General features: G+C 33.2%; 8 protein-coding genes, 1 long non-coding RNA gene and 5 other non-coding genes across 18 annotated transcripts; 9 read left to right on the forward strand and 5 right to left on the reverse strand.

The window, feature by feature from the left end:
- Positions 1-1,938: 1,938 nt before the first annotated feature.
- On the reverse strand, positions 1,939-26,335 carry LOC149905631 (23 kDa integral membrane protein-like). The gene is made up of 5 exons (XM_090105896.1): positions 26,195-26,335; positions 8,059-8,244; positions 6,628-6,810; positions 5,925-6,161; positions 1,939-2,564 (listed from the first exon to the last, which is right to left on the reverse strand). Exons 1-5 carry the CDS (start codon positions 26,255-26,257, stop codon positions 2,490-2,492), a joined length of 744 nt encoding a protein of 247 aa, XP_089962022.1. The 5' UTR covers positions 26,258-26,335; the 3' UTR covers positions 1,939-2,489.
- On the forward strand, positions 3,478-4,118 carry LOC149905632 (uncharacterized). The gene is made up of 3 exons (XM_090105256.1): positions 3,478-3,503; positions 3,576-3,867; positions 3,953-4,118. The coding sequence occupies exons 1-3, from the start codon at positions 3,478-3,480 to the stop codon at positions 4,037-4,039; spliced, it is 405 nt and encodes a 134-aa protein (XP_089961382.1). The 3' UTR covers positions 4,040-4,118.
- Positions 26,336-32,850: 6,515 nt separating the features above from the next.
- On the forward strand, positions 32,851-45,196 carry LOC149905633 (uncharacterized). The gene is made up of 7 exons (XM_090105773.1): positions 32,851-33,036; positions 33,568-33,627; positions 34,547-34,695; positions 35,330-35,515; positions 36,389-36,562; positions 37,121-37,378; positions 44,632-45,196. Exons 2-7 carry the CDS (start codon positions 33,603-33,605, stop codon positions 44,779-44,781), a joined length of 942 nt encoding a protein of 313 aa, XP_089961899.1. The 5' UTR covers positions 32,851-33,036; positions 33,568-33,602; the 3' UTR covers positions 44,782-45,196.
- Positions 45,197-45,542: 346 nt separating this feature from the next.
- Positions 45,543-45,613, forward strand: TRNAG-GCC (transfer RNA glycine (anticodon GCC)). Its single transcript has one exon. It is a non-coding gene; the product is annotated as a tRNA-Gly (tRNA).
- A 352-nt stretch (positions 45,614-45,965) lies between these two features.
- Positions 45,966-47,307, forward strand: LOC149905635 (uncharacterized). Its single transcript, XM_090105292.1, has 3 exons — positions 45,966-45,969; positions 46,262-46,480; positions 46,820-47,307. The coding sequence occupies exons 1-3, from the start codon at positions 45,966-45,968 to the stop codon at positions 47,305-47,307; spliced, it is 711 nt and encodes a 236-aa protein (XP_089961418.1).
- Positions 47,308-48,373: 1,066 nt separating this feature from the next.
- Positions 48,374-48,444, reverse strand: TRNAG-GCC (transfer RNA glycine (anticodon GCC)). The gene has a single exon. It is a non-coding gene; the product is annotated as a tRNA-Gly (tRNA).
- Positions 48,445-50,697: 2,253 nt separating this feature from the next.
- Positions 50,698-399,977, forward strand: LOC149905637 (uncharacterized). 4 transcript variants are annotated; one of them, XM_090105232.1, is made up of 13 exons: positions 50,698-50,863; positions 169,884-170,304; positions 191,595-191,705; positions 284,748-284,884; positions 378,944-379,034; positions 386,951-387,115; positions 390,256-390,451; positions 390,883-391,025; positions 391,570-391,693; positions 392,223-394,416; positions 394,491-394,635; positions 395,020-395,152; positions 397,871-399,977. In XM_090105232.1, the coding sequence occupies exons 1-13, from the start codon at positions 50,826-50,828 to the stop codon at positions 398,044-398,046; spliced, it is 4,074 nt and encodes a 1,357-aa protein (XP_089961358.1). In that variant the 5' UTR covers positions 50,698-50,825; the 3' UTR covers positions 398,047-399,977. The 4 variants fall into 4 exon arrangements, with proteins under 4 accessions (XP_089961358.1, XP_089961356.1, XP_089961359.1 ...); XM_090105230.1 differs by lacking the exon at positions 50,698-50,863 and adding an exon at positions 74,808-75,101; XM_090105233.1 differs by lacking the exon at positions 50,698-50,863 and adding an exon at positions 74,808-75,101 and having other exon boundaries at positions 397,820-398,012.
- TRNAE-CUC (transfer RNA glutamic acid (anticodon CUC)) lies at positions 68,355-68,426 on the forward strand. The gene has a single exon. It is a non-coding gene; the product is annotated as a tRNA-Glu (tRNA).
- TRNAG-GCC (transfer RNA glycine (anticodon GCC)) lies at positions 69,043-69,113 on the reverse strand. Its single transcript has one exon. It is a non-coding gene; the product is annotated as a tRNA-Gly (tRNA).
- Positions 85,294-87,413, forward strand: LOC149905640 (uncharacterized). The gene is made up of 3 exons (XR_016457093.1): positions 85,294-85,707; positions 85,834-85,895; positions 85,970-87,413. It is a non-coding gene; the product is annotated as an uncharacterized LOC149905640 (long non-coding RNA).
- Positions 202,606-202,676, forward strand: TRNAG-GCC (transfer RNA glycine (anticodon GCC)). Its single transcript has one exon. It is a non-coding gene; the product is annotated as a tRNA-Gly (tRNA).
- LOC149905642 (sodium-independent sulfate anion transporter) lies at positions 223,074-224,837 on the forward strand. Its single transcript, XM_090105205.1, has one exon. The coding sequence runs from the start codon at positions 223,074-223,076 to the stop codon at positions 224,835-224,837; it is 1,764 nt and encodes a 587-aa protein (XP_089961331.1).
- Positions 262,793-278,006, reverse strand: LOC149905643 (uncharacterized). Its single transcript, XM_090105258.1, has 6 exons — positions 277,339-278,006; positions 276,634-277,254; positions 274,351-276,438; positions 264,500-264,733; positions 264,312-264,373; positions 262,793-264,237 (listed from the first exon to the last, which is right to left on the reverse strand). The coding sequence occupies exons 1-6, from the start codon at positions 278,004-278,006 to the stop codon at positions 264,197-264,199; spliced, it is 3,714 nt and encodes a 1,237-aa protein (XP_089961384.1). The 3' UTR covers positions 262,793-264,196.
- Positions 399,978-401,045: 1,068 nt separating the features above from the next.
- On the reverse strand, positions 401,046-411,015 carry Ero1L (endoplasmic reticulum oxidoreductin-1-like protein). 2 transcript variants are annotated; one of them, XM_090105214.1, is made up of 2 exons: positions 409,278-411,015; positions 401,046-401,242 (listed from the first exon to the last, which is right to left on the reverse strand). In XM_090105214.1, exons 1-2 carry the CDS (start codon positions 410,696-410,698, stop codon positions 401,197-401,199), a joined length of 1,467 nt encoding a protein of 488 aa, XP_089961340.1. In that variant the 5' UTR covers positions 410,699-411,015; the 3' UTR covers positions 401,046-401,196. The 2 variants fall into 2 exon arrangements, with proteins under 2 accessions (XP_089961340.1, XP_089961339.1); XM_090105213.1 differs by lacking the exon at positions 401,046-401,242 and adding an exon at positions 404,503-405,038 and having other exon boundaries at positions 409,278-411,014.
- Between the last annotated feature and the right edge of the window lie 19,337 nt (positions 411,016-430,352).

Consider the following 430,352-nt stretch of genomic DNA (forward strand, 5'->3'; position numbering starts at 1 on the left):
AGAGAAAATTTTGTGCAAGCTTTAACGATCCTAATATCACTTAATATCTAAAATAATCTGAAAAGTTAAAATCAATTAAAGTGAAGGAAATAAGAGTGTTAAAACATAGATATAACATACCTATATATTTATGATGAGGAAAATAATAATTTAAAAATAATATTTTCACAAAAAGCATAACTTAGTAGGTACTGAAAAAGTTCGTAACGTGTAAGTTTAGTTAATTAATAAGTAAACTTACTTATATACCTTAAATAATACGTTAGACAATATTGAGTCTTAAAAATATTTAAATCTGATATAGTGAATACAAAAAATGTCACAAAAAATTGCCCATAACAAATACAATTGAAGCAAAAATTGTAATGAAAATACAGTGACTAAAAATAAGAATACTCAAAAATCCTAATATTTAGTTTAATAATAAGTGACTAGTTCAAAGTATGGTAACATTAAAATGATGGTGAATTTAAATGAGGAATGATGAGTTATTACGTAAAAATTACTCTTTACTTACTCTAGGAAATAAATTTTATTCCAAATACATATTTATTATAGGACTAGATTTCCGCCCGCGGCTTCACCCGCGTTTTCAAAGGAAAACCCGCATAGTTCCCGTTCCCGTGGGATTTCTGGGATAAAACCTATCCTATGTGTTAATCCAAGTTACCCTCTATATGTGTGCTAAATTTCATTGTAATCGGTTCAGTAGTTTTTACGTGAAAGAGTAACAAACATCCATACATCCATACATCCATACATCCATACATCCATACATCCTTACAAACTTTCGCCTTTATAATAGTATTGAGATTGAGATTGAGATAACATATACCTTAACATATAGGACAACAAAAATAATCCTTATGGCATGATTCTGTATTCACGCGCGATGACTTATAGCGTATTTCATGTATAACTTTGGTGTTTCTACACCGATTTACATGATTCTTTTTTTATTGAATAGGTAATAATGTAAATTTTTTTTAATTAGGGATGAGTGAGAGTTTTTGTAAACGTAAGAGTAGACAAATATAATCAGAAAGCTCCGAATTGCTAAGCTATTGAAGTTTCACGTGTTATTGTGAGTCAATCTTAAAAGATAGACATAATATGCTGCCTAGGAATTTATTTTTATATAATAATAATAATTTAAGAACATTTGTGTCGTACATGATTTCTATGTAGCTTTAACCATTAAGGCTGCACACCCGACGGAAGCTTAAAAAATGGAGTAACTTCTCCCGTTTTCCCCATATTTTCCTTCACTGCTCTGCTCATATTGATCGTAGCGTAATAAAAAGTATACTACAACCTGCCCAGGAGTATGAAGAATAATTGTGCCAAATTTCGTTAAAATCTGTCGTGTAGTTTTTGTTTCTATAACGAATATACAGACAGACAGACAGACAAAAATTTTACTGATTGCATTTTTCGCATCAGTAGCGATCTCTTATCACCCCTTCATAGTTTTTTTGCACGCCTCATAAGCGAAGCGTTGAGGTGGGTACTACTGTCACTTCGCGCAAAACATCTGATTTTTCAAACTTAAAATGTCTTTATGTATCATACATTGCACTTGTAAGATAATACATACACACACATATTAAGAAAAAACACTATTTTTAACGTTCATGATATTTTTGATGTCATTTTTGTTATTTAAACTAGTTAAAAAACAGTTTAAAAAAGTTCTGTCTTGGACGTCCGTGTGTCTGTATGTGCGGATCCTTTTTCTTGTTAACACGATAGCGACCGAAATACTTTACTAATCGAGTCTTTTTTTTTCTCTTACGCTTGAGTATGCTCAGGAATAGAACCCTTTCATTTTTCAGGGTCTGATTCGATGTGGTTTAATTGTTATTAAATAAACAAAAATAATAATTAATAAATATTTATTAAAAAAAATTATGAGGCGTGCACTTTTGGATTTTCCAAATTATTTTTAATATATTTCATGTTCAGAATTGGCCTCTCTACAGATTTATTATAAGTATAGATTAAAAATTATAAGAAATAATAATACTTTTACGGTGGGCTTTTGCTCGTGGACTCGTGGATATTATATGACTGAATAATTATAATAGTACGGACGGAACATTAATAGATAGATTGGTACCTATGTATATTTAAGAATACTAACACTTTAAATGACATTTTTTTATTAAAACATATTATTAAATTGAAAAATGCAATATTTTATTCTTATTTTCAAGTAGTCTACATGATTACCTATACTATATTAACGAGGACATTAAATTATTACAATTTTACATTTATGAAAATAATTTTAGAATTTTCTTTATTTTCTACATTACTAACGAAAACACATACAATGAGATTCCTACATAAAAACATCCCCTAGTTTTTACATCAAAATCTTAGGAAATTCCGAAATTCTAGAAACCTTAGCAAATTAAACAGGTACAAATTGCGTATATTTTAATATAAATATAGTGCGTAAAGCTACGAGTGCTTTAGATGCAAATTTACGCGGTTTCTCGGCTTTTCCCCTCCGTTTTTATGGAGTGTGCGAGCCATAGCGCCAACACTATGCCGGCCACCTGAAAAAAATTATATTTTTATATTAGTATATTAATACTAATTTCATTATCTGTCTGTCTGTGTTTTTGGTAGAAAGTAAATAATATTGTCAACGACATAATATGTATTATAATCTGTAGATAATTAATAATCACTGAAAAATCATGTAAAAATTTTGATATGGTAAAATAACATCTGCCTGACATCTTCTATATAAATTATTTTAAACATCGGGCCAAATTGAATAATGAACATGAACAATTTTACATCAATTAAAGTGATTTTGACATTTTCTATAGGCACAAAATCCCCAGCAATAATTAATTTCTAAAGAGCTATAAAACTCACCTCCAAGAAACAGAACAGAATGCCAAAAAACGATAACAGTCAAGCCCGCGCTATGTATAGTGCTCTGCAACTTATCTACTCAGCTCTACATACAAGTTTCAATGCACTGAGAAAATTTTGCTTTAGCAAAGTACCAATTTAGCACGGTTAAAAATTATTCTGCTGCATTCAATCAAGACATATTTAAAATGTGCATTAAAGCTTTGCTAGTATTATACAAGCAAGTATTGCTAAATATTCTTAGCTATTATTAAAAAAGTACTTATTTATTTCAAAATTAACGACTCGGTCAATATTACCTTTACCGAATTAGGTTCAAAATAGACAAGCTTACGTTATTATTTAATGATAAGTAAGTTATTTATTTTTAGACTTAACTATAGTTGGCTACTATTTACACAGAGTTCGGTTAAAAATAAACAAGCTTACATTATTATTGAATGACAAGTAAATCATTTAAATTTAGACATAATATTATTTGGCTAAAATTAAATCACTTGCTATGAAGCATATAACCGTGTTTCTTACTTAAAAACAAACAAGTAACTTATCTATTGGTACACAAGCATAGCTCGGCAATTAACAATGGAGCGAATACTATTTTTGACCGAGTAACTTGATAAAAATTAAACAAGGAATTGGCTGCGTAGCCTGCAAAGTCGGCCATTTCTATCAAATCATAGTCGAGTGACGAACGTGTCTGTTGAAGCGCCGCCTCAGCACCTACAAGGCAGATTCAAATTTACATTAAAAACAATAATTTTTCATCATTTTAATCAAACTATTATAGAAGAGCAAGATGCAGAAGACAAACTATTATGGCTCAAAAACTCCTCTGAGCCATGGACAGCCGTAGAACTAAAGTGGCAAGAAACTACAGAGACGAGGCTAATTGCTGCAAAAGAGTTAACCATAGCTCCAATACCTCAATACAATGAATATGCTGCTCTTAAAAAACCCAAAGGATATCTTCTGGTGAGTTAAGTTTTTTAGAATTTTTTGTCTGCTTTAGTTTAATTACTTTTGTATACTTACTTACGTTTTTTTTATTTGTTGACAGCTAGAAAAAGATATGAAAAGCAAAGGACAATATACCGAAATCACTGAAAGCTTCCCCACAATCAAACCAAAAATAAATTTGAATTAGTAAGTTACTTCTGATCAAGCATCATATTGTCATATACCTATTACTTTAATATGTAAATTACATAAGGTAGGTACGATATAGTTCCTATGTGTAGATATCTGCATATCTACACATCAAATTTGTAACGAGGTTCAACCAGAATATTTTATAATAGAAAACGAACAATATGTAAAGAGCTTATTGTACTTAAATTTTTTTTGGTGCAAAAAATGTTTAAGTTTTAAAAATGTTTAAGCATTTATGATCATTTTCCCAAAGACGAATGTGAATTATGTTTCAATGAGAATAAATTCAAATGTTTAAAAAAAATGACGGATTTACTTGTTGGGTTGTAATAAAATTATTAGATCAAAAAGATTACTTAGCTTATTCTATGGTTTTTGCCTAAACTTTTGACTTATCAAATACATTTATAAGTACAATTTAGGTGTAATAAGTAACTTGCTTACATTACCATAATGGTTGTTTGTTTTTATGTAAACAAACCTAAACCACTTTCATTAGAGAACAAACTCCTACATCGCGAAATAAAATCAGCTGTTTCGTAGATTTTGGCATAGTAGATAATTCCACTTTTGTATATTATGAAACAGCTGATATTTCTTTTACGATGTTGGATTTGGTCCTATCCTAATTAAAGTTGTTCAGGTTTAGTCTGAGTCATTCCTTAAAAGTTTGCTCATGATTTATATTTCACCCTGTTATTGTGAAAATTAAACCACAGAACTCCAGTATCGTTTCTTGACATTGTGAATTGTGTACTATTTTTAAAAGTAGTAGTATTTAAGTGTAAGTAGTAGATAATATGTTACTTGAAATGATTGTATCATGTACTGAATAAAGCTAATTTCATTAATGTGCATAATTTTCTTTCAGTTTCTTCTAAGTTTTTGGTGTGTCGGCAAAATTAGTGTTGTTTTCCTACATGAACGTTTCATTGGCTTTTTTTCCGACATGCCAAAATTTTTCCCACTGCATTAATAATGGTAGAAATGACAACATATCGAACTAGATAAATATTTTCAGTATGAGCTGACCTCACATTGTATACAGGGTGTAACAGAAAGGGGGTAGGTACACATCTAAGCAGGGCGTGATGTACCTACTGATGAAACTGAACAGTACATCACGCCCTGTTCGGATGTGTAAGTATATCCCCTTACACCTTGTATAGGTTTTACGAACATTCACAGGTCAGCTTATACTGAAAATATATAGCTTAATATGTGTCGTTTGAATTATTACTTGCAACCAAGTATTTTAGCTATGGTTACCTAATAAACCCGCCTAAGAATTCAAAGTAACTTGGCTAAATATACCAATCTTAATTGACTAGAAATAACAGAGTATATTTAGTTATAGTTACCCAATGAACACGATTGACAGTACCGAGTAACTTGGCTACGTATACAAATTTTTAATTGAGTAGAAGTAACAAAGTAGATTGGCTGTCCCTACCCAATAAATATGATTAACATTATTGTGTTACTTAGCTAGTTTTACAAAGCAACATATTTGAAATCACTGAATTACTTTGCTAAAAACAACAGAGCACGTTGGGTATTGTTAAAAGAGTAACACGATTGACTATAGTAAATAGGTTTGTTAAGTTTACTGAGTGAATAGGTTAAAAGCAACAAACCCTTAATACGTATTTTTTGACCACCTTAGTGGGCTTATATTACCAACATACGTTAACAAAGTTGACTTGTATAATTTTAGCAACAAACTTTGCAGGCTCCCTCCGAAGCAAGTTACTCGGTTGTAAATAGCAGCAACTTGATTATTTATAGCCGTTACGTTTTCTCAGTGTGGAAATTCAATATTAGTTACTCACCTCCAAGAAACATCAGGAATTTTCTAAGAAAAGCTTTATAAAACTCACCTCCAAGAAACAGAACAGAATGCCACAAACGATAACAGTCAAGCCCGCGCTATGTATTGTACTCAATACTTTGTCCTCACAGCCTTCCTTATAGAAGGTATCAAGGGAGATGCAATCAGAGCGTTTGATCTCTACGGAGCGGTCGGAGTCGTCTTGGGGACAGCAGCTGTAGGACGGGTTGAGACGAGGCTCTGAGGCCAGATAGTTGTCTGGTCCGGTTACTCCGCAACACATGAGCTAAGAAAGATGGAAAGACAAATGTACCAATGATATGTAAACAGGTGTAGATAGGTTACCAATTCGATCTTCCAAAATGGCACACAAGACTAGACGTTACAGTGAGATAGTATGATTCAACTATCGTGAACGACAAAGAGACAACTGAAGTAAAATGTGGCTCCTGGCGCTAATAACCTATCTACACCATGATCCTCATCATATAATTGTTTGTGGCCCTATTCAAAATCAAATAAAAAATAGAAACAAAAACAAAATGTTTAATAACGCAAGATGGCTACATGGGAGGATTATGATAGTTAAAAAGAATTAATAAATGTGTTTTAACAATTTTAATTTCTGTATAAAAAAATTCTGATTATGAAATAGACCACTTAACAGAAAAGGAATTAGTTAGGAGATAGAAAAAAGTACTCTACAATGCTATTTTTATCGCTAAAGGCAATATCAATGAGCAAATACTTACGTCATGTTGAACCTTGTCCCAGAAATCCCTATATACCGAATCTTCTTCCCTTGTAGACTTGTTCTTGATGAAGGAAGCTCGGAGTTGAGTCTTCATAGTCCCTTCTATTTGTGGTCGAAGAGCTGCTGCAGCGATACCAACGGACAGTTCCAGTAGGATGATCAGGATTAGACAGCCGACGAACTGGAATGTATGGAGTATCATGTATGTAAGGAAATTCTCATTCGATTCTTCGGAAATTTCTAGTTCCAAAGGTTAAAGTACCTATTGAAACGTTGTCGAGTTTTCATTATTAACTTATCTTTGTGAATTTTATCTTCGTGTTTAATAATAAATTTGGAGGAATCTATGCAAAAAATTCATCGTGTCCTTATCTTATAAGATTTTGAATAAATAATTTAACTTCAAACTTGTTCAAAATTGGCTTTGGACCTATTTATGCTCTTGCTCTCTGAACCGAGTTAGCCATTTTTATCAAACGATTGTTCGATCGCAGATTCGGAATACCAAGTACCTAGCATCTCAAAGAAACTAGGTATTCAAGAATCAATTTTAACTATTCCTATACAATTTCCATATACTAAAATTGATCTACATAGCTATCGGTATTTAAAATAAAAGGCACAATAATAAGACCAACTGACCAGGTCATTGTAACAGTTACACCCATGCACTGTGCCACAAGTAGGTCATGGGGAGTCGATGGGTGGGCGGGCATAAATCGGTATAATGCCATCTTTGATGTTTTTAAATCAAATATTAATGTAGTTTTGGATAAATTTGGAAAGTCTTTGTTAAACTCGGTATAGCCATGTTTGTGTTTGACTCTAGGCTTTCGGCTTGATTTCTAGTTCGTGTTAGGTTTTCGTGTTTCTTAGTTAAAATGACTAGTTTGATTTTGTAAATTAATATTTATAAATGAAATATCTTTGATTGGGACACATCTTTATCATATATTAAAGAGACTCGAGCTACAAAAATTATCAAAATTAAAATTTAGGTTCATCTTAATACGAATTTATGTCTATTTTTCAATGCTACATTTTTTGTTCAATGGTACATTTTATAATATTATAACCATAAATCAAGGACAGGCAAAGTGTTGCGACTAAACATGACAAAATCATAAATAATATTTCATTGTCTATTTACGAAATACAAGCCCAAATTTGGAGAGATTTGTGTTCATCGTAATAAGCTTAAACGCCCGTTGGTTATCGAACGACGACCTGAATGTATTTGTATTTCTATTATCTTTTAAGCGTATTAACATGCTTTGATAGATCTCATTCTTTGATCCTTTCTATATAACTAATCCAGCATTAACTACTGACTTTATCAGGTACATATAACTCCAATTTTAGAATTCTCATCTTTAGACTTTATCAGCAACGACCAAGGTCCATTTTCCTTTGGCCAGAAAGTACTCACGATGTACAAAAGCTTAGTGCTCTCCTTCCAAGCTCCAAAGCATCCGAACGCAGCCACGATGATGATCAGCACCCCCACTGCAATCAGCACTGCGTCAGTTTCATGGCCCGTCGTCTCCATACCAGCGAAGCCCTTTATCATTCCCATGTCCACGCATGCTGCTGCTATTATCACTATGCCGAATATCTGGAAGGTAAGATTATCAGGTGGTTAATGATGTATGGAGTTCACTTACATTGTTAAGATCGTCTAACCTTTCCAATAGTACTTGATATTGCGCTACGTTATTATCACAAACAAGTGAAGCTATTATATCACTTTATATTTTCTTTGCTAATTATTTAAAGTAACAATGTTTTATTCGGGAACCTGTTATCTCTTAAAATATTATCTTGCCACTTCCTGCTTCGCCAGCTGAATCCGTCATCGTAATGGCTATGTTATGCATCTATACATGAATTTTGTAACAGTGGTGGAATTTACACGTAAATCGTGACAAATAAATCCCACTCAAACAATCCCCAAATAAAAATCAACTTTTTATATAGTATAATTATGGATTATTTCATCCCAACAATTAACATATAAGTATAGCATGTTGAATTTCTATAGATGCTCAATTGAACTTTAGGATATCTAACCATCAAATTCAATTTCATTTTTTTCCAACTACCCTAACTTATTATAGTATAAACAAAAAGCCCCTGTGAAGAACTATAAGTACCAACCACAAAATTAATGGTTTCATTCCAAACAGTAATAAAGTACCTACAGAACGACAATAGCTATTAATGCAGCCAAGCAATTGTTCAAAAAATCGATTTCTAATTCACTCCCACACCTATCTTTTGTAGTCTATACTTTGTGACAGTCATGTTATCGTAATCATATATGTATGGAGGTATATTGTGTTCTTCTAGGAAAACAAACTAGACAAATTGTTGTTAGTAGCAACAAACACTTTGAAATATTATTTTATAGTTGGTGGGTGTTCATCGATGACAGTTCTCTGTAATTATTAGGTACATTCATTGCTTTAAAAAAAGCTCTTTTAATATCCCTGATTATATTGTATTTTATAGAAATTTGGTTACCAAAAATACCATGAAAGCGACCTTATGTGGCTAGTTCTGAGTTAAAATATACTTGACTAGATTTGTTTGAGGTTGCTAAAATACGTTTGGTTGAATATTTATAAGCCTGTACTTATGGGCAATACTAGTTAGTTTTATGCCGCATTTGGTTTTATAGTCACTTTTCTTTACTGGCACAAATTGAATGAAGAGTAATAAATATAACGTTATAAGTGTTGACTATAAAATCTAAATCTGTTAAGTCATTCATCTAGCAAAAAAGTGTTAAGAAATAAGAGACTACATATCCTACGAAAATTTTATCGATAAATGGGCATATATATAACACCGAAACAATTTTTCAAATCGGACCAGTACCTAGTTCCTGGTAGTAGCGCGTTCAAACAAACAAACAAGTTGTTCAGCTCTATAATATTATATAATAATATTTTATTTAAAAGACCTAAGAGTACCAACTCTCTTATTTAAAGTTTCTTCTTGTTCATGTCATTCATTAGATAAGAGGCCCTGATTTCATTCAGATCCATGATTAAAAAATCATCAATGTCTGTAGTTACTGTTGAGTGTATATAGGTCAGCGTAACCAATGGCGGATTTGAAGAAATTGGGTCGATGACGACATTTTTATGTGTAACGTTGGTGCGATAATACTCATTAATATATGCCTGCATGTAACTGGACTACAAAGTAATATACTAATGGGGTGACCAGTGCAATATAGGTGACATCAAACGCGTGTCAGGTTAGGATTAAATTAGTGTTTGTAATTCCTTTTAGGTGATGTTAGGGCCAAATAAGATAATGACTTAAACTCAACATTTATTTATTCAATTAGACTTCTTCTAGAAGCACTTTTGAATCGTCATAACATAGTTTTACCACTGAATACAGTTTAGGAAAAACGTATATAGGTATGCGATGATAATGCTGATGCTGAAAAGATACAAGTAAACCTGGTCCGATGTGAATCATATGTACCATCTTATTTATGATTTCGTATAACGTATTTATTTTTATATTGATTGGAAAGATTGGAGTCCAAGTCAAAACAACGAGATAGATTATAGTACAGTCTTAATCATCCAACAAAGGACCAAGTACCGAACCCAGTGGTATGCCAGCTACAGATATATGACAAGTCATAGTGTGATTAAGCAAGCAAACCAAGATATTGGCATTTCCTTTTTTAGCGTGTAACGAGATAAACGACGTGCGAATTGAGCATTTTATCACTTTCGTCATACATCTTTGTGTTTGTGTCTATTGGCTAAGTAAACGAAGGCGTATTGATAGTTTATGGAGACAATTTGTTAATATTTACGCGTTTGTTGGACAATAAGTATGTAGTTACGCATCCACCCCAACCCTGTGTGTTAGGTTGAGCAATAGCTTTCCGCTGGCCTCAGCAAGACCACCGGAGAGTTCTTGCAATTTAACATAAGCATAGCAGTTATTGAAAAACATTTGTTTCGTAATAAGGTATTGATTGTATCATTGCATGTAATTCTGGCATTAACATTTGTGACTCCAAATCGTCCACTTGTTATAGTTAATAATTAAATAAGTTTAATTTTAATTTAATTTTATTTTTTTAAAAAAGTCAAATCGCTCCCGCAAAGTTTAACTGGCGCAGCCGGTAGGATAGCCATATAAGGTCTGCATGTCTAGAGGTCTTCAAAATTAGCCCTAGAACATTGCTATAAAGGCCGTGCTATCCTAAAAGAACCGAAATATAAATTTGTTAAACGACCACGACGAGGAATAATGGGATCGACGATCGGTTGGTGAGTAAAACTTTTTGCCATCCTTTCTGATATATTCCCATATCCTTTTCACGAGAGTGTAATTTTGACTTTTAACTATTTTTAACTGTTATTTTGGGATTGAACGTCTCGCATTATAACGGATCTGGTTTTAATATGAAATTCTATTAAATCAGTAATTAGTTATAACTTATACATAAGAAATATCGTATTAAATTCTAAGAATTGTCTTGCATAAAACTCTGCACAGACTAATTAACTATAGAGTGTAACTTAATTAAAAGTTTTAAATTAGAAAATTAAATGATTTTTGCATAAAGAAATATTAATATTAATTGATTTAATTGATCTCAAAATCGATCGTAATTCAATTAATAAATTTTATATTTTATATGTGATTTTATACTTTACTTAAAGTTTTAATTTTTATAGTAATTGATAACATATAATTTTTTTATTGTGCTATATTTTAAGAATTTTTATTATATTGTGTTTTAAATTTATTTCTGTGTGTGTGTGATTTTTATAATTCGAAATTATTGTAATTGGTTAAAGACTTCAGAACTTTAATTACTCTGTACTTATTTAACATGGAAAGCGTAAACGTAATAACAATTCCGAGTGATATGTTAAAGCTTATTCCTCTTTTTGGTGGAGACAAAAGAATTTTGAATTTATTCTTTCGAAAATGTGAATATATAATTAATAAATTTAGAGGGCATGAAGAGCAGAATATTTACGTTTTACATGCAATAACTAGTAGATTAATAGGCGATGCCGCCGCGTTATTATCCGAGCGCGAAGATATTAACACTTGGCCCGCGCTAAAAGAATTACTGGAACAACATTTTGGCGATCCGCGAACTGAGGATTGCATAAAAATCTCTCTCGAGTCCTGTAAAATAAAATCCGGGGAAAGTTATCTTGAATTTTGTAATAGGATACAGAATATTAGATCGTTACTAATATCGAAGGTTAATTTATCGGTAGATACGGAAATTAAACGCGCGAAAATTGCGATTTATAATCATACAGCCCTGAACGTTTTCTTGTATAATTTGCCCGAAAATATGGTGCGAATTGTTAGACTAAAATCGCCTAATACATTAGAACAGGCTCTAGAAATTGTGTTAGAAGAAGTTAATTTTCACGAACAATATCAGTCGCGCAATCGTACCCATAATAATACAACGGTGCCCCAATTTTTACAAAATCCTCAACAAAGATTTAATTTTGGGACACCAAATGTACCTCAAAAATTTGGTTTTAAATTCACACCCCAACAACCGTTTAATAAAAATCCACAATTTGGTTATAAGCCACCGTTTAATAAAAACCCACAGTTCGGGTATAGGCCTTCATTAAATCAAAATCCACAATTTGGTTATAGGCCAACATTAAATCAGAACCCACAATTTGGTTATAGGCCTCCTGAAACTTTTGGTATGACGCCACAGAATTTCGGTCAAAGACCTCCTCAAAATAACCGCTTTGAGTCTACTGACGTTTCCATGAGGACGGCACCCCCTCGACCACAAAATCTAACTCAGCCAGGTTTTAGAGTGAATGAAACCGACTTACATAATGATAATTATTACTATGGCTATAATCCTTACGACTATACGAATTATTATGGCTGTAATCCTTACGATACGAATTACGAATACGTCGCGAATGAGATTTATACACCCACTGACGATAATCAAGACGTTAATGTGCTTCCGTCTGATGAAGAAAATTTTCTAACGAAAGCCTCTACAAGGAAAAAATCATAGAATTAAATTGCGATCCAAATCTGAAATTTCCACACAATTATATTCCTGAAACTAATTCCAAATTTATGATTGATACTGGGAAGCAAAATTTTAACGCGGACGCTTTATCTAGAATTAGAGTTAACGCTACGCATTCCGATAATGAAAACGAATCTATGGTTGTTAATATAGGCGATAAAGACAATAGGCCAAGAGCGCGTAACGACTCTAGTACAATTACTATATCAGAACGCGATTCTAGTGATACGATATCTATTCCCGACTCTGAAACTCTATCGGCGCTAAGTTCTCCTAGAACATGTGACTACCCAGTCAGGTCACCATCTGTAACGTCAAAATCGGATACAGTTCATTCAGCTAATATAGTAGAATCGTCCGGTATACCTATATTACATGAAGCAATAGATACGAAACCAAATCAAATTTTAGTATATACGTGGTTTAAGAACGAAATGCAAGTTCACGACCTTTCACGTGAAAAGCAAAAGGTTTTAGAAGTATTCTTGCCTACTAATAACTCAGATCTAGTAAAACAATTTTTAAAAGAGTATATTAAACCGAAAGTTAAGTATTTCATTTATTTCGAAGATGATGAACATCGCAAACAGTTCACTAGCATTGTCATAGAATTATTTAGAAAGGATACAGTATTGTTATTTGAATGTACGGAGCGTGTAGTTTTTATAGAAGATGAGAAGGAACAAAAGGCTATTATAATAAAACACCATCAAGGCAAAACGTGTCACCGCGGTATTAAAGAGACTCTAGCAAGTATACGTAGGAATTATTTTTGGCACAATATGCAGGAAACTATTTCAGCCCTTATTAATGCTTGTGAAACGTGTTCTAAAATGAAGTATGATCGTAATCCCTTTAAACCCATTTTACAGTTAACTCAAACACAAGACGCGCCTTTCCAAGAAATATTTATTGATATTTTTCAGATAGAAGGAAATTATTACTTAACAATTATCGACGCATTTAGTAAGTTAGGTCAAGCCATTCCAATAGACAATAGATCAACGGCAGAGGTAGTGCGTGCACTCATGAAGTATTTTTCGTTTTACGGCACTCCTAGAAAGATTAGTTCAGATCCCGGTAGTGAATTTAACAACGAGCTAATGAAAGAATTTTTGAATTTACATAAAATTGAGCTTCATATCGGCTCACCTAATAATCCTAATTCAATGGGATTAATTGAGCGTTTACATTCGACCATAAGCGAAATTTATAGATGTGCGAAATATGAAGAGAAATGTACGGATGCAGCATCAGTAATGATGTATTCAATTATTGCCTATAATAGTTCAATTCATTCAGTTACGGGCTTAACCCCTTTTGAAGTAGTATTTGGTCACACGGATTCAGGTAGCTTATTTAACACAGATTTCGAGAAGCATTATGTACAGCAATTGGTTAAGGACCATGCAAAACGTTTAAAGGTTCTATATAAACATTTAGCAGAGAAAATGATCGAAACTAAGCAAAAGGTAAAGGATAGGAGAGGTGGTGAAGATCAAATCAGTCTCCCTTCAGGAAAAATTATATTTGCGAAAGACGTTAATAAGCGAAAAAGCAAGGATAAGCCGCGATTCCATAAAGCTAAGGTTATAGGACAAGGTTCAAGGAACGTTATACCGATAGAGATTGGTAAAAGGAAGACTAAGGTCCCTATTATAAATGTAAAACGCCCTCCGCAGGTGGTGTTGGCTGATAGTGATGAGGTCCGCGCTGGCCCTTCAACTACAACTTCTTCAACATAACCCGGGAATTTATCCTGTGAAAGAAGGGCAAGCATATCTCCAAACAGACTATTGGACTATAATTAAGGTTTTAAATTTAGATAAGATAAATGATGACTTAAATTTTATTATTAGCAAATACAGTGAATTCGATAGTTTAATTAATAAGAATATTTCATACTTACACGATTTTCAAGTGGCAAAATATCACGCTGAATATATTCGCGACATAACGGTTCAGAAATACGAACAGTTAGTTCCACACAAACGCGTCAAAAGAGGTATCCTCAACCCTCTGGGTTCCTTAATTAAAATTATAACGGGAAATTTAGACTATAGTGACGCAATTAGATACGATAAACTTACAGCTAAACTTGAAAACGATCAGACTATCATTAGAAATAAAATTACCTTAATATCTAAAATGCTCGATAGTTTTATCAATTCTACTGAAGTCTTAAATCAAAATTCTAATATATTAGATAAGCGTTTAAAAATTGTAGAATCTATGATTAAGGAATTAGCATCTAAGGATAATCATTGGGTTTATACTACTTATGTTGTAAGCCTTTTAAATTTATTTGTTAGTAATTTTCGTTCTATTTTTATAAAATTAGGAGAAATAGAGACTGCTCTAGCATTTAGTAAAGTATCCATATTACATCAAAGTATTATTAATTCTACTGAGCTGTTGCAACATTTAATTCTTATATCTCAAACTGAAAATTTAGTGTTTAAAGCGAGTGAGGCAAATTTAATAAAACTAGAAGAAACTATTAATGTTAAATCGTATATTAAACAAAACCAGATTACGTTCATAATGGAGGTTCCAATTACAGATAATTATACTTATAACTATTACAAATTATACTCTTTACCTATGTACCGTGCATCCGATAGTAAAACCCTATCCATTTTTCCTAAATATCCTTACCTGTTGGCAAAGGGGATGAAATACTTACCGATCGTAAAACCGTGCCGATCGCTCGCTGCTGGAGAACAATTTCTATGCGATGAACAAAATCAAACGCCATATCCTGAAACTACTTGCATAGAACAACTGCTTAAATTTGAAGGAAACCCAATGCACTGCGAACAACAGCTAATCAATATAGAGAATGTGAGAATTCAAAGAATCACACCTATAAGTTGGATACTTTTCTCAAAATACAGAAATACTCTGACTCAAATTTGCAATGGTGATGTCAGTAAATATCCTGTCGTGGGCACATACATAATGACCATCGACGAACCATGTAGCATCGAGATCCAGAATATAACGATTCGCCCTCACCAAGTAATCACTGAGAATGATCCTGTAGAACCAACAAAAATTATAGTTTTGCCGCAATTACCTGTGAATAGAACTCCAATATTATCCAGTACACGTGTACTCAATATGCGAGGCATCAACTTGGACGAAGTTAAATATATGTCAACGATATTAAAGCAATCAGTGTTCAGTGATAGTGAAATGGTTAACAGTGAAAGAAATTTTAGATTCAGTGCTACTTTAGGCTATACGTCTCTATTTTTAATCTTTGTACTTGTAATTCTATTTTTACTTTACTTACTTCGTTATAAGATATTAAATGTAACATGTCTGCGAAATCATCGGATAGTTATTAAAAATGAACAAACCGATAATTTCGCACTTAAGGAGGGAGGAGTTACGCATCCACCCCAACCCTGTGTGTTAGGTTGAGCAATAGCTTTCCGCTGGCCTCAGCAAGACCACCGGAGAGTTCTTGCAATTTAACATAAGCATAGCAGTTATTGAAAAACATTTGTTTCGTAATAAGGTATTGATTGTATCATTGCATGTAATTCTGGCATTAACATTTGTGACTCCAAATCGTCCACTTGTTATAGTTAATAATTAAATAAGTTTAATTTTAATTTAATTTTATTTTTTTAAAAAAGTCAAATCGCTCCCGCAAAGTTTAACTATGTAGAAATTATGAGTATAAATATTATTTTGCTGTACTTTAAGTGCAGCTCAATGATTATAATCTTCCAACCTAGTGTTTAGATCACCATGGCCTTGGTGTTGATGATTTGATGCAATCGTTACCAGCAACTGTGCACCGTACTTCCTGTGTAATGATTTTTTACTGAATGGTGTTATTTTATATCAAGTGCAGTTCAATGTTATGGTAATTGATATCTAGAATGGTAATCGTAAATTTAATGGTGAATTATTTGAATTGCGTCGCGCTCCTGTATATATCAAAGTGTGTTTGACGTCATATAGGGTGGAAAACAGACAGTTTGGGACAATTTTACAATCAATTAATGTTTCGTTCAGTTAAGAGAGGGCAAATTAATTAAGAGCTCAGAACTTCAGAAGAATTCAACTATCGCGCTGTAATCTTTTCTGTGTAATTGGTGTTAAAAATAAATGAAATTATAATAAAGTAGCTTTCATGAGCTTTGTTGTTTGCAGAGACAATACTTAGTAGGAAAAGTCTATACTCTTTACCTTTCCTTTGTTTTATAATTCGTTTCAAAATTGTAATGAGGATATTCTATAAAATGTTGGCACATGTGTAACATCTTCAAGTATCGGATTTGTTACAAATTGTTTTTGTTTTGTGACCAATTTTCGTAAGACTAAAAATCCCTTACACGTTGTAAATATAGATCTCTAGCGATTTATAAATCACTATTTAAGAAGTGACTGCGTAAATTGCTTAATTGGCACAATTTATAGCAATGTGGGGATGAATGACATCACTTCAAACGTTAGCCAATTGTCGCTAATAGGTACTCTTTTAAAATGGCCATATGAATTAGCAGAACATATTAACTTTGGATCTGGCTTAGTGTGATTTATGTAGTTCTTTTTATTCGTCATTCATTAAAAAGTAATTTAGCGTGTCTGTATTGTGTTTGTTTTGTGAACAATTATTGTAACGAATTGAGAATTTTAAAGAGATGTAGCGAACATTAGAACGATAACAACATTGAAATACTTTTTACACGTAAACTTGCTACTGGTATAAAATTGGAGATATACATTTCAGCACTTAGTGATTATAAACCTATTAAAAAAAAAGACGTGTGGCACTCGGGGACTGCCGCGGTAAAGCTATTGCATCATGCATGCTATGCCTTCAAGCCACACCTCCGTGCCCGTCGGAGTGGGGAGCGTGAGGTTTTTTCGTTACGGAATTTCTGGATTCGGTTCGGTTTCGATTCGGATTTCTGGCCCGCGATAGAAGCTATGCAATAGCTTAATAACTAGATGCAACAGTGCCAAGCACTTTTATACGGCACCACGTATATATAGGGGATTGTATTCAGAGAAGAACTTCAGCTAGGAAGAGAAGTTGTTGAAAAATATGATAACGAGAATTCGTGGCATATATTATTATGATCTTATGGTTCCTTTCCTTCTAAAAGTCTTGTACCAGAAAAAAATTGTTGTTATAAAATATATTGATTTGAAATATTTATACAGTTACATACGTTTTATTTACAAGTTTGATAAATATGACCTCTTCTCATACAATCATATTGATTGAACACAAATTCCTTTTACATATTAAATGTATTGTATGCAAACGCATTGAAATCAGGCCATCGATTTACCATTAACTAACCTTTTCAGGAAGTTAAAACGTGGTATACGTGAAACAGGGGTTAATAATAAATGCGACTATCCATCATTTGGACAATTACATACCTATATGAATGGTAGAGGTTTCTTATGTATAATTTATAGATCGATTATATAAAACCATACGACTTTTCCAGAATTATATATTACTAGCGGTCCGCCCCGGCTTCGCCCGTGGTACCAACATGTTTAAACTATCCTATCTCTCAAGTTGGATCAAACTGCACATGGTGTAATTTTATTATAATCGGTTAAGCGGTTTAGGAGTCCATTGAGGACAAACATTGTGACACGAGATTTATATATATTAAGATGACGCTTGTAAAAGATTAAGATCATTTTAACGGTACCTATTTTTTATGCTAGTACATAAATTGATTTCTGAGGGAATGACGTTGTTGTCCAAAGTCTCTGACGGTAATCATAAAGGCCAAGTACGTTGGAAAATGCTTCGAGATAGCAGGCTCCGCAGAATCAAGCTGTATTAAGAGATTAGAAGTACTTAGGTAAGTACTAACCGCATACAATTGTTCCTTCAGTAAGACTCTTAGTATAGTTTCTGTTAAAATATTTTTAGAATCACCTTCATAGTTTTCAAGCTTACTCTATACAAACAAATGCTAAAAGCAAGTAACGAATCTATTTTAACTGCCAATATAATAGATTAATTAGGTACTAATTTAAATCAATCAATCAGATAAATTTACTGTACCTTATACACTCACACACGTATACTGTATAGGATATTTTATCATCACTACATAGTATAAAACAAAGTCGCTTTCTCTGTCCCATGTACATGTATGCTTAAATCTTTAAAACTACGCAATTTTGATGCGGTTTTTTTTAATAGATAAGTAATTCAAGAGGAAGGTTTTAGTATATAATTTATTGGGTTTTAGACAAAGCGGGCGAAGCCGCGGGCGGAAAGCTAGTAATGAATATTATAAAATATACTATTTGTAATTTGTATGAACTTCTGTAGTACCTACCTAACTTATATATTCTATTATTCGACCAAGCCAACTAGACGCTCGGGTGGAATGCGGCCTCCCCGCCCGCTTACCGCCTCACGTACCGCGTTCGCCTTAGTACGGTTCGCAGCATCAACGCATTCGTATGTTTCGCATCGCTAGTTATTTCTGTACTTTTTATTATTAATAGTTAAAGCTTGTTGTTGACTGTTAAGTTTTTTGTTGTTATTTGTTTAAGTTTTTACTGTGTTGTTATTCATAGACAGCCCTCGAAATGGGGAAAAATAAGACTATTCATAGCGGAGAGCGAACAGTAATATTATTAATATTTTTTTTTGCTATCTGTACCCGAGACATGGGCGGGTGACGTCACAGTTGAAAAGGGTCTAGTTGGCTTGGTCACGTAGTACACATTGTTTTCGTGTTAATGAAGGGATAATATGTTTACATCCGACATATCATAAATTACCTGAATTATTTATAAAAAATGTTTCACCGGATGTATATATAGGTATGATTTTCACACACAAGATGTCATGATTAACGGCTGTTTTAATTTAAACCACGTTTATTTGAGGAGCCAAGTCTTTACGGTGCGAATTTACGAGCGGTTAGCACGTAGTTGAGTCATACTGTCGTTATTATAGTATTAGGTAGCGCCTAGTATTGTACCATCTGCCGTGATAAGTATATTCTATGGTGATAGTACAGTCAGCAACGTCAGGGCCGTCTTAGACTATGCCGGGGCCCTTGGGCACACAAGAATTGGGGGCCCTTTGAAACATAAAGAAATCAAACTAGGTATACAAACTTTTTCCCACAATTATATATGTTTTTGCCCTAAATTGAAACTTAAAGAAGTAATAAGAAACGAGAAAATTTCTATGTAAAATTTTTGCTCCATTTTTTTTTATACATTTTACAAAAAAGTTACTTCTGACCAATCTTATATTATATTATGGTCTTTTGAGGAAACTTTTTTTCCTTATTTTTTTTATATAATTCATTTGAAACGCTGCTGCTGTAATGGCGCTCCAAAGTTGACTTAAATTAAATTTAATGAAGAAATATTTTAAGAATAACTTTTTCAAATTACCTTTCTCTTTTTCAAATTTATCTTTTTAATTAGCATCTGGATTTTTTCTTTCGTAGCCGTTTCATATTGATCAAAATTATTGCGTGCGGTATTACATAATTTATTCAAGGCCTAGGCAAATGGCAAAAGTCAAAACGCTTGTCATCTATTCGTATAGAAATGGTCCGGTGTGAACAGAGTTCACTAAATTCTAGGACCTTTAAAACTACAAAATTTCATATCCAGCAGAAAATTAGTAAAATTGTTCAAAGGATTACTAAAAATAAAATACAATCCGGTACGTGAATTAAAAAACATATTCCAGGTTATAAATAAATAAAAAAAATAGGTGATTTCGCGATTAATACTGAAACGATAAGTTTTATCATAAAATCATTTAGGTGTGAAGTGATTTAAGAAACGTGTGCATAATATTATAAGGATGGGATGAGTTTATAAATCGTTATATCTTAGAAAATGGTAGGAAGCTACATCTTAGGGAAATAATGTATTGATTCTTTTGTATAGATAATTTTATGATCTACAATTTGGGTAAAAGACGTGGTTATATGATAAAACTTACCGTTTCGGTAAAAATCACGAAAAACCTATATATTATCTATTGACTTTTAGGAAAATTTTTTTTCCTAGTAACAGAAGGTTGGGAAATTTTAATATATTTTTGAAGTGAAACTTCTTTAGGCGCGTTGAGAGTAAAATTTCAAGGTCGCATCATAACAATACCGTAACGTCATGGAGTAATTCAACGATTTTGGTATCTTATAATCTTGCCAAAGAAGTGGGCTATTTAGCACCGAAATAAATTTTCATATCGCACCAGTAGTTCCCGAGATTAGCGCGTTCAAACAAAAAAAACAAACTCTTCAGCTTTATAATATTAAGTATAGATTGTGTTTTTAATAATTTTACCAAATTTCGGCTGGATGGGAATTTTGGTAGTGGTCGTCGTCGTCCTTGGTAGTGTGACCGAAACATTAGCAAAACGTCGCTTATATCAATTAGTATCAATAGCGGATTCTATTCTCTAGCGTTTCTGCCACTTGTCTAGAGGCCCAGAGATTAAAGTTTTGTCACAACGCCCTTGTATGCTATTCTGTAAACTTAGACTTGTTATTAATTTTCATAATTACCAAAATAATTCAAGTAAAAATATATTATATTACATTAATAAGTAAATAAATAATTCGAGTAAATGTCTGATAAGTTAATTATAATGGTGTTCGAATCACTCGAATTATTCCTATACATAGATGTTTTGATTCGAATAAATCTGAAAATGATCTGACGTTCTGGCAACGAGAAAAGTGTATTGCTTTTTAATAAAATATTTTGAGATTTATGTGAGAAAAATTGTCAGTCCTACATCTCCTCCAGGGGGGCCCCCAGACGATGGGGGGCCCTGGGCACTGGCCCCCTGTGCCCCTATGGTAAAGACGGTAATGAGCAACGTAGGCTATTGTTAGTTTGGTACATTTTATATATAAGTGTGATCAGTTTTCAGTACTTTGTATAAATGATTGATATTTGAAATATATTTGAATGATTTTAGTGTGGATGACGTTTCTTTGCTGACGTGTACTTATAGACCGTGGGAATATAGACAAAAAATAATTTTAATAAATATAAGTTATAATAACTTCAAATATAATTGTAATAAGTCCAATAGCTTTTAAAGGTTCCTTCAGAGGCAATCAGAACAAAAAGAAACGTTTTATAAATGCGCAAAATAACACAATAATTGTGTCGATAAGTAGTTATGTAGTCCTAAACTAAATCCAGGCCAACATTACAAAAAATAAGCGATAAAAAATCGGGTGCAAACTTAGACAAATTTTAAGTAAGTATGTTTTCTTAATTTTAGTTAAAGCCCAAATACTTTCCGCTGACGATCAAATAAACGGTATATTATCAAAACATTGTTAGGTAAATCAATGTTTTCTTTGTAAACACTTATGAAGCACTCGGCTTTCTTTTTGTTTACTTTAACATTTAGATTTTAAAGGGCATTTCCTATTGAATGACACACAATAAGTTCCAACATTTGTTATCTTTTGAAGACTAAATTAAAATAACATTCACCGTTCATATAAATTTGATTCCAGTCTTGTAAGTATAAGAATACACTTATAAATGTCTGCTCGAAACATTATACTTAGTTATACAATATGATCTTTGATGTCCAGAGGACAGTCCCCGGTGGAGAGTCTGCCAAACTATGGAACATTTAGCAACTCTTTATTTTAGGATAATATCTACTCGTAAAAAACATATAGGTATGAAATGAATTTTTCATCAACAGACACATACACGTACGCAATAACAGATGTATAACCGATAATATGACCACACAAAAACAAATACAACCCGCATTTTCGCGGGATTAAAAATACTTTCTTCTTAGAAACAGTCAATCTAATATTCTTCAGTCATCTACAACATTAAACCAAGATCAATAACCGGAACTTCTTCCCAAAGGGCCTCAAAGTGAATGATATGAAATGCTTTTAGAATAATAATAGATACGCTTCATACACTACCTATAGTTTAGAAGCCCATGGAGTTAATAATGTATTGGTAGAATCGCTTCCGTGTATATTCACTGAATTAGAATAAGCTTTGATATAGTTTTTCTGTACATATTATTGGAACAATTTTGTGTGACAAAGGTAAAGTAGATAAATGAAGTGAACAGACTACCTTTATTTTTGTACTACCTGTTGCCCGCGACTTTGAAAAACTTTTTTGTCTGAAGTAAACGCGGTAGTAGATTTTGCACTACCTTTAATATCCGCACTTATCCGCCTCAAATTTGGTTAAGCCTTTCATCAAATCAAGAATCAATAGACATGCAAGCAAAATAAAAAAAATCGAAATCAATCAATCAATCATCAGCCTTTCGATGTCCACTGCTGGACGTAGGCCTCTCCTAATGCACGCCACTGAGCCCGGTCGTTGGCTCTTTGCCGCCAGTTATGGCCTGCAACCTTGCGAACGTCGTCACTCCACCGTGTAGCAGGGCGTCCTACGCTACGTTTGCCGAGTCGCGGTCTCCACTCTAAGACATGTGTGCCCCAGCGGTTGTCCGTTCTGCGGCACATATGACCGGCCCACTGCCACTTCAGCTTGCTAATTCGTTGAGCTATGTCGGTTACTTTTGTTCTCTGGCGAATTACTTCGTTTCGGACTTGGTCCCTTAGAGAAATACCGAGCATAGCTCTCTCCATAGCTCGCTGAGCGACTTTGAGTTGGTGGACCAGTCGCACTGTCAGTGTCCACGTCTCGGCTCCGTAGGTCATGACTGGTAGGACGCACTGATTAAATACCTTTGTCTTGAGGCATTGTGGTAGTGACGACGAGAAGACTCGACGTAGTTTACCAAAAGCTGCCCAACCCAGCTGTATCCTCCTGTTGATTTCTCTCTCGAAATTGTTCCCACCTAGTTGGAGCGTTTGCCCTAGGTAGACATACTCTTGAACAATCTCGAGAGAGACTCCTTGGATGTTTATCGGCTCCGGTAAGACATGAGCGTTAATCATAACCTTTGTTTTCTCTGCGTTCATGCGGAGTCCGATGCGTGAGGAAGATTCAACTAGGTCATTCAACATTTGCTTCAGCTCTTGCAGCGATTCAGCCATAATGACAATGTCATCGGCAAATCGTAAGTGTGAGATCCACTTACCGTTGATATTGATGCCTCGTCCTTTCCAATCCAGCGTCCGAAACATATCCTCTAACGCGTTGGTGAACAATTTCGGCGAGATTACGTCACCTTGTCTCACGCCTCGCTGTAGATGGATACATTTCGTACGCTGGTTCTGGATTTGGACGGACATGATTGCGGCCTCATACAGTGATCTCAGCACTTCGATATATCGCCAGTCGACCTGGCAGCGCTGCAAAGACTCCAGAACAGACCAGGTCTCAATGCAGTCGAAGGCTTTCTCATAGTCCACAAAAGCAATGCACAGGGGCTGATTGTACTCTTGGGTTTTCTGTACTATCTGCCGCACTGTGTGGATGTGGTCTATGGTACTGTATCCACTGCGAAACCCGGCCTGTTCAGGGGGTTGAAATTCATCGAGTCTCCGTTGAAGACGGTTTGTAATAACCCTGGAAAACAACTTGTAGATGTGGCTCAAAAGCGATATGGGCCTGTAATTCTTTAAAAGGGTTTTATCGCCTTTTTTAAAGAAGAGCACCACAATGCTTTTGCTCCACACCTTCGGGGTTCTCCCGGTGAAAAGAACAGAGTTAAATATATCCTTTAGTTCTTTTAGGATAGGGGCTCCACCTGCTTTAAGAAGCTCCGTCGTAACTCCATCCTCTCCCGAGGCTTTCCCGTTTTTGAGTTGCTTTAGGGCCGACTTCATTTCGTCCAGGCTGACTTCAGGAAGCTCATCCAAAAAAAATCGATTAATCTTAAAATTCTAAGTTTAATCGCAGTATTTAAAATAATATATATATTTTATATATATATATACTTATACATATATAATATTATTTTACACCTATACTTCCATCTTCATTCAAGTTAATTAGTGAAAAGTCCTAAATTATTTCATTTAGTCAAAAATTTACGAGTGATTTCATCTTGACTGAAAAATTAACTATTAATTATTTGAACTGAATTGATTGATTGATTTGGAATAATTTAATCTGCAAATAAAACTCATGTTCCTATGACACAGGTCATGACGTGTGGCATATGAGTCAAATATTACGTCACCTGAAATAAACTTATAGCGCAAGTGCGGGAAAATTAATCATAATGATATTATTTACTAAGCTAGGCTTGATTAAAACTATAGAACCGAAGGACTGTAATAATACAAAGGTAAAATAACAAACTTATAATAATTAAAACTTAAAGGTAAGTAACTAGGTAGTTATATGTGAAAAAAATGTGAAAAATAAATAAAATTTGAATTTGAACTGATAACGAATATTTTACAATAATAATTATTAATTACTGTTTATGCTACCTATTAGCTAAAAGAAGGAGAAATCTTTCTTGCGTGTAGTATTTTTTTGACATACAATAACAACACAATATTAATTATAATAGTAGTTAGATGCATTATGCATAAATACTATCTATTTCTTCTTATTCGAAGAAACTAATATGTATTAAATTGTGATCTCATAACTTCTTAGTTCTTTGTCACAGATGTGAATATATTTTGTTTAGTTCATTCAGTCCATTTGTTGATTAATTTACAACCAATATCCTTGCTTGTTATCTCATTATGGTTATATTAAATTCAATGCATAAAATATGCCATATATAAGGTCTAAAAATGTAGATTATTAATCCTTATTATGGCTCTCTTGGATAGAAGGACTTCAACTTTACCTAAGACCTTTCGCGTTAGGGAACGCATTTTTAGTTTATTTTCAGTCTTTTTTAGTAAAAATGCTGTGGTTAATTACTGAGAGGGTTTTGTTTTTGAGGGATATGAGTGAGCGTTTACGAAGAGGTAGGTGAATGAATTTTGTTTATTTGTAACGAATAATCTCCGAAACTCGTAAAAAATGTTTGTTTTGAGTGTACGACGGTAGTACGGTGGAGACGGTATACGAGTTTATTTCAGTTTTGCTACAACCCTGTACATTTTACATATTTTCAGGAATGTTGACGTACAAAAACCTTTATTTTTATTTCATTTGTTAATAATTCGTATATGGGATGTACGATTTTTTCAGATTATTGATTCATTTATATGAAGACATTTTTATATGACTTTTTTCTGTACCTACCTATGCTACCTATATTATTTAAATTTTAACCTTAACAGTTCTCTTTATAATTATCTTTCAATGATCAAGTTGATATATTTTAAATTGAAATGGCCTACAATTATTAGCATGCTCATGAAATTTTGTGAACAAGAATATAAGAGCTGTGAACTAAATGACAAAAATAACTGCGCATTACTAATCCGATCGCAATAACACACATTCAAAAATAAACGACTTCATTTTCTTCTACTAGTTCTTTATAAACAAATAATTTTTAGGTTATTTCTCGTGTCAATGTCGCTAAATAATAATAATTATTAAAAAAACTCACCATAAAAACAGCATTGAAAACAACCAAGAGATATTTTATGCAGCTCATACCGCAGCCTTCCATTTTCGAAAACTTTTTTTTTCAATGTCACTTCAAAAAGCGCGCCAATGTTATGGACGCGTTCGCGCGCTTTAACGTTCGACAAACTTATGAGCGGTACTGAAGTAGGCGTTAGCTTTGAAATCTTTTTAATCTATGGTCGCGTGCTAAGGGGCTAGGGCCAGGGCACGCACCCACCCCAAAATATAATGACCTCTAGCTGTTAACTCGTAAAGTAATGATACAGATCATAACTTATCGCGCGTCATGTAAAAAGTTTTTAATATAATGTACAAGTTATGTACAGAAAAATATGTAATGATATTTTTTTATTGGAGTGAGCATTGCTGGTTGTTGTGTTCCATAGATAACAATAGTTCAATTTATTTAATTGCGATAGCAGATAGCTTCTATGATATTTTATTAATCTTCTAACCACAGAATACATAATAGTAGCTAAACGCTACTTCTAACTATAGACATGACAGGTTCTTTTTGATTAATTATTTTAATCGCATTATTTTTACTCACCTAATTTTTGAAAAGTGATCGTTGGGATTCAATATACCTATTACAAACTTAATAATATTTTAAGATTTCTTAGATTAATCTTAATTTCTTTAATAGATAGATGTTCATTATTAATTTATTATGATATAAATTTTTAAGCCATTGCTTTTTTTTCTTTTTGATGGTCACACTTCCCTAATGTTACTCATAGGTAATGTTTTCCTTCCATTAAGTATTTGTCCAAAATAATTACCAAGCTATAAATTATATCATTGATTATAGTGTTTCAAGTAGTTTGCATAAAAATAAAATAATTACATGGTATAGGATACGACAAATCGCCATGGAAACTAAAGCAATCACAGAAAATAGAGTCAACGACTCTATGGTCTGAAATTTTTCCTTTTTCCCCCCGTAAAAGTTCATTGACACCGGAATTCGGCGCCCGGGCCTGTCGAAAGTATATATTTTTGACAAAGACTAATTGGATAAAGGCTTAAATTGGACCACTAAATATGGCTATTAATTGTACCTGATACAAATATACCTTTCTAAGTTTTGAGTATAAATAAAATAAATAAATATTTCAGGACAATTTTCACACACGGCACGATCTGATCCCATACTAAGCTTTCGCTTGTGTTATGGAAACCAGACGGCTGATAAACATACATATGTCATTTTAAATAAATACTTATATAGATAATTAACACCTGTATGTTCATCACACAAATATTTGCCCCGGGTGGGAATCGAACCCACGACCTCTGGCTTGGAAGGTAGGGCCACTAACTATACTATAGTATTAACTGTTAACTAGTAGGCTGACCAATTAAAAAGACGATTGATTAAATAGAAAATTGTAGATACTAGATTGAGTTTGAAAACCTATTGCATCTTGCAGTGTCATAGACGGTTGGTTGTGTGCTAACGAAAAAAAAATCAGTTAAAATCATCAATAGGTACTAAACATCGATTAATTTTCAAGAAAATTTTAAAGAAATTATTTTGCCTATCCTATTTCTACCAAATTATAATTATTCTATAAATATTTCATTCCTTTCGATTTCAAATTCTATAAATTCTCGATCGACACCATCAATCAAAATAATGAGTAAAAGCACAGACTAAGTAATAGGTAGTAGGTATAAGTATACTTGGTATTTTTTTTTAATCTAAAACGTACCTAGTTAAAAACTTTAATTACATTTTTTCATATTTTAGAATTATAATTATTTACTAATGATTGCTACAAAATTCGAAAGCTTAGCACGCAAACCTAATCTTTCACAAAATATGACCTGAGAAAATTAGAGTTCAAGTTTAAGACCTAGGTCTCATAAAGTAATATTACTGGATTACAGCGCTGTATTATGGTAATTTCATGATAAGTATTAGTAGATTAAATCAATACTAATAGTATAAATGCGAAAGTAACTCTGTCTGTCTGTCTGTCTGTTACTCAATCACGCCTAAACTACTGAACCAATTTGCATGAAATTTGGTAAGGAGATATTTTGATACCCGAGAAAGGACATAGGCTACCTTTTATTGCGATATATGTACCACGGGCGCAGCCGGGGCGGACCACTAGTATTAAATAAAGGAAAATAATGAAACGTATAAAATTGGCCGGAAAAATATTCTAATTCGATGAACTAACTGTTGTCATTGTAATTATGAATTACCCATATCTATACTATACTTATAATGCTGAAGAGTTTGTTTGTATGTTTGCTTAAGGGTCTAATCTCAGGAATTACTGGTCCGATTTGTAAAATTATTTTAGTGTTATGCCTATTTATAGAGGAAGGTTTATAGGCTATAATATAATATCAGGCTTAGGCCAAAAAGAGTAGGTAAAACCGTGGGGCATAGGTAGTATAAAACGAATTACCTATATTTATCGCTTTTACGAAAAATTACCTATAAATATTTAGTTCAGTAATTTACACAGTTACCTATGCTTACACGATTATTTTTTTGCACGACTCATGATGCGAAGCATCAGAGAGCTTTACGATCGAAAAATTTTTTTCGCCTCATTTTTGCAGCTATTCTTATTATTATAGCCTTGTTAGTTCACGGAATCATTTTGCATACTATTGTCGAGATAATTTAATGGAGATTAATCCCATACTTTTTAAAAATTGATTTTACTTCAATAGAATTGGAAAAAAACACCGAAATAGGTCAAAAAATTTTCCTGTCCGTCATGTGTGAAACCTGAAAACACTATAACTTGTGAAAAAATCCATCATTTGAGTTAAATTTTTTTTTTAAATATTCTAATCGACGATTGTAGGTCATTGAATGCGAATGATTAATTAATTCAGTGTCGTTTAATTGCAATTAATAAAAAACGAAAACTACAATAAGTTTTTTTTTTATATTTCATAATTAAATGAGCATTATGAGTCGTGCACTTTTGGATTTTCCAAACTTTTTATATCTACTCAAGGCTAGTTTATAATTACTAGAAACTATAATTTATTTTTGAGTAATTGATTACTAGTTAAAAAAGACCTCAATCAATCTAATGCTATCATTTTTTATATAATCAAAAAAATAAATAATTAAATACGTCCAGTCACACAAACAAAATATTTCCTATAAACAACTATGACGTATAAGAAAAGGAAATAAAACCGCCAATTCATTGGGGGTTGATCGCGAATCTGTGGCCTTGTGTGGTGTTGTACCAACGTTGCTATGGTGATACCTTCCTGCGACCTGAAGTTTTATTGTGCTAAAGCTATTTGGATTATAAATACACTCTTATATAGTATTTTCTGATGTTTGATTTTACGCGAGTTTTATACATTTAGAAATTAAAGACTTTTTAACGGATTTTAAACACGATTTATTCATTCTATTATTTTCCCGACGTTTCGAACACTTTACAGCGAGCGTGGTCACGGGGAGACACACTGTCTAATAGAATGAATAAATCGCGTTTAAAATCCGTTAAAAAGTCTTTAATTTCTAAAAATACACTCTTATAGTAAAATGTTTGTTTGTTTGACCGCGCTAATCTCAAGAACTACTGGTCCGATTTGAAAAATTCATTCGGTGTTAGATAGCCCATTTATCGAGGAAGGTTATCACTACATAGTATAAAACAAAGTCGCTTTACCTGTCCCTATGTCCCTATGTCCCTTTGTACGCTTAAATCTTTGAAACTACGCAACAGATTTTGATGCGGTTTTTTTTAATAGATAGAGTGATTCAAGAGGAAGGTTTATATGTATAATAACATCCATTAAATAGTGGAGAAGTACTGTTATTTTTGAGGTTTCTAATGTGATGTCGTATAAAATTACATTTTTTTCCGCTTAAATTGCAAACGCAGGCTGAACCCTACGAGTTTTATCAAAATAATGTACTAAGTATTATAGACATTGAAAAGGTCTACAGAAAAGTCCGCGATGGTATATGTCTATCTCTTATGGATAACCTACAATAACTTTTTTTTTGTCATTTACTTTTTACGACAAATAATGGCTAATTTTCGATGCGATTTTAACCAATACAGCATTAATCCTTAACCAATTAAATACCTTGAATACATTGTTCATTTAATATAGATCTATATAGCCCTTTACACCGTCTGATTTAAGTGAATATTTTCGAAGATATTACAGATTTAAAAATTGCGGGACGTAGCGTTTGCGGCGGTACCGGCCGGCCGCCCGGCTATCTATTTTATACCCGTGCGAAGTCGGAGTGGGACGCTATGTTTTTATATACAACGTTCACAGTTTTTCTGTTGTGTATTTAGTATCAGCATTGCACCCGTGCGAAGCCGGGGCGGGTCGCTAGTAGTCTATATAATATCATCTCGCTAAGACCAACAGGAGCGGAGCACTGCGGGTAAAACCGCGTAATGTATATATGTATACATATAATAAATCTGTAGAAGGGTCAATTCTGTACATTGAAAATATTGAAAAAATAAATAGCAGGGGGTGTTACTGGATCGATACCAAACCCAAATATGTGATTAAAAATTTTTTTGTCTGTCTGTATGTGAAGACATCACGTGAAAACTAACGATTCGATTTCGATGAAACTTGGTATAATTATACCTTATTATCCTGGGCGTAAAATAGGATACTTTTTATCCTGGAAAAATACGTAGAAAAAAAATTAATCTTAATTTTTCAGTTTTATCCATAGACGTTGTTTTGTAAAAACGCGAACACACGTTGCGTATTATTATAGGCCTAGCCGTATTTGGGTCCAATAGATATTTATAAGATGTCATTGTCAGAGTTAATCAAAATGGAGACCATCCACGCGAAGACCGACATCCGCGCGGACGGAGTCGCGGGCGGAAGCTAGTTAATAAATAAATTTCTGTAAGCCTTATAAAACTACTGCCTTTCAGAAAGATGGTCACAGAACATCAAAGTTGAAACTGCGTTGAAGCATGTTTGAATCTATTTATTCAGATTCATTATATTATCTATTTATTTTATTTCCCTTTGTGATTGTAATAACCTATGGTTATAACTTATAATTATATTTATTTCAATCCCCCCCCCCCTCTCCTATTCAAGCGACACTCCCAAATGTAAGGGGGCTCTCCGTCTCCGCTCTCAAGTCATTCTATTACTAAACTTTTCCTTAGAGAACAGAAATTTATGCTGAAAATGAAAATCATCATGCTCATACACAAAGTTATTTCCAATCACTTTGTATTAAAATTTTTACGAAATACCTACACAATTTCCTTCCCTATATTGTATCCTGAAAATAATTATCTGTTATTCCAAAAACGTCATTACGTGTGACTTTATGTAATTACCAATTGACACACCTTCACAAACTAAACAAATGTGTGGTAATATTACATTTAATTTACACCTACGATAGCGTTAAGACTTAAGGCTGTATTAAACAGAGGCTCTGGCTGGTATGTTTCGTTGCGAATTCATTTTCAATAATTTTAGGAAATTAAAAACTGTATAATAGAATTTTTTTAAATACTTGAGGTGTGATCTATCATCGGTACAGAAGCTAAAAATATAGTTTTCAGAACTTTTGTATGTTTGTCTGTATGTATGTCCGGGCTTAATTCAAAAAGTACTGCATGGATTTATTTCAAATTGGTACAGAAATAGCTTGAGACCTGAGAATGGATAAGGGATAGGTTTTGTCCTGGAAATCCAACGGGAACGGGAACTGTGCGGGTTCTTCTTTGACTACGCGGGCGAAGCTGCTGCCGGAAATCTAGTGATGATTTAATGTACTTCTCATTCTGTGGCTAATATGAATATTTTACGAGATATCCAAAATAATATTCCTGTAATTCGAAAGAGAACAGAGGCTCTGGCTGGTATGTTTTGGAATGACTGTTTTGGCTGAGATTTTTTTCACTGAATAAATATGTATATTTTTAAAGGCTTAACAATGTGCTTTCAAACTCAAACTCAAACTCAAACATTCATTTATTCAATTAGACTACTATTTAGTAGCACTTTCGAATCGTCATTACATAGTATTTTTAACATTTACCACCGATTCGGAAAGCAGTATCTATGGAGAAGAATCGGCAAGAAACTCCATAGTTGCTCTTTTAAATAATGTCAATAAATTTACATAATATGTAACTTATATCTACCTAACTACATAATATGCCAAAGAACTGTCCTGTGGTGTTTACGCGACAACCCTCCATGGGTCTTTATCGTCCATATATTCCTGAATACTGTAGTACGCTCTCTGAACTAGTACATTTTTTATCAAACATGCATTAATTTACTTTATCAAACATGCATTAATTTACTATTGATTATGAAACTTTACCGGATCTGCTTATTATATGAAAGTGATTTTATTATTTCCCTGCTCTAAGGGCTACTTCAAATAATAGTTTACAGGTACATTAGTGTTTTTAAATTTAATAAAATAATACGTATCTATGTTTAACAAAGCCTTTATGACAATATGAAGTGCTAATATCTCACAATACGATTTCATCATAAGTGCACCAGTTTACAATTGGCTGTTGTATTGTAATTTAAAGATTGATATTTATTATTATATTAAAAAACTTTACAGAAATATTAAATATATTATTTTGTTAAAATGTGTGTGTGTTTGTCTTGGGTGTATTAAATATTGTTAACTGCATTTAATGTGGTGTAAGAAAAGTAAATTATTGTGCAAAATGTCAAGTGTTATGTTTAAAAATAAATATGAATTGTGATGTTCTGCGGCTTTGCTTGGATAGCTCTACGTAGAGACTAGAGTGCCTTGCTACGTAAAATGCAGATATTCTTATGATAGTAAGTTAGATTATACTTTACCTACGTATAGGTACCTAAACCTATACATTCTTATAGATATAATATGATAAAAAAATAATGACGAAATAGAATATCTGAATACCTAAGTGAATTGTAAAATTCTTTCAAATACATAAACCATGCAGATACCCACGTACCAATTTTCAGGATATAGACTCATTATCGGTGACCCGACTAATAACCAAAGTGTAATTACTGTTTTTCTAATATAACTAGGCAGTGCTCTTTTCTATAAGCCGAAATTTTTTAAACGGGAAAATCCCTAAGGTCCTTCGAAGATTCTGTTGCTAAAACACAGCAGTGACACAGAGATGTTTAATTCAATATACGTATCACCATAACTCTGGGAACGTGTAGGGTTTCCCCCCCCCCAAAACTACGCATGTATTCCGTAGTTTTAAATAATGTTATCATTTCAATTACCTTGAACAGTTAACCGCAGATGAATAACTTGACGATCCATTATGTTCATTCGTTCGTAGCCCATTGTAATATTGCTTATATATTCAGGTTCTGTGCATACCCTCATCACATGGTTTGGAGATATGGGGAACGCGACATCGGCTCAAGGTAAGAAAATTTTGTTTTAAAACCGTTAAAAAGTTGTCGTTTATAAATGGTAGTAACATAATTGGTTGAGATAGTAGCGGAGTAAAGTGGGACATGCGGAAGATTGCGAATGTGTACCCGCATCCCGTCTAAAGCAGCGCGCTGGTACACGGTGGGGTTTTAGTCGGTAGGAATCCGACATAACCCACGGCTCCTTCCCCGGGAGCCGTGGGTATCTTAGGCAAGATTTCCCCACTTAAAAAAAAAAAAAAGTAGCGGAGTAAAGTAAGTTTACGTTTTTAGAGTCATAGTGTTATATTTAAATCTGATAAATAGTGTAGGAAAGATTTGAAATGCAATTGTGGAGATGAAAATTTTTGGGATTAAAAATAAGGAAATAATTAAAACAGTTGTAACTACATACAACAATTAATCAAAAATTGTACATACCTACCTACTTAAAATAGCATCGACTGAAGATTCTTGCCCTTATACATAAATAATTGAAATAATATTTATAAAATCGGGGAATCGTTGTAAAATTTCAGATATCATTATTTCAACACTTGATATAAAATTGTTTGCTACGCCGCGTTCACTTGAAACAATAACTCGTAAATTTACAAAAACAATACACCTAAACAGGTTAGAAGCGTGATTAATTTATTACTGTATAAAAGATGTGTTTCACAGCTAGTGCCAAATTACATACCTATTAGGTACATAACGTATATTCTCTAAAACTAGACGATTTTTCCGGCTTCTGGGTAAATGCGCGAAAAAATAATTTTATAATCTAAGCTTTACAAACAGAAAGATCCCAATCCGATACCACGAGTCTCAAGGGGTCACAAAATGTCAGTACTCAGTAACTTAAAAATTGAAACTATCGATCGAACTATACTTTATCAAAAGGGAATAAGAGCTATTTTACTAACAGAAAATGAGCCTGCGCCGGCGCCAGGCCCAGCCAAGACCCATGAGAGCCTGGGCAAGTTCTACGCGGCGGAGATCGAAGAATTGCGACAGAAACCATGCTGCAGGAACTTCTTGAAGATACTCTTCGTGATTTTGGGCCTTATTACTATTGTAAGAAAGTTAAAGTCATAGTTTATCAGAAATATTTTTCAGTATAAAAGAAAGTTTGAGTAAATTACATAGGGAATCTTTCTATCTTTTGTAAAGTCTTTTGTATCTATCTTTTGTAAAATTTAACGTGAAGACTGTATACTAAGATTCTTATGGACTATGGGGTGAATATACATATTTTCACTTCCGTGTATTTGTCTGATTTTATTTACGAGCAGCAAAAAGGTTGCTAACCTATCTATATTGTCTTTTGCAAATTATTATATTAGGTACCTAAGGTATTAGGTTGCAATGAAGTATTATTCATTTCTCCCTTAAATAATATCTAGTTTAAAAAAACTAAAAAACACGCTTTTAGTTCGGTTTTCTATAAAAAGCGTGTTTTTTATTTTTTTTAAACTATTATTTATTTTATCAAATTAGTGTATTGTCATCGGTCCTCAATAAATCTACAAAGTTTGAACGAAATCTGGCCGTTTAAAGTGGGTCAAAATCGCGCCCAAAGAAGTCGGTTACAAACATACAAACATACAGGTGAAGCTAATATAAAGCGTGTAAAAATCTTTACTCTTGTTCTACATAATCCATATTATATGGCTAGTTATACAATATGACATTCTTCGACTATTTCCAGATACAATCAATAGTAGTAATAGCTGTGACCATAGCCTCTGCGATAGCCTCGAAGATCTTCAGCAAGGAACAGTCAGGTCGGCTGGTGGCGATGATCATCCTGGCTGTTACAGCAGCGATCACTATATCCATGGTCATCTATGCTATTATAGCGGTATTTAAGAATAAGAAGAAGCCCTTGCATGCGGTAAGATTTAATATTGTTTTGTGGATAAGTTTTTAACGTAGATCGTAATAAGATAGGACCAAAAGCTGACTTCTTGTTGTTGGTAGGTAGTTGGTTGTTGTTCTTAGCACTTTAAAACTGCAATAATAAACAGCAATAATTTGAAATTTTATCTTATAAGTAAAATACATAAGAAAAATTACGACATATTCCTTTATGAATCCTTCAAAGCTTTTTATGTTCTACTATTTCTTTAGACTTCAGTTCAGCTATCAGTTCATCAGAAAATTACGAGCACTCGAAAAATCGGTAAAATGTAAATCGCACTTTTATCGCCACTCGACTTTCCCCTTATTTACATGTTAACATGAAATCTGTGTCCAACAAAGAAAACCAAGGTCATTAACACCGAACACGTTACCTTGAGGTCTGTGAAGTCAAACGAACTTGCTTTTATTGGCATATCACGCGACGAAAGGCTACCTGGCTAATTGTTGAATTTCAAATGGAAAAACTATTTAGATTTTATTATTGAGGTACTAATTCCGGCGTTCGACATTGACGTCCTGCCTTTATTTTCTGGTTGTAACTATTGTCCAATAGTGATAATACAGGCTAACTAGTTCAATAAATAAATGCTTTTCATGCTGTATTTTAATATTTATAAGTTTTCCTTCCCACGCGATCGATAGGTGGTTCAAAACTTTTCAATTGTGACGGGCTTTTGATTTTTGGAAATTTGATTTTTGTAATGTTTAGGTTAGGATAGATACACGTAATTATAGTCTCAACACTTTAAAATAATCATAAGATATGAAAATATGATTGGAAAATTCAAAAATTACGAACAACTAAAATAGTTGAACTGTGAAACTAATCACATTTTCCTCACAGACAGCGGCCGTAATGCTCATAATGTCGATAATACAAGCTGTGATCCTGGGTGTATGCGTCCGTGTCTCACCAGAGGACGAGATTCTGCTCAACCGGTCGCTGGTGGAGTCCTTCCGTCTGGCCAGGGAGGATAACCCTCGGCACGTGAAGATCTGGGCCACTATGCAAAGCGATGTAGGTTTTGTGGTTTTTATAATAGATGCTAATGACTTGAAGGGTTTTTAAGAACGATAGTCGGAAGATGGTGAGCTCTAAAATGCTGGTATAAAATAAAATTAGTCAGAAAATGAACTCTAAGATGCTGTTCGTTACTTCGTTTGCAGACCTTGATTGTGTAAACGTATGAGCATACGCGGTTACATTATTTTCAATTATAATAATCACATCAAATATGTTTTGATATAATATGGAGATCGAGTAAGTACAGTCTATCAATGCTTTTCGATTATTTTTGTTTACCTAAGAATGTACAATGATTTGACTAAAATAGATTATTAAACACAAAACTTTTGAAGTGAATGCCGGTTCATTTCAAGCAGTTTTCCTATAAAGAGCTAAACTTAAATATGCTATAGAAGTTAGCGTTTTTTGCGGCACTCTATTTCACTTGACATGAAATACAATTACCTACTTACATTTTTTGATTTACCCTGCAGAATTTAAGCCACAGTTTACTAACCTAATTCCTAGCTAGGCCATATTATTATTTATATTAATTTTTTTCCATTATAGCTTAATTGTTGCGGCGTGTACAGTGCAGATGACTACCGAATTCGGAACATTCCCAGTTACTTCGCACCAGACATACCCATATCGTGTTGCCCAGGGTACGACCCGAAGAGATCCGAGCTGGTGCAAGAGCGAGAGAGGGAGAGCTGTAAAGCGAGACGGGAATATTATGAGGCGGGGTGTAAGAGCCCTATGATGGAAATGTTCAAGTTTGGATGTACTATGGTTTTGGTGAACGCTAGTTTATTGATTTTGAGCAAGGTTAGTCATTCAGAAAGTATACATATAGTATGTAAATACTTTACTTACCTACTTAGAATCGTTTTGTAGTATTATTTCTGTAGCTAACTTGAATAAATAGATAAACGCATCGGTAGATTTGTTGAAGATTTTATTTCAGATGGAATGTACCTGTTTAGAAATCGATTGAATAATAATTACTTAGTTACCTATCTAAATACGATAAGATCGGATACCTAGGTTGTTAAAAATTTCGATTCATAATAATTTATTGAGCTCCGTCACGCTGGAACCCGCTTTAAAAAAAACCTTACTTTTTTTCAGCCTATTTTACCTACAAACGATGCTAATAAATGTAGTATAGGTCAATTTTTTGTAGTCTTATTAGTTACTTAGAAAACATCATTGATATCGTTCGAAGTATAAAATATAAATAATAGCGTGTTGATTAGTTTTGGAATGGGTTCCAAATTGATTGTAGTTTATTGTAGTGGCAAGAAAATTCTTTATTTGCGTTGTTTTATCTCAAATTATTGCAAGAAGGTCACAATAACAAAATTTTAAAAAATAAATAATACTTGTTCAAAAACTACAAACGATGCTAATAAATGTAGTATAGGTCAATTTTTTGTAGTCTTATTAGTTACTTAGAAAACATCATTGATATCGTTCGAAGTAAAAAATATAAATAATAGCGTGTTGATTAGTTTGGAATGGGTTCCAAATTGATTGTAGTTTATTGTAGTGACAAGAAAATTCTTTATTTGCGTTGTTTTATCTCAAATTATTGCAAGGTCACAATAACAAAATTTAAAAAAATAAATAACACTTGTTCAAAAACTACAAACGATGCTAATAAATGTAGTATAGGTCAATTTTTTGTAGTCTTATTAGTTACTTAGAAAACATCATTGATATCGTTCGAAGTAAAAAATATAAATAATAGCGTGTTGATTAGTTTTGGAATGGGTTCCAAATTGATTGTAGTTTATTGTAGTGGCAAGAAAATTCGTTATTTGCGTTGTTTTATCTGAAATAATTGCAAGAAGGTCACAATAACAAGCAATTTTTTGTAGTCTTATTAGTTACTTAGAAAACATCATTGATATCGTTCGAAGTAAAAAATATAAATAATAGCGTGTTGATTAGTTTTGGAATGGGTTCCAAATTGATTGTAGTTTATTGTAGTGGTAAGAAAATTCTTTATTTGCGTTGTTTTATCTCAAATTATTGCAAGAAGGTCACAATAACAAGATTTTAAAAAATAAATAACACTTGTTCAAAAACTACAAACGATGCCAATAAATGTAGTATAGGTCAATTTTTTGTAGTCTTTTTAGTTACTTAGAAAACATCATTGATATCGTTCGAAGTAAAAAATATAAATAATAGCGTGTTGATTAGTTTTGGAATGGGTTCCAAATTGATTGTAGTTTATTGTAGTGGCAAGAAAATTCTTTATTTGCGTTGTTTTATCTCAAATTATTGCAAGAAGGTCACAATAACAAGATTTTAAAAAATAAATAACACTTGTTCAAAAACTACAAACGATGCCAATAAATGTAGTATAGGTCAATTTTTTGTAGTCTTATTAGTTACTTAGAAAACATCATTGATATCGTTCGAAGTAAAAAATATAAATAATAGCGTGTTGATTAGTTTTGGAATGGGTTCCAAATTGATTGTAGTTTATTGTAGTGGCAAGAAAATTCTTTATTTGCGTTGTTTTATCTCAAATTATTGCAAGAAGGTCACAATAACAAGATTTTAAAAAATAAATAACACTTGTTCAAAAACTACAAACGATGCCAATAAATGTAGTATAGGTCAATTTTTTGTAGTCTTATTAGTTACTTAGAAAACATCATTGATATCGTTCGAAGTAAAAAATATAAATAATAGCGTGTTGATTAGTTTTGGAATGGGTTCCAAATTGATTGTAGTTTATTGTAGCGGCAAGAAAATTTTTTATTTGCGTTGTTTTATCTCAAATTATTGCAAGAAGGTCACAATAACAAGATTTAAAAAAATAAATAACACTTGTTCAAAAACTACAAACGATGCCAATAAATGTAGTATAGGTCAATTTTTTGTAGTCTTATTAGTTACTTAGAAAACATCATTGATATCGTTCGAAGTAAAAAATATAAATAATAGCGTGTTGATTAGTTTTGGAATGGGTTCCAAATTGATTGTAGTTTATTGTAGTGGCAAGAAAATTCTTTATTTGCGTTGTTTTATCTCAAATTATTGCAAGAAGGTCACAATAACAAGATTTTAAAAAATAAATAACACTTGTTCAAAAACTACAAACGATGCCAATAAATGTAGTATAGGTCAATTTTTTGTAGTCTTATTAGTTACTTAGAAAACATCATTGATATCGTTCGAAGTAAAAAATATAAATAATAGCGTGTTGATTAGTTTTGGAATGGGTTCCAAATTGATTGTAGTTTATTGTAGTGGTAAGAAAATTCTTTATTTGCGTTGTTTTATCTCAAATTATTGCAAGAAGGTCACAATAACAAGATTTTAAAAAATAAATAACACTTGTTCAAAAACTACAAACGATGCCAATAAATGTAGTATAGGTCAATTTTTTGTAGTCTTTTTAGTTACTTAGAAAACATCATTGATATCGTTCGAAGTAAAAAATATAAATAATAGCGTGTTGATTAGTTTTGGAATGGGTTCCAAATTGATTGTAGTTTATTGTAGTGGCAAGAAAATTCTTTATTTGCGTTGTTTTATCTCAAATTATTGCAAGAAGGTCACAATAACAAGATTTTAAAAAATAAATAACACTTGTTCAAAAACTACAAACGATGCCAATAAATGTAGTATAGGTCAATTTTTTGTAGTCTTATTAGTTACTTAGAAAACATCATTGATATCGTTCGAAGTAAAAAATATAAATAATAGCGTGTTGATTAGTTTTGGAATGGGTTCCAAATTGATTGTAGTTTATTGTAGTGGCAAGAAAATTCTTTATTTGCGTTGTTTTATCTCAAATTATTGCAAGAAGGTCACAATAACAAGATTTTAAAAAATAAATAACACTTGTTCAAAAACTACAAACGATGCCAATAAATGTAGTATAGGTCAATTTTTTGTAGTCTCATTAGTTACTTAGAAAACATCATTGATATCGTTCGAAGTAAAAAATATAAATAATAGCGTGTTGATTAGTTTTGGAATGGGTTCCAAATTGATTGTAGTTTATTGTAGCGGCAAGAAAATTTTTTATTTGCGTTGTTTTATCTCAAATTATTGCAAGAAGGTCACAATAACAAGATTTAAAAAAATAAATAACACTTGTTCAAAAACTACAAACGATGCCAATAAATGTAGTATAGGTCAATTTTTTGTAGTCTTATTAGTTACTTAGAAAACGTCATTGATATCGTTCGAAGTAAAAAATATAAATAATAGCGTGTTGATTAGTTTTGGAATGGGTTCCAAATTGATTGTAGTTTATTGTAGTGGCAAGAAAATTCTTTATTTGCGTTGTTTTATCTCAAATTATTGCAAGAAGGTCACAATAACAAGATTTTAAAAAATAAATAACACTTGTTCAAAAACTACAAACGATGCCAATAAATGTAGTATAGGTCAATTTTTTGTAGTCTTATTAGTTACTTAGAAAACATCATTGATATCGTTCGAAGTAAAAAATATAAATAATAGCGTGTTGATTAGTTTTGGAATGGGTTCCAAATTGATTGTAGTTTATTGTAGTGGCAAGAAAATTTTTTATTTGCGTTGTTTTATCTCAAATTATTGCAAGAAGGTCACAATAACAAGATTTAAAAAAATAAATAACACTTGTTCAAAAACTACAAACAATGTAGTTGATTGTAGCTAAACTCATATGTTTGTAGTGGCTGCTGAACCCCTGTAAGCAATAAAAAACAAAAAATTTAGTGTTCAATAAGTTAATATATTCAAAACAATTATGAGCCTTGGATTTCGTGTCGTTTGTAGTTTTAGAAAAAAAAATATTCATGCTCATACATACATCTTCGCACACGTGCGTGTTTGTGTATGCGTGTGGGAGTTTCGTAATTTAGTGTACATTAAATTGCACATGATATATGTTAAAAAAAAAAGAGTTGGATATCTTTAATGTTCAGTAGTTTGCTGTTCAATGTTACAAATTCACTTAATAATCCGAAACTGCTGAGACGACAAAAGTAATTAAAATGAAATAATGGATAAATTCCATCCGAAACGAAAAAAAACTCAAAATAGTGCAATATAAAAAATTGGAATTAATATTGTCATTTATCGTTTATTGTAGTATTTGTAAAATAATTTATCCTCTAAAATAACTTCAAGAAAAATCAGATAAAACTAGCCAAATTGTAGTGGTATAATAAAATGACACTGGCATAAAAACTACAAACGATATGAACAATTGTCACAGTACCTTTATATTTGTATCTTACAAGTATGTGCTGTTTTTCGTATTAAAAAATAATGACAGCCAACTATACACGGACTTTCGTAAGTATTGAAAACTTGAGCTGCAAATGAGTTGAATTTTTAATTATAATTTCTGAAAGTGTAAATCTTTTTGATAATTGAAAATTGTTAATCAATAATCAGAGGGTAATTGTTAGTATTTTTAACAACAGCTACGATACAGTTGAAGGATCGTATACTACAAACGATTTTATAAACTGTAGAGCTTTTTGAAGACTAAAAATTGGTTCATCGAAAGCCTTATACTGCGTTTATAGTGATTCAAGAGCAAAAAAATATTTGGGACAACAATAAATGGGAACTTCATGACGGAATCTCCAGCAGCTCTAAGAAAAAAGTAGTGTCTAAAAAAGATTTAATGAAGAAAAAAACAATACATATGCTATTTTATGTAATAAAATAATCATAAATATTTATATGCAATTACAAGAGTGATATGTGATATAACTTAGTACTACTATTTGTTATTTTTTTAAAATTTCAACTAATAATAAAATCGTTTGTAGTTTTTGAACAAGTGTTATTTATTTTTTAAAATCTCGTTATTGTGACCTTCTTGCAATAATTTGAGATAAAACAACGCAAATAAAGAATTTTCTTGCCACTACAATAAACTACAATCAATTTGGAACCCATTCCAAAACTAATCAACACGCTATTATTTATATTTTTTACTTCGAACGATATCAATGATGTTTTCTAAGTAACTAATAAGACTACAAAAAATTGACCTATACTACATTTATTGGCATCGTTTGTGGTTTTTGAACAAGTGTTATTTATTTTTTAAAATCTCGTTATTGTGACCTTCTTGCAATAATTTGAGATAAAACAACGCAAATAAAGAATTTTCTTGCCACTACAATAAATTACAATCAATTTGGAACCCATTCCAAAACTAATCAACACGCTATTATTTATATTTTTTACTTCGAACGATATCAATGATGTTTTCTAAGTAACTAATAAGACTACAAAAAATTGACCTATACTACATTTATTGGCATCGTTTGTAGTTTTTGAACAAGTGTTATTTATTTTTTTAAATCTTGTTATTGTGACCTTCTTGCAATAATTTGAGATAAAACAACGCAAATAAAGAATTTTCTTGCCACTACAATAAACTACAATCAATTTGGAACCCATTCCAAAACTAATCAACACGCTATTATTTATATTTTTTACTTCGAACGATATCAATGATGTTTTCTAAGTAACTAATAAGACTACAAAAAATTGACCTATACTACATTTATTGGCATCGTTTGTAGTTTTTAACAAGTGTTATTTATTTTTTAAAATCTTGTTATTGTGACCTTCTTGCAATAATTTGAGATAAAACAACGCAAATAAAGAATTTTCTTGCCACTACAATAAATTACAATCAATTTGGAACCCATTCCAAAACTAATCAACACGCTATTATTTATATTTTTTACTTCGAACGATATCAATGATGTTTTCTAAGTAACTAATAAGACTACAAAAAATTGACCTATACTACATTTATTGGCATCGTTTGTAGTTTTTGAACAAGTGTTATTTATTTTTTTAAATCTTGTTATTGTGACCTTCTTGCAATAATTTGAGATAAAACAACGCAAATAAAGAATTTTCTTGCCACTACAATAAACTACAATCAATTTGGAACCCATTCCAAAACTAATCAACACGCTATTATTTATATTTTTTACTTCGAACGATATCAATGATGTTTTCTAAGTAACTAATAAGACTACAAAAAATTGACCTATACTACATTTATTGGCATCGTTTGTAGTTTTTGAACAAGTGTTATTTATTTTTTTAAATCTTGTTATTGTGACCTTCTTGCAATAATTTGAGATAAAACAACGCAAATAAAAAATTTTCTTGCCACTACAATAAACTACAATCAATTTGGAACCCATTCCAAAACTAATCAACACGCTATTATTTATATTTTTTACTTCGAACGATATCAATGATGTTTTCTAAGTAACTAATAAGACTACAAAAAATTGACCTATACTACATTTATTGGCATCGTTTGTAGTTTTTGAACAAGTGTTATTTATTTTTTTTAATCTTGTTATTGTGACCTTCTTGCAATAATTTGAGATAAAACAACGCAAATAAAGAATTTTCTTGCCACTACAATAAACTACAATCAATTTGGAACCCATTCCAAAACTAATCAACACGCTATTATTTATATTTTTTACTTCGAACGATATCAATGATGTTTTCTAAGTAACTAATAAGACTACAAAAAATTGACCTATACTACATTTATTGGCATCGTTTGTAGTTTTTGAACAAGTGTTATTTATTTTTTAAAATCTTGTTATTGTGACCTTCTTGCAATAATTTGAGATAAAACAACGCAAATAAAGAATTTTCTTGCCACTACAATAAACTACAATCAATTTGGAACCCATTCCAAAACTAATCAACACGCTATTATTTATATTTTTTACTTCGAACGATATCAATGATGTTTTCTAAGTAACTAATAAGACTACAAAAAATTGACCTATACTACATTTATTAGCATCGTTTGTAGGTAAAATAGGCTGAAAAAAAGTAAGGTTTTTTTTAAAGCGGGTTCCAGCGTGACGGAGCTAATTTATTGTTCTGAATATTGAAATATACCTACTGCCTAATAATAATTAATGTCGTAAATCGTAATCTCATCATTCAATATTATATACCGAGATACCCTTTAAATTTCTAATGTTAAACAAAACAGTAGGTACGTAATATACAAATAGAAATAAATAAATAACATGTCTTATTTTTTTTTTCAGCTTCTCCTAGCATTGGTTGCACTTTTATTACTGAGACAGAAGCCCAAAGAAGAGCAACAGCTAACAGTAGTTACAGCCCCGACACCCATGCCACGAGCCTCACTCAGCCAAGGGAAAACAAAATCCATCAGTACTTCCAACGCTTTATAATAGTTATTATTCTTAATTTTACAAAAATAAAACACCAAATACTTCACCAAACAGTTCAAAAGGAAAACGCTAGATGGCGCTTAAATAAATTGGCTGCTAAGTTATCTTTATTACGAACTAGATGGCGCTAAAACAAAATATTATTACATTAAACTAAACACAGATGGCGCGGAAAACAAAATATTATTTTACTGAACTGAACAGAGATGGCGCTTATTTAAATGTAGAGCTAAGCATAAATTTCATAAAGTTTTTACATAAAGGAACCAGATGGCGTTGAAATCAATTGTTATGAATATTGAAGAATTTGTACAAAAATAATAATTAAAAATAATAACTCCAAGGATCTCAACATGGACAATAATAATTATAAGTAAGGACTAACGACTTATTATTATGTAATATTTTATTTATTGAAGCATGTTAATGTAGGAAATATAAGTAATAAGGTATGAAGTAAACGACATTGAGACTAAATTAGCTTTTGTTTATTTATCCTTGATATTTATTTTTTTAAATCCATATTATAAATTTATAATGTAGGTAATTATATTTTATGAAAATGCATTTACTTATATGAAGAGCTGACCATAATATTATAATTTTTTGTGTTGTTCTGCTGTATTGTTGTAAAATTTATATCAGTTGAAAAAAAAAATATTTACTTCAAGAGGAGAAAAAAATAAGCAATATTAGGTATTTTTATTGAGTAAGAGATAACTTAATTATTTATATTATAAAATTCTGAATACATGTATGTAGCATCGGTGGTTCAGTGGTAGAATGCTCGCCTGCCACGCGGGCGGCCCGGGTTCGATTCCCGGCCGATGCAAGAACCTTTTTGGATATTTTTTTTTAACTTATTTACTTGACTATTTTAAATAAAAAAATATTTATTTTAATAAATCCTAAAAAACACATCAAATCGCTCAAATTAAAATAGCATTAAAAATTTAATCATAGTACGTCCATAAAAAATTTAATTTAAGTGAATTATTAATTATTATTGTATCTTTTAATTAAACAAACTAATTCAAGCAGAAAATGAGTACAGCTAATGTGTAGCCATTATGTTCACGAGAGTCGGTTATTTCTGTTTAAATATTATTTTTATTTACTGGAACAAGGTGAATGCTGGTACGTATAATCTGTATTTAAAAACATTGATACATTTTTTTTATAAAATGTGTAAGTATAAAGGTAGTTAGCCGCAGATAATATAATACTATGTTAATTGTTATAGCTTAGTTTAAAAAAAAAGTAAATGTCCAAAGTTCAGGTAAAAACTGCTCAACTACTTTTTTCTAATTCTAAAAGACGGGAGAAAATAAAATATTAGAACTATTTTTCTTATAGTCAGAACTTTATTAAAATTGTCAAAATACACTCAGAAAAAATGTTAAAAATTTTCCATAACTACCTATACTCATAGAACACCATCCACTATTTCTTAAGGATATTCAAACACCTCCTATTGCAGTACCTCCAGACTACTGCCTCCATAATCTAAATACAAGCGACTGCAAGGGAACTCCTACACCAGTATTTTACTACTACAAGCCAGGCTCCAGATGCGAGCTAGGCATTTGGAGAGGATGTCCCACTTATAATAAATTCGATGATGAATACCTCTGTTCTCATAACTGCGTCTTTAAATTCATTCAAGCCACGACAGAAGATAATTTGATTGATACTACAGGTAATTTGAGCTATGATAAAGAGAACAAAATAAACCTCTTTGTTGCCACATTTGTAAATATTTCATATGAGACCAAATAAAATTGCGTCAGCGTATTTTTATTGATCTCTCTAATTCGATATTGATTAACGATAAATTAGAAACAGACAAAGAGAAAGTTCAACGTGACGAATAATTATTGTGACAGTTACTTACAAAACTACAACACTTTCATTGAAATATTTTCAGGCTTTTGTTGTAGATATATTATTTTCTCTGTGTTCTGATTCCTTGTAAACACTCAAAAAATATGTCTGTACGTGCCCTAACTACCTGTAAATTATAAACATAATGTTTCAGACCAATGTTCCAAAACAATAACTGAAAACAAATGCAAGGACAATAAACAGAATATAGCCTACACTTACAAGAATGAAGACCAGGATTGTACTCCAATCGTATGGGGTGACTGCAAATACCCAAACATATTCAAAGAGAAACAAGCTTGTATAGACGCCTGCGTTACAAATTGGCGAGATGACATGAACAAACTTGATGAAGCAGAAGTGAAGGAAATAGACAAGTTACTAGTTGAATATCTATCTAATAATGTCACGGAAACAACCAAGAATAAACGTTTGAAATTGACGGAAGATTTACCTGTGACGACGTTAACAACACCAATGATACCTTCGAATACAACTGAAGTAGTGAATGTTACTGAACTAGTAACTGTGACTGAAGTAGCTTCGACAACAGCTATTCATATAACAGAAGAGAGTGTAACTGATGTTATTACAAGTACTAGAGGACCGAAAGGGCCAGCTCGAGAAGTTGAATTGCCGTAATAGAAAAAAGCGTAGTTCGTTGAATACGTTTCTTTTCTTTTATATGTCCTTTTATTATAATTAATAGGTATGTGTGATATATACAGCCATACTGTTTTTTAACTAAGCTAATAATTTATAAAGTTGGTTTAAATATTTTTTTCAGACTAAGGGTTGCTTGTTGAATACTATATGCGTCAAATTGCACATACATACCTTCTTTTCTTTCTCTATTATTTTTTCTGTGTCAACAACCATAGCGATGGCGGGAAACGTTACCCAATCATCAATTTAGTTGGATTAGACTATTAAAAATGTCTCCATTGATTTATTAGCAATACCAATCCCATATCTGTAATATATACTTATGTCCGATCGCAGTATTATGCTGTCAATTATATTGAATATCAAAACTGTTATCTGTTCGTGGATCTTATCATCATTGACAGTTGTATACGATTTAATATTGCTCCAGATTCTCTGGTACATGAAATACCCTGACTTTCTCTTATTTTATGGGTTTTATTGATCGTTATTTGGCTTTTTATATCTGCAACAATATCGGGTGTCATCATATTTTTATGGTTTTGGGTATAAGCGGAAAATATAACCAGCAAATTAATTGTATTTTTATTCGCTTGGGTTCATAGGTTTTCTTCCATCGGTATAATAAATAGTACCTATATCGGTAAATGTTTTTATCTATATTAATGTAGTGATTCTCATTAACCCCCAGTGATGGAAAAGATGTATTCACGTATACTTGTTCATAGTTTTCTTAACAGTAAGTACGTATTAATGTTCAAGCAGTGTGGTGATAGGAAAGCGTGACCGGCCTGTATGCTCTGCTGGCTGTGCGTATGTAAACATTGTGTATAATTATTATGTTTATATGCATTAGCTAATTATTTCAATGTACAAAAAAGATTTAAATATGTATGGTTGTGCATTGTGCAAAATGGAGATGTTTGTTGATAAAATTTTGGAGAAAAAAAAATTCAAGTGAGATTAAAGTTAAATTTTGGGGGTTTGAAATAATAATGTTTAAAAGAAATAATGATTTAGATGGAAAAAGTAAAAAGGTTACTGCATCGGCCGGGAATCGAACCCGGGCCGCCCGCGTGGCAGGCGAGCATTCTACCACTGAACCACCGATGCTACGCATAATCTTCTGAAATAGAAGTACAATTTTTACACCTAGCTTATTTTTTAAAGAAATTGGTTCAATTTATACTATTGTAATAATATTTATACATTGAGATTTATTTCGTGTTACCTACTAACAGGCTACAGCTGAAGATTCGTTATCTTAAACATTTTACATAAGTATAGATTCGAACCTTAATTCGAACTTTTATCTATTTGCTCTATTGTTTTAATTTTCACACCAAGATTAATGAACATTTATTATTTGCTTGAAAATGTTGATATCTATAGAGAATGCATGGAAAAGCTCTTAGTAGTTATTGAAGATAGTGTAGCGTACCTAAACGCAACTCAAAGGTACCTTATGAAAAAAATGTTGTGTGGTTTTATGAAACCACGGTAAAAGTGAAACTGTTCGAACGGTTCCGAACACTGCTTTGTGTAGCGCATGTCGCGTGACGGTCGGCTGCCGAGTAGGTATACCTACTCGGCAGCCGCGATACACGCGACATGCGCTACACAGACCAAAAAGTTTGAGACGATGTAATAAAAGTTTCACTTTAAAAATATTTTACGCATTTCAAACAATCCGCTTAAAATTAGACGTGTACTAGAAACGAATTTTTCACTTGTGTACATAATATTTCAATTGTTTTTCATGTGTTTGTACACGTGCAGCTCTGGAATATTTTTGACATAGTTATATAGTCGTGGTGTAGGTATCTACAGCTAAAGTAATTGTAGAGGCTCTATTTACGATCAATCTCTATTATTGTACATAATTTTACATAATATTTCATTGTTGACAATATGCCGTAGTCCAGTCCTTTTGAAAATGTTTAACAAGATAACGGAAACAAATAAAAATGAAATGCCCTAGAAGAGAAACGAACGCATTTTTTTATAATTTCACGATGACAATTATTATACGGAGATTTACAACTATGAAACTACATAGATCTGTTTTGTTAACAAATCGTACTAAATATGCGTACCTATACTACACAATATAATAGATATACTGTCACATACTGTGAAAAAATATATAAACTACTAGCGGTCAGCCCCGGCTTCGCCCGTGGTTACATATATACGCTTTCTCTACATAAGAACCATCCTCGTACTTCAAGGAAAAAGAATTATCGAAATCGGTCCACCCGTTTACGCGTGATGCCGTCCCAACGCGAAACGGGTTCGGGGTTTCAATTTTTATATGTATAGACTAGCTGTGCCCCGCGGTTTTACCCACAGTGCTCCTTTCCTGTCGGTCTTAGCGTGATGACAATATAATATAGCCTTCCTCGATATATGAACAATCTAACACTGAAAGAATTTTTGAAATCGTATCAGTAGTTCCTAAGAATAGCGCGTTCAAACAAAAAACAAACTCTTCAGCTTTATAATATTAGTATAGATATAGGACTTCTCTTCTGGCCCAGTTGGTTAAAAAATGCATTGTAAGGAAAAAATCCTCTTTTGTTGGTTCAAGTGTGAAGTAAGGAATTTGGTTGTTGTGAGTGCGTTCACCTTACTGCATTGTGAATAGAAAAAAATGGCTTTAACAAAAGAATTTTACCATCAATTTTTTTTCTAGACTAGTATCTGTTTGCTAAGTACGGTTAATATAATATTATATACTATATTAGTATGGTACTGACTACTGACTACTGAGATAAATGCTCGAAGACACGGTGTACCAATTTCTACCCAAAATTGTTCAGAAATAAAATTGAAATCTAAAGTTAAAAAATTCATTTATGCGTCAAGGTTTTTACAATAGAATTCCTCAAAGTAATAAAGAGTTGAATAATGCTAAAATTAAATCTTATGTAAAGAATGTACTAGTTCATAGAGCATAAGCCATAGGTACAGTAATTTGCGTAAACATAAAACTGATTTTAGGCATATATCACACGACATAGGATTAGCTAGGTTGATACCTATGTCGGCTATTATTTTGAGAGCCTAAATAATTGAGAGGCAATATAAGACATTTACCAAATACTCCTAAAAAGGATTTCTTTATTGCATGTGCGTATAGTTTTACACGTCGCTGATAACAACGCTCAACTAATCCATCGATCAGTTGGCCAACTGGTTGCGAAACTCAGATCTCAATGCCAAACGCTCAGTTGCGTAGAAGCGCTGATAAGAGCTGCTTGTATACACGATTGTACAAACATCGATTTTATACGATTAAATCAATCGATAGTTTAACAATAAATAGCTTAAATCAATCGGTAGTTTAATGTCAATAGAAAGTGTCTTATAGATATTAATTACGTAGTAGACTTGGGGTAGAGTTTGTGGTCCGTACCTAGTTATAGTGTTTTATGATTTTGTGTGTGTAAGTGCTGTGTTGTGTTTTGTTTGTCAATTAGAAGGTGGATAAAATGTTTGGAGTTTTCATGAAACGGTGGAAGCCGAAAAGGTTTGTATTTTTAATTTATTTTTTATATTTATTTATTTTAAACAAATCGATTGATTGTATTATACAGGTTAATTAATTGATTCATTGATTTTTTTATAAATCGTGATGTTAATGGATTGATAAAGGAGATTTCATATATCTACCTATAACATACATAAACAAGTTAACTATCGTAAAATTAAAAGTCAACGTCGCAGAAAAATATCAGAAAAAAATTTAAATATTATTAAAATAACTTTATTCTATCGTTGATGAACGTGAAATTACCTGTGGCTCTATCATGCAAAAGCTTCTGAACGGATGTACATTAGCAGCCTAAATGATGGGTTAAAATATTATTAGGTAAGTACCTAGTACCTATTTGTCTGTGTGTAAACTCTAGTTAAAAAATTGAACTCGGTTTATATACGGATATTCGACTGAAATTAATAGAGATAAATATATTAGGTGGAAAAAAATCCCCTGATGTATTTAAATTTCTGACTACGTTGTTCCGTATGATAAATATTTAATTATTACTTCGTAAAATATTCAAACCTTCTTTATTTTAGGTCGTTATAGTATTTCTTACAAACATAAAAAATAAAAACTTTCTATCTCTAGGGGACTTTTCTAAATAAAGTTATCCTATCCTATCCTATATATTATATGCGGAAGTTTGTGAGGATGTATGACTGTGTGTTTTTTACTCTTTCACGCAAATACTACTGGATTACAATGAAATTTAGCACAAATATAGGGGGTAACTTGGATTAACACATAGGGTAGGTTGCAATCCGAAAATCCCACGGAAACGGGAACTATGCGAGTTTTTCTTTGAAGTGCAGGCGAATACGCGGGCGGAAAGCTAGTATGACATAAATTCAACTTAAACTGGGCTGGTAGAGTGCTAGAGTCTAGTCAGCCTTTTCATGTATTAGGGATTTTTTATATTTAAGTACCTATAAGCTCATACAAGTTAGTACTTTATATAAACATAATTCATTATTGGGCAGTAATTTAATAAGTAAGTCACTAACCACAATGCGGTTGTCAAGTAGGCAATTATTCAACAAAATATACAATATTGTAATTTAATCCAGCCTAGGTATATCATTTCTACAACTGTGACAAATCTAACTATCCTATGCTGCATATTGTGAAATTTGTAAAGGATACAAAAAAGATCTCGAGGCGGGAGAACCCATGAATTTAAACGAAATTAGGTGACACATTTTCACAGCACAGTCTGCTAGATATCCTGCACGACACATTGCCCTCGCACATCTCTAAAATGTAGTATTTTGATCAAAAACTAATCTTTTTCATAATTATAATTTTCACAAATTATTGGAATTCTGATGATGAAAAATGTGTTATATCTACTTATTTTTGTTCGTCACCAAAAAGTATAAAGCAGTGAAAAAGTCTTTATTACCGTGGTTAACAGTTTAATTGCAAACTACCTGAAAATATTAACTTTCTTTTTAGGACGTAAATATAATTTATATTGCGGAATAAGGAATTGCGACATTAAACATTAGCATATCTATCTATACTAATATTATAATTTATAAGAAGAGTGAAGAGTTTATTTGTTTGAACGCGCTAATTTCAGGAACTACTGGTCCGATTTGAAAATATTCTTTCGGTGTTAGATAGACCATTTATCGAGGAAGGCTATAATATATCATCACGCTAAGAGCAACAGGAACAGAGCAACGCGGGTAAAACCGCGAGGCACAGCTAGTAAATAATAAAATATAAAAAGTGGGTATTATAGAAAAATGTATATTAGCATATTTAATAAAACTGGATCAAGATTAGGTCAAACATTAATATCTGCATTCGGTAAATGACAGTTTTACATGAAAAGCTCAAGGGAGGGAATATTACGTCAGTAGAGTTTTCTAGGTATTTCTACTGTCCATTTATATTATTAGTTTTTTGCTTTGTTATAAAAAAGTCATGGTAAAAAAGAGCGTGTGTGCCGAGCACACGTGTCAGAAGTGAAACTTTTTTGGCAAGATTCAAAGATACCAAAATCATCGCCTTACTCTATGGCGTGATGGTATTGTCTTGACGCGACCTTGAAATTTTACGCTCAACGCGCCTAAAGAAGTTTCACTTCAAAAGTTTAAATATCTACCTACCGATATTTTTTTAATGCATATGAATATTGTTTTTGGGAATTTTTACTATTGAAGTAAAGTAAAAGATGTGGATTCAAATTACGCATCATGTCAGTCGTATTTTTTTGGTTAATCACTACATAGTATAAAACAAAGTCGCTTTCTCTGTCCCTATGTCCCTATGTATGCTTAAATATTTAAAAACTACGCAACGGATTTTGATGCGGTTTTTTTAATACATAGAGTGATTTAAGAGGAAGGTGTTAGTATATAATTTATTATGTTTTAGACAAAGCGGGCGAAGCCGCGGGCGGAAAGCTAGTAATAAATATATTATGCTTGAAGATAGATTGATATACGAAGGGTTAAATTCGTTTGAACATCTCAAAATGGAAGCATTGGCCTGAATTAGGTCACTCGCCTCACAGAAGATCGATTTTGAGTTACAGATGTATTATTGATTATTGTGAAATTTAATTCAAAATATACAACAATTTCATAATAATATAGGTTTTTTTTATGTTCAAGAAATATAGAGTAATTATTTGTTTTTAATATTTTATTATTAGAAAATATTTCAATGCTTTCGGAATAGGTATATTAATTACTTTTTGGTTCGAGGTTAAGTTTTCATTTGTCTATACCGATTTTTATTACTATTTATTATTTAATTACCAATGCAAAGTCTTCATTTCTTCGAGCTGCAAGAAATTTGATATGAAATATTATGTTGTGATGTCTCAGTTTCAAGAATCGGACACCCTGCATAGCAGAGTCAGGGATTTTAACATAGTCTTAATAAACAATACGTGAGATATACTCAGCACTTCAAAACTGCAAGATAATGAATAAAATAAAACGTTATTTTCAATATAATAACGTCTTTATTATTATTATAACATGATAAATTGGTTTATAAATTTCACTTTTTTGCCGGGAATTGATAACTTTTTAATTTTTTAGAAACTTTAAGCAAAGTTTTGATTAATGAAATTTCCAAGATGTTTTTCGTCCAATTATAAATGTTCTAGGCTTTGAGGCATCATTAAAATAGTAGGTATAAGATACATATTATTATTAGGAAATTACGTTAATCATTAGATTAACGTTTTGCACGCCTCATAAGCGAAGCGTTGAGGTGGGTACTACTGTCACTTCGCGCAAAACATCTGATTTTTCAAACTTAAAATGTCTTTATGTATCATACATTGCACTTGTAAGATAATACATACACACACATATTAAGAAAAAACACTATTTTTAACGTTCATGATATTTTTGATGTCATTTTTGTTATTTAAACTAGTTAAAAAACAGTTTAAAAAAGTTCTGTCTTGGACGTCCGTGTGTCTGTATGTGCGGATCCTTTTTCTTGTTAACACGATAGCGACCGAAATACTTTACTAATCGAGTCTTTTTTTTTCTCTTACGCTTGAGTATGCTCAGGAATAGAACCCTTTCATTTTTCAGGGTCTGATTCGATGTGGTTTAATTGTTATTAAATAAACAAAAATAATAATTAATAAATATTTATTAAAAAAAAATTATGAGGCGTGCACTTTTGGATTTTCCAAATTATTGTTAAAAGATAGTCAATAGTTATGTCTATTCAATTTTTTCCCATATTGATTATTTTAAAATCGATTTATTATTGGTAATACGCTATCTACGTAACATACATATTTTTATAATTTAGAAATTAATTTATTGATAGTACTTATCACTATTAACTTTTTTTTTAATTGCAACCAGTTCCAAAAACGTGTTGCCGTATGAAGATAGATAAATAATTTCAATGAAGCAACCAAAGATATATCATAGTGAAATGTTAACAAGAAAATGTGAATTCGCGGGAAACAATAGACTTCGAAACAGCTTGAAACAATGGACAAAAGGTGATGAAAATAATCGACAAAAACGCCGGATTAGAAAATCCTTTGTGACGCTGTATATGGTCTAGTGGTTAGTATACTGTTAAAACGTAATAAGACTGTACTAAGATTCGATTTTTTAAAGAAAATATTTGTTTGTAAGTAGCTTCACTACATAGTATAAAAAAAGTCAAGTATGTCACTCTGTCCGTTTGTATGCTTAAATCTTGAAAACTACGCAACCGATTTTGATGCGGTTTTGTTTTATTAAATAGATGGATAGCTTGTGGATTTATAAATTAATTTGCTTAAAATACCAACTCAAGATACTAAAAAAGATCAAGAAATGAGCGGCATACATTATGTAAGTGAACATTATAAAACAAAGTCGCTTTCTATGTCCCTATGTATGCTTAAATCTTTAAAACTACGCACCGATTTTGATGCGGTTTTTTCAATTGATAGAGCAATTCTTGAGGAAGGTTTTAGTATATAATTTATTTACAAAGCGGGCGAATCCGCGGGTGGAAAGCTATTTAATATTATATTAATAGCCAATAGACACATCTTTGTGTAATACTCTATAACTAGCATTGCTAACATGTAGCAAGAACTTACATATTATATAGTACATAATATTTACACATAGCGTTATACAAAAGCAAACTATAAGAAATTCTCTGTTTACTTCCGCAAGGCTGTAAGTGCTCGTTTATGTAGTTACCATCTTGTTACCGCCATTCCGTTGATTAGCTCTGTTCTTGTTAGTTTGAGCAACTTAATCAGTAAGAAATAACTAAATATAAATAGAAGATATACTGAGTGATAAGATTGGGGAAAAATGTGGGTTCTGGGTCAGATTTCGATTGAAGAGGAGATATAAAACGACGTCTTGGAATCTGGAGAAAATATAAGCTATATTGGTAATAGAAATAAAGGCTGATGATTTGTTTTTATTGAGAGCTTTTTCATTTGTTTAGTTAGGCTCGAATAGTTATAATATTGAAAACAAGCTAAGGCTTAAATAAATAAAAATAAAAAAGAGCATAAGTAAATATTTATTGTAAAAGAAGCGCTATAAACAGCCCAAATCTTATCCTACAGAAAAAGTTACGCGATCAATTCATAATAAAATCAATTATAAAAGTATGTTTCTAATTTTCTAGCTAGGTAATTTCTACAAACTTCAATACTAAATTAAATTTTATAAATTAAAATAGCATCAGATCTAGGTCATTCACTAACAAATAAACATATTACATTGACCTTAGAGCGTATCGCCTCATAGATACTCTACGTATTCGATAATAGATAATCGCTGATAACGCGGCGCCAACGCACTTCAAGTGACAATAGGATAGTGCACTATGAAGGCGGGGTATATCAATTTATATGAATAATGCTTTAACTCTATCATTTTGCTCTAGGATGTGAAAAACTGAGTGCTGGGGGCTATACTTGTTAAGTGTCTCTATCATGCATCCAGTCCATGCATCCAGTGGAGGGGGCTCTACCATCTCTACATTCTCTACACTCTATACTCAATCTACTATTGCATCACTATAGTTTAAATTTTAGTCTCTATCATTTTCTCTCTGAAATTCTAAGTAATGGGTTACCAGTTAAGTGTCTGTATCATAGATAGAGTCGAGTGGAGGAGGCTCTACTGCCTCTACATTCTCTACACTAGTTTGGCTTAGAAGAATAACTTGGCTCTACCACAGCTCTACTTACATCTATAGCTCTGTTATTTATTACTATTGTGCGAGGAGAGTTCAAACTCAGCTCTTAGACTCCAGTTAACCTAACTTTTGGTATTAGTATGAAATAATTTTTTCAAAGTTATTAGGAATTTAGAAAATTTCACCATAGCGTATTTTGACTTCAAAATACCACATTATACTATGTCTGAAAGCGCATACATCTTCCTCATTCTGACTGCTTTGCGTATTTAAATAATGAGGGTTTAATCACTTTAATTAATTTCCTACTACAGCCTACTTGACGTGAGAAAAAACACGGAAAATGTATCGTGACCACGTGACAATTGATTACTTAGCGGTGTTGCGCAAACCAAGCATTATTAGTTTTTATGCGATGTAATTAAAAGGGAGTTTTAAAATAACACGTTTCTTGGAAGTTTCGAGAAATGTTAGTGTTAGTTTAATAGAGTTATGTTACAAAGTTTGGAGTTGTTATCTCTTGTTGGATTTTCTGCTGTAATGGATTTTGAAAACGAAGAAAACTAAATCAGCTTACATTACTGATGAAGTAGTGTGATCAATTTCCGGTTAATTACCGATTTTATGAATTGATAATAGATTCATTTTGTAACTCTTTCCTACTTAACTAAAATGTCTAGTATCAAATGCATTTTCAGATAGTTCATGGATTGGACTTGTTACGTTAATAAAAAGAACAGTTGAAGTTTTAAATAAATCAGTTGTGCATTATTTCTCTCATTGTTGTGTTGTCGCGCGAATATTTATAAAAATTAAACAGCTTTTAAACTTACAGTGAAATTAATGGGTTTATATTCCTGAGTTCTATAGAAAATAAATTTTAACCACTTTACAAGTACCACCCATGTTTCTTGCACTACTGATAACATTGAAACAGATTATAATATCAAACTAATAACGCATAGCATAACTTCATTATGTTTAGTTGAAATTAATAATTACTTACCGCCCTTGTTACCTTGTACAAGTTGGACGTGGATAGGGCTGTCAACTTTTAATTAATTAAATGTGTTTTATGTTGAATAGTTAGATATAATATTACAGTATGTAAACGAATTAAAGAGACTATTCATAAAGGGGTTATCTTCGTTCAAATTATTGAGACTATAATACAATTTTATGAGATCTACAAAATGTAGAGAGTAAGATATTATTATGAGATTTTAATATATTGGTTTGAAAATACAACATTTTCTACCCCTTCAAGAGCTGTTCTCACGACAAGCATTATTTTCCTTAGACTAAAGGTGTTTAACCTATTACTATTTAACCAAAATTGAGTTTTCCACCATATTCTTTAACACTTTAAATATTGTTTTCAATGTACCTATTTATAATCTTAGTTATTGCACATTTGCATCGCAAGCTAAGCAACAGAACCAATACCATTTTCCTTAAAGTTATATGTAGTTTTAAAGTTATAGTACTAGTATAGTATTATATTATCTATGCTTTGCCCTTACCATAAGGTTGTCAGCCCTAAACTACACTAGTACTGCCCTCTGGCGGGGCCACCTGCAGTGAATTAAATTGAAAATTGGCCCTCTCGTATTGCCGGTCGTTTCATGCTGTGTGGCCACCCTTTCGCTTTTTTATATTTTTCTAATGCTGTTATGGTATGTAGTTTCGGGTCTGTTATGACTTATGAACAAATCGTGTGTGAATAATTTAATTAATGTGGTGCATTCTGTTTTTTGTTTGTTATATGAACTAATGTTTAAAATGACTGTACTTTAATTAACAGGATGGTCTATAGTTACGTAAGTGTTAGGTGATTTCGGCTTTGATTTGGTACTTACTAGCTTTCCGCGCGCGGCTTCGCCCGCTTTGTCTAAAACTTAATAAATGATGTAGGTAGTTAGTGAAAATTCTTCAAGAACTACTCTATCTATTAGAAAAACCGCATCAAAATCAGTTGCGTAGTTTTGAAGCATATCAAATAGATAAATAAATAAAAGAAACAATAATAATGATGTTATTTACGTCGTAAAATGATTGGATTATTATTTGAGTATTTTTTTTTTATTTTTATAAAATTAGTTTCAAGTTTAAATTTATATTTTTACGTTTATTTATTTATTTATTTATTTATTAATTCTTTATTGCTTGCTATTGAAAGTTACAATAAAACTTAACCTAGGAATACATACAAACAATTGGCGGTCTTATCGCTATGCAGCGATTTCTTCCAGACAACCAGACGTACGGAGAGAAATTAAATTAAAGGAAAGGAGTAGGGCAGAGCAATTAGCAAAAATATATAATATAAGTATTAACATAATATAGGTATAACACAGACACAATAATATAAAATATACATAATAAATAAATACAATATAATACATACATTAAATACATATATATTTACAATCGAATAAAAGAAAAAAAAAATACATAATAGTAAACATAACGGAGTATATAATATTAAGTACAGCAAGAAAGGTGATAATTGCGTAACATTACTTTAAAACTATTTAAGGACTGTGCATTCTTTATAGGTCCAGGTAAAGCATTCCACAATTTGATTGCCTGAACGGTAAACGAATTATCGTAGAAGCTTGTGAGATGTGGTGGCATTCGTAGTCGAAGCATTTCGGTAGACCGAACAAGTACATCGTTGTTGCCTCTAAACACAAATTTTTCTTTAAGATATTCCGGCATTTTTGGACAAAACAGAACCTGGTAAAGAAGATGCAGCACGTGTGCATCCCGGCGAAATCGGATCGGTAGCCATTTGAGTTTAGACCGAAACTCAGATATGTGGTCGTATTTCCGTAGACCAAATATGAATCGTATACAAAGATTTTGTAGACGATCAAGCTTGTTTAATTGGTCCACGGTGATATTGACAAAGCTTACATCGGCGTAGTCGAGTATGGGCAAGAGAAGGGATTGTGCTAACAGAATTTTGGTTGGGAGAGGGAGGAAATTTTGTAAGCGTCGCAAAGAAGCAACTGTGGCATAAACTTTCTTACTTACCTGTTTGATGTGATGCCTCCAGGATAGAGTATTATCGAAGTATACCCCAAGGTTCCTTACAGTTTCGCTATAGGGAATTGCGATACCGTCAACGATAATAGGCGGGAGGTTCACCCAATTAACCCTTGCAATTAAAGAAGGACTACCAATAATTATAACCTGAGTTTTTAACGGATTTACTTTCAGGCCATATGCCGAGCTCCAAGTTAAAATGCTATGCAAATCCTTGTTAGTTGAATTGATAGCCTGGTGTAAATCGTCAAGGGTTGATTGGGTGTAGACTTGGAGATCGTCGGCATACATGTGGTAGTCGCATGAGAGTTTACTTGAAATAGTGTTAATGAAAATGGAAAATAGTAAGGGGGACAAGACCCCGCCTTGAGGAACACCAGCACTGACATCACACCACGATGATACAACCTCATCTATGCATATTCGCTGACGTCGCCCGTGTAAATAACTGGAGAACCAGTCAACTACAGGAGTCGATATGTTGAGGCAGCGCAGTAGACTTAGAAGCACATCATGGTCCACAGTGTTAAAAGCATTACTGAAATCTAGTAATGTTAAGACAGTGAGCTTCTTATTGTCCATCCCGTATCGAATGTCGTCGGTAATCTTGACTAGTGCAGTGGTCGTACTATGACCGGAGCGGAAACCGGATTGGAGAGGATTAAGAAGATTGTGCAGGTTGAGGAACCGTTGCAGTTGTTCGTGCACTAATCTTTCAAGGATTTTTGAAAGAAATGTCAGGATAGATATAGGACGGTAGTCAGAATAGGAGGATGGATTAATTTTCTTGGGCAAAGGTATAACATGGGAATCTTTCTAAGACTTAGGAAATGTACTTGAGGATAAAGAAAAGTTAAGGATGTTTGTTATGGCAGGAATTACGAGGTCTAGGATAGGAAGGATCATTTTACGACCAATACCGTCACAACCAACCGCATTCGACGCAATGGACAATATGCTGCGTCTAACATCACACTCGGTAAACTGCTTAAACACAAAGGGGGGGAAATCCAGTGCTGGTGTTTCTGAAACCGATTTTAATGTCATTTGCTTATTTATATTATTAAATACACAATGTGGATTGGAAAAATACTGATTCAGCAGTTCAAGATTTATGTTGGCAGTATTTGACACATTGCGTTGCTTACCAATGCCTAAGGTTTTTAGAAATTTCCATATTACAGGGGGATCACCACTCTCGACAGAAGCATGGAAATAACGTCTTTGTGCGTCCCTACAACATGTATTACAACGATTCCTTATCTTGTGATATTTCTCTCGACTCGCATCAGATTTCACACGCTTAAATTTGGCCTTGGCACGAGCTTTGGCCTTCAATAAAGTTTTCAATTCTTCCGTAAGCCAGGGCGCAGGAAGATGCTTCACTTTTATTCTTCTAAACGGTGCATGCACATCGTAAAGATTCGTTAAGCAGGTGTTAAAATAGGAGACCTTTTCGTCTAGAGACGTGGAAGTTAGGAGAGGAGACCAATTAATCTTACGGGCATCGTTTTGGAGCGCATTGTTATCTATACTGTTAAAATTGCGCCGCAAGATAGTTTTGGGCTTATCTTTTGGTGGACGGATATTATATGATAAATATAGGAGATGGTGGTGGGAAAATATGTCAGCAGGGAGTTGTCCGTGTTTGCACACCAGTTCGGGAGAGGAGGTAATGATTACGTCGAGGAGAGAAGGAGTACAGTTCGGGAGGTGGTGAGTGGCATCGAGTGGAAGGAGACTAAGGTTATGCGTGTCAACTAAAGTTAAAAATTTTTTGGAACGACTATCTTTCTTTAAGAGGCAAGTATTGAAGTCTCCCATAAATATACATTTATCAAATAAAGGTATGTATTTATCAAAGGTAGCATCTAAGGAGGAAAAGTAATCAATTAGCAGGGAGGGACTATAGAAAACGCCAAGGAGTATTTTGGAATGGGATAGGATAACTTCAAGGAGAAGATGTTCTGCAGCATCGGTAGGAGGAGGTTGGGATGATTGGTTAACAACGGAAAAAGGTATATAAGAACGAAGATAGATCGCAACGCCCCCACCAGTTTTACCGGTACGGTCGTTGCGAATAAGTTGATAGCCGGGGAGAGAATAAGAAGAAGAGGATAAGCAAGGTTTGAACCAGGTTTCGGAGACTAGGATTGCGTGGATATTACTTGACTCGAACGATGTAAGCATGTCGGTATAGTGCGCCGGAATGCTTTGTGCGTTGATATGGACAACGTTGAAGGTTTTTCGGGTATCAGAGAAAACATTTGATAGTTCTACATTTAAGGGGACAAAACTTGTGCTGTAGTAGCTACCGTCGCTATCAGAATCCACAGTACAATACGACATATTACTGGAAGTATCAGTAATGACCGACATCAGGCAATAACGATTGCAAATATAAAATAGAATACAAAATTCAAATAAAATACTTATATAATAATAAATTTGTTATATATATATATATATATATAATAAAATGTAAAAATATATATCAATAACGTTAGTTTGTACTGACCAGCATCTGAAAGAAATATTTAACAACAATTGTAAGACATTGCAAAAAGACTTGTAGCCACAACCTTAAAAACTGAATGACATATGACAGCTGTTGATGGTTGACACTTGACAGATAAGGAAATAGTTTACAATTAATAATGATCTAATACTGACTTCTAAGTTCTAGTAAACAAAATAAATATATTATTTTTGTATCTACCTGCCATCTTAAAAAGCTAAAATTAAGTGAAAGTGAAAGTAAAATTTAACATCTTAAATGAAATTAAATGTAGAAGTTACTTAATTTAAAAACATACAGCTGTTTAAAATAAAGACAAACTACTAACTAAAAATTATTTGAGAAACTAACAAAACATGTTGGAAATTATATTATTAAAAAAAAGATAGTAATATACCAAACAAGATTACTTTTTCTGGGCACGCCGTGTGCGAATATTTGTAGCCACTTGATCTTTAGTGTTATCTTGCTGTGGGGCACGAGCAGGTATTGGAGCAGAATCAGATACAGGACCCGGGATAGCTTCAAATTCCATTTGGCAAGAGATTTTGTAGCGCCTGCCTTGGCTGGTTATGTAAATAATTCCATCCCTTGTCCAGCAGTTAGAAATGCCAAACCGCTGACGGGCTGCCATGAAAATGTCATGTCTTGGTTTAGTTAAAAATTCGGATAAGGTTATGCCGGACCCTTTGAGGTTGGTTTTTGAAAACCAAATTCGGTTTCTGACTTCAAGATCCTTAAACTTTATAAGAACAGGTCTAGGTTTATTATTAGTTGCACGACCAATTCTGTGGCATTCATTTAAATCTTTGGAAATGTCAGCGATGTCACCATGTTCACCGAGTGCCTTGGAGACAACATTGGCAGTGTTCTCCTTTTGTGTCTCAGGAACACCATGTACCAGAAGTATTTTGCGCCTGCTTCTCATCTCCTGCTTGTCGTAGAGTTTTGAAAGCATATCAACTTGTGATTGAATACACTGAAGAGATGACATGACAAGACCTCTGAACATGTAAAATTCAGATGAAAGATTGGCGTTGGGATTTCCTGGATTTTGTGAGGTCATATCTAGCTGACGTTGAAAATCTTCCATTCTGTCCTTAAACATTTGTGACATCTGTGCTACTGAGTGTTTAATGTCATCCATATTTTATCTCTTATAATTTTAAATGTAGTTGCCAAAAAGTGATGTGAATTAGTAGAGGATATTTATACTGGTATGTACAAACTTTTAAACCAGCATTACACTAGTTTTACCATAAAAATGTAAATAAATACTTATTTTAAACTTTTAAGTCTGAAGAAAAACGTGTGCTCTTTTTAACCATCTACCCTCGAAAAAAGTTTACGTTTATAATGGATGACCTCATTCAATAAACAATCAAATATTATGTAATATATCGACATTTCGATGTTTGTGGCGACAAGGTTAACTTTAGAAATAAGATTTTAAAATATATAATATGTGTGTTTAGTTATATGGTTTCAACCGTGTCATCCTAATTTTTGAGGAAATAGCTTAATATTCAACGTATCTAAAGGCTATTGTAGATATTAATAATACAAAGTCTCGAAAAAAATGAAAAATTCGTCTGAAAAAAAAATGCAGGAAAATATTTTTGACGTTGTTGGTAACATATTGTATTTACATTTAAATGCAAAATTACAATGTAAACAAGATGTTTCTATATTATTTAATGAAAAATTAATGTAAGAAAAATTTATAATTATCCGCCAATAAACAAGGAACAATAAATCTTGTGAAAAATAACAACATAAAGTTTGCTCTCTATTTAGTAAATGGTCAATGAACTTTACATAAAATCTTCTATTCAATAAGAAGACATTTGCAACTATTTTTTGTCAAGACTTGCATTCAATATTTGCGTTAAATTTTTTTACTTATATCCACGTGTAAACAGTTGCGTACAATAATTCTTGAAGGGCAAATATTGCATTCAATAATTGCACTTGAATATTGCATTCAATAATTGCACTTAATTTATTGCATTCAATAATTGCACTTGAATGTACAAGAAAATTGTATCGTCTAAATCTCGCTTAACACGCAAGTAATGAAGAAAATAAAGAAAAGAGGTTATTAGTTATTACCCTAGCAATTTATTATCTATGGTATATTTTGTTTTTATCTATAGTGCATGATTGCATGCCCTGAGGATGGCACGACTGCCTGCATATTGCAACGCTAACTTGAGTAATTTAAACCCAATCTTCTCTTAGATATATTAATGAAATGAAAATTAGTATGTTGCAGCTATCTGCAGCCATTTATATGGAGCTATTCAAATTTCAAACCATAAATTACATAATTAAATGATATTCACTACCATCGCTACATACCTCTAGTATAAAACAAAGTCGCTTTCTTAGTTATGCTTACTGCTTGCATGATTAAATCTTTAAAACTACGCCACGGATTTTTATGCGGTTTTTTTCATAGATAGAGTGATTAAAGAGGAAGGTTTATATATTATATAATTTATTAGGTTTTAAGCAAAGCTGGCAAAGCCGCGGGCAGGAAGCTAGTAACTGATAAATTGTGATGAAACATATTTTTATTGGTCCTTCGAGCGGGATTTACGCAAATTATATTATGATAGAAAGAAAATAATTCAACACTGTCGAATAGATAACTATTACCGAAAAGAGGACTCTATTTTTTGATTTTTTTTAAATATTTAATGGTAGCCTTATAAAACCTAACTGTAACTTAACCTAACTTTGATTAGTCAATCCCCTACAAAGCAATCCACATAGATTTTATACTAATAATAATTGTACATTACGTATTAATCCTAAATATTAGATTCATTAATAATACAATATTCTAAGTAATAAATTACCAAAATAGCAATGATTTAGCGAATAACGATTAACTATGATCACCTTGAACCCCCGATTTAGCTTACGAATTAACAAATCCAAAGGCCTTGAGCCTGCTTATCCAAGTGTCAAATACCTATATGAATAGTGCTAAATGTAAAGGTATTGGAGATAATGTATTTTAGGTAAATAATGAATAGGACTAGTCAATTTTATGGGAACTGCTAAAGCAATTTAAAACAAAATTAAATAGTGTGTGAGACTTGAAAATATCTGAATTAATTTTTGCGACTTTATGAAAATGCCAGTATTATTGTCACTAAAAACAAAAACGAACTTAAATATTGTCAACTAATTATTTTGAATTTAGGTACTTAGTTAGTTGATAACATAATAATAATAAAAAATGGCTTTGCGAGTTCAAGGCGAATATGTTTTCATTCACACAACAATAATTTGTGTAATAATGTCTTTTAATATTTATTTATTCATTTATTTATTTATTTATTTAATACATCTTATACTACTAATGCCTTTAATTTCATAATAAAACCATACAAATATTATCCATCTTCATCAAAGAACCATTCGCTAAATAGAGAGCGAGAAAAGAAAGGAAAAAGCATAAAAACGTTAATTACTGAATGAATGAGCAATTATAAATTTCTTTTGCAATCCGTACGGCGATTTCACAATAACTATCTACGTGCACAAAACATTTCTATAATGTTGTTGCATAAATACTGATAAATTAATAAATAGCAAGTTTATTTTACGAGTAATTATTAAATGTTTAGAAAATTATTTCTTTATTTATTCCTATTTGTTTTAAATGTGCCTCATAATTTGATTTAAATCATCACTACGTCTACATAGTATAAAACAAAGTCACTATCGCTGTAAGGCTCCCTATGTAAGCTTACATCTTTAAAACTACGCAACGGATTTTGATGCGGTTTTTTAAATAGATAGAGTGTTTCACGAGGAAAGTTGTAATTGACAATGTAAGCGGATAAAGGTGCGGAATGCTATATTATAGCCAAAGATTAAGTTTTTTTTTATCCAGCCTATTTTTTATTATTTCAATAAGATCCGACGCTTGAATAAATACATATTATTATATACACTATCTAAACTAATTTATACTGTGTTAAGCGCGTCACACACGGTGAAGATACTATAATATTTTATCTTAAGATACTGTTATATTTTCTATTACAGTATCTTAACGCATCCGGTATCAGCGTTCGGACCATCATTTTTCTTTTTGTCATTGCGTACTAAGACTCCTGTAGAACCGCCATCCTGTTACAAATGACCCACAAAATTTCGCGTCATTTGTAACAGGATGGCGGTTCTACAGGGGTCTTAGTACGCAATGACAAAAAGAAAAATGATGGTCCGAACGCTGATACCGGATGCGTTAAGATACTGTAATAGAAAATATAACAGTATCTTAAGATAAAATATTATAGTATCTTCACCGTGTGTGACGCGCTTTACATTATTTATTACCCACACATCATGAAACAAGGAACACATACTTAGTATACAGTATTGCAATAATAACGTTTCTACCTATAAATGGTAATTGAATGTACTAAGGTCAATTACTCCTTCCCGTTGCTATATCGAGATGGTTATGAAAGAGCATTTATTCATAATTAATGATTAATCATTTGATTGATTGTTTTTTTTTATTTGGACTACCTATATAAAAATATCTAGTATACATATACGTCTTGAGCTTATGTTCATTAGTTACTAGCTTTCCGCCCGCGGCTTTGCTCTCTTCGTTTATAACTTGACAAATTATGTGCTAAAATGTTCCTCTTGGACTCTATCTATAAAAAAAACCCCATCAAAATCAGTTATCGCAATTTTAAGGTTCTAAGCATACGCAGACGGTGGAAAGCAAGCTTTGTTTTATCTAGTGATTCTAAGAAATAAACTCTACAACGAGGTAGGTACGAATTTAGCATCTTCGTCGCTTTTAGAAACGTGGACGAAAAGTACAAATTGATACTTATCTATTGCAGATTTTTTCTTTACATTACATTATTATCAAAATATTTATTGGCATTAATTAATGCGAATACTGAGGTTTTTGTCCATAATCACCATGCTAGAATTGTGGATAGCCCTATTTATCTTTTTTTGTGTTTCAATGGGTGCTAGAGTCGTATATTTATACGAGTAATTGTGAAAGTGACATTTTGTATAGATAACAAAAAAATAGAGAACTTTTGGCGCGATTTTATTCTTCAAAAATTCTTGACCACGAATCGATTTATTTTTGGTAAAAAAAATAAATTTTGTATGCAGTGAAGTTTTTGTCTATCATTTATTTTGCAACTATAGCATTTCACGCATAGTTCATTTAAGCATAGTACAAAATGGTTTAAGCTTGGTTTAAGCCTCTGTAAGTCGATTTTAATCTCCTATTTCACAGTATACCTTTCTATAGGTAGGTAAATGTTAAGTGCGTGTATTATTGTACTAACGATAAATAGACGCTTGTTAATAACCAAATGCCAAATGACAATGCCTTATTCATACTTGTATAAATCAAACAGATGACGTCACAGCTTACAAAATGTTTATTGGTGTATTTTGAAATGTTTACATACAGTCTTGTTTCAAGGCAATTGACATACGAATCCACTATACAATTATTAGAAGTAGCGTTGTTGTATTAACAGTTTACAAACAATAACCTCTAAAATAGCTGTTTAATTTAGTTTTAAATACATAAATAATGCTTTATATTCGTTATATGTACATATATATTCGCACAACGAAATCGGTAAAAGCAGTGGTCTACACTTTGACAATTTGCAAGTCTATTAAAAACTAAAAGAATATTTCAAAACCAACAAAGAAAGACTGTGAAGTTTATAATTTTAAGAAATATTTTAAAACTTAAAGACAATAATATTAAAATATTTTGGCGAGAAAATATGACATGAATAGCGCATTAGTATTACAATAGGCAATAAATATTTATCATGGAATATGTAAATAAATAGATATTTATCAATAATTATAAATTTAACCATACACCATTAGCAACGGCTGTTTGCCACACCTTGTCATTACGTAATAATGAATTATTTATATACTAGACTAGCTTAGCGCCTGGTTTTGTCCGCTTTGTAGAAAATTTAACCAATTATATTACAGTAAAACATTCCTCAAGAACCACTCTTTCTATTAAAACAAACCTCTTCAAAATCCGTCGTGTCGCGTAGTTTTAAAGATCGGCCTAAACGAACAGACAAACGGACACTCACAGCTCTCAATCAGGAAGCTAATGTTTCTGACATGAAACATATTTTTGTTTTAATTTTCAATAATATAATTACACAGTTTAAGAGCATGATATAGAGCTCATTTTCAGTACAAGATTTAACATCCGATATGGTCTAGTGGCTAGGATACCTGGCTCTCACCCAGGAGGCTCGGGTTCGATTCCCGGTATCGGAATCTCTTTTTTTAGTATTAGTTTAATTTTTATAACACTGTTCTCGTGTATGTTTAATGGAAATAACATTATTTTTCTTGATATTATAAGTTTTCACTTGAACGATATTTTTAATTTAATTTTAAAGATCGAATTTAAACTATTAAAGTGCTATTGAAAAAAAGTAATATTCGGAGAAAAAAAATCATGTTACTAATATTCAAAAAAGTTATTTTCATTCATAAGCACTTTTACTTTTCGCTGTGATAAATTTTAGTTATAAGTGAAAGGTGTGACTGTTTAAATGTTTAAACTCTGGTTAAATTTAAACCGTGATTAGTGACCTAGATGATGTGTCACTGTTTCGTTTTAACTAAGTGGGACAAATTTATTAATAATACGTTATTTGAAGTATCTAGGGTGTATGTACAGTACATTTTTTAGTTACATAATATTTTTAAAATTTATATTTTGAAGTAAAACTTCTTGAGACGCGTAAAGAAGAAATTTCAAGAATTTCACGGATGCAATTATTTTAATATATTTTTTATATAGAAATATCACATGAAAAAAATAAATGAACCAAAATTATATATGATAATAACCATTGTGCAACAAAAATAATAACAAAAGGAGAATTGCATCGGCCGGGAATCGAACCCGGGCCGCCCGCGTGGCAGGCGAGCATTCTACCACTGAACCACCGATGCTACATCATTATTATTGAAAAGACGAATTAGAAAATAATATACCTAGTTAATATTTTAATGTTATATTTTCACTATCTTAACCAATTTGATATGCTATAATTAATTGTGAAATAGAAAGCTTATTCAATTTTAAATTTCAGTAAATATTTACCACTTCTTTCCTTGTATAAATATTTTAAAGTAAAGTGAGCGAATTTTTTATTTGTTTGACCATTGACTATGATATCTCCAGACACACCCATTGACATTGACTTTCCGCCTAATGTAAATACCTAATATTCAAAGGTGTTAATTGTTATTATTTAATGTTATTATAATATATTAATATGTTATTTAATATTTTATATCCCATAAAAATATCGGGTGTCATCTTAACATCAATATCGGACACGGAACGAAAATGTTTTCAGTATTCCGAAGTAGGTCGCAGCCCTCGATACTGTGTCAACAGGGAATTAGATAGGGCTGTCAAAAATATGTTATTTAAATAATGGTCATCACTCATCACTTTACGAGAAATGAATAAGTATACAGTATGAAAAATCCACCTGCAAGATTTAAATCTATAGTTAAGAAGAAAATAATTATATTTGCATTAGATTAGAATAATAAATAAGGTTTAATTTTTATTAATATCGTTTGTATATAGTGTACATATTTTATTTTACAGCATCTCCCTGTCTAAGAGTGCTAGCTATTCGTCTCAGCATTATGAGGGACCTGACGTGTTCACTTCTATAGTGTTATATTATATGTTTTTTTTTAATGTGCAAAATAATGCGCCTTATCTTATTATCATCTTCGACCCTATAATATTATCTTCGACCTTGTGGCAGCCCTCACTTTCAAAGGCCTCTCAGCTTTGCCGTATCGTAAAGGAAAACCTCTCACCGTCTTAGCCCACTACTTCATTTACTCGTTCTTAATGTGTAAAACCAATTACTTGCTTATTTTCGGCTTACACTATGAGTGAAAAGTTACCCTAAACTGAACCAAAATATAATTAATTCTTTGGAATAAAGAATACTGTGCCATTTTTTTATATCCTACTTTCCAATGGTATCTTATATAACCACTAGCGGTCCGCCCCGGCTTCGCCCGCGCAGTCAAAAAAAACCCGCATAGTTCCCGTTCCCGTGGGATTTCCGGGATTGCTTAATTTTCCCGGGATAAAAAATAGCCTATGTCCTTTCTCGGGTATCAAAATATCTCTATACCAAATTTCATGCAAATTGGTTCAGTAGTTAAGGCGTGATTGAGTAACAGACAGACAGACAGAGTTACTTTCGCATTTATAATATTAGTATTCTTATATAACCATACTTTCTTATAGTACTGCTATTTTAAATGTTAATACGATTATAACATTGTTACGCAAAAACAACTGAAATTTGGTACAAATATTATGTCTTATCGTTTGTAATAGACCGATTTTGAAAATAATGTCACCAGCAGAAAGCTGTATAAATGCTCTATACAGAGTCTTTAATTTATATTATAGGCCAGGGCGAGCGGCTAATATAAACATTTTATTCGATAATGGTGGATCTTCCGTGGGATTCCCAAGAGCATTTGTTTCTCAGGGGCGTGTACCCCACGCACGTGCCTGCTTCTTAACGACAGGTGGAATCCGTCAAGCCTGAATAGACCAATTTTTTATATGAATATCCTAGTTTTGTATACAATTTGAGGTGTTGTATAAATGCCAATGTGTTTGGCTTTTATATGGAAGTGTGGAAATGGTAATATATGACTAAATAAAGCGGAAATTAATAAAATTTATTCTATTTTTTCAATTCTTTATCCAAACACTTATCCACATTTAGTAATTTAATCATAAAGCAACAATAATTATAATATCAACTCTATAAATAAATCAAAATTTACATACGTAATTATCATTAAAGACTAGCTGTGCCCCGCGGTTTTAACCGCAGTACTCCGCTCCTGTTGGTCTATAGTCTTAGCTTATAGTCTTTCTCCATAATGGGCTATCTAACACCGAAATTATTTTTCAAATCGGACCAGTACTTCCTGAGATTGGCGCGTTCAAACAAACAAACTCTTCAGCTTTATAATATTAAGTATGGATTAGCGTACTAGATAACCAACGGTGTGAAAAATTTCACACCTGCATTTGTGAATGCTATCTAGGTATGTTACAAAAAAGCTAGAAATCTTAGTCGTAATCTCAAAGTCGTTTCAAAAACTGGGGCGCAGCTTCTGGGAGCTTTGTAAGCTGCGGTTTCACCTTTGTTCTGCTTTGTGAAGTTTTCGATATTAATGATATTTTTTTTATACTTGGAGTTGCTGTATGTATTTGGGAGATGACACCGTGTTGAATAGTTTAAGATTTATTTGTCTGTATTGTTTCAAATTAAGGTTTGTTTTTAAACAGCTTTTTACGAACTGGCTACTAGGTATGATATGGGATGTTCTTAAAGCTACGTGTATCCGTTTTTTGGTAATTATTCCTTTAAAATTAATGCATTTACTGAATATTGTACATATTATGATTCAAATAATGTAAAAACCTTTTCTATATGTATCTGGGGTTTAATGTAACACATTTTAACTTACCTTCACAGACTCTTATCTTTAAACAGAAGCAGATTAGCTTTCTTTTGTTTATCTTTAAAACCCGTTGCTGCATAGAAATCAACAACTTATGATGGAATCATAAGTAAATATTTCCACACACTTAAGATGTCCTAAATAGTTATATTGTCTAGTGTTAACCTCACATTTTTAATGTGGTCTAAATTTATTATCTTGTGAAAATAATTCTTTTAGTTTCTTATGACTTTATTTTTGCATTTGGTAGGTACAACAGTAAGTAGTAAGCGCAAGAGTATTCAAAGTAAAAGTGTAGTTTTCTCTATATTTTTATATCAATGTAGTAGGCATAGAAGATAGATAGTTGCTAAAAATGAAACAGATGTGAACCGCATCAGACGGCAGACCCATACTTAACAAAGGGACCTTTTTTGCAGACTATAAAAGAAATGATTACATAATATTACTGCATACATAAAAACGTTATCCTTATTTTAGGGTTGCCAGTCTTTTTTAGTAGAAAAAATAGAATCGTAGAGAATTGGTAAAAAAATTAAAACTGCAGCTTTTTAGCTTACATTTTACAATTATCATCTATTATGTAATATATCGATGAGTATTGTAAAATTAAATAAAAATAGATGGACCTTAGATGGAACTCAGTACATAATTTTCTTATATTTTTATTAAAACTTAATGCATATGGCAACCCTACCTCCTTCCGGCACAGTCGGGTAAAATGTACATTAACTGTATATTTCGTTAAAATAATAAAGCCTCACTGTTCCCTTTGTTTATGGGCAGTGGTAAACACTTCCGTTACCTCAAAAAAGGTAAAAACCGCTAAACAAACAAGGGTTTTGTAAATGATTTTATGTTATTAAATATTTATGTTTACTTATGTAAAAAGGTATGTTAATAATTGTATGTTATTTCTCAAATGTATGGCTGCAGTTTATACAATGTTTAACCACAGGTTTAACTTTTAATAGACTTAGAATATAATACCATCAGATTGTGTGGTTGAATATTTAATATACTTTCTGTCTTTCTTAAATATGTGAGTTTGAAATGCTGTAATACAAATTTCAGAGCCTTGCAGTTTTTTTTATAATACTTTACACAAAATATCACTCAATTTGTGTTAAATATTTGGTAAACAAGAAGTGTACAATGCTACCAAAAATCCTCTTTCTACATAAAAATTAACCTTTAATTAATTAGTGTATTTTTTATGCAATCTATTTACAAAGTATATACTAAAAATAAAAACGCTCAAATAAAAGTAAAATGAAGGCTTGGCAATGGATATAAAATAAAATTACATTTAAACCTAATAAAGATACACGTCGGAAGATTCACTGCAAATCCGTTGTACTTAATTATTAAGATACCTAATAATTAAATACAATTTTATGATTTCGCTTCAATCATAATTAAATCTGTGATTTCATTTATCGATAAAAAAGAGTAGCTGTTATTTAGTCGTAAATGCGTAATAAGTAGCATACAGCTGGTATGAACAACAGGAATAAAATATATTTCTACTCAGGAATAAAATAGCAATCTGTTAGTTACAAATTCTAATCCGGTAATATTATCCGAACCTTCTTAGGTTCAGATAATACATACATATTATTATTAGAATATATCGGCTTAAGTATATAATTCTAGCTTGCCGCCCGCGGCTTTGCCAGCGTTTTCAAAGAAAAACCCATAGATCTCGTTCCCGTGGGATTTCCGGGATAAAACTGTCCTATGTGTTAATCCAAGTTGCCCTCTACATGTGTGCAAAATTTAATTGTAATTGGTTCCTTAGTATTTCTGTGAAAGAGTAACAAACATACACACCTACACATACACACACAACCATCCTCACAAACTTTCGCATTTATAATATTAATAAGTAGGAGGATAGTATTACGATATATCCAATAATTATTAAGAAGTATAAGATTTCTGTTCTACATAAGAAAATAAAGTATAGACATCTTGGTCTTAATTCACCTCTTATCTGAACCCCACAAGCCACTTGAAAACCTAAGAAACTCTTTCTTAAATTCAGCAAAGAACAAACACTATTGTAATTCTAAAATATCTAGAAAATTCCAAGAGCCATTGGGTTTCACGGACGTTGTATTATACAGCACAAAGGCTAGGTCTCAAGAATCGACACTAGACTTGAGAAATTAGGTCATCTAGCTTATCGTTGTATTGATTTTTTCAACATTAGCATGATGGCGGAAAAATTCTTTGTGAAATATACATGTTTGATTCAATGTCCTGTAAGGAAGTATTTGTTGTTAGTATTTATGGCATGTAAAAAGTTTACCATATTTATTTATGTATTATGTTTAATAATGTATTTAAGTTATGTAAGAAAATATTCAGTGAATGGTTAGAATTTACTAATAATGTACTACTACGTACAAATGAGAACTCTATGTTAATTTTGTTTATATTATTTCATTGTATAAAACATGGATATTATAATATTACTAGCGGTCCGCCCCGGCTTCGCCCGTGGTACATATGAAAAATAGATGTTGGCCGATTCTCAGACTTACCCGATATGCACAGAAAATTTCATGAGAATCGGTCCACCCGTTTCGGAGGAGTTTGCAGACTAACATTGTGACACGAGAATTTTATATATAAGATTATTAACAAAGAAACTTTAACTTTACAAATTATGAGGAAGAACTAGTAATTGGCGTAATAAATTGAGTAGGTAATTATAAAACTTGTTCTTATTTTAAGTAACATTGAATGTACTCATTTTATGCAATACTACCTAACAAGAATACATAAGTATATAGTTACAAAATGGCTATTTGAGTCCCACGCAATTTTTGTAGAGCACTTATATATGCCTTTTAATATTTTAAAATGTAGAGTAAGTACAATTATGAAAGATAGAGTCAATTTTTTAAAGAATATCGTAATAATTGTAGAGTCATAAATTGTGTGTAACACTAAATATGTTTGCGTGGCAAAACAAATCCTCCATAGCAAATCAAAGCGGAGTCCCATTCAGTTTCAAGCGTCGGTTGACATCTAAAATTTATTAATACAAACCGGGAACACCAGCCCACAGCTGCATACTGCAACCCGTGAGCCGATCAGTCTAGTTGCATCCTCCGCGCCGGGTGCACGTATATAACGCGCGCTGTCGAAATATACAATTTGTTTGTCAACAATAATTCCATCGAATCATCGATAATTGCGTAACAACTCTCGCTGTTCTATTTTTATAATATATCTGTGTTTGTAAACAGTGATGTGCTTGTTATGAATAGAGCCGTTTTCCCCTTTTTGAAAACGTTCTATTTCTGTTTATCGTGGACGGTAGTGTTCGTAGTGGTAGTGATGTGAATTGAAATTGGATTCAATCATGTTTGGAGTATTCATCAGACGGTGGAAGCCTAAAAGGTATGTCCTACATTGTATCGATTATCGAGTTATGGAATCGATAATTAGTTTCACTTTTATTAGCGGTTTCGTTTGTGAATGTTTAATAACAGTGTAGGTGTTGCCATTATTATGACACGCTTTTAGTTCAATAAAATAAACGTATAATGCACGAAAAGCGTGGGAATCTTGATTTACTTCGTCCGTTCCTTTCTCTCACGTTCTTTATTGAAATGTTAGAAATAGGTGTCAATAAGATAAACATTTACAAAACGTGATTTCTAGATCGACAAAAACTTTTAGGATTATTATAAAAGCTTAGTCTTATTATTCCGAAAAAGCATAGATCATAACACACATTGGCTCTACATTTCATTTATCAATAATATAATTAATGAAAGTTCGAAAATAATAAATATTGCTCTATAAAAGCATAAATAACAATCACCACACATTGGCTCTATATATTCATAAAAAAAAATAATGTTAATTATATGTATTTGAAAATGTCAAACTTAGTTTCAACTTTGAGGATAGAGTTTGTGTACTTTGTAGAGCAAATGGTATCGACTGCGAACAAACTCTTACACGAAGAATAAGACAAACAGCTGGTTAACCAGGGTTTATAAAAGTAGTATTAACCGAGTACAAATATAATATTTTTACATATTTTTCTTCGTTAATTGTTATTGAGTATTTGATAAGATCTGTAAAGTTAGTTATAAAATAAATATATTTGAAGATTTAAAATAATTGGCTCTATTAAAAATGTATTATAATTCTATGATAATTAATAGGTATTAATTGCATAATATAGTTTCAAGGAGGACTAAAAAATATACAAACACTAGCTTTCCGCCCGCGGCTTCGCCCGCGTTTTCAAAGAAAAACCCGTTCCCGTAGGATTTCCGGGATAAAACCTATCCTATTTCCTTTCTCGGGTATCAAAATATCTCTGTACCAAATTTCATGCAAATTGGTTCAATAGTTAAGGCGTGATTGAGTAACAGACAGACAGACAGAGTTACTTTCGCATTTATAATATTAGTATGAATTACAAGAATAATTAAAAATACTTATTTGACTCTACCATCCTCAATTCGTCTATAAAACTTAACGATTTATGTTTAAATTTAAATTTGTAGTTAGATGCCAGTTTGTCTTCAATCTAAATAGCTAATTCCAAGTAACATTAGTAGTTACTACTTTATCGTTTCATTTTAATTAGGGTTGTCGGATAGAGATCGCTACCAAGTGATAAGGCCGGCGTTAGTTGGTAACTACTTACTTTTATGAATATTATAAATTTTATTTTATTCGTAATTTTAGGAATTAGGTCATCAAAATAAAGGGTTTAATTGTAAACCCTAAATAATAAAAAGTATCGAATAATAGCATACCTTTTGCTGTGTTTTGCTTAATAGTTGCAAAATGAAACATGATTAGGAAAAAAATACATATTTTCTTTAAGTATACCTTTTTCAATAAATTAGAATCCTTTTATATATTCCGAATTAAAACCTCTTTTCCAATCTGAGAAAAGGATAGATTTCTTCTCATATCTTCTTTTATTGTTCTAAAACACATTCACACCACGAATCTGTCCTGTGGGATTTTGCATAAAAACTATTTTAAATATTTAAATCTTATATATAAAAATGAATCGCAAAATGTGTTGGTAAGCGCATAGCTCGAGAACGGCTGAACCGATTTCGATAATTCTTTTTTTATTATATTCCTTGAAGTACGAGGATGGTTTTTATGTAGGGAAAACGTAAATATGTACCACGGGCGAAGCCGGGGGGACCGCTAGTAAACTATAATATTAGGTGGTATACCTTGTTACATAAACCGTAACCGTATCGTACTGTACCTATAAATATCTATACGTTTCACTTGCATTTTCTTAACCACACATTCGGTATCTTTATATGTTCACTAGCACCGCCCGCGGCTTCGCCCGCGTTTTCAAAGAAAAACCCGCATAGTTCCCGTTCCCGTGGGATTTCCGGGATAAAATCTATCCTATGTGTCCAAGTCCGGGATAAAACCTATCCTATATGTGTGCTAAATTTCATTGTAATCGGTTCAGTAGTATTTGCGTGAAAGATTAACAAACACACACACATCCATCCCCACAAACTTTCGCATTTATAATATTAGTAGGATTTATACTTTTGTTACACCATTTATAGATGCGGAAGTTAAACAACATTCCAGTTTTGGTAAATTGGCAACCACATATTACTAAATCTAGCATCGAACACTGCGTATATTTATTAAACTTGTTTATTATATTTAAAACCCGTTTAAACCAGAAATAAATTAATTAAATGCACGATAACATCCTCATACATTGAAATCACTATCAATGAATGGTTATTGACATTATAAATTTCATATAAATGGCTTCAAATAGTACTCCATATTTAATAAAACCTGCCAAGTGCGAGTCGGACGGGCGCACGAGGGGTTCCGTACTATCATCTGTAAAACTTTATTGTATGTAGACCCTCCTTAATGTTTCTTTTTTTAATTTTTAGTAGGTATTTGTTGTTAAAGCGGCTACGGAAATACATCATTTTTTGAAAATTTCAGTTTTCTAGCTATCACGATTTATAAGATGCAGTCTGTAGATTGACAGACAGACATACAGCGGAGGCTTTGGGTACGGAACCCTAAAAATGCTGTGCAATTAGCTTAAAAACGTTAAACTGTGTTGGGATCAAATTAAGTGCATTTTATTACAGCGGTATGTAAATACGTAGCTTTGAAGTAAGGTTGGGAAAAATTCTTTGTTTCTAACGAGCGGTGGTGTCGATAGGGCTGTCCACGGTTTCTATTACTAATTCTGATCAGTACCTATATTGCTTTTGAATATGAATTACTGATGTTAATGGTTTGTCTAAAAAAAAGTTATGTTTATCAGCCATCTGGTTTCCATAACACAAGCGAAAGCTTAGTATGGGATCAGATCGTGCCGTCTGTGAAAATAGTCCTGAATATTTATTTGTTTATTTATTTATACATTAGAATAGTAGTAAACAAACAGCTGTCATTTCATGACACTACAGAACTCGTTTATTTTTCGCATGCAAGGTTTTAAATAATATAGAACACAATTTTATTCGTTTGTAGGGAATAACAGAATACCCTTCAAGCACTACGTTTGTATTTAAAACTAGCGGTCCGCCCCGGCTTCGCCCGTGGTACATGTTTACGTTTTCTCTACATAAGAACCATCCTCGTACTTCAAGGAATATAATAAAAAAGAATTATCGAAATCGGTTCAGCCGTTCTCGAGTTATGCGCTTACCAACACATTTTGCGATTCATTTTTATATATAAGAAAGAAGATTATAATCAAAGTTGTATGTTTTGTATTGTATCTTATGTAAAAATATGTTACGTTTTATGTTAATTGTGGTGAAAACTTTTTTACGAATAAAATTTCAACCTGTTTGTATAAATATATCAGGTAAATTATAAGGTATAATAATTATATAAAGTGTAAACCATACGTAGGTATAATAATATGATAACAACTTTAAACATACATTCCTAAAATCTGAACTCTCAACAAACGTGCACGATAAAAGGTATATGTACTTTTTTCTTTTTTATAATGCTGAAGTGGCAACCCTACGTCGCTTAGTTTTTGTAAAGGCTTTGCGGCCTGCATTCTGGCTCTTTTGTGCGCAAGGTATTTTGCAAACGTCACTTCGAAATAGAGATATAGTTAACTACCTGTATGCACGATAAATACATTTTTTTGCTTTCTTTTTTTGCATCAAACTCACTGAATTTTAAATTGTATTATTTTTCTGTTTGAGCGGGTTACCAGATTTCGTTTGATAGCTAGTAAGCGATCATCACCGCCCATGAACATTTGAAGAGGTAGAGCCTTTGCGTTGTCCGTTTTTAAGGGATAAGGAAAGGATTTATGATACGAATAAAGAAAGTTCTTCCACTCACTGTACGAAATACAGTAACATTCGTATGCTATTCTATGGGGGTGTGGTACCTTCTCCGGTGGGATATCTTTATGTGTGTTTATAGTTAAACAGGTGGAGGAAGGCATCTATATTCCATTAACTTATCCTTCGCTCCAGAAATATAAAATATTAATGAAATGTAATTCATATTTGTATAGGTATTGTTTTAATTTAAAATAGTTCAAAAGAATTTTCGTCGTCGTCACTCACGACGCTGACAATAGCAAAATCCTTTGCTATAGAATACTAAAATTCACAAAAAATATACGCACAATAAAGCCTATTTGATACAGTACCTACGCAATTGTTTACCGCTGACCCACATACTGAGTATTTATTCTGATTATAATGCAAATGATATAAAATTTCACAACCGTGTCGTTATTATAATTAAACAACGTAAGCATGTCGTGGCGAGAACGTGATTTCTATGGACTGAGTTTATTTGCTGAGACGGTGTTTTTTTGACACAAGCTGTTGCGTTGTCTTTGTCTGTAAATCTATGGGTATATAATTAATAACGTGAATTAGAAGAATTATTTAGAACTAAAAGACAAGTTTTTGAAGTAAAACTTCTTTAGGCGCGACTAGGGAGTAACTCAGATTTTTTTTCTGACGGAAGTAACGCTTACTATAGTCTGTGTAGTTTCCGCCATTTAAAAATAATAATTCTGATTGGTTGTAAGTATATGTCATATACTACACGCTTCTTGACTTATACGCCAGCTAGTAGACCGGGAGATACTGACACAAAATTTCGAGTCATTTGTAACAGGATGGCGGTTCTACAGGGGTCTTAGTACGCAATGACAAAAAGAAAAATGATGGTATGAACGCTGGTACCGGTGGGTTAGTCGCGAGGGCGTTAGTCGAACTCGTCGGAAAAATAGCGAAAGTCAAACGATTTGTAACACAAAAATTTTAGAATTTACCGATAGCCCATAAAAAAGAAGTAGGCGGTAGTGTCATGCCATACTTTTCCGGTATGACTTACAGCCCGCCATACCGACGCGAATGTGTTGATTTAAAAAAAACAATTATTCAACCATTTGTACCAAGCTAACTTTTGCACAGGTAACCATCGTCGTGCAGCCATTTACGAAAATCGCCATGCCATACTTTTCGGACGATTCCAAATGGTCGCCATACCGCCGAAAATCTGCAAATTTTTTGAAGTAAAACTTCTTTAGGCGCGACTAGGGAGTATCTCAGATTTTTGAAGTAAAACTTCTTTAGGCGCGACTAGGGAGTAACTCAGATTTTTTTTCTGACGGAAGTAACGCTTACTATAGTCTGTGTAGTTTCCGCCATTTAAAAATAATAATTCTGATTGGTTGTAAGTATATGTCATATACTACACGCTTCTTGACTTATACGCCAGCTAGTAGACCGGGAGATACTGACACAAAATTTCGAGTCATTTGTAACAGGATGGCGGTTCTACAGGGGTCTTAGTACGCAATGACAAAAAGAAAAATGATGGTATGAACGCTGGTACCGGTGGGTTAGTCGCGAGGGCGTTAGTCGAACTCGTCGGAAAAATAGCGAAAGTCAAACGATTTGTAACACAAAAATTTTAGAATTTACCGATAGCCCATAAAAAAGAAGTAGGCGGTAGTGTCATGCCATACTTTTCCGGTATGACTTACAGCCCGCCATACCGACGCGAATGTGTTGATTTAAAAAAAACAATTATTCAACCATTTGTACCAAGCTAACTTTTGCACAGGTAACCATCGTCGTGCAGCCATTTACGAAAATCGCCATGCCATACTTTTCGGACGATTCCAAATGGTCGCCATACCGCCGAAAATCTGCAAATTTTTTGAAGTAAAACTTCTTTAGGCGCGACTAGGGAGTAACTCAGATTTTTTTTCTGACGGAAGTAACGCTTACTATAGTCTGTGTAGTTTCCGCCATTTAAAAATAATAATTCTGATTGGTTGTAAGTATATGTCATATACTACACGCTTCTTGACTTATACGCCAGCTAGTAGACCGGGAGATACTGACACAAAATTTCGAGTCATTTGTAACAGGATGGCGGTTCTACAGGGGTCTTAGTACGCAATGACAAAAAGAAAAATGATGGTATGAACGCTGGTACCGGTGGGTTAGTCGCGAGGGCGTTAGTCGAACTCGTCGGAAAAATAGCGAAAGTCAAACGATTTGTAACACAAAAATTTTAGAATTTACCGATAGCCCATAAAAAAGAAGTAGGCGGTAGTGTCATGCCATACTTTTCCGGTATGACTTACTGCCCGCCATACCGACGCGAATGTGTTGATTTAAAAAAAACAATTATTCAACCATTTGTACCAAGCTAACTTTTGCACAGGTAACCATCGTCGTGCAGCCATTTACGAAAATCGCCATGCCATACTTTTCGGACGATTCCAAATGGTCGCCATACCGCCGAAAATCTGCAAATTTTTTTTATTTCGCCTATCTTTTTGTACCAGTATTGCATTTGGCTTTTTGGAGAGTATTTGATAAAATGTGACCATTATTATATTTGCCATACTTCTAGTAGGGGGAAAAAGTGCTGTCATACTTGAAAAATAAATTTATTATTAATTTATATAAGTGAAGATTTCCAACACCTAGATCTTTGAAATTTTGTATTTATATTCGTTGATCCTCAAACTTACAGGAAAAATAAGTGCCATACTGTTACAAATCGTTTGACTTTCGCTATTTTCCGACGAGTTCGACTAACGCCCACGCGACTAAGCCGCCGGTACCAGCATTCACACCATCATTTTTCTTTTTGTCATTGCGTACTAAGAACCCTGTAGAACCGACATCCTGTTACAAATGACTCGAAATTTTGTGTCAGTATCTCCCGGTCTATAGTGGCAAATATCATAATCAATTAGGATTATTTATTTTCAAATTTTCAAACGGATCAATTGTGAATAGCAAAGTGAATGAAAAATTCAACAGTTTTAAAAACATTATTTTAAATTGCAAAATTTTTTGAAAATCTCTAAATATACCTACTTGTTTATTTATTACTTTTAAAATAAGTAAATTAAAAATAAAAATAAACATGTTGCGGATTATAATCAATCTATTTTAAATATTGCTGAAGACAAAGTAGTATCCATAGCAACAGATATGTATATAGGTTGTCATTCAGTTGAACAAGAAGCATATGTACGCCAACAATTTCATAAAATGTCAGTTATTGATACAGGAGGATCGCCTTATGAAATCATATTAGTTCTTAACAAATTTTACATTATTACAACCAATATTGATGTATCTGATGGCTTAGCCAACGGTTGTGTTGGAAAGTTAGTGTATATTGAACGTGATGACAGTGATAACATCATACGCTTATGGCTTGAGTTTCCTGGTAAGATAGGAGAGAAAATTAGGAAAAAAGCTGCCCATCATATTCAAACTCTAAACATTAGTAGAACAGCAGTCCCAATTTTACGAAGATCGTCATCTGTACCAATGAATAGAAATAAGACAATATTTGCAAAGAGAAATCACTTTCCATTAGTATCTGCTTGTGCGCTTACAATACATAAGTCTCAAGGTGGTACTTTTGATCAAATCGTTTATGAATACAATAAAAGTCACAGTCAGCAGCTGTTATATGTAGCAATATCACGAGTAACTGATATAAATGGATTGTTCATTGTCTCAAACACCGATGACAACAAATTTTATCATGGAAGAAAGCGTCCAGGGGGAATAGTTGATTTACAGTGTGAATTTGAAAGACTTTCAAATTCTCGCCTAATAACACAACAGGAAGAATTATATAACCTTGTAAATGAGAGTAACATTACACTATTTTCCTTCAACTGCCAAAGTTTACGTGCTCATGTTTCTGATCTGAATGATAAAGTATTAAAAAGGTCCACATTGCTGTTATTTTCCGAAACTTGGATGAAAAATGACGAACAAATTCTTATTGAAAATTTTTATTGCGTTACCCAATACAAACGACCCAACTCAACTGCTGGTGGAGTAGCTGTATATCATTCATCTACAGATACACTGAACAATGTAACACCAATTCAAAATATTTCACCAACTATATTATCACAAATTTCCGATGAGGTTTCACAAATTGGTGACATCGCCTTGGTTCGATGTGTTAATACGAATGACCAACCTGTGATTATCGTTGTTATTTATATTTCTACAAATACTAGCCTGACAAATATCATAAAATTTATTCATCAGCAATTACTTCACTTCACAATTGAAGGTTCTCGACTTTTAAATAGTCATTTTCATGAATTACCGATGATTCTAACTGGAGATTTTAATGTTAATTTTCGCTCTCAGGAATCTCAGCCGTTAATTGATTTTTTAGAAGAAAAATTTGATTTATCTATGAATACTTCTCGACTTCATTCAAAAACGCGTTTCGGTACAACGATAGATGCTGTATTTTCAAGAAAAGTAGCAAATTTAGAGAGTAAAATTTATGTTTCACATTATAGTTACCACAAACCTATAATTTCGTACGTAAGAAATTATGATGACATTCAATTACCTGTTTCGAATGAATAATATTAATATAACATTTAAATAATCTTTGTAAAGCACATGAATAATAAATATAATTAAATTATAATATAATATTTATTTATTTAAGTTAATATTTAATCATTTCAGTGATATATGTCGTCAACGCCAAAGAAGTTTTACTTCAATCGCGCGTAAAGGTTACACGCACACACTTTTTTAATTTCTAATTAATGTAACATTAATTATAAAATTAAAGAACTTTGATTCGCATAAAATCAAACACAAGAAAATAGTAGCAGAGAGAACGTAAAATTATTGTGTATAAAATAGCGTATAACTATTTATTATTATTTAAAAGTGACATTTACAGATACCTTTTTTCGGTAGGTATATCCACCATACATATACTAGTTTTTCTTCTACATAATTATGACGTACTTGAGACACCTGCCGCTGTCTATAACTATTTTACAAAAGGAAGAAGGGCGACGTTTAAATGTACATCTATTCGTTCCTATCAAAGTAGTGAATCGATTTGAGGGTGGCTTTCCATATGTTTGTTTCTATATCATGTACTAGTTGTCCGCGCTGGTTTCATTTAGGTTTTAAGACTTTATTAGACGTTTGTGGTATATATGCATTATGTAGAGCTCAGGGAGCACGTACATAATGTATCTAGAGGTATACAAATATTTTTAAATCGGTCCTCTAGTTCCTGTGATAACTGATAAGCTTGTTCAAACAAATAAAAAGCTCTCTGTTAGTTTTATTATTACTTTTATAGTTTAGGCAAATTATTATCTTATATGGTTGCGATTTTAATTGTTTCCAGTAGAATCTAAGTTACTTACTTAATATCAAAATCACATATTTAACATTAAAATAATTAGATATGAATATGTTCTAGTTTCGCGTCCATGCTCCGGTTTCGATACTCATGTTACTCGCATTTCATCACGCGAATTGAGCTGCATCGCTCAAGGTTTAGCGCTTGATGTGGTACGTGTGTTTATTTAGACGTTCAATTTTAAGATTTTTATTATCTATGTGGTGTTTGAGATAGAAATTACACTTAAAATGACATTTACATTTCATTTACACAGTTACATTTTAGATGTGTAACCTCTTTAGATCTGTAACCTCTTCTACCAACTAATCACTTTTAAGCTAGGATGGTGCCCTTCACTCGTCGAAACATGCTTTCCTTGGGTTCACGTCCATGGTTGTAAGTTTATATACCTATTGTAGCAGAATCCTTTTTAACTTTCATTGCTTTGTTTTATTTATATATTTATTTACCAATTTACCTAATCCTGTTTAGTGGTTCTACTTAATGTATTATGCATTAAATTCTTTTATATGTAATATATTATAATACGTGTATGTGTGTATATATATTATAGTATATTAATATGTCTATATTTTACATTATACTATTAATATTGTATTTATTTTCTTTTCTTCAATTAAAATATATTATGACGAATTATTGCTCTCGGGGCTCACTGAAAATCGGTGCTGTGACGTTTTTTTTTACGTCACAGATGATCACCGAGTGATTTCCCCTTTTAAGGTGATGAATTAATTTTTCTAACATTTACGGCCCTTTTCAAACCTTCGTAATTTTTATATTATTAAAGTTGTCGTGATGAAAATTCTTGACAATAAAGTTCAATAGTAACACAATACGTCTACCGTTTTAGAAACATGATTCCATGATATTTTCTCGATAGAAAAAAAATACAAAGTTATCATTGTTATTTTTTTTAATCTCTGGCATCTTCAAAATAACAAACGTAAAGTTACGACTTTTTGGATATTAACTATAAAATATACAACCTATACGTCTACCGTGTTAGAATTTTGAAATATGCGATGGTTTTGAAATAAACAAGAAATACTTGAAATTAGCGCGCGACCAGCCAATATAGCGAGAGCCGCCCTGTACCTTCCTACCCCGATCGCTGCACGAGTCATTCCCGCTACGGCCGTCACACGGGGAACTTGTGTCGCTCGCGCAATCGTAAAAAAGGGTGACAACACGATAAGACAAATGGGGACAATAAAGAAAATAAGAAGAAGAAACATAAAGGTTGGAGGAAAAAGAATGCTTACAATTGGAACAAATTAATGAAGTAAGTTGGTTTTATTTTAAATTTGATGATAATTTTATTATAGACGATGTTTGATATGTACCCCTATTTTAAGTACATAACGAATGTGTAAGATTTTTTCATTTATAGCATAAATAATCTGTTCAGAAATCCGGAATCCAGAAGGAAAATAAACCCACTGATTGTTCACAATGTGAATCCACTCCTTCGTAAGTACCTTTATTCAGTCAAAAATGTATGTTATCAAAGCTCTACTGGTTTTATCGCATGATTCCATTTTTAGCAAAAAGCAACAAAGTGCAAAGAAATAAAAAATCATGGTGAACTTAGTGGATGTATGGTGGACATAATATGGAACAGGAGCTCATTGGAGTAGTATTATATTTAAAAAAATACGAAATAATTTCAAGAATTACATTTCTTAGAAGGTGGTAGATAAGTATGTTGTATAAAGAATTTGATGTTGATATTTATTTCATTTATACTTACTACACCTGTGCGGGAAATTGCTTAGTAATAAAACAGGTTTATATTCATATTTACATAGTAATGTGAGTTTTCATTTCGAAAAATTTTGTGTAAGTATATTAAATTGAGTTCCTGGGTGATCTGGAAACACAATTGGGCCCGGAAGATGGCGCTGCAGTCACTCCTCCTAATGACATGAACCGATTTGGATGAATATTTGTGTGCACATTTCATTTTTGTGGGATGATTGGTTGATTCGCTTTCACATTAGCTAATATTATGTATTTTTGTTGTTAGAAAGTAAACTTAATTTAATGTTTATAATACATTATTATTGGTATAAATAAGCCAGTGTTCGTCTCACATTGCTGTACCTGCCTACCTACCCTACCAGGGCCTAACTTTGTTCTGGCTATTTTATTTTGATTATTTGTAATGAATAATTACAATTATAATAGAGTGCAAAAAATAAATACATGCGTCAATATATTTTGTGTTTTTTTTAAACAATTTTTTCATTTAAAAAAATATCATTCCAACCGCGGCTTTGCCCGCGTGGAATTAGATTATATCGTGAATCCTGTCTTATCCCACAGAAGTGTTCAGTTCGGATAAAAAGTATCCTATGTGTAAATCCAGGCAATTAGCTATATTTTATCAAAATTGGTAATGTAGTCTTGACGTGATTAAGTAACAACTAACAAAAAAATATACAAATTAACATCCAAAGTTTCGCATCAGTTTTACTGTATTAGTGATATCTTCCACTCTTGTCTTTGACTGAGAAGAATTAGGGCTTATAACTTCTTTCAGAAATATTACCTTTCATTTCTGGGCATGACGTAATATCTACGTCAGCATCAAATTCTATCTAAATCCATTCAGTAGTCCGCGTTATTGAGTACCATTTCATTTTTTCAGAGTAACAATATTTTTTGTTATTTTAAAGATTATTTATAACCTGTATTATTTTTTAATAAAGTAAACATTACGAAATAATAATAATTATTAATAATGTCTAAGTAGTTGTTAAAAAGAAGATTATTTGTTTATAAGCAAGAAAATAAAACCAATAAATCAACAATTAAATATATGTATAAGAATATTATAACTGTATGACGACTCCATACATGTTTGTCCCGAGTCGGCCAGCGGCAGCGCGGCGAGTTTGCAAGAATGACTTCGCGCACACCCGCGTTCGCGATAGCGAGCTATTAGACTCCGCCCGCCAAGCAGTAGATTTTTTTTTGTGTATCGTCTTAATGGCATCATGCTTCACAGACTACACACTTCAATGTGTATTTTTAAGTATTGTAGTAAGTAAGTATTGTAGTAGTATTGTAGCTTATAAGTATTGTATAAATTGCTTTGAATTATGTACGTGTGAGGCTATGTGCCATTGAATAAACGTTTTTTCTTTCTTTCTTTCTTTCTTTCTAGATGTAATTTCTAACAGGTAAATTGATTGAAATGCTTTTGTGGCAGTCGTTAAAAGCAAATATGAGTATAAAAATCTACCTATAATAATCATAATTACACAAATAAAAAATAATATGCTGATGTGTGAAAATTTGATAAAAGTTTGTGGCATAAAATCTTTAGCCGAAAAACCCAAGCAAATTCATTGAATGTGTAAATTATAGCAATCATTACGAATTAAGGAACTTTAAATTGGCACCTGTATTATAAATTACTGTAATAAAACCGGCCAAGTGCGAGTCGGGCTCGCGCACAAAGGGTTCCGTAGCAGCAAATATAATAAATTACAGTTAAATCAACCTATCTCAAAAACTATAAGAGATACTTTGATCAAACCAAAAATCGTTGAAAGAGTTAATTAGCATGCATCACCTCTATTTTTTTTAGAATTTTATACCCCGTAGTTATAAAAATAGAGGGGGGGGACATACTTTTTACGACTTTGAGAGCTGATATCTCAAAAACCGTTCACTTTAAGAAAAATGTTTTTTAGAAAACTTTATATCATTTTAAAAGACCTTTCCATTGATACCCCACACGGGTATGTACATCGAAAAAAAAAATTTCATCCCTCAGTTACATGTATGGGGGGGCCCCACCCCCAATTCTTTTTTTTACTATTTAGTGTCATATTTTTGTAGCGGTTCATACAACACATATTCCCATCAAATTTCATCACTGTAGTACTTATAGTTTCCGAGTAAATCGGCTGTGACAGACGGACAGACGGACAGACGGACAGACGGACATGACGAAACTATAAGGGTTCCGTTTTTGCCATTTTGGCTACGGAACCCTAAAAAGAATACAGAATAAAATAATGTGGAACGAAGAGACAATCGAGAGATTTTATCTTAACGGTTCATCGCAATTATGGATTCTTTTTATATCGTATCGATCACACGGACATGTTTTATTATCTACATATTAATAATATTATATTAAATACGCTGTGAGTCACGCATTTTCATATTTTAGGTGTTCCTATAGGTAAATACTAGAGCCAGATATTGTAAGAAAAACATTTTTTTTTCGATGTCTAATTATGTTAATAGGTAGGTTAAATATATATGTAATTAAATACATACTAAGATTTCTCCAATTTTACTCCTTTGAAAATTTCCTACCCTGGACAGAAGCATCGAGTGCTGTTTTAAATTTAAATACAGCTAAAAGCACTACCTTTACAATTTAGAGGTACAATAATACGTACTATAACTGTTTCAACGTAAGTTCTCATATTAAAATTTAGATTTGTTGAATGTATGTTTCATCGCAATAGAAACACAGGTGAATTAGTGTAATAGTTTCGCTGAATTTCAACTACCGGGCATTCTAGTAATAAAAATAATAACTCTACTACTGAATAAAGATGTTTTTTTACTCTGACGGCTAAAATCTTTAATTTTATGAGATTTACGAGTCAAGAGCTAGTATTCTAGTAGAAATTTCTATAGAAATAGGTCACGCCAATTCGAAAGAACGAAGTACAGTTTATTGAAAATAATTTCATAAAATCTGATGAAAATTCTACACAATAGTGCAGTACTTGAAAGCAACTCACGAATTGAGCTGTTTAGATTTATAAAAGGTTTAAAATATGATCTATAAAGTTCTATGAATTATACTTGAGTATAAAAGAATAGAGATATAAATTATATAAAAGAATAGATATATAAATTAAAAAAAACATTGTTAACAGTTAATTGTATATTAGACTAGCGGTCCGCCCCGGCTTCGCCCGTGGTACATAATATTTACGTTTTCTCTACATAAGAACCATCCTCGTACTTCAAGGAATATAATAAAAAAAGAATTATCTAAATCGGTTCAGCCGTTCTCGAGTTATGCGCTTACCAACACATTTTGCGATTCATTTTTATATATAAGAAGACTAGCTGTCCGCCCCGGCTTCGCCCGTGGTACATATTTACGTTTTCTCTACGTAAGAACCACCCTCGTACTTCAAGGAATATAATAAAAAAAGAATTATCGAAATCGCTTCAGCCGTTCTCGAGTTATGCGCTTACCAACACATTTTGCGATTCATTTTTATATATAAGAAGACTAGCTGTCCGCCCCGGCTTCGCCCGTGGTACATATTTACGTTTTCTCTACGTAAGAACCACCCTCGTACTTCAAGGAATATAATAAAAAAAGAATTATCGAAATCGCTTCAGCCGTTCTCGAGTTATGCGCTTACCAACACATTTTGCGATTCATTTTTATATATAAGAAGATTGTATATTGTGATATAGCTTTGACGCGGTAGGTACACATAAAATGAATATTACCTCTATCAAGCTATCTATTTATTCTTATTTCACGATTTTCTATTAACTACTATTAAAATATGTTAAGATGAAATTACACTATGACTATCTACTACTGTAAAATATGTTCATATAAAATTAATAAAATATCCCAGGACATGTATTTCTTAAGCTAATCTAAAACGTAATTATTTCTTGTCAAATATGAAGAAAAACACAGGATAATTAGGTAATATCATCACTGCATAGCATAAAACAAAGTCACTTTCTCTGTCCCTATGTCCCTATGTCCATTTGTAGATATGCTTAAATCTTTAAAACTACGCAACGGATTTTGATGCGGTTTTTTTAAATAGATAGAGTGATTCAAGGGAAAGGTATACAATTTATTAGGTTTTAGACAAAGCGGGCGAAGCCGCGGGCGGTAAGCTAGTCTAGTAATATACTTCACAAATCAACACAAATACCTTTAAAACCATTATTCCTCAACTTAAAACGCAAACACAAGAGAGCAAAATGTAACCGCCTTTTAATTACATAAGAAATATTTCAGTCAGGTGGTCACTGTGTTACTGACCCAGTTACGAAGAAACCTACAAATTACAATATGTTCGAAGCTCATTCACTCGCACCTAATCCGTGTTTAACATGAAATATGATAGTTTTGCGAGGAAGACTTATATTGTCCATATGGAGGAATTCCTCCTGCTTATAAGGTGATTTTCTAAGGTCATCTGCGACATTTTTCTTTGGGAGGGTTAGGGTGTTTAAAATGTCCTCTTGTTTTTATAAATCGTAGAATATGTTATGATATATTCTACGATATTCTATGATCTGAAATACACGTAAGTATTGATTTTGAACGGCCAAATTATTATTATTCTGCCCGTAGCTTCACTCGCATGGAACATGAGAACGGTTTGGGTCGTTAACTATAACTGTGCAAAATTTTATCCCGATCTGATCAACCATGTCGAGAGAGAATCAAACGTCCATCTATGCTTAGAAAATTTCACTTCTATAATATATCTATACATTTAATATTATAGCGCTGAAGAGTTTGCTTGTTTAATCGCGCTAACCTCAGGAACTACTGGTCCGATTTCAAAAATTCTTTCGGTGTTAGATAGCCCATGTATAGAGGAAGGATCATAAGCTGTATCATCACGCTAAGAGTTAAGACCAATAGGAGCGGAGCAATGCGGGTTAAACCGCGGGGCTCAGCTAGTTTATTGGCTGGGTTAGACACAAATAAAAAGAAAAGCCTTTTGCATTTAACAATGTATGACAAATATCTTTTCAACAATAAGTATTGAAGAAGCATTGTGGTCAAACACCCTGAGTCATGCACAACAGCACAACAATGCACTGGCCCTTAATTGTGGTATAAAATTTAAATAAAAAGTTATTTTTGTACTACGGTCCTGTGTGATTTTTTTTTCTTTTGTTTAAGTACTTCGTTGTATAGTTCTTATAATTAATAACAGTTATTCAGGATGAAGGATAAAATAAAATTATGGAAAAATAAATTTCGACAATAATTATAAAGAAGATTCATTTGTATGAAAGTAAATTATTATTACTTTCGTTAAATAACATAACGTACGTTACGCTTATTTCACAGGTTGATTTTTTGCTCTAAAAATTCGTAACTATTTTATTTTCATAAAGTACCATTATAATATTAAAGTGCTTATTACAGTAGTGATAATTTTTCTTGATTTAATTTAATATTGCTAAGTAGGTACAAGATAAAAAACATAAAAATATAATACTGATCCTACTTGAAAAAAAAAAAACTGTAATCATTGGTAATCATTATAATACATCCATACTAATATTATAAATGCGAAAGTAACTCTGTCTGGCTGTTTGTTACTCAATCACGCCTTAACTACTGAACCAATTTGCATGAATTTTGGTATAGAGATAATATTTTGATACCCGAGAAAGGACATAGGATAGGGTTTATCCCGGAAATCCTACGGGAACGGGTTTTTCTTTGAAAACGCGGGCGAAGACGCGGGCGGAAAGCTAGTTTTAAATATATATAAAAATGAAACCCGTTTCGCGTTGTCACGACATCACGTGTGAACGGCTGAACCGATTTCATAATTCTTTTTTTATTATATTCCTTGAAGAACGGGGATAGTTCTTATGTAGAGAAAACGTAAATATAATAATTAGGTAATTTAGAGGAGAGTTAGGTTGACGTTTGTGGCGGTTGAAGTGACAGTCGTTCTAACATTTCTTTAATTTTATAAAAATATATAGAAGTCTTTTTTAACAGTAACAAACGTGATAAATCAATCATAAGTATAAGTATTATAGTTAAAAGTGTTCGTTTCGTGTTATGTGCAGTGACAAAAGCAAAAATTTAAAACAAGGTGATCAGCTGTTGAGCAGCTGAGTTTGACGTTTACGTTGCTTATTATTTCGTTTGAACCTGTTCAGCACTACTTTTAACTACTGGTACGAATACTCTGAGTATCAATAAACTGACTTTATTTATATATTGAAGCCAACAATAGTATATTTTTCAAAAAATTGCATTGTGAAATTCCCTTGAAAATAACCGCCATCTATCCAAAAATAGTGATAAATTTCATCGAAACATATTTCAAGTAATATGGCGAAAAAATGTACTGCTTGTGGAAAATTTTGCGCGACAATAGATGGCGCAAAATGTACTAAGTGCAGTGCAATTATTCACAAACAATGCATGAATATTAGTCCCGGTTCTCGAAATATATCCAAATGGATGTGTAAGGAATGCATGAACAAACATGACCTACCTGTTAACACCGATCTATCCCTTCCCGTTGGCGACGAGGCGAAAAATAAACAAAATTCACCAGAACAATTTCAATCACCGTCTCTTGTAGATGAGATCAAACTCCTGCGATCCGAATTATCTGGTCTTCGGATGGATATGACGAGTTTTACAGCTGCTATCCATGAATTTAATAAGAGGTTGGGGGATGTCGAAGCTAGGCTGTTGAGATTGGAAAGTCAGGATATGCAGGCTTCCAGTGAGCATACTTCGGCTGCCAGTAGCGATGCCATTGCGAAACTTGAGGCCCGCTTGAATCAGTCCGAGCAGGAAAACCTACTCAACGATGTGGAAGTAACAGGTGTAGTTGAGTCCAGTAATGAGAACCCTATACATGTAGTGATTACGCTTGCACAAAAAATAGGGGTTGAGTTGAGTGAACACGATATAGTATCTGCTAAACGCGTTGGTCTACGTCGTAAACAAAACACTATCCAGAGTTCTAACGTCACCCCTAAACCACGCGCGATTGTCGTTCGCTTATCTAGACGGCATCTGCGAGATGAGCTTCTACGCGCGGCGCGCGTGCGACGCGGCGCGGACACGGCCGGTACTGGGATAGGCACAACAACAAACCGGTTTTATATAAACGAACATCTAACTCGTGCGAATCGCAACCTGTTCTATTTAGCACGACAAAAGGGACATGATTGGCGTTTTATATGGACTAGGGGTGGTCGAATATATGCTAGAAAAGACTCTAATTCGAGAATTTGTTATATACAATCAATAGGAGATATAGATAGTGTTTTTGGTAAAGATTAATTTGTTGCTAACTATGATAATAAGTTGTTCAGAAACAGCCTGTAATCATGAACGTATTCACTCATTAATTACTACTTTCATCATCATTTTTTATAACTTCAATAATCATTTCATATTAGTTGTGTGCTGTCTACCATTGTATGTTATGTATAGAATCTTATTTGTTGTAGGCAAAAAAATAACAATCTATAATATTAAATATTTAAGACACAGTTATTGTTGTAGATATTACGTGCAAGTAGTAGTTATTTCTTTCTTTTTCTTTATTATGTTATTGTGTCACGTATTGGGCGGTAGACGAATTCAAAATATTTACAAATTATATTGCTATCTGAATGTATTAAAATGTATTTTATTCATATTATTATCTATATTCTATATTACATGTAATTATATTATATTATATTATATATTTCAAGCTTATCATTTCGTTCCACTGAACATATTAATTCTAATAATATTATTTCTTGTTACAGCAGCGTATTCAAATTATCTTTTTAAACTACTCCTATATATTATTTGTATTTTGTGCTATTGTATTGTAAATGATGTTTGGTCTTAAAAATAAACTTAAAATTGGTTTGCTAAATCCTGGATCCCTTGGTACACGGCATGATGAGTTTCTAGTCGCGATGGACCGACACGGTGTGGACCTGCTGGCCATTAACGAGACTTGGCTCCGGGAAGGAGAAAGCGGTCGTGCACCTCGTGTCCCCGGGTATTGTCTCCGGCATGTACCACGCCCTTCGAGTGTGCGTTCCCGTGGTGGAGGTGTAGGATATTATATTAGGAATGGCATTAATGCACGTACATTGTCTCACCCTAGTAATTATGAGGTTGAGCAGATGTGGGTTAAGGTAGTGGTGCGTCGTGTAACTATTGTCATCGGCACGGCATATCGACCGCCATGGATGTCGATAGATCTATTTTTGGCAGCTTTAATGGAATCTGTGGGTTCATTCATATGGAGTGATAATATTATTCTTGTCGGAGATTTCAATGTAAATTTTTTAGATGTAAATCACATTAATTTCCAAAAATTAAATGATTTCTTAATTGCTACCAACTTAAAGCAGATTATCTCTAATCCTACACATTTTACGAATACGAGTGAAACGTTACTTGATTTGGTGTGTACTAATGCCACTGTATTGAATACTGAAATAGACTATATCAAGGACCTTAGTGGTCACGCATTTATTTCATGCACTTTTGACTTCAAAATTGATAAGCCAACACCAAAGTGGATCTCATCAAGGCCAATTAAAGATATTAACTTGGAGGATTTCAACAAAACACTACGGTCTTTAGATTGGGAGTTTATTTTTGGTTTGAATGATGTGAATGACAAAGTGACCGCTCTAACTGCTCTTATTTTATATGTTTTTGATCTCCATGCACCCAAAAAGACTATCTGTATAAAACATAAATATCCTCCCTGGTTGACCTACAATATAAAAATGATGATGAGGCGCCGGGATGTGGCTCAAGATGCTTTTCGACGATCTAAAAAGTCTTGTCATAAAGCGTTTTACACTGATCTAAAAAAGTATGTAAACTCGGCTATCTTTCGCGAAAAAACAGTATACTTTGACACTTTCATCAATGCTAATATTAAAAACCCGCAAGTGTTATGGAAACATATAAAGGCTCAGGTTAATGTCAAACAGAGGTCAGACCTTATCCTCCCAACGCATCTCCGCGACCCAAACAAATTAAGTGCTCATTTTCTTGACATACCTGGACACGATCATGTACTCCCCCAAACACTTACGCGATATCAACATCATCGTCATAGTGACGCCTCTTTTAATCTAAAGCCAGTGTCTCAGGACACTGTTTTAAAAGTTTTACAAGAGTTAAAATCACAAGCCATTGGTGTTGATGATATATCACTAGATATGTTCCATCTAACAACGTCTATGACCTTAACGGTGCTAACGGACATTGTTAACAGTTCTATATCATCCAGTACCTTTCCAGCATTATGGCAACATGCACTTGTAAAACCTATCCCCAAAAAAGAAAATCCTTTAGCTGATAAAGACCTCCGCCCGATAAGCATTTTACCATGTCTGTCAAAGGTGCTTGAAAAAGTTGTGCATAAGCAATTGATGGCGTATCTTGAGGGCAATAATATATTGCCTGAATTACAATCCGGTTTTCGTAAGAACCGAAGTACGGCTACGGCGTTGACTGACGTGCTGGACAATATTTTGAGCGCGCACGATGGTGGCAAGGGTACGTTGTTGGTGTTGTTAGATTACTCACGTGCTTTCGATACTCTCAATGTGCCATTGCTGTTATCCAAGCTAACATTCTATGGTTTCAGTTCGCAGTCAGTGGCGTGGTTCAGTAGCTACCTCAGTGGTAAACGGTGCCAAACAGTTGCCGTGAACAAGGAGGACGGATCAGTTTCATTTTCTCAGTGTACACCAGTAACCAGGGGTGTACCTCAGGGATCCATACTCGGTCCATTGTTGTTTATTCTCTACAGTGCCGATATTTTTGATTGTATACAGCACTGTAAGTACCATGCCTATGCTGATGACATTCAATTATATATTTCATTTGATCCCTCACAGACAGCAGCATCAACCGCAAAACTTAACAGCGATCTAGATCGTATATCAGCTTGGTCTCGCGAGAACTCACTGGTGCTTAATAAGGACAAAACAAAATATATGGTTTTAGGCACTCCTAATATGGTCCGTAGGATCGAGTGTGAGAACCCAGTTATTTTCATTGAAAATAATTCTATAGAACGAGTAAATGAGGCTCGAAATTTAGGAGTGATCTTCGATGAAAACCTTCGTTTCGAAAAATATGTGAACACAACTATAGCTAATTGTTTTTATCGTCTTAAGCTCCTGTATCGTATTCGACAACACCTAAACGTCGATGTACGAATCCGACTCTGTGAGAGTCTGGTACTCTCCAAGTTCAACTATGCTGACGTTATGTACGGTCCCAGGTTATTATGCCGTAGCAAGAATGCAATACAGCGTGTTCAAAACGCGTGTGCGCGTTTTTGTTGGGACATTCCTCCCAGGACCCATATTACTCCGTACCTTGTAGAGGCTAGGTGCCTTAAAATGGAATATCGTAGGCGGTTGCACCTCGCGTCACTCCTTTTTGGAGTGGTTATAACAAAAGCCCCGAAATATCTATACGACAAACTAACCTGGATGGGGGAAGGCAGCGCCTATGAGACCCGTTCCTCATTTCGTAAACTCGCCATGCCGAGGAGTTTCACAATTTCTTTCAGGGGAAGTTTCAAATACTCCGCAACTAAGTGTTGGAACAACCTTCCACCACCAATACTCAACTCCAACACATTACACTCTTTTAAAAATAAATATAAAAAACACCTGTTACAGGAGTTCAAAATCCAACCTTAGTTGCGTGTAGTTGCGTATTTCTCACTAGATTTCCGCCCGCGGCTTCGCCCGCGTTTGCAAAGGAAAACCCGCATAGTTCCCGTTCCCGTGGGATTTCCGGGATAAAAACTATCCTATGTGTTAATCCAAGTTACCCTCTATATGTGTGCTAAATTTCACTGTAATCGGTTCAGTAGTTTTTACGTGAAAGAGTATCAAACATCCATACATCCTTACAAACTTTCGCCTTTATAATATATATTAGAATACATATTAGATATTAGATTAGATAGGGCTTAACATATTTTATATTATGTAGGTATATTATCATTCTATCTGTATAGGTATTACTTTATTATGTATTGTTATTGTTCAAAAATGTGAAATTTATTTATGTGTATGTATATCTTGTGTCTTTCTTTACATATTATATTATAATTAGCTGTAATATATTTGCGAACGTACTGCCGCTCCAATCACTACAAAGAGGGGCCACTGAAAATCAGTGTTGTAACTGTGCTGCAACATATACTGAGTGGCTACCTGGTTTGGCTCCACATACTGTTTCTTTTATTAATTTTTACCTTTTATTTTTTATTTTAATGTAGTAATAAGATTGTTGCATATCGTGATTTTATTTTTTCACTTGTTTTCTTTTTTTCAAATTGTTTGTTATCTGTGTTTATATCGTTAAATTTATGTTGTATTATTTTCATTGTATCATGGAGCCAAATAAATGTTTCTTTCTTTCTTTCTTTTCTTTTCTTTCTAAATATGTACCACGGGCGAAGCCGGGGCGGACTGCTAGTATTACTATAAATTTCAAAGGAGTTTCAAAGGCGATTTATTGTGAAGAGCTGTCAGATCTATTGACGTTAGTTATGCTCTTTCTCAGAAAAAACTTTTTAAAGAATACGTTTTTTTTACTGAAGGTTCTTAACCTCGATTAACATGTTAGTTTTTTATCTTCGTAAGAATTCGTGGTTTTTTAGTTACAGAATAAAAAAAATGTTTATAATATACTACTAGATTTCCGCCAGCGGCTTCGCCCGCGTAGTCGTAGAAAAACCCGCATAGTTCCCGTTCTGTATGTATCTTGAATTGTGATTTGTGATTCTGTTAGTGAAATATTTTTCAAGATCGGATTAACAATACCTCCGAATGTAAAAAGTTTGAAACTTTATGTCTATCTACAATATAAGTAGGTAGAGAAAAACATTTGTCTAAATTAAGTTGTTCTTTCATAAAAAACACTATCTAATCATGTGATCAAAATCTGACAGACTTCCACGGAAGTGTAAATTTGATGAAATAGTTTTGCCGTGTGCTAAAAAAAGTAGAAGGAATGGCTACCATGATGCCACGCTCCTGACGTTTGATTTATCGAAGTGGTTGCGTAGGCCAGTGGAAATTAACATTAAATTCGCAAAGCACGATGTAGATTTGAATTTTTGGTATGTTGTTTGGATCAGTTAGGGTGATGTAAATCCCAATTTGCAACTTCGAAAAAGTTGTGCTCGCTGCGCACCACGTGATAAACTGCGAAAATTTTGGACTTTTTTCACTTTTTGCTCTAAAAGTCATAAACTATGCGTTTCCGACAAGTATGATTCAGTACATAAATTAAGGTTATTAAATTTGCAACAATTTAAGCCTAACCGCAGCTCTCTAAACCTTATAACGACTAAACTGTGGCCATTCGAAGATGGTTCATTTTTCCCGAAAATTTCAAATTTTTAGTTTTGCTCCCGTTTGAACCAAAATATTGGCAAAAACCGCTCGTTCTATGAGAAAGTCGTAGAATAAAGTTGTAGTGCATTTAATTTTCTTTCATTAGAGCATAGAACAAAGTCTGTGAGACAAATAGTTCACTCACAATATCTGAAAAACAAACAGAAGGTAGAAATAGATTTTTAAAGAATTGAAACTGAGAGCATATAAAATCATAAAAATAATAATACTTTTTCATTTGCAGGATAGGTAATTAACAAAATTACAAAATTTGGGAAAGTAGGAAAAAAGATTATACGCAAATAATAAACTGCGAAAATTTTGGACTTTTTTCACTTTTTGCTCTAAAAGTCATAAACTATGCGTTTCCGACAAGTATCATTCAGTACATAAATTAAGGTTATTAAATTTGCAACAATTTAAGTCTAATTAAAGCTCTCTAAATCTTATAGCGACTAAACTGTGGCCATTCGAAGATGGTTCATTTTTCCCGAAATATTGAAATTTTTAGTTTTGCTCCCGTTTGAAGCAAAATATTGGCAAAAACCGCTCGTTCTATGAGAAGGTCGTATAATAAAGTTGTAGTGCATTTAATTTTCTTTCATTAGAGCATAGAACAAAGTCTGTGAGACAAATAGTTCACTCACAATATCTGAAAAACAAAAAGAAGGTAGAAATAGATTTTTAAAGAATTGAAACTGAGGGCATATAAAATCATAAAAAGGATAATACTTTTTCATTTGCAGTATAGATAATTAACAAAATTACAAAGCTAATTAAATTTGCAACAATTTAAGCCAAACCGCAGCTCTCTAAACCTTATAACAACTAAGCTGTGGCCTTTCAAAGATAGTCAGTTTTTCCCGAAAATTTCAAATTTTTAGTTTTGCTCCCGTTTGAACCAAAATATTGGCAAAAACCGCTCGTTCTATGAGAAAGTCGTAGAATAAAGTTGTAGTGCATTTAATTTTCTTTCATTAGAGCATAGAACAAAGTCTGTGAGACAAATAGTTCACTCACAATATCTGAAAAACAAAAAGAAGGTAGAAATAGATTTTTAAAGAATTGAAACTGAGGGCATATAGAATCATAAAAAGGATAATACTTTTTCATTTGCAGGATAGGTAATTAACAAAATTAAATTTTCTACAACTTTATTTCATGACCTTCTCATAGAGCGAGCGGTTTTGCCAATATTTTGGTTCAAACGGGAGCAAAACTAAAAATTTGAAAATTTCGGGAAAAACTGACTATCTTTGAAAGGCCACAGCTTAGTTGTTATAAGGTTTAGAGAGCTGCGGTTAGGCTTAAATTGTTGCAAATTTAATTATCTTTGTAATTTTGTTAATTACCTATCCTGCAAATGAAAAAGTATTATCCTTTTTATGATTTTATATGCCCTCAGTTTCAATTCTTTAAAAATCTATTTCTACCTTCTTTTTGTTTTTCAGATATTGTGAGTGCACTATTTGTCTCACAGACTTTGTTCTATGCTCTAATAAAAGAAAATTAAATGCACTACAACTTTATTATACGACTTTCTCATAGAACGAGCGGTTTTTGCCAATATTTTGGTTCAAACGGGAGCAAAACTAAAAATTTCAATATTTCCGGAAAAATGAACCATCTTCGAATGGCCACAGTTAAGTCGTTATAAGGTTTAGAGAGCTGCGGTTAGGCTTAAATTGTTGCAAATTTAATAACCTTAATTTATGTACTGAATCATACTTGTCGGAAACGCATAGTTTATGACTTTTAGAGCAAAAAGTGAAAAAAGTCCAAAATTTTCGCAGTTTATCACGTGGTGCGCAGCGAGCACAACTTTTTCGAAGTTGCAAATTGGGATTTACATCACCCTAACTGATCCAAACAACATACCAAAAATTCAAATCTACATCGTGCTTTGCGAATTTAGGGTTTTTTAGTGTCGATTTCTACTGGCCTAGCGGTTATTTTAATGTTTAATGGCTGTTATGAAATCGTGGGACCACACAGGTGGATATTTATTTCTAGATTCCATTCGATAACCTATTTATTATTGTTTCTGTAATAGTTTAAATCTATACTTGTTAATTTGGTGAAGTAATTCGTATATAATATTAAGCAGCTCTATATAATTTCCTTGATACACCTACAGATTTTTCAGCGGATTATTTATATGTACTTATAGGGTAAATCGGAAGGCACCTCATGTACCTACATGAAAGTAGGTATATATAATTTTTTTAAACAAATCTATAATAATAAATAAATCGCAAACAAAATTATAATTCATGCCCGAAGTCTAACTACTTAGAACACAGATTAACAAACGGTACATACCATTCTCATAAGCCCACGGAATAACCTGTTACGACCGTAATCGTATTGTTATATTTTTTGCACTATATTAGACGGATGATCAGCGTAATGTAGGTGAAGTGTCAGAGACCGTGAATGGCGGCTTTATTTAGCACAGATTAGAATGCGAATCGAAAGGCGCTTTTGAAAATGGAATTTTACGATTCCTGTCGTGCAATCTCGATGGCGCGAAATGAAATTAGTCTGGTAACTTAAGAGCTTTATTTTGTTAATTAATTTAGATCGGATTTAGTAATGTTAAAATTATTATTTGAAATACAATTAGCATTATTTGTTGAATTTATTCGACCACGTTTTTTGCGACGAAGGTTGCTTTTTTGGCAAGTTCGTAATTATTTCATTACAATTTATTATTATAAATAATATTTATATATAATTTATATTATAATATTATATAGATAAAAAAATATTATTTTACGTTTTGGTTTCTCTTTATTTTTAACGTATTTTAAAAGCAGAGCTTAAAAAGTTATTTAAGTGATTTATTGATGAAATAACAGAATATGGTCTTAATATATACATAAAATAGTTATCTATAAAATTGATATCTGTATAACAGCATAAGCTTTTTAAAAGTCATAAGTTTTCCTACAATAGATATCGCTTATCTATACTTTATTATAATAAATCTGTAGAGAGGCCAATTCTGTACATGAAATATATTTAAAAAAAAACTATGAAGGGGTGATAAGGGATCGCTACTGATGCCAAAAATGCAATCAGTAAAATTTTTGTCTGTCTGTCTGTCTGTCTGTCTGTCTGTATATTCGTTATAGAAACAAAAACTACACGACGGATTTTAACCAAATTTGGCACAATTATTCTTCATACTCCTGGGCAGGTTATAGTAAAAGAATCATGTAAATCGGTGTAGAAACACGAAAGTTATACATGAAATACGCTATAAGTCATCGCGCGTGGCGTATTTCCAAACTATACATAGCCAGAACGCAACCATAGGAAACTGCTCGTGTATACTTTGTAATGCTGTTTTTTAAGTTTGTTATTACAATATATACACGAATTTTGCGTACTGATTGTGTATACTTTGTAAAGCGGATGCTTGCTTCTTCTTTCCAAACTATACACGATCAGTACGCAAAATATGTATAACTAAATATAGCTAACACCACTTACGCTTGAGCGAAATAATAAATATATAGGCAATCAAAGACTTGCACAGCTATATCTATCTACTTTTATTCTTCTTGATTGATTCAGTAAAATATGGAATAAAAATATTATTAGGTAAGCTTAGAAAAATAAATAGGTAACAGATATAAGGGTTACCTATGGGTTAGGTTAGGTTCGTGTTTTTTTTTACTACGTCGCCTCCCAACCGTCTTCTTCTGGACTTATTAGATTCTTACATTTTAGCACTATTGTCAATTGTAAGTCGTGCAGTATAGTCGGAAACGAAGACACAAGCATCCTCGATACAAAAAATATACGATCAGTACGCAACATTATATACACAATACACATGCATTTTAATAATAGATTTCAAAACAGCAATACAATAATATAAACGTGAGCAATGGAGAGACGCCGCGCTTACTCCGAAACATACACGATTAGTCCGCATGCGTACTGGCGCTGTATGTTTTGGAGCGCTATTCTTACTTACTTCACTACAAAGTATACGCGAGTATTTGCAAGTATTTGCGTACTGCTGTTGTATAGATTGGAAGAACTTTGTAAAAAAGTTATTTCCAAACTATACGTGATTAGTTTCACACCGTTGCGTACTGGCCTTGTATAGTTTGGAAAGACGCTCGCGCGTGAATACAGAATCATGCAGCCATAAGGATTATTTTTGTGTATCAGTTGCCGCGTTCGACGCGCTTCGCGGCGGGAGCTATAAAAAGGCGGCGGGTCTGCACCCGTTTCGCGTTGTCATGGCATCACGTGTGAACGGCTGAACCGATTTCGATAATTCTTTTCTATTATATTCCTTGAAGTACGAGGATGGTTTTTATGTAGAGAAAACGTAAATATGTACCACGGGCGAAGCCGGGGCGGACCGCTAGTCGCTTAATAAAATCTTTAAACCTTGCTAACTGACAAGCAAGACGATGACCAGTCGGTGTGCACCGACCCTTATCAAATCCCGGGTTAATTACGCGTTAAGATAACGGTAATCTACTGTTATTTAAATTCGCAATGAAATTGTTAGTGGTGACGGTGACACCAGATCTGACCCGCTTACAAAACCACGGGTTACAATGGATTGACAGACAATGGCTTCTGCATAACGGTGTTTAAACGTAGTTTTGCTAAACAATGGTTTAAGTTCTAGAATCGATGAAGGAAGATTAGTTGGAACATTTAAAAAAATTCAGTTGTCTAGGAGAGCCTTTGCGTTCAGTGTCTTTCTAAATAAAAAAAAATTGGAATAAGTGGAAGATTTTGAGTGAAAAAATATTTAAATCGAAATATCCAGATGCATTTTTTGAGCTTAAGTATTATAATTCTTTTAAAAAGCTAACTTCTCTTATTTTTAACGACACTGGGTAAATTTCCGATTCTTTCCCTATAGCTAATGTTGAAAAATGTTTTGTCAGTTTTCTTGGCTAGCACATCAAACGTTTTTTTAAATAACTATTCACCAGTTATTAGTTATATTTAAGAAGCAACGAACTTTTAGATCAAAGCTTACCTATTACCAAATAGTCAATAATAGAATGATATGTTTTAGTGGTGTAAATATTAATATTATACAACAAATATTGTTTTTTATTTGGTTTTTTAATGGAATGGTAGTTTTTTAGACATTTATTTTATTTTTTTTAGAGACAGAAAGTTATACATCTATACTAATATTATAAAGAGGAAAGGTTTGTTTGTATGTATGTATGTACATATGTATGGTTTTCACGCATAAACTACTGGAGCGATTTTGATGAAATTTGGCACAGATAACCTTTAGACCCTGAGAAAGAACATAGGCTACCTTTTATTGCGAAATATGTACCACGGGCGAAGCCGGGGCGGACTGCTAGTAAGTTATAATTTATGCGTTAGTGGTGTGTTTCGTCAATTGTTTCATGATTAAGAAATTTCCCTCGTTCATTTTCTTTAATATCGTGATGATACATAATGCTGTGTTACATTGTATTTAACAAACGTACATTTCAACACAAGCGTGTAGCGGAACGGGAGTGAGAGTTGTAAGAATTAGAAGATTTTACTTCTAAACTATAAATAATACTGTCAAAATTAATGAGACATTTGAGAAAAACAAGAATATTTTTTTTGTTAAAATTCCAAAGTTGCGTTAACTAAGTAATTACTTCATTATGTATTGAATATGTTAACAATATCAACAATGCACGTAATACGTAAAACAATGAATGAAAACAAAACAAAATGTAATGAACACTCGTATTCGGAACTAATTAAGTCCGCGGCATGTTCTCGTACGCCGTAACATAATAATAAAGATTATAATAAAATGGCCGCCGAGTTGGATGCGCGCCAACTTTTAGCCTTGTCAATTATATCAAGATCTGTAACGCTACCCATATAACCCCCGCATGACCTATATTCTCATACAAAACAAGGGGCGGGGGAGGTCAAGCTAGCTGGTTTTTCGTAGTTCTAAATCGAAATGGCATGTGTTCCATTCTACAGATTATATTCAAGTTTTCGTGTTAGAAAATGTTTTATCTGTGCTATGTTGTTTATTGTCTGTTTTATTGATTTATGTTTTATATTTTTTAGTGTTTAATGGTGATTAAATTATTGTTAATATATTAAATGCTGAATAGATTGTGTTTTAAAGTAATGTGAATATGCTAAATAGTTTATTTAAGTTTTCTCTTCTGGTAATATGGTATTCTTTTCTTCTTATAAAGCACGTTCACGACTTTCAAGGAGAAACTTGATGACAAGCTTTCCATAGAATAAACTAGAACATTATCCATATCCATGCTTTGTTTTCATCACTTTTGCCAAGCAAAAATGAAAGCCGTTAATTAATTTGTGAAAAATTTGGATGAAAACTTCGATTATCGATATGAAAAGAAAAAATTGGAAAGAATCTGATGTCAAAACAATGGATTTTATTTAAATAAAAGAGGAATATGAGTTTATATTTTCCGCAATGAAGCTTTAACCGGTTGTTAAAAATGTTAAAATACAGTTTTTATCTACTTTTATTAATTTCATTAAGATATGAGCGGAGAAACGAGACTTAATTAGATAACAGGAGCTTTTATTATGTCAAAGAATTTTTATTTCGTAGCCAGTTTTTGTTATGCAAAATAAATAGTTAAACACGTTTGAACATCGATACAAAATACGATGTAAGATAATTTTATGGAAATGAGAAGGTTCTAGATTGTTTTAACTGTAAATTTATTTATGGTCTTTTTTACATTGAGATTTAATTCTGCTTAAATATTGTTAGTTAAATTTCACAAAAAAAACCTACATAGAAATTATTTATAGTCATCTATCACACTTGACACGGATCGTTACACAATATATTTACCTAAAGACAATAAAAAGGTTATAAACTGTGATTGATTGTTTTATTTTACAACACAAACCAACTATAAACATGACAACACCAAAAAATACGTGGGCCCAATGTAGCAACACTAATCTCGTAAAATGGCAATCTAACCTAACATAGTATAAAGAGAACAAGTAAGTAAGCTATCTTCGAACAAAGATACATCGGCTATTTGTACGTGTACGCAAGCTTGTCGCACGCACACAACGCTGCTCAGTTCCTTCTCATGGACCGTTCTCGTGAGGGTCACGCCGCGCCATTGCTGTGAGCGGTCGCTATTTGTTTATACAATTATTTAAAATATCAACGTGACAAGTGAAAACAAGAAATAGTTTAGGTACCGTGCCCTCCTAAACGCCGGGAGTTGGCCTACTTGTTCTCTTTACACTATGCCAATACCACCGGTGTTGCGACATCAAAATAATACAACAAGAGAGCCGTAAAGCGGTATGCAAATACCTAATATCTGATACCTTATATCTAGAATGGAATAACTCGATCGTATTCCCGCACCGGTTCGTTAGGTAATCGATGTGATGTTGATATCACTTGATTTCATTACAAGTTTAATAATTGTAGCTTGGCTTATCTTGTTTGAGAGGTATGTCGGTGTGGCTGATTTGTTGGGACTTTTAGTCTCGTCTATAATTACCTAAAAGGAGTTGGTAATAGGTACATTATTTTTACATTATAAAGGTACATTATAAAGCTGAAGAGTTTGTTTGTTTGAACGCGCTAATCTCGGGAACTACTGTCCGATTTGAATTTTTTTTCTGTGGTGGATAGCCCATTTATCGAGGAAGGCTATATGGCATCACGCTAAGACCAACAGGAGCGGAGCCACGCGGGTCAAACCGCGAAGCGCAGCTAGTTACCTATAAGGAGTAGGTAACATTGTTTTGGTCGGTCAATTCGTAAAATATAGGTATTATAAAATATGTAAATAGATATCCTTATGAATAATTACACTTTTCTTATTTTTCTTTATGAGTTGTTGTAATGTATTTATTCCCTTTTGTGAAATACCTAGTGATATTCAATTAATAGATAAAATTCTAATAATTTTATGGAAAACATGTGTCAATAATTGTAAGTCTTTAATAGTTTACAAAGTTACGTATAATTTTCGTAATGTATTTAAAGTTCAACCGAGGAAGTTACATTCTTAAAAACTCTATATATTACGTAGGTACATTAGTTCATTAGTATATTCAATCACATTGTCGTATACAGTATTTATATATAAACAATAAACATATATTATGAAGGGGACGCCATGTCCCCTAGAGTATGGGGCAGATGTGGGCAGATGCATTTCACATGTTGTAGATAAGCAATCCCTGCAAAAGATGACATGCAAAATCATGAAGAATGCCACATATTTGCGATTAATATCTAATGTTATAAATACTAATAGTTTATTTGTCACGCGTTCATGGCTAAATCACTAATTTGGATAAAATGAAACTCTAGTTAACGACGCAGAATCAAATATCTATGGGCTACTGTTGTCTTTAGTCTAAAAGTAAGGGCAACTGCAAAAGCAATGATATGCTCTGCCAGAAGGAGTGTTTTAAAAACTCCAGGGATCAAAAGAAAAGTCTTTGTGTTGCTAAAGTACATTTGTTCCAATGATAAACCACATAATATTAACCATTGAAACAAAAATGCTATCATAGAGATACGTGATAAATAGCAGGTTTTTCTCAAGCTTCAGGCATTTGGGTAATCATCAGGGAAACATTATGAGTTCCTACACTCTAATCTTAATTGTATATCTGGAACTGTATACAGTAGGAAGTAAGAGCAATGTATGTTGAATTGCTGTCCCATACAAAAGGTTTTATTGTGGGTCCAGAAGGATGATGGCATGATAAGACTGTTTTCAGAAATTCTTCACATTGCCATAGTATAAAGATTATACCATTACATTGCTCTATCCACTTAGTATACGAGTACCTATATTTCTAGTATATGTAGATAAAATTATTACTGATGTTATGTACATACGAAAATATTGTAGAAATGTATGTTGGAATTGTACACTATCGCGCCACGACACAACCTAATAGTAGTGACTTTACATACTCGTATTGTTTTTAAAGAGATAACGCAAAATTATTATTTCATTAATAAGTGTTAATTTTGTTACAAAACGCAGGAACTAATTAGGTTTTATTTTCCATATTATTGTTAATTTCAAGGTAATTTGAATAATAAGTGGTAACTAGGCCATGAATAATTATTAGCATGTTTTAATTATAGGTCATGGGCCAAGAACGGATTGTGCAACTGGATTTGAAAAAAAAAAAACATTCAAGTAACTATATGTTATTGTAGATAATGTCTGTAATTATGAAATAGTATATTTTGTATTCTTCTTTAGCTTATAATAAATATTATAAAAAACAGAGAAAACGATAATCGTATCTAGATGCAATATTTTTTAACATTATTTATTTTTAATAATACTGAAAAAAGAACTCTTGCCAGTTGAAAAGTCAAAAATATAATACCTATATAAATAATTTATTCATTAATTTCATTACATAACATGAATACTTGACCTCGCAAGATTATCAATACAGATTACAAGTGACCTTGGCAATGCACTTGACTCAGAATGCGCCAATTCTCTCTGCCAACAATGAACGAGAGAGCCACGTGGATTGTTAGATACATATTTATCTTATATATGGAAGATATTTAGAAACAAATTGTGAAATATAATATGGGTTTATGTACTTCAAAGGAGATATATATGGTATTAAAGACTTAATCAAAATAATATGCAGAAATGAAATAATGTAAGCAGATGTAGAAATAGTTTTATCGAAGGAAATATTGATTACTAGCTGCGCCCTGCGGTTTCACCCGCATGGTTCCGCTTCTGTTGGTCTTAGCGTGATGATATACAGCCTATAGCCTTCCTCGATAAATGGGCTATTTAACACCGAAAGAATTTTTCAAATCGGACCAGTAGTTCCTGAGATTAGCGCGTTCAAACAAACAAACAAACAATCAAACAAACAAACTCTTCAGCTTTATAATATTAGTAGATTATGTAAATTTTAGTGGTACCTAATTGAATTTGTTATGATTGCAGTTTCATAGATAGGAAAGGTTTCATAAAAATGTTGATACCATTACTAATTCCGAAAGAAATTAGTAGTGTTCACTGTTCAGGAAATATGCAGTGTTTAGGAAGAGTATAGTATTTATGTTGTAGAGCGCAAATGCGAGTAGTTGATGATTAAAGGAAATAGGCTGCTGATAATATACAATAGGTATTTAGACAGTAACCAAATTCTTACCTGCAGAAATAGTACATCATCTTTTAAAGGCTTCGTTCAAAAATCTCTCTGTTTAAAAATCTGTTTAGAGATGAATTTAAAAGTTTTCTATCAGTTAAAATCACACAATAATTGGAGTTTTATATAAATTATATACTTTAAGGACGCTCTATATTTCAAATTTCCCATAAATAAAGTTCAGTACACGCTAGAAGATATTTTATCGCAAGACACGGCATATCGCGGATGTAGTTATCAAGCGGAAATTGTCAATTGAACTACAATCTGTATTTTACGAGTTTTCATTTCACACCGTTTTTCATATAAATTATATGGTTTGTTGCTATGCGGTGTAAGACGGTTATTATGGTCGTTTGTGGACAATTTAATAATAGATAGAGAGATACAATAGAATGACTTTTGATTTACCTATTAATGTTTTAAAGTAACGGTTGTGTAGAATTTGTTTATTTATATATATTATGCAGGTATTAAATGAATTTTAAATAAAAACGGACACTTAGATAACATTCATTTTAAAAATTAACGTATTATAAGTTTATATTTTTATTTTCACATCATTTCAAATTAACTTACGCTTCACTCAACAACGTCGAAATTTCTTCTATTTTTCATTTGACACACGAAAGATTCGTTCCAAGAAATACATCAAAACTGACAAACAAATGAGTCAAGAACAAAACGCGTGGTTCAGACCTCTGACGCGTGCGCATAGTCGCACGTCACGTCAAATGACATCTTTATTGATGGTTAATATAATTCAATTTAAACACCATTTAATTATATTCCACAAAACAAATCCTATCCAAAACTTGCCTGGCAAAGGACGCTTGTAAGCGATATGGCCGCCTTTTTAACATATCGTATCTTATATTATGTTTCTCTCTTTTCTTTTTCTTTTCTTCTGAATGTGTGTGTTAAATAAAGAATTTTGTTTTGTATAGTATTGTTAATGCAAACGTCACGTTAAAATGACAGCTATATTGCCTTATTGATGGGTAATGCCAGAAATTCTTGCTTTTACTATGGCATGCATCGGTGATCCACGCTACCTACACTTTTACACGTGTATCTATCTATTTTTAAATTAATTACTGCCAGAATTGCTCCGCACTCAAGATATAACCTCATCTGCATCGTTATAAAGAATCTCAATTGTGTTCCACTACAAGTATTGCGATTAATAATGAGATAGTGTTCTATCACAATCTGTTGATTGTTATACAGTACTAAAAAGGATATCAGTGAACTCAAAAATTCCTGCACTCATTTTTATTCTGTTTTCACTAATGGATGGTGTGGTTGTGGAGGAAGGTTGTAGTATTAAATTCGTTTTATCTTTTAGAAAATGCGGGTGAGCCCGGGTGGGGAATACTAGTTGAGGGAAGGCTTAATAATAATAATAAAATTCATTTATTCCAAGATATTCATCCATAATTAATAAATGCATCTTTTTTATTTTAATGCACTCAAACGCTTTGACTAACGGATCTAAAATGAGTTGGATCGGTGCTTTGTTCTATAATAAAAGCCGCCTGCAATTAATCTTGAAAGTGCAGCACCGTTGTTGTTATAATAGATTCCAATAGGTATTATTTTGACATAAAAATTAGAGTTAAAAAGCTCTGTTTTATTTTATTTCATCGATTTTTAACGTGTTCTATTCATAGGCAAAAATGAGAGGTAATATTTTATGTATTGGAATTTTCATTTCAATACAAATATATCAGCACATCAATGCCATTCAAATACTTATCAAACTATTTCTAGATTGGATCGACACACTTCTTTAAATTGATTCAGTCTATTTATGTTTGCTATGAATGCAATGTTCATTGTTAATTTTGATAAACATTCCACTTGTGTTACGTTTACTGTTTGATTTTAAATATATATTTTGAGAATCATACCTATTCTCTTTTTGTAACAAGTCAATACATTTTTAGGGCCAGACATCAGTGTCTTTTAATCATTCTTTGCGTTTATTTTATTATTTTGTACAAAATCTTTTTATAACACAACGTATTCCAGAAGCTTTCGTTTGCTATTCTACTGTTTTATAACAAAAATAATTTAGATATTTGTAAGCAAACACTGAGTTAATTTGCGAAGAGGAGTGCATCCAAAATTTACAGTATTTATTTAATTAAACAAAACATAAATTAAACCGTTGTTTACAATGCAAACACGCAATCGTACAGAAATAAAACGACCGTTTAAACGCTGATTTACAGACGATAAACAGTTCGTATGTCTGTATGTCCGTGTTGTGTAATCGATAGCACTTGCATTTATACTGGCGCCGTACTCTTTGACTATGTTTAAATATCTACGTAACAGGAGTTTATTCAGAAGTTAGTAGCTTTTAAAACGTAGATAATTATTTATCAAAAAATTGCCTTACATTATGAAATCCTACTAATATTATAAATGCGAAAGTTTGTAAGGATGGATGGATGGATGTTTGTTACTCTTTCACGCAAATGCTACTGAACCGATTACAATTAAATTTGGTATACAGCTGAAGACCCAGAATAGGACATAGGCTATCCTGGAAATCACAGGAACGGGAACTATGCCGGTTTTTCTTTGAAAACGCGGGCAAAGACGCCTGGAAATAATATAGTTGAAACATAAACAGATGCTTAAGTATCCCTATTTTTAATAATTGCATTTCTTGTAAATATAATGGATATAATAACTTGTTAAGATGTAAAAGGACACAAATGGTAAAAGTTAATGCTGCAATTAATTAAATGTTCAGTTTAGACAAGGTATTCTTACAAACTGCACTAATATTGTTAACCCTAACTAAAAAATAGAGTCAAGTAATCAGATTTGCGTAAATTATCATTTGAGTTTATAATCTGAATTAAAATGAATTCATATACGAGTAGTAATTGCACGCAATAAAACATCTGCAGTTTAAACAACGATACAGAATTGTTACAAACGCATCCATAGGTCAAGGTTAAATTGAATTTAATGTGTTTGTTATTCTTTGTACTTATATTAATTACTATTGAGGGATATTATATTGCTCGCCTTTGAATAAGTAGAATTTAAAGTAGACTTGTTATAATCAAGTAATTTATGGCTATGGAACTCCTTTCAAAATAAAGACATTTAAATCATAGAGCCTATGCTCTTTTAGCTATCTACGTAATTAGATATCGTCCTGTTGTTATAGATGCTCAATAATATATGGAATCTTTTAACACTTCTCTGATTAAATTAGTGCTTTTATAAATGTTTTGCAGGTATATAATTTATTAATTGTGTCATGTCACTCCTTGCGGAATAATGTAATAACGAATAACACTGAAAATCTTTCCAAACCATTGAGATAATATTAATAGGAGACGACACCGCCTACATCACTTATGTTCCACTCAACATACGTCATGTGACGTATGTTGAGCGGTATTTTTTTAATGGTTTTAAAGTGAAACGCATCAAACATGCTTTCGTGTGTGTTACGATATTGCACAAATAATACGGAAAAGTGCAAAGGAATAACTTTCATCGTAAAGTACCTAACTAGATAATAATTTTTAAAACTTAGTTAGAGCAAAAAAATGGCGCACAGATTTTGTTCGTGGTGTCTCCTCCATACGTAGTAATATTATCTCAATGTTCCAAACATATTTTTTTAGCACTGAGATAACTATGTATTTCTATGTATCGAATTTCTAGCTTTTTCTAATTTCATAATCAGTCAGTTATCAGTTCTGTCTCTACGTGCGTCAGTTGCGGTAAGTCGTCACTATGTCATTGGGTCAGACAAGGTCAGGAGAAAACGGCTATAAAATTAACTGCCAATCCTAATTACTGTTAGAATTACTCCCTTCAATTATTCGCTTAAAACTTTAACCGTTCATTTTATTACTAGCTGCTATTGCCTTGGATTCACTTGGGATTGGAATCCATACTAATATTATAAATGCGAAAGTAACTCTGTCTGTCTGTCTGTTACTCAATCACGCCTTAACTACTGAACCAATTTGCATAAAATTTGGTATAGAGATAGTTTGATACCCGAGAAAGGACATAGGATAGGTTTTATCCCAGAAATCCTACGGGAACGGGTTTTTCTTTGAAAACGCGGGCGAAGCCTCGGGCGGAAAGCTAGTATGATATAAGTTTGATATATCATCCATAAAATAAAAAGAATAATATTATGAATACAATTTAGTAACTCTATGTCCAAATTCTCTATCCAAATCAATATCTATACTAATATTATAAAGCTGAAGAGTTTGTTGTTTCTTTGTTTGTTTGAGCGCGATCATCTCAGGAACTACTGGTCCGATTTGAAAAATGATTTCGGTGTTAGATATACCATTTATGGCACAGCTAGTAAAAATAAGGTTAGGTCGTTTGTTGCAAATTCGACCTTCTCATTCTAACTTGTCACTCTTGGAACATTTGTGCAATGTGCATTGCAGTGCACGTAATATATGGCGATGAAATATTGATGAGACATAGCCGCATTGTAATACGTTACATTATGTAGTTTATTTGTACATGAACGTTTTAGGATATAGGGATTAATGTAATAGGTAATATGACTAAAAAATTTTACCGCTTATGTATTATATATCTAAGGAAATGGTTATTGTTTCTTCAGTTTATCTCAGAGGAAACACAACAGAGGAAATAACATTGTTTTATACATGGAAAAAAAATTTTCTCTCGAAGTTTTACTGAATTTATTAAAATGTTTGACTTTTGAATATTCCCTTATTTCGTGTTACAGATAGAAATTAATAAAATATTTTATTTGTTTCAGGTAAATCAACGATTCATAACAGAACAAGTGCATACAATATACATAAAGAGGACACATAAATGAAGCCTACATGAATATTCAGGTTTTTCTAGCTGCTACAGTTTAGATAACATGTCACCTCGTTTGATAACAGAAATGTTTACTTAACATTGTTACATTTTGTTTCAATATGGCTTCCGTTTAAAATATGTAAGTATGTAATGATGTAAATAATAAATATGACGTAATGTCGTAGTCTATGTCTTTTCTTGATGTGTAAATAATACATATATAACTACCGTGAAAATATTAATTTAAGGTTATCTTTTAAAGCGAGTGCATTATTGTTAAACAAATTCAGGAAAAAGAAAGTGGTTTAATATGTGCGTATCTTAAAAAAAATTGCTGAGATCAACATTTCATATCGATTTGTATCGGAACGAAAAAAACATACCGGCCGAAATGATAACCTCCTCCTTTTTTTGAAGTCGGTTAAAAACAAAGTTTATAATATATCGATCTTTTGATTAGTTTGTGAGTATAGTAGCATTTCGTAAAGGAAAAATAATGTTACAAAAGTTCAATCTCCTCCTTAGGAGTAGGTAAAAGTCTGTCTCCATCATACTTTACTTTTTTGAACTATAGTTTGTTTTAGATAGTACTTACTTATCGTAACTTTTCATATAGCTTCGAGTGAAATATCCAGGAAAAGGTTAAAAGCGACGAGTCTGAGAGCTTCATCCAAAAACCAATTTGGTGGTTCACCATCAACAGACCGTTCCATTCCCTTACCGCAAGCTATTGCGTTTTGAATCGTTTTTCATTTCAATTGTGTAACTGCATGTGTAATACATACGTGTAATATGTTACATGTTAGTTTGCTGCCTGCTATGTATGTACCTAATATAATTATATTATCATTTATCACACTTATACCACAGTACTTATAGGTACTATTTGCCTTTGATATGTTTCATATGGAACTAATCGTCATCAGTCTAATAAAAGATAAAGACAAAAAAGGTAAACAATTGTTGTTTTGTTTCATGTCTACAAAAAATATAATAAATGACAACATATTAAATTATTTATTAATTAACTACAACAGATGAGTTTTCCTTATTGGAAAATCAGCGGCAGATAAAAGCTTTATGATAGGGATGTAACGATACATAATTCACTATTCATTTTTCTATCAAGCCATCGATATCGGTATCGGTATCGGTATCGCCGATACATTATAACTGCAAATATCGGTATCGGTATCGTATCGGCAAAATCATGTATCGTTACATCCCTATTTTTAAGGTAACAAGATACTAACAATTATATGGATATTGCAATTATCTGAATTAAATCAAATAAATAAATAAATAAATAAATAAAACATAACATTGATCGAAAATTAAAACACGTTTTAAATCCGTAAAGCTCGATGTCAAAAATGTGTAACACTAATTTAAAAACAAACAAAGCGACACAACAACAACTTTCTATACTCTCAATCCCATCAAAAACGTGTCACCCTTCGAATTAAATCGACATAACATTAAAACTAAACGTTAATTCAATCCGTTCTTAATTCCCATATCGGAGATCTTAACAAATCGGCACTAGAAAGTTGTCGGTGTATAACATCACTCCTACGCACTATAACTGTAAGAGTATTATATCATAGACGCTTGCATACAGCTGATTGCCGACTAGACTAACTGGCGCGGTATTGTATCGCGATTTAATATGTTTGATCGTTTGAAGACACGCTGTCTGATGTAATGTAAGGACATTGTGAATGTCATTTGAGCAATCACTTCTTGTACTAGAACTCTTAATTGAAATGAACAAAGTCGTCCTAGATACAATATGACATTTCGCTCGTGCCTCTTTCACCTGAAATTATTTAATCAAGTTAGATGCCATATTTTGTAGTAGATGGACTCGTTACCTAATCAAACTGATTGACTTTTATATCGATGGAAAACGGAAAAGCTGGTCTTGAAAAATCTCTGTCGTTTTTAAAAAACGGAACTTTGTAAATAATATGATTTGATGGGTCATTCAATCTTTAGTTACCTACATATTTTTATGCACAAAGAACCGATCGTAAATATTCTGCAATACCAATCCCTAATGGGAAATGTTGACGTGTTTCCCATTTCACATTCCAAATGTATACCTACGTATACCGTATGCCGAAGAGGCAATTTTGCAAAGTATCAAAACATTTCGATCCAATTTCACGCATCGCCATTGCGACAGAACCATTGAGAACACGCGTGGGCGACTACGTTGATAGTCAATATCATTTAAATTGATACCAAAATAGACCCACGTGGATTACAATACGGGGTATTTTCGGGTGAACAGTTTATCGTTCCTGTTTACAGCGAGTGTTTTATTTGCATTGTTAATTGTTTTGTTTTACTTTCGATGGAAATTGTTTGCTAATTGTTGTAAGTTTCGTTACTGGTTTTGTTAAGTGTGTCACTGAAGGTGCTTGTGTGACGAATGAGGAATGCATGTCAACGACCGTAATACCAGATTTTTTCGTATTAATGTTTTTTTTACCAAATAACATATATTTTATTGTAAGTTTTATAAACATTATATGTATTGTAAGTTTAAAGGAGGGAGAAAGTATTGTGAGGCTTTTAGAAATTGTAATTGTTGCGTTGAAATTTGCGTAGGTTTTAGTACTAAGTCTTCCTGTTAATATATTACTGTACACCTGCTGGCTGCTATGCAAACGATTGAATGTGAAATGAAATCTGTGTCTGTTTATATTAGACTAGCTGTTCCCCGCGGTTTCACCCGCATTGCTCCGTTCCTGTTGGTCTTAGCGTGATGATATATAGCCTATAGCCTTCCTCGATAAATGGGCTATCCAACACCGAAAGAATTTTTCAAATCGGACCAGTAGTTCCTGAGATTAGCGCGTTCAAACAAACAAACAAACGCTTTATAATATTAGTATAGATAAATGATATTAATAGCTTGTCACAAAAAAAAAACTTTTGGCCAATTGAATTACCTATGTATGAGCTTTTGTGTAAGATCAAGCCGAAAAAATAAGCTCAGTTGCTGAAAAACTTAAATATAAAAAATATAAACTATGTATGCGTGTATTTTTCGACATATTTACGAGAACCGTTATACTATCGCCTGTAGATATACAAACTGCAAAAAGCCTAGATTCCCAATATATGATTTGATGGTATTACCAAACTATACGTATCTGCTGAGGCCGATATTACCCTCTCTTATATACCGTTACCCGTTTACCATGGATAATTTCTAAATTGACAGCTAATGTAAGGCTCTATACATAGTATGGAAAATAGCACGTGACTGGAAACGTAAAAGTGTAAACGAAAGGGTTATTGATTATGTATTACACGTTTGAAACAAGAGTAGACATGACATATAAAATGTTATCGAATACATCGTAAAGTTATGATATGGCTAATGAAAACTGTAACAGGATAAAATCTGTACATTGAAAATCCATACTAATATTATAAATGCGAAAGTACTTAACTCTGTATGTCTGTCTGTTACTCAATAACGCCTAAACTACTGAACCAATTTTCATGTTTGGTATGGAGATATTTTGATACCCGAGAAAGGACATAGGCTACTTTTTATCCCGGGAAAATGACGCAATCCCGGAAATCCCACGGGAACGGGAACTATGCGGGTTTTTCTTTGACTGTACGGGCGAAGCCGCGGGCGGAAACCTAGTACACAATAAAAATGTAAGGCACTCTGTAACCCAAAACTGTATTATAAAGCGGCTTCCAACCTGTGTCAAGATACAGATAATATACTTAATATTATACTAGGTCAAGATGTCATGTAGATTCACTAGGCGTTTGGATGAAAACTATCTAGTAAAGTCTCAGCATTTTTGTAGGTATTAATTACTTCTTTCTTAGAAGTGTGTAAATTTTTTCGACAAAGCAAACCACAAAAACAGTGCAAAAAATTAAGTACAGATAGAGACAAATACAATCAGTACAACTGTAGGATACTAAGGTTTATACCAAGGTATTGTAAAAGGTCCTTGAAAGGTCAATTTGCTATTGGAAAAAATAAAGTTATTTGAAGGCTAGAGCACTTTAGAAGGTTTATAAATATACCTAAGTATTGTGTAACTTTACACTAAGCATATGTATTTATAAAAATAATGTTTGTCTATACGTAATCGTAAACTAAGCATTTAATCATGTGATCTTCTGCAAAGTGTTGTGCACGAGCTTACGAAGGAAGGCGAAGCCGAGGTGCAAAGCTACTTAGTTAAGTAATCTAACTAGCTAATGTTGAAAAAAGCGGTTTGTCCTACACGTATATGTTAAATCCAGATAATGTAACCAGTGACTAGAAATGTAATGAAACATTAAGCGTAATATAGTGAACAGGATGGAAAAAGTTCTCGACTAGAAGTTGTTAGACCAAGGTTTTTGCGAGATGACGGAGAAAAATATCACTTTCATTCGTTTCCGCAATTCATTTACTTGATACGGTTGTAAAAAGCAACGTAAATATGTACAGGACTGGTTATAATCAGTCGAATGCAGAAACCTTAGTTTAAAATGGACAGGATAAGAACTAAGGTAACTTTTCCATCCATTTCAACTTTTAAGTTTGCACGAATAAATACTTTTAATTTTAAATGAAACATTTATAAACGTAGAGACAACATTCTTATCAAACAATTTGAATAAAAATTTGCCTGCTATAACTATTGAAGATATAATAATATAGCCGATACAGAAAATCCATAAATGAGCATTGTGTGCCTTGCACACGTCTCAGAAATGAATCTCCTTTTGCAAGATTCAAAGATAACAAAATCGTCGCCTAATCCATGACGTGACGGTATTGTTATGACGCGACCTTCATATTTCACTTCAAAAATAAAGCCACAGAAACTAAAGAAAATCCAACATCACCTTAATATTATTAATAGCTGTAAATTAGTTAATCTTGGCCGCTACACGGAAATAGTTAGCAGTAGGCGTAGAGATTAATGATCAATAAATACCAAGTATATAGATAAATCGGAAAGGAGATTCGATTTATTCGAAGCAATTAAAATTGTAATTCTTTTCAGCTTTTAATATTTCATGCGTTAATGACTTCACGCTCTTTCGATGTTAATTGCAGCGGTGTTCTTTGTATCATTGTTATTTATTTACTTATAGTGCATTTGTTCAAAGTTTTTTTTACATGCTTTATATTAGCTTCACCTGTATGTTTGTTTGTTTGTAACCGACTTCTTTGGGCGCGATTTTGACCCACTTTAAACGACCAGATTTCGTTCAAACTTTGTAGATTTATTGAGGACCGATGACAATACACTAATTTGATAAAATTTTCTATTTTTTAGTTCGGTTTTCTATAAAAAGCGTGTGTTTTAGTTTTTTTTTAAACTATTATTATTGTATAAATAACCAACTACTCAAAATAAGATATTTCGATACTAACGTAAAAGTACATTAAAGAGGAAATATAATTTAACTCAGGTAGCGGGAAATATTTTACTAAAATCGTAATTTTTAACGACCAACTATTATTGAGTACCTATATCTAAGACGGATTACCTAAACCTTACCCAATAGGTTCTCAATATTAATCGTTAAATGTATATTATGCTGTGAAAGTTCATCTATACTATCTATACTAATATTATAAAGAGGAAAAGTTTGTAAGTATGTATGTAAGTATGTATGTATGGTTTTCACGCAAAAACTACTGGACCGATTTCAAAAATTCTTTCACCATTAGAAAGCTGCATCTTTACTGAGCAACATAGGCTATATTGCATTTTCAAAAAAATTAGAGATCCTTACCAAAAATGCAATAATGTAACCCAAGGTGTAAAAAAATCCTCAATAAAACTTCTGTCATCGCGTGCGCTGCGGAATCTATTGAAGATAGAACAAAAAAATGTTCTACGGTATTATAGAATGGATCAATATCTACAAGAAAGTCCGCGATACCATATGTCCATCTTCAGTAGTTATGTTACTACAACAACTTTTTTACGTTTTCAAAGTAAATAAAAGTGCCGACAGTAATCAAACCATGTTATCCATACACATATATTAATCCTTATCCCATTAAATGATGTTTTATTATAGACTGTTTCAATACCAGCAAAATACTTTTTAAATGAAAAGAATTGGATATTCCATTCAAAAGATATAACGAATTTTTAAAAGTGTCAATCTACAGAAAATAGTAGGTATACTGTTCGAGCAGGCCGTAGTGCGGGGGTCACGGAGGAATTCTACCAATATGCGTCTTGACGGAACACAGTGGGGTTTTGGTCGGTAGGAATCCGACATAACCCACGGCCCCACGGGACGGGGTAAAGGTGATTTTCATGTGATTAAAAATTAAACCTATAGTCCGACCTATTTAGTAGACTTTTCACTGTAACGATATCGCTATCTATGCGGGTGAAACCGCAGGGCATTGCTAGTGTAAAATAAAGACTATCTTAATGGAATTCAAGATAATAGGTCATTACAAATAACAAAACAACTATTGTAAATCATTCAAATGTCACCGGTTTGCCCACGTTCATTTGTGTAGAAATTTCTTTATTAACATAACGACATCCTATGATAAACCTTCCCACCGGACCATATAATTTAAAACATTATATTCACGTCTTATCAGTTTAACCATTAACGTAGCTATTAGATCCGTTTTTATAGCGAGCTTACGAGATATCGTACGAATGAAGAAGGATCTTTAGCCTCAATTTAATCAAATCTAGCTGTCCCATATGGTCCGGGAGCCAGCAGCAGATTTTATGACCAAGTTCCTCTCAAGCGGTAATTAGTAAAATGCATCAAAGTATAGTATTATGAAGCCTCGTGAACGTCAGCTGGAGCTCGGTTGGGGGGAAGAGCGGTTGTAGCCTCCTATTAAATAGTTAACCAAATTTGCACCTGGCTCCCTAACCAATAGGACTTTTTTTAGAAGGAATATACCTACTCTTTTCTTTTTGCAACAATTTTCATTATTAATGTTCTTCTTAGTTCTAAGTCTAACTGTAGCATGCAATGTCAACTCTACAAAAGGACTATTCAACACAATAATATTCCCGTCCGACTAGGGCCCTTCCGGCCTCCTCCACTAAAGCGACAGCCCAAGCCGAGGTTCGAGATCCCCGTCAAGGGGGGACGTCCTTGCGAATGTCGCTACCAGGGTGAACCTTCAGTTCACCGACGCGTCCGCGTTAAAATGTAGAAGCCTTTCTGGCTAACATTGAGAGATACCACACAAAAAATAAAACAATAATATTTTTAAGTTTTCACCTAGAGAGATTAGTTCATTCATACAATATGTACTTCAGCATTATAATTTTAGTCTGTGTATGTGTTCTATAGAAAGTAAACATTTACATCTATATCACAATACGAAACTAGAACGAGGTTAAAGATAGGCGATACAAAAGGAACGGTTTGTTGCAATTTTTCTTTGTTCACTGCATTTTAATATACCGTTTTAATTTTGTAATTTTTTATTCTTCCCATTTATATGCATATTTAAGTACCTACTTATGTGTTTAATTTATATAAACACCAAAGTTTTATGATGCAACATGATCCAAGATAGTAATAAAATTAGACTGTACCAACTACTTTTATCAGTCCACGATTTCAAATATAAAAACATAATCTATGTATTAAAATAAATGGATCTTTGTGGTCACTTAACCATAGCATATATTTTATTGTTCAAACCAAGATCAATTATTATTATTTTATGGTATCTTTCATATTTATTCTGCTGACACTACTTTCAACATCATAAAAATAGCCATAACGACAATGTGTCGTAACGACATAATGACAACGGGCTGTATTTTATTTAATAATCCACGACATGCTATTATACACCTTGGTGCTATAATAATAAGATCTAGTTTTGTGTATAAGTATCCAGCTGTTTATTAACTCTATCTATGACATGAGGTGCGTACGATTTTATGTTTGCACTGTTATCGGGACATAATAATTCCAATGTGTACAGGTCAATGGCTTTTATGTAAATGCATTTTCTTTATGGAAAGTTTTTAATATTTCCATTTTTATGAACTTGTAAGTTTAGTTTTCACTGAACAATTGGCAAGTAATTAATAACGAAGTTTGGTTATTATATATATATATATGAATTTATTATGATTTTATTGATTTAATCGATATATTTAACTGAAAACGACGACCAAAAACGACTGAAAATTCTCCATTCGTAGCGACATTTTTTTTATTATTAATAGATATACATAGGTGCATTACATATTAACATTATACATAGATACTCCAATAGGAAACAAACCTCTGTTAAAGTTTATTTTGGCTATGTTCCATAAAATTATTATGAACATGAATTTACTTCGAATTTTTTTTCTCTGCTCAGGAATCAGGATGCAATCAGCTTCCTCTAGTGTTACATCCAGGAACACCAATGAAAACTAAATTGGTTAGTTATTTGTCTTTCACATTATACATTTTTTATCAAAATCGATACAGCCAATACCAGTATGGAGTGGCAAACAAACAATAGCAAGGGTGGTCTCTTTTGTTCACACTGTGGTGTAAGTGATTATGTCCCTCTTCTAAGAGAAGGGGCGTAGTGATCACGTTTCTATATTGATTAGAGATGAGAAATTATTATAACCGGAGGGAAATATTTAAAACTAGATTTCCGCCCGCGGCTTCGCCCGCGTTTTAAAAGGAAAACCCGCATCGTTCCCGTTCCCGCGGGATTTCCGGGATAAAACCTATCCTATGTGTTAATCCAAGTTACCCTCTATATGTGTGCTAAATTTCATTGTAATCGGTTCAGTAGTTTTTACGTGAAAGAGTAACAAACATCCATACATCCATACATCCATACATCCTTACAAACTTTCGCCTTTATCTATACAAATATTATAAAGAGGAAAGGTTTGATTTTTTGTTTGTTTGTTTGTTTGTATGAATTGAATAGGCTCCGAAACTACTTGGCAGATTTGAAAAATTCTTTCACTGTTGGAAAGCTACATCATTTCTGAGTGACATAGGCTAGGTTTTATCCCGGAAATCCCACGGGAACGGGAACTATGCGGGTTTTTTTTGAAAACGCGGGCGAAGCCGCAGGCGGAAAGCTAGTAATAGTATTAAAATTAAAATGTTGTGTCGAAAGGAAACTGTTGCAGGATCAGATGTTTGATTTTAAACAGATTTAGCATGGAGTTATGTTGTAAGCACCCACAATAACGAGCAAATTGAAACAGTAATAAATTTTCGTTCTTTCATAATGTGCATACAGGATCTAAAAATAATACCTAAAACGAAAGATGAATGTACTTAAATATACCTTTAATAAAATAATTACATAGTAGAAAAAAAATGTGTGCGTGTACTAGTGTATACACATAAGAAGTGAAACTTCTTTATGACCTTATTTTTCAAAAAATATTTTACTATATGCAACTTTACAGAAATACGTCGAATCACGCGTGGTAGGGATAAGAAAAAGATGGCGCGTAACGGAAAAATGTAACGCGTAACGAAAAAATGTTACACTAATTTTTTTTCCAACCCCGATAAAGAAGTTTCACTTCAATAATAAGAAATAAGTTATATTATAAAGTTTAAACAACAATTTAAACACTACAAAATAGCACATCCATACTAATATTATAAATGCGAAAGTAACTCTGTCTGTCTGTCTGTTACTCAATCACGCCTAAACTACTGAACCAATTTGCATGAAATTTGGTATGGAGATATTTTGATACCCGAGAAAGGACATAGGCTACCTTTTATTGCGAAATATGTACCACGGGCGAAGCCGGGGCGGACCACTAGTTATCTATAAAACCATACAAATTACAGTTAATTAACCCAGGTTTTCCATCATCAGTCTATGGAAACTAGTTGCTTTAGTGCATCCAATTGATAATGCGTTTTATGATGCGTCAATCTGGTCTGATGGATGTCTTTCAAGTAAGACCTGTTTAGTAAATTGCTTTTAAATTTCATATCTCTATTTATAGGAATATATTTTAAGACGAGAATCACGTTGGGAATGTCGTAGTTCCAAGATGAACGGGTAAGATTTTTAATACTAGCTGCTGTGTCGCCGTTTTACGAAAGGACAAGACCAAGGGCCATTCCCTATATCAAACCTTGAAGGTTATTACTTAATTGTCTCTTCAACTATTTTCACTTTCAATTTTACTTTTAAAACGGGTCTGTGTAAGTCATGAAAGCGAATACTGTAATTTTTTATTACATGCTTTTTCAGAAAATTTACTTTATTCCTTGGTTTCCCTAACTATTATACCGAGATATTTACTACACAATATGTACGAAATCATTTTGTTTTCTGTGCATTGCTTTAATTACAAAAGGCGAGTAATTTCAAATATAATTTGGAAAATCCAAAAATGCACGCCTCATAATTTTTTTTAATAATTATTTATTAATTATTATTTTTGTTTATTTAATAACAATTAAACCACATCGAATCAGACCCTGAAAAATGAAAGGGTTCTATTCCTGAGCATACTCAAGCGTAAGAGAAAAAAAAAGACTCGATTAGTAAAGTATTTTGGTCGCTATCGTGTTAACAAGAAAATCCTCCGCACATACAGACACACGGACGTCCAAGACAGAACTTTTTTAAACTGTTTTTTAACTAGTTTAAATAACAAAAATGACATCAAAAATATCATGAATGTTAAAAATAGTGTTTTTTCTTAATATGTGTGTGTATGTATTATCTTACAAGTGCAATGTATGATACATAAAGACATTTTAAGTTTGAAAAATCTGATGTTTTGCGCGAAGTGACAGTAGTACCCACCTCAACGCTTCGCTTATGAGGCGTGCAAAATTAAAATTTATAAAAGGATCGATAATTACAAGAAAGAGCACGTATCTACCAACCACATTTTTGTAATTTCAATTACTTCACAATTATAGAGCACTTAAAATTTTTGCCCTTCACTATATAATTATTTTTAACGTTGAAAAATTAAATACTGTTTACAAAGTGTCGCTGACTTTTTGCTTGTGTTATTTTTTCAGTTTTTGATTTACGTAGAGAATTTGTGCAGTAAAGATTTATATCATTGCAATATTTTGGTATGATTGATAAATCTATCATAGTGTACCTACATAATAATATTATTTTAGATAGGTTTCTTTTAAGCTTATAAATTGCTCTCCAATCAAAAGTATCATTGTACTTATCCATTACATAACGTTCCCATCAGAATAAGTCCTTTTCAAGAACCTATACATGTAAGCTAATTGAAAACTTACACACACATACATATAAGACTAGCTGTGGTCTTAGCGTGGTGATATATAGCCAATACCTTCCTCGATAAACAGACTATTTAACAGTGAAAGAATTTTTCAAATCGGTCCCGTGGTCTTGAAATAAGCGCGTTAAAGCAAACGCACAAACAAACTCTTCAGCTCTACAATATTAGTGTAGATTCTTAACAAAATAACGGACTGCGTTCATGAACCTATACATGTAAGCTAATTGAAAACACACACACACACATAAGATAAATGCTGTAATAACGTTAACTAATTCACACGTCCCATACAAAGCAGTTGCGAATATCATGATACAGTCTTGATACTGTAGACTGTAACGTTATCTCCTGGTATCTGTGAGAAGGTGTCGTCTGTCGAGCCACCACAGTCCACAGTGGAAACCGGAGCATTCCGTTATACTGCGTGTTTGTTCATTTGTTTCGTGAGGAATTCGTCCTTAGTGTTTTGGAGACCATTATGACATATTATTAAGTGCTGAAAGGCAAAACTTATATGTTTAGGGATCTCCAAAATTGTCATTCGGCATTTTGGAGATCCCTAAACATATGTACATGTTCTTTTTAGTTGCTTCATATTTATTTTGTCGAAATAGATTTGCGTATTCTAAAGACGTTTTCCATTGCACGTTTTGAGATGAAACATATTGGCCGTATTAGTGATACAATTTACATAATAATATCTACAGACTATGATAATATTATCGTGTCGAAATAAGAGAAAAAGAGACTAGCCAAAACAATTTTCTTTTCGACACCTTCTATTCATCTTTTGTAAAAGAACAATTTGCATCGTGGATTTTTTAAAGACAATAAGCAAAAATACGATACCTAGAGTTGAGCGGTTATCAGTGCAGTGAACAAGTCAATAACTGCGTTAAAAACAACCGACTTCAAACTTGCACTTGCAACATTTACAAATACAGACAAAAATGCTCATAAAATAAAAACTACTGGGCCTATCCGAATTAAATTTTTATGGGACCAATTCGACACCATCCCGCATCGAACAAAAAAAGAATCACGTAAATCGGTTCAGAAACCACGGAGTAATCGGTGTACATACATAAAAAAAAAAAAAAAAAACATACCGGCCGAATTGATAACCTCCTCCTTTTTTTTGAAGTCGGTTAAAAATAGCCATATGTTTCCTTTAAAAAACTGAATTAAATCTAATTTAAAATACTAAACATTTTTATCCCATTTACACTAAATAGGTTTAGTTTCTATTGCCTGTTCAATCGGTTCTATCGGAACCAATTAATCAAGGTCCACGAATCGCTCTCCTTTGACATTTACCACTAGGAATGGCAACTTAACATTTAACAGATAAACAAATTTTAATTAAATACGAATTCAATTTTGTAGTAAAATAACAACAATAACAAGTGTATAAAAGATTGATTTTTAAATAAATTATTATAACGAAATATATTGATTTTTCTTTGTTACTTAAGTTTCACGGAAAGTCATTTATCTACACACGTACATATTATTGCAAGTCGAGTATTTTAGTGATTTTAATCGTTTATAGATATTAAATATTAATCAAGCCCTTTGCTTGTCGATTAATTGTGCTGGTATCGATATGAAGAATTCCTTTCATATTTTCGTTTAATAGATACTAGATTTCCGCCCGCGGCTTCGCCCGCGTTTTCAAAAGAAAACCCGCATAGTTCCCGTTCCCGTGGGATTTCCGGGATAAAACCTATCCTATGTGTTAATCCAAGTTACCCTCTATATGTGTGCTAAATTTCATTGTAATCGGTTCAGTAGTTTTTACGTGAAAGAGTAACAAACATCCATACATCCATACATCCATACAAACTTTCGCCTTTATAATAGTATTAAGATTTATATTTATGGATTCAAAGTTATAATTATATTGAAGTGATGTTTATGCAGACGTAGGTACACAATATGACTAGTACCTAGGTAGGAATTTATTTCAAAATAATAAAAGAACTACCTAGTTATTTATATTCCTCTCGAATTAATTGAATAAATAGAATGATACCCCGTTGACAACCCTATTCCAACCTGTACAAAAAGCCCATCAGTTTCGCAATCAAAACCTAGGAGTCAGATACAAATCCGTGGGAGTTTTAAACTTTCACACAAACACTGCATTCTAAACCCTAACATTTTATAATACGGTTGACATCCCCATAGCAAAATTTATTTAAGTATATCACTCGATACCTCAGAAACATGAGGACCAATTAACAGTTAAATTTACGATAAGACAGTAAATTCAAGAAATTGCAACAGGCCATGGCGTACTTCTCAAGCAATTTTATGCTGTGATACAGGAGAAAGTTAAAAAAATTAAGTTATGGATATTCTGTATACTGTTACTGGATATAATTTTATTTATATTACAATCAAGTTCAAAATTTATTGAATAAAATTAACCCTTGTACATTAATTATGAATTCTTTCCTCCTCAATAGAAGTCACTATCCATGATAGGCCATGAATCATGATACATACATAGTTATATTGATTGTATTTATTAAGTATATTATAAACATTTATTTAATTAATAAGCATTCTATAAGCTAAGTTCTTCAGATTTATCTGACAGCCTTTTTAAATTAATTATAATCACCGTAGATATCTACAACAGTATACAGTGAAATGAAAAATGCTTCTTCCACGAAGACGTCTTGAAGCTTCCACGTTTGGACATTCTACACATCGAAACACCACTCGATTTAATTTTAGCCCATTCGTACCGAAGGCCATAAACGTGTTTAAAGTGTACTTAAATTGAACTGAAAGAATTCCCTTCGCTAACAGATTTTTAATGATTATGTCACACGCCGTCGTAAACTACACATTGCTCGTAAAATCATTTCGGGCACTGAGATACATGTACTTATTCCTTGAAGATGTTTCATCTGACACGTTATAAACAGAATTGTGAATATAAGTAATATTGAGTGGATCTGTTTGTATGTCTCGTGTATGTCTGTCGTACTTGTCAGTTTTTCGATACACAGATAGATAAAAAAATGTTGTGTGATACACGTGACATGCGCTACACAAAGCAGTGTTCGGAACCGTTCGAACAGTTTCACTTTTACCGTGGTTTCATAAAACCACACAACATTTTTTTATCTATATACCTACTCGGCAGCCGCGATACACGCGACATGCGCTACACAGACCAAAAAGTTTGAGACGATGTAATAAAAGTTTCACTTTAAAAATTTTGTTGAACATATTATTGTGTAAAGCAGTTTGTAGAGTAATAACAAGTAAAAGCCTCAAAATAATTAATAATCTGTAGATGCTTATTATAGCTGCATTCTACCTCTAATTATAGCAGGACATTATAGTTGTTTGGATAAGAAATGAGGAAAAATGGATGGGAAACTTGAAGAATTTCGAATCAAAATTAGAATTTATTCGATGAAATACTTTTTAAGTTTCAAAAGCGACAAAAATAAATAATCAAAATTTTCACGCCGTAATAAACGAAAAACTTTATGTTTCAGAATAATATCACAAATATCTCTAAATTATTTATATTTGTTAGTGTTAGTTAGAGTAACAAATAACAATAATAGGTAGTGATTATAAATTCCCTTTATAAAAGTCCTATAATATGATATAAACATAGCTTAGACGTCTAAAAACCTAGTCGAGTAGGCTTGGTAATAGGAAGTTATTGTACGCTGAGTCAACATTATAAAAACTGTCGTCTCTCATTGGACAAGTTTTTGTTTGAACGCGCGAACCCTGGGAAATCAATTGAAATTCAAATGCTTATTCTGCAAAGACTTATAGTCTGAAAATAATTGCTATAATAATCAAATTAAATTTGAATTAGTTATAAAAAAAAAATTTATTGCACATGGAAGTGACTACGGAGGATATGGTTAAGTAACTACATAGTATGAATTTTTGTTTTTTCTTCGTAAAATTTCCAAAACTGCTGAACTTATATAGGATTTTTCACGAACAGATAATATCTGATGAAATAAGCATGATGATGAGATTTTAAAAATAAATTGACCTTTTGCAAAAGATAAAGAATATTCGACCACGCTATTGATTGAAGTCAATCACCGCATTTATTTCAAGAACATTTTTATTATTCATTTTGTTATTGATTTAGGTCATAACGCAAAGACCTATTTTAAATTTGTGCCAGAAACCTTGTTTCAAAGGGTATAATTAATTAAAATGTTTGTTGCTAATTACTGAAACACTCTATTATTTATATCTAGCTTTCAGCCTGCGAATTTCCTTGCGAACACAATTATGAATTCCGTTCTCAATATAACACAAACATCTATTGATTCGATCAGACTTCTAGAAGCACTTTTGAAACGTCATAACATATTTTTTACCATTTATCACATATTATGATATTGACCGCCTCCTTGATACAGAGGTAAACGCACGTGCGTAGGATCTTGGGGTCCTGGGTTCGATTCCCGGTGGAGACGAAGTCTCGGTCTGGCGGGACACAGAAGGCTGATCACCTATTTGTCCCGAAATAAAATCGATCAGTGAAACATAATGCTTCTGCCCCTTACCCCACTAGGGGACACGGGTCTTCAGTTTTTTCACATATATTATATCCTCATAGTTTCCCGTATCCGTAATTTTATTTTTTATATTAATGCTACACGCATTCCTTTTCACACATTATTTTATACTAGTGTTCATTGGTGACTCTAGCATTAGAGTCAATTAACCTTACTATAATTTTTTACCTTATAATACGCTGTTAGTTTTTAAAAGCTTTGATATAGCTAATACTTCGTGACAAAACATGACATAGTTAATGTCTCTTTATCTACCATATCAAACGGTTACTCCATGACTAATAAACAACGATACAATCGTATGGGAAAACTCTACGTGGTGCTTTCTTTGGAACTGTGTGGCATTTTAATTGGTGATTCGTTCTATGGGAGGTAATCTGGTAATAGTATAAAAAGTAATGTGTAGCTCAGAAGAACATTTACGTCTTATAATCTACGGGCCGATTTTTCAATGCTTGGATAAAACTTATTCGTCGAATAATGTATAAAACTACCATTTTAAAAACGTATTCTAATTGCCCGTATTTGACAGTTTACGTGACATTTTAATATTATCGTGTAATACTTTATTGGACGGATAAGTTTTATCCAAGCATTGAAAAATCGGCCCTTAGTAGGATAAGACGTAAATGTTCTTCTGAGCTACACATTACTTTAATTATCATAAATGCGAAATTCTGTGAAGATGGATCTTTCACGCAAATTCCTGAACCGATTACAATGAAATTGGCTATGTAGGTTGCTTAAGACCCAGAATAAGACATAGGCTTTTTATACTGGAAATCCCACAGGAACGGGAACTATGTACATTTTTCTTTGAAAACGCAGGCGAAGCCGCGGGCGGAATTCTAGTCGTATAATATTTTATACTTCAAGGACTAAAACTGAAGCTATGAATTATGGTATTAATTGCGATAATATAAGGCTTGTGTCATGGTGAAGATAATAAGGCTAATGCTATTACATGATGTGCGATATAATTAATGTTTGAAGTGCACTTTATACCCGTATTTTTTGTTTATTTGAACGCGCTAATCTCATTATCTCAGGAACTACTGGTCTGATATGAAAAATTATTTCGGTGTTAGATAGCCCATTTACCGAAGAAGGCTATAGGCTTATAATTATTATCATCACGCTGACCAACAGGAGCGGAGCAATGCGGGTAAAACCGCGTGGCACAGTTAGTACAATATACATAAACAGCTAAATGATGAAGTAATTATGATAGAGTTACCTAGACTGAACAAACCTTGGTTAAATAAGGATTTCTTTCCAGTAACACATTAAGAAGAACCTAACAAATTGTTTATCAGATGTTTTTCCATATTTTGTGGTATATTGACCATTATAAAATAGTTTCATACCACGATGTGTAGTTGCATTTTTATTCACTCTGCGTACACGAATAGGGTTGCCAGGATTGGACCACCTAATATATAAATAAAATATTTTCTTTATTACTCAGTTAATAAGTATGTAGTAAAAATATTTTTTTCTTATTTTCAGTTTACATGGGTTTTTCATAGTACTATGTGTGTCTAGGTTCACAAAGATAAAAAGGATGTACTATTTTTGTCTTATTATTTACATTATTAGCATTACAAGAACAGTTTATACTTTTTTATTATAATATTAAGCCTATCTAACACGAATATTTTGCTTCAAATAATATTTCTGTCCGTCGAGTCTATAGGTTCATATCTATGTACGTAACTAAGTCGCAAAATAGAGGGTTTATTTTGAAAATTGTGCCAACCCTGATCACGTACGTCAACTTTTTCTCAGTTTTGATTAATGGTCTCTAGTTTTAGTTGGAGCTTTCTTATTGTTGTGGCCATACATCGTGGGAAGATTTTGTTTTCCTAATTTTCTTGTGTGATACCAACTGTTTCGGTGTTATTGCGAATGTTCACATAACTTACTACTTAATAATACAATGAAAGTTTGTGAGCATGGATGAACGAAAGAAGTAAATGGATTGAATATAGCAAAAAACGTGGATTTGTTTAATGTTTAGAAAAGGATATTTAAAAACAATTGATTGTCATTCCTGGTCTACAAATTAACAATATCTAAGATCTATATTAGAAATATATAATTTCTATAATTCCTAGCAATAAAATTATTCTCATAAAGCAAAGATTTCTATATACTTATAATAATCTTATATATAAAAATGGATCGCAAAATGTGTTGGTAAGCGCATAACTCGAGAACGGCTGAACCGATTTCGATAATTCTTTTTTTATTATATTCCTTGAAGTACGAGGATGGTTCTTATGTAGAGAAAACGTAAATATTATGTACCACGGGCGAAGCCGGGGCGGACCGCTAGTATTACATAAAAATGTAATAGAACATAATATTGACACATATTACATCACAGATCTTCACGTTCTCAAAATGGGGATGCTTTGGAGAGCCTTTGAAATATTACGTAATATGTGATGTTTAGTGTGTTTTTAATTGCTCTTTCATTATCATGACTGTTTCGTATTTTATTTTAGGAGCTTCATTATATTTTAAATACCAGTATTTTTCTAGTCGAAACTGGAACTGTAGAATAACCGTACATGTACCGTGTACGTTGTACAATCGTACAACTTACAATTCTTAATATAAATTATATCTGCATATAAATAGGTACGTATAATATCAAAATAACTCACAAGAAATCATAATTACAACGACAAATAATAACAAGAAATCGAACGCATAAATAAGAATACATTGTTGGCCATTGCATACAAAATAAAACAATGAATTGTCAAAAGAATATCATAATTTATATCAGGAAGCGCATGCGCATGGTTTAATTTATTAATATGCTGCTGACACCTCGTTGAAAGGTCAAGTGAGTGTCGGACGCGTTCATAAAATCATTGATTTTTTATTGACGTATAACTTTTGTTGATATGAGAGCACAGTGGATCAGAGATATCGACTTTGTGTAAAGTTGTTCATTGTTTGTTACAATTTTAGTTGTATAGCATACAATATAATTAATAAATATTAGTAACATTTTTAAAGAATGATGATGTGATTGGCACCTGCGTCCTTTGCCTTACACGACCACGACGCGACGTCTAGATGCTCTCATAGTAGAATTGTTTCTGTTGTGTTGTTATGAATAACAGAGTAAAGTGGCTCAGAGATGGCTTCGTCTCTTTTAAATGTGATTAATTTTTTACAAAGTTTTCATAAAATATAATGCCGGCTTCATGATTTTTTTGTTTAAAGCGTCATATGAATATTAAACATATAACAATGACTGCGTTCATTCACTTCACTTTTAAGAGAAGTAAAAGAACTTTGTTTATACAGAGAAATTAGTTAACGATTTTAAATATTATGATTAATCACACCTTCAGCCACCCAGGTGAGAATGTAGCCTCCAATCAATGTCATAAAGTTTCCGCATGGATTTTTATTATAGCGTATAAATGAGACCGGTTGGTTGGCGCCACTGGTGAAAAATAATGTTATTAATATAACCGGTGTACAGTGATATGGAGTTGTTTGAGATCGAGTAGGGTGACATGGGAGTGGGTGATCTATGGACGGTTTAGCATCGATCATTTGTGTAGAAAATAGATATGGAGCAGTTTTCGAAGTGAAACTTTTTAGACGCGTAGAGAGTAAAATTGCAAGGTCGCGTCATGGCAATACCGTAACGTCACTTCTGACACGTGTTCTCGGCACACACGCTCTTTTTAAATTTTTTTCCAATGTGTCAATTTTGTGTAAAAATATCAAACGAAGAAAGCATTTTAGTTTTAAAATGATTTGATGTACCTACAATTGAAAATGCTAAAATATAGAGTGATCCTTAAAATATTTGTAACTAAGTATAATAATTGAATTTGTCCTTTCAATTTATTGTGGAACTATCATAAGACAGTCTCTACTAGTGACTACCGGTGTCACTAGAAAAACTAGTCCCATTAAAATCAAAAGCATGTTCACTCAGCCTCGTATGAGTCACTACACCTCAGGGCTAATTTGTTATTGACGGCGTTTGTACACATCCTGTATTAACATACGACACTGACAACATATTTGCATTACATTGACAGCTACGAGAGACATCCGACAGAAACTAGTCAACAGCAAGCGATGTATTATGTGCGATTGTTTATGATAGAAAACTCTGTGTTGCTCATCAGACTCTATGATTATTGGCATATTGCTTCCAGTTTTTGTGAACGTGTAGTTTATTAGGGATTGATTAATTGTAAATAAATTATATGCTTGCATCGTTAATAAAATTAATCTGTGTCTGAAATATTGTGAGTCTGAATAAATAGATAGTAATTGTATTTAAATGTGGGAAATTTTAATAAATTTAATTTAAGAAGATATTTCATATGTCAGATTTATGTTTATAATATAGGTACTGTATATCAGTTTACCTACTCAACAAGCTCATTGAAATTTACCAAAATCTCGGTGATAGTAAATTCGACCATCTTGTTCTATCGATTCTCACTAGCATACTATTTCATGTACAATGGTAAGTGTTGTTTGATATATCTTCGTATGGTTGTAATTAACGGGTAATTAGTTTGCAATTATGGCATGCATGCACAAGATACTATTCCGTGGGAACATTCGTTTCGGGAAAGTAATGAAAAGTTTGTAAAATAATAAAAAAAGCAATGGGTATAAATGTGGATTCTAATGATGACGTGAGGAATTAGAAAATTCAAAAATTTGCAGTGTGACCATCAAGAACCCTAGAATTTGATAGGTTCCGATAAAAACTAATAGATCTATCTAATAGATAGGCTTTAGATCTGAAGTTAAAATCTACAAATCTCTAATTAGGTTTCTACTCAAGATTACCGTGATTTAGTATAAAATAAAAGGTCCAAGGTATAGCCTAGGTTACGTAGACATTACAGTTATTTCTCACTTAGGTAATCACTTGATATTCTAGGTATAGAATAGTTGACACTAGTATTACTAAAAGCGTAACGTCAATCTGAACCTAAGTGTCGTTTACTTGGCAGGGGCTTCTCAAACCATGGTGAAAGAAATATATTTCCAATAGTATGAGTAAGTAATTAGATATTTTAGGTACATAATAAGATTGAGGGGATAGAAAAATGTACCTACTAAGCTACTTTTTTGGATATTTTTTTTTTCATTAAAAAGCTAAATGTCGTCATTCAATGAACGCGCTGGTCATTCAATCAAATAGCAGATTCAACCAGATGACATATATACTTTTTTTCTATAAAATAACGCTGATATTATAAATCAATGTATTGTTTCTATCAATTTCAAAAAACATTTACAATAAAGAGTCAAAATATGTAAACTTTCTTGTGCGGTTCTCTTTAAATCAGTCACCTGAATTTCTTATTTTGTATTGCTTTACAATATTCTAATTTAAACGTTTCAATTATTTTATGTAGCTTTTATATAAAGTTCAGTTAATGCCATTTTATTGGCAATACAGTTTGAGAAGCGACGAACAGCCGGGTTCCTTTTACGGCATCTTGAGTACAGCTAACAAGTTCACTCTCGGTTCCCTAGGTCACTGCTATGATGTGATGTGAATTACTTGTTATGAAAGTGCTGATATAATATTATCTTGTTCTTATGACTCTATGTAGTATATTTTTAATGGTTTGTGATGTTGAATCATGTGCAAAATGATGTTGATTTGTCCGCTTGTTCAGTTTATTTCTTTCGCTCTTAGGATAATTAGTTTAATTAGAATTATTGTTATGAAATATCACTTGTATTTATATCCTGCTATGACATACATTACACACTCATTCGCAAGTTTAACTTCAATACAATATAATATAATTCAATAAAAAGTTCGATAAACACTACGTTTATAAAATTTCAATAGACTAAACATCAATAAAAACTATAGTACATAAAGATTATTCAAACTGCAAGCGCACATTTCACAACATGCACTATAATAAACAAGGTTTTCAAATAAATAGCAATAATAATAAAACACCCTGTATAGCGTATAGCGCAGCTACCACGGCATTACATTACGAGTGTCATTCCGTGGCTTAGCCAAGCCAAACGTTTCAATCACCCGTACCCTTTGGCTCACATAATGTTGGAATCGTGATTGTAAATCCATAATTGCCTGCTGCTAAATGTGTTGCGAAGGCTCCGTACAAGTTGTGATTCATTTTACTGACCTGTAGGTTACTTATATGTTATTGCTGTTCATGCTAGGTTTGGACATAGAGGATCCCTGTTACATAATGTGGGTTTGCAGTTGCGTGGTAGCATGAATGAAGATTCAATATGTTTGAACATTTTCTATGTTTAAGTGAAGTTGAATAAATCCCTGTTGATGTTGATCGGCTTCCAGAAAGCTCCTCACTTCTGAAACAGAACAAAATTGATTAGTTTTAATACATAAGGATTTGCTGCTGAATAACTAAGACCATAGTTTTATACCTGATATTATGTAGATTTTTGAAGTGAAACTTCTTTATCGGGGTTGGACAAAAATTTAGTGTAACATTTTTGCGTTACGCCGTACGCCTGACATTTTTGCGTTACGCCGTACGCGTGACATTTTTGCGTTACGCCATACTCGTGACATTTTAAGGTCATACAGAAGTTTCACTTCTTACGTGTGTACTCTAGTATACACATTTTTTTATTATAAATCTGGGAGTTCATACTTTTTTATATAACTCTGGTACAGATAATATTATATTGTTAGACGTAACTTATGATTTAATATTTTTGTGGATGAATAATTGTCACTGTTTCCTGTCCGAACATGTTTAGCTGTCGAATACTATAAATTGCCGCGTTCCTTTCCTTTGACTCGTGGCGCATTCGTACGAATAGTGCCTAGGGGCTTGGACGTTGTTTATACGACGTTCGACCCAACTACCCTCACTTTACTAATAGTCGTTGACTAGCTGCGTTTTGTTATCAACTACCTAATACTAAAGAGTCATAATAATTTATCTATTACCTAGTCCATTTTAAGAGCACCCTGTATACTACATTCAAATAAGAAAACAGAAACAATTCTATTTCATTAGAAATAGAATTGTTTCTGAATGATAACAATATTAAAATATTTTGTGTAACAGAACATTGGCTTAAACAATGTCAGTCGTTAGTAAATATTGAAAATTACAAATTAAAAAGTATATACTACTCGACCAAGCCAACTAGACGCTCGGGTGGAATGCGGCCTCCCCGCCCGCTTACCGCCTCAGGTACCGCGTTCGCCTTAGTACGGTTCGCAGCATCGACGCATTCGTACGTTTCGCATCGCTAGTTATTTCTGTACTTTTTATTATTAATCGTTAAAGCTTGTTGTTGACTGTTAAGTTTTTCGTTGTTATTTGTTTAAGTTTTTACTGTGTTGTTATTCATAGACAGCCCTCGAAATGGGGAAAAATAAGACTATTCATAGCGGAGAGCGAACAGTGATATTATTAATATTTTTTTTTGCTATCTGTACCCGAGACATGGGCGGGTGACGTCACAGTTGAAAAGGGTCTAGTTGGCTTGGTCGAGTAGTACTTTAGGACACAGGCTATTCACGGAGGTTCTGTTATTTTTGTACATGATAGTGTAAAATGTAAAGAACGAACTGACATTGTTAGTCTTTCTGTAGAACGGACCATTGAACTGTCCTGTGTGGAGCTGGAGCGTTATATTATTGTTTGCGTTTATAGACCCCCTTCCAGTGACTATAATATGTTTGAGACAGTCATGGAAGAAATATTAAAGCGTCTAAGCAGGAGTAAAAAAAAAGTTATAGTATGTGGTGATTTTAATATTGATTTACTTTTACAAACACAAACGGCTACACGAATTGTTAATTTGTTTCAGTCATTTAATCTATATAAACTTTTTAACGAACCCACACGAATTACACCTACTTCTGCAACTTGTATTGATAATATATACTGTGACTGCATCTGTTTAGAGAAAAATATTCTCAATACATTGACTTCGGATCACTGTGGCCAGAAAGTAGTTTTTGAATGGGATTGCATACCTACATTTAAAAGGATTAATGTTAGGCCTATAACTAAAAAAGGCATTAATAAATTTAGGAATAATATTAATAAAAACCTGCCCGTACTAAATGATCAATCCTATCCTAATAGTCCTTGTGAAATGTTTAAAAATCTTTTTAATTTAGTACATAAAGAATTTGAAAAAATATTTAAAGTTAAATCTTTAAATATTACCAAGGATTTACCATTTAGTAAATGGGCGACAGCTAGTATACATAGGTGCAGGAACATTCTTTATGAATTATATGGTATGAAGCAATATAATAAAGACCCATCTTTTCTTAGTTATGTTAGAAATTACTCAAAAATTTTTAAAAAAGTTTGTTTCACTGCAAAGCGTTTGTATATCAAAGAAAAAATACGCGACTCTGATAATAAAGTTAAAACAGTTTGGTCAATTATTAATGGTGAAATGGGTAAAAGCAAATCAAGTAATACCATAAAACTTGTAAATAATGACAGGGTTATTGACAAAAGTGCTGATGTTGCGCTTGCTTTTGAAGAATTCTTCAGTAGTGTCCCTGCTACTATTACTAATAGTTTAAATTCGTCTTCAGCACTCGCAGAGACCTTTTTGAGGGACCATGTTGCGGAGTGCAGTACATTATTTGAATTACGACACGTAACTGCTAATGATATTGTTACTGCCTTTAAGACGCTTAATCTTAAAAATACTTGTGATCTTTGGGGAATGTCCGTAAATTTAGTTAATAATATAATAGAAAATATTGCGAAAAATTTAGCTTCCATATTTAATAAGTGTTGTGACTATGGTACATTTCCTAATTTACTAAAGCTTAGTAAAGTTATACCTTTATTTAAGAAGGGCGATCAAGAAGACTGTAACAATTATAGACCTATCTCTATTTTACCAACATTAAGTAAGGTATTCGAGAAGTTAATATTAAACCAATTGAGTAGTCATTTTGCAAATAATAATTTACTGCACACCAAACAGTTTGGTTTCACAAAGGGGCGCTCAACCACAGATGCTGGAGTTGCACTTCTAACACATATATATAAGGCATGGGAAAACTCAAAAAATGCTCTAGGGATATTTTGTGACCTCTCCAAGGCATTTGACTGCGTTGAACATTGTACTTTGTTACGTAAACTTAATCACTATGGAATTAAAGGAAAAGCCCAGAACCTCATAGCGTCATACCTGCATGATAGGATACAGACTGTAGTTGTTAATGGAGAACGTTCTAGCGGTGCGTCAATTAACATTGGTGTTCCACAGGGGTCAATTTTAGGTCCCTTCTTGTTCTTGGTATATATCAATGATCTTCCCTATTATTTGCAGGATAGGTGTGAAATAGTTCTGTTTGCAGATGATACCTCATTAATTTTTAATGTGGATAGGCATGACCCAAATGTTGACGAAGTGAACAGTGCTCTTTTACACATATCTGAATGGTTTACTGCCAATAATTTATTATTAAATGCCAAAAAAACCACTTGTGTTGAATTTTTACTTCCTAATGTAAAAAAGTTGAACAGAGATATTACCTTGAACGGGGAGGTATTGCATCCTACTGAGTCTACTGTATTTCTAGGGTTAACATTGGACGAGAAACTACAGTGGGGAGCCCATGTCAACACCGCTGCAGGTAAGCTCAGTTCTGCTGCATATGCAGTCCGAAAAATAAGGCATCTCACCGATGAAGATACGGCCAGATTGGTTTATTTCAGCTACTTTCATAGCATTATGTCCTATGGAATTCTACTGTGGGGCAGGGCTGCAGATATAGAAACTATATTTATCTTACAGAAAAGAGCCATTCGCTCTATATATAATTTACGTGCTCGGGACTCACTAAGAGATCATTTTAAGAATACTGGTATCCTTACTGTACCATCACAGTATATATTTAATAATATTTTGCATGTACACAAAAGCTCTGACTTACACACAAGAGTAGGAGATAGACACGATTATGGCACAAGGAACAAGAATAGAATTGAAATGCCATTTTTCCGATTAGCTAAAGTTAAAAATTCATTTATGGGTCAAGGTATACGCTTATACAATAGAATTCCTCATAATATTAAAGAGTTTAGTAGTACTAAATTTAAAACTTACATAAAAAATGTACTAGTTCAGAGAGCGTACTACAGTATTCAGGAATATATGGACGATAAAGACCCATGGAGGGTTGTCGCGTAAAAACCACAGGACAGTTCTTTGGCATATTATGTAGTTAGGTAGATATAAGTTACATATTATGTAAATTTATTGACATTATTTAAAAGAGCAACTATGGAGTTTCTTGCCGATTCTTCTCCATAGATACTGCTTTCCGAATCGGTGGTAAATGTTAAAATACTATGTAATGACGATTCGAAAGTGCTACTAAATAGTAGTCTAATTGAATAAATGAATGTTTGAGTTTGAGTTTGAAATTTCTATCCCATTCTGCTATTAAATTTGCATTACGTTTCCACAGAGCGGCTTGCGTCTGTGACGAATCGTGTAATTTAAGATGCTGTGAAAAACATAAGATGAACTTGGGTAAAGCTCTCTGGGATGTGAAATGTAGGCTTTGTAGGCAAGTAATAAGTATGGTCGTGAAAACTTGGGTTTATATTTAGCTTAACGATTAGGTAGGAAGTAGAAAACAAGGAAAATAACAATGAACGAAGAAAAATATAATCGTAGTTTAGATATTGAAAATGAGGTACTTTTTATAAAGTATTGATATTTAAGAGGTTTTTTTTTTCTGGACAATTTTCACACACGGCACGATCTGATCCCATACTAAGCTTTCGCTTGTGTTATGGAAACCAGATGGCTGATAAACAAACATAATTATATAATTTTAAATAAATACTTATATAGATAATTAACACCCAGACACAGAGCAAACAAATATGTTCATCACACAAATATTTGCCCCGGGTGGGAATCGAACCCACGACCTCTGGCTTGGAAGGCAGGGCCACTACCAACCAAGCCAACCGGTCAGTCATATTATAAATTAAATAAAGACTTGGTCAGTGTAAGAGATATTTTGTTAATCGTCTTGCTTTCTTATAGTAGTTACAAAGAAAAATGTTTATGCAAAAAATATTAATTAACTTTGGAAAATATACTAGTATCTGTAACTAGGAGAGCAATAAATCTAGGAAGAAAACTTAGCAATTAAGCCTATACTATATCGATCTAAGCCCGTTCGTTAAATTACTAACATTTATCAAAGTTAAGTGTAGGTAATAAATTTCAGAAATTGGTTACAACAACGTTTCTGATTTTCTGCTGTATAGTTTGCCTATATGGTCTAATTTTAAACTATTTGTTATCTGTAGACATCAAATTATCTCATGAGTTACTTTGTAAACATAGTCTATTTTTTTTACACGCTTTTTTACACGCTTTATATTAGCTTCACCTGTATGTTTGTATGTTTGTAACCGACTTCTTTGGGCGCGATTTTGACCCACTTTAAACGGCCATATTTCGTTCAAACTTTGTAGATTTATTGAGGACCGATGACAATACACTAATTTGATAAAAATTTTCTATTTTTTAGTTCGGTTTTCTATAAAAAGCGTGTTTTTTAGTTTTTTTAAACTATTATTATTTTTCATAAAAGGTACCTTACAGCTGTTGATAAGATTTAAATTATACTAATTACATATAAAAACGCCAATTACCTACAAGGCACACCGATTAATAGTAAAATTGTGTGACAAAAAAGGTAAACTACAAAGGTACAATAATTGTTTTCTTTTACTGTAACAAAAAATACAATGAATTAAATGTGACTTCTCGTGAACAAGCAATATCAACAACATAACATTAAAGTTGAGAAAAACAGATATTTAATTTTATTTTCTACTCTAGAGATTTATCAAGTAGTAGTGAATAAATTGAGAAGGTAATTTTAGTTATGTATTGCTTAGAAACAGTTTTCACAATTACTTCACGAAATAATTTGGAAGTAATTTATTCATAGTTGTAAATCGTGATTGAAGTTTCGTGCTAGTAAATAATAATAGTCCGGGATACATCGCCCATTTTTGCAAGTGATTACTATCAAGCTAATTTTTCGTGAGTAGCTTTATTTTGATGAGATGCCCAATAATTTCATGTACGAAACTCTCGATTGTGGTAGCTTACAGAGGTAACAAGGATAAAAATTTTTGATTTGACGGTTCTCAAATATTTATTACGCAATTTGTAGGACAATATGTCTGTTGAATTATATAAGTATTAAATAAGTGAAAATAAAAAAATCTGCTGGTTAGTAATCATTTATGATGACTTCGTTATTGATACACATTGGAAAGGGGGACTCTTTGATCAAACCATAGATTTTGTAGGACAAATATTTTTTCGAATAATTTAGATAATTATCTTGAGATTGAACAAAAAAAAACATTCAGTTAGTAATTAATATTTGAGAACCATCAAATCAAAATATTTTATCCTTGTTTCCTCTGGTAGCTACCACAATCGAGAGTTTTGTACATGAAATTATTGGGCATCTCATCAAAATAAAGCTACTCACGAAAAATTAGCTTGATAGTAATCACTTGCAAAAATGGGCGATGTATCCCGGACTATAATAGGAATTCGTTACCAAGTAATACAGTTTGCTTTCCCAGGCAGGCTACAATTTTGTACTTACAATTATTGTTAGATGAGAAATGTATGAAAAGTATTCGATAAAAGTTTTTGATGTAGCTTGGAGGAAATAAAAGAACACTTAATCTGCTTACGATTTTATTTTTATACGTGTAGATAACGAAGATTTTTATCTTAAAGGTACCTAGTATTACTAATTTAATCTTGACTATTTTAAAGGTACTTTGAAATTTATTATACTTACCACAAATATAAAGCATACAGCTTAGAACATTTTGCACGAACTTTTATTTTATTATTTTACTTAAACTTATTAACGAAAAACGAATTAAAAACCATTCAATTAGAAAATTTATGAAAAATTGATTATAGAAACATTTACTCTATATTCTGTGGCCATTTTTTAACTATGTATAAATAAAACCTGTGTCAGCACAGTGTGTCAGCAGGTCGCTCTTTAACCAAACTACTTACTACTTATTAACCCTACTAATATTATAAATGCGAAAGTAACTCTGTCTGTCTGTCTATCTGTCACGCTTTCCCGCTTAAACCTCTCAACCGATTTTGATGAAATTTGGCACAGACAATCTTTATAACCTGAGAAAGAACATAGGCATAGGCATACCTTTTATCAAAACACAACGCGGGCGAAGCCGCGGGCGGAAGCTTGTATCACCATATAATAAAGGCCTTGAGTATCAAGTACTTATATTTTAACTCCAAAAGCCACCCGCAGAGTTTTAACAGCGTGTTTAATCAAAACAATGGTGAAGTAACGCTTCCTGTACTGATAAATAAAATATAATGTGGGGACATTTGCTATGCGGGTTCTGATTAATGTAAAATTTAATGTAAAACTTGATAAATACAAGTGTAATGGATGGACGGATGGATGGATGATCGTGTAGAAATGTTTGAAATGTTATTTGAAAATATCAAAAATAATTGTTGAGAGATTAAATGACGGACATTGCTTGCTAGTTTTAATTTCTACATGAAGACTGTGATATTTTATATAATACTAGCTTTCCGCCCGCGGCTTCGCCCGCTTTGTCTAAAACATAATATATTATATACTAAAACCTTCCTCTTGAATCACTCTATCTATTAAAAAAACCGCATTAAAATCCGTTGTGTAGTTTTAAAGATTTAAGCATACATAGGGACATAGGGACAGAGAAAGCGACTTTGTTTTATACTATAGCTATGTAGTGATTATCAAAGACACAGCTGTTAAATCATGATCAACTAGCCAATTATTTATTGCATACCTACTATGATTATTTAGCTTTATTTCAAGTTATAAGTTTATTTTAAAGATATAACAAATAGATTCATTGCTCAGTGACTTCTACAGATATTCGCCTTAAAAAGTTCTCGAATCTTCTTCTATCTTACATACTAAAAAAAGATCCCGAATCATCTGGAACTTATTGTTCGCGAACAAAATCGATATTTCTGTACAGGTACCTCGCGTGCGGTTCCTGTGACCTTGCGATAAGACGATATATATGACGTTGGAACAAAGCCCTTTAGATCTCTTTTTTTATGAACGCACGCGACTGTCTTCGATTAAACAATTTATCTGAATGACTTCACGATATCTATACAAGTAATAAGAAGATTATGTATTTTTTAGATTGTTGTTTTAACTTTTACAAACATTTTTAATTTTATGAAATATTGGTTTGAATGTATATTTATGAATATTTTTATTTGTTCCAGGTACTAAATGAAACGCTGATATCTGTCAACGGCTTTTGAATTCTTCAAACGTGATTAGCCTGTGCTATGGGATGCTCTTGATTCCATGCCAAGGCTAAAACACTTTGGTTAGATACAATATAGACTCTTAACTGAAGAGGATCTTATGAAACAAATTTGCATTCTTTCAGTAGAGCGAACTTTCAATACCAACAGTTTTACGAGTTTTATTGATGAAATAAGAAAGCTCAACGAGTTTGTTGTCCGCATTTCTATGAACGCCGATCGCCTCCTTGGTACAGCTGTTGACGCGTGAGCGTAGAACCGAGGGTCCTAGGTTCGACTCCCGGTGGAGACGAAGAAAAAAAAATATCTCGGTCTGGCAGGACACAGAAGGCTGATCACCTACTTGTCTCCAAAGAAAATCGATCAGTGAAACAGATGTATGCATAATGCATCTGCCCCTTACCCTATTTGGGGACATGGGAATTCACTTATTTCTCTGAAGGCTCTCTTTGTCATATTAAATTAAGAAGTTATGCAGCCAATTCGGAATTTACCATAGTAATCGAAATAACAATGAATGACACAGTCTACCATTCTTATTATCACGTTTAACACAAATTTCAACCTTATTTCTATGAGTTTATGTTCAAAGTTATATCTATTGAAAATTGACAACTTCTGTTGTAGAAAAGCCGAATTTTTTCGTATTGGAACAAAAAGAAACAAAACGTCTCATATACTTAGGGATGTTATTCTAAAATAAACCGTAAATTCGTGCGTTAGAATACATATTAAAAAGCTTAATTTAATATTTAAGTTAGTTTTCACTAAAATCAATCTGTCCAATAAAAGGCATAGTTTACTTGTGTGTACTGTTTAGCTATCGGTTTAAATGTGTTGATTTTGGCGACAGCGGTTTTCATATGAATTATGACATTATAGCACTTCTATGTGTCTTGTTATTTAGATTTCTATGGGAATTTAGTCTCATTGAATAAATATTAATTCTGGTATAAGCTGTACAATTAAATTAATCAAAATCAAATCTCGTCTCTATTCATCGAACACATACATAGTCAACAGTATTAGTATCTACCTAGTATTAGTAGTACAGTACATATTAATTTCCCTTACGTAATATGAATTACCGTTCACACTGGGCGTGTGAAACGTCACATAACTTTTTCATCTCATAAATAAAACACCCATTGATATTTCGTGCACGTTACAAAAAGCGGAATTTATGAAACACAATCGTTATCAGTGGCAATCGATTTCACTTTACGAGTCCGTTCTGGCTTCCTGTGAACTTTTTCATATGTTTCATTCGGGTCTGATCAGTTTTTGGAATAACGGTTATCATCCAACCAACGTAGTGTGATTTATTTCACAGCAGATCACTATAATATCGATAAAAATCTTTTGGTGGTGTAAAGTTTCTTGTAAATATATTAATTTAATTTCCACCATGTTCATACATCATATTTTATACTTTCTTTCTACATATTTCAATTTTCAACGTATGTTTCTCATATCATGTCAAAACAAACATAAGATATTCTCATAATAACGTATAAGATTGTCTAATCTAAAAATGAACGCCCTTCCACTAAACTTAATTGTTTCAATGTGTGAGGACAAATAATTATTGAACCACTTTTATATGTGTGCGCGCGGCGATTCTACTGCAAACTTTGACTTTCGCGCACTGATTTGTCAACTAATCGGGCGATCAGTTCAGGTGCCTAGCATTGTATGGCGGGGAGAGTGCGCTATGTACGGAATGACACGTCCGTTCTGTCGTGCATCGCGTCATTTATGCACTAGTTGGCCAACTGGTCCTGTCGTTCAGGCATGGACAGGACTGGAGGACTGAACGACCAATGAGGCAGACCAATTTGTGTGTATTGCGTCTATACACGTACTTTGAATGTGAGCGTAAACACAGTGGAGGGGCGTTCATTTTTAGATTAGACAATCTATACCTAGTCAATACAAATATGACATACCTATGTACGTCGTTCAGAATAATTATATTTAACTAGCTTCCGCCCGCGGCTGCGCTCGCGATTTCAACGAAAAACCCGTAGAGTTCCCGTTCCCGTGGGATTTCCGGGATAAAACCTATCCTATGGGTTAATCAAAGTTACCCTCTATATGTGTGCTGTAATCGGTTCAGTAGTATTGGCATGAAAGTAGTAATAAACACACACATCCTCACAAACCTTCACATTTATAATATGTACCTATTAGTAGAATTGCAACGAAACATCATGAGAATATGAATTTGGTGATAGAATTATCTCTGGTAGAGTTCACAATGAAATAAATAAAATGCTCTATATTCATATCTACTCTATTTCAATCAAATCGTAAAGAGAAAACATTATATATACATTCGCAATAAAACACGACTCTATCTTTACCGTTAAATATAAACAGCCTTGTAAAGGGCATTCACCGGAAATTTCCCAAAAGTGAGGCATCTCATTCATAATGTAAAAAATATTTTCCTCACGTCAAAGTGTTTGAATACCTAATTTCCTTGGGGATGGCGTCTCATCAAGCTTTTCTTAGACTTACCTCTCTTTGGAGAATTTAAAAATTCTTTTACAACTGCCCCACATAACATAAAACATTGGTTTTAGGGCATCGCAAAAGTATAAGCGATGTTTAAGATAATTTATAGAAGACTGTCTATTAAAAAAAAGTGTAGCTTTCTTTTAAAAAGTTTCTAAAGTCATACAAAGTGCACAATAATAAGAAGCATAAATAAAACAAAGCCATTTCAGCCATATATTTTTTATACCTTCGATTTACGTGCGATAAAAAAGGAAACAGGAAAGGGAACGTGTATGAATTGCAAAATAAATATATTCATATCAACATTATTCTTGTATGGGTCAAAAGTAAAAATAAACCAAAATATGCATTAAAGTTAAATCTAACAAAAACAAAACAATGGACATTATAATCTACGATTTAATTACATACGATAAACTACCCATTCTATAACAAAAGGGAAAAGCGGCACTCCCTGACCATAAAATGTTCTACCTAATATTATTTACCACTACCCTTTGTCCCAATTATGGTTGACGTGCTAAATACTCCACGCATCACGAAGTAACATACATACATACATACATACATATGTTTCAGTGTAACTCATCATTACTAACGATTACCTTAATTTATGCAGAACACGTCTGTATAGTTCACGGAGTTCACTAAAATGGTAGAGAGACTATATTTTATTTATATAAAGGGCTTTGTGGTAAAAGGTCTACTTTAAATCTTGTAGAGCTCTTATATGTGTGAGAATTTAAATGAAATTTTAATAGAATCCTTGGCGCAATATAAAGTTTCAATGAAGTTCGTAGGGAAGTCCTAAAGAGAATAGTTTAGAGTCTTATAATAAGCCTTGGTATTGGAGATAAGTTACTGCAGAAATATATCCAGTAAGTACGTAAATGTATCGATTAAAAATGTAAACGACAAACATAACTTTTCTTTCATCAAAATACAATACTGCACGTGTGACATATAGACACACAGAACCATGTTAACTCAGAAACAAATCATCCCCGAGGAACAAGTACTGACAATATCTAATTAATTAAGCATGCATGAAGCGTGACGCTGGTGCCTTTGTGATCTACAAAAGCCATGCTTCGCATTCGTAATATGCGATGAAGCCACTTTATTAAGGAAAGCGTTGAGCGATTTTGTAAAAGAGTAATATTAAATTTCACGTATCCAGCTTTAGAGTTTATTACTTCGAGAGTTGGGTTCTTTTGTACTTTGGATTGAATTTTGTTACTTTTTACTTCATTTAGTATGATGAAAATGTCTTTAGTTAACTATAATAGACTAGCCGTGATAAGGAACGAATTTAAGGATATAAAATTTTTAAGCTCTAGGTACCTACTGTTGGTCTAAAATTAATTAGGAGACGAATTATTGAGATTGAAATTGGTTGCGGACTGACGTAATTTTTTTTAATTTTGGAAGATTATTCTAAGCATTGTGATAAATAATATAATAAATACAAAAATCTCATAAATTCTTACTTGGTGACATAAAAAAAAATAATTAAAAATCGCTCTCCTTTCTCGTAAGTCGTCCATAAACAAACCCGAATGCTAAATGACATGCAAACTTGTCCAGGAGTTAATGTATTTTTATTTACTCATGCCCTAATGGCAGAAAATGTGTGAGCGTCGTGGCTTCTTTGTGTGAGTCGTGACATGTCACATGATGAATTACACTCAATTAGCTGTCAAATCTGACATTTGCAATATAATGGCCATGCGTAAAAATGCAAAGAAATTGCCGCGTAAATATTGACAAAGAAAAGTTGGTGAATTTGCGTCTTTGGATAATGCTAATTGGAATTGATTTCGTGTTGGGTTGGTTCTTTTCTTATGTACTCGGATACTTGTATAATCGGAAGGCAAACTGAAGAGGCGTATAGAGAGGCGTTAAATTTCTTAACGCTACATGCCCGTGATTTTTATGTGTGTAAATAGACCGCTCTATAAACTGTTAATGAGCGAAAATATTTCACTAATGATAAAATTCTTAAGTCGCTACAATGAAGTGTATAATTATATAAATTCTGCTGAATAAATTCCTGCCTCGATGGTGATAAATCGGCAGCCGGACGAATTTAAAAACAATACAAGTTCAACGATCGCTTCATTTCTCACTCGCCACAGTTTTTACAGTAATCATTTAATTCTTGGAAAAGCACAGATCTCACCAGGAAACGGTCGTAGGCAAAAAAACAATGAGCAGGAAACGTGGACAGGTGCGGTCTGTCCATCCGTCCATCCGTAGCTCCGAAACTCGAGACATCAAAGTACTCGCCTGACCGCTTTACGACAAACCATTGCAATATTGGATTCATTCAACAGCATTTTATTGTGACGGTTTGATAACTATCATAAAAAGCATGTAGGACAAACGTTAAGTAACCATAGTCGTTCCTTAACTCGCGGTTTTGCATCGTAAAAATATTGATACGCGTTTTTATGGTGCATTTGTATGTAACATTGTCGCTTTAAAAGGCAGTACGACATCGGATAAATGGTTAAAAATTTCCCTTTATTTCGCACAATGGGCATACAGTGTTGCAAGCATTTAGTATTATTGAAATGTTTTACGGGCTTATTTATCTGCAGGTGACAGGCACGTCCGCGCCGCTCTGTAATTACACACATACTGGGTGGAGACGTTCGATTATTTCGAATGTGGAACAAAAAGCAGCCAATCAGCGGGCAGCTGCTAGGGGCTCGTGCGCTGACGCATGCTTAACGGTGTTTTTTTAAATACTCGGGAATTATAGTCCATTACTGCTTTTCAATTGCTTAGTCAGTTTTTCTGTCGGCATGCCTTCGATAGATCATCGCATCTGCACGACAGGTGCGTAGCGGAACATTTTATTAATTGCCATAAATTAAAGAAGTACGGTTGGAATTTCATCTCGGCCCACCTTTGGTAATACGTCTTTTGAAGACTATTATTATATTGTATAAATAGCGGTGGCACATTTAAAAGTATGTAATTATTGTGACGATTTATGGGTTCAAGTATATTATGGTTGTGTTGCACCTTGTTATTTATGTTTTATAAGACGTGGATAGAGTTAGCTAACTGCTTTCATTATTTTTATGATAACTACAGATAGTACATTGAGGTGGATCCAAAAGGGACATTATGAATCTTAATAAAAAGCTTATAAAATAAACATTAAACGTTTATTAATACCTTTAGGAATGCCGAATGGTAATGAAAACAGACAGATACAAAATAATAGCTAGGGCAGATCCTCAGTGATAAGAAACTCCGAAACTCGAGACATATTATGTTCTTTTATTTTTTTACATCATGGATTAAAATCATTTAAATTGACCAAATAAAATAATTAAATAGATTCCCAAACCCAGTATCGCCATCAAACCAAAATCTAAGTATAATTATTCAGGGATACCCACTGCGTTGATGTTTGATACAGCTTTTTAATTAAAGAGAAATAAGTTAATATTTGAATCCACGTTTCATCACGACTGTACCCAGTGGTAAATGATAAAGATAAAATCTCAAGGTATCGGGTTCCATTCAAATTACTCTAACGGAGTTATTCTCAATACATATTATGTGTACTTTTTATGGATGGAGTATAACGTTCTAATTGAACATTTAATGATGGGTTTCAAATGTGATTTATTACAAGTGAGTTTATAATATATTCGCAGCCTACTTTTATAAAGAAATGTAGAATTACTATCTCCGAATAATATTTGATTATTAAAACGAAATATTAAAATTTATTCTAGTTTTTTGCAAAAGAAAAAAAGACGAAAAAGTATTAATGATTTATTAATTAAGTGTTAAACAATTCAATAAAAATAAAAATTTACAAAACTTTTTTACATGCCCGATCTCGAACCTGGGCTCGACTGCACCAATTTGTAAAGAAAACACGAAGTCAAACGTCGAACCATCCGCTTGATAACGTGAGATACCATCGAAGATTATGCAATGATGTCCGTTTGACAGATGTTCAGTCAAGAGGTCGTTCACCTGCAAGGAATAGTCAATATTGTTGTGATATTGTTTATGTACTCAAATCTTCTCAAATATTATAAATTTCATTGAATAATATATTCTTGAATGCTAATGACTACCTATGTTATCTATATTATATTATACCTACCTATATTTATGGCTAGTGGTAAGTGGTAACAGGTAGATAAATGTACACAATTTACTATAATACATATATATGACGTTTAGTATGTATCAGCTTGTCGTTTTATGTTTAAAAACAAAACCAATGCAAACATTCACCCCTAAGAACGGAATGCATTTATATCAGAAATAATCTCCACGAATTTATTTATAAACTATCCCGCAATCGCTAAAGAATCCAGCCAAGTAAAACATAAAAAAATACCCTTAATTAACTTGTTGAAATGTATGTTTGTATCGCCGTCGAGATAGGTATGCGCTTACTGCATTTTATTTTAAGCCCTTATCAGCAATAGTAGGAATTCTGTAACAACGAGCTTTGTAGATACTAATAAAAATACAAGCTTTTAAAAGCTTTTCAAACTTAATAAATTATATGGGTACTAAAACTTTCTTCGAGAACTCTCTATATTAAAAACTGCATCAAAAATCTCAGCATACATAGGGACAGACAGACAGCAGAAAAGGATGTCAGATACGTTTGGTATAGCTCCGTATTTTTTTATTCATAGATAGGTTAATACAAGTGAGAGCATTTTTTTTCAAATAAAAATAATAGATCGTACAGTAATTGCAGCTGCAAAAATGTAACTGCATATTATATGATCTACTACAGATCAAATAGGACAACGACGACGACAGTAAGTAATTTGGTTCCCTTTGATGTGAAGTAAAATAAATTACAATTGTAACCCAATTTCTCAAATCCAACTCTCCCCTAAATTATTCCAACCTTGGCCTTAATGCTAAAGCCTGGGGGTAAATTTAAATAAGACTTAAAAACTCTGCTCAAGTCTTTAACATTTCCGACTTTTGCTATCTAAATTCGTTTGCACATCTTGGGGATTACACAGACCCCAAATACTTTCAAACAAAGAAGAGACACTTGACCTTTCCGTTACAATATTATACATAGTATAAATAGTTATAACATTTTCTACTGCTATTTTCCTGCATCTGTAAGAGATTAAATATTTGCGGTAATTCTTTCTTTAAAAATAGTTCGGAATATTTCTTAGAAATAGTTCGGAATGTAGTGTTATGGAAACTATTTCAAACTCAAACAAACTCAAACATTTATTTATTCAATTAGACTTCTTTTAGAAGCACTTTCGAATCGTCATTACATTTTTCTAACATTTACCACCGATTCCGAAAGCAGTATCTATAGAGAAGAAACGGCAAGAAACTCCATAGTTGCTCTTTTAAAATCATGTCAATATTACAATTCCATTTTACATAATATGTAACTTATATCTAACTACATAATATGCCAAAGAACTGTCCTGTGGTTCTTACGATTTCTCTTTTACTCTTACATTAATAATAATTACTCGTATAATTATTAATAATTGCAAATGTTCGCTATAAGATCGTTTACTAATCATTTCAGTACGTAATAAAAGTACACAACTGCACATTTTTCTTCATAATTAATCACTCGTTTCATACGATACTACAGACAGCTCGTAATGGATTTTATCAGCGGAGTAGAGGATACGCTTAAGCTCTTAAAATACAGCACTGGGAAGTAAAGGCTTTTAAATGCTCGTACATTTAAGGATATGATAAAAAGGATGCAACACGTATACAACTCGACTATGATGTACTTTTATTAGTACTAAATGCAACTGTTAAATTTTTACGTTCTAGAAGAGGGTTGTATGAAGAAACTTCGAGAATTGGGTCACTTGCAGCGACGTCTTAAAGAAGATTGGCTTTAAATTATAGCATGCATATTACAGACTGTTGCATTTGCATGATGAGCGAAGTTCTTTGAATCTAACCTACTTCCATGTCTATCTGGAATCGTAAACAATATAATTTAATGCGTGTTATAAACTTGCATTTATGTTATGGTGAAATCTATAGAAGAATCTATATGTACAGAAACTGAATAGCAGGAGCTTTAATTTTAATTTTAATTTTTTATGTCTAGAATCTATATTCACGTCTGTTTTTATGACATAATCTATGATGTTTTTTGTTGACGGCTTTGTTTCTTTTTTTGCGTTGGTCTACTGTAGTAAATATAGTACCTAGTGCATTACTTCACGTTTTTCACAATAATTATAGCAGGTGTTATTAAATAAGGTTGTATCTGTTGGCAATATGACTGATGTGATAGAGTTCATGCATCGGCCTTGAACACGAATGAAGTCGTGGGCACAGCTAGTCCTTATAATTTTCAACATTCCCAAGCTTTACCCGTCAATTCAAATACGAAATACAAAAGATTATGACATAGCAATCTGAAAGTACAGTCCATCACAATAGGTTCATTTTGTTAAGGTCATTTGTTGGCCCTAACTGTACCTGTACAGTTGCGTAATTGTACAGTTATCTATATGTACGGAATAATAATGGAAAAACAATTGTTTATGGGCATATATGCTGCATTGCTGAGTGGTTGAGCTTATGGTTCGCGATGCACACTGTATGTAAATATGGAAATAAATATACTATTATTATTACCTCGGTGTGTGGATTGAATTGTTTGAAATTTAAATCAAAAGTACGAGACTCGTGATTTTTTTAAAGTTTCAGAGTTACGATCTACTTGGCATTTATGTTCTGCTTAAGAACAAACTTCTCATGAATTTAACTGAATACTGAAAGATCAACATTTCAGATCAAGGGTTTATAACATTAAAATAATACTATTAAACCTTTATAAGCTTTTACCAGTATTAGTTCTCCTCACTTACGCTTAACTATTTTATTTCAGTCATATTCTTGTCTACCCTCTACTACAGTTCATCAAAATCTGTTCAGTCTTTTATTAACAGAATAAACTATAAACATTTTTACTCCTTGTTCTTACATTATTCAGTACATAATATAAAATCCGAAAACAACACTCAACTAAATATATCCGCTGTGATTCATTCGATCTAGGTTAGACTATTTCAGTACTTAACCACTAACCAGGCATTAAATCTGACGTTAAACTGAGCTGATTTATCGCTGATTATTGTATCAAAGCTTGTTTATTTATCGTATAATGTAATTTTATACGCCATTGTGATTTATACGCGTATATGTTTTGACGTGTTGTGGTTCAAAAATTGGGACTATGAATTTTATTATCTATACTAATATTATAAAGAGGAAAGGTTTGTATGTATGTATGTATGGTTTTCACGCATAAACTACTGGACCGATTTTGATGAAATTTAACACAGATAATATTTAGACCCTGAGAAAGAACATAGGCTACCTTTTATTGCGAAATATGTACCACGGGCGAAGCCGGGGCGGACCGCTAGTATGAAATACTTTTAGAGGCAAAAAAATGTAGTGTGATATGTTTGATTTTTGATAAAATAATGTATCTACACTCTACAGGTAGACGACGACGACGACTACGTTAGTTCTTAAACTAATATAGAGTTAGATTTTTGTCTTTATTCGCAAATTAATCGCTGTATTTTAAGCAGGTGAAAAACTTGATCATTGTCCAACATCGCTGAATCTATTAAAGCTTATGTCTATATGTACATTTCATTACTTATTTGTATGTGATATTAAAAGAACGTCCATTCATCCATCACTATCGCATTTATAATAATCTTCTTATAAATTTCTTCTTAATCACTATCCTCATATCTTAAATACTTTCGATTACATTAAAATATATTAAACATTGCTAAGATATTCAATGCAATAACTTATCAAGGAACTAAGATAAGCGCGGCTACTTCATACTTGCATCTTTCAATAAAAATAACCCACAGTGCAGATGGAGCAACGACCTGCGTGTCTATATATCTATATTAGATAATATACTTTATTGAATGCAGATAAGCAATTAGCTACGATTGTACAATTAATTAGAAAGAATATTGGTCTAGAGTGGATTGGTAATGATAATATTATGTATGTAAATATCTGAGGTAAATATGTAAAGATAATCAAATGTAGAGTTGGGGCATGCATGACAGTAGATAGAATATGCTATTTCCTTGAAAGTGAATATAACCAAAGCAAAAGGTCAAACAAAAGTAATCGCATTAAAATAGCAAAGATTTTGTGTGAACTATTGTTTATTTTTGTTCCAATAGATCTATTATAACTTTAACTTCCTTTGTATTCGATACAAATCTGTTTCTATGTTAAGAAGTGACGAACAATATCTCACAATATTTGGACTTCAACTTGCAAAAACCTCAACAAAAAACATCATAGATTATGTCATAAAAACAGACGTGAATAGTAGCAATTGCGTGAAATTTAAAAATCGAATATCGAACATCATTTGAGATAAGTTCCCACGGGCGGCAAAAAAGGCGGAACAAAGCTGCCGCACAATAAAATCGATTAAGACAACTCCGGCCCATGACCTACGGCGCGCCGTAAATGGTCCGGCCATGCGGTCCTGTTGGAACATAGATTATGCAGCCGGTGTGATTTTTGTCGTGTAGAATAATCGCTATTATAAACAACATTTTTTAGAGGAAATGTCATATGAGAGAGATGGAAAGTAGATAATAAATAGTTACAAGGTTCAATTATGTATCGCACTTTAAATCTGATGAGGAATAGGTTATAGAGATAGTTGAGTATTATTTTTTGTAGCCCTTGTTGTGCCGTTTGATTAATAGGTACTTTTTATTCTATGAAATTAACTAGTTTCATACAAGTTTGGGTTTGAAATGAAGATCAAAAGCGTGTTAGTACCTAATTGATTTTTCCTCGCAGAGTATTATCCTCAGAGGCATTAACTAATATCCTGTATTTAGCCACATTTGGCAACATGCCTAATCTATGCCAAAACTAACAGTCACGCAGTCTGACTCGCTACAAATGTAACATTTCGTGTTTGCTCGTTGATTGGAAAGTGTTATTCGTTCCCGATACAAGTGTATACAGATAATGTTTGGATTTGCTCACGTTTTGTTTGAAGTGCACCGTGTAATTGAATGTAAATTGATTTATTATGTGTTAGTTAAACTTTTATATAGAGTATTGGGGATGCCTTAAAAAACTCACCTTGGAATGAATGTATGAGGGATAAAGACATAATTAGTAAATATATCTTGATACTATCTTTAAACACTTCTTTTATTTCTAAGGTTAGAGCGGCGTAACTGCCTCAAAACAAATATTGTGAACAGCGCGCTATACACATTATGATCCTACAAAGAGTATGCTGACGAAGAAGACCACCCTCGTGGAAAAAGGCAATTCTTTATGAGCAAGTTTTATTTTATGAGCAAGTCGATTGGTCAGTGGTCTTTGTGACACAAAGAATTGCCTAGATTCATAAAACCTAGGATTTCGTTTGACGCTAAAACACTTGCCTTCAAAGCCAATAAGGTCGGTTCCTTTTAGAGCTTTGCCTTTAAATAAACTATGTATTATTTATGTTATGCGGTAAATAAAATTATACGCATGTTATATTTGTAGACTTGATACAAATAGCTATTTAATGTATTTAGTATTTAAACCAAAAGGGGACAGAATAGAGAATATCACTGCTAGAACCCATTTATGATACGAAATTATGCCTTTTAAAATATGTATAAAAATTATATGGATGATCCGGACATGCAGGTCTTCTTCTCTCTATGGAAATAATGGAAAAGATTATATGTAATATGTTTGCGGATATACCTACAGTTTGTAAACCATAATATTGATTTGTGAATTGGCACACTCTCTCCAAAGTAATTTAGTCTCTATCATGATTTGTCACCATGTATAAAATTTGGTCAGCAGAACATTATGTATTAGCTTTTATTATTTTATTATAGACTAATCAACGTTTCAATGACATAATTTTGTGTTTCAAGTTACCTGCATAATTCTTGCTTTTTATCAAGTAGGTATATCATATTTAAATACTTAATATTATGTTTTTAATACGCTTGCTTCAGTTAGTTATGCAAGTGCGTTATTTTGATCTTCTGACTAACGTGTTCGCCGAACATATAAACAGAACGCCGAGCATTGGGCAAGTGATTCAGGTCTTGAATGTTATTCCTAATGACTAGTTTTGCGGCTCTAAATATCTTGTTAGGATTTAGATGAACAAAAAGCGGCCAAGTGCTTGTGATAAATTGTGATGGGTTTAATTGTGTAGAAATCATGGTTGTATCATATTATATTGAATTATTTTATGTATTGTTTTAATAATTTATTTAAAAATAAAACAAGAGCGACTGTAATTTACAGTAATGGATAAGTGAAATTGTTTAAACATTTACAATTAGATCAATGTTTAAAGTTTTCTTTGGATCGAAATCGGAAAGTGATTCCACACAAATCTTGCAAAAAACCTGACAATAAGTTGGCACTTAGAAAGTATTTGAAATGATAGTGAAATCCGCTTAGTTACCTACTCTTTTATTTGTTACACCTATCTTTCAGGTAGCTTTCTTCTTTTATTCTGATTTCTAAGGGCCGATTTTTCAATGCTTGGATAAAACTTATAGGTACGTCGAATAATGTATAAAACTACATTTTTAAAAACGTATTCTAATTGCCCGTATTTGACAGTTTACGTGACATTTTAATATTATCGTGTACCTAATACTTTATTGGACGGATAAGTTTTATCCAAGCATTGAAAAATCGGCCCTTATAATCTCTTAAATTTTAGTCTGATAATAGTAGGTTTTATCTAGGGCATGCACCCGGGTTTACCCGGTTCCGAAAAACCCGGGTAAACCCGGGTTTTTTGATGATCTTGAGAACCGGGTCTGAATAGTATGAAACCCGGTTCTCCCGGTTCCGACCAAAATAATAAAATATAAAGTATTATTTATATTTTGCTGCATTATTTTAACAAATTGATTGTATCTGGCAACGTCAGACTCACGTGCATCGCGAATTTTCGTGCCACGCCTCAAGCGTGCCTCAAGCGTGGCTCTGATTGGTTGTCTAACCTTAGATGCTATAAGTTTCCTACGGTTGTATTACCAAAAAAAAAAATTAGGCTTCGAAAATAACAAAAATTAGGCTACAGAAATATTTTTATTCGATTTGTCGTGAATTTAAAAAGCTGTTGATTTTACTGTTTCATATAATGATCCAGTCATGTTTTTATTTTTGGTATCAAGCTGAAATTTATATCGAATACTCAAGTCTTCGGTCCCTTTTATGTGAAAAAGTCAAACTCACAACTTCACAAGCCAACGCATCAAAAGCCGTATACAGCCGTAAATGCTGAAAATTTTCGCAAATTTCGACATTCGCATGGGACTCAAAACCTACAACTGGGTACTTTTCATGAACACAGAGCCTTTAAATTTGAGTCTTATAACACAGATAAAGGAAAAATTGCTAGAAACATAAATTAAAGTTACAACATTATAAAAATAGGTTTGTTCGGAGCCCTCGGAGCGCGAGTCCGACTCGCAATTGGCCGGTTTTTTGCTTTACAGTTTGCAGTTAATGAATAAGGTTTAAGTTTATATGTGCTATTATGATAACAAGGTACTTTTATAAGACTGATAAATAAAGAGAAGTATTGAAATTTTGTTTCTTTATTAATTTAATAAAATAAGACACAAGCCGCGTAAAATAAAAGGCCTATCAGGTACTTTTACAGTTACTTTTGTTTAATTTCGTATTTTTTTCCGAAGTATTATAAAAGAACCGGGTAACCCGGTTCTACCCGGTTCTGAGCTCGATTTGGAACCGGGTTTCAGAAACTTGGAACCGGACTCGGTTCTGCATAGTTTTATCGTCTAAATGTGATTTTAATAATATTAGTTTTCATCTGTATATATTATTGTAATATCCATTTAACCAACGATAAACCTGATTAATTATACCAAAGGGGTCGATGTTACAACTAAATAACTGTTCTCAAAGGCGTGTGCAATTCACAAAATATTTTTATCGCCAAGTTCTCGGATTATAACGGAGTTCTGTTTAATTAACTCATTTAAATAATTCAAAAACTGGAATCGTCTTTCGTTGAATGTCACATCTTACAATGGCTACTGGTTTACGTAACTGTTAGTTATAGAAGGTAATCTTCAGTTAGTATCTTAATAAACATAGTTTATATCGTCCAAATATTTCTAACTACAAACAATGACTCGTAGTGCATAGTGCGGTTCGATTGAATATATTATTTCTACCATGAAATATTATTACTTACATGTATGTATTGTGGTAATATTAATTATTATATCGTGGGCTCTTTGTATTCCTATTGTGTTTTAGTAAAGTGCAATATAAATATTTGTTTGAACTGCCTTTTCTACTGCTTACTCTACATCATAACTAAAAACGTCATTTTTAGTCCATCTCGAGTGATCTTTCGACTTCCGCTAAGAAAGGTCGCGTCGCGTCGCTCACGTTTGGGCGCTAGTTAGTGCTCGGGTATTGCGCTGACGCAGCAACCTACAAATCGTCACGTCTGGCCGCGTGCGGTCGCCGCGATGACCCAGTTACCGAAAGTAACTCACATATTTGTGTAAACAAAGTGTTAAGGCGAAGCTATAACGTTTAATTAATTATGGCTTCGACATCTCCAATCAAACTAATAACTGAAACAGAACACTTGTTATATAAACACTACAGTGAAGAAAAAATAAAACGAGAACATCTCCAGAATTTAGTGCATGACCTCAAAGGTCAAATAGAAAAACTTCAGCAAGAGTTGAGTTATATCCAGGGGCAAAAAAGTACAGACCCCGACAAAAAAGATAATAATGGGAAGCCGATGCAGGTCCAGTACGAGACGGATGAAGAAGAGCTTGCAAAGGAAACAGAATGGGTACGACAGAAAAGTAGAAAAAAAAGGAAATTGAACACATCACTGTCCCCACCATCTCATCAAGCAGATGAAACTACTGCAAACAAAGAAAATGTGAAACCTAAGAAACAACCTTCACCACCACCCATAATTGTCGAAAACGTAAAAAACTATCAACAGTTTTACGATCTTCTTTCGGAAAATCTAATGAAAGACTCGTTCATCATGAAAATGATGAATGGAGAAAAAGTTAAAATAAATTCTAACGACGGTGACTCGTATCGCGCTATTACCAAGCATTTGTTACAGAACAACTGCCTTTGGTATTCTTATGAAAATAAACAAGAAAGGCCGATTAGGGTAATGGCAAAAAACCTGCACTCCTCATACGTGCCAGCTAGAATACTTGAAGACCTGACATCTAAGGGATACAAAATCCAGGACGCGGTCAACAAATTGAGCTGGAAGAACAAGGAACCCTTAAACATGTTTATGCTCTCTTTCGATAAGGATGAGGACATAAAAAAAATATATGGAATTAAATCCATATTAGGCTGTAAGGTGGACATACAGCCCCTGAAAACATCTAAGCTGATACCACAATGCAAAAGGTGTCAAGCATACGGCCACACACAAAAATACTGTTCAAAAGAACCCAGATGTGTTAAGTGTACAGGCAAGCATTTAACAAAGGATTGCAATAAACCAACTACAATGAAACCAAAATGTGTTCATTGTGGAGAGCCTCATCCGGCTAACTATAGGGGATGCACAGTGGCTAAAGAACTTCAAATTATTAAAAACAAAAGCATAAAAAGGAATGTGCAGCCAAATCTTCAAATTCTAAACAAAGAAAAAGTGACCAAACTCAGTAAACTTACAACAACAAAAGAACTTTCGTATGCATCAGTGACACGAGGAGCGCAGCCACAAACATCCTCACAGTCACAAAATAAGCCACTAAACCAACTCATGGATGAAAAAATGAATACCATCTTAAAGCTTTTAACCTCGTTTGATGAGAGGCTTAAAAAACTTGAGGAAAGCAATAAAAGAGCTTCCAATCATAAACAATAAAAATGTCGAATACATTAAAAATTATGGCATGGAATGCAAATGGACTGCTAAAACATCAGAATGAACTAACAGCAGTCCTAGACATAGAAAACATTGATGTATGCCTCATCTCAGAGACACACTTCAACAAAGAATCCCACGTAGAAATCAAAGGCTACAAAGTTTATCACGCGCTACATCCCCATAATACATCAAGAGGAGGAAGTGCTGTCATTATAAAGGAGAACATCTACCATTATGAAGTAAATAAATACGAAAAAGAAGAAATACAAGCAGTGGCGGTCAGTGTAAAAACTAAGCATTGTCCTATAACCATTTCATCCATATACTGTCCACCAAGGTATTCCTTGAAAGCAGATCATTACAAAAGCCTTCTACACGATCTTGGAAACAGATTTATATTAGGAGGTGATTTTAATGCTAAAAACGTATACTGGGGTTCAAGACTGACCACAACCAAAGGAAGAGAGTTACTATGTGCTATTAGAGACACGCAATGTAAAACTTTATCAACGGGTAAACCAACCTATTGGCCAACCGACCGACAGAAAAAACCAGACTTAATTGACTTTTTTATTTATAAAAATATATCACAAAATTTTCTCCACATTGAGGAAGGTTATGACATGAGCTCAGACCACTCGCCTATCATACTAACTATAAGTGAGAGCATAATAATGAGGGAAAGTCATCCTACTTTAGTAAATAAATATACTAATTGGGAAAGCTTCAAAAAGGACTTGGAATCTGTGATAGAATTAAAAATTCCTCTAAAATGCGAGGAAGATCTGGAGCATGAAATCAGAAAATTTATTGTTGATATACAGAAAAGCGCTTGGAATAATTTTTTTTTTTTTTTTTTTTTTTTATGTCAGAGCAAGCAAAGGGGCAGGTGGGCCACCTGATGGTAAGTGGTCACCACCGCCCATAAACACTTGCAACACTAGAAGTGTTGCAGGTGCTTTGCCGGCCTTTTATGGACAAATAAGCTCTTTTCTTGAAGGCCCCAATGTCGTAGTTGTTCGGAAACACCGCAGGTGGCAAATTGTTCCACAGTTTCACCGTACGCGGAAGGAAGTTGCGGGTGAAGCGGACAGTGGTGGAGCGCCAACCATCCAGATGGTGCGGATGGAACAGATTTTTACGGCGTGTGGTCCGGTGGTGGAACTGTGCGGCTGGTAGTAGATGGAACAATTCCTCAGAGCACTCCCCATAGTAGATTCTGTACAGTATACAGAGAGACGCAACGTCTCTTCGCACTGACAGAGGATCGAGCCTATCGGAAAGCCTACGGTCATCGACAATTCGAGCTGCTCGACGTTGGATGCGGTCAAGAGGAAGGAGTTGGTACTGTGGAGCTCCGGCCCAGAGATGAGAACAGTACTCCATATGCGGTCGCACCTGAGCCTTGTACAGCTGAAGTCGGTGGGCCGGCTTGAAGTACTGTCTCGATCTACTGAGCACACCAAGCTTTTTCGAGGCTAATTTAGCCTTGGAATAATACACCTACTGTTAGAAAAAGCAAAAGATCCAATAATTATCCGCCAGAAATAATAAATCTAATAGCCAAAAAAAGACAACAAAGACAGATATGGCATCATACGAGATTTCCACATGATAAAACAGTACTTAATAATCTTACTAAAAGACTGAAAAGAACAATTCAAAAGTTTCAAGATGAATCAATGGATATCTTCCTTAGTCATCTAACTAGTGATCGTACAACAGATTACTCCCTTTGGAAAACCACAAAAAGTTCAAAAAAACCAATGACGCATATCCCACCAATCAAAGATGTGAATGGGAGGTGGGCAATCAGCAACGAGCAAAAAGCAGCAAGATTTGCACAGCATCTGGAGCAAATTTTCAAACCCAATGAAGAGAATGAACACTTCACTTTAGTAGAAGAAACAGCAAATGATGAGCTAGAAATAAGACTAGTCACTCCAAGAGAAGTATCCAGTGAAATTAAACGACTTAGCCGAAAGAAAACACCTGGCTATGATCTCATTACTGGAGAAATCCTTAGAAACCTTCCGCGGAAGGCTATTGTCAAACTAACTACAATCATTAATGCTACCTTTAGGCTTAAGTGTGTGCCTGATGTGTGGAAAATAGCCGAAGTTATAATGATACCAAAACCTGGTAAACCGCCACATGAGACTACTTCATACCGGCCGATCTCTCTGCTGCCGATCATGTCAAAATTATTTGAAAAACTTTTCTTGAAACGGTTAAAACCCATAATCGAGGAAAGAAACTTAATTCCTGAGTACCAATTTGGATTCAGAGAACGCCATTCTACAATAGATCAAGTACATAGGATAACCAATATAATTGAAAAGGCTCTAGAAGAAAGAAAAGTTTGCTCCACGGTATTTTTGGATGTGGCGCAAGCATTTGATAAAGTATGGCACGAAGGGCTTATATACAAACTAAGAAATATGCTCCCAAAACAGTTTGCTGACATCTTAGAGTCTTACTTATCACAACGTATGTTTATAGTAAGACAAGATGATGCATATTCAGAGCTTAAGCCTATAAAAGCTGGAGTACCGCAAGGAAGTGTCCTGGGTCCTATTCTGTACTTGTTGTACACTTGCGATATTCCTGAGTTAGAGAACAACACCATTGCAACATTTGCGGATGACACAGCTATAATGGCTACAGGTGACACTCATGAAGAAGCAGTAGAAAAAGTTCAGACAGCTGTTAATACGATCTTTGACTGGACGAAAAAATGGAGAGTAAAACTCAATGAGTCTAAATCTATTCACATAGACTTCACAAACAAAAAGCCAAATTATCATCCGGTATACATAAATAATCATGTAATACCTTATCAAAATACAGCGAAATACCTGGGTATGACTCTAGACGCAAAGCTTCGCTGGAAGGCTCATGTCAAAAAGAAACGCGAGGAGCTAGAGCTTCGCTATAAGGCTATGTACTGGCTAATTGGCAAGCATTCTACACTTTCAAAGCAAAACAAATTACTCTTGTATAAACAAGTCCTTATGCCTTTGTGGACTTATGGTAGTCAGCTTTGAGGCTGTACCAAACAAAGTAATATCACTATCATACAACGATTCCAAAATAAAGTGCTGAGAGAGATCGTGAATGCTCCCTGGTACATTAGAAATGACGACCTACATCGGGACCTTAAAGTAGATCTCGTCACGGACATAATTAAAAAAAACGCCGAAGCTCACGAACGCAGACTTCACCATCATGTGAACGTCGAGGCTATCCAGCTCCTTGACAACACGGACATAGTGAGAAGACTAAAAAGGACAAAACCTTTTGAGTTAGTTTAGTGAAGTGTCAGTGTAATATAGTGAGTGCTATTCATAAAGAACACATTAAGAAAAGTGTTAATGGACACATTCTTAGACATACTATACCTAGCAAATTAAGTTAGATTTATATTACTCATTAGCCTATAGTAAAGGGCTAGATCGTAATTTTCAATAATGATACCTTAGGTTCATTATTTTAGGTAAAAAGAAAAAAGTAAAGTGCAATATAAATATTTGTTTGAACTGCCTTTTCTACTGCTTACTCTACATCATAACTAAAAACGTCATTTTTAGTCCATCTCTAAACACTAGAGGTCAGAACAACATCGAATGGTGATCTGATGACATCAAGATTGAAGACAATGATAGAGAGCATTATCATAATTTGAAACTAACTGTATAATGTCCTTTACCATTTATATTCATTTACGTAGAGATAATAATAACTGCTGATGTAAGAAGATTTATTGCAGCAATACTACAGCAAGGCATAATATTATAGTCACTGCTATGTTTATTTATTATCTATGTATCTATTCCTTTCGTGTAATAAATGAAAATTAATTCAACATAAAAAGTTATAGTCACTTTAAAGTTTTTTTGTTATCTTTACATATATAGCCGTGCCCTACAAATAATTAGCATAATAACACTTGTTAATGTAAATAAACCGGGCGACATGTGTTTGAATTTGAATTAATTAGTACTGGACTGGTCTTACTAGAATAGTATAACGGTGATAATTTTGTTTTAGCGATCACCTGGAGTCTTCTATGGAAGTTTTCACCTGTTCAATTTGCAATTATTATTCTTATTCAATATATTATTCAAAATTATAATTTATTTGTTTAACAAGACTTAAATTAATCTAGAAGCACTCTTGAATCGTCATAACTTGGTTTTACCATATTTACCAATGGTTCGGTAAGCAATTTCTAAATAGTAGAGCATATACTTCTTTAAAAGGTAAATTTAAAGAATGTAATGACGATTCAAAAGTGCTTCTGGAAGAAGTCTAATTGAATAAATAAATGTTTGAGTTTGAGTTTGAGTTTAAATGCTTACTATTGTCAAAATTATTGCAATTAAGTTTTTTTTTTCTAATAGAGATTACTTATAATATAAAAAAATAAGGGCCTAAAACAAGAGCGTACAAAATAACAGAATGCATAGGTATACAACCTAATATAACCTCTTAGGACCCATATTACGAGTTTTAGTATCAATGCTGTCTCGCAAGTGCATGCGCATTGCGCATGTATCAAGATAGTTTATCATTCTGCATTACAAAAACCAATGTACTGATTGACATGAATGCATAGGCTTAGTAAACGGATCTGTCAAATGATCTAAACATGAAATAGAGTGGAACCTTTATATATGCGTCATTGCGTATGTGAGACGAAAGAAATCGTCACGGGGATAATCTTGGGATATGCATTGAGGTTATGTGAAAATGGCAGGAGAAACTAGAAACTAGTAGGTACCTACTTCTTTAAATTACCTCCTTAGATGTCAGATCGGATGCAGTTGAAATAAAACTATAGCTTGGAATATCCTTCTTCTAATATAACGCTATATAGTATTCATTCCCAATCATGTGTATCAAACTCATGATAGGGAATGAATACTAGCGTAACGTACGAACCATGGTATAGTCGGTATCATATAAGCCATACAAACAACTCTACTACGTTCGTAGATCAAATATTTAAATTTATCCAGTATTTTTGTAATGTTTGTCAAACACACGCGAATCGCTGAACAAATTTGAACTAGCCAGCCACACTATGTACACCTTCCTCTTAAATCACGAAACAAATACAGGTAGGTAAAGCTCATCCCAGTACTTACACAAAAGAATGTGACGTCACACGTACTTGTCCTGACGAAAGCACTTCACTCACACTTGCAGTGTATACCGCTATCATGGTAAATAGGAATCTTATTGTCTTAAAGATAGCTACGATCTGAGGGTCTTAAGTTTTATATATATGTGGTTCTATGCGGGTTTGTGAATGGAAGCTTCTAGGATAGATAAGAGGGGACATAGTTTAAGGATTCGTATATTTAAAAATTACGATAGGTACGTATTGTAATTTACAAAGCAAGGGATTTTTGTGGTAAGCTCTATCATTTAAGTTGTACATAATATGTATATAGATAATGGGGTAGAGAGCATCGTTTAGTGGGACAGTTCAATAAATAATATTATAGATTAATAAATAAAAATGGTGATTGGTGGGGAAGGGAAAGAAAATTTGGGAAATTAGTTTTCAGGGATACGTGTATTCATTTTAATTATCTCGTGGCGATCAAGAGACAATACAACCTAATTACTGAGAAATTCAAACTAAAAGTTAAGATACTAATTTAGGCTATGATTCCTTTAGAATTCATAATTTGTTTGGTGACTTTCTCCTTCCTTATCAGAATTCAATCAAAGAGAAAAAATTATATACAATTACTTAACTAGCAGTGCCCTGCAGTTTTGCCCGCAGTGCTCCACTCCAGTTGGTATTGGCATGATGATATATAGCATATAGTCTTCTCGATAAATGGGCTAATTAACGCTGAAATAATTTTTCAAATCAGGCCAGTAGTTCCTGAGATTATTAGCTCGTTCAAACAAACAAACTCTTCAGCTTTATAATGTTAGTATAGATAAAATTATTGGAAACCTATGTGGTATCTATATTTGGTAGCAGGTAGGTACTATAAATGTTCTAACTACACTGTCAACGCCACCCAACTATACTGTCACAAATAACCCGATAATACATGATTGCTACAAATCCACGCTACCATTTCGGCTCTTTGATGTCACCGCTGATTGCTTTATATGTCATTCGTGTCACCTGTCGCACGAAAACTGTGAACGTGGGTGAAATATAACTTAGAAAATTTGAGAGCTTTTTTTCTTAAAATTATAGACGATATCAAATAATATTGTAATATTGTGATATCATAAATGTAGAAGCCGTAGGACGCTCGAAACTGCATTATTTCATAAGTAAAAGTAACATATTATTATTATAATAAAGATTTATATTTTTTGATGGCGACCTGGAACTATGTAAAACATCTGCCATCTCTCACATTCATACTTTGACTTTTCACCAAAATAATATTAAGATTTACTAAACTAATTATATACGTATCAAGTACTCGACAAGTAGTTACAAATTACAATAATAAGGTTAACTTTATTAGTCAATCGCCACCTACGAAGCACAAAGATGCCTAATTTGATTGAGCTTCTTTACGCAACATGTGTATCAAATTGTGCCATCAAAAGCTGTCCTATGTTGACGAAAAACCGGCCATATTAACTCTACAAATCGTTTATCAAAAACCAATCTTATCTACTACAGATAAGGTTGACATTAAATAGTATAGGAAGCGATTTTTGTATCTGAGTGCGAACGACACTTCCTTCCTCTTCCCAGACGCATTTAGAGACGGACTAAATGTAGAACAATTTAGTTTTTTACTTTTTATACGATTTTAGAGACTTCGCGTTTATGCCGACATCAAACCAAATGGAGCAAAATCAAGTCAAAGCAAAAATTCGTCGGTAACTTTTTTGTCATGTTTGATTTGCTTGCGACAACGCTACCCATAGAGTTTGAAACATCAGTTAAAACTCCATAGTGTCTAGTGTTTTCGTAAGCGTGTAATAATTCTCTCATCTAGTAACTTCTACGACCTATATTCTCTGTCATTTAACGAATACTTATGTATTTATTGTAGACGATCCGTTTGATCTCTTTTTGCTGTAAGTACTTATTTTCCTTAATAATAATTTATTCTGTCCCGTGAGGGCGTTAATCATGGTGTTATCAGGATGCAATATACCGATGTATGATTACAAAAAGGCAAAAGTAAAGCAATTTATAATGTGTAGCATTAAGTAGATGATTCAATACATCTTTAAAAAGGCCAAGCTCGAATTTATCGGTGCTGGGGATCGTCTTTCATTGGCTGAAAGGTCGTGCATACATTTTAAAGTTCAGGGTTGCTGTCATGTATCCAACCGAGTGGATAATCGAATATCAAAGGGATATTTTAAGCGGAGGGTAAATAGTTGGATGCTCCGGTATTAACTGGTATATTATGATGGTTATTTATGAAGCAGGTTAATTAGGCGGTCACTCCCCGTTTCATAACGTGCTTTTATTATAGAATGGGCTATCCTTTCCTTCTTGATTTCAACAGAGGTTAGATATTATCTAACGTTAATAGAAAACAAGTTAGAAGTACAAACCTATTTAACTGAAGATACAGAAAGTAGAGTCTCCCAAGGGTGTAGCAAAACTATGACCCAAGGCCGATTTGTCTCCCCCTAAGGTTGCCACTATTCATGAAGCCTTGATACTTGTATTTGTCTCAAGGGAACTACACAATTTGTCATATTATTGGACCACAGACGAGAAAATTCATTTATCCATATCTACATAATATATGAAGTAGGTAGATGCTTATAGCCACAACGAATAAGCAATTACGGCTAAGCAAAAGCATAATTATTTGGTGCAGGTTAAAATTTGACAATTATTTTTATTACTTACAGATGCAGGATATTATTTCATTATTGTATAATAAAAGCAAAGTATTACAATATTATTTCCTTGTAATACTGTGATAAAAGTATCTAATAGAAAATAGAGCGTCATAATTATTGAATTACATACAGGCTGACCATTCTCTCATACTTTAATTAACTTTTCCACTTTTAGTAATACTGTAGTTAGTTACATAGTCTAATAAGATCTAATATTATAGAAGCAACGTCATTCCTATTGCCAGCTTAGGATTATTTTCTATTTTGTTAGTGTAAAGTTAATAGGCCTTTGAACCTATTCCTAAATTTTATCTACCAACACGTTTGGCTGATAGCAACGTTGTTTCTGACAGTTCTGATGGATTAGATAAAAGATGATGGGAGCTGAAGAAGCTCTATATAAATAGCTAAAATTAGATGCCGCGTGAGAAATCAAATAAGATAACCTTAATTAAAGTGAAAGAAAAATAGGTTACCTACTTAGCTATTAGTTACTACTGTGGTTACTACGTTGTGAAAATACATTTTTAGGGCGCAAAATTTAAACAAGTTTATAGTTAGGTAGAGTTAGGTAGTTACTGTAATATAATAATTATTAAAACTTAAACATGTAAACTGTAAAAGAATATGTGGTAATAGTTATGTAGTAGGAACTAGGAAGAGGTAAATATCAAGAGAATTTTTTTTTAAGAAGTGGAGACTAGTGGAACCTAAAAATGAACCAAGGGAACAAAAGGTCAAAATTATTGCTCTATGTTATATTTATTTGTAATCTCTGAAAAAAATACTTGATTATTATATGTACTATGAATCTCACAAAAAAGCAATGTAGAGCTTTACTAGGTAATAATATTAATATTATTAAATACGAAAATTATATTTTTAGGCACTTGTATTATTATTACACTATATTATGGAACATAAATTCATAAAAAGTAATGATTGCAATGAAACACTATAGAGTATCTGTAATTTTTCAATCAAGTTAAAATCAAAACGTCCAAAAAACAGGCAATCGAGAGTGTAATCTCGCCGCCATTATATGGAAGTGTTCAAGATTTAACCGGAGCTAAGCTAACGAGTTAACTAAAACCGCGAGGTTTAGAGAGGCCGCCCCAAGGAATGTGCGCCGCTGGGCCGTCGCAGCCGCGGTGGGCGATCGTCTGCAGCGCACGTTACAAGAAGCGTAGCCTGACAACGACCGCGTGACGTCACGTTCTGCAGACCTACTAACTAAAGCTAGCGATCTATGGACAGTAGTGGCATCACACTAAAGAATACACTTCCAATTGTACTACATTGTCGAGCGCATATATATGTAGTGACTGAAAAAATATCGCTTGCGCGATTCAGAGTTGATGCTTAATTTAGAACATTACTTATGGAAAATGTTAATTTTTTTAATGTTTAATATCGTGGTAGCACCCAATATTATTGCAACTAATAAACAATTTGCAATTTTTTTGCGTTTTAATATGTTTTATGGATAAATTGAAATATTTCCGAAGAATCTTTAGAAAAGCGCCATCTAGCGTAAACTCTTGAAGTTATACTCCAATAGTTACGGCTCATATAATAATAATAATTAATGTTTTGGATTTTTTTCTTACAGAATGTTTTTTTATTGTTTCAGATCATCGAACAATGAAAGAAGTGAGAGTCCGGAGCCAGATGACAATGTGTCTCCGGAACCTCCCGATAGACCCCCCGGGAAGGTGCGTCAAGTGCACCCAGAGCAGAAAACGCAATTGCTCGCATACGACTCCACGTACCGCAGAAAGAACAAACCAAACTCCCTGCCCTTAGAAGACAATCAGATGTATAACCATTTAGCGAATACGAACGTCGCTATGTCGCCCATGTATCCCTTGACGCCGAACATTTGTATCGAAGGTGGGAAGATTGAGTTCATAAAATCTCCACCTGTCAGTGCTAGGAACAGTATGGCGCTAGCGTCGCCGCCACAGACGCCGCTAGCGACACGCCGCGGATCTCGTGACAAACGTGACATAAGGGCAGGGAGCGATGAGCCGGAAAAGTTCGACGGTGATAAGGTAGATGGCGCTGTTCTAAATAATACTTATTAACATTATCTTTCAGAATGCCCGAGAAATTAATAATAATGATGATGTACCTATGATGTATCATCTTATCAGCAGCATAGTTGTTTTATGTTAAGTAAATATTATTTTGTACAGGTTTTCATATTATCTTAAATTGACATACTTATGCTAAATAATCTACCTACGTAGTGTAGTGTGAGCTAGACTTGCAAAGTAGGTACCATATTATTTTGTTTATTATTTCTTCGCTTAAAATAACGATTAGTTACAATATTATGATTTTTAGCTACGTATGCCTTCATTATTTTCTTAGTAAATATAACGTTACATTTCTTACAGGTAATCCCTCAATTGCAGAAACAAAGGGTCCCTTCTTGATCTAATACGCTTTTAGTCGCTTCTAAATTGTTTTTGAAAGCTTTTCCATGGGATAACTTTATTAGATTGTCTTCAAGGTATTTAGGGATTTATTTATTGATAGACGTTTTATGCTGTGTGAGGATTTGTACGTAATCCGATCCAAATTGGATAGCAGAAATTAAATAATGCCTTCAACATGAACATTGAACAATGAACATATTTTATGAAGATCTTTGTTCAAATAAATAAATGCCGCTGTAATGTCTTTAGACGGAAATAAGTTTATTTCATGATATTTTCACTTACACAAAATTACGTTTCAAAAAACGATAGTTTTTATTTTGAATATAATTGATAAAAACATAATTTATGTCCTGCTTTTTATTCGTCACTAAACTTTTTATTTGTCATTTTTTCTACACTTTTCGATAAAACAATTTAAAGTTAAAATTTATGAATTTAATTGCATTGAACAAAACATAAATTCATATACATATACATCCTACATAATAGATACCTACCTACTCCGTGATTCTAACCTCAAATTATGCATAACTGCAGATTACCGCGCAAAATACCGGGCTTCGACTCAACGCAAACCAGAGAGCATAGGAATTAATTGTGCCCGTAAAAGTAAATCAGAACTAACCGATTTCTATACGGATAATCGTGTCTGGATTTAATAGGAAGTCGTGCTCTGGATAAAACAGTATAGGTAGCTATGGCAATATCTATATATAGGTAGGTACCTACATGCTATTAGCTACCAAGTTCAATAGAAGTTAGTTAAATTTTGAACTGTTATTTGGCATATCCAACAAAATAAAAGTAAATAAAATCCGTTGAGCTGTTCTTGACTTATGCGAAAAATACGTACGGGATACGATACGAGCTTATGATTGATTATGTCTTAAATAAATTGCTAAATGATTAAAATGTAGACAACTAGCTATCCGACCGTGTTATCGCCAACGTAGTCAAGGAAAAATTCTTAATTCCTGTTCTCGTGGGATTACTGGGATAAACTTACCTTAAGCTTATCCCAGAAAGCTTAAGCTATCTCTATATACCAAATATATATCTACCAAATTTCATCAAAATCGGTTCAGCAGTTTTTGCGTGTAGAAGTAACAAACAAACATAAAAAACCCATTTAAGAATAATATTGTAGTAGGATTGATGCTGTAGTAGCCAAAGCAAGGAGAACAAGATTGTTAGTGATGTCCAAACTCATTATTTTAACCAGTTGAGTTATGTTCGTGGGAGTGATATCAAAAGCAAACCGTTGGGTAATCATGGTGAATGAAGGTCATCTTCAAATTAATTATTATCGATCCAACATAGTATATTAAAATAGTCTTCGACTCTACCTACATAGAGTTGCATTATTATATTAGCACTAGCTTCTCCGCGCGGATTCACCCCCGTGGCTCCACTCCTGTTGGTCGTACCGTGATGATATATACCTTCCTCGATAAATGAGCTATCTAACACCGAATTTTTTTTTTAAATCGGACCGGTAGTTACCGAGATTAGCGCGTTCAAACGAACAAACACTTCAGCTTTATAATATTAGTATAGATTAGTCCTGCCTGTGTTCCTGGAAATATAATAGACTAATAATTAAATGTTTCTTCGTTTTTTGTTGCTTATTTATACTTACAATTATTATCGCTGAAAAGTTGCATATCAAAAGTATTAAAAAAAAATAAAATTAAAATTAATTGGGCATCCAATATTTAACTTACAATACGATACCACAATAGATCACAGCTGGGGGCTTTATGCATTCAGAAACGCATCTAAACAATTCTTTAATATGCAGAGATTTAATAAACTATTAGGATTAAGTATATTAATTATAGACGTTTACTGCATAGCAACTTGATTTTTCTTTAAAAAAATGTTTCAAAAAACTAAAATAATAAACCAAACTATGTATTTCGAGCGGCAAAATCCAAATGTCGCTAGTTTTAAGACGTTTTATCTACGTCTTAAAAATGTTGAATCTTTTGGTAATTACAAAGTAAGTATATTATTTATTGATTATGAGAAGAAAATAAAACAAACTATTCAATACAAACAATTTATTAACCAATCAAGAAGTGTTGACACTACCAGATTTATTTTCACAATACGTTTTCGACTGAATATCAAATCCAACATTCCTTTCCAAAATCTCACTTCTATCTCTTTTCTCCAAAAACACCATAGTTAAAAACATTAATAAAATCACAATCCAGACGATATAACAATTGTCTTCAAGCTTCCACACAAAATATGACGCTAAATTCATTTTTAAAATATCCATAGCCGAAAATTGAATGCGCGCGTAACCAAAGAGCACCACAGAGCACCACAGATTACCACAGACTATAAATGACAATGACACAGATAATGTGACTAATCTGTATGTGAGGTAACATTGACGGCATCTCATAAACGACTTCACTATGAATTATTATTATTTACCTCGTTATTATTCCATTAAGTGTTTGATATTTTGTTGTGTTATAGAGTATTTAATATTCTGGACGGTTCATTGAGGGGTGGAATTAATTATACAAAAATCTGACGTAATAATCTAAAAAAATAGTGATAGTTTCCCCGTCCAATAAATTCATTCATGGTTTGCTATTTTTGTATTACCTAATAATTGGTCTTGTTTTCAATTAAGGATTTTTTCTTTGTTCTCTTTTCCTTATCAGGCGATGAATACGTATAGAGGACGCACTTTCTAAGGTCTCTATGTCATTTTTTTATTCTCAAGAGCAAATCCAATCAATAAGGCCTATGACAGATATTTATTTATAACTCTTTATTGCACAAACTGAAATATGACAAAAATACCATTAATACATAAGAAAGATATTCTCTATTACATTGAGGACTGGCTCTAGAATTTTAAGATATCTTCATACAATCAATGTTATGCCACTCTACTGTGACTAATCTATATACTTAATATTATAAAGCTGAAGAGTATGTTTGTTTGTTTGTTTGAACGCGCTAATCGCGGGAACTACTAGTCCGATTTGAAAAATTATTTTGGTGTTGGATAGCACATTTATCGAGGAAGGCTATAAAGTATAGGCTATAATAAATATCATCTCGCTAAGACCAACAGGAGTAGAGCCAACCGCGAAGCGCAGATAGTGTTTTATAAGCGTCAAGTTGTAATAGATTACACGGAAAGAATCGATAATCACGTAAACATTAACTAAAGGATTCGAGATTATGTCAGATCACAGAACATCGACCTCATAAGATCACAAAAGCTTCACAATACACCATGGCCCCTTGCCAGCGTATACCGCATTGAAGTAACTCCGATAACAATACGAATGCCAACGTTACATCCTAAATTAATAGCTTTATTTGGCAATGTTCGAAATAAAGTGCGTGTTGCGTATGTGAAATGAACAAATATATTTTCTTACTAGCTTAATTCACGTTGGAATCCGCAAATGATGGAGTGATTAATGATTATATGTTTTAATTGTAATTTGATCAACGGTAAGCCAACTGCATAGAAATTAGAATTAAGCGTAGAGTAAACAGGAACCTTCTACGAAAGCGCGTACCATCTTATACCACATCTCAGCTTAACATCAGGTGAGGTACTTAATGATCTAAGGGTGAGATTATGGTCAAGCGCTTCCCTATTCTCAATAAAAATTATAATGTACCATTACCAAGGCTTACTTCCTCTAAAATATACTTTTCTTACCAAGGAGAATCAGTAAAAAGCAAGCAACAGCTGGTCATATGGAAATCGCATTATAGGCAAAACTAATAAAAAAAGCCACCAAATATCACAACCAAATCATAAATATCAGTTATAAATTCATAAAAACGACCGCACTCCAATGCAATATTAAAAATACCGCTTATAAATTCATAGAAATTGAACTTCCATTTGATTTCGTCCACAAAACACGGGATCGGGCTGTCCAGTTTTTGCATACGCAATCAATCATAGGTATAAATGTCATTTAATTGATTCGTAGCCCTTGGCTAAGGATTATATCGATTGTATGAATAATTGTTTAGAGGGGGACATGATGAATTGGAAATTGTATTGTTTGCAACGGTAGTAACTGATAACAGACATTTGTTAGATGGGCAGTGGAAAATCAATTGCTAACTACAATCATATGCAAATAAGTATCTAGGTAAAATTCGAAGTGAAATTAAAATTAAAGATATGTATATTGTTATAATACCTAGGTACTTAATATTTTAAAATTCTATAAACTTTCTTCCTTTTTTAACAAAAAAGAGGTTCATTCTTTTATGAAACTAAAATATGATTTCAGCCTTTCGTCTGGCCCATTATTATAAAGAGGGAAAGTTGCGTTTGTATTCTCCGGAAGAACTAAACCGATCGATAAAAAAATTCACTAACAAAACTCTTTTTCAGAAACCTGGCTTCAGTCTTAATAAACGACGAAATATGCTTTAAACTTTTCCATACATTATAACATTAATTAATTATTCACTTTTATGTAATAATTTCCTGAAAATCGTATGAAAACAGCGTAACTACAACATAGTTCGTTCCACGTGACGCCTAGCGCCATCTGTTGGCGAACTAATTAATTCACTTACGTTCGTTTGGCGCCAAGCCAACTACGTTTTTGATGAGTTTATGCTTTGTCTATGGCATGAAAAATAATTAATAATATTATTAATAAAAAATAATGATGATCAAGTATTTATTTATAGATTAAGACACTTACACGTAAGTAAGTGTTCTAAATATTATGGTAGAAATAACTAACTGACTTTTCCTTTTGGTGTGTTTATTGTGTCTGCCAGAAGAGTATATATATTGAGACTGTAATTTAATTATTGCAAATTCTAAATCACATATTTTATGTTAACTAAATCTGCTTATTGGCTTTAAAATATCAAATTGCACCTTAGCTTGTCGTACAATCTTTCACAACCTTCCAAATATTATTAGGACTATTTCATATCACATGCCAAGCAGCCAAAGCAGTCAAAGGCTTCATAAAACCCATTGAGATAATATTAATAGGAGACGACACCGCCTACATCACTTATGTTCCACTCAACATACGTCATGTGACGTATGTTGAGCGGTATTTTTTAATGGTTTTAAAGTGAAACGCATCAAACATGCCTTCGTGTGTGTTACGATATTGCACAAATAATACAAATAATACGGAAAAGTGCAAAGGAATAACTTTCATCGTTAAGTACCTAACTAAATAATAATTTTTAAAACTTAGTTAGAGCAAAAAAATGGCGCACAGATTTTGTTCGTGGTGTCTCCTCCATACGTAGTAATATTATCTCAATGATAAAACCCCGTATTTTTCAAACACAAGCGCCCAGTAGCTGTTCCTTTGTACCCACTCACTTTGAACTCCAAGCTCTTGATGAAGAAACTCCGTCAAGTTGGCACCACCCTCAGCCCAATTTGTGAAATGGATGCGAATTTTGCAAATGGATTATCTCTTTGATGTTGGCACTCCTGATTTGCTTGTAACATTGTTGGTAACGCAATCTTTTAACGTTTATGACTACTTTCGATGACATCAGTGTTTTTGTTGGTGAAGCTTTATTTGGGAAGACATAATACATTTAATAGTTTCTAATAGGTATGTGTTATGGAGATGTTGTTTTGTATGTAGACGATTTGACGTACATATTAGTCATTATATATTTCAATAGAGGTAACTAATTATTTTAAATGTTTTCATTTTGTGCTATGTAACAACTAACTTTATAATAATACCACAGTATTACAATATTATTTCCTACAGTAAGGAATCGCCTTTGATGTCGCGCGATGCCGCCGCCAGCGTAGGTACTTACGCTGCCACACGAAAATACGCTAGGGTTGCAACAAATGGGAAATAAAACAATTGTGATTATTAATATTATGATGAAATCATTTATTCATATGTACATTCAAAATAATTGCGATTATTAAAACTGATGTAATTATTTGTTCATAAATAATATATAATTACAGATATTGCACTGCTACGTGGACACTATTTTTGGATGTTCTTAATTGTATATTATAACATTTAACTAAGTAATGCATTCGCATTGGGATGTACAATCTGATTAGAAAATAATAAGGACAACATATACATAGCTTTGATTTTAATTCAACAGATACAATTAATACAATCTTTCTGAAATATTGTTTCCTTCTGGGATTTCAATGTAGATTTATATCCGTGAACGGAACAGTTTTTGCGCGCCATAATAGAATATGTAAGTACCTATGTATAATAAAATTATTACACAAAAAATACTGGGTCGTCCTTTCGCGATAGTTAATACAAACTCAGCGTGATTGCATTAAGCGGCCCGCGTCGCCCGACCCCCCGCCAGTTCCCCTCCTTTTCTCTGCACAAGTACATTCGTCGCCATACTGTAGGAAATATGGTAATACTGTGATAATACCTACAAATTACTATATACTCTGCCACAATTGACAATAACCATAGCACATATTTTCAGGTCATTAAATTTTCTTTTAAACATCCAGAGCAGAGCAGAGCCTGCTCTGGATGTTAAAAGCCAATATATTAAAAGAAACATGAAAAGCCTTTTTACAAGCTCATTCTCATATTCTTGAAACAAAAAGTAACTCTTCAAATAGAGCAATAGCAAGCTACAGATACTATGTCCCTTTCATCATAACCGGCAAGCTATAATGAAAACAAGTGGCAATTTGATCTCACATCCAGCCAGCGTCTTGACCTCTCTCTTTGGATGAGTGAACTCGCTCAATGAGAACGTTGTAGAGCACAGTGTAAGTGTCTCTACATTTAGTAGAGTTGCTATTTCTTTGATATGTTGGAATACTTGTAGCGCAACGTGTTTTCATTCAGGAGAAGAGGTTAAACGAAAGTTAGAATTTATGTAACCGATCAATAGATATACAAATCGGACTCTACCATGGTAGAGGTAAGATATTAGATAAGTTCTTTTCTTTTAATAATATCTCGGTTCTGTGAATGAATTATTTATTGATTCTATGCACATTTGGAGTTTTTATTTGCATAATACAATCGACGGATAAAGAACTGGCAACTTCTTATTTATCAACTTTCCATAAATCGACCATAAAAAATATTTCTTCTACTTCATTAACATAATACGATTTAATCTAAACAGTCTATTGTTCAATTACTCTGTGCACCATTTGATTGCCTCTAACGTCCAGTTGATATTACGCTCGCGGTACAATAACATTTAAATCAATCATAATACACGATTGTTCCCTATTACAGTCTCTAGGACTCGCTAATAGTATGCTGGTTCTTAAAATTGGTTGTCAAATTGTGTCTCATTTGCTGTGTTTATTACTCTGTGGTAGATTGTGTGTGTGTCCTTTTAGTGGAATTTGTGTGTTGTTTAAGAAATGATACAAAATATTATAATTCCTACTAATGTCTTGTAAAATATCCATTGTTTTAGTAGAAATTGTGAATTTTTAACGAGATATGTTTAAAACTACATAGTATTGTTTTATGGCAATGCATATTAATATGTATTTGTTTAGTGGAAACATGACGTGAACATTAGGTAATAATTATTTGAAATTGTGAATCAGTGTTTGAATATAAATGATTACTATTGGAAAATGTTTATGAGACCATCAAATTCTAGAAACGAAGATCGTAGTGGATATTATGTTAAGGTTTGTAAAATTCAATTACCTACATACATATTACAATTAGGGATGTAACGATACATGATTTTGCCGATACGATACCGATACCGATATTTGTAATAATATATCGGCGATACCGATACCGATACCGATATCGATGGATTGGTGGAAAAATAAATAGTGAATTATGCATAAAAGTTACCAACATTTAACAGAGACTCAACTGTAAAACGTATTCTTTTAAATAACAATGCCAAATCAAAAAACAAGAAAACCATTTATTTTAGTATTATTATTTTAAAAAGTCAGTTAAACTTTAAGTTATACACATACAATCAGTTCCTAATAAAAGTTTACTATTGGTAGAGTTTTTTCAAAAAACAAAGTGCGCACGCGCGGGCGGCCTCCCGCATCGTTCATTGGGCGCGGTTTTTTGAATTGTTTGATATCGGTATCGGTTGTTTTATAATCGGCGATACCGATATATCCGCTTGCCGATTATATCGGCCGATATATCGGTATCGGTATCGGTATCGTTACATCCCTAATTACAATCATGTTCAGCTCAAATTTGTTGCTACTGCAGAAAGGCATGCTTCCTTAAAGTCTACCACATAGGCCAAGAGCAAGTTGGCAAATATCGCAGTGAATGAGATGTCGAACATTAATAATAATAATTAGTAGTGCCTGTAATATTAAGTAATTTCCACGCGAGTATAGTACCTAACAAATAAAATCGCCATAAAATATCACTCCGTCTACTATAATAATTAACAAACCATTTTAGATATACTCTACCATACTTATTACCTATTATCCGTATAATTATGTTTAAAGAATTAATATTTTGAACCCTACTTTATTAAGTGCGTTGCTTTTTATCTGTATATAGGTACGAACTGACTTTCAAATGAATATTAAAACATACTTCATACTTCATTACCTATGCTCCTATAGGTACAAACTAAAGCTTCCGCATCGCTACCAAAGGTAATCCAAGTAAAAAATATCTAAACTGGTAAACACTGAACTGATGGGCACATTTGTCAAGGCCACACCTGCGACTGATAAATGACCACGCTGATATACTGGTGTGTGTTTGTGTGTGTGTGTGTGTGCTAGACGGTATTAGTGCATTTTGATGATGTTGTATTTAGGTATGTATTGTCCTGAACTTGCAAATTGTGGATAGGTCAGTACCTGCCAATAATTTTAATGTACCTACATTAAAATTATGGCCACATTCTTATAGACAAAATATTAACTATAAAACAAAAATATGTAAATATGTTTGAAATAAAGTTATTGTTTATGTAATATATTATTACCGTTTCGGCATCGAACTACTTTAAAATTGAAAATTGCTTAAGATGGACGGATTTATTATATTTTCGCGGAAAAACTTGGTACAGTGATAGATTAGATTAGAAGATATTTTTGTCTGGGATGTGAAGCTGCGATATCCAGCTAGTGTTAGTACAATATATTAAAACAGTATAATTGCAAACAAGCAATAAATTTTCAAAAAAAAAGGTCACAAATGGGAGTAATTTGCGAGTATAATATATTTTATTTGCGATACATAACAGCGTCGTCGGCAAAAGGGTTGGAAGTCATCAATCTTGCTGCGACAGGCCCATTGGCCAAATAAAAAGGGACAGTATACGATGCAATTGAAAAGGCTCTTTATTCTGCTTTATATAATTTATTTATTTATAAGCCTATTTGTTTGCTGTTTTAAGTACGTACGTACCTAAGTGGCATAGACGGTGACCTGTGAACAGAATGAATTGTTGTGCTAAATTAAATTAAAAACAAAAAAAAATATATAAATATTGTAAGATTGTGATCTTTGAACGATTAATTTAATGCACTTATAAGTATGCTTTATTGAAGAATAAATTGTGTTAGTGAGACTCTATATGTTATCTATGTTTTCGTTTTCATTTTGTTAGAAGAACTGGATTTGACTAATTGTACCTAATTACATTTTCTCACAATATTCAAAAAGATATGATTGATATATAATATATATATATATATATATATATATATATATATATATATATATATATATATATGGGTCATTATACAAAAATGGGGTAACTTTTGAGGATATTTTGTTTACTATATTTTTTATATCAGATTGTTACAAATTAGGGTGTATATGATAGCTAATCTAATTAATATATTGTTCCAAATCGGGCCAGCCACTTTTTTAAATAGATTGTGAGATATTTTAAATTTTCTGGATTTGGCCTCCAGGGGACTGACGAGGCTAACATGGTACTGATAAAAAACTATAACTTGTAATATTCTTAAAGAAATTCAATGAAAATTACTACAAATCTCTCAGTTTTAATAATGGCACATGTCTTTTACGTACTTAACATGTTTAAAAATGATAATTAATAATATGTGATACTGGGAAAAACGATCTCTCAATTTTCAAAACAGCCTTCTGACATTTAACGCAACGTGAATATTCTTACTCTCTTACTTAACTTTTACTACTTTGAATTAGTTTTACTTGATATTTTAAGTAATTCACAAACAATAGAAACAAAAAAACGGCCAAGTGCGAGTTGGACTCCTAACAAACCTATTTTTTATTATGTTTGTTACTTAAAATTTACACTTTTAGCAATTTTTCCTTTATCTGTGTTATAAGACGTTGCTATTTTCCGAGTAGAAGTAAACTATAGTAGACTGTATACACGGCAAGCATCCTGTGTGTTTTTTTATTCCCTTGCGAATATTGAATTTTGTGGAAATTTGCAGTATTAACGGATGTAGGTATCTTTTGATTGCGTTGCGTTATAAGTTTGATTTTTTTACAGCCCCAAGGGTTCTTAATCTTGAGTATCCAATATAAATTTCAGATTGATATCTCCACGCGTTCCAAAAAAACGTCTTAACAGACAAACGGACTACAAAGTGATCCTATAAGGGTTCTGTTTTTTCCTTTTGAGGTTCGGAGCCCTAAAAATTTACCAATATTTATGTTAAAAGTACTAATTATTATAAAATTAAAAACCAAAGGCTCGAATGAAAGTCTCATCTGAGTTTTCATAAGAGCCCCTTGACATTTTTATAATGTTATTAAGTATATTAATTAACTTTTATGTTATTTTGAGGTAATTTTACTTCACAGTATTATACGTATACGTATTTATCTGATAAATATAAAAAGCTATGCCCTGAAAGCATCAAAATCAATAATTAAAAGAAAATAAGATCTTTTTAATAAAATTATTAGTAGTTTGTTTCAATAGCTCTTTTCTTTGCTACTCTTTTTTAAATGTTTCTTCCCTAGTCAAATTCAGTTTCTTTTAGCGTGGCGCATGATGTTTTTAACTGAAATATAATATAGAAATGCTTATACCAATAGCAATCAAGATAAAAGTTCTCAAAAATGATAGAATCATCAGTACTATGGGGCCGCGTCAGTCCTCTGGCGCGATATCTGACAAAGGACTGATGCCAGCGGATTGATGAAAAGGGACTTAATATGAGGTTATAATCACAAATTAGGTTTTTTTGCCTAATTTCTGATATCAACAAACTATATTTTTACAAATCATAGTTAACCATTTATAAATGAAAATAAAAATCGGATTAACAATAAAATAACGACTCACCATAGGACTGAAATGGTGACTGGCGCAGCAAGATTTTAGAGGACAAACACAACCCTAGCGCTGGTACAGTTATGACGGCCGTCAAAATATGCGGTGCACAAGTAACTTCATTACCAACATTAATACTTAGACAGGGATTTGACCTCGACTTGGTGATATTTAGCGAGAATTTCGAATTTAAAAAACACACAACGGACTGACTAGTGAAAACGATGACAAAGTTTAATTTTATTTTTTAAATAAAATGGAAAACATTGCGTTATGAAAGTTGTAGTATATAATACTATGTACATCAAAGATTGTAGTGAATTAGTAAGTTTTCTTAAATCGATGATAATGTTTAAACGATAGTCACTTGATTGTTGGTTTTCGGAGTTGTGACATGCCAAAGTACTGACGTTTGAGGTATTAATTTATTATTTTTATTCATTTGTATTTTAAATAAAGAAGTGAAATTGAGTGACCAAATAAAGGACGCTTCATTGTTTTAAAATAGATTGTTATTTGAATAAAATATAATAAGACTTTGTTTAAATTGGCTGATGACATCGAGTTACCCCATTTTTGTATAATCACCCATATATATATATGTATTTTCAGCAGTCTGTCTGTTTGGTGCAGCATTCAATCGCTGCAATGATGACCGATTTTAATGGCACTTTCATGGTTATGCAACTAGTATTTTAGATTTTATAACAAACTCAAGACTCTTGAAAACTATTTTCGAAGCGGATGAAAAGCTTAACAAGATAACTTGATATCTATATAAAATTTGCATGTATGTCTCACATTAATTATGATCTCGATCTAGGGGTCGTGTGATGAAGGACCCTGGGTTGGATTAGCTATTGTCCGCTAATGATCACGAGAGGGGACGGGGCAACAAGGTATAGGAACTAGCGGATTAATGTATTGAAATAATTTTCAAATAATTAGCTGTTATTACCCTAATCGAAGTGAAGATAAATCCAACAGACAGTCTGTTTTGAAAATTATATTTTTTTCCAGCTTTACAATACTTTTATGCTCCACTCCTCTTGCTTAAATACATAATATTATTTTGTAATCTTATTTTATTTTACCTACATTCAAAATATTCAATATGATTGTTTTACTACAGACCAAAAACTAATACTAATAGTTCTATATACCTACTGATTTATCTTCCAATTAATAGAAATCTAGTTCGACCATAATATTAGGATACTTAATTTGGTACAGTTTAATAACTCGAAAATATCTGAACCAATTTAGACGAAATCCACAGTTAGTATAATATCATCTGTATTAACTTATTCATCCCAGTTGTATATTTAATAAATAATAAGTTTATAATTAAACAGTGTCTATGTACCTACCACAGACCCTCTAAGTTCTGATATAATTAGCTGACCCATTGTCTCTCACCTTCCTTTAAATTATTCACTTCAAATCGAGTTGAAATAATTGAGTGACCTCTTGTCATGGACACGGGTTGCGGACGTCATTGGGAAAATAATTAGACTCTACTTGACGATGTTATTTGCGAATTTTGAGGATTTCATTTGATATGCACGTATACTTAGGGATGGAAGGGATTTATTTATTTATTTATTTAACACTTTATTGTGCAAAAAAAAAACAAAATATACATAAAGGTTACAAAAAAAAATAAGATTAGAAAGCACAAAAGGCGGCCTTATCACTATGCAGTGATCTCTGCCAGGCAACCACGGGGAGAAAGGCAAAGAAGCGCAAAAAGTTGTCGGACAAAATAAAAACATATTTTTAGAATATTTTTAGAATAGGGTAGAAATAATAAGAGAACACAATAAAATATATACACATTTTATACAGTACATGATATAAATACGTAAAAATGAACAAAAATAAAAAAATATATAAATAATAATATTACTAATATTACCTAAATAAATATATGAAATACAAATATATCATAAGATACTCATACATACACATATGCATACTACATAGTAGTAACTATATAAATATTAAATATATATAATATATATATATATATATATATATATATATATATATAAATAAATATAAATATGTCTAAATAGAAGTATACTACATAAACTAATCCGAATTATAGGCAGTTAAGAGGAAATGATTACGGACATGATGTTTAAAAGAGGATAAGGAAGGAGCAAGTCTGATTTTTAAAGGTAGGGAGTTCCATAACTTGACGGCAGAGACAGCAAAAGAACCCGCATAAAAATTGGTGCGATGAGAGGGAATACACAAAATAAGTTTGTCAGCTGATCGAAGAGAGTAGTTTTCGCAGTGTTGAAAAATGAAGTTATTCTTAAGGTAGGAAGGAGAGGAAGGATCGAAAAGGATACGGTATAGTAATTGAAGACAGTGGAGATGATGTCGGAGGCGAATAGGGAGCCACTTGAGGCGTCTGCGATAGAAAGAGACATGGTCGAATTTGCGAAGGCCGAATACAAATCGAATTAAAAGATTTTGCAGACGCTCAAGTTTCTCCATATTCTCAACCGTAAGGTCAGGAAAACACACATCCGCATAGTCGAGGATAGGGAAGAGAAGGGATTGAGCTAACATAATTTTTGTTGGAATAGGCAAAAAGTTACGTAGACGCCGAAGAGTACCCGATGCCGCATACACCTTACGACTGATCTCTTGTAGGTGGTGAGACCACGATAGTGTTTGGTCGAGATGAACACCTAGATTTTTAACCACCTTACAATAAGGAATTGTTACTCCACCAAGGCAGACACTGGGTAAGGCGCCCCAGTCAATTTCGGAAACGAGATACGGACTTCCCATGATAATCGCGTGACTCTTTGCAGGATTGATTTTTAGACCGTATTCGTCACTCCAATTGACCAGGGTTGCTAGTTCGGCATTTATATGTCGGATAGCACTAGGTAAATTGTTGAGCGAGGCCTGGGTGTAGATTTGTAAGTCGTCAGCGTACATATGGTAGAGAGAAGTGAGGCGCGAGGTTAAGGAATTTATAAAGATAGAAAAGAGGAGAGGTGACAACACGCCACCCTGCGGCACACCGGCGGAGACAGCAGCCCAAGAAGAGTGGGTGTCACCCATCAGAACACGCTGCCGCCGGCCACGCAGGTAATTACGAAACCAGTCAATCACCGAAGTTGGAATGTTAATCAAACGCAGCAGACTCAGCAGTATGTCAAAGTCGACTGTATTAAAAGCATTGCTGAAGTCTAGAAGAGTAAGAACTGTGAGCTGCTTATTATCCATCCCTGCACGAATGTCGTCTGTTACCTTCACTAGAGCAGTAGCTGTGCTGTGGCCAGAGCGGAACCCGGACTGGAAAGGACTCAGGATATTGTTGGAGTTAATGAAAGTGGTTAATTGTTGATGGATAAGGCGTTCAAGGACTTTGGAAAGGAAGGGTAAAATAGAAATAGGACGATAATCGGATAACAATTTAGGACTAGATTTTTTAGGTAGAGGAATAATGTGGGCATCTTTCCAACAGTTAGGAAAGGTCCCGGACGAAAGAGAGAAGTTAAGGATATGGGTAATGGTGGGATTAATTATATCGAGGATAGGGATGATCATTCTACGACTCACAAGGTCACAGCCGGCAGCGTTAGAGGCGATGGACAATATGCTTTTCTTAACATCACAATCGGTGAGTTGACTAAAACTGAACGGGGGAAATTCTGGAGTTGGAAGAGAAGCAAGGTTATCTAGTGTGATTTGTTTTAAAGTATTGTTGATATAAACTGAAGATGAAAAATGCTGATTTAAATTATCTATATTGACATTGGGAGAGGACAAAGAATGGGAATTTTTACCAACTCCTAGACTTTTTAGGAAGTTCCAAATTTTGACAGAGTCGCCGTTCTCGACAGATGAATGGAAATGGCGTCGTTGTGCGTCTCTACACAATATGTTGCAACGATTACGAATTGTTTTGTATTTCTCCCGGGCATCGTCTGTTTTTGCAGATTTAATTTTGGCCTTAGCTCTATTTTTCTTATTTAAAAGTGATTTAAGGTCAGGAGAAAGCCAAGGAGCTGGAGTATGTTTTCTCTTCACAGGTCGAGTGGGTGCGTGTTTATCGTATAGGCCAATTACAAGATTATTAAATAAGGAAACCTTGCCATCGATGGATTCGGCATCAACGACACTCTGCCAATCACACAGCTTAGCATCAGCAGAAAGCTGACTTAGGTCTATCCCAACAAAATTACGTAGCATAATAGTAGAGGGTTTGAATTTAGGAGGACGAAGGTTATAGGACAGATAAAGGAGATCATGGAAGGAAAAAGCGTCAGCAGGGCATTGACCGTACTTAGCTACAAGACTAGGTGAAGATACAATCATTAAATCAAGGAGGGAGGGATTACAGCCGGGAAAGAAATGGGTAGGATTAAGTGGAAGAACCTGGAGACTGTGGGAGTTTAGGAGGGAGAGTAACTTCTTGCTACGGCTGTCGCCTTTTAATAGACATGTGTTGAAGTCACCCATAAGGATTAAATGATCATATTGGGGAGAATAAAGGTCAAGGAGGTCTTCAAAACTGGAAAAATAATCGATGGAGAGGGAAGGACTATAAAAAACACCGACAAGAATTTTGGAATAGGGCAGATGGACTTCAAGGAGAATATTTTCGGTGGAATTAGGGGGCGGGGGTTGAGGAGAGGAAAATACCAATTTATAGGGAATATGGGAACGGATGTAGATGGCAACTCCACCACCGCCTCTCACAGTACGGTCGTTGCGAATAAGGCTGAAGCCTGGAAGGGAATATGCGGATGAAGGAAGATTAGGCTTGAGCCAGGATTCAGATATGAGGATCGCGTGTATGTTGGTGGAAAGGAATGAAGTGAGTAAATCGGGAAAGTGGGCAGGAATGCTTTGAGCGTTGATGTGTACAACATTAAAGTTTCTCGGGACATCCAGGAAAATAGAGGAAAGAGTTATATCAAGAGATGGCGGAGACACACTACGAAAACTATCCTCACTGCTGCCAAGAGAATCGGAAGAAGGTGAATCTAAACAATCAATAAATTCGGAACTATCGTTAACAGACATTATAATAATATAAACATAAATAAATATGTACTATAATAAATAAAATATAAGAAAAAAAAAATATATATATACAAAAATCGCTTCAATACCCCTAACCCACCGGAAAAAATAAATAAAAACAAAACAAAAACAAACAAAAAAAATGACATTTACAAATAATAAAACATAAATTTGAAAAACCGATAAACGCATAGTGAATGTTAAGTCTTATTTACAACACTAATTCCATATGACAGCTGTACGACTTGACATTTGACAGCAGAAAAAGAAAAAAAATATGACATTTAAGTAGGGTAAACAATAATAATATAAACTACCGTGCGAAAAATATTATGTGAAAGCTATAGAATAATATGTAGAAGTAATAATATAATAAAATTATAACTAAACAAGAAAACGAAATATACAAAATATGAGACACTAACTTAAATGATGAGAAAAAAAATACAAATACAAATCTTCTTCTATTATATGGGAAGACAGAAGTTTACAATCTTTAGAGTTATTTGTTAATTAATAAGGAAAATAAGGAAAGGCACTATTTAGCTCTATTGGGTCTCCTATTACGCGCTGCACCTTTGACATCCATCGACGATGAAGAATCAGTCTTCGCAGGCACACTGACACAAGGCTTATTACCAGTATCACTCGCACACAAGGGATTTTATTTTACCAAAAATATGTATTTTTTATAATTTGCAGATCTCATTGCAAAAAGTATTGAATTTAATTCGACTCTACAAAGATCGAAAATGTCGATTTCGATGGATGTTTATCCAAAAAGACTGAAAGTTATTTTTGAATATCGTTAATGATAAAATATTGTATTTCCGTTCTGTTTCATGCTTTTTTAATGAAGTATATACACTTTTGGATGTCAAACCAAAACTTTGGTCAAACCTATACAAGAAATAATTATTGTGTCAATAATCAGCTTCTGTGTTATTAATTTCTCTGAATTAACTCTATCGATATTCAACTCACAAATTTTATTCCTTTACCATATAAACATCGATTTATTTACATACATAAGTCATCTTATTTTCCAAAACACCCAAACCGCACCAAGCCCATTATACAAATTCAAATAGCCCCAAGTTATTGTTTCAAATGTAAGGCTAATTGATACGTTTCGGGGACGGGTACAATAGACAATGGCTTCTATTTGAGACAAATGAATATAAGGACAAAGTGAAGACAGCTATGCTTGCACAATGGGCTACCTGGGGTTCCAATGATTTGTTATTATAGATATGTATTAGGTAAATGTATAGGGTAATGGTATTAATGTGCATGGATTTAGTAAGCTCGATAATCTTATATGAAGAACATAAGGTCTGTTTTTGATTTAACATCTAAAAACGCGTATATGAAATGTAGTCTTTATCGTTCTTGAAAAATATGTTTTCAAAAAAATAAGAAACTATTCACATTTTACATCGTATTCCATGATAGAGATTTGATAAAGATTCAAATATATTTGTTTACATTTAGAAAAGAATAGGACCTACTATGTATGCTAATAACATAAAAAATTTCAACCCTTTTACTAAACATAAGTACTTGATTAACGCTTAACAAGGTTATACTGCCCTACTTTTATAATTATATTTTGACTTAATTTTTATAAATATATTTTTATTAAACAGTCACCCAGTATGAACGTTCACAAGGAAACGATTTCAGTTGACATCTCGAGGGCTGACGAATTTATCGAGCCGGTGAAAAATGATGCATTCAAAGAGCTTTGGGGAAATGTACGTGATTGTACATTAATGTATTGCTTTGTATTTTTATATAGTCTATGTCTCTATGTATAATTGGAATTAGCTGTGGAACTCTTTAGGTACATGGACTACACATTTTTGAAGTGGATTAAGGTCGCGTCATGGCAATAAAAGGTGGCGATTTTGGTATCTTTGAATCTTTCCAAAGAAGTTTCACTTCTGACACGTGTGCTTGGCACACGCGCTCTTTTAACGGACTAAGAAAAGAATAGTCCCAAACACAAAACTTAGGTACTAAAAATTTCTATGAAAAACCTTAGAGCATTAAAGTTGGTTTAATGCTCTAAGTGAAAAACGGTTATTATCAGCAGTTATTTAATGGAACGAAAAATTTGTCCAAAATACAAAACTTGCTAGAAAATTATACGACAATCGTCTATCATCTCCTAAATGACTCACAAACGCGGGCAAAAGCCTGGTCAATACAGTAGTTAGACACAAAGAAGCCCACGCCCAAACACTGGAGGTAATCAACTGAAACATGATAAAAGGAAGTGCGAATATATCTTCCGTATCAATATCCAATAATCACGAACATTAATTCTGCGATGTTTCCGAAAGATTTCACTCCCTTCGCGACAATATTTATGACGCATGCGTGATATGCGAATTAATTCTTAGTTGTGGGCCGTATAATATTTTTTTATTTTATATGAGACTAGCTGTGCTCTGCTCCTTTTGGTCTTAGCGTGATGATATATAGGCTATAAATGCCTTCCTTGATAAATGGGCTATATAAAACCGAAATAATTTTTCAAATCGGACCAGTATTTCCTGAGATTAGCGCGTACAAACAAACTCTTCAACTATATAATACTAGTCTCGATTTTTGGGAGTATAAGTCGGAGCAAAAATAAAGTTACAACTACTGTCAAAAGTAAAATTATTCGACTCATGTAGAATCGAATTTCACTTCATGTCGAAGAATTTACGAAGAACAGATAAAATATCATTAATTTTTAATTACTTATACGACTATTTAAATGGACTAGATAATACGCTCTGTTTATTGATATATTTTAATTTGAACACGAATTATATTAAAAAAATTATACTCGATTCATACAAATTTAACTGATTATTCCAAAACTCTTCATACGCTTTGTAGAGAGCTGACATAGAGCGATTAGTTTTACAATAAAAAACAACATTTAAACCATTGCAAAATTTGAAGTACCATTAAAATAATTCAGAATACGTTGAACCAACAGCATTTCCTTGTTTTACAATTATCTCTGAATGTACGGTGCACGGAAGGAAGTACAATATTATCAACAATGGCTAGTGTTTTATGAGCCCTGTGTTCCCTATAATAACAATGGCAGTATTTTTATTTCATTTTAGTAGTTATTGTTGGAATTAAAGAATTTTGGAGTAAAATTCGATTTTGCCATTAGATATAAGTATGAAAATGAATTTTTGAAGTGAAACTTCTTTATCGGGGTTGGACAAATATTTAGTGTAACATTTTTGCGTTACGCCGTACGCGTGACATTTTTGCGTTACGCCATACTCGTGACATTTTTAAGGTCATAAAGAAGTTTCACTTCTTACGTGTGTACTCTAGTACACGCATACTTTTTTTTTTGAAGAAATTCGTGTGTTAGTAATTTTTCCGGGTCGGAAAATTCTTACCATGTATATACGCAGACGTTACACTCTCTACAACTAACTACTGATAACAGAATTTATGATTTAATTTAAAAACTGCACAATTTCTTTATCTTTTTTTACCATTAGATATATGTATACATTTTAAACGAGTAAAATACATATCTAGCTTATTATATATATCCCTTATTTGTATCACTCGAGTGAAGACGGGGCACGTGGCTAGTACATACTTAATAATTTGCTCTACGATCGTTGCAGATCTGCAGATAGCTATTTACATTGAGGAACGAGTTGTATCATTTAAATTTATGAGTTGCTAATATCAAGTATCAGACGAGAAATGTGGGCTTGAATATTAAAAAGGAGTGTTGGCATTATGTTTCTAGTAATATCATAAAGAAGTTAATGTAAAAGGTACTTTCTCCATTAAAAATTAAAACGTTAAACAAACACATATTATAAGAAACGAGAACTAATGATGGTGAAATAAAGACAACTGCATCAAATATTATAAAAAACAAAAAGAGCTACCGAATCGATTTTTTTCGGTAGAAAAATACCGTTCATTAATACTTAAACTTATGTAAATGTTTACATTAAAAAAATTGTTCAAGTATAATAATATGTTATACTGTAGTTTCTTCTACGGTATATATTTTCTGCTTTTATATTCAACATATTTCGTGAGCATTCGTGCACTGTAATACCTTCTGCACAATGTTCTAGTCGGAATGCGCTGTTTCCCTCAGAAATTATTTTATTTTGCTTTTCTAAAGAACTTTCTAAAATGTTTTAATATATTTTAAATGTAATACAAAATGGATACTTAAAACTAGGTGACTCAGTAAATTTTTGTTTCAGACAATCTTTAAACATAGGGGAAAAATACGGGCTATAAAATCGCTATCTACCAATTAAAAATGCATTAAAATCCGTTCCGTAGTTTTAAAGATTTAAGCATACATATGTATATAGATACAGAGAAAACGACTTTGTTGTATTCTATGTAGTGATTTTCATACATAGGTATTCACCAAAATAATAAATTGATCAAGCCATTTCAAAAGAGTTTGGTTACACATATGATGTGATACGAGAATTTTATAGATAGATATTTATATATATATAATTGTTGATCGTGTTTTAACATGAATATTTTGTTTCCAGGAACTGCTAGAAAAGCGAATAAAGCAGTTAGAAGGACAATTAGAGGAGGAAAAACGAAAAACTCAGCGCGAGCGCATGGCGGTCACTAAACTGCAGAATAAATTAATTAAGGTAAGGATTAACTAATTTAACTTATGCTTTGTATTGTTATTTAATGCATTTGGGAATAAATTATGAAAAACAATATTCACTACGATAGTTATTTTACGAGAAGAATCTATAAGAGATAGTTCACATCATTTACACACAATAATCACTTTTATTAAATTATCATTATTATAACATAGCTTTGTTACTCCATCATCCCTAACTGAAAAACAAAAAGAGCGTGTGTGCCGAGCACATGTGTCAGAAGTGAAACTTCTTTCGTAAAACTAAGACAAAGATAGTATTCAAAGATACCAAAATCGTCGCTTTCCTCCATGACGTGACGGTATTGCAATGACGACCTTGAAATTTTACTCTCAACGCGCCTAAAGAAGTTTCACTTTAATAAGGATTCACTACATACACAGCCCAAAACCAAGTTTTAATGTATACCGAATACGCTTATACAAATAGGTACTATAAACTTTAGCGCCGTCTAGACCAAAGGTCCGTCAAAATAAATACATGTTGTGAGATAAACAGTTGGAGTGTTCGTAAATCGTGCGCCTGTGTCCAGCAGACCTAGACGGTAAATACAAGTCTAGGCAAACTGTTACAGCCTAGGTATTTACTTGAAGCTTGTGGAAGGACTTTGATTTGAATAATTCTCCCTTTATGTATGGGGTATTTATTTGAATAATTACTTACAGAAAGGCATTTTGTCTTTTCTCATACGAGATACATGAGAATATTACAGATTTATGTAATTAAAATTATTACAAAAATTACTGCGGTAAATAATCTTATCCATAAAATAATATACTCATGTACAAGAAGCAATAACTGTTTAATGCAGTCAATCAATCAAATAATTATCTCAACACTAGCTGTGTCCCGCGGTTTTACCTACAGTGCTCCGCTCCTGTTGGTCTTAGCGTGATGATAGCCTTATAGCCTTCTTCGATAAATGGGCTACCTAACACCGAAAGAATTTATCAAATCAGACCAGTAGTTCCTGAGATGAGCGTGTTCAAACAAACAAATTATTCATCTTCTTAATATTAGTATAGATTAAAAAATAATCTCATATTAAACGAATACTATAAACTACGGAACCTCAATGCACATTTAACACAAGGAAAAATCGATTTCAGTAGCGTATAATATGCAGTTATATACAGAAACAATTTCAGGCGGTGGTCAGTTGCAAGCGGCAACTCAAACCAAACTGTTTGCTAAGCCTCGACCGCCTTCACTATTGTAAACTTCTGGAGTTCAATCCGATTTGCACTTATTTATATAAGTACTTCAATTTAAGAGATTTGAAATTGGCGATTATTAAATAAATTATGGACTTGACGAATGTTATTCCTTAAGTTTTGCTTTATCAATTGGTTATTTTATTATGTGATTTATTAAGTTTATAGAGTCCCTATTCTCCAACTTAAACTCTAATAAATAAAGTACGAGATAGGCCCCACTCTTATTAACAAAATTGAAAGATTGTTACTCTTCGAACAATGTGAATTCTTATATCTATTGGCAATCAAGTTTTTAAATTGTATACTTTACCTTATTAAAATAAGTCATCCTTTTATCTTCTTAAAGTTTTATCTGATTTTAATCTACTATATAAAAATAAGTCGGGATTTTCTTCCTGACGCTACAACTCCAGAACGCACGAACCGATTTCCACGGTTTTGCATTCGTTGGAAAGGTCTCGGGCTCCGTGAGGTTTATAGCCATAGAAAAGGTGTCTCTGGTGGCGAAACGGAGTTCGCCGGGTTTGCTAGTTCCTGTATATAATCCTATCAAATATTTTCTACTCCATTACAGTCAATATTATTTTGAAGTTACTCTCGCATTTAAATAAATCTATATATAGAGTTCAAATTGTGAAATCTCTCGCTCCAGAACTCTATATACAGAATGAAGATATTAATAATAAGTATAAACACAAATAATGTATAAATCTCAGAGGTTGTTTAACATCGTGTAAAACGACCAGACGATGTATGGATAAACTTTGCCTTAACATCGGGCGGGCGGATTAAGTTGTGGTGTACTGAGCTTTTTCGTAAACAATTCAAGGACGTAAGAAAAGTTTTTCAAAAAATAATTGATAGGAATAAAGAATCAAGAAGAATCAAGCTAAGATAAAACTAATAATCTATTTCAAATTTGATATCAAAACGAAAGAACGACTTCCAAATATGCTACCAAAAACTATAAGAAAAGCAACAAAATAATTAGGCCTCACACATATATTACTATTCATTTAATTTCAGATATTTTTCAAATAGCTATAAAACAAGCTCTGTGTGTCACCAGCTTTAAGCTGGCTCACGTGCAAAGTTATTAAGTAGGTGCTCTTTGAATCACACACCTGTATTTATCTTAATCGTTCTTGCTAAGTTTGATTTACGTTTATCTGCCAACTTCGGTTAAAGTGCCTTTGTTTTGTCTTTACCCAAATTTAAAGCAATGAAAAATTAAACAGACTCGGATTTATAGGAGGTTTTAAAGTAAGCGAAGAAAGATTTCAAAAATCTATACGAGGTAATATCGTGAATGCGAAAGTTTTCATCACGTCAAAACTACTGAACGGATTTTTATGAAACTTAGTTATGTTATTGCTTATGTTATCAGGATGACATGTAATAAGTATTATAAATATTGGCTACCTCTTGCCCGTGATGTGTCTGCGGGTTAAATTGAGCATTCGCATCAGGATATTAAATTTCATTCATGGAAAATAAAATAACAGGCAGTCCAGTCATTTGAATTTCATAATTCTGTAATTTTCTATAATTATTTTTTAATAAGTTCACTTTTTTGAAGAGAAACTTCTTTAGGTGCGTTGAGAGCAAAATTTAAAGGTCACGTTATGGCAATACCGTCACATCATGGAGTGAGGCGACGATATTGGTATCTTTGATTTTTGCCAATAAGTTTCACTTTCACGTGTGCTCGGCATACACGCTCTTTTTTATATTCCTTTTTTCTCTATTAAAATTCGTGTCACAGCTGGAAAAAATGCAAATACCTTGCAGCATTACCACCATTAACTAAAATTAGATGCTTCCGTGCGCATACGCATGGAATGATAAAACAAATATGCACACCGCAACAAATCGGCAAGCAGTAATGAATCAATCTCGATCGTAATTGCGAGCGGCGACTCAAAGGGCGGCGCGTGCGCAGGAATGCGCGACCGATTCAATTAACTGTAAGGCTGGTTTTGAATGAGCGTTTGAACGCTTTGATATTTTATTGTTTGTTAATATTTTTTTATATTAGCACAATGGATTGTAATTTAAATAATGTTTAATAAAACACATTGGTGGAATCTATGAAAAATGTAGTAATGTAGAGCTAATATAATGTGTGTAACCAATTAAATGTGCTTTCTTGATAAATAATCCAAATAAAAATGTATACAATTATCAGATTTATACCTTCTAAATTACAACTTCAAACTTCATAAACTAGTAATTGCACACAAAAGCCAAAAGGTATGCTCAAACTATGTAATTTAACAATGGCTCTACATTTCATCTACCACGACAAACACGCATAAGATTTCATTTAATACCTGTGCTAGATAGAGTACTCTCAAATCCACCAAAAGCCTTTTATACCAGACGAAATAACCACAGTGACCAAAACATTATACTTTCATCCCACCTGTCACCACACATCATACTACGCACCTCACGTGACAGTTGACACGATTGACATGTCACTCCGATGCAACGCAGTTAATCGAAAACTGAAGTTATTAACTGCTACACTTTTGTGGTTTATTTTTGGATGGAGTTTTGATTTTTTGATAGAAGGATATTGTTTGAAGGTGGTCTGTTATAGTTTGACTTGAAACTTACAAGCGGTTTGCCCCGGCTTCGCCCGTACATAATACGCGGTGTAAGAAATTTTTAAATCTGTCCAATGCCTGTCTTGCTAATTCCTATGATTAGCTGTGTTGCGCGTTCAAACAAACGAACTCTACAATTTATGGTGTTAGTATAATATACTTATAATCGTGACGTTTCTATCGCAAATGACGAATTTTCCTAAAGCCAGATGAAAGAAACACAAACCCACTTAAATTTGCAACTTATATCCTGGTACCAAGGTATAATATTACGTGACATAATCCATTTACTTCTGTTCAGAAATGGCATGGTTCTTATTTTGTCGTAGGTCGTACTGGCCGGTGTCCAAGGAATTTCGTCTAAATATTTACTAATGATACGTTTTTGTTACAGGTAAGCACACCTGTGCTTTACAAATAGTTAAATAGTGAGTGGCAGTTCAAATATTTTGATACTAGATTACAACTACGAAATTGTGTGTTTCTGTGAGGTAATTGTGAGCAAAAATGGTCTGAAATTAAAGCTATGCTATGAAATTATAGGTATGGTGCGAAACAGATTCTAGTCTTTTAAACGGAAACAAATTGAATGATGTTTCGTACAATATGTACCTTTTAGTATTGTGTTCAGTTTTTCACACCTCACAAAATCATGAAAATCCATTCAGCCGAGTTTCAAAATCCGACTTTCCTACACACACACGATTTAACGAGCCATTACATAATGCAATCAGAAGTGAAATTGACCATCAATATGTAGGGTCTTAGCAAAACAGCGATTAAGTGCTGTAATAATCGTAACCGTCCCTTACTAATCAAACTTGGAAGATTCAATTACATGTGACTGTGATGACCCTAGACAAGATCTTGTACCCTTTTACGCACTTCGCGTGACAACGCGGCGGGTTACGAAAATTATATTTGAAGTTGAAGCCTGTCTGTTATGCTTTCACGGCTAGACCACGTCAATGGTTGGGATTAAATTAAACGTTAAAAGGCGAATGAAACAGTAAGTGCAGTAAGTACATTTTAATATTTCTTGCTCTATATGAATAGGTTTTCCAGAATGAAATTCTGTTAGTTGAATGACAGTAATTAAAGACTACTTTCTTTCAAGTAAATATTTGATAAAAAAGTATATTTTCTTTGAAAGGTTTAAAAATAAATTGTGATTCTGCGCGGCTCAATGCACAGTGTGTAAAAGCCTACATAATATTACACCTAACTTTAATTGTTTCTCGTAATATGCATGAGAAAGCGTGCAATTATAATTATTATGTAGAGTAATAATAATTATCTGTACATATTTATCCTGATAATCTAATCGCTATTGTCTTGAGAGTGTTTACTTTTACAAAAGATATATTCATTGTGTTTTCATCTACAATCTACATACATAAGGGAGGGAAAAATAATAAAACTATATTTTCTATAAAAAATGGTCACCAACAACTCTACTCTCTAAAACTTAATATTTTCATATAATAAAATGAACCAAAAAAAAACACAACAAAAAAACCCGAATTCAGAACCTCTTTATTTAAGGAAACGTCGGTTAAAAAGAAAACTGGACGAGAAAGTGCAAAATACGTCTTCAGTTATAGCTTACAGAAATCTAAATCTAATATGGTTGGCAATACATTGATCGTTTTCTAACAGAAACTAAATTATTGTGGTCCTGATTCTTACCTAAATATTTTGAAAGTAGTTTTTCCAGTAACTTTGACCGCAAGTCTCGTAAAACTTACTATTTTGGGTACTTCAAAGATTGCCCTAAGCGCTATAACAATAAATGCTGCCTGCTTGCACCTGCTGTCCTTTCGTAGAAGAACTTATTAAAAGATTTTGTTTGTTGAATGGACAGTTTGTGATTTATGCTGGCCATACACCATACTTCCTATCGTCCATTCGGCATGACGCTACCGATTGGATCAGTTAGAACTGACCATGTGTGCCATACCATAATGCCAATCCACTCCCACACATGGTCAGTTCTAACTGATCCAATCGATAGCGTCATGCCGAATGGACGATAGGAAGTATGGTGTATGGCCAGCATTAGAAATCCAATAAAATTTGTCAATTTTAACTGACGTTGATAAAACAGCTGGATTATTCCTTCATAATATAATAGTGTTTGATATCTGAAATCACTACAAATTATAAAACAAAGTCACTATCCGCTGTCTGTGTGTATGTATGCTTAAATAAAATAAAAATTAATTCTATAGTTAAACTACGCGAAAGATTTTGATATTTTTTTTTAATAGAGTGATTTTCGAGGAATGTTTTGATATATCATTTATTAGGTTTTAGACAAAGCGAAGCGAAGCCGCAAGCGGAAAGCTTGTTGTGAAATAAAATAATTTAATTCTTTTTTTTTTTAATGTACTTGACAAATTGTTACGCTTAGTATCTGATGGATAATGTTAATTTTATGTAATTTAATCCTAATTAGATTCATTAAGAGCGGTAACATTTTTTACATTTCGTAATGATACACAAAACTCTCCTTACTTTACCAAGGAAAATTCGTTACACACGGACGTAAATATATATCTCATAAGCCCATTTTCTGCTCATAAAACCTGACGTATGTCCGTTTATATGACCAATAATCACTTTGAAAAATGGCTGCCATTTTCACAAACCTGTATCTGCGAGGGGCCATGATTGTGTGTGAGTGATGCAGTACTTGGAAATATAGCCCGATATCATTATTGTATTTTGTGGGGATATTTATTGTATTAGGTACCTACTCGTATTATACACTAGCGGTCTCCCCCGGCTTTGCTCGTAGTACATGTTGTACACACGTGTTACATACGTTTTCTACCATAAGAACCATCCTCGTACTTCAAGGAATAATATAATATGGCAATTCACGTTTTTCTATGTATAGGTTGATAAAAACTTCTTTAGTGTTATTCTATTGTGAATGTCATAATAAATTTTGTATAGAAAGTATTCGCTCCTCATTTTCATGTACTAGGTTAACAGAAATTACTATATATTATGATCATCTTTGGTTAAGTCATAAGTAGAAATAAAGAAGCATTTTTCACCTGTGTGCTTTCTTCAACTTAACCAAAAAATAAATGCATTATAATTTTTACAAGCGAAGTTTTATTTACCAACCAGAGGGTTATATAAATTAGCTTTAATTAAGGTAGTTAGCACGTAAAACCGGGTATATTTTAATGCAAGACAATGCTTTAAATTTGCATTCCAGTAAGCGTTGTCTGCGAATTCCACAACGCTGTTTGTTCTTGCTTGAATATTTAATTTCTGGCTTAGTTCGCACTAGTAATTTTGTTCAGCGAATTTTTTTGTATTTGCATGAACTCAGTGCTATATTTACCTCTATATTTTTGTCGAGGAGCGTCTTCGGTGTTGTTGAATTTTGATTTTTTTTTTTAATATATTGCATGACAATGTATTAATTGCATGGCATGCCATAAACCTTTTAGCTTTTTTAGAAAGCTCTTACAAAAATATTAAGAAAATTTTTAAACAATTCAATATTTGTAATCATAATCGTAAGGATTGGATTATAACAAACTAAAATATTATCAAATCGTTAAATATAATACCTACTTCATTTATGATTCCGATGCTTGCTTTTCTATTGCACTAAAAAACTATACCGATGTGACTGTTAATTGACTGCTTGGTTCTCTTATTATTTTCAAATGCAAAAGACTATATATTAATAGTTTTCTTTTTACTGTTCAGGACTACTTATTAAGAATAACGTCTATCAAACCAGCGAGTTATTTATACAACCTTATTATTTTCGTCACAAAATTTGGTCGCAAGACGATGATTTCAGCGCAAATGAGGCAAACACCAAAGGGTCCACAGATTTGAAACCCTCCTTAAAATTTATTTCAAGTTAAACGGACTATACCATTATGTTTATGTCCCGTAATTAAAAGTTATTAATATCATAGCTTTGTTTATAAAGAGGGATGCTATAGCACCATTGAAATGCATGAAATTAAATATACAATAATTATAATTGAAAAGATATAATGAAGATACTAATTTCCCGCCGCGGCTTCATTCGCGTTATCTAAAACTTAACAAATTATACATTATAATTGAAAAGATATAATGAAGATACTAATTTCCCGCTGCGGCTTCATTCTCGTTGTCTAAAACTTAACAAATTATACACTAAAACCTTTCTCGTGAACCACTCTATCTATTAAAAAAACCGGATCAAAATCCGTCGCGTAATTTTAAAGATGTATGCATATACATATGAACTGACAGATTCTGTTTTATACTATCTCGTTATTGTAGAGCCTTCTCTTTTAATTCCACTTTTTGCACAGTTAGTATCAGATAGCGCAGAGTACACATTTTGCAATACATTCAAATATTCTCACCAACTTTTACAAAATTCACCCCTCGCCTCTATCGACGTCAGTCAAAAATAATTAAAAGGCATATCATTTCAACAACCAGGTAGTCCCTTAATTACGAGCTCAGGGGAGCTATAGACTGAATAAAAGATACACATGTGACCTCGGCTTTACCTCCTTTTTGTAAATATGTACAAACTCATTGTTAGTTACCTCTGTGCTGTTGACGTTCGAATTTGGAACATTCGAATGTAGGTTTTTTTTCTTAGATTATCTGTGGTCTTATTTGTGTAAATTTTTACACACACGGAAATTAACTGAAGCAACTTAGTAATTTCTAAACGCAGTTTTCATTAAAATTAATATCTATTATTATAATATGTATAAGAAATGATAGCAATGATGATAGAGTCGTATTGAAGATAAAATTAATTTCTCCAAAGCAGAATTATTTTGATATTTTGTTTTGGTAGAATATTTGTCTGAGATTATAATACTTATAAAAAGTAGATAATACATATGATTAAGCGTATAACAATAAGTGATGTTTACACAGATGCAAAAATGAAGTGTATAAGAAATTACATGAATAGTGAATATCTTTGACTAAGTTGAGGAAAATTATAACTTTATAGGCAGGTTACATATTTCCTGACATACAAATGAAAAATTCATACACACATAATTATTGTACTTTACCTGTTAGGCTCTTCACATGAGGTTTATTATGTATTCCTTGTTGAATTTAATATGAACATTTCACTTTATGAAAGGTAGAGGCTATTTTCGGATTTAATACGTGTATTATTCAACTCTATTATTTATTTATTAGGTTTATAATTGTACATCTGGAAACACTTAGTATCACTGATATGTTGGTTTACGTGGTTATAAATCTATTGAGAAGTAGTCGATCCTCCAAATTGCTTCTTTTTTGTAGCAACTAGCACGTTACATTACATAGGTACTGAAGAAAGAAAGACCATACATTTATTTGTTGTACCGATAACGTGTTACTTACAAAACAATTAAAATTAACTTATAATTATATTAACACAGTTCAATATGGATAATATCCACTCAGTGATTTGAGAATCGAAGGTGGACACCACATTGATACTCTGGCACTGCAAACATACACATCTACAGCGTAGTTTAAAATAGATTATTATCGACCAGGAAAACAAAAGGTAACTAACTAGATTTTATAATTCCCTCTCAAAGGATCACGGGCTGGTTAAAGCTATTTTGTAAATCAAATCGTGGAAATTGTCCGAGCGTGACAGGGACACCTGAGGATCGGTCGCTGACCGTTCAAGGAGGGAAGAGGGATAAAATGGCGCTGTTTGATTAATTAATTTTATTTTTATAATATTATGTCATGTTACGAATACCATGATATTTTAATCATTGGAAAAACAACTTGGAAAGAAAAATAATGATTGTGAAGTGGGGTGAAATTAAGTCATGATTTTTTAACTACTGAAACGTTTTTAAACATTTAAGAAGTCTGTTTATTGTATCAATACACAACAAGCACCAGAAGAAATGAAAATTTAGTATTTATAAAGTGTCACAGAATGTTTTAAAATGCTTCAATAATTTATAACCCGCTATATTGAATGAAACAAATGAATCAACCAAAACTTACATATTACGAATTATGTATTTATACAGTTATTTATTATTATAGTACTATGCTTTGTATAGTTCCCAAAAAGTGACATGCATATAATACCTATATATGATTCGGAATGAAAATTTAATCCCTTACATAATATTATTACTCTATTCATAGAGTCCCACATATTTCCAATCAAGCGGCATTTTATCAGCCACAACAAGGTCTCGTAATCCCAAAATTAATTTACATCGGATGCCTCTTAAGTTGCGGCCGCTGGGCAGTTGTCCCAGGTGCGAATAACGACAAACAAACCACCCAATGACAAGTGTCACTGTAAACAAGGAATTCACTTTTTGATAGGTAGCTCTTATATTTTGTTGGGTTTTAATTGATTTTAGTAGGGTTGGTATGAAAATGGTAAAATGATTTGGTATTTTATATTTTTATCGCAATACTTGATACTTCGTAGTCCGTAGTCGATTATAGCTTCGAATTTTATGTTGAAACTCTACAGTCGAATATTTTAATTTTATAAAAATGGAAACTTAGAGGTTAGGTAATTAAATCCACGCTGCATAGAATTGTTTCAAAGGAAATCAGTAAAAAAATAATATTTGAATATTTCAATATTGAACCTTTCCCGCCCAATAAATTCAGAATTGACATTCCTTTTTAATCTTTTCATAACCTCTAAACTACCTTCAAACTTTTTCCTTCCAAAATGTCGATTTAACTTTTGTTTTTTCCCTCAAGTGCTAAACTATATCGTTATACAGGGGTGGAAGAATTGTTTTTCTTATATATGACCCTCTTACTATGATTCATGATTATTGACGTCATTTTATGACAAAAACACCCTGTATAAGTACCTACTTATGTTCATGTTGAGTCAACGTTTTGTGAAAAATGTATGTAGAAGCAAAATAGAGGTTGACGAATAATAATAATTATAAAATGGGATGTTTTTTTCCACAATTTATACATAATTTTTTTAATATAATATTTATACAAACTTTGGATGACAAAGCTTTCGTTAAAATTAATACTTAGTAGTAAGCATCGGTGGTTCAGTGGTAGAATGCTCGCCTGCCACGCGGGCGGCCCGGGTTCGATTCCCGGCCGATGCAAATAATTTTTTCTTTCATTTTTCTATCCAAATTTAATAATTATAATGGAACTTCTCATTTATTACATTGCAATATTATTTTTACTATTTAATAATAAAATTAATAATGTTTCTTACATTAACAAAAAGCCCGCGCACAGATTAATGCACGTTTATTTCCCGCGCGCGGTTGCACAAAGGCCACTTACAGCTACGTGCTTAACATAAATGTTCTGTCGGGTGATTACTCTGTAATTAGCTTTTATATGTAACGTTAGAAACGCCTGAGTACCATCGACGTGGCGACTACTTATAAGCACATGTAAAATTGTAATTATGTATTATATTTTATTTCAGAGAAAGTAGAGCGTAGAAGAGCTTTTCATACGACATGAAAGGTGGTACATTTTAATAGTACGTTCCTTTTTAAAAGATTATTAAACAATATTTACAGGTATTGTGAATTGATTCCGATGATTCTTTTTTTTTATAATTGTCATGGGGTCCGCCATGGCTATGAAAATTGTACAGTTAAGGCCAGAACCTAGAGATTATGTAAATATTCAACGGTGAAAGAATTACACATTAATCTTTATTTTCATATCACTAAGAAGATTAGTTGCTACCAAGTCTATTCATCGTGATACATGGAGTGGAACGCAGAATCTTGAGATCTTTCAAAACAATTATGTAGCTAAAATGGGCTATTTATTTCACACAAGCTGCGCTCCGCGGTTTCACACGCATGGCTCCGCTTCTGTTGATATATAGCCTTCCTCGATAAATAGGCTATCTTACACCGAAATAATTTTTCAATTCGTTCCTGAGATTAGCGCGTTCAAACAAACAAACAAACTCTTCAGCTTTATAATATTAGTATAGATAAGTTCCTTAAAGTCTTCATATGGGTTAATTTTGATGACCTTGCAACCCTATTTATTACAAATTTAAAGTCGTATATATACGAGGAGTTGAAACGATAAAAATGTACATGAAAGGAATATTTTCTAACATGAAATTCTTGTGAAATTCCAATGGAAACGGACATTCTGTAAGAAATATGAATTCTCCCGGGGATTCCAGGTTCAGACATGTTTTTAGTTATGTAGGTAATAAAAATGTTATTACTCGTTACGAGGATTAACTTTTACACGCTATCTTCTCTAGATCTATTATTTTTGTAGAATTAAGACTTATTTTCTACAATATGCTTATAAATGTCAAGATTAGAAATATACATTTTTAAAGGATATAAAAAATTCGATCACGCGACGGGATTTGAACCCGCGTCTTCCGCCATTCCAGGGCGATTTTCCAGGGAAAAATTATATTTATAAAGCATTTGAATGCCATAAAACCATAATATCAAATTCAAGATTAGAAATATTTTAATCCTTGCTTTTAAAAATGCATTTGGTCTGCCATATATCCATAAATAGATATAAAAGACACAATACGGAAATACAAATTTAATAATAAAAAATACCAAAAAAATACAAACCCAAAAAACATAACCTTCCAATTCGAGTAAAACTGTCACTTTCATCACATACCCTCCCAATTACAACCACTTCCCAGGTGTTGCCAGTATTTAATAAACAATGGCGGTAAACTCGTTAAACAAGGGGCAACATTAATTTGTTTTCACTTGAATAATTCAACCGTTTCCGTCGCTTTGATGCGCCAATCGTATTGAATATGCATTTCGTAATTATTTTCAAAATTGAGTCCTGTTTGTGACATGTTTATGGTGTTACTGTTAATAGTGTTTTTGGCACTAAACGATCACTATATATATAGTATCAAACAAAGTCGCTGACGATGCCTGTGTATACTTAAAGTTAAATCTTTAAATTACGCAACGGATTTTGATGCGATTTTAAATAGATAGAGTGATTCACGAGGAACAATTTAACAGGTATATAATTTATTAGGTTCCAGTCTTAGCGGGCGAAACCGCGGGTGAAAAGCTAGTTGTTTATAATCTACTCTGATTTGAAATATAAGTATAATTAATGTAATTATAATTATTAATAAGGGGCGTTTAAAAGCTAGTGCTGTATAAGTATGAACTTACAAACTTTGGTTTCATTTGAGCCTTCTTTAAGTGTAGAGTTAAGGTAGTAAATTATTATTTTAAATACATTAAGGTGTTTTTAATACTTCAAACTCAAACATTTATTTATTCAATTAGACTTCTTCTAGTAGCACTTTTGAAACGTCATAAGTACATATTTTTAACATTTACCACCAATTTTCAATACTGTACTTGCTTAATCAAATCTTGCAATTATTCTCTACTCATACGGAGTCTTACATAATACAAACGATCGCTTACTATAAGTAGTTTATGATGGTAATATATCTAAAATATTATTGTAACAAAACAAAGCCATCAAAAGGGATTATTCTATAAATAGAATTGAGCGAAACTAGTTCAGGATAATCTGGAATTCGCGGTCAAAGTGGCTTAAACTAACAAAGTTGTACATCCGTCAACGCCAGGCTGGTTGGCGCCAGTACGGACTTATTCTGATAATATTATGTTATCTGTATTCTGTATCTACAGTAATATTATTAAAAGAATCATTGGAGGATTGGAAATAAAGCTATTTAATAGATTATTTAAAGCGCTAGAATGTTTGTTTGAGTGGTATAGACCATATTATTTGTAATTGAAAATACAGTGCAAAAATTAAAACTGTCTTGATTACCTTATGCTACGGCTACACTACCTTACCGTCTACCGGGCTGTTACCGCAATAATTATGGCGTTAAATTACCGTCTAAATTACTGCATGAACTGGTGTGGTTACACTACAGTTTACCTAGATATGGCGGTAATTATTGCCATAAATATTTTTTCTTTTTCAAATCTTCAATTGAACTTGAAAATGATATTTTTTTTGATACGACGCCACGCATCATTATGTACACTGCGATTAAATTCCACTCCATGTCGGTCGATAGGTACGTGCGTTGCCGGCGAGCTCATAATATTGCAAAATGGACAAACGGTAGTGTCACACTACTAGTGTGGCCGCAAACGCAATAATTAACGCGGTAATCTTCTTTGATGTGCGAAAGAATACCGCCGCCGGAGCTATTGCCTACCGCCATTTGGCATATTGATTGGCATTGTAGAATTATGGCCATAAGTCGTGGTTACACCTAGGTGTTGTCAAAGTTGTGGCAATAATTATTGGCATATCACGGTAGTGTGGCCGTAGTATTACTGTTGTTTTACTTTACATTGACGACGTTTGAATTATATGTTTCCTCTGTGATAATACAAACAATGTCCTATATTAAAAGTTTCAGATAAAATAACTGAATTATTATAATATTAATTTTTTGAATAATGATACTTTTTAAATATGAACTTTTCAAAATATCAAAGCTTTAACTTTTAATTGAAGAATCGCGTCTGATAATATGAGCTCATGATTATGATGTTACTAGATAATCATTTCTCCTTTACGTATATGTTATTATCTCCCTTATTAATTCGTAAATACGAATACATCAGAATAAGATGCTGACCTGTTTCAGGTAGATAGCTGTTACGTCATGTCCTATATTCGTCACCAACTGTATTTCGTAATGGAGCACTGAAACCTTTAATGCTTTTAATGCCTGATTTTGTGATATAGACAAATGTATAACGCGTATCTATGTGCATTGTGCATATGGCACATGTAAAATAACTATTATTACAATTTTCGTTAGATATTTTTTTCTCTTTGAAAAGCTGATCGATTTTATTGAAAACAACACTTTACAAGGAAAGTTTAATATTTAAATATAAGAACTACTAGTAGGTACCTATAGTATTATAATATTACCTGTGATAAGAACTTATCAAATTAGCAGTATTTTGTAGCAATACTAGCTGATCCGACAAACGATTTATTTTAATACAAAACATATTATTACGCAGCTAATTACTCCTTCTCTATAACTACAAGCCTAAGTGGCATGCACTATTTATCCCAAACTCTTTCAATTTGGGAAGTGTCTCAAAAAGTGGGTCAAAGAATGCATAATTTATGTACTCGGGTGTAATGAGGTGGAAGAGATAGCTCCGATCGTCGGTTATGAGGTGACTTCCTTCGATGTATGTCAGCCTGGTACTTGATGCGTTTAGAGGGGATAAACAATGAGGATAATCTTGGTTTTTGTTGGAGAAGAAGAAGTCTTATAATCATTTATTTACACAAAATAGAAGTTAAAGTGCATTTGTGAATTAATCGTGCAAACAAAAAAATTATTTAGAGGGAATAATTAATGCTGAATTTTAGATGTTTCAAATATTTTCTCTTAGGTAGGTACAATTTACATGTAAGTTGAGTAAAACTATTTCATGATTTGTAGTTTGGAATCTCTCTCGCAATTAAATCCGCTGGACGTAAATAAACATTTTTAAATTTTATCATGAACATTACCAGTTTATACACACTTCAATTCAACAAGAAGAGTAACATTTAGGTAGCCATACAAGCCTTTAGGGCAATTTCCAATTCAATGCCCACGACCAATTATAAAATCCAGTTCGAGCATTAAATTTACCAAATCCACACCTTACAAAGACGGGACTCGACAACGGAAGGCGGCCATTTGCCTCAAATATGCATGCTCTATGCACGCATACAATGCACTTGTAGACATTGCAATTTGCTTTGCTGTCGTTTATTGGTTATGATTTACTGGGCAAGGTTTTATATTATGGGAACAAATTGGAAACGTGGTTGTATTGTTATGTGGTATTTTTAAGTATGTACTACATTATTTTGTGGTTGTTGTATAATATTGTGTAAAAGAGTAGGTATCATGTTATATTAATCTGCCCAAGAGGCGAGGCGATGTCCCGGTATGGCAAAAAGATGTGAAATCGAATCCTAATTATTCGTGATCGACTTTTCTCTTTAAAAAAATATAATATTATTTATACGTACATTCTTTCAAAGTACTGCGTATAATAGTGTATTAAAAAGAAACGCAACCGTTAAATGTAGGAAATATTAGGTAGTAAGTACATAATAAATTAGCCAGCTAGAGTTACGTTGTAATACACATACAGGTATTATTACCTTATATCATAGGTCTTTTTCTTCTCTTCTTTTCAAAATACGTGCTTTGCAATCGTTAGAAGAAGCTAATTTTAACATTCAAATACCTACGCATTGTCCACCATGTATCAATACGAAGTGTCTTCGTATTATAAACTTATACAATTTATAAAAGGAAGATGAAAAACGAGCCTGGCCAGAGCATATTAGCTATAAACAGAGGCAACCCCTCGGCGCCGCTTCGTCGCTCAATCTCAAGGAGTGCTGTTTGAAATATCGACGAGATCACTTGTATATATATATAATCTATTAAGTGGATAAGTATGAAAAATTATAGATACAGTTCACGCTGTTTGTATGTATAAGTTGGTTACAGTCGAATTTAGACTGCAATGGTGAAATTACGCTTCAGTGTACTTTTATTTTTAAAGTTTTGCGCGGCACAAACGTCCCTGCTTAATTGGGGATAAAAAGTAATGTAATCGGTTCAGTAGTATTTGCGTGAAAGAGTAACAAACATCCATCCATCCTCACATTCTCATATTTATAATATTCGTAGGATGTTTAATTTAAAATGTTTTTCTAAACAAACAAAACTCTTAGACCGGGAGATACTGACACAAAATTTCGAGTCATTTGTAACAGGATGGCGGTTCTACAGGGGTCTTAGTACGCAATGACAAAAAGAAAAACGATGGTGTGAACACTGGTACCGGCGGCTTAGTCGCGTGGGCGTTAGTCGAACTCGTCGTAAAAATAGCGAAAGTCAAACGATTTGTAACACAAAAATTTTAGAATTTAACGATAGCCCATAAAAAAGAAGTAGGCGGTAGTGTCATGCCATACTTTTCCGGTGTGACTTTCAGCCCGCCATACCGACGCAAATGTGTTGATTTAAAAAAAAACAATTCAACCATTTGTACCAGGCTAACTTTTGCACAGGTAACCATCGTCGTGTAGCCATTTACGAAAATCACCATACCATACTTTTCGGACGATTCCAAATGGTCGCCATACCGCCGAAAATCTGCAAAAAATTTTTTTTTTCGCCAAACTTTTTGTACCAGTATTGCATTTGGATTTTTGGAGAGTATTTGATAAAATGTGACCATTATTATATTTGCCATACTTCTAGTAGGGGGAAAAAGTGCTGCCATACTTCATAAATAAATTTATTATTAATTTATAGAAGTGAAGATTTCTACCACCTAGATCTTTGAAATTTTGTATTCATATTTGTTGAACCTCAAACTTATAGGAAAGATTAATGCCATACTGTTACAAATCGTTCAAAATACGAATAAAATCATACAATTAAAAAAAATCTTATACACATTCGCCACCTCCCACAGGTATGGCATTATCACACTTCTATTTATAATCATTCAGGAGTTGTTGAAAAAAAAATTTAGGGTGTTACAAATGGTTCGGCGAAAAAAAAATTTGCAGATTTTCGGCGGTATGGCGACCATTTGGAATCGTCCGAAAAGTATGGCATGGCGATTTTCGTAAATGGCTGCACGACGATGGTTACCTGTGCAAAAGTTAGCCTGGTACAAATGGTTGAATTGTTTTTTTTAAATCAACACATTCGCGTCGGTATGGCGGGCTGTAAGTCACACCGGAAAAGTATGGCATGACACTACCGCCTACTTCTTTTTTATGGGCTATCGGTAAATTCTAAAATTTTTGTGTTACAAATCGTTTGACTTCGCTATTTTTCCAACGAGTTCGACTAACGCCCACGCGACTAAGCCGCCGGTACCAGCGTTCACACCATCGTTTTTCTTTTTGTCATTGCGTACTAAGACCCCTGTAGAACCGCCATCCTGTTACAAATGACTCGAAATTTTGTGTCAGTATCTCCCGGTCTATCTATCATGTACCATATATAACCATTCACTTATTCTTTATTTTTTTAAACGAAATAAAACTCAAAACCACATTTCAACACTAGACATCGAAGTACACACAAAAACTAATCACATTGCGAATCCTTAAAACATCTGCCCGTACCCCAGGGACACGGAACATCACAAATGCAGACGGACAAAAAATTGACCATGCACATCCACGTCACGTCCGGTGAAATGAAAAATGGCGACGGATGCATTTCCGGAACGAATGGTGTTGATAATGGAGTTGTGTTTATTGTAGAGCCATTTTAATAGGCAACATTTGACAGTTCAACAAAATTCAACAACGTAACCTAGTAACCACGACATAGAATAACATGATATTTCGTTTTGTTAGAACTGCACATTTGTTTAACTTTTTTCAATTACGATTACATATTTATAATAATAATGACCGATAGAAGTAATTTTAGGACTTGATTTTACTGATAAACCATTCTAAACATAATGAACAATTTCTGATTTAAAGAACTGTCGTCGCTACAATTTTGTGTCAATAAACCTTTTTTCTTTTTAAATACCAGAGACGTTACTCTAAAAATCGAAATCTGACATCTAGAATCGAATGCATTGATTACTTGGGAATAAAAATTATCATAAATTATTGACATGTGTTTCAAGTTCGATTGACAAATGTTTCAAGTCCGTATCGATTAATTCACTTTAATCGATGTTTTTAAGCAGGTTACCACCCTATGAAGATAAAATTGATAGACGTCAAATGTTGCCTATTAAATTGGCTCTACTATAGTATTGTTTTATGTTTGATTTTATCATTTTGCACATTGTGGTGAATTTAAAACACCGCTGATTAAAATTGATTAAATTAATGATTGCAAAGTAAGTTCCGTAGGTAGGTGCTTTTATAATTATCAAGTGAATAAAATCATTGATACAAGATAAATATTTCATGTAAGTATAAAAGTGAGACTATATTATAATCGAGCCAATTTAATAGGCAACATTTGACGTCTATCAATTTTATCTTCATAGGGTGGTAACCTGCTTAAAAACATCGATTAAAGTTAATTAATCGATACGGGCTTGAAACATTTGTCAATCGAACTTGAAACACATGTCAATAATTTATGATGATTTTTATTCCCAAGTAATCAATGCATTCGATTCTAGTTGTCAGATTTCGATTTTTAAAGTAACGTCTCTGGTATTTAAAAAGAAAAAAGGTTTATTGACACAAAATTGTAGCGACGTCAGTTTTTTTTAAATCAGAAATTGCTTACTATGTTTAGAATGGTTTATCAGTAAAATCAAATCCTAAAATTACTTGTATCGGTCATTATTATTATAAATATGTAATCGTAATTGAAAAAATTTCAGCAAATGTGCAGTTCTAACAAAACGAAATATCATGTTATTCTATGTCGTCGTTACTAGGTTACGTTGTTGAAATTTGTTGAACTGTCAAATGTTACCTATTAAAATGGCTCTGCTATAATGACTGGTTATTTCTAGAAATATGTGTCTATGTGCGACGTGTACATTAAGCCAACGACTTTAACAAAAAATAATATAATAATATGTGATCAACTTAATTTTATAAATACAGTCAAAAATAATGCAAAAGCTGGATAACAAGAAGCTTATCATCTTAAATTATGAACAATTATTTATCAACAAATTATGCATAATATGTATAAAATTACATTTTTTTGTTACATTAATTCCATAGTATAACAATAAAATATCTACAATCAAATAGCTGCCCCTTAAATACGTCTACAAGGGGGTGCTTACGTGATTTCGCAGTAACTGCATACATTTTCCGGGTTTCAAACTTCGTACATTTTAAACCCTTTCGTGTGTCAATCATAAAGTTAAACCGTTTAACTAAACAGGGATTTTTTGACAGGGGATTGATTAGGATACGGCGTTCCTTCAAAATTAGCATCATTTTTGAAACATTGTATTTTTAATACATAGATTAGTTTTTGAAAACGAAATACTGAATTTCAGCGTAATTTTCTATAACCAAAATCATTTCTATAGGCTCTTGTTTTTTATACGATTGTATAGGTTATGTGGTTATAGAATTATTAGAATTAATAAAAAGCGAATTACAAAATAAAAAGTATTTGTAGAGGAGAGACAAAATTATAGAGACAGAGAGTATTGATATTTCCATGCGTAGTAAACGCACCAATGAGGAATTTAAGTGGACACAAAATTCTTATTCTAATTTAGTTTTTACTATAAACTTTAAAAGCTTGCACCATTTCCCTTATTGAAGTGAAAACTTCTTTAGCGGCGTTGAGCACTTTTTCTGTAATGGGTATAAAATCTTAAACTCGCGTCAGGACACGTGACCTGTCACCTGATCGAAAAAGCGTAGACGGATGGATATCAAACATGCTCAACGTTAATAATCAAGTTTTCACTTCTGCCGGCACTCCCGGAGTGCAACCCGTCTTTTTTTTACTGTTTAGTAAGGAAACGATTCAATAACAAAAGCATCATAATGGGTTCGATAAAATTTTCACTTAAAAATTTACTTTCTACCTTTTCCTTCAATTTTTCCGTATAAAAACTAAATCCAAAATTGAATACATTTTCTTAAAAACGGACGCACCTTGCCGTGCTAGCGATTTAGGTTTTAATTAAAAGCTGTTTGGATCTAAATTGGATGACAGCGTAGTAATAGTTAGTGTGGATAATTGGTAATAGACATGGGATTATAGTTCTGGATGGATTACAAAGTATAATATTATACTATATCTGATGCATACAAATACAATAAAAATAAGAAACGGAAATAAAGATTTACCATGTTAAATAAGTCACTGATCACTTAACTCTACTACACACAATTTTAAGCGATCGTTTCGTTTTTATTAACCGACTTCAAAAAAAAGGAGGAGGTTATCAATTCGGCCGGTATGTTTTTTTTTTATGTATGTACACCGATTACTCCGTGGTTTCTGAACCGATTTACGTGATTCTTTTTTTGTTCGATGCGGGATGGTGTCGAATTGGTCCCATAAAAATTTTATTCGGATAGGCCCAGTAGTTTTGATTTTATGAGCATTTTTGTCTGTATTTGTAAATGTTGCAAGTGCAAGTTTGAAGTCGGTTGTTTTTAACGCAGTTATTGACTTGTTATTCCATACAATTCATTACATAACATATATCTTGATTTGAAATTTGTAATCTTTAAAACTTTTGAACAATGCTCTAAATTTTTATCAGGTAAATGATTATATAGAATTTTGTTGCTTTTTTACATTTTTTTATTTCATAGTCTATGAATTATGTGTGCGCATGAGCGACGCGTGCCATCAAAAACTGTCTGCTATTTCACCTCTTCTCGATAAAATAGTTTGTATCATATCTGATAAATATTATTTTTAGATATTATTTTACATTTTGATATGATACACGATACTTTAACGTCTACACATTACTTAGAATTTCCTTGTTTTTCGATTAAACAAGAAAATATAGATTGTATTGTATATCAATTAGGTAGTTATTGAATTTTCGCCATCGCAACATTCCTTACCAATCAAGGTGGCCTGCAAGAGATTGCTTCTAAGCAATCAGGCCGCCTTTCGTACATATGTGACTGTGCGTTATTATTGTATTAAATTATTGTCTAAGTTTGTTTCTCCTGCTATGTATGTACAATAAAGCATAAATAAATAAATAAATAGATCGCATCTAGATCTATAGATCAACGATATCGGTGTTGGCTTATTCAGGGCGCCGGATCGTCGGCTCTGAATGTACGATGCAAATGATTTGCTTAAACAATGATTTACATGTTGTGGCCTACACAATTTTCGCTCTTGAATAAATTAATTCGTAATTTTTGTTCTTTTCGCGGGAATATTGTCTATTAACCTTTTCAGGAAGTGTTTTGAATTAATAAGAAATCACTGTATAATCAATGAGCAAAAAAAATTCCTAACGATAACGATATTATAAAAAAAATTGACGATTCTTCATCTGTTGTTGTTATTATTTTGATTACGTCAATTCGATCCTAGATACATTTAAGATAAAATAATTTAAAGACAAAATATATTTTCATATGTATATCTTAAGTACTTCATATACTTATTGATAAAGTATTATAAACGTGAAAGTAAACACTTGAATATATTTTCTTTCCATATTTTCTCAAACACACACCTAGAATAGATTTGCAAGAAATTTTCCAAACATAAAGTCCATTTTTGAGGTTTTTTTAAAGCAAATATACAAAGTGTAATTTAGGACATAATCATTTGTTTTATTGAAGGAAATCCATGAAAAAGTGTACTAAGTATATTATTTTTACTCGTGATGTCGCGTAATTGTATTGCACGCCTCATAAGCGAAGCGTTGAGGTGGGTACTACTGTCACTTCCAGCAAAACATCTGATTTTTCAAACTTAAAATGTCTTTATGTATCATACATTGCACTTGTAAGATAATACATACACACACATATTAAGAAAAAACACTATTTTTAACGTTCATGATATTTTTGATGTCATTTTTGTTATTTAAACTAGTTAAAAAACAGTTTAAAAAAGTTCTGTCTTGGACGTCCGTGTGTCTGTATGTGCGGATCCTTTTTCTTGTTAACACGATAGCGACCGAAATACTTTATTAATCGAGTCTTTTTTTTTCTCTTACGCTTGAGTATGCTCAGGAATAGAACCCTTTCATTTTTCAGGGTCTGATTCGATGTGGTTTAATTGTTATTAAATAAACAAAAATAATAATTAATAAATATTTATTAAAAAAAAATTATGAGGCGTGCACTTTTGGATTTTCCAAATTATTTCATATTTTAATGAGTTTGTAAAATCTTATTTCGTTAGTGTTTTGATAATTATTTACTGTACCTCATAAATAAATATTTATTATTTAAAAATTACCGTATCCAGAAATCATAGTTTCGTACAGGAAATGTCAGCGCTACGCCCGCCGCCCGGCGCCGCTCGCATTGTGACGTTTGACACAAGTTGTCGCCTGTTCGATCGATTGGTTATACTTCGCTTTTGTTAAGTTCTCTGTGAATACAGACAGTTGTACCTACTAGGGTTGTTGAGGATTCCTCTTCCGCTTCCTCATAATGCGGAAGTTCCGCAATATTTTGGGTTCCTCTACCGTTACCGCATCCTCAAAAATGAAAATAAAAAAATCCTCTTCCGCTATCGCTTCCTCAAAATTTAGAGGAAATTTATGAGGATACTGATCCGATCGGGCGGCGAATTTACAAAGCCTATTTAAACTATGTATTTGAGTTACGAGTCGGACTCTATTAACGAACAAGAGTAGAGTCTTACCGCCATATTTATATCTGCGCCTAACACTTATCTCTAAACATAATAATATAACATTTTCTCTCATACTCAGAAGAAACATATTTTACCAAATAATGTTTGTCAAAAGTTATTTTAAATTAAAAAACAAACAAGTTCAGATGTTATTATGTAAGTTAAGTGTAGATATTATTATGTAAGTTAAGCTTACATAATAATATCTACCAGTTAGTTTTTTTTTTGTGGAAATCGCCTAATGTCGCTTCTGGCACTGATATAGATTAGGTTTTTTCTGTGGGTTTTTTCGAGTAATATGCATAAACAAAAGCTCATCTGAGTCCGGCTCGTGACTCAAATAGTATAGTACTTACAGGCTTTGTAAATTCGCGATCAGGCGAGCTAACCTCCCCTAACCTTAAACATCAATATGTAGAGAGTAGAGACAGGAGAATGGCTTTTGTTTTAATTTTTAATTTTAAAAGTTTTTGTTTTTTAATTTTGATTATAATTTCCTATCATCTTCATCCTCATCCGCTTCCTCTTTCGCTTCCTCATCCGCATCCTCTTCCTCAAAAAAATATCCTCTTCCTCATCCGCATCCCCTAAATTTGCGTGTGAAATTTCCTCTTCCTCCTTCTCTTCCTCATAATCACTTCCTCAACAACCCAAGTACCTACTGAATAGAATGATCGCTTTTGAAATAAAGTATTTTGGTACAGCAAAGAAGAATTTATCTGGATTGTATAAAACTGAATTATTATTCGAAGTAACCAATTATATTTTTTTAGATGTTATTTTTCTTTTAGTTGAAGTAAATATAAGCCAATAAAAGAATCGTTACTATCGAATTTGAAAACCTCATTTAAAATTAGGTATATCTTGTCAATACCATAAAATAACCTTTAAGCTCACTTCTATAAAATAAAATAGTTTGGAAAATCCAAAAGTGCACGCCTCATAATTTTTTTTAATAATTATTATTTTTGTTTATTTAATAACAATTAATTATTAAACCACATCGAATCAGACCCTGAAAAATGAAAGGGTTCTATTCCTGAGCATACTCAAGCGTAAGAGAAAAAATAGTTTGGAAAATCCAAAAGTGCACGCCTCATAATTTTTTTTTAATAATTATTTATTAATTATTATTTTTGTTTATTTAATAACATTAAACCACATCGAATCAGACCCTGAAAAATGAAAGGGTTCTATTCCTGAGCATACTCAAGCGTAAGAGAAAAAAAAGACTCGATTAGTAAAGTATTTCGGTCGCTATCGTGTTAACAAGAAAATCCTCCGCACATACAGACACACGGACGTCCAAGACAGAACTTTTTTAAACTGTTTTTTAACTAGTTTAAATAACAAAAATGACATCAAAAATATCATGAATGTTAAAAATAGTGTTTTTTCTTAATATGTGTGTGTATGTATTATCTTACAAGTGCAATGTATGATACATAAAGACATTTTAAGTTTGAAAAATCAGATGTTTTGCGCGAAGTGACAGTAGTACCCACCTCAACGCTTCGCTTATGAGGCGTGCAAAAAGACTCGATTAGTAAAGTATTTTGGTCGCTATCGTGTTAACAAGAAAATCCTCCGCACATACAGACACACGGACGTCCAAGACAGAACTTTTTTAAACTGTTTTTTAACTAGTTTAAATAACAAAAATGACATCAAAAATATCATGAATGTTAAAAATAGTGTTTTTTCTTAATATGTGTGTGTATGTATTATCTTACAAGTGCAATGTATGATACATAAAGACATTTTAAGTTTGAAAAATCTGATGTTTTGCGCGAAGTGACAGTAGTACCCAGGTGGGTACGTTGAGGTCAACGCTTCGCTTATGAGGCGTGCAATAAATATAAACCTCAATCCAATATAATTCAAATCCTTTAATACGATACATTCGTATTTATTGCTGAAATTTTTAAAAATATTCCTCATACACTGCTGGCTTAAGTTAAGTGAACATTTATCAAAGGCAAGGGCGCAGCGTTGTACGCTGAACTCATATTTAAGATCCTAATAATTTAAATAATGCATACACGAGGTCGTCTAGACTGGTAAATTGTTGGAGATTTTTAACATCTTAGAGAGGATTTTTCAAATACTATCACATGTATTTAAGCTACAATTATTTATAATGATTTAAAAACTACTCACTCTCGATCTTTTATCTGTAGTTTGCAGGTTATTTTATTTTATTTAAAGGGAGTGTTTCTACTTTTACATAATTCATGCTACCTTTCTTTAGTTCATCGTTTTAATTGTATAATATCTGCTTATGTATAAATAATATATCATACTAGCTATGCCCTGCGGTTTTAACCGCAATGATCCGCTCCTGTTGGTCTTAACCTGCCTCGATAAATGGGCTATCAAACACCGAAAGAATTTTTCAAATCGGACCAGTAGTTCCTGAGATTAGCGCGTTCAAACTCTCATTCAGCTTTATAATACATAAGATATTTATATTTTTCTCATCATAAATCATAGCCGATTTTTTTCAAGTATCCAATAGACACTTGGATAGATAGAAGGTATTTTATCTAGGGAAAGAGATATACAAATAGTCATATACAGCAGAATTTTTTCTTTCTTTGCTCATTTTAAAAAGTATAATCCGTTACCATACAATCACATATAACGTAAAAACTTGATTAAACAGTATCAGACGTAAATTCTAGGGGTCGTTTATATCTCATAAAATCAGGTATTTCGTTAAACTTATGGTTCTTGTGATGTGAAAATTTTTACGATTACTCTATGGGTAACGATTTTATGAAGTGTTGTCTCGAATCTTCGTGTAATAAATATTTAAATCGACTTCCTGAATACGTGACTCCTAAAAAGTTGAGGCAATGTAGGAATAAAAGCATGTCATGATTGTATCTATGCATATGTATTGAGAATATTGATTGGAATAAAGTTTAATAATAGTGGTAAGAAAAACATTATGCGTTGTTAAAATATTTTTATACCTATTTTAATTAATGCTATCATTGATTAATAATGGACAAAGAAATAAGCTCCGTTTTATCGTGAAAACAAGTTAGAAGATGAAATATAGAGTTGAGCCATTGTGTTAGGACTGTTGTGTAAAATATTGAAGTTTTTGCAAGCGAACCCGTGAGTTGAAAGCTATATTTTTATCATGAATATGAGATAAAAATGTTCTATGACTGAAAAATAAATTAAAACTCTACAATCACATTTGACTTGAAATAAAAGGATTCTTAATTAAACCTGAATTTATTCCCAAGACATATTGTTTCATTCTAACAGATAATTATAGAGAAACAAGTAAACAAATATTTATTTCAGCATCAGACTTAACCCTTCCCGAGCGCGGGGGGTATTTCCGACCCACCACCGCTAACAAACACCGTATTAACTACATGATACCCAGTTATTACCGACCAACGAATTAACCGGTCTGCCGTAGAAGGATTAATGAATCGAATATGAGATATGGGTTTCGCAGTTATAATAAATCCCAGAGGATTATTTGTAAGTGTATTTAATATCGCTGTTTTGTCTATAACTCAGTTTCTTGTTTGTTTACAGGTATGGGGAAATGGTTAAAGTTTTCGCGTGACTGAAGGTAAAATAAGATTAGTTTTTTTGAACATCTGGATAAGGATTTGCGTAAACGTTATTTCCTAGTGACGCAGTGATTGCTAATCGAAGATTATTTGATAGAAATATTTTCAAGTGGCCCGCGATATAATCTACAGTGGAATCTTCACTTCTAAGTTCTAACATGTAGTAAATACTGTACTTATCTAATAATCTGAGCAATGATGTATTATGCATGACATGTATCGTGTGTTTGTCAATAATATTTGTATTTACGTTTGTTGTTCCTCGTCTAGTTACTGTGCCTTTCACCATACTGATTTTTTTTATTGGAATGAAGATTATTTAAGCTTCTTTATCAATTAATAACAAACAAATATTATATCATTTATTATCTAATCAATAAAAAACTTGATGTTATTATAAATGGTCGAAGGATTCGCTAAATTAACAATTAAAGTATGAAAGTTCAGTTAATTGTTATTTAAAAAATTCTAAGTCTGTTTTTGTAAATTTAACCGAGTGTATGTACAATCAAAATGTGATATCTTTGGATAACTATGCAAAACGAACCTTAATATTACCAACCTATTTGTCAAATGTAACTTTCAACATTCGCAGGGCAATAGATTAAACATAAGGCTTAGTTTTGAATGCGCTCTAATTCCTTCATACATCAAATAAGATACCGCCTCTTAGTTGCTAATACCCTGGTCTTAGTGACACCCATCGCATGTGAGGGTTAAGGTCGTGTTCGTATAATTTTGACATTTAATGTTATGATGTTGATAATTGTTATAACGTGAATATAGTTAAAATTGTATCTGAATTATTTGTATAATTCACTAATTATTATTAATACATATATAAATAACATACATAGAAATTTGAAGGCGAATTTGACTACACCAATATTTGGAAGAACATATAATCCGTTACCATGCAATCACATACAACGTAAAAACTTGATTAAACAGTATCAGACGTAAATTCTAGGGGTCGTTTATATCTCATAAAATCAGTTATTTACATGAAAAATTTTACGATTACTCTATAGTCTATAAGGATTTTATGAAGTGTTGTCTCGAATCTTCGTGTAATAAATATTTAAATTGACTTCCTGAATACGTGATTCCTAAAAAGTTGAGGCAATGTCTACAGTAATAAAAGCATTTCATGATTGTATCTATGCATATGTATTGAGAATATTGATTGCAATAACCATTTATTGTGGTAAGAAAAACATTATGCGTTGTTAAAATGTAACGTATTTTAATTAATGCTATCATTGATTAATATTGATTAATTATTAATATTGATAAAGAAATAAGCTCCGTTTTGTCCTGAAAACAAGTTAGAAGATGAAATATAGAGTTGAGCCATTTTGTTAGGACTGTTGTGTAAAATATTGAAGTTTTTGCAAGCGAACCCGTGAGTTGAAAGCTATATTTTTATCATGAATATGAGATAAAAATGTTCTATGACTGAAAAATAAATTAAAACTCTACCATCACATTTGACTTGAAATAAAAGGATTCTTAATTAAATCTGAATTTATTCCCAAGACATATTGTTTCATTCTAACAGATAATTATAGAGAAACAAGTAAACAAATATTTATTTCAGCATCAGACTTAACCCTTCCCGAGCGCGGGGGGTATTTCCGACCCACCACCGCTAACAAACACCGTATTAACTACATGATACCCAGTTATTACCGACCAACGAATTAACCGGTCTGCCGTAGAAGGATTAATGAATCGAATATGAGATATGGGTTTCGCAGTTATAATAAATCCCAGAGGATTATTTGTAAGTGTATTTAATATCGCTGTTTTGTCTATAACTCAGTTTCTTGTTTGTTTACAGGTATGGGGAAATGGTTAAAGTTTTCGCGTGACTGAAGGTAAAATAAGATTAGTTTTTTTGAACATCTGGATAAGGATTTGCGTAAACGTTATTTCCTAGTGACGCAGTGATTGCTAATCGAAGATTATTTGATAGAAATATTTTCAAGTGGCCCGCGATATAATCTACAGTGGAATCTTCACTTCTAAGTTCTAACATGTAGTAAATACTGTACTTATCTAATAATCTGAGCAATGATGTATTATGCATGACATGTATCGTGTGTTTGTCAATAATATTTGTATTTACGTTTGTTGTTCCTCGTCTAGTTACTGTGCCTTTCACCATACTGATTTTTTTATTGGAATGAAGATTATTTAAGCTTCTTTATCAACTAATAACAAACAAATATTATATCATTTATTATCTACTTAATCAATAAAAAAACTTGATGTTGTTATAAATGGTCGAAGGATTCGCTAAATTAACAATTAAAGTATGAAAGTTCAGTTAATTGTTATTTAGTCTGTTTTTGTAAATTTAACCGAGTGTATGTACAATCAAAATGTGACATCTTTGGATAACCATGCAAAACGAACCTTAATATTACCAACCTATTTGTCAAATGTAACTTTCAACATTCGCAGGGCAATAGATTAAACATAAGGCTTAGTTTTGAATGCGCTCTAATTCCTTCATACATCAAATAAGATACCGCCTCTTAGTTGCTAATACCCTGGTCTTAGTGACACCCATCGCATGTGAGGGTTAAGGTCGGTGTTCGTATAATTTTGACATTTAAATGTTATGATGTTGATAATTGTTATAACGTGATTATAGTTAAAATTGTATCTGAATTATTTGTATAACTCACTAATTATTATTAATATATAAAATATAACATACATAGAAATTTGAAGGCGAATTTGACTACACCAATATTTGGAAGTACATTGGAGCGACTTAATTTTACAAATCGTTTTACGAATAACAATCATTATTAAAGACTAGGTTATTATCGAAAATCAATCTTTAAAATCTTGTAATAACTGTTATAAAATCACGATGAACGAAATAAGAGTATCATCTATTATTTATTATTTATTAATGTTCATATAATTATAATGCTCAATACAGAATTTTTAAAACTAGTATCGTTAATATTGAACCCACACTGGACTCAGTATCTAACCACTTAACCAGAACTAATCATGATTGATCAGGACCACCCCCATAAATTAATGACTGTTAACGGGAGTGTATTTAAAACTATTGCATAAGTCACGGCTATGATTTATGACACCCATTAAATAATGAAATGATGATTTGTACCCGACGTAATTAACTTTTTTGAGATCTTTATCGCTGTTTTGGATTTAATGGTCTCATAAATTCCATAATTTCATAGCTTTTAAGGCGTACTAAAGTTAATGGGAAAACAAAAGCTTTTATCTTATATTGGATGATTTTCTTACTTATTAAATATACTAAGAAAAAATATTTTATGAAAGTGAATTTTTTGTCACGTTAAGATACATACATAATATTATATTCAATTCAGTTACCTACATCATTCAAATTGGAAATTTATCTTCCCTTTGTTATTTTTATTCAATAAAATATATCATCTAAATATAACCTTACTTTTATATTTTTCTAAACTGATTGTTAATTTAGGTGATTGTCATATATTATATTAAAATTAGTAAAAACTAAATTAAAAAGTGGGGATTATAAATGTGTTAAGTATAAATTTCATTCCGCCCAGGTATATTTAAAATTTTACAAAAATATTTTATTAATTATTATTTTATGCAAGGGGCTTTATTTCAATTTTAGAATACACAAATGTTAAACACGCCGATTAAAGAATATTAACCAAAGGGTCCAAGGAATACTTTAGACGAAAACTTATTTTGTTTTCTCAACCTGACGCAAACAAAATTTTGGTTCCAACATAAGTTTTGCAAACCCTTCCATTTAAACACCATAACAATCTTATTCAATGGGTATAAGATAGAAAATTGTGTATCAGGGGAAAATAAAATTGTTGGCAATATCTGCGCTGAGCGAAATCGTGTTCTATAATATGGTGGTGATAGGGTTTAATTTCCTGTAGCAGTAATATGTGGAGTTGGCTCTGGGTAATGTTGACGGCATATGCGTGGTCACGCACGTCTCCATCAAGCCCTTATCTGTTCAAGCCGAGGTCGAACCCGCTACCCTATCGCTTGGGTACAGACAGCGTCGATACCATCACGACATATTGCGGTAGGCGCGTGGACTTTTAAGGTTATCTTCCCTAATTTTTGAGACGAGTTGAAAATTTTATGAAACAAGAGACTTATGTTATTATTTATTATTATATTGATTTTTGTTATTCAATATGAAGTGCATTTGCATGCTACAACTGTGATTATTTTAGAAAGCTTGAACTTCTGGATTAAATTTGTTCGCATTTCGTTCGCTCACCTTCAATTTTGTTAAAATTCAGAATTAAAACATCTGTTCTGTAGTTTATAATGTGACTTTTAGCACAATACCACAATCTTTTCTACTATTTTTATTCGCAAATACGTCATCATACAATACAATCAGATGCGTAAAACTTATCTTCGTCAATCTTGACATTCTAGGATTGACAGTTTAAGTAACAATATTTCCCAGTTCGATAACACGTACGCTGATACAAAGTCAGTATCTTGTGAGATCTGGAACAAAAACCATGACCGTGATAAACAATTTTTACGAAGACGATACTCCAGCTAATGATATTAAGAAGTCAGTCCGAAATGTTTGTACTGTGAAAAGAGCGAAGAAATTGCTACCTATAACACAATGGCTTCCTTCCTACACTACTGGAACTCTCGTTCAGGATATAATAGCTGGAATTACTGTTGGTTTGACAGCAATACCTCAAGGAATTGCATATGCTGTCGTCGCCGGATTGTCCCCTGAATACGGTCTATATGCTGGATTGATGGGAGGCTTCGTATATCTGTTCTTTGGAAGCTGTAAAGATGTTACTGTTGGACCTACTGCGATCATGGCTGCTATGGTAGCAAAATATGTTTCGGGATACTCTGCTGATTTCGCTGTACTAGCGGCATTCTTAGCTGGAATAGTGGAACTAACGATGGGTGTATTGAACTTGGGATTTTTAGTGGAATTTATATCAATGCCTGTTATTAGTGGATTCACAACAGCAGCAGCGTTACAAATAGCATCGTCTCAGTTGAAGTCCCTTTTCGGCCTAACTGGCCCTTCTGGAAACTTCTTTGCACAATCAGCTTACAATTTTGTGAAAAATATAAAAACTGCCACGCTTTGGGACCCAGTGCTCGGTTTTTCAACGATTATAATTCTAGTGATTTTGAAACGTCTTGGTCAGGGCTGCTCACGGTCTGGTGACATCATAGAAAGATTGAGATGGTTTGTGTCGTTGGGAAGAAACGCTGTAGTCGTCATCCTTGGTATAATTGTAGCGTTCGTAATTAAAATTTCGAGTAATGAAGAACCGTTAGTGCTTATTGGAAATATTGGTAGTGGGCTACCTAAACCAAGTTTACCACCGTTTAGCACAGTTGTCGGTAACGAAACTTATAGTTTTGCTGACATGGCTCAAGTACTTGGACCACAAGCGATTGTACTTCCATTAGTTGCAATTTTAGAATCTGTAGCAATAGCTAAAGCGTTTTCTGGTGGACTGCAAGTAGACGCAACTCAAGAAATGATTGCTCTTGGTCTGTGCAACATTTTTGGTTCCTTTATGAGAAGCATGCCTATAACTGGCTCTTTTACAAGAACTGCTTTGAATCACGCATCAGGCGTACAGACTCCTGCTGGAGGAATTTTCACAGGATTACTTATTATATTAGCATTAACGACTCTAACGTCAACTTTCTATTATATCCCTAAAGCATCATTGGCTGGACTTATTATTACAGCTATGTTCTCCATGATTGACTACTCAATATTACGAAGATTGTGGGTGAATAGCAAACGTGAACTTTTTGTGTTGATAACAACTATTATCGTATGCTTATCATTAGGTCTCGAGTATGGAATTGTAACTGGTATATTAATTGATGCTGCAATTCTTTTGTACAGCACAGCGCGGCCGTCAGTTGATGTAAATGTTTTGAAGGCAGAAAAGGCTGATTTGATTGTTGTGCCTTTAAATGATAGCATATCGTATTGTGCTGCTGAGCACATTAGAAGAACAGTGCTTCGTGCTTCCAATGAAATATTATCGGATTCTATCATAATTATTGATGGTACGAATCTTAAAAACATGGATTCAACTGTCGCTGCCAATCTAATGTCTGTAGTCAGCGATTTAGAAAAGAAATCGTGCCAAGTATTGTTCCTGAATTTCAACGTATCTTTGAAGAAAATGTGTATTGATATAAAACCACAATTTAGTGATAAGTTTATTTCCGCTGCACAGGTAACAGATGTTGTTGATATTTACGTTAAAAATGTATAATTTGGAATTGAATGTGCAACTTTTAATAAGAGTTAAGAACTTGCATCATGTTCAATAGAGTACCTACTTCTATGAAATGAATCTAAAAGATCTTAAAATGTTAGAAAAAATTATTATAGAGGCTTGGTTTTTATATGTTATTATAGAAAAAGGTATATATCACACATGTGTACGTTATAAAAAAAGTATAAAATTGGATTATTTTTAAGGACATTTCATTTTCCTCTGAGTTTATCCCAAGACTTATAATTATGGGACGTCTTATTGAAATCGACGTCTGCTCAAATGAAAACAATAAATAACATTACTTGTCATAGCAGTGCGCCAAAAAGTTGCAACTTTAAATTAAAATACATATTTGACAGAGAACAAATCACACATAAAGCGCTCTCAATAATCGACGCTCCGGACAGGGGGAGTTTTATCGGAAAAGCTTGATCCCCTCAATATTTCTATTGCACCGTTGAACGCGTCAAAGAGGGGTGTCATTCGGTTTCCTGAAATTTATTAACGTGATTCAGCACTTCTGAAGGTGGCAGATTTATGCTGTTATCGCATCAACTAAGTGTGGTATAGATTTTCGTTTAGGGAACGATTCTTTTAAGGAATTGACACGGAGCTGAGGCTCGATTTTTGTTAAAATTGAATTTTGTTACAAATTGGAGAGGCCAATAAATCAACAGTGGATTTAATGAATGTTCTATATGTATTTTGTAATAAATAATTTGTGCTTTTTTATTTTTGTTTTCTGTCTAAAAGAATGTTGAGCGCATGTATAGCTGAATTTGCATGTATCTAGGTACTATCTATCATAAATCATATTAAGTATCCAAAATTTGGAAACTAAACAATTACCTATTAATATTATTCGTTTATATTTTAGGCAATTACCAATAATTTATAATAAAAAAATTATAACCATTGAAGTATTTTTTACGTCCAATTACATAATAATTGCTACTACTATTATTTTGTTTAAGGATGTAGCAAACTGTTTCTAATTGAGCTTGTTATGCTGTATTATTACACAAGTTTCGATGGTTTAATTGTTTTAGACACTATTAAACCGATTTTAAAAGCAATTTCATTCTATGAAATTTTGTAATACATGACAGTTTATATGAACATACCTACACGGTCGTTATTGAAATAAACAATTATCTAGACATTATTATGTATTTCTTAATTACTCAATATAATATGTTATACCTAAAATAATATTTTTTTCCTAAAATAATATGTTCGAAGATAATTTTTTTTCAAAAATTATCTTCGAACATAAAGTTAATGAAACCAAATAGATAGTTACACGCGTATCTTTTTCGTTTATTTTCCACTAGCGACCCGCCCCGGCTTCGCACGGGTGCAATGCTGATACTAAATACACTACAGAAAAACTGTGAACGTTGTATATAAAAACATAGCGGCCCGCTCCCGGCTTCGCACGGGTATAAAATAGATAGCCGGGCGGCTGGCCGGTACCGCAGCAAACGCTACGTCCCGCAATTTTTAAATCTGTAATATCTTCGAAAATATTCACTTAAATCATACGGTGTAAAGCGCCGTATAGATCTATATTAAATGAACAATGTATTCAAGGTATTTAATTGGTTAAGGATTAATGCTGTATTGGTTAAAATCGCTTTGAAAATTAGCCATTATTTGTCGTAAAAAGTAAATGACAAAAAAAAGTTATTGTGGGTTATCCATAAGAGATAGACATATACCATCGCGGACTTTTCTGTAGACCTTTTCAATGTGTATAATACTTAGTACATTATTTTGATAAAACTCGTATGGTTCAGCCTGCGTTTGCAATGTAAGCGGAAAAAATGTAATTTTTAACGACATCACATTAGAAACCTCAAAAATAACAGTACTTCTTCACTATTTAATGGATGTTATTATACATATAAACCTTCCTCTTGAATCACTATCTATTAAAAAAAACCGCATCAAAATCCGTTGCGTAGGAAAGGACAGGGAAAGCGACTTTGTTTTATACTATGTAGTGATATCGAAATCAAATGTTTAAAAATACGAATATTTGCACAAAACTAAGATAAAAATAATCAATTAACAAAAATATTAAATTTAATGAAGTAGAGCAACTTTCACTTCGGTATGAAGGAAAATCGAGCGTAGAGCACACGTCAGAACGCTCCGGCCCAAGGAGCGCGACTAAAGAAATTAGCTAGGATTTTTCCTAATTATTTTAAATATTTTTTTAATATTTAAAGAATTATCAAAATTCAAAAAAAAAAATTTTTAAAGGATTAATACTCATTGGTCTTCAACCAACTCGAATAAATTAATGGAAAAAATAGCTTTTAGCAGTATTTATCAATAGATTTTGTAAGGCAAAAAATGGGAAATTTAATGAATTTATAACGTTCTAATTAAGAAAATCATAAGTTTTTCGGCAATTGTATTCAGCAGTTTTTAATAACGACTATATAAAGATAATAATGCGCTGATCAGATTGTGTAAATTGTAATCGGTTGCAACGTAGTGAGTGCACAAACTTAGCTCGAAATGTCTTTGGGGGAAAGAGACTTATCTTGAAGGCCTGATTAAGGTAAAATAAAGTAACTTTACAAATGTGAAAAAATTCACGCGCATTGCGTATATAACACTAATTGATAAACAAGAAAAAAAAATTCAGTTTATCATTTCATTAGCCGGGAAAAAATTGTCAAATAACTTGTTGAAAACGCAATTTTGCTAGACTGCAGCCTTAAGGATCTCAAGAAATGTGTACACTGTACATCAATAATATAATAATAAGCAAATATTCATTTTTTGTTTGCTACGATTGGATTGAAATCTACTTATATACAATACAGCTAAAGGTTTTACGTCCAAATCCTTTTCAATTGATAGCACTGATACTTTTAACAAGAAACCCACGTGACCGCCCGCATGGCGCTTATCTCATTCGTCTTTCTTGATACGTCTCTAATCTATCGTGCGGTACAAAATCTGTTTCCCATTATTTCTATTTAGCCGATGTATTAAGCCTTATCTGCCATACACGGTATGGCAATGACACGTCAAATCACGCGGAAATAATGGTTCAATGGGCAGAGTTGTCACCCTCCACCAATGTATCTTGGTCTCTACCAGCTCCTGCATGTCTTGCAAATTATACAAAAAAGGGTCCATATTTTGCAGATTGCGTAGGTCATTATAAATCAGTCGGACGTATCCCTGGGTCTCTTTTTTGTAAAATTTCAGCTTGCTGAATGGAGTACAGTTTCCAAGTGATTACCTTTGACTGTATGTACTGATTTATTGTAGAAAATACGTCACCTGTGAAAATTGAATTTCCATTATGGACCTGTTTATTATAGTTATCTTCAAATATATACGTTTACGTTCCTGTATAAATCTACAGTTTAGTAAAAAATGTTTCTATACATTTTTTTTTTATTAAAACACAAATACTGACATACTCGTATTCCAATGTAAGCTTAGGACAAATGCATTTCACATTCTCTACTCGAACTTACTTCAGAAGTACGGAGCGATTGCTGACCACTACTCTTAAGTTAGTATAGTAACTACTGAAGAAGTTAGATAAGGAAACAAACTATAAATTATAATCTACGGCACGTCTCCTAGTAAATTCAACAAACAGGTTTTGTAACTTGAATTTATTTATTTATTTATTTATGTATCTGTTTTCTGCTAAGCAAATACATACAAAGTTTAAGCACAAATGAATAAGGTTCGCGTTAAACACCACGTACTTTTACTATTTGACACGTAAAAACTTGTTTGCTAAACATAAACTATAACCAACAGCTATTAGAAATTGCTAAATAATTATTCACATCTCAGACAAATAGCCGATATTTGTCATCTAAATCCCTTGTAAATTCAATCGATGATACCGACCTCTATTGCATTAGTGTTAAAATTTAAATTACAATGCACGAGCATTAATACGTGTTTAAATGTTTGGAGGTAGTTTGACACATTTAGAACTGCAGTTAGTACGGACTTTATTGCTAAAGAATTAGGGTCGATTTTGTAATGGCATAGTGTTGTTGTATCGTGGTTTTGTGTAGGGTCACTCCAGCCCTCGTCAAGTGTTTCAGACTGAAATGAAATACTGGGTAAATGAGGCGACCAGTTGCCAATGGCAACCTTTTACTCATTTGCTTGTTTGGGAACATGAAACTTAGTTCATTTCAACTGTCATGTAAGTATTCAGGTGTATACAGTAGTGTAAAATCAGTAGACGTTTTGGATTACTTCTCGAAATGTGCCTGTAGTTATTCGAAGATGTACATATTTTTTTCAATAATTTTGATGATAGAATTATGTTCGGTTACATTCTTATTTTATGTTATATTCTTTATCAGAACGATCTTGCCACATAGGTTTATGTAAGTTAGTAACTGACTTCCCAATTAAAATATACCTGGAAGGTTTTCCATTTCTTCGTTCAAAAATAGATCAATGCCATATAACATATTATAAAGTTTAACTTTTAAAATCCTGCCACTTTATAATAACAACTTTAGATTTGTGTCTGTTACTTATATTATATCATTAAAAGCTGCTACCTAATAATAATAACTTTGGAGTTGTGTCTGTTATTACTTATACAGGGTGTCCCACTGTTGGTATACTAAGCCCAAAGGAGGTTATAGATTTGCATACGCTAAGTAAGTAAAAAATACTTAAAAAATTCCAGACGCATTTTTTTTTCAAGTAGATGAATTCTTAAAACTCTATGTGTACACCCATAACAAGCAACCCGCCCAACTTTGTCACCAGCACATGAGCTATCGTTTAATATTATGTTTTCATAGACAAAATGCTCACATTAGAGAAGCGGTATATGCCGGCTGCGCGAAGCTAGAGAAGAAAACATGGATTTTCAGGAAAAATTTAGCAAAACATTTTTGACGTAATTTTTTTGTTTAAGTATTTTTTACGTGATCAGTGTATGCAAAACTACAAGTCTCTTCGCGCTTAGTATACCAATAGTGGGACACCCTGTATAATATTATTGTAGGAACGTGTACAATATTTGGAATTCAAGTAATTTGAGTAAATTTTCTGTTTATTACAAGAATATTCCGTATTCCGTAAATGCCTTTGATCTTTGATATCACGTTACAGTAAATATAGAGAATATTATTAGTTTGGAGTTTACACGCGTTGTAATATGTAATATTCTGTTTTATGTCACATGTACACCTTAATAAATACCTACATTTATGGTATATTCAGTGTGAAGTTTTAAGCGTTTAGTGTTTGATGCGATACTATTGGTTATTTACGAACAGAATCCTCGTTACACATCCTCGCACATTATTGTCGGAAAAGCAGCCTAGTCTTCAGTCATTTACATAAAAATGTAGTTTCAAAAATGTGTAACAATTAATGACTCTATATTTTAAACTCATAAGAACTCTTGGAAATAGGAGGACTGTTTAAAACAAATTAAAACCTTTTCTATTTCCACAGATCATGGGGACAAGTAAATACAGAAAACAAGTTACGTAAAATATTCATGGGACAATAAGTGGCGTTTTATGGGAGCCGTTTAATGGCGCGACAGTAACATTAAACTCAGTTTTACTATTCTCCTGCAAGAGTTTTATACCGATCGAATCTTCGCAAATTGCTTTTTCATTGGCCCCACCCAATTTCCTCACTGATGTTATGAATATTGAATGCTTTCCCCGATTGCTTCTTTTGCTTGTTTTATAATGAGCTAGACTGCTGACTGGTAAACGCCGTTTAGTGATCTTTGATTGCTTGGACGATAAAGTGTCCTAGTTTTGGCTGCTTTGACTGGTATTTTATCTTAGGATGTAAGTGAAATTGTTTGTAGAAGTCTAATAATACATCCATCGTGTTTAAAGATGAGCATGATACACCTTACAGGTGTTCATTAATATGCGGTCCTAATTAAGATTAATTTTAATTCAAATATACTGAAAACTGAAATATTTAACTGTTGTATATTTCACCTTGTTACGTTACTTGTTTCATCGTTTGCTACTTTATTCCCAAAAATCCACTCCAAAAAATGCTATCCAAATAAGCCCAAACATACCATGAGTACGAATTTCATTTCACACCCAATTACATGCCTAGTAACATAATTCACGGCGGTCATACATCATCCGAACATGCCAGAACAGGGGTGCAGAAATAGCCAGCCATCAATATAACGTTTATTTACCATTCCAATTTCTTCTGTTTATAATTTATGTCGACATTTTTAACCTTTGACAAGGAGCCAAGCGACCGTTCACGTAGATATATAGAAGACTGGATAGCGCAGCAAAAAGAAAAGGATTCTTAGGTAGGCTGTTGGAATAATAACTCTATTAGATTTTTAATGGTTTGGATCCAATATTTCGTTTAAATCGCCATTGTCTCTCTCTCTCATTAAGCTGGTGAAGATTGCAGTACTTTGTTGCTAAACGTGTGTCCAGCACTGTAAGAGGTTAAAGAGTCGGCCATATTTGAACAATCAGTATATTCTCAGTATAGGCTAGGATCTGTTGTAGGTATTTCCTGAAACAAAATAGAAATAACAGTCGTAAAGACAACACTTGAGTTAAATACTTACTACTTGCTTCTTTGTCTCTTCCTGTCATTCTTTACCTTATTTTAAGAAGATTGTAAATTTTCTAACACTTCTTTCAATTTCAAAATTCTCTAAGTCCACGTTAGTTCTCGCGCGGTCGCTCCGTAATGGAAATTTTATGGCAGCTTTATAGCTTTTTTTAGCAAACCCCGGAGAATGATTACATGCATTGTTTTGAATTTGCATTCGCTTACGTGGACTGAATGGGACAAACGAATTTTAAATGTTACGTGAGTTGGCAGTATGCGTGATGGCACAAGGAAGATCTCTGGAAATTAAATAGATTACATTTCATAAACGGGTTTTATTGGCCATTTTCAGGATAAGTGGAAATTTTGATGAATAAGGCGCGTCACACACGGTGAAGATACTATAATATTTTATGTTAAGATTCTCTAATATAAAACGTTATAGTATCTTAAGAATATATCCTGTTACAAATTACCCACAAAATTTCGGGTTGGATGGTTCTTATGTAGAGAAAACGTAAATATGTACCACGGGCGAAGCCGGGGCGGACCGCTAGTCTTTTATAAATTTTATTAAAACAAATACCGAATATTAAATGAAAACCGTTCCAAAAGAATTGTATAAAACATTAAAATTATAACGAAACTTAAAGGATCACAAAGTTCCATCCCCTTCACATACCCTTAACATCTGCTCGGAGACATCCTGTTTACCCTCTAATATCTTCACAATGTAGGTTTTTCAAGCACTGAAGGATATTTGAAAAACTTCTTACAAATGGCCGTTTTTATTTTGGTACGTCTTTGCTATACTTTACTTTATGGGCCTCTTTGAAGGTACTTTTTTATTTGCATCTTAGTCGCGATTTATTTTTTGGAGATTCTGAACCTTATTGTATTGACATTTCAATTAAATAAATAGTTAAATGATGAATTTACTAATTCTAAAGTTTTAACACAGTTTCATGTGTCCTGTCATAATGTTAATAAAAATGTATTTTTACACAAATATTAAAGGAAGTCTGTATTTTCAATCGACTTTCTTAAAACCAACTTTTACCTATTGAGGTTCTTATGAATAGAAAATTAGAAAATAGTCTGGCGAGCCTACACGATCAAGAAATCATTACCATCTTGTTTAAATTAATTTTATAAAAATAATGGTTACATTATTTTTGTTTATTCTTCTATCAAAATAACAATAGGTTATTATCACTCAATTTCCGTATAAATTGGTTGGGCAAAGTACAAGATACACAGGTATAGCATCATAAATTGTCTACCTCACCGGTATTGACGCTCAAATAAAAATATTAGACGCTCTCATTCGAAACGATGTACGATCTGTTCAGACCTTTACTATAGGTTTTCACTTAAATTATCCTGAAATTTATACAGAGTATAGATTAAAAAAACCTGTTATAAAACTACATTGATGTTATCGATTCTTGTTTTCTTGTTCCATTGTTCTTGTTATAAAGACTAAAGTTTGTTGTTTTAGTTCCAATGAGAAGTCATACATATTTATATGATGAGATTTTCACGATCGACTCTATAACTCGTATTCCTATATGTCCTTACAGATAGTACCTAAATAAAACTCACTTCCAGTATTTAAATTTTCAGTGCGGTGTGTTTGTTTTTATCACATAGTGCTCATTTTCCTCACACCAAAGGTATAATTTTATGCTCGATCTTAATTTGTGAATATTTTAAACTAATTCGAGTTACTCATAGTAGGGGCTCCTGACGGATATTACACCGGCGATGTTACAAATCATTGCCCTGTGATTTTCGCCCAAGAGAAAATTTAATGGGGAAATTCTTCTTTTACTGCGCTTTTAATATTTTGTTAGTATGTTTTATTTTATACGGTAAATAGGCAATTAAAGCCGGGTAAGCTTTATTGCTGGTAGAGCTATGCGTATACTGTGTAACAAAAAATCTACCGTTTTCATTATTAATTTTAAACAAATAGTTATTTTATGCTTTATGTAATTTCTAAGTAGTTCGATATATATTTCATAGAAATATTTTAATAGCAACAAAATTAATATAATAATAGAGATTTTAGTATGTGACTGTTTCAAAGTAACAATAGAAATTAAGTGCGTTTAATAATAATATTCTAGTTTCAGATTCGACCTTTGAACCTATGAAGTTGGCTTCCATTTCTTAATCCTATTAAGTCAGTATCCTTATATCAAAGTTCTGGAGCCACCCAAGAGCCTTTGACTACCGTCTTATAGAATGAAGCCTCGTTGGTTTTAGATTGACGTATTGCTTCCTTAAGAAAGCGTCAAGGCGTTCAGTTTTTTTAACGATATGAGTCAAATATACAGGGACATAGTCAGATTTTACTTCTACACTGAAAATAATAAATCCAGTTTCCCTATAGGACCTAAGTCTTAAAGAGTGGAAGAATTTCATTTACTGTGATAAGTTCGTAGGTCTAGTCATTGCCACACTAAGCAGAAGGCGTGGGTTTGAATCCCACCTCATGATATTTTTTAACTATTTTTTAATTTTTTAAAATATTCATCGGAGAAAAACAAATATTTACACTTCGAAATCATCTAAACACAGACAATATCCTTAATAACGTAGAATTTTATCAATACACGCAAGCCTTTCAACTATGAATGGAGCCCGGGCGTTGCCCGTCTGCAAGACGTAAGGAACCCTTGTTTAACATTCCTCTTCTCGTCTAGACATAATTGGGATTACTAAATCCCCGTGATTATTGAATGTACTTCATTGTAATTGATTACTTGTAATTGGGGTTTAGGTTTTGAGAGTATGTATGAAGCTGGTATAGTTATGGCTTGAAGATAATATGAGTTCTAGTTTTGAAGGCATCAGGCTAAATGTCTGAAATAAAAACCATTTTTTAACATGTAAGTAAGCGAAAGCTTATGTTTCCAATATGATCCGATTCGTCGTGAATATGTTGCATTGATTAAACAAAAAAGAATATTAAATCCAGTAGTTTACAATGGTGTAAAACCTTTCCTTCAATTTAAACCACTTTTAACTAAAAGATTATTTTATATATATATATATATATATATATATATATATATATATATATATATACAATTCGATACTTCCAAGCAGGCTAGTGATCCAACACATATGTAGTCTCTATAGGAAACCCTGACTATTAGGTGTTAACGTCTTCTAACATAGTTATAATACTAATTTATCAAAGTTTGCGGAATGGCGTGCAAACAATGCATTTTATAGTGATTCTCCCTCGGGACATAGGGTTAAATTGCAGACAACGCCGCGGGCGATGGTCAAGCCTTACAAGTTTTCAGTCTAAGCAGTTTTGCGGTCTAGTGATTCCTTTTTTAGTTGTCTAAAAATATTGTTCAAAACTGTCCGAAAAGTGTTAACTTCGAGATACGGTTGAGATTCTTACTTTTAGATATTATATACCTATTGTATTAATATTTTTGTGTCTGTTTTAACTTACTAGTGTACTTTTTTTCAACTAGTGAACTAAGATACTTTAATATAATAAACTTGAATTTTATTTACTTAGGGCTGATATTTAATCCTTGGTTAAAACTTATTCGTCGAATAATCTATACTAATATTATAAAGCTGAAGAGTTTTTTTGTTTGTTTGTTTGAACGCGCTAATCTCGGGAACTACTGGTCCGATTTGAAAAATTCTTTCGGTGTTAGATAGCCCATTTATCGAGGAAGGTTATAGGCTATATATCATCACGCTACGACCAACAGGGGTGGAGCCACGGGGGTGAAACCGCGCGGAGCAGCTAGTATTATATAAAACTAGCATTTTAAAAACGTATTCTATTTGCCTGTATTTGACAGTTTACGTGATTTTAATATTATCGTGTAATACTTTATTGGACGGATAAGTTTTATCCAAGCATTGAAAAATCGGCCCTTATTAGTATAGATGTAAAAATAACTTCATCATTAGTTAACTTTTACGCAGTCTAATTTAATAACAACAAAAATGTGTCGACAAAAATAATATAAACGAACTGAAATTTACTGATCTTTTGAAGACAAAAAATAATGCATATTTTTTAAAACACTGCAGAAATATAATCATAAAACTTGCATAAAACAGTACTTTTTGGTCTCTGCCAATGACAATTCTGAATTAATTTCAGCGATACTAATTAAAATGGGATCTCTCGTAGAAGTTACAGTAACTACATCGTTAAAACTTCTCTTTGTCCTTCATTGGTAAAAGAAAAACTTAGCACTTTGTCTCTGTTTAATTTCATAGTGTATTTTTAATTTTACGCTTTGAACGGACTTTGTTCTGTGATACTAATTTTTTCAAACGAACACGCTTGTGTTAAATAACTATTTTTAAAATACTCGTAGTTAGTAAGCTAGTTATTTTATAAAATAGTCTTAATATTGTTATTATTTAATTTGCAATTTTATTATTTACGCATATTTACGCTAGTTGAAAAAAATCCAAAATATTATATGGTATGTGCATAGTTTATTCTATTTCCTGATAGTTTTAAAGAATAAATAACTTAAATAATAAATGTATATTGCAAACGCTTTAAATATGCATCTATACATATAATAAAATCGTAGGAAAGTCAAAACTGTACATTGAATATTTTTTTAAAAGAATACATAATCCATGATCTATAATCGATATAGAAGCCAAAAATATAGTTTTTAGAATTTTTGTCTGTTTGTCTGTTTGTCTGTTTGTCTGTTTGTCTGTATGTTTGTCCGAGCTAATCTCGAAAAGTACTGCATAGATTGACTTCAAATTTTGCATGAATATTACTAACAGGTCGTGTGAGGTTTTTTTAAACATATTATCATGCTATCACCTCCGGGGGAGGAGCTGTGAACCTTTACTTTTCTTACGTATTCCGTGAACTACGACAGCGTACAATCTAAAGACTCATGTTTAAATGTTGTTTTTGAGTAAGCCATGCTATTATCTAGCTTTACACTATAAAAACTACGTCATTTACGTAATTTGGGCAGAGAAACTGTTTAATGAATCTTAGTACTATAAAGACAAATTTGATTCAGCGCCATCTATGAGATTTCGTAAAAATCAAATCAATTTACATGTTAACACTACTGGACACAATGTTAAAAATTAATAATTTAAATATAATTATGTTATTATTTATTTAACTCTTTAACCCATAATAAATCTTCCCTTCCCTATAAGGTGCGCTTATATAATTCGTGTGAATATACTACATTTTTAAAAGTGAGGGTAGATGTATATTATTTTAAGTCAAACTAGACACCATTACAGTTAATCTAATATTGATTGTGTTCATTGGTTACATTTTTAAAAATCTTCGTGTTTTAATAATTCGATCACGAGGCGGGACTCAAAAGGTTAGTTCGTTGATAATTATTATTCCTTCATCATTTACATGTTGTTAGTAAAAATATACTTTGACTGTTAATACTTTTGTTCAGTATTTATCTGTATGATTATTGCTTGGTAATTAATATATTTTCATGTCGTATACCTAATTATAAACATAAGTGTGATGTGAAACTAGCTGGATTTATTTTTACACACTCATAGTCTTATATTTTGTGTTAATGTTAAAATAGTATTAATAGTGTAAATCATAATATTTTTTCAAAGTTAAAAATATTTCCTTTTTTCTGATGGTGTTGCCATCGAATTAAACCGCGCTGTCGTTTCGTTCACAAAAAGTCATGTTATTAGGACCGAATATGTAGCCGCCTCAACTTACGGAAACGAGAGTAACCTGCGTTGTCTGTTAGTTATTATATAGTCGAATTTAACGTTACATGGAAATTGGAATCTAAATATATGTATACCTACTTATATTAAATCTGTAGAGGTCAATTCTGCACATGAAATATATTTCCTAAATAACTATCACGAGGTGATTAGAGATCGACATCGACGTCAAAAATGTTTGTCCGTCTGTCTGTCTGTATAACCGTTATAGAAACAAAAACTACTCGACGGATTTAAACGAAACTTGGTACAATTATTTTTCATATTCGTGAGCAGAGCAGCAACTCCACTTTAAGCTTTCGTCGCGTGTGCGTTCTTAATGCGTGTATCTTAATGGTTAAAGCTACACAGAAATCAAGTATGAAAGAAATGTTCTCCATATTATATAAAAAATATCTCCCGACATCATAAATGTCTATCTTTTATGGTTGAGCTTAGCTTTCTGATTATATTTGTCTACTAGCTGTCCCCGCGACTTCGTTCGCGTGGAATAGTGACTATGGGACCTATGACCATGGGCTCAGGGTGGGGCAACAATAAAAAATCATTTTTATTTTCATGCTCCCACTCCCGCGCCCACTCGCACTCCCACGCCATATGCCACGTTCAGTCCCAATCCCACGCCCACGCCCACTCCCCTTCACAATTAGTACCTACCAGATCAAAGCCAGGGTAAGCGCCCCACCCAGCCCCACCGTGGCTACGCCCATGCTGAATTACTATTTAACATACAATTATTGAGTAAATACGTACAACCATACTGTACTGTTGTACTACCATAAATAATTAAAAGAATTGTTATTAAAATTTCTTACTAAACTGAGCTAAAAAACTTACGTACCAAATTATTAAAGAAAATCAAGAAATGAAATGCCTAACCTATACCAAATAGTTACTACATATTGTAATTAAAAATTATGATTAGTATATAATATCGAAAATCAAAAAAGAAATGCCTAACTAATTCTACGTAAAATTTCTTTTAAATTATGTCATATTATTTTTTAGGAACCAGGGGGGGGGGAGAGGAGCAAATTCTATTTCCTTCCTTTCTTAAACGGATGTTTTTAATAATCTATGGTGTAGCCAGTAGCCACTGATCAGCTTAATCGATACTCAGTTTTTATCAAATCCAGAAACAAATCCAAATTAGATCTTTCCTGTCTCACGCACGTAACTAAAGGCTGAAGAGAGAGAGAGCACGTAACTAAACCGTTTAGACGAAGAAAAGTGTATAGAAAAAGGAATAAATAATTTCATAAACTTCCCGACGATCTTTAAAAATAAATTATAACTTTCATTTTTTTCATTCCCACTTTTACCCCTATGTAGGTATAATAAGTGGATGAACCAATTTTGATACACTTTATCTAAGAACCAGCGTCGGAAAATATTCTGCCTAACAAAAAAAACCGCATCTAATTCGGTTTACCTGTTAGCCAGCTACGGTGCCATAGACAGACACACACACACACACAGAAATACATAGCGGTCAAACACATAACACCAGTCTTTTTGCGTCGGGGGTTAAAAATATAATACGACATAATTTAAAGGACATTTTATGTGGAAAATTTACCTATACACCAGGGTAGATAATTTTTGAAACAAAAAAAAATCGCAGTAGGATGAAACCCATTAGAAAAGGATATGATAAAAATGTAAGGAAAAATAAATTACGGTCAATCGGAGTTCGGGAAGTGGGAGGGGGGGAGCTTTTAAGAGAAAAAAATGGTTTCTCTCGATTTCTCGATAATAATAACACCTGCTAATTTTTTTCTACATATTTTAATTGTACAGACATCACTTTTCCACAATTTTATTATATGTATTGATGATGATGATTGAGATTATAACACTCTTAGTCCGTTTTAATTTTTATTCACCCGCAAAAGTGCCACCTAAAAAATCTTTATATATCGAAATTCGAGCAAAGTTAAGAAAATGAGAAATAAGAGTTCTCAAGGATCGTTAGAGATAAGAGGCTTACTATTGACCGAAAACAACATGTGTTATGCCGAACCTGAAACCGCTTCACAACGAGAATTGCGGCTCACAGCTGACCGCGAACGGCATGTACTATCCTGTGAGACCGAAACCTTCACTGAGGGTATATATAACGTCTCACAGCTGATCGCAAATGGCATATTGTACTATCCCGTGAGACCGAAACCCTCACTGAGAGGGAATTACGTCTCACAGCTGATCACGATCGTCATATTTTATCTCGAGAATTCTGAAACTTTTACTCAATATGAAGACCGTTTGACAAATAATAGGGTGCACCATAATATTATTCGATCTCTCGAAGATGAATATGAGCATAAGCAATGACTAGAGTAGGGACGCGAATATTACCATTATTTGAGACAAGAACGATTAATAAGTTTGTTTAATGAAAGATTAAGAATTGAAACTATTGGTCTCTTTAAACGGACGAATAGCGAGAGGCCCGTCTTATTGCAGACAGATTTCGACATAGTCTTAATGACTTAGAGGTAAACATAGAAGATCAATCTACAAATTCGGTGGTGTGGTCCGACAAAATAATATAAAAGTGGGTTTGCTTATAACCTCACAATTGATTACAGATCATCTTCTGTATAGGCGATATTAACGTAGTATGTTCTTTTTGTAATGCTTTAAAGTGGAGTAAGGAGTCGGCTTTCGTTTGAAGATACGCCGGAACCTTTGAAATCACTACTTTTAAGTTTTAGAGGAACATGTGCAATCTAAACAGTTCTTAGACAATATTAGCTCTTATAGTATTGCGTTTTAAATGATCCTTTGGTGCTCAACAATTATTAGATGCTCCTTTCATTCTTACTTTTAAGATACAAGGTCAAGTTTATCATTTGATAGGATCCCTTTTGCCTGAAGGCCAACCTAAGTTTCTTTAAATATATTTTGTATTCGACTACGACGAATAATCGAATACAAGAAATCAATATTTCTCGAATTTAAAACTGAACTCATTTCACAATTTTAGAACATGTTAATTCATCAGGTTAATCCGTATATATGCGTTTTAAATCGACATTAGAAGCTTTTCCTCAAGATGGTGATATTAATATAAAATTGGTATAAATGCCGATAGACGGAAGTCTATCAGCACTCAGGAATTCCCTGAGCGTGTTATAACGCCCAGGCCGCAGTATTACAATTTTTCCTACAGTAGGGCGACGAATGTATTTTCGCATAGCAACGGAGGGGAACTCGTGGGGGGTAAAGTGACGCGGGCCACGTACCACAAACATGTTTAGTTTGTGGTACCGAGCGCGAAAGAAAGTCATCGTGTTTTTAGTAAAGTTACTATGTAAACTAACGTAATTTATTACTTAGGTACATATTCTATAATGGTGCGCTCAAACTGTTAATCTACATTTAATTTAGATTATTATTTTAATTAAGTACTAAGAAATGTAGAATTTAAATCACATTCATTCATGTTTTCCTCAGATATTCGATGTCTATGATTTTCGATGATTTTAAGATTTTCTTATCAGAGTATTCAATTTTAATGTAGTTAAATTTTATAAGAGACAATTAAGAACATTCAAAAATAAAGTGTCACGTATTTTTTTTAAACGACGAATGACGAAAAACGACCGAATCGCGGACGAAGTCGCGGGCAACAGCTAGTATTCTATAAATTCCTTCTCGTTAATATTATTGGTGTGTGTGAGTCTTCAAAACACTTAGACCTCATTCACACGAGAGCTTTTTTAACGTCCGTTAAAAAAGCGTCCAAATAGAACAAATGCATTCCCAAGTATATGTTCACACGTCAGCGCTTTTAAAGCGCGACGCTTTTTTATCGCGCAGTGTTCTATTTTCAACGCTCGGCGTTGGGCGTTAAATAAAATAGACCATAGGAAACTTCTTACTATTATTCAGACGAGCGCTAAAAAAGCGCCGGCGCTGCGTTCAGTATGCCGCACGCTCGCTCAGCGGTAGCACGTGTTTGTTGTGCTTATAATCATCAGAAAATCGATACGATGTCGTGGATTGTTGATCCCGAACTATTAATTATAGATGTGGAGTCTCGTCCGTTCCTGTATTCAAAATCGTTATAGACATTTGAAAATAATTAAAAAAATTCCGGGGTATTGCCTTAACTCTTCGTACAGTGTCACAAACTGCCCTTTTAAGTATCTCTGTTCATTCAGAGGATGTACCCAGAATGCCTTTTGTTTTCTTTTTCGTCTTTTAATAACACAAATCGCTAGTGCCAATCTTTCCTTCTTTCTTTCTTTCAAATATACCTAACATATAAAAATTAAAACAGTAGGTATTTTTATCATATTCCTTTAAGTAACATGTTTATCGATGACGAGTTTGAACAAATACCTAAGTAGGTACCTACAAGTGGTTTATTAAGAACAAACTTTCCGAGGAATTCTAAGCAAATATAATAATATAAATATCATAAAGATATTACGCAACTGACATTACGTAATTATTTTAGCAGAAACCATTTCCACGTCTTACTGAAGCCAGAGACGAGACATGAGTGATTTTAAAGCGTTAGTATGAACAACCACAGAGAGAACGTTTAAAAAGCGCCAACGCCGGGTTTTAACGCAACGCTTTTTTAACTCTCGTGCGAATGAGGTCTTACGGGTGAAATGTTTGCACGTCGGGATCCATATTTGAAACTTGTGTTACCCCTACTATGTGTTTTCCTCTGTAACATTGCGATTTATCTTGATAGTAACTCATCAATTACGATTGGTATTTTCATTTGGATTCGTTAAATTTTTTTAGTGCAGTCTTTTGATTATTCTAAAAATAGCATAATATTTAAATTTCATACAAATTTACTAAACTGTCTGTCATTATTTTAAATTGTAGATAGATTATAATGGCTTGTATCTGATAAGACCTTTGTGATTTGTACAAATATTATTTTGTAGTTGTTGCACCATGAGGAGAGTCAATTTCGTTTCGTTTTGCTCGAATGTGTTTGGCTTTATGTCATGATAATTATAGATACACATAATATTAAGACATGATATATAGAGACTTCTAATTTTGTGAATAAAGAAATAAATATATAAAAAACTTATAAATAGATAAATAAAGTAATCTATACATCTATACAAATATTATAAAGAGGAAAGGTTTGATTTTTTGTTTGTTTGTTTGTTTGTATGAATTGAATAGGCTCCGAAACTACTTGGCAGATTTGAAAAATTATTTCACTGTTGGAAAGCTACATCATTTCTGAGTGACATAGGCTAGGTTTTATCCCGGAAATCCCACGGGAACGGGAACTATGCGGGTTTTTTTTTTGAAAACGCGGGCGAAGCCGCAGGCGGAAAGCTAGTATTTCATAATTTACTCGAACAAATAGTAGGGGCTCGTCACATCTGAAATACGAGTGACAAAGTGTGACATGTTACATGCGTTCGTAAATTGATATCACTTCACTGTGGGTTTCATATGCTTGTGTATTTGAATTAGAATTACAATTTTACTTACAGGAAGTTGTTATATTATAGTGTATAGACTTTAGAGCAATGTAGAGTTTTAGTTCGATTTATTTCTAGTGTCTCAATAGTTTCATATTAAGTATTTATTAATGATATATTATTGTCTTTTACCTCATCGCTATAAATATAAAATAATAATTTGGTCATATTTTATTTAGTTGTATACACGCATCACAATGCCACATTTATAATTCTTGTAAAAACATATAATATCTCATATTTAGGTAACATTTAATGATATTTTTCCTTCTTACAGATCCATCTATCCTTTTTGAAATTTCCTTTTTTAAATTTCTGCAAGGCAAATGTTTATGTAACCTGTTTTACTACGATACTTGCATGCAGAAGAATATTCGACTTTCATCAACGCACCAGATTTCATAAAAAAAGTTGATTGACAAAAATATAACGAAATAAACTCTGTAATGTTGCACGCCCATCATTCTGGCATTTGAATTTTTTCCGCCTATTTACCCCAACTTGAGCCCGTGATCGATGCGGGCATTTAGGGCAGATGCCATTATTTTGTTGTAATCACTGTGATTTTCACTGTTACAAAAACTACGATACAAATACAATATAACACCAAAAAAGTCACTGTTGTTTTCCATCAATTTAATCCACTGTTTTGACAAATCTGCTACTTAAGATATTGTTTCTTAAAGCACCTACATTATCGGATTAAATACTATTATTATGTTTTCTTAGTTATACTTTAAGCATGTCTTATTTGACCGCTTTGTTGTCGCTGTCATCGGCGATAGGTGTAACTGTTCGACATAAAAGTAACAGATCTATTTCACAGTGATTTTAAAAGTAGCAGTGCTATTTCACAGTGATTTCTCCTGGCCCTCTTCCGTTAGTAATGAGGCGAGGTAACGAGAGGATTTATCTTTGAAGCTGACGGATGTCTCGTCAGAGGCTGATACCTGAAGTCGCTCAAGATTAAGGTGTCATTAGCGATAGCGGTTTTTGATTCGCCATAAATATTGCTACTGTTTTATGTATGTAAATACTGTAGATACATGTATTAAGGTTCCTTCTTTACTTGAGAAACCAGAATAACAGTTTTTTGAATTTAAAGTAAAAGTAAAACATCAATATATATTTCTATTCTATAAAATTTCGCGTTAATAATATTAGCAACATTTTCAAACTTTACCCAACTTACTAGACAATAAAATTAATGCAAATTGCTCCTAATGGCTACTAAATTATAGGCACTGAACAAAAGATACTTCGAAAACTGAGAGCCTACTAAATCCTAATTCCGCTGACTAGGCTAAGTGTCTAAAGGACTAATTTAAATTTATAATTGGGAAACACTGAATTCATTGAGACAATAGGGCAAGTCTAGACCGGGGGGATCCAAGGTTACGCTACGGGAAATAAAATTTGTTTTATTGCCTTTTAAAAGATTAGGTCATTCAGGACACTTTAATAGTAAATGATGTTAGTAGGGTTCTTATGTGTCGTTTGTGATAAGTATTTTTGGTTGTTTGTAACGCAAAGAGATGAGAATGTTGAAACTCGGGCTGTTAGTAATAAATTATAAATTAATGCCTTTCTAGAATATTGTATATTATTTTGCAGTCACCAGACCCGTAACAAAAACTTTACGCATATTTTACAAAAAGAAAACGGTAGGTACTTTTCTATAGGTAATTAATAATTTTCGTGTAAATCCAGAAATCAATGTGATTAAACTTACAAACTATTATATAAACTATATAGTACTTATATAATAACCATATTATAGGTAAAAATAGATAAAAACTAAGCAACATCCAAGTTAAAAAGTTTTTTCAATTCCATTTAAGTTTTCAACAAAAAATCTTAGTTGCATTTGCCTCCTGGGATCTAACGAGACGAAAAACTTTACCTATCCTTATTTTTTATTAAAATACCGCAAGACTGATTAAAGTGTATGTTGATAACATTAGAGTTATTATTATCGTGAATCAGTTTTGATAATATTCTTGAAATAGTGTAGATCTATCCAATGAATGGGTACGTATGAAATAGTCTCTATAAACATACAAAATGGAACACAAATTCCCAGATTACACGTCTCCATTTGATAAAAATAAGATACAATTGAGTTTGATATGGATATCAACAATAATCGAACGAACCATAAATAGACTTTTAAACCTATTTTAAAAGCAATTTCGCGACGTTTTAGCACTCTACAGGGAGCGTGGTCATGGGCAGATTGCTACATACCTACCTATCATATATTATAAAAAATGAAGTACGCTAAAAATTCTCCTCGAAGAAAATCTAACAAGAATATATACCTACAGACTATACTTGTTAAACTCAAACTCAAACTCATAATATTACGAGAAATAAAAATGGTACTTTACAAGGGTTAAATTTTATAGGTATTTAAAGTCATATTTGATAAAAATGTCATATTTATAGATACAAAGTTTCCTGTACACGCTTAGTAACAAACAAATCCCTCTATCTCGACATTTGTGGTATAAGTCGCGAATAAATCCATAGTTGTAGATACAGGTTATCTTCAACTTCATTTATAAGCAGGTTTTAAGGATAAATGTGACGCTAATATTTTTTTATAATATTTGCTGGTAGTTTTACGTCAAATTGTGTGTTTTTAAGGTTTTGATGTAACATTAAATAAAACATACCGGCCGAATTGATAACCTCCTCCTTTTTTTGAAGTCGTTTAAAATTCATATTAAAGTTAATATTATTCAGTATTACTTAAACAGAATCTACTTAAAATGAGTCCAGCCTTTTCGGAAATCATGGAATAGATCATTTGAATAAATAGTGAAGAACTCCAATTTTAAAATAGATAAATATTTTTAGAATGCCTTTAAAGTCACAATTATTTAAAAGTTTATAACTAAGTTGTTTCTGTTAATTTGATTAGGAAATAAAATAATTTAGTCACTATTTGACTTAGCCATCGACAAACGTTTGGAATCAAATCAAAAGGAGATTGTTGATTCAGATAATGTGTTTACTTAATAACCTTGTATTTTTATTTGTTCTTCTTGTGAATGTTTATTCTTATTTTTTATTTATTTTTACCGAAAAACTTTAGTTGACCTTAGCCTATTAAACAATATAATGTGTATATTATACACAGTTCAAAATATTATGTATACTATAAATATAATTAGAGAGTTTTAGCCTAGAAAAAGCGATTACATCCCAAACTACATTTGTACAAATGTAACCGATCTTCGTGTTTTAAAAGCGACGCGGTGGTCCCACGCTACATACACACAAATTACTCTCCAAAAACTAAACTACAGCACACTAATATCATCTTTGTTTTCTAGAGAATAAGAGCGTCATCAGCTTGAAGTGGTTTCAGTAATTGAATGAACATTTTGCCGTGACGTATCTATTTTGGTTTGGTGCAGTCCACAGCTGTTTGTCTCTAATTACCATGTTCATTCATAAAGTAATTATTACATTTGCTCATTAAGAACTGTTTGTATTAAGGAATTTAAATTGCGTTCAGATTATATCAATACTTGGTTATTTATGGTTAAGTTAACAAATGTTTCAATGACTATTAGTAACAAAAAATTATAATAGCTTTAGTTTTTCTTCTAACAGTATGTCTTTTTGTACTTTTTGGGGTATACGGCAAATGTATTTGATTTTTATTTGACTAATTGATTTAGTGTAGAGCGCGATACTCAAACTTACCAATAATACTTCTTCTTTCTGCAAATAAGGACTTTTATCACCATAAGTTATTTAAATATGCATTTAGAAAGATGTATTACTAACTCTATCCAATTTCATCTGTACTCTACGCTTAATTCATACTAAAGCTCTTAAATACCGATGTATAGCTATCACGCGCTCTCTACATCTCTACAATTCGATTTTAATCCCTCACAACTCAGTTCAATCATCGAAAACGTCTCTACATTGACGTCTCTACTTAAGCGTCTCAAATGTTTAGGAGTTAGAGCCTCTTAAACATTGCGAATCGCTCTATATTTTAGCGTTCAATAAAAAGCATTATCCTTTCTATAATTTAGTGCACCGTCCTATTATGTTATCGCAAAACCGTAATAATTTAGCCCTCTTTGATACAACAAAGCGACCAAGTGAGCGCCCTCCGAAATTCGGAATAAGGGAGGACCGGCAGTGTGAGGCTAGCCGTCGAAGGGAGCGCACGTGCGTACGGTTGGATCTGTGCTGGTTCGATCGCGTGTGAAAACAAAACAACTATCAATCAATACTTTCAGTGATAACAAGTGACCTTGAAGTGATGAACTTTCACCCATTTTGATACAACACTATTCTATTTTTCGCAAACGGACAAAATATAAGGAGCAAAAATTATTTTGTATCAGTTTTTTAAGGTGACTGCCGAGCTTTTTATGTTTTCATTTTGTTTTTTACAGTTTAGTTCATAGAAAGCTGCAACTAAAACAAACATGCTTTTGAGTTATCATTGGCGTTGTAAATCGCGTTTCATTTAATTAATATTCCATTGAAATAAATGAATCTGTATTTAAAATCAATTTGTGTTCGGTTGGTCGTATTTCGCTTATTGCCAATACCGAAATTTTAATTAAAACGTAATAACAGTTATGGACCTTTGTACTGAATTCGTTGAGTCGTGATTTAAAAATTTGGCTGTTTCGATTTGATTAAATAATGTGACTTTCGATAGTGTTACAAGGGATAAGTAATATGAAGGATTATTTTAAAATATGACCATTCATAATTAATGAAAATAATGAAAGAATAGATAAAACCGTCGTGTATGTATGAATTCTTCAAATGTGATAGGAAACCATTCATTCGTATATTATTTCTACAACAATTTTTAAAAGCCTCTTTTGTAACTTATTTATTAATGCCAAGGAATACTGTACATTTTTTGTAAATAAAATTTAAAAAAATGCAAGGGAAATTTGCATAATCAACAAATTCAATTTTTAATATTAGGTTCAAGTAAACATAAACTTGAATTAAACGAAAACCCAAAAGCTTACACAAGACTCATATCGAGTAAATAAACATTTTTTTATTCATAAACATAGATGGCTGTTTATGAATAAAAAAATGGCATAAAACGTTACACCATTCCAAAACCACCAAACCAAAATATAGCACACATACAAACTATTTCATGCAATCTTTTAAAAAATTTAAAGCAGTAAGCAGACAATCCCGCAATATTAACCAAAGCTTATCGTGACGGTTCGGAGGGCTGCAACCCTTCCTTTGAGTCATTTAAACTAAACTATTGATCGAATGCACTGCATGTTAATATTTTACATGCACTGGTATATGGATTAATTTTAGCTCTTTGAACTTAAAAACAGGGAATTTTTCTTTTTTCTAACAGTTAAAAATAACTCAATACATACTGAAAATATCATTTTTACTTGTTAATTGAATAATTCAAGCCCCTTACACCTGCCAAACCAAACTTATCCTTTAATCAATCATAAATAGAAGAAATTTAGGAAATAAAAGGAACTTGAGATTTTTATGCGTTCTGTATGTATTCTTAGTAAAATAATTATATTTTTCATTACTTCATTATAACTTTAGTCCTATTATCGTTTTCAAATAATAGAATATCTATATTATTATAATATCATCTTCATAACACCTTTCAATAACCGTACATTTTGTAGCTAAAAGCAATTTGTTCAAATAGTTTTCCATCAAAACTTAACAATGTATTCTGTGAAAATACTAAACATTGAACAGAATAATGATCACCTTTTATACGTGGCTATTGTTTTCGTTAACGAGTCATTTAGCAGCAAAACGAATACTAACATTACAATGTGTTAGTTCAAATATTTAGTAAATTTGATATACCACTTAAAATGTATATCGTATTATGTAACTAAATATACATTCACAAGGAGAGAAATAATAGTAAAATATTCCAAAGTAAAATGAATACATGTTTGATTTAATCACTGAAGAGACACAATCTAAACAATACAATTTTATAAACATACTTATTCAATACGACTCTGTAATTCTAATAAATAATGCAGTTATTAACTACTACGTCAATAATACTGTTTAATAAAAACCTACCCATAATTACAAACACAGAAAATAATAATAAAGTGTAAATAACAGGACGATTCCGTGTGAAACAGTGACTCACTGTTCCCTCCCCATTGATGTAGATAGTTATGTTAATTACGGCTTAATCATGTTTCTTCATTATTTATAGCGACGGCATATTAATTGGTATCAATTTCATACTATCTCCTACATCGCTATTACATTTGATACTACAACAGTAGCTTTTAGCAGTGTAAATTGTAATAAGCATGTCGTTTAACCAATATATGAATTATTTCCTTCCTTGTTCTTTTGGTTAGTGACTTACCACACAATTTGCACTACAAAAGTTTTGAGGTGTTGTTGGAAGATATGTCAATAAAATTCAAGTAAATGTCGAATATCTGTCTGTGCTAGCTAGCTTGAATCTTCTTGTGGACTAAAACGGTTATAAAGTAGTCTTGTAGTAACTTGCAGATTGTTCCACATAAACGTCAATACAATACTAACAAACAAATCCCGGATAAAAGTCTTTAATTCAAAATAGAAGTCACCTGTAATTAAAAACCTTGTCCTATTAAAAACTCTACTTCTTGCGTTAGATTAATTTGCTCTAATAAGTGATACAGCAGTGCCTGACAAATATTCTCCAGTCTTTACAATATTTACACTTCAAATCTAACTTCCCACATGCTTCCATTTCAAGAGAAAACGTTCTAGAATATTCCAGAACCCGTTAACTGATTCTATTAGAAAAATAATTCCTCATAATAAAGATAATATAGAATAATTTGTTCGCAATGTTTCCAACATTTCAAGCCCAGTTCATTGATACAAATACGTTGATTCACTTACCTGTCCGCCCACCGCTGGGCGTGGGTTTGAACCACCATTTTCGGTTGTGTAAATGCATTAGATAACGTTATTGCATAATTTACAAGGCTATGTTTAATTTCTTAGATAAAATGTTTATTTTATTGTTTGACCCGATTCGCGGAATGGTTTAGAGCCGTGTTTTTTGGGGCAGAGGTTTTTATTGTGAATGTGTTTAAATATATCATATATAAATATATTATAATATCATGTATGTGTTTGTTAATACTTATAACGGTTTATAAGCACGGCGCAAAACTTTGTATGTAGTGGTATGGTATGAAAACATGATCACAAGATAGTTTAAGAGAATACTTTTAAGAATAGAGCTATATTAAATTAATAATTGTCTAGTTGCAGCTATATCTATTTTTTATTAACAATTTTTATTTTTCTATTTCTTTAGCGCTTCTATATTTACATTTCAGCTTCCAATTGACCAAAAGTGACGTAAAGACTTTTAGGAGTTGTGTTCAACTGAAACTGTGATAGTGAAAAAAAAACGTTTGTGCCAAATTACGTGTTCGAGTTTGAACTCTATGCATGAGGTTTTAAGGCGGGATTTAGATAGACGCCGAGGTGGCTTTAATGGCTACGGATGGGCACCAACCTATCTAAATTGAACAAGACCAGAGTCTCCGGTGTCAATCATGTTAGTATTGCCTGCTTTATGTACGAATATTTGTTTTAATTCGATGTATTGTATTAAAAATGTACCTAGGATTGTATGAATTCAAAATTTTCATCCTAATAACACTTACCGCGTATTGCGATGAAACATACAGACTATGAAAAATCTTCATAGTATACAGAAAAACGATATCTATACATAATATTATGTATCATCGCGATACTACCGTCACGAGTGTAGCCTCTCAAAACGCACGAGAAGATGGGGCATCTAAGGTAAAAGCATACTGCAGCCTGCAGCCTGCAAGCATTCAAATATATATTTTTTCATATGAAAATTATATAGGTAATCCTAAAATAGCATTCCATATTATTAAAGTGAAACTTTTATTACATCGTCTCAAACTTTTTGGTCTGTGTAGCGCATGTCGCGTGTATCGCGGCTGCCGAGTAGGTATACCTACTCGGCAGCCGACCATCACGCGACATGCGCTACACAAAGCAGTGTTCGGAACCGTTCGAACAGTTTCACTTTTACCTTGGTTTCATAAAACCACACAACATTTTTTTTATGCATTTTCACTTTTTATTAAATTATTATGGATATGTTCATTATGAAATGTTTCCGGCACAGTTTCTTAAATCATTTATTATTTCAATTTATATAATAATGTTATGATCAGTAATTAATTGCATACACCGCAGATATATTCATTTCTATTAATTTCTACATACAAAAACACTATAGAAACTAGACAGTGGAAAAGAAGCTGATGCCAAAAGCGTTCACAAAGTCTACCAATATGTCTCTTGCTCCGCACATTTTGGCACAATTACATATTCAGTCGCATTTTGAAAAATTTTATCTGAATAAAATATGCTTATTGTATGTAGTTTTGTATTCGTTCCTTTTATAGAAGCTGGAAGACTGAACTTTTACCTATAGGCTTAAATTTTTTGTATTATAAAATTATCCGTTAGTTTTTAATATTATTGAAAAAATGTAGAGTCAAATTTATTACGCAAAGTTTAAGCTGTTAAAATATTTATTCACTCAACTTCTACTTTAAAAATAAATCTATTATTAAAGCCTGAAAAGGGCACTGACAGACATATACATTTACCTTATGTTGCATTCAATAAAACAACGACTCTTTAGGAATTCCAACATATTAATTGATTTCTGAACAACTCAAAGAAGTTCAAAATAAGGAGCATGTTATTTCAGCGCTGAATTATTTAATGATAGCACATTTCCTTGTTACACGTAAATCATTATTTTATTATACTCTCACCATACACGCGTAAAGCGAAGTAAGCGCTTGTAAATCAACGTTATTTGTCAAGGAAAGCGCTTTGCTTTGCTTTTATTACAAAAATACGGTTATCACTCTCGTTTGTGTTTTAACCGGTTTAATATTATTTACATAGTATTTTCATGTTTTATGTACTTAAATCTTATATATAAAAATGAATCGCAAAATGTGTTGGTAAGCGCATAACTCGAGAACGGCTGAACCGATTTCGATAATTCTTTTTTTATTATATTCCTTGAAGTACGAGGATGGTTCTTATGTAGAGAAAACGTAAATATTATGTAGGTACCACGGGCGAAGCCGGGGCGGACCGCTAGTCTTTATATATAAAAATGAATCGCAAAATGTGTTGGTAAGCGCATAACTCGAGAACGGCTGAACCGATTTCGATAATTCTTTTTTTATTATATTCCTTGAAGTACGAGGATGGTTCTTATGTAGAGAAAACGTAAATATTATGTAGGTACCACGGGCGAAGCCGGGGCGGACCGCTAGTCAATAATAAAAATGAATCGCAAAATGTGTTGGTAAGCGCATAACTCGAGAACGGCTGAACCGATTTCGATAATTCTTTTTTTATTATATTCCTTGAAGTACGAGGATGGTTCTTATGTAGAGAAAACGTAAATATGTACCACGGCGAAGCCGGGGCGGACCGCTAGTTATCAATAATTGTAAGTCTTACACGTTATGATCGCATTGGCACAGTTTTACTAAATTTTGCCATAAGTAGCAGTTAAAATGTTCGAAGTTCTGAGTAAAATCACACACATTCCCTTCAGACAAAATCGGGGTCGTAGAACTATGTCTTCTCGATTTCATATAACTCTCAGTTGCCTGCGGCCCTCCTCACACCTCCGTGTTATCGAAACACTTCCCTAATCAAGACGGATGGGCTATAAGAAAGGCTATTGAAAACAACACATACCTACATAGGAAATATACTATAGGTAAAGTAGATTTCTTAGAGCAAAATGACATAGTTAGATATTTTGCAGTTTCATTATTACAATGTTTTGTCCATTTAAATATTATAACGGTTCTAGTACAGGTAAATTGAATTAAAGTATGTCAAATCCGTATTCCAATACCTCATTACCAGGCGTTTAAATATTGATTACAATACGCTAATTAACGTCAGTGGGCACACACTCGATCATTAATTTATTAGCCGGCTATGTTGAAAAGCCATTGAGATGGAAAAGCCCTAAAGCAATTAAATGAGAGCGGCTAATCTGCGAGTGACATCCCTGATGCGTCGTGACGTTTTATTGGACGCGGCGTGCTTTGATCTGACGTCTTGCGATTGTTGTGTCCAATTAGATGAAGCGCTTATGTAACATTGTGTGTAGGGGCGTCAAAAATGTAATTATCAAAAAAATTCTAACATTTTATTCAGTAATTACCTTTTAAAATTAATATATATAATGGAAGGTATGCTACATGCAAAAATATAATTTGTCACGAATCATATTGTAAGAATATCGATCGGTTGTTCAACAAAACTTCTACCTTTTTGACTATTTTTTAATGTACAAACTTACTATCCACATTTTTCAACGAAAAAGTATTAACGTTTTCAATCACAGCACTACCAATAAAATGGACGCAATTATCCACAACTCGTAAAGATTCGATGAAACTTTAAATCGATTCCAATCCCTAAGCGAATAATCGAGTAATCGAATATCTCGTATTCGAACGGATATTGAATCTTCCCGCGGCCGGGCCGGAAGCCGCGGCTCCTTCGCCCCCATTGGTCGGCATTGCGGCGCCAACATTTTTATCCTGTTTATGTAACTCAGTTAGATTGAATCAATATACATATTTGGACAAGTCCTGATAATCTTTAATAGTATGTACAAATATCGGTTACCTACAATTTTTTTGTGAGAGCTACAATTTGTATTTTATAGGTTACTAGCTTACCACCCGCGTCTTCGCCCGCTTTGTCTAAAATCTAATTAATTATATATGTATATACTAAAACCTTCCTCTTTAATCACTCTATCTATTTAAAAAAAAACGCATCAAAATCCGTTGCGTAGTTTTAAATATACAAAGGGACGGACAGAGAAAGCAACTTTGTTTTATAAGATGTAGTGATAATATTTTCAAAGCATTTTCGTCATTGCAAAATATATTTTTATCTCAATTTTTCAAGAAACTGCTAATTAAAATGGTACTTTGTGCAGTCTCAAAAATGGGGCATTGAAGAAAATATTCTACAAAACAAGCGGAAGATTTTTTTACCTTAAAATTTGTTGTATTATTTTAAAAAATAATTTGAAAGGAATACCGGTGCGTTAAGAAAACGAATATGCTTTTTAAGCTTGTTCGTGTGACAGATAAACAACTGAGCTTACAAAAAAGAAATCATCCAGTTAAGATAATCATTCAAATTATGATCAAATCATTCCAGAACACGTGTAGACGTCATTAACGATAATCCACATGATCACTTCACAAAATTACTGGTCCAATAATGATTTTATCCACCATTTTGATGATAGGTTTTGCCTGGGGCGTGCATAGTTGCATGATGGATAATGTGACAATCTTGTAATGGTTTTTGGCGCCAATTGCATTTTTTATCTGTGATGATGATGTATCTGTTGAGAGTTCGCGGTTAATTTCAAAATTGGAATACTTTTTAAATCAAATTTTGTTTGAATGATTGATTGTGTTATAATAAAAAATTCTGAAAATGATATGTGATAGCTTGATATTTTTTAATTGAAACTTCTTTAGGCGCGTTGAGAGTAAAATTTCAAGGTCGCGTCATGACAAAACCGTCACGTCATGGAGTAAGGTGACGATTTTGTTATCTCTGAATCTTGCCAAAGAAGTTTCATTTCTGACACGTGTGCTCGGCACACACGCTCTTTTTTGTTAAATCTGAAAAAATATAAATACTGAATAGTTGTTACGATCATAACTATACCAAATTATTCACAGATAAGTTACAAAACAGATGTTGTACGTGATAAATATTTTTTTCGAGCATCCATCGCAATCTAATAACAAAGTGGGAGAAATGGCATTGTTGCCAGACCTCGCTAACTGAGTTATGGCACATAATGGTTACAAGGGATAAAACGCCTGAACATTGCAATATTTTGACATTCTTGTTTTGAATGTTCTGCGCGGAGGGTGAATGGGGGGCTTTATTTGAAAATATTGATAATGGAATGTGGATTCCATTTTTAAATGTTATAATTAATGAAATTCCAAAATAGTTAAATACAATAAAAATAAATGAGATGGTTCATATGATTACATTTTTCAAAGCAACTATTAAAAAATATTAAAAGCAACCGGGATGATTAAATGACTACATATTTCTTTCAATTATTCTACATGCCTAACCTCAAATATTTTTCTTATTAACTGATTTTAACTTACGACTACTGTAATACTCAAGTACACAATACAACATTGAAAATAGTACAACATTTTGAGGTTAATAATATCTAAAACTAATTCAAATACTACTCAACCAGACTTCTTTTGCACTTTTTACTTTTTACCTATCATCAACAAACTTAACACAAATAGGGTTAGAATACCTTTTCAGTAGCGATTTTATATCCTCTACCTCTCATAGAAATGTTAATAGCAGTTTTAATCAAAATTGGTCTCTGAGTCCAATTGCAATGGAGCAAACAGAAGGGGTGTAACGCATCTCAAATATTGATTTACCGTTTTAACCAAGCCGTAATGAATCAGGCTTTAATGGTATTGCTTGTTTTCAATGGAAACGTAGTTAGAGGGAATTTTTTGAATGAAATGAGAGTATTAGGAGTGATTTTTATTACTTTAAATTGTGGCTAAACATAGTTTGAAATATTCGTAGTAAAAAACCAATAAGTCATTCTAAAGAGTCAAAATACAATATGACAATTTTCGAAAAACAAAGTCATTATCTTCATTATATCATATTTGTTTTTTTTTACCACTGCAGAAAAATAGGACATGTAAGTTTAGATTTAAATCTACAGCGCTGGTCAAGTAGGAACTAGAATATGTATCAAAAAGTACATCAAAATAGACCTAAAGATTACAAAATTGTATATTGTTAAACACAAATTCATGATTGATAAACTAAATAATAAGAGATATATATGCTCTAAAGAAGAAAAGGTAAAGCATATAAAAAATACAGTATGATAAAAAATATCCTATGAACTATGGGCTTGAAATATGTATGAACCTATCGATAAACCGTCAAGGATTACTCAATAAAGAAATAACACAATAAAACGTCACGACTGACAATTTTGTGATACTCAGATAATAATATTATTAGGAAACTGTGGCACTCGACGCCATTTCTGTGTCCAGTTAGACTCGTTTTTTATTTAATTCAGCAAATCCACCCTTGTTTTGTGGGGTGTTTTTGATGTGCGGCTCAAGTTAAACGTGTATCCTGATAAATATTATTCATAGGTTTTATGGTATTGATATTTTTGTGACTAGCTCCTCGGCGTAGAATTTATTACAGTTTATTACAGAATAAACATACTTACAAATATGTTTTGCATTGATACCATTGCATCCATACGAATTTCTACTATAATTATTATTAATGGAATAAAATAAAATCTCTCTTGTATAAAAATTTAAAATGTACAGATTAATCAGCCAAAAAAAATTGCTATGAATCGGGACGGGATCTGACTATAGTTTTAGAAGACAATAATTACGAAACGTTTCTATTAAATTGTGTTTAGTTCTTTAGACATTAAGCTAGTATAAATATACATACTTTATTATAGTACAATAAAATAAACACATCTCTTAATATAAAAATGTATCCCTATTTTCCTTGGTCACGGCATCACGCGAGAATGGGTGAACCGATTTCAATTTTTTTTTATAATAGTCCTTGAAGTACGAGGATGGTTCTTATAGAGAGAGAACGTAAACATGTACCATGGGCGAAGACGGGGCGGACCGCTAGTAATTATATAAAAACACGCTATCGCTTACAACTTGCGATAAAACTCTATGAGGGTAGTCGCAATCGATACTTGACAACTGTCGGTTGAAATGTTTATGTTCAAATGATTTAATTAATGAATAAGAGTGTTTGCGCAACTTTTGATGTCCTCAACTAAATATTTGCTCACTTTGATGTTGATTAATTGGCACCTTTCTGTTTTGTTTACGTATACGTTATATTACCATGTTCATTGGACACAAGCTAGAGTTTGTCAGAAGAAAATGTTTGACTGTGCCGAAAAATAGAGCGTTTGTGCCGGGCACACGTGTCAAAAGTGAAACATTTTTGGCAAGATTCAAAGATACCAGAATCGTCGCCTTAGTCCATGACGTGACGGTATTTTCATGACGCGAACTTGAAATTTTACTCTCAACGCACTTAAAGAAATTTCACTTAAAAATAGTGAAAATAAATAAAATAACGTGATAATACAAAATAATGAAAGGTTTGATAGAAATCAACAGCAAACATAAAAATAATGAAGTCATGTTATGTGGCAATAGTCATAATAGCTTTTTACCATCCTATCATTTAATTATAGTAAAACGATAACTTTTAAATATATTAAAAAATAGTAAATGAAGTGTTCGTGCACAAGTAGATACAGTACCTCTTGTACTCGTCTCAAGAGCAGACGGTTAAATATTATATTTGGACCTCTGGATGGTTACGTAACTTTCGGCATTTGATTTGTAATTTAAATATGATTTATTATTTTTTATTTTTATAAGAGAAGGTGAAATTCTAGGTAGGTATAACATATTATAGTACAGTAAGTCAATCTCTATAAAAGTAAATAAAACAAAGTCAGATTAGTTACACCACTCAAGAAATATAAAAAATCCTCTGAATTATATTTCTAAGTAAATTACCAATCTTGGTACATATCCTAAGTACGAACCATTAGCTTTGAATATCCTTGCAGTGTTCTGCAGTACAAGTAAAAGTAGAGACTTTGTAACGGGGTAAAAGGAAATCCTTGCTTTTGAAGATCTAAGAAACCTTAGACCAAACGCTTGTATAGAGGATGTGCATCAGAATTCGAGTCTATCTATTCACTTCTTTGTTCTTCAATATACACACACTAAGTTAATTAGTGATGTGTGTATTAGTGTGTAATATTTTCACACACAAATTATGGGTGTTTATATGAGCTGTATACGCACACAGACACCAGTCTACAATTACGTAGCATTATTCAGAACTCCCTTATATATTAAAAGGTATACTCACTGCACATTAGTGTTATAACAGCTCAGCAAAAAATCTACGAAATTGGATACACAATGACCATCCATCTCATAGTGGGTATAGTGGAGTGGACACTGGGACAGTTTTACGATTTAGCATGATGTATGTCAGGAGATTTATTAGCATATGAATCCTGTCGGAAATAAAAGGGTTTATGAGTTTGTTTTCGTATTTTATATTCTAGTTTAGTAGATATCGTTTGCTGTTATTATCTTTACGCATTCGTAAAGATAATAACAGCAAACGATATCTACTAAACTAGAATATAAAATACGAAAACAAAAACAAAAAAATATAAAACGAAAACAGTAAAATATAAAACGTTTGACATTTCAAACGTTTTATATTTTACTGTTTTTGTCATGAATAAAGTTTTCAGTGAGATTGAAATGGGATCTTGTTTTATTGTATTAAAATTCACGACGTTTGCATACAAGATAATGGAGTTAAAATTGTAACGAAAAAATATTTCCGTGTAAAGGTTGGTGGCAAATGAAACACTTGATCCTGACTGTGGACTGTCTTTAGGCTGACTGCAGACTTTATTTAAAATAATAAGGTTATATAGTATCACACACACATAGCATATATCTATACTCATTACACACTACATGCGTAAGTATGTTAAATGTGATTTTATTCACTATTTAAAACAATGAACGTATGTAGGTTTTAATTATAGTGCAATTCTTTCAAAAGATTTTTGAACTAGTTATCCCTTAGCTCAGCTCCGCAATCCTTTAAAATAAACCCTCTAAATACGGAAAGCGCAATCGGATTAAAAAAACACAAATAATCAATTAGTAGAAGGAGTTGTCTCTGCTGATCGGGCATCGTTAAAAAGCTCTGTTGGACCGTGAGAGAACTTCCCTTGTTTAAGCAAACTTCGCTGAAGCGTCAGCAAAATACGAAGGTTGGATTGTTTAACTATATACGCCCTTGTATATACCAATTATATTGCTATCTGTACATAGCTATGGAACGTTTGATAAATATGGAGGAAATATTGAAGGATTGTCGATTTTATTTGTGAAATGTCGACTTACAAGCGACGTTTCACAATATCTTATATACGTATAAAATTCTCGTGTCACAATGTTAGTCTGCATACTCCTCCGAAACGGGTGGACCGATTCTCATGAAATTTTCTGTGCATATCGGGTAATTCTGAGAATCGGCCAACATCTATTTTTCATATGTACCACGGGCGAAGCCGGGGCGGACCGCTAGTCTTATATATAAAATTCTCGTGTCACAAGGTTAGTCTGCATACTCCTCCGAAACGGGTGGACCGATTCTCATGAAATTTTCTGTGCATATCGGGTAAGTCTGAGAATCGGCCAACATCTATTTTTAATATGTACCACGGGCGAAGCCGGGGCGGACCGCTAGTTTAAATATAAATGTTTTTGGGGTAGAATATTTCTTGTATGTTTACTTTGTAAAAGTTTTATAGATGTGTTTGGCTGACTGACAGGTATGAGGATTTATGTAGGTATCTTGTATTTTCCTGTCATTATTCATTCTGCCTGTCATGATGCATTTAAAGCTGCATCCTTAGTCTAGTTCAAACCCAGTATAAAATACCATATCAAGAAGGAATCGTAAATCAAAAGATAAATGATTCCAACAAATATAAAAGTTATACAAGGTGGATCATAAAGGAGCGGAGATTACATGAAAACTGCATTATGCAGGGCAGTAAAATTTAGTGCAACCCCTGCACCGCGCCGCAACCGGTATTGTATACTGGTATATATGTATTATATATGTAATTTGTTTGCTTTGTCATGTGATATAATACCAGACATTACACCGTTGGTACGCATTTTCAGATTACCGAGTAATAAACCTTTAGTGAAGATATTATCATAAATAGGAACTTCCGCGTGTATATCTGAAGGAAATAATATATCTTTGTTGAAGATAGTTTTATAAATAGGAAATAATGTTAGGTATACTTACTTAAATAAATAGGATCTACGTCGAACATCGAATAGAATTAATTTTATTTTATTTTATTTATTTATTTATTTAAGTAATACCACATCATACATTATAATATTAAGTTTTATAAAAATACATATTGAACATATTATCTATAATATATGACAATAACGGTTTACATAAATTCAGCTATGACAAAACTTTTACACTAACATACTCTAAAACATGGTTTTAAAAAAAAAGTCACATTAAACATGATGCGTTGTTTTAAAATATTGAAGCAGATTAAAAATAACAGTAAGATAAAAAAAGATAAAATAAGATACTATTTCTTAATACTGTGGGTACGTAAATAATTGAAAACAATTCTTTTAAATTGGGATAGCTGGCTACCGAATACATCAAGACCCGTGATGGTACTGTTAAGTTTGTTGTATTCCTTAAGAATTCGAATGAGAGGAGCCTGTGCACCCAAATTAGTTTTGACAAGAGGAATATGGAAGATTCTGTTTATTCGTGTCCTTGGAAATTTATGAGGTACTTGAATACGAATAAGTTTCAAAATATCTTTGCATTGAATATGTCCATTTAATAGCTTATGCAGGAACAAGACATCAGTAAAACATCTTCGATTATGCAAAGATATCATGTTGAATTTGTTAAGACGCTGTTCGTATGGCTGTCTATGAGAGAAACCACTGCTTATAAACGCTAGGTGCCTTGTAAAGGTTCTTTGAATACTCTCAATGCGTTGTGAGTGAACTGTATAAAATGGATTCCATATAAGGCTACCATATTCGAGATGACTGCGCACTAAGGCGTTATACAAAATTGTTTTAGTTTTTACACCAAAGCAACCCGTGTTTCGCTTGAGAAATCCTAACATCTGGGCAGCTTTAGTGACTGATTTGTTTATTTGAGAAACAAATGTTATCTTTTTATCGATGGTCAAACCGAGATCGCGAATTTCGCTAACTTCTTTTAAAGGTGCGCCGTCAAGCTCGTACATGGCAGCAAGTGGTTTTTTCTTCCTGGTATACCTTATATGAAAACACTTAGATGCATTGAGAGTCATACCATTTACAAGACACCACTCTTTAATTTTATTGAGATCGTTTTGAACAAGAATGGTGTCAGAAGGTGAGTTTATAGTTTTGTAGATTTTTAAATCGTCAGCAAACATGGACACATTACAGTATTTTATATGGTTATTTATATCGTTCACGAATATGAGAAAAAGCAGGGGTCCTAGGTGAGAGCCCTGAGGGACACCGGATTGCGCAATGTATGATGCAGAGGAAGAGTTACCGACAGCTACCGACTGTGGCCGATTGTGAAGATACGATTCTAGCCATTTCAGTAAGGGTTCTCCAATCCCGTAATTCACGAGTTTCTGAAGAAGTAGAGTGTGGTTGACTTTATCAAAGGCGTTGCTAAAGTCGGTATATATTGCATCGACCTCACGTCCCTGGTCCAATTCCAGACAAATCTCAGTTACAAAAGGAATTAAATTAGTTTGAGTTGAGTGACCCCTCCGGAAGCCATGTTGACTATCTGAAATAAAATTGTCAATATTTTTGGAGATCATGGGATATATAACGGATTCGAAGAGCTTTGAAAAACAAGATAGGAGGAGAAGATTAATTATAACGTAAGGAAAAAATGCTACCACACGTAGATGACGATGGTTCAAACTTGATTTAATTATGTGTTAACTAAACTGTTGTTTCTTATTTATTACTTTTAATAATTACTTGTACATCAAAATACCCTTATATTAATGGAATAAACTCATACATTTCAGGAGATTTTTTCTGTTATAAAAGTTTATACTCATATTTACCAAACGAAGGTAACAAAAGAAATATGAACAATATTTCACTTCTAACATTAATGTCTTCGACAGTCGTATAAGTAAAAATTTACGAGCTTATTTTGCTGTCCGTACTGATTCCTTTGGGATTATAACCCTCAGCGGTTCTATCTTAGTAAATAGTGTCCTAAGACCTTTGCTATTCTACTTAGGGATTTTATTCTAAGCTTCAGTGAATAAGTGATGTGAGAGTGTGGGCATGTTTTGGTTTCGGGTTACAATGGGGTTCGATGGAAAATTCTAGAAGGAATCGTGTTTCCATTTTTTTAGCGCGATATCTATTACAAATATAATTAAGTGAAAGACTTCGATTGAACGCATTAATCTCAGGAACTACAGGTCTGATTTGAGATATTATTTCAGTGTTAGATAGCTCATTTATCGAGGAAGGCTAAAATATATCATCCCGTTAAGACCTAGAGTAGCGGCGCAATGCGGATAAAACTGCGGGCACAGCTAGTATTTAATATGTTGTATATCTTATCTATCACTAGCTGCTCCGCGCGGTTTCACCCCCGTGGCTCAACTCCTGTTGGTCGTAGCGTGATGATATATAGCCTTTAACCTTCCTCGACAAATGGGCTATCTAACACCGAAAGAATTTTTCAAATCGGACCAGTAGTTCCCGAGATTAGCGCGTTCAAACAAACAAACAAACAAACAAACAAACTCTTCGGCTTTATAATATTAGTATAGATAAGTAGGTAGGCCCAAAATAACGACTACTTGGTACTTTACCGCTTATTATAGCTTCAAATAATATATAATATTTAATCTTAGCGAAACGATTAAAATTTATAAGTATATTTTCGATGATGTATATATATTTAGAAATTACTTCGTCTGTGTATCTGTATGTAGTGCAGGAATATCTATGCCAAAAGTCAATGCAAAGGGTTTATAGTATAAGGTATTAAATCACATTAAACTATCAAGTATCTAATGAATTTGTGCCAGAAATGGTACGGCAGGATTAATTAAATTCTGAGGGTCAAATTTCCGCGGTTACGTAGGTTCAACTTGGTTACTTGAATTATTTACATTATTGCCATTTTAAATGTTTACCATGAAACAAGAGATAGTTATTTGTGTTTCGTACTATTTCAATACGTTACATCAAATTTTAAACAATTCATACAAAATGTCAAAGCCAATTTATTGTCCGAAACATCAGCTTAAGACGATACACAAAAAAAAATCTACTGCTTGGCGGGCGGAGTCTAATAGCTCGCTATCGCGAACGCGGGTGTGCGCGAAGTCATTCTTGCAAACTCGCCGCGCTGCCGCTGGCCGACTCGGGACAAACATGTATGGAGTCGTCATACAGTTATAATATTCTTATACATATATTTAATTGTTGATTTATTGGTTTTATTTTCTTGCTTATAAACAAATAATATTCTTTTTAACAACTACTCAGACATTATTAATAATTATTATTATTTCGTAATGTTTACTTTATTACAAAATAATACAGGTTATAAATAATCTTTAAAATAACAAAAAATATTGTTACTCTGAAAAAAAGAAATGGTACTCAATAACGCGGACTACTGAATGGATTTAGATAGAATTTGATGCTGACGTAGATATTACGTCATGCCCAGAAATGAAAGGTAATATTTCTGAAAGAAGTTATAAACCCTAATTCTTCTCAGTCAAAGTCAAGAGTGGAAGATATCACTAATACAGTAAAACTGATGCGAAACTTTGGATGTTAATTTGTATATTTTTTGTTAGTTGTTACTTAATCACGTCAAGACTACATTACCAATTTTGATAAAATATAGCTAATTGCCTGGATTTACACATAGGATACTTTTTATCCGAACTGAACACTTCTGTGGGATAAGACAGGATTCACGATATAATCTAATTCCACGCGGGCAAAGCCGCGGTCGGCATGATATTTTTTTAAATAAAAAAATTGTTTAAAAAAAACACAAAATATATTGACGCATGTATTTATTTTTTGCACTCTATTATAATTGTAATTATTCATTACAAATAATCAAAATAAAATAGCCAGAACAAAGTTAGGCCCTGGTAGGGTAGGTAGGCAGGTACAGCAATGTGAGACGAACACTGGCTTATTTATACCAATAATAATGTATTATAAACATTAAATTAAGTTTACTTTCTAACAACAAAAATACATAATATTAGCTAATGTGAAAGCGAATCAACCAATCATCCCACAAAAATGAAATGTGCACACAAATATTCATCCAAATCGGTTCATGTCATTAGGAGGAGTGACTGCAGCGCCATCTTCCGGGCCCAATTGTGTTTCCAGATCACCCAGGAACTCAATTTAATATACTTACACAAAATTTTTCGAAATGAAAACTCACATTACTATGTAAATATGAATATAAACCTGTTTTATTACTAAGCAATTTCCCGCACAGGTGTAGTAAGTATAAATGAAATAAATATCAACATCAAATTCTTTATACAACATACTTATCTACCACCTTCTAAGAAATGTAATTCTTGAAATTATTTCGTATTTTTTTTAAATATAATACTACTCCAATGAGCTCCTGTTCCATATTATGTCCGCCATACTTCCACTAAGTTCACCATGATTTTTTATTTCTTTGCACTTTGTTGCTTTTTGCTAAAAATGGAATCATGCGATAAAACCAGTAGAGCTTTGATAACATACATTTTTGACTGAATAAAGGTACTTACGAAGGAGTGGATTCACATTGTGAACAATCAGTGGGTTTATTTTCCTTCTGGATTCCGGATTTCTGAACAGATTATTTATGCTATAAATGAAAAAATCTTACACATTCGTTATGTACTTAAAACAGGGGTACATATCAAACATCGTCTATAATACAATTATCATCAAATTTAAAATAAAACCAACTTACTTCATTAATTTGTTCCAATTGTAAGCATTCTTTTTCCTCCAACCTTTATGTTTCTTCTTCTTATTTTCTTTATTGTCCCCATTTGTCTCATTTTGTCTTATCGTGTTGTCACCCTTTTTTACGATTGCGCGAGCGACACAAGTTCCCCGTGTGACGGCCGTAGCGGGAATGACTCGTGCAGCGATCGGGGTAGGAAGGTACAGGGCGGCTCTCGCTATATTGGCTGGTCGCGCGCTAATTTCAAGTATTTCTTGTTTATTTCAAAACCATCGCATATTTCAAAATTATAACACGGTAGACGTATAGGTTGTATATTTTATAGTTAATACCCAAAAAGTCGTAACTTTACGTTTGTTATTTTGAAGATGCCAGAGATTAAAAAAAAATAACAATGATAACTTTGTATTTTTTTTCTATCGAGAAAATATCATGGAATCGTGTTTCTAAAACGGTAGACGTATTGTGTAACTATTGAACTTTCTTGTCAAGGATTTTCATCACGACAACTTTAATAATATAAAAATTACGAAGGTTTGAAAAGGGCCGTAAATGTTAGAAAAATTAATTCATCACCTTAATAACAGCATTACAAAGCCATATATTTAATTAAATACCTCTAATTAGTACGAAATCCTATACATCTGTTATTTTAGCTCAAATAAACTACATTTCGCCGATTATTTATCACTAGCGACCCGCCCCGGCTTCGCACGGGTGCAATGCTGATACTAAATACACTACAGAAAAACTGTGAACGTTGTATATAAAAATATAGCGGCCCAATCCGGCTTCCGCCGGTACCGCCGCAAATGCTACATCCCGCAATTTTTAAATCTGTAATATCTTCGAAAATATTCACTTAAATCATACGGTGTAAAGGGCCATATAGATCTATATTAAATGAACAATGTATTCAAGGTATTTAATTGGTTAAGGTTAATGCTGTATTGGTTAAAATCGCTTCGAAAATTAGCCATTATTTGTTGTAAAAAGTAAATGTCAAAAAAAAGTTATTGTGGGTTATCCATAAGAGATAGACATATACCATCGCGGACTTTTCTGTAGACCTTTTCAATTTGTATAATACTTAGTACATTATTATAAAACTCGTAGGGTTCAGCCTGCGTTTGCAATTTATGCGGAAAAAATGTAATTTTTTACGACATCACATTAGAAACCTCAAAAATAACAGTACTTCTCCACTATTTAATGGGTGTTATTATACATATAAACCTTCCTCTTGAATCACTCTATCTATTAAAAAAAACCGCATCAAAATCCGTTGCGTAGTTTTAAAGATTTAAGCATACATAGGGATATAGGGACAGAGAAAGTGACTTTGTTTTATACTATGTAGTGATATACAGATATAGGTACTACATTTCACCAATTATCATTTATATCGGTTGAAATTGTAAATTGGTACGTAGAGGCTATTGGCCCATAAACATGTTCATTGAAGCAAATATCATAAGCTTTGATGAAACCCGAGTTAAAGAAACCACAACCGTTGATTGTGTTACGAATAATTGTATTGCAAGATAAATGGAAGGGAATAGAAGTAAATTTATAGGGAAATAAGTGAAATGTGTATAAAATACAAGTTACTTATATTTAGGAAAATAAAATGTGTATTTAATGTTTGTTTAAGTTAGAGATAGGTTATAATTTAATGAATTCTATCGATTTATACCTATAAATACCCAATTCTTAACTAGGTCTATGGAAATGAATGTATCGTGACTAATTTTGTTTTAAAACTTAAATTAAAACAATTAAGAAATACTTGTAAACTTATGTTCGCATAATAAATAAAAATGATATAAAGAATAGTTACAATGTGAAAATGGTTCATAAATAAATACTAATACCAACACAAATAGAAATAATAAATAAAAGAAAAAAATAGTATAGAGTTCGGGAAATTAGTTAAGGGCGCGTATAAAGTCAAATCACCAATCAACTTTTAGTTGATACGTGTAATATTCAAGACCAAATATAAAAAATAAAATATATGTAAAACTTGATGATATTTTCGATTATATTGTCAGATCAAAAACATAAAATATTGAAATTGACTCGATAGAAAAAATTCACGAAGTTACCTCTAAATTTCACACTTTTACGTTTTTTACTGGACATGGTAATACTTATTATGATTTTTTTTTCATAAACAATTATATTAAAACATTTGCAAGATATTTGTCAGAGCATTTTGTGTAATTACTTTTAGTTTTGGTTTAATCACGATAAAACACTTTTGGCGCTTACTATATTTTTAATTACGCAAGAAATCATCTTCCATCGCACGTTCCGGGAGCTAAAAACATAATTCTATTTCATACATCAGACGCTATCGCTCCGTTGAGACGAGTAGACCACGCTAAAATTGCTGCGCCGTGTTTTATAATTACGCCGAATATTGATTTGTTGAAAATGGTAAACAACAGTACGAAAGTCAAAACTGTACTTACATTGAATAGGTATTTTTTTATAATATACATAATATGTATATGTATATATATAATATATTCATAATCTGTATTACATAGTAATATGTAGTACATATCTATACATAAATATAGTTTTTAGAATTTTTGTATGTCTGTCTGTATGTATGTCTGGGCTCTAATTTTGGTGCAGATATAGCTTGAGACCTGAGAAAGGTCATAGGATGAGTTTTATCCCGTAAATAAAAAAAACTGTCTGTGTTTGTCTGTTTGTTTGTACACGCTAATCTCCGGAACTACTGGAGGGATTTGAATGAAAGTTATTTTGTTGTGTAGGTACTATTATATTATCCGGGAAATATAAAATAATAATTTATTTTTAAAACTGAAACACCTGATGCAGAACCGCAACAGACCACCTAAACTATAGATTCATTTGAGAAAGTTTATCCAGGCGAGTTTGGATATTATTATTTGTGTAAATTCTGTAAATTCGTTTCCGCGAGTTGAGTATTCATGCGACGATATTTATAGATACCTACATTCATAGTGGGTACCTACAATTTACAAATACACTTTTTATACTTAGTTATGTAGGTACCTAATTCCTACGGTCGCCTTGCAAATGCAATCAATCAAATCGGGAATGTTTTATAATATTATTATATATATATATTATAGTATTACTATAGGTAGATTCCTATGTTTGATCCAGTAAATAACCAATACAGGTTGTGAATAGTAACTACACATTATATATATTTACAATCTGTATTAGATAATAATATTACAATCACATAGGTATAAAAAAAAATTGTACGAAAGTCAAAACTGTACATTGAATATTTTTACGGATACCTACGTACTTGGGGCGTGATTTTCAATCGATATAGGAGCCAAAAATATAGGTACATAGTTTATAGAATTTTTGTCTGTTTGTCTGTATGTCTGTCTGGCTCTCTAAGCTCTAACTTTGATACAGAGATAGCTTGAGACCTGAGAAAGGACATTGGATAGGTTTGTTCCCGTAAATCCTAAAAAAACTCTATGTGTCTGTTTGTTTGTACACGCCAATCTCCGGAACTATTGGACGGCTTTGAATGAAAGTTATTTTGTTGTGTAGGTATTATCTGGGCAATATAAATATGCAAATTCGAAGATCTAGAATGTATGATGAGGGACCCTGAGATCACACTCTAACATTTATAGGAGTGACGTCAACAAAAATTGTTGCGTCTGATGGAAATTTTCTGTTGATTAAAAAAAATCAAAGATCTGGAACATCTGATATAGACCCATAAGAGCCCAGCTACACATTTATAGGAATGAAGTCTTAAAAAAAATGTTCAGTCTAATGGGTATTTTAATTAAAAAATTCGAAGGTCTGGAACATACCCTAGAAGCTCAAACAAACTATACCATTATATATAAATTACACCTACTCTAAATAAATTCTCCTAGTTGTTCACGTCTAAAGTTCACGCGAACGAAGTCGCGGGCATCAGCTAGTGTTGAATCACATGTTTTTAGTCGTCTCTCGATAAAATAATACAACAAATTTCGAAGAAATTCCGAAGAAATTTGTTAATATGAACAAAATAATAACTAGTTTTCAAATAATATTTTATTTTTTTATTAATCAAGGATAATATTTATTTTTATTTTCAGAATAATTGCAGAGTCGAAAAATATTGTACAATCTAACGAATTTGATAAAAACAAAGTTCTGGAGGAATGTGTATCTACGACTGTGTATGTTTATTTAAAAATACTATCTATACTCGCTATTTTGACTTTGAATAATTTATATTTGTTTAATTGACCCTGTTTGAAAGTAATTTACTAATTTCACAGAACAATTTTAAATTTGGAAAATGTGGACCCTCACTCTCTACCTGTGTCTACTGACTATTGCCACGCAGAAAAAAATACTCCAGAAAGGTACCTGCTAAAGTTACCAGCTCTCGATAAAATAATACGTAAATTTCGAAGAACTTTGTAATATAATATATAAACTTTGTAATAAATAAAGGATAATTTTTATTTTTATTTTTAGAATAATTGCTGAGTCGAAAAATGTCGTACAATCTAATAGTCCATTGAATAAAAAGTTCTAGAGTGCGTGAGTTAGTAACGTAAGATGTTTCTTCGGAAACATGTCAAGAGTCCCTAGGTAATAAACATACTAAAACCCCGGGCCACTAGGAGGAGCCCCGGAGTGGGGGGAGGGGGAAAATGGGTCCATTTTTTCATTTTTCGCTTAAATCTCAAAAACGGTACATGTTAGAGAAAAACTTTCAAGGAAAAGTTGAAAGGCCATAAAATTATCTACAAGTTGTACCTGAATCATTTTTTCCTATATCCTACCGTTTCTGAGTTATACGTAGTAAAACATGATTTTGGCTCAAACAATTTCCACATCAATCGATCAAAAAATATTTCTTTCTTCCAAAAAACTCAAAAGTGCAACTTGTGACCAGTACTGATAGATTGCTCTTAATTAGGTCTATAATTGGTAAAATAAACACATTCCTCCATGGAAGCCTTTAGGAGGAATCGATTGTCAAAATATTATATTATGGTAGTTTGAGTTACTGAACTTGATCTTTTTATTTTTTTCTTCCAAAAAACTCATAAGTGCAACTTGTGACCGGTACAGATAGATTGCTCATAATTGGGTCTATCATTGATAAAAATACCAGATTCCAACACGGAGGCGTTTACGGGGAATTGAATTTTATTAGGGTAGTTACGATACATGAACTTTTTAACTAACTACCCTAATAAAATTCAATTCCCCGTAAACGCCTCCATGGTGGAATCTGGTATTTTTATCAATGATAGACCTAATTATGAGCAATCTATCTGTACCGGTCACAAGTTGCACTTTTGAGCTTTTTGGAAGAAAAAAAAAAAAAAAGTTCATGTATCGTAACTACCCTGATAAAATTCAATTCCCCGTAAACGCCTCCGTGGTGGAATCTGGTATTTTTAGCAATGATAGACCTAATTATGAGCAATCTATCTGTACCGGTCACAAGTTGCACTTTTGAGTTTTTTGGAAGAAAAAAATAAAAAGATCAAGTTCAGTAACTCAAACTGCCCTAATATAATATTTTGACAATCGATTCCTCCTAAAGGCTTCCATGGAGGAATGTGTTTATTTTACCAATTATAGAACTAATTAAGAGCAATCTATCAGTACTGGTCACAAGTTGCACATTTGAGTTTTTTGGAAGAAAGAAATATTTTTTGATCGATTGATGTTGAAATTGTTTGAGCCAAAATCATGTTTTACTGCGTATAACTCAGAAACGGTAGGATATAGGAAAAAATGATTCAGGTACAACTTGTAGATAATTTTATGGCCTTTCAATTTTTCCTTGAAAGTTTTTCTCTAACATGTACCGTTTTTGAGATTTAAGCGAAAAATGAAAAAATGGACCCATTTCCCCCCTCCCCCCACTCCGGGGCTCCTCCTAGTGGCCCGGGGTTTTAGTATGTTTATTACCTAGGGACTCTTGACATGTTTCCGAAGAAACATCTTACGTTACTAACTCACGCACTCTAGACCCCCCTTGGAGGGACTCATTCAATGGACTATAACCAAATTAATCAAAATAAAGTTCTGGAGGAATGTGTGTCGTCGACTGCGTATGTTTATTTAAAAATAGTATCTATACTCGCTATTTCGACAGACTTTTTTTACGGATTCGTGCTCTATACTGTTTCCCTAATATTGTTTTTTTTTATATATTACATACAGACAGTTTTTTTACTGTTTTATAATATGTATAGATTATCATTAATAATTATAAACATATAATAACAAAAAGACATATTACATAATTTGTGATGATTTCAACTTCACTGTTTTATACAATTATTTTAGACAACATACCTACTAACTACCGAAAATACGCGTTGAACGAGCGAAGAATATTGTGTATAATTTAGCGTGCGATGAACTTTACGTACGTTGGATGAGCCGGGTGTATGAGGGTATTGTGAGGGCGCGCGGCATGGCGCGTAATGGGCGAGGCTTAATCGTAGAATTATCTGGCTTTATACGCGCTCTTAACCAAGATTGGAAGTAGGTGAACAATGACAATACAGAAATCAGGTTAATCCAATAACATTTGAAGATATTATAACTCCTAAGACAGTTATGGCTTCGTATAGTGATGTAAAGAATACTTTCCTGTAGGTACACGAATAGTATAATTTTAACATTATGTAAAGCAAGTCCTGTTTTTTAAGGGCTAAATATTAAATTATTTGGTATCTAATACGTAGAAAAACTAAGTAACTATTCACTTATTTTATTCAATTATTATATATAGTATACCTACTGTACATTCTTATGTACAGTAGTTGTACAGTCATAGTTTCGCATTGCATCACTAAGTTATCCAATTCTAAACCTTATTGCATTACATTAAGACGATTATGATATAGAAACATAATTGCTTATTTCATTATTTATAGAAAAGAGAATCTGCGTTTAATCCCCGCAGGGTGACTCATTTTTATAAAGGGGGTGTCGGCTTTTGTAAATCAAACTTGTAGCTAGCTTATACCCGCGACTTCTGCTTGCAAAATATTTTTTCTTTATTTTTTCCGTGACAAACTTTAATACTGAAAACCGACATTTACTGTTTTGAACAAGCTTTTATAAGCTTCACCTCTTTATACCTAAGTATGTTTGTTTCTAAACGAATCCTGTAGAATTGATTTTGACCCACATTAAAGGAAAAGATTTATACTTACCTATCAAGGATCGGTGACAATACAATAAATTCATGAGCTTATCTTATAAAAGTGTATTTTTATAGCTTGTGATCATCGTATAATATTTATTCAATATCTAAGTAGCTTTGCAGTTTGCACCCTTTTTCATCATCCCTTGGACAGTTGGATCTCTACAACGTAAAATATAGCTGAATAGATCGAAATCAAACAATATTCTGACGTCATCATTTTACATATATATAGATATAGATAATATAATATAATATAGATAATAGAAAATAGTATAAATGTGAAATATGTTTGTTTGTCTTTGTTAAGCTTTTTTTATAAAAACTAACCTTATACGTAAGTTGAAATCATATGTTCTCAATAATTATTTTAGGAAATAAATCGGCTTTTTTTATGAGATTTATTGAATTTAATAATTTACGCAGCTGTCCATACAAGGGACATTGGATTAGTTTCTATTGTACCAGCCCTTAGTACCTATTTAGTTTAACGAGTACTTCAGTATGTATTGTGAGGGTGGCTTAGAAGGTGACTCATGTATGTTTTTTTTTATATGTGAACGTCATTTTGAGAGTATGGGAATAATTATATTGATTCGAATTTATACTCAATTATAGAGAAAGGGATAATTCCAAATTAGTAATTTCTCTAATCGTTGAATTATGCAATAATTCGATCGAGAAAGTTTAATTATCTCATTTCATATTGGTCTCTACAATAAATATTGCGTTTTACTAGCCGTATACCAAACAGGAATTACTTTGATGATATAATTATACCTAAATTCAAGTCTAAAAAAAAATCTGAGTAGTCAACCAGTAACCAATGAAATATATTACATACTTAATTTCGAATTCAGAATTTTAGACTTTTAAATTTAGAATTCAATAGAACCCCAGCTAATTTGCCAAAAACGCGGCGCGTGGCGACCACGTGGCATCATTTCAACCAATCCCCTGGCTGATATGACGTCATAGGCCAGGGGAATAAAAATTACATGTTTTGTAAAAGTGCAAATTGGTGTCTTATTCGCTCATAGGGGTTTCTTTCTATTAGCGGGAATAGGGGAGAGGTCTATTAGAATATGTTGCCAATGTTAATGCTTAATTATAACGAATATTAATATGCACTGTTTGAATTCTTTAGGGAGTTTTAACCTTGGTATAATTAATTTTAAATATTATACAGGGATGATGGTCGAATTATGAAAAATTAATAAGAAAACAGAAACTAAATTGGTACTAAATTTGCTCCGAATATTTAAGGTTTTCGATCAAAGTTGATAGAAAACAATTAATAAATGTTTGACTATGTTTAACTATATTCAAATCTAATGTTATTAATTAAATAGAAAATACCTAGTTGGATAGAATTTAGTATACAAAATCGATTCGCAATCAAATTTCACAGCACCTAACTTATCTCTTCAAGGTCGCAGTCACACAACGTACATCAATATAATGTAGTAATGCACTAGCTAAGTTGACAGGTGAATGATAAACTGAAAATATTAATCTCCAGAACCTTACCCCACTGTACCCTATACTGTTTGTGTATATCCCCTATTACCTAACTCGTAAGTAAACTGTTAGTTGGTATAAGGGATTAGGAGGGATGTTTTAATTCTTGGAAAAACTTTTAGTGACTCTTTGATGTGCTAAAAGGTGTGTATTATTGATTAAATTACTGAGTGAAATTGTGTATGTGTTGGTAATAATATATTTAATCGAGCTATGTGTTTTAGAGGGACGATTGTTATCTTTGTGAAACTTTAATGAGATAAGTATTGGATACTTGACAAACATTTTTAAGAGCAATATTGTTAACACACTTAATAACCAGCTATATGTTTTCTGACATAGCATAGAACTGCATCAATAAACTTAATTCAGATGTTTAAATTATACACTGACTTTAATATAATTTCATGTCTTTGCTTCTAATCTTATAAGCTTTAGATATTACTAGCTTTCCGCCCGCGGCTTCGCCCGCGCAGTCAAAGAAAAATCCGCATAGTTCCCGTTCCCGTGGGATTTCCGGGATAAAACCTTTCCTACGTCCCGGGATAAAAAGTAGGTAGCCTATTTCCTTTCTCGGGTATCAAAATATCTCTATACCAAATTTCATGCAAATTGGTTCAGTAGTTAGGTAAGGCGTGATTGAGTAACAGACAGACAGAGTTACTTTCGCATTTATAATATTAGTATGGATTGGGGAATTTCCCTACCACAGGTTAATTTTGACTTAACAGGGAAGTTCCAAATGTTATGTAACCACACAACCATGCGATTGAGTAAATAAATTGCGTAAATTGTTCCTATTATAAGCCGTAATCATATTAAGAACTCATTTTTGACTAGCTTCCGCCCGCGACTCCGTCCGCGCGGAAAAATTAAGATTTATTTATTTCTACGTATTTTTCCGGGATAAAAAGTATCCTATTTTATGCCCAGGATATAAAATAATAATAATAAAAAAAAAAAATAAAAGCCTTTATTGTTGATCTTAATTTAAATTACAAAACTTTTCTAAGTATGCCTCAGAACTAATTACTACTAACATTTACTAACTAATTATACTTTATAAACTCAACAATTTAATTTATATTTAAGTGATTTCAGTTCGGCAAACGGTAGTTACTCCTCAACTTGTCTTCCGACAAAGGCCTCCTCTAAAGATCGCCATTCTGTTCTGTCCCTAGCCTTTCGAGTCCACATTGGACCTGCTATTTTTCGAATACCATCTTCCCACCTTGTAAGTTGTCTTCCTCTGTTCCTTTTGCAGTCTATCGGGTACCATTCTGTTATTTGCCTAGTCCATTTATCCTTCTTCTCTCTTATCATATGGCCTGTCCATCTCCACTTTAGTTGTTTGTATGTTATATATGCATTCTTGAATTTAGTTTTACTTTTAATGTCTTTTAGTTTTTCTCGATCTTTTCTCTTAACCCCTATTGTACTTCGCTCAATTCCATTTTGACAAACTTTTATTTTGTTTGCCAGTTGTTCTGTCAATGCCCATGTTTGGCACCCGTATAGCAAACATGGTAAAATACACATATTAAATACCTTTCTTTTTTCTTTCATTGGCATGTCTTTGTTCTTCATAACTTCGCTTAGCGACCAGTATCTTTTCCAGGTGTTAGCTATTCTTCTTTCTATTTCCTTTTTCATGCAGTCTTCGGTAGATATTAGTTGTCCTAAGTAAACGTACTCATGTACATATTCTATTCCCACTCCGTCTAATGTTATGGTATCATTTTGTGTAGAATTTGACATAATTTTAGTTTTCATTAAATTCATCGTTAGGCCTGCGTTTGCACTTTCTTCAGCTAATTGTTGCAGCATTGCTTGTAATGTCTTTGGGCTTTCCGAGAAAATAATTATGTCATCTGCAAAACGTAAGTGGCTCAGGTATTCGCCGTTTATTTTTAATCCTTGATTCTTCCAATCCATTTTCCTAAATATTGTTTCTAAGACTGCTGAGAATAATTTAGGAGAAATAGGGTCTCCTTGGCGTACGCCTCTTCTGATGGGAAATTCTTGGCCAATAGTTTCAAGCTTAACTTGCGCTGTGCTCTTGGTGTATACGTTTTGGAGAATTCGTAAGTATTTTGGTTGTACGCCCTGCGTTTTTAGTGCCATCCATATAAAGTCGTGTTCTAGCGTGTCAAATGCTTTATTAAAATCAACAAACCCTAGATAGTAAGTCTTGTTATATTCTTTATATTTTTGCAATATTTGTCTAAGGGTGTGAATGTGGTCTATAGTGGAAAAATTTCGACGAAAGCCAGCCTGTTCTTTCGGCTGATTTTCTTCAAGGGTGTTTGTAATTCTTGATAATATGATTTTTGAAAAAACCTTATAGACATTCGACATTAAGCTAACGGGCCTGTAATTTGATATATCTCCTTTATCGCCCTTTTTGTGTAGTAATATAATAGTTGATTTTGTCCAATCCTCGGGAATATTTTCTGTTATGATAATTTCGTTAAATATATCTGTAAGCTTCGGAGCAATCACTGGTAATGTTATTTTCAGTAGTTCATTTGTAACGAGATCTGATCCGGGAGCTTTATCGTTTTTCTGTGTATGTATCGATTTTATGGTTTCTTCTGTAAGTATTTCAGGCACTTCCTCTTCATCAGTTAATGTGTCATTTTCTTTTACACTTTGTCTATTTTTTTGGCTTTGGTATAGGTTCTGGTAAAAGTCTGTAGCAGCTTTTAGTATCTCCGATCTCTTTTCTGTAGTTTTACCGTCTTTCTTTTTCATACTTGTTATCCATTCCTTTTTGCAATTTAGTTCTTTTATTGCCTTTTTTATTCCTCCTGTTTTTTCTATAAAATTCTTCATTGTATTGGTTCGTTTTGTCTTTCTTTCTTTGCGTAATTTTTCATTTATCATTTTACTTAATTCAGATATTTTTTTTCGGTTTTCCTTTGATTTTCTATCTTGTAGTAGTTCCTTGCGTTTTTGTAGTAGTGCCTTACTTTCAAATGAGATTTCTTTCTTGGTGTTTGTATTTGTTTTCTTAGTTACAGTTTTTAGTTTGTGTAGTAGCATGTTACATTTTTCTTCTATAGGTAAATGTTCTTTTGTCTGTAATGATGTTTTAAGATTTTTTAGCAATAATTCTGTGTCGCCAGTATACTGAACAACTGCATATTTATTATGAAATTGCCTTGTTTTCTTGGGATATGTGCCTGCCATTATAGCCCGTACCATTCTATGATCGGTGTTAAAATTTAAATTTTTTATGATCGATAGGTCTTTGAAAGCTTTTCTATTATTGGACATAATAAAGTCTATTTCGTTTTTATGAAGGCCGTTAGGTGAGATCCATGTCCACTTCTTTGTCAATTTCGTTTTATAAAAGCTGTTTAGAACACTTAATTTGTTTTCTAGTGAAAAGTTTACCAACCTTGTACCGTTCTTGCTTCTAGTGCCAAAACCAAAGTTTCCTATGGAATATTCTTCGCCCCTATTTTGTGTTCCGATTTGGCCATTAAAGTCACCCATCACTATCAGATTTTTATGTGATGTTTCGATGGTGTTCTGGAGTTCTTCATAGAATTTATCAGTTTTTATTAAATCTTCCTTTTTGTCCGATTCGGTTGGAGAATATGCTTGGATAATGGACCAGTTTTCCTCGTTTAGTTTTATGTTAAGAATTGAGATACGCTCTGATATTCCTCTTAGTTCTATTATGCTGTTTACTAAATTCTTTCTGACCATGAATCCGACTCCATAAAGCCCTGGAGTCTCTCCTTTATACTGTAATATATACTTTCCACGATCTTCAATTTGTTCTCCAAACCTTCTCATTTCGCTTATTCCTATTATATCCCATTTTATATCTTCCAATGCTATTTCTAATTCTTGGAGTTTTTCAGGTGTTCTTAGAGATCGACAGTTCAAAGTTGCTATATAAATATCATTTGTTTTCTTGACTTGACTACATGTGTTGGTGTTTATTTGTATGTTGGCATTATTTTTAACCTTTAGAGGGTCGTGGTCATTTTCCCCCACGAGGACCGGTCGGCTTGGGGGAGTGTTATGATTTGTTTTTACATTGTTATTTTTATTAAATGAATGTTGTATTTTCCGTTTACCGACATTTAGTTGCTATTGTTTGTTATCTGTGGTGATGGATGGGAGGGAGTTGCGTCTTGTCCTCAATAAATCATAAGCATTTAATATTTTATTGTTCGGTTGCATTAAAGTTTGTTGTTTTCTTGGTGGGTTTGTTTCAGGGGACGTTGATGTTTTTCTTTTTTGTCGATTATCATTTTTATTACTGTTTATAACACTTTTCCCTTTTATGATTATTTTGTCATATTTAAGGTATGCAATGTTTCCTTTACTCCTCTCTTCTATCAGTTGTGGCAGCAGCAATTTTCTTTTTTCTAGAACTTCTTTAGTATAGTCTTCTGTGATGTAAACATCTTTAAAATTTTTCTTTAATTTCATAATAACATTTTTTTTCCATTCATTTACAAAGGAAACTAGGGTAGGTCTCGGTTTATCAATTGGTTTTTTCTTTCCAATTCTAAAGACATTATTTACCTCTCGTTCATCGAAATCAATGCCTAGGTCTGTTTTAATAACTTTCTTCACTTTTTCAAGTAATTCTATGTTCGAATTTTCGTCTTCTTTTAAGCCAAAAAATATTAAGTTTTTCTGCTTCTTTGATCTTTTCAAGCTTTCCATATCTTTCTCGAGGTTTTCTAATTTTGTTTTTAAGATCTTATTTTCTTCGATGATAGGCTTTAGTTTTACATCCAATATTTCCATTACCTTGTTAGTTACAGATGTTTGTATTTCAATGGTTTGTTTTTGCGTTTCAATTTTTAATGATTCAAATAAAAGTTGAAACTGATCATCCATATTTTAAATTAATATTTGACTATAATGGAACGTAATGAATAGCAGTTTTATTTCCTTTATGTTGGTCTTCTTTTTAGCAAATGGCAACCTTCTTCTTCTTTCCTTTATGTTGGTATCAGTTATATGAATGACACTGTCATCTGTCAATTGATGTTTTGACAATGACTAATTTCTAGTTTTGAGGGTAGATAATTTCTAGCAAAATAGTAATATTACTTGCCGATATTTAATTAAATAGTCCAGAATTACGTGAAATCACCACTTCCTTACTTTTAACATCACTTATATTTATATTTCGTGTTGTTTTTATATCGCCAAAACAGTGAAAATAACTTTAACTAAGATATTCTCGGGAGCTGCTTTATTATGATGTTTACAGTTTGACAGCCGGTAACGGATGCCCAGGATGCATGCCCAGGATAATAAGGTATAATTATACCAAGTTTCATCGAAATCGAACCGTTAGTTTTTACGTGATGCCTTCACATACAGACAGACAGACAGACAGACAGACAGACAGACAGACAAAAATTTTTTAATCACATATTTGGGTTTGGTACCTATCGATCCAGTAACACCCCCTGCTATTTATTTTTTCAATATTTTCAATGTACAGAATTGACCCTTCTACAGATTTATTATATGTATAGATTACTTTAATATACTTCAACAGTTCGTAGCACATAAAACTATTAACAGATGACACACAACAGCGTAATTTACAGAGAAACGTTAAAAATAACAGTGTTGAGTGAGGACAGCCGTGATTGATCACTGAGAGCTTTCTATTTTAATAACAAGAAGAATTATCTCAAGAATCGCTTGCTGTGATTTATAGCGTTTAATATTTTAGCTCTCTCGAGATTAACCTTGCATACATATTTTGTGTAGCGTCAAGTTTCATTATTTTGTGGGTATGAAATCTTGAGGTTTGTTTTGTAGGAGTAAAAAGTGTGATTCCGATGCGAAGGTATTACAACTGGCTGCTTATTAGGAAATACAACGATGGAGAATATACCAAATACTTACATCAATCTTATTATTACGTAGACAAAAAATACATCGAACTTCATACGTTATCGTTACACTTATATTATTACTAGCTCCGCGGTTTCACTCGCATGGCTCTTCTCCTGTTCGTCTTAGCGTGATGATATTTTTATATAGCCTTCCACGATGAATCGGCTATCTAACACCGAAATAATTTTTCTAATCGGACCAGCAGTTCCTAGCGCGTTCAAACAAACAAACAAACTATTCACCTTTATAATATTAAAATATAGTATAGATTTATCATTCGTAACGAAATAATTAAAAACAAATGGCAAAACATTCGGCAGCAACCGCACAGATAAAAAACACTATCAAAACAATAAAACCACACTGCGTTTATTTAATCTGTAGCTATGAAAACGAACCCATATTTTGTGTACCTGTCGATGGTAAACGAAAAACATGGCGTCAATATTTAATGCCCATTGGTCTGGGCTGATTAATTACGCCAATTAAGCAGTAATTAAGGTGTAATTAATAATATCCGTCCGATACACATGTTTCCGGCTAATCTTGAGTGTGTTTATCGTTTTGCTGTATATCCATACTAATATTATAAATGCGAAAGTAACTCTGTCTGTCTGTCTGTCTGTTACTCAATCACGCCTAAACTACTGAACCAATTTGCATGAAATTTGGTATGGAGATATTTTGATACCTGAGAAAGGACATAGGCTACATTTTATTGCGAAATATGTACCACGGGCGAAGCCGGGGCGGACCGCTAGTTCTGTATATTGAGTGGTGGTTAAGCTATTACTGTCTAGTAGTATGAGTATTAAAAAGCGTAAGCGTATGTTCCGATGTCACCCAAATCAGTTGAATTGGCTGCGATGAATTTGAATTTTAGGATAGATACTGAAAAGAAAGAAAGAAAGATACTGAGATACCAAAATACTGCATGATTAAACCCTGAAAAGCATTACATTCACACATTAAAACTGACTATTATAGATTATATAATTAGCAGTATTTTTGTATATTTTTGGTAAGAAACAGAGTCACTAACCTCACCAAAAAGCTAACAATGTTATAAAAACTTTTTTAGAGAACTAAATACTTGTAATTTGTACAGAACTTTTGATATACTTACAGAACAAAAGCACCTTCGCTTATTAATACTTATTTTAGAAGAAAAATACTTTGATAAAGTTTTTAGCTAATGAGCTTAGCAAGTTTCTTGGAGTGGAAAAAATCACTGTTCTTAAATTTATTAAAACCTCTTTGTAAGAACTTTTTCACAGTAGGTACTTAAATATCATTTTGTGCAATTTACTTTGACCGTTTCGTTTATAAATGTATTTTTATTCATAACGAATGCAAAAATAGCCTTTACTTTATACGGTAATAACTTGATAAACATGTAGTGGAAAAACAATAAGTTGCTTCATGCTGCTGCATGCTGCTTCATGCTGCTGAAATATTAATTTTATATATCCGTAATTTAAGCCCAGTCTAGGACTTCCTTGCATGCCACTGCACCTAGCTCAATGAAATACATTCAAAAGATTTACGAAAACAACGACATGTAGCAAATGTGGGCATTTGCGGGCAAAATATATCATCTTACACACACATTTTAGGTTTTATCAAATTTTGAAATCGAAATTTACAATTCTATCGTGAATGCGAGATAGACAAAGTGTCACAGTTACAATATTAATATTTATACACTAGATTTCCGCCCGCGGCTTCGCCCGCGTTTTCAAAGGAAAACCCGCATAATTCCCGTTCCCGTGGGATTTCCGGGATAAAACCTATCCTATGTGTTAATCCAAGTTACCCTCTATATGTGTGCTAAATTTCATTGTAATCGGTTCAGTAGTTTTTACGTGAAAGAGTAACAAACATCCATACATCCATACATCCATACAAACTTTCGCCTTTATAATAGTATTAAGATAATAGAAGATAGGTGGTAGGTATCCTCTGTCTGCAGTCTGCAACACGTAGAAGACGTTATTTACTTACTAGAAGACGACACTTTACATATGGATGCTACATTATAACACATAGCAATCGATAAATATATAAGTTCAAATATACCTTTATACAAACAGGAGCACCCTGTACCCAAGTGCTTGTCATAACTGACAGTTTGACAGGGCTCTTAGGTGACGGGCGGTGTTGGGCGGGAAATATATCAATGTAGAGATAGAGCGATAATTTTTGTCTATTTGTAAAGGAAATAAATAAAGTTTTTGTGTCTTTTTACGTATATAAATCTGCTGAAAATGTTTAAATTATATGTGTATTTCAATCTTAAATTCTATTTCGAGACTTTTCGGATGATACCATATAAAATTTACAAAAATTATCACGGCTAGGCTATGAGCAACTGCAATATTTTTATAGTAGGTAATATTCGAATACATTAAGAATAAAAAAGATGTTTTTTCATCTTACTGCATCCTGCATACTTCATAAAATACTTAGTCACACTAAAACACATCATGTTTGTTAAACTAAAAAAAAACAATAAATGAAAGCGCCCTGTATAAACATTTAACCTCGAGAATCGAGATACAAGAATACCACAATTAAAATGCACGTCTTGCAGCTGAAAGCAACTTCTCATCTCATGTTTCATAGACTTTTTAAGTAAATTAACAAACTAAACGGAGCGAACTGTGTTTTGTAGATACAAATCTTTTATCCTGTCTTAAAATATCCCGCCGCTGTGAAAAGGGAATTTCAAAGACGGTAGCTTTTAATTAATAATTTAAATTTGATTTTAGATTAATTAATTTTTAACGAAACACACTATGAAACTGATCTATAAGTATGTGGATTAAAATTCATGAAAATATAACAACTTACTAGTTATACTGAAATCCTAAATATTTTGTAGTCAGTCATAAAATTTTAATACGCAACATAAGAACTGATATAGGTATGTGAAGAATGTACTGAACTTTGAGAGAGTTTTGTTTTTACCTAATTAATAATTACTCATTCAAACATACTAACAAGTGTACTGAAATACTAGATACTGCTACATAGTAGAACTACGCTGCACTTCCATAACTAAAAAAATCATTGAACTACAAATATTTATGAACGCGAAAGTCCATCGACATAAATAAACATACCTCTAAATCCTCTCAAACTGCATTTATTTTTTAAGCTCATTTATTTCTGGAAACTTCCGTGCGTTAGAGGATTTGTGGAAATGACGTAGATTTTAGCTTGACGAGATTCCGTCTGTGGTGAAAGGTAGAATCATTTTTCGTTGTTATTTTTATAAATGTTGACAGCCTGACAAAATGATAATTATAATTAATATTAAAAAATGATTTATAAAATAAGATATTGTAAAATATGGCTCGTACTATAATTGTTATTAAAAAGGCTAAAACTTCATCCTATTTAGTTTCATCATCATCATCATCATCAGCCCATAAACGTTCCCTCTGCTGTACTATGCTTAGTTGAAACTTATATAATATCGTACCTATAAACATAGAGCAATATAAAACCTCATTATTCCAACAACTACGGTAAGAAAAACCGTATTTTTATTTAAATAGGTTTAAATTATCTCCCGGACATTACTCAGCGGTTTCATTAAGAGAGTAAATCTTCCAAGTCCCGCGGACCAAATGAACTGCAACCAAGATACGGCCAAGACTAATTTTCAATTAAAACTTCATCAAACTTTAAGCTGGAAACTTCATGGTGTCCCAAGCTAAGGTTTTGGATAAGACGTTGGTTTAAAAGGTGGCATTTTATAAGACCGTAAAGTTTTTACGCTTTCAAGCTAAGCTGACTAGTTTTAGATGAATTATGATGCATAGAAAGATGGAAATATGGAATGTAATATAGACTTCTTAATGACATAAAAATGAAACATAAAGCCGTTGAAATTGGGGATGACAATTTAATTTAAAATAAGAAACAGCTCTCACGCCACGCACATCAAGTTAGATGTGCCGCGGGCGAAATCTAGGAAGCACTGTCATTGCAATATAAACTACAGGATTTATGAGAACACCTATTCTTTATTTGTACTATGAGAAACTGCTCGTTCACAGAAAAAAAACTGAAAAGATTAGAATAAATAACATTTTTGAGATGCCTCTTTAGCTTTACTCTTAATGTAGAGAGATTAATTTCTGTATATCATCCGATTATGATATCGAAGCTATATAAAACTATTACCATAAATTATACATAAAGTTTGCAACTTAAACCAAAGCAGTGATAAAATCTCAGCAAGGTACAGGTACGCGTTTACCAAACCCAGGCTCCGTTAATGTTTATTTTGCCATTAATTAAGGACATTAAACGGGATGATAATTGTACAGTTAATGGTTGTTAACTTAATATTTGGGATTACGCTTTCTACGTTTCATTTTGTGTTGTTTCTGTGAGACTTGAATCTTGTTATTTCTTTTATAAGCTTTTGGATGACGACAAATTATTAAATGTACCTACTAAACAAGTAATAATTAGGTATAATATCGTTAACTACCTCTTCCAATTCCTAAATATATCTCTTCCAATACAAAATTTAATTGTTATTGATACTTGCTTGGTAACTGGACCTCTATAATATTAATGATTGTGCAGTAACTGCATAATACAAAATATCCATAAACATCCTGCGCTACTACTCTCTACTTCAATTTTATAGCTATCAAACCAATATATAATAATAATATTATATAACTAGCAAACCCGGCGAACTCCGTTTCGCCACCAGAGACACCTTTTCTTTGCTATAAACCTCACGGAGCCCGAGACCTTTCCAACGAATGCAAAACCGTGGAAATCGGTTCGTGCTTTCTGGAGTTACAGCATCAGGCAGGAAAACCCGACTTTTTTTATATAGTAGATTACTATTTCACGTGATATTTTACAGTAAGTTAGTTAATACCGATTACATCTATAAAAAGCCTCTTTCCTAAAAACTGCGATTTGCTCTGATCTGTCTTCTCCACATAAATGATTGAATATAAACTGCGTACACTTACACACTCGATGTGTTGCGTTGATCAAACGCCGACACGTGTCGCGACAGTGTCGATGTTGCTAGTGCGACGTTTGCAAAATTGGATTTTTATCGGATCGCGACATAACATGCCAGTACCATACTGTTCAGATGCTGTAGCCTGTAGTACCTAGTATTTGAATACGATGCAAGTGTTTGATTTAACAAATTGGTGGTGAAGTTGTTTTATGCATACATACACTAATGATTGTATTTAACTCAAAGTAATTGTTATGTTTTACAAGAATGTGGTAGTAATTTAATATTTAACAATTTTGTCCTTGTTTAAACAAGAATTTGATTAAAAGGTGTTGTTTTTCTTCATATAGATACATTGTTATGGTTAGAGTCACCTCTTTCTCAGTGACTATCGAACTTTTTTTTAATCGTAAATTATTCTGTATTATTTATTTTCTTAATGTACAATACTCACATAACGTTAACGTCTAAGGTATTTTTTGTTGACTTGTGATATTATGATGTCGTATTGTTTAATAAATAGATTATTTCTGTTATCGTATGTGCGATATTGTAGGTACTAAGAGGGTAATCTATATTACATTATGTCAAATATTATACTAATAATACGATGATTTTTCCAGCGCGAGGGTGCTGCGCGCAACGATGCGGAGCGTGAGCGTCGCGCGCGCGGCGACTGGGAGGCGCGGGCGCGCGCCGCTGAAGCGGACGCGGCGCGACTCGCCGGCAAGCTGCACGCCGCGCAACGGGAGATTGTCAGGTGAGTGTGGATGCGGCTTAATGTTGTTTGGAGACGAGTGTGTGGATGCGGCTTTATAATTGTTTTGTAACTCTGTATCAATAATTCATATTAGGTACTTCTAAAATGTTCAACCTAAGATGTTTTGAAGATATATCCATTGAAAAAGTGAAAATGTCTAATACGAAGCCTAGAATGATATTACCCACATAACTAGGCCATAATGTTGGTAGGTACTCTTTATAATAGTAAAATAGAACCTTCGCACAAAAGCTAGTCAGAAAGCTGTTATTATGAAATGCGTGCCTAACCTAAATTAGGTATTCCCTTTGTTGATACTAGCTTTTGAGTTTTTCTCGGTAAAGAGGTTCCCAGGACAGACTGATGAAACCTGTGATCATAGAGTCAGCCTGAAGCGATTCAGGAGTAGGTCATAGAATCTATTTATAGTACCTACATGTGGAAGCTACATAAACCGCGGCTTCGCCAATAAGCAAATAATAGCAATTATATTATAATAGGAATCGGAAATAATAATTATCAAAGAAAAACTCACATAGTTCCCGTTCCTGTGGGATTTCCGGGATAAAAAGTAGCCTATGTCTTATTCTGGGTCGTCAACACAAGTTATAAAAATGATCTTATTTTATTTGAATTAATATTTCAAATCAAATCTATAATTTATCTCATTAATTTTAGTTAATTATAAACTGAATTGAACAGCAAAATTTTGTGCTGAATTGATATAACTTATAATGATATTGTATTAATAAGCCTGTGCAATTTGATCTATTTTCGCATATAATCCATCATATAATTAACTCCTGCATCATTTGTACGAACTTTTACATTTCCGCAAAACCTACCTTTTAGCAGTAACTTTAGACAATGCAAGGGTCATTGCACTTTTGAATAACCCTCCACCTAACACAAAGAACTAAAGAGTGCTCACATTTTACTTGTAGTGGTAATTTTTTGCTGTCTGTACATTGAGTAGCCAATTTTATACTTGAAAGTTATGGACGTGTAGTTACAAAGATGGCGTTTTCATGTATGGGCAATTATGCGTCAATTTTGGAGATTTTAACACGAAACTGTATATATTTTGTGATATTATATTGTAAATATATTTTAACAATGATTTATGGGCGTGGGTTTATATTATTTTTGAATAGAGTTATGCACTTATGACCTGGTTTAAAATACATCTCGACAGGTGCTCAGCATCTTTGTCTAAGTACATACCTATATCAATACGATATTCAAAATCAATTTGAAATGCGAATATGCTATGCAATTTATTATTATAAAATTCTACTCTTTCTGACATACTTTTGCGTTACAACCCTGCAACTAAGTTTTATTCTTACACATCGCATACAATGCAGTTTCTAAGACGTTCTCCTTAAAATTCGTATTAAGTGATAAGATATAGGACACGAGGATAAAACTGAGCTAGGGTCATTGAACCGTGTGATCAGCATTGTCCTGACGAGCGTCCTTGGTGACGTCACAGGAGTGGGGGCACTGACTTGGTATCAGGTGATCTAGTTTTACGAGGCTCTTGAATGTTGGATAATAAAAATATAATAGGTACATTGAAGAAAGGTTGTTAAATAAGTCAGTCGTAGTAGTGGCTAGAATAAGTACAAGCTATGAACATAAATGCTTTAAAATATAAAAAAGGGCTAATAGTGATATCCCCATAAATGCCTTCCCCTTTTTGAAGTGAAACACAACATACCTAGTCACTGTATTAAAATATGCACAATTACATCAAGGAAAAAGTAACAAATTCGCCAGAAAACGAAAGCCAACATTCCAAATTCAAACTCAATATTAATTCCATCGATTCCAAATACTTTCCCGCGATAATTAACGAACTTGCGTTCCATTATCAAATTTACGGTTCCCGCGTAATCGGCTTGATATCATTGGTTCGATTTCAGATAAGCGTCCGATTGGCCGATGGGTAACTGTTCGAAATTTGAACTCCCATGGATTTAACCGTTATAGATTTGACCCAATTCTCAAGGGTCTAAGAGATTTTTCCCTTGAAATTTATGGTGATTCGTCACTGAGTGGGCTAAGGGCACTCCATCAAGTAGTTTTAAGTTGGTTGGAACGACTTTGCTTTCTATGTACCTATAGCTTATGCTGAGTGAGGTTCTTTTGAAATCTTTGTTATGTTATAGTAAAATACAGCTTAATTTAATGAAAAAGTTATGAGCATACTAAAAAGAGATTTATTGTACATTTAATTTATTATATGTAATTTAAGTTTAAAACATATCCCAAATATGATATGGCAATATGGCAGACTTTTGGCTCGAATTCAAGAAAAGTCACCTTAAAATGTGTACCAGTATTTTTACAAATGAACATTCCATGCACCCCTAAATAGTGATAATGTAAACTATAAATACAGTACAAGAAAACATTAAAGACACATAAAAATCTACATTAAACGCACGTAAAATGCGTCACAGATGCGCCCACTTCAAATAATATTAAATGATACAAGCATAGTCTAAAGCCCTCAGACTGAAACTGTTCAACCTTTTTCTATAAACTCCTTTGAACTTCAAACAACGGCGTACTTAATATAAATATTATCAGTGAACTGTGAATTGAAATGGAGTCTGTCAATCCGTTGGGAAGCGACATCTGGCGGGTTTTTCGTGAAAATAAATTCGTCAAAATATTTTATGGGTAAAGCGATTTTGCGGTCGGACAGATTTGGGATCTGTGTTTCGATTACTCTATGGTGTTTTTAACACAACAATATCACTGCACATAACAATACAAACATATATATCTGAATGAAGATTGAAGCCTTCATACGAGGATGTAATTCTTCTGAGGTAATTTCAATCTGCTACGTTTCAAGTTGGCAAGTCATGCACGAGATCGAGATAGAATAAAGATCTTCAAAAGTACGACTTCATCTCAAGCAAAACATAAAATTGTTTAGAAATCACAAGCTTCGAAAACAGAAAAACCCATAAGATAAAAAAAATTGTGAATTTTATTTTTCGATTGATACCTTTTTTTATAAATATTCTCAATGCTAATTATTATCGATTAAACTGTTTACCCAGTTCAACGACCGCGACCACAGTTCCTACGCCATAAACAAAAATGCGTAATCAGTACGCGGATCACGTACAGTGCGGTAGGCCCGGGTTCGGTTCCCTGGGGAACTCCCTTGTAACGCGATGATAAAGTGTTCCTTTTATCGTATCTTGTGTTTTTTATTAGTGCCGTGTTTTGAGTAATTGTGTGGAGATTTTTGTTTGTTTGTCTCGGTTTGATTTGATATGGATGCTATACTATAACTTGATAAGTGAAGATTCGGGAATGATGCGTTTAAGTTCTCTTTTACAATCGCGGTTTTCTTTAAATGATCAGTATTCTGTGCTTTGTCTAAGCTTCTTGATTGAACCTGTGATACTTAGTTCAATGCTCGCTAGTTTACTATTGTATCAAGTCAATCATGATTGTAATTTATATGGTTTTTAGTGTGATCTTTTTCTTCTTTTATATTGTAGTAATCATTATAGTTTATTGGAACCCAAATATAGACTACATAAATATTACCATTCATTGGTCCATCATTTTTCATCACTGCTTAAACAATCTTTAAAACCTGGTATCAATGTCGAACTACAATATTCCTTATCGATTCACTCCTACAAATCCCATTGTCTTAACCATAAACCTATCACAGGAAAACATGCACTATTGCTATTAGAATAGGAGCTACAATTAAATTCTTTAGAATAAGAATAAGAATAAGAATAAGAATAAGAATAATTTATTTCGCCAAAAGCCAACAACAGATATAATGAAAAGAACAAGGAATACAAAAAACACAGAAAAGGACAAAAGTGTGGCAGACCTTTAGCAAAAAGGGGACCAACTCAGTATTAAGCTGTGCCTTCAACAGCACAGCACTGATTTTCAGTGGCCCCCAATGTTTGAAGTACAGCTACAGACCGAAGTATAGAGGGATAGAAATTATATTAATAAAATAAACAATATTACACGTTATAAATATTATACATATAAAAAGAAGGCATAGGAATGTACATATATACTAGAACATTAAGAAAATAGTAATAAATAATAACGAAAATAAAAAAATTAATAAACATACATACAGATAAATAGTCACAAAAGAGAGATGCTACATTCTACAGTAGGTTACGGTTGTTTTTTTAAAATAAAAGCAGCAACTTTATTTTTGAAGTTATTTACGCATGCCGGGTAATATTTATGTTTTACGATCGGGGGTGCGCCCAAAATAGACAAGTTAGGATTAGACCTGAATCCGAAGCTTAAGTTCATGGTTACTGAACCGATATTGGAAGGTATTTTTGTATTATGTTGGTTTATATTGCTTTGTTTTGATGGAGGTTTATGACGAGAACGTTATTGACATGTACTTTAATAGAATAAGAAGGATTGTATAACATTAGTGTAGCATATAAATATTAAATATTAAGAGTTTATAAAGAACAAGATATTTTTGTGTTCTTCATAACATAATTTTATAAAATTATTGCGGTCTACTTAAAAAAATCATCCAAACATATTTTATATATTATCTAAAATATTTAAACAGAAATAGACGTCATTCCAATACTCAAATGGACGTTCCTTCGCCTTGGCGTGATTGAAAAAAAAAATAAACAACTGTCAAGTTGACAGGATTCCATAGCGCTCCGTTCTACGCACTCAAGTAAAAATAATAAGACATCCGATACCTCCCCACTTCGACACCCTTAAGGGTGGAATATAATACTTGAAAATGAAAATTCACTTTGATTTCATGTCGGCGATAATTAAAAACCGAAACTGTTCGGTAATGAGGCGCTGGGAAGTTTCATCGGAAGGTATTAGAGCGCTTTCAGTTGAAAATAGCTTTTTTGTGGTAGCCATGTTGGATATTAGCACACTTTTCGTAAATTGCTTGGTTTATAGCAGTTTGATTTTTAATTGCATGTAATATGTTATTAAGAAGAGCAATTGTGAAGATTTATTATTGATTTTATTTGCAGATATATGGAAAATAACAAGCAATATTTATAATTTATATTGATCCTACTAATATTATAAATGCGAAAGTTTGTGAGGAGGTGTGTGTGTGTTTGTTACTCTTTCACGCAAATTCTACTGAACCGATTACAATGAAATTTAGCACACATATAGAGTGTAACTTGGATTAACACATAGGATAGGCTTTATCCCGGAAATCCCAAGAAAACGGGAACTAAGCGGGTTTTACTTTGAAAACGCGGGTGAAGCCGCGGGTGGAAATCTAGTAGTTTTTAAATTAACAAGATATTAAAAGACTTCTCTCTCTATCCTTACCATTGATTTTGGCTGTACACAATGTTTTAAATTTAAATTTGCATGGATTCCTAAAAACGTCTCATAAGTCGAATTAATTTTAATTGGACAATAAAATTAACTTGTTATTGCAATCCGATACGTCACAATAATGACGTCTCACCCTTAGCTGTTTTATTTGAAAACCGACGCTAAGATTTTGATTCCCCCTTGTTTTTATTTCGCTCCTTAAATTGACATCTCAAACCGTCATCTTGACGAGTACAGTGCCACAAACTTATCTGACCCGGTGGCAAAAACTGGAACTACGTGCCGCCATTTTGAAATGTCACATTTTCACAGACTTTTCATACGGAATATTTTGTTTATATAAAAGAAAGCGACATCAGTGACACTGTCACCGGGTCAGATAAGTTTGTGGCACTATAGGTACATCTTATACTATAGTTGTACCATAGAGTTATAATAATATTATAATATAGCTGAAAAGTTTGTTTGTTGGAACTAATCTCAGGAACTACTCCGATTTGAAAACTTATTTCGGTGTTAGATAGCCCATTTATCGAGGAAGGCTATAAGGTTATATTATCACGCTTAGACCAACAGGAGCGGCGCACTGCAGGTAAAACCGCAGGTAACATATTATACAGCGTCTAACTTTGTTAAAGCAATGCTCTATCATATTATAATAAGCAATGCTGATAATACTCGATATTTCGTACTCGTTAAAATAATAGTTTCGTTATACTGTAAATTTTTTTGAGCGGATAATTTAAACACTGTTATTTGGTCTATGGAGTCGTAGCAATAAACAATCGATTTATTTTTTAACCTGTTATCTATCTATTTACTATTATATACTGAGAGAGAGAATAAATGTCTTTAACTCAATTACTATTAATCAAACAATTCTATACAGTTGTTTGTAATTAGTTAATGTTTAAGTACTTTCAAATAATTTATTCTCAACAAATGGTACAAACGATCGTTTTATTTTCGTTCCCCTATTAGTCAGCATTTGTAGCTCTAAAGAGTTTTAATAATAGAATCTTTATTGTTGTTCATGGTTTATGGTTAACCTAATGACCAAAGATAGAATAGATACAGATTACTGGTTTTATTACAGAAGTATACCAAGAGAGAAATACAATTTCAGTGAATAGAAAAATGTCACATAAGTACATTATTTTTGGTATTGCTAATCTATACTAATATTATAAAGCTGAAAAGTTTGTTTGTTTGTTTGTTTGTTTGAACGCGCTAATCTCGGGAACTACTGGTCCGATTTGAAAAATTCTTTCGGTGTTAGATAGCCCATTTATCAAGGAAGGTTATAGGCTATATATCATCACGCTACGACCAACAGTGGTGGAGCCACGGGGGTGAAACCGCGCGGAGCAGCTAGTGCTGTGATATATCGAATCTATATCTGTTTAGATATTCTGACAAAAAATAGTTAAACACCTAAACTTTCAGACTGAAAATAATTCGCTTCATTAAACTTTGTATAACAAAGAATATAGGTACCTATGTACATTATATTATAATAAATTTATTTCATGAATAGTTAATATTCTAGCTATAAGAACAGCATGAAAACTTCAGGACGTGTTTCCTATACCTACAAGGTAATTATTCAGTGTGTCTGATGGGAACGCGCCTTTGTTACGACACACCGCTTCTAACGAGTGTGCGTTGTGTGCTTACCTTTATAAGTAATGACAAGACGTAGCGGTAATATCTCCTTTTTGTGGTAGTGTGTTACTGAACCTATGTTATAGTTGTATAGTTCCTTTGTTTTAAGAAATATCCTGCTGAAATACAAATTGCAATCAAACTTTAGACCGTTTATAAAAACTCAAATGAGGGAAATTAACACAGTTTATAATATATTTAACTTTCCTTCTATAAATATTATGAACTAGCTTCCGCCCGCGACTCCGTCCGCGCGGATGTCGGTCTTCGCGTGGATGGTTTATTTCTCCATTTTGAGTAACTCTGACATACACACATCTTATAAATATCTATTGGACCCAAATACGGCTAGGCCTATAATAATACGCAACGTGTGTTCGCGGTTCTACAGAACAACGTCTATAATTAATAAAACTGAAAAATTAAGATTAATTTTTTTCTACGTATTTTTCCAGGATAAAAAGTATCCTATTTTACGCCCAGGATAATAAGGTATAATTATACCAATTTTCATCGAAATCGAACCGTTAGTTTTCACGTGATGCCTTCACATACAGACAGCCAGACAGACAGACAGACAGACAGACAAAAATTTTTTTAATCACATATTTGGGTTTGGTATCGATCCAGTAACACCCCCTGGTATTTATTTTTTCAATATTTTCAATGTACAGAATTGACCCATCTACAGATTTATTATATGTATAGATTAAAAAAAAAATATGTAAAAGTAACAATATCTATGAATGGTTCGAACTGCAATAGGATCAAATATACAGGATATATTATGTAGAGGACAGGATATATGTAGGATATAGGTAGAGACAGAAAAAGAATACTAAACAATTCTATTAAATTCCTAGACGTAGGTATTGAAATTGCAAGCAAACACATCAAGACGGACAAAGAAATCGACTAGGTACAAAAAGTAGCAATTTCTTTATGTTTCCGTAAATGCAGTGCATTTTTCCAAAATAAACAGAGCGAGGTAAAGGTCTTTAGAACGTTTTAAAGAGCAATAAAAATTCATTGAAACATATTGAAAGTTTCATTAGTGTCCGCGGGGCTTTAAAATGTTAAGTTTTATGTCCCACGTGCGTGGGGTGACCATTTGTTTGGTGTTTTAGGTTTTATTTTTATTTTTTGTCATATGTTGTGCAAGTGGCACATTGTTAACAATCACGAATACAGATTATATGTGTGCATTTTTAATACTTGGTGTTATTTTTTAAGAAATATAGTTTAGGTTTATTTCTAATCAATGTAATTTACATATTTAACGATGAAGTAAATGCGTTCCAATATTATTATCAATTCTTACCATCTACTTGATTACACATCTAATTTACAATCATCGTAACGATTTAGCCATTCAGTCCAAAACTGTTTATCGCGAACTGTACCAAAAAAACAAAAAATCTGTAAAAAACCAAAACGAATGGATACCCCCATCATAATGGGGCTAGCTTCAAATAGCTGCAGGCAAGAGCACCTATGGGTGCATTAACTCTGTACATATCGTTGTTTCTTTCACTTTTTAACCTGTACAGGAAGATCTTAATGTACCCATTATTTTTTTGTTTTGAGAGTATATTGATATCTATCAAGGGATAATGTTAATTCATTATTTATAGTAAATGGTAGTGGAGTGCTGCACAATTACTAACATAACCACATAGCCATATATTAAGCAGATAAATATATTTTTGAAGTGAAAACTTCTTTAGCGGCGTTGGGTATAAAATCTTAAACTCGTGTCAGGACACGTGGCCTGGTCGAAAAAGCGTAAGACGGATTTTTTTTTTAGCCCTTATATTCCATGCGTAAGACGGATACCATTCCAAAATATCAAACATGCTGAACGTTAATAATCAAGTTTTCACTTCTGCCGGCACTCCCGGAGTGCATTGATCTCCATTGATAAAAAAAGACGGGTCTTTTTTTTATCAATGGAGATCAATCGTTTCTTCCAATTATTCTAAGGAGTAGAATCTGATAACTGCGCTACTTATTTTTAACCCAGCACTTGCCTAATTTTGGTATATTATATGTTTATTGCAATCGCATCCTACAAGAATAACAGCAATAAATACAAAAAAAAATCCTAAGGTCTTATCTAAACAAGAAAATCCCCCATACATGTAAAAGTCAAAGTACATACTTCGACCTTTATTTATCATAACAAATTTTTACCTGATACATTATTGCACGCCTCATAAGCGAAGCGTTGAGGTGGGTACTACTGACACTTCGCGCAAAACATCTGATTTTTCAAACTTAAAATGTCTTTATGTATCATACATTGCACTTGTAAGATAATACATACACACACATATTAAGAAAAAACACTATTTTTAACGTTCATGATATTTTTGATGTCATTTTTGTTATTTAAACTAGTTAAAAAACAGTTTAAAAAAGTTCTGCCTTGGACGTCCGTGTGTCTGTATGTGCGGATTCTTTTTCTTGTTAACACGATAGCGACCGAAATACTTTACTAATCGAGTCTTTTTTTTTCTCTTACGCTTGAGTATGCTCAGGAATAGAACCCTTTCATTTTTCAGGGTCTGATTCGATGTGGTTTAATTGTTATTAAATAAACAAAAATAATAATTAATAAATATTTATTAAAAAAAATCATGAGGCGTGCACTTTTGGATTTTCCAAATTTTTTGTAATATTTTAACAAAATCTCTGTCCCATCCAAAATGGCGCTAGAAACGTTAATTATCCAACGCGAAGGTGGGTACAAAACAAACGCTTTATTCAAACAAGTGATTTATGTAATTTGAGGGTAAATCTGTATTACTGTAAAATTACATTGTATGCAAATGCTGCTCCCCTGCATTTGAATTTAGGGTTTATTTATCTTGGTTCTAAAGCGAATAGTCGTTTTTATGGAGTTTTGGGGTAGTTTTAAATTATAGTTAACCAAAAGAACACTAAAACAAACTAGTTAGGTTTTCTGAAATATAAAAAATTTTCTACTTGAAATGTGACCCTAAGCTAACACATCTTTAAGGAAAAAACGTCACTTATCACTTTTAAATGTGTGAAAAACGCTAGACTTTATCTGAGTAATAATATTATATTCTTATGGACAATACACAAATACCTGTACTTGCCGTCTAGATAAATTATTTTTATATCAAAGTAGTTACCTATATTTTCAACACTGCATTTAAGTAGTTATAAATATTCTTCTTGATTGCCTTCTCTCGACTGAATTTTAAAGATTATCCCTAAAGTGCGATTAGAAAGACTAATAGCTGATTATTCACCACAAAAAAACTTTTCACCAAAAACTAAAGAAAGTACAATTTTATAAACCTTGAACCTTGCGAGGGTCAGGCGCGATCGATACAGCAGTCGGGAGCGGAATACTGATGCATCGGTTTCACTGAACCTCCTTGTCTGTGGCATTTTGTTTATGGTATAAAAGTATTGTTGTTTATGACTAATTGTGATAGTATACAGAATATTGAGTACCTATTTGAATGTATGGGTAAAATAATACGTGTAGAAATGAATAATGTTTTATTCGTCTCATAATTTATAGCGACCTTTTGAGGACTTGCAAATTGCAATAAAGGATACTCACGGGCCCGACCATAGTATTAATTTTAAACAAAATCTTCAGTTTACGTAAAATATAGCAATTAACAAAACTATACCTTTAACACGTAAACTTATTTACTAAATAGGTCTTATTTGTAAGGTAATAATGGAAATTAAAACCAAACTATACTAACAGGGGCAACATAAATAATAGGAATATAATAGAATAGACAATTAACGTACCTATTGTCCTCATTTCGATTACATCCATAAGTGATTAAGAAGGTTATAGAGATGTCACAACTATCCTCATCTCAAGTGATCTTAATCTAATGGAATCGACTAATTATCTTCCTTCTTATCCCTCCTAATAAGACAACATAAGATGAAACACTTATTACGGCCTCTTAAACTTGATGAAAATTCTTTTTCGGATGGTCGATATTAAAGTAAGCATGTAACTGCCAAAAATTTCATTTCCAAAATGATGTAATGCAATACTCTAAGTAGCTACATAAAAATAGATCACTGAGCCACTTTCCAGTGAATACGAGCTATCCGTGCGCACTCGAAGAACATTTTCAATTTGCTTCAGACCTTTTAAATAATTTTTAAAACTTGAACAACTAAAGCATGGAATTTGTGCCACTAGGAGAGAATAAGCTTGCAGAAATTTCAAAGAGTTCGCAGTCACAATTTTCATATTCTCGGAAAGGAATATCTGGCTGAGTGACGGACGTGCTTGAAGAGCACTGCAATCTTCACTCCCTCTGTGTTATGCGAGCCTGGTACTTTGCTGGGATAATTTTTACTGTCTTTGCAGTTTTGTACCTTTTTTTAAACGTTGTTTTCAGTTGTTTTCAGGTCAACATTTTATTCCTTCCTACGCTTTTGATTTTTTATATGTTTTTAGTAGTTAGTACCAAGGAATAAAATAACAATAATTAAATAACGTAAAAGGTTAACGTCTAAACTGCTGTATTTTGACTATGCTTTTGGAAGTAAATTAAGTGTTTTATAAGTACCATAAAAATGGCTGTTCGCTTCGGATAAACCGGAATAAATCCTGAAGTAAAGCGTATGGTAATTCAATAATAATGTATCTTTTTGAATAAAATCTAAAAACATTAAAGACATAAAAATCAAATCTATCTTTACAGCTGTATTGAACAATGAACATGCAGTAAAACACTTAAACATTCACTACAAGGAATGCATGAATTGGATTTCATATCCACAATATAAAGCCGATTCCAATCTCAGCCTCAAAAGGCTGTGAAACCGCTTACAATATCCTAATACCTCCTCAAATACCCTGTTGAGGCAGACTGAAAGCCTTCGAGAGCTTAGGAAACGTAGCTATAGAGAATTCTCATTATTTTGGGATTTGCCAACGATAAAAGTGAACGCAATTAAAATGAATTCAATGCAACAATTATATCTAGTTCAATGTTAAATGACTTTGTTTTCATAGTAAAAATATTATGGTAGTAAAGAGTGACTTTATTTATGTTAGCTATATTTTTCACAGTATCATTGTTCACAATTTTTTTTTTTGTTCATAGACAGCGTTAAGAATATCTAAAACTACTATAACTCTCAGTGGCTAAGGGACCATATTTAACAAAAGAAAGGTAATTTACTTAGAATTTGGAATGATAAGTGGACATATTTAAATTATTATCATCACACAAAGATCAACATGAATATAATTTTCTTTGAAATTTTTAGATGTAAATTTTCTCAAAATTAAAATTCAACGAAAAACGTTTCTTAAAGGAATAACTGGGAAAATAATGAGGAGCAAGAATGTGGTACGAATATAAGAATGGAGGTAAAAAATACTACAACGGGGTTTCCCTGTTACGTGACATTCGTCGAATAGTTTTTCTTTTTATGATTCGTGTGCGGGCTTTTTAGTTGCATATTGACGTTTAGAAATGTGACAGTCTAGAAAAATAAATTTATGAGAAATAGAGAGATCTACTTTGAGTTTTTTTTTTTTAATAAATATTTAACGTAGAGATATTACGTTTCAGTCATAATTAAACTTTAGTTACTGTGAAACTTGTAAAGTTCTGTCGTTCAACGTTCAAATAAATATGTTCTAAGTTTAGAAGAAACACAATACATTTGTGCTTCATTTTGATGAACATTTCCAAACAAAAACACCTATAGCATTAGAAGCATTTCAAATACAAATATCACAAAAACACTCTCAACATCAAGTAATCTGTCAAGAAGCCAGAAAAAAGAAAATAAGAAGAGACAAATCTTCAAATGCACCCTCAGAATATCAAGGTGCATTTCCTGAGAGATGTATGATTTTAATAATCGCCAAGATTACGGAGGGCCGTCCCTCCGGGCTGCGCAATCGTCTCAGCTATTTCATTTGGGAGGGCCCTTGATGTATGCTCGAGATTCGTTGAGCAATTTCTTTTATTCTATTGTCCGATCTTCATGTAAACAAGATTGGATTTAGGGCTGATTTACGTATTGTAATGTATTACTATGTATAAGTGTTTCAATAAACAAATGTTAAATCAGGATCCAACATAGAAACAATCTGTTAAACAAAATAAACAATTTAGAACATACACAATACACATTTAAAATAGACTTATAAAATACCGTAAAACCGTAAAACAGAAAATTTTTCAATGAAAATAAATAATTATATTACTTATAGTAAACGTTGACAAACAAGAAAATTAAAGTTCCAATTATCAGATATTATGATGGATACTTACGAATTTCGTGTTATTACGCTGCTCTACAAACATATTAATTACACAAATAAACAAATCACATATAATAGACGAACGGAACGTAGTCATTTTAATAATTGTCACTCAAACGTCAGCTGTCATCTTTCAAAATGGCGCGCAAGATGGCGCCTTGGCGCGACGTTATTACTTATTAGTTGCAAGTGGCAAATGGCGCAGCGGTTTCTTAATTAACGAAACTGTACAGTGTAATCTTAAACGGTTGATGGGAGATTAATTTTCTATTGTTGAGATGTGTTAGAAAATTATTAAATATCTACTATTAGAAAACACTATATTGTAGAAACACAAACTATATTTACACCAAGAATTTATTTACGCCTAATGAGCGGTGAATATCAGTTGAATACTGAAAAGTGAATTCGGATAATTGAATATAATAGTTATAACAATAATTATAGATTTAGGGTTAGTAATTAATACGTGGTTGGTTTAGATAACGCGTGATGACTGGGCTTCATAGTTTATTGGTGCATTTAATAGTCAGATAACTGTTTCGATGTTTTTGTGAACAATGATAATAAGATATTTATGGTCACGTTATAATGTTATATTTATTATTATGTGGTATTAAATTATTAATTTGATGAAAGTAATTTTATGACTAATGTCAAAGAAACGTTATTTTTTGATTGGCACATCTACTAGAAAAGAAATAAAGAAAATACTTTTTTTTGCATTTTATATCTATTAAACAGACATCAATGAAAGTTGTGGATATAAAATAGAGCTAACGTCTATTCTTTTTACAGCTTAGTAGATTAATATTAACAATACAATAATTAGATTATAAAATGGCCGACAGACGAGCAAATCTAGCAACGTCTATTTCATAAACAGATAGGTACCTACCTATTCTCTAGCGACAGAGATTTGTCTGAGATGAGCTTCAAGCCATCTTCAAATTAAGTCTATAACTTTCAGGTATACCTACACTTTAGTATAGTGTATCTCCTTCATTTTCGACTTATAATATAATTGGAACACTTGGTATATTTGTTTAAATTTGAGATATTATCTCACGATAAAAACAATTATCCGGAAATTTAAAAAAAGATATTTGGTTTGACCATATGGCATATAGAATCATAATGATGAAGGTTTTACTATTCTTGCAATAAGTGGAAAAAAATGTTTGATGAGTTATAAGTTTCTGATTGTTCTATTATAATTCTTTCACGTAAACAAAAAGGCAAAGTATGTTCATAGAATCACTATTTCCTAAAACCGACTTCGAGTCCACAGGAGGTATTGCGTGAAATGTTGACTGTTTTTCCCGATTATTATTATAATATGCTACGGTATTTGTATTTGAATGTGTGATAATCACGCAAAAATTGCATTTATTTATTTTTTATCAATATTATTCTGTTAAACCTTCAATTATAAAAGTACAACACACTGTAAACAAAAGAGTGGAGATAATTCACAACAAACTATTTATTTTATCAGATAGGTCTTCTATAAATCCTGAAAGAAGAATCTAGTAGGTAATTGTTATGCTTATGAAGAAATTAATTCCTTGTTCATTTTTGAATTGTAGTTTAGATTGAAATGTACATAATCCATTACAGTTGTTAATCTTTGTGATATTCTCTACTTTGTGGTTTATAAATTAATCTCAAATTCGAGATCGGTAGTACGATACTAACGTGCTTATGAATTTATATTGATGAAAAATCACCGATATAAAAATAATCAAAAGCACATCGGTGAAAAATATTGTTTCCCATCTAACCAATTAATCTGTCTCTCTGTATGTCCGTTAATGTAATGAAAAAAGCGACAAAGGCAGATTAGTTGGACGCCTAGCCTCGGGGCACATGCGATATTACGAATTCCATCATTTATCCCCAGCCACTCGTTCAATTAGTCAATTTTTGTATGCTAACACTGGAATAAATTAGAATTATTTATTTAATACAAGCTTATCATTCTGTTTAGAAATATAACCAGGTTGACAATAAATTAATAATATTTTTAAATATCATGTAAACAATTGATGAAAACTCGCCCTATTCCCACGTTATTATTTATTTACATATTTATTTTAATTAGTATGGTAAAACGGAATTCGTGAAAGACATCTAACTTTTTAAACTATCTAAAACTATCTACTTATATTAAAAGTTTGACTTCACACTACCCCTGATATTACTTTTTCTTTTAATAAAATGGTATTACCATATTACAAGGAAGCATCTAGTCGTATTTTTTAATATAGAAATTGTTTTCAAATTTTTGGTAAGCACAGCTTTAACTATTTACCCATTTGATAACACAAACATTGAAATTAAATTCTTTATATTCTTATCCTATCATGAGTCCTACAGTACAATGCTATACAGAACTAACTAGAAAAAAGCCTCTAAAAACTTTAAAGCCTTGCATGTCCAGCCACAGAGTTAAGGATTAATCAGAGCAGACTTCACATGAGCGATAGCAGTCTATAGCCAGCTATAACTCTATGTCCGTCGTCAGGTGTTCCAAACACTTATTCCTTTATGGGGCCCCGCCATATTTCAGCACCCCTGAAAAAGACCCCTTGATTTGCATCTGACAATCGTTCGAACGTAATAAAGCGCCCTCTGTCGGAATTATAGGAAATGCTAATAAATATTAAATTTTACGACAGTTCGCACGTGATGTTCGGTTTAAAAATTTTGCTGTAGTGCAGGCTATTTGTTTTTTGTAGTTTATGATTGAAAAATTTGAAGAATACCGATCTCGAGTCAACTTTGTGAATATTAATATTATTGAAATTCATTTAAAAACAAAATGTAAACACAAACTAATTTAGCATGTTTGGGTGCTAATTTAGTACTCTCATTATATTATTAGTCATTATTTTTAGTAGAGCTTCTTTTTTATCGGGAATACCTCAAATTTCACAATTCAGTCACTGAACCATGATAACTTTATGTTTATTTCAGCTTCTCCTACAAATCAGTCGAACTGATTTGACTCCAACCGAATAAAACATATATACATTTCTATACCTAATATTTTCACCGTTTACAGCACAGCAGTCATAATATTATTAACGTCTGTAAGGGACAATTGCTACAATAAGGGCCACACGCAGAGACCAATTGACCACTTAAACTATCAGCGAATGATCAGCCCTTTCCTTTAAGCTTCCCGTCTCAATTATGTAGTGATGTAAATAAATGGTATAATGATATGTGCAATCGATTGGGTATATCCTTATTCACACGCAAATAACTTTTGATTATGTTTAATAAGTATGTTCTATAACCAAAAGTATCGTTTGAAACATGTTTGAAACCCATGTTTTAACCATTCAATAATTTGGCATAACGTTTTGATTTTTACATGACGAAAAGTGCATACCATCACTACATAGTATAAAACAAAGTCGCTTTCCCTGTCCCTATGTCCCTTTGTACGCTTAAATCTTTGAAACTACGCAACGGATTTTGATGCGGTTTTTTTTAATAGATAGAGTGATTCAAGAGGATGGTTTATATGTATAATAACATCCATTAAATAGTGGAGAAGTACTGTTATTTTTGAGGTTTCTAATGTGATGTCGTAAAAAATTACATTTTTTCCGCTTACATTGCAAACGCAGGCTGAACCCTACGAGTTTTATCAAAATAATGTACTAAGTATTATACACATTGAAAAGGTCTACAGAAAAGTCCGCGATGGTATATGTCTATCTCTTATGGATAACCCGCAATAACTTTTTTTTGTCATTTACTTTTTACGACAAATAATGGCTAATTTTCGATGCGATTTTAACCAATACAGCATTAATCCTTAACCAATTAAATACCTTGAATACATTGTTCATATAATATAGATCAATATGGCCCTTTAGACCGTATGATATACGTGAATATTTTCGAAGATATTACAGATTTAAAATTGCGGGACGTAGCGTTTGCGGCGGTACCGGCCGGCCGCCCGGCTATCTATTTTATACCCGTGCGAAGCCGGAGCGGGCCGCTATGTTTTTATATACAACGTTCACAGTTTTTCTGTAGTGTATTTAGTATCAGCATTGCACCCGTGCGAAGCCGGGGCGGGTCGCTAGTATGATAATATAATAAAACATAATATGATTTGTGAATAATAAAGAAATAAGAAACTATGTATAATCAGATACTAGAATATAAAACAAAGCTTTCAAATTCCACACCCGAACAATCCGATCAAATAGATTGCACAAAACATTTCAAAGAGAAAAACAAAATGTCCGCTGTGTCCAAATAGTGTTTTAATATACACTGTTCAAGTCCTTCCACAAACAGGGGATAGCTCAAAGGCTTGACGCTCCGAATAGTCTAGTTTTTGTTAAATGTAATTTAAATTCACTGTTTTGTGGTACTGACAAACACGGGGATGTTTCGAGTATTGAAACGTAAAAGTTTTAATCCGTTTTGAAATACGAAAGAAAAAAGAGAAAGTGTTCATGAATTGAAAGCACGCTTTTTGACATTAAACATATAAATATCAAAGGATAAAGTAAATAAAGAATATTTGCGATAGCAATATATTATTTCCTATTTCCCACATAATTATGAGATGCAAATATACCTCACAAAAGAACCTGCAAAGCAATTTGAATACTCGAATACATACACACATATGAATGCCATTATTTAAATAACAAAACTGCATTTAGCCACCCATTACCATTATTATTTACAAAATATAAAACTTTTTTGTATTTTTTCAGGTAAAAGAACAGCGCAATATCGAAAGGTTTGTTTTAATTGAGTAAGTTTTTTTCCGATTGGCAACGTATAAGAGGCACTTAAAACTTTCTGTGAGACTCCACGGACCAGACAGGTGCCTAAGGCGGGGAACTTTCGCAAAGATTCTGTTTATTGCATGCCTTTTACTTGTGAGATGCACATATAAGTTGTACGAAGTTTTATTCGGGCAATTAGAAGTTTGAGGGATTTTTCAATTGGTCGGGTTATCTGGTAAGTTGAGTAGCCATCCCTTTTCTTTTATTTAAAATTGAGTGAAAAAGAATGATTATGTATGAGAAAATTTTAGGTAAAGCGAAAGACGCGGTTTCGTATCCCGACACACGATCGATTTTTTTTTCTATTATTAAAAAAATCTCATTTATAATGCATTTATTTGCATGCTATAAAACTAAAATATATCAAATTATAATTTTTGCAAAAAAAAAATAACCCTTGTTTTAATTCCTGCTGTGGTTTTTTTAGTAAAGAGTCAAGTAAGCAATTAAAATGTATGATTAAAGTAAACATTGATTTTGTTTAAATAATAAAAATGCAAATGGACCGGGGAGTTACAAAGTATTTGCATATTGTTCGTACTTAAACGGCTTTAATTGTTAAATTGTTATTGTTTCGTTAATTGTTACGACTTCGGAAACTAAACTTTGGGGCAGTTTATTTTATTTTAAGATCCCTTTTGTTTCTTGGGAAATGTCGCTATTTAACGGAGAATTTAATTCCCATTTATTGTTCTGAAAAACGATACGTATAATTTTTAAATCGTAATAGAATTGAGTTAAAGCTAATAGTCAATATTTGGCGTAACTAAATTATAGTACACACTATACTAACATTATATTGTATTGTACACAGTTTGAAGCCCTCTATAACCTTAAAATTGTACCTCTGTTTATTCATGTATTTTGAAGAAATCAGAACATTTGTTTACTAACATGATTTGCTCGTCATCGCAACTCAGAATATTCCCTACGTTCCTCAAATTCAATTGGCCAGGATCTACAAACAGTCAATAACCTCCAAAATAAACTGTTTATATAATATCGAAATAAGATGCAGTGTGCAGCTTGTTACCATTTGCACCCTTCCCTTTGTTTGTGTAACTCACTAAAACGCACCCCTACTAATGAAAACCTGAGGGAAAATTCGGGAAAACTCATAATAATAGGGGTGCAATGGAGTGTACAGGATGTGGTATTTTCGAAAAATTCAGGAGTAATTTATAAAATTAAATTTTTATCACTCAGAGCAGCTTTTTTGTCAATCTGTTGAACGACGAAGAATAATTATTCTGGTTGATATAATATTAACCAAATGTTTCGAAAGGGTAAAAAAAATTGACAGAGCATAAAACGAACTTCTAAAGCACCTTTTCAAGTAACTGTTCTTCAGAAAGTTTCAATATTAAACTATTTTCAAACACTGTCTGATATTCATTTTAAATACCTACTTAAATAGCATCCACATGGACTTAAAAGCACATCTCAGCTTCGAACTCTTAAGACAAAAGTGTTGTCACATAGAAAAAGCATAAAAATGATACTTGTTACCTAACTGCTATCTATTTTGGTCAGTAAGACACCCTGTAGATGCGTTTAAAAGATATATATTCAAAGGGCCGAGATCAAATTGTGCGAAATTCAAACTTATGCAAATCCAACACAGATGTCGCCCCTCCATTATCGTATGTAGATTAAACGAAAAACCCTCTTGTTTATATCGAGGTAAATTCAAAAATCATTTAAATATAAATCTATTTTTTGGAAAATTCCAAATTAAAAAAAAATGACTTGAAACAGAAATCTTACACTAACTATAATATATCTCTTAAAAACGTAAGAAATAATCTACCCTCTTCTTTAGAATTTAAAAAACTTCCATACAACATCCAAAACCATTAGTAAACATAATTATCTTACGAAAGCCATGAATATTTGACACGACTTCATCTCTCCAGCTTCCTACTACGAGACAATATTTTAACCATAGCTTATACGATTCTAACCCATATTATAAGATATTAGAGACCATATTTCTATGCACTATTGTGCTCAGGTAAGTTTGCAAAGTCATCATTTATTTAGGCGTGCGTAAAAGTCTCCCCTAATTTGGGTAATTATTAAGGTACGGGAATATCCTTTTCAAATATTGAAGGCGTCTCCCTTTGAAATTTGAAGCATCCAAATATGATGAGATGTAACATGTTTAATAACTTTGGGGTATTAATTAGTTTGTTTTAGAAAGGATTTAGAGATATTTATGTATTATTCAACATTGTTTGTGCTAAAAATATTTATTTCAACCAACTACGTTAGTGCATAACATTTAATATGCTTGCAGAATGCTTGAAGACAAAATATTTTCATCTTGACTAGCTTACGACAAGGAAATATTATAACTTGCGCAATAATTTAAGAAGTACTTTAAGTATTTAAACACACTAAATGACGAACTCTTACAAAACACACCAACGAATTGGCTCCTTTATATTCATTTGTTCTATTCGATGACCAGTACAAAGTAAATTGGTGAATAACAAAAATTTCCATATCAATAGAATTTGCGTGCCACTTCAAACACTTAACGTTTGTACGTATTAGTTCCAAAATAAACACGCTTTCAACCCTTTTAACACTTGACGGGACAAAATGTACCGTTGTTCTACAAGAGCGTGAAGTATCAGGTTGTAATGTAATGGGCTTCATACCTCGATGTGTCATGCCTATTTGCTAGGAAATTACTGTTGCAATCGTTATTCAATAAAAGGCTCTAAGAAATAAATGATTTTTAGAAATTGCAAACTAATAGATATTGCTGTCGGTTCTAATATGTTTAAATTGCCCCTTGATTTTTTTGTATAATTTTACTACTCAATGTTCATGCATTATTTTCATATTTCACTTGGATCAACCAATTATTCAATTAGTTAAATATTATAATTAAACTAATGCGCTGAAACTTCTTAAGATTATTTGCAAAAATATTATGTTCTCTTCAACATTAACCTTCAACTGGTACATCCCTTTCCCCTTAAAACACTTTCCAATCTATTTTAGTGCTCATCGCCATATAGATACCTTCAAGTTATATTTCAGGCTAAACCCAGATGTTTCGTCTGCGATATACCAGTCAGCTTTGTCCCATATATATTCAGTTAAGTCTACGCAATCCATAAACAACATTAATCTCATTCCACAAACAATAGATGATCATAAAGCTATAATCTAAATTCAATTCGCGTTCCTGTAATCTTAATCTCACACCTGAATAAACTTTATGTATCGTGAAGTATTGTGCGCTTTGTTGTTCTCTACGGTCTATGGTACCCCATTAGCATTTAAGGGTTATCGCCTTTTGTAGGCCTTTACTTAATCGGTTTGTGGTCGCATGAATTGAGAACCACGTGCCATCGATAGTGTGGAATAAGAGATTGGCAGAAATATGCCGCTATTTTCTGCGAATACGTGTTGTGGTCGAGTTTATTAGGAGTAAGTTACAATGCTGACAGTATAAAATAAGAATATATCTACGAAGTGCAATCATTAAATATACTGTCTTTAATTACGGGAAGTTATGTGCTGTAAGGAATAAACTTATCAATTCATATATTTATTTGAAGTCATAACATTACAAAGAGCACTGAATAAAGAAAATTCTTTTGTGGAATAATTTCCTTCTTTCATACACCAAATTCGGCCTTTCACGATAATATTTTTCCAGTAGCTACGAACTTAAAATTACAAAGCTTATGACCTTTAAGAAACTTCCGTATCAATGCATATATTTTACATTCAACTAAAATTCAAATGCCCTGCCTGAACCAATCGTCGATTCTCCCAACTTACACCACATCCCATGGTTTTTATTACTCGCTTTCATGTCACTGGAACAATAGGAACCATATCGACTTTATAGCGGAGGTGTCGGTTAAGATGCTTTCTATAGAGTATTGTTCTGTCCGAGTTTTGTTCATCTTGAAATATTTTAACCTCTATCGTTGTTAGATAGAGTTGACGTGGCAATGGGCACTGCTTCATCGATAATGGGACAGCTTATAGCTTATTTTCTGGTGTCTGCCATATTTCCCCAACTTGCGCGAGAGGAGAGTTATGTTTTATATCATTGTGTATATTATGACGAACAGTAAGGTATCAGGCGAATAACATCTTGTGTATCGATTTACTTATCTTACGTTTACTCACTTCAATTATAGAGCATTGTGGGTAATATAAGTAAATATAGAGTATTGTGGGTAATATCGTATTTTAAAACTGGCATTTTCTGTACTGAAAGCACATGACAACCTAATACGTTGAAATTGAATCTTAAAATTAATGAATTTGTACATGCAATTCTATGCTCTATTTAAAACCAAATCCATATATTGCCAAATTCGTAATCCCCCAAATGTATATTTACGGCAAATTCAAAACAGCTAAAGAGGGCAGGTGTCAACAACCTCCCGCGAGTCCTCTATCATTTGACCCGAGTAATAAATCCTGTGACAGGTGGTAGCATGTAAACATAGCTTTTTTCTATTCCCATTGTACGGAAGTTTGAAACTTTATGGGAGATAAGATGGAGTATAATATGATACAGAAACAGCATGGCTCAAGGCTCAAGCAATATTTTTTAAGAACAAATAACAGTTTAAAATATGGGGTCGAACTTTGATGTTTCATTTTGTATATTTCCAGAAAAAGCAGCATGCCTTTTCTTTAACCTGCCTTTATCATCCTAAAGTTAAGTGTGTTCACAATTATCTCTTAAAACCTCAACTGACACTTTACAGGCAATTTAATAATTCTACAACTTAAACTTTTCAGCCACTTTAATCTTAGAGAATAGATGATTATGACACCAGCGCACCACAGACAACGTCGCAGAGTTCCCGCAGTCTGTTGTCTATTCCTGGCATAAAATCCAGCTCGGGCCATGTTAATGGGCGCGCTGAAGTCCCGAGGGTTCTGGGATTTATGGTTTGTCGTTTATATGGGATATGTTATAGAATACAGCGAGCTTAAGATCCTAGTTAAAGTTCGTAGATAAATAAAATATCTGTAATGAATATTTCTTTCGAAAACTAACAAGAATTGGATTAAGAAAATGCTCGTATTCGATTTGGATAATAAAATAATTGAATTATTGAACTTTAACTTTTCAATCAACAATTTTACAATTAACATAACTCTACATTAAATGGATCGCATTGAATTTAAAACTACATACTTATTAAGAAAAAAAAACAGGCCAACCTTACGCAACCTCATCCTTAATATTCGAACAAAAACACGACTCTTGATAAAAATCAATGTAATTCTGTGTCTTTCTAAAGTAAATCTGTTCCATCCATATAAAAATCGCTATCGCTCATACCTTGTACCACTTAAACTATGGTAGTGGGGATCCTTCAGTGGTATAAAATGCACCTGTTATACAACGGTGATTGCCACATATAATTGAATTACATACAGAAAGATATATGGTTTCATTAGCTGAGTCCTTTATGGACTATAGTGGAATTAAATGTAATTACAATGCCTTCGTTTCAACAGTAAGATTCGATTTTGTAGTGAATGTTTTAATGTTGAAGAATAGTTCATGGCTTGTACTAAATTGTATTTAGTCAGTTTTATGCCTCCTTTTGTGTAAATGGAATTTACGATTTACACATTGGTTCCTGTAGCGCATTTATTTTACGAACAAAAAGATGATTTTCTGTGTTGCGTATGTTAATAACTGTTAGGTATTTTATATAAGCTCCTTGGTTTAAAACTCACTCTTTTACCACAAGTCAAACAGTCACTATACATTTTTATAAATAATATATTTCCGTCAACTTCTAAAATAAACCCAGAGAGTTTTATTTAGAAAAATTGAAAGGCACTAATATTCTTTATTTTCGTATTAGTATTATCTTTTGATTTCAAATATTAACCAATCTGTGCTCAAACCCTTGAAATAAACAGTATCCACTGAATCCGAACAATCAAATACATCTGTATCCAAACACAAGGCGTATCGCTAACTAACCTATCAAGTAATCTATGTATACGAAGAACCAACATTGTAATATTCGACCAGTATAACTTGATCCTCGGCTAACAAGACACCGGTATTGTAAACATTCATTAACGGGTGTCATGGAGATGGTTAAACACCTCTTTGGTAAATATCTTGTTATTATATTCCGAGCTAGGATACATTGGCTTCCATGAATTATTATTCAATGAAGTTTGTCTTTGGTTGAATAAAGCATGAAAAGATATTGCAAATACCTAGCTATTTTTACTTACCGTAAAATCTTTTAACTTATTTGGAAGTCCCGTTTTCACTTGTGGCTTATGGTATACTTTCATAATATAATATCTATATCATTGGTCGATATTATGTTATGTATCTTTTCTTAGGTGACCAGCTTTCTACATACCAAGACTTTTTGTAAGCCTCAATAGCGAATCGAACCGAAGACCTCGCCATTCGCTCAAAAGACCGTTGTGCTAAGTATCTATAAATACTTCTGGAATTTTTTGAAAAAAAAATGAAACAAATAAATTTGAACTTAATAATAACGTACACGTAAGTGGAAAAAGCTCCAAAATCCATTTTGTTGTGACAGTTCATTTTATTGGAACGGACTTATAAACAACATTAATCCTTATTTTCAGCTCAGTATATACTCTGGAATACCTGGAATACAATTAACTACCGAGAACTGCATTAAGCTTGAAATAACCTTTACTAAATCCTGTTTTCATACGGATCTTCAGTATTTACCTATTTATATTGGTATTTTTTTTTATTTTATTTTAAGTTTCAAACTTATGAGCTAAGCCCAGAAAACTGTTTGATTATACGTACATATCTATAATATGGAAATGTATTTTTAAAAGTATAGACTTTTTGAAGTTAAAACTTCTTTAGCGGCGTTGAGCACTTTTTCTGTAATGGGTATAAAATCTTAAACTCGCGTCAGGACACGTGACCTGATCGAAAAAGCGTAAGACGGATGGATATCAAACATGCTCAACGTTAATAATCAAGTTTTCACTTCTGCCGGCACTCCCGGAGTGCAACCCGTCTTTTTTTAGTCAGTTGATTTAGCCTAAATTTACGCAAATTTTCGAAGCATGATTATCGCTTTTTGGGTTCTAACTTTCTAAGCATATTAGAAGTTAAAATACAGGATATATTTAGAAATTTATTCCTATGTGAGATAAATCACTAAAAACCTTTATATCAAATTATACCATTCAACGTTAAAATATGACTTTCAAGTAAAATTTCCACCGCCCATATCTTATGCACATAAAGGCTATTAAATTATCAAACAAAGGGGTAGGGGTATCTAGGTGAGAGGCGCCGGGTGCAAATATTAGCTTATTGTATTAGTGACGTAGGTGGCGTCTCATTAAAATTAACCCTGCCAGGCTTGGGTAATTGGCTACCAGATCTCATTAAGGATTTTAGCAAGATGTACATTAATTTAATAATAATTATGTATGTAAAAATATGTTGAACAAACAAGGGTGTAATCAAGATAAAATTGTACATATTATTTTTGTAATAATGAGCATTTAGACTACAGGCCCATGTTGAAAAATTTATGGGTCATTTGAACCACCAGGTGACCTATCTAGAACGATATAAGAGCATAAAATAATAAGATTCAGCACTATGCTGTCTGACTTGTAAGCTGTCCACCTGAGTGCAGATGAGAATTCGAAAGTACAGGTAGAGATTGTTTCCCCTTGTCTCCATGATTTTTGTACGGCGTTGCGGTATAATCGATTAAATGCAGTATTGAAATAGCATGACACAGATGCCGATAACACCGATAAATTCTTTAAATATGCGACATAGAGAGCAAGCAAGCCTTTTATATCATGAAACTATATTTAAGGACAAAATAAACATCTTGTTACATAAATAAAAAATATCTATTAGATTGTATCATTTAGATATGAATCTTATCCCTATAATAAAGTACAGTCCATGATGGAAATAGAAATATCTGTGCAAAATGCGCATTTATCGTTAACGTCAACAGAGAAAAGTGCAGTCCTAACGAGCGAACTCGGCAAATTGGCTCGCGGAGCGTTAAGCGAATTTCACCCTAATTACATTTGACAGTGTACCGGGACAGCGGACATTGTTGAGTGCTACTTTTTGTGCGTCCCGGGAAATGCTGATGGAGTCATTGTAAAAAGTACATTTGTATTAAAAGTCTGTTGGCTTTTTATTGAGTGCTTAATAGTAAGCTAAGATACTAAAATTAAACTGTAAATGTACTAAAAATAAAATTTAAATCAAAAATGTTTTAGCCGTATTTTAACACGATTTTCTTAGTTTGACCTGTATGTTTGTATGTAACCGACATGATTGTATGCAATCGACTCCATTAGAATACAATAATTTCACTTTTCAGGATTTTAAGCGTGTTTTTTAAGTTATTTTTAACGTTAACAAAACCCAAAATCCACATAGAACCGGGGCGACAAGCTAGTAATGATTTACCTACATAATAATAAACTCAAAATCATCACACATTAATATACAAAAACAACATAAATCCAAAGCAAGGAAGAGAAACCGCTCATTCAGAAAGACACCTGTCTATCCGACTGATCCGTGTGGTCTGGATTGCCTAGATTACAGTCTATAGCTTGTAATTCTATGCCTCTCGGGCCTATCGAATGTTTGCGTTCAACATAATGATACATTGTGTATTGGTAAATAGAGGTATATGTTGTTGTGCATTATATTTTTAGAGCATACGCTTTCACGTAGTAATTAATAGGTAATTAATAGAAGAGGTGATGCTATTTACTAGATATTTTAGAAGATAAGGTAGGTACGGAGAAAGAAATGTCCTAATTATTTTCTTATGTTTTTGAAAAGTAACTTTAAAATAATAAATCCTAAACATTATTTTCCATAGAGCTTTTGAATCATATTTAAAGCAGCATCATATTAAAAGTTTTTAAGTCATATTGTAAAGCAATTAGGTATCTCTAGATCCAGAAGCTATTTCGAACATTTTAAATAGTTACGATTCTATACTAAATCACCATAAAATTACTTTTATGACGTACGTATGTAATAAATGCATGCAAATCCAAGCCAAGTAGCTAGTGAGAAATAAGATATTTTCATATAATAAATATTCGAGTCACGTGTGTTGAGATTAACTGTAACCGGCGCACGACTGCGCAATTTTAATTTATTTCTTACATAAAACACGTTAAATCGTTATTATTGTATACCAAACTCTTTTATCCTACTTTTATTATAAACGATAAAGTATGGGTCTGAAAGTAGAATATTTTGTTAACAGGCATAGATGGACTTCAAGTATATGTTTGTATATTTGTATGTAACCGATTAGAATCGATTTTGACCCACTTCAAACGGACATAAATTCAAACTTCATCGGTCACATTACAATAATTTCATAAGCTTATCTTATTAAAGTAATATTAACATGATTTTAAAAGACCAACTATAGAGTTTATTGCCGGTTCTTTCCCATAGATAGTGCTTTCCGAATCGGTAGTAAATGTTAAAATATGTTATGACGATTCAAAAGTGCTTCTAGAAGAAGTCTAATTGAATAAATAAATATTTGAGTTTGAGTTTGAAAGCGTGTTTTATATTTAACTAAATTTATTACTATTTTTGAGTATCCTTATCACAGTGTTTTCCTAGTCCTCCTTAACGTGACTCATAATAAAACCAAATGACTATGAAGCCATTTATTATATCCTTATTTACAAAGTACAACTTAATTCATTTTTAATAAAAAAATTACTAGCTGTAGTATCAAGTTTATCTTGCTAACTAATCAAGGGGATAACGAAATTGCTTTTTATTTTAACACCCTCTATAAGGCAATAAATCTATTTACATGATCAAACACAATACATCACTTTAAAACAACGTTTTTGTTAAAAAATAATCAAGGAAGTATAAAAAACTATATTTACTGGCCACTGAGTTCGTTTTTAATTAAAGATAATAATATTATGCGGGCCAATTTTTCAATGCTTGGTTAAAACTTATCCGTCCAATAAAGTGTTACACGATAATATTAAAAAGTCACGTAAACTGTCAAATACGGACAATTAAAATACATATTATAATCTTCATATATTACATTATTCGACGAATAAGTTTTAACCAAGGATTGAAATATCAGCCCTGAATGGTTTGTAAAATTAGAAATAAAACTAACAATAGGTATGTGAATTTTTATGATTATTTTTCCGACCCAAATATCGACCAATAGAATTGCACCATTCGACGTCACGTGGTACAACCTACATGGTATTATACTGATAATTTTTTGAAAATTTTCTCTGGTCGTTGACGTCAAACTGACAGGTTGAATTCAATAATTGTGAAATTATTGGCTGACATTTGGGACGGAAAAATAATCCCCCGAATACCACACGAGCTTCAAAATTATCTGGCATTTCCCTCAAGGTTCCCTGCAAACAAATAAAGTCGTCAAGTTTTTCAGGAAAAATCACTCGCGCTTCGCGCTCGTGTTTTTTAACCTTAATGGTCCGGGAGCCAGCAGCAGATTTTATGACCAAGTTCCTCTCAAGCGGTAATTAGTAAAATGCATCAAAGTATAGTATTATGAAGCCTCGTGAACGTCAGCTGGAGCTCGGTTGGGGGGAAGAGCGGTTGTAGCCTCCCGTATCAGCTGACGGTTTTTCCACCAAGATACAGCCAGCTGACATATATATTTATCCACAGTTACATAATTATAAGCTATCATCAAGTAAATTTTTGTTTGAGAGGAAATAACGGAAAATAAATTTTTCTTTAAATTTAACTTTCATGTTCGAGACACCAGCTGACGTATAATACACCATGTTGTAACCAGCTGACTATTTTTTTTCGTTGAGATATTGGGTTAGCTACAATTTGACAAATTTTTAGCTGAGAGGAAATGAATGAATGAATGTATTTTTTTTCCTATGTGCGTGGGAGGCTACAACCGCTCACCCCCCCAACCGAGCGCCAGCTGACGTTCACGAGGCTTTATAATACTATACTCTCATGCGTCTGACGAATTATCTCTTGAGAGGAAATAGTTAACCAAATTTGCACCTGGCTCCCTAACCATGACTAAAAACTTGACTCCTTCATTTGTTTGCAACGAACCTATCGGAAAATACCCGATAATTTTGAAGCTCTTGTGGTATTATAAGTGATAATTGTACGTGACACTTTCTAGTGAGTTTGATCAATCCCTTAACCCTTTATGATGATGAATAAGTTTAAGCTGAATCAACAGGGGTAAAATTAAACATTCATTAAATATTCTTTCGTTACTTTCTTATCGACTATCGTACCACATTACGGGTAGGTATTTAATTTTTTAAAAGATTTGCAGGTCGTTAATCTATCGAATGAAAAGCATATCATTACTCTTTATATAGTTCACCCCAATCGCGTGATAACTTCAATAATATTAGAATGCACGATAGGATGTTTGAACTATAAGTCTTTCGGAGTAATTTTATAGTAACCTTATATCAGTAATGCTATGAAAGGCAACTAAGAAGTGACAATTCCAATGCGTAATAAAGGCCTAGTAACGAAGAGCTTTTGAATATGTGTTGCATTTTTTTTTACATAAGTAACTACCTATTTTGTTGAATATAAACTTATAAGAACTAGTTTCAATAGGTTCTATTGTATATACACACATAATAATATTACTTTATATAAAAATATTTAACGGTTAAGGCCATGTTATGTTTGACTTACCAATCTCGCTAACTACGTCTCTCCATGCTTATGTTTTTAAAACTTATTCGAAGGAATAATTATGTAAATAAAACCTATTATTTTTATTTATCACTGCCAAAATAAACTAATTTATAATGCGACTAAATAAAGAAAACCATTAAATATATGGAAAGTATATGATAAACGTAGACATCCGTAGGCGGAGTTACAGGCGCGTCGACATTAGGTCGTCTAGACATTATCATGGACTAGGTATTAAAGTAGACGCCTTTTTAACAGTTTATGAGTATTAATTAGCATAGATTTAGCATATTTTATGCAATTAATTAATGTTTTGAATATTGAAATTATGAAATTATGGATTTTACATTAAAGTTTAGATAATCGAGCTTTAGATTTATATTTTGTTAATTCAACGAAGATAAGATTAGTTTCATGTTTCGTTATTAAATTTAGGTAGTTAATTTCTCATAGAAAACGTTTAATATTTCATATTCAAGTTATTTTTATTAGCATAAATTATGTAACATTTACTTGTATGCGAAAATAAAAAAAAAATTGCGAAAATCATACTTATTTTCTTCTTCACAACATTAAGGATTAACGAAGAAAATAACACGCAAATAATTACTTCCACCACAGAATAGTATTAGCAAAATCAATACAAAAACGTTACGCTTTGACGTATAGCGCAAAGCGATACGGGAAAACGTTAGAAAATAGTAAATGTCCCTAATCCCGATTTGGCAAGGGTCCCATTTCACACTAATTGGGTCTGAAGGCTTCGCCGAACTTGTTATATGCGCCTTCTTTGTGCCCTTAAGTAGATGGTGGATAATTTTAAGTATTTGTATCCATGGGATTTATTGGAACTCAAGCTTATACGTGTAGAATGTTTTGCCAATTACACAAGCACAGAGAGTGCAAGATAGATGGACAATAAGTGATGTTTCCTACAAATATTATACGTGAAATTGTATAAGATTTTATGAACGGTTTGCTACTCCTACACGTGAAAACAACTGAACTGATTTTTATCATACTTCGTAGTAATGCCCCAGAATAACACAAAATATCTAGTTAAGTTATATATTAATACCTGGTTTTGCCCAGTTTTTGCTGAACCGAAAGCTAGAAATCTATAAATATGAAGTAATGAGTAGGGTCGTTAACTTAAAAAATCTTTATAGTGCATTGATTAATCTCCAATTATGTCGTGAGATACAATCCGCAGCAGAAACAAATAACAGTACGCGAAGCAAAAATTATAGCCCTTACTCGTGCGCCGGCGGTATTGAAAGAATAATATGTTACGGACATCCTTTATAATTATAATTATACTGCATAAATAACTAGGCTGATCATATGCGAACAGATACTTTTATTCAAACAAAGAATTTAAAAATTAAATATCAATCAGAATATTGCGACAATGCATTACCTAGTTATTCTACCCCCGTGGCTCCTCTCCTGTTGGTCGTAGCATGATGATATTATATAGCCTATAGCCTTTCTCGATAAATGAGCTATCTAACACCGAAAGAATTTTTCTAATTGGACCAGTAGTTCCCGAGATTAGCGGGTTCAAACAAACAAACTCTTCATCTTTATAATATTAGTATAGATTAACATAACGCACTAACATCAAAAATACGCGACATTTCCAAAAAACAACTTGTGTCAATTTGTAACCATTTTCAATTTAATTACAGATATAAATTTTATTGCAAACCTGATTGAATTACGCCAATCGCGAGCACGTAACAAGATAATAAATTACTAACTTAAAAAATAATCACCAAATTAAGATGTCGGAGTTAAAATCCAGTCGTTTGTGTTGGACAGAAACAAATTGATGTACAGGCTTCAGCTGACTAATTACAGCCATTAGGAGAACAAAAATTTAATTGCCTACTCGTGGTAGATAGATGGCGACTTCATTTAGTGTTGCAAGCCACTTAAATTCTTATTTTTGGTGGTTTTGAGACACTTGATCAATGCAATGGAAATGCTCTGATCTGCCAGCTGTAAAATGTACATTAGGTAATTACTAATAATAAAAAATGTATCAAGAAAATTTTCTGTAGTGTAGTTATGTACGTAGTTATAATACTTAACATAATATTTTTATAGTTTGACTGAGAGTAATGAATCAAATAGAATTTTCACACCCAACAAAAACACTTACTTACTTAAAAACTTCAGCTGTTTTCACAAAAGCTTTACGTTGAAATCTTATAAAATTCAACGTAAAAGATAATAAAATTTACTCACAGTCAGCCTTTGCAAGCGTAACGTTCGCAATCACGACAATTACTTTGTTAAACTTACGTCAAAGCCGGCGCTAACTGGCTGTAACTGGTTTGTTCTAGTTAGAACTGGATATGGACGAATATCAAAGCTTGGAATTCAATTGAGATTATTGTTTGACGGTATGTTTGACAATATTGTGGCTGTTCAATTGACTAATATAATGTGTTGTGTTACCAGTAAATGAAATTGTTGAAATGAAATTATAATATTGACATGATTTTTAAAAGAGCAACTATGGAGTTTCTTGCAGGTTCTTCTCCATATATAGGTACTGCTTTCCGAATCGGTGGTAAATATTTAAAATATGTTACGACGCGACGATTCAAAAGAGCTATTATAAGAAGTCTAATTGAATAAATAAATGTTTGATTTTGAATACACGAGATAAATACATGCTTTCGTATACCTTATAGTAGGTATTACACCGTATGAAAGTTTATTGAAATTAAACTTCTTTAGGCGAGTTGAGAGTAAAATTTCAAGGTTGCGTCATGGCAATACCGTAACGTCATGAAGTAAGGCGACGATCCCAAGATCGCAAGATCCCAAGATCGTGAATAAGTAGTTATATGTATAATAAATTACTCATAAATTCAAATTTAAAGCTAAAACTGAAGGAAAACAAAAATTTAAATTTAAAAGCCTGATGTATTTATTAGTAACGAGATTACCAGAGTCAAAATTTTTGAAAATAAGCTTTTTACCGTTTAAGAAATAAACAAGAGCGTGTGTGCCGAGTTCACGTGTCAGAAGTGAAACTTTTTTGGCAAGATTCAATGATATTGGTATCATTGGTAAAAAGCTCATTTTCTAAAATTTTGTCTCTGGTAATCTCGTTACTAATAAATACATCAGGCTTTTAAATTTAAATTTTTGTTTTCCTTCAGTTTTAGCTTTTTTATGGGTAATTTATTATGCATATAACTACTTATTACAATCGTACAAACAATATTTAATCGTATTAATGATATGAAAATATGAAAACATTGAAATCCGACTACAAATCAAGGGAAGTAAACAGTAACATGAATATTCAATCCACGCTTGAATATGCAACGTTCGACCGAGTGCAATGATGTTCCCTCAATATTGTTATGTTTTATATCTTTTAGCATTTCAAATTTTATAAACTACTAAATGCTATAAAGGGACAGAAAAACGATATGATTTTTAAATAATAACAGCCTTTAAAATCAATTTAAGTAACGAATTTAAGTATATATACTCGTAGTTGGTTGTGTTTAAAAAATCTTGTAGTTAGATTTTTTTAATTCAGCTTTTTATTTCAGATTTTTATTTCGTTAATGACTTTAGCCACTATTGTATATATCTTGAGACAGATTTACTTCATTACATTTGAGACAACAAGAATATACTATGCTATGGATATTATGCCCGTATGTCTAAATCAAAATAAAGAGCAAAGATTTTATTATATTTTGTAAGCTTTATTTTGGTAAACTTCAACCATTCCTATTGTATCTACCATAGGCAATATTTTCCTTTTAGCTGTAGGTAGCGCTCTCTGGCCCAATAAATAATGAATAAATACCAAAATATACCCAACAATGATCACCAGCACTATTGTCTCGCAAATATCGAATAACAATACAACACGGACGCATGGTTCTGAATAATCGTTCGGCCAAACCATGAATTAATTAATAATTTCAGCTTCGTGGGAATCACGTCACATGCCTGTTAATTCCGAACGAACATGTATTTTTACCTTGACCTTTAGAGCCTTGTGAATTACCTACGTTGCATAATAAAAATTTTTTTTGGTGTTGAATATTATTGCAAGATGCAAAAGATAGATAGTCCGTTTTCTTATGGGCATGCTTGTATGGAAAGGTATACATTTTTGAGAAAAGCAATGCCTTTTGGTACGAATGTTGTACTCGTCCACCTAAGCCCAAATCGCCCGGTAGCCACTCATTACTCCTCGGCAGTAGGGAGGGAGGGGGGGGTTAAAGAACAGAGCGCCCAGCGCACTGAAAAAAAATTCTGGCGGCTAAATTTGGACCTTTAGAGTCAAGTTTGGTGTCGTTATCAGGTAACTAGATGATGCCCGATTCATTCCCCATACCAGTTTTTTAGGGTTCCATAGCAAAATATGTCACAATCCTTAAAATAATAAACTTTTAGTAGTGACAAAATAATATAGTAGTAGAAGCCAAAATAATGTTAAGAATTTTTCGATTGGCGATTTGGGCTTAGGTGGACGAGTACAACATTCGTACCAAAAGGCATTGCTTTACTCAAAAATGTATACCTTTTCCAATAAGAAAACGGACTAACAGTGCATATTAATGTTTCTCTATGTCTATATTATATTATTAAGATAGGTATAATATCCAAATAGATGTTAATTGAAGAGACGTGTTCATGAGAACTTAATTACCTACTAGCTTTGAATAATGAAAAGGTATAAAATATCTCAGTATTAATACAATTCATACAAATGCACTTTTTTTTTTCAAAATCATCTATTTGAATTTATCTCTACGTTCGGAACATTTCATTCGCATATAAAAATATTTCATTGATTTTATAACTTAATCTTTTTTTCAATAACTCATCGCTGTAAACCGTATCGTAATTTACAAAGTTTGTATGTGTGCGTATGAGCATGTGTGTAAACAATAAACATTATAATATTATGTGTATGCGTATGTGTATACGTTTGTGTTTACATGTGTATATGGGTGGAATATACATGTGTGTATAATGTATATGCATGTGTGTGTGCCTATAAAATCAATGGGCAATCATTTTTACGGCCACACAGACAGCGACCCGTCATAAATTCGGACACAACGCGCGCTTGTCGCGAGATATTGCTGATTTATTGGCTATGATATTCGTAAATACTATTATTTTATAGGGTCCGAAATACAGTAATAACATAGTTATAAACATATATTTTCAAAGATAATATGAAAATTATTGTCCCGAATATATTGATATCCAGTATAATATTGTCTTTGTAGATTTCGCAAATAACGTAATTCGATTTCGCAAATAATATTGTGTTTTATGAAACCAAGACAGATTTTCTGTTGAATTATGTGATATTCATGAAATATTAGTTTGAACTACCTCTTGTATTAACAGTAGCTATTTTTATTCCAGGTATGTCAACAGTTTCAACGTTACCGAGGATAAGCCAAAGCCGGTCAGAGTAAGGAAAATTATATTCCATAAAAATAATTTTAAGCCCCCAAAGTAATCCTGACATCGATAGAAGCCAGAGTGTCTGCAACTAACTGCGAAGAGTCAGGATGTCAAAATGGCCGAAAAGCACTTGGCGGGAGATTAATGTGCCATTACTGGGGGAAAATAAATATTTGTTATAAAACCTCCTTACGGACGGGAATGTCTGTGTTGACTTATATGAAAATATGGACATCGGAATTTGACGCACCCTTTTTAGCCGTGATTATTTCGTTACCTTATGAAAATACGAAAACAGATTTCAAATCGTATGGATAATGGGAAGGCTATTGTAGCAAAAATAAAGAAAATTATTTAGTTCATATTTTTTCCTACAATGTTAGACGTGACACATACTGATATTTTATCAAATTATAAACTACCTAAAAACTAGTATCTAAAATATTATCTATCTTTACAAGATCTTTACAATAAAAGACTATTGTTTAAAAACTTTTGTCACCTACACTTTCGTTTAATAAAAATCGTCAAAAAGAAAAATGAATGTATCGCTCACCAAGAAATGTATAAAATTTTCTATAACAAATTCTTATGTAAATACTCGCTTTCAAAAAGAAAACTTCGAATTAACGCTACAACGATACTGCTATATTTCTGCGACTATCGTGTCCCTTATTAACTGAAAATACGGTTCAAGTTATACGCTTGTTTGCGAAGTACGTTTCTATGACGGAAATTTAAATCACTTTAGCCGAGTTCGGGATTATGGCGGGAAGGGTCGAGTTTTGGCGCCATCTCCATGCAAATAGCTACGGGAGCGCCGATGAAAGGCGGCACAGATAACTAATATTCTATGATACACTGTGTCACAGATTATGTAAAAACGTTGTTTTGCGCGCGCGTTTTTACAAATATTCACGAAACAACGTACCTTATAATTTAAACTATATTTTTGCACTATATATTTTTAATTATGATTTCATCAAATCCAAAAAAATTATTAGCCGCAACCTAATACGATTACCCATGGACCTGTCAAAAACAAGAAAGTCTAAAGGCAAGACAAACATTACTCAATCGGGTCCCCTTATTTATTTTTAATGTTCCCCTTAAAGCCGATTTGGCTTCCGCCGTCATAGCCAGACGGCAAATAATTACGGTTTTTTGTTATTTCTCCGATTTCTATCGACTTCACAGAGACATTTTGAACGGCAAAGCGATCAAATGTTGACTTTTTTGATCGCAGGATATTATTGTGAGCAAAGAGCGGAACGTTAACGTCGCCTATTGAACGTACATGTCGATTAGGTTTTTGCTTTGTTTTTTATACTTGAGGCAATTGTATTTTAACAACTGTTCGATACAGATTATAAATATTATTAGGAAGTAAGTCCGAAGCAGGTTTTTGGTTTTAGGTTTTCGGTATCTACGTACCTATCTAGTTAATATAAATAATTTTTCAATTATTCTATCATAAAATCATACATTTAAAATACCCATTATTAATTGATAGTAACCAAGTCATAGTATATGCTATAACTTATGTAGTAGGTACTAAGTCCACTATTTTATGAAGTAACGTAACTACACGCATCTCATAGATTGTACTACTATTTTACTTGTATTATACTATTGTAAAACCCTTCACTAATGAACATACGTTTCCAATGAAACGTGTTTATAACTCAATCACATATCCGTATGTACGTATGTCCGCACCCCCGGAACACTATTACCGGGGGCGGTACAAACACGGTTCAATCAATTGTCACATCCAATCAACGGTAGTCATTAACACAGGGTAAGTGTGATGGACACCAATTTTGTTTATGACAGGTTTATGGGTTTATGACTTTAGAAATGTATTAATTAATTGGATAATAATAATTCATAAATGATACTCAAAAATTGGTTTTGGTTGATATTTCTTGTTAAGGCCTGTTTCATATCAAAAAAATATTACCTATTTGAATAAATTTTATATAGCAGAGCAAAATACTCACAATCAATAATCATATTTATATTAAAAAATAACATATATAGGCCAGTGGAAATTAACATTAAATTCGCAAAGCACGATGTAGATTTGAATTTTTGGTATGTTGTTTGGATCAGTTAGGGTGATGTAAATCCCAATTTGCAACTTCGAAAAAGTTGTGCTCGCTGCGCACCACGTGATAAACTGCGAAAATTTTGGACTTTTTTCACTTTTTGCTCTAAAAGTCATAAACTATGCGTTTCCGACAAGTATGATTCAGTACATAAATTAAGGTTATTAAATTTGCAACAATTTAAGCCTAACCGCAGCTCTCTAAACCTTATAACGACTAAACTGTGGCCATTCGAAGATGGTTCATTTTTCCCGAAATATTGAAATTTTTAGTTTTGCTCCCGTTTGAAGCAAAATATTGGCAAAAACCGCTCGTTCTATGAGAAGTTCGTATAATAAAGTTGTAGTGCATTTAATTTTCTTTCATAAGAGCATAGAACAAAGTCTGTGAGACAAATATTTCACACACAATATCTGAAAAACAAAAAGAAGGTAGAAATAGATTTTTAAAGAATTGAAACTGAGAGCATATAAAATCATAAAAAGAATAATACTTTTTCATTTGCAGGATAGGTAATTAACAAAATTAAAAAATTTGGGAAAGTAGGAAAAAAGATTATACGCAAATAATAAACTGCGAAAATTTTGGACTTTTTTCACTTTTTGCTCTAAAAGTCATAAACTATGCGTTTCCGACAAGTATCATTCAGTACATAAATTAAGGTTATTAAATTTGCAACAATTTAAGCCTAATTAAAGCTCTCTAAATCTTATAGCGACTAAACTGTGGCCATTCGAAGATGGTTCATTTTTCCCGAAATATTGAAATTTTTAGTTTTGCTCCCGTTTGAAGCAAAATATTGGCAAAAACCGCTCGTTCTATGAGAAGGTCGTATAATAAAGTTGAAGTGCATTTAATTTTCTTTCATTAGAGCATAGAACAAAGTCTGTGAGACAAATAGTTCACTCACAATATCTGAAAAACAAAAAGAAGGTAGAAATAGGTTTTTAAAGAATTGAAACTGAGGGCATATAAAATCATAAAAAGGATAATACTTTTTCATTTACAGGATAGGTAATTAACAAAATTAAATTTTCTACAACTTTATTTTATGACCTTCTCATAGAACGAGCGGTTTTGCCAATATTTTGGTTCAAACGGGAGCAAAACTAAAAATTTGAAAATTTCGGGAAAAACTGACTATCTTTGAAAGGCCACAGCTTAGTTGTTATAAGGTTTAGAGAGCTGCGGTTAGGCTTAAATTGTTGCAAATTTAATTATCTTTGTAATTTTGTTAATTACCTATCCTGCAAATGAAAAAGTATTATCCTTTTTATGATTTTATATGCCCTCAGTTTCAATTCTTTAAAAATCTATTTCTACCTTCTTTTTGTTTTTCAGATATTGTGAGTGAACTATTTGTCTCACAGACTTTGTTCTATGCTCTTATGAAAGAAAATTAAATGCACTACAACTTTATTATACGAACTTCTCATAGAACGAGCGGTTTTTGCCAATATTTTGCTTCAAACGGGAGCAAAACTAAAAATTTCAATATTTCGGGAAAAATGAACCATCTTCGAATGGCCACAGTTTTGTCGTTATAAGGTTTAGAGAGCTGCAGTTAGGCTTAAATTGTTGCAAATTTAATAACTTTAATTTATGTACTGAATCATACTTGTCGGAAACGCATAGTTTATGACTTTTAGAGCAAAAAGTGAAAAAAGTCCAAAATTTTCGCAGTTTATCACGTGGTGCGCAGCGAGCACAACTTTTTCGAAGTTGCAAATTGGGATTAACATCACCCTAACTGATCCAAACAACATACCAAAAATTCAAATCTACATCGTGCTTTGCGAATTTAGGGTTTTTTAGTGTCGATTTCTACTGGCCTAATAAAGCAATTCTATTAATTATTACTATCGACTCGTCCACAGCTTAAAATTGTAACCCCAAAAGTGAGTTTTATCAGAATTTGCGCAGGTTAGCAAAACTCCGGCCTACGTGACTCCGCATGGATTGTAAAAATTTTCGCGCGCTCGATTTTTTTTTAATTATATTGTCAGTTCCATTTTTGAAAATATTTATTCTTGCCAGCCTCACGGTTTTGTTCGTTTAATTCTGTTTATTTTATTTGCGTTCAAACGAGGAAATGCAATTCAGCTTTTTGTTATTTCCAGTACATAGATTAACCAGAGCTTATAAGTCGAGCAGCTTTATGTTTAAAATTATTATCGGAAAACTAACTATTTAAACTAAGTAAAAATAAACGTATGAAAGGATTGTGAAACAACACAACTTTATGTAGGTTATATAATATTACTAGCGGTCCGCCCCGGCTTCGCCCGTGGTACATATGAAAAATAGATGTTGGCCGATTCTCAGACTTACCCGATATGCACAGAAAATTTCATGAGAATCGGTCCACCCGTTTCGGAGGAGTATGCAGACTAACATTGTGACACGAGAATTTTATATATAAGAGATATACCTTAGTTATTTACAGAAGAGTTAAAGAAGGGATTATAAAACTGTTTATTGATCACAAATAAGATCTTCATTACAAATATTTTTTTTAAATTGTTTATGGCCAAGATGATTCTGGCCATCAACATTCTTTTTCTCTTTAAATTTTCAAATATCGTTCCACAGACTAAACATAATAACAACATAATAAGTATGATAAAAAGGCGCGAAGTTTGAACCATTCAATAATCATAAACACAATTTTCGCTCGCATCGCCGAGACCTCAAACTTGGTGGGTGAGCAAGACATCAATACAAATTTCTTAAGAGTAAACGGGATAGCTATACAACATAATTTTCAAGTTAACCACTAGATGTTATTTACTGCGACCTTTGCGGTTTTAGTCGTTAAATTAGAATTGAGAAATTTGTGTTTTTTCTTCTTTATTATTATTTTAACAAAATATCGTTTAAAGTCGTTAGTGCAATTATAGTAAGTAATTTACAAACAAATATATTACCTACTTTATAGCATTGTAATAGACGATATCATATAACGATATAGATAGCTTGCCCAAAATGTCTAAAACACATCAAAAATTTGTAACACAATAGCCGTCAAATATTGCCATACAAAAACTGCATTCGCATATGCGCCATTTTGTTTCTTCTTTTTTTGACGAAACCCACACTGTTTTCTTTATTGCACGCCTCATAAGCGAAGCGTTGAGGTGGGTACTACTGTCACTTCGCGCAAAACATCTGATTTTTCAAACTTAAAATATCTTTATGTATCATACATTGCACTTGTAAGATAATACATACACACACATATTAAGAAAAAACACTATTTTTAACGTTCATGATATTTTTGATGTCATTTTTGTTATTTAAACTAGTTAAAAAACAGTTTAAAAAAGTTCTGTCTTGGACGTCCGTGTGTCTGTATGTGCGGATCCTTTTTCTTGTTAACACGATAGCGACCGAAATACTTTACTAATCGAGTCTTTTTTTTCTCTTACGCTTGAGTATGCTCAGGAATAGAACCCTTTCATTTTTCAGGGTCTGATTCGATGTGGTTTAATTGTTATTAAATAAACAAAAATAATAATTAATAAATATTTATTAAAAAAAAATTATGCGGCGTGCACTTTTGGATTTTCCAAATTATTTTTAACTACACTTTACATTATTTACAACCTTTAACCACCAAACCATCACGACACAGTAAATATTTGCACTAAACAATGACCGCTCATGTAATCAGCATTAATGCATTGGAACCAACTAAGTGTAAACTCAAACACTGAGTTTGACAGCTTGCGGCGATTGTGGTACGCCCGTCAAACTGCGCGCCAATAATGAGTGACGTTTAATAGTAATTAATTATTCTATCTATTGATTCTATTGCATTAGAGAGAAAAAATTAGAAATAATTAACATTTAACAACCGTTTGTATTTTAAAATATGAATTTGTAATTATTCGGTAAGAGTAAAAAAAAAAAAAATTTTAAATAATAATATACCTAAATTTACTCCTGATAGATTTATACTAACTGAGATAGTATATGGACAAATCTACACTTTTGGAAACCAATAAATCTCTGAATTTTTAAAAGGAATATTTATTAAATCAAACGGAATACAAAATATAATAGCAAATATTTAAAATTTGATTATAGCATGTATGTTTTCAAATCTACACACTGCCCAAAATCTACGTTACGGTCGGTCTTTTACCTCGATATCAGACCCCCATTGTGTTAGACACATTTAAAGGACAATTTAATTATCTTTTTCCTATCTGTTGTCATTTAAAAAACAATAGAACCCGCAGGTTGTATGACATTTACTGGAACAATAACCCAAAACACCAACTGGATATTCGAAAAATCATTTTTGTAAAGAAAGAGTAGAACTATGGAGAAAAGAAATATTTTCTCAATTTTTTATAGGTAGTGTGGAGAAATAAGTTTTTCAAAATACATAAAAAATATTTAATCTAATAAGTACTTAGTAATTTTTCAAATTGATTTCTTTTGCATTATAAGTTAAAAACATCATCTATACTAATATTATAAAGAGGAAAGGTTTGTAATTATGTATGTATGTATGGTTTTCACACATAAACTACTGGACCGATTACAATAAAATTTTGCACACATATAGAAGGTACCTTGGATTAACACATAGGATAGGTTTTATTCCGGAAATCCCACGGGAACGGGAACCATGCGGGTTTTTCTTTGAAAACGCGGGCGAAGCAGCGGGAGGAAAGCTAGTATAAAATAACTTGCTGGACTATCCTATACCTATTTCAAAATTAGGATAAGTTACATACATAGCATTTAAATGTTTCTGCCTTTTGTTTAACACAACAATTCTTTACCTCTTTTCCCACCATAGACACAAACCATCCATACTTGTCGAGACGATGGAAAGTGAACAAAATCGATGAGCTATCTGGTTGCTGTATGAGCAGTGGCCATTCCAAATGACTGCTTTACAGGATATTCCGGGGAAAATATGAAGTGTTTGAGGTTTTTTGTATGTATGTATTTGTTTAGTTAGTTTAAGCGATTGTTATAGGTTTAGAAATTTAAAACTGTAAACAAAAATATAAAAAAGTCTACTGTAAAACAACTTATTGAAGTGAAACTTCTTTAGGAGCGTTAAGAGCAATACCGTCACGTCATGCAATAAGGCGGCGATTTTGGTATCTTGAAATCTTGCCAAAGAAGTTTCACTTCTGACACGGGTGCTCGGCACATGCGCTCTTTTTTAAATCCGTTTCAATGGTATTGTTATCCAGGTCCTGTTCTCAGTATTCCATGAGACTTTATATATTTTTACCAAACTAAAAAGTAATTAGGCCTTTCGTACGCGACTTAGTCATTGGAGTTTAGCTTATTCGAAGGAATTTCGAGCACATGCCAATCGTAGTGTATCTATAATATAAATAAAACAATAGTACACATCACTTTGTTTCGCGCCTTTGCTCTATCACACGGTTTCAATTCACCGCTCCACGAATTTTTTAGTCCCGTTTGTTCATAGCACAAAGGCTTTTCCAATTTAACACGGGCTAGTAGGAACTATGCGCATAGTGTTTTTATTTTGTCTCGCCAATCTATAAAACGCTTTATTCTGACTCTTGTTAAACGACACCTACAATATGAAACGTTTAATGTTTTAATTATTGCATTTGAATCATAAAAGTAACTTCATTATATTGTGATATAAATACAATTACATAATATGAATCTCTGTATTAATTCATAATAACAACATATTACGTAAGCTCAGGTTTTAAGAGAAAAGCATTGTATAAAAAATATGTAGTCTTGTATTCAAGTCGATTATACTGTTTTAATTATAAGTGTAATAATGTAACAAAGCGTATTCTCCTACACTTTCGTTTACAAGTATGTATTTAAATAGTATTCTTATGTACCTAGATTGCTTATTTTACCTTACGTTCGATAATATCTTGAACCATTTCCATTTACGCAATGTTATTGCTTATCGTATTTATAAACCGTTCAAACTCTTGAATATGTTTAAACAACCATATACTTACACCCTATATTATAAACCGTTCCAAATTAAACCTTATCATATAAAAACATCACGTCCAGCCTAATTATTTAACACAGAAGACATAAAACACGGAACACAGAAGAGGCGTCACATCGCACGATAGCCACCGAGATAGGACCCGGGATTTACGCGATGACCCCGTAGCCCGGGATAAGGTTTTACGGTCGTCCGTTAAATGATAAAACCGAATAAATCGATACCCTTATCGGTTAGTTTATTTAACTATTCACCAAACGTGTTCTGGAAGTAGGTGTTTTATTTTTGAAGATATAAACATAAACATTCGAATGACATAAATTTATTTTTTTGATTATGAAATGTAACTAAATTCATATTGAAACAACAAAATAGCGGGTCAGATTTTAATGCAACTTCCCCTGATTGTTAGTTGATTGAAAAGTTAAGATTACGTCTACGTTATTATTAATTATATGTGAAGACTTAAAACCTTCCGCAGTATTTATCTCCTATGACCTTACGACTAGATTAAGCAGGATAAATGGGAACACTAAAGTGAGAATGTGAACAAATCGCGTAGGCACAATGAATCGAAATATTAATAAAAAAAACTACAATAAATACATACGTTAAAGTTCTAATAAACTCAACAACAGTACTAGAAATATCTTCATTTATTTCTGCAATTCTACCACAATAGAAAAACCTTCACAGTTTTTGTATCCTATGACCTTAAGTCTAGATTAAGCAGGATAAATGGGAACACTAAAGCGAGAATGTGAACAAATCGCGTAGACACAATGGCTTGAAATAATAGAAAGTTCACAGCTCGACGCGTGCCTGACTTATAGAGATCTCCACGTGAATTGCGTACAGACGGCAGAATAAGTGACGATAATAATTATTAAGATTATATAGATTAGATAATAATATTTGTAAGTTTCATAGAGGGACGCTGTAAAGACAACGATACGGCCGAATGTAGTTCCGGTGGTTGTGAATTTGAGTACCTATTACCTATTGCAAAAATTATGAGGAACATAATGCTGTTGTGACATTATACAACAATCAATCAATTTACAATCTTTTATTATTAGATGTGAAAAATGGAAAGAGACTAGGACGTAACGCAGTCAATACATGGATACCATTATGCAAACAGACATTAAACTTTTTAAATATGTAAATTTCTTTAACAAATTAATACAATAATTTTTAACAAATATATTTTGAAATCAATTTTACTTATCTCTAATTTTTAACACAGACACAAACGGTTATAAATGATAAGAAACGATATTGAATCTACAATACCTCTATCAAAATATATTTGATGATTTGAGCTCTCTTTGCTATCTGTACTAGGCAGCTAGACATCTATTTCCTGCGCATTCACCACTGGCTAGAATTGCTTCCTTATCTAAAATAACTTCCTTCAGTACGTCGCTGTGCAAATTTCCTAAAATGCATATTAAATCTCAAACATATAGCGTCTCACATGATATAAGAGATATTCTAAGTAAACTAGAGCTATCCTAACACTATGTTACTACTTAAGTAGTACTGCGTTGAATCTAAAATATTGTTAAAAAAATTTGAGAGCTTATAAAGCAGATTATAAAGGCGATGTTTATATTATTTATTCATGTTATCAAGGAATATAAAATGGTTTTAAATCTTTCCTATATAAAATGATAGCTATTTAATAGAAAAAGATGGCGTTAATACAAAAATAATGAGTTCATAATATTATTTATTGTCCTACAAATAATAGTTACGAAAAAGGCCTACAAAAATAACCAATACGAAGGTTTGTATGAATTCGTTGTACGTTTTCAATCCAAAAACTTTTGAACGGATTTGGCCGAAATTTGGTATGCAGATCTATCTGCAAACCAAATTTTCCAAACTTGGTATAACTTGTAGGCTTCTTTTTTTGGTTCCATACTATCAAAACCAGGCAAAATCTAACATAAAGATGTCATAATACCACAGATTACTAAAGAATAGTACCTGATAATTCAACTCGAGAAAAACAACGTATGTGAAACTTAGTTTGGGAACGTCGGTTAAAAATAGCAAAGTTCAGCAACTTTTGACCCATTTTTGCAGCAATAATACGCCAGTTTCTATAAAGACAACCCCTTTGTTTACCTACATCAACTTTATATTGTTTTCGTTAAAGGCTGTTGGCGCCATAAATCTGAAGGGTGGAATGGACTAGTAAAATGGCACGGATTTTGCCGTAACTTCCCTGGAATTGTAAAATACTCCATACTTGAGCTCTCAATGTCTTGGTGTTCTTTTAATTGAATTAAAATGTGACTATATCGCGGATGTGATGATTTTTTTGAAAATCGTAGACAATTTTTTTTTAAGGAAACTAAAACTATATTAATCTTCTAATTACAATGTAAACGTTGAATTAACTGTCTATCAAATAATTTAATATTTCTTAAACATTTTTGTTTGTATAATATAAAAATCATACTTTTATAAGTATAACCAAATGAATGAACACAAACGGCCATAGCGGGCGACCGAGGCCATATTTGTAATTCATCTGTTTCCCGCCAAATCGTTCGGAAACTTGACATTCAAATTCATTGTGGTCTGCTTTTTGCGTTTTATTTGTGTGGAATTGTAATTATGTTGCAGTCATATGAAGCCATTTCTGATTTAAACTTCCATTGTCGTTTTGGCACGCAAAAAATACTCGTTACAAGTTGGTTGCGAGCTAAACGGTTGTCGGCCATGTTGAATTTTTAAACGAAAGAAACTACATATTTAACTTCTGATCCTGCTGCACATTTCCTTTATCTTTCTGTATTTTCTTTTGTAAATAGTTTTAAAATCGGGTTTTTATTTATTATTAACTTATTAAAACATACTCTACAATCAATGCACTTTTTTTCTTTTAGTATTTTTGATGCCAAGTAGGTACAATTTTCTTCGATAGTAAATATATCACGTGTTAAAACATATTATTCAAAGATTAAGAAATGGTCAGATGAACTATATAATTTCTAACTAATTAGGATACTCAATCATGGCAAAAAAATGATTAAAATGTGATTAAAATATATTAACCGTCATTGTTAATACTCAACACTTCTGCCGTCAATTTACGTCACGTATCACCGTTAGCCAAAAGCAGTTGCGGTCAATCACTCGACCAGCATACTTTGACCCCTCTGTAACTAACCGCGCCTCTTATCTCTATACCAAACAACGAACCGACGACTCAAGCAGGGCTCAACACACACTGGTCACACATATCCACTACAACTGAGCTTATTTGAAGCCTGAGTACGTCTTGCCCTTAAGGAGATCAAATTAACAATCTAAGTATAACCCGACCATTTATACTTGGCCTCCGTCTCAAGAGGCATTACATCAAATACGGAAGTATTTACATTGGTACGGTTGCTTATCAAATAAGGGCGAGTTTACATTAACAGATTGTCGTGAATAAATAATGGATAGTATATTCGGATTTTCGCTATGAAACACACAAGGTTATTAATTAGTCGTGTTTGTGGAAGCGGCTTTATGTTGGATTTTATTAAGGTACATGGAAATGCTCGTAACAGCCAATTAATAATGTACACATCAGAGGTTGCTATATATCCGAAAATCTAGTTAGTTAACTCCGTGGTTTTCGAGTGAGAATTTAAATATTTCGGGTGTAAAGGTTGGTTTATATTCGGTTATTACAGTGATCTACATCAGTAAGGGTCTTTTATAAATTCAAATTTTGAAATAACAAACCATGGTAATACAAGCTAGACTAGATTATCAGGATTAAATTATATTATATTTTAAGAATACCTTATTATTAAACACAAAATATCGTAAATAAATACTATGGCAAGTAAAACTAAAGTCGACGAAAAATAAGACCTAATACAGAATAACAAGCTTTACTTTACCATCCCTCAAAATAAACACACTATTACTTGTACATAAAACACAATAAAAAAGACTTTATACCTACTTTATATAAAGCCTGTATAAAGTATTCTTTATATACCAAGATATAATACATACATAATAGTATATAATTAAGCAGACCCATTGTACTAGAATACATCAAATAAAATGGTCCAATGGCGGTTTTCCCCAAACATTCCTGAATCCTCCCTTTCCATGTCCCTATCAAGGATGTTCATTATACCTTATAGTATCTTCTATTATTGGGAGGACTCTCCACAGTGAATGCTATACTATATGCAGTAAGCGTAGCTATAATTGCAGTTTATATCTGACGAATTTCAGTAACCTTCTAAAATTTTACAAGGCTTAGAAAAATGAAGGTTTTCAAAATGTAAACGAGTTGCTCATTCACAAATATGCTGTCATATATTTCTTTAGCCTTATAGCCAATCTTTACTTTTTATATTCACGTAAAGTCCGTTACTACAAATAAAAAGACGTGTGGCATTCGAGGACTGCCGTGGTAAAGCTATTGCATAGCATGCCTTCAAGCCACACCTCCGTGCCCGTCGGAGTGGGGAGCGTGAGGTTTTTTCGTTACGGAATTTCTCGATTCGGTCCCCGCGCTCAAGGCCCGCGATAGAAGCTATGCAATAGCTTAATAAATCAATGTATCATAATCTCCTCTTATTCTTAACTGATAATGATTTAAATAAGTCAAAACATTGAGAGTACTTAATTGTTAATTTATAAATTGCCCTAATAAGAACGTATATTATTATTGTTAACTGTCAAAATTGTAAATCAAGAATTTATCAGAAATCATTTCACGCCCAAATAAAGCTTCGCTCACATTGGAGAGAGCTCCTTAATTCTTAAGAGCAACGTTTAAAAGCGTTCCACTTAAGGTCTTAGTACAGTACATTAGGTGCCCACACGATGCGCCTCATAAAATTAATGTATCTCAAATACTATTGCTTCTTCCGCCTCATATTTGAACACGGAAATATTATATGAGAAGAAAATATATTGGAAATGCCAGGAAAATTTTTATGAATTAATCTCTACGTATAGTATTTTTTATACAAACTATTGTAATTTTTAATCATCGTAAGACTATTTCGGTTACATTTTAGTATTTTACAAATCAATATGGACATTATTATCTTTTATAGGTGTTCCTTTTTTCCTTCCTTTCCTCAATAATTTTTCATAATTTAAAATATGTATTTTCAAAGACATTTCTAGTTAGTTCAAGCTATTGCTTCCATATTTAAACATAAACTAATGTGTGTAATGTATGAAACTATGTGAATTATGTGTATATGTATATTATGTGTAAATATTTAGTCCGTTGTCTGGCGTGAGTGGCTTGGCAGATTTTAGTTTGAGAGGAATTATTATACCTATTAGATTGATGTTAGTTGTTAGAGTACCTAATATTACTCTGTTAAATATCATCTAGAGATAATGGTCAATATTTGGCACTAAAATGTATGTCTTTTCATACATAAGCTTTCATAACCATTTTTTTATGGCATGTGGTGTTAGCCTGTAATTAATTGTTGCACTTGATATGTTAAATTGTATTCTCTTCGTATGTTTATAATTAGTGTTAACAATTGTGGACTATTCTATGTAATAGAAAAATAAGGGAATATAAGGGATAATCAAATTCTAGTCCTTCATTCTTTATATATAAATGTACAAAGGTTTAAGAAGATGACCTGATCACGTGTTTTCTCAACTGTACGATGTCTCTCTTGAAGGATTCGATACAATGGCGGATATTTGGCGCCAAAATTTTACGTCCTAAATTTTCATGCAGTTTTATTCTTCTAATAAATTTTGGTTTTTCATTCATCATATTATATCTATTTTTAAAGTTGTGAGAAAATAAACCTATCACGTGTTTTCTCACCGCTACAACGACTCTAAAGGCAAAATTAAATCGCATTCAAAAGAACTCGAAACGGAACACAGATTTTTATTTACATATTATTTAAAAGCTCACTCGCCGAAAATTAAAATTCGAATACATTTTTGTATACATATGGAAACCTTTAGAATTCATTTCACTGGTAACATTAATGTGATTTTAATACGAAGCGAACTGCCTTTGATACGGGCCAGGCTTTCATGTACGCATTTCGTGTTTTAAATTTGAGTAAAATTGGCCCACTTCTAGTAAGATTTTCATGTTTTTTTATTGAATAAAATTTGTCAATGCATATCTGAACAAATTATACTATGATAGTGTCTATTTTGCACCTATTGTAGATGTTAGGAAATGCATTCCCAGTTTGTGGTTGTTCATGGGCGGCGCCAATCATCGCTTTCTGGACGGTGACGCGCAAGCTCGTTTGCCAGCTTAGGTATACATAAAAAAAAGTATTTACGCATATACAGTGCTATAATATATACCCGCTTTAATACAACATCTCGTGCCAAGTTAAAATGTCCCAAAACAATCGCCGAAGAATTCCAACCAATACCCGCGGCCCCATCATTAAAGCGACTCGACGGAACACAGTGGGGTTTTAGTCGGTAAGAATCCGACATAACCCACAGCTCCTTCCCCGGGGGCCGTGGGTATCTTTGGAAGATTTCCCCACTTAAAAAAAAAGACGGGTTGCACTCCGGGAGTGCCGGCAGAAGTGAAAACTTGATTATTAACGTTGAGCATGTTTGATATCCATCCCTCTTACGCTTTTTCGATCACGTCACGTGTCCTGACGCGAGTTTAAGATTTTATACCCAACGCCGCTTCAACAAAGAAGTTTTCACTTCAAAAAAAAAAAGGTGTAATGTTACAATTTTAGTACGAACACTCCTGTTGAATTGTGTTATTGATTCATATTTAACTATTCAGTAACAAATAAAAGTAAACGATAACTGAACGCAGTACTAATGGAATAATTAGCGCTTATTTTTCTAAATTATTTAACAATGTTTCACTCAAACTGCATAACGCTCTTAAATACAATGAGAATATATTCAATCGATTTCAAACCCTCTTCTCCAAAACATAAGATTCAATTTCCATTGGATATGCTCAGCAATTTTCATAAGAATATATTCAAACAATTTCGAACCCTCTCCTCCAAAACATAAGATTCAATTTCCATTGGATATGCTCAGCAATTTTCATTCGCAAGCAAATTGTGAAAGCTAATCGAATTAAGTTTTTAATATTTCTCACGTCTGATGCATATGAGAGGAACAATACGTTAGATCTTTTATTTTTATTTCTACTCATATCTCGCTATGTCCCTATCATAATGAGATTCCATTCATAATTAAGTAGAGTTTCTGCAATTTAATTAATAAATTCATATTCAATTTATTAATGGGTTTATTGGAAAGATGTTTTGCAAGCAGCAGCTTTTAATAAATTGAAGAGATATGAGATTTGAATTTTTTCTTTAATATAAATTGTATTACACAAGTAATATCATTGAATAAATGTTAGTTTATGAGAAGACCTTAAATGGTTTTATTTCTAAATCTCTGAAGCCATTTTGTGTTAAAATTTGCGACTACATTCAATCTCTTATCATTTATGGAGAATCGCACTACATAGTATAAAACAAAGTCGCTTTTTCTGTCCCCATGTCCCTATGTATGCTTAAATCTTTAAAACTACGGAACGGATTATGATGCGGTTTTTTTAATACATAGAGTGAGTCAATAGGAAGGTTTTACTGTATAATTTATTAGGTTTGAGACAAAGCGGGCGAAGCCGCGGGCGGTAAGCTAGTGTCAGATATTTTACAATAATCAAATATGTACTAATACTAGTCGCTTATCCCGATTTCGGGTTTATTGAAACAAGATATTTGGTAATGCTAAAAGAATTTTTAAAATCAATCGTGTAGTTTTTGAGTCATCGTAACAAACAAACATATTTTTCCTCTTTAAAATATTAAGATAGTATTCAATATTCTTCTCCACTATTCAGTTTGCCAAACAAGATGCATTGGAAAAATCTAAAAATTCCGAACAAAAAACTATTAGTTTTGAAAACTCTGCGTAACATACATAAATTTTAACATTGTTTCAACTGTTCCTCTGAATTCGATACTGAAGGAAATAAAGCTACGGATTCTTTGCGAAATTTCTTTAAGAATGCCTTTCAGTTAAGTTTTACATCGTTTGGATTGCGGGGAACTTGCTAGTCTCGTTTATCAAGGCTTTTCCAACTTTAACAAAAAGCAGATTATGTATATATTTTGTCACTATATTATTTGAAGTTTTAAACGTAGCAACAACACATTAAAGCAAAGTATCTGCGTTCCACTACACGTATTAAAATTGAACAAACATAACATATTATTTTTTGTATAGGTCTGTATTAAAAAGATATAATAATATGTATCATCGCGATACGGTAAACGATATCTCTATAATACACATAAATATATGGATAAAAATTTAATACCATTTCTTTCACGTATTTTTTTTATTTTTTAATGTAATTAATAATACATCAAAAGCCAGTGCTTTCAAAGTATAAAACGACTAGCTCTTAAGGTGTTTATTACTTAAAATAAAGCAGAAGTTGTTCGCTGCAGAGATTCATGAATGTATTATGCATTCTGTGTCGTAATACTTTCTGCTATGTAAAATGAATACATTATTAAAATAGGTTGCAGTTTTTGTAAGTTGTTCTTTTTAATGTACGGACACTTTAGATTTATTTAAATAAAATATGTTGTCTGCTACATAAAAAATGATTAATAAATAAAACTAAGTAAGAATACATTCAAAATGTACAACTTTTTTTGTGTGCTTTTTTAGAAATTACTACAAAAACAATATTTACAAAATTCACTAAATAACTGCTCGTAAGCGAGTGTTTAAAAATCGTTTCTTTCATCTTTTTCGTGAACATTTTTTAAGGATTGGGGATAAAATAAATACCAAGTAAACAGGCTTAACAAGTATATATTTTTCTTAAAAAAAACCTTTTATAAAATATGCCTGTAAGTCATTTTATAAAATCCTTCCTCAAATATTTTACAAAACAGATCACAAAGAACGAAAACGGATTACGACATCTACTGTATACGATTTTTGTAAGAATTTTTTGACATGAAACATTGTTATTTGTTAAAAATAACATTATTTGCATCAAATAGCCCAAAGCTAACCCTTAAGAACTGAAAAAGGGAAAACTTTGTCGCTTTAAAAAGGAATTCCTATTAGAAAAATTATATTTGCAAACTTTATATAATCGTGTATCAAGTCGTATTGTTAATGTTGTGTTTTAAATACGAATATACTAATTACTTAAAAATACGCATTATATAAATTATCGACACATGAACCCACTCAGGGATCAGCCTTTATAAACAGTTGCTTTATTAAATTGGTTAAAAATGTAATAAAACACATTTTTCATTTCAGTTATAAATAACAACAAATACAAAAGCTATAAACACAAAATATCCTTCTGGTATAATAAATAAAGATGAAATGCTGTTGTCATCGAAATTCCCTTAAGACGAAAAGTATGGATACAGCCCGTATCGAAAAAGTTAAATGTGATGTTTTTTTTGAGTACATTATATTATTTTATACCCTACAGGTCCGTCCTTCCTTACTTTTAATACGCCCGGGGTGTCTCGTTAAAGATTTTTTCTGACAATACTTTTTTGTACACATTCTGAATTTTTTTTTAACAAAATTTTTGTTTATTTTCAGGTAAATTCTTCAAAGATTTGGTTATGTTTCTATACAACTATGGAAGTGTAAGTCAAATTGTTCATTTATCGAAAAACCAAGTAATTTTTTCTTCAAAATTCCAAGTAATTAAAAAAACTTTGAACGAACGTATTTATAAAATTGATATTCTACAATAAAATTAAATTGACTTTTTTTCCTTACAAAATATATAAATACTTGTATTTTCCTAGTTCCCTTATCTTGCTCTAAGTGATCTGTAAGTTAGGACTCATTTACCATCGCCTGCAGATAACGGCCTTATTCTCGATTCGTTGAACACGAACAAATATCTTGAGCTAAGAAACCTCGCCCCTAGTTTTTGTATTTACGTAATCTTGTGAAATTTATAGTATACGTATGAACTTTTTAGCAATGACTGAACCCATTTTTTATACAAGATTGGTAAATCTCTAGCAATAAGATTTAATATTACCCTTTGTTTGATTTAATACTTTTGACTAAGTAATTAATATTATACCACCACGACGAAACAGTTGTTTATTAACTGTATAAAAAAATCATGTACCCAAAATTCTAATTCTCTACACCAAAATATAGTGTCATAAAATATGTAGATTGTAGATGTATCAATTTCAATGAGTTTCCCGAAACTTGTTCCCCAACAATGACGAAGCAACTTGCATCCACTCCATTTGTTTGATGAAGAAACTATTTATTGGCCAACTTACGTAACGCCATCTAATTACTTCCGAGGTGAAAACGCGATGCGATCATAAAACGACTATAAAGCGATATCGATTTCTTGCCCCCAGAATAAGTGTGTTTTTGAACATGAGTAAATTCCGTTGATTTTTGTTAAGATTGTGCATACAACAAAAACACAGCCATTTGTATTTTTGTGTTAATGATGATCATTGATTAACATTTGTTGGGAGACATACCAACAAATTATATCTTAAATATAATTTATTTTTCTGTTGTCCGATGTTTGGAAAAAAATGAGGTTTCAATTGCGCTTACTTAATTTAAAAATATACTAACAGCATTGCTTTCTATAAGCGTAATAATTTTTAAAACTGTTACTTAATAAACATTTTTTCATATATTTTAATACTAAACTTAATATACGTTTTAATTCAAATCATCACAACATTAATCAAAAAATATTAAAACAATGTAAGTGTTATTACTTTTTCCACAACAGGTATTGCACTGTACTTAGGTACTATTTGCTTTTAAAACAATAACATGTAAACCCACGTAATATCCGCTAGTCCAGCCCGCCAGGTGGTGCTGCACACGCCTATTTCCGGTGCACGATCAACACTTCCGTTCTATCTGTGATTTCACTGCGATTCGTTTTGAAAATGGAACCCTTTTTATTGTTTGTTTTTGTGTAGCTGGTACAGATAAGTTACTCTACGTTTTAAAATAATCTTATAAACTAACTTAAATAACATCTCAGTTCAAATAAATAGACTCAATATATTACACGCTTTAATATTAAAAAATACAGCTAATATTTTATCGTTTCAATGACCTTACAAATCAGCAAAGAGAAAATATCGTAGCACTGCTACGCCGTAGCCCGTAGCGGACCAATTTATGCGCATTGCCAATGAGACTTTAAGAATCGACTGTCTATTTTCAGCTCAGCCACTAACGCTATATTTCAGTTGTATGAGTGTGCTGAGTTTGAGTTAGTGGATTCCATTACTAACTCAAATAGTCGGTTGACTACTTGAAAATCGTATTTGATAATTTCGCTGAAAATTTGAGAGAGAGAAAAGTTACTTTCACGTATCAAATTGTAATTAATGATGTTTGTATTTTTGATTCTTCATACTTTGTATTGTTGCTTTCTGAGAAACTGCTTCTTTGTACCTTCTATAAACAAGATTACACTTTTGATTTATTTCATTTAACGATCGGCTTTATTAATTTGAAATTATTAGATTGCATATCCTAGTTGAGAATTAAGTTTTTAATTAAATAAAATGTTTTTGAGGCGGGGTCTTATTAGTAAGTAGAAACGATATTGAAGATATCTTCCATTATATATTTTGTTCAAAAACATTTATATGCTATAATTACAAAACTAATATTTTTCAATTCACAAAATATCTCAATTCACGTATTTATAGACTACAGTAGGATTGCACAAGTTTTAGCGACCGCAGAGCGACTTCACCGCACGAAGTTGGCAAAATCTAGCCATAACTGCCGACCAAGGTCTTAGATTGCTACAATTTAACTTAGATCTCGAGCTAAGTTGCAAGAGATTACGGGTTGTAAGCCTCGCCGAACAATAATCCACGTAATATACTGTTTGCTATTTCTACCTTCTAGTACATCTTAAGTAAAGAGAGTACTAACTTTGGGTGTGTTGAGATTAAACTGCGAAGTAATTATTAATGTAAGTTAGTGTTTGCTTTTTTGGAAATAAGATTTAATATTTCCAAAAAGGCAAAATATGTACGTTTTAATAATTATTTTACACCCTCATCTCTGCATTATACGATTTTACAACATCTTTAATTATCTTATACGAATACGAATATATTTTTATGGTATTTTATAATCATTTATCCGACTATTTTGAACAAACAGTACAATAGAGAATTAACTTCTTATCTGTAAAAACCATTAAATTCCTGCATTGCTACAAAGATAGCCACATAGATTTTAATCCACTTGAAACGTACAAGGCAAAGGCGATAAATTGCCGAATTAAATCCCACATAATTCATTACAAAAACATCGGTAAAATCATGACCCAGAAAAGTGTCACTATTCGACCCACATAGCCTCACGCATTATTTGGAGCTAACATTAATATAAAGGTGATAACACACCTTGCTGGTCATGCTATGCAATAATTACAGGCGCGTTTAGTGGCTGATATAATTAAGGGTTAATTCAAGGCCGCTAAGGAAATAAAAAAGTACTTATGTATCAGAATTCTTGTTCAGTTTCTGTAATTTATAAGAATTTCCTTGTATGACATAACAATTAATTAAATAACATATAAATAACATTGTTAACTTTATCTTATTTAATTAAACACGAAATATGATTATTTTTTTATGTTTACAAAAAATCATGTATTTTTACTATCTCTTTCTGAACATGTAACTCATACTATATCTTAAACACGATGAACCTAGTCGGCTTTCACCCCAACGCACGCCCAAACTCCTCTGCCACGCGAAATCCTGTCATGTATACAAATATATAAAGCGTATTATGGTTTAAAGGACATATTTAATTTACGAATTTATCTATACAATGATCATGCGAGTATAAACTTTATAGAGTGCACGAGTAAATGACTTTCAGCAAAGCCGCCGTTTATTACACCACTCTAGATGTAAACACAAAATTAAAACGCGAACATTGAATTTGTTTTGGAATTTATGATTGGGGTTTGGTGAACATACAACATGGCGTACATACACATATATGTATATGAAATTGTCGCATAGTATACGAGTATTCTGTTAAATGATTTTGTGTTTTTTACTCTTACGATTATTTAAACGGATTGTTGACTTAGGTTTGTCTTGCAGACGTGTTATTTGGCAATATAAGTTAAAACAATCGTTCTACATAACTTAGACGCTTAACAAACATTCACGTGGACATAATATTATGTAAACTTATTCTAATAACTACATTAATAATTTAGAATACATTTTCATAGACAGATTAGTTTGATCAAAATTGAATGATGGATCTCTCCTGAACGTTTTTACAATATATAATAACTTTAATAAATTAAAGCATAAAAAATGCCCTCAAATGAGATTTATAACGTCATAGCCTAAGGTCATAGCATATCTGCATCTAACCGTACCTAAATGAATCTCTCGCACTTTTCGTTCATACAAACCAGATAAAAAAGCCCAGCCCGAACCGAGCCGTAAACCGTCGTAAATAAAAGGGAAAACGGGGCGAAAAGAATTGCCTCTATAAGTGAATATAGGTCTGCGTTTAGTCTTCTTTAATGAGAGCTTCGCGGAATTAGACAGAGTCAGCTGCCTTCGTAAATTGTCGCCGTTTCCGCTAAGGGTAAGGTTCGACTGTTATTACAATATACTGAAACACTAAATAGCTGTTCATTGCGTTACGTAAAAACACGAATATAGATTTATATACTATGACGAGTATAAACTATAGATTATAGAGTATAGAGAAGTGCTTGAAATGAATATGTGATATATTATGAGTTGAAATGAGCGTTGATATTCGATATTTTAAATTTGACTTTAGAACCATTTGAAATATGACAAAATATGTTTAGAATAGAGCAAATGTTTCATAGGATATATGTATGTATTATCTAAAATTTATCTCAGTAAAGAAAAGCTTGATAAAATTTTAAATACTTAATAATCATACACTGAAATAGTCCATTGTGAATCCGGTCTTACGTCCAGTAAGTTCAGTATAACTCGCTCTGGGCTTAACCGTCGAAGCCGTACCGATTTCTTTGATTGCGTCGAAGATTTTTGTCTTTCCCTTTATCTTGAGACGCTTTGTTTATGGACTAAGTTCGGGTCTTTGATATTGGATTATATTTCTTGAATTTTAGTTAATTCTTTTTTTTATCTTCATTCATACCTTATAAAAAGTAGAAAATATGTTGTGGAGAGTATTTTAAAATCAATCGATAAAATTATTTAAAGATCTTGGATCTGCCAGAATTCGGCTCTCCGACATTTTTTATTATTTGACCATAATTATCCTTTAGCGTTATGTTATTAAGCCTTCGGCGATAAATAGGTTATCCAACACAAAATAATTCATGAGATTAAGTTATTCAAACAATAATTATAAATAATATTATTTATCTTGCAAAATGTTCATATCCTTTCAATTTAGTTCAATTCTCGTTATTCCTGAAAACGAACGCGCAATTAAACATCAAAACAAACAAAAGAACGCCCACGTAAATAAATTATTTCGTTCGTATTATTTGAAATACAATATTAAAAACAAAGGAAGCACTCAGCGGCCGCAAACAAAAGATCCGAAAGTAAGACTAAACCAACGTTTCTAATAAAACATTTCCTTTTGAATATTCATTTTGCGAAATGATTTATTACAAACGTACGTGATTTTGGTTTGAATTAAAACCGTGGTAATATGAGGTTTTCATAATAATTATCTACATATTAAATTTTAATTTCTTGTAAACACAATTGAAATGTAAAGTCATTGAAAAATAAAGTATTAGAGAGCTATTATTTCCAAAATATCTGACATAAATTATTTGAGTATTATTATAATAACAATCATAATAACATCAATGCTTTTAAAATTGTACGTGTAGAGAAAATACCTAATAAACATTTATAAATACGTACTTACTTAATAGTAGATATAGTATAATTAATATGCAACATATACATCAGAAAGATAGATAAACTCAGTCCAGAATCGACAATAACAATAACGCACTTTACCAATCCATTTACAAATATTAAAAGCATATAGGAAAATGATCACAAAGGCTGCGCATTCAATTTCTATAGCAGTAACTGGAAGCCATACAGTCACTTATTAGATCCCTTCATCCACGTTATATTTAAATCAGTCAGCAATAAGTGTGAGCCAAATCCAGGCCTGACCCATTTCCTCGCAATCCTTATAAGCCATCACTCAATGGTAGCTGCAGTGCTAGCGATGAGCTGAAAATATCTACATTATTTTTTAAGGATGATTATTTTATTTGTCATTGAAGGGGCTTGATCTCAGCAACTTGATCATGACCTCGAATGATAAACGAAAATTAAATATTAATTATTTTATATGATATTTTTGTTACGGATGCAGTTTATGTAGACACGACCATTAATATACGCTATCTGAGTACTGATTAAACAGTCCCATTCTTAAGTATTGGTTATGTGTTCATTTGAGTAAGAACCGTAAATAGATGAATTGCTTTTTAAACTGTTAAGTTAAAGTTAAATGTTGTTAGGTTAAATGTCCCAAATATATGCCAAATTGTAAATGTAATTGTAATTATATATGTATGGATATTGGTGTCTGAAATAAAGATTTATGTATTATTTATTATTATTATTAGAAGCGGAGCGGTAGTAAAAATGTTGCTTAAAGAAATATCCCATTTAAGAGTCAAGGAATACACCTTTACATTCGACATTTCTGAGGCCGAAAAATGCCTTCATAATGAGCAGTCATGAACCTTTTTGATATCCGATGCTACGTAATATAATTATTATTCTAATTATAACGTATTCACGAAAATTGTAATGTTCCTGTTAATTTCTTACATTTCATACGACATATTATTATGCATTATGCAGCATGTAAAGCTTACATATTAAATAAAAAATCAGATAGTAACTTCTAAAACGCTATCACTGAAGCTCCACATTACTTCCGCAACGCAGCGACTACCGCTCAAAAAATATAACACTTTGAATAAGCATTTTTTCGTCCGCGAGATACTTTTTATATCCAAATTCCTTTAAAACGTTGCTAAATAAAAATAGGTCAAGATGGCGCTCGATATAAACGCTGGTTTAATTGTTTTGTCGAGTTTTTATGGTTCTGCATTTTATAAGTATTTTAATCGAATACGGTTTTCGTGTCGTATTTTTCAAACTATATTTTTTGTCATCTTTTACATTACACAAGGTTATTATTGGCGGTTTGAACTTCTATATCCTTATAATTTATTAAAAGTTTTATAAATGGTAGTAATAATATATAATGTATAACAGTGAATAAGAAAATAAGAATATCAGGCTTCCTTTTCAGGTCGCGGAAGAATTCCAACAAATACCCGCGGCCCCATCATTAAAGCGGCTCGACGGAACACAGTGGGGTTTTAGTCGGGAAGAATCCGACATAACCCACGGCTCCTTCCCCGGGGGCCATGGGTATCTTGGGAAGATTTCCCCACTATAAAAAAAATAAGGCTTCCTTTTCAACCCAATTAAAAAGGAAACGTTCCAAACAAATCAACACAGATTTTTAATAACTTAGCAATAGACTTTTACTTTATGAAAAATCTAACAGTCACAACGCTTTATATAAAAATAAAAGCAAAAAAATGCTCTAAAAATATATAACAAAAAGAGGATTCCACAGCCAACGATAAGTAAAAGTAAAAGATTCACTTTCGTTGGAGCCATTTCATGAATAAACATTGTGAGGACGTGATTTACGTGCGCCAGCTTAGCAGAGTTCGTTTAATTTTGTATACGATTGTTTAATTAAATTCGTTTACAAATAATAAATAAAAAATAACTTTTAAGCACACTATAATAGAGTAGATTATAGAATAGATAGCCACGCAAACTTTTTAATACAATATTATTTAGGCAAACATTATTTTTAAAATTTGGGTTTGATTTCCAGTATTGCACTTATAAAATAAATTGTATTTAAAACTAGCGGTCCGCTCCGGCTTCGCCCGTGGTACATATATTTACGTTTTCTCTCCATAAGAATTGATAGCCGAATAGGTCGAGCCGTTCTAGAGTTTTACGCTTAGCAACATATTTGGAGATTCATTTTTATAGATTTAATAATGAACATTGCATAGGTATATCAATCATTAAGTAAATAATATGCCAAATATATGCAATTAAAAGCTATAATGTATTTGAACAAAACTCGAACATAACCGCAGTAATATTTGACTAGACTAATTTAAATGCACCCGGGTACTAATGTGATTTCGTGATAATTTATTAAATATTCATATGTATGATAATCCACCCCAATCTGGATGAATTTGAGATGACGGATTCAAATTGTTGTGTGTGTTATTACAGAAAGGAACATATAGGTATACCTAAGTTATGTCTAGGAATTATGGATAGTGAAACTATTAGAATAATACACTAAAATATATAATGTAGGTCATATTTATAAAAGCTGTAAAATAGCAAATAAGTTTAGTATGAATGAAATACTCTTTATTGTACATACACAGTGATAAAGTTACATAGTTAAGATAGCTTATAGTAGAGATGTACAAAGAGCGGCTTTATCGCTCGTGAGCGATTTCTTCCAAGCAACTCGATGTAGATAAAGATACAGTGAGCAAGAATTAAAGAGTAGAGTTTAGTATTTTTTTTTCAGGACAATTTTTCACACACGGCACGATCTGATCCCATACTAAGTTTTCGCTTGTGTTATGGAAACCAGATGGCTGATAAACATATATATATAATTTTAAATAAATACTTATATAGATATTCAACACCCAGACACAGAGCAAACATCTATACACAAATATTTGCCCCGGGTGGGAATCCAACCCACGACCTCTGGCTTGGAAGGCAGGGCCACTACCAACCAAGCCAATCGGTCAGTCAAAATTAAAGCAGATTTTTAACAGAATTAAACCTTGATTTATTTATAACATTTACCATTTTTACTTTCAAAACTGCGCAAAACACACAAACTTATAAGAATTGACACAATAAGTTACCTCACAATTTAATAAAAAAAATAATCTTCAAACAAAAAGTCGTCAAATGGAGCCCCTGCACTTCTAAATTCGTTATCTTCCAATTTCTACCTCATAAAACATAACATTGTGAACTTGAAGAAAAGAGCGGGAATTATAAAGCCACAGATAAAAAATTATTCATACTTCAAGAGTTCAGTAGAAAGGTTTCGTCGGTCATTGTAATTGAAAAGGGAATTTATTCTCTCCTGTATTTTAATTACAATTTTGAAATTCATTTTTATTTTTTCGAAATGTTAAAAATAAATTGTTTTAAGTATCGCTTGGTATATGGCAACACCTTCATAAGATATGTATTACACATATGTATCACATACACGAAAGAACAATAGCAACAAATTTAGTTTTGATCAAAATTAATAAATGCACCGACAAAATCCCGCTGCGCTCTCAAACAAATTTAATAACACGGCAGACGTTTGGCTGTATAATCGAATCCACTGCCTCGTGATCTTGTTTGAGAAAATTAAAAAAATATCGTTCGCACCCTAGGAGGCCGAACGTCAAAGAAATTTTTGTCTTAATCTGTATTATGAAGAAGCCAAAGCCAAGATACTTTGCAACGAAATTTTTATTTGAAATTCGCAAGACGTTGGGATCATTTGAAATTAATTTTTCCACGTTCTTCGTTTGAACGAGAAGTTTTTTAATTGTATTTGTTAGCGTTTGAGACGCTCTTTCACTTTGTTATTTCTATTGTTTGAATAAATTTCTTATTTTAAACGAAATCATCCCATTTCCGAAAACACATTCTAAATTAAAAATTCTAATCTTTTAAATATAATTTTTAATATTTCTTTACTTTATTTATATCGATAACTCCATATAACAAAAGTGCTATCTTTTTATTGAACATATTTTCATACCTTTCACTAATATGATTATAAACCGTTCCCAAAACAACTGCAGGTTTTCAATACGTAGCGTATATAGCTGCTTTTATCCTTCCTAAAATTTAGGTACAATGTTGCCACTAAAATTACAGCTTCAACAAGCGATACTCGAAGTTAAACATGCTACGGCTGTCAATTGCGAAAAAAGATCTATTACGTCATAATCACATCGTTCATTCATGCTTTTATTGTTCAGCACAAACATCAATTGCAGTGAAGTTAACGCAATGAACACTTCTATTCGACGCCTCTGGGTGTTTTCGGAGCGCTCGGACTGTTCCCCGGATATTAGCAGCCCCCGGCTAGCGCACAATGGCACTGGAAAATGTTTTTTGCCAACCCTATTGGTTTTCAGCTTGATTGAACTATTATGAGCTTGATTGGTTTTAGCTGTTTTGTTAAACGGCGGATTGTGTTTTTAATTAAGTTCTAATTTGATGAACATAAAGGATGTTTTTAATATACTTGGCTAACTTGGCTTCTTCATAATACAGATTAAGACAAAAATTTATTGATGTTCGGCCTCCTAGGACGCGAACGATTGAAAAATAGAGGTTGTGAACGGTTTATTAAATTATGTAGACATTTCATTCTTTATTATTTCGATTATAATATTTTCGGTGTTTAGATTTTTCGTGTCATTTTTATGCTGAAAATTAAAGTTGCATATTTTGCAAATTAAATATAATACAATACTTATCCTTTATTGCATGAATTATACCAATCGAAAAACCAATGCAAATAAATACCTTTGCACCTACTTATGCGCTAACATTGTTTACAAAATCACGTCATACAAGAAGGTTCGAAGCCAATAACCGTATTACGTCACAAATATTTGCCCACAGTATACGGCGAATGGCCATCGTAAACAAGTCGATATTTACTGAATATCAAGAAACTCGAATCGCAAATGATACTTAAACGGTTTTGGTGTGTAGTATCGGAAAGGTTTTTGTTCTTTTTTATGTTATAGTCTGTTATGGTGAATTGTTTTTGATGTGAACGTGATAAAGCTCGGTATCGTTTTTTTATACGTGTCATAATATAATATAAAAAGATTTTTGTATATTTCTGTTACCTTTTCTCAAACATTTATTTACGGTTTAAATCGTCCTAGCACATAGAAACTATTTACCACCAGTTGAGAAAGTAGTTTCAAAGACGCTTCACACGATATGTTTTTTGAATTTAATCTTATTATTTCAGAGTTTAAGGTCCATATTTGTTGTTTAACAAATTTAATAAAATGTGTATTCAGTTCGATAAATATTTCTTTGGTTTATCTTTAAATGAATAGTTTAAAATTTACTCTAAACTAGACTAATAACAAAACTTAGTGAAGAAACTAAATTATAATGTCCGTACTTTGATGGCCATAAGCGTATAAAAGTCGTGTATCAAAGGGAGTCCTAAACATACAACTTTGCGAGCCATTTAATTGGGTTTCTGTTTGTTTGCCCGTCTGTAACTCCGGTAGGAAGTATTATTATCTGCTCTGTTTGTTCAACCCTTGTGATTTCTGGATATTTATCTTGTATCAGTCAGGCAATTGCCTTATTTATGTCGATTTTCGAATAAGTACATTCATCAGTATTAAATGTATTAAGGGGTTATTCTTTTAAAGTAATTGGCTTAATTATGTGTGTAAAACTAATAAACCATCGCAGTTACTAAGGTAAGTTTGAATCATGATAAATTAATGAATAGATGGTACTTGCAATAAGTTTGCTACAGTGCTACGAACTTGCTACGAGAATCTCTACGGAACAAAATATAATATTATGTTTATGTTTGGTTTATGTCATCTCCGGGCTTCTTACATTCTAATAACTTATTTTTGTTGTTCAAAGTTTACTATTTACGAAGACTAGTCAATAATTTATGTACCAAATACTTGTAAATAAATATTCATACATATTCTGGTTGTTTATCATCTCCATAGATGGCGCGCGGTGTGTCCATTAGACACATAAAACTGAAAGAATAGAATAAATTCGATCGCTCTGGCGGGTCACGTGTGGCTGAATTGGTCAGGCATCCGCCCCGGAATAGCGCGAAAGGATGCGGGTTCGAGTCCCGCCTCGTGATCGAATTTTTTTTTCTATTCTTTATCTTTTCTTATATATAAAATTCTCGTGTCACAATGTTAGTCTGCATACTCCTCCGTAACGGGTGGACCGATTCTTATGAAATTTTCTGTGCATATCGGGTAAGTCTGAGAATCGGCCAACATCTATTTTTCATATGTACCACGGGCGAAGCCGGGGCGGACCGCTAGTAAATTTATAATATTCATACAGAATATCATGACTATTTAAACCCTTAAACTTTTTTCTGTAATAGTATCGCCATAAACAAATTGAAAACTCAGATAAATACTAAAGTAGTATATGAAGTAGTATATGAATATAATAACTAAATGACGGGATATTTTTATGAAAGGCAAAGACTCGCAAGCGTGTCCTAGATACAAGATGCGTCAATGGAAGCAATCAGATATACTGAATTACATCTTGATTGCAATTTGTACAGCAATAATATTTTTGTATGTATTTTTATTTATAAAATATATGTTTTTTGCTAGAACATTTTTAATATTATTTAAGGGATAAATGTTTTGATATTTCTGGGGAATTTATTTTATTTTACTTTAAAGCAAATATATGGTTACATACAATATTATTTTATGTCGTAGCCATTGATAATAAATATACCATTAATCTAAGCTTTTAAATGTTTTTGCTAACGTAGTTTTTTACTGTTACCTACTTTATACACAATACAATTAAATCCTACTAATATTATAAATGCGAAAGTTTATGATGATGTGTGTGTGTGTGTGTGTGTTTGTTACTCTTTCACGCAAATACCACTGAACCGATTACAATGAAATTTAGCACACATATAGAGGGTAACTTGGATTAACACATAGGATAGGTTTTATCCCGGAAATCCCACGGGAACGGGAACTATACGGGTTTTTCTTAGAAAACGCGAGCGAAGCCGCGGTCGGAAAGCTAGTATGTACATAATTGCGTTATCCAAAAATCATTGCTGGATATTTAAGCTTATGTTTCGAACCAGTGGTTTTGACAAAAAAGGTCCAAATCACCTTTTTATTGCGAAAAAATGAAATACTAATTCGAATACAATCCCGTGGAAGCAATTTATTTATCATTTAGTTAAAAGGAAAATAAAAAGGGCCGTCATATTAGTAAGTGTTGATTAATCACGGCTGACGTGAATGTAATTAGCTCAACCCTTTCTGTGTGTATGTCTGTCTTCATTATTCTACCCTCTGACAAACATAGCATTTTAATAAGGCAATGACTTTATATTTCACTAGCGGTCCGCCGCGGCTTCGCCCGTGGTACATTTTTACGTTTCTCTCCATGAAAACCATTCTCATACTTCAAGGAATATTATAAAAAAAGAATTAACGAAATCGGTTCCGCCGTTCGCGAGCTATGTGCTTACCAACACATTTTGCGATTCATTTTAATATATACTAGCGGTCCGCCCCGGCTTCGCCCGTGGTACATATTTACGTTTTCTCTACATAAAAACCATCCTCGTACTTCACGGAATATTATAAATAAATAATTAACGAAATTGGTTCCGCCGTTCGCGAGCTATGCGCTTACCAACACATTTTGCGATTCATTTTAATATATTTCATAGAAACTATTTTATTCGACGACAAAATATCATTGTAAAAATTATCTAGTATAAAAGTTATCATTAATAGAAAGAAAATAGGTAAGTAACAATCCCAAAATTGGTTATAAATATCGGTTTTAGGTATGTTTGTCAAAAAGGATAATTTTCTCACTAACCAATTTAACAAAAGCTAAAACTGTCTGTAACTACTCTTTATCTCTTATTTTGAGATCAAAATTACATGTATTCATATATGAATATTTTACATTTCAAATATAATAAATAAAATAAAATAAAAGTTCATTTATTTGCCTTCACAACTTAAAACTATTACAAACGAACTAAATATGTAAGTATGTAGCATTTTCGTTGTGAAGGACTAGTGTCTGAAATAGGTCTGTGAAATATAATATAATACATATAATACATAAATATATGCATATATATTGATGAATATAAGATACTCACTAATAGCAAGGTATATATCATTAAAAGTTTCTCGAGAAATAGTTAAGCCCGTAACTCTCTTAATGTAATTAAGGAACTTTTAATCAAAACATGAATATTGAAATCTCTTTAAAGTTAATCTTTTGGAGGAAATCTTGTCGTTTGTGGTACAAGTGAAATTGAATGCAATTATTAAAAAGTTTAGATCATTTAGGGCCGATTTTTCAATGCTTGGTTAAAACTTATTCGTCGAATAACGTATTAAACTACCATTTCAAAAATGTATTCTACTATCCCGTATTTGACAGTTTACAGGTGACATTTTAATATTTTCGTGTAATACTTTATTGGACGGATAAATTTTAACCAAGGATTGAAAAATCGGCCCTTAATATAATATTTTTACATGACTTATGTTAAAGTTTAATGTTAAATTAATATAAATTCTTTCAACTTTTTGGAAAGACATTAAAATATTGGATACTTTATTCGAATTCGAAGAATCGAAATGTCGACGACATGACACATTCGACAAGCCGCACTTTGCCAGCGTGGTGGATAATGGCCTGTACCCTCATAGGAGGCCCGTGTCCCAGCAGTGGGGACGTATATGGGCTATGTATTCTATTGTAGAAATTTAGAGGAAAGAACATTGACCTATCTTATTTAATATTCATATAACCTAATAAAGTTTGCTGAACTGTTAGAAATTGTTGCCAACATTTTTTGGCAAAATTTCTTATTGCTCAAACATACCACTTAATCTTGATGTTAATATCTGTAGTGATATAAACTACGTGTCATAAAAATAAAACATTTGTTCTGAATAGAATAGGATAATCATTAGACTTTAGTGTTAGCGTTTTTATATCCTAGTAAATTAAGTATTATTTACTAAAGTTAGTTATTAGTAATTTATTAAGTAATTATTTATTTATTCATTTAATAAATCATCTATCTATAGATGTTTATCTATCGTGATTGTGTTTTGTATGTTTTTTAATAATTTCTGTGTCCAAAAATAAGTTTCTTTAAATATGATAGTAAGAACACAGTTCTGTGTTTTGATATTATTTTATATATGTGAATCTCTCATAACTTGCACCATACACGAAGAACATCAAAAACTCCTTAATATTAATTTTACGCTAAATACAGAGTGTTTTCGTCAAATAGCTTAATGGCAAAATAAACCGAATTTAAGATGAATTTCCAACTTGTAAATTATTTTCCCATGAGAAGCTCTGAGGGGCTGATTTTTTGGGACTCATATAATTTAATAAGAGTACCCACTTTCTCATACTTTATTGAGTTATAATGGTTTATTAAATATTCTACAGAATTAATGAAGCTTGTGACATAATTTGTAACATCTAAATAAGGCGGAGATTATTCATTTGCTGATGTTTTTGAGAAAAATATAGACTGATAAAAATTGGTATTTTATGAAATATATGAAAACTTGGTAAAATTATTAAATGTATCTCGTAAATCTTTCTCATCTAAAATTAATCCATAATCAATTCGAAACTTATTCAATAGGTTTCCAAAGTACAATAGATATTAAATTAATACATATTGTCAACTATCAGGTAACGTTTACTTGATAGTTACTATTCAAACTATAATGAAGCATATAACATTAGAGATAAGGACTATATTTGATCGCACTGGAGAAATATTAATCAGCAAATGTCACCTGAACCCCACTTATAATAATTTGAATTGACTTCCAACTTTTCGATATTCATTCAAGCACTTCAAAGGAAAGGAAATTAAATTTTCTTCAGTCGCGTTTAACTTGGAAACTCATATTGAACAGTCCATGAAACTATGCTCATATAAATTTAAATTGTATTCAAATCTTGCGAATTATTTGATATCTCTTCCTCTAAATTATGACTATTCCTTTATTTATGAGCCAGTCTATGGCTAGTGCTCAAGTCGAATCCATACTAATATTATAAATGCGAAAGTAACTCTGTCTGTCTGTCTGTTACTCAATCACGCCTAAACTACTAAACCAATTTTCATGAAATTTGGTATGGAGATATTTTAGGTATATAGGCTACTTTTTATCCCGGGAAAATGATGCAATCCCGGAAATCATACGGGAACGGGAACTATGCGGGTTTTTCATTGACTGCGCGGGCGAAGCCGCGGGCGGAAACCTAGTCTACCATAAAATTGATCCTTGCGGTTCTGCCAATAATGGCCAGTATAAATAGAGTTACCTCCTTGGTATAGTGGTTGACGCGTGAGCGTAGAACCGAGGGGCCCTGGGTTCGTTTCCCGGTAGAGACGAATAAAAAAAATGCCTCGGTCTGGTAGGACACAGAAGGCTGATCACCTACTTGTCCCTTAAGAAAAATCGATCAGTGAAACAGATGTAGGTATGCATAATGCATCTGCCCCTTACTTATAAATAGACTTATTTATAAGAAAATGTATTGAAAATTATGATATACTTGATGTTTATTGGAAAGCAATGCCTTTTATATTTTTATTTATTGGAAAGCAATGCTTTTTATATTTTTATTTATTAATATAACATCAATTTTATTTCAATATTAAACTTAAATATAATTATTAGAATTAAAAGTTAGTTACTAGTCTTCATTGGTACTGTTTCAATCACCTAATGAATTTATTTCTTTTTGTTTCAGGTACTTACGGTCAAGCGTGTTGCAGTTTTAAGCGGTAACAAACACATAATGTTCATAAGATACTTATCTATATATCATCTGGTGCGTATATTCTTCTATAATGTAAACAAACAAAGCATTTTCCATTCTTAACGGCAGAGAAGAAAAAACATAAAATCCAAAGGACTTAACGCCATCGTTAATTACCTGCAGTAAAATGTAGAAATCGCAAACTTTTAAGTCCTTCAAGAAAATAAAACTTTTAACTAATGCTCGTAATAAATGAAATTACTTCAAGAGACTGTTTCGCAGCGACCCTCTAAATAGGCTTTGTCCCCCCACTCCCCTTTCCCCCCTCTTGCCTTTATAGAAGTGTTATAATTAAACATTGTCCCAGTAATTTCTAGTAGTCCCTTTGGCAAATGTCTGTCTCTTATTGCGTCTTCTTGAATATCTGTAGCCTTGATGTATAATAAAATGTCAGCGGTTATAGGTAAACCAGAATCTGATGGCAAATTGGGAAATCAAAATTTTGAGTGTGCAACCCTAGGGAAAATGGACTGAACGATCTTGATACTGCTTATTTTTTATTTTGTCCTCAGCATCATTAGTCACATTACATAAGTGAACAATACTGTACTTAATAATGAGATATCCACTTAATATTATGTAGGCACATACTTATATAATATGTATAATATACATATTACTTTTATCTATGTAATACATATTATTATTTACACATACCTATATTTGTATATTCATTATCATTATGCCATGTAAAAATATGGATGTAATGATAATGCAGATCAAAACTAGATTGCTAATAACTTTTTATAAAATAAAATAAAACTATGTTTATTTTCGTAAGTATTAAAGATACACACATTATAAAATTGACTTGGACAGCTTGGAATTGACGAATAGCCGTATTGGAAACTTAATAAGTTTTCATAAAATTATATTGTAATCAACAAACAATATTATAGTTACCTACTTATAATATTTTTTATTTTAAGTATCAAAACGGGTAAGTCCAATTTACCAATAAAATATTCAAAATTGAAATTTGTGATGTGTTTGACCCTTCTTCATCGAATGTTTTTCTATACACATTATAAACAACACCTCTTGCTTGTGATCGCAGCGGCTTTTTCGACATTTTCGAAGATTTTTTAGACAAAATCCTAAAAATTATTCATCAATTGCAAAGAAGGCAAATAATTTGACAACCAATTTGATAGTTGTCAAATAAAATTGCCATATGAAAATCTTTTATTTCGTAAATATAAATATGCCATCAGATTCTGGTAGACCTATACATAATTACATTGAGTAAAATTTAAATTATTAGTTTAAATGTACATTAATTATAAATTGTTTATAATCTGTGCGATTTTTCATATATTTCATTACTGTTTATTCATTTTAACTATATTTTCCTTTTAGGCACATATTTTATATACTATACATTGGCATTTTAGAAGGTATTTTTTCGTACCTTAAGAAAATATAATAATTTATATTATCCACATGTGAATATATAATAACCTTTTTATGTCTTTCATTGTATCTATTGTATTTAGAAATTATTTTGTTAATGTAGGAGCTGTAATAATAACGAATTCAAAGGTTTCCACAACGTTCTGAAAAAATATCGAATTTAATTTCTCTTTGAACAATGATATTTGTATTATTTCTAATTTTCCCATTGTGTAGTGAATATTGTTTTATTCCTATTGTTTCTTCATCTATTATCTCATTGTATCGTGAATCTTTTGAAGTTTTTCGAGCTGTCCCAATTTCGCTGTGAAATAAGTCATTACTTAAAGTCGCTATTGTTTTTATAAACATTCTGATATTAAAAATCGAGCTATTTAAAAATCGTCATTTTATAGCCGCTTTCAATCGAGCTGTTGAAATTAAAATTATTTAATAATGGATGAAAAGAAATACTCTAACATTAACTAATCAGTATATTACAAGGTTGTAGCTAAAAATATCAGAAGTTCCATGAGCATCTCGTATTTTACCCACAGTCAAAATTTTCTTTTACGAGATTTAACAACTTACCTATGTTAAGATTACAATCTACCCATTCATATTAATCTCTCTTTATTCCCAATTCAATTTAATCAACTGCCTACTTCTAAATCATTCGTTACCATAATTCATTCGACAAGAATTATTACCAAGGAATAACCCTTAAATAATCGGATTAATACACTGGGTTGTAACTACCCTGGACAACCCTTCAGCGGCCAGTAAATCTTTTTTCACCCTTACATCAGATCTTGGCTATTACGGGGAAATTAAAAATTATCCTTCCCTCTAGTACTTCAGTCCTTTATGTTATTAATCAGTTGAAATATTTAATTACGGAGACTTACTCCCTCTGTTCGTGGGGTTTCCCCTTTCATAGTTTAGGTAGTAAATGATAGAGTTTAGTACTTGATTTTTTATTAATTGTGACTATGAAGATATGACTAGCACTTTTGTGTTCAGTTTATCTATATATATAAAACTCAAAGGTGACTGATATAGTGATCTATCAACGCACAGCCCAAACCACTGGACGTATCGGGCTGAAATTTGGCATGCAGGTAGATTTCATAACGCAGGCGTCCCCTAAAAAAGTATTTTAGAAAATTCATCCCCTAAAGGGGTAAAATAGGGGATGAAAACGCTTTTTAATACCATGAAAATTTATCTTTTCCACGCAAGCGAAGCTGCGGGCAACAGCTAGTTTCGTAATAAATACGTACTCTTGAAGAGAAATACGCACCAATCGTTAACAATATCTGAAAAAAATTGTATTCATTGTATTAGCTTAAAAGTTTTTCCTATATAGCATATTTAGATATATTAAATATCTTCATAAAAACTTCAATATTCTCCTATTATAGCAATTATATTACCTAACGATAAAGGGAAAATTCAAATATATTCTCAATGCAAATTTAAATTATCACTCACAACTTTTAAAATTGTCTTCAATCGCCCCTCGCATTTTTAAATCACAATTTATCATAACAAAAAATTTGTCATACACCGTCGAAAATAAGTCTATTAGTTTTCCAATTAATAAGGAAAAACTCCATTTCACCTTTTTCTTTATTTCTTCAAATCGTGGGGAATTTTTTATTACCAACGTCTAATCCAAATTGAAAAATATTAATTCATTTCGCAATCAAAGTGCTTATAGAAAGGAGTGATTGAATTTTTTCAATCATTTTTAATTTAATATTCCTGTATTTGAAAAGATTAAAAACGTATTCGTTTTCTATCAACCACCATAGTTAAGTTATTAAATGCGTCGTGATATTAAAGTGCTTAAAAGAAAGTTTTTTTAATAATAATATTTTAATATTTCAGGACAATTTTCACACACGGCACGATCTGATCCCATATTAATCTTTCACTTGTGTTATGGAAACCAGATGGCTGATAAACATACATATAAAATTTTTAAATAAATACTTATATAGATAATTAACAACCAGACACAGGGCAAACATCTATGTTCATCACACAAATATTTGCCCCGGGTTGGAATCGAACCCACGACATCTGGCTTAGAAGGCAGGGCCAGTGACCAACCAAGCCTACCGGTCAGTCAGTTTTTAAATGAACTTAATATCAAATATAATATTGTTTCGCTGCTTTAAAGCTTTTTTTTCTATTGATAATTCAGAAGTATATTCAAGCACATCCCTAGACATGTAGGAGCATTGTGAAGCAAGTTTCACGTGCACGATACATCTACATGTATAAGGTACATAGTACCAACACACAAGCATTTTAATAAACATTTCACACAGGAACTTTCACGAAAAATTCATAATTCAGAAACACACCCAATCTAAACGGGGCCCGTAAATAATACGTGCGGTTGGCGTGCCGATGGGCCCTAACGCAATTTTGTGAAGGTATCCCAAACGAGCTTTATGGGCTAATCACTAGCTTTGAAGTTTGACGGATGGGGAATATTTATGGCTTTCATCACGGTAAGGAAACCATTGTCTTTCGCGCGTGCGTCGTGTTTCACGGCCGTTACATGCGGGTTGATGAAGTTATGAAATCGTGGAGGAATAATGTTACCTTTTTTATTAGTCTGTTTACTAAGGGTAGAAATAGAGAAATATACGAAATATATTAATTTTAATATGTTCTTCAGTCTTTTCAACATCGTCAGTTGATTGAAAACGCTACGTTTTGGAACGCATTCAACATAAAATTCTTCAAAATCTCTGCGTAAAAATATTTACCCTAAAGCAAGGATCCTGTTAAATCTTTTTTCGCGTCCATTCATCCCTCAATAAGGAGGTACATAAAAATTGATCTAAAATTCAAATCAAGAGAAAAATCAAGCCCGAATAAGTTACTTATCCGTCGTAAAATTCAATATGACAGTGAACGATCGCGTTTCGTTTTATGCTCGCGAATAGTTTAGTGTGTCGGCTGTCGAATAAAAGGAGCGTAAAACGAAACGCATAATAATGTTATTTTATAAGACACGATATTTTTACGCGTTGCTATGGTGATGCTGGTGTTTAATAAGGCAATGTTTTTTTTTTACGAAGGTGTTCTAAAGCCTGATTGGTTAAGTGATTTTTACTTCTTAATATTACTTATATACTAATCACGCGTAGAAAATATCTTCTTATATATAAAAATGAATCGCAAAATGTGTTGGTAAGCGCATAACTCGAGAACGGCTGAACCGATTTCGATAATTCTTTTTTTATTATATTCCTTGAAGTACGAGGATGGTTCTTATGTAGAGAAAACGTAAACATGTACCACGAGCGAAGCCGGGGCGGACCGCTAGTATTTAAATAAATACTTTTAACGTCGTTTACATACTATATTTTTATTATCCATTTTATGCGAAAAGTGCGCTCCGAATACCCAACTCTTGTAACTCAATCGTCGATATTTACACATAAATGCTGCCAGAAAATCTGTCCACCATTAAATTTATGTTTTAATATCACATATATGGCGTAATTTGGGAACAGATTTTATGACATCGAAGTTGGTTTATGTGCTAACTCACTTTTGAAAATGGATCTTATTGCTTTCGCAATAAAGATGTTTCTCAAATTACAAAAATTGGTTGTTAAAATGTGGGGCACACGGTTTATAATGACAGGACTTTTATGACGTCATCAAAACGCTTAAACTCGCGACGCGCTCCGAAATTTTCACGAAATTGAAATACCAAAGGATAATTTACGTAACTTGTGTACATGCGAATATGAGCCTTATGTCTATTGAAGAAGGTTGGCTTTTGAAAATCTATTTGTTTTGTTTTTAAATTGACTTTTCACATCTTAAATATATGGTACTTTTACCTTGTACATTTTTGTAATGAAAATTACTATATTGTTATAAATTAATTCCCAACTGGCAACCCGAACCGAGTGGGTGTTTATAAAAATGAGCTGAACAGCGGATTTGACACTTTCCGTTGGGCTCTCGGACGTAACGGTCGTTTTGGTTGTGCTTAGTTGTGTTAATAATTATTTTGAGTCGATTATTATTTTATTGTTGAAAGTAGACATATAAAGTCATTTTGTAAAGAATAAACTTTTCTAGGTTAAATTTAAAATCGTTAAGATCAGAATTGGGATTGCCACGCGTTTTAGACCGTTTGCCATCTAAATTTAGTGCTTATTAGTTGTTGTTCAGTTCAGTTGTTCAGTGTTGAAAGAACATTATCTCAACCGTAGCGAAATAACATCCGTTGCGTCCTGTGAGCGGGAGTCATTAAGTACCTTGGGGCTATTGATTAGTCATGGTCAGGTTAGGCCGAGTCGGGGAAGCAAAGTTGTTAAGAAAATAACTACTTGCTATGATAATAACAGGTGCTACGGGACAGTTCTCAACATGCTACGTGTTGAAGGAGGCAACAAGGGTTCCCAGTGGTACGATGTGCTGGGCGCTGGCAATGGCACGTGCGCTGTACATCCACTGCGCCGCTGCAGTTGCTGACAACGGGCTTCCGGGCTGCTTGCAACCAATCTACGGCGCCGGGATGCCTGCGTGAACGAGGAACGACGGTAGCCACTCACCGCTGCTATCGAAGACTTTGTGTTTGTGGTGCTATTGTTTATAGACCACTTAGAGAACATACGAGGGTATGGGTCTCTGTTTTGAAAGTTTGTGGTGCTATTGTTTATAGACCACTAGAGGACATACATGGGTATGGGTCTCTGTTTTGAAAGTTTGTGGTGCTATTGTTTATAGACCACTAGAGGACATACATGGGTATGGGTCTCTCTGTTTTGAAAGTTTGTGGTGCTATTGTTTATAGACCACTAGAGAACGTACAAAAGGTATGGGTCTCTCTGTTTTGAAAGTTTGTGGTGCTATTGTTTATAGACCACTAGAGGACATACATGGGTATGGGTCTCTGTTTTGAAAGTTTGTGGTGCTATTGTTTATAGACCACTAGAGAACGTATAAAAGGTATGGGTCTCTCTGTTTTAAATTTTTGTGGTGCTAATGTGTTTAGGCCACTTAGAGAACATGCAAAATGTATGGGTCTCTGTTTTTTTACAGGTTGTCGCTTATGAGAGCACTTGGAGCCACTGTCGTTACGACGGTGCATTACATTTTGAGTTTTATCTATATTCGTGTTAAGTCTGAAGGTATCTAATTCTGTAATAAGTATTTGCTTTTTAATACACCTTGTCTATGGCCGCTTGAGTGCACGCTTGCGTCCATGGCACTGGTAATGGTAAAATAGAGATGAAGGTCATTTTTCGTGCCCCTGCATAAGATATACGCTTCAGACTATAACGCGAAACTAGGTTGATTGCTAACAAGTTTCCTTTATGTTCCTGAGACAGCGCTAAGGCGATGTTGAGTAGATTTCAAGGGATGAAGCAAGCAGGTTGGATGGATCTGATGTTACTTGCTAGTGGTAGAAGTCATGCTGCGGTCGAGGACGCCGCACTGTCAGGAACGGCCGTGTTATAAATTAATTCCCAACTGGCAACCCGAACCGAGTGGGTGTTTATAAAAATGAGCTGAACAGCGGATTTGACACTTTCCGTTGGGCTCTCGGACGTAACGGTCGTTTTGGTTGTGCTTAGTTGTGTTAATAATTATTTTGAGTCGATTATTATTTTATTGTTGAAAGTAGACATATAAAGTCATTTTGTAAGGAATAAAACTTTTCTAGGTTAAATTTAAAATCGTTAAGAATATAATATCAGTAATTTTTTGTTCGCTGGGTGAGAGTTTTAATCCTAAATTCATTTCGCAGATTTAAAAATTTCAGCTTTTATAATGTTAAAATTCTAATAATTACAAAACATGTAATGATTTATATTATAACCATTTACGAAGCTTTATAACAAAATGAATGAATTATTTCCATTATCCATACTAATATTATAAATGCGAAAGTAACTCTGTCTGTCTGTCTGTTACTCAGTCACGCCTAAACTACTGAACCAATTTGCATGAAATTTGGTATAGAGATATTTTGATACCCGAGAAAGGACATAGGCTACTTTTTATCACGGGAAATAGGATAGGTTCTATCCCGGAAATCCCACGGGAACGGGAACTATACGGGTTTTTCTTTGACTGCGCGGGCGAAGCTGCGGGTGGAAAGCTAGTATAGTATATTTCCATAATATATAGTCCACGTTAACTCTTTTCCATACTAAATAGTTAATAACATACTGCCCGTCAACTAAAACGCATATTCACACTACAAATGCGAAGTTATACAATATACATAGCAACACAGAGACAGACGAGCCCTCGTGAGGGAGCGGTTTTGGGAATACCTGCTCTATTTGTGACTAGGAGTTGTAAATGTGGACTGGGTATTATTTAAGAAAGAACTGTAATCTTACTTATTTATCTGTAGTCTTCATTTGAGTCTTGAAACGAACATGAACATGTTGTGCAGGATAAACAATTTGTAAAGGTCATTTCGAGACAAGTCTTCGAAGTGTGCTTCGAAGCATAATCAAAAAGTAAAAGAATAACATATTCTGTTTTATTTAAGAAACGACTTACAATGTCAACATCGCTGTTATAGGTCTACCAGAATCTGATGGCATATTTATATTTAAGAAATAAAAGATTTTCATGTGGCAACTTATTTGACAACTATCAAATTGGTTGTCAAATTATTTGTCTTTTTTGCAGTTGATGAATAATTTTTAGGATTTTGTCTAAAAAATCTTCGAAAATGTCGAAAAAGCCGCTGCGATCACAAGCAAGAGGTGTTGTTTATAATGTGTATAGAAAAACATTCGATGAATAAGGGTCAAACACATCACAATTTTCAATTTTGAAGATTTTATTGGTAAATTGGACTTACCCGTTTTGATACTTAAAATTAAAAAAATATTATATGTAGGTATTAACTATAATATTGTTTGTTGATTAGAATATAATTTTATGAAAACTTATTACAAGAGTTTCCAATACGGCTATTCGTCAAGTCCAAGCTGTCCAAGTCAATTTTATAATGTGTGTATCTGTTAATACTTACGAAAATAAATATGGTTTTATTTTATTTTTATTTTATTTTATAAAAAATTATAAGCAGTTTTGATCTACATTCTACATTATCATTATATCGATATTTTCACATGGCATACTGGTAATGAATATACAAATATAGACGTATGTGTAAATAATAATATGTATTACCTGTATAAAAGTAATATGTATAATTGTATATTATACATGTAAGTATGTACCTACCTACATAATATTAAGTGGATATCTCATTAATAAGTACAGTATTGTCTACTTATGTAATGTGACTAATGATATTGAGGACACAATAAAAAATAAGCAGTATCAAGATCGTTCAGTCCATTTTCCCCGGGGTTGCACACTCAAAATTTTGATTTCCCTAATTGCCATCAGATTCTGGTTTACCTATAGTAACATACTATCGTTTGTTCTTTACCATTGGATAAAGAACAAACGATAGTAGTAGTAGTTTGGAGCATTTATTATATAGCATGGCATCATCACATAGTATTCTCATTTTATTATGAAAATCAGTACTAATAGTAGTACCACATCCAACTACGTTGGTGTTTTCATAGATTTGTGTTCTCACCTTTCGCACGATATTGAGGACTGTGATAAATTGTTACAGAGATGAGTTACAACATGTATAAGTAAAATACATTTAAAATATATTGTTTACAACATTTTCCGATATGTTTTGATTGTATCCATATCTTGTGAAAAGATATAAATGATATCTTCATAAAAATAAACATTGGAAATCTTGCATCTACGAAAATATTAAAAAAAACAAGTACACAACAAATAGTTATAACATTATCATTGATAATATTAATATAGCTGAGACTTTGTTAAAAATAATATTCTATATATTCATGATTAGATACAAAAACAATTCCTCACTTTCTAGTATATAAAAGAACACCTCATTTAACATGACTAGCATTATTTTTTAATACCAAAAAATCGTAATTTGTTCCAAAAACTTTTTATTGTTACGATTAGACGAAACCACGTATAACCCGGCTGAGTTAAAAAGTCGGAAGCGCAGGGAACTGACAAAAGATAAAGTGCTATTGTAGGAAAGCTTTTTGACCCGGTTCCATTGTTATCTGAGGGACTGAGGACTTTATTACTGAATAGACGGGACTCGCGTCTTTTTACGCGCCGCCATGATAGTTGATCAAGCGTCTTTGCAACATTTAAGTCAGTTTAGAGATTTTGGAGTTATGGTAATAGGGTAATGGTGGGTAAGTTATATAAAAAAATAATTTAAATATATTTATGTCGTATATTTTATTAACTAAAAGGTAATTTAATACTAATTCAATTCATTATGATGATGACTCTGGTTAAAAGTTTTGTTTACCTTTAAAAAATCGTTTTATTATTCAGACTATAAAATTAATATTTTATTCCAAAACCTATTCGTATTGCCTATTAAAAATATTCGATAAGAAAAATACTTCTACATTATTTAGTCGTGAGCACGGACATGTATCAAGATAGACTAAGCGAGTGTATGTACTTCCCGTGTCCAAACTAAGATTATGAAACTTACTTGACGCTGGCCTACACTCAGTCCGCGCTTGCAGTTCGCCAAGGAAAGACGTGAAGCTGAATAAAGTAAAATGCCGAATTACGCCGTTATAAACTGTAGAAACTCCACAGCTGTGAGTGGCCGAGTTAGCAGAGATGTTTCCTTCCACCGGTAAGTAATTTTCTAATCAGAATATGCACTATTTATTTTAAAATCAAATAAAGAATATCTGTGGAAAACGATCGTGACAAACACGGATACCAAATCATACGAAATGATTCGGAATACATTGCGGCTTTTACTTGGCACGGTAAAGATCGAGTCGTATGATAACAAGCAATGTATAGCGTCTTCTCATTTTTCTGTTCTCATTTTTCTGTCCAATTTTGTGGTTAGTGATGTTCATTTGATGCAACAGTTCTCGATTCTAATCGATTTTATAATCGAACAGAAAAATGATAATTTGAAGGAGCAATTTTTCAGAAAAAAAGGCATAGATTTTTTTTGTCAAAACTCCTTATTGCTTAGACTATGTTTGTTTTTTCAGTTTTCCAAGTAACCCGAACATAAAAGAAAAATGGATTGATGCAACGGGACATAAAGATTGATTGATTGACAGTTTCATTACTTTCTTTCGATGGCCTCTCTAGTACGTAGTACACGGTAACTCAATGGGCATATGTAAGAAAAAGCTAAAACACATTAGTTTACTTGTTAGAATATTAAAAGGTTTATAAATTTATTTTATCATTCCTCTGTCTATGGTAATTATCATTTTTCTGTCTTGAATCGATTTAGTAATCGATTACGATTCATTTATTTAATTACCTCTTAGACATAGATCTAGTTTGATCTGATTTCTTTCGATTTACTTCGATGGGATAGGACGATACTAGAATCGCCGCGCGAGTGGCGTCCTAATCGATTTAGCGTAAAATGAAATTACCATCACTAAAAAGCGCTCGTGACGTCATAACGCGTCAAGGTCAGTACAAAAAATATGACACGCTTGGTTTTCATACAGATCGCGGTACTTGCGTAGTCTATCTATGTCTGTGGTCGTGAGAGTCACATTATCAATGCGCTAAAACCAATTTGCAGTAGCATTCCTATCACAAACCACTCCATATCATTACGTGAACTCAACACTAAAACCTCTAAACATCATCCCAGCGATACTATATTAATCGCATAATCAAGACATGCAGGAATATTTACATAATGCCATCTTCCAACACATTTGATAGACAGCTAATGATAAATGGCACTCCGAGGACAATTTACATAAACGATGTCTAATGGCCCTCTGAGATGGAACTTGCCCGTAATCTAATCCAAGTTTATTGATGGTAACGTAATTACTATTATAAGAGCTTAAGCTTTCTTAAAGAGTTTAGTTTCAGGTCAGCCTTTGAAGGTTTTAATTATTGTGTTTTGCATAAAATAAGTTGCTTAGTCTGTAGTTCATATTATCTTCACGGGTCCTTTGAAATTATATAATTTCTTTTTGAAGTGAAACTTCTTTATCGGGGTTGGAAAAAAATTTAGTGTAACATTTTTTCGTTACGCGCCATCTTTTTCTTATCCCTACCACGCGTGATTCGACGGATTTCTGTAAAGTTGCATATTATAGTAAATTATTTTTTGAAAAATAAGGTCATAAAGAAGTTTCACTTTTTACGTGTGTACACTTGTACACGCACAAAATTTTTTTTTATTTAAACAGTGCTCTATTGAATGTGATACTAATTAGACATCTTCATATATAATGAGAAATAAAATAAACATTTTTATGTAAGTATAAGATTTAGCTTGAAGTGAGGCTTGGACAGAAAAAAATACATATCAAATCAATATGTAAAATGCAAGTAACATATGAATTTTAATTAAATTAAAATCATCGTTTCATTAAAAAGGTATTTTCTACCTTCTGTACGCACTAATTCAGCAGAATAAAACCCAGCTAAAACCTACAGGCCTAAAAGGGATTCGGAGCATGAAATGTGTGTTGGATGACGTTTATGTGACTCCATTGTTCTAAATTCTCTAATACTAGCATTCCACGCTCCCGCTTTGTAGAAAGCATAAAAGATTATTAACTAAAATCTCCCTCAAGAACTACTCTATGTGTTAAAAAAACCTCATCAAAATCCGTTGCGAAGTTATAAAGTATAAGTAGTATATATAAGTATAAGTATATAAAGATTTAAGCATACATAGGGACTGACGGACAGCAATAGCGAGTTTGTTTTATACTATGTAGTAATTAATAGTAATACATATTGTAATTGCTTATGTAAAATATGTTTAACTTAAATTTCAAGAGATTACTCGCTTATATAGAATTATGTATGAATTATGTTCGCGTTAAACCAAACCTAAGAAAATACTAAATAATATTATTATTTCAAAATAGACGATAATAATTAAAAAATGTGAATCCTTAAATTGTCAATATATTAATAATTCATTAAACATTCATTTAAATACTGTAATTCCATTCATTTTCTAAATTTTCTATAAATAACAGATAAATGAACTCATAAAGGACATTTTATAACATTTCCCCTTAATTTCTGCGATATAAAGCCTGACGTTTCACTAATGAAACATTTCGTCAAACAATCTTTAAGTAAAGCACCTGAAGCCGAGATGAAAGTAAATGCGCTTAGACGGAGAGTCAAAGAAAATTATACAGTTCAGAAATATTATTGTAACGTAAGCTTCTGTTAATTAATTGTTTTTAAACTTTATTAAAGCTATACAATAATTATACATCTATTTACTAATATCTACATAAAATCGTTATAAATATACATAGTAAGGAGACTAAATATGCACAATAATAATATATTATGTACACAACAATATCAACAGCTATTAATTTTAAACCATTAAAATTAATAGCTGTTGATACTAATGAACATAATATGTATAAAATATAAATAATAATCGTACATTTCACAATCATCTCTCACACTCAGTAGGCGACACGTCGCGCTCATTACGTCAAAATCTTCTAGAAGTTTTCAGCAATATGGCGCCTTTATTTTAATTCCCGCCAAATAACTCCTGCTTTAGCTATAAAACATATTAGCAAACGTACGTGTGACTCGGGTTAATGAGAGGAAATCTTGTTACGTGAACGCGGAATTTAAAGGCACAGCTTAAATAAACGCTTTGTTAAAACAGCGTCTATTATGTCACAGAGTATATTTATGTCTTGGCTGTATAGCTATGCGACCTTTGCCTCGCTAAAAATGGCGGGTGTCGGTGCAAAACAGTTAAACGTTGGCGCCAATTATTGTTAATTATGCAGTTGAGTGAAAGTTCTTTAATGACTCTAAGAAGGTATTTAAATAGCTTTGTAATTATTTGTTTGAATCCTTTTTAGTTAAGAGTCGAGTTCCTATTTTCCAATTTAAAAATTGAGCTAAAGTCGTTTAAAATGTTATAAACTTTATAACCTATACAAGAATTGAAACATAAAACGTTACTTATTGAATTTCTTCGAATTATTTCATATTACTGAGTCAGTACATTACACGTCAGAAAGTGTAAAAAATATTTCAAAAAGAAAGTAGGTGCTTCAATAAGGTTACCTATCTTAATCTCGAATTTTAATATTCCGAATATCATAATCCAGAAAACGTTTGGACATTTTTTCATAACCCCGAATTTTAAAATTTCGAAGTTTTGTTTGCCATATAATCGCAACTCCGAATTTCATTTGCCCATTTCTTTATTTGTACGACGTTTTACAATCCAGACGAATGAATTCCAGACATACGAAATCTAAATGCACAAAATCCAGATGACCGTAATCCATATGCACGAAAGCCAGATTTTTAAAACACAAATTTTTGAAATACAGTTAATTGATATCCAGACAAACAATGTCCAGATTTTTGAAATTCCAATAAACGATATCCAGCAAAACGTAATCCTTCCAGGGGGTCGCAGCACGAACCTAATCTAACCTTCTGAATAGATTTTAACACTTTAACCTTTCTGTAATGGGCAAGTAAAACAATAGCGAGTCGGTTCTGGCACTCGCCGGCCGCTGCCGCGGCACGCTCGCTTCGCTCGCTCGGCTCGTGCATGGGGGGTCACAGTTCAAACCTAACCTAACCTACTGAGTCGAATTTGACACTTAAACCTTTCTGTAATGGGCAAGTAAAACAATAGCGAGTCGGTTCTGGCACTAGCCGGCCGCTGCCGCAGCACGCTCGCTTCGCTCGCTCGGCTCGTGCATGGGGGGTCACAGTTCAAACCTAACCTAACCTACTGAGTCGAATTTGATACTTAAACCTTTCTGTAATAGGCAAGTAAAACAATAGCGAGTCAGTTCTAGCGTGGGGGTCGTAGTTCAAACCTAACCTACTGAGTCGACTTTGACACTAAAACCGGTCTGTAATGGACAAGTAAAACAATAAATTTACTTACTGACAATGTTCATTTTCAGTCGATAGTAATAGTATCATCACGATTGTATGGAAATCAAATAAAAAGATAATGAAAATCTGGCAATAGTTTATCTGTTATACGATTATATGGGAACCAAATAAAAAGATTATGAAAATTTGGCAATAGTTTATTTGGAAAATGGTACGATGGGAAACAAAAAAAAGTATTCTGAGAATCTGGTATATTGAGATCTGGATTATGAGAATACGGGAAACAAAAAAATACTTTTTAAAAATCTGGTTTTGGTGCATCTGGAAATTGATTCATCTGGGAAATTAAAAAAGGAATTTTAAAAATTTGTCATTCATTACATCTGTTTTTTAAAAGTTCTAACAACCGTTTTCGGGGTTTTAAGATTCGGGTAATAGAAATTCGAGTTTTTAATAGGTTACCCTTCAATAAATATGTGTATTCCCAAGAAATGGTCCCAATCAACGTAACCTTAGCGAGTGTTCGTCCTGCGATAAATTAGCCGCAATATTATAGAAGGGTGGCTATTTGCGAGGCCTTGGTCGTTACAGGGGGTTATTAGAGCACTAATCGTGGCGATTTCGGGTATCCGAAGTGGACGTTAGTCACCGATATTGGAGCGATAGAGAACAGATGTGGGTAATGGACAGGTACAGCTTTTCACGACGACTGTACTTTATGGATTGGAGATTGTCTGTTTCAGTGAGTGTTGAAGGATGGAAATATTATGTGAGATACTGACCAGAATTTATTTATTTATGACACTTCATTGTACATATAAAAGGAATCCATACTAATATTATAAATGCGAAAGTAACTCTGTCTGTCTGTTACTCAATCATGCCTAAACTACTGAACCAATTTGCATGAAATTTGGTATGGAGATATTTTGATACCCGAGAAAGGACATATGCTACCTTTTATTGCGAAATATGTACCACGTGCGAAGCCGGGGCGGACCTCTAGTTTAAAATAAATGAATACATAAAATTGGAAAGTGTACTGCAATAGGCGGCCTTATTGCTTAAATGCAATTTGAAGATTCAGAATGTAAATTATTATAGGTATTATATTATTCGACTGCCAAAATTTTACGTAAATTAGCTTTAATTTGGCTCCTTGAACCTTAATTACAAACTAAAATCGTCAACGTGTAAATAACTCCAGAAATAAACATAATGACATTTACCTATATTATTCAGAAAAGCAAAGAGCAAACAAGATTTAGTGTAGAATAAAATTAATTTACTATTGCAACTTATATGTAATCAAATTAAGAATAGTGTAAAAAACACTCGTAATACTCAAACAATATGAAACAAAAGAAAGTATAATTCGCGTATTTCCTACATTTTAGCATTCAACGTCCTTGCATAATGCAGGATACATTTTTAAAGAGCAGGAGCAAAACAATAGTGAAACAGATTTAAATATACTCAGGAGAAAGCAAGCCAGGACAAAAGGAAAAAGGTATTGTTGCAGTCCCGGGAAAGTGGGTTAGTTGTTATTTAGTAAATGATTGCACATTAGCTGTATCTTTGTTTCATAAATTTTTAATGTAGGGAGGGGTTTATTCAATAGTGAATAAGTAGGTTAAAATCATAACATGATAATGAATAGGTAATGGTTATTGGGACGTAATGGACTAGACAAATGGTCAGTCAAGACAGACAAGTTAAAAAATCTATTTGGAGTGGAGTTTCTTTGTGGTGAACTAGATTCAATGCTCCAAAAGGCATTAACAAAGTATTTGAAATGTTTAAATACTATATTAGTTTAGTAATACCTAGTAGTTTAATTTTATATTTAACAACATTTTCTTAACCTTAATCTTGCGTTTTCATTTAACGAAAAGGTGTTATAACCGGCCATGTTGAGCTCTCACCCAGTAGGGTTAAAAGGAAAGTGAGAAGAAAATTGAAGTGGGTGTAAAAACGGTAGGTCAAGTTATACTGGTCGTTTCTGTGAGCGATAATTCTAGTTGAAAACTTTCAATGAAGTAATAATGGCAAAGCTGCGATTAAATTCCTGAAAGTTTATTTAAAATATCAAAAGTAATATCATAAAGAGGAAAAATTTGCGTTGTTGTATGTATGTTTGTAATGATTGCTTAACTACGCAACGGATTTTGATGTGGTTTGTTTTAACAGATAGAGTGGTTCTCAAGGAAGGTTTTGAGTATATAATTTATTAGGTTTTAGATAAAGCGGGCGAAGCCGCGGGCGGAAAGCTAGTAACCTATAACATATTTTTTATTTCAAGTAAATCCAAGGTAGCATTCTACACACTTAGGTTAAAAGTTTTATTAAAATTAGCTATAAAAGACATCCTGCTATTCCATTTTCTAAAGTTTAGTTTTAAAATTTTTCAAAATTATCTAAGAGGATATTGACCGTTATATTAAGGATCGAATCCACTACCCACTTGAGGGTAAGATCGATTCACACTTGACGCTGTCGAGTCAGCATCAAAAGTAGGCCTCAAGAACAGCTTTAAGTCATGGAAGGCTTTATTTGATAGGTAGGTAATTATTTTAATAAAAAAAATGGATTTTTCTTCTTTGATAAAGTTATGATACTTAATAATTTATAGAAGCTGTACATGAGAAATAAAACTTTTAATTATAACCTACATTTATCATTAAACTGTTATCGCAATAAAACCGTGAAAACTCATCTGTTATACACAAATAGACACACATTCCCTGGACGAAATTTGAAAATTTTAACGATTAAATTGATTAGGTATAATACTTATACAAACGTATTTAGCGCTTATAAAAATATTATAATTATTATGATTCTTCTCATACATAATATTATTATCATTACATAGCAGTACCTACTTCACGAAAACCTTCTGATTTTTTGTATCAGCCCTACGGCCTGCCTAATATGGAAAAAAAATGAAATGAAAAACAAAACTATATGTAACTCACAAACAAAATGTTACAATAATAATCGCTTACACTTACACCACACCTCAGCTCACAGCTGCGAATGGTCTTACTAAAAGCGGAAAATGGCTTACATTGTTCTATTGTAGAAAACTCCTTCGCCATTCCGCCTTTTTAATATTAGTTTCTAACACACGCCTTTATGAACATTTCTTTGATACTTTAAAGTAATGAAAACGTGTGGTTCTATGAATGAAGTGGAGTTTTGTGGAACTTTCGTTTTGTGTTTAATTCTCTTTATTGGTGCGATGAAGTTTTAAGTGATAGTTTGAGAGCGTTTTTATATACGTAAAGTTTTCAGCTACATTTTTAAGTGTGTGATTTAAGAAAGATATCAAATAATGCCAAATTTTTTATTAGTTTTTTAGAAATGTATAGGGTAAATTAAAAGTTTTTATTTTGTTGTTTATTCTACCTATTGTCATTATTTATAGTGATTAATAATATTAATAATCTACGATAATTCGATTTAATTATCTACGATAATTAATATTTGCTACAAATTTATAATTCGTACATGTTCTGACCATACACATAACCTAAAAAATAGCACTATGGCCGTGTAGAAAATTCCTGTACATGTTTATAAAATATTAATACATTATTAGCGAAGTGGGTCAAAACGGAACGCACCTGTGGTCGCAAAGAGGGTGTGGATGTTCGTATGTTAAGAGCAAAACAACCTGTGTAATGTATGATGTTTTGATTAATATACAATACAGTATCCTTTATTTTTATTTATTATATATTTACTTTAATTAGAGCAGTGGTAGCTCAGTGTTGAGACCTCGAACTTCGAATCGATAAGCCCGGGGTTCGAGACCAGGCGGGCAAGCAGGAAATAAATAGATTTTTCAATTTATCTGCGCATATTGTAACATCACCTGTTCGAACGGTGAAGGAAAACATCGTGAGGAAACCAACATGTCGAAGAATCAAAAGTTCGTCGACATGTGACATCACAACCAGCCAACCCGTACTTGGCCAGCGTGGTGGAATATGGCCTGTACCCTCATAGGGCACGTATATGGGATGATGATGATGATCCTTTATATACACATGGAAAACAATATAGAAGAAAAGAAGAGCGAAACATATCATGTAATATGTAATTCTACAAAAGTTTGTACACCACAAGAGTGAATGTAAAAAAGTTGGATGAACATTGATTGATGCCTTTCACTTTTTATAATTTTTTCTCGTAAAATAGTACTATTTCAATTTAAAACTATCCTCTCTTATTCTTTAGAGAATTATTACTATTTCGCAATTTAATAAAAAAGGCAAGATCTTCAATAACAACATAACAATATTCTGGAATAGAAACAGAAAGGTAGGTAATTTAATTTTCCTTTTTAAGACACTATACGCTTCTGAAACGAACTAGGCAGGCTTAACTATTTCATCCACACAGTTTCCGCATTGCATATATGAACTTTCCAACCTGTAACACTTTATAGGTTAGTTTAGAAGCGACACCCAATTACGGAGCCTGTGGAGGTCACGCTGGGGGTCACGGGATTATAACTGGCACTCGCACGCACGCTCATGATTTTTTTATAAGTATTTCATTTACTGATTAGAATGCGGTAATGAGATTTATTGTTAGAGTGTTTGAGAAAGGCTGTGTAAGAATTTGGAAAAATATAATATTTGGGAGAACTATAGAGCTTGTGTGTTGGTACCGTAGCTGTAGTAATAGATTTTCACCCGCACAGATCATGTCAATCAATTTGAGTTTCGGTTCTTCTGTTTTATATTAATCATCATCTTAATATACTATTATAAAGGCGAAAGTTTGTAAGGATGTATGGATGTATGGATGTTTGTTACTCTTTCACGTAAAAACTACTGAACCGATTACAATGAAATTTAGCACACATATAGAGGGTAACTTGAATTAACACATAGGATAGGTTTTATCCCGAAAATCCCACGGGAACGGGAACTATGCGGAATTTCCTTTGAAAACGCGGGCGAAGCCGCGGGCGGAAATCTAGTCTATTATTAAATATCAATATCAACGTTAGTTCTAATAGGATACATCATTTTCAAAATAACTTTAATTATAATTTAACCTCAAAAGCAAAATTATCATGTCTTTCTCATATACAAAGACGTTTCAACCTAACCCTAACAAATAAAAGATTAAGATCAACACTATATTGCGCAATCATACGTCCTGATTCATTGCCGTCAATACCTCAAATGACTCACCAGTCACCATAAACGTCAAGAACAGGAGGGTAGTCGTACATTTTTCAGCTGTCAAAGGGCAGTCATTACTTAATCATTAGTCACCTTTGAATCATTGCGTGGGGTTGAATTGCCGTGTTTCGCCAATACTTGCATGCTTCACGCATATTTTTATGAGAGTAAAATATATCTATATTAATGTGACGTTTGTTTGCTGTTTATTTGATATTTAAATTATACGTATGAAACAAGCAAGTATATCACTTAAAACCACAGACATGTATATTTAAGTAGACAACGCAAGTACCGCGATCTGTATGAAAACCAAGCGTGTCATATTTTTTGTACTGACCTTGACGCGTTATGACGTCACGAGCGCTTTTTAGTGATGTTAATTTCATTTTACGCTAAATCGATTAGGCCGCCACTCGCGCGGCGATTCTAGTATCGTCCTATCCCATCGAAGTAAATCGAAAGAAATCAGATCAAACTAGATCTATGTCTAAGAGGTAGTCAAATAAATGAATCGTAATCGATTACTAAATCGATTCAAGACAGAAAAATGATAATTACCATAGACAGAGGGATGATAAAATAAAGTTATAAACCTTTTAATATTCTAACAAGTACACTAATGTGTTTTAGCTTTTTCTTACATATGCCCATTGAGTTACCATGTACTACGTACTAGAGAGGCCATCGAAAGAAAGTAATGAAACTGTCAATCAATCAATCTTTATGTTCCGTTGCATCGATCCATTTTCCTTTTATGTTCGGGTTACTTGGAAAACTGAAAAAACAAACATAGTCTAAGCAATAAGGAGTTTTTTTAAAAAACTCCCAAGATGACACTTTAACTAATGGCGTCCATGTCATAATATTTATTTTTAGTACCTTTGTATTAAAATACTTAAAAGTTCTAGGTCAAGTCGTATTAAATGACAAAAAAAATCTATGCCTTTTTTTTTCTGAAAAATTGCTCCTACAAATTATCATTTTTCTGTTCGATTATAAAATCGATTAGAATCGAGAACTGTTGCATCAAATGAACATCACTAACCACAAAATTGGACAGAAAAATGAGAACAGAAAAATGAGAAGACGCTATTCATTGCTTGTTATCATACGACGCGATCTTTACCGTGCCAAGTAAAAGCCGCAATGTATTCCGAATCATTTCGTATGATTTGGTATCCGTGTTTGTCACGATCGTTTTCCACAGATATTCTTTATTTGATTTTAAAATAAATAGTGCATATTCTGATTAGAAAATTACTTACCGGTGGAAGGAAACATCTCTGCTAACTCGGCCACTCACAGCTGTGGAGTTTCTACAGTTTATAACGGCGCAATTCGGCATTTTACTTTATTCAGCTTCACGTCTTTCCTTGGCGAACTGCAAGCGCGGACTGAGTGTAGGCCAGCGTCAAGTAAGTTTCAATAACATAGTTTGGACACGGGAAGTACATACACTCGCTTAGTCTATCTTGATACATGTCCGTGCTTAAAACCATAATGAATTGACTATCGCTATTATATCTCTAATAGGTGTACGTACTTTCAGACGGTTAAGAATTTTTCTAATCTGTCACGTGAGTTTGGTATGAATAGATATATGGATAAACTTATTTTCTTGATACGAACCTTACATTTGTATGATTTTGCAAGAGAGTCATCAAAATTATGTACATTTTTTGAATAGTATTCACAATAAATTAAAAAAAATCTATAGCATGATCTATAAAACAAATCAACCACACTCACAGACAATAATGCAATATAGCAAAAAGTAATTTTAAAATTGAAACACGCTAGTAATAAATTATCGGGTTGTATAGACGGGTCGCAACCGATCCACGTGTTTAAGGTAATCGCTTCCCATGTGTGGCCTAAGTTAGGTACGAGCGAGATATGTGAGAGATCAATTTATACTTAAATTAATTTTTAGTGATTATTTTATGACTAGATAGATTTTTTAAATTAACATTTATTTGCCAATACACCAATGTATCGCCAAAGCACAGTATAACATAATACTTAATAGTAACTAAGCCTAAGCTTAAAGTTCGTTCTTAGAAGTTAATTATTTAAATTAATTAATGTGCATAAGTAAAGGCAAAAGATACAAAAATTTTACATGAAATAAAACTCTTTTCTGAATAAAATTTTCATCGACCATCGACATCGAATTTCACCATAATATATTGTTAAATTATTATAATTTATTAAACAAATATAATTTATTTTCCCATGAAAACTTTACAGCCTCGCATTTTAAACATACACCAATTACAGATCCACACACAAACAAAAACATAATTCATCATTGAATTATTTGCGTCGTAAAATTAATTCGAGCTCACACATCGGGCTGATTTAATTAGGGTTTACAGGTTTTAATAGGCAAGATTTACGAGAGAGCTCATCTGGCCAGGGGCCCGCGTAATTTGTGACAGAAGGGATACAGACTATACACTGTACGCTGTGGGTTGCCATGCAAATACTACCCACAGACTATCTAAACAATGTGAATGGGCTACACGTTTGAAATAAATTTCGTGTTCGTTCGTGGAAACGTAGTGCAACACGTTAGGGCTTGAATAAATAAAGTTTTAATTCAAAATGTCATTTAGGTGCATTTTAATAATTATGTATAGGGTATTTCATGTTATTCTCCAATTTTTTCGTTAGTTTTTACCGTATACATGGAATTTTACAGTATCGATATTGCTTATAAATAATAAATAAATAAATAAACTTTTTATTTATTTTTTATTTAAAATTAGCGCCCTTTTCCACACGTCGTGATAAAAAAATTGCCGCTAAAACACCTTTACCTTGCATCCCACCGTATCTTACACTTTAAGATTACATTATGAAAACAGCGGCCGTCCCACCACTAGATTACCAATGACGCGGCAAATCCCCAAAAACATTGCAATCCACCCTCACAATGAAACCAGTCTCGGTCGATAAACTATCGTGACTGGCAGCAGTAAAAACATTGCCTGTACGAAAAAAATTGTTCAACGAAAAAAACATTAAATTATTCGTAATAAGCCCGCGGACGCCAAAACTTCGGTGATCGACCCGCGTAATAACAAATTTGTTTTCTAGATTTTACGCATGGGAAATACGCGAATGCAAAGTGAAAATTATGTACGAGCCCATGGATTGTATTGTTTCATTAAAAATTTTATGGCGGTCTTTGATTCTATAGACTTTTTCTATCATCATTACTTTTATTTTATTTTTTTTTTTTAATCATCCTTGGCCACCACGGCAACGTTACCATGTAGCTTAGCCATGTAGATATTTCTTAGGTAAGCATGAAAATATAATCTTTCAACACAAACATTGGCACATAACAAAAAAATCGTAATCACAAAAACATTCTAATTTCAAATGGCCCGCTTTTAAAAAATATACCTACGCAAGCTGTCAGAATTCAAAAAAGGTTTTCAACAATGAGGATCGTTGGGAGTTACAGAAAACGGAAAACGACGTCAGAATGTTACAGCTGAGGAATTCCATTCGGGTTTATTGGAAAAGTTAATTCATTCGATGCGTCTCGAGACTCAGCCCGGTGAATTATGATTTTGCATCTGTGAACGTTGGCGAGTGATTTCCATTGATTTTTTTGACAGGGAAAGGAATTATGTTCGCGTTTCTGAACGTTGACGATTTACGGCAGTATTGGTAGAAATACAATTTCATTTATTTATTTGTTAGTTATAAAAAGAAATCAACAATAATAATACGCTATATAAACTCTATGGCCCACCACGAATTCCCTAACTCAACTGAATTTTTATAAAACGAATACGAGTTTGAAAATATGATAATATAAGTTCAAAAAATACCTAATGTTATTTTCGCAAAGTAATTACATGAAACATGAATCTCGCTTAGTACTTCCAAAACAATTTCTTACAGTGTTCCTCGTTTGTCTCTTCGTTCCAAAAATAATTAAAGTTAGATAACGCAAAGGTTTAAGGAATAAGATTTTAGAAGAACGAGGATTTAAGTCAATAAAAAATTACAATTTCCACACAACAAATCTGTTTTACGTAATCTAAAAATAATGATATTATTTATTTTAAATTAAAGGTTTGTACAAGATAGAAATTATGCACAAGTACCACAGATAAAAAATATACTGCCATAAAAACTTTAATGCCCTCATTCTCGGAGCAATTATCCGAGGCCTCATTATTCCAAAAAAAAAAAAATTCCCGCCTTTTTTCAATTGACATTTTCAAACTTCAACATTAAGGCCCTATTATAATATATTCTGTGATTAAGGTACATAACTTATTTGCACTACGTGTTTGTATACTGTGTCTTTTAAAATACTATATGCAAATACAAGATTATAGCGCGACTTTGCTCCACGACCGAAATGAAGTACGATTTAGAAGATTGGCCTTCTTTGTTTTGTTCCCGAGCTTATTACGGTTATCACTCTGGATTACGAAGTTATTATGAAAGCGTTGAATAAAATTACTTCGTTGACTTAAGAAGATGCTCATTAAGAGTGACTGCTTTAAACTGTGTTTGTGAAACGTTTAATTTGAGGTAAGAAATGTCGCGGGATAAGCGTGCTGAAACTTATAAAACAATCAAAATCTTGAAATCTATTTGTTTTTGTTAGCAATATTTTGTTAGTCTATGTATTTAAAATTCCTCTCTTACTTGCCCAGTTATTTCATACAAAGTTGGTGCTACCAACAATAATGCAGAAAGTAAAAAGGTACCAACCCGTAATGTAAAACTAAACGATTCTTCAGTAGCAATAGCAAGTATTATCATCCCATTATGTATTTAAACGTCCTTATAACATTGAATTGAAGAAACAAGTTGTTGTTTAAAACATAAATACGTTGAATTGTTCTGATGCTTCAGTCTTTATAAAACATAAATCTATAATCTCGATCTAATTCTGCTAGAAGAGATCGCTCTTTTAACAATAACACCTATACTCAAACTCAAACTCAAAACTCAAACATTTATTTATTCAATTAGACTTATTTTAGAAGGAAATTCGAATCGTCATTAAATATTTTTAACATTTACCTTATAATATGCTGTGTGTTGTGTTAAGTTGTTGTGTCCGTTGTATTGTTTTCTTTTGATGCAAATAAAATGTTTTAATTCATTCATTTATTCATTGTTACAGAATGGAAGAAACGGTACGCACGCTGCTTCAACACAAGAATCGAGTGGAAACTTTGAAGCAAGAGAAAGCGTCTTTATCTTCAGCGCTGGAGGTGAGTTTCATATTTATTTGTTTATTTTATATGATGACAATATTGGCAGTATCTTGGTTGCGTCGCCTCGGTGCAATACGTGATTGACGTTATCAAATAACTGCTGTATGAACTATAAAATTCTATTGAATAGAATCAATAAAATCACAGTAAAAAGACAAAAAAATATTTTTATGAAACTATAATGATGCGATGTGTATTATATCCTTAAACTTGCACTAAAAATGAGTAATATGTCGATTTCCAGTTCTAACACACAATAGTAATAAAAAGAAACACTAAAAACCTAAAATAAATTATTACAATATTCATAATAAATAAGTATTTCTTTGAACTCAAAACATGTCAAAACGATACGAGCAAGACAAATTCGGGCAGTCGTTTAACGGCATTAAAGAGCATTTATCGCATAGAGGGGACAGGCGATTATTTTTGGATTATATCTGCCACTGCAGATAGGAATTAATTTGCGAAAGTACCACATAACCAGTGTCACTTGATCCCCCAAAATAGATAGCTTCCTTTAAAACTATAGTCGTTTTAGGAAATAAAGGAGGGTGGAGAGGTCTATTAGTTTGGTCGGTCTATACTGTTCCCTAACATGATGTCTTAAAGCAGTATTATTTCCAGTGTGGAAAAAAGACAGCGCTATATAAGCTGTCTAGCGCCATCACTTTCCCACATTCATGATATAATAGTGGCCCCCTGGACGTTCTTTGAAGGATTATTAATGGCGGAGTGTGTTTGAGAGGGGATAATGTTTTTGCGTAATTAGTGGCTGGTTCTTATGAGTGTGGTCTGTTTGGTTTGTGAGCCTGATTGAGTGGTAGGACAAATGTGTGGACAAACAGATAGATTTGTTTGGTCGTGTTATGTTTGTTACATGTTTTAGTTGGGAAAATATAAGGACAACAGAACACATGAATGAACTTTTTGTGTTTTTACCTTCTAAGCCAGCGTATTTATATAACTTGTTTATCTACAACATAACAGATTGCTGCCAACTTGGTAAGACACAAAGCCGAAACTTCTTATGGATTTTTCATCAAAAAATAATTTTATACCAAAAATGAACAATGCTCAACCTCACAACATAAGACGTCTGGAGTATTCTGATAAAATTGTATGAAAAGTTTCATGCGAATTTCAATATTCCTTCAACAATGATAATAATATATCAGTTACAAAAGACGTCGCCCAGGAGACTGACAATGGAAAATATTTAGAATATATTAAAGAGGGGCACACAATAGACGGCTGTAAGGCAGGTGGGGAAACGGAAAAATCAAAATTGATAGGAATGACGGGGGAATGACCAGATAGCGGTGAATTGTGAATTTTACTGAAATTCAAATATTGTACTGATAGCAGGATAAATGTTGAAATGGCAGAATTGAAATAATAACGGGCTACATACAAAACATTCCACTCATTTTTGGTGTACAAATTTTGAATTTTAACCATCTCGCTCTCTCAGTGGTTACCACTGATGTCAGATTAAAACGCTGTTATATGTTCAAACTTTTGGTAACGATAATAACTATAAAAGAAAATAGAATTTCAAATACGTTTCAAACACCTTCATACGAGATGATGTTCATACGAGATGCCTATAAGGTGAATACTTTGCAATAATTTTTGCAAATAACAATTTGCTTTTATCTAAAATGAAGCCGCATTTAATTTAAATGATACCCACGATAGAGTAATTGAGATATATTGTCCTCTGGACATCATTAAAGACCCTCCGCATCAAAAGGCAAACGCAGTGAGCATACAAAGTTTTCGAATAACGTATTCAAACATGCATATTGAAGGGGAGCAGACAAAACAGTCCAGTTTAATGAAATATTTCGGATATTTGTTTATGATTCCTGTTTCCCAATGCCTGTTTCACCAGATTCAAAAGACCCCTCAAAATGTCTATCGCACTTGTAAAAAGATAGCAACGGCGTGTCAACTTAAAGTGGGTGAATGCTCGTAACAGAATCTTCCTTGAATTTTTTAATTTGATGGCTTAGAATATTTTGTGAACAATTTGCGAGTTAATATTTCGTCGGGCACTTGAATATTTCGAAGTTTCAATCTGATATTTCTGAGCGTTCCGCTAAAATGAATTTCTTTTTTGACGTTTTCCTTATCACGTTACGTCTTGTTTGATTTTACTCAGTTTAATGGAAGACTTTGAAGTATTACAATTTAGAAAGGTAATTCACTTTTATAAGGACATAATGAAATATTATCAATTTTACTGTGCCCTTAAAAACAATATTTTGCATATCCCCGATAAATTGGTAAAATCTACAGCAGATGTAACATTCAAATAGATACTTCATCACGTACCAAAAATCTTACACTTCAACTAAAACCAAAATAATTACCACTTCCAAAGCTTTCACAATAGCGTTACTCCAATGACAATCACAAGCCTCAGCTTCTAAAACAGGCAAGATAAGAGGCACTCTAGTACTGAAAAACCCAACCCCTAAAAGGTACCATCACTGCCCTTTAACACAAAACGTGGTTCCCGGAACTGTAGTTCAGTCTACAAATCGTTACTGACACACACACACACGTATTGATATAGACACGGTAAAATTATGAATGTGTTACAGGGTAAAAGCGGTAGCGGAATTTCCCATTATAATGATAGTATAGCAGGTATATTGCGAGCAAATGTCTATATTAGTTACCTAATATAAGACTTTAAAAATATTGAAACATCGAAATAGATTTATTTACTTTCCCTAGGAAAAGAAAAACATATACCTACCTAGTGCGATCAGTCAAGATTTATATCGGTCGATCGATCAGTTAAGATATTCTAAACCATCAAAACGCTGAATATTTTCTCTTGCGGCACATGCACTCACACAGACGAGCCATAACAGCGATGTAAGGACATTAAAATGGCGGAAAGCGGTAAATCGGCTATGCACAATGACTGGGGTTTCCCGGTTTAAAAGCGCCCCCTCGCGCCTCTAAACAATAATTCAACTTTACCCTTCCGAAGTGCAAGGGCGCAGTGCCGGGATAGGGATGCGCTTCTATCGATATGTATGGATTAGCTGTGATTTAATATTGTAACATAATATCATTTAGGCTGATATAACTCTTGTAAAAATAATTACGTATGAAATTACGATTTGAAGAATACCTACGTATAAACAGACAGTTGCTGAAAATTTCGTAGTAGTGTACATTTCATGGTAAATATTTCACTATTCGTCGTTGAAGCAAAAATAATTAGATACTGTTGTGGGTCTAGTGATCAAGGTATGGTAAATTTGGTTATATCTGACAAATATTTCAAAAATTTTATCAATGAAAAAGGAATAATTTTTCGGTGGACATGTAGATACGGTATAGTGACTCAATTAAAAATACTTCAATTTACAGTTTAATTTTTTCACAATTAACCAAGCATTAATTAATTATTCAATCAATTATCGATACTTAACAGCACAGCACTAGCAACGGTCAGCACTAGGGTGCATCGTTTCAGCCCCCGGCTTTGCCCCGATCTCAAATACACGCGCACTAATTGTGTTTGACGTTTGTACGGTTATGTTATTTACAAACAGTTTTAGAAAAATTGAACGATATAAAATCAATACGTTTGTAAGATAATATTTTCCGTTGTACAATGTGATGATTCCAATAAAATATACCTAGTTAAATATTTAAAATTGCCTGCGCACTTAAAGGATACATAGGATGATTATTTACTTTAATGCGCCTTCAACGGTTTTTTTTCTTGCAGTGTGTACACAAATCTTTATGAGTTCATAATTTTTAAAAGTATCTAGGTTACGAGCAATACCAAAAAACTTTACAAATACATTCCTATACAAAGTTGTTTGATTTTCCTCCACAAAAGCTTTCAGAAAACGGGTAAATCCTAAATCAGCAGCTAAATTGCAAATTGAAACTTCCTTGTTGCATAATATCTGAAATCGCCTGCATTGTAAACTGCTAACGGAGCGGCTTTTTGTAGAACATGCTAGAAGTAGGGTTGCCATGGCAACGGGTTTGACTTTATAATCGTTTGATTATGTAATAGAAAAAGAAATAGAAATAATTACTAAAGACTGATATTTTCAAATGCTAGTTAGTATTTTTTTCATGGAGCAAGTAACTAAAAAGTCGAAAATTAATCTAATAGATACACTTATCGACTCTCAAAAGGAATGAAAGGCTGACTAACATACAAACACTTTTTTATAATATCAAATCAATAAAATATTGTGTTTCCTTTTATTGTCCCTGTTAAATTTCTAAAAATATTTAAGTCTACCATACAAATCATACTCCATTTGCATAAAGCCCCTATAAAAAGCATAAAACATGTTTAAATCCGCCAAAAGTCAGTCAGCTGGTAATCATAGTACGAGCAGAGGCATCTTCGTAATTGAGTTACCGCAGACTCCAGATACCCCCATAGTCCGCTAACGAAACCAATTAGAGAGTGTCCGTTGTTTGATACGACACGATTATTTTGTTTAAACATTAGGGGTAAGAAAGAAAGTGTTTTGAAGGAATAGTTTCGTTAACCGACTTCTTTTTACCGCAATTTCAATTCACCATTGTCTGTTAGGTTTACAAAAGGAAAGTAAAAATTGCTTCAACATAAATAATACTTTTTTTTTCAATTAACATACATATCTCTCAAAGATCTCAATAGTTTGATAATGCATCTTCAAACCAAAACTTTAATAAAGAGAAGTTATAATGAAGCCAATAAAAGCGTGTTAAAAATAGAGCTGCCGCTAGTTTCTTAGATTCTAAACGGTAGATATGTATTTCGACCGAAGTTTTAGTACATTTTCTTTTCGTCAAGCTGTAGTCACGTTCATCAAACAATGGAAACGCGCCAGAGATAGCTATTATCCACAAGCGACTCAGGGCAGATTGAATTATGCAACTATTGCATAAACAGTGGCATTATGCACACAAATTAATAATTTTTTAATAAACGTCCGCTTCGTTAGAGTTTAATCTCTATTCCACTCGAATGCGTCGAATCAGCAATTATTTTGGATAGCTTACTTCCAATAAAGCGTTTCCAATCAAATTACAGTCTTCCTTTTATGAATATTGGATTTGATTATTCAAATATTCCACTTTCATTCTTATTTCAGGACGTTCTCTTCTTTTATGTAGTTTTTATATGTTAGCTTTGACACTAAAAATACCATTGAAAATATTGGAAAATAAAATATTATAAAATTAAGTAGTTAAATTTTCTTGACATAACTCTTTAAAATATAGGTACCTACCACAACACTTTAAGGTATTAGAAAGTCAATTAAGTTCAACATTACAAGCATGAAAATTACAAAATGAAGGCAGAATATTAAATATACTAGATTTCCGCCCGCGGCTTCGCCCGCGTTTTCCAAGGAAAACCCCCTATAGTTCCCGTTCCCGTGGGATTTCCGGGATAAAACCTTTCCTATGTGTTAATCCAAGTTATCCTCTATATATGTGCTAAATTACATTGTAATAGGTTCAGTAGTATTTGCGTGAAAGAGTAACTAATACCCTTTACTAAGCCTGAAACCAACCTGAAACTTATAAAATATATCAAGACAAAAACACATGTCATAGAAACCCCATTTGCATAAAACCTAATACGATTAGACTAATTGCTCAAGTGTTTAGCAATGATTATGTATCCAATCACTATAAGCAACAATCGAGTTGGATACCACCGCCATTAATCTTGTGAACTTGCAACTTTGCCGTGTTAATGTTAATGAGATTACGTTACGTTTTGGGATGATTAAATCAGATTCCAGTTTGAACTGTGGAATAAGAGTTGGAAACGATATGTAGGTTTTGATCATTGACAATAAGAAAGTTGTGTAGATTTAAAGTCGTCGTTATGAATCGGATACAAATCTCTACAAAATTACTTTTATAATTATATATCTATTATGTTATTTACAACAATAATTACACAAATCTGTGATAAAAGTACGCATAATTTTTGCTTGACAAATTTTAAAATTGATGCAGCCGTATATAATTGACCGAAATGACAATTATTATCATTGCAAAGTGTCATTCTAACGGTTCTAGCCAATAGGGCTAAATTAATAAACCAAACAGAGACATAAAAAATTTAATACAAAAATAAAATCTCATTTATTTTTATAACAGAATATACTTAGTGCATACAAAGAGTTGACACATACAAATGGAAAACAGGCGGTAGACGCTTTTAGTAATTTATTATAAGAATTAATCCATTATGAGCTAGAACTAATGATGGTAATATGTATGCTGAGGATAAATGAAAATGATTAAATTTAACACGGAAACATTAATATACATCCTACTAATATTATTAATGCGAAACTTTGTGAGAAGTTTTCTTTCTCGAAAAACTACTGAACAGATTTGGATGAAACTTTACAATAGTATAGTTAAACATCAGAATAACAAATGCACTATTGATATACTTGATATTTGCGGTTCGTCCGCAAGTATATCCGCGCGGCACAGTTAGCTACTGTTTACCAGTATTTAAACATCATATGAAATCTCAGAAATGCAAAAATCAATAAATGCTCAGCCAATATCCGAGTTTATTTATGAAAATTAATTAATAAGCCGTGATGAATGCTATAAGGTCTGAATCCTGTAAAATACGTCTCCATTGATTGAAAACCAATTCTACAGCCAATTGCCAGTTTAATTGCCTGCCTTACAGCAGCTGCAGATGTGCCTTTGAATTTAACGAATTCTGAGGAATTCATTATATCTTAATTTGGAAATTGATTTTCTCGGCATTCAAGTTTTTGATGTGTTTTTGTGTCGGTTAATGTGCAGATGATATAACGAAATTTATCACATTTCAATCCTACACTCAATACGTACAGATACGTACTTCGAGTACGTATCGATTGAAGTAATGAAGCTAGTGTCATTAAATAAATTATGAATGCGGTGTCGCATATTTCTAATGCGACACAATTATTATTTGCATTAGATTTTACATCCCTTTTACATCATAAAACACTACGTTGTTAAGGTTGTATTAAGAGCATAACTTAAAAACGAACAATTAAATTAATTTTGCTTTAGAATATTTTTTGACGTGACAACGTCTTATAATTTGATAGAGCCAGCTGCACGCACGAAAAAACATGACTCATGCGGCGTTACCTCGCTCTGAGGCGTTCCATGTAAGGCTTGCAGTGCAAGCGAGAGCGCGGAACGAGCGACAAAGAAGCACAATCGGCCTGACGTTGTCACGTTCAACTATCGTCAGTAAACCGACTTTACAGACAACCAATTTTTTCCTTTACTTTATTAATTATAGAGCCTTCTGTCACAGTTGCAGTACGACTACCGCCAAATATGACAAATATTTGTCTATTAATATTGAACTACGGATTTTTTTGAGGAATATTGAACCTATAGTGCAATGATATAAGGTCCAAATTAAATTTACCTTTGAGCACCTTTACTTAATTTTGAAGTGTACATTGATGCCCATTTAACGTAGACCCATTGTAACGTTCAAAGACTATTAAATAGAGAAGATAAGAAAAAGCAGAGGGGTCAAGCGTGTCTGGTTGTTTATTTTTCACCCTAACTGCGGGAGCCCGTTTAATTAAGAGTGCGAATGATAGGCCCTTTTGGGGGACTTTTTAAATACGAAAGCTGTTTTGACAGTATCCGTGATGTGTTGATGAATTGACACTTTTACATTATGTACGCAGTTTTACTTCAGAACTGCCTCTGAAAAGACAAAGGATCTTTGAGGAGGGTTTTGTTTATTTAGGCGCGGTTTAATTTTTCAAGATCTGGTTCTGACACATTTTGGTAAACGCCACGTTCATCAGATTATACTTTCGTAATTTGACAAAGTGCATCTTTTGAGATTATTTTTTTTATTTTTTCAGGCGTCAGCAGCGCATTACCAAAGTCAGTTGTCAGTGCTGTCAGCTGAAAACGAGCGGCTGCGGGGTCAGTTGTCAGCACTGTCAGTCAGTCTCGGGGTCGGGGAGCATGAGAAAAAGTTGGACGATGTTGCGCAACAAGTCGTGCGAGCGCTACTCTCTCAAAAGGTATATTTATCTAATACAGATATATAGATTGTCAAATATAGAATACACGCATAGTTTTCTGTTGTGAAATATATTATAATATGATTTGAAGATATTATGCTTGTAATTCAATATATGAATTATGAGGGCACGTTATAAAACCCTTGAAACTTTATGATTTAAATTAAAGCGTACCTAAGCGAAATACATTGTAGGTAGATAGATTATAAAATGTTTATGAACATTTCTTCTTACGATCTAAAAAATAGAATCTTGCCTTGATAGAAGAGAATATTTTAATATTAGCTGCAATGCCTTCTTTATACCTTTTAACCAAAAAAGACGTCGACAACTTTACGCGCTAACTAAGCTGCAAAGCAGAGATAATACCGTTTTAATTTATAGCGAGTACCTTAAAACCGCTACAGAATTAATTCTTTCGCAAAAAAACCAGAAACGGAATCTCTTAATCCGGTCAGAGTATTTAGATGGGTACTGGAAAATTGTTTTCTCATAATTATAGGCAGGCTCCGCTTACGGATTACTAACAGCTAGTCTCGCACATAAATCGTACGAAATGGGACACTTCGGCCTTACCGAGCACCGTAATAATTCCACCGGAGCGCCCGACCACTATAATCTTGGCATAATCTCGCCGATAATGTGAATGTTTGTGTTTAAATCCGTAAATGTCCGCCATGTTATTTAGTTTTGGCGTGAACTTTTCGGATAAAGATGGCGGCGCGTGCTCCTGACAGTTTGATGACAGTACGAATTGTTCGCGTTTAGTTTACTGCGCCGCAAATTTGGTGTCCGTATTTAATATTCTAGCCACTGAATAGGATATTTTATGACAGGACCAGCCACTTTTCTGTGCATGATGTAGAAATATCGGAGTCGTTAATTGTTTTAGCAACTGTATATTTGACGAAAGCATTTCTATTATTTGTATGGCAATCGAATTCGGGAAATGTCATTGTCCCAACATCTTATTTATCTGTTAGCCGTGTGTTTACTCAGCCAAATTGCTTTCCATAATTCAATACCGATCCGAGGAGCTTTCGCTGCCTCTAATTACTTCATAAACTCGCGAGGCTCACGTGAATATTATCCAAGTTAATCAACGTATTCCCTTTGAAGAGGAAACATTTATCAAATGTCAAAATGACAGTAATCACTTTTGGGCTGGTGACGGTTATCAATTTAACAGAATCTTAAGTTTTGTAATTTAGTGTGACCTAATTATGAAGCATGATATGTGTGGTTTTAAATATTAACTAGGGCTCTCAGTATTTCGCCGTTGACGTTGAAATATACTTATTAATAAACACATGCTATTACGCTTAGATGATTAAAATATCTCAAACACGCTACAACACTTTTATAATAGACGCTCTTGAATATTTACAATTATACAAGGTGGACCAAAAGAAGTCATCCGATGTTGTTTGGCTCTCATTTTTTTTTCTAAATGAAAAACTTCGATTCTGTTTTTTGATTATGTTTATTTGAACCTTTAAAATTTTATTAGTTAAGTCGAGAAGATGATATCGACCAAATGGGCGCCGTCACAATTGATTGCCATACGGGCTCGTTTTAGGGCATTTCTCATCACTTCAGCGAGAACTTCGGGCGACAAATTCTCGCACTCGTGTCTAATGTTGTCCTTGAGGGCTAAACAACCTTGAGGGCTAAAAAAACCCCACAAAAAAGTCTGGAACGGTAAAATCGGGCGGTCTTGCGGGCCAGTGCAAATCGCCAAAACGAGAGATGAGGCGACCCGGGAAAGCCGCCCTCAGAATATCGGTTGTGGCTCGCGCAGTGTGTGCCGTTGCTCCGTCCTGTGGGAACCACATATTCTCCAGTCCTAATTCGTCCAATTGCGGCAGAAAAAAACTCAGTCAACATGGCCCTATAGCGTGCACTGTGCCCGTAGCATGTTTCCAGCGACAACTCGACATCCTCGGCAACAGCGGCGATATTCTCGGCAGAATGGGCGCTCCGGGGCCGGCCACTCTTGGCAACATCTCGTGTGGTCCCATACTCTTCAAGGTTGGTGGCCAAACGGCGCAGTGTTTGCGCAGTCGGTGTCGGACGGCCGGGGAATCGGCGACGAACTGTTACGCAAAAAAAATAGACACATTTATTCCGCGTTCTTGGGGACTGTATCGCTCCATGGCTTGTTCACTTGTATTCTACATCTGTCTAGTACACAAATGTCAAAATAGATTTGACATTGGCGGCCATTCGCAAAAATGAGAGCATCTTCCAATGGGGTGATTTCTTTTGGCCCACCTTGTACAAGGAGAAACAACTTTTCATAACATTTTAATCATACTTGTAATACAGATTTAATTCTAGAAACAAAAGCTTGCCACATCTTCCAGTTAACAATAAGAAATAATGTTTAAATATCAACATTACATTAATTAATACAGAATCTGGCAACTCCAAGAACAATTCCTTCTATCTCGGATCTCCCCTTTAATCACCTCCCGTCAATTACGCTACTCGAATTTAATTTGGCTAATGAAGTATAATTAAAATATACGCATTTGTTTCGGAAACTGACAGGGATGCTTTTAACGGATAATGAGTATGGGGGAAGAAGTTTTTTACACTGGAACAGCTTGTTATCCGTACGATGTACGCTAAATAAGATTACATTACTTTTATTACTTTCGTCTGCAACTTAAACTATATTTACATGCAATATGCACCGTGACGTGCATTTCTGATTTGCACTCGCTTGTAATAAAGTTACCGGTGCTGTGCAGTCGATATCCTGATCTAATCTAATCTCGGAAATTATTGGAAATTGATCATCAAAATTCAAACTACTACATTCAAATTTCAGTTGTTTGAACAGAATGAAGTTGGAAGATCGCATCGTGGGAAATCAACATAAATTTTGATTCTTCTCTAAAGTAAATAACGATTTTCACGATAATATTTTGGTGATCAGCGAACGTAATCTACCCTGCCAGAACAAAACTAGTCCTAGTAGTCTTCTAAGTCTCTACCTATTCGTCTACCTTTCCTATCGTCGTTGGCCTATTTGATCTGTAGTATATCGTATGCAATTACATTTAAATTTAAATTTTATAAAAATTAAACTTTTTAGTCATATTCTATCATCAAGTTCATCACTTTATTTCCAGAGCGTGCGCGAAGAGCTCGGTTGCGCGAGAGCCCGTATCCGCGAGCTAGAAGCACAAAACAGAGCGCTGAGCGCGCTGCTGGTGCGGCAACTCCGCCCGCAGCCGCGCCCCTCGCCGGCAACGCCGCACACGCCGGCCGCACACACTCCCGCTACACCGCACACGCCTGTCACACCGCTTAATAGGGATTTGCAAGGTGAGGCACTATTATATACACCTACACTATACACACTATCAAAACTACTATACACACCTACTCATATACATATACACCTACTACGTTCTAATCAATTGGCATGGGTGTACACTGGACAAAGAAATTAATACCAAATATCTGGTTTTAAACATAAGTCTCACGGTGATGTAGGAACTGAAAGCGGTTGATAAATAATAGCTACTTTCTGCATTGAATAGAAGAACGAATCGTGAATCTTTACTTATCCAGGAACACTTTGAAAGTTCAAATTGAAACTTTTCGAAGACATCTTTCAGAAGCTTTTTATTCGTATCGTTTTTTATATGTAACCACTCTGCTGAGTTTTTTCGTGGTAAAAATTTTTTTCTATAATATTATAATAAGTATATATTTTATTACGAATAAAGAAAACTATTATTTCGCCAATACAGTACACCTCCTAGACGTGGGTTCATGCGGGTCGCTGGTATCGTTCCGCGACTCGCCGCCGCCCCCAGTGCAGCTGCCGCACGCGCTCAGTCAGGACGACAAGCGGCGACATCAGATACTAGCCGATATATGGACTGAGCTGAAGGTAGACCATAAAGCGTTTTAGTATGTGCTTTTCATTATGCTTCCAATGTTCATACATGATTTTCACGTTACATGAACTTTAAAACAACGGTCCTTCGAGTAAAAAAGTGAAGTCCCGTGTCCCCTTAGTGGGGTAAGGGGCAGATGCATTATACATCTGTTTTACTGATCAATTTTCTTTAGGGACAAGTAGGTGATCAGCCTTCTGTGTCCTACCAGACCGAGACATTTTTTTTTCTTCGTCTCCACCGGGAATCGTACCCAGGACCTCTCGGTTTTACGCTCACGCGTCAACCACTGTACCAAGAAGGCGGTCCCTTTGAGTAAAACTACTGCATTAAACGTATAGAATATAAGTAGGTATTTATAAAGTTCCAACGATTAAATTACAGGAATATCTTCAGCTTAACTAAAAGTTATATAGATTTTGGGTAAATTGACTGCTCGATGCTTGCAACTCCACAGAATAGATGATGATTGCCCACTATTCTATCGGTTAACCTGTTAAGAAATTACTTCTAACTCCATACAAATATCCTTTCCAGGGTCTGGAAGTAACACCAGCGAACCTAGCTCGTGCGTTGTCAGCAGTGGACCCCACGCTGTGGGCGGCTCCCACACGACCCGCCACGCTCAGTCTTAGCGTGCCCAGTGCGGAAAAGGGGAAAGGTATGAATTATGTATATTGACGTGACAACGTCTTATAATTCGATAGCCGGCTGCACGCACGAAAAAACATGACTCATGCGGCGTTACCTCGCTCTGAGGCGTTCCATGTAAGGCTTGAAGTGTAAGCGAGAGCGCGGAACGAGCGACAAAGAAGCACAATCGGACGTTGTCACGTTCAACTATCGTCAGTAAACCGACTTTACAGACAACCAATTTTTTTTAAATGTTATCTGTCACTTGAAACTCATCAGGTAAACAATACAGAAGCTGTCAATTAGGCAACAATTTTATTTGCCTATATTTATAGGATTTAATCAAAAATTGCATTTAAATGTATTATTAAAAAGGAAAGATCATGTTTTTATATATTTAATTTTAAAATATAATAAAAAATGACATGGTTCCACAAAAATTTCACTTTATTATCATACAATATCTTTAATGTGTTTTCTATTACTATTTGCTGGTCATACATTGATCCAGTCTTCAAATTACAACTCATCTAAACAATTCATTTCAACCATTTCAGAAGCAACTGTAGAAAAGGAAGAAGAAACGGGCGAGCAATGTGAAGCGGGCGCAGAATCTCCAGAAAGCGGCGCCAAAGACGAAGGTTATTCCACCATGTCTAGTGACGTGCAAGCAGACGCTTCACGCCAGAGTGATCATGCTGTAGACAGAGTTCTACCAGACCTAAACGAAGCGTCAGACGAGACAGACAACCAGACCATCGTGTCCATCAACCCGCGGGAGACGCGCCGTCACGCCAGACTGCTAGCTGAAGCAGACTATATTTACTTCCCCATTGGTGTCGCGTTTGCTGGCATACGGGGTAGTTATCCACCCTCCCGACCAGTTCTACCTTTCCAACACGTTGTCCGCAGCTTCTCAGATTCTCATTTATGTTTAAAACTACTCGCTGGTACAACCTGTCCAACTAGCTGCCTAGATTCCCCCTCCCCTAGTTCGGGAGTTTTAGTTCTAGATCTCAAACCGTCGCCAGAAAGACCTTTGAGGAGGCCGGCCATCGCTTCCACTACAAGCTCAGAAAGAGTCTCCTGGGGAAGTACTGATGAAAGAGCAGATGGATCTCAGTTCGATTCTGATTACGTTCAACACTGGTTAGAACTGGACGACGCTAGATCTGCTTTACAACAGAGACACAGAGATTTAGCTGACTTAGAATACGATAGAGCTGAATTAGAAGACTGGAGCTTGTCGCTATCGTGCGAAGATCTCAGAGATAGACAGTCGCCTTTCGCCGAAATAACGACGCCCGGGCAAATATCTCTATCCACTCTACCAAGTATAAGAGAAGATGATGCGCTAGAATTAGAAGAAGATGTAGGTGATTGTTTGTGGAATGATTGCGGTTTCGCAACTGTAGAAATCGACGAATGTAGGATAGCTGATGATAACGAAACTTCAGAAAAGAGATGGGAATACTCAGGAACCCATTCTCCTGGTGGATCGTGGTCGAGTGCATCTGATGCTCCTGAAAAGAGATCTAGCACAGCTTTAAGCGAAGACGGTGATTGTGCAAACGTCGGTCTAGATTTCACAAGAGATTTCTACCGTCTCGTCAAATATGAAAGCACGAAGAGCTTAGCGTCGAATTCATCAAGAAGCGTTCCTAATCAAGATCAAAATAGTCACTTGAGAATTCATGACGTGCAATCCATGGCGTTACAAGATCGAGAGCAAGCACTGCAAAACGTGTTGAACTTCATAGCAGAGCAACAGAAGTATTGCCGCGATAGAGAGGAGTCTGATTCAATGTCGTCCCGTCCCGTGTCTGAAATACGAGAATTACCTCCTCCATATGCCGCTGCTGACTTCGACGATGAATCCGTCGACCCGCGCAGTGAAGTTTCCGATGACAGGCAAAGGCCTGACTCATTCGGAAGTTTCTCTGAAAACGATTCATGTGATATACACGATAGACCAAAAGTTGCATTCTGTGACGTAGTATCCGAGCCAAAATCAACACCAAGGTTCATAGAAAGGGAAGAACCTTATGCAGAATCAGAAGATTTTTACGTCGATATGTCACAAGCGGATAACGCGGAAAATGAAATAGACCAACACCATTTGCTCAAAGTTCAGAGAAAGAACGAAATCAACAAAATAATCGACGTAAGCAATATAACAGATCTCGATCAGGCGTCTTCTTTACGAGACGAAAAAACGGAAACTGAACCTAGTCGCCCAGACAACTGCCCGTTAAAAGAGAACAATGTAAATATAATAAACAGGCCAGTACCAAATGAAAGGGAGATAGAAACGTGTCTCGCGAAGTCAATGAGTTTTCCAAACACGAGCGATACAGAAATATCTCTAATGGACGAGATATTAAGCGCTTGTCGGCGAAGCACAGTCGCTTTAGTAACCGTCCCAGAAGAGGAAGAAAACTCGTCACCTGAGACGAGTTCCCCTCAAATGACTGAATCGAATACGACCAGCACTTCTACAGCTGAAACTGTGATAATAAGCAATAAGAATGACGGGAAGGAAGTACGGAGAAGGGAAAAGAGTCGAATCCCTACATTAATGGGCGGGAAAAGGCCGCCATCTTCCCCGAATAAGACGAAATCCAAAATACCCGTAGCAGATAAGAATAAAGCAACGAATCAAGTCCCCGAGTCGATTATAGTTAAGCAGGAACATACGTTGAGTTTTCACGAAGCGGCTACGTCTAAAGAAGTCATTGAAGAGCTTAATAGGTAAGTGTTTGTCGTGGTCATTATTATTTAATTTTTGATATTATGTTTGTTATAGTTTTTAATTGGTGTTTCAGAATGATTCGTCAGAGCGAAGGAGCTCCAGCTGAAGTTAAGAATGAAGAAAAAACAGAGAATGCATATGCTCAAAAGGATAGTGCGTTGTGGGCGCCCACCGGTTGGGTGCATGTTGAGAAAGATATTGATTTCAGCGATCCTAAGGTATGTTCTATTAATATTTTTTTGGTTTACAAGATTACGCAACTGGCTTTTAGATTATACTAGAAATAAACAACTTTAACATTTATTATGTCTTTTTCAGTTGTAGTCGATAGCCTCAAAATACATTTTATCATTCTTAAATAATTTTTCTTTATTGGCCTTTAAGAAGGTTTCTTTTTGCATTTCTTAGTAAGAGAAAATGAACCATTAATAATTTTACACGGTATAAAATATCAATAACCCTTCAAATTATTTACACTTAAATTTTTGATAATCACATGCAGGCTCACATTTTGAACAACTATAATATTATAATAACATTCTTATACACAAAAAGTGATTTATAATGTATGAAAAGAAATAAACATAACCACAACGTTATAGGCGCGCGCCAACCTCCTAGACGTGATGCTCGCGTCGAGCGACTCGTCCCCCTCCTCGTGCGGCTCGTCGCCCGCCGACGCGCCGCCCTACTCGCGTCTGCACAGGTTGCACCGCTCGAGGCGACAGAAAACTGGTGAGGATATACACTATCACATACACTTGAATTATACTTGCACGTGTGTACTTGTACACCTAACATGTATATACAGGGTGACTGGTAATTCGACGTGATCCTTCAAAGGATTCATTTTTGACCCCTGGTTAGCTGGACTTAATTTGTTGCAAATGACCTCTAATATAATCCCTTTGAGGGATCACGTCGAATTTTCAGTCACCCTGTATACCTACACACATAGGTGTGTAGACCTGAAACATACACTTGCACGTACACCTGAATTATACTTACACGTGTACACCTAACATGTATATATACCTACACCTATACCTGAAACATACACTTGCATGTGTATGTTTGCACAGGCTATTCTTATATAGGTACATGAAATAATATGTATACCTATACCTACACTAATACTTTTGCACTTTTGCTTACACTTACACTTGGACTTGGAATTATACTTCTGTTTGTTAGCACCGACTCTACTCATCTAGTATACACCTACACGTATACACTAAAATTTTTACTTTAAATACTTATACTTATGGCACTTACTCTTATACAGGGGGTATCGTTAAGTGTAAGTAATATACTTACTATATTTCTATACCTACACATATAATTACGACATACACTTACCGCTACACTCCAACATCTATACCGTGTAGTAACTCTATTTCCACTTCTACTTTACCTCTACATCTTCTCTACTTACAACTGCACCTTCAACTATACTTAACCTTACACCTACCTCTTCACTTATACCTTCACCTTCACTTTTCTGACTGACGTATCTTCAAATTTTGGTATTTTCCCGAAATGCACGCATTTTCACTCCTCGTTAACTGCTTACCCCTACTCCGTTAACTGCATGAACCTTAAAAAATCGTATTTTGCCTTTACCGAAAAATTCTAAAATCGAAAAAATCGAAATAAATAGATATATCGAAATAACGATAAAAATAACATAGCACAAAATACGATTTTTTTTCGAATTACGCTATCTTGGTGTTTACTAATCGATAACCATTCATGCAATACATAATTTTCAGATCATATTCCATTTAGAATAAAAAATTGTACATGCATACTGCTAGTAGATATAAATCGATATATTAATATTATTTACTGGAATATGTAACAAAAACATTATTACAGATTATGGTATTTGGTTATGGTTTGATTATGGATTTTAAATGGTTGTCGATTTTTGCAAAAGATGTATGAGTGTGGTTTATACTATTTAATTAAATTTTCACTAAAATAATTTTCCATAATGAAGGGTATAATATAATTATTATACCTATCTAATTACCTATTATTAAGTAAATTGGGAAGCTTAGTATTTCAGATTTCATATTTTAACTTATAGAACAGAAAATATACATTTTAATAAAACCTCCACTGTATGTAACTCTTAATAGTTAATACATTGTGTTAATTTAATTAACTATAAGAATTCAGTATTTAATGCAATACTGAGGGTTATTCTAATTTAACATAAATATTTATTCAATAATTGGTGTTATTACATAACCTTTGTCTTATACCTCTTATGTGTTAATAATGTTAGTATGGGTACATAAAATCTAAGTATTGTTTAATTGTGGCGAAGAAAAATAAAATAAAATGGTTGTTCCTCATTTGCTCTGCATCTTAGCTGAAGCTGAATTGATATTTTATTTTGCAAATGGCCGTCTTATTTCTTTTTCTTCTTATATAATTTAAGCTTTAAATGTGTGTAAATGTAAATGTTAATAATAAATGTTTTAGATGCTATACGCTTTAGTGATGTGATTTCTTTTCTAAACTTGATACTTTTTGCTATTTCCCATGAATAGAATTTCATACATAACGACTCCTAATATAATTTGACATAAGGGTTTAACATGACAGCAAAAGGTATTAAGTATCTGTGTCTCGGGTACTCATGTCATCTGTCAGTTGTCACAAGCCACGTCACTCGTTTCCGCTCATACGCACATCTCACTCATTTTAGCTATTTGACGCATCGCTCCGGGGTAGGGGTTGACCAGTTTATTTGATCTATTTTAAAAAGTAACACAAATAAAATTAATTAATTTAATACATCCAGAATAAAACTGGTTAATTGGGAGGGAAGTTCGAGTAGGCTCATAATGTGCTCACGCATATTTTGAAAATTAAGGTGGCTTTGAAGCCGAACCTTTTTATGTTTGGTCAAATGCGTTAGGACATTAGAGTCTAGGGGTAAACCACATAAAGGCATTTAATCGTAACTTGTGACCATTTTAAGATTCTGAATCGATTAAATGCCTCCTAGTGCCATATTAATTATATGCGAATTCTCAAACGCAAACTGAGCTATCCATAAATAGATTGTAGAACTACGATGCATATTCTCTATTTTCTTGATATCATACAAAGTTTTTCATACATTCTATCTTTTAATCAACTCAATTTTGAACAGCTGTAGAAAAGTCCTTAATTAGTGCCCTTAAAAGCTTTATCTTCGCGTAACTCTACTAAAGATTATCGATCCACACATTCTAGCTTTGCTCTAAGAATTCTAGTATGGAAATTATAGAATGCCCATTAGTTTAAAACTACACAAACGCCATTGAGAATTCGCATACGGCAGTGGTAGGAGCGTTGCGTGAGCGGGCGACGGAGCTTGTGCTCACGAGTCGCGCTTTCGTCCAGCGGGCGGTCGGTTGTAGCTAACCGGGGTCGCTAACCGGAGTGTGGTCGCAGCGGCGGCGCTGCGGCGCGGCGGCGGGCGGCCCCCGCGCCCCACCATACTCGGCCGAGACGACTTCTTCGTGCGCTTCGCCGAGCCCGAGCGAGCCGCCGTCGCCTCGTTCGACTTCCTCGACGAACTCTCCGGCAACTCGTCGCCGGACACCAAAGACTGTCTATTGTGTGACTGAATAAAGTGTATTTGCGCGCCTTTTGTTTTTTTCTTGCTTGGGTTCTGTCAGTTTTGATACGTTGATACGTTATTATTAGGGGGGAATATAGCTTTTATGTATCTGTGAATCTGTTTTCTGTAGAACTGACTTAATTATGCTTGTAGGGAGTTTTACAGCAACGTACCGAATATATTTTTATATGTTGTGATATTCCCGCTCTCGGTCGCTTTCGACGCCAATTAGTAGGCGGCTGCGACTAGGCTGCAGCTTTTCTGCCAATAGTTTAGGTGTAGTCGTTCTAATAATCTAACGAAGCACCTAGTCTTAAGTAAGCTCGGGGAGGACGAGTCGGTCAGTGACTGCGTTATTTTATGTTTACTTCGGGTCTAATATTGCATTTGTGACGAGATATAATGAGACTGCGAACGGCTGCTTGAGATCCGTAAAGGACCCGAAATTATTAATTACTTCTGCGTTGTTCGCTTACGCTTCGTACCGGTAACACCGACCTAGGTAAGAAGATAAGTAATGACTAAGTAGGTAAATGAAAGCTGCGGCCTCGAAGTAATGTGATATTTTTGTATATACTGTAAGTCCCACTTATTTTCGTATACATTTAAATGGATTCCTTTGAACTCGAACGAAGCGTACTGTTGGGTTTAGAATGTGTATTTAGTGTGCCCAAACGTGTGCTGTTATATTAAGGTGTACTCTTAGCACACACGAGGGAACTCCCTTGTGGGTTTACTATATTGTAATTTTAAGTACTTATGTAAATATTGACGATTATTTGCGTATCGAGCTAGTAACTACACTTAAAAGTTATAAAGAATAGTCATAATTCTATAATGGTCGAATAATCTTATAAAATCCATTAAATCAAAGGGTACTAAATATGATAAGTGTATATATGTTATGACGTCACTGAATGCTATTTATTATTTTGTATCATTTGCGTTGTCTTTGTGTATACCTACTTAGGAACATATCATAAAATTTTATTATTTTCAAGTATCAATGTAATAATTATTATTAGCAATGACATGAGGAAAACGATTAAAAATATCTCGAAGTAAGAATGTTATTATGTGGTTATTACATTTTTCATATAACATGTTCAACATTATTCGTAAATCATTAAAAATAATATTGTTTTTGGCGATGGACCTGTCAAGATGACAGTTGGCATGAATAAGGTGACGTTTCAGTTGGCGCCAAATCAAAGATTAAATCCAAAATAGGTACTCGTGTCAAAGCTTATTATAGTTGCGAAATAATTTACAGAATGTTTAAGATTGGATGTGGTTATGAACCTTGTGAATTCGTAGTGACTTGCTACTTTATTACGCATATTTATCGTAATGGCGAAACCAAAGCTATTATTTACACAAAATACAGAATATTGCCACCACTTGTTATGCTGAAACACAAATTAAATTGCCCGTTTTACTATTAGTTACCCCAGCTTTGTTTTAATGGCAAATGTTGAAGACAATAAGGAAGATTTTTACCTATTATATGAATAGAAACGAAATGTCGACTCGACCGATATCTAAAATATTATCTATTCTAGTAGTACTTATATTAAAATTGGTATATACTTAAGTTCGGGTACACTATACAATATGTCAATAGTTTTCGCTGTTTTAGATCATTAAAATCATCAGAAATATTTTACGAAGCAATAAACACCAATTATTATTAATATATTTTTGACAATTTATTGGAAGACGTAAGATGTATTCAATTATGTATCCGAGCATTGTACAAGGTTTAAATATTAATGTATTTCATTTATAAATTAACTAGACCTTCAAATTAGGATCCTGAAGTTTTACAACTGATTTTAGCGATAGAAATACACTGTTCCTATAATAATAGTACACTCCTGTCAATGTAGGTAAAGTTGTGTGGATTGACCTCTTGACTTGTATTGGCAATTTATTTCTGTCATTGTAATAATAATGTAATTGTAGGATCCAGAAGTACTGTGATTGGTAACTACCAAGTTTGAAGCACAATCGGATAAATAGAAAATATGAAACGTATTCCTCAATATTGGGTGCATTTTTCGTACACTCTAACCTAAGGGCGTATTCAGAAAGAAAGCTTGAAACTTATAAGCGCTTATCGGCGCTTATAAGCGCTGGTAACCCGCGCAGGAAAATATATGAACATGCACTTATAAGCGCTGATCGGCGCCGACAAGTTTGTTGAAACTTGTTGAAACTTGTCGGCGCCTATCAGCGCTTATAAGCGCATGTTCATATATTTTCCTGCGCGGGTTACCAGCGCTTATAAGCGCCGATAAGCGCTTATAAGCGCTTATAAGTTTCAAGCTTTCTTTCTGAATACGCCCTAAGATAGAAATACTTGAAATAGGTAGGTACTTTGAACAGTACAAAATGTGTAGAATAACAGTATAATTTAATTATATACTATTACAGATGGGTTAAATAAACGATTCCGTTCCCAAATAATATATTGTTTTATTTCTTATACCCTTACTTTACAACCTTTTTAAAATTCCCAATTAATGCATAGGCTAAAGTCTAAAGTTTCATTAAACGAGTAAGTACAAACATGTATTTAATTCTATCTTCTATACATAAGTATTTTCACTTGGGATCGAACCCAGGACAACTGTACTGTGGTTTCAATAATAATTAAAGGTGTGGAAATAAAAAATAATATCTTATTAAAGCAGGTTTAATATTGAGTTCCATTAGTATTCGAAATTGATATGAATAAGACTAGATTAATTAAGGTACCTACTACCTAGGCCTATCACATATTTTTGCACAACCTGAAGACGAGCTACATTAATTTATAGATTTTGAATTTTAGGAACATTATGAGCTATTACGCACTGTCGACCAGTCGCTGGCGACTCAGTCGCCGGCGACTGTGACTTACTATAGTTTAAATAGGGGCTTGCGCACTTAGTCGTCAGTCGTCCAGGAGTAAGTCCAGAGGCGACTGGTCGACAGTGCGTAATAGCTCTATCAACGTGCCGTTTATTTAAAAAAGCATCAGATTTTCTAACTAATCATTATGGAAGGAATTTTACAATTTTATTAGAAGGGTAAATCCAAAAATTAGAGCTACATATAACTTTAAAAGCTTGAATCATCAATCACAGAATATTTATAAAGCTTGATTCTTGCTCTATGGTCTTCTGATATACTCTATAGTCATTTTTGCGTCCTGTGATCTGCAATGGAGAAGATACTTTAATTTTTTGTCTTTTTTCAATTTAGAGTTAGACAGGCAAAGCACACACACTGGTAGCATTAGATTATTGCCAGCAGGACAAAAGCATAGTATTTTTTAACATTTTACTAAATACGTTCATAATCAATACTAATATTATAAAGATGAAGAATTGTTTGCTTGAACGCGCTAATCTCAGGAACTAGTGGTCCGATTTGAAAAATTCTTTCAGCGCTAGATAGCCCATGAGGTTAGATGATTTATATCATGTTGCCACACTAATAGTTTTAGTTCTGTAATATCTCTTTCAAAATGTTACCTATATGAACTTTCGAAACAAATAACTACACACAACTTTTGAAAATAGGTACATTGATTTTATATCAATACAAAATGCCTTTATCTACGATTTTCATTTACTTCTGCTCATCTGGGATACACAAAGGTAAGAAAAAATACAACAGAGGTACTAGAGTAAAACGTTTATTATCATAAAATTATAAATAATTAAAAATAACTGTCATGATCAACAATAGACCTCAAAAATCACAGACATTACACATTAATACATAATTATTCTTACATCTCACGCTTATTATAAAATAAAATAAAATAAAAATTCGTATAAAACTTCACCGTAAACTGTACACGTGGAAATATGACAAAATTTGATTCAACTATTTTTCTGTTTTCTTTTTAGTGATTAGTAGTTAAGTATCTATATTTTTTAGTAATTTTTTCCTATGAAAAGGTCGGACGTTACAAATTTCGTCGTTTCTATTGGAATATCATTCGTACAAAAAATTGTTTTTATAAAATTTACTCCCAATTTAGAATAAGCAATAAAAGTGCTAACGAACATCAATTAAATAAATCTAATCAATCGAGTGGCAGTACACTGATAAGACCGTACTATCTTAATTTGATTCGGTATTGCTTAAATAACATTTAGCTATATTGTAAGGAATTCTTACTTACATATTTTAGTATTTCTTTTTTTATTTAATACATATATGAATTGAAAAAATACATAATACTATTTCATTGTTTGTAAAAAAAATAATAATACATCTAACGAAAACAACTGAAAATATGTGACAAAAATACTTGTGTCATTTTATTACTTATAGATTTCGGCCAAGATTTTATCATTTAATTCATTTAGGGACGCAAATATTTGGCTATTGTTCAAAGAAACAATTCTGTATCAATGACATTTAAAAAATGTATAATGAACATTGAATATTTATGTAACTTTTGAAGCTATGAAAGTAAAGAAAGTGAAAGAAAGCCATAATACTATTGCACTTTATTCAGCATCAGTAGACTAGATGTGTAGGTTTTAGTATTGAAATAAAATAAAAATTTGTGACTAAAATAAAAAGCGCCAGCGCATATTTTGTAAACTGTTAAAACTGCGAGACATTTATCGAGACATGATAATATCAATAAAGAGCGTGTGTGCTGAGCACACGTGTCAGAAGTGAAACTTCTTTGGCAAGATTCAAAAATACCAACATCGCCTTACTTCGTGGCGTGACGGTATTGCCATGACGTGACCTTGAAATTTTACTCACAACCGCGTGGCTAAAGAAGTTTCACTTCAAAAAGTTAACATAACATCAATACTAAAAAGTAAAAATATATAAAATCAGGTGATTAAACATGGTGAAAACAGATGTTACGCCATACAATGGTATATTTGCATCTGTTGTTGATTGACGTGACCATTGTCGGCTCTACGCTTATCTGAGTTGAAAACATATTAGTTTCACGACTCCTTTGTCTAATATAAGTTAATCATAACGAAGTCTGACAAATAAACAGACATTATAATTTATATTAATACTTACTCATGGTTAAATTTAAAATTGACATTTTGTACCTTCTTAGAAGAGTATGTTATTGATTCACACGACAAATCAATTGACTACACACGCCGCGTTTTCACTTGTATAAAAATGTTTAGGAGATAAATTATAATCAGCTTTAGAACCAGGTGAAAAAACGGCATTACATATTACATGTGTGTATACATCTGCGTTATGAATATTGTGTATCTACATACATATTAAAAATACATTAGAGTTTAGACAATGGATTTTTTTAATCGGTAGGTATTATAATTTCAACAAAGTATAAAGGTGTTTATTAGAAAATAATCTGACACAGAATTTTCGATGAAAACTTAACTATTACAAGTTTAAAATAAAATACATATATTATGCTGAAAAAATGAAAAGAATTAGGTACTATTACCGTAACTGTTACCTATTATGCGAAGACAGGTGGATTATTTTCATAGCGTAAAGCGTAGGTACAATATTTTTAAACGACCTTGATTTCACGTAATATAATATCGTTAATATATTTAGATCTAAATGAGTAGCACTGGGATGATTGTGATGAACTATATCTAAAGGGTGCTAAGTACTAGGCATAAATTCAAGTTTTAATAATACAGATAATAAATAATAATAAAAACATATCAACAAATTTTAACTCTCCGTAGATACATATTCTAATGAAAAAATCGGGGCAAGATCTTACAAAATAGATTTCTATTAGGTAGTTAACTGTACAAATTCTTTTAAAATATAAATTATAGTCCTTTCCACCTAAGATGATTTCTGTGACACATCGATTTTTGACACGTGTAGAGATGTCGGTTACTGAAATCGTATCAATTGTTTCCGATAATCGATAATATTCTAATATGGAAATGAAATCGATTTGAATAAAGTACCAAAATTAGTTTTTTCGGCATTTCGCCAACAATTAACTAAGGAAACTTAGTAAACAACAGCAACAAAAAGTCAACAATAACAATTAGTAAAAATAACAGAATACCACGTAAAGTATCAATATAAAAATGCAACTTGTATACAAGGCTGACGTACTCGTACAGACGATTGACTCGATTGACAAACGATCACAAGATGGGCGCCGATTATGTGATTTTCCAACTCTATGATTTTTCAACGATCCATTTCATGTACACGAATTGCGTAGGTATTATATTTTTGTGTTATTTTATTTTATTTTTCATTATATTAAACTAAACAATACTGTTTTTGATTTATAAGCTTAAGATGTTTCATTTTTATATTTTTGGTAATAATGCCGCCATAAAATAAAAATATTATGCACTCAAATTATTTTGACTTTTTAAACATAAAATACGTAATTCGGAACAGGATGAAGTGTCACAGGAATCATCATAGGTGAAAAGGACTATAATAAATTTATTTTTTCATCCGATTTTGAAATAATTGAACATTTTTTTGATAATAATTTAAAATCCAAACGAATAAGTAATAAGAATTAAAGGCGCATCCTATTTTCACAACTGCCGTTAAGTATCTTAAACATTTTAACTTCAAATATTCAATCAATTATTGTAAAACAATTTCGTTTGAATGTTACTAGATCAACAAAATAATTTTCATCATATAAATAAAAACAATTTAATCGAGAGATCCCTTATGTCTCTAAACTATTTGTGACATAACTATATAGGTCAAGTAGGAATCGATACACCACAAAAGAGCTATAGAAACTAGAAAGTTGTACTTTCTCAAATCCACAGCCTACCTGCAGATAGATGCTAAGCAAAAGTGCCTCCATACATTACAAAAATGTACTAACAATTTAGACTAACACGTAGAATTAACCACAATTCAAACTAACTCCAAATCCTCGGTTTAGTACCACTTGAAGAACATTTTTCTTTCCTGACGTCAATTTTCTTGGAATCTCCCGCGAAAATGTTGGCCTTCGTCTCTTCCTTGTGACCGCTGTAGACAAGTTATATTCACAGTTGAAATAAATGGCACTCAATCCCAAACATGCAAACAAAAGAACCCGAAATGTAACCCGAGGTGCGTATGTGCATTTAGTTTAACCCATATTAAAGTAGTTAAAAGTATTTATGTGAACGTGAATTAAACATCCAAAGAATTCCCAACGATAAATTACATCAGGAAGAATCCTATAATTATCCAATCCAATCCTATAATTAATGTAATTTTATCAAAATGGGAAATCCCTTTAATCATATGCGAACAGATTAAAAATTAATTTTCCACTATCAATTGCAATTTTTAATCTATATTAATATCTCTAGAGCATTCCACTATCAGTCAGGTCCATTATATTTATTGTTATCTCTGATAAGACAATGTTTAGCCACCTTGCAGTTAGTCGACCGGTGGATAACGATTTCGTAATGTTGCTCACAATTATATTTGGAAAAAGTCATCAATCATCAATTATTGAGCCATTGTATTAAGAACAAATTATGTTGTAATTACTTGCAATTTGGTTAATGTATTGTATACTATTAAATTTAAGAACTAGAGGACATAGTAAGACTGGTGTAATCTATATTATCAATTATCAAATTATGATGATAATGAGGAAAAATACAGTCGATTTTTTGTTTCTTTATGGGAATTTTTAGACCGGAACGGTATTATTAGATAGAAAAATATGAAGATACATCATTCAGTAAGCTCAATGCTCTATTTATTTGAAACTAACAAAATTTTATCAACGTCTAAACTTGGGTTTAAAAATATTTATTTCCATATAACTAGAAATTTCGTATTTTACATAACATTTAGCGAAGTTGCATGTAAACAGATGACAAACCGGTCAAGCGTGAATCAGAGCGACACCTACGTGCACCACGAAACGTATCCTAACGGTTATGACTAAACTTACCTGATATTTCGTACAAAGGATTTATCGAAGAAGTAGAATAAAGCATAAGAAACACTTATATTGAGACCACGCAACGCTAACGACGAGAATTGCGGAAAAACTATTTAGTAATTTCTTATGTTTCCTATTGCATTCATTGATTAGGGAGTAGGAGCCTATATTTGAATGGAATTGTAACTTTTGGATGAATTTTATTTAATTAGCTATCAACATTTCTAATTTTAGTTTCCATGTTTTAACATTTTCCTGAAAAAGTGTCAAATTGAGATTGTGTGTGTTTTACAAAATATTTTTTTTTTGTTTTTAATTTAATATAACGTTGTTTTAATGAAATAAATCTGTATAAAAGAACAGAATGAAATTGATTTGGATCACATCAGATGACAGTAAACAAATAATATTTTACAGATCTATAAAATATACGCATATTTTGTAGGCGTTAAATGCTCAGGTTTATGGATAATCAGTTTCATTCAGCATTTTCGTTCTTCTCGATGTTTCTAACAAGTTATTTATAACGGCCATTGATTGGATTGGTAAAGAATAATAAAATTGCATAATAAACGTAGGTCATAATTAAATCAACTACTTAAACTCGAATAAGTCACGGATTTTAGCATAATCTGTGTGTTTCCAATTCTGTGATAATAGTTTCATTTACTTAATTTAAAAATAAATAAAGTCCGTTAAAAAAATACATAAACAACTTAAGGTCTACTCAGAAATGAAATTTGTATCAATTTTAGTGCAGTATTTTTTACAGATAAACAGACAGATATATATAACTATGGAGATTATTGTTTTGGCTTCTAATTAATCTATAATAAGAATTTCTTTTAAATATCTTCCTACGTATAGACCTTGATAATGGATTAAGCAGATAGAATTGTTATATCTATATGTTCGTAGAAATTGAATGTAATCAACCTATGTTCAATATTACATTAACATATTATGATGTCTTCTACCAATGAGTTTTATTTTGACAATGTGATGATGATAGACAACCTGAATAACTGGGATCTTGAAAGATCTCATCATGCGTTTTACTTGTTTTTGGCTTCTACTTCGACTTGACTTTATTTTTTTTTTTAAAGCGCTATTTGGTGCTCAAAATAGACCTTCAAATAACATAGGTAACATACCTACCTACAGTATGTGGCTAAATATTCATTCTCAATTGAAGATGCGGGTTTCACATGAATGTATAGAAAATTCGTTTCAAAACTGGAGCAAAAGAATTCCATTAATATTGAATAATAAAAATTAGCATAAATCAGGCAAATCTCAACTGATATTATGAAAATTGCGTCTCGAATTCTCTACGTCTTTAGCATGTATAACTATTATGTACTTATTTCGGTATTCGATAGCCCATTTATCGAGGAAGGATAGGCTATATAGGTAATATCATCACGGTCAGACCAACAGGAACGGAGCCACGCGGGTTAAAACTTAAACCGCGGAGCGCATCTAGTGTTTAATGCAGGACATATTAAATGACATACATATTATGTACTATGCAATCGTCTATATTGTTACTTAACACACGAGACTCACTTTCTAGTTTCTTCCGACGCGTTGCATAAACCCGATTCAAAACTTGTATAAATATCGCGAATACGTCATCAATACGGCCATCTGCTTTTTTGGTATGTTGACTGTTATCAATACAGAGATATCGGCTTATATTGATTTTAATGTTCAATTTTTTAATTCAGTTTGATAAATGTGTTTCGATAATTTTCACAATGTACTTATAGTGAAAATATTATTTTTGTAAGAAGTTCATTTGCTTTTCTAATTTCTATATTATATAATTTAAACTTTTTTACTTAAAATTAAGTAAGTATAATACATACATGACGACGCGGTTGGCGCAGTGGTAAAGAACTGCCTACTGAGCCGACGGTCCCGGGTTCGATCCCCGGTCAGGGCAAATATTTGTGTGATGAACTCAATTATTTGTTCTTGGGTCTGGGTGTTATTATCTATATATGTATTTATTAAATATTATATTTATCGTCGCCTAGTACCCACAACACAAGCCTTAATTGAGCTTACTGTGGGACTAGGTCGATTTGTGTAATAATGTCCTATAATATTTATTTATTATTATTTATTTATTATTATTATACAAAGTTTATTTAAATTAAAGTAGAATCAATTTCCTATACATGTTTAAATTAAATAAATAATTCAGGGAGCATAATTAAAATACTTGATGACTTCATTGAAATTGGAATAATAATTCAAACCCCATTAAAAAAGAAAATTGCTTCATAGCATGCAAAATAATTATAGCGTAAATAATTACATCTAGTGTGTGTTATTAAAAAATTTTTCATGACTTCTGAATAAATAATTGTTTATTTTTCAGTACATTTTTTTACGCTTAATTTTCGAAATAATTTTACGATTACAATGCATTACATGATTAGATAATACCTCCCGCTCCCGACTTCCCTGGCATGCATTTCAGAAAAAAAATGTGTATGTTTGTCCATCTGTCATTTTGTCATATTTGTTCAATTAACTAAAATAGTTGCAAACTAGAAATCGAAACAGTTTCGCATTAATTAATGTTCAATTCATTTAATATTTTGAAAGGTTAATTAGTTAATTTTATTGCGTAACTAGCTTTCCACCCGCGGCTTCGCCCGCGTTTTCAAAGAAAAAACCGTTCCCGTAGGATTTCCGGGATAAAACCTATCCTATGTCCTTTCTCGGGTATCAAAATATCTCTATACCAAATTTCATGGCAATTGGTTAAGTAGTTAAGGCGATTGAGTAACAGACAGACAGACAGAGTTACTTTCGCATTTATAATATTAGTATGGATTAGAAACAAAGCAATCCCAATCACATGCACAAATATAAGCAAAAAGCCAAATAAAAGGAAAACAACATAATTATTATCAAACTATTGTAGAATGAACAATATGGAAAATAGAGGAAATTATAATGGAAACATGATCGCTATGGTTTAGGGCACAAACACAATGCACAGGTTGTAGTGATTATAACAACAGAATCGATTATATCAAACATTCACTGTTCACATGACTGATGTTATCATTTCCCATGAAATAATAAAAAAAACTAAATTAGCCTGATGTTTTTTCAAGGGTAGACTATAAAGTTGTAAACTATTACATTAATTATATGAAATGTATAAAGAACAATCTAATTGGAATATTTATATAAGAATGTCTATAGATACATTTTGGAATTAAAAGTAATAGCAGAATTTAGTAAAAGATAATCAATTCTGTTGCCATAATCACACAGAAAAACAAATCTCATCTCACCTGAGCATAATCCTGAAATTCTCCAGTTCTCTGATACTATTTGACAGTCTTGCAAAAGCATTAAACAGGGCCACAATTTCTGTTCTTTGTAAACGCTTCTGTGCCTTATGCCGTAAGGTCAACATCCCTTGCTCTGGCCTATCCTCACTGTCCCATCGACCTGAAAAGAGAATCTTCAACGCCGTTCCCAACCCCTGCGTCTGTAATTTACCCCATAACTTGCACTTGTCGCAACCAACACAATCCATAATTCTCGAAATATTCAAGAAATGCTCTCTGAACTCTGCTTTTAGTTTGGTAGCTTGGGTCCCATTGAACATTAGTGACTCATTGAAATGATCAGGGAATGAGTATATGACTCCTAACATATTTCGTATTGCACCTCTTGTTTCTTCATCTTCAACAGGATTACCGGTGAAATAGTCTTCACGCTCCAAATAAGGACCAGCTTTGGCGAGCGCCCTCATTTCTAATAGATATACAAAGTACAAGTTCTTTAACCAGTTAGGTCCTTCACCATGAGTCTGTGATGGATCAAATCTGCGCTGGAATTCCTCTAGATTCGGCCCCCATTCACCATCAGGTGGTGCAGCGAAACCAAGCTTCTTTTCTGACAGCAAATACTTTGAACACAAGTGGATATTAATGCTAGCGTGCAGCCCAGACACTGCTCTGTAGAACACTCTCTCTTCCAAACACATGTTACCCAAATCTGAACTTAGGACATACGGGAATGATTCATATGGATTAGATTTTGGACGGAAACAGTTTTCTTGATAAATACTCCTCCATATTCTGTGAGCTGATGGCCCTTTGTATCCTGTGTACCTCTCAGGGTTTAGTGAGAGGTCTACATACTCTGCTTCCGCGTCTTTATCATCACATTGACAGAAATTGTCAACAGAATCATCATAGGCCTTCCACTTAGCTATTTCGAATTGACTTGCAGCACTTATAGTTAAATTTAAGTATCCTAGGTCCGGGTCGTGGTCTGCGTCTCCGTTGCACGGCGACTGAGCTTCTTTAGTGTACTTTAACACAGGTGATTCTTCCAAATATTCATTGTCATATCCATCGAATCCTGGCACACTTTCTTTTGCACAAGCTTTGACGTGACAGTACTTCATAGCGCATCTACTGTCGTCAGCCCAGAATGGACACTCTTTCTTCAAATTAACTTTATAAAATCGAAAGTAGTCTTTGCTTACCAGGCTTTGGATGCGAGGGAATATTTTCACGTTATTGAAATAATCAATCGTGTCGACGTTACATGAACAATCTCCGAGAGCTCCATGAAGCGAGTCAAAACATGCATTGCTATCACAAGGAATCGTATCAAATAGTTCCGTGTCGAAACCCACCGCTTGAACTATCGCTACAGCAAAAATAATAAACACAATACACGAATTTTTTCGAACCATTTTAAAAATTGTCTTTAATACGAACTACACTATTATTTTATTGGCATAAGTAAACCCGCTTATTTAAAATATTATTGCAAATTTGAATGAATTATTTTGTTGAAAATTCATTGTTTTCTCAAAGAGATTGTGGTCGACGTGCGATTCGTCCCGTAATCGTTCTTCCTCGAAATAACCAGTCTTCAATACGATAACCAGAAGTGTGAATACTACAACTTCCACCAGAATACTGATAGTGAATAATGTTTAGTGAAAACATGAAAGTAAAATTTTTATGAACACACAATCTCAGAAATCACAATACAATAAATTTGACAACTGAAATTGACAGCAAAATTTTAGAAAGTACACAAATGACACATGACAGAAAGAGAAATACACGTCATGCCTACCCACTGTCAATGTCAGGTTTTTTTTTTACCATAATAAGGATACTGGCAATTTAATTTACTTCTTAGTTTATTGATAGAACTTTGATGAAAACCACGAAGCAGTCTGAAAGAAAGGCTATATTTAATTACGACTTTTGGCAACCAAAAATACTGATATAGGGAGTATTCAGAGAGAAAGCTTGAAACTTATAAGCGCTTATCGGCGCTTGTCATGTTCATATATTTTCCTGCGCGGGTTGACAGCACTGACAGGAAAATATATGAACATGACAAGCGCCGATAAGAGCTTATAAGTTTCAAGCTTTCTTTCTGAATACGCCCATACGCTACGCAGGGTCGCTACCGGGCCGTGCCACGTCCGGAGATCGATCAAAGATTAACTGTGCTTATTTTTGATATGAAGTGATTCGTTGGCTCGGCCGTGCCCGGACGGGACTCGGCGTTCAAATATGTACCTATGGATATTGTTTCATTTGTTTCCCGGCTCCGGCACGGCCCGTCCCTGGTATTTATCTTTCTTTCAAAATAATATTTTAGTCTACTTTATGCACAGTTAAAACATCTCATTCCCATGGAATTTAATTTTGACCTGTTTGAAAAACTCCAAAATATATAAATTCCGATAGATAGCGCCATGGACGTATAAAAAAAGACGGACGCCGTATTACGAACAAACAACGTGAAGCCACCATAGTAAGCTAGCGATCGTGTAAAGACAATAAACACGCACACACTCTCACCATAGTAAGCTAGTCGGCCGCCATTACGTCGTGAACTGCCGACTGATTAACTGCGTCACTGTTTCACAAAAAATATTTAAAATGCCGTCTTGCGTGGTTAAATGGTGTCGCAACAGTACAATTTTAAATAACAAAACACAAGGGATTACATTCCACAGGGAAGCAAGTTATTTCTTTTATGTTTTAATGACAAAATTATTACGGAAAAATTTATAGAAAAAAATACAGCCGCCATTGTTATCAGGACAGCTGTTGCCATGGCAACATGGCACACACATGGATGTTTCGCCGCCATTATTAAGCTTCACTCAATATTTAGGCGATATATGTACCGTCCGTCTTTTTTTATACGTCCATGGATAGCGCTATATTCAAATTGTGTATGATGTAAAGAAGCGTGTTCATTTTATTTGATCACACGATGACGAGTGGAGTCATTTGTTTATTTTAGTAATTATTTCTGAAACTTATTTCGTTATAAATTATTATAACAATAAAACTTATGATTGATGAGTGATTCCACGACATTTAATGTTGTGGAATTACCAGTACATATAACTAGGGCTAGGGCTCCATCAGCATCCAATCATTCTCAGCTGATTTTTATAAAATATATTTTAACCCCTAAATGGTCGTTTTTTTATAACCTTTATTTTGATTACTCAGAAAAACAAATTTTTAAGTGAAATTTTTATTCTGTAAACTAATGAGCAAAGTTCGAGTCGCAACAGCCACTATTACAGAACGGTAGGCGTTATAATAATTGTTTTTATTATTAACAAATATAATGTTATAAAAATTTAATCAGTAGGCACAGAATCAGTAGGCTCAATTTTCGTAATAATTGGATTGTGGTAACTGAAGTCGGAAACATATGATTGGGATTCTATTTTATTACTTACGTTTGTTATTTTGAAGATGCCAGAGATTTAAAAAAAATAACAATGAAAACTTTGTATTTTTTTTCTATCGAGAAAATATCATGGAATTATGTTTCTAAAAAAGTACACGTATTGTGTTACATTGAACTTTCTTGTCAAGAATTTTCATCCCAACAACTTTATTAATATAAAAATTACGAAGGTTTAAAAAGGGTCGTAAACACAGGTCGTACTTAAATGTTAGAAAAAGTGTCGTAACAACTTTGTATTTCTTTGTAGTTTTTCTTATTTCTAGTGTTTTCTTTTCTCTCAACAAGTATAAATAAAATGTGATCCAACGAAGTGAGGAGTGGGGGCCTGGTGACCTAAAATACAGGTAATTTTTATTACCTAGTTTAGGCACCAGTCTCACACTAATTTATATGTAATGGAAATGTGTACTTATTTAATGTAACCAATGTGAGAAAATAAACTCTTTTTTATTTTTTTTATTTTAACTTTTCGTAAGAATTTTTTCCGTCTAGCCCCCTATCGCAACGCGCGATAAGGAACTTCGCTCCAAAAATAATTTAAATCAATTCCGTAGTTCTAGTTACAAATATTGTAATTAACACGACTTTCTTTTCATAAAGAAGTGTTTTTATAAATGAACGGAAAGTAAAAAAATAAGGACAATAATAAAAAAACACATTTATTTGTTAAATTACTAAATAACAAATTCAATTTTATGGCACTTAAATCAAACTAAATATGTAATTTCTAAAAGCACAATAGTGTGAGACCCATTTGTAAAAAGTCTTTAAATAACGAAGCCCGAATGGTATTTAAAGTGACTAATATTTAAGTAGCTGTCCCAAACGTAAAGTACTAAGTTCATTTGTTAACTCAGGATGTACGACCAACAGGGCAAAAAAGTCGTAAATACAATATATTTTGGATTAACACATAGGACAGGTTTTATCCCGGAAATACTACGGAAACGGGAACTATGCGGGTTTGCGAAGCCGCGCTCGGAAAGCTAGGACAATAAATAAAATAAATATATTTTGTAAATTATTGCTTTATTAACTAATTATATTTTTAAATACTACTACTACTACTTTAGCAGGAGATATTAATTTTCCTTTTATTTCTATACAAATTTTATTGAAAATGCTAACTCGATTTACTATGTACAGTAGTGCTTTCTGGTTGTTCTGTTAGAAGAATCAGTTGTTGTTTCTTCAGAACTGTTGTTTCACTTTTGAGGTCCGGTAGACGATTATGCTCTTTTGCTTGCTGATTTCTTTAGGTATTTTAGATTCTTTATGTTAAGGAGATTTCTTTTCCTCTTTAGATTTGGAAGGTTTCTTACTGGTTTTGATTCTTTAGATTTTGAATGTTTCTTTTCTGTAGCGGGTTTCAATTCTTTAGATTTGAATGGTTTCTTTTCTTACATTTGTTTAGATTTTTTAGGTTCCGCAGCTTTCTTAGATTCTGAAGATTCTTTCCGCTTTTCTTTCCGTGCTTCAGGTTTTTTCCTATCAGCTTCTGACTTGTCACTTTTAGGCTCTTTTTTGAAAGATTTTGATTTTGGCTTCATTTTTTCATTGGAATCGTTGTCTTTTTTATTAGATTCTTCACTAGATGGTTTCTTTTCTTTAGAATTATCTGCTTTTTTATTTTCATCGCCGTTTGAATTATCGTTTGCGGGTTTATTATAACTTGCACCTTCATTTCCTTTAGTACCATTGACATTATAGAAAACAAATACATTTGTAATATGATCCTTGCCCAATGTGTTTCCGAAGATTGTGCCAGCGTGTACATCAACTGGGGTGTTATTATTATTTGATGAACCATTTGATTCCGAAGGTCTTTCTTTGTCTTCATTACTACTTGCAGGGGACTTATGTGCAGGTTCGTTACTCTTCTTTTCGGGTTTTGAATTACGGGAAGTCTTTATATTTTTAGGTTTATCACTATTATTTGTCTTCGGTTTGCTTGATTTTGCAGCTTGACTGCTCTTGTCTTTTTTGTTATTTTTCTCAGTGTTCCTTTTTGGATTTGATTTGTTTGAAGGTTCCTCTTTATTTTTCTTGGTGTCATCAGAATTGCTTGAAGGTTTTTCTTTACTGCTGTTTTCATCTTTTGGCTTTTCTTTTAGCTGGTTATGTTTTTCGTGACCGTTGTTTTTATTATCAGTTTCAGGATTTTGGTGCATAGCTTTCTGTAATTGATTAGCAACTTCCTGTTTAACCATACCTTTCAAGCGCTGTAACAAAAACAATAGATAATATTTATTATCTTATTGAGAAAAGCTGAATCAAGATTAAATTGAAGGTAAATAGTAATAATTTACCTTATTTAATAAATCCATATATTTTTTCGTCCATCCAGCAAGCCAGTCCCAAAATTGTTTCTGCAATAAGAAATACATGAATATTCAATTAACTAAATTAAATGTTGATGTTTTGAAACTTATTACATTTAGATTTCGCTTTAAACATATTATGTGATTATTGATTATTTAAAAAGCATACCTTGTTCAAAAGATTTTCGAGGTCCTTTTTGGTGAAATCATCTGGTTTCTTTTCATTCGGTTTCTTCTGAAAAGTTGATATTTAGTTTAATTATTCATATTAAATGAAACGTTAATTATCTCAATTTCATATAGCTATAAGTTATTTTAAAATTATATGTACCTGTGGGTTCTTCTCTTGATTTTCAGGCTTTTTTTTCTTTGTAGGTTCGTGTTTACTTTCTTTAGGTTTTTCAGTAGGTTTATGATGTTCTTGCTCATATTTAGTTGGGTGATGTTTTTCTGGTTTACGATATTCCTCTTTCGGTTTCTTAGTCGCTTTATTTGTGTGCGATGGTCTCTTATGCGGGTAAGATGGTTTTTCATATGACGGAGATGGTTTTTTATGCTCTTCAGATGGTTCTGCAGAACTGTTGGGTTCGGCTGACTGTGATATGGGCTCGGTTGCTTCAGTAGATTCCGGTGCTACGTAATAAACTTCATGTGCTGGTTTATTCTATAAATAATAAAGAATTAAAATTATTCAGTACGGTTGAATAATATCACATTTGGAATAACAATTAATATAAAATGCAATTACATATTCTCTTACCTTAGGTTCACCTTCACCAAAATTAACAACTGTATCTTGTGGCGGATTCAAGTCCTAAAAAAATAAATTTTTCGTAAGAGAATTGGTTTAATACTAACATTTGGTAAAATTAACAAAATATATTCTCTAAATACTTACATTCCACATGTATCCTTTATCGTTATGTAGATTCATTCCATATGTTCCTGGTAGTGCCTCGACGGGCTTAGATTTCGACTGCATATTATTTAACTGATTATTAAGGTTTGCAAACGATCTCCTAAGCTTGTCTTCATCATACATTGGTTTATGAGATCTTTCTCTATACTTCTGTACCGGTTTTCTTTCATATGTATAATTAGGTTTTACAATGTATGTCGGTTTGTAAGGTTTTCTATAAGTAGATCTGTGATATACAATAGGATGGCTTTCCTTTCTAGGCTTATATACATATGTGTTATGATGCTCAGGTTGAACAGGTACTATAATAACATTATTATTTGGAGCTGGTTTAACATAAGAAGGACGATTTTCAACCTTTGGTTTATAAACTGCGTGTGGTCTAAACGGTTTAACTGGAGGAATCTGTTTAAGGAGATTATCAAATGATTGTTTCAGAACATTACTGTCTGGTTCGTTGTTTTTGGGTTTATCAATTGTGTTTTCATAGCTTTTATAATCTGGCTTAGGTTTTTCCACGACGTAATTAATTGGTTCTGGCTTCGGTTCGATTATGACTGGCCGAGCCTCGACCTTTGGTTTATAAACTGCCTGTGGTCTAAACGGTTTAACTGGAGGCATCTGTTTAAGGAGATTAGCAAATGATTGTTTCAGAACATTACTGTCTGGTTCGTTGTTTTTGGGTTTATCAATTGTGTTATAATCTGGCTTAGGTTTTTCCACGACGTAATTAATTGGTTCTGGCTTCGGTTCGATTATGACTGGCTGAGAAGGTTCTACAACGGAATCAATTACAACGGGTTTTTTACTTTCTGGTACTTTATCTACGTAAACTACTACGGGACGCTGTGTCACCTAAAATGTTAAAAGACATATTGTATTTATACAAATAATGTTAAATCAAAATCTAATCATAAAAGCTCACAAATAAATAAAAAAGAGCGTGTGTGGCGAGCACACGTGTCAGAAGTGAAACTTCTTCGACAAGATTCGAAGATACCAAAATCGTCGCCTTACTTCATGACGTGACGGTATTGTCATGACGTTCTTGAAATTTTACTCTCAACGCACCTAAAGAAGTTTCACTTCAATAAAATAATACGAACATACCTCTTTAGTTACTACGGGTATTGCACTATCGCTTTCCTTAGGATATTCGTATATAATATTTTTTGAAGGAGGATTATTTACTTCTGTTTCTTGAGGTATATATGTGTTAACGCTCGGTACACCTACATTGTCGGTTCCAACGGGAGTTTCGTCCAAATCCTGTAAAATAAATACATATGTAATCTAGATATTTTTAATTAAAAATGTGAAATAAAGTTTATCGTCTATATATTTTTAAAGAATAGAAAACATCGATCACGAGGTTGGATTGGAACCCGCGCCTTCCACCTTTATAAAACATTTGAATGCCATTAAACCAAAAAAAATATCAAATTATCGTGTATAAATTTAATATAACTAAAGTTAACTAAGCTGCTTTTTTAAATTATTGCACAAATTATACTTACATTCCATTCAACTCCCTTATTTCCTACTAAATCCATTCCATACGTTTCTGGCTTTTCCTCTTTATTTGCAAAATCGTTTGGCATTTTGTTAAACATGGCAATTGCTTTATCTTTAAAATCGTCCAGTGGTTCTCCACTATTTGCATTATTAACCAAAGGTTTAGTATTATCATCTTCATTGCTATTTTTTATAACATTGTCGAGATTAGGAGGTACAACTATAACAGGTTGTTGTACGATGACATTGGTATTATGTATAGGTACATTTACTTCTTCAGCTGGTTTTTCTACTAAGACACTATCACTATCGGCAGGTTCTTCCTCATCAGGTCTTTGTTCCACAATCTTAGGGGCTGGCGGTATTTCCTAAAGAAATATAATATGTTACACTATGAATTAATATAATGAAAAAGTTAGTTATTTTTGTTACTAAGAAATAAATATTAAAAAAGAGCATGTGTACCGATTCAACCGAGCACACGTGTCAGAAGTGAAAATTCATTGGCAAGATTCAAAGGGCGTATTCAGAAAGAAAGCTTGAAACTTATAAGCGCTTATCGGCGCTTGTCATGTTCTGAATATATTTTCCTGTCAGTGCTGGTAACCCGCGCAGGAAAATATATGAACATGACAAGCGCCGATAAGCGCTTATAAGTTTCAAGCTTTCTTTCTGAATACGCCCAAAGATACCAAAATCTCATACTTCATGACGAGACATTACTGTATTGCCATGACGTGAAATTTTACTAAAGCCTAAAGAAATTTCACTTCAAAAATCTTCTTAATTTTTTAAAGATATATCTATTATAATATGTCGTATCTATACAACTACATATATATACTGTGCATTGTAATGATAAATGTTGTGGTACAATAAATGAAAGGAAGGAATACAATATTTGAAGATTTATTTTTTTGGTAATCAAGACACAAACATTTAGCTAATAATTTACCTACGTATTGTTTTACAATCACTTATTCTTAGTAAAGATAGATTTTTTATGACAATAAACTTACGATTTCTAATGATAATTAGATAAATTTATTTTAATGTATTTTAATACTTACGTTATTATTTTCTTTGGGAACAGCAGAATCGACATTCTCATCACTTCCTCCGAAAATTTTGGCAAAATCCTGAAGTAAATAAAAATAATTTAATATAAATATATATACAAAATAAATGAAAAAATAAATAAATATTACACACACATAATATTATAAGAACATCCATAAGAGTTATTAAGGTCATTTTTAAAGCTTTTTCTTTTGAACGTAATACAATATATTTAATATATATACCTAATATATATACTTACTGGGGAGTTTTCATAGATTTTTCGAACGTCGCTTGGTAATTCATTTAAATTAAGATCGGGTAGAGTTGGCGCTGCTGGAATATTCTGAAAATAATAATTAATTATTAAATTGATAATGCAAGCAAGCCTATAGTAAAATAAAAACTTCAGTAAAATAAAAAAATAATTTCCTTGAAGTAGATATTGAAATATCTACTTTAAGAATATATATGTTCAACATTTCAATACCTTACGATAAAAATATACCCATGAAAAACTTTCATATTTTTAAATAATCTTAAAAAAGAAGCGTGTTTTTTTTGTTTGTTAATTGTTTTTTTATTACGAAAAATAACTATTTATTAATGTTTCTAATATAATTAAAGTTAATAGTCCGGGATACATCGCCCATTTTTGCAAGTGATTACTATCAAGTTAATTTTTCGTGAGTAGCTTTATTTTGATGAGATGCCCAATAATTTCATGTACAAAACTCTCGATTGTGGTAGCTACCAGAGGAAACAAGGATAAAATATTTTGATTTGATGGTTCTCAAATATTAATTACTAACTGAATGTTTTTTTTTGTTCAATCTCAAGATAATTATCTAAATTATTCGAAAAAATATTTGTCCTACAAAATCTATGGTTTGATCAAAGAGTCCCCCTTTCCAATGTGTATCGATAACGAAGTCATCATAAATGATTACTAACCAGCAGATTTTTTTATTTTCACTTATTTAAATACTTATATAATTCAACAGACATATTGTCCTTTTTTTTTTTTTTTTTTTTTTTTTTTTTTTTTTATAGTGGGGAAATCTTCCAAAGATACCCACGGCCCCCGGGGAAGGAGCCGTGGGTTATGTCGGATTCTTACCGACTAAAACCCCACTGTGTTCCGTCGAGCCGCTTTAATGATGGGGCCGCGGGTATTTGTTGGAATTCTTCCGCGACCCTCTCGGCGGCAGCCCATCTCCAGGCCAGGCGCAAGCCAAGAACAGGAAAGGTAGTTTGCCTGCTCTTCCCTCCCGTTGGCGGCATGAGCGGAACACGTCTCAAGCCGCCTCACCGCACCGGACGATGGATTACATTCCCCGTTCCACCGCCCGGCGCCCTTCGTCAAGGAGGCACGTTGCGACCGTGTAAAGCGGCCGCAACACGGCGACGACGCCCAATAAGACGTCTGCGCCGGATCGGGTCCGCGTGAGGATCCCTCTCGCGCACCCGCTCTGCCTCCTCTTTCTGCGAGATCACGCTCTCCGAGAATGCGATCACCGCACGCCAGGATCTGTCGCCATCCACCATTGCACGAACAACGGAGGGTAGAGAGAGATCCGGCCCAATTATCGCGACTAAGCGAGCACGGGGCTCGGCCCACGCGGGACACACGGCAAGAGTGTGATCTGCCGTGTCCTCCGGGCAGGCACACCAGTGGCAGACCATGCTGGGCTCCCTCCTCGCGACTTTACACAGGTACCGCCCGAAGCAGCCGTGCCCGGACAGTATCTGCGTAAGGCGGAAGGTTATGGCCCCGTGCCGCCTGTCGCACCACTCTTGGAGGACTGGACGTATGGCCGCAACTGTCCTCTCACCCGCGCTGGGCTCCTCGAGCCGGCGTTCCCACTCCCGGAACCGCCGCTCGGCAGCCTCGACCCTCCACTCCTCTACTTCCTCGTAGGAAGGATTCACCCCATGTGACCTAGACGCCGAGACGCGGCGATACACGTCCGCTAGCATCTCGGCGTCCAGATCCCATGGCGGCGTTCCGGCCATTACGCAGGCAGCCTCAAAAGACACCGTGCGGTATGCCCTAACTACCCTGAGCGCCATGACCCGCTGCGGCCTCCGCAAGAGGGGTCTGGTACGGGCGCTCAGGGTGTCTGCCCAGATGGGGGCCCCGTAGAGGGCCATGGAGCGGATTACGCCAGTGTATAGCCGGCGACACCCACCCCCAGCACCTCTAAGGTTTGGCAGCAAACTTCCCAGTGCTCCGGCCGCCCCTACAAGACGGGGGGCGAGGCGACGGAAGTGCTCCGTGAACCTCCATCGGCTATCCAACACGATACCTAGATATCTCATGGTGGTGGTGACCCTGATCGCTACCCCATCCACCCGGATCTCTGAGCCTGCGCTATGTAGCCTCCGGCGACCGGGAAAGAAGATGGCTTCGGATTTCTCCAGCGCCACCCGTAGTCCCAACCGCCGGATGCGGCACACCACCTGCTCAACTCCCGTGGTAGCTAATAAAGCTGCCTCCTCGTATGTGGCCCCACGCGCAGTCACCAGAGTATCGTCGGCGTAACAAGTTACGCCAACACCTGGGAGGTTAGTGGCGCGCAGGACCCAGTCGTACCCGATGTTCCACAGAAGAGGCCCGAGGACTGACCCCTGTGGGACACCGCACGACACTTCCTTCTCGCTCCATCCATCGCGGGTTGGATAGGCAACAGTCCTATCTGATAGGTATGACCGCAGCAGTCGCACCATGTAGCCCGGCACGCGATGATAGTGGAGAGCTTGCAGAATACTGTCCCACGGTAAGGTATTAAACGCGTTGGCGATGTCCAAAGACACCGCCAGGAGGACTTCTCCACTAGCGGCCGCATCTTCTGCGGTGGCTCTCACGCGAGATATCGCGTCAAGTGTGGACCGACCACGGCGAAAGCCGAACTGGTTCCCGCTGAGGTCTGGTCCCACTCCCTCCAAATGGTTGACGAGGCGAGCTGCGAAAACGCGCTCAAAAAGCTTGCTCACCTCGTCAAGCAATACAATAGGCCTGTACGCTGAGGGAGAATCGCGCGGGCGCCCCTCCTTTCTTAACAGGACCAAATTCCCTGTCTTCCACCGACGGGGAAATTGGCCCCGCTCAAGGCAAGCCGAAAACAACCGCTCCACCCGGGGCCCGAGGGCTTCCAACGCTAGCACCCACGCTCGGCCAGGTACACCGTCAGGTCCAGGAGCAGTGCTTTTCCCTTTAAGCCGCGTAGCTGCCGACTCCAACTCCTCATGGGTAACGGCAGGGATTTCTTCTGCAGGCTCCTCCTGTGACGCAGGTGTCGCCGCCATCGGCGGAGGAGAATATCTTCCCCGGTCCGGGAACAGAGACACCACAACCTGTTCTAACAGACGGGGCTCGAGAGACTGAGACAGGGGCGGAGCCCACGGGCGGAGCTTCTGCCTCACCCGTTTATACGGCCGACCCCACGGCACTCGGTTCAGACCCTCGAGCATCTCTTCCCATGCTCTATCCTTGGCGCTGCTGATTGCCTCCTTCAGAGAGGTAACGCACTCCCTGTAGGAGGCATACAGTTGCGCTTCCTCCACTTCGTCCCGTGCACTCCGTCGCCGGTGCCTGGTGTACGCCCGCCTCGCAGCCACGCAGGATGCGCGCAGCTGGGCAATTTCGGCGGACCACCAATACATCGGTCTTCTGCGCGGATTAGAGCGAACTCTACTCATGGCCGCATCACACACCTGCGCCATGGCATCAGCCATCCATGCTGCATCGTCCTCTACTGTTGCGATCTGCGGTGCAGGGATCCATGCCTGAACTATGGCAGCCTCAATTAGGAGTTCCCTATCGAGACTACGAATCGACCAACGTGGACGTCCACCATTTAGGGAAGGCTCACCGCGAAACGCGGATGGCGCAGAGACGCTGAAGCGGATGTATCTGTGGTCCGATAGCGTTTCCACATCAGTTACAACCCTCCAGTCGCTAATTCGCCTTGCAAGGGGGGGGCTAGCGAAGGTGATGTCGACGATGGAGCCCCCTCTTTGCCGCACGCATGTTAGCTCACTCCCGCGATTTACGACCGAGAGATCAGCTGCGACCGCCCAGTCCTGCAGCACCGCACCCCGCGCATTTCTCACCGATGATCCCCATGCCATTGATTTGGCATTGAAATCTCCGGCCAGAAGCACGGGCTGCGAAGGAGCGAGGTCAATCAGTTCCCCAAGATCTGCCAGGAACCGCTCGAATTCATCCAGGCTACGGTTGGGAGAGAAGTAGACCCCGATCACTGTGTTACCATTGATCGAGGCCGAGACACAACCCTGCCGCCGGACTACCCTTTCCATTACTGTGCCGCCCTGCGTTACTAGCGTCACCAGTCCATCCAAGTCGGCCGCCCAGTTGTCCCGGGACGGCACGAAATAGGGCTCAGCCACCACCGCCACATCTATCCGCCACTCCGCCAGACTCTGGAGCAAAAGATCTTGAGCTCCGGCGCAGTGGTTGATATTGCCTTGGAGGAAATGGAGGGGAGCCATTACTGCGTTTCCATTTCGCTAACCGTCACATTCGCCTCGACGGGCGCGGGACAAGGACACGGCGTGGTACCTGGACCATCGCGTCCCCGATTTCCTCTTTTCCGCTTGGGAGCCTTGCAAGCCGGGCCCCCGAGCCGATGGCCTGCCGGTAGCTTGGCCTCGGAACATAGAACGCAGCGAGCGGCGGAGGCAGAACATTCCCCGGCCTTGTGGCCTGTTTCTCCACATCGGAAACAGACGTTGCTCCTGTCTACGGGCGACTTGCACGTGGCTCTTACGTGCCCCACCTCTAGGCAGCGGAAGCAACGCTGCGGCTTCACCCTGCCAAGCGTGACACTTGCAGAGATCCACCCTACTTGGATACGGCCCACCTGTGCCACCTTCTTTGCCGCGGCTATCGGGCAGCTCACCCAGGCTGAAGTCAAGCCGCGAGAGCCCATGCGCAGTCCACTACACTTAACGTGTTCTGTAGGGCATTCTCCTGCCTGAGAAATCGCAGCCACGACATCATCTACCGCCGCCGAGTCGTCCAAGCCGATGATGTGCACTTCAGTGCATTTCACCGGCCTGGAAACCTTGACGGTGCTTTCGTCCCAAATCTCCCGCATCTTTGCAGCGAGAGCATCTGCCTCCTTCGAGCTTGCGGCACCAGGGATTTCTAAAATCCTTGCTCCAGTCGCAGCACGCTTGAACCGCAGCGCACCTACGCCGATTTCCGCCAGATTAATCTTTTGACGTGATCCAGCCATTATAGAGGCATAAGTGACGCCTCGCTCCTCTGCGCCTGGCTGCAGAGCAATTACGACAGCCGAGGACGAAGGATTGCGCAACCTCTGCGCCCTCGTGCGCACTCGCGCCGGCCCCTTTTTCTTTTTCGCCTTGCCCTTCTTTCCAACGACCGTCCATTCCTGCTCCAGACGTTGCTGCAACTGGGGAGCAGAAGAAGTGGTGGGCACAGTCTTGTCAGCTGACTTGGTCTTTTCCGGCTGCCGTGCAGCCTTCCCCTTGCCCTTCCCCTTGGCTTTTGCAGCTGAATCCGGTTTTGCAGGCTTCGCAGCAGGCTGTTCCGGTTTTCTCGCCTTTGCTGGGGCAGCACCTTTCGCTGGCGCCCTATTAGGGGGCTTTGGCGGCGGAAGAGGAGGAAAGTCCTCGATTGGGGCTTGCCCAACCGCCATTCCCTCAACCCTGCCATCCCCCGCCAATGGAGGCCTTACACGCCTCGTTGGAGGGAGGCGCTCCTCCAACGCTTCAAACCGGGCGTCCACCATTCCCCCAACTTGCCGCAAAATCTCCGCGGTCAGTTCGGAGTCCACTCGCGTTTGCATGGGCTGTGCGGTCCCTATGATGGCCCTCAGCTCTCCCATCTCTTTTCGGAGGCCCGCGATTTCCGCCTGTAACTGAGTGTTCGCAGCTTGCAGCTGCCGCGTCTCCTCTGTTGCGGTACGCTGTGCAAGAAGCACCGCTGCTTCTTGAATGGTGTCCGAGGCATCCTTGAGGGAGCGTTTGAACGCCACCCTTAGGTTGGTCGATTTTGCCCGCACCTGCTCAATGGCATCCAGGCTCTCCTCTATACGGCGTTGGAGGGCCGCGGTAGAATCGTCGGCAAGACGTCCGTCCCCAGTTTCTCCAGCGCGAGAGGTACCGGCTCGAGAGGCTCGGGAGACCTGCGTTTCCTCGCTAGCCTCGAGCTCCGATTCCCTCCGTACGCGCGACAAGGCCTTCCTAGCGGCTGTCATGTCCGCTAAGGTCTTTCTTGCAGAGGCTGTACCTGCACAGAACCCAGCTGCTGCAGCCCCTCGCCCTTTGCCCCTTTTCGAGGCTTTCTTGGCCTGCCGCGTTCGGCCTTCCTCCGTGGAGGAGCCTGAGCAGCTCGCTCCAGAGGACCGCTTTCGCTTGGCCCACAGCCTATCCTCCTCATATGACTGGACCGTCATGAGACTATCTACGGACGTTGCCGTGGACAGCCCACTGGGTCCAGTCTTCCTTCTTCTGGTTTCAACGCGCCCCGTTTGGGTGCGCGCCTCCACCCCGCGTTCCGTTTCGCTAAGCTTATCGGTATCCGTTAGTCGTTTGCCAGTGGTCAGTTGCTCAGTAGCATTAGGGCCTGATGCATCACCCGTATGATGGCCAGTGCCCCCTCCAGAATACGATGGGGCTGACGGTACTGTCCCGTCGGGACAGTCCCGTGAGGGATTCTCCACACTCGAAGCGAGGTGGTACCCTCCTGGAGTAGTTTTAGTTTTATTGACCTCCATTTTTGCTTTTTTGTTAACCAGGGGGCGCTCCCCTGAGACATCTCTATCTGCCGGATTCCCACCGACCATTCATCCTCTCGCCGAGTGTCACTGACTTAGGATTGGGGTAATTTTTTATAGGGGTTGTCTTCCCCGCAGTCCCGAAGAACTCCCGGCCCTGTCTGCCATCCTGCGAGCAAAAGCTCCGCTGGCCCCTTTGAGCCACAGACACGCGCCAAAGCGCCATGCATCTCTTGTATACTCTTCTAGTGAGAGAGGTACAGAGAGCAACCAGCTCGGTCCATATTCGCTTCACTCAAGGTGCTGGCTTGCACCCCAAGCTACTGAGCCCCTCCGCCGCGACAAGGCTTGGACCACGGGGGGAGACATATTGTCCTACAAATTGCGTAATAAATATTTGAGAACCGTCAAATCAAAAATTTTTATCCTTGTTACCTCTGTAAGCTACCACTATCGAGAGTTTCGTACATGAAATTATTGGGCATCTCATCAAAATAAAGCTACTCACGAAAAATTAGCTTGATAGTAATCACTTGCAAAAATGGGCGATGTATCCCGGACTATAAATAAAATTTAAACGTACCACATCATTTATTTCTCTCTTTCTCCTGTCATGTGCAGACTGATCCTGTAAAAATAAATAGATAAATAATTGAATGTAGAGTCTAAAGATTCATATATGAACTGAGGCTCTAGATATTATTATTTGTTGTTAACTATGTTCATTGCTTAATTTAGAAGCAAATAAAATTCGAAGTAGAGCATATTGTTAGTAAAAATCATAGACTGCTTTAGTTACAATTCCGACTAAAAATTAGGTAATATATAGATTCACGTAAAAAGCTACCCAAGAGCGATATCGTAGTTAACGTTATTTACCAAAAATATTCTTAATCTTTCAAAAATGCTGTTTTTTTATGATTTAATTTCTCGTTTTTTTCTAGTTTATTGTAAAATTTGAAACACATTTTTTAAATATCAGCTAATGTTTTTAGTTTTGCTGTTTGCATAAACTAGGTGCATTACACCTCCAATATTTTTTAACTCTTAGTATATAAAAAATATTAACTTACCTCTGGCTTATCAATGGTATGAGAGAAGATGGACTGAGGCTCAAACAGCAAGAGGACGAATACAAACTGAAATAAAGAAAATATATTTTGTAAGTATAAATGACCGTTCGACCGCCTTCTTGGTACAGTGGTTGACGCGTGAGCATAGAACCGCCCTGCGTTCGATTCCCGGTGGAGACGAAGAACAAAAAATGCCTCGGTCTGGCAGGACACGGAAGGCTAATTGTTAGTTAGGCCCAACTGTCTCTACAAAAAATCGATCAGTGAAACAGATGTATCCATAATGCATCTACCCCTTAATACCCCACTTGGGGACACGAGACTTCACTTTTATAAATGACCAAGTTATATTTGAATAAAACACATATACAATTATTAGCTAAATCTATGAAAAAAAAATATCAACTGTTGATACAAATATTATAGCCTATAGGGAAGTATGCGGAGAGCTTTTCTAAACCCCCTTAAAAATTATATTTTTTTACAGGTGTAAAACGTAAAAATTGACGTAAAGAAAAGATAACAGAGATTTTGATGAGTAAAGTTAAGTCATTAGGCAAAAATTAACGACTTAATTACAAATTCACTGTCGAATTAAATATTTACCATTTAATTTGTTTGGATGTAAAGATTTTAAATTGTTTACAGTTATTAAAGATTTTTATGTACATTAATATTAAATTAAGTATGACTTAGAACGCTTCGTAATTTTTAGGAAAATGTATTACGCCAAAGAAAAAAAATGATTGTATCTTTTAAGGGTCGATTTCGCAACTTATGTATAGGTGTTATCTGTCAATTAAAATTGCATACATGTATGAAAATATGTTTAAAAGTATTAAATAAGCTATCAGAGACATTACCAAGGGGTTTAACAGGTGCTTAGACCTTAGTTTTTATTGTTTTAAGTTTTTGAGTATAAAAATTAAATTATTTTTACAATAAAAATCAATAATTTGTAGTAAATATAAAATTAAATTAATTGAAAACTCACCTTAAAATAATACATCTTGTCACTCCAATTTGAGATGCAATAGAGGACTATGACATACAAACACAATTCCCGCATTTTTATATATAAACTAATAGTTTTTTTATCTTTCAAAAGGTGAATTTTATCTTAAACGATCTTTTATCTATATCTTATATTGTGATAGCACGATTGAATATATTAAAATTGTTTATTGTTGTGATAATGAAATAAAGGAAAGAAATCACATTGCTATTTTATAAAAAAAATGCTTTTTTAATGGCAGCATATAAATAAATTAAAAATTGAAAATAACCTACTAGGGAAGCGCGTACCATCAGACCGCATCTTAGCTTTCCATCAGGCAAGATTGTGGTCAAGCGCTTCCCTATCTTGATTCTTGAGTAAAAAAAAAAATAATAAACACTAAAAAGTGTTCTTAACTTCATATGGCAGCTTATCACAATTTATTTATAATAATGAATGAAAAATATAAGAATGTGATAAAACATGTACGTATAATATGTATATTTATACTATACTAGCGACCCGCCCCGGCTTCGCACGGGTGCAATGCTGATACTAAATACACTACAGAAAAACTGTGAACGTTGTATATAAAAACATAGCGGCCCGCTCCGACTTCGTATAGATAGCCTGGCGGCCGGCCGGTACCGCCGCAAACGCTACGTCCCGCAATTTTTAAATCTGTAATATCTTCGAAAATATTCACTTAAATCATACGGTGTAAAGGGCCATATAGATCTATATTAAACGAACAATGTATTCAAGGTATTTAATTGGTTAAGGATTAATGCTGTATTGGTTAAAATCGCATCGAAAATTAGCCATTATTTTTCGTAAAAAGTAAATGACAAAAAAATGTTATTGTGGGTTATCCATAAGAGATAGACATATACCATCGCGGACTTTTCTATAGACCTTTTCAATGTGTATAATACTTAGTACATTATTTTGATAAAACTCGTAGGGTTCAGCCTGCGTTTGCAATGTAAGCGGAAAAAATGTAATTTTTTACGACATCACTTTCGAAACCTCAAAAATAACAGTACTTCTCCACTACTTAATGGATGTTATTATACATATAAACCTTCCTCTTGAATCACTCTATCTATTAAAAAAAACCGCATCAAAATCCGTTGCGTAGTTTCAAAGATTTAAGCGTACAAAGGGACATAAGGACATAGGGACATAGGGACAGGGAAATCGACTTTGTTTTATACTATGTAGTGATGATGAAATCAATTAATAATAATCATACAATTTTTATGTAGGTACGTCTTTACTTGAAGGATAGGTATTTTAGGAAATACCGCCGGCCCCTAAGATTGTGGAACAAAGACCCAGGATGAGGATGAACCTGCCGATATTAATAGTAGTGTACTAGAAGAGCTAAACGCGAGTTTTATAATGCTTTAAAGTATCTATATGATTAACTGCAGTAAAAAATCTCAGACAAATATATGATATTCTTCAGGAGATAGACTAGCTAGATAGTGTGTTGAAAAAAAATACAACTTATTTTACTCGCTAGAAAAAAATCACAAAGGTACCTCTAATCTTTTGATGCTTAAAAACCACATTAAACTACATGCAATCATTCTATTTTTTCGGTAAATAATTCTACAAGCAACATAATAGAATAATAGTGTTTTATTTTTTTAGTCTAATCAATAGTGTTCATATAAATCCCAAATTCTCGTCGTATCGTACGTTTTTGGTTTGGTAATACCAAACCAAAAACGTACGCGAGTCACTCAAGTTCAGCTAGCTCTTGTAGTCCTCTTAAATCAATGCCATCGTTCTTGAGTTCTAAATATTGTAACTAACACTTTCTTTTCATAAAGAAGAGTTTCGTAATTGAACGTAGAAGGGTAAAAATAAGGATAATAATAAAAAAAAACACATTTTAGTTTGAACACATTTATTTGCCAAATTACTAAATAACAAATTCAATTTTATGGCGCTTATACGCCAATTAATCAAATATTTTTCTCATACCTGATGCTTGCTATTTTCTCTATATTTCTCCTATAATAAGCAGAGACAAACTTTTGAGTCAATAGAATAGAATAAAATATGCAACTTAAAACGAATAGGTACATACCTACTCAAATACCTAAAATCTTTCAGCAGAAAAAGACTCACAACTCCGTGACATATAATTTATAGTTTATACCCATGAACATATAAAATTACCAAGAAAATTACTAATTTTTATACGACTTAGAGACAAAGGAGTCGTTAGAGGACTGGAAATGGAAAATGGATTTGTGTAGTCATGTTCCTTTTAATTGTCGTTTCCTGATTTATAAATATTTAACTATGTTATACTTACCTATATTATGTTTAGTCCAATGAACCAAGAAAAAAACTTGAGAGGTGTCAAGGGACACCCGGATGGAACGAAGTTCCTTTGGATTAATTATTAGTGAAGGAATTGTAATAGAATTTTATTTTTTCCGTCTAGCCCCCTTTCACAACGCGCGATAAAGAACTTCGTTCCAAAATATAGCCACGTGACGCGCTACTCAGTAAAGATGTAACTTTATATAGTTCAAAAAATTATAAAATCAGCCATATGTAGTTTTTATCTCATATATCGACACTAACAAATCTTTCTTTTTTTATAATTCCCTAACTAGCGGTTTGCCCCGGCTTCGCCCGTTTGCTTACGTTTTCTCTCCATATGAACAGCTATCCTCGTACTTTAAGAAATAACGAAATCGGTTCAGCCGTTCTCGAGCTATGCGCTTACCAATACATTTTACGATTCATTTTTATATTTAAGATTACTATGATTATTTTTCCGACCCAAATATCGACCAATAGAATTGCACCATTCGACGTCACGTGGTACAACCTACATGGTATTATACTGATATTTTTTTGAAAATTTTCTCTGGTCGTTGACGTCAAACTGACAGGTTGAATTCACGAGATTTGGGACGGAAAAATAAT

Source organism: Colias eurytheme, chromosome 9, assembly GCF_061535395.1.
Source record: "Colias eurytheme isolate Ceu_HAF_F1 chromosome 9, ilColEury1 Martin Lab GWU primary, whole genome shotgun sequence".
Lineage (NCBI taxonomy): Eukaryota > Metazoa > Arthropoda > Insecta > Lepidoptera > Pieridae > Colias > Colias eurytheme.

Bases quoted from the DNA above. Each gene is read 5' to 3' on its own strand.
- LOC149905632 (XM_090105256.1), top strand. From the start codon at position 3,478: ATGGAGCGAATACTATTTTTGACCGA. The intron at 3,504-3,575 runs GTAACTTGATAA...ATCAAATCATAG, and splicing joins CGAATACTATTTTTGACCGA to TCGAGTGACGAACGTGTCTG. The intron at 3,868-3,952 runs GTGAGTTAAGTT...ATTTGTTGACAG, and splicing joins AACCCAAAGGATATCTTCTG to CTAGAAAAAGATATGAAAAG.
- LOC149905631 (XM_090105896.1), bottom strand. From the start codon at position 26,257: ATGGAAGGCTGCGGTATGAGCTGCATAAAATATCTCTTGGTTGTTTTC. The intron at 6,811-8,058 runs GTGAGTACTTTC...CATACATTCCAG, and splicing joins GCACTAAGCTTTTGTACATC to TTCGTCGGCTGTCTAATCCT. The intron at 6,162-6,627 runs GTAAGTATTTGC...CATCTTTCTTAG, and splicing joins GGGACAAGGTTCAACATGAC to CTCATGTGTTGCGGAGTAAC.
- LOC149905633 (XM_090105773.1), top strand. From the start codon at position 33,603: ATGGGGAACGCGACATCGGCTCAAG. The intron at 34,696-35,329 runs GTAAGAAAGTTA...GACTATTTCCAG, and splicing joins TTTTGGGCCTTATTACTATT to ATACAATCAATAGTAGTAAT. The intron at 36,563-37,120 runs GTAGGTTTTGTG...TTTCCATTATAG, and splicing joins GGGCCACTATGCAAAGCGAT to CTTAATTGTTGCGGCGTGTA.
- LOC149905635 (XM_090105292.1), top strand. The intron at 46,481-46,819 runs GTAATTTGAGCT...ATAATGTTTCAG, and splicing joins TAATTTGATTGATACTACAG to ACCAATGTTCCAAAACAATA.
- LOC149905637 (XM_090105232.1), top strand. From the start codon at position 50,826: ATGTTTGGAGTTTTCATGAAACGGTGGAAGCCGAAAAG. The intron at 387,116-390,255 runs GTATATTTATCT...CTTTATTTCCAG, and splicing joins GAGCGCTACTCTCTCAAAAG to AGCGTGCGCGAAGAGCTCGG. The intron at 395,153-397,870 runs GTGAGGATATAC...GTGTGGTCGCAG, and splicing joins CTCGAGGCGACAGAAAACTG to CGGCGGCGCTGCGGCGCGGC.
- LOC149905642 (XM_090105205.1), top strand. From the start codon at position 223,074: ATGACCGTGATAAACAATTTTTACGAAGACGATACTCCAGCTAATGAT.
- LOC149905643 (XM_090105258.1), bottom strand. From the start codon at position 278,006: ATGGAAATATTGGATGTAAAACTAAAGCCTATCATCGAAGAAAATAAG. The intron at 276,439-276,633 runs GTTGGTAAACTT...CACCGATCATAG, and splicing joins AGAAGCAAGAACGGTACAAG to AATGGTACGGGCTATAATGG. The intron at 264,374-264,499 runs GTAAGTTGGTTT...TAATCTGTTCAG, and splicing joins AATTGGAACAAATTAATGAA to AAATCCGGAATCCAGAAGGA.
- Ero1L (XM_090105213.1), bottom strand. From the start codon at position 410,698: ATGGTTCGAAAAAATTCGTGTATTGTGTTTATTATTTTTGCTGTAGCG. The intron at 405,039-409,277 runs GTGAGATGAGAT...ACTTGTCTACAG, and splicing joins AATTTCAGGATTATGCTCAG to CGGTCACAAGGAAGAGACGA.